Source organism: Pinus tabuliformis, chromosome 9 (assembly GCF_031772625.1).
Source record: "Pinus tabuliformis cultivar Carrire ecotype Pingquan chromosome 9, CPIR1, whole genome shotgun sequence".
In the NCBI taxonomy this organism is placed as follows: domain Eukaryota; kingdom Viridiplantae; phylum Streptophyta; class Pinopsida; order Pinales; family Pinaceae; genus Pinus; species Pinus tabuliformis.
Genome location: NC_142307.1, coordinates 637075189 through 637651904, shown reverse-complemented (window position 1 = coordinate 637651904; position 576716 = coordinate 637075189). Strand labels below are relative to the sequence as shown.

The 576716-nt window shown below is 39.5% G+C and overlaps 2 protein-coding genes across 3 annotated transcripts; one reads left to right on the top strand and one right to left on the bottom strand.

The window, feature by feature from the left end:
* The first annotated feature begins 37404 nt into the window (after positions 1-37404).
* On the top strand, positions 37405-39473 carry LOC149150242 (cytochrome b-c1 complex subunit Rieske, mitochondrial-like). The gene is made up of 2 exons (XM_089442742.1): positions 37405-37414; positions 38822-39473. Exons 1-2 carry the CDS (start codon positions 37405-37407, stop codon positions 39451-39453), a joined length of 642 nt encoding a protein of 213 aa, XP_089298868.1. The 3' UTR covers positions 39454-39473.
* Positions 39474-105830: 66357 nt separating this feature from the next.
* Positions 105831-503471, bottom strand: LOC149150241 (pectin acetylesterase 8-like). 2 transcript variants are annotated; one of them, XM_089437942.1, is made up of 12 exons: positions 503178-503471; positions 502026-502108; positions 501363-501492; positions 420741-420814; positions 370058-370144; positions 325320-325444; positions 325032-325092; positions 237928-237984; positions 237753-237830; positions 237535-237634; positions 208390-208535; positions 105831-106254 (listed from the first exon to the last, which is right to left on the bottom strand). In XM_089437942.1, exons 1-12 carry the CDS (start codon positions 503386-503388, stop codon positions 106147-106149), a joined length of 1260 nt encoding a protein of 419 aa, XP_089294068.1. In that variant the 5' UTR covers positions 503389-503471; the 3' UTR covers positions 105831-106146. The 2 variants fall into 2 exon arrangements, with proteins under 2 accessions (XP_089294068.1, XP_089294069.1); XM_089437943.1 differs by lacking the exon at positions 237535-237634 and having other exon boundaries at positions 106140-106254.
* Between the last annotated feature and the right edge of the window lie 73245 nt (positions 503472-576716).

The window sequence follows — 576716 nt, the reverse complement described above, 5'->3', positions numbered from 1 at the left end:
TCTGTGTGAATGACTAAAAAAAAAAAATAGAAATTTTGAAAAAAAAATCTCATGATTTCGCTTAAGTGGTGATGTAAGCACCACCCATTTCACTAATCAATTGACAGGAACATTTGACGAAGGAGCCTCGAATAAACACATGAAGAACATCTTTTATTATGGTAAGAAATGGCTCACATTTCTACTTTTGAATTTCCTATCAAATATCTAGGAGAAGTGACACAAATGCACATAATTCCCCCATCTTCTCTACCAAATTTTCATGGATGAAGACCTAGATACATTTTTATTTGATTTTGAAATACTTTGTAGAGGATATGATTATTGTACTAATGATCAAAGATTGAAAGTGTTTCCTCTTACTCTAAAAGGAGTAGCTCTTCGATGGTTCATGAGCCTAGGTGGGAACTGCATCCAAACATGGGAGGACATGAAGAACATATTCTTGAAGAAGTACCAGGGCTATTGCAAGGGAAATGAAGATATTTTCACTATGATACAAGGGGAAGATGAAAGCTTGGAGGACTATGTAGATTGATTTCAATATAACCTTCAAAAATCAAAGCATAAGCATTTGGAAAAAGAGATCTTGAAAACACTCATTCTTAAAGGAATCAAAGATGAATTTTTAGAACTCTTAAATATGATAGGAAAAGGTGATGTTTTTCATTTATCATATGATGATGTTTGTGAATTATGCATAAGGTATTCAAGAGGAATCTCCAAGGCTGGTAAGAATTCTAGAGAATTTTCTTTTTTCTTTTCCAAATCTGCTACAAGAACGGAGACATAAGAGCTGAAATCAATGTTTTATTTGAAAATTTGAAAATTGATTTTATTAGCTCTCTAAATTCACAATTGGATGTTTTGCAGGTTCAGAAAAATCAAGAATTTGATGAAGTGTTTTGCCCTCATGACCGAAAGGAGCATCTCATAGATACTCGCTCTTCTTTATCTGGGATGGAAGTATCATATCAAAGAGATGAGGAAGCTGCAACAAGGTCAAAACCATGGAAATCATGGCCTACAAGTATGGTTCAAAACACTTCTTTTCCATTCTCTTGCATAATCCATTATGGAATACTCACATGTTAGAGTAGCCATGCCAATAGCAATATAACCACCACCAATCTTATCTACAAGTTTGGCACGGTTCACCTTATGATTGCATGACTACTCTCCATCATCTTGTAACACAAACACATTCTCCATATTCTTCACCAGTTCTCCCACAACATCTTGCTTGTCCATTAAAATCATTCACTCAACCCAATCAACTACATCATCAAAATGCTCCATTTTGTACACAATTTCTTGCTCAACTCATTCCACACCCTCACCACATTAAACCAGTACAACATGCTTATAGTGTTGAACTGCAAAATTTACCCACCCTTCCCACCCATTCTATCTCACATGCACCATTAGAGAAAACTTACAATGAGATTCAAAATGTTTCAAATTCAAAAATTGTAGAAGCTATGGAAGAAAATGAGGTTTTTTTTAGTTTGCATCAACAACCCATTTTAGAAGCTCAAGAACTTCATGATATGATGGCTATGGAAAATCAAGAAAGTAAAGGATATATTGAAGATTGGTTTCACTCCATCACTTGTTTGCAGTATCACTCTATGCTTCAACAATTTTTGGCACAATCTTTTCAAAGGAAGTTGGCTTCTCATACCCTAATTTTTATCAACATGCATTTTTCAAATTTGGGTATGTACATACTAGAGGCATTATTTCTGAAATGGTTCCACTGGAAATACTCTTATACATAAACATATTTGATTCTCAAAGAAGAGTAGGATAGTGGAGAAAATAAAATAAGAAATAAAACAAACACATTTTTTTTTTTTTTTTTTGTAAAAATAGTTGTTTCTTTGTTGCAACACGCTGTGAAATCAACATTGATGATAAATATTCTAATTTATGTGTATGTAGATGAATTATATTGCAAATAAAAATTCTACAAACACTTATATTCATTTTTATCATCAATATGGAAAAATTGCTTGAATATCATTTTTTTTGGCTTGCGGGCTTGATGGAATTTCTGAAAATGCAGTCGAGACAGTCATGTTTTGAGGGGTCAAAAGGGAATATTTTTAAAACATGTTTCTATCCTAATTATCCCTTGCTGTCTACTTTCCAACCCAATTTGAATCATTCAATTTGGATTTGAAACGAAAAAGTTAGAACCAAAACATTGACAGGGTGTCTAGCGGGCAGCTCAGGAACAGAGTTCGGACAGTCGGTTTTTGAAGACCTAAATGACAATATTTTTAAAACATGTTTCTATCCTAAGTAGCCCTTGATGTCTACTTTCTAAGCCAATTTGAATCACTCAATTTGGATTTGAAACGAAAAAGTTAGAACCGAAACATTGATAGGGTGTCTAGCGGGCAGCTCAGGAATATAGTTGGGACAGTCCGTTTTTAGAGGCCTAAATGACCATATTTTTAAAACCTATTTCTATGGTAGATCCCCTATGAATCTAGTTTACAAAGCAATTGGAATCACTTATTTTTGTTAATGTATGGGGAAGTTATGATAAAAATACTGATTGCCTATCGTAAATCAACACCCTTAAAACTATGTCTTTTCGGTTGTTCCTTACAGTATTTGGCCAATCAATTATTCTTGTCTTCAAAACCTGTTTCTATTGGAGATAAATAAATGAATATAATTTCATTTCCAATTCGAATTATTCGAATCCGACATCAAACGAAAAATTTATGCTTGAAATATCAACCGTTGGTCTAAGCTGGAAAATCGAAAATGACTCTATTATGCAGGTTGTTCTAAGTAAAATTGACATATCATATCATTGAATTTTTAAAACATGTTTCTACTAGAGATAAACCTTTGAATTAGCTCCCATTTGGCTTTGGAATCACTCAAATCGGATGAAAAACAAAAAATTTATGATTGAAACATTGCTGGTTAGCATGATTGGCCACTGCTCTCCCGCAGGTAATAAATTAATTTTACTTTGTCTGTGGATTTGTTCTACAGAGTAACTACTTGTTAGTTTTTTGCATAATTCTTGGATTAGGGGAGCCCGCGCACCTCTCTTTCTCCATGATTTAATGTTTTATTGCAGGTAGATACTCGTTTTTTGCAGGTCTTAGCAGAACAAAGAAGGTCAATTTATCGACGAGCGATTCTTGAGAGAAATTTTAGTGAAACAAGGGCATTTCATCCAGTTCATTACCTAACAGATTCATAACAAGAAGAAATGAAGAATTGATTTCCATTTGAAGATTTATGTCTTGTCACTGCTGCCAAAACATTTTTCAAAGAAATCATTTTTTTTACATAACATCATAGTTGTTGTAACTTAATTTATTTATTTACATACTATTTTTAAATAAAATATTGTTTCTTTTATGATTTCTCTTATATTTTGTGTTTCAGGTGTTGCTTCATTCAAATTATAACCCATCCTCAACATCAATACCCTAAACAGCTAATTCGTTTTTTTGCGTGTTTGCATTTTATGATTCTGCATTCTGCTGCTTTCGCACTTTTGCTGTTCCTTTTCAAAGGAACAACACTTATGCATTCTGCTGTTCCTTTTCAAAAAATGAACAACACTTTCGCACTTTCGCTGTTCATTTTCAAAGGAACAACACTTCTGCATTCTGACAACACTTTCGCACTTTTGCTATTGCTTTTCAAAGGAACAACACTTCTGCATTCTGTTGTTTCTTTTCAGAAAAGGAACAACGCTTTCACATTTTTGCTGTTTCTTTTTAAAGGAACAACACTTCTGCATTCTGTTGTTCCTTTTCAAAAAAGGAACATCACTTTCGCACTTTTGCTGTTCCTTTTCAAAGAACAACACTTTTGCATTCTGTTGTTCCTTTTAAAGAAAAAGAACAACACTTTTACATTTTTGTTGTTCATTTTCAAAGGAACAACAATTCTGCATTTTGCTGTTCCTTTTCAAAAAAGGAACAACACTTTCACGTTTTTTCTGTTCTTTTTTAAAGGAACAGCACTTCTGCATTTTCACATTTTTGCTATTCCTTTTTAAAAGAACAACACTTCTACACTTCCATGTTTTTGTTGTTTCTTTCCGAAAGGAATAACACTTTTTCATTTTCACGTTTTTGTTGTTCCTTTTTAAAGGAACAACACTTCTGCACTTTGACGTTTTGTTGTTCATTTCCGAAATGAACAACACTTCTACATTTTCACGTTTTTGCAGCACTTCTGCACTTTCACGTTTTTGCTGTTCTTTTCCGAAAGGAACAACACTTCTGCACTTTCACATTTTTGTTGTTCCTTTCTAAAGGAACAACACTCTCACATTTTTTCTGTTCATTTTCAAAGGAACATCATTTTCACATTTTTTGTTGTTCCCCTTAGGGAACAACACTTTTTCACATGCATTTTTGTTGTTGTTCCCTATAGGGAACAACACCTTTTCGTGTGTATTTTTTCTTTTTGGCATGCATTTCTTTGATGTTCCTACAAGGAACAACACTTTTTTTTAGTGTTTTTTTTGTTCCTTCAAAATAGCAACACTTTGGGAGTATTTTCGAGAGCAACCCTTCCTTCCTCTTGTGGGATTATTCCTAGTTCATTTCAACCACATTTTACTGATTCCCTTTCTTGGCATGAAGTACACTACTTTTATGAGGACAAGAATTATGGATTCTATTGAAGCGAGTTAATATCATTCATGTTATGATCTTTAACATGACAACTCCTTGATGATAGCTTATTTTCAAAAGGGACACAATTATTTATATACTACTTTACTGCATTGTTTTCTGTTGTACATGATACTGATTGATCATCTTAATACCATTTTGGTTCCACCCTTCCTGGTTATAATCTTCTCTGTATGTAATAAATAAGATTATGAGTATATTTTTTTCTATTGACATCTTCAACTTCTTCGTACTGAGCCTACCTCTTTTTATCATAAAAATGTGTAATAACAACAAAATTTTGTTCGCAGATGGAGGATAGGGGGTCTCATTACGAGCCAGCCTACCATGTTCATAAGGCTGTAACAAAGTGACATTCCCATTATGGCCACCACACCAGGGCTATGATCCATTGGATAGCCAAACTATCCTTGGAACAGGAGGTCTCATCACGAGCCGGCCTGATCACTTTTGCTACATCCCAGTGAATGGCAGTGTGGTTATCTGGTTACCATGCCAACACACTGATCTCTTCTGTAGAACAACATTGGAACTCTCCATTTATAAATTGAAAATCCTGGCTCATATGGGTTAAAAAGCAACCCCGCCGAGGCTATGGACGTCTGCTAGCAGCAGGGGCTCTGCTTATGGTATTGAAGTTATATCTTATCGTCAATTATTACTATAATATAATTTTCTTATTTTTTCTTTTTATCGGAGAAGTTATTTCTTTAATTTTTCCCTATTTTGAACTTTTACGCATGAGAAATTATTTTCTGATCAATCATATCATTTTTTAGCTAAAATACCGTCAGCAAAGCATCTTTTTGGCATATTGCCGTCCTTTTTCTTTTTTCCATAACTTATTATCAATCCAAAGCATCCTATCTCTTATTCATAACTATCTTTACACACTTTGCTCTCATTATAACCATAACTTTCACTGTCCTATCATTTATATGTGTACTCTACTTCATTTACTATTGTATTGTTCATTCCATTGCCTTTCCATCAGCATAACACCTTTCATAGGCTTTATGGTCATGGAATCCCTTTTCCAATTGGAGGGGGGAATGTATGCATTATGGGATTACATGCAATATGATTACTGCACTCTGCCATCACTTGTTGATTTGATAAAATATTAGTATTGCATGTATACCAAAAGCTTTTTTGATTGAAATTTTTGCATGCATCTTAATCTATTGCTATTCAAAACTAACACTATGGATTCAAGAACATTGTATGCAAAATAGTGATTTGTTTACAAGAAAACAACAAGTATGGGCAGAACTCTATTCGCAGCATGACCACACTATTGCAACTAACAAAAGAGGCTCGAGCAACTCGCGAACATGAACAATTGTTCAGACATGATGTGCTTGCCTGGATTCCACCTTTTGCATCACTTTCAACACCAACTCTGCCTACATCAGCTTCAACAAATGCTAGTTCATACATATCATTCTACATTTTTTTTTCGGAGGTAAAACTTGAGGTAAAATAGTATAATTTTCTGATTTATTATGAATTAAGAAGAATTTAATGAAAATCCATTTTGAGCATTATTTATCATCCTTCATTCCACATCTTTACCACTTCCCATTTTTTAGTGGCATATCATCTTTCAGTTTGGGGGAGTGTTGTTTTCATTCATTTCTTTCTTATGACCATGTCATTAATATTCTTTATCATCCATTGCTATTTTTATTCATTCTCAACCCCTCCCTTATTCCATGTTGTTTTACACCAAGCATAGAATTCAATAGGTGGTAGCAACCACCTCAATTTTTTTTCTAGCATCACATGAGGGCATGCTAATTCTTCAAAGAGGGGGAGGAATTGCTACGCATGATGGATGTTTTCTACTTTCTTTCTCATTCAAGGCATACAATTTCAGTGCAGAAATTGATTTCCATAATACTTTTAAAACTATGAACTCAATTTTTGTGATTTTTGGAAAACATAGACGTATCATTAAAATATACAAACCCGGAAAATTTTAAGTTATATTAGTTCGTAATATCTCGGAAATCATGCACTATCACCTATAGCCATTTTGTTTATATCTCATGATCTGTGCATCAAAACGATCTGATTTTTGGATCATAGAAGCATTCATATATTATAAATTTACTTGCAACATTTCAACAAAATCTGGTTTGTAGTTTTTGAGAAAATGGTTAATGAGGTTGTTGTTACTTATATCATATTTTGCTGCAACTTCATATACACATAAGTTGAACGTCAATGTACAAATTGTTACGCCTTCATCAACATTGCTAAAATTGAATATTCATTATTTGAGGAAGAATTCATTTGTTCCATCCATTTCATGAGCTGGGATGAACAATTTTTTTTATTGCTTGGTTAACACATGGGTTTTGTCTTTGGGTTGCATGAAGACATGCAATATATTCAGTTTTTTGTTGCATGAGGACATGCAATATATTCAGTGTGGGGGTATGTTGGGCCGTGAATACGACCACTTTTTAACACTTATTTCATCCATTTTTACTCTTCTTTATCATGTCATTTATTATAATTTATTATATAAATCCATTTTATAATGATTTATGCTCTTATGGATGAATATTATTTCTTCTCCTTTATTTTTAATAAATTGATGATTATGCATGATTTTATCAATGATAGTTTATTAATAAATTGGTTGTAACATTATTCACCATTTTTAACCTCCAATACAATTTCCATATTGAAGATTTGATCATTAAATATTCCAACTTAGAAATTCGCTGGAATAAGAAGTGACAATTTTGCGGTTGAGATTCTGGGCAAATGAAGAAGAATTTGGAAAATCCGAAACATGGGTTTTGTCCTAAACAGACCAAATTAATTTTAGTCAAGACCAGTTTGCCCAAATTTGGCTTGTATTGAGAGAAACATAGGGTTCTTTGAGCATGATTTTCTCAGATTTGCTGTGTGGCCGTTTTCCAAATCTCAGCTGCAAAGCCAAATTCTCCTTGCTCTTGTTGAAAGATGGATGGAAATATATTTTCTTGTTGATCAATTGGTCAGAAACAATCAAATTTTGTGATAATGATCATATTGTAATCATCACAGTTGTAACTGCTCTCTGCTCTCTATGTATTTAAATCAGAATAGAGATCAGAGAAGGGGAATGATGAATTCAAAGGGAAGGATGGCTGAGAGATGGAGAGATTTCTTGTTGTAATTATACAATTCCTCATCAACTCTCATTGATTAAACAGAGATCGACTGTTTGTAAACGTTGTTATGCATGATTAATACAAGAACGTGTTGTCGTTTAACTTCTTAGTTCTGCAGTAGCTCAGTGGCGTTTCACCGGTGGTTGAGGGCCCGGCCCTGGTGGATCGATCCGCTGTTTGTATCTCTACCTTTTCATTATTGTTGTGAGATAGTTCATATTTTCTTTTATTACAGTTTGCAAGTTAATCGGTTTGTTGTTTAATTGCTTTGATATCAGTGTGTTATATTAACGAATCGCGTTGTTGTTCTTTTATTATTTAACAAGAATCTCAACACTGTATAATTTATCTTGTTAATGCCTTAATAGAGCTTCACTGTTCTATTTCAATTATGGTTTCATTCCACTTGCTGTTTCGTTTGATTGATATTCATTACAGGTTGTTGTTAAATAGGATTGGTTATTCGATTCCATTAATTAGAGTTTGCTGTTCAGATTTATTAAATAGGATTCGTTGTTTAATTCCTTTAATTATAGTTTGTTGTCCATTTACTTTGTTATTCATTTCTGTTGATTAATTTTCAAAGAGTTTTCTTTTAAAGAGTTTTCCTAGTTTACTTTCAATAGCAGCCTTAGTTCAATTTCTATTTCCTTTTAATTGCTTTAAAGAAGGACTGTCAACTATAGGGAACATTGGTTATTGCTTCCTCGTTCCCAGATTTATTGTCTTGTTCCAGTTTGATTTCAATTGCATCAATCTCTAGAGGAATGAGTTATTGCTACTGTATCCTTGATTAATTGTTGTTTAAGTGAATGATTTAGTTCAGAACATTTCAGTTTCTTGTTGTTTCAATTAGATTTTGTTTCTAGCATTCATTTACTTTTGCATTTTAAGCACTATACTGCAAAACATTACTCTTGAGTAAATAGCCGCCTCAGACTGATTACACTCTTGAAATAAAAAGTTGTCCCTGGGTTGACAATTAATGTGAAGATAATTAGTAGTTAAAAAGACACCTTTTATCGCTCAACACTTGCACTTTGGAGTTAGGAACTTTCATCGGTATGATCCCAAGAAAGTGCGCAGGGCACATTGTGACAAGATAGGTTATACCTGGGCATATGTACCAATGATTACTTAAGAGGATGAAAAGGTGAAGAATTGTTACAATACAAAATATAAAGAATATACATGAATCGAAGCTGGTCCCTCTCAAGCCCTGCAGACTCAAGATATGCAGATGCAAGAGAAACCAAAAGCAGTAGCAGTTCAAGAAAGCACTCCAGCTCTTAGGAAGAGGAGAAATCATGATCATGCAACAGAAAATAATAGAAATTGAAAGGTTGTGTTATGAAACCAGCTCACAAAAAGATAGAAAATATAGATCAACGCCTTATAATTCAGCCTCTTCGAGGTGGCAATCTCCTTTACATTACACAAATGAACAATTATTGGATAATTCAAATGAAAAAACCTCCTTTCTATATATAGGAGTCTAAGGGGTCACAATATAACCAAGCCGACCTAACAATAATAATATAAAGGCACAATAATAACAATATGGGGACAGTAGGGGCACAACAATATTAATAAGGGATACAACGACAATAGTAATGGGGGAATCACTAGTATTATAGGGACCTAACATGCCCCTCTCCCTCAAAAAAGTGTTGTCCTCAATGCTTGAGTAGTTTTGGATGCTTCTGTATAAAATTCTCATCCTTCCATGTGGAATCTTCAGCAGATAAGTTCTTCCACTTGATGAGATACTCCGAAATTGATCGATTTCGTAGCTATCGAGTTCTTGTTTTTGTGACTGCTTCTGGTTCCCATATAATTTTTCCTTCTTCGTCAAGTTCTGGCAATATTGTTTGAACTGGGAGCTTGTCGCCTATAACCTTCTTTAAACTTGAAACATGGAGAACTGGGTGCACTCCAGAAGCTGCAGGAAGCTCCAATTTTTATGCCATAGTACCAATCTTTTGGAACACCTTGTCTGGACCATAATACTTTGGTGATAATTTATTATCCTTCTTAGCTTGCTTGAGGGGCATTTGTTTATATGGTTGTAACCATAGGAATACCCAGTCACTTACATCAAAACTTATTTCGTTGCGATGTTGATCTGCCTGTTTTTCATTCTATTCTGCGCCAATGTGAGGTTATCCCTTAAGAGTTGGAGAACTTGTTGTTGATTCTCAATGTGATGTTCCACTACTTGAACCTTAGAATTTTCTCTTAAATATGATGTGATGGATGGCGGCTGATCTCCATAAAGTTCCATAAATGGGGTCATTTTTGTTGCAGTATGGAAGGAAGTGTTATACCACCATTCAGCCAAAGGAAACCATTTGACTCATTGTGTCTGTTTATCAGACGCAAAGCAATGAAGATATCCTTCCAAACATTTGTTTACTATCTCAGTTTGCCCATCAAATTGAGGATGATAAGATGAGTTATGAGCTAACTGAGTACCAAGACAAGAAAATAATTTTGTCCAAAAATTTCCAGTGAAAATGGGATCTCTGTCACTTACAATAATCTTTGGGTTTCCATGTAGCTTTTGAATTGTTTCCATAAATGCAGTAGAAACTTTACTGGCTTTAAATGGATGTGATAATGCACAAAAGTGTGCATACTTGGTAACTCTATCAACTACCACCATGATGACACTCTTCCCTTCAGACTTGGGTAAACCTGTGATAAAATCCATTGAAACCTCCTCCCAATGTTGGCTTGGAATGGATAAAGGTTGTAATAGACCTGGGGTCTTAATTGTTTCAACTTTATTTTGTTGGCAAATCAAACATTCTGCCACAAACTTTTGAATATCCGATTTAAGGCCATCCCAAAAAAATTCCTTCTTAACCTTGTGGTAAGTTTTTAAAAATCTTGAGTGTCCTCCTAAGAGAGAAGTGTGCAATTCCATAAGAATCTTTTGTTTGAGTTGGGAATTCTTACATAGGTATAAGCGATCTTTGTACCATAACGAATCATTTTTCCAGCTAAATGTATAAGATGTACTAGAATCTTGTTGTACTGGAATCTTGTTGCAACTTTCGAATAAGTGCCCACACTTCTTCATCATTCTTCCATTCCTCCCTTTCTTTGTTTATCCAATCTGGTTGGATAATAGAAATGGCGCACAATAATGGTTCCACATCCTCATCCTTTTTTGAGAGTGCACTTGCCACAACATTTTGCTTCCTTTTTTTGTAGATGATTTCAAAGTCATAACCCAACATTGTGACCCAATTTTGTTGCTCTTCAGAGGATAATATTTGTTCTAAAAAGTATTTAAGACTACCATGATTTGTTTTTACCTTGAAGTGTCTATCCATTAGGTAGGGTCGCCATTTCTTAAGTGCATGTAGTATTGCCAACATTTCCTTCTCATAAATAGCTTTGTGTAAATACTTTCCCTTGATTGGACGACTTTCGAAAGCAATGGGTCTTTCATCTTGCATTAAAATAGCAACCATTCCATTTCTTGAAGCCTCACATTCCACAATAAAGGTTTTTGTGAAGTCTGGTGTAGCTAAGACCGGTGCTTGGCACATTGCCTCTTTAAGATGTTCGAAGGGATTTGTTGCTTCTGGAGTCCATGGAAATGCATCTTTCTTTAATAATGTTGTTAGAGGTGCTGTTATTCTCCCATAATTCTTAACAAACTTGCAATAATACCTTGTCAACCCGAGAAATCCTCACAGATGCTTTATGGATGTGGGGATTTTCCATTCCTTAATGGCTTTAATTTTGCTAGGGTCTACCTTAACACCTTCATGAGATACAAAATGACCCAGATATTCCACCTCTTGTACTCCAAAGAAACATTTGGAGCTTTTTTCATATAATTGTTTTTCCTTCAATAGTTTGAGCATCCTGTCAACATGTTCAACATGATCCTTCCAAGACTTGATGTAGATTAGTATATCATCAAAAAATACTAACACAATTTTTCTAAGAAAGGGTTTGAAAATAGAATTCATCAAACCTTCAAATGTAGAAGGTGCATTGGTAAGGCAAAAAGGCATGACCAAAAATTCATAATGACCCTCATGAGTTCTAAATGTTGTTTTCGGAATGTCTTCAGTCTTCATTCTGATTTGATGATATCCTGAACGAAGATCCAACTTGGTGAAGTAAATTGATCCATGAAATTCATCCAATAATTCATCAATGACAGGAATGGGAAATTTATCTTTAATAGTGAGCTTGTTGAGCTCCCTATAATATGGACACACGCGCCAAGATCCATCCTTCTTGTACACCAATACTACTGGAGTAGAGAAAGAACTTTGACTAGGTTGAATTATATCAGCCTCTAGCATTTTTGTAAACATACATTCAATTTCACTCTTTTGGGCATAGGGATATCTGTATGTCCCGATGTTTGGAGGAACACTTCCTGGAATCAAATTAATAGCGTGATCATGATCATGAATAGGTGGGAGACCTTTGGGAGTCTCAAATACCATGGAATGATTGTCCAAGACTTTTTGGAGATCTGGAGAAATAGATGATTTCTATGTGGAAACATCTAGTGAACATGATTGTGCAATTACACCTTGTTGTTCCTTCTTTAGAAGCTTTGTCATACTGTTAGAGCTGATTATTTTTCCTGGTTTCCCTGCAATACCCCTTAATTCAACTTCCTTTCCTTCCACAGAAAATTTCATGAAAAGTTCTTGAAAATTAAAAGCTATTGTACTCAAGGATTGTAGCCATTGGACTCTTAATACAACATCAACACCACCTATTGGAATGGAAAGCATTAGGCTATTCAGTACATATTCTCCCATGGATAACTTGATATTATGGAACTTTCTAGAGCAATTCATGGTTCCTCCATTTGCAACCATCACTTGACACTCTGGTGTTGGATATAAGAAGCAATTCAATTCTTTTGCTATCTTACAATGAATAAAATTGTGGGTACTTCTTGAATCAATCAACACTATTACCTTTTTCTTCTTGATATGTCCTTCTATCTTGATAGTTTGAGGAATGGTAATTCTAGCTAATGCATTACAAGATATGGTCGGATTCATTTCTTCTTTATCTAGGGTTTGTTCCTGGAGTATATCCTCTTCTTTTGAAATTTCTTGTTCATTTTCTTCCTCCTCTTCATAATCTATGTAGAATGATTTCTTCATAGCACACTTATGACCTTTAGTGTATTTGCTATCACAACTATAACAAAGCCCTTTTGCTCTTTTTTCTTCCAATTGTTGTGGTGTAAACCTTGTAGGTTGTGGAAGGCTAGGGGCAACAACACTTCCATATTTATAGTTTGGGTGGTAGGCTTCCTGGTTGCCATAATTTTGCTTTCCATTTTTCTTGCTAACCTGAATGCCTTCTCCAATGAATCAGGTTCCCAAAGGTGAACCTCATGTTGGATATTATCTTTTAAAGTCCCTATGAACACATCAATCCTATGCTCCTCTAGAATATCTTTTACCCTTATGTTCAATTTTTGGAAGTCCTCAATGTGCTCCATCATTGAACCCTTTTGTTTGAGATTTATTAATTGGCTAAAAAAAGTGTTGCTTTTGTATCCTCATAATGTGGTGTCATTTCTTCCGTAAAAATTGCCCAAGTGACAATTTGTTTACGAGAGCAAAGCCATCGATACCATATAAACTGATTTGGTTCCAAATATAAAGTTGCAATACATACATTTTGTTTGTTTTGCACATTATGGAGATCAAAAAATTGCTCCATCTGTAGTATCCATGTTTCAGGATCCTTGCCATCAATCTTCCTCATATCGATCTTTGGAACATGGTGGTTCTTCGATCCAACGTTAGAGTCTATGAAATCATGATTAACATTTATTTTGTTTTCATCATGAGTTTCCTTTACTACCCTTTCGTCATTAGTAATCATTTCTTGTAGAAAATTTGTCAAATCCGTCTTCAAATCTTCCATGTATTTCTTTAAATCTGCCTTCAAATCTATCTTCAAATCATCCATCTTAGCTTCCACATCATTCATATTAGCTTCTACGCCTTTATTTAAACCATCCATCTTAGCTTCCACGCTTTTCTGTAAACCATTCATCTTATCTTCCACGCCATACATCTTAGCTTCTACATCTTTCTTTAACCATCCATCTTAGATTTTTTTACTTTTTGCGCGAGTGACATTTGTTGCACTTGGTCTTGTAATTTTGATATATCAGGTTGCATTTCTTCATCTTCTTCATGAGTCATGCTAAAGCTTTCAGGTTACTTACTAGGTGTTTCCATTTTCTTTCTTCGGGGCATCAATTACCGATAATAATGCTTCATTATGCCCTTTGAATTCTTTCAAACTAATTTTTCAAACCAAGCTTATGCAAAAATTTAAAAAATCTACACACCTTTTTTCACTTTGTAGGAGCTCGATATTGCATATGATGTATCTCTGTAATTTTGGATCTTCCAATTCTGAAAGTGACCTGCAGTAGCCCTATGCGTCCTCTTTCCAATGTCACTAGTTTGATCGAATTTAGATTCTCCTAGAAAGAGTTATGCACAATCTCCCAAGATGATCTGATTATATACCTTAGCAGGAGAGAGAACTTGTATGAAGTTCCATGTGTCACTGTTTTGACCTTAGGATCTGAAAAATATACACAAGAAACTAAAATCCGTCATCTTTTTGTAACTTCTTACAAAATTTAAATCTGATGCTCAAAACAAAAGTTATGACTACTTTCCCTAGGTCACCTATTTGGGATGTGATTCGGGAGTCTGCAAAAAGACCAACTTCCTCAGATAATATCTTTGCAAATATAGCACAAAAAGCTCTGAATTTCGGACCCAAGGTTCAAAACGATTTCAACCCAAATGGATTTTTGTTTTAGCATCTGAAACATTGCAGAAAAAAAAAGTTATAGCACAAATGCCACGATGACCTGTTTGGAGCACCGAAACCCTAGAATCCAAAGCTCTGATACCAAATGTTATGAAACCAGGTCACAAAAAGATAGAAAAGATAGATCAAAGCCTAATAATTCAGCCTCTTTGAGGGGGCAACCTCCTTTACATTACACAAATGAACAACTCTTGGATGATTCAAATGACAAAACCTCCTTTCTATATATAGGAGTCTAAAGGGTCACAATATAACCAAGCCAACCTAAAAATAATAATATAAAGGCACAATAATAACAATATGGGGATAATAGGGGCACAACAATATTAATAAGGGATACAACGAAAATAATAATGGGGGAATCACTAGTATTATAGGGACCTAACATGTTGATCCATTGAAAAAAGGAGCCACGAGGGTCGAACAAGAGAAGAGGGAGATGGTGAGAAAGATGTAATAGGAGGAAGAGGAGAAAAGGAAACATGAGGATTTGCTTGGAAATCAAAAAGAAGAAGAAGAGGAAAAAAATAGGTTAAAATAAGAGTGGAAAAGGCAGTTACAGGAGGAGGAAGCAATGCAATGATTGGAGGAAGAATAGATGACCCAAGAAATAGAAGTTAAGTTAGAGGAAGATGATGCCATTGAACCCATTGATGAAGAATCTGGTTCTCCAGAAGAACCTCCCCTTACAGGTGGCCATCTCCCATTCGATGAGATGGGAATCACATCTCCACCTTAAGACATGGTCATGGATGTATATAATGTTACATTCAATCAGTTAAAGAAAAGGATCTTGTAAGAAAAACATAGATTCTTCCCTAATGATCATGAAAATCCAGTCTTAGTATCCACTAAAAATTTCATCATAGCAAATACTAGGAGGAATCAACGAGCAGTCACGGTGGTGAATTTTTCTTTTTCTCAATAGAAAAAGATAATTTGGAGTATCTTCTAAGTGAGGTTGCATGATTGAGGAAATAGTTGGTTGTGACAAAGCGAAAGGTGGAGCACCTTATGGAAAAGAATCAACATTTGTATTTTAGGAGTGGCAACATAAAATAATGGCAAACAACCATACAAGAAGAATTGGTGATGATGGAAGACACCATGGTACAATTGTATGATGAAATGATGCTCCTACATGAGGTAGTGGCACCTTTGGTGGGGATTTAGAAGAAAGAGTAGTAAATATTGAAGCTCCTAAAAGTGGCAAGCAGAGTTGTTGATCAAATACAAGAGTGGCAGCTAAGTATATAAAAGTTCCTTAGAATATGGTCTGAAATGACAGGGTTTCCACTAAGGTGAACAAAGTACAACTAAGGTTTCACAGTCAAAATTATCTTCATCTCAATGAGTATTCAACCCACATTATGTCCACCTGCAACTGAATATATCATGGATTAGAGTCCCTAGTAAAGAAACATGGGATGTCGGCAATGGGACCAATAGGAGAGAAAAGGGACAAGGAATTTTTCATACTGGAAGTGAAGCAGTATGTTGAGAAGATCAAGCAAACAACAAAATGATAGGACTTGGAGATCACTAAAGACACCATTATACAGTATTCCCTTGCACCAACAAAGGTTCATATGAAGATTTCATGGTTGTGGAATAGTGTACAGTCTAACTCCAAATCTATTTTAATTGAAGCATTGGAGGTGAATATGTGATTTATTGCAGAACTACCAGTTCAGATCAGAGTAATTGGTAAAGAATATTGAGCATAGAATTCCCACATCACCAATGAACTTCATGAGGAAGCAACTAGTTTATCCTTCTAAAATCATTTAGTTTTTTCTTATATAGTCTGTAACAGTCCTCGTGAAAATTTCATGTAATAAAAGTTAATAAGGGAAAAATAAGATCATGGTTAAGGGACACTTATTCCAAGCTTAATGTTAGGAAAATATATCCTAGTGGGCATCACTGGATGTGTTTATGGCTAAGGAAATTGGCAAAGGCATTAAAAGGCAAAAGACATTTTTGGCACACTTATTTATGAAAATAAAGGAAATGAGGAGAAAAGTAAGGTGAAAGGTCAGAGGTTGCATGTGAGAAGGAAAATGAAGGAAAATAATGAAAATGAAGAAATGAAGGTCTCGTTAATAAAAAGGCTTCTAAGTATGAATTGGTAACCTTTTGTTAGTTCAGTTTTGGATCTCTCTCAGTATTCTCTCTCTATCACTCTTGGTCACTTAGAGTTTTCTTGGAGGACTCTAGCTTTGGATCAAGGAAGGAAAGAAAGGACCAAGGAAATAAGAGCAGGATCAAGAAACTTCAACAGGAATACTTGTAATTAATGTATTGCATGTGTGATTTCCTAGCTATTTTTGACATGCATGGCTTTGCATGTTGGTGTATGGTTCTCTTGTTGTCAGTGGCATGGTTTTGTCGGGTTATAATAGTGGTTTTCATCCTAGCCTTGCCTTTTTCTAGATGCCATGGTGTGTTGGGATGGTTATCTCGGTTTTTAGATTTGGATTTGCCAGATGGATTTCAGAATATAGGGCAGAGGTGATCTCAAGGTTCATTCCAAAAGGTTTAGGAATCCGTTGACCAATTTTGGCGGGATACACAGTAAAGCCTGAGGGAGGAGTCTCGATTTAGGGCCTAGTGATCTGGGTTTGTATTGTGGTAAAGCCTGAGAGACTGGTCTCAGTTTAGGGCCTAGCGATCTGAGATTAGATTGTGGTAAAGCCTGAGAGGCAAGGAGACAAAAAATTACTCAAGGATAGTGATGGATTCTAGATGGAAGTTCGGTTCAGTTGTGATCGCAGCACTAGTTTTGGTGTGATCATGGTTTGGTGAGAGTGGAGGTGGTTTAACCTTAGGATTCCCTTGGCTATTTTTGGATTGGTTTATCCATGAGATCCCACATTCATTTTTGGAATATGGCACGGGGGTGATTGGATGAAATAAATATTTCGTTCAGCCATGTCTATGGTCGGGGGGTATGTGGAAGTCCCGAATCTAGTCGAATTTTCCTATGATTAATGAAAGATAAGTTCTCTTGCTTTTGTACTTGTGTATATGTGGTTTTAATGGTTTTTATATCTCTATTATTTCCATGGTTTTATGTTGGTTATAAGCATGGTTAATTGGCTGGTTCATGTCATGGTTATTTCATGTATTTACTTGTAATTATTAAAATGATGGATGCAAGACCTAATTGATGTCATAAGAGTTCAAGGAAGAAGGTGGTAATCCTTCTTGTCATGTTTTATAAGAGTTTTCAGTCATTCATGTTCTGTCTTGTATCCTAGACTTGTAGATTACATTGATGCCAAGTATTTGACATAACATCAATCTCGGTTGGGGATGGTTAGGCCTAGTCCTGAGGTTTATTTTTTGTTTATTAGCCTTGTCATCATGTGCTTGATAGATTCTGGAAGTTACAAAAATTTATGGGTAGTGGCCATAATTATGGGCTAGAAAAGTTCATTAAATTTCACGGACAGTGGCACAGGTCTACTAGGAAAAGTCCCTGGACATAGGCATGCAGGCTTGTGAGAGCCTCTAGAGGTCCCTAGATGTTGGCATGCCCATAGAATAAGAACATCCAAAGGTCAAGAGGTTTAGAAAGTCAGTGGGACACAGGGGTAAGATGCCTGAGTGGTTGGGATGCCTCCTAGGAATGTTATTGTTGATGTGGAAGATATGGTTGATGTGTTTCCGTCGATTCCATTTCCTTAAGGTCACTAACGAGGTTGAATCATATCATAGTAGCCTCTCATTGCATTTTTACCCCAGTTGGTCGGTTACTTGGGTAGATGTGGGAGGAGGGTGGTTACAGATTGGTATCAGAGCATGGTTGCACTCTCCTTGGGTGAATTTATTTGTCATGCATTCATGTTGGTTGCATGTGTGTTAGTCATCCTTATGGTCTATGTGCTTGTTGCATATGCATGGTGTCAATCATGGTTGTAGTGATGTCACCATGTGAATGAGGATGTTGTTGTTATGAAGCATGTCGCCATGAGTGTATGATTGGTTACATGCTCTTTATGCTTGCGTATTGTCCGTGTACGTTGGTATGGTTGTGTTGTCATGCACGAGGTCATGGTATGTGTAGCTTATATGGTCATGCATTGATGTCTAGACTCTAGCTAGACTAATGGTTACATGATTATATGTTTATGTATCATATGTCTATATGTTGTTATGATTATGTTATACATGTATCACGTTGATTTGATGATCTTGTAGATGAGATATCCTCCCCAAACTATGCTAATGTACATTGACTTATTGTGATTTGGTTTAGCTGACATTATATGCCTTGCAGGAAAGAGATCAAAATGGATAGCATGATGGTAGACTACAAAGACTCTCCCTATGAATTAGATGAGAAACGTGGGGTTGGGAACTCTTATGATTTGGAAGACACATTGAGAAGCTTGAAGGAAGAAATAAAGAGTTGTAAGGTGGACAATGAAAAAATCATGTAGGCACAAGAGAAACAAGTAGAGTTCAATGCAATAATAATTTAATGTTTGTCAGAATTGCAGCGACATGGACCACTTCAAATCAACCATGAGCAGGAGGAAAAAACTAATGGGGAATATGGAATTAGGTCTTATGGTGGTCAAAGGTCCGGCATAGATGACACGATCAGAGATGGTAGGTTGTTGGACACTCCAGATAGGAGAGGTGATGGACACATGTATTATTCTAGTTTTGGTTCTAATAGGCATCATGATCATCATCGTTATCATCCTTATAGGAGGAGTGATAGGGGATACTTTCTAGATGAGTTTAAGAAAGAAAAGCCACCTACCATTGATGGAGAGATGAAGAAATCACGGGATGCAGAGACATTGTTACTTGGGAAGTTCTTCAGATTGCATGATTATTCAGAAAAGATGAAAGCAAAAATAAACACTTTCAGTCTCAAAGGTCTGGTGAAGAATGTTAAAGGTGTACATAAGTATGATTTGACTTGACATGAGTTTGAGAGGCTCTTCAATAAGAATTATTTTTCGGAGAGATACTTTGATGATAGAGCTAAGGAGTTTTATGAGTTGCGGATGGGTTCCATGACATATGCCGAGTATACTATCAGGTTCTTTGAGTTGTTGAGATATGTGCCTTTCCTCAAGGAGGATAAGGCCAAGGTTCAAAGATTCATCAGTGGACTACCAGTTGCATATAGAGAACAGATTGAGTTCGATGAGCCTAGATTGTTGGAGGAGGCCATCTGAAAGTTGAACCATTGTTATGAGCAGATGAAAAACAAAGTTGAGCTTAAGCGTGACTTGAAATGAAATGAGAAAGCTAAAGGAAAATGGCCACCAAAGAAAGGAATAACTCAAGATGTGCGTGAGAAAGAAAATGTAGTCGCTTACAAGAGGTTCAATACAACTGAGAAGGGACATGGAGAGGAACAAAATAGAGGCGTGGTAGAGAACCATTGCAGTTTTGGATATGTGGCAAGGATCATTGTAAGAGGGATTGTCCACAGTATCAAGGTGGTAGACCCCAGATTCATAGTACTCAAGAGGCGCATAAAATTGGTGATGTTGATCATAGCATTCCTCATATCTATGTAGTTGTGGACCACCGGCAGGAAAATCATTAGGCATTTATCATTGAGATGGACGATAAGCTTTGTGATCAAGTTGTTTCTATTTTGATTGATCCTGGATCTAACTATAGTTATATTAATCCTGACTTGGTGGATAAGTGTGGTTTGAGAAAATAAATCCATGCAAAATCTTGGTTGATACAGTTGGCTATAGGTACAAAGAAAAGAGTTCACCATTGGGTAAGAGCTTGTGCATTTGAGTTAAATGGTATGCCTACAACAACACATTTGAATGTACTACCATTGGGATCATATAGTATGATTTTGGGTATGGATTGACTGTAACTTCATAGGACCAAAGTGGATTGCTTCAACAAGGCCATTGAGTGTGGGGATGATAGTGGGGAAAAGAGAACTTAGCAGGGAAAGAAAAATCCTACATTAGTAAGGATGGTTACCGCTATGCAGGCTAAGCGTAGTTGCAGAAAAAGTTGTGTGATGTTTGTAGTGCATATATCTAGTGATAAGGGAAAATATTTTGAGGATACAACAATATTCAAGAGGTACCATGTATTGCAACAGTATCAGGATGGGTTTCCAGCAGAGATTCCAGAGTTACCTCCTCACAGGGAAGTGGATTTCTCTACTTAATTGGTGGCAGGGGTAGCACCAACATTGAATGCACCTTATAGGATGGGCACTCTGGAGCTAGTAGGGTTGAAATTGCAGTTAAAGGATATGCTTGACTAGGGATACATTAGGCCAAGTGTATCACCTTGGGGTGCACTAGTGTTGTTCTTAAAGAAGAAAGATGGTACTCTCTGATTGTGCATTGATTATAGGCAGCTGAATAAGGTAACGATTAAGAAAAGGTACTCATTGTCGAGGATTGATGATTTCTTTGAATAGTTGAATGGAGCAACAATGTTCTCTAAGATTGACTTGAGATTGGGATACCATCAATTACACATCAAGGAAGAGGATATATTCAAGACTACGTTCAGGACCATGTATGGGCATTATGTGTTTTTTGTAGTTCCATTCGGTTTGACTAATGCTCTAGCTACATTTGTGTGTTTGATGAATAGTGTGTTGTGTCCTTATTTGGACAAGTTTGTTATTGTATTCATTGATGACATATTGGTATATTCTAAAAATGAGGAAGAACATGTCGAAAATTTAGTAGCAGTGTTAAGATTACTAAGACAACATTAGTTGTATGCTAAGTTTAGCAAGTGTAGCTTCTTTCATACAAAGGTACATTACTTGGGACGTTTCATTTCCAAGGAAGGCATAACAGTAGATCTAAAAATATAAGGGACATCATGGAGTGGGCAACTCCTAAGAATGTGGATGTGGTGAGATCATTCATGGAATTGGCAAGATACTACAGGAGGTTCATCAAGAACTTATCACGCATTGCATATCCTATCACATCATTGTAGAGGAAAGGTAATAATTTTGAATGGATAGTGTGCAGCTAGTTTTGAGAAGCTCAATCAGTTGTTGACACATGCACCAGTACTAAAGATTGTAGATCCGGACAAGGAGTTTGTAGTGTGTACAAATGCTTGTAGGAGAGGACTTGGTGGAGCTCTGATGCAAGAAGTATAGGTAGTGTGTTATGAGTCACGAAAACTGAATGAGAATGAGTATAAATATCTGATGCATGACCTTGAGCTAGCAGCAATCATACATGCATTGAAGATGTGGAGGCACCGTTATGCAACCATGTCACAAAATAGAAGAAAAGATAGATCAACGACTTCAAAATCAGCCTCTTCAAGGGGGAATCTCCTTTACATTACACAAATGAATAATTCTTGGATTATACAAATGACAAGGCCTCCTTTCTATATATAGGAGTCTAATGGGTCACAATATAATCAGAGCTGACATAACAATAATATTCTAAGGGCACAACAATAACAATAGTGGGCTTCTATGGGGCACAATAATAACAATATGGGGACTACATGGGCACAAAAATAAAATAAGGGGGTTGCACTAATAACAATAAGGGGCTACACTAGTAGTATAGGGACCTAACATACCCCTCTCCTTCAAAAAAGTATTGTCCTCAATACTTGAGTAGTTTTGGATGCTTCTGTATAAAATTCTCATCCTCCCATGTGGAATCTTCAGCGGGTAAGTTCTTTCACTTGATGAGATACTCTGAAATTGATCGATTTCATAGTTGTCGATTTCTTGTTTCTGTGACTGCTTTAGGTTCCAATATGATTTTTTCTTCCTCGTCAAGTTTTGGCAATATTGTTTGAATTGGGAGATTTTCACCTATAACCTTATTTAAGCAGGACACATGGAAAACTGCGTGCACTCGTGAAGATGCAGGAAGCTCCAATTTATATGCCATAGTATCAATATTTTGTAACACCTTGTACGAACCATAATACTTTGGTGATAATTTATTATCATTGTTATCTTGCTTGAGGGACATTTGTTTGTATAGTTGTAGTCGTAGAAATACCAAGTCACCTACATCAAAACTTCTTTCGCTGCGATGTTGATATGCTTGTTGTTTCATTCTATTCTATGCCAAAGTGAGGTTATCCTTTAAGAGTTGGAGAGATTATTGGTGATCCTCGATGTGATCTTCCACTACTTGAAGCTTAGAATTTTCTCTTAAATATGATGTGACAGACCGTGGATGATATCCATAAAGTTCCATAAATGGGGTCGTTTTTGCTGCAGTATGGAAGGAAGTATTATACCAAAATTCAGCTAAAGGCAACCACTTGACCCATTGTGCTTGTTTATTAGATACAAAGCAATGAAGAAATCCTTCCAAACAATTGTTCACTATCTCAGTTTTCCCATCAGATTGGGGATGATAAGATGAGATATGAGCTAACTCAGTACCCAAACAAGAAAATAATTATGTCCAAAAATTACTAGTGAAAATGGGATCTTTGTCGCTTACAATAATCTTTGGGTTCCATGTACCTTTTGAATTGTTTCCATAAATGTAGTAGCAACTGTACTGGCTTTAAATGGATGAGATAATGCACAAAAGTGTGCATACTTGGTAAGTCTATCAACTACCACCATGATGACACTCTTTCCTTCGGACTTGGGTAAATTTGTGATAAAATCCATTGAAACCTCCTCCCAACATTGACTTGGAATGGATAAAGGTTGTAATAGAATCGTGGTCTTAATTGTCTCAACTATATTTTGTTGGCAAACCAAATAATCCACCACAAAATTTTGAATATCAGATTTAAGGCCATCCCAAAAAAATTTCTTCTTAACCCTGTGGTAAGTTTTTAAAAATACCGAGTGCCCTCCAAAGGGAGAGGTGTGCAATTCCAGAAGAATATTTTGTTTGAGTTGGGAATTCTTACAGAGGTATAAGTGATATTTGTACCATAACGAATCATTTTTCCAGCGAAATGTATCAGGTGTACTGGGATCTTGCTGCAACTTTTGAAGGAGTTCCCACACTTCTTCGTCATTCTTCCATTCATCCATTGCTTCGTTTATTCAATTTGGTTGGATAATAGAAATGGCACCAAACAATGCTTCCACATTCTTATCCTTTCTTGAGAGTGCATTTGCAACAACATTTTGCTTCCCTTTTTTGTAGATGATTTCAAAGTCATAATCCAACATATTTGTGAACCATTTTTTCTACTCTTCTGAAGATAATATTTTCTCTAAAAAGTATTTAATATTATCATGATCCGTTTTTACCTTGAAGTGTCTTCCCATTAGGTAAGGTCTCCATTTCTTAAGTGCATGTAATATTTCCAACATTTCCTTCTCATAAATAGATTTTTGTAAATACTTTCCTTTGATTGGACGACTTTCGAAAGCAATGGGTCTTCCTTCTTGCATTAAAACAGCACCAATTCCATTTCCCGAGGCATCACATTCCACAATAAAGGTTTTTGTGAAATCTGTCGTAGCTAAGACCGGTGCTTGGCACATTGCCTCTTTGAGATGTTCAAAGGCCTTTGTTGCTTCTGGAGTCCAAGAAAATGCATCTTTCTTCAGTAATGTTGTTAGAGGAGCAGTTATTCTCCCATAATTCTTAACAAACTTGGGATAATACCCTGTCAACCCAAGAAATCCTCACAGATGCTTTATGGATGTGGGGATTTTCCATCCCTTAATGGATTTAATTTTGCTAGGGTCTACCTTAACACCTTCATGAGATACAATATGACCCAGATATTCCACCTCTTGTACTCCAAAGAAACATTTGGAGGCTTTTTCATATAATTGTTTCTCCTTCAATAGTTTGAGCACCCTTTCAACATGTTGAACATGATCCTTCGAAGACTTACTGTAGATTAGTATATCATCAAAAAATACTAACACAATTTTTCTAAGAAAGGGTTTGAAAATAGAATTCATCAAACCTTCAAATGTAGAAGGTGCATTGGTAAGGCCAAAAGGCATGACCAAAAATTCATAATGGCCCTCATGAGTTCTAAATGTTGTTTTCGGAATGTCTCCAGTCTTCATTTTGATTTGATGATATACTGAACGAAGATCCAACATGGTGAAGTAAAGTTCTCCATGTAATTCATCCTATAATTCATCAATGATAGGAATAGGAATTTTATCTCTAATAGTGAACTTGTTGAGCTCCTTATAATCCGGACACATGCGCCATGATCCATCCTTCTTATGCACCAAAACTACTGGAGGAGAGAAAGAACTTTGACTAGATTGAATTATACCAGCCTCTAGAATTTCTGCAACCATACATTCAATTTCACTCTTTTGGGCATATGGATATCTATAAGGCCTAATGTTTGGAGGAACACTTCTTGGAATCAACTGAATAGCATAATCATCATCATGAATAGGTGGGAGGCCTTTAGGAGTCTCAAATATATTGGAATGATTGTCTAAAACTTTTCAGAGATATGAAGAAATAGATGATTTCGATGTGGGAACCTCCAGTGACCATAATTGTACAATTACACCCCGTTATTATTTCTTTAGAATCTTTGTCATGCTATTAGAGATTATTATCTTTCCTGGTTTCCCTGTGATACCCCTTAATTCAACTTCTTTTCCTTCCCAAAAAAAATTCAAGAAAAGTTCTTGAAAATTAAAAGCTATCGTACCCAAAGATTGTAGCCATTGGACTCCTAGTACAACATCAACACCACCCATTGGAATGGAAAGCATTGAACTATTCAATACATATTCTCCCATGGATAGCTTTATATTATGGCACTTTCTAGAGAAATTTATGGTTCCTCCATTTGCAACCATCACTTGACACTCAGGTGTTGGATATAGGAAGCAATTCAATTCCTTGGCTATCTTACAATGAATAAAAGTATGGGTACTACTCGAATTAGTCAACACTTTTACCTTTTTCTTCTTGATATGTCCTTCTATCTTGAGGGTTTGAGTGGTAATTCCTGCCAATGCATTACAAGATATGGTCAAATTCATTTCTTCTTTCTCTAGGTTTGGTTCCTGGTGTATATCCTCTTCTTTTGACATTTCTTGTTCCTTTTCTTCATCCTCTTCACAATGTCTGTAGAATAATTTCTTCTCAACACACTTATGACCTTTAGTGTATTTGCTATCACAACTGTAACAAATCCCTTCTGCTCTTTTTTCTTCCAATCGTTTTGGTGTCAATCTTGTAGGTTTTGGAAGGCTAGGGGCAACAACACTTACATCTTTACAGTTTTGAACGATAGGCTTCGTTGTTGCCATAATTTTGCTTTCAATTTTTTTTGCCAACCTAAATGCCTTCTCCAATAAATAAGGTTCTCAAAGGAAAACCTCATGTTGGATGTTATCCTTTAAAGTCCCTATGAACACATAAATCCAATGCTCCACTGGAATATCTTTTACCCTTATATTCATTTTTTGGAATTCCTCAATGTGCTCCACCATTAAACCCTTTTGTTTGAGATTTTTCAATTGGCTAAAGAAGGTGTTTCTTTTTGTATCCCCATAATGTGCTATCATTTCCTTCATAAAAATTGGCCAAGTGACAATTTGTTTACGAGAGAAAAGCCATCGATACCATACAAACTACTTGGATTCCAAATATAAAGTTGCAATACGTACCTTTTGTGTATTTTTCACATTATGGAGATCGAAATATTGCTCCAATTGTAGTATCCATGTTACAGGATCCTTGCCATCAAACTTCCTCATATCAATCTTTGGAACATGGTGAGTCTTCAATCCAACTTTATATTCTATGAAATCATGACTAACATTAATTTCATTCTCATCATGAGTTTCCTCTACTACCTTTTGACCATTAGCAAGCATTTCATGTAGCAACTTTGCCAAACCTCCTTTCAAACCTTCCATGTATTTCTTCAAATCTTCAATGTCTTCTTTTAGTTTTACTTCTAAACCATCCATCTTAGCTTCCATATTAGCTTCCATGCCATCCATATTAGATTCCATGCCTTTCTTTAAACCATCCATCTTAGCTTCTGTTACTTTTTGTGAGAGTGAAATTTGTTGCACTTGGTCTTGTAATTTTGATACATCATGTCGCATTTCTTCCCCTTATTCATGAGTCATGGTAGAGCTTTCAGGTTTCTTACTAGGTGTTTCCATTTTATTTCTTCAGGAATCAATTAATGATAATTATGCTTCAAACTAATTTTTCAAACCAAACTTATGCAAATGTTTAAAAAAAACTACACACCTTTTTTCGCTTTGTAGGAGCTCAATATTGAATTTGTTGTATCTGTGTAATTTTGGATCTCCAAGGTCTAAAATTGTGTCATGTGGTATCTCTTTGAGTTCTCTTTCTAGTCCCACCAGTCTAATAAATATTTTATTCTTCAGGAAAGAGTTATGCCAAATCTCCCATAATGACCTTATTATAGACTGGTTCAGTAGAGCGTACTTGTATGAACTTCCACATGTCACTTTTTCGACCTTCGGACCTGAAAAAGATACAACAAAAACTAAATTCTGTCCTTTTTCTGTAGCTTCTTACGAAATTTCAATCTGATGCTTAGAGATAAATTTATGATGGTTTTCCCAAGGTCACCTGTTTGGGATGTAATTCGGGAGCCTGCAAAAACCCTAACTTCCTTGGATCATATCTTTGAAAATATATCTATACGAGATCGAAATTTCAGACCCTAGGTTCCTCAAGATTTTTTCTCAAATGAATTTTAATTTCAGCTTCTGAAACTTCGTGTAAAAAACATTATAGTGAAAATTCCATGATGACCTATTTAGAGCAGCGAAACCCTAAAATCCAAAGCTCTGATACCAAATGTTATGCAATCAACTCACAAAATAGAAGAAAAGATAGATCAACAACTTCAAAATCAACCTCTTCAAGGGGGAAACCTCCTTTACATTACACAAATGAAAAATTCTTGGATTATACAAATGACAATACCTCCTTTATATATATAGGAGTCTAAGGGGTCACTATATAATCAGAGTCGACATAACAATGATATTCTAAGGGCACAACAATAACAATATGGGGACTACACGGGCACAAAAATACAATAAGGGGGTTTCACTAATAACAATAAGGGGTTACACTAGTAGTATAGGGACCTAACAGGCACTATCTTCTTGGCAGGAAGTTTGTATTAATGAGCAATCACAGTGGGTTGAGATATTTGTTTGACCAACTGAATCTAAATGCCAATCAAGCTAGATGGTTGGCCAACCTTAGTGAGTTAGACTTCAAGATTATATACATCAAAGGAAAGGAGAATCGGGTTGCATATGCTCTTAGCGGGAATGTACAGGTAAATCATATAGCAGCTATAAGCTCTTATGGGACAGAATTACAGGATAGGATCTTGCAGGCAGGACAACGGGATGACAAGTATAAGGATATCATGCACAAGTTACAACAGAATGCAGGTACATATACAAACACATATATAGGTGCATGGACATGTACATGTATAGATATCGGTGCAGGTACAGGTACGGGTATAGGTGATCAGGATGTAGAGTATCATCTCACGGTAGATGGTTTGGTGAGATTCAAAGACAAGATCTATGTGTTGAATTGTAGTGAGCTCAAGAAGATTATCTTGAGGTATTTTCATGAAGCCATTAATCAGGTCACCCAAGATATCAGAAAACATTGACTGAGATGAAGAAGTTATACTCTTGGCCGAATTTGAAGAAGGAAGTGGCAGAGTTCATGGCTAGATGTTTAGATTGTTAGAAAGTAAAGGCAAAATGTAAGCATCTAGGTGGTCTACTACAACCTATTGCGATTCCATAATGGAAATGGGAGGTCATTTCAATGGATTTCATTACAAGTCTTCTGAGGACAATGAGACACCATGATTCTATTATGGTCATGGTAAACAGGTTGAGCAAGATAGCTCACTTCATTGCAGTGAAGACTACATATTCAGCCAGTGAGGTAGCATAGGTTTTCATCATAGAGATAGTGAGATTACATGGTGTTCTGAGGAAGATTGTGTCAGACAGGGATGCAAAGTTCACTTCTAAGTTCTCGAAGGATCTATTTGTAGGTTTGGGTACAGAATTGGCCTTCAATACAACTTATCATCTACAGACATATGGAAAAACAGATAGGATCAACAAGATCTTGGAGGACATGCTGAGGATGTACGCAATGCACTAGCAAAGAAAATGGGAAGAGTATCTTCTATTGGTTGAGTTCGCATACAAAAATGGTTATCACGAGTCATTGAGGATGGACCTTTCGAGGCATTATATGAACGAAGTTGTAATACTCCCATCAACTAGAGTGATCTAGTGAAAATGGTACTTATTGGACTGGATATGTTGGTAGACATGGAACAGGAAATGTAGGTTATAAATAAGAATCTAATGGTAGCACAGGATAGACATAATAGTTATGCGGACCATCACAGGATATTCAAGGTGTTTCAGGTTGGGGAGCATGTGTATTTGTGCATTAAGCCCAAGAAGAGCTCTTTGAGGATTAGATAATGTGCCAAGTTGGCACCACGGTATTGTGGGCCTTTTAAGATCCTTGAGAGGATTGGACCAGTGACCTATCGACTTGCACTACCTCCAATAGTGAAAATCCATGATGTTTTACATATTTCATTTCTTAAGAAGTATATAAAGGATGTTGATCATGTTATTGATTGGTCTGTGTTACAGGTGGAGCAAGAAGGAGAGTTCCAACCATAGCCTCAGTGCATATCGCCGCAGAAGCAACTCATGCTCAGGAATAGAGCCATAGAGAAAGTTAAAGTTCATTGGAAGCACTTTGGGCCTGAAGAAGTTACATGGGAGATGGTGGATCAAATGCAGGCCCTGCATCCTTCATTGTTTTCCGGTTGAGGCAAAGCAGTGTTGGTTGATGTTTGGTATATGTTTGACATACATTTTGTTTATGTTTTGGTATATGTATATATATGGATGTAAATACCACCATGAGATAAGTTATAAAGCTTCAATAAGCAGTATGGACTTTATCTTATCATGTTGTCATGATGTTTTATTTTTGAGCAGGTCATTAATTGAAAATACTACAACGAGCTAAGTTATGAATATCCATGGGCAGTATGCTTGCTTTTTAGCGGTTTTGTTGAGGTCTTGGTGTTGTTTAACACCAAGGATGGTGTTACCCAAGGGGGAGGATTCTGTAACAACCCTGGTGAAAAGTTCATGTAATAAAATTTAATAAAGGAAAAATAAGACCATGGTTAAGGGACACTTATTACAAGTTGAATATTGGGCAAAGATATCCTAGTGGGAATCACTGGATGTGTTTATGGCTAAGGAAATTGGTAAAGGCATTAAAAGGCAAAAAGGCATTTTTGGCACATTTATTTATAAAATAAAGGAAATTAGGAGAATTGTAAGGTGAAAGGTCATAGGTTGTATGTGAGGAGAAAAATGAAGGAAAATTATGGAAAATGAAGAAAATAGAGGCCTCGTTAATAAAAAGGCTTTTGAAGATCAATTAGTAACCTTTTGTCAGTTCAGTTTTGTAGCTCTCTCATTTTTCTCTCTCTCTCTCACTCTTGGTCACTTAGAGTTTTCTTCGAGCACTCTAGCTTTGGATCAAGGAAGGAAAAGAAAGCAAAGGGAAAGGAAGTAAAGTAAAGATCAAGGAAGGAAGAGCAGGATCAAGTAGGTTTAGTAGGAATACTTGCAGGGAACATATTGCAAGTGTGATTTCCTCATTGGTTTTGACATGCATGGATTTTCATGTTGGTATATGGTTCTCTTGTTTTCGTTGGCATGATTTTGCCGTGTTATGACAATGGTTTTGAAATATGGCAATAAGAAATTCCAATTTAATTTGTCCTTGAATTAAATTGTGAATTAAAATCGAATTTAGTCTTAAAAACTACTTGGAAATAATTAATTTATTTATTTTAAATCAATTAGTTGGAGAAATTCAAGTTAGAAGTCTTTCCGAAGTCATGCAAGAGTTATCCCTTAAATTAATGAGATAAGATTGAGTTATATTTGAGTTGTAATTAGTTAACTTAGCTTACTGAGTTAAGTCCAGTTAAATTAATTCCAAACTATTTGAGGAACTAATAGTGAGTTAACAGTCAGTTGATGCATTAATGCACTCAACTAGTGCTACTCCAGTTAACTGAAGATTCCCTCATCAGAAACTCATGCATGTCTATTCTGAGAAAGACCCAATTGAGATAATGTTCAAGGACAGTGTACTATCAGTTGCATGTGTTTTCTCATGGCGAAAACTCATGCATGCAGTCAAGGATTCATCCTTGAGGATTGCATAGTTTTGAAGGCTTGTTTTTCCACTTGGTAATAGGCTAATCATCCACAAGGAACAGCGCAAGGAAATAGGAGCTCGGAGGGCAGAGAGGAAGGCTAAAGAGAAGCCAAGATTTCCTGTGAGCATCTATGAGGATTGTATTGAGAGCTGGCTAGCTGTGAGAGATAAGGCTTTGTATAATTCCTATGTATTTCCACCATGTATGATAATACAATAGTGTGGGGTTTTTATCTGAGACTTTCCCCAAAGTATTTTTATGTGTATTGTGCCATTGATTCTTCTTCTTATGGTTATATTGTTCAGATTGATCTTTAAGCTTCCGCAAATTGATAGAAGAAGTAGGTTATAGTATTCTGCTTTGATTTATATTGTATTATTGGGTTAACCTATCACAGATTTTCTACATGGTATCGGAGCTGTGAACAGTATACTGAGAAGAGAATTCAAAGTTTGAAGTTCGGGGTTGTAGGTGCAAATCGAATTCATATCATAATTCAAGGTTGGCCAATGGCATTCTATGGCTTGAGACTCGAGTATGCCTTGGAAGGTAGCTCGAATTACATAGCATGGAAAGATAGAATGGAGGCTTTATTAGAAGACAATGGCTTGAAGGAATTCATTGATCAAGAAATCCTAAAGCCAGCTTCAACTAATGCACAAGAGTTGGCTGAGTGGAAGAAGTGTGTGGTGAAGGCAAGATGGATCATCCTTGAGGGAATTTGAGACCATATTGTCTCGAGTCTCCACGGGAAGGATACTCCATTTTCAATGTGGAATACATTAAAGGACCTCTACCAGAATAGTAGCGACCAGAGGAAATTTCCACTCAAGGATAAGCTTTGAAGAATCAAGATGGAGAAGGGCAATACTATTTCCACATACCTAAACAAGCTCACCACCTACAGAGATGAGCTTGGCAATGTGGGAATAACTATTGTCGATGATGATATGGTGAGCCTCGCTCTCCTTGGCCTTCCAAAGAGTTGGAATAGCTACCAGGACTCTGTGAATGGAAGGGATAAACTGTCGGATTGGGAACGACTGTGGTGGACCTTTTGTAGGAGGAGGTCAGGAGGAGCACACAAGATGGTTCTTCATCCAAGAATGATGATGAAGAAAATCTGGCCTTAGCAAGTAAGGCAAGGAAAGGGAAGGGGAAGGCTTCCCATTTCAAATCGAATTCTTCTCATGGAGGGAAGAAGGGTGACATGTCTAAAGTAAGATTCTTTAATTCTCACAAGATGGGAAATTATGTGACTAATTTCGCATCGAAGAAGTCCAAGAAGGGATCCTCAGAAGGATTGGAAGGTGAGGCATTAGCCTCTCATTTTGAAATGGACTTTACCCTCATCACATGCATGGTGTCATCGATGATGGGTTGTGTCTGGTATCTTGACAGTGGAGCCTCATTCCACATGACTGGTGATAAAAATTTATTTAGTGCCTTGGAGGAGAAAGACCTCAAGATGCACATAGAGATGGGTGACGATGGAAGGTACAGTGTTTTAGGAGTGGGCATGGTTTCTTTTTAGAGGGAGCATGGAGCTCCTCTCACCTTGACAGATGTGATGTATGTGCATGGAATGAAGAAGAACTTGGTATCGGTCACGATTTTGGAGGAAAAAGGCTACGATGTTGTCTTTAGTAAAGGAAAGGCGTTCCTAAGACACATAGCTATGGGTCAAACCAAGAGAATAGGGATTCGGGTGAAGAATCTCTATAAACTAGAGGTAGATGATTATGCAGCATTGAGTACAAAAGCAGAATTGGTGCAAAGCCAAGACATTGGCGAGTTGTGGCAGAGGCGGTTGGGCCATTTGCATCATGGGGCTTTGAAGATAATGTAGCAGATATCTACAAGACTCCCTGAAGGTAAACTTGAGCAAATTGACAAATGCAAAGGTTGTACTTAGCAAAGTACACCAAGTCTTCCTTTCATGATTAAGACAGTTGAGCAGAGGCTATCTTAGAGTGAGTTCATACTGATTTGTGTGGACCATTCTCAACGGCGTCCACAACGAAGCAAAGGTATTATGTGATTTTCATTGATGACTATTCTTGTAAATGCTAGATTTATTTCATGCAGAACAAGGACCAAACTTTCACAAAGTTTTGTAAGTTCAAAGCTTTGGTCGAGAAAGAGTCAGGAAAGAAGATCAAGGCCTTGAGAAGCAACAACAATGAAGAATATGTCTCTCAAGAATTTAAGGACTTCTCTGCAGCGGAAGGAATTAAACGAGAGTTGATGGAACCTCATAACCCACAGCAGAATGGGGTGGCCAAGAGGAAGAAGAGAACTATTGTAGGTGTAGCACAGGCAATGTTGCATGACCAAGGCCTACCACTTCACTTCTGGGCTGAGGCATGCAACACAGTGGTCTGTTTTCAGAATAGAAGCCTGCATCGCATATTTGGGATGAAGACACCAGAGGAAGCTTTTTCCGGTAAGAGACCAGATGTGGGTCACTTCAGGATCTTTGGCTCATTGGTATATTTCCATGTGACTAAGGATGAACAAAAGAAGCTTGAGCCGACAACAGAGTTGGGGATATTTGTGGGGTACCCTGATACACCTCACAACTATCGAGTGTACCTTCCTACCAGTCGGAGGACAGTGGTTCGCAGAGATCTCAAGTTTGATGAGTAGAAGGCCATGTGAGTTTCCCTTGAGAGGGAGATCCAACTACAGGTTGTGGAGGAAATGTTGGTTCCTAAGGAGGAGGAGCCTCAGACTAATGCGAAGAAACCGCATGCAGAGGTTCTAGGAGTGGATACATCCACTCAAGCAGAGTCTTCTAGAGATGGATGGAAGTGCACAAGAGAAGCTAAGAGATTGTTGGAGGATGTGAGAGACAATGTGGGAGCACCATATTCTCAGCGCAGACAGAAGAGGTCACCTGAGAGGTACATTGGATACATGGCCCTTGTTTGGGAATGTGTTGAGACCGAGCCATCTTCCTTTGAGGAAGCAGCGCAACAACCAATTTGGGTTGATGCTATGGTGGAGAAGTATGACTCCATAGTTTGTAACAGTGTTTGGGACGTGGTTTCGAGATTGAAGAACAAGTTAGTTGTGAGTTCCTTTTGGCTTTAAAAGGTAAAGCAAGCTGCTGATGGTAGTGTGGAGAAGCATAAGGCAAGATTTGTTTCCCGTGGCTTTTCACAGGTCGAGGGGATTGACTATGATGAGAATTTTTCTCCTGTCGCAAGGTACTCATCTATCAGATCTATATTGGCACTATCAGCACAGATGGGTTGGAAGATCCATCAAATGGATGTGAAGACTGCATTCCTCAATGGCCAGATTGTGGAAGAGGTGTACATAGAGCAGCCAGAAGGTTCTAAGACCTTCGATCATGAGTCACATGTGTTCCGACTCAAGAGAGCGTTGTAGAGGCTGAAGCAAACACCTCGTGCTTGGTGTACCAGGATAGACAACTACTTCATTGGGTTAGGCTTCAAAGAGTGAAGCGGATGCGAACCTATACCACATCGTGGTGAAAGGTAAGTTGTTGATCATCGTACTTTATGTTGATGATCTCATATTGACTGGTGATGATAATTTGATGGTGTCTTGCAAGGAGGACCTTGCAAGATAATTCGAGATGAAAGACATGGGTCTCATGCATTAATTCCTTGGCATGGAAGTGTGGAAAAAAGATGGGGAGTTGTTTGTGTCTCAAGGCAAGTATGTCAACAAGATACTTAGGAGATTCCACATGGAGAAGTGCAAGCCCATGCAGACTCCTCTAGCAGGTAACTGGAGGAAGGAGGTTGCTACTTCAAGAGAAGTGGTAGAGGCTACTGTGTACAGGTAGCTTGTGGGTTCACTGATGTACTTAATGAACACACGACCAGATTTGTGCTATGCGGTGAACTAGCTGAGTCAAGCGATGGTTCAGCCTACCAAGATGTTTTGGAAGGTGACAAAGCATGTATTGAGATACCTCAGAGGCACATCTCAGTATGGATTATGGTACAGACAGATAGAGGGAGTGAAGCTATAGGGCTTCACTGATGCAGATTGGGCAGGGATTCCATCAGATCGGAAGAGCACATCAAGAGGGATTTTCAACCTTGGGTCAACGGCAATTTCTTGGTACAACACGAAACAAAGGTTAGTTGCACTCAGCTTGGTAGAGGCAGAATACATGGCTGCAAGTCAGGCAGCGTTTGAGGCCATCTGGATGTAGAAAATCCTAGTTGGTTTGTTTGATTAGAGGATGGATCCAACTGTGATCTATTGTGATAATCAGAGTTGTATCAAACTCTCTGAGAACCCAGTATTTCATGATAGGTCCAAGCACATCGACATCTGGTATCATCATCTCAAAGACTATGTAGCGAGGAGGATCATTTTGTTGCAGTATATTTCAAGAGAGGAGCAAGATGCTGACATTTTGACAAAGGCATTGTCAAAGTGTAAATTCGAGTTCCATAGAGACAGGATCGGGGTGGCAGATAATCCCTTTCTTGTTGAGAGGGAGTGTTGAAATATGGCAACAAGAATATTCCAATTTAATTTGTCCTTGAATTAAATTGTGAATTAAAATAGAATTTAGTCTTAACAGCTACTTGGAAATAATTAATTAATTAATTTTAAATTAATTAGTTGGAGAAATTCAAGTTAGAAGTCTTTCTGAAGTCATGCAAGAGTTATCCCTTAAATTAAGGAGATAAGATTGAGTTATATTTGAGTTGTAATTAGTTAACTCAGTTTACTAAGTTAATTCTAGTTAAATTAGTTCCAAACTGTTTGAGGAACTAATAGTGAGTTAACAGTCAGTTGATGCATTAATGCACTCAACTAGTGCTACTCCAGTTAATTGAAGATTTCCTCATCAGAAACTCATGCATGTCTATTCTGAGAAAGACCCATGTTGGGACTCAAAAATGTCATATTTTCATCCACCTTTTTCCTTACATTTCATCATCCCATTAACATGTTATCATATCACTTTCCTACATACACTTGGGTTTCACCTTCTTATTTTCCATTTTATTCATTTTTGTATTATAAGTGAATTTATGATTAATTATTAGAAAATGTACATATTTTTATATATATATCTCAAGAATATGTGAGTTTTGTGATGTAGGAAATATGTGAAGAATTAATATCTCCTCCACCATATCAAGGAGATAATTATGCAAGCCTTTTTCTACGAAGAAAATCATGGAGGCATATCGAGAAAATCATGGAGCCATATCGAGAAAATCATGGAGACATATCTTACCCAAGATAGTTGAGAGATTTGTGGGATCATGTTTGAGAGATTTGTGCGATGATATCTTGTAATAACAGGAAACTAGTTGAGAGTGCTTGAGAGAATATTTGATATGTAATTATGGAAAGGTTATCTTCTTCATGTATATAAGAGAGTGCTCTCTCTTCATTGGAATGAATAATGAATAATAGAGATGGAGATTAACTTTGATTTCTTCATTTGTAATTTAGTTATTGTAATATAGTTTGACATAGTTTTATTATGAGCTCATATCTGTTGTTTGCCATTCACTTCTTCACATGTTGTATTTATTTTCCTTCATGCAATTTCATGCTTTCCTAGTTAGTGTTCAATGCTTTAATTTGATTTCAGTAATTTAGACTAGATTAGATTAGATTAGTTCCACTTCAGTCCTGCATATATTTTGCATGTGTCTCGTAAGTCTACGGACCTCGGATTGATAAATTAAATAGTTGGGTAAGTACAACAACGTGATTAAACGAACATAGTTTCACCCAACATTTTGGCGCCGTTGCCGGGGAGGCACGATGGATTGAAGTTTAGTTTGATTTTTTTTGCAAGTGTGTTTAGACATGTTCCTAACTCCGAGGTGTTAAATGCGGTAAGACGTGGGGAACAGCCTACGCATCGCATTCGAGATACCGTAATGGGCTCGACCTCTTATGGATCAGGGCATGTAAGGTGTGTTTACATTTATGCAAGTGTGAATTTTGATTTCTGCAGGTGTGTTTGATTTTCGCAACTGTGAAGAATGTGTGATGAATTCATGGCTCATGGTTATAATTGAAGCATTCAATTACTCAATTACTGAGCAGGTCCTTGTAAGAGGGTTTAATTGAGTATTGAATTCAAGATTATTTCTGTGGTCCTTTTGTTTTTAGTGTGCTGATTTTTATTTGTTTTTTTTTTCCTTTCAACATGGTTTTATAATGAGTGTCAGCTTGGAACTACTCACTCAGATCCTTGCAGAAGTTGGAATCTCCTCTTCCCTGGAAAAGGAGATCTGGACAAAAATTGAAAGTTCAACTACTCCCCAAGAAATAAATGAAGAGTCAACATCTGAAGAATCCTGCGTATCTGATGACGAACAACCATTCGAACATGAGATCGAGGAAGAAGAGCAGCAAATCGGAGAAGAAGAACAGGAATTACAGCATAATCTGAGTGAGAGTAACTGTGCTTATCAAAGCTTCATCGAACAATGGTTCCAGGTAAGTACTAGATTAGATTCATCTTTTAATTTTTTAGTTGATTTGCAGTTACAGCAACCAGACTCATTCACTGTCAAATATTTTCATCCATCATTTGACAAATTGCTACTGAATCTATTGTTGTCACTGCTACGCGAATGGCTTCATTGGAAGTTCAACTACACGTAGCTAATTTGTAAATTCTAATTAGTATAGAGTAGGTAGGCTTTTAGATTTAATTTTCAGTTCTGCTTTTGCCTAGAATAAGTATGCTCTCCTCCTGCGTCTTTGTACGATCTCGAGGATCAGAAAATAGGTTTCAGTTTTGCTTAGAATAAGTATGCTCTCCTCCTGCGTCTTTGTACGATCTTGAGGATCAGAAAATAGGGATAATTTCAGGAATAAATAAATGTTTTGCAATATGCTTCATCGAAAATATCTTTCAATATGCAAATTTTTGTGTCCATTTGTTAAAAAGAAAATTTCAAACTAACCATTTTTGTTTTTAAAAGATAGGATTAATTTCATTTTCTAGACTGTTAATAATAACAAAAAAAAATAAAATAAAATAATAAAAAAAAAAAAAAAAAAAATTCTTTGACTTCAGATGCACTGATGCTTGGCTCGCTGGTTGCAGCGCTCTTCATCTTGGTTGTACTATATTTTGTTTTTATTCCCTGCTTTAAGTTTTTGGTTCTTAAATTCAGTTCTCATCCACCAAGTCCAAAGAATACACATCATCCTCACCCAGAACCCAAGCCCAAGATGCCAGGGATCCAATCGATGGGTTTTCCAGTTAAATGCATGAATCTTATGGCAATGAACACCTTCTGATTCTGGTTAGTCAAGCCACAGGCTTGGCAAAGCAAAGTCAATTGAATTTTGTTGGATTTGACAGGCCATCCATACGCAATCCCTGCAAACGTCAGTTTTCAAAAGCGGTTTGTGATCAAACCAGGACAAATTTAGAAAAAAGAAGACATGGGTTTTTTCCCTAATAGAATGAATTATAAAACCCAGAAATTGTTTGCTTAAATTCCTCACGGTCTAAGAGGAAATCGTGGTTCTTCAGAGCCCTATTTTGCTAACTGCGTGAATAAAAACGGTTTTGTACATCTGTGCTTTTCCACATTACATATTTCTGCTATCAGCAAACTTGGATCCTAAAACCAATTCAGGTTTCCACTTCACAGTGATAAAGCCATATTGTCAAAATCTCATCTTCAATCCAAAAATTTGGTGGCACCCAACTTCTGCATGCTCTACCCATATGGCAAGGCACAACCTAATAACTTTCTCGTGTCACGGCCATCCCCTTACTCCGACCTGCAATGACCTGCAAACCATTCAATGGCCTCTGCAACAGCCATTTCCCGAGCGCTGCCCATGGTTGCAGCGTTCTCAGTCTCACAAAGTGATGCCCTCAAGCCCAAACAAGCACATGGCAGCCATTTGAAGGATTCTCGGATATACCTGCCACTATTGCAGCAGTTAAAAACCCAACATCGAAAATAGAGTATGATGAATCTAATCATGAGCGTTTTGCCCCTGGGGATCCCAGTACGAGAGCATTCACCTACTTCGTTTTGACGGGTGGAAGATTTGTATATGCTTCCTTTATCCGGTTGCTGGTTTTGAAATTTATTTTGAGCATGTCTGCAAGTAAGGATGTTCTTGCAATGGCATCTCTTGAAGTGGATTTATCCAGTATTGAGGCTGGCAGTACTGTCACAGTCAAGTGGCGTGGAAAGCCTGTTTTCATTAGGAGACGCACAGAAGATGACATCCAGTTGGCAAACAGTGTGAATGTTAATTCTCTGCGTGATCCTCAGCAAGATTCAGAAAGGGTTCAAAATCCAGAGTGGCTCGTTGTAATTGGTGTTTGTACCCACCTTGGTTGTGTTCCTTTGCCAAATGCTGGGGATTATGGAGGTTGGTTCTGTCCTTGTCACGGATCTCATTATGACATATCTGGCCGAATTAGGAAGGGTCCTGCACCTTATAACCTTGAGGTTCCAACATACAAATTCTTAGAGGATAATAAGATGTTAATTGGTTGATCTGTGCATACGAAGCAAGTTATGTCCGAACACACGGGATTATGCTACCAGATCGTTTTTCTGTTGTGATCTTTGGAAGCTTTTTGCCACTGATTAAATCATACCATGCTGTTATTCTCAATAAATTTTTAGATACATCTTGTTTCTAGAATATCTATTATTTTGGCAAGCTTGGTTTTTTCCATTGCCTATCCATCTCGGATCCTATTGATTTGTTATTTCCTACATAAAGTGAACTGATTATTATAAGTTCTGTAACAAAGAAATAAAAATAAATAAATAAAAAATATATATATTAAAAAAAAAAAAAAAAAAACACAAAAACATAAAATAAAAAGAAAAAATAAATAATCAAATAAAATTTGTCCTCATTCATTTACATCAAATTTCATAACACCAACTACTTCCCCAAAAAGATACAAAATCCTTTTCAAATGTTTTAAATCAATTTTCCTGCAAACTAATAAAAACATTTTGAAAAAATATTGCAAAATCGATGAATACATTGCATGGGGACATGCAATATTTCTAGTTGGGGGGAAATCAAAGTATGTTGGATATTTTTGTGAATTTGTGGGCAAAAGTTAGGATGTATATACTAACAAGTGAAATGAGATTGGTGTTATGTGTAGGACAACGAGAAGCTTATGCAGAAAGCTCAACATTACGATGCGACACCTTTTTCTTCCACAATTAGTGTAACTTCGAAAAATAATTAAAAAAATGGACATTTTGTAAATTCTTGAAAATGCGCTAATTTGTTTTTGAGTCACTTCATACATGTATGATCAATGGAGATGGCACATGAAGATGACAATTTTTATGCAGGAATAGTGCTAAGTTTTTCAGAGTATGCAAAGTGATTTTTCCAAATCACAATGAAACATGCATCATTGGACGCTTGAAGGAACAAATTCTTCACTGCACATATCATGACATTTTCCACTACACACCTTTTGCGTCATGACTACTCACCATCCTTGTGTTGCAGCCCATCTTCCATTTCCTTATCTTTCACGACTTCATGCACGCCTATTTTTCTGAATCGCATACATCCCTTTATCCTCTTCAGTTTAGTTTTTCCTTCTAGTTTGCCTTCTGAATAAAACACATTCCCTTTCCATGATCACATTACCTTGATTTTCTAGCCATGCTGATCCACACTGCTTGTCCGTGAGTTCTTTCCATCTATAGTCCTACCAAATCTTTTTGTACAAACTCGCGTTGACTGATGTGGGATTCCTTAAGGCCCACCTTTCAACAAGTCTTGCCCCATCGACACCAGCACCTTATCTGGGAAATAGACTAGAGTTCATTTTGAGTACCTAGAGGCTTGCATGCCTTAATGGCAAGCTCTCTCGCTGGCGATCATGGGAATACATCAATGTCCCTTGATCATCAGATCTTGCAAGTGGCTCGACCTCGATACATCCATTCGCACTTCGCAAGATGTACTCCGGTACCTTGGCACTCATTGACATCAATGGTGAGTTGCCTCGCATTGGTTAACGGCATACATCAATGGCCGGTAATCCAATGATTTCTATTCATGCTCGACATCGACACATTCATTCGCATGTTTAGAATTGTACCATCGGGTTTGTAGCGGGTGAAGACTATACACTTTTTCATGACTCCCTCAGCAGTCACAGCAGCATGCATTCTGATCTATGAGAGTACCACAGTACCACTCTCAGCATTTATCTTTTCCATGATTCAGCATCAGCAGTTCAGATTCCTTCATTCTCCAGTATCCAGTTACATCAGTCACATTTTCCTGATCCAGCAGCAGCAGCAGCTACATTCCTATTGCATACTTCATCATTCTTGGGTAAGTAGAGGTATGTTGTTTTCTAATCTTTAATCATGCAATTCCTTATATGCTAACTTGAATATTTTGGAAAATTCCCTCACCATGCTACATTTCCTTTCACACGCCATGTTAAGTTGCATGCAGACATGCAACCAATTCAGTTGAGGGGGGGGAGAACTACATTCACTACATATTCACTTCCATGATTCCATTTCTTCACTCCATTTACCATTCACCAACATTTGTTTTCCAATGATACTTTGTTGCACTTTGTTTCATACGCAATATTGGCATGCTTTATTAATATTACAAAAAGGGCTTTCTTATGCACATTATGATTTCCAGTGAATGTTTACATTATTGAAGAAAAGAGAACAGAAAATGAAATGAATGTTGTTAACACAAGAACCAACATTCTTTGTATTCATGGTTGTCACACAAGAACCAACCATATTCATGGTTGTCACACAAGAACCAACCATAAGAAAATGTAAATTGTTACTAAATGTCTCTCACATATCCTGGAAACATTTAAGACATCATCATGTAAAGCCAAAGTTCAATATGCCAAATGTTCTTAAAAGATACCCATGCATGGTTGCATGAGGACATGCAACAAGTTCAGTTGGGGAGGATGTTGGGACTCAAAAATGTCATATTTTCATCCACCTTTTTCCTTACATTTCATCATCCCATTAACATGTTATCATATCACTTTCCTACATACACTTGGGTTTCACCTTCTTATTTTCCATTTTATTCATTTTTGTATTATAAGTGAATTTATGATTAATTATTAGAAAATGTACATATTTTTATATATATATCTCAAGAATATGTGAGTTTTGTGATGTAGGAAATATGTGAAGAATTAATATCTCCTCCACCATATCAAGGAGATAATTATGCAAGCCTTTTTCTACGGAGAAAATCATGGAAGCATATCGAGAAAATCATGGAGGCATATCCTATCCTAAGGAGAAAATCATGGAGACATATCTTACCCAAGATAGTTGAGAGATTTGTGGGATCATGTTTGAGAGATTTGTGCGATGATATCTTGTAATAACAGGAAACTAGTTGAGAGTGCTTGAGAGAATATTTGATATGTAATTATGGAAAGGTTATCTTCTTCATGTATATAAGAGAGTGCTCTCTCTTCATTCAGGGGATGAATAATGAATAATAGAGATGGAGATTAACTTTGATTTCTTCATTTGTAATTTAGTTATTGTAATATAGTTTGACATAGTTTTATTATGAGCTCATATATGTTGTTTGCCATTCACTTCTTCACATGTTGTATTTATTTTCCTTCATGCAATTTCATGCTTTCCTAGTTAGTGTTCAATGCTTTAATTTGATTTCAGTAATTTAGACTAGATTAGATTAGATTAGTTCCACTTCAGTCCTGCATATATTTTGCATGTGTCTCGTAAGTCTACGGACCTCGGATTGATAAATTAAATAGTTGGGTAAGTACTACAACGGGATTAAACGAACATAGTTTCACCCAACAACCCAGTTGAGATTAATGTTCAAGGACAGTGTATTATTAGTTGTATGTGTTTTCTCATGGAGAAAACTCATTCATGCAATCAAGTATTCATCCTTGAGGATTGCGTAGTTTTGAAGGCTTGTTTTTCCACTTGGTAATAGGTTAATCATCCACAAGGAACAACACAAGGAAATAGGAGCTTGGAGGGAAAAGAGGAAGGCTAGAGAGAAGCCAATATTGCCTGTGAGCATCTGTGAGGATTGTACTGAGAGTTGGCTAGCTGTGAGAGCTAAGGCTTTGTATAATTCCTATGTATTTCCACCATGTATGATAATACAATAGTGTGGGGTTTTTATCTGAGACTTTACCCAAAGTATTTTCATGTGTATTTTGCCATTGATTATTTTTCCTCTGGTTATATTGTTCAGCTCGATCTTTAAGCTTCTGCAAATTGATAGTAGAAGTAGGTTATAGTATTATGCTTTGATTTATTTTGCATTATCGGGTTAACCTATCACGGATTTTCTACAAATGGTTTTTAGCCTAGCCTTGCCTTTTTCTAGATGCCATGGTGTGTTGGGATGTTTATCTCATTTTTGAGCTTTGGATTTGTAGGATGGATTTCGGAATCCAGGGCAGAGGTGGTCTCAAGGTTCATTCCCAAAGGTCTAGGAATCCCTTGACCAGTTTTGGCAGTATATACGGTAAAGCTTGAGGGAGGAGTCTCGATTTAGGGCCTAGTGATCCAGGTTTGGATTACGGTAAACCCTGTGAGACTGGTCCCAGTTTAGGGCCTGGTGATCCATGATTGGATTGTGGTAAACCCTGAGATACAAGGAGATGGAAAATTCCTCAAGGATAGTAATGGATTTCAGATGGAATTCCAAGTTCGGTTTAGTTGTGATCGAAGCACCGGTTTTGGTGTGATCATGGTTTGGTAAGGGTGGAGGTGATTTAACTTCTGGATTCCCTTGGTTGTTTTTGGATTGGTTTATCCATGAGATCCCACATTCAAGCTTGGAATATGGCACGAGGGTGACTAGATGAAAGAAAGATTTGGCTTAACCATGTTTATGGTTGGGTGGCACGTGGAAGTCCCGAACCTAGTTAGATTTGCCTATGATTAATGAAAGATAATTTCTCTTGCTTTTGTACTTGTGTATATGTGGATTTAATGGTTGTTATATCTCTATTATTTCCATGGTTTTATGATGGTTATAAACATGGTTAATTGACTGGTTCATGTCATGGTTATTTCATGTATTTACTTGTAATTATTAAAGTGATGGATGAAAGACCTAATTGATGTCATAATAGTTCAAGGGAGAAGGTGGTAATCCTTCTTGTCATGTTTCATAAGAATTTTCAGCCATTCATGTTCTATCTTGTATCCTAGACTTGTAGATTGCAATGATGCCAAGTGTTTGACAGAGTGTCAGTCTCAATTGGGGATGGTCAGGCTTAGTCCTGAGGTTTATTTTTGGTTTATTATCCTTTTCATCATGTGTTTGATGGATTCTGGAAGTTACATCAATTTTTGGGTAGTAGACGGAATTATGGGGTAGAAAAGTGCCTTAAATTTTGGGGAGGCTAGCATAGGTTTGCTGGGAAAAGTCCCTGGACGAAGACATGTAGGCCTATGAGAGCGTCTAGAGGTTCTTGGATGCTGGAATTGTTGTAGCATGAGAGCCTATAGAGGTCAAGAGGTCTAAAAAGTCAGTTGGATCCAGGGGAAAGATGCATGAGTGGTTGGTATGCCTCTTGGGAGTGTTGTTGTTGATGTGGAAGGTATGGTTGATGTGTTTCCGTTGATTCCAATTCCTTAAGGTCACCAAGGAGGTTGAATCATATCATAGCAGTCTCTCACCGCATGTTTACCCCGGTTGGTCGGTTACTTGGGTAGATGTGGGAGGAGGGTGGTTACATCATCCTATATGTATTTTTTATTTTGTAATGAATCAAATGTAATGAAGTCCAAAAGACACATATGGAATATGAAGAGACACGTGTGATTGTAAAGAGTCATATAAAGAAAATGAAAAGTCATACAAAAGCCCAAGAGTCATAAAAGTTGTAAAGTCATGGGAAAACTCAAGAGTCATTACTATGTATCATAAATAAGTCATCATAACTCAAGAAAAGGGCTTGAAAACTTTTAGAGTATAGCCTTAGCTTCTCTATTTGTGCATGGGAGGTAAAAGCATTCTTTGCATAAGCAAGTTGTGGCTTCATGTTCCACTGTTGGATCGAGTGTTTCATTGATGTAATTGTGTACTTGGAATATTTCATTAATAATCAGAAGCTCCTTGAGTCAATATTCCTTCATGCATGTATCATGGATGTAGTAAGACTATTATTTTTATGTTTATAGTATATGTTGGGATAATATATACTAGGATTAATTAACTATTTCATTAATTAGATATGGATGTTGTTAATTGAGTGTTGTTTTGCTTTTATGGTTTTTGTTTATCTTGTGAATTATTTTACATGTTAATAAACAAGTCCTTCTTATGCTCTCGAGTCTCTTTTAGGATAGAACTACTACTTACCTAACTAGAGGCTCGTTTCTCTTTTCCACCATGAAAGCTTCCTCTTACACCTTACATCTAGTGTCATGCAAAACTCACGTACTTGTTTCCCCAAAGAGGTGTTTATAATATTTTGTGCACGTGTTGTAACCAAGGCACATCTCTAATCCCTTGTAATGGTATCTGAACCTTATAATCGGATGGGAATCCTACATCAAACGGTGTGAGGTCTAGTTGGGACCTCATATCGAGGAGATCCCCTGTATGTTGGCAACATCCGACATCATCAACACCTTGATGCTAGAAGGAGGGCCAGATGACAAGTTGAGCCCATAAAGTGTGTTTCAATCTATTACATTAAATGGATTCATCCCAAATCATAATCTTGAGGTGTTTTTCATAATCCTTAGATATTTCAATCCTTGTGGAATTTTTACATAACTTTTCATGCTTAAAATTTGATGGCAAGGGTACAAAAACTATTCTTGATTATGCAATTGAATTTGTCCAAGTTTGATTTTATAATGGTGTTTATTTTGAAGAAATTATTGAAATGTTGTTTACCCTTACATTGGATGGTCATAGGAAGCAGTGGTGTTATTCACTCCTTGTCACTTCTATCTCTTCTTTCAATCAATTGGTTAACAAGCTTCGTCGTGTTTTGAACAGGTGTGAATATCAAGATGTTGTCAATGAAATCGATTAACTTAAAATGGAATCGAAGGAACCCCTTGAACATTTTGCTGACATATTTCTTCATCTTTATTATGAATTTCTAGATGAGGATGTGGATTGAGAATTTTTAGATGAAAATTTCTTATTCTTAGTCAGGATTTCGAGAAAATCTCTTTAATATAGTTCAATTCATGATTTTGTTGAAGAATAATTCCAATATCCTAATGATGAATCTAATATTCCCTTTGTTCCATGTCCCCGTTCTTTTGATAATCCATGTGTTGAACCTTTTTAGATCAGTCAATTGGAAAATCAAATTTGTAATTCTCATCCAGAAATCATCCTTAATATAGGGGAAATTTTGAATGAAGAATTAACCTTCCTTTCATTTGTTTCTCTGGATGATGATTTATCTGATCAATAACATTTTAATCTTGATCTATCTCTTGTCAATCTTGTACTCGTTGATCATATTGAGTCCTTGATCAATCATCATCTTAGCCACTATGTTTCCCATGAAGTATATGATGATAACTGTCAAGGTTCGTGGATGAATATTTGTTCTCACAGGAGGATTTGGATTTGGAAACGTTTCAAAAGGAATCTGATGCGATATTTGATGATTTTATTTCAGATATATATTTTCTAACTCAAGAAAATGACTGGCTCATTATTGAATAATTTTGTTCTAATCTTGAAATTAGGCATCAAATGTTTCATGAATCTTGTGATTCGGATAAATTCAATTCATTTTACAAAGAATGCATTGACAAGTTTGGTTTAGAAAAACAACTAACCATGGTCTCTTAGCCCGAGTTTCTATCTTTCAAGAATTCAGAACCTTGCTTGGAAAGTGGGACACTTTAGCCCACACTGATGGTTATGTCAAGTTTCTACCACCCCAATCCTACTTTTGAATTCGGTTAGTTTGAAATATTTTCACAAAATTCAATCATCAAGGTAATTTCATCGGATGCAGATGCTATCTTGAGGGATTCCCATTTCCTGCATCTTAAATTTATAAACACTCGAGGTAAGAGTTTTTATTTGGTATTAGATTGTAAGTTGTCACATCCCCCACTATGTAAATCTTTAGTCTGTAATGTGAAAATAGAGAATGATTTTAACAATTTTAAAATCTCATCACCTGACATCATTTCTTCATCATCCATTGAAGAGCCTAGCACACATCATTGCATATGATATGGTTAGTTTGCCTGTGTGGATCTTTCTTATGAATTAAACATGACAGTGGTAAGATTATCTTTGCATTAACTTTTTAGTGGTTATTTTCATGACCTTGCTGCAGATTGGCTAGAGGAGTCTTACTTGTCAGGACCCACTACACACAGTCAAATTTTGCACACCCTAAATTGAGTCTTATATGGTTGTGACCCTGAGAAATGCAGTTGTTTTCAAGTCCCTTGTCAAATGGAGTAGCTGAGTGTGTCACATTGTTATCCTTACACTTTATGTGTCCACGTGTCAGTACAAATTTTATGGTTATTTATCTATCACATTACACTACATGTTATCTTTGTTCTTCACGATCACATCTTCCAATTTAGAATTCGGGAGCAACTTATATGGCTACATTGGAAGTTTCATTTAACTTAGCCTAAATTTATGCCTGTTAGTTTACGTTAGGTTAGGTTGCATGTAGTTATATGCATTACATTTCCTTCTTCCCTTTCATTTTTCATGCTTTGTTTCATTGTCATCTTAAAACTTTGGTCTTAATAAACCTTTGCATGAAATTAGTTTGAGCCTCAGGACGATGTGGCTAGTTCTTTGGTAAGGTAAATTTTGGGAACACACAACCCTTGCTTAATATGTTATCCCACTTCCTTGATCTGATGTTATCTTTAGAGTTAGTGATAATGTGACGGAAAACACAATCCTTTTGACTAGGAAAATCAGAAGCGGAACCAAGACACCCACATCTATTTAAGGTCCTCGCTCCTAGATTCGGTTTATTGTTTAATGGTGTTCTTTCCCAATGTCATAATTGATTATTTTCTTTTAGGTATATCTTTTTTAACTCAAGAAAATGACTGGTTCATTATTGATGTTTTTTTCTAATCCTGAAATTAGGCATCAAACGTTTCATGAATCTTGTGATCCAGATAACTCTGATTCATTTTACAAAGAATGCATTCATGATTTTGGTTTAGACACACAATTGACCGTGGTCTCTCAACTTGAGTTTCTATCTTTCAAGAATTCATAACCTTGTTGGGAAAGTGGGACACTTCAGCCCACGCAGATGGTTATGTTAGGTTTCAGCAACAGCAATGCTACTTTTGAATTCGGCCAGTTTGAAATATTTTCACAAAATTCAATCATCAAGGTCATTTCATCAGGTGTAGATGCTATCTTGAGGGATTCCCATTTATTGCATCTTCAATTTCTAAACCCTCAAGGTAAGAGTTTTGATTTGGTATTTGATTTTAAGTTGTCACATTCCCACCATGTAAATATTTAGTCTGTAATGTGAAAACAGAGAATGATTTACGATTGTCAAATCTCATCACCTGACATCATTTCTTCATCATCCATTGAAGAGCCTAGAACACACCACCACATATAATATGGTCAGTCTACCTATGTGGATCTTGATTATGACTTAGACATGACGGTCATAAGGTTACCTTTGTATGACCTTTTTTGTGGTTATTTTCATGACTATTGCATATTGGCTAGAGGAGTCTTACTTGTTAGTACCCACTACACATCGTCAACTCCTACATGCTTTAAATTGAGTCTTATATGGTTGTGACCCTGAGAAATGTGGTTTTTTTCAAGTCTCTTGTCGAATAGAGCATCCGAGTGTGTCACACTGTTATCCTTGCACTTTATGTGTCAATATGTCAGTACAAATTTTATGGTTGTTTATCGGTTACATTTCACTCCATACTATCTTCGTTCTTCTCTTCCAATTCAAAAGTCGGGAGTAGCTTATATGGCCACATTGGAAGTTTTATTTCACTTAGCCCGACTTTCTACCTACTAGTTTAGTTTAGGGAAGGTTAAATATAGTTAGATGCATTGCATTTCCTTATTCCCTCTCATTTGTCATGCTTTGTTTCATTGTCATCTTAGTCTTTAGTTTTAATAAACCTTTGCATGAAATTGGTTTGAGCTTCAGGATTATGTGGCTAATTCTTTCGTAAGGTAAATTGTGGGAATGCACAACCCTTGCTTAATATCTTATCCTACTTCCTTGATATGATGTTATCTTTAAAATCAGTGATATTGTGATGAAAAATATGATCCTTTCAACTGGGAAAATCAAAAGAAAAACCATGACATCCACATCTATTTAAGATCCTCGCTCCTAGATTCATTTTATTGTTTAATGGTGTTCTTTTCCAATGTGATCAAGTAGTGAAAGAAGAGGGGAAAATCAAAGTGAACTAATAGAAGAGAAAGGATTCATGCGCAAAGAGATCAACAAGTAAATTCATTGGGGTATTGTTCAGGTTCATTGGTAGCGAAGTGATTCTTGTGCTCCTATAGTGACTCCACAAGGGTACTATCCAGTCCTGATGACAATAGAGAAACACCATATATGAAAAATAAGACTATAACTATATTTAGTTTCATCGTACTATATTACCCTTTCCTGGATCGAAACAATTGTCATTTGGTCAAATGTTTAACTGTGTTTCATTGAATCATGGAGAAAAGTAAAACTATATCTATAGTGGGGTAGAGTGGGAAAGATAATGACGATCCAACAAATGAATCAATACTTCCTGAAAGATTGAGACTTCCTTCATAAATGAGATCAAATCAGAGAAGCCAGGGCTCTCCCAATGTGTCACCAAGTGTTGTCACTGTGACAACGACCCTCCAATTTTTTTTCCTAATTCAATTTTGGTGCTTACATGTATTGTCATTCCAATTTATTTAGTTTTGACATTTTGTTCCCTTGATCATCCTTGTGTTTTACTAAGTATCATCTCCTCCTTGTCTAAGTGTTCTAAGTGTCGTCATCCTATTCCTAGAAACAATTGTGTTATATTTTCTAGAGATGAGAAACACTTAGCTTTTCTTGATTTAGCAAATAGGATTTACTAGACATGCTTTTCACTCATGAAAGCAGGAAAAATCCAAATCTTTCTAGCAAAAGTGCACTTTAAAGATAACATGTAAGTGTTCCCCTTGAGCACACTCCTTCATGATGAAAAACTACACCCAAGTGGAGCACACTCCTTCATGATGAGAAAGTGCTCCCTCCTTTCAGTGCAATCCTTCGACGTGAAGGAAAGCCCCCTATTCAACCTTCATGTATGCGCTCTCTTGTTGCATGTGGGTGCACTCCTAGAAAATAGGAGCCCCACTTCACTTCAATAACTAACTCATTTACCGAGTGACAAGTGGAGAGAATGCATGGCCTTATTTTGTATGAAATATCTTTATAATCAACTCAACTAATCATTATTTCACGTAATCACTCTCATCCGAGTTGAGTGCACAATTTGGAATCAATCGGATCTTCATCAATCTTCTCTCCAAGTAATTTTTTCATGTCATTTATTTTGCTTGCCTTAGTTGTCTTTGCTGTCAATCTAGCCTTCTTTGTTGGCATTTTATTTTATTCTTGCTTGTACAAGTGTCAATTTGCTATCGCATGTTATGACTCTTCACATTCTACAACTTTTCATATTCTAGTCATGATGGCAACAAACCCTGTAAGTACATGCAAATCCTTCTTAGCATTACATGCATTTCATATTGTTCCTTGAATTGTCTAAGTTTCTATTGAGCCCTTTCATGCAAGAGCACACTTCTAAAAATGAAGGTCTCAGAATCCTGAAATAATGCGCCCAGAAAAGGCTAAGTCTCCTCTTGAGTGCACTCCTTCGATATGAAGGACTACGTCCTCCTTAAGCGCATGAGTGCACTCTAAACCCATGAATTTTCACACATTTGTGCCTTCCCCATGTGCCCTTTGACCCTCCTTGTTCCCGTGAGCACATGAGCTCAGTAAGAAGACCTGAAGTTTCTCCCTTCATCCCTTCAGCATGCACCCTTGCCCCCTCCTCGTCCCCTTGAGTGCACAGGCACATCCAAAAGCCACAAATGATTTCATTTGTGCTTCGACAGTGCACCCTACATCCTTAGTCTTTCTCTATCTCTTGCATGAGCACATTAGCACACCCTGACGCCCTAAATGACCCTTGATCAATGATTGTTGCTCCAATAGTGCGCCCTCTCCTAACCTGATGAGATTTCTATTCCTAAGCACTAATTCTATCTCTTTTTTATAGGCACCTGTTCTTGAGATCTCTTCATTGCTCTTTAAACACATTTTGTTGAGTTATTGCTAGATAAGATATTTTTTTGAAGTTGATCTTTATCACCATGAATGTGATTCCATGTGCAGGAGTTCTAGCTACCAATATTATAAATTTTTTATCATCGGTTGCAACGATGCCTCGTCCTACCTGTCGAGTCACATCAAATGAAGTTTCATAGGCTAGTACTGAAGAAGTGGTCGAGGTTGCAAAGCCTACCATTCCCATACTCACTGATACACACTGTTTCATTGATAAGTCAATAGAGGTCATGTGGAAGGTGATCAAAGACACATTCATGCAACATAGTTACTGATCAAATGGGAAAATTACCTAGTACATGTTTTTTTGAAGTAGCAAAAAATCACCTAATTTTGAAAAGTGGTGACTCAGAATACACCTTTTGTTTTTGGAGCATATTTTTGGCGCTTTAAATTTTCTTATGAACATTTTCTTTTAAATGTTAGTGATTTTCATGTTGATTTTGAAAAGTGTTGATGCAACATCAACCGCTTTTTTCTGGAGCATATTTTCAACACGTTGATTTTTTTATGTATCAAGTAAGAACATTTCTTTTAAAATGTTAGCGATTTTCATACTGATTTTTAAAAGTGTTGATGTAAAATCAATCCATTTTTTTAGAGGGCTTATTTTTGACACTTTAATTTTTCTAATGTATTGAATGTGGATAATTTTTTTTAGATGTTTGTGATTTTCATGCGAATTTTGAGAATCATCCTTTTTTTAAGGCATATTTTTTACACTTTAAATTTTCTAATGTCGTAAGTATGCACAACTTTTTTTTAATGTTGATTATTTAACAATTGTTCAAGTTATAAGCATGTCTTTCGGATTAATTGAATCAATATTATTTGGTGGACGTTTCGAACCAACTAATGTGGTTCATCCTCACGATGAACCACACTAGTTGGTTCGAAACGTCGACCAAATAATATTGATGCGATTAATCTGAAAGACGTGCTTATTACATTATGGATCACAAAAGTCTAAGATATAAAATTGTTTAAGTTATCTTATTCCTCTTCTTGCTTTTCATTTTAAGATATTTGTTTTTTAAGGGAATTTAAAGTATATATTGTTTATTTTTTTGCAATGCTTTTTTATAATGAATTTTTATAATTATTTTTGCAAAATTTAAAAAAAAAATACTGACATTAATATTTGAGATTAATTTTTTTTTATAAATTTATATATAATTAATTAATATTACATTAAAAAAAATGGTTACTAAAATATACTAATTATATATAGAGATATATATAACAAAAAAACTCATAAAAATACAAATTCTAAAAAAAAATAAAAATAATTGGAGGAATTTTTTTTTTAAATTAATTAAAAAAACAAATAAATTAAAGTAAATTAAATAATTACAAAATAAATAATTAATTAAATATAAACTAAAAACTATTTAAAAAATAAATAAAATAATAATAATAATAAATAAAAAAATATATTAAAAAGGCATTTAAAAAATGAAAAAATAAAAACCATTTAAAAAATAAAACTTCCCAAAAAAATAAATAAAACAATTATTAAAAATAAAAACACTGTAAAAAAATATAAAATATAAAACTTATAAAAATCTAAAACAATTAAAAAAATATAAATAAATTAAAGTAAAATAATAATAATGATAATAATTTTTTTTAAAGCGTTTGAATTTTTAAATAAAATAAAATTAAAAATTTCTAAAATGAAATAAATTAAAAAAATGGATAAATAAATTAAAATTTTATTATTAAAAACTATTTTTAAAAAATTTAAATAAAATTAGCTAAAATTAAATTTAAAAAAAAATAAAAAATATATATATATATAATATTGTATTTAAAAATTTATAATTTAAAAACATTATAATTTAAAAGTTTTTATTTTATAATTTATAATTTATAATTATTATTATTTTATTTTTTTTAATTTTAAATTTCCCTAGCCCCAATCCGGTCGAGGGTCAATTTCGAGAACCGCCCCTTGGTCGCGGCCTTGGGAGGCACTCAGGCCCCCCGCCTTACCAAGGGCAGATTCCAAGAAACCGCCCTTAGCCAAGCGAGTACCTGAGGGTGGCTCTAGGGCTAGCCAAGTTATCCTCCTGGTCGCTCGGTCGGCCTTGGGTGGCCCTCAGGTCCCCGCTTGACCAAGGGGCGATTCTTAAAATCGTCGTCCGAGTGGCTTCCAATCCAGCTCGGCCGACTCTAGGGCAGTCCTCAGGCACCCGGCTTGCCGAGGGTTGATTCTGAAAATTGGCCCCCACCTAACCGAGGGTTGATTCCAAGAATCAGCCCTCGACCAGGCAAAGGCCTCAGGGCTGATTCTCGGAATTGGCCCTCGGCTAAGCGGGGGTCAGAGAGATGATTTTTTTTCGAAATTTTAATACAAACAAAATAAAATTTTAAGTTTAAAAAAAACATTAGTTAATTTAAACGAATTTTAAATTCTAAATTCTAAATTCTAGAAATTTTAAAATCTCTATATATATTTAAAATGTAAAATTTTTAAAATTTAAAATTTTCAAAAAATTTCTATAAATTTTTAAAATTTAAAATTTTCAAAAATTTTCTATAAATTTTTAAAATTTAAACATTTCTATAAATTTTTATATATTTTTTTATTTTTATATATTTTTAAATTAAAAAAAAAAATTAAATTTAAAGAATATTTTTAACTGTTTTATCTTTTATCAGGTTTATATTTTATATTTTTTTAATGATGATGATGATGATGGTTAATGTCCACTGAGACCAAAATTTGGTCTATCGGACCTAAAGAAACAAATTATTTAGTTTGATTAAGATTTTATTCCTATGCTCAAAAAGCTTGGAGAGAAGCCTCTCAAGCTCATTGTAATTTTGACAACGTAAAAGGCTAGGAAAGTCAGTATTGCAACAAAGATTTCGAAACAGAGATCTAATGTGGTTGTACACGGGGCACTCAAAGAGGAAGTGATTTTCATCCTCAATGTTCGTATTCTCACAGAGATGGTAGAACCTTTCCATCCATGGTGTTTTAGGAACTTCCCAACGACCCATTTCACTATGGAGCTCATGAGAGTTCGTTCTAATCTTGGCTATATTAATTTTCTTCTTTGAGCTAGTTAAAACAGAGAGATACTTTTGATTTTCTAGGGTGGGGTTGATGACCTCCTTATAATATCTTAATTTTATTTTAGCTGCTAAATCTTTCTCACACCACTTTTTTTCTTTGCACTTAGAAGTAACAATATTTTTAATGTTATTAATGTTTTGCAATGCAACATTCTCGTCGATCTCCCATTGGTTTAACCAGGCCCTGGTGTCTTTATACCAACCTCGTTTGAGCCTTAAGTGGTTTTGGTTGGAATTTAAAGCTAGATTAGGAAGTCTATGGTCTCCTATGTTATTGAGTTTGTGCTTGTACAACAGAAGCCTAGTCATAGCTAGGCTCTTGATAGGGGAAAGACCCACTTCTATAAGGAGAATAGGATAGGGTGTGTTGCTTTTAATTTTGAGGTTATACGTTATAAAATGCCTCTGGGTTTGCTCAATATTTCTCCAGGATTCTTTATAGATGCTACAACCTCAAACCTCACATCCGTATAAGATAACCGGAGTGACTAAAGTTTCAAAAGGAACTTATTTCTATCCCACATTACCAGGTTTTCTGTTTTACAGTTATTTTCAAGACTAAAATAAGCTTTCCATCCCCCATTAATCCTTTTCTCAATGCTATAGTTCCAGTTGAGCTTGTGATGAATATCAATTCCTAGGAACTTGTAGGAAGACACTTCTGCCAAGTTACTATTGTCATACATAAAATTAGCGTAAGTGTCCTTCTTGGATTTGATAATCATAACTTTTGTTTTGTCAGTGTTAACAATCACACCCATGGTAGAGCAGAAATCCTTAAGAAGTATAGGTTGCTTATCAAGATCAGATGGGCACCTTGCAAGAAGAACAATATCTTCAGCGTAGAGAAGAAGGATGATGACTATCCCATCTAAGATCGTGCCAGCACATCCTACTTCCTCTAAACAACCTTCTAGCATGTTGATGTAAATGCCAAATAAGGTAGAGGAGAGGGGGGAAACCTTGTTTAACTCCGATATTATACTTAATATCTTTCGACCACCCCTTATTGCTCTTTAACTTGGCAATTACATTCTCGTATAACCTTATAGCAGCAGCTCTCAACTCAAAAGGAACCTTTAGCACTTCTAATCTGTTCCAAAGGTTGTTTCTAGGAACCGTATCAAAAGTCTTTCTAAAGTCCACAAAGCAACAAAAGAGATTTGAATTATCATTGTGGCATTCCTTCACAATGATCCTAAGTGTAACGAGGTGGTTTGTTGTTGAGTGTTGCTTTCTAAAACCCGCTTGGCCTTTAGCCCGCTTACCTTCACTTTCAAGCCATATGTTCAACTTCCTTTCCCAAATAATACCATATAACTTGGCTAGGAGAGGGCTGATCATAATTTTCCGATAATTAGAGGGTTTAATTGTATCCCCACTTTTAAAAATAGGGATAATGAGGCTTTGAGTCCATGGTTTAGGGAACCCTTCCTTGACCGCTTGATTGAAAAGCTTGTGAATGTGGGGGATGAGGACAGGACCTCCAATTTTTAAGATTTCCACCTGGTAACCTTCAATGTCCTTAGCTTTCCCATTAGCCAAGCAATTAAATCCAAAATTAATGTCTTCTAATGAGAAAACTTCTTTCGTTGTGAGCAGGGTTTCAAAGTTATCCATGACATTTGGAGATTCATAAAGCTTTTTAAGATAGGAATTCCAGTCGTGTAAAGCAATTTTATTATTATCTTTAGTTTTCCTAGTTAGAATCTGCCTCCAAAATTTCTTAGGAGCTACCTTAGAGATATGTAAGAGATTCTCTTGTCTTTTACGAATATACTGACTTTTTTTCCTTTTAGTTAGGGCTTTGTATATTTTTATCTTACCAATTTTAAGAGATTCATCAACAACTTCCTTAATTGCTCTCCCCACTCTTTTACAATCTTTGTCATACCATGGGTTGGTTTTGCTATTTCTTTTATTACTTGAAACTTCAATTGAGAATTTGTTAATATAATATGAGAGGGTTGTATTAAAATTATGATAGAGATCTTCTATGTTGTCTATACTAGATAAGGAAGCAAATTAGTTTTCAATTCATTTAGAAAGATATATTTTTTATTTCTATCAAAGATTAACTTCTTTTGGCTATAAGGATAATCTTCTATGGGATCTCTATGCTTGACAAAATTGAGAGTTATAAGTAAAGGCCTATGATCAGAGTCAAGCTCGTGGTCATTTAAGATGTCAAAATGTGTTATTTCGTTGTAGAGAGGGAGATCGGAGATAACATAGTCTACCACACTACTACCAAGCCCATGGATGTAGGTCATCTGGCTAGAATTGGGCCACTTCTTTAAACCGTTGCAAATTATGAGATCCTGAGCACTACCGAGCTTAACTAGCTTCGACCCAAACAAATTCTCCCCGAGGTCTTCAGAGCTCCTTTTGTATTGGCTAGCCAAAGGAAGGTCTTCGTCTAACCAAAGAGGATTAGGGTTGGAATGATTGCTTAGAAGAATAGCTTGGTTGCTTGAAGTTCGAGCATTAAAGTCACCCATTAAAAGGATATTGCCTTCATTCCTTAGGCTAGAAATATCATTCTCTAAACCATTGTAAGGACTATTTTTATCTAGATTCTTTTTCTTATAGAAGTTAGAATTGATGGGGGGAAATAACAGATTGCTATGTAGGTCTTTTTATCATAAATGTCAGTAATTTCTATCCAACTATATTGGTTGTAAGGGTCGTTTTTATAAATCCTAGCATGGGGAGAGATGTTCTTCTTAATGTAACAAGCTATACCCCCAATGCCTCTATGGGAGGATCACTTATTCTAGGTAGACCATAATGTAAAGCCATCTATGTTAAGGACCTTATATTCTTCGTGCTCCCAAGTTTCAACAAGCAAAATAATATCAACATCATTCGAGATCCAACTTAGCTTGGGGCCTTTGTTCAATGGAAAGGCTTGATAGTTCCAAGAAGGAACCCAGAGCATGTTGAATTTTTATTTATTATTATTTTTTTGGTTTCTATCTCGAATAACAACTTTTCTATTTCTGATTATTGCCCATTTTCCTTCCTTCCTAGCTTCCTTTACCTTTTGATCCTCCTTTCTCAATTCTACTTGATCTTCTGGAATGCGATCTTCATTTATAAATATTCCTGTTCCTTTTAGACTTGAGGTTTTACTAAGTATGTCATACGTATGGTTAGTAGAACTCACCTTTATTCGGATCAACCTTTCTTTATTCTCAGTTAGTTTCCCCAACCTTGTTGCTTCTGTGAGATACGTTGTTTCAATTTGTAATCTGTTATGTAATTTTGTCTGGGCTATGGCTAAAGTATCCTCGTCTGCCTTCTCTTTCAAACCGAAGATTATAAGGTTCAAGACCCTTTTGTTATGCTCATGGTCTAATTCTATAAAAAAATTCATTTCATCTTTAATTGGTTTGATATCTAATTTACCTGTCACACTTTTTAGGGTGAGGCGGCTATTAACTTTTTCTTCTAGCTCTTTAATCATGTCCTTCATTTTAAGACTCTCTAAAGTATCAGCATCTACTTGATGGGATGTTTGGTTCATATCTTGGTTTTGTTTTTCTATAACCTGCAACCTTGTCTCCATTGCCTCCATCTTATTCTCCAATAGTTCAATTTTATTTTCTATTTTTTTTTTGGATCTTGTCTTCAAGAGATGTGAATTTATTTTCTAGCATGGTTGCTAACTCTGTTTGTAGCTTGACTTCTCTTTCTTCTCTACATTTCTCTAAAGACACTATATACTCATAGAGGCTCTGTAGAGTAACTGTGCTAGGTCTACCTTTCGTAATCTTTGGTAATTGTGGTGAATTATTCATACTTGAAAATATATCAGCAAATATCTATTAGAAAAATATAAGGAATGTGTGCACCTGATATCAGCAAACCAGACCGCAAATGCACGTGTCCCAGATTGTTTTTCTATTACCGCAGAGAGATCGTGAATTATTACTACAAAGAGATCGTAAATTATGATTGCAGAGATCGTAAATTATTACCGCAGAGAAATCGTAAATTATTACCGCAGAGAGATTGTAAATACATCACCCTAAATTATTACCGTAGAGAGATGGTAAATACATCACCCTAAATTATTACCGTAGAGAGATCGTAAATACATCACCCTAAATTATTACTGCAGAGAGATCGTAAATACATCACCCTAAATTATTACCGCAGAGAGATCGTAAATACATCACCCTAAATTATTACCGTAGAGAGATGGTAAATACATCACCCTAAATTATTACCGGAGAAAGATCGCAAATACATCATCCTAAATTATTACCGCAGAGAGATCGTAAATTATTACCGAAGAGAGATCGTAAATACATCACCCTAAATTATTACCACAGAAAGATAGTAAATACATCACCCTAAATTATTACCGCAGAGAGATGGTAAATACATCACCCTAAATTTATATATATATATATATATATATATATTAATTTTTTTTCCCTTAACTCATTTTTTTTTTAATTTTTAATTTTTAATGCTTTTTATTTATTTATTTAAATGTTTATTTAATATATTTTTTAATTATATTTATTTATTTAAAAAAATAGTTTTTATTTTTATTTTTATTATTCTCTTTGTTGATGATCTAATTCACTTTTTTTTTTTTTTACTTTACTCATTGTCTATTCATTTTTTATTTTTTAGTGCTTTTTATTTATTTATTTAAATGTTTATTTAATGTATTTTTTATTTTATTTATTTAAAAAAAAATAGTTTTTATTTTTATTTTTATCATTTTCTATTAAATTTTTATTTATTTATTTAAATGTTTATTTAATATATTTTTGAATTTTATTTATTTAAAAAAATAGTTTTTAATTTTATTTTTATTAGTTTCTTTGTTGATAATCTAATTCACATTATTTATTTGTTTTTTTTAATTGGTTTTTTTTAATTTAATTTAATTTAAGTTTTTTTCTTTTTCATGTTTTTTTTATTTCTTTTTTAGAATTTTTATTTTTTTAAATTAATTTTTAATATTTTTTTTAAATAATTTTTAATTTTAAAATTTTAATTAATTTTGTTGAATTGTCTTGTTTTATATGAGTTTAAATTTTATTTTTTTGTAATGTCTATATTTTTTATTTATTTATTGAAACCTCTCTTTTTTTCAATCATTTTTTTAAAGAATAACGTTATTCTTTAAATTTTATTTATTGATTTTTAACTTTATGATTTATTTATTTTTAAATTGTTTTTAGTTTGTTGTTTTTTATTATTATCTAATTCACTTTTATTTATTTGTTTTTTATATTAAATTTATAAATATTTCCTTAATTTTTTAATTTTATTTTTATTCTTATGTTTTAGTTAATTTTTATCTTTTGTTATATATATAAACTACTTTATGATTTCTTTAAAAGATATTTTATATTTTTTTTATGTATGATTCTTTTTGTTATCTTTTATTTTTTCATTTTTGTTTTAATGTTTTAATATAATTTTATTTATTAGTTGTTATTTTTTTTAAATTTTAATTTTTTTCAATCTTTTAATTTTTGTTTTGTTTTTTATTTTTCATTATTTATTTATTTGTCTACGTTTTTTTTAGGGTTCGTGTCTATCATAAATAACAACATGACCTCATTATGTGTTAATTTGGTAGTTGATTTTAAAGTTATTGTTATAATAGACAAGTCTACCCCAAAACGTATCAATTTCATGATTAGTTTTTAATATTTCATTGCAATAGGTCGATTTCGCCTACACCGCATGTCAATTTGATGGTTGATTGCAATGTGTCAAGCTGTCTTAGCCTAATATTTTAAAATAGCTATACTATAAACATTTAAAAAAAGTTACTTTTAGTATAATGACTCTTTTATTCAGGTGTTTATTTTTAAAGATTTTTTTAGTCATATAATTTTTCGATAATGGTATGGTTGAAAACTTAAGGTTTTTTGCAGTTGTGATATTTGGTTTTAATCCTATGGTTTGAAGAATTGATGATGTAGAATCAACACTTTTCGTTTTCAGGGTGTTTTTTCATTTTTTTTGGGGGTTTTTGGGCTAGAGTATGTTATAGACATTTTTGGGCACTGCAACCCCAAGCATAAATGTCCATAAACTAAAGGCTCCTAAGTCCCTAAAAGTGTTGTTCCAACCCCTAAAAGAACAAGGTCAACTGAGTACAGCTTCTCCCAGAAGTTCTCCATGAAAAACTGCTCAGAACTGGTCAAAACTGGACCATTTCACCTGCTCCATAGGCAAAGTGCGTTGCATCTCACCTAAATACACACAGTAGGTGCGTTGCATTTCAAAAAGCCCTTCTATGAGGTGCGATGGGCGAGAAGGGACAAATGGCAGTGTCAATCCGCGAGGTGGAGAAGCATGGAATCTTCCAGAAACTTCTCCTGTGACACTTGCCTCTCTGAATTCGACCAGGGGTGAGTAAGAGATCATCAATCTCCAAGTGGAATCAAGAACTATCAAAGGGAAGACACTAATCAAATCACAAGCTGACTCATCTCCCTTGCAGACATCTATATATGGATCCCTCATCCCAGAGATCTAGAGGCTGGAATTTTGCATCTTGTAAGGAATTGTTGTTGGTTTCTTGAGGTAACATCATAGTGTTGGGTGATCTAAGCTTTTCATGAGGTGAAGAAGGGCTCACTTGCTGAGAGGATGATGCTGGGTCAGAACGATTGGTTGTAACTCTCTTGGCTCTTTCTTGATTATCAATAAAGCTATTCAAGTTTTCCTCCATACTCTTGTGTGATTTATGTTTTATGCATTTGTATGGTCAATTTACATCTGATCCTAGATTGTTTATGATAATAGATCCATGTTCTCGTATAGTGTTATGCTGCTTTGATTCTACAGGTACTCTGTGAAGCTGGGTATACAAGAAAGCAAGTAGCAAAGGACTATCAGAAGAGAGAGGAATTGAGCAAGGAACCAAGCACAAGATAGAGGTTGGTCTCCTTTATTCTTCTCTCATCTATCTTTCATAAAGGAAAACGAAAGTAGTTTTACTTTGTTTGTTTCTAAGGTAGCTACCAGCCTTAGTGGGATTAGCCATTCTGCATAGACACTTTTCCCTGTAATAGAGTACCCGTTTTGAGATAAGATTTCCCTTTTGATCGGTAACTATGTTATGCAAGAGAAGTTCCTTGAATATCTGGATAGCAAGGAATTTTATTTTAACATAAAGTAGTCCAGGATCCACAAGATTGCATACAGGTTCCGAATATTTCCTTATGCAGAGGTAATTGGGTGGATCTTATATCATATGGGTGATTCAGCCTAGTGCTCCATAGTGAAAGCGGTGGTCAGATTTCTACCTATCATGGAGAAGACATGCATACCTATTACAAGATGTTGAAGCCAACAAAATATGTCAACAACAAATTCTACACCATATGGGCCAATCTTGATACAAGTGAAATAATCAAGTCTTGTTGTTGAGATCCTGCCAAATTTTGACACTACCTTAGTGCAGTTTATTCGGTTAGGATCTTGAGATATGCGTATCCGTACTTGATTGCTATGTGTTGTAGATTGCACGAGCAAAAGAATGCAGAAGTGTTTGATGAGAGGTGGATATTCATGCTCAATATGGTTGTCACCCAAGGCAAGATTCTCTATTGGGCAGATATCCTTTCTTTTAAGTTGCAACGACATGTTGATTAGGCCAAAGCAACTCTAAGAGCAAATAAGGCACTGAAGTTTTACATGTCATCATATATTTTGGATTGGATTTGCACCCAATATAAATTTCCACTGATGTATTGGAACTGGACCCCGCAGGATAAGTTTCCAATTTACCATCATTGTAGGGTGTTGTTAGAATCTATTTTTAGAGGGGCATATGATAGATTGGAAGATATTCTCTTTGCGATCATATTTTACATGATCTATGAGACTGACCCTCCTTACATGAATGACTAGGTGAAGGAGGCATTGTGCGATATTGCAAACTAGTTTGCCGCATATTACAACACGTACATTAGATATTTTGGATGCCAAATTTATCCCCATGTCATGCCACGTTACTTGAATGACAAGGTGGTCCTACAAGAAGTTCCCTATCAGTTAAATAACAGATTTTCGAGACAATTGTATAGGAGAAATAAGGATTCCTAGCCCACTTTCCCTTTTAGGATCGGGATGCATGAACTCAAAAGCCTTAAGGCAACTAGTGCTGACATTGAAGAAATCAACCTCTTGCACTTTGGAGTTAGGAGCTTTCATCGATATGATCCCAGGAAAGTGTGCAGGCACATTGTGACAATATAGGCTATACCTGCTCATATGTATCAATGATTACTGAAGAGTATGAAAAGGTGAAGAATTGGTACAATGCAAAACTGAAAGAATACCCAGGAATCGAAGTTGGTCCCTCTCAAGCCACGCAAACTCAAGATGTGCAAATACAGGAGGAACCACAAGTAGTAACAGTTCAGGAAAGCACCCTAGTTCCTAGAAAGAGGATCAAGCATGATCAAGCAACATAAAATAACATAAAGTGGAAGGTTGGTCCATTGATCAAAGGATCCACTAGGGTAAAACAAGAGAAGAGGGAAATGGATTCAAATAAGCAATAGGAGGAAGAGGAGAAAAGACAACATGAGGAGTTGCTTAGAAAGAAATAAGAAGAAGAAGAGGAAAAAAGGAGGCTAGAAGAAGAGAAACAAAGGCAGTTATAGGAGGAAGCAACACAGAGATTGGAGGAAGACCAAATGACCCAAGAAATAGAAGATGAGTTGAAGGAAGATGACGCCATCAAACCCATCGATGAAGAACTTGGTTCTCCATAATAACGTCCCCTTACAAGTGGCCATCTCCCATTCGATGAGATGGGAATCACACCTCCACCCGAAGATAGGGTCATGGATATATATAATATTACATTCGACCAGTAAAGAAAAGGATCGTGCAATAAAGGCAAAGATTCTTCCCTAATGATCCTCAAAATCTAGTCTTAGTATCCACTGAAAAGGTCATAACAACAAATACTAGGAGGTATCCACGGGCAGTCATGATAGCGAATGTTGCTTTTGCCAATAACAACACAGGATAATTTGGATTATCTTCTAAGTGAGTTTGCATTATTGAGGAAAGAGTTGGTTGTGACAACGCGATAGGTGGAGCATATTACGACAAAGAATGAACATTTGTCTTCCAACAGTTGCAACATAGAAGAATGGAAAGCATCCATAAAAGAATAATTGATGTCAATGGAAGACACCATGGTACAATTGTACGACAAATGATGTTCCTACATGAGGTAGTGGTACCTCTGATGGGCATTTAGAAGAAAGCGTTGGAAATATTGAAGCCCCTAAAAGAAACAAGCAGAGTTATTGATTAGATACAAGAGTGAGTAGCTAAGTATCCAGAGGTTCCTCACCATTTGGTCCAAAAGCACAAGGTTTTTGCTGAGGTGGATAGAGTATAGCTAAGGCTTCACAATCAGAATTATCTTCCTCTTAGTGAGCAGTCAACCCACTCTATGGCCACCTACAATCGACTGCATCATGGCTTAGAGCGGTTGGTACATAAACATGGGATGCCATCAATGGGACCAATAGGAGAGAAAAGGGACAGGGAAGTTGTCATGCAGGAAGTGAAGCAGTATGTCGAGTATATCAAGCATACATTAGAACAACAGGACTTGGAGATCACTAAAGACATCATTCTATAGTATGTCATTGCACCAGCAAAGGTTCATATGAAGATGTCATGGATGTGGAATAATGTACATTCTAACTCCAAATCTATTTTAACTAAAGCATTGGAGGTGAAGATGCGATTTATTACAGAACTACGAGTTTAGATCAAAGTTATTGGTACAAAATACAGAGCATGGAATTCCTACATCACTAATGAACTTCATGAGGAAGAAGTTAGTTTATCCTTGTAAAATTATTTATTTTTGTCTTATATAGTCGTCATCCTATATGTATTTTGTCTTTTGTAGATTCCAATGTAATGAAGTCTAAGAGACAAATATGGAATATGAAGAGACACATGTGAATGTAAAGAGTCATATAAAGAAAATGAAAAGTATTATGAAAGCCCAAGAGTCATAGAAGTTGTAAAGTTATGGGAAAACTCAAGATTCATTACTATGTATTATAAAGAAGTCCTCATAACTCAAGCGAAGGGCTTGGAAACTTTTAGAGTCTAGCCTTGGCTTCTCTAGTTGTGCATGGGAGGTAAAATCATTCTTTAGAGAAGCAAGTTGTGGCTTCATGTTCCACTACTGGATCTAGTGTTTCACTGATGTAATTGTGTACTTGGAATCTTTCATTAATAATCAAAGACTATTCTTTTTACAATTACGGTATATGATGGTGTAATATATACTAATATTAATGAGCTATTTCATTACGTAGATATGGACGTTGTTGAATGAGCGTTGCTTTTCTTTTATGGTTGTTGTTTATCTTGTTAACTATTTTGCAGGTTAATCAACAAGTCCTTCTTATGCTCACGGGTATCTCTTAGCATAGTACTACTACTTACCTAAATAGAGGCTCATTTCTCTTTTCCATCGTGGAAGCTTCCTCTTACAAGTTACATATGGTGTCACACAAAGCTCACGTACTTACTACCCCAAAGAGGTGTTTATAATCTTTTGTGCATGCGTTGTAACCAAGGCACATCTCTAACCCTTGCAATGGTAGCCGAACCTTATAACTAGATTGTAATCCTACACCAAATAATGTGAGGTCTAGTTGGGACCTCATATCAGGGAGATCCCCTATATTTTGGAAGAATCCAGCACTGTCAATAGGCTCTGAACCCCTTGATGATTCCACTCTTCCAACTTATATTAATAATGAAACACCCCAAATCTATGAGGAGGAACCTACTATTCCTTTTGTTCCTTGTCCTCCTCCTTTTATAGTACCAATTTGGGTACCTCCTTGTGATGATGTTGAAGTTGGGAAATATGGAAATCAAATTGTTGATCCATCTTCTCCACCTTCATCTACTTCCCATGATCTAGATCTGATGGAGGAAACTTCAGACTGGTTCATGAAGCCTAAGGTGAAGACTAATCCCTTGACTTTTCAAGGTGATATTAACACCCATAACTTTAACCTTGCACCTAATTTGATCAAAAGTATGATTTCCTCAAGGTATACCCTTCAATATCTACCTTTCTTTTTTCTCGATTCCTTATCCCTTAGTCCGTTGGATCAACCTACATCAACTCTTAATGATGTTCAACCTTTTGTTTCAAGTGGTAATCAATAAAAAGGCAACTACATTTTACATGTAGAGGAGAAAAGTGTTGGATATGTAACCTATATTTCTCCCCTCTTCCAAGATGATAATTTTTCATCTTTGGTTGAACATCAATCATGTAGTCTTGATAATTTGTCAAATGATTCTAAGCCCTTCATTCAAGTTGAGACTTTGGAAAACCATCACTTTGACATCCATGTTTCCACTAATACGTATGGTGGTGAGTACCTAAGTAAATCAGATGATATCTTTCCTTATTCATAGGACTTGGATTTTCAAGGTATCAATTCAGAATTTGCTTCTCATATTGTACAAACTCCATTTATGGGTTGGGATACTCTTTCAATTCATAACGATCTTGAAACCTCTCTAGTTGATACATCTTCAAACATCAAGTCTGAATAGGTAAGTTGTCAAGTTTTTGAATCTTTGTTATACTTTGGTAAATCTAAATGTCACATCAGTATGCCTTTCTTTGACCATTATACTGATGACAATGATATGATTTGTTGTTCTTACAAGCTCAATCTGATTTAGTTACAACGATGCTCCTCCTTATGATACTTTTCATGTTTCCTCACCTCTAGAAAACTATTCATTTTACCGAGATATGTTTGATAAATCCGCAATACCAGTAGTTCATCTAAATCTTTTAAATTTTTGTCGGTTGGTCATGGTTGCAATTAGGTACAAGATGGTTTGATCCTACAATTAGGGGATGAAAATATTGAACTTATTATTCATGATTTGTTCAATTGTAAATCTTTCATAACTCGGGAGGAAGATGTTCCAACTCCGTATAATCAAGGGAGTTTTCCGATCAATGCATTTAAATTCTTTATTCATCAAGAGTCTAATATTCCTAATCTTAAATATGATCAAACCAATACCACTAACACCATTTTCATTAATACACATGACAATAGTGGTGCATGTCTTCCTATTGATTTTTCTAAGCCACCCAAATTTCATGATCCATTGACAAAAAGTTTAGAGACCTATTAGGAAGTTGAGACACTTCAACCCCTGTTGATGGTTATGTTAATTTATCGCAATCCTGTTGAGATCTCCAAAATAAGTTGGATCCAGATTTTCACGCATAGTCCTTTCCTTAACATCTATCCACTGGTTGTGAGTTCATTCTTAAAGGAATTTCAATGTTTCCAAGTTAATCTTCTTGATTCTCAAGATATAATTTATGATCAGATAAAGGATTCTTGTTTGGTTAGTCCCTTTTCATGTGATTACCTTGTATTAGATCAGGGATTAGAGAGAACATCTTTCGCAGATCCTTATAGCCTTAAAGCTTGTCATTCTGATTATCAAGATAAATGTCATTTTGGGTTAGAGGATTTCTATATGTCAAACTCTTGCGAGATTGATCACCTTCTTATCCCTTTTGTGTATGTCATGAAATTAATCATATTCTTGGCACAATTTCTCTCATTGAGTGGTCGCAAATGCTTGAATCATTCGGCGAATCAAAACCCTTGTGTTGATATAAATATTAATTTGTTTGACACTTGCTTCCAGTTTTTTGTCAACTCATTATCCTAATTGGTTTCCTGGATTTATGATGTCAAAAATTTCTTTTTCCCTAAGCTTTCATATTGTTGGTTTTGCATGTAATTGGATACAAAGGGAACCAGTAGAGAATTAAGAACCTTATATGTTAATCAACCAATCCGATCATAATACCATAGATTCTCTTTGTGATTTTTCCTTTTGATCTTGTTTTTTGGTTTTCTCGTGTCTTTTCTTTCTTGTTTCATTTAATAAGACCATTGCATGAAAATTTTTCTTGCTTGGCTCGAAAGACAATATGGTGAAACTTGGAAAGGGAAGTTGTAAGGACAAACAATGCTTGGCTAACATGTTATCTTCTTCTTTGTTTTGGTTGATATATCTTTTAAAGTCAATGATATGTGGACAAAAAATATGATTCATTCCAGACAGAAAACCTTTGGTCGAACTACGAAACCCGTATCTATTCAAGATATTCATTCTCGGCTCAGCCTTATTTATAATGGTGTTTTGACCTGTTGACCCAATCAAGTAGAGAGGGAAAGGAGAAAATTTTAAACAAGCATATCAGTTTTAAATATATTTCAAATCCCTTAAACAAGGAACAACCACTCATGTAAATGAATAGGATGGGATCCCTCTTCCACCTTCAAAATAAATAATTTCATTTGCACATTCTATTAGTAACTAAATAAAGGGTGAAGAAGAGAAAGGCTTCTTGCATGGAGAGGTGAAGCAAGCAACTTTTCCAGGATACTAAACAAGCCTGCTCGTAGCAAAGTGATGCTTGTGATCCCTTGAGGTGACTCCACCGGGGTACTAAATAGGCTCTCTGATAGGGGAGAAACACTGGGGAATGCACTTAACTCTGATTATCAAAAGCTCGGTACACTTATTACCCTTTTTCCTTATCGAAACAATTGAGGTATGACTAGTCTTATGTTGATGTGTTTCAAGTTGAGCAAGGAATAGAAGACGATATATCTTCATCTAGGATAAGTAGAAAAACCAGGGTAATCTACATTGCGAATGAATACTTCCTGAAACATTGAGACTTTTCACTTGAGGGTAAAAGCTAAACATGGAAGTTATATTTCTACTAGTGTGTCTCCAAGTGTTGGCTTTGAGTCAAACACCCTCCAAGATTTTTCCAACACTTGAATTTTGGAGCCTACTAGGGATCTTTTGATTTGTCATTCCATGGCCACTTCATGATCGGTTGATGCTTTGTTAAGTTTTTAAGTCTTCTTCTCAGGTTTTAAGTGTCAAAGTCACTTTCTCACACATGCCCAATCCTTGATGAATTCATGAGCACACCTTTTTCTACAAGCTTAGAATTGTATTGGGCAGTCCGTGAGGGTATGTCTTGTGCAACCTCTAGAACTAGAACTTGTGCAATGCTTAGTTATAGTCCTTGCACAACCACTCTTGACAATGACTGCGTAGTTCATAGGGATAGTGCAATGTGCAACCCATGTTGATAGTTAGTGTGCAACATCGTTTGGAAGTATTTCTCTCACTTCGATTGCAATTATATTTCTACTTCAGTGAGTTTTCTCCATTGTTGCTCTGGTGAACCTTTGTTTTCTCAGTTGTCACTTTCGCATTTGGGACTGCTAGTTTTCTTGCTTTCACTTAAAGAAGTGTTGTTTTCTTTTTATCTTCACTCTAGCATGTGTTTCTTTCACTTTATTTAGCTTTTTCATGTGTTGTTTTCACTTTTTCTTATTGGCACAAGTGTCACTCTTAACCATTTCCACTCCTATATGTGATGCACCTTTGCACATCACTAGAGGTACATATAGCACAATTTTATATATTAGATGGTCCTATATGTTATAAGAATATGTGCTATATAAATTCCTACAACTTAGCATACTTTCTGGTTGCAATCAACACTTTTGTTGAAACTTGTATTCTAAGTGTCACAATGTGATGTTTCAACTTTTTCACTTAGAAATAAGTGTCGCTTTGATGTCATTTCAAGATGTGATTGTTGATTATGAGTTTTATATATTCCTCTATCTTGTATTGATGGAATTCATGTGTGTGATCATTATTTAACTCTTGATTGGATTCTTTTCACTCTCCTACTCTATTGGTCTCACACTTAACCATTCTTAAACTCATCTTGGTCCTTCTGCTCAGTGCAAGTTATGAAGGAATTAACCCTCTTTTCAGATGATGAGCATTAAATTTTCATGAGCCTCATTGATGAGATCTTTTGCTCCAAGAATTGTGCACTGAGTCCTCTTCAAGGTCAGCTCCTATCATTGTACATGAGAACCTTCAAAGCATATTCACCTAACTCTTTTTGCTTGTACTGACACATTGCACTGAGCCTTAATTTGTTTTTCCTTACATAGTGCATGAGGCACTTTTAGTTGACAACAAGGACCTCCTCTATCCCCCTGCAAAAGAAAAATGTGTAATGAAAAGGACCTCCTCCCTTCACAATGCAATGAGAATACTCTTGGAAAAGAGACTTGATCTTTTGTTGCTTTCCTTAGTCAACTGCGCAATATCCTCTTCTAGTGATCCTTCCTAAGTGCATATTGCAATTCTATTGCACAGTGAGTCCACCCTTGAGCCATTGTAGCCCTCAACTACACTAGCATAGAAGTCTTCCCTCAAGCACTGAACATTTCACAGTTCTTATGCCTAGTTTTGCCTCCTCCACTTATTGGAACCCCTCACTGTGCCATGCCTTCTTTTGCTTGATTCCCTAGCATATGTAATATTTATAGTGGAAAGTGGACCCTTTCCTAGATCACTGCTGAAGAAAATTGTACTCTTCCTTAAGCTTTCCTTTCTTTCACAACGCATGTCGCAGTTTTAGTCAGCAAGCCATTATCCATTGTCTGCTAGACTTCCTCACTATGTAGTCACTAAGTCATGTATTTCCTCCTTAGCACATTTTGTATTTATTGTGCATGGTGAGGCCTTCCCTTAATCACTATGAAGTTCAACTGCATTATCACTACCTTCCTCTCCCTTGCGCCTTGTGCAGTGTGCAGTTTCAATCAACAAGCTCATCACACTACTTCTTGCACTTTCTCACTGTGTTGGACCCTGAAGAGCCCCTCATCATAGCACATTGCACATTCCTAGTGAGTAGTGGTGTCCTCCCATAGTCACTACTGAGCTCAACTATGCAATGCTAAGTAATCCCTTCCTCCTCAATCCTTACACAGGCCCATCACAAGTAGCTTATTCCATGAGCAAAGTAGGGATATAATAGATGATTTTCAGACTGATCTTGCCTTGTCAAGAGTGAACTTCATTATTAGGTGTACCACCTCAACATTCCAATATGATGGTAAATTAAGATGTCAAGGAGAAGGAACAATGAAGCACTTGCTTAGAAGAAGCAGAAAGAAGAATTATCATGAATACATGAAGAGACCTCGGACCATGACAAAATGAAGACATTTCATGACGACTTAGAAAATCGTGATACTAATCCAAGACCCTTTGGAGGGTAAAGATGAAGTATAGATCATATCTATAATTAATAATGAAATGCATAACAATAAGGAGAGCATCTTGGCATTACCACATCATCATGAAGTTCCATGTCATCATTGCCAAGTCATGACTTGTAGAAGTGTCATCATAATGTCATATGTGTCCATGTGTCTTGCCACATGAGGTGGAATGCAATTATGTATTATCAAAAGAAAAATGACAAAATGTAAAGGTGTGGAAGTCTAAGAGGCACATGTGGAATATGAAAAGGCACATGTTGACCAAAGAGTCAATAGAATTTCAAAGGTCATTTAGGAGTCCAAGAGTCATGAAGGTAACTTAAGAGTCATAAGGGGGGATGAAAGGTCATTCCTATTGTTATAAAAGAAACCTCATAACTCAATCAAAGAACTTTTAGGAGGCTTAGACTTTGGAGATATAGCCTTGAATTCTTTAGCTTGACATAAGAAAAAATAGCATTCCTTAGAGAAGAAAGAAGTGGATTGATGTTCCACTATTGGAGCTAGTGTCTCATCATTGTAATTGTGTACTTGGATCTTTCACTTAATAATTAGAAGCTCATTGAGCTAACACATTTTCATGCATGTATCATGAATATTGTATGAATACTCTTTGGATGTTTGTTGTATATGTTATGTTCATATGTACTAAAGAAATTAAGCTACTTCATTGGCTTTAGTGCTTATCTTGTTAAATATGTGTTTTATTTTATTTAATGATCATTGTGTCTATTTGAACTACTTCTCTAGATAACTAAATAATATTTTCTCACTCTCATGTGCCTCTCTTAGGATAGTAAAATTACTTTCCTTTAGGAGACTCACTTTTGTCTCGTCTCTCGTGAAGGTCTCCTTTTACACATTACAGTTGGTATTTCACAATGTCAACTTACTTGTTGATTTCAAAGGTTATGTGAATGCTCTCTTATGTTATTCATTATAGCCAAGGACAACCTTAGAGTTATGATGGTCGAGTTGATACTCTAGATGGGGATACTACTCCAAGCGATGTGAGGTATAATTGGGACTTCACATCGAAGAGACCCCCTGTTGTTGGTAGAATCTAGCATCGTCAACATGGTCCTATTATGTGCTTCCAACCTCAAGGGGAGGAATAGTTCTTAAGATGACCCATCAATAAACAAGTGCAAGTGAATAGTGTTATGGTCATGGTTTAATTCATGGAGGATGCCACCACTTGTGTGCCAACTATGAAATACCATCATTATTGAGCATTGATACATGAAGAGGGAGCAATCATGGGACCTAAGTCACCTATTTCTTCAACCTATTTTTACCACCCCTCTTGTGTACCTTTTTCTTTAATGATTCCATTTTCTTGGCTAGCTTGGGATACATGATTTATTTATGTATTAATTATCCTTTAAGATGAAGAAACTTATTATTCATCATGGATTGGATATCAAAATTGCTTTAATTTTGACTTTCTAATGCATTTTCCAATAACTGGGTGAGAGCTAATGAGGGGAGTAGAGCTCAGGCTAGGATTTTGTCCATGCACTATCTTTTATCCCAACCAATTCTTTGCATTTTATCTTTATGGATTATTATTTTCCTTTTCTTTCTATTGCATCAACCTCTAAGGGAAAATTTTCCAAGCCCCTACTCAAGAATGAGGAATTCAAGGAACCAATATTGGTGATAGATAACAATCAAACTGAATATTGGGACATGATACCAGGGAAAAATGGAAAGTGATAAGTACGAATTACCTTGGGCATGCAACATCAATAAAAGCCTCATATTTGCTCCCTTGCTAGATAATGGAAGGAAAGGCCCTAAGGAAAATCACATTGGACTAGATGCAAAGGATAACCACAAAGGTGAAGCATGGGCACAAGGGTACAACCAAAAGTGGTCCATCATCCAACTAAATCTATTATTCATAATAATATACTCTTAAACATTAAATGAAAGCACTTGACAACAAACACAAATAATGTGTGACCCACCTCCATCTAATAAGTAGGCTAGATGTCACAAATCATTGACCGGAGCATAGACGAAGGACCTTTGAGGCTAGCTATCTATATATCACATAGGATTGTTGGCCGACAAGTTGAATAGAAGGGGAGATTTTTTTTGTGTCCTAGGGGTCACCCACTTTGGTGGCTAACATGTCCCATTTATGTCTTCCATGTGCATGCTTCGTGAAAATTCTCACCAAGCCACATATGATCTAGGTGGATATTGGTGGCCACCCACCTATTCCACCTAGACCTCCAGTCAGTCTCATGTGTTTCCTTCTTTATTTTAGAATTTACTATTTTTAGGATTTTTTCGGATCCTGAACTTCTGGAGCAGTTTTGACCCCGTAAATGACATTTTCTTGAGGTCCACAGTATGCCCGTGGTTGTAACCAAGAGCGTGCCAAAAATACTGTAGTAATCGGAGATACCTTTCCAACAACGTATCGTACACCCCAAATGGAGATAATATGACAAAGTTACGACCCCGGGAAGTTGGTTGCCCAACTAACCCCAACGGGGCCCACAAACTCTTGGTGTTACATCCCCTGACGTTAGGCTTTTGGTTGTTTAGGGTTTTCTCTTGTTTTTCAATAATAAACATGCCCTTGAGGCTCATTGTAACACAGTTCAGAGGCATGTAGCCGCCACATCTCTTCTTAGAAATAAGCTACCATTGCTTGAGCTAGTTTATTTCCATTCTGTTTGTAAGTATATTTCAGTGTTTTGATATTAATGAAATGAAATGTTATTTCTATTGCATCTTTGTTTTTATGGTTATATCTGTAATTTTTTGTGATCCTCCTTAAGTTTGGATCAGTGGTATCAGAGCGGTTTGCTCTTTCTCTATTTTTCTTTGCATGTCCCAACGAGGTCGAGGTATCAGGAGTTAGGGATTGAACGGGTTGAACCTTTGCAAGACCAGCCTCATGAACCCCGATGAACTCCCATGGTGGAAGAAAAGAAAGACAAGGGGGTAGGAGATCCTTTCAAAATATCACTTGAGGAAGATCTCGAGTGACAAAGGAAGACGATGATGGATAACTTTGCCAGATCCTCTGACTGTTGGATTGTGTTATATTATTTCCACGACTAGCCCCCCTAGTTAATTGGGGGGGGTTCGAAGGGGACGGGTAGCCCCCCTCTATGGGGTCCAGGGCAGTGCCCCAGGGAAATTTTTTTCGACCCTATATTACGTTGGAAGGACCTACCTATGGTTTTGTGCATGGTTTTTGCACATGGTTTTGGGCGCGATGGTTTTCGGTCCATGGTATTGGATGCTTTGGCATGTATATATATGTATTTTAGCATTGAAAGGAACATAATAAAAAAATCACGTTGGTAGTCCCGGTTTTGGGATCCAGGGAAAAATCTTTGTGTATATGTGTTATGCTTTCGCTATTGTTTATTTTATGTGTTTTAGAATTCGTATGCAGGTCATTTATGTATGGGGTTAAAACCTACATTTGGTATCAGCGTTGTTTCGGCTTCAAGGGGACACCTTTGTTGCTGAGGGGTTTCGCTCGGGCCTATGGTAGACCCTATTCAGTGGGAGATCTGCGGGATCGATTCTGGTGGTGAAATAAGATGGCGAGCAATGGAAAAATAGAGATCGAGAAATTTAATGGTCATAGTTTTGATTTATGGAAACTCAAGATGGAGGATTTGTTGGTGGATAAAGATCAGTGGATCACGGTAGATCCGGGTACTAAACCAACGGTTGTGTCCAATGAAGAATGGAAGAAGTTGGATCAGAAGGAAAACAGCACAATATGATTGTGTGTCTCAGATTTAGTATTGCTAAATGTATCAGGGGAAGCTACGACGAAGGCTTTGTGGGACAAGTTAGGGACTTTGTACCAATCTAAGTCTCTGCTGAATAAACTGTTCCTATGGAAAAAGTTGTATAACCTGAGGATGAAAGATGGAGACTTGGTCATAGAGAATCTGAACTCTTTTAATACTATGGTAAGTCATTTATTATCTGTTGATATTAAAATTTAAGATGAAGATAAGTGCACCACTTTGTTGTTTTCTCTACCAGATTCATGGGATAGTCTGGTTATTGCAATAGGTAGCAATGCAACTGCGTTGCAGTTTGATGAGATAGTCTCATCCTTGCTAACGAAGGATATGAGATGGAAAAATATGGAGAGCCCGAATAGTGATGCCTTGTCTGTACGATGGCAATCCCAAAACAGAAACAAAAATAAGTCATCGAGTGGGAGATCTAAATCTCTAAGAAAACCTGTAAAGGAGGTGTGTTGGACATGCGAAAGGAAGGGCACTACAAAAGGGATTGTAAATCTAAAGCTCATGACAAAGGAAAGGGATCCGATGATGCTCCTTTTGCAGAGGCGAAAACCACCTCAGATGAAGGTGGGGATGTATACTTGGCTTCTTCAAGTACACATGTAGATCATGAGGCATGGTTGATTGACTCAGGTGAATCCTTTCACTTCACTCCCCATAGAGAGTGATTCTGTGAGTATGAGAAATATGATGGTGGTGATGTCTTCTTAGGGGATGATAGGAAGGCTAGAATCATTGGACATGGAAAAGTAAAGTTGAAGTTGCAAGGTGGAAGGGTTAGAACACTTCCGGGTGTTATGCATATTCCTGCATTGGCCAGAAATCTGATTTTTGTAAGAAAGTTGGATGATGCAGGTGTAAAAACAGTGTTCGAGAAAGATACATGCAAGATGGTTCGGGGAGCACTGGTATTGATTCAGGGAGTTTGGATTGGAACTCTGTACAAGATGCAAGGTAGCACTCTTATTGATGGGTGCAACAATTCTGTGGTTCCTGAAAGTGGAGTAGAAAATCTAGTGGTCTCTGGAGAAAAGACCATGCTATGGCATCAAAGGCTTGGACATATTGGAGAGAAGGGCCTTTGAATACTTCATAGTAAAGGTATGACTAATATCTCTTTGGATATTGATTTCTGTGAAAATTGTGTATATGGGAAGTAGAATTGGGTGAGTTTACCCTCTAGTGGTAAGAGAGCGAAACAGATATTGGAGCTCGTGCACAGTGATGTGTTGGGACATGTGAAGGTTCCATCACTGGGTAAGTCTCTGTATTATGTATCACTTATAGATGACTTCTCAAGGAATAGATGGATATATTTCCTCAAGAAGAAATCTGAATTTTTTGACAGGTTTAAAGAATTTAAGGCTTTGGTGGAAAACCAAACAGAGAAGAAGATAAATGTGTTGAGGACAGATAACGGTGGAGATTTTTGCAGCAAGGAATTTGAAGAATTCTATAAGAAGTGTGTATAGCACGATAGAAGACTACTCCATACACACCTGAGAAAAATGGAGTTTCAGAAATAATGAACAAGACGTTAATGGAAAGGGCAAGAAGCATGCTCAGTGGTGTCGGGTTAGGACAAGAATTCTGGGCAGAAGCAGTGGAGACAACATGTTACCTGGTCAATAGATCACCTTCATCAACGTTAGAGGATAAGACTCCACAAGAGTATGGACTGGTAAGAAACCCTCTCTTTCACATCTAAGGGTATTTGGATGTGATGCATATGTACCTGTTCCAAAGGAGAAAAGAACAAAGTTGGATAGTAAATTTGAAAAGTGCATCTTTATTGGGTATAAGGATGGTTTAAAGGGTTATAAGCTTTGGAACCCAGTAATAAGGAAGGTTGTGTACAATCGAGATGTGGTGTTCAGAGAGGTGAAAAATAATATTAAACATGAAGTCCCATCAAAGGAACCTGAGAAGATATAGTTTGAGCTAAACGAGAAAGAATCAGACTCTGCAACAGAAGAGGAATTAGAAGATGAAGAACCACAAACTTCGATTGTGAGAATATCAGTTCAAGAAAGAAGACAGCCATAAAGGTATAGTCCATCTGCTTTTTGTTCAAATTTTGCTTTATCTATTACTGATGATGATCCCAGAAATGTGAAGGAAGCAATAGATTCAGAGGATGGAAAACTCTGGAAAGAGGCCATGGTTGATGAAATGGCATCTTTGCACAAAAATGAAGCTTGGAATCTGGTGGAGTTTCCTGCTGGAAGGAAACCCATTGGCGGCAAATGGGTGTTCAAGAAGAAGACAAATGCAAAAGGAAAGGTGGAGAAATACAAAGCTCGGTTGGTAGCAAAAGGTTATTCCCAAGTCTCAGGAATTGATTTTGGTGATATCTTTTCTCCTGTTGCCAAGGTAACTTCTATTAGATTACTTTTATCTATTCATATTGCTTTTGATTTTGAGGTAGAACAGATGGATGTAAAGACAACATTTCTCCATGGGGATCTGGAAGAGGAGATCTACATGAAACAACCTGAAGGATTTGTGGTGAAGGGTAAGAAAGAATTGGTATGCAAGTTAAATAAGTCTCTGTATGGGCTAAAACAGTCACCAAGGATGTGGTATCAGAAATTTGATACATTTATATGGGGAATTGGCTTCACTAGAAGCAAAGCAGATCATTGTGCATTTTAAATTAATTGGTGACCGTGTTATTTATCTGGTCTTGTATGTGGATGACATGTTGTTGGTTGGAAATGACAAAGAAATTATTCAGGATTTGAAGACCCAATTGTCCTCCAAATTCGACATGAAATATCTTGGTGTTGCAAACTATATTTTGGGCATGGAAATTAAAAGAGAATGGGCAAAGAGGAAGCTCTGGTTAAGCCAGAGGAAGTATGTCGAGACAATTTTCCAGAGGTTTAAAATGCAAGATAGTAAACCGGTGAAGGTTCCTATTCCTGTAAGTGTAAATTTATTTGGTGAACAGTGTCCCAAGATACAAGAAGATGAAGGGGACATGTCCCGTGTTCCATATGCAAGTGCAGTTAGTAGCCTGATGTATACGATGGTATGTATTAGACCAGACATTGCACATGCAGTGGGAGTATTGAGCAGGTTTATGTCAAAACCAAGGAAGGAGCATTGGACAACAGTGAAGTGGGTTTTCAGGTATTTGTGTGGCACTAGTGATTATTGTTTGTGCTACCAAGGAAGACCAAGGTTGGACAGGAGTTTTAGATATTCGTGGGTTTGTTGATGCAGACTAGGCTGGAGATCTGGATCAGAGAAAATCTACAAGTGGGTATGTGTTTAACCTATTTGGAGGTGCAGTCAGTTGGATGAGTAAAAAACAAGCTGTAGTGGCACTATCAACTACAGAGGCAGAATACATGGCAACCACTCATGCAAGCAAGGAAGCAGTTTGGTTGCAGAGATTATGTTCAAGTATGGGGTTAGTACAAAGAGCTATAAGGATAAACTGTGACAGCCAAAGTGCAATTTTATTGGCAAAGAACCCTTCTTACCATTCAAAGACAAAGCACATTGATGTTTAGTATCACTTTGTGAGGGATATGATAGAAGACAAAAAGGTGTTTCTGGTAAAGGTGGACACTTTGAAGAATACTGCAAATGCATTGAAAAAATCTGTGAGCTCTAAGAAGTTCTCTTGGTGTAGAGAAACAATGGATGTTGTAGGGCTAGATAAATAACTAAGCTCTCTTGTGGCCCCTTGTGGAAAGAAAACAGCAAGTGGGAGAATGTTGGGTTGTGTTATATTCTTTCCATGACTAGAACCCCTAGTTAATTGGATGGTTAGATGGGGGGCAGAGCCCCCCCTGTCTAGGGGGTTTGAGGGGGGTAGGTAGCCCCCTTCTACGGGGTCCGGGGCATCGCCCTGGGGAAATTTTTTTTAGACGCTATATTAGGTAGAGCGAACCTACCTATGGTTTTGTGCATGGTTTTCGCACATGGTTTTGGGCACGATGGTTTTTGGTCCATGATATTGGATGCTTCGGCATGTATATATATGTATTGTAACATTGAAAGGAACATAATGAAAAATTAAGCTGGTAGTCCCAGTTTTGGGACCCATGGGAAAATCTCTATGTATGTGTTATGCTCTCACTATTGTTTATTTTTTGTGTTTTAGAATTCATATGCAGGTAATTTCTATACGGGTTAAAACCTACATTTGGTATTAGAGTTGTTTTAGCTTAAAGGGGATGCCTTTGTTGCTGGGGGGTTTTGCTCGGGCCTGTGGTAGACCCTGTTCAATGGGAGATCTGTGGGGTCGAATCTGGTGGTGAAAGAAGATGGCGAGCAGTGGAAAGATAGAGATCGAGAAATTTAATGGTCAGAGTTTTGAGTTATGGAAACTCAACATGGAGGATCAATTGGTGACTAAAGTTCAGTGGATCGTGGTAAATCTGGGTACTAAACCAACGAGAGTGTCTGATGAAGAATGGAAGAAGTTGGATCGGAAGGAAAAGAGCACAATACAATTGTGTGTCTCAAATTCAGTATTGCTGAATGTATCAGGGGAAGCTACAATGAAGGCTTTGTGGGACAAGTTAGGGAATTTGTACCAATCTACGTCTATAATTTGTTCCTACAGAAAAAGCCGTATAACCTGAGGATGAAAAATGCAGACTCGGTGACAGAGCATCTGAACGCTTTTAATATTGTGGTAAGTCAATTATTATCTGTTGATATTAAAATTTCAAATGAAGATAAGTGCAATAGTTTGTTGTGTTCTCTACCAGATTTGTGGGATAGTCTGGTTATTGCAATAGGTAGCAATGCAACTACCTTGCAGTTTGATGAGATAGTCTCATCCTTGCTAACGGAGGAGATGAGATGGAAAAATATGGAGAGCCAGAATTGCAATGCCTTGTCTGTATGAGGACGGTCCCAGAACAGAAACAAAAATAAGTCATCGAAAGGGAGATCTAAATCTCCACGAAAACCTGTAAAGGTGGTGTGCTAGAAATGCGTAAAGGAAGGGCACTAGAAAAGGGACTGTAAATCTAAATCTCTTGACAAAGGAAAGGGATCTGATGATGCTCCTTTTGCAGAGGTGAAAACCACCTCAAATGAAGGTGGGGATGTATACTGGGCTTCTTCAAGTACACATGTAGATCATGAGGCATGGTTTATTGACTCAGGTGCATCCTTTCACTTCACTCTCCATAGAGAGTGGTTCTGCGAGTATGAGAAATATGATGGTGGTGATGTCTTCTTAGGGGATGATAGGAAGGCTATAATCATTGGTCACAGAAAAATAAAGTTGAAATTGCAAGGTGGGAGGGTTAGAACACTTCCGGGTGTTCTGCATATTCCTGCATTGGCTAGAAATCTGATTTCTGTAAGCAAGCTATATGATGCAGGTGTAAAAACAGTATTCGATAAAGATACCTACAAGATAGTTCGGGGAGCATTGGTATTGATGCGGGGAGTTTCAATTGGAACTATGTACAAGCTACAATGTAGCACTCTTACTGATGTGTGCAATAGTTCTGTGGTTCCTAAAAGTGGAGCAGAAAATCTAGTGGTCTCTAAAGAAAAGACCATGCTATGGCATCAAAGGCTTGGACATATTGGAGAGAAGGGCCTTTGAATACTTAATGGTAAAGGTATGCTAGAAGGTATGACTAACAGCTCTCTAGATTTTGATTTCTGTGAAAATTGTGTATATGGGAAGCAGAATCGGGTGAGTTTCCCCTCTGGTGGTAAGAGGACGAAACAAATATTAGAGCTCATGCACAGTGATGTGTTTGGACCTGTGAAGGTTCCATCACTGGGTAAGTCTGTGTACTATGTATCATTTATAGATGACTTCTCAAGGAATACATGGATATATTTCCTCAAGAAGGAATCTGAAGACTTTGACAGGTTTAAAGAATTTAAGGCTCTAGTGGAAAACCAAACAGAGAAGAAGATAAAGGTGCCGAGAACAGATAACGGTGGAGAGTTTTGCAGCAAGTAATTTGAAGAATTATTTAAGAAGTGTGGTATAGCACGACAGAAGACTACTCTATACACACCTTAGAAAAATGGAGTTGTAGAAAGAATGAACAAGATGTTGATGGAAAGGGCAAGAAGCATGCCCAGTGGTGTCCGGTTAGGACAAGAATTCTAGGCACAGACAGTGGAGACAACATGTTACCTAGTCAACAGATCACCTTCATCAGCGTTGGAGGATAAGACTCCACAAGAGATATGGACCGGTAATAAACCATCTCTTTCACATCTGCGGGTATTTGGATGTGATGCATATGTACATGTTCCAAAGGAGAAAAGAACAAAGTTGGATAGTAAATTTGAAAAGTGCATCTTTATTGGGTATAAGGATGGTTTAAAGGGTTATAAGCTTTGGAACCCAGTAACAAGGAAGGTTGTGTACAATCGAGATGTGGTGTTTAGAGAGGTGAAAAATACTATTAAACATGAAGTCCCATCAAAGGAACCAGAGAAGATAGAGTTTGAGCTAGAGGAGGAAGAATCAGACTCTACAACAGAAGAGGAATCAGAAGATGAAGAGCCACAAACTCCTGTTGTGAGAAGATCAGTTCGAGAAAGAAGGCAGCCAGAAAGGTATAGTCCATCTACGTTCTATTCAAATTTTGCTTTATCTATTACTGATGACGATCCCAAAACTGTGAAGGAATCAATAGATTCGAAGGATGGAAAACTCTGGAAAGAGGCCATGGTTGATGAAATGGCATCTTTGCACAAAAATGAGGCTTGGGGTCTCATGGAATTGCCGACTGGAAGGAAACCCATTGGTAGAAAATGGGTGTTCAAGAAGAAGACAAATGTAGAAGGAAAGGTGGAGAAATACAAAGCTCGGTTGGTAGAAAATGGTTATTCCCAGGTGTCGAGAATTGATTTTGGTGATATTTTTTCTCCTGTTGCCAAGGTAGCTTCTATTAGATTACTTTTATCTGTTGATGTTGCTTTTGATTTTGAGGTAGAACAGATGGATGTAAAGACAACATTTCTCCACGGGGTTCTGGAATAGAAGATCTACATGAAGCAACCTGAAGGCTTTGCGGTGAAGGGTAAGAAAGAACTGGTATGCAAGTTAAATAAGTCTCTGTATGGGCTAAAACAGTCACCAAGAATGTGGTATCAGAAATTTGATACATTTATATGGGGACTTGGCTTCACGAGAAGCAAAGCAGATCACTATGTTTATTTTAAATTAATTGGTAACCGTATTATTTATCTGGTCTTGTATGTGGATGACATGTTGCTGGTTGGAAATGGCAAAGAAATTATCCAGGATTTGAAGACCCAATTGTCCTCCAAATTCGACATGAAAGATCTTTGTGTTGCAGACTATATTTTGGGCATGGAAATTAAAAGAGATCGGGAAAAGAGGAAGCTCTGGTTAAACTAGAGGAAGTATGTCGAGACAATATTGAGAGGTTTAATATGCAGGATAGTGAATTGGTGAAGGTTCCTATTCCTGTAGGTGTAAAGTTATTTGTTGAACAGTGTCCCAAGACACAACAAGAGGAAGAGGACATGTCCCATGTTCCATATGCAAGTGGAGTCGGTAGCCTGATGTATGCGATGGTCTGTATTAGACTAGACATTGCACGTGCAGTGGGAGTATTGAGCAGGTTTATGTCAAAACTAGGGAAGGAGAATTTGACAGCAGTGAAGCAGGTTTTCTCGTATTTGTGTGGCACTAGTGATTATGGTTTGTGCTACCAAGGAAGACCAGGATTGGATAGAGTTTTGGATATTCGTGTTTTTGTTGATGCAGACTGGGCTGGAGATTTGGATCAGAGAAGATCTACAGGTGGGTATGTGTTTAACCTATTTGGAAGTGCAGTCAGTTGGATGAGTAAGAAGCAATCTATAGTGGCACTATCAACTACAAAGGCAAAATACATGGAAACCACTCATGCAAGCAAGGAAGCAATTTGGTTGTAGAGATTGTGTTCAAGTATGGGGTTAGCACATGGAGCTATAAGGATAGATTGTGATAGCCAAAGTGCAATTTTCTTGGCAAAGAACCCTGCTTACCATTCAAAGACAAAGCACATTGATGTTCAGTACCACTTTGTGAGGGATATGATAGAAGACAAAAAGGTGTTGCTAGTAAAGGTGGACACTTTGAAGAATACTGCAGATGCATTGACAAAATCTGAGCTCTGAGAAGTTCTCTTGGTGTAGAGAAACAATGGGCGTTGCAGGGCTAGATAAATGACTAAGCTCTCCTGTGGAAAGAAAACAACAAGTGGGAGAATGTTGGGTTGTGTTATATTATTTCCACGATTAGCCCACCTAGTTAACTAGGGGGTTGGGGGGGGTGGAGCCCCCCTTCGTTGTGCCAATTACGCAGCGAGGAGGTGATAACCCCTACTGTCCACAGGGTTTAAGGGGGGTGAGTATTCCCCCTCTACGAGGTCGGGGCAATGCCCCAGGGAATTTTTTTTGGACCCTATATTAGGTTGGGCAGAACTACATATGGTTTTGTGCATGGCTTTCGCACATGGTTTTGGGCGCAATGGTTTTGGGTCCATGGTATTGGATGCTTCGGCATGTATCTATGTATTGTAACATTGAAAGGAAGATAATTAAAAATCAAGTTGGTAGTTCCGGTTTTAGGACCTAGGGGAAAATCTCTGTGTATATGTGTTTTATGTGTTATGCTCTCACTATTGTTAATTTTCTATGTTTTAGAATTCGTATGCAGGTAATTTCTGTACGGGGTTAAAACCTACATCGAAGACTACACACAAGCGACACATATTCATCCAGAAGCCACTATGGAGGTGCCACTCCTTTTAAGGTACAAGATAACTTTGATATTCCCATATTTGAGGGCCAGATAGATGCAGATGTTGTAAGTAAATGGTTGAATATGTTGGAAGGATATTTTTCAGTTCATGACTTTTCCAATCGAGAAATGAAAACATTTTCACTTCTCAAATCCACCGCACACATCAAGGACTAATGGGAAACATACTGGGAACAAAAGGACAAGAGGGAATCCTCACTATTTTCAGCCACACCCACTTGAGATTCTTTCTGAGATGCCATTAAGGAACAATATTACCATGTCAGGAGCTATAAAGATAATTACATAAAGTGGACCAGGCTACGACAAGGAAGGGACCAAGATGTGCTAGAGTTCACAATTTATTTCCATACCCTCTTCACGAAGTTGGGTATCAAGGATTTTGAGTAGCATTTGGTACTCAAGTATTGCGATTGTCTACACAAGTACATCCAGGAAGAAATGGAGTTCCTGGACATCTCCTTGCTCAGTACGACATACCAATACACTGTCAATATGGAGTAGAAGTTTAAATAAAAGAAGTGAGACTTTAGATCTGTGAATATGAAGAAAGGGAAAGGCGCCCCCAAACCATAGAGAAAAGGTCAAAGCTAAGACAGGGTGACACAGGACAAACCATCGAAGCTATAAGCAAAGAACAACACCACGAAGATAAAGAAGGACATGGGAAAATGGTGTGAGTTCCATAAGAGCTCCATTCACAACACAAGTGAGTGTCGAGCCAAGCAGTCATTGGTGGTCGAGATAAAGGCCTTTGATTCAGACGCATGTTCTAAATCTGAGTCAAAACCCGACAAGGGGAATGAAAAAGGGAAGGAGATCATTGATGTGGAGCCTAGTGCCATCCATGGCCACCCCTAAGATCCAAAAGAATGAACTTGAATATCTAGAGGAGAGGAAATGCCTCTTCCACTCATAGATGTGGGTGGAGGTTTCTCAGCTACAGTTCATTGTTGACAGCGGTAGCCAAAATAACCTCATTTCAGCAGAGGTCATGAATCAGATGGCCCTACCAAAGAAAACACATCCATAGTTGTACACCATCGGACGACTTCACCAAAGACGAGATCTCCACGTCAGCCAACAGTGTCACCTTCCCTACAACACCAAGCCCTTCACGGATGAGGTATTGTGTAATGTTGATCCTCTTGAATTTTGTGATGTATTATTAGGATAACCATACTTGTGGAAGCTACATTTTGTATATGAGTCTACACCTCGCTCTGTAATTATTGCTTTGGGAAATAAGTTGTACATGATATCGAAGGTAGCCCCGCCTACCGTTATTTATTTGATCACAACAAATTAATGCAGTAAGATCATTTCCTAGACTAGGAATTTTTTTTTCCTTATGATTCACCCTCAGGGCAAGAAGAAGGTTGTGGACGCGGCTTCCAAACAGGGCTCCTCCATACAACAACAATAGGTGGACAAGGTTGTGGCCACGGCTTCCAGAAAAGGCTCCTCCATACAACAACAATAGGTGGAAAAGGTTGTGGAGGTGTACAGGGACATTTTTGCCTCACTTACAGGGGTACGTTTACACTATCAGTTCTAGCACTCCATCGATCTAACTGCGGGCACGCCACTACTCAATGGATCAATCTATCGACGCTCTTTCTTGGAGAAAAATGAGATCAAGAGGCAGATTCAAGAGCTGTTGCAGAAAGGGCACATCAGGCCAAGCTCATCACCCAATGGGAACCCAAATGTATTGGTATAGAAGAAGGATGGGACCTGGAGACTTTGTATTGACTATTGTGTGATGAACAAGATCATTGTCCGGAATAGGTATCCAGTCCCACAGATAGATGACCTTATGTACCAGCTCAAGGGGGGAAAATATTTCAGTGAAATTTACTTGAAGTTCGATTATCACCAAGTGCCTATTGAACCCTCTGATGTGTGGAAGACTGCCTTCAAATCCAAGGAGGGTCTTTTCGAATGGTTGGTCATGCCTTTCGGGTTGATGAATTCCCCTGCAACCTTCATGAGATTGATGAATGACATCTTGAAACCCTTCACCAATGCATTCGTGGTGGTGTATTTAGATTTTATCTTGATCTTCAGCCATAGTTGGGAAGAGCACCTCCACCATATTCAACAGGTCCTTCAAACCCTGCGACAACACAAGATGTGTGCCAATTTGGAGAAATGCACTTTTGGCATGACTCAGGTTCAATATATGGGGTACGTCATTGATGAAAAGGGTGTGCATGTGGACCCATCCAAGATACAATTCATTCAGGATTGGTCATCCCCAACCACTCTAACAGAGCTCTGCATCTTTCTGGGTCTTACCAATTTCTATTGCAGGTTCGTGTTGGGGTTCTCTCATATCACTTGGCCTTTAAGTCAATTCACCAAGGGTGGAGCGAAAGCAAAGTTTTTTTGGTCTAAAACCCAACAAAAGGCTTTTGCCGAGTTGAAGCATCACCTCTGCTTTGCACCAGTGCTCACATTACCATACCTACAATAACCATTTGAGATTGAGACAGACGCCTTTGACTATGTTATTGGTGTAGTTTTTACTCAGCAGGGGCATCCAGTGGCTTACCATAGTGAGACACTTTCAGACACAGTCTAAAAGTATCCCACTTAAAATGTATTCCATTGTGCAGGCCTGTTGTCAATGGAAGCATTACATTCTAGGGAAGGAAACGAGCATCCACACAGACCACCAATCCCTGCAGTTCATACAGACACAAGGGAAGTTGCAGAACGATTGCCATTAGAAATGTTCCACCTATCTACAACAGTTCCATTTGAACATTAAGTACAAGAAGGGAAGCACCAATAATGTTGCAGATTGCCTCAGCAGACCACCAGCCATGACGCTGATCACTGTACTCGACTCCTGTGGGCACGAGATTTTGGGGTGGCCGCATCTTTATGAGAGTGATCCAGAATTTGGAAACACATACCAAATACTCTTGGAAGGGAAGCAAGTTCCAAATTTTCACCTTCAGGATGCACTATTATGCCACCTGGGACACATATGTGTTCCTTCAAGTGAGTGTGCTAAGATGATTTGGGAGGCACACTACATTCGGGTTACTGGAAATTTCGGAGTAGAGAAAACAGTGGCGGTACTACAGAGGTATTTTTATTGGCCGAATTTTTTTTTAGGATGTTGGGAAGTACATTATATCTTGAACCGCCTGCGCCATTGCCAAACCAACCATCAAGAAGCAAGGCCTATAAACTCCTCTACCTACTCCTAGTCAACCTTGGGAATCTATCTCCATGGATTACATTTTGGGCCTTCCTTCTACTAAGCACGAAAATGAATGTGTTTTCGTGGTTGTCAACAGATTCTCTAAGATGGTCATCATGGCGGTCTACAAAAAGAGTATCACATTAGAGGCCACTGCTAAGCTCTTTTTTGAGCGAGTGTGGGTACACTTTGGGATCCCACAATCCATTTTCTCAGATCGGGACAATAGATTCTCAATGCATTTTGGTCAAGTCTCTCATCGATGCTAGATACAAAACTTACTAAGTCCATGACTTTTCATCCCCAAACTGATGGCCAAACAAAGGTTGTCAACAATATGAGCGTACACATTCTGCACACGTATAACTCAAAGCATCAATGCACATGGGATGAAAGCCTCCCCTATGTCTAGCACAACTACAACATAGTCATCCACATCTCAATGGGCCACAACCCCTTTTAGGTAGGGCTGGGATTTCAGCCGTTATGTCCCATTGATGTGGCCATACCATTTGTAGTTACTCACACAGATTCAACTCATGTCCAGTCCGAAGCCAACAGGGCTAAAAACTTCATTGAGCCCAATAAACACATCCACCAGCAGGTCCATGATATATTAGACAGAGCCAATGTTAAGTATAAGCAATGCTATGAATAACAACGAGTGCCACATAAGTTCCAAGTGGGCGACAAAGTTTGGTTACAATTGTAGAAGGAGCACCTTGCTAGACCCCACCGCAAGCTTCGCCTGCTCTGATATGGGCCATACACCATCACCAAGGTCATAGGTGACAATGTTGTCGAGCTTAGCATCCCATTGTTCCTTGGTCTTCACCCAGTGTTCAATGTAGACCACCTTTAGCCATACTTTCCACCATTATTGGACACAACCGACATTGCAAAACAACTCACACCAACAAATTTCAACCCGGACTGCATGGAACATGACACAATTGATCAACTCACGGACACGCAGATCAAAAACACTTGCCAACAAAGGATCCAACTATATCAAGTTGTCAAAGCAGGCCAACTCCTTCACCAGGGCAAGTGGTTCACTAGGGACCAGGTTCAACAGAAATTTCCTCACCTCATGGAGGCTCTACATATAATGGATACCATTGCTTCCTAAGGGGGGAGGACTGATCCAGGTGGATATTGGTGGCCACTCGCCTATTCCACCTAGACCTCCAATCTGTTTCATTTATTTCCTTGTTTATTTCAGCATTGACTATTTTAGCAGTTTTTCGAATCCTGAACTTCTGAAGCAATTTTGACCCCCTAAATGATGTTTTTTAGGTCCGCAAGAGGCCAATAGTCATAGACAGGGGCTTGTTTCAAATCCTGTAGCACTCAAAAAGACATTTCCAACAAGGTATCGTGCACGACAAACAGAGATAATATGACCAAGTTACGACCCTGGGAAGTTGGATGCCCAACTTACCTCTACGGGGCCCACAAACTCTTGGTGTTACATCTCCTGCGGTTAGGGTTTTGGTTGTTTATGGATTTATCTTGTTTTTCAATAATAATAGGCCCTTGTGCCTCATTGTAACACAGTTTAGAGGCATGTAGCCACCACATCTCTTCTCAGAGATAAGCTACCATCACCCGAGCTAGTTTATTTCCATTATGTTTGTAAGCATATTCATTATTTTGATATTAATGAAATGAAGTGTTATTTTTGCGACATCTCTGTATTTATGGTTATATCTATAATTTTTTGTTGATCCAGGTGGCTCCAGACACAAGCAAAAGTCCTAGAGGACTCAGAAAGGGGCAAAAATCAAAGTGGTCAGATTACTCCCAAACCAGTACCAGATCGAAGTGCTCGTTGCCCTGATTCCAATGGTGTGAACGACACTCAAATCCGAGCTCGTATGAGGGAGAAAGAGCCAGTCAAAGTTTTGGTCAAAGTTGGGCTATGGGCCAGGTTTAAGTGTCCTACAATTTGACCGACCCCGGGGCATGAAACCTAGCTCCCGAAAGCGGGCGAATTTGTTGGATCGTTAATTTGTCTAATATCCTCTATATTAGACAAATTCAAAAAAATGTGCTTATTGTTATAAAAATAAAATAAAAAATATTTAATGGGGTGGCAGGCCACCAAGCGCGCCACCCCCCAACGATATATATATATATATATATCCCAACGACCAACATATATATATATATATATATAACCAAAAATTTTATTAAAATAATGTCCGACGGGCCATGACCCCCGTCGGTCCCCAACCAACCTTCAAATATTACATTGTAACCAAACATAACTTTGGGCTATGGGCTGGTCACCTCCGGTGGACCTGGCCCACGCCCCCATCCACTAAATAAATGACTATATATAAACATGGGCCGGCGGGAATCGAACCCGCCCGGCCACGTGGCCGGCCCATTCCAGGGTGGCCCAACCACACATAAATACATTTAATGTGTCCCCGCCAACACCGCATGCCACCATTACCAAACTGCACTCCAAACTTAATGCGCCTTTCCAAATAAAAAAATGTAACAGTTATAACAGCACACCATTTTTAATGAAAATCAAAACAGTTGCAAGTAATTTTGGTGGGAGTTGGGAATTGATCCCCCGACCTACCCTCCTCTAGTGCTCAGCCTAACCAACAAGCCAACTGTGGCTCTTGTAAACTTCGCCCAGCGAAATTATACTTAAGCCTTATGCCCTCATTTGCATGGGGAGGAGAACGGAGGCAGAATGGAGAGCTCTAGCCTTGCAGAACCATGAGCGATGGCACAGCTCTAGGAGGTAGAATGCGGCATGGAAATCGAGACAACATTTTTTAATTAAATTTTGCAGGTGGAACCATGATTGAGCCAAACTCTCAAGATGGCGAAATTTTTCCAGTGTCCAAATTGGACAAATTTTATGTTGATCTTACACTTCTCAGCAACACGAACCTGATGGCGTAGTCAGAATTTTGATCTAAGCAACATATCTTCAGATGACCCAGAGGAGGGAATCTTTGAGGAATCTAAGGGGATCTAAAAGATTCCTTAAGCCCCAGATTTTCACTTTGTCAGAATTCAGAAATTTGATAGTCGATTTTACCCTATTCGACACCACAAATCTAATGGTGCATTTAGATTTCCCATTTGATCATTTCATTGTTCGGCCACTTTTCAAAGTGGAGTGCAGGTGTCAGCATTCAATGTGTGAGCAGTCATTTCCATGAGATCCAACGTCGCGAGATTGATGGTACGGCCAACTTCAGCAGTTTGACATCCTTTTCTTCATATGGCCCCAGGGTGTGAGGTATATGCAGTGTGTTCATCTACTTCTTTTTGCTATGAGATGCATTGTGCTGCATAGATCCCTGTTTGATGTTTGATGTGGGATCTTGTTTTCTTACTTGTTTCATGATTCCTACTTGATGTGACGCGGAACCATCTGTGGGATGTACTTGTTGTCATGATTTATCATGTTTTTATTGAGATCCCTTTCTCGTCATGTTGACGGGATACTCATGTGTCGTCATGTATGTTTGCATTGAGATCCATTTGATGTCATGTTGGTGGGAAGCTCATTATCATCATGCATGAGTTTATGTCATACTAATAGGAGTCTTTTTGTGCGTAAGAGTTCCTGTAATGGAACATCTCATGGAACCACTCCTGCGTGAGGGCATTTTCCTTGTATGATAGCTACATCACCAACTATGTACACCATCACTATTGACAACACTTAATGCATCGGCCTACGCCATCTTGACACCGAGGCCCAGAGACGTAGTCCCTCTTGGACGAACTCCGTTATCAACGTCTTGTGTTTTATGTTGCTGATTTTGGTCATGTTCTTCTTCTTTACAACATGCATTTATGTTCCTTTATGCTATTTTAAATGCAATTCTAATCACATCACGAAAGTAAAAGATCTTGGTTAAATCCAGAAGTTGAGTCAACTCGGATCAAGTTTGGTATCAAAGCGGTCTTTGCGTGGATGTGAATTGCAAGTGTGAACAATGGAACGTGCAGCGACAGAGGATGAAAAAGTGATGTACGAGACCATGCTTAAAATTTCCCAAAGGGTGGAAATAATGTATGAATTTCTACAAAAAGAGACAAAGGAAAAGGAGCGATTGCAGTTTCAGTTGTGAGCCACGGAAAAGGCCCTGGAAGAACTAAAGCACAACAACCAAAATATTCAAACATAGAACACTAAATTGAAGATGCTTCTACATGAAGAGAAAGAGGAGAAATAGAGTTTGCTACAACAACTGCAAGCTAAGGACAAGGCCTTGGAAAATTTGCTGCGTGACCCATGTGAGGTAAAAAGTAATTCTCTAAATTCATGTATGTGTCCTGATGATGATTTTGCTATTTTTGAAAATCATACCACAGGAATTGGCTCCAAACTATTAAAGAAAATGGGTTATGAAGGAAAAGGCATTTATGGCCAAGGCATTGTCAACCCCATCAAAGTCGATGAATTACCCCATCAGGCTGACTTGGGTATGTCAAGAAAGAAGTTGGGGAATCCGCCAAGATAGACAGCGAACCACCAAAAACAAATGATGAGCAGCCCTCATCAATTCTTTCCAACTCGAGAGTGTAGGTAAAAGATGTTGATTTCCTTTCAGTTTCGTCTTCACATAGTATGATTTTTGTTGGATATGTGGAGATACAAATTACAAGTACAAACATGAGGCTCCTTACTAGGATGAGATATAAGGAGGAAAAAGAACTTGGTGTTAATAACCAAGGCATAACTCAACCATTGTAGGTTGTGCAGAGACCTCAATTTGCAGGCTTGGGATACACTGTAGGAGAATGCTCGAAGGTGTCAGATTCTTCTGAGATATCGTCAAAATCGCCGAGGAAAGAGAATGATGGGAACACATCCCCATCATCCCATGGCAGTGCCCATTGCAAGGAAAGAGCTGAGGCAAGCTCTCATCGCCATACTTACATCAGAGACGGAAAGGAGAGGTATAGCCAGTCTCGATATCGAATGTTCATTTCGATTATAATCATGTTGTTAAAGATGAATGTAAATCATGGAATCGAAAAACATGTACCTTTTGTGGATTACATAACCATACATTTTCTAAGTTTTGGAAAAGAATAGAAGCACACAAAAAGAGGAGGCATGAAAGACCCTCTCAACAACAGGTAAAGAAACATGTTAAGCAGATCTAGAGGAAGAATATGTATTGCAGTCATTGCAACAGAGGTGGCCATCAAAGAGCCACTTGTTGGAAGCTCCATCCAGAGCATAACCTTAAAGACAAAGCGTCAGTACATGAACTAGGTGAAACGATTGTTCGACAAGAAAAACCACCACAGGGGGATGACCCATTCACATCAATAAGTGAAAAGTGGTTTTTAGATATGTTAGCTTCTCATGGTTGTGATTTTGTAAATCATTTGTTGCATTTTAATATGTAAAAGTGATGATGTGTTTTCCATCACTTGTTAACCAACCATGATGTTTGGTCTTATTTTGAGTTGCATGATAAACTATGAAAGTGATGTTGTGTTTCCATCACTTGTCAAAACAAAAATAGTGTTTGGCCTTATTTTTGTAAATCATGTGTTCCAGTGATGATGTGTTTTCCATCACTTGTTGGAGCAACAATGATATGTTGGCCTTGTTTTCATCGCTGGGGTATTATTTCCATTTTGATGTAAACATGACCACCGAGTATGTGTTATAAACTCGTGGCAAGTATGGGATGCTTGGGTCAATAGTTGGTCATGTAAGTCAAGCATGTAATTTGTAGAATTGTACTACAGGTCTGCAGAGGTTGTAGGTGTCGGCTCATCGCTTATGGCTCCGAAGGACAAAGGTGAAGGAGAAGGAAGGGTGACATATCAGATACTTGTAAGTGCAGATAGGGTACAAAGAAGTGGCAGATTATTTTCATTCTTTTGGAGGACCAAAATCTCCTTACTGGGGAGGATTGATCGAGGTGGCTCTAGACACCGGCAAAAGTCTCAGAGGACTCAGAAAGGGGCAAAAATCAAAGTGTTCAGATTCGCCCTGATTCCAACGGTGTGAATGACACTCAAATCCAAGCTCGTATGAGGGAGAACGAGCTAATCAAAGTTTTGTTCAAAGTTGAGCTATGGGCCAGGTTTAAGTGTCCTACAATTTGACCGACCCCAGGGCATGAAACGTAGCTCCCTAAAGCGGGCGAACTTTTTGAATTGTTAACTTGTCTAATATCCCCTATATTAGAAAAAATTAAAAAAAATGTGGATATATATATATATATATATATATTATGGGGTGGTGGGCCACTAACCCTGCCATCCCCCAATGACCAACATATATATAACACCAAAAATTTTATTAAAATAATGGCCAACAGGCCATGACCCCTGTAGACCCCCAACCAACCTCCAAATATTACGTTGTAACCAAACATAACTTTGGGCTATGGGTGGGCCACCTCCGGTGGAACCAGCCCATGCCCCACCCACTAAACAAACGACTATATATAAACATGGGCCAATGGGAATCGAACCCGCCTGGCCACGTGGCTGGACCGCTCCATAAGCAGCCCAACCACACATCAATACATTTAATGTGCTCCCACCAACACCGCATGCCACCATTACCAAACTGCGCTCCAAACTTAACGCGCCTTTCCAAATAAAAAAATGTAAAGGTTATAATAGCGCACCATTTTTAAAGAAAATCAAAACGGTTGCAAGTAATTTTGGTGGGAGTCGAGAATTAATCCCCCGACCTACCCTCCTCTAGTGCTCCGCCTAACCAACAAGCCAACTATGGCTCTTGTAAACTTCGCCCAATGAAATTATACTTAAGCCGTATGCCCTCAATTACATGGGGAGGAGAACGGAGGCGGAATGGAAAGCGCTAGCCTTGCAGAACCATGAGCGATGACGCAGTTCCAGGAGGCAGAATGTGGCATAGAAATCAAGACAACATTTTTTAATTAATTTTTGCAGGTGGAACCATGATCTTGAAAAAGAGCAGGGCGAAACCATGATTGAGCCAAATTCTCAGGAGGGCGAAATTTTATCAGTATTTAAATTGGACAAATTTTATGTCGATCTTACACTTCTCAGTGACACGAACCTGATGGCGTAGTTAGAATTTTGATCTGAGTAGCAGATATTCAAATGACCCGGAGGAGGGAATCTTTGAGGAATCTAGGGGGAATCTAAAAGATTCCTTAAGCCCCAGATTTTCACTTTGTCAGAATTCAGAAATTTGACAGTCAATTTTACCCTATTCGACACCACAAATCTGATGGTGCATTCAGATTTTCCATTTGATCATTTCATTGTTCAGCCACTTTTCAAAGTGGAGTGCAGGTGTCAGCATTCAATGTGTGAGTAGGGATTTCCATGAGATCCGACGCCGCGAGATTGATGGTATGGCCAGCTTCAGCAGTTTGACATCCTTTTCTTCAAATGGCCCCAGGGTGTGAGGTATATGCAGTGTGTTCATGTACTTCATTTTGCTATGAGATGCATTGTGCTGCATAGATCCCTGTTTGATGTTTGATGTGGGATCTTGTTTTCTTACTTGTTTCATGATTCCTGCTTGATGTGACACGAAATCATTTGTGGGATGTACTTGTTGTCATGATTTTTCATGTTTTTATTGAGATCCCTTTGTCGTCATTTTGACGTGATACTCATGTGTTGTCATGTATGTTTGCATTGAGATCCCTTTGATGCCATGTTGGCGGGATGCTCATTATCATCATGCATGAGTTTATGTCATACTGATAGGAGTCTTTTGTGCATGAGAGTTCCTGTAGTGGAACATCTCATGGAATCACTCCTGCGTGAGGGCATTTTCCTTGTATGATAGCGACATCACCACCTATGTACACCATCACTATTGAAAACACTTAATGCATTGCCCTACATCATCTTGACACCGAGGCCTAGAGATGTAGTCCCTCCTGGATGAACTCCGTTATCAATGTCTTGTGTTTTATGTTGCTGATTCTTGTCATGTTCTTCTTCTTTACAGCATGCATTTATGTTCCTTTATGCTATTTTAAATGAAATTCTAATCACATCATGAAAGTAAAAGATCTTGGTTAAATCCGGGAGTTGAGTCAACTCGGATCAGTTGTGTTCTTGTTTAATTTCAGATCAACATAGGTCTTGTTGGTGTCAAGAATGTAACACTCATTTACAAAACATGGCCTAAAGGCGCAAGATCCAAATCTCTGGCCCATCACAGGTCAAAAAGGAAGAAGCGCTAGAGATAACCAGGTGGGGTCCGTCGCCGACGAGTATCGATGCTACTCATCCAGACCACTAGCATGTCGACGCAAGTGTTCCATACCACGAGCGCCAGAAGCATGAACATTAGAACTTGCACACTGACTGATCCAATAGTTGGAAGGCCCAATCATTTGAAGGCATATATGTCTTCATGTTGTGAAGTTACACAACCAATAACCCAATGGAAGGTTGCGGAAGTGGTTAGTGCCCTCCACACCACTCCGCAAGTTTCAAATGTTGGCCCTATGACCTTACAAAATACTAACACATGGCCTCCCCACATAGGTCACCTATGTCACCAAACCACTTCTGCTCCACCATGTTGTCCATTCATCTGTCGAGTCACCCCTCACTTGGCCCAATCACCATGCATAATCAACCTACCATGTGGTTGGCCCCACGTCTCGTTGACATTGGCATGGCATCATCTGAACTTTCCTTCCAAATGGATCCTCACACATGTCACACGTTGACTGGTATAAAGGGCATATGGGGGACCCATTTTCGATATATTAATAAATTAATATTATAATTTAAACATTATTGTTCAAATATAGCAGTTACATGAAATTATGTCTCAGCATTTCTCTCTATTTAAGCCTTTTTTATGGTCTACCTCTTCATCTGGTCCTGAAGATGAACCACACTTGTTGGTTCGAAACGCATCGGCCAAAAAATTCTCTCATGTGATTTCTACCGAAAGACTTTGTTTAATTCATTATGGATCATAGAAGCTTGAATACATAAATTTCCATTGTTGTCATCTAGTCCAATCTCTGCACACATGTAGCCTTTAATTTTCCAAATTTGGTAAAATGAAAGTGCAAATCCTACAAATAAAATCTATAAGTTGCTTCTTTTCATAAATTCTCCTTCTTAAGGTTTCTATACTTCATAAGTTATGAAAATTTTGGCTCAAATTTACACCCTAGCCCCACCTTGCAAGAAATACACACTCCTTTTAAATAAAATCCTTTTCCTAGGCAAAAGAACCTTGCAAATTCATGAAACTAGCCTTATAGATGCATTCTTAAACAGGAACAACCTCTTTATTTGGAAAATTCAAGCCTCTTTAACTCATAAACCGTTAGTTTGCATTCAGTATGCACATTGTCATTATCAAGCTTGAAATTTTAAAAGGTTCTCTTGCTAACCTGTCACTCTCATTTTGCGACAAGTGGCATCTTTTTATTTGTTGATTCTGATTCTCAGAATCTCTCTTTTGTCCTTATTCCATTTGTTAATCAATCAACCATCTCCGACACACTACCAGGTCAAAAGGCCTCTTCATCCACAAGTAGCTACGCAGACATAAAAGAAAGAACAAAGAAGTATATTGTCACGATGTAGACATCAACACCCAGGACCCACTCATGGTGACGTTCGAATTGAGAAAATCCATTGTTCTTTTGGCTAGGCGAGTGGATTTCCTAGGAATTTTCCAAGATAAAATTTCTCTAGGAAAGAGAGCATATTAAGAGACTTGAAACTAAGTTAGAGATTTTAAGAAAATAAGACTCCACAAACCTTCTCTCAAAGCAATAAGGAAGATAGTATGGGGGCGAATAATAAAGATGGTGGATAAACACTAAAACCATTTGGAATTTATTCAAGAAATGATAGAGATCATGAGGAGAGCAAAAAGAGAAATAGAAGCCATTGGGAAGACTATTCAAGATACGTAAGACTTTTAGATATTCTCCCTCCAAGGCTGAAGTAATTGTATACTTCCTTAACCAAGTGTCTAAGGAAGAGCCTACAAAGGTGAATCTCAATAGACTTGAATGGGTTACCAAATCCAACCAAATAATAAGGAAAAATGAATTAATGATGATGGTTAGAGAAGAAGCGAAAGCGTTGATGGAATAAATAGAAGGTTTTAAAGGGAAATGTGAGGTGCTCCATAGAAAGAATTTTCCAACCTTCTTTGATGGTGGTGGGAAATTGCTTCCCAAAGAGTCCTTCACGGAAGGCCTGACTATATCTAAAGAAAACCACAAAGGTTTTGGAGAAAGGGACTACGCCCTTCAAGGGAAGGATATTATGAAATTATATAATGATCACCATGATGTTCTATTCTTGCTCAAGAACATTTTCAAAGAGTGAGGCAAAATTGATTATGAAGACATTACCAGCTTGGAGAGGGTTCTCATAGAGGTTTGGTCATGTGATATCCCATACGGTAGTGAGTGGTGGATTGTAATGGACCTATATGAATGGTCTATCCAATAGGGATTCACACTAGTATCTCAAGAAGCCTCAACATAAGCAAGCTCCAGCGCAAGGACTTCATCACATCAAACATGACTTCAACAACTGACACTAGCATCAACACTCACCTCAATACCAGTTTCGGCATCGTTGGTATCTCAACCGAAATAATACCCAACTCAGACAACACCCAACCAAGAGAGAGAATGAATATCTATTATAGCCAAATCTGAAGAGGCCCACTCTACAACTGACAAATCTTTCAAGAAGCTTCTATAAGAAGTTAGTCATATTACAACTGGAAATTTTGTAAAGAATCTTGGTGGTTTTTAAAATATCACTAGTGGTTTAGGGTGAGGTCTTGGTCCTTGAGTGCCTATATATAGGCCTTATTTTGTATTTTGAAAAGGAGGAGAAATTTCTACATTGTAGGGAAACTCTATCAATTTTTTTCAAAAATTGTTGGGAGGTTTTGAAGCTATTCAGAGAAATAATTCCACAATGAGTCTTAGGATGTTTGTCCTTTCATTTCATGTAATTTCATATAACCATCTCATATTTTGAAACTTTGCTACATATTAATACAATTTTATGCAAATTTCATGGCATTTTATGTTGTAAACTTGATTTGTTATGTTAATTGGATGGAATTGTTAAACTAAAGTAGGTTTTGGCATCAGTATGATGGTTTACTTTAGCTTTGAAAATTTTATCAAGGTTGTTTGAAGATTCTCTTAAATTTTTTAATAGGTTTTACAAGGGTTTTACAAGGAATGACAAAATTTCAAAAACTCTAGTGGTTGGATTCTTAATTGCTCAGTTACCCACTATGTTTTGACAGATTTAAAGGAAATGATTAGTGGAAATGTGACCCATCAAAAATTATGTTAATGGTTGATAGTTTTTCCCTTAACCTTGATTCTCTAAAAGAAATTTGAATTTGAAACAACAACAAAGCTTACTTTGAATGAGATCTACTCATTGTTATTTGCACTTCCTTGAAATAAAACCATGTTGAATATGATGATGTATGTAAGATGCTAATTTTCCTGTGCAAATTAATCTTGTTGGTTATGGTAAATTCAAATGTATTTAACACATAAATGAATATATACTTGCACAAATATTTGAATATTAATTCATGGCTATAGTAATTCTTCATGTTTCTCTATTTTCTTGTGACAATTTACAGGAGAGAATAAAGTGCATGACATTTAAACATAACCTAAATCGTGAAAACATTTACTAGATTTGAAACAAATAACTGTATAGTCATTTCATAACAACTCATTCACCGAAATGATATCAATATACGGTCTTATTTTCTACAATTTTGGATCAATTATATTCCTTCATTGGACTTTTAGGCCATGAACAAACGAACTAGAATATTAAGCCTAGAAACCATAGGAGTACATTTAACAATCTAAAGATAATGTTAAATGGATCTATGTGTTGAAATCATTAACAAAATAACGATGTTCCCAAGCTCTGCATGATCCGGATTTAAACAAGAACGCAACAAATTACATATATAACCATACATACATAGATGCAACAGAAATAATACTTCATTTCATTACTGTAAAATATTGAAATATGCTTACAAACAGAAATGGAAATAAACTAGCTAGGGCGATGGTAGCATATCTCTGAGAAGAGATGTGGCAACTACATGCCTTTGAATTGTGTTACAATGAGGCTCAAGGGCCTTTTTATTATTGAACAATAAGAGCAAACCATAAACAACGAAAACCCTAACCCGAGGAGATGTAACACCAAGAGTTTATGGGCCCCATTGGGGTGAGTTGGACAACCAACTTCCCAGGGTCGCGACTTGGTCATATTATCTCCGTTTGACGCGCATGATAACCCGTTGGAAAGATCTCTCCGAGGAATATGACGGAAAAGACGATTTTAAACAAAAACCTACTAGTGGTAGATTTCCAAAAAAATGTCGTTTAGGGCCTCAAAACGGCTCCAAAAGTTTAGGACCCGAAAAACTGCTAAAAATAGTAAACTGTGCTACAATTAAGGAAACTAAAAAACTGAAAGAAAAAATGGTGGGGGTCCAAGTGGAATTGGTGGGTGGCCACCAATATCCACCTGGATCATTCCTCCCCCCTTAGGAAGCAATGGTCCCCATTGCGTTGAGTTCCTCCATGAGATGAGGAAACTTCTGCTGAACTTGGTCCCTGGTGAGCCACTTGCCCTGGTGAAGGGGTTGGCATGCTTTGACAACTCGATACAGTTGGATCTGCTGCTGGCAAGTGTGCTTGATCTTTGTGTCCATGATCCGATCAGTTGCAGCTTGTTCCATGCAATCTGGATTTAACTCTGTTGGTGTGAGTTGTTCTGCAATGTCGAATGTGTCTAGTAATGGCGGAAAGTATGGTCGAAGGCGGTCCACATTGAACACTTGGTGCAGGCCAAGGAATGGGGGAATGCTGAGCTCAAATGCATTGTCTCCAAAAACCTTGGTAATTGTGTAAGGACCATATCAGAGTGGCCTGAGTTTCCCATAGGCTCTGGTAAGGCATTCCTTTTGCAAATGCAACCAAACTTTATCGCCCACCTAAAACTTGTGTGGCACCCGATGTTGATCACGTCGCTGCTTGTACTTAGCATTTGATTTCTCCAGAATTTCGTGGACCTACTGGCAGATATGTTGGATGTGCTCAATGAAGTTGTTTTCCTTATCTGTTTCGGACTGGACATGAGCCGAATCTGCTTGAGTAGCTGCAAATGGCATGGACACATCAATGGGACATAGTGGCTGGAATCCCAAGCCCACTTGAAAAGGGTTGTGGCCAGTCGAGCTGTGGAGAGCCCGGTTATAGCTGTGTTGAACATAAGGGAGGCTCTCATCCCATGTGCGTGGATGCTTTGAGTTGTACATGCGCAGAATGTGTACGATCATCCTATTGACAACCTCTGTCTGGCCATCAGTTTGGGGATGGAAGGTTGTGGACTTAGTGATTTTGGTGTCCAGCATCGACCAGAGACTGGACCAAAATGTACTTAGGAACCTGTTGTCCCGATCTAAGATGATAGACTGTGGGATCCAAAAATGTACCCACACTCGTTCAAAGAATAGTTTAGTAGTGGCTTCTGCTATGATATTCTTCTTACAAGCCGCCATAATGGCCATCTTTGAGAACTCGTCGACGACCATAAAAACACAGTTGTTTCCATGCTTAATAGAAGGAAGGCCCGACATGTAATCCATGGAGATGGATTCCCAAGGTCAACTAGGGGTTGGCAATGGGGTATAGAGGCCTTGCTTCTTGATGGTTGGTTTGGCAATGGCGTAGTCACTGTAGGATCTGATGTACTTCCTGACATCCTGTCGAAGATTCAGCCAATAGAAATACTTCTGTAGTACTGCCACCGTTTTCTCAACCCCAAAATGCCCAGTAGCCCGACTGTAGTGTGCTTCCAAATCATCTTAGCACGCTCGCTTGAAGGAACACAAAGGTGACCTAGGTTGCATAACAGGGCATCCTGGAGGTGAAAATATAGAACATGTTGACCCTCCAAGAGTGTCTGGTATGTGTGGTCGAATTCTGGGTCGCTTTTGTGGAGAAGTGGCCAATCCAAAGTCTCATGCCCACAAGAATTGAGCACAGTGGTTAACGCTATGATCGGTGGTCGACTGAGGCAATATGCAATATTATTGGTGTTTCCCTTCTTATACTTGATATTCAAATGGAACTGTTGCAGGTATGTGGACCACTTCTGATGGCGATCATTCTGCAATTTCCCTTGGGTCTGTATGAACTGCAGGGGCCGGTGGTTTGTGTGGATGATTGTTTCCTTCCCAAAAATGTAAAGCTTCCATTGTCGGCAGGCCTGCACAATGGAATACATCTCTTTGTCATAAGTGGGATACTTCTGAACTGTGTTTGAAAGTGTCTCACTGTGATAAGCCACTGGATGCCCATGTTGAGTAAGGACTGCCCCAATAGCATAGTCAAAGGCATCTGTCTTGATCTCAAATGGTTGTTGCAAGTCTGGTAATGCGAGCACTGGTGTCGATCAGAGGCAATGTTTCAACTCTGTGAATGCCTTCTGTTGAGATTCAGACCAAAAGAATTTTGCTTTTGCTCCTCCCTTGGTGACTTGAATCAAGGGCCAAGTGATATGAGAAAATCCCAACACGAACCTATGGTAGAAGTTGGCAAGACCCAGAAAGCTGTGGAGCTCTGTCAGAGTGGTTGGAGATGGCCAATCCCGAATGACATAGATCTTGGTTGGATCCACATGCACCCCCCGTTCATCAATAATGTATCCCAGATACTGAACCTGGGTCATGCCAAAAGTGCATTTCTCCAAATTGACACATAAATTGTGTTTTTGTAGTGTTTGGAGAACCTTTCGGATGTGGTGGAGGTGCTCTTCCCAACTCTGGCTAAAGATCAGGATGTCATCCAATTATACCACTAAAAATGAGTTCGTGAATGGCCGTAAGATGTCATCCATTAGCTTCATGAAGGTTGCAAGAGCATTCGTCAACCCGAAAGGCATAACCAACCATTCGAAAAGGCCCTCCTTGGCTTTAAAGGCAGTATTCCACGCATCGGAGGGTTCGATTGGTACCTGGTGATATCCTGACTTCAAATCCATCTTGCTGAAATATTTCCCCCCCTTCAATTGGTCCAGGAGGTCATCAATCTGTGGGATTGGTACCTATTCCGAACAGTGATCTTGTTCAGCGCCCAATAGTCAATACAGAGTCTCCAAGTCCCATCCTTCTTCTGTACCAACATTATCGGGCTCCCACAGGGCGATGAACTCGGACGGATGTGACCTTTCTGCAGCAGCTCCTGAATCTGCCTCTTGATTTCATCGTTCTCCAGAACAGAGCGTCAATAGATTAGTCCATTGGGCAGCGACGCACCTGGGGTCAGATCGATGGAGTGCTTGACCTGATAGTGCAAAGGAACCCTTGCGAGGGAGGTGAAGATGTCCTCGTACTCCTCCACGACCTTGTCCATATGTAGTTGTCGTGCGGAGGGGCCCTGTCTGGAGGTCATGGCCACCGTCTTCTTCTTTCCTTGAGGGCGTATCATCAGGAAAACAAATTTCCTGGTTTTGGAAATGAGCTTACTGCATTGTTTTATAGTAACCAAAGAGATGGCAGTAGGCGATGCTACCTCTGGTATCCTGTACAACTTATTTCCCAAAGTAACAATAACAGCACGAGGCCTTGATTCATACACAACATGTCACTTCCACAAGTATGGTTGGCCTAATAATACATCACAAACATCAAGGGGAGCAACGTCACACAATACCTCATCCGTGAAGGGCTTGATGTTGTATGGAAGGCGACATTGCTGGATCACGCGAAGATCCCGTCCTTGGTGAAGCCACCCGATGGTGTACGGTTGTGGATGTGTTGTGGTCAGTAAGCCCATCCGCTTCACAACCTGTGCTGAAATGAGGTTCTTTTGGCTCCCGTTGTCAACAATAAACTGTAGCAGGGAGCCCTTTACCCACATTTGGGAGTGGAAGAGGCGCTCCTCTTTTGGATCTTTGGGTTCCTCCTTCTGGATCTTCGTGGTGGCAATGGTGGCGTTGGGCTCTGCATCGATAATCTGCTTCCCTTTGTCATTCCCCTTGTCAAGTTCTGATTCAGAGTCGGAACATTCATTTGATTCTGAAACCTTTAGCTCGGCCACCAGTCACTGCTTGGCCCGACACTCACTTGTGTTGTAAGTGGGACTCTTATGGAACTCACATCACTTTCGAGTGTCCTTTTTTGGCTTCGCGGCGTTGTTCTTTGCTTGCGGCTTTGGCAGGTTGTCTTGGACCGCCCCGCCTTGGCTTTGTCCTTTGTTCTGCGGTTTGGGGGCACCTTTCCCTTGCTTCGGATTCGCAAATCCAAAGTCTCGCTTGTTCTGTTTAAACTTTTGCTCGATCTTGACGGCATATCGATGTGCCGTGCTGAGCGAGGAGATGTTCAAGAATTCTATTTCGTCCTGGATGTACCTATGCAGGCAGCCACGTATTTGAGTACCAAATGATGCTCTGAATCCTTGATACCCAACTTTGTGCGAAGGGTATGGAAAATATTGATGAACTTCAGCACGTATTGGTCCCTTCCCTGCCGCAGCATGGTCCACTTTATGTATTGATCCTCATAGCTTCCAACAGGGTAGTATTGCTCCTTGATGGCAGCCTGGAATGAATTCCAAGTGGGTGCAGCTGAAAACAGTGAGGTCGTACTTTCATCCTTTTGCTCGTAGTAGGTTTCCCACCAGTCCTTGATGTGGGGGGTGACTTTGAGAAGAGCGAAAGTAATCTTTTCCTGGCCGGAAAAATCATGAATAGAAAATACCCTTCTAGCAGATTTAACCATTTATCTATGGCGTCTGCATCTATCTGACCCTCAAATATGGGAATGTCAAAGTTAACTTGTACCTTAAAGTGTGTGGCGCTTCCAGAGTAGTTGCTAGAAGTAGATGTGTCGCCCCTGGGTAGCCGCTGAAGGATCTGGGCAAAGTTGTCCATCATCGTGTTCCTTTGTCGCTCGAGGGCCTCTTCGAGCAAGATTTTGATAGGATCTCCTGCCCCCTCGTCTTTCTTTTCATCCGCCATGGGAGGTCGTCGGGATTTGCGAGGCTGGTCTTGCAAAGGTTCGACCAGTTCAAACCCTAACTCCTTATATCCCGACCTCATTGGGGACATGAAAATAAAGACAGAAAAAGAGCAGACCACTCTGATACGGATTTAAATAGGAACGCAACAAATTATAGATATAACCATACATAAAAATATGGAGCAGAAATAATACTTCATTTCATTACTGTAAAATACTGAAATATGCTTACAAACAGAAATGGAAATAAACTAGCTAGGGCAATGGTAGCATATCTCTGAGAAGAGATGTGGCGGCTACATGCCTCTGAACTGCGTTACAATGAGGCTCAAGGGCCTTTTTATTATTGAACAATAAGAGCAAACCCTAAACAACCAAAACCCTAACCCGAGGAGATGTAACACCAAGAGTTTATGGACCTCATTGGGGTGAGTTGGACAGCCAACTTCTCAAGGTTGTGACTTGGTCATATTATCTCCATTTGACGTGCATGATAACTCGTTGGAAAGATCTCTCCGAGGACCCTTCTCCTTCTTAAACCCGTCTTCTTTTTAGATTCCAAAAAAACGTTGTTTAGGGACTCAAAACGGCTCCGGAAGTTTAGGACCCGAAAAACTGCTAAAAATAGTAAATTGTGCTACAATTAAGGAAACTGAAAGAAACAATGGTGGGGTCCAAGTGGAATTGGCAGGTGGCCACCAATATCCACCTGGATCACTGCACTACAAAACAACATAGTGTGACTTTGGGGCCCCAACAGGTCTTTAACCTCTAAAGGTACCACATAAACATCAAGCCAAATCATAAAAATATGTAAGTCATCTTCAACGTGAATATCCAACATAATACAACCAAGGGTGGTTAACACACTATACACCCCATATCACATGAAATGCCCTTAAGCATGGTGCAAATATTTTTGAAGTAACTCAAAAAATAATAAGAATATTCAACACATTGTTGATTTGTTTCACAAATTTTAAGTATATATATATATATATATATATATCAATATATCAATTTGATGATGATTTTATATTTATCTTTTCGATAAGATTTTTAATTTTTATTTGGTCACTCATATGAAAGCATAAGAGATTCAATAATGTTTATCATTTATCATTATATCAAAATTGTAGTTGAAACCAAAATTATTATAATTGTCCTAGTCTTATTGAATCTACTTAGAATATTATTTATAATCTTTCAATTCTTATCTATCTTTTGAAATAGTTATAATTGTTGAGTATAGGGAATATAAGTGGAATAAAGAACTATTTTGTCTATTTTTTGTTTGTAACTATATTACCTACTTGACAACAAAATTTTGGACTTTTCATTTCTTTGGAGGTCACATTAAGTTGATTTTATTCCAAGTCGAAAAATTGTGCTCCTAGAACCACCCAATGTTTTTCAAGATTAAATTTAGACCATGTTTAAAATTGCAGCTTTGACAACTAATATCATTACCAACCAAAACCTTAAAATAACCCTCAAATTAGAAAGTGGTACTCCTAACAACACCCTTTTTTTCCAAAATTAAAATTGCAACTTGTTTGAAACCTTAACCTTCATAACCACTACCCATACATAAATGTCTTTATAATGGTGGTAAGAATACAAACTATTCATTGAGATGAGGACTAAACTCCAGAAGTTAAAGAGAGGTGAAGATACCTAAACTTAAGATATAGTGTCCATATTTGATAATAAAAATAAGTAGAGAAACCTATTTTGTGAACTGCAACTATCCAAAATAAAATATATAGATATCTTCGATTGTTCGTACAAGCCCCATAACACCATAAATACATTATACTCCCTAAATAAGATGACCAATTTATAAAGTCGGCACACACATACTTATGTACTGCACTAAACATAAATATGAATCAATGCCAAGTAATTGATGTGAAAGATGGAGCCTCAAACTTTTATATGATGTTTATTTTAAAAATCTTTAATATATACCTATTATAGCATTTTTACATATAGTAGAAATTTATAGCATACTGAAATCTCTATCTATTTATTTATCCCGGCACACATAAAACTTAACATTTAAGATAAATAAACTTAACTGAAGCATTTGACAGCAGCGTTTTTTCTTTCTATAAAGATTATCTAAAAAGAAAAGCAAGAAAAAGAAAAAGATAGAGAATGCAAATATCTAACATATAAAGTTGTCTACGTAATATATTTGCTGAGAAGAAAAGCATGGTGACCGCTGCAGATAATAAGATTTTATGCATATGCTAATTTAAAAACACAATTTGACAATTTGTTTCATTTGAATGCACTTCAAAAAAATTCTGATATTTAATTTTGTATTAAATGTTACATAATCATAGTAACATCTGTGTTTTCCAATTTAAAACACTTTGCAGAAACATTATTAACATGAAATTTATGAAAAGAACACAGATTATTAACATGAAATTTATCAAAAGAATACAGTTTATTGAACTGATAAATTATTGTCAAATTATTGACGATGGAATGTAAATAATAATTTGTCAAATTATTGAAGATGGACTGTAAATAATAATTATTCCAGTAAACCTGCTCAAAGATGTCCACTCATAACTTTTCTTGGGAGCGTCATGTTTTTGCACTGTAATATAGTCATGTATACCCAGGGATAGGGCAAGTTTTGTCACAAGGGTATGGACAATCAAGTCATGTATACCCAGGGATAGGGCAAGTTTTGTCACAAGGGTATGGACAATCAACTTCCTTCACTATACTTCGGTCAAAGTACCAATCTCCCACAGCCTGCGCAATTGTCTTTAGTACAAACAAGAAATGTAATTAGCATAATAAATAGTGCCAAACATTACAAATACACAATGTCACTCTTGTCATGACCCATTTTCACGCATTCAATGTTAATGATTTAGTTAAATATAGTGCAAAATGAAATTGTAAATATGCTATGAGTGGGAAAAACAAAAACAAAAAATCACCATGGCTCATTATCAGCTAGAGAACCTTCTCTATTCCTCTTGAAAGCTGTTATTTTTCCTTTCTAATTGAATATTTCAAAGCCAACAATAAGCTAATCCCATAACAAAGGAAAATTAGCACATCATTTTTTGACCATGCAAACTTGATGTACGTGCGAAATTCTGGACATAAATAGCACACATGGAAACTGCCCGACTCATTAAAACTAATTCATTAACCATGGTAGCTTACTAGTCACGAAAATAAAGAAACACGTTTAACATAGGTGCTGTAATTATTGCTATAATTTTTAGAGGTGGCCATGGCCATTTATATGTATTATTACATACTTGGTAATTCGGCTAAAGATCTTACTTCATTTATGGTATATTAAGCTTACGGTAAATGTAATCAAACTTGATATGTAGATTCTCTATATGTATCATTACATACTTTGTAATTAAAGATCATATTTTATTTCATTTATTGTATATTAAGTTTATTGTAAATGTAATCAAATTTGATAGATAGATTCAATAACTCTATGAGGCTCTGTTTTTGTTTTGTGGAACTATAAAATCTTTTTGAAATGATGATTTATTTAAGTTGTATAAATTTAAAACTCAAATTCTTATTTGTGCCATTTTGGTTCTTGATCTTTTTAATCATAAATATAATGTTATAAACTATGTTATTAGGATACAAAAACAAATCCAGATAAAGATCCGTCAAATTTTTGAAAGTTGAGATTTAGATATGGTGAGGATATGTCAAGTACAAAAATATGTAATAATATTTTTTAAACTTCAAAAAACATATTTGACATTCAAAATCAAAACCATTTATGAATCACAATATCAACACTAAGATCATCAGAAAATTTATAAATCTAAACAATGAAATGATACATCTTGCCTTATACAAAAATAAGTGTCTCAGCAATGACCATTCTACTAATATGATAAAATAGAGGTGGTTTAACCACAAATCCTTAAATGGGTCTAGATCCTCATCATCCACATATTGCAACTCTATATCATAAATAGATGATGGTGGGCCAGAAATGTCAAAATTGTAGCAGAAGTAGGCACTGGTTGTGTAAAACCCTCATGTAGGTTGAGGTGAGTTTTGGCATTCAATGTCATGTTTAAGTCAGATATCTTAGGTTTCACATCCCACATTCTACTTGGACCTTTCTTATCCTCTGGGCTAGAATGATATAGAAGACGAAGGTTGGAATGAATATATACAAGATCCTCGACCTTTGTTGTTCCCAAGGTATCTTGCTTCAATGAATGGATGAAGTCGTATGTACTCCAATTCCTCTCAGTCGATGAAAATTGGCAACTTAAGATAACAACATTATGGATAAAGTTGACAGATGAACATTGTCCTTGCCATGAAATCTGCACCAAGTATAGGATCCATATGCCTTCGATCATCCATGGCTAGTGGACTTGAAAAGCTACCAATTGATTGCACAAATGCTCTAAATTCCTCATGCACTTCCTTTGAAATTCCCACATCCTTATAGATTTTCCTCAAAGTTGTCTTATATTCCTGTACCACTTCAGAATCCTTATTGGGAGTTGTTTTACGAGGTAAAGACAATACTTTGGAATGGTAGTATTTGGGGTGTAGTGCATAGGCCAAAAGGTGTAATGGTGTGGTCATTTCCTTCCACCTTTTGGTGACTATTTCCTTCACTTCATTGTAAAATAGTTCAAATGGGTCACTTTCACTTGTTTTGATAATTTCGCTTATCCCCTTGAGCATACTATTTATGTTTTCATAGATTTCCCCCAAGCAAGGCATATATGTGTCAAATGTCCTGATCATGGTTAGGGTTAGTTGTGTGAACTACAAAAGGAATTAGACCTTGTCCCATCATGAGGCATCCATAATGATAGACTTTATTCTTAGTCCTCTATCATAAGTTAAGTCCTTCGTGATTCCCAAATAGGGTCAATGAACATAGCTTGCAATGGTTGTCTAATCTCCACAAGCCTCTTTATGACTAGAATGTGTGGGTGGTGGGGGGGGGGGGGGGTGCAAAACAATTTTCAGCAACCTACATAAGTTAAATTGAAAAGTCATATCTCAAATCAAAGATCATATACAATTAAAATTAAGAACTCATAATGCAAATAACACCAATTAAAAAGAGAGTACCTTTAGTAGCTCCAACTTTTCCCAATATATGGCTTGAGACATTGAGTGATTGGTGATTAAGATCTGGATTTCCTTTGATCCTACATATATTTCATTGACCCACTCAATCTTGCCAATCTTGGAAGCATGAGGTTTAACGAATGGACTACGCATGTAGTTCTAAAAATGTGATCATATTGACCCTCTACAATCAAGCTCGCGACTCTACAAACATGTGTTGTTTGTGATGACCTAGACAACATTTTGTGGCCCCGTGTTTTATATTTCATCAATAAGAATTGTGGAGATGAATGTTTCATCTTTCTCACCTCCACTACAATTAATAACCTTCAAGAACATTTTCCCTTGGGGGCATATTACAATTATATTAATTAAATAGGAGCCTCTTTGATCACTCCATCCATTAGAAACAATTGACACCCCTATTTTTTCCCATGTATCGCGCATTCATTGCAATTGTCTATCCACAAATTGTCTTTCTGTTGTTTACAAGGTGATGCGACCTTTTCATAACGAGGGCTCTTGTAACCTTCTGGTGCTTCATTAATCGCTTTAATCATTTTTAGCCAATAAGGGGAGCATACCAAACTGAATGCTAGCACATTTACATAAATGCAACAAGTTACATGTTCATCAGTGATTTCTCTATCTTGGTAATTGAATGTTGCTTCAAGAGGTCACAGAGTAGGCCTTTTATTAGTTGTGACAGATGATTTTGATGGCAATGGAGGTTTAGTTGTAAAGCCTTACATTGGGAGTTTTCCCTTAGTGACTCTCCTATCCATGACTTCTTGCAAAGATGCATAGAGTTTAAGTCTTGCAGTACTCAAACATGTTCTCGGTTGACCATTTGAACCATTTGGACTAGTGCATACCAACACCATTGTTTTAGTTTGTCTAGTGAGATGGCCTTTCGACCTAGTGTATGAGACATTTCGAACATTATTGCATTCACTACATCTCCATTTATATGAACCACTGCAAGGTTTTTTGCGAAGAATTTCCACATATTTCCATAAAGGAGATCTTAGGTCTTTATTGACATTTGTCCCCTCATTTTGTTGTTTTGATGCTTCCATATCTATCACACAACATTTATAATCAAGTCAATAGTTAAGAATAGTTTATATTATAACTTACATAAGTTTATAATTTTGAAGATAGATGAAGATTATTGGTTAACTGTGTGATCTCATTGAAGATGTCTGACATTTGGGGTAAACACTTCACCCATCTTCAAAAAAAAAACCTTAATGTGATTATGCCAAGAAAATCATATTTAAAAATAAATTTATTATTTTATTACTTTATTTATGGAATTCATTTTTGGTCCTTAAATTAAATTAATTTTATTTCTTCTATTATATTCCCCAAGATCTTCAACAATAAATTAACTATTATATCATCAACGTTCAAAATCAATTTCGTTATCCCTAACCTTTATCTAATTACACCAAAGGTGTTCTTTTTGGAACACTATACTAGCCGAATATTGTCTACCCTTTTGTCTATTGGGTGACATTTGTCCCAATGTGCACCAATGATAACATTTGTCTGTCTGTGTGGTATGTCGATACTCGTTGGAATCATGTTCCACTGGGGCCTGCATAGCTCCACGAATATCATGGCTCACAGGAAACAAATGTCATTCCTTCTTCTTCTTTTTCGTCGTTGGTTCGAGTTGTGCGTTGTCCATGCTCCGTCATAGTGAATATCAAGGCTCACAGGAAACAAATGTCATTACTTCTTTCCATCGTTGGTTCAAGTTGTGCATTATTTAAAACAAGTTATGCGGGTTTTTAACCTATCTGAGGTTTCCCAGGCTAAGAGAAAGCTTGAGTGTGGTTGAAGAGTCAAGCCAAACTCTGTGTTCGTGAGGTTGATACGAATGTAACACTATCGCTCAAGGCTTATTATAGCATTTATTGCACTTACCATCTTTGTTGTACTGATCAATATGACTTTTACAACCACCCAGGGGATGATATTGAAGATGGAGAATTATCAGTCCTTATAGGCAAAGAATCATTGTATACTCCTCAAACTGACCACTTCAAGAGGCTCGAGGTTAACTATGGCAATGCCATAGCTCGCTAGAAGGTTGTCTCAAGCAACCTCAATTGTGGTGAGCATTGTTAATGGAACACATATAATGAATTCTCTCTATTCCCCTTTTCAATGATCCCAACAAAAGAATTGGAGTTCAGGGAGTAATGGTTAGAGTAAGACTATTATTGTTAACGGTTATGGTGGCGTTTTTGGCAAATTGGTCTTTGCAAGAGGACATGGTTGCAGCGACTGCCAACTTCAGCCATCAGAAAATAATTGGGAGGAATACTGAAACAAAGGTAAAGAGTTTGATATATTCATTGCATTTAGGCAGTTAATGTATAACTTTCAAAGATTTAACCAGTTGGTATTACATATTAGAAAGAAATTTGCATTTTAAACAACAGATTAAAAATTCTCTACTATGTCCAGAGAAGCATTGAGAATATGAGAATCTATTCCATAGTTAATCACTTGGAAGAATCCCCACTCTCTACATGCATATGAGATTTACATCATCGTTTTGTAGCAATGCTCATCGTTCAAGCTAGATACATCAATAACTGGAATCTTTTCATCAAATAAAGTATGCCCAACTTGGGACCTCTAAACTTATGGTTTTATGTAGATGTTGGGTAGAGACTTGATCCCACTTTCAACAATACTTTGAACTCTCTGAATTGGTTCAGGCCAATCTGATTCCTTCTTTATGAATGCAAATGAAAATCGCCTTCCCAACAACTTTGTGGATGGACCGATTTCCAATTCCATAAATGAGACGAGTAAACAAATTGGAAGGATTTTTTTTTTTAGATGGGGAGACATCCTATATCATAATTATAAACAAACACAATATACGTTATTCCACACATTCAACAACACTACACAATTTCTTATTTACTACAAAATTCCTCTTTACTTCGAGAGATCAATTTACTAAACAAACACACATTTTTTTTTTAATTAAGGGATGGGAAGTGGGAAAACATATGAGTTAGTAAAATTAGTAGTGGGACATCCATCTGAATCTGAGAGGGAAATCCAGTTTGACCTGTCATGAAAATTATGCCACTTAGAATAATATCTTTTTAGCTTTTTACTATTCCATTAAAAAATAAAGCTTTTACTCTTGCTAAATTTCAGTTGCCAAATAAAGCTTTTACTCTTGCTAAATTTTAGTAGTCAAATTTCATTTGATTTAAATATTAAAAAAATATAATAATAATTAATTAAAATAATTTTAAACCATATTCTAAATTTAGCTAACAAAGATAAATTTATATAGAGAGGGATAAGTTAAATACAAGGAAATTTGTATAAGAAATTTTAAACAATTTATAATGTTTTTAAAAAATTATTAAATTAAATTGATGTAAGTTATATCTAAACTTAAAGATATTTATATTTTATTTTTATCTTATTTTTTTCCTAAAAATTCTAAAATATATGTATTTTGTATGATAATTCCTAAAAATAAAATATCATATGACAAATTTCATTTCACTATTATTTTCATTATAGTAAATAACCAAATAAAAACTTTATCACTAATGTTAATCCCAAATCTATAAAAGTTAAGAGGGATCCACTATCTCATTATTATTTTTTCTTTATTAAAGAATCAAATAAATTCTTTATCATTTTCATGTTTAGCTTAAGATATGATTATTTTAATATCAATTTGCATTTATGATTATCCCAAATTTATCAAAAGCCAAGAGATATCTAATCTTTTGAGGTGCAAACCTATTTTAGAGTGTGAAACATACATAAAGTTTTGCACTTCTATAAATTTGATGTTGTGCATGGAAGGAATTGTACGTCTCGTTTGCCTAAAACAATACATTAATAAACTATTTTAAACTTAATATTTTTATTTTCATTTTCTTTATAGCATAATAGATCCATTTTAATAACATATTTATCAGGGGCCAATAGGATCAAATATATTGAGATCCAAACCTCTTTTGAAAGTAGTGTTAGTTTTTGTAGCATCGGTTGTGTTCTAGCCTTGAAAATTTGTGGAGATACTAGAATACATGAGATCTCCAAAACCCAAAAATTGTTTATGGAAATTCCGCCTAGAAATGACTTAATTAGATTATTAACCAATTTTTAAATATTTTATAAATCTAAACTTAGGGAATATGGTTAATTAATCTGAATTAATTAGGTCAAGGCGTGAATGATCTAGAAACTCACATGGATCGAATTTAAGTTAATCCTAGCCATCAATTAAGATTTAATCTTGGTCGTTGGAGTCCCAACAAAGGATTGTAAGAAGAAGTCAATGGACGCTTGGAGAGAAAACTTGAGAGGTTCTATTTCATGAGCAGATCAATTTCCAGAGTAGTAGCAGTCAGTTTCCATAGAGAGAGCTAGTGAGATCGAAGCAGTGAGAGAGGGGCAGATACAGTGAAGCCGGAGGAAGATTTTCAGATTTGGTGAGTGCATTTGTAGAGAGGCAAGTAAGCCACAATGAGGCTGACACAGAGCAACGCAGTAGCCTCTAGAGGCAATTTCGTATATGCTGGGGAAAGTCAAGTTTCAGTGCCATAAGTTGGAAATAGGTTCCAAAGGCCAAGAGAGACAATTTTCTAGATAGTAGCATACTAGACAGCTTGAGGAGAAGTTAATTCGAACTGAGTGCAAAAGGGATTGCACTAGGGTGACGCAGTAGTTGTGCAGAGCCAGTTTGGACGACTCAATTTGAGTTGAGATCAGAGCCCGAATTTTCCTGTGGAGTGAGGATATTTCCTCACTAGATTTTTCTTGCCAGTATTTCTCTATAGGATTTCTAGTTTCGGCATCTAGTTGTACTCAGAGTATTTCACTGCTGCTTAATATTAAAACCCTCAGTTGTTGCAGCGGTTTTCCCAAGTTGAGTTTTTCTGAGGACTTTTGTCCAAAAATAACTGTTATTTTATGTGTGTGTGCTAGTGTTTCTTGCAACGTTTATTCTTCTGCATTTTTATTTGTGTAGGTTGCAGTGTGAGTTATTCAGTATTTTTTGTAAGAAATAATAAATAAATTGTTAAATTAAAATAACAATAAGGAGAATAATTTCCAGCTGTTGCAATAGGATTCTGGTTTCGGAATTTTCACGAGTAGTGTTGTCCAAAGAGCAATGAATTTAGTATTAGTATTAGAACGATGCCCAAGGATGTAGCAAACATGAAAGTAACATGTTCAAGCACTTAAAAGTAGCACGATGTTAGAGTGGTGCTACTTTCATTAAACACAATCCCTCCTTGCTTGACATAAATTCCACTGGTATTTTCCCTTTTTTTATCTAAATTCATAGACATATATGGATTGTTTTCCTCTATTTCATTGTTCTTATGGTTTAGCAAGCATTGTGAGCCAACCTAATGAGCATGTATTTAGTAATGGGTTATGTTCTTGGCAAGAGGATTTTCCCAAAATTTTCTATTCCTTCAGCGTATCTTTGCACCTTTAGAGGTAATTGCTAGTGCTATCACCAACAGTCATATTCTATCTCTATTTATTCATGCTCTGACACTTTTGGCATAATCACATTAAGCTTTCTTTCCTTGAAGACAACCCAAAAAATCCTACATCTCAATGAAAACACATAGTTAACCAAAAATCTTCATCATTATCAATTATAAGCTATCAAAATCTACATACTAAAATAGTTTATATTTTAAAACAATTTATATTAATTTATAATATTTGAAATTATATATATATATATATATATATATATATATATATATATAAATTTTAAAACATAAATATATTTACATGTAATTACGAATGATAAATAATTTTAATTACACCTAAGGTGTTCCTTTTTGAAATTGGTAGGCTAGGCATTGTCTACCTTTTTCATTTCCATTTGACATTTTTCAAGTGTTGTTATGACATGGGTCAACTTTAACTTAAAGAAAAAAAGAATTACACATCTTAAAATGGACCATTTTGCTAAATAAAATTTTCTTATATATAAATTAATGTGATAAATAATAATGAGGAACTTATCATGGAGCAGTGCAATATTTATTTATATATATCATAAATAAAAACTAAATATATTCATTTTTATGATGTGGCTATAGAGCTTCATGTTCAAAATCCATGATACCTATGATGTATTGGGGACGAACACCTTAAATTAAATTTAATTTAAACAAGCCATTTTCGGCATGACGATTTACACTATTCTTGATGCTAGCATATTAATAAATATGATAAGATTTACATTAAATTATGTATTTTTAAAGATTTCTTTTAAGTGTTTAAGAGATTTTTTTAGGTAGAATGATATAAAATGTTTAATTGAAAAATTAAATGGGCTTAATTTTGATTTTTTTCAACCAATTTACAACTAGATTATAACCTAACCAATTTTTTTTTTTATATATAGGAAAATATCTAAATTTTTTGGTTAAGTTCGTATAGATATTTTGGCTTTGGGGATTTTTAAGATAACTCCCACACAAAATTGTTTTAACTAATTATGATAAAGTCTCACCTTAAATCGTGTTCAACCTGAGACATTATTGGGTATTTTTTTGTTTAGGAATGACTATCCTTGACATAAAGACTTCTTAACTATGGTTAACTTACATGGTCACTCGTTATTGTGAGGCCTCGTTTGTGCAAAGGAAAAATTTAACGTCCACAAGGCTAAAGATAGCATATGGGACCTCTTTTAGAGTGCAAAACTTGAAAAAAGATATGCACCTCAAGAGATTTAACCCTCTTCAAAATGGATCTATGTTGGGTCTATATATCCATATAGCATGGGTAACTTTTCATTTTTAAAACTATATTTTTGAATGTATAAATGGATACAATGCCTTGAAAGTTTACTTGGAGTTTGGATTGTGTAAACTACACCACATAAATTTGCAATTCCAACAAACTTTGCTAGACAAAATTTAAATTGAAATTTAAAGCCGGAATTAATGGCTCTAGGGAAATGGCTCCAAATTAATTTAATTTTTTAAAAGGAGATAGCTAAAATTCTAAAACAAACCCCCTTATTTATGACTGCAAAATATCCTAGAACCTGAAGGTGAAGGTCACTCAAGTGAAAGATGCTCTTTATTTAATCTCATTATCAACACACATTGAATTTAGTCATTTCTTCTGTGCAAACATTTTTTGTGGGTCATTGCCCACGAAGACTTATGGTAATGTTTCTCCTCGTTACCTTGCATGTTATAATTTGGATATAATATGTATATAAGATTTTGACATAGTGGTATGATTGGAAAAAATGATTTAGCCACATGGTTCGAGCAACATTTGTTAGAAGGCATTAACACAAGTGTAAGACTATTGTAAACCTGAACACATTTCCTCCCCTCCATCCTCCACCCTTTAAGTTGTTATCTTTCATTTGTTGCAACATTTTGCAGTAACATCATAAATATGTTCAATTCCTTCAGTGTATCTTTCCACCTCCAGGACAATTGCTGGTTATGCTGGTTATTAGTATTATATTAAAATTTGAAAGCTTTAAAATTAAATTCACATACCCGTAATCCACGTGTTTCTGGCAATGGTGACTTCCCTTACCTGCGACGACTGAGTTGTTGTTGCACGCTGAAACAGTCAGCGGCTGTGAATCTGAACGCTGACATAGTCGTTCTCCCCTCGCTAGCGGAAACTGTAAATCCTTGCTGCGCACAAATGGTCGTGCTCCCCTTACTTGTGCCCTCGTACACAACATTTCCCTCGCCCTCAGACTTACCCTCATACACAATTCTAAGCTTATCATGGTCTTTGTACACAGTTACTCTATGGTGAGTGTTATAATGGGCGAAGAGGGTTTCATTTCAGAAAATGCCAAAACGCCACTGTAAAATGCGCCAAAACAAATACCAAAATGTAATTTAATCGAACAATGAACTGGCAAGAGTTTGTTGCTAAATCCGCATCCAAAACCAAGGACCCGCGACCGAGATGGATGAAACAGTTCAATGCAAAAGGAATTTCCTTAATTTTCTAAATTTTGTCCCTGGCGGATCTTACATGGATCCAAACAAATCTGGATCCCAATCCGGGCATCCCGTTTCCTAAATCTATCCCCCACGGAACCGGTAAAAATAGGTTATAAGCCTAAGGCCACCTAATTTCGGATTTTCTCTTGAGATTAGCATCTTTCTCTTAGGCAAATTTGTGTATTTTTGTTTTCAGCGCTTGTACCGTTGGCTTTTGCACTTTGTCTCGAGCACTTGTGGGGAATGTTTCATAATTCAGGTGAAATCTGGCTCTATGAATTCTTCTATTGACCCATATAAATCTCAACATAGTTTCATCTCATTGTGAAACTTCCTCTCTCAATCCTTGATTTGAAAACTATTGGCTAGTGACATCTTGTTACAATTAGTAACTAGTATTTTCTTAGATCATCTCTATGAGGTTTCACTAAGGGGTTCTAGAGACATATAACCTAATCCAAGGCTTTACCTTTCTTCTAGGGTGTGTTTTTGGCACTTTTTTGAGGTCAAAACCTTCAATCTTAGGTTATATATGGTTTTTACCATTTGAATCTATAGAGAGGAATTTTTGAATCTATTGTTATTGAGCACAAGGATTCAAAGTGATTGTTTCCCATCTAAATAGAGACAAGACAATTATCATTCTTCGTTGGAATAAATGATTTCCCCACTTGAAAGAAAAGGTCAATGGATACGTGATTGTTTCCCATCTAAATAGAGACAAGACAACTATCATTCTTCATTGAATTAAATGACTTCCCCACTTGAAAGCAAAGGTCAATGGATGTACTCGGCAAGGTTGGTTGCTTCGTGCTTGAGATGATAGCAATTATGACATTGTATGTTTGAATAAAGCTTCAACTCTTGGATTGATCATCCTTTATTTTGATAATAATCGTATTCAACATACTAAGGATAACAAAGGCGTGAAGGAAACTTAAGATGACTTCATCTAGAATGGCGAATACTACTTAGGTCAATTGACTTGAAATTAAACTCTCCAATCTCTATATAGGTGACTTCAATAATAATAGAGTAGGCCATGCATATGCTTGTTTTAATTTCATTCATTATTCCAAGAGAAACTCTCTAATATAATGTCACGTAAATAATTTGACTCGATAAAAATAAAATAATAATTAATAAGTATAATTATCAATAAAACATTTTGACTCGATCAATTACATAAAATTAAAATAAAATAAAATAAAAAACATAAAATCAATAAATATATTTATAATTATAATTAATAATTAACCAGCCTAGTTCCATATTAACTCTAGCTTTACCAACCGTGGAGAGGGATCAAATCTCTTGATATGCAAACCTCTTCTAGAGTAAAAAGATATTTGTTCCCTCTCAATGCTTGGTAGATCCATAGTTAAGATGGATCTAGGTTGGTTAACAACATAGTGAATAATAGACAAACAAAACTCATCCATTAGGAATGTGGAGAGAAATCCTCATGTGCATGAATCAATCTAGAATCAAAGCACATAGTAAACATGTATTTAAACAATCTAATAATGACATAAATGTGCTCTTTCATTCACATTTAGGATATGGTCCATAAACCAACCATATCCAACAATGAATAGATTGTTCCGTAGTAGCACATATTAACCTTGGTTTGATATTGATTTTGTATTCTATCAAGAGTTCATTGCAATTTTCCACCATATAGTTACAGATATTCCAATATATTCTTGCAAGATGTTTAATGTAGCCTTTTTGGATTTTTAGCAAACACAAGCGAAAATCTCATGTTTTTATGAGAGAATGTAGTGGTTGCACTAGCTCTCTTATTTCACTTAGCATTTCAACTTCTTGTTCTACTTTCTTGTGTGTTTTCCATTTGATCATCATTGATGTAGTACTAGTCGTATGATTGAATTTGTATCATCATTAGGTAAATATTTTAGTTTCTAAATTCTTAAAAAAATGATTTTTTTTTTCTATATTTCATTTTTGTATGTGTAACCCACTAATATATATATATATATATATATATATATATATATAGATATATATATACACCTATTCCTCCATGTCATATTTTTGGGGCATTGTCTCATGTCAAAAAATCATATTTTTATGTCCTTTTTGTCCCATGTCATCATGTAAGGTGACTTAGGTTCTTAACTAATCCTGGAATTTGCCTTAAACAATGCATTATGGGATCTTTTCTATAACTTTTTTCGATAAAGTTCCAAATTTTAGACCAAAAAATTAGAATTAGAAGGGCTCAAATTATCGTATTACTATAGGCCAAAATTTTAGACTCGAAAAGGCTAAAATTTAGGAGACATCAGAATAAAGATCAATCATTTAGATAATCTCCAAATAAGTGTTTTAAAGGTATATAACTTATAATTGGCACAACTTTTTATTGGAAGATATGTTTTGGTGATTCAAAATTAGTGTAAAGGGAAAAAAATAGGAGTATTATTATCTTTCCACATGGAAAAATGTATTCAAAAAATTACTCCAACAAATAAACATCTAAAAAAGTTCAACAATGACTCATGAAGAAATTGAAGAGACACAAAACCGAACATCTAAACTATTGAGAACTCAATAGGGGAATGTATATGTTAATTCTCTTAACTTGATGACTGTTTGTGTTACCTTTTTACTTATTAGCTTTGATATTTCTTATTCCAATGTGCAATACATCAAACAACTACCAAAAACAGTACGAACAATGACACAGTATATAGGCTACAAGCGAAGGCTAAAACCCCTCCTCTTCAGGGGAAAACCCGAAAATATCTTCTTATCTTTCAGTTCTTTCAATTGACGAAGGCCGCAACCTAGACTCAGACAAATACCCTCCAAGATCAAGTTTTCCTCGGCCTCCTGCTGCAATATCTTTGACCTCCTAGTAGATCCGAAATTCTGTCACCAACAATTGTTGCAACTGTTGCTGCTTCTCTAGGAGACTTTGATCTCCCTCTAACTTCCTTCCCTTTGACTCCGCTTGCCTTGTCTTAAGTCTTAGGGCTAGTAAGATGCCCTAAGATACCTTTTCTTGCCTTCCTTTTCTCTTGCTTTAAAGTCAAACCTCGGACTAGCTAAGCACAGAAACCCTAACTTCGTACTTTCAGAAGAATGGAGAGAGACCCAAACACTTCGACTTTCTTCATCCTTCTCTTCTTCGCACTTCCTTCTTCGACCTCTTTCTTTTGCCTTCTTCACATAGGAGATGAGTGAATAAATTATCCAAATGGAGGACGAGTTCCTCTTATATATAGGCTCCTTTAAGGGTGGAAGTGTTGAAAATGCAACAAGATGATGGAGCTTAGTGGAAAGGAGTCGCCTTCACTAAGTGGGCCCGCAGGTTATTTTTGGCGCAAAGTCTATTTTTAGACTATGTCTATTTTTAGACATATGGATCATGGTCTATGAGTTGCAGGATGCTATTTGTGGATGATTGGTCATGTTGGTAAAAATAGATGGACTTCTATTTTTAGACATATGGGCGAAGTCTATTTTTAGACTGCCAGGCTAAAAATAGAACAGTCGAATATTATTAGCTCTTAATAATATTTGGACTATAAACATTATCTTATCCTCTTGGAGCACTTCAGTTCAAGCTACGGATGTGGCACATGCAACTGTCAGAAGGAAATATGCTTTTATTATGAGTCAGTTGAGCTATTGCATGATGGACTTCAGTTAGAACTCAAGTGGTTGAGTTTGGTGGAGTTGATTGAGGAGTTGATGGAGTTGTGTTCAGTTTGACTTGGTTGAACTAGTTGTATTTAGTTTAACTGCAAATACACTAGTGATGAGTGATGTGAATTAATTGTTAATTAATTTACTAATTATTAACTCATAAAGCAACTAAAGAATACATCAGTTAACTCAGTGCATGGACAGCTCAGTGGAGACAGGTGTTAGAGGTGGAGATTGCTATCAGTTGTGACTATAGTTGTGCATGAGATTTGCACAATCAATGGATTGAGTAATGCCAATGAGGATTGCGTGGTTCAGCCAAGTGAAATACGAGTTTGGATCAGCCATTCTCATCTATTCTCATGCAGGATTGCGCAGTGGAGGCAGGCAAGCAGTGAAGGAGATTTGAACCTGTGATTGATTCAGATCTGAGCTAGTTTGTGTGTAACAGGTGGAGATAGTACTGAGTACTTCTGAGGAGTATTGTACTATGTATTGTTACATGTTCTCAATCATTATAATATACAGATAATGTGGGGTTTTCAGCTGTATGCTTTCCCCGGATTACATACTGTGTTAATGTGCACATGCGATTGATGTTTATTGTTTTTAATTCCGCAAAATTTATGATCAACGTAGAGGAGGTTATGTATTATGCATGCATTCCTCAATAGTGTATAATCAGGATAATCTCTATGAATAAGTGTTATATTATTCAAAATTTCTACAGGGTATCGGAGCGAAGTTGATCATCAGATCTATTATTCAGAAAGTGATTACATTTTATTTCTTCAGGCAGAGTCTATAATCGGGCCAGGTAGCCTCTGGATTCATCCTTCTTTTGGAAGGTGAGATATTCGGTAAAAGCCCATACAGTCAATCTCTGTACGAGAAATACTTTGTTCTCACGAATTTTAGATCAAAAGCGGTTGAGTTTTGAGCTAGTGGAATTCGAATTTGCAGCAATGTTTTCTTGGTGTCAAAGTTGAAATGTCTTTCAATGAATTGCAATTGGAGTATGCTCTTGAAGGCAGCTCGAATTATATTGCATGGAAAGATAGGATTGAGGCGGTGTTAGATGACAATGGGCTGAAGGAGTTCATAGAGGCTGAGATTCCAAAGCCTACTGATGTTGCTCACGTTGAGGTTTGGCAAAATAAGACAGCAAAGTGTTGAAGGATTCTGTTGGAGGGCATGAAGGATCACATTGTATCCAGCCTGCATGGAAAGGCTTCTCCATACTTGATGTGGAAAGCGTTGACAGATCTATTCCAAAGCAAGAGTGACCAGAGGAAGTTGGCGCTCAAGGATAAACTCAGAAACATTAAGTGTGAGAATGGAGACAATATGCCCAGGTATCTCACAAAGTTCACCCAATGCCGGGATGAGCTGGGAAGTGTGGGGGTGACTGTCGATGATGAGGAGTTGGTGATCTTGGCTCTCCTTGGTCTTCTGAAGAGTTGGCATTCCTATCAGGACTCTGTCAATGGTCGGGAGACATTGCCAGGATGGGAGAGACTTTGGTCGGATCTTGTGCAAGAGGAGTTCAAGCGGAATACCAGGGACGGATCTTCATCAAAGGCATCTGATGAAGAAAATTGCGCTTTGGCTGCCAAAGCAGAGAAGGGGAAGGAGAAGGGTTCTCTTTCCGAATCCAGATCTTCCAATAATGGGAAGAAGGTTGACAAGTCAAAGGTGAGATGCTTTCATTGTCATGAGTTGGGCCATTATGCTACTAATTGCCCAAATAAGAAATCCAAGAAGGGATTCGGGGAAGGATCTGAAGGTGAGGCACTTGCTTCACAGTTTGAGTTGGATTTCACACTCTTCGCATCCATGGTTTCATCCATGGTGGGAAGTGGTTGGTTTCTTGACAGTGGAGCTTCTTTCCATATGACCAGTGGCAAAAGTTTGTTCAGTACTTTGGAGGAGAAAGATCTCCAGATACTCATAGCAATGGGTGATGATGAGAAGTATAGTGTCTCAGGTGTAGGCATGGTTATTTTTCAGAGGGAGCATGGAGCTCGTCGTACCTTGACCGATGTCAAGTATGTACCAGGACTGAAGAGAAACTTGGTGTCGATCGCGATGCTGGAAGACAGAGGCTATGATTTAGTCTTCAGTAAGGGAAAGGTTTTCCTTAGACACATCATCACTAGACAGGTGAAGCAGATTGGTTCACAGGTCAAGAACCTGTATGCTCTTGAGGTTCAAGATTCATGCAAAGCCTTGAGCAGCGAGGCAACTGATGGAGACTTGGTGGTTGAGAGGGAGCGTATATTACCTCTCAACATGCAGAGCCAGAAGAAGTCTCAGACGATTGTGGAGGAGCCACGATTGGTGCAGCAGCTTCAGGGGGTTGTGGAGAAGCCACAACAAGGGAAGCTGAGAGGAGATCGAGTAGAGACATTTACTCATGCAGAGACCTCCAGTAGGGGGAAACTTCGAGCCAGGTGGGCTGGGGGATCACATGTAGCCATACCTCCAGGTAGGAGGTGGGGTGATGTGGATTGATCATCCCAAGGAGGAGGAGCAGGATCCTTGAGGTACCTAACCTCTTGGATGAGACCTTGCTACGAGAGCCCCAATGTGGAGTAGCAGGAACTGACTGATTGGGTAGAGACAGATGCGGATGGAGTGGCTAGGACAGCGCATAGCTAGAAAGCTGCAGCATTGCGAGAGGCACAAGTGTTTTGCACAGTGCTAGGTGGCACAGAGAAGTGTGCAATGGTGCGAGATGCATGGAGATGTTGTAGTAGTGCAGATGTTAGAGAGGGAGCACTTGTCAGCAACAGGTAGAGCTTCAACATCAGAGTATGTTCCTAGCCCAACAGAGTGGTCAGTTGGGAGTGTTTTTGTTCCAAGTGTTGTTGGAGCAAGTGGACCGGGCAAATGTGTTGCATGCAGAACATTCCAGAGTTGCAGGATAAGGGTTGCAGATAATCCATATCTTGTTGAGAGGGAGTTTTGAAAATGCAACAAGATGATGGAGCTTAGTGGAAAGGAGTCGCCTTCACTAAGTGGGCCCACAGACTATTTTTGGCGCAAAGTCTATTTTTAGACTATGTCTATTTTTAGACATATAGATCATGGTCTATGAGTTGCAGGATGCGATTTGTGGATGATTGGTCATGTTGGTAAAAATATATGGACTTATATTTTTAGACATATGGGTGGAGTCTATTTTTAGACTGCCAGTCTAAAAATAGAACAATCGAATATTATTAGCTCTTAATAATATTTGGACTATAAACATTATCTTATCCTCTTGGAGCACTTCAGTTCGAGCTACGGATTTGGCACATGCAACTGCCAGAAGGAAATATGCTTTTCTTATGAGTCAGTTGAGCTATTGCATGATGGAATTCAGTTAGAACTCAAGTGGTTGAGTTTGGTGGAGTTGATTGAGGAGTTGATGGAGTTGTGTTCAGTTTGACTTGGTTGAACTAGTTGTATTTAGTTTAACTGCAAATACACTAGTGATGAGTGATGTAAATTAATTGTTAATTAATTCACTAATTATTAACTCATAAAGCAACTAAAGAATACATCAGTTAACTCAGTACATGGACAGTTCAGTGGAGACAGGTGTTAGAGGTGGAGACTGCTATCAGTTGTGACTATAGTTGTGCATGAGATTTGCACAATCAATGGATTGAGTAATGCCAATGAGGATTGTGTGGTTCAACCAAGTGAAATACGAGTTTGGATCAACCATTCTCATCTATTCGCATGCAGGATTGCGCAGTGGAGGTAGGCAAGCAGCAGAGGAGATTTGAACCTATGATTGTTTCAGATCTGAGCTAGTTTGTGTGTAACAGGTGGAGATAGTACTGAGTACTTGTGAGGAGTATTGTACTATGTATTGTTACATGTTCTCAATCATTATAATATACAGATAGTGTGGGGTTTTCAGCTGTATGCTTTCCCCGGATTACATACTGCGTTAATGTGCGCATGCGATTGATGTTTCATTGTTTTTAATTCCGCAAAATTGATGATCAACATAGAGGAGGTTATGTATTATGCATGCATTCTGCAATAGTGTATAATCGGGATAATCTCTGTGAATAAGTGTTATATTATTCAAAATTTCCACAAGAAGTCGCTCTTCATGTGGTCCACTTGACATCTCATTAGGCCAACTTGATCTTGGAGGTATTTTGACATTTTCAAGGCCAAATAATTTTTCTTTTACAATTTACAATGTGCCCATAAGGTATTCCATATATGACAATGACTTTTATACCTAGGAAAAACCTTAGAAGCACTCAATGGGTGCTTGACCGATAAAATAAAAGAACTTGAGCATGAAACCCATGCTCCAATGATAATAGTGATTTCTTTTTCATTTTATATATACAAGAATACATTTCATACTAATGAAGGTCGAACCTAGTTACATATTTTTCAACACTCCCTCTTAACTAGGGTGGTATTCATATGAGGTACATGGTCATTCTCAATATGAAGAGATATCGTAAGAAGATTCGAATTGGTAACCCATCTATCTAGCATCATAATAGCTAGCATTGTCACATAGCACGACCTTGACTAACAACTCTATCTCTTCATAAGATCAAAGCACAATCCTCGCAAGACCAATGATGTATATACACGGTCATCATTGTCTCTCCAAGGTATATACCCCACCTGGGTGTTCACAGAGTATGACCTCCCATTGGACTATTCTTATCTTGGGCAGCTAATCCTCAAAGAATATCGGCCCACGACTACTCTTATCTTGAATGCCCTACCACATTCTCAAAGAATATCAAATGCGAAATAATTACCCAATCCTCCATTCTTTCTTCCCGAGTGAAGACAAGAATGTTGTGTCTATCTCTCCCTCTCAATTCACGAGGACAAATCCACCAAACCAAGCTTGTCCCTTAAGTATACAAGCTCCTTTTTTGGAAGCGATTTCGTCAATATGTCAGCTACCTTGTCAACAATGGAGATATATTGTAGTTGCACCACACCATTTTGTACTAGCTCTCGTATATAGTGATACTTGTTGCTGATATGCTTTTTCTTCCCATTAAACACTGGGTCCTCAAACAAACAAATACAACTGGTGCTATCACAATGTATCACTGTAGGGTTCATCAGTCCTTCAAATAAGTTAGATAGCAACTTCCTTAACCAAATTTCTTCCCGACTAAATTCGCATGCTGCAACATATTCAGCTTTAGCACTACATAGAGAAACGATGTCTTGCTTTCTGCTCATCCATGAGACCATAGATGATTCCAAACTAAACATCCTCCCATCGTGCTTCTTTCATCCTTTTCACTGCCTCCCCAGTCGGAATATTTATAACCAATCAATTGAATATCATTCCTTCTATAATATTTTAGGCAGTAGTTGATGGTTCTTTGCAGATATCTCAGAATATCTTTTTCTGTTATCCAATGATCATGCTTCGGCTCCACTTGGAATTGATTGAGTACATTTACTGCAAAAAATATGTCAGGTCGAGTATTCACCAAGTACATTAATGAGCCAATCAATTGTCTATATCTGGAGGGATCCAAAGGGCTTGATTCAAAACTCCTTAGTCTTTTCAAGTTTTTGATCATCAGACTGGTCATAGTTTTACAATCCATCATGTCAAACTTCTTAAGTATCTTGATCACATACTTTCCTTGACCTAAATAGACTTCATTAGGTTCCTGTCAGAATTCTAGTCCCAGATAGTAATGCATCAACCTAATATCCTTCATGTCAAACTATGTTTCCAATTACTTCTTACATTCTTCAATTCGACCTTCTACACCTGTCAAGAGAAGATCATCTACATACAGAAAAATAATTATAGGTTCATTGTTACAACCTTAATATAGAGGTTTGAGTCAGCAGAGCTTTTTGTGAAGCCTAATCTATGTAGGTATGCATCCATTCTAGCATACCATTCCCTTGGTGCTTGCTTGAGGCCATATAATGCTTTCTTCAATCTGCAAACATATTCCTTCCTATCTTTTATTTTGAATCCCAAGGGTTGTTCTATGTAGACTTCTTCATCTATAGCGCCATTCAAAAACACAGTCTTGACATCCATTTGGTGGATGTTCCATCCCATCGAAATTGCCAGAGAGACTGATGATCGAATTGTTGTATATCTTGTTGTTGGAGCAAATGTTTCTTCATATTCGATGCCTTCAAGTTGAGAGAAACCTCTTGCCACAAATCTTGCTTTATACTTATCTATACTTCCATCAACTGCATTCTTGATCTTATAGACCCATTTGGAAGTAACTACAGATTTGTCTTCAGGCCTAGTTACGATCTCCCAGACTCCATTCTTCATTATAGATTAATATTCTTCATTCATGGAATCTTTCCATTCTCGATGTTCTACAACCTCTTAAAAGGTGGATGGTTCTGCTTCTTATAATTTTGTGATATATGCAGCATACCCATAATATATTTTGGGTCTTTTACTTTCTCTAAATGATCCTTGAGTTACCCCATGACCTTCTGCATCAAGTAGTGTAGACTTCAACCAGTTAGGTCTTTGACTTGTTTCTTGAATGACCATGAGTTGAACAGGTTTACTAGGTCCTTCTTCCTCATGGTGAGATCCTTCTCCTTCCTTGTCAATTTCTTCCTCAAATATAGGAAGTTCTTTGTCATCAGAATCTATAGAAAGTTCTTTTGATTTCTTGAATGCTATGCTCTCATCAAATATGACATCACGACTAACTTCAATGTGATGTCCATATTTCGTATAGATTCTAAAGGCTTTCGATGAGTTACTATACCCAACAAATATGCCTTTCTCACTGGAAGGATCTAGCTTCTTTCTTTTGTCCTTTAGTATATGAATATACACAAGACATCCAAAGATTCAGAGATGATCGACAAATGGATTTTTCCTAGTGAACACTTCTTACGGAGTCTTGTTGTCTAGAATCTGTGAGGACATCGATTGTTTATGTAGACTGTTGTCTTAGTTTCCTCACCCCACAGAAACTTAGGTAGATCTTGATCGTGTAACATTTCTTTTACACTTTCTTCAATGGATCTGTTCTTTCTTTCTGCAAATCCATTTTTTTCAAGATTGTATCGAACAATCAACTCCCTCTTAATCCTAGATTCCTTACATAATTCTATAATATATTTGGATGTATATTCTCCTCCATTATCAAATCTTAGTATCTTGATTCTTCTTTCTGTAAGGTTTTCCACTTCGGCTTTGAATTCTTGAAATTTAGTAAATACTTCATCCTTGGTTTCCATTAAGTAAACCCAGGTATTTCTTGAGTGATCATTTATGAATGTGACATAATAAATATTTTCTCCAAGTGATTTTGGAGTCATAGGGCCACACACATCAGAGTGAATGAGATCCAAGATTTCTTTTGACCATGAAGCACTGCTTCCAAATGGTCTCTTGGTATTCTTTCCCAATGCACATCCTTTGCAGACACCTTCATGATCCTCCTTCAGATTTGGTATTCCATATACTATGGAATTTAGAGTTGGAAGTATCTTGAAATGTAAATGACAAAACCTTTAGTGCCAACGTTCACATGGACTAATCTCAGTGTGGACTAGGGCATGGTTTACAGGAGATATTAATATGTAGATCCTTCCTTCTCGGATGCCAATAACTTTTGCTTGTTCTATGATTGACCCTTTTGCCCATAAAACTACTTTACCATCAATGAAGGCTACTCTGTCTACTTTATCTTCTAATCTTGAAATAGAAAGTAGATTTTTGTGCAAACCTAGGACAAACAGAATGTTGTTGAGGTGGATGTTGCTTCCATCTTCAAGCCTTATGGATGATGATCCAATGCCTTTCACTGAATAGCTTTTGTTGTCTCCAAGTTCCACAAAGTATATAGATTTTCTTTTTGATAAGGTCTTTAATTGGTGGGAATGACTAGTCATGTGCCTTCATGCACCGCTATCAATCACCCAGATGTCTTCGTCTTGGAATATCCCAAAGAGAGCCAAGAAGAGTCCCTCATCTTTTTCTTTGAGTGATACCTTCTTTGAAGAGAATATGCGACTCCATACTTCTTTGATACCTTTCTTGAAATGGCTTGCAATCCTTTTGATGACCTTCTTCATTGTAGAGGTGATCTTCATAATGCCCTTAGAGAACCAAAGCTCCAATACCATGTTGAGAACTCAATAGGGCGATGTATATGCTAGTGCTCTTAACTTGATAATTGTTTGTGTTACCTTTTTAATTATTAGCTTTTATCTTTCTTATTCCATTGTTCAATACATCAAATAGCTACCAAAAATAGTAAGAACAATGACACAAATAGGCTACAAACCAGGGCCAAAACCCCTCCTCTTGAGGGAAAACCCGAAAATCTCTTCTTATCTTTCATATATTTCAATTGAATAATATTATGACCTAGAATCAGATAAATACCCTCCAAGATCAAGCTTTCCTCGACCTCATGTTGCAATATCTTCAACCTCCCATTAGATCTGAAATTCTACTCTCTAGCACTGCTACAATTGCTTTTGCTTCTCTAAGGGACTTCAATCTCCCTTTGACTGCCTACCCCTTGATCTCACTTGCCTTGTCTTGAGTCCTAAGGCTAGTAAGATGCACTAAGATATCTTCAATTGCCTTCCTTCTCTGTTGCTTCAAAATCGAACCTTAGACTAGCCCAATGCAAAAACCCTAACTTCGCACTTCTAGAAGAATAAAAAGAGACCCAAACACTTTGACTTTCTTCGTCCTTCTCTTCTTCACACTTCCTTCTTCGACCTATTTCTTCTGCCTTCTTTGTATAGGAGATGAGTGAATGAATGATCCAAATGGAGGACGAGTTCCTCTTATAAATAGGCTCCTTTAAGGGTGGGCATGGCTCTTCATGTAGGCTGACTTAACAACTCATTAAGTTGACTTAATATTGGAGGTATTTTAAAATTTTCAAGACAAAATAAATTTTCTTTTACAATTTACAATGTGCCCATAAGGTCTTCCATATATGAAAATGACTCTTATACCAAGGACAAACCCTAAAAAAACTCAATGAGTGCTTGACCTATAAAATAAAAAAACTTGAGCATGAACCCATGCTCCAATAATAATAATAATTTCATTTTCATTTTATATATACAAGAATACATTTCATACTAATGAAGATCGAACCTAGTTACACATTTTTCAACATAAACTAGAGACCCAATTTCAGGAAATAAATGATACTACATTAAAAAAGGTTCAATTGTCACAAATGCAAGAATTAGTTAAAGGGGGTGTGGATCAAAAGATGGTAAAATTGTAAAAACCCACAAAAAATAAGATGGGATGAAAATAATGAACAAACTGAAAAGAATGTAAATCAAAAGTCAAAACAACTAGAACAAAAGAGAGATGAAGATAAGGAACGAATGGAATAATCCCTAAAAATGATCATACAAGCTTTAGATGGGAGGCCCCCTAAAATTGATAATGTGACCAAAGGGACTCATGAAAATAAAGACAATATTTAGGTTGAACAACTTTCAAATAATAAGCATTTGTCAAGTTGATTTAACTCTAATAGTGGAGTTTCTTATGGATGATTTCATAAGGATATGAACCTTCCCAAAGTTGAATTAAAGAAGTTTGATAGAATGGAGGTATTTACATGGGTGAACCAATTAGAGAAACTATTTCAACTCCATAGGGTATATGCATGAAAATGGCTTACAATTTTTTGCAAGAAAACGGATTGAGAGGGGAAAAGGAGCTTGATCAAGCAATATTTAAGCTCTTGATCAATCTATTTGAGGACTTAAAAATAAACCCTTGATCAAGATCCTATGTAACCGGTGGTACACTGGTTACATAGGAGCTCGATCGAGCTATTTTTTTTAAATTCCCACCCAAAACATAACAAAGAATTTATGGTTGGAAGGGCTCGTTCGAGGGTTTTTTGAACTCTCAATCAAATTATTTAAATGTTATATTAAGTGCTCTTTTGAGCCTTTTAAGTGCTTGATCGAGCTTTTTAGGGCCTAAATAATAGAGTTTTAGCTCCCCTTCTGCAAATTTCTCTGCAACACTATTTTGTAGCCTAGAGGACTTAAGGAAGTATTTGTGCTTAAATGGTGGAGTTGATCATGTTGGATTCATGAAGGAATTCTCTATCCAATTGCATATGAGTTGACATTTTCCAATCCATATGCTATTTTTCATCTAATTTCTTTTAAACATTATGCTTTAAATTTTTTTGGATTGTTTTAGAGGGCCGAATGAAAAATCAATAACATAAAATATACAAAACAAAAAAAAAATTCAAAAATTACCATCATCTTCATTTGCAAGTCCTCTTAAAAAGGGTACTCTTGGTTTTTGAATTTATTTAAATAGTAGAAAAAATTCTTACATGAACGCATGTGTCTAGAAAATGCAATTCAAATATTAATTCACAAACTTTGAAAATTCATAAACATATAATTTTGCATAAAAAAATAAAGTTTTAATGTACACAACTTGGTTATGTCTGTGTAGATTCGGGCCCAGAAGCACTTCCACATAACTTATTGAAGTTTAGTTCCATTGGAGTAGTGACCAACTTGCATTCCACCATACCACATATTTCTAACAACTTCACAATGTATTTTCCTTGAGAAAAAAAATCTCACCTGACTTTTGCCAGACCTTCAGGCCTAGGAAGTAATGCATCAGTTATAGGTCCTTCATCTCGAACTTGGAAGTCAACTCCCTCTTGCATTTATAAATGAGAGGGTCTGTGCTTGTTAGAAAGAGATCATCAACATAAAGGAACAAAATAAGAGGCATTTCATTTTCAACCTTGAACTATAGGTTAGGATCAACATAGCTCCTTGAAAATCCCAACTTCACAAGATAATTATCAATCCTTTCATACCAAGGCCTAGGGGCATGCTTCAACCCATAGAGGAATTTCTTTAGCTGACAGACATGTGTCCTTTTATCTTTTATTTTAAACCCCTAGGGTTTTTCCAAGTAGACTTCATCCTTACGTGAGCCATGCAAGAAAGTAGTCTTGATGTCCATTTGATGTAGGATCCACCCTTGATTGGTAGCAAGAGTAATAATTTATGAGATAGTGGTATATCGAGAAATCGATGCAAATATTTTGTCATAGTCCACTCCTTCCTTTTAAGAGAAACCACAGGTTATGAACTGGGCCTTATATTTTTCAAGACTTCCATCAACTCCATGTTTAATTTTGTAAAGCCATTTGGAGGTGACCACAGACTTGTCCTTGGGTCTAGGAACTATGTCCCAAACCTCATTCTTCATGATTTATTCATATTCTTCACTCATTGCATCTTTCTATACTTTGTGCTTTATAGATTCTTCAAATGTGCAAGGTTCAACTTGAATAATGGTACTCATAGCAGTCAAGTACCCTTGATACTTGTTGGGCTTCCTACTTTTGTAAAATGTCCCTCTTGGAGCAACATGTTTTTCAACATCTTCGAGTGTATCTTTGAATCATCGTGGTCTTTTCCTTGAGGAAGAGGGATCACTAGGAGGTGGATTAATAGGATACATCGAGCCATAAACATTGGGCATATGCTCATCCATTAAAGGTTCTTCTTGTGAACTGGTAGCAGCATCATCGTCCTTCCTTGAGATGGGGAGATCTTTGGCTTTCCCAAGGGCGTACTCTTTATCAACGGTAACATCTCGGCTTACTTCTACATCCCTTTGCACATGTACATAGATTCTATATGCCTTTGAATTTTCTTTGTAGTTGTCAAATATACGTTTCTTCTTGGAAGCTTCCAACTTATTCCTTTTCTCTTTAGGTACATGAAAGTATACCAGACAACCAAAGATTTTAAAATAAGAAACATCGGGCTTATTACCAGTGAAGACTTCCTCGAGTGTCTTTAAATCAAATGCTCGATGAGGGATCCTATTTTGAACATATACAACAGTGTTGTTAGCCTCTCCCCTCAAGAATTTCGGTAGACCTTGATCATGGAGCATAGCACGAGTGGCTTCCATGATTGTTCGATTCTTCCTTTCAATAACACAAATTTTCCCAAGAGTGTATGGAACATTTATCTCCCTCTTAATGCCAACCTCGCTGCAAAAGTCATTGAATTCATTTGATTCATATCGGTTCCATTTTCAGTCTACAATATCTTGAACTTCTTCCCTATTTGATTCTCCACTAATGCTTTGAAAGAACGGAACCATTTGAATACTTCATCTTTCCTCTTAAAGAAATAGATCCATGTTTTACGTGAGAAGTCATCTACAAAGATCGCATAATATGTGTATCCTCTCAATGAGGTTATGACAAGGCACAAGATAGATCAGAGTGGACCAATTGAAGAATATCAGTTGTCAGGATTTCACTAGAAGGGAATGGTCCCCTTGTATATTTGCCAGCTGCAGAACCCTGACAAACTCCTTCATGGTTCATATTAAATTCGAGAATCCCTGTCATCATCTTCCTTGCTCCATGTAGGGCTTTGTAATGTAAGTGGGCAAACCTCCAATGCCATAATTCACATTGAAAATAAGTATCACTTGCCAAAGATCCTAAAGGACTTCCACCAACTTGATAGAGAACATCAACCCTAAATCCAAGAGTAAATGAATCTTTAGGGTTTCTATGCCAAATACATACCTTTCTATCAGTGAATGCTACCTTGAAGCCTTTATCTTCCATTGCAGAAATAAACACCAAGTTCTTCTTCAAATCGGGCACATACAACAATTCTTGTAGATGTGTGGTTTGATGTTGATTCAAGTGAAGAGTGACAGTTCCTATCCCTTTCACGGGGTAGGTGGCATTATCTCCAAGTATAATCCGTAGATTAGTCTTCTTCTCTACTAAATTTGAGAGGGCCTCCTTGTATCCAGTGAAGTTCCTTGAGGCTCCACTATCAATCAACCAATCATCCAAAGTATCTAGAGGAGAGGAAATATATAGAGAAGAAATAAGATAAAACTCACCTTGTTTTTCTACAACATTACTTTCATCATACCTGGCATTTCTCGTCCTTTTGGGAGGTCGACCATTTCCATTTCAAGTAGCGGGAGCATTCCTCTTTCCTTTGTTGTTGAACCTATCATTCCTCTGATTGCCACTGCCTTTTAAATTGTTGTTGTTGTTTTTGTTGGTGTCATCACCCCTTGGTGGATTCTTCTTGTGAGGACACTCTCTAGCATAGTGGCTGAACCTGTTGCAATTGTAGCACCTTTTTTTTCTTTATCCTTTGAATCCCTTCTTAGATCCTTGACCTTGTCTCCTTGGACCAACATCATTCTTCCTTTTCGCATGAGCAAAGAAGGCAATAGGTTCATTTCCATTGGAGGACTTATCTCTCTCCATCATCCTTGTATCCTCTTGAGTGCATCTAGCCAATAATTTATTGAAACCAGGTATCCTGACATTGTTGAGAAAAGTGGTGGCAAATACATCCCATGGTCTTGGAAGACCTCCAAGAACAATGAGAGTGAGCTCCCTGCTAGAATAATGCCTTCAATAGATAACAAGTCATTCTTGATTTGAGTTATTCTCATGAAATAGGATTGAATAGACTCCCCTTTATCCATCTTGATATCCTTCAACTTGTTCTTGAGAAAGAGGATTTGATTCACATTGTTCAATTTGAAAATCCCAACCAACTTATCATACATCTCCTTTGAAGTTCCAAAATCATAAATTTAGGCAACCAAATGCTTTTGAATGGAGTCAATGATAATTTTCTTATCTTTGACCTCACATTTTCTATAATTCATCTTAGCAGCAACTGGTGCATTTGAAGGAGGCTCCATCACTTTTACCTACACATAGTCAAATATTCCAAAGCTAGGTCCAAAGTCATCTTCCATGCATGATAGTTAGATTTTTCATTGAGCTTGTCCTTAGACTTGAAGTAAGATGTAGATGCCATGGAAACTTTTCAAATAGTCTTTGTCTAACGGATCTCTTAGTGAATGCTTTTCTCTCTCTTGCTTGGGATTTTCCTCACCTAGGCTTTGATTCCAAGCTAATTTTGGATAACAACGACATGTTATATGCTTGCAACAACTACTTCAATGTATTTTTATTAGTCCAATATCAATTTCCAAATTAGTTTCCAATAGCAATCACATAAACCTTTAATCACATTGACAGTAACTATAGATAAAACATAAACAAAAATACATAAGACAAGCCAAGACAAGAGGACACCAATATTTGGCTAATGATAGGGAAAAACCCCACAAGGGGGAACCCTTTGATCAATTTTTCTTATTATAAATATCAAATCTTCAGAAAAGAGAGAGGGAGAGAGTACAATAGTAAAGTCAAAGTCAAAATTGACCTGCCAAATCACTATCTAAAACAACCTTGTTAAGTCTGAAATTATGTTCCTATTCAACAGTGGTCAAATAAGCCCTAACCAGAAAGTCAACAACAGTCAAAGTCTAGTTAAACTCTTCCACAACAGCTCGGTCAAAGGAGAGATAAACTCAACCTTCTTTTTTGTTTTTGGTTAAAGTCATCCCAAAATAGTCAACAAATCTACAGTCAAATTTGGTCAACTTGAAGTCAACCCCACAGTCAAACAAGCATGTGGTCAATGTAGGTCAAAGTACCCAGATCACGTCAATTTTTGTGCCAATAAATGTAGCTTGATGATATAGAGATTTTCCCAATAAATCGAAGTAAAAAGGTGCCCAAAAAGTCAAAGTCAACGCTGCTCAAATTGCGAGAAAACTTCATATTTTTGGCCTTGTAATTTTCATCATCCTTTCTACCACACGTGTGAGAAAAATCAGTTGCCCAATAGTTGTACGAACCAATCAGATGAAGAGAGAGGCGAATGTGTGAGTTTTTGAGGTTCCAAATGTGGCTTGAGGTCATCCTTATTTATACAAGTCTTTGAGGGTCAAAAGACATGTATGTTGGGCTTCATGAGCCTACATGATGATGTGGTTGACCTTGAAAATTTACACATGTGTGGGATTGACCTCAAAAACATATTTCTCCTTGTCCAAATTTAGTGATCTTTAGGTTGATTGTGGTCCTCTCGAAAAGGGGAATTCCATGCTATAATTATCTCCTTCAAATGAGCTTTCCAAAGTGGAATTTGGCCCTAGTTGCCAATTTTAACATGGAAGATATGCAATTCACTCATCATATTGAAGCCAAGAATAGGGCTACACACAAGTCTACCACTAGAACATATGCAAGAAGCAGAGATCATTTTGGAGTTCATGAGACAACCCTATCTCAACCAACTCGAATATCATAGAAGGAAATGGAGGAAAGAAGAGAAAAAGGACTATGCTTACAACAAATGGTCAAAAGGGAATAAATGTCAAGAAATAAAATTGTTCACCTTGGAAATTAATGATGAAGAGGAAATGGAGGTGTTGCCCCTTGAGGGTAACCACTGTTAATTTTTAAGTGCCAATTGCAGATTTATTGTTTCATGCAATTATTTTACCCTTAGAATTTTTTCTATTCAATAAACTAATTTCTCTTGTAAATTAATTTTTGAAAACTACAAATAGAAAATAATTTGGCATCTTTAACTCGACAATTTGCAACGGTATATAAAATTTAAATTTACTTAGAAAAAATCAGGCAAGACAACAACAAAAATCAACCCACCAATTTCTCATCATTTAATTTCTTAGAGAAATCATGGGATCCCTAACTAGGGAAAATGGACCCTAGAATTTACAAGTAAATTACAACAAAACCTTCGATAAATTCTTCCAACAAATCTAGCAACCCACTCGGCCTCCTGAAGCTCTTGCACATCCACATATGTAGCCTGAAAAAACCTTGTCGTGTCACAACCGCATCTCAACCTATGCAGAAAACCCTCTTGGATCACATGTGTGGCCTCCTTGCTACAGAAAAATCATTGGCCATCTCACACATGTAGGTCCTTGCTAATTTATTTAGCTATTAAAAAATCCCTTCTTGTCTTTTTCCTGATTCTTCATTCCCTATGAATCTCTCATAAAAATATGCAATATTACTCTTGCAAATTATTCAGAAAAATCTCTTTCTCAATTTCTCTTTCATGTGCATTGTGTCTTCATCCACTCTCATACGCTAATTTTAAATTCTCCATAGGTGAAACCCCTAATCTCCAAAGTGATTGAGGCGGGGGATTAAATCTTAGCTTTCTTTTATCAACAATGGAGATTACATATAAGTTACTTAAATAATTAATTATTTATCCTTAGAAAAGCATTAGCACACAGTCTACATTAATCAAATAATTGATCAATGTATTTTTCCTAAGTTAAAACTTAAGAAAACAACCATATTAATTGCTCAATAGAGAAATTTTGAGGCAAAAAATGGGTCTCAAAACAAAAAATTGTGCAACTAAAATCAACTTTATAAGAATGGATAAGATTCAAGATGATGATGTCAACCATGGGGGATGATTCACCATTTTCGGAGTAAAAATGTAAAAAGATTTTAAAAAACTATTTTTTTTCAACTTATCTCCTTACAATTTTACTCAAATTTCGAGTGGGAGCACTCATTAGATGCATAATTTAATGCCTCATCTAATGAGTACCCATGTTGCATACTTTCGATGGACCTTGTTACACGAAACACAAGAAATACATGAAAAAACATGATTGCTGAGCACACGTTGGATGTGGAATTTAATTCCTCATCCAACGAGTACCCATGTTGCATACTTTTGATGGACCCTGCTACACGAAAAAAAGAAATACATGAAAAAAATGAGAAATACAATCAACAACAAAGTGGGGTAGAAAAGCGAAAGAAAATATCTATAGTTGAGGCTGCAAAGGTAATGTCATATGACTAGGATTTCCCAAGTTCTTGTGGGCAGAGGCATGTAACATGACTATGTATATTCAAAACAGGGTTCCTCACAAGCATTGAGGAAGATAACACCAAAAGAAGCTTTATAAGGGAAGAAGCCAAGAGTAAGTCACTTCATAATCTTTAGCAGCATCACTTATTGCCATGTACTAGATGAGAAGTGCACCAAGTTGTATCACACTGCAGAGAGAGAATACTTTGTTGTGTATAATGAAACTTCTAAGGCAGACAAGATCTATGTTCCTTGCAGTAGTAAGATCATTGTGAGACGAGACATGATGTTTATGGAGGATAAAGCCTTTAAAAAGTCTCGCGAATTTCCATTAGGTGATAAAAGTGAGCCAACATAAGCTTCATTGGTCTAGTAGTAGGGGCAGCCATAGGGGTAGCCAGTGGAACTGTTGATAGGACAGTCATAGGGATCTAGTACAATTACCAATACTAGCATATCCTCAGGTGTAGGAGATCTAGTGAGTCCACAACAGACGAAGCAACAAAGGCAGGATGAGGAGTTGGTTGAGCCTCCCACCACTAGTGGCTGAACTAGTAGGGAAGTTCGTCAGATAATGAGAGATGTAGAGGAGTTCATTGGAGCTCCAAGCATGAACAAGAGAGAATGTGGATAGCTAGACGGATACCAAACATTAGTGGCATAGGTTGAAGAACCTTCCAGCTATCAAGAGGTTGCACCAAGGCAGGGGGGGGGGGAACGCAGGGTTGTGGGGGAGCACTCCTCCCCTCTGCTCACCCTCCCACTCCTGAAGCACACTCCCTCTGGGAGCACATTGGGAGCGAACTCGGGAGTGCACTCCCTAACTTTTTTTGCTCCCTAGATTTTTTCGCAATTTTCTTTTTGCAAACATGTTCCAAACATAATTTTTTTTTCCAAAGAAACAAGAATTTGTGAGTGGGGAAACCTAATGATCAAGCCTATGGCCCTAGTATTTATATGCAGTTCATGGTGATGTTAAGTTATTAAAGTAAAAGTGACTCGGTATGAACATCCTAAGTCACTTTTACTTTAAGAATTTAACATTACCATGGATCAGATATCAATACTAGAATGGTTCATCCTTTTACTTAAATTTTTAACATTGCCATGAAATGATTCAGGTTATTTGAGAGTTGTTCCAACCTCTTTGGATTTCATAAGGAGAAAGTAGAATTTTATATCTCACTCAAAATCTAGTAGACTTATTAGTTTTTCAGGATTTCAGGATTGGGGGATTGCAATGTTTCGCTTGGATATTGTCATGTGCTAGGGTATGAAACTCATATTTAATCAAGAGCACCAATCCCTCTATGTGCCTTGATATTAGTGACATTGGTTGTCGAACTCCTCTAACATGACCCTACTAAAAATGTACCCATCACTCAAACAAAATATTGACTTGACGTGCTATATTTTTTCTATCTTATGTTAATGCTTAGAGGGTGATATTAATGACAAAGATCCCAAGATAGGCAATGATTTTGATAATATGTAGTAGGTCTTTGTTGTAGCATGTTTTTTTGGATGCTAGAGGCCACATACAACCTATTTATTGATGTATTTTTGGTTCAGAGATAAATTGCACTCAATGCTATTTTGGTTATGTGCACCCTTACATGCTATATAAATGAAAACTTGTAACTTGTGGACCTGTGGTGGCAAGAGATAGAGGAAACGATAAATAATAGATTTACTTGTCTTTTCTAGTTTGCAGTAGTTTTTATAACTATTAACACTTGCATATTTGTTATGATGTTTTTTGTAAATAATATATGACAATTTAAGTTTGAAGTTGCCAATTATAACTCATTGGTAATGAATTATGAATATGATGTTTCATGAAAGTTGAAAATTGTTAAACAGACATGGACAGCACAAGAATGTGAAAGATAAATCATTCAATTCAATTTTTATTAACAATAGATATACATTTATAGTACACATATGTGACTCTTGGGATTCAGATCCCAAGGTCTCTTGGACTGCTTTGTCCATTCAACTTCCACGCTAACCCTTTAGGATTAGGTGTCCAACATTCCCCCCCTTAATCCGAAGGGTTATGTATGAGTCCAAGAAAAGAGCTGTAATACAACATGTGCAAAAAATGCATGGCAGCACTAGGCTGAATGTGCTCTATGAAATGTTGGTAAAAAAGGGCGGTGGTTTAAGGATGACCACCAACACTGGAACGCTTAGTGCAGTTCCCGGAACTCTTCCAAAACTGGCAAGAAACTGAAGTTTTCTGCTAGAGGAAGTGATCCTATTGTTTTAAAGAGGGAAACCTTCAACCATAAAGGGGAGGCATCACCCCACATAAAAGGTAAAACTTCAACCTGAAAAGGGAAGTCTCAACCTGTGATGGTTTAAGGATAACCAACAACTCTGGAATGCTTAATGCAATTCCTGAACTCTTCCAAATCTGGCAAGAAGCTGGTGTCTTCTGCTAGAGGAAGTGTTCTCAATCTGTTCTTGGAATGCTTCCGAAACTGGCAAGAAGCTGAAGTCTTCTGCTAGAGGAAGTCCCAGATTGCCAACTGAAGGCATGTTCAGGCATCTTGTCTCTGGCTACAACTCTGAAACTGGTGTGGCAGGTTGTGGCTCAGGCTCGCTTGATGTGACTTTGAAGCTTGTAGATGACCATCATTTCCCCCCCTGTCAGGTACAAGGTGAGAAGATGGAGAAAACTCAACTGCAAGACTGTCTAATACTCTGGAACAAGTTCTGACGTGTGTTTGGAATATCTTCTTGGCTGTTGATGCCCATTGCCAAGAAGCGATCCATCCAAGATGAATCTTTGTTCTTGCAGGACGTTTATTTCTGAAGCATCTGTGTGAAGAATGGCTGGTTTTATGACAGTGCTTACATGGATGAAGATCAAAACAGTGATCTTTCAAATGGCCAACTCGGTCACAGTGTTGGCATTTCACGATCTGTTGTTTTTGTTGTTGTTGTTGCTGTGGAAGAGGGGCAGAATCTGGAACAGCTGAAGCTGAACTGTCATGAGGAACAGGTGAACTGTCATGGATGAATCCGGCACTCTGAAACTGAATGGGCTTGGCATAGTCTGGAATATGAAAGGACAAGTCCTTGTCATATCCAAGACCAGTTCTGTGCTTGTTGTGGACAAGCTGTTCCCAAGGTCTGATGATGGGCTTGGGAAGTGCAGACTGAACCTCTGCATCTCCATGTAACTTTGCTGCTTTATCTGAATGAACTGTAACATTATTAACATGCTGTTGATAGGTGGTTGTCTCAATGTTCTGAATAGAAACAGGTTCAGAATGGTGTAGCTCTTCTTGCTGTAGCTGTGATTCAAGCTGCAAAAAGTCGATTTTTTCTTGTGCATCATGCAGGCAGGTCTGAATGTCACAAAGAGTGTCTTTGCTGACATTTACCTTCCCACCAATAGTGGAGTGTATTAGTGTATTCAGCAACTCTAATACATCATGAAATCTAGCCATTGTCTCAACAAAGAAATGAACACTCAGCAAGTCTAGACAAACCCCAGCTATTGAAGATTTCAAAAAATTAAGAATATCAGTTTGAAAAAGGCACTCAACTAATTCCAGCTAAGAATTTAGCCAATCACTAACAGATTTGTGTCCAGCAAGAATGAGAGGCTCAAAGTCCTTCTTTTATAGTATCAGCAACAAGCTTTTGGAGCAAGAAATATGTGTATATCAGAGACCCCGACTTCAGCAAATAACCCATATTTAAGAGGCAGCTCGAATAGGCATTTCATAGGGTAGTTTGACCTCCACTAATCAGCAACAATCCTTCACTAACTTTCTTAAAAATAAGATGTATTTGAATGTCACAGAAAGACTGGTACAAACACCAAATGTAAGAGGGGTGCAATATCCAAATATCAAGAGCAAAAAAAAACACTGCAGCGATGGATGTCTGAAATCGATCTCTTATGATTTTAAAACTTGTTGACTTTCATGTAAGACTTGAGAAATTGAGGATTTCGTCGGTGGCCGGCTTGATCAAATCATTGATGATATCCTGCTGTGTAAAATCAATATTCTTCACATTACCCTGGTTGAGTCTCTTATCCGCATTGCAGAATTTGATGCACCCTTGCAATTCCTTCTTTTTTGTTACCAAGAAAATTGTTGAGCACTTACAGTTAAAACATAGAAAGCCTTTTATCCTTATCGCACTGTCAAATGCACTCATGTAACATATACCTTAATATTGCTATGATAGTTGGTCTTTATCTATGCCACTATCAGATTATTAGTTTTATCTCATTCATGTATTAAACTTCAAACATGTAAAACAAACCCCAATATATATCGGTAAGAGATTCTGACACACTTGGGTCAAGTAAAACCAATGTTTGCTGATTTCTATGAAATAACATCTAATCAATCAGAACACAGATAGTCTTCTGGCAACAAGGCGGATCCCTGCATGTTGATGACAATCATAGATATCAAAGTCATAATCTGCATTAACTAGCGTTCAAACAGTTCATTAATGTGCGCAGTCTTAAAAGCAAGCCTTTGAGTTGTTCCCTTTGAATCTCTAGGATATAATTTCGTTGAATATGTAGATGTCTCTGCAGTTGCAATGTGTATACGAACAGCAGGAATGGCATTTCTGCATTTTAAGTCCAAGTCATGAAGCTTTAGGCGCCGTGACCGCCCAAATGAGGCCGCTTCGGGGTTGGCTTCAATTCTATCTATCACCTAACAGACTTACCGTCATTTGTAAGTGGAAAGTACATAGTTTTCCTTGATCCACAGGGAAAATATCTACCAAATGTCTCTGCGGCAAACCCAGGGAAGCGTATTGAATATGTCAATTATGCAGAAATGAGACTTTGAATGTGTGAACGTGAATGGAGAGAAGCGCCGAATGTGTTGATTTTCAAAAAGGTATCATACACATTCATACAGGCAGCGTCTCTATTTTGCTGGCAAGCGGTTGGAGGACGGACGCACTCTAGCCGACTACATCATCCAAAATGAATCCACTCTCCTCGTCCTCCGTCTCATAGTTGGCATGCAGATCTTCGTCAAAATCGCTGGCAAGACAATCACTCTAGTGGTTAAGAGCTCTGATAGGATTGAGAATGTGAAGTCTAAGATTCTGGACAAGGAAAGAATTCTCCCTGAACATCAGAAGCTGATATTTGAAGGCAAGCAGCTGAAGCCTGAGCGAACCATGACTGATTACAATATTCAGAAGGAATTTTACTCAGAGATTGCGATATTGGGCACAATCCATCACTGGAATTTGGTGCAACTCTTGGGTTTCTGCACGCATGGATCTCACAAGATCCTCATCTACGAACACATGCTCAACAGTTCCTTGGACCGATGGCTTTTCGACGACAGTAAGATAAGCTTCCTGACTACACTCAAGTTTTGAATGAGACAGCTATGAAAGATCTGTTGAAAGAAATGGTTGTAGCTGCGATTCAATGTTCAAAGAAGGCGAAGAAGAGACGAAGTCCGCTACTAAATTCATGCTATTCACAAACAAGGAGAGGAAGCGGCAATTGAAAGCCCAGAAAAAGACTCTGAAATTAGCTGAAAAGCAGAGGTTAAACGTGAGAGGCGGTGGCAGCGCTATGTCAGGCATATGCGCAGAGAGACTAACGTCTATAATATGCGTTGGTGTCTGTCAGAGGCAGTGGCAGCGCTATGTCAGGAACAGCGCAGAGACAGAACGACAGAGCAGCGTAATTATCATGAAACGCTCATGGACAGTGCAGACAGTACGCAGGAAAGGAATATGCACAGCCCAGGGAGTGCAGAGGGCGCAGTCAGAAACGCACATTCAACAGGGCAGAGGGCGCAGTCAAGGTGTAACAGAAACGCACATAACAGGCCACAGAAACACAAGTGGCTCCGATACCATGTTAAACAGACATGGACAGCACAAGAATGTGAAAGATAAATCATTCAATTCAATTTTTATTAACAATAGATATACATTTATAGTACACATATGTGACTCTTGGGATTCAGATCCCAAGGTCTCTTGGACTGCTTTGTCCATTCAACTTCCACGCTAACCCTTTAGGATTAGGTGTCCAACAAAAATTGAAACATTTCATTTCATGTTAGGTATTATTTGTTATCATTTGGTTACTTGGTAATGGTAATGGTTATAAGTACAAGTTACAACTTTAGTGATCAGTGATGATAAATGTTATATATCAAAATTTGAAAGCTTGAAACATTAAGATTGATGAATCATGAAACTCGATATGTTGTATGTTACTAACTTATGGACGTGGTTGATGAAGATTATAACTTCTATATGATTGATGTTATATGGTTCAATCCAGGTATTTATGATTTTTATATCTAATTCATCATTCTACATGCTTTTGTTGACATATATGCATCAAATATATAAAAATATATATTATATAAAAATTCACTCGTGAACTGGGAGGTTCTGAAAATGTCGCTCGCGGCTCCCATTTCTGCTCCCACTCCCTGATTTTGCTCCTCGCTTCAACTTCCGCTCCCAAGAAACCTTGAGCCACACATCATTAGGTGTGGATAGATGTAATGGTAGAGGAATACAGTTCTATCATGACGAACGATGTTTGAGAGGTGGTGTCAAGGCATATGGCAGGTCAGTTGCGGGCTCTCGATGGATCTACAAGATCAAGTATGATGCAAGTGGCAGTGTGGAGAAGTACAAGGCTATTGCCATGTTCCTTCTTCTGGTTTCCCTTACAACATGGTCAGGATGGACTTCCAGGGTTGGAGGCAGCTAGGTCATAAGGGTTAGTTTACTCTATCAATGGACCTAGGGTCTTTTGGATGGGTTTTGAGGAGTTTTTATGAGTCTGATGGCATTTGCTTGGTATGTTCCATCATCCCACAATTTGCCTTTCGTTCTAGTGCATTTCGACAACTTTCCAAAACCAGAGTTATTAATGGGTCTGACTCAATTAATTACACTTAAGATGGAATTTCGAGAGGAATAATTGACATAACTCCTTAGTGTAATAGCTTGTTGGAACCAGAATGAGAAGATATACATGATGAGATGGTTAGAAGTGAGTTTTAGTGGCTTGAAGAGGCATGGTGGCCAATTTACCATTTTCCCACATTAAAAATATATTTTAATTGAGGGAAATGTGCTCAATGATTAAAATAATAATAAAATAGGAGCTTCTAGAGGGGTTTGTCAGATCTATAAAAGAGGAAGAGAAGGCCATTAGAAGACATCTTGTGTTTGATCTTTCTTCTTGTATGAGAGGTTGAGAACCCGGTTCTCTACTTCATTGGTAGCCCCAAGGCGGAAACCCTCGGGTGATTAAGTGAAATTGGGCAAGTACCCATCTCCCCTTCATCCAGAATTCACAGGAGAACTCAATAGTGACATTTAATTCAGTTTTGAAGGGTCAGCACAACATTGTAGCAGATTCTTAAGGCCATTTTTCCATCTCAACTATTTTATTGTATCAACATATAACCTCAGTTTCTATTATAATAAAAGCTGAGATTATTTCTGCTCATCGTATTATTGAATTGCATGTACTCTATTTGTTATATTTTACGTGAAAATCTTTTGTTAATTGAATGATAGTTTCATGAAGAAATTTTGGTTGAGTTAGATTTCTGCAGAATTAACAAAATATCCCATTTGAGATATTACAGTGGTATTAGAAATGGTGTTCTTGCAAGCCTCAGGGTTTCAATTGCATATTGTTCCAAAGTACCAAACTCCAAATTGATGGCAAATTTTGTGCCCCTATAGAAAATGTCCTACAAAATTTCTCACAAATTGTAACTAGCTTAATAAGAACTCAACAATTCGCTCAATATTACAAGTGAGCGGGTGTTTTCAAATTGGGTCAATGTTTTCAAAAGCTACTCAAGATCAATTTTTTTTTAGCAAAGCCAGGCAATTATAAATGGGGTCGATTCATTCTTCGAAATCCGTACAGTTGTGAGGACTTGGAACATTACGAAAAAAAGAGAGGTTCAGCTCTTATTTTGTGAAAGCTGCAGTAAATTATTTAAAAGTGGGCCAAGTCCAAAGTTTAATTTGAAACCAAGTTTCATAAAAAAATTTGAAATCGTCGTCGAAGGTTTTTTTTACAGTGGAGTTGGGCATGCGTATACTGAAGGGACCAGTGTATGAGCCGCCGTGTATTGAAGGACGAATTCAATTTAAACCGAGCATAGTTTCCTCACGTCCGAGCATTTGTCTGTCCTAGAATTTTATTACAGAGATCATGTTATTCTCCCCGGGATAGTGAGAGTTTGTCAGAATACAAATGCCAGAATTTCATCCTCAGGAGGTCGAGAGATAGCTTTAGTGTCTGCAGAATCTTCAACGTGGGATTTCGATATCCTGAGCGTATTCGTTGTTTAACAGAAGTGTGGGCTCGTTGATTGTTGATAGAGTCGTAACCTAACCGAGCCTCCATGCCAATTTGGGTCGAGTTTAACATTTATTTTGAACGAGCCGAATTATGAAGATCGAACCCACTGTTGAAGAGAGTCGCGAACCAAGTTTCCGAGGTTAGCAATCTAATTGGGTGTTGCATTTGATTTATTCTGAGGAGATCGGGAGCCTTCCTTTGTGTCAGTCCATGTACACATTTTGTGGAGTTGCGTTCATTTTCGGTGCAAAGACAATGGGTGATCTAAGAACCGCGCGGAAGTCTTGACGTAGGGCAGAAAGTTGTGATTGAACTGCATGTCTGGTGCGATTGTGTTGGTGGCAAAGCCATCAAACACCGAACGTATTTTCCCTTGCCTGAAGGGGTGACGCAAAGAGTGTAGTTTTTTGCAAATATTTCCCTTAGTCCTGATCTCAGCACTTATGTTGAACCAACAAGCAATCGAACCCAATTTGCAAGTTGGTGGAAATCGAACTATATATTGAGCACCTGATCTACCAAGATAATAATGGTTCTGGAGCGAATTTCTGTTGCATGCAGAGGTTCATGCGACCAGAGGCATTGGCACTGAGCGTTGGTATTTATCCCCTCTTGCTGAACTCGATATCACTCAATGTCGAATTGTGGAAGTCTGGTTGAATGTGTGCTCACGGGGTGACAGAGGATTGTTGAGCGACTATACATAGCAATTGGGAGCTCATTGTCGTCGTAAGTCCCAGGACAGAATAAACTGAGACTGAGTTCGGTTTGAAGACTTGTGGGAGTTTTCTTTGGGGGTTCCTTGTGGAATTCAGGAGCTCGTATTGGCATAAAATTGCAGCAGACCGAGCTTGTAATACTCAGGTGGTTGAAACCACTACTGTACAATGTCAGAGGAAGAGGTTGCTCTTGGGTACAATTTCTGGGTATTGCAAAAGTGGGAAATCTTCATCTTATACAGTTGAAACTTCTACCCAGGTTCTATCTTTCAGTACCGTTTTCTCTTGTGTTTCCAGATATCGCTATTTTTTTAGTTATATCTCCGTGTGAAGCAAATAAATAAGTACTAAACATTATTGTACTCATGCTTATAAGGGTGGACTGATATCTAAAGGAATGTGCATTGTAGGCTAATATTTGTAGGATCATCTTCAGCAGTATGTGTGTGATATGTTTGTTTAAATTACCTCATTAAAACTCAGAAAATTGTAACCCTCTAGGAGATCTCCAATTCTGTCTTTGTCTGCACTTGTAACTCTGAAGAAAATTGTCATTTGTAACAGTTACAACAGCAAGTTGTTTTGCCAAGTCCCTCTCCGTACTTAGCGTTATATTCCTGCTGCCATTGTATTAACCCGATATGGTGTATAACCCTTTTTCTACTGTATGCCTATACACTACTAGGGTATATTGAGTTGTGTCATGCACAGGGTTTTTTTATCTTGAGCTAGGATTTGTCAGTAAATTGTATTGTTGCAGTTTGCATACTGCAAAGGTATGGTCATTTGCTGATGTATGACAGGTCAGAATGCGGGGAGGGGGGATGGTCATAGAGGCTCATGTTTATACTATCTATTGCCTATTCATTGTATTGTCAGTCTAAGGCAATGTTGAATAGGCTGCAAGGGTTTAGCAGAGGTTACAAAAGAATGCTTATGTTGTAAGAGATTTATTGTCATTGTTATCATTAAACTAAAAAATGGATCAAACCTTCATAAACTCTCTTAATAAACTAGCAGCAACCATTAACAAATCATTTTACATGGGGATACTCACTTTGCTACAGCAAGGGCAGCCACAGAAAGAGCATGAGTTGGGACACAAAATCTTTAAACTTGAGACAGATTTGAAACACATGAGGGTCACGGTGAATAGGCTGCAAGGGTTTAACAGAGGTTATAAAGGAATGCTTATGTTGTAATAGATTTATTGTCATTGTCATCATTAAAATGAAACATGGATCAAACCTTCGTAAACTCCCTTAATAAACTAGCAGAAACCATTAACAAATCATTTTCCAAAGGGATACTCACTTTGCTACAGCAAGGGCAGCCACAGAAAGAGCACGAGTTGAGACACAAAATCTTTAAACTTGGGACAGATTTGAAACACATGAGGGTCACGATGAAAGCTCTTTTCAAACTTGAAGAACTGGATGCACTCCTTTCCAAAGTACACCAGTTAGAGGAGAAGAAACTAATTTGGGCCCTAAATCCAGCTATGTTTGCCCTAATACAAAACAAGTTCTTGGAGTATCCTTGCAAAGGGGTCACACTTCCTGTTGCCTCTTGTCTCAACAGTATCATGATGTTGACCACAACTATATCTCCTTACAGTGATGACATAATGCGGAGTCTTCTGATTGATAGTAGAGACCTTTTAGGACTTGGATAATAGTGAGGGTCCTACATTTGGGAAAAAGCTTGAGATTCTAAAAGTCATGGCCTTGGTTAGATCTTATAACATCGTGTTTGGTTTGGAGTGTGATGACTTGATTCTCCAAATGTTCCAATGCTTCTCGAGCATTAGGAAACATCATCCTGACGTGGTCATAACACATATGCAATCCATTTTGTCTTCATGTATGGGAGTCGTGATGCCATTTGCAAGGAGTTGTGGACTAGATTGTTGACCATTTGGAGGAGAGAACAACTGGTCTCACTTGCTACTTATGAACTAGCCGAAAGGTTGATTTAGCATAACATTGGGTTGTTCAGAAGACAATTGACTAGGGAGGAACTACTCAGGTTTGGTGGACCATGAAGCAAGAATGAGTTGAGGAGGAAAGGTCTTTGCTTCATCTGCAAAGAACCTTGGGGACCTAACCCCTCATGCATGGGTGACACTGAGGAGAAAACAGGGGGAGATCAGAAGGAGATTCCTTCTGACTTTCAAGATGAGGATTATTCGTCTATAGTCGAGTCCATGGGCACCTCTGAGGAGCATGAGAAGTCAGGTGGAGTTGTTGACAACAACTTAGATATGCAACCATGTTTGGTAGAGGAGATTGATGAGCAACAACTTGTTTCCATTCAACATGAGCAACACATTGTGGATCACAGTGCGCATGATGGGCCACCTTTGGAGAGTGAGTTGGTGGCTCATGTTGAGCCCATGATAGAGGAGGATGAGTAGACATCCTTGGGGCCAACCATTGACGAGGAGCAGGTAGATGTACAAATGACCACCAGAGAGGTAGTATATGCAGACATGGGTCATCAGGAGGCGTTGGGACTTGACAAGACATTTTTGTAGGTGATGAGTGGATCGGTGGAGCATGGATTTTTCGGTCAGATGAGGGAGGTTCTTTTGAAGACTGTGGTGCATCCATCTTTGGGTCTACCCACTGACAAGGTGCAGGTAGATGCAGTGGCAACTAGCGAAGCTGCAATATTTACAGTCAGCAACCCTCTCTAGGGTACATAGACAGGGCGTGTAGCATGGGTTGCCCACTTATAGGAAGAGAGAGGCAATGATTGCTAGACATATCCGATTGATTGGTTGGGTAGAGCTGCATGAGTTGAGCATGGTGCAACATAGTGGACTTGTACCATATGTGTTGATTTGAGGTAGCATCGGATGTGCTCTAGCCATGAAAATTGGTGGAGAGGCTAAAGCACATGAGATCTCCAAGACCCAGAAATGTTTTGGGCAGATTCTACCTAGTTAAAGAGATATTAAAATAATTAATATTTTTAATGGAGTTCCTAAGTCTAAACTTAGGAAAAATAAAATATTAATGGGTATTAATATAAAATTGGGTTAGAAGGTTCTAAAGGACATGGATCAAGCCAAATCTAATCTTAGCCATTGATTAGAGATGTAATCTCGACCGTTGAAGGATCAATAGGAAAAGTATAAGAGGAGGCCTGAGGGTCAATTAGAGAACACACTAGAATGATTAGTCATTTGATTTTCTAGAGCGGGGTTTGCTAAGAGAAGTCAAATCAGTGATCAATTTGTAGCGAGGGGCAGTGAGTACGAGACAGAGAGGCAGAGATAGTGTCGGAAGACTAGCGCAGAGGCAGAGAGGCAGACATAGAGGCCAGAGGGAGCCACGCAGAGGCTAGCAGAGACAACACAGAGGCCGAGAGGGCCTGCGTCATCCACACAGAGGCTGCTGGAGTGACGCAGAGAGCCAGAGAGGCTATGTAGAGCCTCAAAGAGCTGACACAAGGGGTTTTCAGGCTGACGCAAAGGCCAAGAGTGCTGACAAAGTGCTTCAGTTGTGCTGGAGAGTGTTTCGTGTGGTAGATTTTCTGAATATTTGCTTCCGAATAGAGAGGTATTATTGCCGAATTATTTTCTTTGTCGAGTGAGCCGGTTTGGCACCCAGTTGTACTTAGATTGCATAATAAAATAACCTCAGAATTGCTGCACCGGTTTTCCCAAGTTGGGTTTTTCCAGGGACGAGTTGTCCAAAACTAACGGTGTCACTTGTGTGTTTGCTATTTCTTTCAGCGGTTGATCTGTAGATGGTTGAGACTATATTGTGTTTATTTCAATATTTATATGTTTAAATAACTTGTTCGTAATTAACATGTAGGAGAAATAAACCAGAGAATACGGATAAAATTTCTAACGGGTAATACTTAGAAATTTCAACATGGTATCAGAGCGTTGCAGATCAGAGGAGAGTTGAAGGCACCAGTCGAATTAGAGAATTTGCAGCAGAAACAACTGTCCCGAGTGACAGAAGTTGTTCCTAGCAGAAAGCGGCAAAGAAGGGTTGACGCAAAGGGCCTGCGTCATTAGTTCGAGCCAGAAGGAGGGTCAGCGTAGAGTAGATCAGACCTACGCAGTGCTCGATCATCTTTCTCAGCCAGGAAGGATCGACGCTGTGGCCAGGAGGTGCTGATTTAGCTGTTGCCGGGATTGCGCAGAGCCTAGAGGCTCAGTTCTTCAAACATAGGAAGGTGTGGGCAGATCCAAGACAGTGAAGCTGGTGGGGTGTTGTTGCTACCGAGACAGAACAATACTAACGGGGCAAAACCAAGGTAGAGGGAGTCGCTACCTAGGCGGATTTCTAGCCAAGAAATCCAGATCAGTGTTGCAGGTGCAGAGGAGATTGGAGAGGTGCAACTTGACGGTTGGCAGGCGGGTTTCCAGGAGGGAAATCGAGACTCAGAGGGAGTCTAGCAGAGAACTTCCAGGAGGGAAGTAGCGACTCAGAAGGAGTCGAAGAGAGAACTTCCAGAGGGAAGTAGAGACTTGGAGGAGTCAAAAGGAAGAGCAGAGAGATGGCCATGAATGGACTGATGCATTAGGACAGGTGGACGGGGTGTCCAACTTTGTGGTCTAGAAGGCCAGGATCCTGTCCATTCTGGATAGACATCACATCAAGGCCTTTGCCTTGAGAATAGTGGCTATCCTAGATGACCCAGCTGACAATGAAAATTACGAGGAGGCAATGGCTAAGGCGAAATGCATCACCCTTGATGGGCTCAAGGATCATGTGTTCCAACATATTGCCGAGAAAGAGACGACAAAGGAAATGTGGGACACCTTGAAGACGTTGTACCAGCATACTTCCGTGTAGAGGAAGATGTTACTTGAGAATCAACTATGGTCATACCAGATGCAGAAGGGAGAGCAGATAGATCACTTCCTCGATAGATTGAAGGAGATCCGGGACCAACTGACTTCCATAAGGGCCACGCCTGATCAAGAGTTGATGGTGAGGATCGCTCTAAACGCAGTCTCCGAGGAGTGGGAGACATTCATCTAGAGCATTATGGGCAGGGCGAATCTTTCAGATTGGGAAGAATTGTGGACGGATTCTTCGCCAAGAAGAGATCAGACGATTGTCCAAGATGGGAAGTAGCAACAAAGGAGTCTGGATCAAGAAGGAAGAGGAAGAGGATGCAGCTTTGGCATCTGCGGGGAAGCAGGAGAAGAGGAAGAAAAAGGACCTCTCCAAGGTCAAGTGATTCAACTATGGGGAACTGGGTCATTATGCGAACCAGTGTCCGAGGAAGAAGAATAAGGGAGAGGCGTCTGAATTCAAGGTAGCGCCAACGAAGGTGGAAAAGGAGGTAGAGGAGGATGACAATTGTGCCATGAGTGCTCATGTACCTCTAGAGAAGAGGTGGGGAGACATCAAGCTGTAGTCAGGAGAACTATAGGCGATAAGGGGTAGGATCCTTGAGGTACCCAAGCTCTTGGATCATACCTTGCTACGAGAGTCCCGAAGAGAGAGTAGCAGGATGTCGGTAGAAACAGATGTAGATGAAGTGGTAGAGAGTGCTACAGTGTAGTAGTCCCGAGCAGCGCATAGCTAGCAGGCTGCAGCAATGTGAGAGGCACAGAGGAGGTTGCAACAATGTAGGATGGCACATAGAGGTTTGCAACGGTGTGATAGGCAGGGAGTTGTTGCAGCAACGCAGAGGCAGTAGAGGGAGCACTTGATCGCGGCAGAGAGAGCTTCAACATCGAGAGTGTTTCTAGCCTGACAGGGATGTCAGTGATTGGGTGGATTAGTTACTTACTTCTCAGTAACTGAGTTGCAGTGCAGTAGCAGTTAGCAGTAGCACGATGCAGCATGATGAGAGGGGCTTACAGTGCAGATGCAGTGTTGGGAGAAAGGACCAACAACAACACGGATGCAGAGGGAGTCGTCGTATGGATGCAACAGTGGCAGTGGCAGGCCATGGGCAGCAGTGCAGAGGATGTTGGGTGGGGAGGCCTAGCATCAACACAAGTACCGATGCCGTATAATCAGAGTGATGCTTAGTGTGGAGTATTACTAGAGCATAGTTCTCGCTAAGGGGGAGTGTTGATTTGGGGTAACGTCGGATGTGATCTAGCCATGAAAGTTGGCGGAGAGGCTAAAGCACATGAGATCTCCAAGAACCAGAAATGGTTTGGGCAGATTCTACCCGGTTAAGGAGATATTAAAATAATTAATACTTTTAATGGAGTTCCTAAGTCTAAACATAGGAAAAAGAAAATATTAATGGGTATTAATAAAAAAGTGGGTTAGAAGGTTTTAAAGGACATGGATCAAGCCAAATCTAATCTTAGCCGTTGATTAGAGATGTAATCTTGACCGTTGAAGGACCAACAGGAAAAGTATAAGAGGAGGCTTGAGGGTCAGTTGGAGAACACACCAGAGTGATCAGTGATTCGATTTTCTAGAGCGGGTTTTGCTAAGAGAAGTCGAATCAGTGATCATTTTGCAGCGAGGGGCAGTGAGTACGAGACAAAGAGGCAGAGATAGTGCCAAAAGACTAGTGCAGAGGCAGAGAGGCAGACGCAGAGGCCAGAGAGAGCCACGCAAAGGTTAGCAGAGACAACGCAGAGGCCAGGAGGGCTTGCCTCATCCACGCAGAGGTTGCTAGAGTGACGCAGAGAGCCAGGGAGGCTGCGCAGAGCCTCAAAGAGCTGACGCAAGGGGGTTTTCAGGTTGACGCAGAGGCCAGGAGGGCTGATGCAGTGCTTCGGTTGTGCTAGAGAGGGTTTCGTGGGGCAGATTTTCGGGTGAGTTGGTTTGGCACCCAGTTGTACTCACTGCATAATAAAATAACCCTCAGAATTGCTGCACCGGTTTTCCCAAATTGGGTTTTTCCGGGGACGAGTTGTCCAAAAATAATGGTGTCACTTATGTGTTTGCTATTTTTTTTAGCTGTTGATCTGTAGATGGTTGAGACTGTATTGTGTTTATTTTGATATTTATATGTTTAAATAACTTGTTCGTAATTAACAAGTAGGAGAAATAAACCAGAGAATAGAGATAAAATTCCTAATGGGTAATACTTAGAAATTTCAAAAATATGCAGGTGCACATGTATCTGATCCTTCCCACAGGATGGATTGGAGGGAGATCGCGAGCTGATATCCTATTGATGGAGTATCATTCTTAGTCAGGAGTGTGGTACAATAGGGGCCCTTAGAGATAGAGGACACTGCATGGGCCAGTTGGAAACATAGTGGGGTTGATCTTGGTCTATGCCAGTGGTTGGATTGGAGAGAGGTGATGAGTTGGTACGCGGTTGATGGAGCAACATTCATAGTCGGAGTTATAACATAATAGGAGCCATGGATCATTGATACTTGTTCTTGGTGGCATTGGGATCCAGGAGGATTTGTTGATGACAGGTTCAGTAAGAGATTAGTTTGGGATCCAGGCATTGAGGGGTCCATTCATGGTGGTTTGACATAGAGGCATAGCATTACCCAGTGTTTTGTATGGGATCCAGACATTGGGTCTCAGTTGCATTGGGCCACCAGACTGGCCCACGGGTTCAGATTGCTTGAGGGAAATCAATCTTGGGGCAAGAGGATTTGTCATGTTCCTTTTTCTGGTTTCCTTATGACGTGGTCAAGAAGGACTTCTAGGGTTGGAGATAGCTAGGTCACAGGGGTTGGTTTACTCTATCAGCAAACCCAGGGGCTTTTGGAGGGGTTTTGAGGAGTTTTTATGAGGTTCGATGGCATTCACTTGGTGTATTTCATCATTCGTACAATTTTCCTTTTGTTCTGACGCATTCCGACAACTTTTAAAAAACAATGTTATTAATGAGCCTGACTCAATTAATTACACTTAAGGTGGCATTCTAGGAGGAATACGTGACAAAACACCTTAGTGTAATAGCTCGTTGGAACTAGAACAAGAATATCTACAAGATGGGATGGTTAGAAGTGAGTTTCAGTGGCTTAAGGAGGCATGGTGGCCAATTTACCATTTTCCCACATTAAAAAGATATTTTAATTAAGGGAAATGTGCTCAATGAATAAAATAATAGTAAAATAGGAGCTTCTAGAGGGGTCCATCAAATTTATAAAAGAGGAGGCCATTGTTGATTTCTGGTAGCATCGGAAGTGCTCTAAGCCTCAAATTTTGCAAGGAGGCTTGGACACATGTATTCCACAATACCCAGAAATCGTTTTGGGAATCCCACCTGAAGACAGTTTTATTAAAATAATTAATTATTTTTAATGGGTGCCTAAGTCTAAACTTAGGAAATTAAAATAATTAAATGGTATTAATTAAACTGTGGGTGAAACTTCTAGAAGAAGACAAAGATCGAGTCCAAATGATCTGAGCCATTGATTAGAATCTAATCTGGGCTGTTGGTTCTCAACTGGAGGATTATAAGAAGAAATTCGATGGGCATTTAGAAAAAACATCGAGTGGGACATCAGAGATCGAATTTCTGAAGAGAGCAGTGCAGTAGTTACCAGAGAGAAGTTCGAAGTGATTTCTTGCAGTGAGGGGCAGGGATAGTTCTGGTTGGAGATTTTTCTTAATCCGAGAATACTCAGCAGAGGAGGCAGAGAGAGATCCGGGAGAGGCAGTGCAGAGGATACGCTGGGCAGCATAGGCTGACGTAGTAGCAGCGCAGAGCATACGCTGGGCATCATAGGCTGACGTAGTAGCAGCGCAGAGCCTGAGAGGAGATCTGTATTTTTGCTAGAGAAGTCGAGTTCTAAAGTTAGAAGTCGGGGTGTGAGACCGGGAGGACAGAATTGAAGTCTCAAAGAGGCAAATTGATCAACAGAAGGAGTGACGTTGTCCGTAGATGTTGAGACGCTGGGCCTATGCAGTGACTGCGCAGAGGCAGCAAGGGACTAGCCATTCTGTGGTTGGATCAGTCAGGATCACCAGTGATATTGTGAGGTATATCTCACTCATCTCTCTGTCAGTCATATTCTCTGTATTGGATAACCAATAAGGCATCTAGAGATTGTATTTAGAAAACTATTGCTTAATAATACAAACCCTCAGCTGCTGCATCGATTTTCTTGCATTGGGTTTTTCTAGGGACAATTGTCCAAAAATAATGGTGTAATGTGTTGTGTATTCCTTTCTTGCTTAGTTTCTTGTTTCTGCATATTATTTAAATGGTGAAGACTGAAGTGTATTAGTTTCTGTGTTTGCTATAGGAAACAATAAATAATTTGTTCAGTAATTAACAAATAGAAGGAACTTAATCAGTTGTTGCAGTAGTGATTTGGGATTTCGAATTTTCACAGCTATTAGAGGACATCTTGGATTTGATATTTCTTCTTGTATGAGAGGTTGAGAACTTGGTTCTCTACTTCATTGGTAGCCCCAAGATGGAAACCCTCAAGTGATTTAGTGAGATTGGGCGCATACCCATCTCCCCTTGGTGAATTCATCTAGAATTCACCGGAGAGCTCAACAGTGATATTTCAGTTTAGTTTTGGAGGGCCAACACAACATTGGAGTAGATTCTTGAGGCCATTTTTCCATCTCATCTATATTATTGTATCAACTCGTAACTCCAGTTTCTATTATACTAAAAGTTGAGATTATTTTTTCTCTTCGTACTATTGAATTGCATGCACTCTATTTGTTATATTTTACATGGAAATCTTTTGTTAATTGAATGGTAGTTCTATGGAGAAAGTTTGGTTGAGTTAGAATTCCGCAAAATTAGCCAAATATCCCAGTTGGGATTTACAGCTAGGTTTGTGGCAAAGGGGTATGTGCAGAAAGAAGGGATAGATTATGAGGATGCCTTCGCCCCAGTTGTCAGATATACTTCTATCCGGTCAGTTATATCCCTAGTAGCATAAATGGATGGCAGATTCATCAGATGGACATCAAGACAACATTCTTGAATGGGGTGATAGAGGAGGAAGTGTATATAGAATAGCCAGAGGGCTCCAAGACTCATGAGAGGTGCACACATGTGTGTAGGTTGAAGAAAGCATTATACGGGCTCAAGCAAGCTCCTAGAGCATGGTATGGTCAAATTGGTAGCTACTTGCAGCAGATGGGATTCATCAAGAGTGATGCAGATCCCAACCTTTACTACCTTATGGTAAAGGATAAGCCATTCATTCAAAGGCCCAACAACTCATTATGTTGATCATTATGCCCTCTTGAGAGGCTTAACTTTATGTTATTGAACTATTTGGTGGGCTTGTCACCAAAAGCATTGTTATTATGCACATTATTTTATTTTAGGGGCATCATTAGTTCAAATTAGGCCAGTCGAATTCATTAGAGATTGTATAAATAGATGAGAGGTGATTCACTCTCTCATCATCACTTGGATTTGGGTCTTAGTAGCTTCTTGAGAATTTCACATCCCTTTTGGAGGAGGATTTTAGATGTTATGGACGAATTTTGATGTTTGGATATCTCTCTCATGTCTTGGAGCTTCATTATTGGTATAATTTGGTGTTTGGATATACTCTTTTACACATGTAAGTAATTTGTTCATGTCTATTCTTGTTATTTGCTTTAATACATGAATGTTGCTGGGATTTTCGCTATACTACGTCTGAAATTTACTGTTTTTCTTATGCGAAATTGTGGAAATTTAATAATTTGTAGCGTTGCATCATCTCATATATTATGTGTGAAAGGGTGAATGTTCCTAGATATTGTTTCTATTGAACACATCTTGATAAGTCATCAATTATTGCAAATTTAAGTATAAATTCTTCTAGTAGCTACTCTCATGCCCTAATTGACATGCTAAATTGTCTAGAAGGCTCCTTGGTTTTGAGTAGTTCCTCTAAATAATAAATTTCATCTTGAATCCATCTTCCCCAAAGGATAAGGCATTGATCCTTCCATAGGCGATCATTTTCAAAGAGAATTTCTCCCACCTTTCCCTCGTTTTCTAGGCCTAGCCTCCATAGGCCACCTAGGGGATCACTTTTCTCACGATTTAGCCATCAAAATAATTTGATCTCTTGCCCACAATTGCGCTGGTGTATCCTCTAGGGGCCCTCTAGATTTCACGAAATTCTGATGATGGGATCTTGAGATATTTCAAACCCTAGCACGAAGATCGATCCCTGCCTTTGGTTTCCCATTGGCTAGTGACCTCATTGGGATCATAATATTAAATCATCAAAAGAAGATTCTTTCTTTGATCCTCTTCCCTTACCTAATTAGGTCAAGTACATACTTGGTTGACCAACTCCATACCCTTGACCTAATTTTGGGTCCCCTTGGCCCTTTGTGGTTCCGCAACCTTTTGACTCCAATTCCACAAAGATCCCTTAAAAGCCAACCATTCACAGGGCCTTTTAAGTCTAGGGGCTTCCTTGATAAGATATATTCTCAAACCCTAACCTCAAAGACCCTCGTAGCTCTTCCAAGAGAACCTATCACCTTGCTTCTAAAGCAAACAACCCATCTCACTGAGCCTCTCTTGTGAATAGGCCTAGGAATCACCTCCTTATCTTATCATTGACCATATATTCTCATGATTCCATCATATCGGGTCTCCTCCCATCGATGAAAGTCTGTAAAGAGTAGGGAGCCTTAACTGAGGTGACAGTGGGCTATTGCTTTATTGTTGACCTTGACCTAGTAGTTGCTCTATAAGATCCCCTCCTACACTCCTGCTAGTTTGAGCGGTAACATTTTGGCATTGTTGTCAAGGACACGATATGTGTGTTTTATTCCCCATATGACATATTGACATATCATTATTAGTGACTCTATTGGAAGAACAAAGCCCCAGTTCTTCATTGAACCTCAAAGTAAATGGTTGAAGGGTGAAGCAAGCATCTATCAAGACATTTTAATTCACCCTTGCGACTCCATTTTAATCATAATATGCAAAATCATGAAAAATGGACTATTGTGAAAAAGAGATTAATCTTGGTCCTACATTTGCCAAACTCAATGATCAAGACATTCAAGAACTGCAAAAGAATGTGGACAAATATGCCAAGTTTTATGAAGATTTATTGGAGAGCATGGATAAGGAATTCATGCTCAGGTTTCATGGGTCAACACAACAGAAACTCTGTGTAATGATGTGTGCTTGTGAGAAGGATCCTAGTCGTCTCTTTGACTTGGCTGGCCTAACTTGCGCTCTTAATATTCTGACTAACCTAATGAAAAATATTATAATCAGTCGCAGAGCCCCACAAAAGGTAATCAGTTGGTATCAAGGTGACACTGAAGAAGGTTCAAATGTAAAGGATCATCATGAAAGTGAGGAATACATGGAAGAGTGGAATCAATCTAAGGAAGTTGGAGAGGACCTTAGGAACCTAAATGATGAACAAAAAGATGAGTCCCCCTTGGGTCCACATGATGAAAAGGATGATTTTATGATCACATCCGTTGGGGAAGATGGATCTATGGAAAGTAAAGTGGAGGTTGACCTTACCGTTCCCAAGGATGTTACTCCTGATGACTTTCCTTTGGAAAACCTTGGGGAAGGTGATCCCATTAGCCCCTTGGAAGGTGACATTGGAAATTACTTCCACATTGAAAAGGAGGAATGGGAAATTGTTGGTCCTCAATTTGATTGTGCTCCCATTTATGATACCGACAAGGAAGATGATTTAAGTATTGGGGGTTTTCGCAGTGCATTATATTAGATGTCATTTTTTGGGATTCAACTACGTTAAGTAAGTCATTCATCTATGACCATTTCCATGAGAGGAAGTCGTAACTGACTAATTTCTCATTTTTTTTGAATAGTCCACTTAGCACTCATTGCATCAGGTGATGCTTACAGGGGTGAAGAAGTGGGATTGAAACTAGTGAAATAAATCACATAGCGTCAATCATCACTTCTGGGGCTTGCACCCGGTAACCAGGACTTCCCGGGAGGTCACCCATCCCATTTCTCTTAGGCATTATTTATGATGACATATGCATTGATACCCTTGAGAAAAAGGAAAAGTGATTAAATAACAACAATTAATTGAGAAAGGTGAGAATTCTCTAAAAACTCACACAGATTGAGTTGGAGATGATCTTAGCCATTGATGGGGATCTAATCATGATTGTTGGTTCACCAACGAGAGATTATAAGAGCAACTCGATGGGTATGTGGAGAATACACTATAGGGGTCAAGTTCTTTGATAGATTGAGCTACCCAGTTGTAGAGATCGAGAAAGAGAGAGAAGTTCGAGCCAGAAGGGACGCTGATATAGAGAGGGAGCAGAGAGTGATTTCAAAAGAGTTTCCAGTTCCAGAGAGGCAACAACAAAGAGGCTGAGTTATACCACTAGAGGTTGCGTAGGGATGCATAGGCAGCTTTAGTGAGGCAATTCGATTTAGTTGAGTAGGCGGTCAATTCAGTTGTCGAAGGTTGGGAAAATTTTCTAGAGGGCCAGAGGATCACTTCTAGAGGCAGCAACAGGTAGAACGACTTGATCAGAGGTAGATTTAGGTTATGTGTGTGAGGGTCTGTGCAAGCACTGTGCAGAGGCTTGCACAAGGGTTCTTGAGGGCTAGTTTTTTTAGGAAGGTTTTGTTGAGATTGCTCATGGAGAGAGAAAATTATCTCTAATAATTCTGGATAGATTATTTGTTGAGGATAGCCATTTTGGCATCTAGATTGTACTCAGAAATTTCATTGCTGCATAATAATAAAACCCTCATCTGTCGCACTGGTTTTCCTGGTTTTCCCACATTGGGTTTTTCTGGGGACTTTTGTCCAAAAATAACTATCATTTTTAGTGTGTGTGTGCTAGCATTTTCTCAGTTTCCAGTTTATTTATGCAACATATTTTATTTGTGAAGAATTGCACTCTGATTTATTCGTTGTTTTTCGTAGCAAATAAACTACATAATTAATGAGTTAGAAGAATAAATTTCCACTAGCTGCAATTTAAGGAAATTTCATAGACTACCCTCGTTAGCCTGCATTAGGAGATAGCTTAAATAGAGAGAGTAGGGATCAGATTGATAACACCTACTCTAAGCATTGTTGCATTGGGTGTACAATTTGGAAAACAACAAACATCATCATCATCTAATTACCATAGACTTGATCAACAACTCTGACTCATGGTAAATCATCAACATCAAAAAGTTACCATAATTTTGGTCGGTACCTTTGAACTATGGTGTATCCTCACCATAATCTTGGTCTATACTCCTGACGTATGGTACTTCACCATCAACCTGGTCAATCTCCTTATCTCATTGTGAAACCTTAGGGACATGCTCAATCCATTTGAGTACTCTCATCCCATATCCAAAGGCCTCACTCTGGGCCATGATGCTAAATGGGATCACTCAACCTATCTAGAGAGTATATTGACCTTATGTTGAAGGGAACACTCAACTGAGTGATCATGGGCCTCGAAGACCATGCTTCCTAATTCTGGTCAATATTCTTGACACAAAGAATGATTACCCTTTGTTGGACCATTCTCCCTAATTCCAGTCATACTTGACACAGGGAGAATGTTTGTCCCTGATGCGATTACTCTAGACCATTTTCCCTAATCTTGGTCAATCTGACCCAGGGAGAATGATTTTTTGGATGCTACAATTTCATCACTCCCTCTTGTTATGAGAGGCATGTTCAATCACTCCAAGCTTGTCCTCAAAGTATTCAAACTTCATCCTGGAATAAAGGCTTTGTTAGCAATCTGCTTGACTGAAGAACAATACTAGATCCATGTTGCTTCCTTTTGTACCATGTCTTGGTACTAGATCTCACAGTGCCTCGACTTGTCATCATGGTCGTCACCTGCACCTGATCAAGGCAATCCTGCAAGTAGCTTTTGAAGCCATACTACTTCAGAACTTGCCAATCCAAGCTACAATATACTCGGCTTCTGCAATATTGAGTGCAACAAATGTCTGTTCCTGCTGATCTAAGAAATCATCACAGAGCACAAATTGAAGCAGTATCTTGATGAAATCTTTCTATCTTCTACACTCTCTACCAGATCTGAATCTATGAATCCTTGCAACTATACTTCACTGTTTGAGACATATCTCAAACCATAACTGGCTATGCCATAGCCAACTGTACCATGTCGATACTTCAACACATGTTGAGCTTCATACCTCGGCTCAACCATAAACTAATCGAATTCCTTCACTAGATCCATGATGGCTACTTTCTAGTTACCCTTACTGGGAACTCTTTCTGAAATAGATTTTGCTGTGGCAATTGCGGCTTCTCTCTTAGCCTGACAGTCCATTATTTCGAACTGAGAGGTCAACTCCTGAATCTAAAACAAGCCTTGGTGATTGCTCCCTCTATTACAAAAGCAATTCTCTCTCATAGCTGCTCGCTTTGACACATGAGTCCTTCTGCTTTTGTTAGAGACAAATCATATAGGATCGATCTTGATCCAAAAATACCAAGCCCAATGTGTCTGCTTGTGATCATACAAAGCCTTCTTCAATCATGATACTTCTTTTGATGTACCTGTGGTAGCTCTATGCACACTTGTTCCTCCCTAATTACTCCATTGAGAAAAACGATACCTGATGCAATTTTCAAAGCAATGATAATAGTTCTAAGACAAGTGTACCTCACAACTGGAGAAAACGTCTTGTCATGATCTTTTCCTTCTTTTTGGGAGAACCTTATATTCTCAACTCTTGCTTTGTACTTGTCTATGTTGTCATTTGTTGCATGCTAGATCTTGTAGATCCATTTGGAAATCACCATTGAATTCTCTTAGTCACAATCAAGGTTACTTCAAACTTGTTGATTTGCTTGCTCCCTTTGAAATTGGATCTCATCTACTACAATATATTTTAATACATATCACAGATTCTAGGAAAGTCCTCTTGTCACACGCTTTGCTTCGTTCTTCCACTACCATTTGTTGCCAGAGTCTAGGAAACCTTTACTATATACTTGCAATCCTCACTAGGAGGCCATGGAAGAACAATTACAACCAAGCAAAGGATACAAAGACAATACACTAACTAATAATAAAACAACAATAGTAATAATCAAAGAAGAAATATATAAAATACTTATCTTTTGAGGATTATAGGGAAATGTCAGCTCCCTCTTGATCTTAGCCTTCTTGCATCCAAATCAACCTCGTTCTCATCATCAACATGATGTCGTTCCATCCTTGCCTGAGCTAGGGATTCTTTTTTCAGTGGAAACATTAATCTAGGTCCAGATCTAGGGTTTTACAAACTCTCAGATTTTTGCATCCAAGGCCTTTAGTCTGCTAAGATAAACACTAGTTTCATTTTACACCTCTTGAAACTCCAATAGGCTTTGTAATGTGCCAGTTCTCGCTTCCAAATCTCAGCAAACAATCAAGGATATATTAGACTTAGGCAGATATTAAGGATCTACAATAAATGCGAGATATCTTTCTCAGGAGAGCATACTTGGTCACTGCTTCAACATTACTTGCAATAATACTCTCGCAAATATGCATTCTCAACAAAACATTGTTTTTGACTCTTTCAACCCAAGAGCTTATCCTTCGTCATAGCAATAGAAATAATAAGGGGTACATTAAGTTCTGCAAATGACTCATCTTATTTTTGGTCTTCAGACTTCAAAAGAGGACTTGACCTCTTTGTCATATCCAACGAACTTGCATCATCAAATTGTGCTTTCTTCAAATGTATATTAGTGATAATGATCCTTTTCATTACAAAGAATAGATTCTAGGGGCTAAGCATCCATGTTTTATACTTGCAAAATATGTCTCATCCATTAGTACCCAAACACCCTGGCATAATCAATATTAGTAGCAAATGCAATGCATATTGCAAGGTTCATTAAGTAGTGTTGATATTTCCAGAATTTTCAAAACATCTTGCTTCTGGACACATACAAAGCAATGTATTCAAATAAGGGCATAGGTTCATTATGTTATACTTCAAAATTTCCTTAACTGGCCTTGTCTTGCTTTGAGCCACAATCCAAATTGTGAAATATTAAGATAATTTTCATGCTACAAATTAAGGGTGAATCTAACAATACGATTGAAGATCATTGCGAATCTCATCACCCAACTTGTAGGTAAAAGAATTGCTTTAATTGTCATCGTAAATGTTTTCTTGAAGGATTCTTTGATGTGAGGCAACAGATCAGACTATTATGACTCAATTTAGTAGGGGTCCTAGGAGGGGTTCCCAAGGGACTACTACTAGATCAAGTGGCAACAATGGGACAAAGACCCATTGTCACCTTAGTCAATGTCTGTTGCTCTTTACGGACTTTCACCGGTAGGAGGAGTCCCAGTATAAATGGAATCACTTGAATGATAGGATCAATGGCAAGGTATAACGTGATTTCCAAGGCCCATTCAAAGGAGAGGCTCAATTAATAGTTGAAATGTTTAAAGAAAAGTTGAAAGGCTCCCCGAGAAAGACCTATGAAGGATGACCTCAGGCTTAGGAATATTTAATAATGATGCCTAAGATCAAAACATCCAAAATCCCTCACTTGTGATTGATGTGTCTATACTAGGGTTCAAAGTTAGGCAAGGATGGCTCATTCAACGGAAAGATTCAATTAAAGTGTGAGCTTTGCGAGAAGCTAGGGTGACTTTACATGAAAAAACCCTTGAGGGAAATATTACAAGAGACCAAGGGTTGATAGATATACTGTGGTAAAGGCTCATCCAATGATCACCTATAGTTAAGAGAAAAGGTTTTGAATGATGAACTACAAAGTGCAAACCTTCAAGAAATCCCCAAGTCAGAACAACTTCAAGGGTTCCCACTTGGTGTTATAGCTAGGGCATCAATTTATTTGAAATTCCACCATCGAAATTCGATCAAAACTAGAGGATGCCTAGAGGAGACATAAATGAAGAACTTGTCTGGACGAAATCCTAAAATTCCTCCTCCCTAAAATTTTGCACCAAGCACTAGAAAATATCCTTAATCTTAGAGGGACGAAGAAAAGAGGTGAAAGAATGATATTTTGTTAAGTTAATGTGATCACCAAGGATGTAGGACCAGTGCCTAGCTATTGGGAAGAATGGAGTCAAAACGATCAAGATTTAGGAACTTCGCTCTTAAAGGAGGCCTAAAGAAGCAACTTCGCTATCTATTAATGTAGCTGCACGACAACTTTAGAGTCTAGACTTTTACACTTCGATGGAAATTATTATGGAGTTTCAAGGATGCAAATGCAAATTTCCCCTATGAACATTCATTCATTCTTTGTCCAATGAATAGCCCATGCAAATTTATCCAATAGTTTCAATGAATCCACTAATTCACATTAATTAGGGCACATTATTTCACCATAAGAAAATAATTCCATGCATTAAACATCCATTAAAATAGAAATATAAAATAATATTGCACTTACAAGACAAATAAGAATATATTCATCCACAATCTTGCCAAAGAGAAGCTCCAAGAGAGATAGCGAAAATTTCCACACATCAAAATGCATTTGATCATCCAAAATCATTCCACAATTGCAGGTTCAAATTCTTTAGAGAGAGATATCCCAAATCCAAGTGATGATGAATGAGAGAGAATGCCTCTCTTATATTTATACAATCCTCTAAGGACTCAAATGGCCTAATTTTGCCTAATAATGCCCCTAAAATAAAATAATGTGAAAAATAACAATACTGTGGGGACAAGCCACCAAATAGATACACATTAAGAATAATTAGCCTCTCAAGAGGGCTGAAATGATAGAAAAGTAGCTAGAAGGGTAATTGGAAGGCCAAATGAAGTCCCTCATGTGCCATAATGAATAGGAGGGCTCCAATAACAGTGATGAAGGGGGTAGCCCCTTGATATCCAAGCAAATGACTTGTGGTGCTCCTAAGTGGCTGTGGGGGCACAAAGAACATCCTCATGGGTCTCCAACTAGATCGAACAAATATGTGCTCCATATTTAAGGGTTGGGACAATGACGCTAGCCCTCCCTTGTCTCCCTATGTGAGACAAATGCCCATTTGGATCAACTGCCAAGTTTATGGTGCAAGTATGTAGCCGACTGGGCAATGTGGTCCAGGTGCATCATCATCATCAAATAAATGGGACACGAGAGAGCAATAAATGGTGTTGAAGGATCCAATGGTGTGGCTATCTGTTCTTTGCTATAGTGGAGGCCCATGGCTCTCAATGCTCACCCTACAAGTGCCATTAATACCCTCTGGAGGGCTTGGATCCCGTATAGGGAGACCAAAACCCAAGATGAATACCCACCTACAATCTTGTATAAGATCTAATGCGTCTCCTCACCTTCTAGCACAATAGTTCATTAATGCAATTGAGTAAATGAGCTTACAAATCATGGAATCAAGTGGACACTTCATAGTGCCATGCCCTTCCATAATGGGCTTTAGAATGTACAGTTGTTCTCAGGTATAAGAAAGACGTTAATGAAGGACCCTATTAGGTGGTTTCAGCCTCGAAGGGAGTGACAGGTCAATGGTACTGTTGTCGCCCGTATTGTACAGGCATCGTGACAACGCTCAGGATGGGGGATGTCACTCTGATCCCCGCCCACTCTATTCTAGTTGTCTCCCAACAACAGGCTATGTGGGGTAGTCCCTATGGAATGAAGTGAAGGAAAGCAAGTTGAGAATCAACTTAGTTGGGAGACATGGATGAGTGGCCTAGCCACGTGGTTGAATTAAGCAAGGTTATTGATTAAATTAGATTTTTCTATTATGAGACCAGTGCCTTAATGGAGTCACAAATTCTTGCTTCTTATGAATTGAAACCAAATGACTAGATGGACACCCGCTGCTTGAATGATTGACTAACCTATATGATGTGAAAATCCTAGGACCTATGTGAGATGCAGTGATCTTGGTAAATTTTAGTTAAATGCCTAGTCTAAGTGTAACCTTCCTTTAACTATTTTGAAGCTGGGCTCCAAGGTAGGTTGTGGGAAGGAGGCTAACAGGAAGCAGGCTAGGGCCTTATTAACAATACCTTCTGCTAGGCTTCTATCACTCGATGCCTCTGGCGTGTGAAAATTCGGAAACTCGAATCCTATTGCCACAACTGGAAATTATGCTCCTAATTGTTAACTAAATTTAACAATTTATTTAGTGTTTTCTACAGCAAATACTGAACAACTCACACTGCAACCTAGACAGATAAAACTGTGGAATAATAAACATTGGAAGAAATGCTAGCACACACACATAAATTTACACAGTTATTTTTGGACAAATGTCCTCGGAAAAAACCAACTTGGGAAAACTGTTGCAGCAGTGAGGGTTTTATTTATTATGCAGCAGTGAAATCTGAGTACATCTATGGATGCCCAACTGGCAATCCAAACAACAAGAAAATCTGAGTAAAATACTTAAGGACATTAACCTTCTCCCATAGGCAATCTTCGGCTAGACTTTCCCTATCAAACCTCGGCCTCTTGGAGCACTGCGTCAACCTTTGCACTGCTCTGCGTAGCTGGCGGATGACTTGTTCTGGACTGGGCTTAAATGAAGTCATTCTACCCCTGGAAGCTAAGAAAATCGTCTCTTCGGTCCTCTGGGACTCCTTCCCGACCTCTGGAACTGAGAACGATTTTTTCTCCTCACCAAACCGATTTGCCTGACTAAAGCACTGCGAAATCCCTTAGCGCTGCCTCTTTGGGATAATTCGACTCACTTGCTGCTGCCTCCCCGGATCTGGAAAATCTTTCCTCCGACTCACTATCCCTGGCCCTCAATCACTGCTTCAATCTCACTGGCTCTCTCTTCGACAAATGATTGTTGATACTCTGGAAATTGATTTGCTCATGAAATCGAACTGCTGAAGTGATTTCTCCAAGCCCCATCGACTTCTTCTTATAATTCTCTGTTGAGACTTCAACAACCAATATTAGATCTTAATCGATGGCTAGGATTAACTTGAATTCGATCCGTGTGAGTTTCTAGAACATTCACACCTTGACTTAATTAATTCTGATTAATTAGTCATATTCCCTAAGTTTAGATCTAGGAAATATTTAAAAACTGACTAATGATCTAATTATGTCATTTCTAGGAGGAATTTCCAGAAACGATTTTTGGGTTTTGGATATCTCGTGCATTCTAGCCTTTCCACAAAATTTCAAAGCTAAAACACATCCGATGCTACAAAAACTAACACTCCTTCTTAGCGAGGAATGTGTTCTAGTACTCTACTACACATCCTGTGAAACCACTCTATCTTTGCATCATCTCCTGTTACGCGGTTGATGTCTGGTTGCTGTGGCCCACCAACCACTGCGCAACTCTGATATACGATGCATCTATGCTGATGCTGACCCTGCTGAACTGTTGCCAACACTGCATCTGCACTACAACTCCCTCTCCATTTGTTGCTGATGCAATTGCAACATCTGCATCTGAAAAGCATCCTAAATAGTGAATCAATTGTGATTAGTATAATGCATCTGTCACCAGAGTCTCTGACGACTGCTAGTATCTTCATTATCACTAGAGGAATCTGCACTGCTACCGACTTTGCACTGTGCCAACTTCATTGCTGCCAACTTTGCACTGTGCTCCCCAGCATCCAACTGCAACTAGATTCTGCATCTGTCACTTTGGCATCTAACTGCATCTACTACCACTGATCCATCCTGCTACTGAATAATGTGGGCCCCCGTAGCTAGGTATTGATCCAAGAGGTGGACTCCTCAAGGATCCTACCCATCTGTAGCACTCTGGGGATACAACACCAAGTCTCCCCACCTCATTCTTGGAGGTATGTCAATGATCATAGCGAAGTCTTCCTCCAACCTAGAGGACAACCTATCAATCTCTATTGGTCCCACTTCTCCTCCTTGTCTTTCTTCATGAGAGGACACTAGGTACTGTAGTGACCAAACTCACTACATCTGAAACACTTGACCTTTGACAGGTCCTTCTTCATCTTTCACTGCTCCCCTTATCCCTGACTAGGACACTTCGATGTGAAGGCCACATTCTCCTCCTCTTTCACCTGCTGCTGCTGCCCTGATGGAGATCTTTAGAAGAGCTTGCCTCAATTCCTCCTGCTGCAAGTCAACCCACATCCTATCCCACTGTGGTAGCTTGTCTCTGCCCAATATTCTTTGGACAAAGAATTACCACTCCTTAGAGACATTGTTGAGTGCCTATCTCACAAGCTCTGTGGGTTGAGGCATTGTCCCAACAGCTGACAACTGATCTCAGAACTCCTAAATACTGGTGAGGAAGGGGTCTATGCCTTCCCCCTTCTGCATCTGGATGAGCCTCAACTTCTCCTCTAAGTACATCTTCCGTTGCTTAGAAGTGCCCTGGTATAGCGTGGTGAGAGTCTCCCACATTTCTCTAGCAGTCCCTTTGCCAACTATGTGTGAAACAATGTGATCCCGAACACCATCAAGGATCAACCTCTTCACCCGCTCCATCTCCTTTCTCTACTCTTTCAGCTGATCTGCATCCTGGGGCACAACTACCATTGCATCTATGTATGTTTTCAAGCCAAAATCATCTAGAAGGAAGGACATCCTTGCCTTCTAGATGACTAGTTGGAAGTACCATCCAACTTGTCCTAATCTCGAAGCCCAACAGTGGCCATCTCAACAAATGTCGAAAATTTCCTCTTCCCTTCTGCTCAGTTTTTGCTCAACTTTTCGCACTTCCTTCTGGAGTGAGAAACTTTGCACACAATGACTGTTGATCTGCAAGGGAAATCGAACTTCTTGAGACTAGAAGTTCCCTGAGGAAATTTTTTCCTCAGTGTGTGTTTTTCCTCTTGATGCTAGCTCTGCTCTAACAAACTGTTGCAAAACTACTGCGTCCAGCTAGATATCTTCTCTACGAATATACTGGGTTGCTCCCTCTACCTCTAGAATCCATCGATCTGGAGAGATCAAATTTTTCTGCCTCACACTCAGAAAAATCGAATCTCCTCAAGAAATTCGGCCTCTTGGCCAAGGTGACTGCGCTACCTTTGGGGTTTCGATTTGTTGTTCTCATTGAACAGCGAAACTCCCTCTTCCTTCGCTATTGAGCTCTCCGACTGATCATCTGTGCTCCGATACCATGTGAAAATTCAGAAACCCGAATCCTATTGCAACAATTGGAAATTATGCTCCTAATTGTTAATTAAATTTAACAATTTCTTTACTGTTTTCTACAACAAATACTGAATAACTCACACTGCAACCTACACAAATAAAGCTGTGGAATAATAAATGTTGGAAGAAATGCTAGCACACACACATAAATTTACACAGTTATTTTTGAACCAATGTCCTCGGAAAAACCCAACTGGGAAAATTGGTGCAACAATGAGGGTTTTATTTATTATGCAACAGTGAAATTTGAGTACATCTATGGATGCCCAACTGGAAATCCAAACAACAAGAAAATCTGAGTAAAATATTGAAGGGAATTACCCTTCTCCCATAGGCAATGTTTGGCTGGACTTTCCCTATCAAAATTCGGCCTCTTGGAGCACTGCGTTGTTGGGAATCACTATTGTCGTTAGAACAAAACCCGCAGGTGTTAGTGTTAGTTAACGATTGCATCGCTAGAGATAAGGATCCATGAGAGGCGGTTAGTCCATGTCACGAAAGACACAGAGAGCGTTAGTTTATCCAATGTCCAACAATCCCCCCCCCAACATGAGCTGGGTTGTTATCGAACTCGTGACCTACGCTCTGATACCACTTGTTGGGAATCACGATTGCAGTTAGACCAAAACCCGCAGGTGTTAGTTAACGATCGCATCGCCAGAGATAAGGATCCATGAGAGGCGGTTAGTCCATGTCATGAAACACATAGAGAGCGTTAGTTTATCCAATGTCCAACATGCGTTAGCCTCTGCGCTGCTCTGCATAGCTGGCTGGATGACTTGCTTTGGAATGGGCTCAGATGAAGTCGTTCTGCCTTTGGAAGCTGAGAAAATCGTCTCTTTCGACTCTCTAAGACTCCTTCCCGGCCTTTGGAACTGAGAACGAATTTTTCTCCTCACCAAATCGATCTGCCTGATTGAAGCACTACACAGTCCCTCAGCGTTGCCTCTCTGGGATAATTCGATTCACTTACCATTGCCTCCCCGGATCTGGAAAATTGTTCCTCCGACTCGCTGTCCCTACCCCTCAATCACTGCTTCGATCTCACTGGCTCTCTCTCGGGCAACTGATTGCTGCTAATCTGGAAATAGATCTGCTCATGAAATCGAACTGCTGAAGTGATTTTTCCCAGCCCCATCGACTTCTTATAATCCTCTGTTGAGATTTCAACAACCAAGATTAGATCTTAATCGATGGCTAGGATTAACTTCAAGTCGATCCGTGCTAGTTTCTAGAACATTTACACCTTGACTTAATTAATTATGATTAATTAGTCATATTCCCAAAGTTAGACTTAGGATATATTTAAAAACTAACTAATAACCTAATCAAGTCATTTATAGGCGGAATTTTTGGAAACGATTTATGGGTTTTGGAGATCTCATGTGTTCTAGTCTCTCCACAAAATTTCAAGGCTAGAACACATCCGATGCTACAAAAACTAACATGGTGCTGTAGAGATTGTGGCTTTGATGACTACAAGGTCACTGTGTTAACCACTGAAGAGTTGTCGAGGCTCCTCAAGCTAGATAAGAAAGGTTGACCTATATCTCTATCAACCTAGTTTATGCTAAGAGGTAAATTATTAATGCAAATCTAGATCTAGAATGCTTATGCAAGAGATTATGAGTGATATTTATCTTGAGTTAAGATTTTCTTAAGTTGTTTATGAAACCTTTTAAGAGTACTCATTAGTGGTGAATTCAAATGTTAAACAAGATAAATTGCTTATAGATACAAGTGCACATTTCAACAATATTTCACAAGATACCAAGTAACCTAAGATGCCAAATGCTAACAATAGTCAATCAAGATACTGATCACAACTTTATGACAATTTATATCAGCGATACTACTTTAGAAAATTCAGATTTATAAATGTTGTAGCAGTAGTGCATAAACTACTTCAAATGACAAAACTTGCCTAATAAATTAAACATAAAATTTCCAATTTGACCAACAATGTAAATTAGCTTGTTTAGATCACTTTAAGAGGATGTATTCAGTAAAATTTCAGATCTGATTTTGAAATTACAACGCTAAGTAAAAACAAATAAGCAAGATAAAACTGCCCAAGATAGATGGCCAATAAGCCAAAAAATGGCAAAATGCACCAGGACTTGAAATTTCAATTTTAGGGCTTTTGGTGAGTTTGACTTAACGATTTTTAGATCTGATATGATTATTATAACAGTGAGTTAACCATAGATCAACAAATTAATTCAGCCAAAAATAGATTCCCAATACTTCTAAAAATAGAAAATTTTCACCAAACTTGAAAAGATTATTTTTTTGAGTTTTCTAGAGAATGTGATTCAGAAATTTCAGAACTGATAAACTAATTACAACAGTAAGTTAGTTACAGATCAACAAGCTAAAAGTACTGAATATGCTGCCCCAAGTGTCAAAAAATAGTAAGATTTTATCGGGGAAACAAAAATTCAAAATTTTTAGTCCTTATCAATTATATGCTTCAAAAATATTTCAGACTTGAATTTCACAGTTATTCAGTAAATTTCAGCAAGTTAAAATGCTAGATCTAGGTCTAATTAGAGATGCCCAAGTGGTCAAAACTTGTGAAAACTTAGATTTTGCAATTTTGATCGATTTTGACCAATTATGATATGATTTTAGGGCTTAAAAATTAATGATATAACTGTTGTAATGAAACTGAAGCAAAATAAAGGTTTGGAGGTCAAACCCTAGCCCAAGGCCTTGAAGATCTGTTAAAATTGGCAATTAGGGCCAAACTCCATGTGGATCATCGTATTTATGGCAGCTGATATTTTTCTTGGATCCCTCTCATCGAGAGGTGTAGGATTGATATAAAGATCATCCGATTCCAATAAGTATTCATGGAGATATGAATCTATTGGTGTTATGGGACAATTCGTCAAGGTCGGCCAGCAACCAAATAAACCCCACTTGTGCTCAACGTTTTAGTATAAATAAAGGAGGACTTCGAGTCATTTAACACTCATCTCTTGTGATCTCACTCTCCACTTGTTTTGGGTTTTTGGTGGAAGAGGAGGTCTAGAGGAGATGCCTTCTACGCAACCCAAAGAAGGGTCATCTAGGAGAGCCCTAGCCGCAGACTTGTAGGAGATTTGGCCGCAGATCTAAGAGGCCCTAATCCGCAGCTAGAAGAGCCTTAATCCACAGCTAAAGAGAGCCCTAATCCGCAGCTGGAGGAAGCCTTATGCTGCCCTACCTAAGGGTGGTATGAAGATGCCCTAGCCGCAACAAGAGAGGATCAAGAAGAGGACAATTTGCTGGGTTGATTTGCGGACTGTCCTAGGACTGTTTGAGGGCTATCAAGACAAGTCTGAGTTGCTGTTCAAGGGCCGAGTTGCTGGGTAGTGAAGGCCGAAGAGCTAGAGGGACAAAACGCTGAAGAGGAAAGTGTGTTTGGGCATGCGTAGCGACTGTCTCATGACAGTGCTAGGCCGCAGGCCTTAGCACATAGAAAGAGCTGCGTAGAGGGCTGTTAAGGTGGACTAGCCCCTCAGAAGGCAGCATGGACAAAGAGGAGGCTTCACTAGGAACGCTGCAAATCTTTGAGGGTTGGTTTGTGGACTGTCATAAGGGTTTAGGGTTGCAGCACGTGCCCTAACCAGGGCTGTCACAAACGTAGAAGCAAACATTAGTTCAACAATGTTTTGCAGGGGTGTTGGATCCTAGTTTAGGATCAATACTACAATTGGTTGTTGTTCTGAAAGGTCACCTAGCTGCTGTTTCTGTAGGTGACAGTAGGGCCATTTTGGGTATGATGTGCTGGACATATTATGGGACAGAAGCAGTATGTATAGCAGCATGTATAGGTACAATTGTTGCAGTGGAAGCAGTATGTACAACAACATGTATAGGTACAACTGTTGCAGTGGAAGCAGTATGTACAACAACATGTATAGATACAACTATTGCATAGTGGAGGCAGTATGTACAGTAGCATGTGTAGGTACAACTGTAATGATTGCAGCATAGTGGAGGCAATATGTACAACAACATGTATAGGTACAACTGTAATGATTGCAGCATAGTGGAGGCAGTATGTACAGCAGCATGTATGGGTACAACTGTGAGTGGTGCAACATAGTGCACCGTGATGGGTACAACCATGACTAGTTGCATTTCCGTGACGAGCAGCTTACTAAATGGGTGCAGCATGATGACGAGATGCAGCACGATGGAGAATTAGTTGAAGCAGTTTGTCTTCAACTGATCTCATGTATCATCTTCTAGAAATGATCTATGCTCTTATCTAGATAAGTCAAAGTGTTGACTTCTGTTGTAAATGTACTATCTCTCTCTCTCTCTCTCTGTGCTGAACTATTGAAAAACATATAAGAAGAATTGATCAAGGGTTTTCCCACATTGGGGTTTGTCCTTGGCTAGCGCCACATCTTGTGTCCTCTTGTCTTGGCTTGTCTTCTGTGATTTATGTTTATGTTCTATTTGCAGTTTACTTTAATGCTGATGTGATTGCTAATCTGGAAAAGATATTGAGCTAGCTATGAAAATTGAAATAAATTGCTCTAAGCATAGAACATACCTAAACTTAACAAGATCCCACCATTGAAAATTTTTGAAACTTTGGGATTACCTTGTCACTTGCGAGATATGAATTTTGAGACCTTAATCTTGCAAAACCGCAAAGTATTTAGGCTTAACACTTCAGATTAGGATTTTAGGTCAATTTTGGGGCAAAAAAGGCCGAAAATTGCAGAACAAAGTCAAGGGAAGCGAATTTGTGGGGATAAATGGGCTAGGATGATCGATCGAGGCATAAGGATGGAGAACATGGCCAATAAGGGCCAACACTTTGCCCAGTGAGACTAGTGTTGGGAAATAAGGGTTTGGGGGCTAAGCCCAAGGCCTAAGGCCTAGGGCCTAGGGCCTAAAGGCTCCACAAGGGAGCCGCAAACTCTTAGAGGGTTGCGGCCAAGGAGGAGGAGGAGATGAGGGCTGAGATGAGGAGGGGAGGCCGAGAAGGCTAGGAGAGGAAAACACAAGGGAAGAGGCCGAGAGGAGGAGGGGCTAACGACAAGTCTAGGAGGGCCGAGGAGAAGAGGAGGAGGGAGGTTGAAGCCTCAAAAACCCACGGAAAGGCCTAGAGAGGCCCTAAACCAAGACGCAAAGGGAAGAAGGGGAAACGTTGAGGCTAAGGAGGGCAGAACCAAGCTAGAAGCCCTAAAAAGTTTGAAACCCTTGCTCCAAATTTTTTAATGCTTCAACTCTTTGATTTTCTGAAAATTCTTTCGTGGGAACCCTGCAAAAAATTCCAAGAGATTAGATCATACCCTCAGATCCAAGCTAGAGATCCAAGCAAAGTAACTTTTTCCCACAATCTGTGAACATGGAGACCAAGGATCGAGTACTTGCAAACACTATGTATTATCTCAAAATAGTAATCATAAAGCACCACATACCATAGATCAATGAAACAAGAACATCTCGAGTTGCACCCCAAAGTCTTTTATTATGGTAGAAAAAATAGTCCCAGCGGGACAATAGTTTACACAATGCTTCAGTGGCGATTCTAGCTAGAGATCAAGATAACTAGAGACTCAACTGACTCTCTAATTTATAGATAAATCCTTCAAATGGAAAAATAACGGCTATTTTCTTTGATCCTTGTCAAAATAATCTTGGTCGTTGATAAACACTTCAAGATCTTTTAATCTTGACCCTTGATTTTTTTATTTTTGAGGAATTTTCGAATTTATCATTTGATTCCATTTTAATTAGCTTAATTTTTTTTTTTTTTTTTAATTTCCTCAAAAATTTGACTTTGACTTAACCACCAAGGTCCAAGGGTCCAAATTTTCTTGAAAAATACAATATTCCCTTGGTGGAGGACCTTTAAAAATTGACTCTTTTAAGACCCACGAATTTTTCCATTTGGAGAATTTATTTTCCTAAGACAATTTAACTTGACTCTAATTAATTAATTTTCTGGCTTAAGATTTAATTTTATTTTTTCAGAAAAATTAATTAATTTACACATGAGGGGATTAATTATTTTTCCAACCCTCTAATACATATGATTTTTCATTTACAAGACTCAAAGAGGGAATACACATTCATCTTAGATCCTCAAGGCACATAACCCATCTATGATACAATATGATTTAGTAAACCAAGTGATTTGTAATAAAATAATTTAGTCAATTACCTTAGATTATTCCCAAACCACTTTTACATCAGACTCGACTAAAACACTAGGACTCACCTAATAATTCAACAATAAATTTCACCCTAGCTTTGGGGGTTTAAGCTGGAGGAAAAATCTCTTCTGATTAGCTGTGTCGAAAAACACAGGTAATCAGTGAGGTTAAAAAACCTCCTAGGATGGATTTCGTCATCAAATTATAAGCTTACCTAGGTTTTACATAGACTCATGGTTTTACTAAGATCATTTACAATATATAAATTGCAGAATGGTATGACCATGACACATGGACTGTTGGTATGTGATCTGATCCTTGTTGAAAAAGCTGGTACTTCCGCTTCATCGGAACTTTGACAATTTGAGTGCAACATCTGGCTCTATATGGGGACACGTTGCTTCCATGAAGTAACGTGAGAACCCCAAAATCGTGCATCCAAGGAAACAAAAGTCCATTAAATAGATATCCATTCAACATCGAAATCGTTCAACATCGAAATCATCATGCATATATAGAAAATATCTTTGGAATACAAAATCTATCCTAACAAACATAATATAAATGTGTGAAATAAACTAGCTAGTGACATAAATGAAAGGGAGTAGGGTTAGAGATACAATAAAAATGATGCCATGGCATCATATATCATCTATGTAGTACAACTTTAGCACCTGCTTACTTTTCGGTAAGTCTGCGGGCTGCTTCTCAGATGTGCCATGTTGAATTCTGACAATGATAGGACTCTGTCTTATCCGAATATTGAGTTGCTCCCGAGCATCGGATGCATCAAACTTATTCCTTCTTCTCTTTCGCCTTTTACACTTGCTCTTGGTAGGATGTGATGTGGATGTTGATGCGATCGACATGCAACTTTCTATCTGATTCAGATAATGCTCATCTGGAAAATTTGGAATGCCACTGATTTTTGTGACTTGCTCTTCTTGCTCTGTGAAAACTGTTGGATCGACGTTGCAATCATCGACCTAATTTCCTTCAGTTTGCTTCCTGCCTGGATCATCTTCGTTTAACCATTTCCCAATGGAATCAATGACTTCTTCATAAGATGAAGGTTGCTTAGGTGGGCTGGGAGGTTCTTGTATTGGATCCTTTGGTCTTGGCTAGCGCTGTGACTTTTCCAACATTTGTAGCTTACTTTGAAGAGTGACCTGCTTAGTTCTTATGGCATTCATTTCGTTTGCATGTATCGATTCCATAATTTTCACTTGTATGTGATCAAGCTTCATGTCATTAGTCAAGCTCTGCAGCCTATCCTCAATGGCATTGATTTTCTTGGCATGATTTTCCTCCATGGTGATCAAATGGTCTTGCATGGTGGTCATCGGATTAGAATGATTAGTTTCCATGATTTTCAGCTCCTTAATATGCTTTTCTTCTCTAGCTAATAACCTGTTCTGAAGAGATTTTTGATTAGCTTCCTTGTCCTTTATCATTCTATTTTGATCTTCTTGAATAAAATTCATTTCTTTAAGATTTTCTTTTATGGAACTTAGCTCCTCAACATGTTCCTCTTCTATGGTATCCACCATGCTATGAAAGTTGATACTTTGATTATATTGAGCAACTTCCATTGCGTGTAACGTGTTTCCCATGGAAATCAATTCTGTGGCGTGATCCACAATTACTTTTGCTTGACTAGACTGCATGTCTTTGATCATATGAGTTAATTCCTCAACAAGATGCTTATTATTTTCTTTTCTATCATCAAAATGATTAATTTGGCTACTTGTTCATACCTTTCCACTATCGAGGACTCTTCTTGCTATGGCATAAGTGGATTCACCATGACAATGATTACAATATCTACAATATGGTGCTTCTTGATCACTAACATGGTGTAATTGATTCTCTTGCATCTTCTTTATGAGATTCTGTATATCAACAAATTGATTATCCTCCTTAACTTGTATTCTTTTAACAATCTCTATTAATTCTTTAACCTCATATTCATCTTCTGGAAGATCATGAGGATAACCTTGAGTGTTAGTACAACAAAAAGGGCGGACAAGTCATCCATGATGACCTGCCTAAGGGGAAAGGGAATCTAATGGATGTTAGAAAGAGAGATCCATGTTCAAGAAAATCAAGAGATCCACAAGAAGCGAGCCTCTCACAGAAATTCTTGCAAAAAATGAAAGAAGTGGAGCCGTCACTTGAACATGAATCTGTCTCCAAAATTCAGAAGGCAAAAAACCAAAAAGCTAGTCATGGAAAAGCAGGTGGATATCAAGGAAGACTACCTGTCTGAGAAAAATGAATGCTTACTAGAATGTAATTTGTTTAACTAAGCTCTGAGAGAAGGGTTAAGCAAGCTACCAGGATTCTTTATAGTGTAAGCCTTTGTGAATGGATGAACAATGGAGTTGCCACTCAAATAGGAAACTGACCCAAATGTCGAGGTGCTAAAGTGCAAATAAAGGAGTGAATAAGGTGAAAATGAGATTAGTGAATTCGCTGTCAAGAAGGTGAAAATGGATTATTGGATTACGAAGATTAATGTGAATGTCGTCAACATCAAGATCCAATAAACTAGTCCCCAACAACGTTGCCAAAAATGTTGTGGCATTGGCGGGACAAATGAATGACAAAAGATCACAAGATGATAAAATGTTGTAAACTTCGACAATAGGCAAAATCTTCCTTGACAACGGTGCCAAAAAATGTTGTTGCCCGAATGTTTATTTCGGGTAGCATCGGATGTGCTCTAGCCATGAAAATTGGTGGAGAGGCTAAAGCACATGAGATCTCCAAGGCCCAGAAATGGTTTGGGGAAATTCTACCTGGTGAAGGAGATATTAAAATAATTAATATTTTTAATGGGTTCCTAAGTCTAAACTTAGGAAAATAAAAATATTAATGGGTATTAATATAAAATTGGGTTAGAAGGTTCTAAATGACACGGATCAAGCCAAATCTAATCTTAGCCATTGATTAGAGATGAAATCTTAGCCGTTGAAGACTCAATAGAAAAAGTATAAGAGGAGGCTTGAGGGTCTGTTGGAGAGACACTAGAGTGATCAGTTAGTTCGATTTTCGAGAGCGGGGTTTGCTAAGAGAAATCAAACCAGTGATCAGTTGCAGCGAGGGGCAGTGAGTGCATAGCAGAGAGGCAGAGATAGTGCCGAAAGACTAGTGCAAAGGCAAAGAGGCAGAGATAGTGCTGGAAGATCAGCGTAGAGGCAGACGTAGAGCCAGAGGAAGCCACGCAGAGGCCAACAGTAACTGCGCAGAGGGCATGCATGAGTGATGTAGAGGCTGCAGAAGTGACGCACAGGGTCAGAGAGGTTGCACAGAGCCTCAGAAGGCTGACGCGGAGGGTTTCAGGCTAATGCTGAGGCCAGGAGGGCTGACGTAATGCCTCAGAGAGGCACTGGAGAGGGTTTCATTGAGCAAACTTTTAGAATATCTTCTATCGAAGAGAGGTAGTACTGCCAGATTATTTTCTCTGTAGAGTGAGCCAATTTGGCACCCAGTTGTACTCAGAAAAGCTGCATAATAATAAAACCCTCAGAACTGTTGCACTGGTCTTTGTGGGTTTTTCCGGGGACGATTGTCCAAAAATAACGGTGTCCCTTGTGTGTTTGTCTATTTCTTTCAGCAATTGATCTTTATATGGTTGAGACTGTATTGTGTTTATTTCAGTATTTATATGGGTAAATAACTTGTTAGTAATTAAACAAGTAGGCGAAATAAACTAGAGAATAGAGAATTTTTTTTAACGGGTAATACTTAAAAATTTCAACATCAGATTGTAAAAGCACTGCGACAATGCTCAGGACGAGGGCTATCACTTTGATCCTCACCCACTGCGTTCTAGTTGTCTCCCAACAAGAAGCTATGGGGGGTAGTCCATATGGAATGAAGTGAAGGAAAGCAAGTTGAGAATCAACTTACTTGGGAGACACGGATGAGTGGCCTAGCCACTTGGTTGAATTTAAGCAAGGTTATTGATTAAATTAGATTTTTCTATTATGAGACCAGTGCTTTAATGGAGTTACAAGTTCTTGCTTCTTATGAATTGAAACCAAATGACCAGATGGACACCCACTGTTTGAATGATTGACCAACCTATATGATGTGCAAATCCTAGGACCTGTGTGAGATGCAATGATCTTGGTAAATTTTAACTAAATGCCTAGTCTAAGTGTAACCTTCCTAAACTATTTTGAAGCTGGGCTCCAAGGTAGGTTGTGGGAAGGAGGCTAACAGGAAGCAGACTAGGGCCTGATTAGCGATACCTTATTTTAGGCTTCTATCACCTGATGCCTCCGGCCTTGAAGAGACCGTGGCTATGACGGTTGCAAGCTCATCGTGTTAACCACTGAAGAGTTGTCGAGGCCCTTCAATCTAGATAAGAAAGGTTGACCTATATCTCTATCAACCTAGCTTATGCTAAGAGGTAAATTATTAATGCAAATCTAGATCTAGAGGCTATGGATCAAGCAAAAGAGCAAATAAAGAGGGCATACAAGGATAAAGTGGCTAAGTATGGGCCCATTTGGGCAATCATTGATGAAAGATGGAACAATCAACTCCATCGCCCTATACATGCAGCTGGGTATTTTGTGAACCCACGATATCATTATAAAGCTAAGGAGACAGGAGCTTTTAGGGGGGAGGTTAGAGATGGACTGATTGACTGCATTGATCGCATGATCCCATCGGAGTCTAATCAGTTGGAGATACACCGACAGGTCACGACCTTCACCAATGCCTCGGGTACCTTTGGGAAGAACCTAGCAAAGATTGCAAGAGAAGCAGATGAGCTAGGTAAACAAAAATTTCAATTTTCAAATTCTTAATGGTTTTTTAAAATTTTGTTAAATCTTTTATGATTTGAAGGTTGGATATAATTTGTATTTTTGTTGAGCTAACTCATTACACTCCTATGTTTTTTGCAGCACAATGGTGGGAGGCTTTTGGTAGCCATTGTCCTAAATTGCAGAAGTTTGCAATTCATATTTTGAGTCAAACTTGCAGTGCTACTGGGTGTGAGTGCAATTGGTCTGTCTTTGAGAGGATTCACACAAAGAAGAGAAACCGTTTGGATCAAAAACGGTTAAATGATCTAGTCTATGTCTAATACAACCTCTGGCTCAGACGCAACCAATTGCTAAACAAAAGACCTGATTCAAATCCCATTGTGTTGGAAGACATTGATCCAACATCAGATTGGGTAGTAGAGAGTCATCCAACAGAGTTTTATTTTGATGAGAATCTTGATTTGGATTTACATAGGGAGGCATCACTCGAACATGATGTTCAGTTGAATGCAGATCCTAATCCACTTGTACCAGCCTCAACCTCACAGCTAGCAAGTCTTACAGTTGCAGGCGCTTCCTCTGCTCAGCCACGATAGAAGCGCAACCACATATCTTGTCTATCTTAGCTTGCATCTGCTGCAAAGCCTGCTAGTGCTACCACTTCTACAGTTGCAGTTGGAGATGACGATGAGGAGGAGCCATGGGGCCCCCTGTCTGACTCTGATGATGATCTAGAGATTGATCCACATGATCTTGGCTCCTCTGGCAGTAGCTACTAGCCAGTAGTACTGGTCATAGTTTACTTTTGTTGTAGAGGCCATTTCTAGCCTCCTTGGTTATGTATTTTTGTTTTGATCATGTATGTATTGGACAGTGCACTGGGTGCCATTTTGATATAATGGATATATTCATGAGCCTACTTTGATCATATGTTGTCTTCCATCTATATTCTAATGCTGTGTGTTTGGACAAGCTGAGGTGAAGGACAAGCCCAAAAGAAGACAAGGATTGAAGCCCTCATTTTCAGAAAGCAAATTGCCTAGTCAAGGTCAAGATGTCGTCCTCTACCTTCAAGGAGCATGAAAAGTTGGGTGATGCATCAAACTTTGTTGCATGGAAAGTCAGATTGGAGATCATAGCTGACAACAATGATGTGCTAGAATACATTAAAGGAAGGATGCCCGAGCCTCCAGAAAATGCTTCCACTTCCCTCAAGAATAGGTATAAGAAAGGTGAGTCCAAAGTAATGCAAATTATAGCTAATGGTTTACAAGATCATTTACTTGCATATGTTGGGAATTTAAGAAAGTCTAAATATATGTATGACAAGATAGCCGACATGTATGAAATCAACAACTTGAATGAGATCATCACCTTGAAAGATCAACTCAAGGAAACTAAGATGAACAAAGGAGAAGTTGTCCAATCCTACATTATGAGAATCTCTTGCCTTAGAGATCAATTGCAAAGCGTTGGAGATAACGTGCCTGACAGGGAACTAGTAGTTGTGACTCTTAGAGGTCTCCCTCCTATTTGGGAAACCTTCATTACTACAGTCAGCAACAACAATGTCCTTATGTCATTTGATGAAATCGTTGGGAAGCTCACTCAAGAAGAATCAAGGATGATAGAAAGAGGAAGAATTCAAAAACATGAAAAGGAAGAGCTCGCTGCATATATCACTCATGGCAAAAGGAAGAAGGCAAACAAAGTTTCATCAAGGAAGCCTCCTTCTCAAAATACAAAAGGAAGGAATGACAAATCATTGTCTCATGTTGAATGCTTCAATTGCCACAAGAAGGGTCATTATGTGCGAGACTGTCCCGAGAAAAGAAAGAGGCCACATTACAACACTAGAGGCAACTACGATAACAAAAGAAGAAAAGACAATCAAAGAAATAACCGTGACAGAAGATATGGAAGAAGAAGAAAAGACTCCTCATGTGACCGTGAGGAAGATCCTCCTCCTCAAAAGAAGTCAAGGGCTCCCAGGTATGAAAGTAATGCTGTAAATAAATTTGAATACATTCCTATTTCTACTCTTACTAGTTCTTCTCCACCAGATTTGTGGGATGGTTGGTTGATAGTGGGGCCACTCATCATTTCTCTGGTTACAAGGAAGTCCTCTCTAATTTGGTAGAGAGGGAGACTAAGCTAAAGATCATTCTTGGAGACAAATCCACTCATCCAGTGAAAGGCTCTGGGTCCGTCAAATTTTCAGCTGAATTCTGGGGAATCAATTCTGCTGCATGATGTTATGTATGTACGGGAATTAATGAAGAATTTGGTATCTATATCCGCATTGGAAGATAAAGGGATGAGGGTTATCTTCATCAAAGGAAACGTTTTCACTTGGCCTGCTTATTCACCTATGAGAGATGCATTCACATTAGGATCAAGATTTGAAGGACTCTATAGTCACTGGAAGACCTCTTCTAGCATTGGTTCATAATACCAATCATCTGAGCGAGTTATGGTACCGTAGGCTGGCTCATCTACACTATGATGCACTTCTGAACTTGAAGAAATTAGTCTCAGGTATTCCTGATGTTCAAGCTCATCATGATGGAGTTTGTCCAGGTTGTGCAAATGGAAAGAAAACAAGGGGACCATTTCCCTCTAGTAAGAACAAGACAAATGACATCCTCTATTTCATTCATTCTGATATATGGCATGATGCCTGTACATTATGTTGGTGGTCATCTCTACTACATCACCATTATCGACGACTTCTCAAGAAAGACATGGATATACTACCTTGAGCACAAGGATGAAGCCTTTGAAATATTCGAGGAATTCAAAGCTTTGATCAAAAATCAAGAAAGAGAATCAAAGTCTTTGGGTGTGACAATGGAGGGGAATACATGTCAAAAGAATTCATAGCATTTTGCGAGAAAGATGGGATCACGAAGGAAACGATTGTGCCATATAATCCTGAACATAATGGTCTAGCTGAAAGGAAGAACAGGTCTATATTAGAAGCTTCCCCTGCTATGCTCCATGACCAAAAGGTGCCAAAGTTCCTTTGGGCCGAAGCTACATCTACTGCTATATATGTTCAAAACAGGGTGCCTCATCAAGCGTTGGAAAACAAGACCTCTGAAGAAATATTCACAGGTATCAAGATTCAAGGCTGATATCAACCATCTTCATGTATTTGGATGCCCCATATATTTTCATGTGTCGAAAGACAGAAGGAACAAATTGGAAGCTACAGGAAGAAAAAGGTACGTTTGTGGGTTATTGTGAAAATTCTAAAGCATATATTCTTGGTCAGGGGAAGGTCGAAATTAGTAGGGATGTAACATTTGATGAAGATGCAGCTCTTGGAAAAGCAAGAGATCTTCCTTCGCCTCCTCCCCCCAAGAAAGATTGAGATATTCTAGAAGGCTCTTCAGTACTCAAATCTGATATTGGTGATGATCCCATGGAGCCTATGGATCTGTTAGATTCGCCTCCAAGGCTCCAAGTGATCCTTCTACTAGGAAGAGACCACTTTGGCTTCGCGATACTTTACAGAATGCTGAAAGAAATGCTCCCATTCGTAGATCATTTAGAGAAAGGAAGTAACCATGCAGGAATTAGGGACATGTTGTAGCCACGAGCACTATGATTCAAGCCGAACTGTCCTCATTCAAAGACACTATAAAAGAACAAGTTTGGAAGGATGCTATGGCTGAGGAATATGAATAGATTGTGAAAAATGATGTATGGGATGTTGTACCTAGACCTAATGGGAAGTCTGTTGTGACTTCAAAATGGCTATTCAAGATCAAGCATGGAATGGATGGCAACATTGAGAAATACAAAGCAAGGTTTGTAGCTAGAGGATTCTCTCAGAAAGAGGGAGAAGACTATGATGACATATTTTCTCTTGTGGCTTGATATACAACCATCCGTTCTATAGTCGCCCTTGCTGCAAGTCAGGGATCGACTCTTCATCAGATGGATGTAAAGATTGCATTCCTTCATGGCATGTTATAGGAACAAGTATATGTTGAACAACCACAAGGATTTGAGGTGGAAGATTGAAAAACACATGTTTGCAGGTTGAAGAAGGCAATGTATGGTTTGAAGCAAGCTCCCTGAGCTTGGTATGAACGCATTGACAGTTACAGTGAAGTTGAGATTCATAAGAAGCAATGTTGATCCCAACCTCTACTTCAAGGTCTTCCAAGGTATGCCATTGATTTTGGTTTTATATGTTGACAATCTATTCTTGATAGGTAGTGAGCCTCTGATGATCGAATGTAAGAGGAAGCTAGCCTCTGAATTTGAGATGAAAAACCTTGGTCTCAGGCACTACTTTTTGGGCCTTGAGGTGTGGCAAAAGCCTATTGACAGTTTCCTTTCACAAAGATAATAGGTTGTAAAATTGCTGGAAAGATTTGGAATGACTGAATGCAAATCCATGATTACACCGATGGAAATGAACTTCAAGAAGTTATGTGGATATGTTGCAGGACCAGCCTTGGAAAATCCATCCAAGTATAGACAACTGATTGGAGCTCTGATGTTCCTTGTGAACACCCATCTAGACATATGCTATGCAATAAACACACTGATTCAATTCATGACCGAGCCCCTTCACGCACATTGGATAGCTGCACGACACATTGAGATATCTGCATGGGTTGATCACACTTGGCCTGAGATATTCTGCCGAAAATGTTCAACTTCATGGATACACTGATGTTGATTGGGCCGGAAATGTTATCGAGAGGAAAAGTACATCTGGATGTTGTTTTAGCCTTGGATCTGCTATGATATCTTGGATGAGCAAGAAACAAAAGTTTGTAGCATTGAGCACCGTCGAAGCATAATACATTTCCGATAACATGGCTAGCTGTGAAGTAGGTTGGTTGAGAAATCTCTTTGGAGAGCTATTTGAGCAGGTCCTAGATACTACAGTGATATACTGCGACAACAAAAGTGGAATCTGTTTGGTAGAGAATCCTGTGTTCCATGACAAGTCCAAGCATATTGAAATTCGATATCACTTTATTCGAGACATGGTGCAGAGAGGAGCTGTCAGTCTCCTTCACATATCGACAGACGAACAAATTGCAGATATTCTCACCAAGGAATTACCAAAAAGAAAGTGCTTGGTTTTCAGAGAGCATCTTGGATTGATGGATGTAGCTCCTCTGGATAAGGAGCAATGCTGATTGAGGACACTGAGCCAACTCTTCCTACCCTGTTTGAACTCCCAGGGTGAGGAATTGAGATAGAGGGCTCCTGGGGTTGATGGATCTCTAAACAATAGGGTACTCCCCTATCTGTTACCCTTAGGGTTGAAGAATGCTTCTCTCCTATCCTTATAGGGTCGGAGAATGTTGCTCCCCTGTCTAGTCTTTACAGAGTATACCCCAGTTGGCATCATACCCAGAAGTTGGGCTTGTTGGTGGTACCGCTCCTCATTTGGCCAACGAGTTGAGAGTGTACTTGGGCTGTACAACCCAAGGCGATTATTATGCAGGTGTTCTACCACATGACTATTGAGAGTCATTGTTGGGAAGATTGGTAGGCAATAGGATTGGGTTTACTCCCCTTTTGAGATTCCAGGTTGAGGGTAAGTTCCCCGATGAGATTCCAGGGTTAAGGATGTGCTCCCCTGTATGATGTCTTATCCTATTGCTCGGTATGGGTGGAAGCTATTGATCCCTGATTATTCTTCTTCTAGATCCAAGAAAGTTTCAACAGATAGAGTTGAGTAGAGACAGTCAAAGCATTAAAACATGGTAGAATGATGTGAAGATCAACTGACAAATATCGGCAGGTGGATTTCTTCCTAGTTGAGAGGGAGTGTTAATTTTGCAACTAGGGTCAAATTCCACATTGAACAACTTAGATGATCGAGACGATGCTTGCATTAAATTCCTCTTTTCGACAGGACCAAAATTGACCTAAAGATCACCCAGTTTGGTTAAGCGGAAGTTAAGTTTTGAATTATTTTATACATACATTCATTATGGAATGGGTCGGTCCTAACCACATGGGTAACTACTTGGGTTACCTTAACCCCAAGTAAAACCTCAGAAAAGCCTATAAATAGAAGTGACCTCAAGTTCATTTCATCACATTGATCAAGTCATTTTCTATTCTTTTTTTTTGTCTTGGCTTGGACAAGTTCCATGGAAGGAGTTCTCACAAGCGTTTGAAATCACAGGCGTGAGGTTCGCTCTAAGTTAGGGTTTTTTGGGTTCCGGTTGCTAGCATAGAACAAGGCATTTTAGTCCTTGGATGCTGACATAGAGTGGACAAGACAACTTCTAGAGAGCCCCAGATGCTGGGAGACATGCTTATGAGAACGACCACGGGTTCCAAAGCAGATTTGAACGTATCAGTCCCCGGACGCTCGCATAGAGTGGTCTTGAGAGCGTCCAGGCTATCCCGGACGCCCGCACAACAACTGTAACAGAGCGTCCAAGTGTTTTTGGTGTGTTTTACCCCAGACACATGCACAAAGTCTGCCTGAGAGCGTCCGAGCAGTCACAATTGCCCTCACACAGTATCTGACGCGCACAGACATTTTTGATGAGAGCGTCCAGGGTTCAGATCTAGGTTTTGACATCTTGGCTTTAGTTGACTTCAGTGATCTCGTGGATCTAGGTTTCTCTCTGTTGATATATAGATCTGTAGATTTGATTTGTTAGTATCCGCTGCAAACATATGTATTGGGCTCATTGTACTCTCTGCTAAAATCTTTTTATGACGATCTATTAAAGTATAAGATTTGAAAGGGTTTCCCCCTTGTGGGGTTTTTCCCTGGTCTTGGATCAATCTGCTGTCTCTTATGGTTGTGCTATTGTCTTCTTTGTCACTGCATACATTGTTCTTTCTTTAGTTACATTTATGATTGGTTATACTGCTAATAATTGGATGCATTGTTAATAAAGAAGTAATTTGGGCTAAAGTAACTGATACAACGTAGAACAATTAGAAAATTTAACATAGGATTACCTTTTTGCTTGGGAGATATGAATTTTGAGACTTTAATCTTGCAAAATTGCCAAGTATTTAGCCTTAAAACTTCAGATTAGGGTTTTAGGTCATTTTTGGGGAAAAAAGGCCAAAACTTGGAGAAGAAGGTCAAGGGAAGCGAATTTGTGGGGATAAATGGGGTAGGATGGAGAAAATGGCCAAAGAGGGCCAACGCTTTTCCCAGTGAGGCTAGCGTTTGTGAAATAAGGGTTTGGGGGCTAAGGCCAAGGCCTAAGGCCTAGGGCCTAGGGTCTAAAGGCTCCATAAGGGAGCTGTAAGCCCTTAGAGGGTTGCGGCCAAGGAAGAGGAGGAGTGAGCACCAAGGGAGGAGGGGAGGCTGAGAAGGCTAGGAGAGGAAGACGCAAGGGGAAGAGGCCAAGAGGAGGGAAGCCGAGAGGAGGAGGGGCTAACGACAAGCCTAGGAGGGCTGAGGAGAAGAGGAGGAGGGAGATCGATGCCTCAAAACCCCACGACAAGGCCTAGAGAGGCCCTAAACCAAGACACAAAGGGCAGAAGGGGAGACGTTAAGGCTAAGGAGGGCAGAATCGAGCTAAAACCCTTGAAAAGTTTGAAACCCTTGCTCCAAATTTTTTAATGCTTCAGCTCTTTGATTTTCTGAAAATTCTTTCGTGGGAACCCTGCCAAAAATTCCAAGAGATCAGATCATATCCTCAAAGACCTAGATCTAGCTCTTTTTCCACTTAACTCCTTGATCTAATCTGCAAAAATGAAAATAGAGGCACCCAAACCCCAAATATATACGAAATAAATCTAAAACCCCAACCCAAGTTAGAAAAATAAATTAGAATTAGAATTTACAATTTTATTTACAAAATATACATGCTTTTTCAAATGGATTTCGAGAAAATAATTTTTATAATATTTTTTACCTGAAAGAATGGCTAAAATGCGTCAAAAAAATTAATGATTACTACAGCCCAAACGAAAATTAAATCCACCATATAAAAACTAGAGATCCAAGCAAAGTAACCCTTGCTCACAGTCTGTGAACTTGGAAACCAAGGATTGAGTACCTGCAAACACTATCTATTATCTCAAAATAATAATCATAAAGCACCACATAGGAAGCCCATAGTCAATACATACCACAGATCAACGAAACAAGAACACCTCGAGTTGCACCCCAAAGTCTTTTATTATGGTAGAAAAAATAGTTCCCAGCGGGACAATAGTTTACACAATGCTTCAACAACAATTCTAGCTAGAGATCAAGATGACTAGAGACTCAACTGACTCTCTAATTTATAGATAAATCCTCTAAATGGAAAAATAATAGCTAGTTTCTTTGATCCTTGTCAAAATAATCTTCGAGTTTATCATTTAATTCCATTTTAATTAGCTCAAAAATTAATTATTTTGTTTTAATTTCCTCAAAAAATTGACTTTGACTTAACCACCAAGATCCAAGGGTCCAAATTTTGTTGAAAAATACAATATTCCCTTGGTGGAGGACCTTTAAAAATTGATTCGTTTAAGCCCCACGAATTTTTCCATTTGGATAATTTATTTACCTAAGACAATTTAACTTGACTCTAATTAATTAATTTTTTGGCATAGGATTTAATTTTATTTTGCACGAAAAATTGATTAATTTACACACGAGGGGATTATTTTCCAACCTTCTAATACATATGATTTTTCATTTAGAAGACTCAAAGAGGGAATACACATTCGTCTTAGACCCTCAAGACACATAACCCTCCTGCAACTCAATATGTTCTAGTAAACCAAGTGATTTGTAATAAAATAATTTAGCCAATTAGCTTAAATTATTCCCAAACCACTTTTACATCAGACTCGACTAAAACACTAGGATTCACTTAATAATTTGTCAATATATTTACCCTAGCTTTGGGGGTTTAAGCTGGAGGGGGAAAATTCTTTTGATTAACCGTGTCGAAAAACACCGATAATTAGTGAGGTTAAAAAAACTCCTAGGATGGAATTCGTCATCAAATTATAGGCTTACCTAGGTTGTTACATAGACTCATGGTTTTACTAAGATCATTTACAATATATAACTTGCAGAATGGGATGACCATGACACATGGACTGTTGATATGTGATCTGATCCTTGTTGAAAAAGTTGGTACTTCTGCTTCCCCGAAACGTTGACAATTTGAGTGCAATAGGTACATCCCTCAAATGACATGTGTCATGTGATATAATGATGGAATGGATTGGGGGCATCAGGGGAGGCTCCAAGCCACATGCCATGGTACAAGGGCAACAATAATGAGGGAAGCCCACACATTGATGTGTTAGTTTTTGTAGCATCGGATGTGTTCTAGCCTTGAAATTTTGTGGAGAGGCTAGAATACATCAAATCTCCAAAACCTAGAAATTGTTTCTGGAAATTCCACCTAGAAATGACTTAATTAGATTATTATTCAGTTTTTAAATATTTCCTAAGTCTATACTTAGGGAATATGACTAATAAATCAGAATTAATTAAGTCAAGGTATGAAATTTGAATGTTCAAGAAACTCAAATGAGTCGACTGAAAGTTAATCCTAGCCATCGATTAAGGTCTAATCTTGGTCGTTGAAGTTTCAACAGAGGATTATAACAAGAAGTCAATGGGGCTTGGAGAAATAACTTGTGCAGTTCGATTTCATGAGCAGATCGATTTCCTAAGTAGCAGGATTCAGTTGCTGGAAATAGAGCCAGAGAAATTGAAGCAGTGAGAGAGGGTAGAGACAGTGAGGTTGGAGGAGGCATTCCAGATCAAGCAAGTGCAGTTGCAGAGAAAGGTAGAGATTTCTCCAGGGAGCAGCGCAGAGGCTTCAGTGAGCAAGTTCGATTTTGCTGGGGTGAAGTTGGATTTCAATTCCAGAGGCCACAAAGTATTTCCAAAGTGCTGGAGGACCAGTTTCCCAGTCAATAGAAGGCAGGATGACCTGAACTTCAGTTGTTCAGGGCAGAGTGTGTAGCAGATTGCACTGGAGTGACACAGTAGATGCGCAAAGCTAGGAGAACGACTTGATTTTCAGAGAGCTGTCGAGTGCCGGGATTGCTCGGAGTGAGGGTAATTTCCCTCAAGATATTTTTGCCAGCATTTTCTCTGCACGATTGCTATTATTCGGCATCCAGATTATTGTACTCAGAGTTCACTGTTGCTTAATAATAAAACCCTCAACTGCTGCATTGGTTTTCCCAAGTTGGGGTTTTCGGGGACATTGGTCCTGTTAGTGTCAGTCTTTCCAGCCTTCCTCCAGTGATCAAATATGCTCTTACAAAGTGATTTTGGAGTGTCAAGGTCAAATTTTGTCATTTCAGTGAGTCTTCAAGCAAAATTTGGTCACTAGGCATTAGGTCTAGGGTTTGCCCAAATGTCAGTCCATGTCATCATTCAGCTGAGTCTATCATCATTCATAGGGTTTTCATTGTCATGTCAGTGTCTAATGAGTCATTTTACATCTTGTTCATGCTTCAGTTGTGCCTAGGCAAGGTCATTTCTCTCTCCTAGGGTTTTGAAAGCCAATTTCTCTTAGATGGTCAAATCACCGGCAAAACTTGTTTCCTGATGTTCATACACCTTTCCCTATCCTTAAAGTACCTTATCAAACACTTCCCATCCCTTAGATCCGCCAAATTCCTCATTTTTGCACAAACCCTAGTTTCTAGCTACAACCTGGCAATTTTCTAGGTTTGGCCTGTGTTTTTCCCTTTTCGACCCCTTCCCCTAACTCAATCTCTGAGATTCCACTTTCCCCTGCTTCCTAACATCCCTCCCCACTCCCAAAAATTTCCCCAAGAATTTAGAAGCCCCCTATCCCCTTCATTTCGCTCCATTTCGACAAAATTCCTTGTTTCACACATCGGGACAAGTTTCACTCAAATGATGTTTCAGAGAAATCAAAGATGAATTTTGGAAATCTGAGAGAGGTTTTTGTCCATAACATGCCAAAGAAGAAAAACCTCGTTCACTTTTTGCACAGGTGTCATGGTTTTAGAGAAATGCTAAAATTACAATCGCCGGATCCAAGGAGTTTGGCCAAGGCACAAAAACGAAGGAAAACGCCCAACCCACTCCGTATCTTGGCTGAGGCCTCTCTCGCTCACCATGATACTCAATAGCATCCTCCTAGCAGCAAACCCAAGAAATTTTGAGAGTTTGAAGCATTTTTGGCATTTTTGGGAATTTTACAGGTTTTGGCCATTTGACTGGTCTCACCCCGCACGCGACCATACATGGGGGCAACTCAGAACGGGGAAAACTTTGCATTTTTGGAATTGTCATGCAAAAATACACTTGCCTATGGATGGGTTTCAGATTTTATGGAGATTTGGGCTTCCAAAAGCTCAAAATACATGCAAATTTTGACTTTCTGCCCCTATTTTGAGTTGCAGAAAGCTGTCTTGGGAGAAATGACTTTTGAGGGGTCAAATCAACTCGAAATTCAAAAATTCCAGTTGGGTTGGAAAGTAGACTCACAGACCTTTCCAACAAGCCCACTTTTACTCAATTTGGCCACCTGCAAGTACCCCAAACGGAGCTCCAAAGGGGCGCGACCAGTCAGGCAGGGGGGCGCGACCAGTCAGGCAGTTTTTTGCCAGATTGCACTGTACAGCCCAGAAAACGCAGATTTGACTCAGTTTGACTTTTTGGGGTGGAAGATGATTATCTTTGATGTAATTATTGTAACTCTAAGACACTTTTACTCTTGTTTAACACTTCTAGAAGATTCATTCATGTAAAGGGTAAATATTTAATGAATGGATTGGTTTTCTAGCTTATAGAGGCAAGTTGTTTTGACTGCCTAGATTTTAGTGCTCAGTTTAGAATTGGTTGAAACAGCTCCTAGAAGGATGAGTTCGACCCCTAGAGGCAAGGGAAGAGGTTGGATTGCCTATATTATGTATTTTCTCAATCATTTTCAGAGGTTGGAAGGTTGGACTTTTGAGGGAGAAGCTCCTATTGTATATTTTACTTGTATCTCTGCAATTTGAGGAAAAGGAAGACCAGGGTTTTTGCAGACATCATTGGGATTCTTGTGGACTCTTGTGTTGATGGTGTGTTCTCTTATTGTAATTGTAAGTGTGTTTATGTGTTCCATCTCTTTCTTTACTGCAGCTTATTAAACAAATGAAGTGATAAAGTTTGAATTCATGCTTGCCATGCTCAGCTTTCAAATTTGTTTAATGTTTATGTTTTCCACTGTCTAGAGAGGATTCAAAGTCATTGTTTGCCCTCTTTAGCTTCTCTTTTTTCTTCCTTGATCATCCATCTCAGCTAAAGGCATCAGCACAAACTCCTACCTTGCCCCAAAGACCCACCTGCAAAACCTGAGCTCAATCCCCGCACCCTGAATTGTACTCCCTCCAATTGCCACCAAAAACCCAAAAAGCCCCAAATCAACCTTTTTAATCAGTTTACTAGCGTAATATCAGTGTCACTGTATTGGTCATCTCTGTCCATTGAATATTTTACTGAGATAGACCGGAGAGAGCCTTCTCATACCCCGTAGGGCTAGCTACGAGGTGAAATGGTTTGATGTTGCCTTGAAGGTTTACCTTCCTCAGCCTAGGGTGAAATCTCAAGCGCTAACATAGTGGCGACCATACTGGGGAGAACAAACTTGTTTGTGGGTTGATGTGTTTGTTTCATAAGTCTTAGACGGAGCCTGAAGTTACGCCAGGTAGCCTTCGAAAACGCTCTTGCTTTGCATCAGCGCAAGTAGATAAACGCTGCTTCAGTCAATCTCCGTGAGCTTGTGAATACAACACTTCATTTGTATATTACCCCAGCGCATATATCAAGTTCAGATCTGATTGTTGATGGTGAACAACGATCAGACACTTGCAAGGCTGAAATCATTCACTTGGCGACTCTAAATCATTTTCAAGATCAGATCCAAAGACTCCACTGGAGGATGATCCCGACCAGCAGAAACATGAAAGGACAACATGGACATATCAGGTATTCAAGTTGGAATTTTATCCAAGACATTTTGTTCTTTGTCATAAATTATTTCTTCTCTTTTCCCAAGAATGTCAAGAAGGCTTTGCAAAGTATATTATGCTTGAGAAAAGATCCTCGGCCTGCCGTTGATTCTTTCCCTTTGAAGATTGTGAATACCAAAGATTTGCATGCTTTTGAGCTTGATCAAGATCCTTTTTCCGAATTTTGTGATGAACCTATACCTGCTGTACATACCCCTATACCTTGTAAAATTCCAGATCGGTATAAACCTCTTGTTTTACCTTCTGTTCTTCATGCTTTCCCCACAAACTATGATCTATACTTGCCGATGTTTGATGGTGAATGTAAGAACGTCAACGCTGAGCAACATGTCCAGAATTTTGAGAATTTTCTAGATCTTTTTGAAGTTGATGAAGAAGATGTTAGTATAAGGCTTTTTGCTCTTTCTTTGCAAGCCAAAGTGAAGAGTTGGTTCAAAACCCTGCCTGATGCAAGCATCTCAGATTTCCAGCAGTTCGTCAAAGTTTTTCTCGATAGGTGGATGATCGGACAGAACCTTTTCTTGATTGTAGAAGAGTATAACCAGCTGAAAAGATTGCCAGGGGAGACAGTACAACAATTTTCGGCCAGATTTAATCAAGTTTATTATTCAATGCCAGTTGATATAAGACCTACTCCTAGATCTGCTCTCTTGCACTATCCGGGTGCCTTTGATCCGGAGATGGAGTTTCAGCTGAGAGAAAGGGACATTGCAACACTTCACGAGATGCAAAACAGTGCAGTAAATGTAGAGGCGCATCTGCTGATCCGACGAGCAAGGATGAAAGAAGAAGAGATGAAAAGCATAGATTCGGCCAAATCAACATCTCTAGAGGTGAAGCTTGACATTTTGGTAAGTGCCATGGAAAAGATGATGGACAAGATCAACACAAGAAATGCTTATGATGTTCAAGATCATGGCTCGCTGATTGAAGAAGAACAAGTTGCTGATCCAAAACATTTTGTTTCTTACCCTAGTTGTCATAGATCTGATAATGATTGTTTTGTAGATCACCTTGGAGAAGAGAGATCTATTGATATGACATGCATGCTTGATGATGTGTTTTATAGTGATGATTTGCCTCATTTTGATCAGTATGATGATGATTATGTTCTCCAAACAGAGGCTAATTTTGCAATCAAACAAGCAGCTAGTTTGTGGAAGGAAAAAGTTCATTTTCAGCAGCTTGAATACAATGTTCAGCGATCACATATCAGCTATGACATTGACGAGGAAAGTGCAGCACAGTTTGAAGTAAGTGGCGGATCTTTGCCTTTTTGTTTTGATTCATGTCAGTTCATTAGAGACAACTTCCATGAAATTAGAAATCAGCTGTCAACAAGTCTTGATCTAGACCATCTTGAAGGCAATAAAAACCTTGTTCCAGACTTTACATATTCAGATTTGCAGTCCCCAAATGCCATTGGTTGTCAAGTTGCAGATGAAAGCATGGAAGCTGACATATTTGATCAAATGATACAAGAAGGTTCCCTACCTTTCTGTTTTGAATCATTTCAGTATTTGAAGGGAAATTTGCATAGTCCATCTTCAGTGAAGAATGAGCAGCATGTAGGCAATCATGTAATCACATTGGAACCAATAGAAAATGGGTTGCAACAGTCTTTTCAAGCTTTTCATGATCCAATTGCTGATGTTTTGGATGAGGTTTGCAGTCAAAGTCTTTCTCCATTGACCACATGTGAGCTTGAAACATGTGCTGATATGAATTTGATCCGGCAGTCAGTTTCTTTGTCATTTTCAGCAGAGGTCTCGTCACAAGGCTCAGATCACAATTTGCATTCATATGAGGAAACGAGAAGTAATCCATTGGATGAGCTAAGTTCCAATGTGCTTGAATTTCAAGATCCTTATGCAGTGTTTTTGGAGGTGGATAGAGAATTCATATCATTCCACGGATCTGTTTCTAAGTTGTCATGGGAGTTGCCTTTCAGTAGTTCTCTCTTGTTATTCATAAGTGAGAACTTGTGGAGAATTCGAACAGCAGATCGGATACTTGCTTGGTTACATTGGTTGTTTCATTTCACTTGACCCGGTGATGTATGAAACTGTTAGAGTAGGTTGTGATGAATAAGCTCCCCTTTGAGCATCATTTTCAGTTTGTCGGTTGTGTTTAAGTGTTGAGTCAGTTTTTAGTTGAGTGAGAGTCAATTTGTGTTATCAAGTCATCATTTTTCAGTCATGCAATTCAGCTTGAGTTTTTGACTCCATTGCCCAATGGATGAAGGCACTGGTCTGCTCTCCTAGAGGTCTGAGGTTCTTGGCACCTCCAAGGAGCTACCATCCCCATTGGAGCCAATGTTAGTGTCAGTCTTTCCAGCCTTCCTCCAGTGATCAAATATGCTCTTACAAAGTGATTTTGGAGTGTCAAGGTCAAATTTTGTCATTTCAGTGAGTCTTCAAGCAAAATTTGGTCACTAGGCATTAGGTCTAGGGTTTGCCCAAATGTCAGTCCATGTCATCATTCAGCTGAGTCTATCATCATTCATAGGGTTTTCATTTTCATGTCAGTGTCTAATGAATCATTTTACATCTTGTTCATGCTTCAGTTGTGCCTAGGCAAGGTCATTTCTCTCTCCTAGGGTTTTGAAAGCCAATTTCTCTTAGATGGTCAAATCACCGGCAAAACTTGTTTCCTGATGTTCATACACTTTTCCCTATTCTTAAAGTACCTTATCAAACACTTCCCATCCCTTAGATCCGCCAAATTCCTCATTTTTGCACAAACCCTAGTTTCTAGCTACAACCTGGCAATTTTCTAGGTTTGGCCTGTGTTTTTCCCTTTTCGACCCCTTCCCCTCACTCAATCTCTGAGATTCCACTTTCCCCTGCTTCCTAACATCCCTCCCCACTCCCAAAAATTTCCCCAAGAATTTAGAAGCCCCCTATCCCCTTCATTTCGCTCCATTTCGACAAAATTCCTTGTTTCACACATCGGGACAAGTTTCACTCAAATGATGTTTCAGAGAAATCAAAGATGAATTTTGGAAATCTGAGAGGTTTTTGTCCATAACATGCCAAAGAAGAAAAACCTCCTTCACTTTTTGCACAGGTGTCATGGTTTTAGAGAAATGCTAAAATTACAATCGCCGGATCCAAGGAGTTTGGCCAAGGCACAAAAACGAAGGAAAATGCCCAACCCGCTCCGTATCTTGGCTGAGGCCTCTCTCGCTCACCATGATACTCATTAGCATCCTCCTAGCAGCAAACCCAAGAAATTTTGAGAGTTTTGAAGCATTTTTGGCATTTTTGGGAATTTTACAGGTTTTGGCCATTTGACTGGTCTCACCCCGCGCGCGACCATACATGGGGGCAACTCAGAACGGGGAAAACTTTGCATTTTTGGAATTGTCATGCAAAAATACACTTGCCTATGGATGGGTTTCAGATTTTATGGAGATTTGGGCTTCCAAAAGCTCAAAATACATGCAAATTTTGACTTTCTGCCCCTATTTTGAGTTGCAGAAAGCTGTCTTGGGAGAAATGACTTTTGAGGGGTCAAATCAACTCCAAATTCAAAAATTCCAGTTGGGTTGGAAAGTAGACTCACAGACCTTTCCAACAAGCCCACTTTTACTCAATTTGGCCACCTGCAAGTACCCCAAACAGAGCTCCAAAGGGGCGCGACCAGTCAGGCAGGGGGGCGCGACCAGTCAGGCAGTTTTTTGCCAGATTGCACTGTACAGCCCAGAAAACGCAGATTTGACTCAGTTTGACTTTTTGGGGTGGAAGATGATTATCTTTGATGTAATTATTGTAACTCTAAGACACTTTTACTCTTGTTTAACACTTCTAGAAGATTCATTCATGTAAAGGGTAAATATTTAATGAATGGATTGGTTTCCTAGCTTATAGAGGCAAGTTGTTTTGACTGCCTAGATTTTAGTGCTCAGTTTAGAATTGGTTGAAACAGCTCCTAGAAGGATGAGTTCGACCCCTAGAGGCAAGGGAAGAGGTTGGATTGCCTATATTATGTATTTTCTCAATCATTTTCAGAGGTTGGAAGGTTGGACTTTTGAGGGAGAAGCTCCTATTGTATATTTTACTTGTATCTCTGCAATTTGAGGAAAAGGAAGACCAGGGTTTTTGCAGACATCATTGGGATTCTTGTGGACTCTTGTGTTGATGGTGTGTTCTCTTATTGTAATTGTAAGTGTGTTTATGTGTTCCATCTCTTTCTTTACTGCAGCTTATTAAACAAATGAAGTGATAAAGTTTGAATTCATGCTTGCCATGCTCAGCTTTCAAATTTGTTTAATGTTTATGTTTTCCACTGTCTAGAGAGGATTCAAAGTCATTGTTTGCCCTCTTTAGCTTCTCTTTTTTCTTCCTTGATCATCCATCTCAGCTAAAGGCATCAGCACAAACTCCTACCTTGCCCCAAAGACCCACCTGCAAAACCTGAGCTCAATCCCCGCACCCTGAATTGCACTCCCTCCAATTGCCACCAAAAACCCAAAAAACCCCAAATCAACCTTTTTAATCAGTTTACTAGCCTAATATCAGTGTCATTGTATTGGTCATCTCTGTCCATTGAATATTTTACTGAGATAGACCGGAGAGAGCCTTCTCATACCCCGTAGGGCTAGCTACGAGGTGAAATGGTTTGATGTTGCCTTGAAGGTTTACCTTCCTCAGCCTAGGGTGAAATCTCAAGCGCTAACAGGTTCAAAAATAACTGTTATTTTATGTGTGTGTGCTAGTATTTCTTCCAGCGTTTATTTCTTCCACAGTTTTATTTGTGTAGGTTGCAGTGTGATTGATTCAGTATTTTCTATATCTCACAGTAAATAAATTGTTAAGAATTAATTTAACAATTATGAGAATTATTTCTAGTTGCTGCAATAGGATTCGGGTTTCCGAATTTTCACATGGTATCAGAGCAAGATGATCAGCCGAAGTGCTCAATAGCGAAGAGGGAGTTTCACTATTCAGTGATGTGAAAATTCCTAGATCTAACAATCTCAGGAATCCTACTGCAAGCAACTAAATCTACTTCACCTAGATTGTAAATTACATTACAAGTTTATTTCAAATTTCTTCTTGAAACATTGAAGTAGAATACTGAAGCAACCTGCACCAAATTAAATATGATTCTGAAACATAGAAACTAAGCAAGGAAAATAGAAACACATAGGACACAGTTATTTTTGGACAATAGTCCTTGGAAAAAGCCAATGCGGGAAAACCAGTGCAACAACTTTGAGAGTTTATTATTTTTAAGTAGTACAAAATTCTGAATACATCAATGAATATCTCATAGGGTTATTCAGTTACAGAGAGAAATACTGGCAGAAGCTCTGTGAGTTTACCTCACATAATCATTGAGAAAAAGTCCCGGTTGTTCTGGCTGCTGGATGAGGTGCCCCTGGGCGGCTCTGTGCTATCACTGCGCTGCCTCTATGTTGTCCTAGCATCAGCCCTCTCAGGCACTACATCACCCAACTGGGGAATTGATCAGTAGCCTAGAGGTACTTCTCTTAGCCTCTGGGTCTCACACCTCGACTTCCGACTGTTGAAACTGACCCTTTGCTCTGACTTTCGACTTTCTCTCTCTCCCTCTGCGCTGCTTCTGCGTGGCCCTTTTGGCCCTGCGTCAAGGCTACTAGATCACTCTCTACCTCTCTTTGTTGATGATTCTCCGGCTGAGAATCTCTATCTGTCTGGAAGCTGCTATCCTTGCCCCTCTGCTGCAAGAAATCTCCTCAATCGATTTTCCTCCTGAGAACTTCTCACTTCAGAAAATCGATTTCCTCAATCTCTTTGTGTCTTCCAAAGGACTCTCAAGCCCCTTCTTATATCTTCCTGTTGGACAACCAACGACCTAGATTAAATCATAATCAAAGGCTCAGATCATTTTGGCTTGATCTGTCTTTTTCTAGAAGTTTCACTCCTGATTAGATTAATACCCATTAATATTTTAATTTTCCCAAGTTTAGACATAGGAACCCCATTAAAAATATTAATTAGTTTAATAAAATCACTTCTGGGTGGAATTTCCCATAACGCTTTTTGATTTCTTTGGAATGCATGTGCCCAAGCCTCCTTGCAAAATTTGAGGCTTAAAACACATCCGATGCTACCCCAAATCAACACTCCCTTTAGGCGAAGAATGTGCTCTAGCAATACAATGCTACTGCATACTGCTTTGACTCTGAAGCATCGTCCTCTGTGTTGTTGACGTCTAACATGTTGTTCGCCAACTACTGCGCCGTTGCTGCTACTGTACTACTGCCTTTGACACTGCCACTGCCAATATTACATCTGTACTACAATTCCCTCTCAAATGCTGGATTTTATATGCTGCTAGCACTGCCACTGCTAACATTGCATCCGTACTGCAACTCAGTTGCTGAGAGAAGCAACTAAAAACACCAAAAACTGGACAAGTATCCAGTGGATACACCTCGGTGCTGAAATCCCCACTGTTGCTAGTCCTACACTGGCCTTTGAATCCTCTGCGCTGCTGAAGGTCTGCACTGTGCCTCCACCCACTGTTGCCTCTCTGCTCTGCATTGGTCAAGATCTGGCGCTACTAACTACTGCATCAATCGAATCAACACTCCATGGCACCAACTGAAAACTCCTCCATCCTGCTACTACTGATCATGGGCTCCCGTAGTAAGGTGATGATCTAAGAGGTGGGCTCCTTAAGGATCCTGCCCATCTGTAGCTCTATTGAACTACAGTTCCATATCAGACCACCTACCTCTTGGAGGTATCTTGGTTGTCATGGCGAACTCCTCCTGTTCGGTTTTTGTGGCTGCAACCTTAGGATCATGCTTCTCATCCTTACCCTTTTTCTTCAAAGGACAATGGGATGCATAGTGGCCCATCTCGCCACATCTGAAGCACTTCACCTTGGAGACGTCCTTCTTTCGTATATGTTGCCCCTGCTGTCCCTTCGATGCAAGGGCTGCGTTATCCTCCTCCTCTACTTTGGGCTTCAACCCACTACTGTTGTTGCTCCCGTCAAGTTTGACCTTGAGCAGGTCTCTCCTCAGCTCTTCTTGTTTTAGAGCTGCCCACATCTCGTCCCAATTTGGCAATGTTGCTCTGCCCAGGATACTCTGGACAAAGACTTGCCATTCATTCGAGATGAAATTTAGAGCCAGTCTCACTAACTCCGAATCCTGAGGTGTGTGCCCTGCAGCCGACAACTCATCACGGGTCTCCTTCAGTTTCATGAGGAATGGATCCACACATTCTCCCTTTTGCATCTGTGCAGACCTCAACTTCTGTTCTAAGTACATCTTTCGCTGTTTGAAAGATCCCTGATACAATGTGGGCAAGGCATCCCACATCTCCTTACTAGTCCCTTTGCTAGCAACGTGGCACACCACACGATCCTTGACTCCATCCAGGATCATCTTTTTGGCCTTTGACATCTCAGCCTTGTACTTCTTTAGCAGATCTGCATTCGCAGGTTCAGCTACCACATAATCAACATATGTCTTGAGGGCATGCTCATCTAGAAGGAAAGACATTCTATCCTTCCAGATAGCATAGTTGGAAGCCCCTTCCAACCTATCCTAATCCCCCAAGCCAATGGTTGCCATATTCTCCGGAAAAATGTCGAACAACTCCTAGGTTGCCTTATGCACTCCCTGATGGAGTTGGTAAGTTGATGCTCCTCTACTGCTCAGCAAATGAGAAACACTGATTTCCTCGACAAGAAATCACCGAGGAATTATTCCCTCACTATGCGATCTGCTTCTTCCTTCTGATGGCTTTTCTGCCCAACACTCAGCTTGCAGAAAGCTGCATCCCTCTAGCTCTGTGTAGCTCCTTCATCCTTGGCAAGTTTTCGATTTGGCAGTCTTACCTCTCTGTTGGCTCAATCAGAGAGAGACACCCACGAAAATATAACCCTCCTGGCTAGAACTACATAATCCCTCAGGGGATTCGAACTATTGCTTATTGCAACAAGTTGGCCTTTGCTTTAGTGCTAGATTGCTTTTCCCTGTTTCACATCAACACCTTTGATACCATGTGAAAATTCCTAGTTCTAACAATCTCAGGAATCCTACTGCAACCAACTGAATCTACTTCACCTAGATTGTAAATTACATTACAAGCTTATTTCAGATTTCTTCTTGAAACATTGAAGTAAATTACTGAAGTAGCCTACACCAAATCAAATATGATTTGGAAACATAGAAATTGAGCAAGGAAAATAGAAACACATAGGACACAGTTATTTTTGGACAATAGTCCCTAGAAAAATCCAATGCGGGAAAACCGGTGCAGCAGCTTTGAGGGTTTATTATTATTAAGTAGTAGAAAATTCTGAATACATCACTGAATACCTCACATGGTTATTTAGTTACAAATAGGAATAATGGCAGAAGCTTTGTGAGTTTACCTCACACAATCACTGAGAAAAAGTCCCAGTTGTTCCGGATGCTGGATGAGGTTCCCCTGGGTGGCTCTGCGCTATCACTGTCCCAGCATCAACCCTCTCAGGCACAGTGTTACCCAATTGGGGACTCGATCAGTAGCCTAGAGTCACTACACGCAACCTTTCGGTCTCACACCTCGGCTTCCGGCTGCTGAAATTGACCCTCGGCTCTGACTTTCGACTTTCTCTCTTTCCCTTTGCGTTGCTTTTGCATGGCCCTTCTGGCCCTGCGTCAAGGCTACTGGATCACTCTCTACCTCTCTCTGCTAATGATTTTTCGGTTGAGAATCTCTCTCTACGGAAGCTGCTATCCATGCCCCTATGCTGCAAGAAATCTCTTCAATCGATTTTCTTCCTGAGAACTTCTCACTTTAGAAAATCGATTTCCTCAGTCTCTCTATGTGTCTTCCAAATGGCCCTCAAGCCCCTTCTTATATCCTTCTGTTGGACAACCAATGACTTAGATTAAATCATAATCAAAGGTTCAAATCGTTTTGGCTTGATCCGTGTCTTTTTCTAGAAGTTTGACCCCTGATTACATTAATACCCATTAATATTTTAATTTTCCTACGTTTAGACTTAGGAACCCCATTAAAAATATTAATTATTTTAATAAAATCAATTATGGGTGGAATTTCCCAAAACACTTTCTGGGTTCTTTGGAATGCATGTGCCCAAGCCTCCCTGCAAAAATTGAGGCTTAGATCACATCCGATGCTACCCCAAATCAACAATTGAGGTGCAGTAGTTCGAAACCCCAAAGGAAACACGGTCACCTTGGCCAAGAGGTCGAATTCTTGAGGAGAAATTGATTTTTCTGAGAGGGGGACAAAAAAATTCAATCTCTCCAGATCAAAGGTTTGCAGAGGCAAAGGAAGTAGCCATTATTTTTTGTAGAGCAGATTTCTAGCTGTACACAACAGTTTTGCAGCAGTTTGCTAGAGAAGAACTAGTGTCAAGAGGAAGAAGAGCACACACTACGGGAAATTTTCCTCAGGGAACTTCTAGTCTCAAGAAGTTCAATTTTCCTTGCGGATCAACAGTCGTTGTGAGCAGTTTTTCTCACTCTAGAAGGGAGTGCGAATAGCCTAGCAACAACTGAGCAGAAGGGAAGAGGGGGTTTTTGACATCATCTAAGATGGTCACTGCCGAACTATGAGATCATGACAGGTTGGACAGTGCTTCCAACTATGCCATTTGGAAAGCAAGGATGTCCATACTTCTGGATGAATATGGCCTGAAGCCATATATTGATGCAGTGGTAGCTACCCCCACGAATGCAGATCGACTGAAGGAATATCAAAAGGAGATGCCGAGGGTGAAGAGATTGATCCTAGATGGTGTTCGAGATCATGTTTTATCACACATAGCAACCAAGGGAATGACAAAAGAGATGTGGGATACACTTTCCACGTTGTACCAAGGCGCTTCTGAGTAGCGGAAGATGTACTTGGAGGAGAAGATGAAATGCACCAGGATGGAAAAAGGGGAACGCATAGACCCCTTCCTCACCAGGATTCAGGAGATCTGGGATCAATTCTCAGTTGTTGGGGCGGTGCCTCAACCCACAGAGCTAGTACGATTGGCACTCAACAGTGTATCAAAGGAGTGGCAGGTATTTGTCCAAAGTATCTTGGGTAGAGAAACCTTGCCAAGTTGGGACAGGACGTGGGCCGATTTGTAGCAAGAGGAGTTGAGATGAGCTCTATTGAAGAGCTCCATCAGTGGCAACAATAGGGGATTGAAGCAAGAGGAGGAGGAAAATGTGGCCCTTGCATCGAAGGGTCCCAGTCAGGGACAGGGGGAGCAGCGAAAGAAAAAGAAGGTCAAATGCTTCAGATGTGGTGAGCTTGGTCACTACAACACCCAATGTCCCCTCAGAAAGAAGGACAAGGAGGAGAAGCAGGACTAGCAGGTAGCATCAACAAAGATCAATAGGCTTTCCTCCAGGCTGGAGGAAGACTTCGACATGTTTGCTGACATACCGCCAGGAGTGAAGTGGGGTGACTTGGTGTTGTAGCCCCACATTGCTCGGATGGGAAGGATTCTTGAGGAGTTCCACCTCTTGAATCAATACCTTGCTACGGGGCCCACATTATTTTGTAGCAAGATGGATCAGTGGCAGTAGATGCAGTCAGATGCTAGAGTGACAGATGCAAAGTCTATTTGCATTCAGATGCTGGGGAGTGTAGTGCAGAGTTGACAACAATGCATGTGGCACAATGCAGAGTCAGCAGTAGTGCAGATGCTTCAGTGACAACGCAGATACTAGCAACAATTAGAGACTTGGGTGACAGATGCATCATACCGATCACGATTGATTCAATATTTAGGATGCTTTTCAGTTGCAGATGTTGCAGTTGCAGCAACAACAGATGGAGAGGGAGTTTCAGTGTAGATGAAATGTCAGCAGTAGTTCAACAAGTTCAGCAACAACACATATGCATCACATATCAGAGTTGTGCAGTGGTTGGTGGGAAGTAGTATCCAAACATCAACAACATGACAGGAGATGATGCCGAGACAGGGTGCTGACACAAGATGTGTAGTAGAGCACTAGAACACATTCCTTGCTAAGAGGGAGTGTTATTTTTTATAGCATCAGATGTGTTCTAGCCTTGAAATTTTGTGGAGAGGCTAGAATACATGAGATCTCCAAAAACCAGAAACAGTTTCCGGAAATTCCACCTAGAAATGACTTAATTAGACTATTAGTCTGTTTTTAGATATTTCCTAAGTCTAAACTTAGGGAATATGACTAATTAATCAGAATTAATTAAGTCGAGGTGAGAATGTTCTAGAAACTCACACGGATCGACTTCAAGTTAATCCTAGCCATCGATCAAGATCTAATCTTGGTCGTTGAAGTGTCAACAAAGGATTATAAGAAGTCGATGGGGCTTGGAGAAATAACTTGTGCAGTTCGATTTCATGAGCAAATCGAATTCCTGAGTAGCAACATTTAGTTGCCGGAAAGAGAGCCAGAGAAATCAAAGCAGTGAGAGAGGGGCAAAGACAGTGAGGCTGCAGGAGACATTCTAGATCCAGCGAGTGCAATTGCAGAGAAATGTAGAGATTTCTCCAGGGAGCAATGCAGAGGTAGCGCAGAGGCTTCAGTGAGCAAGTTTGATTTTGCTGGGGTGAAGCTGGATTTTAGTTCCAGAGGTCAGAAAGTATTTCCAGATTGTCGGAGGACAAGTTTCCAAGTTAGCAAAAGGTAGGACAGCTTGATCTTCAGTTGTTCCGGGTAGAGTGTGTAGAACACTGTGTTGGAGTGACACAGTAGCTGCGCAAAGCTAGGAGGACGACTTGATTTTCAGAGAGATGTCGAGTGTCGGGATTGCTTGGAGTGAGGGTAATTTCCCTCAAGATATTTATGCCAGTATTTTCTCTACAGGATTGCTAATATTCGACATCCATATTATTGTACTCAAATTTCACTGTTGCTTAATAATAAAACCCTCAGTTGCTGCACTGGTTTTCCCGAGTTGGGTTTTTAGGGGACATTGGTCCAAAAATAATTGTGTTATTTTATGTGTGTGCTAGTATTTCTTCCGTAGTTTTATTTGTGTAGGTTGCAGTGTGATTGATTTAGTATTTGCTGTAGCTCACAGTAAATAAATTGTTAAGAATTAATTTAACAATTAGGAGAATTATTTCCAATTGCTACAATAGGATTTGGGTTTCTGAATTTTCACAGGGTCTATAGATGGAGGGAGCAATCATGGTACATGAATTACCCCAACCTTTGTTCGTTTCCACCCTTCTTCATATGCCTTTTTCCTTTTATCGATTTTCCTTTTTATAACTGCTCGGGGCTCTAGGGAATGAGAGGATGATGTGTAAGATATAATAGTGATTATCCACTTAGGGTTGGGCATTTCATTTCCCATCAGGGGTTGGGGCAAATATGGGTTCCTTAATGGTACAGGGGCTCATGTAGGGGCCCCAGGAACTAGGGTGATGGCCATAATGATAGGGGGTAGAGCTCATGTTGTGGTTTTTGCCCACGTGCTAAATTTGTATGTCCCGACCATCTTTTGCATTTTGCGGTACAATTCCTATTAAGAGTGGCCAAATTATGCATTTTACTTTCTTTTTAGCTGCATCAACCTTTGGGGCATCGTTCTAGGTTCGACCCCAAGTGTGGACAAGGAGAGGTGGAGGCTAACTCCTTGTGGATCCAAATGGGAAATATGTGGAAAGGGGCTATAATGAGTGAAGGGGAGTGAGGTATGTGGTTTCGGGAAGTGGGACCACGCATCCAAAATTAGGGTTTTCCATGTAGTGCCACTCCTAAAGCTAGTGGCCAATAAAGGAGATCTCACGAGACTAGGATACAAGACTAACCACCAAATTGGACAAGGGGACAAGAGTACAAAACAAGCCCATTCTTTCGTTGAATCCCCCCACTAATTCATGTCCACATGTGTCCATAATAAGTAAGCAAAAATACCCAATTACATAAATGAAAAGCCATACCTTTAGGATTGGAAGACCTACCTTCAAACATACGATCATGACAGAATGGGTGAGGGCACATAATGGCTAGCGCACGTGGCGGAGATGGTCGCACATCGAGCTATCTGGGGCTTCAAGGGGCTATTGACTGCCAAATGAAGACAATCTAGGAGAAAAATTTCTCCTATGGGTGTCACGCACTATTGGTGGATAACACAAACTTTTGACACAGTGCTATGATTTGACTAGGGGGGTAGATCACATTCCTGTTTAATCTCTTATGAAACATCTTTAATACAAGTTAGTCATATTCATTGACAAGGCTGTTTAGTGATCATTTCTTCTAGCTGAAGTCTAAGAACCTTTTATTCCAAATGAAATCTTTGTAAGCAAAGTTAGCGATGATACATACCTTATATTGCAAGCATCAGACTTTAGAGCTTTGGAAGACGTACTTATAGCTTTGCTTGGCCTTTGGTAACCAAAAGCATAAGTTACATGAAACTTGCCATTTATAAAACATCAATCATTCTTTTTAGACAATATGTATTGTATGATGTAGCCATATTAGATCTTCAAGGTGAATTGGGCATGAGGTTCATCAAAAGACATTAATCCTATCAAGGATTGAAAGTAGACCTCATGCACAAAGGATCACTTTGTTGGCTTATCTTTAGACAAAGATATTTTCAAACTCCTTTGGGTAGCTTTTTCCAAAGTGACACTAGCTCAACTTCTCAAGAAAACAAGGGACTCAGCCTCTTCAATTTGACCTCCTACAAACTTATTTAGTGTGTAAGGTATTTCAGATTTCTGAGGCTGTGTCTAAGGATTTTCGTTCTATTGAGGTCATCCTGAGGCACTCTCGGCGCTTTGCAACTAGATGGGGATTCTTTTCGGACTACTAGTAGTAAGGCTGACGCATAGGATTTTGGACTTCTTTATAATCTTGACCAAAAGCACGAACATATCTCTAGTATATACTTTGTTCTTCTTGCAATCTATGCTATTAAAATTAGGACTCCTTTCATCATTGACTTGGTAGAAAAGGGTGAAGATTTTCTTTAGACCAGGAGGTAGATCTTGGCCTTCTTTTGTGATGTGCTTCTTGACTAATAAGTTTAGAATAGAGCAAGCCCTAGAGGATAGCTTAAAGGCTGCTCTTCTTCTTCTTCAAGGATGCTCTTATACCACAGTTGTGATACCATGTTGATTTTGGCATAGGTCTTCTAGTTGGTAGTTACTTCTAATGATATTCATTTTACATTCTTTCATGTTAACATTAACCATTAAGCAATTACGCAAAATATTTCAACAATAGACAGTAGGATCATAATGAGATAGCCAAACAAGAATACAAACATTTACCTTGGGAAAAACCACATGGGGGAAAACGCAACAACCTTTTCCATAGAGAAATTGCTCAATTCAACAAGAGATACACCTAGATATTCTAGTTAATCACAAGGTCAAACTAACAAACAAAGTAGAATTGGTCAAACTTGGTCCAACTCCCTCCTAGTTAAGTCAAACATCTTCCTAAGAGACTCGGTATGGTCTACCTTGCTAGGGCCGAATTTCGGCCTTCTCCTGCACTAAAGAACTCATCTTCGATTTTCCTCAGAGCTCAGCGTCTTTCCTTCCTTAGAGCTCAACCTCCTGCCTCAGAGCTCAACTTCCTTCCTCAGTTCGGTCTACCTTACCTCAGTCTTCCTTAGAGATAGGACTCGGTCTACCTTAGAGAATAAGCTTGCATGAACAAAAGAGTGATATGAAGTTGTGTGTACAAATGATGGAGGAGGAGTGTCTTTATATGGTATTTTGGATGGACAAACGGGTGCCTTTTTGATTGGGGACGACTTGACTAGGAGGAGGGCTAACTTGGTTTGTTAGGAGCAAAAAATTCAATTTCCAAAAATTCAAATTTTTCTCTTTTGAAAAGGACATGAAGAACATGCCTTAAATTTCCTCTTTTGACAATAGCATGAAGAATGTGCTTTGTATTTATAACTACAAATACATCAAGGGCTAAAATATTAATTATGAAGACTGGCCATAGCTACAAAAATTCAACAAGAGACTCAAATTATAGTGCTTAATATGATTTTTTGGCTCTTCTAGCATGGGTTGAAAGAGGTAGCAAATCTCTGGGCATTACCTGGATGCATCTTTTTGTAACTCTAGTTTTTTAAAAAGAAACTTAAATATGGTTATATCATATTGCATTACATCCATTAATTGACAAATTCTCAATTAATGCAATTTCATCCATGTGAGACGACTTAATAAGGTTCTCATGCAAAACTTGCAAGAATAAAAAAATTATGCAGTTGTGGTTGCAGATTATAATGCCTAATCAAAATGAATAGAACCCTTAAAATTTGGAAAAAATAAAGGTCAATTAAATCCTTTACTAAGAAAAAATAAGCTTTGTACTATTGAAGTATGATTACCTTGTTATTCATCATTGGTGAGTTTGATGCAAACCATGTGTTTTGATGCTCTGATTGGCAATGCACGACGCATGAATTAATAAACATGCCCCCTGTTTCAGAGCGCTTAAAGTTTTCCAATGCATTAAGCATCTCCATCCTATAACCTGTCCATAAAATGAAGAAACAAGTTACTTGAGATTGATACATCAATATTTAAGCGGATAGATATCAAACATTATAGTTTTTCATTGCTAGTATTATTCACAGGATTATGGCTACAAAATTGAACAACTATCTTAATAGATTTTAATTTTTGAGAATTATACTTGGAATTGAAGTTTGAAGCCACGATATGAAATCTTTATAAATCAACAAGACATATTTTCCCAAGTGAAACACAACATTTTACATTAGAATGGATTATACAATATATGTCACACTTGCATTTAACGTGCGTTTAGATTGAACAAAACACAAACTCATCCATTAATGTGCATATATTCATAAAAAAGATGACTAGAAACAAGATGTTTATAACAACATTTGACAATTGTCATACAAAATAACGACAACTAAAACAAAACTTTATAATAGTTAAAGAAAGTACAAACCATCTATGAAGATTAATTAAATTATCCATGTTTTCAATGTGGAGTGAAACATCCAATTGAATGGAGTGAATGTAGCAATGAGGGTTTTGTACTATGTAACCCAATACGAAATATGGCTAAATCCAACTACTAACTTCTAAACATTTATGCTAGTAATAAAAGACATAAGCACGCCAAATTATGGTTAATAAAGGAGACCATGAAAGGAAAGGAGATTGATTTACTATTAGATGAAAGCATTAGTTTTAGAAACCTCAACAAGATAAAAGACTGGGGATAATTTATAAGACCAATGCCTAACAAGTGATCTACAAAACCTTAAACTTTGTACTTATAAATGTAAGTTTGTACTTGTTACCCCTCATATTAGTAGGGGTACAAACATTTTTTTACTTTGTAATATCACAATTATAAGCCTAACGTTGCAAGTCAAAAGCCTTGTAAAAACCATGTGAGTCTTTGTATGTACGTGTTTTAGGCCTTGTGATTGTCGGCCATAGTTGGTCCTTTTTAGTTATGTCCCTAGTTGCTTTCGTCCTTGATAGGATTGCATTGGGACTCATGGTCTATAGAAACCTCAGTTATCTAGGGGTGATCGCTAGTGTATGGACTAGTCTAGACTCCAACCACATCAAGGTGCACCTATATCTTACAACATGGTTATGTGAGTCATTTAGTCTGCAGGTGGCACTGGCCTTGATGCGATATTCCTTAGACAATTCCCAACATGGTAGTCTCACAAATTTAGCAGTTCACATTTCCCAATGAATGTGGTTTTGAAATTCAAAACGTTAACTCAAAATGTTCAGCAAAAAATATAGATGACATGCCATGTTGAATTTTTTCCAAAATATGAATGCATCATCAAGAAAATGATAGTAAAAGGTAGCCCAATAGTATGTGAGACTTTCAAGCAACTTAAAAAGGGTAGATTTTGTTGAATTTTTTCCTGCATTACATCAAAATTGGTCAACAAGATGAGAAACAATACCTAGGTGGGAGTTTCTCCAAATTTTCTTGGGCATTGGAGATCCCTCTGTAGTGTTAATTTTCCAGTGTTCTATGCTTAGCACAATCACTTACAACGATTCTTCTTCAATTAGCAATCACTTTATCCAATAAATTCGATCTTCCAATGACAGTAAACAATTATAGATAGAACAATAATCCAAATCCACAATAGAAGACAACCAAGAACAAGAATAAGAAAGACACAAGATTTGGTCAAAGACTAGGGAAAAGCCCCACAATGGGGAAAACCCTTTCCAAATTCTTCTTCTATTAGATTGTCATCCAATGTTCAGTAGAGAGATACAATGTTCAAGTTCATCAAAAAAGATTCAAAGCTCAATAGATTTGACTATCCAAACCAACCAATCAATATCTAGTCGAAGATGAGCCAACAAGTCGAATTTGATGCAAAGTCAAAGTCTGCAAATTTGGTCAAAGTCAACAATAGTAGCAACAACCCTAATCAATCAACGATCAACGGTTAACAATCATCCAAACAATTCAATCAAAGTAGCACCGAATTCAACCTTCCAAGATTGGTAAAACCAAGTCAAACAATCAACAAAACTCCCATAGAAATCGGTCAAAGTCAACTCATTGACCTGGAGAAACCCTAGCCCATAATCTAAATTCAACATTGGTCAAAACGCTTAGAAAATCTTGGTAAAATCAATAGTCAAGTTGACCTGCCAAACAAATCAGAAATTCGGTCAAACAGAGTCAAAATCTACATGGTCAATGCTGGTCAAAACAATCTGAAACAAAAGTCAAACTCAGTCAACATATTCTCCCTCTCTCTCATTTGCACGTGTGGCCTTGGACCTGCAATTTCAAAGATATACAAACCATCCAAGAGACGAATGTGATGTGTGATGATGCTCCAAAGTGATGTGACATGTCGTTTATTTATATGTGGTGGAGGAAGCCCAATTTGTCCTTTAGGCTGGCCGCTGACCTATACTTTTGTGCACATGTGAGTTTCACATCAAAAATAATGTTTTTCCTTAAACAAATTAAATTCTTCCAAGGATTAGTAGGGACTTATCTGGATGAAGAAGGCTTCCTAATGGAGGGAATTTCTCCCTAAGATGTCAAATTTCAATATCTAGGAATGATGATATGGCACATATGGGTCAACCGACCTAGCGTAATAGGGCATGCAATACGTCAAAATTATGTAAAAACTTAGCTGGAAAAAACCCTATGCCAAAATATTCAAAATATCAAGGGCATTGAAGGTCTAGCAAAGGTGGCCAAGTCAACCCTCTCACTAGTCGTTAACATCAATTTGAGAGGAACTCTGGGGAAAAAACTAGTTGTTTCAAAGTCAAATGGATCATTGGACCATTGTGTGGACTTTTGCCTCAAAATATAGCAGGTCTTGTGAGAGGCCTCAAAAGACAAGAGATAGACCAAGGGAAAACACTATGAGGTGGAGGCCCACTGTCACCATTATTAAATATTGTAGCTCAGACAGGTGTTTTAGCCTTCAAAGGTGTCATTAAGGCTAGAAACACAATAATTAATTATCTCCAAACCCATGTAATTTTTCCTCAGTTTCACCCAGGGAAAATATCTCAATTAAGTTAATTAGTGATTTTTAAATATTTCCTAAGTTAAAACTTAGGGAAAGTGGATAATTAGTTTATATTAGTTGGGATAAGATCGATTTGCCTCTGGAAGCTTGTGGAAAATTTCTAAGATGATCTTAGCCATCAATTGGATCAAGTTAATTTCTAATTGTCACCATGCATTTGTGAATGGGATATTATAAAGGGAATAGATGGGTAACATTGGAGACACATTTGATTTGGGTGTGTTTTTAGTGAGACAGGAGGGTTTCAACAGTAGTGATTAAGGAAATATTTTCCAGAGTTATTCTTCATCCTAGAGACTTCCAGCTTCTGAGCTTCAAAGGGAGGTTTTGGTATCAATTATTTTCTGCAAAGAGGGTCGGGTTATTTTTCTAGAGCAAGTGTGATTTTTCCAGAGGATCTGCGAGTTCCGGAAGACAGATCAAGTTTCTAGGAAGGTAGATCGAGCTTCCAGAAGGTCGCATGCGTGAGAAATGCGAGTTGCCAAAAGCTATGCAAGTTTGTTGGAGAGTTAGTGCACGTTGCTAGAGGTAGTGCAGATTGTAGGAAAGGGGCCAAAGGGTTATTTCCCTAGCCAATTTGATCAATGCAGGAGAAGAAAAAAATTGCCAGAGATTTTCCAATGTAAAGTAAGCAGTGGTTGTAATTTCTCAATAGTTTTTTTTGCTAAAGATAATAATAAAACACTAATTTTCTGACATTGGGGTTTTTCTAGGGATGTTTGTCGAAAAATACGTGTGTCAATTATGTGATTGATTTCTCATGTATTTCATTGCAATGTATTTTGTGAATGGCATTGTTCATGTTATTATTCATTACTCTTAGCTAAAAAATTATTTTATTGTGTATAAGTACTAGGAAATATTAACTAGGTTAATAACACCTTTTGCGTAGCCAAAAATTTCACATGCTATCAGAGCAACTACAGTGTCGGGGTTTTATTTGATCTAAGTGCGAGAGTTTTGAAGGAGAAATCAAAGGTTTTCACACTAATCGATTCACTTCAGATCCATTCAGATTTTTTGGGGTTTATTGTTCGATGGTTTCATAAATGGTTTCAGCTGGTTTGAGAGATCAAGACAAACTTGATGGTGCATCGAACATTGGTATCTAGAAATCTAGAATTCTTTTATTACTAGAGGAGCATGGACTAAAGGAATATGCAACATTTGTTGTTTCTATATTGATAGATCTTACGTTATTAGCGACCTACCGCAAGGAGGATGCTAAAGCTAGGTGTATTATCCAAGACGGGGTTAAAGATCACATCCTTCCCCATTTTGCAGAATTGGATACGTGTAAGAAGATGTGGGATGCCATCCTAATTTTTTTCTAGAATTCTACTATAAATAGGAAGTTGATCCTTTGAGAGAAGCTAAGAAAGACCAAATAGAACAAGGGTGAAGGCATAGTTAGTTATCTCACTAGGATCAAACTTGTCAAGGACGAGTTAGCAACTATCAAAGAGAAAATAGGTGATGATGAGCTCGTGAGAACTGCTCTAAACAGGTTTTGAAAGCAGTGGGAGGTTTTTCCCAAGTGATTAATGGACGACAAGACCTGCCTGACTAGGATCATTTCTGGAGCAATTTCACTGAAGAAGAGCTTAGGTTGAGCCTTGTGAGTGGGAGCAATAGTAAAACCTAGAAGCACGAGGATGACAAAAATGTTGCTCTTGCAGGTAGGGGTGAAGCCAAGAAAGGCCCAAGCAAAGTGTCTAACTCCAAGGGAGAGAAGAAAAATAAAGACTTGAGTAGAATCAAGTATTTTGGATGTGGTCAACATGTACACTATGTCAGTCAATGTCCGAACAGGAAGAAGGGCGATAAGAAGAAGAAGAAAAAGACAACATATCTAGCTACACCACCACAAGCATCTAGTATATTGACAGTGGGGCATCATGTTACATGACAGGAGTTAGAGAGTATTTCTTTAGCTACAAAGCAGAGGAGATAGGCTTCCAGATACAAATTGGAAACAAGTCTAAGTGTACTCTAATTGGGAGAAGGATAGTCACATTCAAAGAGAGTCAGGAAAAAATATTCATGTTATAGATGTGTTGCATGTGCTAGGTTTGGGAATGAACTTGATTTTAGTTTCTGCTCTTCAGGATAAGGGGTACAACATATACATTAGAGGACAAAAGGTGTGCATAAAACACCGGGTTTGGAAGTCAACAAATGAGATTGGGGTGAGAAGAAACAAGTTGTACAGGTTGCAGTTGGACACTTCAAAGGCACTAGTTAGCAGCAACAGTAACAAAGATATGGGAGAACTATGGCATAGGAAGATGGGTCATATCCATCATGCAGCACTGAAGTTGCTTAGAGAGACCATGATAGGTGTTCCAGAGTTGAGTATAGAACATGATGACATGCGCAAAGGGTGCGTACTTGGGAAGTTTGCAAAGGCAACATTTCTAAGGAGTGACAGTAGAGCCAAGGGTGTTCTACGCTTGATACATTCTGATATTTGTGGTCCAATGTGCGGAAAGTCTCTCAAGGGTTATGATTATTTTGTGACCCTTATTGATGACTTCTCTAGGAAGACCTGGATTTACTTCTTGAAGACATGGGATGAAGTCTTTAGTCGCTTCCAAGAGTTTAAGGCTTTTGTGGAGAATTTGATAGGAAAAATGATTAAGGTTCTTCATATAGATAATGGGGGCAAATACATTGAGAAACCCTTGAAGGATTTTTGCACAAAGGATGGCTCAAGAGAAGTGGACAACTCCGTGCAACCTACAACATAATGAGGTTGTAGAAAGACAGAATAAAACAATAACTAAAGTAGCAAGGGCCATGCTATATGATTAGGATATGCCTAAGTATCTTTGGAAAGAGGCATGTAGCACATCAAATTACATTCAAAATAGGGTCCTAAACAAGGTGTTGGGGAAGATGACACCGAAGAAGGCATTTATAGGAAAGAAGCTAGAAGTCAAACATTTCAGGATTTTTGGCACTATCGCATATTGTCACGTTCCAGATGAAAAGTGCACTAAGCTAGATGTAATTGTAGAAAAGGGATATTTTGTTGGGTACAACGAAATGTCCAAGGCATACAAGATTTGTATTTCAGGGAGTAGGAAGAGCATCGTGAGATAGGACGTAAAATTCCAGGAGGAGAAAGGCTTCAGGAGATCTCACGGGTTGCTAGTAGTTGATCAGACTCAACAAGCAAAAGCTCGAAGGGTTGAACAATGTTATTTTGTGTAGCTCGGACAAGTGTTCTAGTCTCAGATTGTGTCTATGAGGCTAGGAAACACATTTTCTCCAATAACCATAAAAGGTTTATAAGGAAAGGGCCTTGATTAGAATTAATTATCTAGTTTATTAATTTTCCTAAGTATAACTTAGGGAAATGGCTTAATTAATCAGTATTAATTGGGGTAAATTGATTTTCCTTTGGAGTCTTCTGGAAGTCATTTGAAGGAGTCAAGATGATCTTAGCCATTGATTAAGATTAGATCATGGCCATTGATTCGTCAGCGAAAGATTATAAGAGGAAATCAATGGGCACTTGGAGAGTAGACCAGTGGGAGATCGAGACACAATATTCCAGTGATAGTGAGGGTGCAAAGGCAGCGCAGGGGCATCAACATTGTTGACACCTAATTTTTGGGATTAGGAAATTACTGTAAATATTGTAAATAGACAAATGAGAAGATGAAGAAACATTGGAATACAAATTCCAATAGTCTCCCTCTCCTTGTATATATTCATGATTTCTCTTAATGAAAAATACAATTCGTGGAGTTACTCAAACCTTGCTTGACATGGTATTAGAGCTACAGGTCCCATTTAGCTTTATGCTATGTAACTCTTGCTATTCCCTGTTAAATTTTGCAACTAGGATCAAATTCCACCTTGGGCAGCTCAATATATGGAGATGATGATTGCATTGAACTCCTCTTTTTGAGAGGACCAAAATCGACCTAAAGATCACTCAAATTGGATAAGGGAAAGTGTACTCATATGCATTCATAAAGGTGACATTTTCGTCATACCTTAGGGCTTTAACTTGCCATCCAAAATTGCAACTATAACACTGAAACAATATAGAATACATACCTTGTAATATTCAGATACCTTTGCAACTTTTAGCACTTATTTGTCATTAACAACTGTAGCACTTGAAATTTATGGATTTTATTCTACTTTGTCAACTTTGCAAAAACTTTCATCAAGTACTTCTTTCCTTTTCTAGCACCAACTCTTCTATTCTTGTACTAGCTCTCTTTTCCTGCAACTTAGATGATCCTCAAGAAGGATATTTTAATGAGAGGTGATCAACTCTCTCTTGAACCAACCTTCAAGAGTTATTGTGGTCTATTATCCATGGAACAATGTTACCTTCAAATATTTCCAATCGTCTTCATCAACAGCTAGGTCTAATTTGAGACTAGCCCATCTAGGGTTACACTGAATCTATCACAAGTGCTAGAACAACTTCTCACTAATCATGTTAGGGTTCAAGACTGCATAACTCAAACCTTTTTCATACTCTAGGGTTTCTTCCAAACCCTAACCTCATGTAATCCATCAAACCCTAATATCCAGATTGCCTAGGATTTCCTTCAAACCCTAACATTTTTTTAGGTTTCCTCCATCTTCTCTTGCTTCCATCAATGGTTTCTTTACAGGGGCAATCTTCAATGACTTTTCTTTAGCCCAACTCTGATACCGTATTAAATTTTCTGAGGGCTATATTGTTATTTTCTTTGATAATTGCATTTCATTATTTACATATTGAATTCACTCCACAATATCATAACATCATTAGCAACATATGCAATTAAATAGAAAGAACAATATCATCATCAATGCAGCGGAACATAAAGGAACAATTGAAGAAAAACATTCACACATAGAGTGTTAAGTTATGGTATGTTCTATGCTTATAACATTTTACTTCTTTTTCTTATTATATTCCACCGATTAGCAATCACATGTACATAAAGTAAAGTGCAGATAGAACATTAAACGATCGACAAAAAACAAGCCAAGACAAGAGACACAAGATGTGGCGGCTAGCCAGGGACAAACCCCACAATGTGTGGGGAAACCCTTTGATCAAATCTTCTTTTATCTTCAATAATTCAGCAGAGAGAAATAGTACAATAAATCTGATTCATATCAGCAGTAGCAAACCCTAGATCAGTAGCATCAGCATTAGCTGCTTCATTATCAAACTAGGGCAGACGATATCTTGCAAACCGTTCGTCGGATTGACTTCATTCCACCGCCAAAAGTTGCGGCTTTCAAAGGAGATTCAGATGAACCTACAACGCAGTTCCAAAGAGGAGATCTTCTAGGCCACGCAAGTCAATCTTTACTTCTGCAGTTGCAGCTTCAGTTTCAGCAGTTTTCGGCTTCAAACTAGGGCAGTCGATATCTTGCAAACCGTTCGTCGGATTGACTTCATTCCACCACCAAAAGTTGCGGCTTTCAAAGGAGATTCAGATGAACCTACAGCGCAGTTCCAAAGAGGAGATCTTCTAGGCCACGCAAGTCAATCTTTACTTCTGCAGTTGCAGCTTCAGTTTCAGAAGTTTTCGGCTTCAAACATGTGAGAGAGAGAGACCCATTTCAGCGCAGTAGAGAAGAGACTCATATCTGCGCAGTAGAGAGAGAGATGTGATGAGATGAGTGAGTCCAAATGAGGAAAAGTCCTCTTATATTTATACACAACGTTGGTGGGTGAATAGATGCGACTGTTGGGCTTCTGAGCCTACATGAGTTGTAGGTCGGCTTGATAATAATTCCATAATCAAAATAAATTCATATCTCCATGAATACTTATCGGAATCGGATGATCTTTATATCAATCCTACACCTCTCGACGAGAGGAATCTAATAAAAATATTATCAGCCATGAATAAGATGACCCACCTGAAGTTTTGCCCTGGTTTCCAATTTTAACACTCCCTCTCAACCATGGAGAACTTCATCTGCAATCTGTCTATCGGTCATTACTATTCATCCATCAAATGCACTGCCCTGTACAGCCTGACCCTTGCCCTGCTCTGCTCTATTCTTCCTGTTCTGCTTTGTCTTGTTCTGCCTGCACTGATCTGTACTGTTTTGCTCTGTTCTGCTCTGCTTTTGTCCGAATTATGAAGAAGAAGAAATGATCGAGGATGTATCATACTGACTCAAAGTCAGTCTCAGAGTATGTACCACTGGTCCCAGACCAGTCTCAACCAACCCAAAGTCAGCGTCATAGTGAGTACAACTCCAATGGTCCCAGACCAATATCATCCTCCACTGACTCAAAGTCAGTCTCAGAGTATGTACCACTGATCCCAGACCAGTCTCAACCGACCCGAAGTCAACGTCATAGTATGGTACAACTCCTACCACTGGTCCCAGACCAGTATCATTGATCCCAGATCAATGGAGGTCATCCTAGCGTAGGGAGTACGGTAGTTACAACGATGCGTCCATCGGTACTACTATGGTCCCTAACTTCATTTCCTTGCTCATTGATCAGATGAGAGGTACTTCCCATGAGTCCCAGACTGCATGGGTAGGATGCCTCGACAGGAGAACTAATCAATCTTGTCCTCACAGGAGAACACATCAATCCTGTCCTCACAGGAGAACACATCAATCCTGCTACAATTGCCATGGAGAACACATCAATCCAGGCCTCACAGGAGAACACATCAATCCTACTACAATTGCCATGGAGAACACATCAATCCAGGCCTCACAGGAGAACACATCAATCCAGGCCTCACAGGAGAACACATCAATCCTGCTACAATCGCTGTGGAGAACACATCAATCCAGGTTGCCATGGAGAACACATCAATCTAGGCCTCACAGGAGAACTAATCATCCTGCTACTCAGGAGAGCGAATCATCCTGTTCTACAAGAGAGCGAATCATCTTGTCCCACAAGAGAGCGAATCATCTTGTTCCAGTGTGCACCACCAGGGGAGGGTGAGTCACCCTGTGGTCATATGTTGCTCCAGTAGGAACCGCAAGCCCTTAGAGCTCCCAGAGCTCAATGTATGCAACATGCAGGACCCGTGTACAAAGGTTTCTTGCCGACTCCAAGTCGTTTGGGAAAATCACAGATTAGATCTTTCCTCGGGGCTTTGACAAGGTGTATCAACCTGTACATCATCTTAATGTGATGGAGCTTCCTTGCTCATCGACTTACCATATCCCAGATGATGTCTATCTGCAGGAGCAATTGACGAATACGAGATTCCTCAATAATCGAATCCCACCTCTGGTTGTTACAGAGAATCACAGTGGTATCCAATGTAAATCCAAACAGCTCACTGAAGAGCTTTCGCAACTAGACTGCCTCACACGAGGTTATGCTAGCAACAATATATCCTGCTTCGGTGGTGCTCAAAGCCACCGACTTCTGCTTCCTTCTCATCCAAGATATCGAAGCAGATCCCAAGGTGAAATAGTACCCGGAAGTGCTCTTACGGTCCACCACACTGCCTGCCCAATCAACATCAATATATCCAAGTAGTCTCACATCTTCGGCAGTGTATCTTAATCCATGAGAGATTGTGTCCTGAAGACATCTCAGAAGATTCCTGGCATCAATCCAGTGAGGCTCAACGAAATATGAGCTCACAATGCTAACTGCAAAACATATGTTCGGACAGAGGTTCACCAAGAACATCATTGCGAATGAGTTTTTGAAACTCAGAGGCATTTCCCAAGTCTGGTCCGACATCACTACCATATAACTTCTAAAAGTTAAGATCCTCGAGGTAGTCACAGGCTTGCAGTCCATCATACTGAATCTTTCCAACATATTTACCACATATTTTCCTTGAGATAGGAAAATTTCCCTTGGCTTCTGCCACACTTCAAGTCCTTGGTCCTTCATTTCAAATTCAAAAGCCATCTCCCTCTTACATTTGTGAATGAGAGGGTTTGCACCTGTTAGAAAGAGGTCATCCACATACAACACCAGTATGAGAGGCTTGTCATCTTCAACCTTAAAGTAAAGGTTAGGATCAGCTTCACTCCTAGTGAATCCCAACTTCATCAAGTAGCTATCGATCCTCTCATACCATGCTCGGGGTGCTTGCTTCAGCCCATAGAGAGCCTTCTTCAACCTGCATACATGAGATTTTCAACCATAAATCTCAAATCCTCCAGGTTGCTCCACATAGACCTCTTCTTTGATAGAACCATGCAAGAACGCGGTCTTAACATCCATCTGATGTAGGTTCCATCCTTGTGAAGCCACAAGGGCTATGATTAAGCGGATGGTCGTATATCTGGCAACAGGTACAAATATCATAGTCTATACCTCCCTTCTAGGATAAACCACGAGCAACAAAATGAACCTTATACTTTTCCATACTTCCATTTGCTGCATGCTTTATCTTGTAAAGCCATTTTGAAGTAACAATTGTCTTGTCCAGAGTCTGGGAACTACTTCCCAGACATCATTCTCCATAATAGACTCATATTCTATGGTCATAGCATCCTTCCATAGTTAATGCTTGATGACATCTGAGAATGATGAAGGTTCATTTTGTATGATCGTGCTCATGATGGTCAGGTATCCCTGATACCTGTTAAGTTTCTTACTTTGATGGAAGGTTCCTCAGGGTGCAGCATGTCCTTCAGCATCATTAAGTATCCCCCTAAGCCATGAAGGCCTCTTCCTAGAAGAGGAAGGCTCATGTGAATGAGGATCAATCGGATCCATGGGTTCTTCTACATCAGGCATTGATTCATCATCCTTTTCTTTCGGTTCCCTGGTGTCAGCTTCTTAAGAGCTACTCAAAGTCAGCAGATTGTCCACCTTGCTGAGAGCCATATCTTTGTCAAAGGTGACATCATGACTAATCACGACTTCCCTTTGATCGATGGTGAACATTTATTCAGGAGTTTAGGAACCCAATACTTGATGAGGGCATCGATTTTGTACATATACAACGGTGATTGTAGTTTTAGCCCATAGAAACTTCGGAAGTCTTTGATCATGTAGCATGGCCCGGACAGCTTCCATCATTGTGCGGTTCTTCCTTCCCACCACACCATTTTGCTCAGGAGTATGTGGTGTAGTAGTCTCCCTCTTAATGCCAACCTCAGGTATGCCTGAGTGAACCAACTGTAATATATCGGAGGTCTTGCTTTGGCTTGAGGGGAATGGTCCCCTTTTGAGATTTCCTTTGGCACATCCCGGACATACACCTTCTTTCTCTACTTGGAATTCGGGCATCCCTGTTACCATTTGTCTTACATCGGGTAGAGCTTTGTATTGAAGGTGGGAAAACCTCCGATGCCAAAGTTCGGACTAAATAGTTGTGTCACAAGTGACAAGACATGACACCTAGCGGACTTCCATCGACCTGATATAGTGAATCAACACTAAACCCAAGAGTAAAGGCATCTTTAACATTATTTTTCCATATACATACCTTGACATCGCTGAAAGTTACCTTGTAGCCTTTGTCTTCCATTGCCGAGATGGACACTAGGTTCTTTTTGAGGTCAAGTGCATTTAATACATCCTGGACTTTCTAGCCTTTTTGAATGGTTGTCCTCTTCCTCGATCCCCAACTCTCCTCTTACCTTTGCTGTTGAATTTGTCATTCCTTTGATTTGCCATCAGAGGGATTTTGATCATTGTCCCGGTGTGAGTCCTTTCTATCAGGGCACTCCCTTGCATAGTGACCTGCTTTATCACAGATGTAACATCATCCTTTTCTTCCACCCTTAGGTCCAGCCTTTCCCTTTGATTTAGACCCAGAATTATTTCTTTTCTTAGCATGAGAAGAAAAAGCAGCAGGAGGACCTTTAGGCATGGGCATTTCTTGCACTTCTTCCCTTGTTTCTTCTTGAATGCATCTAGCCATTAATTCCTTGAAACCAGGAATTACATTATAGTTCAAAAGAGTAGTCCTGAACACATACCATTCAAATGGCAATCCTCCAAGAGTTGTGAGTGCCATTTCTCTGTCAGTAATAGTTTCCTTAATAGATAGGAGATCGTTCTTGATCTCGGTGATTCTTAAGAAGTATGCTTGCATACTTTCATCTTTACCCTTCTTGATTTCCCTCAGCTTATTTCTAAGAAACAAAACTTGATTTGCATCATTAACTTTAAATAAATTCATCAGTCTATTGTAGATTTCCTTGGAGGTGTCCAGTTCAGAGATGTAGGCCACCAAGTGCTTGTCGATAGAGTCCCGGATGATCTTCTTTGTTTTGACTTCTCCATTTTTCCATTTGTTCCAGGCAGCAGTAGATGCATTTGATGAAGGCTCAACAATATTGCCTCTTACATGGTCCAGCACTCCTTGATCTTCAAGGATTAGATCGATAGACATCTTCCATCCGTGATAGTCAGCTTTCTCACGGAGCTTGTCTTCGGCGGGAAAGACTGTTGAGGACCCCATATTTCTTTTAGGATATCCTTGCTAATCTTCTCTTCAATGATTGCTCTTGCTCTTGCTCGGGCTTTGTCTTCACCTTAGCTCTGATACCATGTTAAGTTATGGTATGTTCTATGCTTATAACAGTTTACTTCTTTTTCTTATTATATTCCACCGATTAGCAATCACATGTACATAAAGTAAAGTGCAGATAGAACATTAAACGATCGACAGAAAACAAGCCAAGACAAGAGACACAAGATGTGGCGGCTAGCCAGGGACAAACCCCACGATGTGTGGGGAAACCCTTTGATCAAATCTTTTTTTATCTTCAATAATTCAGCAGAGAGAAATAGTACAATAAATCTGATTCATATCAGCAGTAGCAAACCCTAGATCAGTAGCATCAGCATTAGCTGCTTCATTATCAAACTAGGGCAGACGATATCTTGCAAACCGTTCGTCGGATTGACTTCATTCCACCGCCAAAAGTTGCGGCTTTCAAAGGAGATTCAGATGAACCTACAACGCAGTTCCAAAGAGGAGATCTTCTAGGCCACGCAAGTCAATCTTTACTTCTGCAGTTGCAGCTTCAGTTTCAGCAGTTTTCGGCTTCAAACTAGGGCAGTCGATATCTTGCAAACCGTTCGTCGGATTGACTTCATTCCACCACCAAAAGTTGCGGCTTTCAAAGGAGATTCAGATGAACCTACAGCGCAGTTCCAAAGAGGAGATCTTCTAGGCCACGCAAGTCAATCTTTACTTCTGCAGTTGCAGCTTCAGTTTCAGCAGTTTCCGGCTTCAAACGTGTGAGAGAGAGAGACCCATTTCAGCGCAGTAGAGAAGAGACTCATATCTGCGCAGTAGAGAGAGAGAGATGTGATGAGATGAGTGAGTCCAAATGAGGAAAAGTCCTCTTATATTTATACACAACGTTGGTGGGTGAATAGATGCGACTGTTGGGCTTCTGAGCCTACATGAGTTGTAGGTCGGCTTGATAATAATTCCATAATCAAAATAAATTCATATCTCCATGAATACTTATTGGAATCGGATGATCTTTATATCAATCCTACACCTCTCGGCAAGAGGAATCTAATAAAAATATTATCAGCCATGAATAAGATGACTCACATGAAGTTTTGCCCTGGTTGCCAATTTTAACATAGAGACACCAGGATTAGTTAGATACCAGGGCAAAACCCCAAGGATCATTGATGCCCCAAATAGTTGTCGATACTTAGAAGGGTTAGCTAGGTTAGGTCCAACAACATCTTCGCACAACTTTTTGAGATTCATCTCCATTAGGGTGGCCAAGGATTTACATCCTGTCATTCCAAATATCTCTAATAGCTTTACGACATATTTTCCTTAAGAAAGGAAAACCTCTCTAGGTCTTTGCCAAACTTCTAATCCCAAGAAATAATACATCATGCCAAGATCCTTCATCTCAAACCCAGGGGCCAACTCCCTGTTACACTCGAGCATTAGGGGATCACTACCTATCAAGAATAGATCATCAACATATAGAACTAAAATCAAAGGCATTCCTTGCACCACCTTGAAGTAAAGGTTGGGATCAACGCTATTTCTCGTGAATCCAAGCTCCACCAGGTAACTGTCAATATGGGCATACCAGGCTCCGGGGGCTTGCTTCAAGCCATATAATGCCTTCTTCAACCTGCAAACATGTGTCTTTCGGTCCTTCACTTCAAATCCTTGTGGCTGCTCAATGTAAGCTTCTTCTGTAGTATGCCATGTAGAAATGCTATCTTTACATCCATCTAGTGAAGAGTCCATTCTTGACTAGCAGCAAGGGCAATGATCAATCTAATAGTAGTGTAGCGAGCAATGGGAGAAAATATATAACCATAATCTTCTCCCTCTTTCTGGTAGAACCCTTGGGCCACAAACCTTGCCTTATACTTCTTGAAGCTTCCATCAACTCCATGTTTGATTTTGTATAGTCATTTTGAAGTCACCACTGATTTTCCCTTCGGTCTCAGAACAACATTCCATACATCATTCTTCATAATTGATTCATATTCTTCAACCATGGCATCGTTTTAAACTTGTTCTTTCATGGCATCTTCAAAGGTAGGTGGCTCAACTTGAATGCTCATACTCATGGCTACAACGTATACCTGATACCAGCAAGGTTTCTTACTTTCTCTAAAGGTCCCTTTGGCAGAAATGTGTTTGTCAGCATCTTGTAACATATCGCGAAGCCATAATTGTCTCTTCCTGGTAGGAGGATCACTTGGAGGAGGGTCCAAAGGATCCATGGGCTCCATAGGATCATCAATAATATCCTTCTCAGATTCTGGCATGGAAGGATCTTCTAATAGATCCATATCATCATCCTTCTTCTAAGGAGGAGGAGGAGGAGGAAGGTCTTGTTACCACTCAAACTAGCAGGGGTGCTAAAAGGGGATCCTTAGAGGGCTACTAATGGATTAAGGGAAACAATGGAGCAATAGTCCATTGTCACCTCAGTTATGGCTCCCTACTCTTTACGGACTTTCACTGATGGGAGGAGACCAGTTATAATAAGGATCACGAAATTGAATGGATCAATGATAGGATGAGAGGTGATCCTAAAAGCCTATTCACAAGAGAGGTTCAGATATATGGCTTGCTTGCTTTGAAAGCAAGATGAAAGGATCTCTAGGAAGGGCTTAGGGGAATTCTAAGAGATAGGGTTTGAGTATACGACTTGTCAAGAAGATTCTTAGCTCCTAAAATCCTTGTGGAAACTTGGCTTCCAAGTGGTATTTGTGAAAAAGTTGTGGGACCACACAGGACCAAGTGGACCTGGGGTTAGGTCAAGGGAATGGGGTTGAGCAACCAATGATGTGCTTGACTTAATTAGGGAGGAGAAGGGGATCAAGGAAGGAATTTTCAATGAAAGGTAATGCAATGATCCCAGTGAGGTTTCTAGCCAAGTGAAACCTAGGGCAAGGAACGACCCTTGAGAAAGGGCTTGCAATATCTTGACTCTTGAGATCCCACCATCGGTTTTGATTGAAATTTGGAGGGCCTCTAAAGAAAACTCCAATGCAGTTGTGGAATAAAATCAAAGTATTTGGATTGCTAGATTGAGAGATAAGTGATGCCCTAGGCGACCTAATGGGCTAGGCCTAGAAAAAAGAGGCGGGGGAAGAAAATTACATTTAAGGTGATCACCTTATGGTGGACCAGTGCCTAATCCTTTGGGGAGATTGGAGTCAAGAGTAATTATGACTATGGGTATTGGATTTTCTATGTGAAGGAGGTTTCAAAGACAACTTCACATAGCATTAGGGCAGCAACAAAAGCAACTTCAAAGACTTTATACTTCGTTTTGCAAAATAGATGGCTTCTCAATATGAACTTCAACGATGAAGCATCTCTAGAAATATTCATTGATTATACATGGCCCATACATGCAACATCGCTATCTAGAAACAAAATTTCCACAACTTTACATAAATGGATGTAGTAAATTAGCCCCAGTATAGAGAAATCCCAACAACAATGTATGTGACAAACATAGAAAGAAAGAATAACATTAAATTGCACTTAGATGTATAAGAGTATATTCAATCATCAAAATTTTGCCAATAAAGAAGCTCCAACACGAGAAAATGATCCAAACATCAAAATTCATTCCATGCTCCAAAAATTCATCCTCCAAGAAGGATAGCGAAGTTATCTAAAGAGATACAAGTCCAAACCAAGTGATGATGCTAAAATGAAATCACATCACTTGTATTTATACACTTATATTGAGTTTGATCTAGCTAATTAGGCTTAATTAGCCCCTAAAATAAAATAATGTACAAAATAACTAACTTTTGGTGACAAGCCCACCGAACTAGCACATAAACCAAAGAATAAGCCTCTCAAGAGGTCAAATGATCAATAGTACATATCGTTGGGTCTTATAAGAGGCTTGGTGAAGTCCATAGGTGCTATAATGAGAAATAGGACTCCCAAAAGTAGTGGGCAAGGGGTTGGCCCCTTGTTTTCCAAATAACAAACCTGTGGTGCTCCCAATGGGGTGGGGGCACACACGTAACCTCATGGGTCTCCAAATAGATCGAAGATGCAGTAGACCATCTACAAGGGCTCGGATGATGGTTTATGTGATGCCACATCATCATACAGGTCCTGGGTCATCTGCCAAGAGCATGGTATAACTGTTTTTGTGGATATTTAAATTAATATTTAAATATTTAATTTTTATGAATTTTAAATTCACAACACCCACTGTCACCTCAGTTAAGGCTCCTTGCCCTTTACGGACCTTCACGGATCGGAGGAGTCCTGATATGAGAGGAATCACAAGAATGGATGGATCAATGATAAGATATGTGGTGATTCCTAAAGCCTATTCACAAGAGAGGCTGAGATACATAGCTTGCTTGCTTGCAAAGCAAGGTGATAGGTTCTCTAGGAAGGGCTAAGAGGACCTTTGAGCCTAGGTTTGGAGGATATGCCTTGACAAGGGGATTCCTAGACTTAAGGCTCCTTGTGGAGAAATGGATTCTATGTAATCTTTGTGGAATTTGAGTTATAAAGTTGTGCTACCACAAAGAATCCAAGTGGACCCAAACTAGGTCAAGGGTATGGAGTTGATCAATCAAGGAGGGACTTGACCTAATTAGGGGAAAGAATAGGATCAAAGGACAAGTTTTCTTTTGAGATTTGAATGAAATGATCCAATTGAGGACACCAACCCGCATCAACCTAGGGCAAGAATTGGCCTTGTGTCTAACGCTTGCTATATCTCTAGTTTGAACTGTCGGGTTTGCTTGAAACTTGGAGGACCTATAGAGAAAATTCCAGCGTAGTAGTGGACCAAAATTCAAGGGTTTTGGATGGCTATAATAAAATTCGTTAGATGCCCTAGGTGACCCTCTAGGGTTAGGCCTAGAATTTGAAAAAGTGAAGAAAAGAGAGGTAAATTTGACCACCAAAGGGATATTAGGATCAGTGCCTTAGTTTTTGGGCTTAATGGAGTCAAGATACACATAGATCGAGAATTTTCCTGAGCCAAGGAGCCCTAATTGATCATTGCTAGCCTCTCCAAGGGCAATAGATAGGTCAATAGGGATTTATAATTCAAATTTGCGAAGGAGACAAAGTTTCGGGGTCTTCAACCTTAAGAGGTGCCTCTAGGAACATTCATCCAATCCTTCAAAGTTCAACGCATGCATTTGATCATTATTCAAGGTCTTAGAAGAATTTCACATTACATTAACCCGTACAAGAAAAGTGATAACAAGATAGATGCATTTCACAAATAAGATAATAAGAATAGCATCAAAATCTTGACTTACATTAGAGAGAGAGAGAGTATATCCATTCATCAATTTCGCATTAGAAAGAAGCTCCAAAGACAATAACGAAAATCCAAAAATTAGAATGCATTAAGAAATCTCTAGAATGTTATCCCTGCAAAAAGTGCGAAAACTTCTCAAGATATACTAATCCCAATCCAAGTGAGATAATAAGAATAGCATCAAAATTTCGACTTACATTAGAGCGAGAGAGAGAGAGTATATCCATTCGTCAATTTCACGTTAGAAAGAAGCTCCAAAGACAATAACGAAAATCAAAAAATCAGAATGCATCAAGAAATCTCCAGAATGTTATCCCTGCAAAAAGTGCAAAAATTTCTCAAGATATACTAATCCCAATCCAAGTGATGATGAGACAATGAATCACTTCTCATATATTGATACAATCTCTAATGAGTTCGATTTTGCCCAATTTGGCCTAATTGAGCCCCAAATAATAAAATAATCTGCAATAATAACATCCCTTGGTGACAAACCCACCAAGATAGCTCAATAACATAAGAATAAGCCTCTTAATAGGGTAGAATGATCAATAAAATGAGTCATTGGGCCTTTGAGGAGGCCTAATGAAGTCCAAAGTGTGTCATGATGTGAAAATGGACCTCAAACATAGTGGACAAGGGATTGGCCCCTTGTTTTCTGAGCAAATCTTTGTGGTGCTCCAAAGAGAGTGTGGAGGGACAAGGACATCCTCATGGGTCTCCAGGTGGATCGAAAATGCCTGTAAATTATTTGTAAGGGATAGGATGATGACATAATTCCTCCTTTTGTCTATTGCAGTGAGACACACCCTCATCTGGACCCTAGAACATCTGCCAAGTGTATGGTGCAAGTGTGGAGTTGGATGGGCAATATTCAACTAGGTGCATCATCCTCATCCAAAAGGTGGAACCTGAGCAATCAATGAGAGGTGTTGGGGATCCATGAAGTAATCTATGCTATGTTGGAGGCCCATGGCTCTTATTGCTCACCCTACAAGTGCCAATGTGGCCCTTTGGAGGGTCAAGGCCCCGTATAGGCAGACTAACCGCCAAGTGGAGACGCACCTGCAATATTGCATAAGATCCAATGCATCCCCTTGTCCTCCAATACAACAAATCATTAAAATAATCAAGCAAAAGAGTTTACAAGTCATGGAACTAATGGGACACTTCATGGTGGCATGCCCTTCCATAGTGGCCTTTGGCATAGACAAGTGTCTCCATGCTCAATAAGGGGGTTAACCAAGGACCCTATTGGGTGGTTTCAACCTTTAAAAGGAGTGGCAGGGCCATGGTACATCCATCAATTGGTAGGTGGCAAATGATATAGTGATGAAACGGAGTGGGGATCAGGGGAATCATCTAGACAACATGTCATGGTACAAGGGTAGCTATAATAAGGGAAGCCCACACCTGGGTATATGAGTGTAAGAGGGAGCAAATCGTGGTACGAGTTACCCCGACCTTTTCTTTTCCACCCTTCTTCATATGCCTTTTGCTTTTGATAATTTTTTCTTCATAATTGCTCGGGGTTCCAGGGGATGAGAGCATGATGTGTAATATATAGCAGTGGATACGCCCTTAAGGTGGGGCAGTTCATCGCCCACTAGGGGTTGGGACAATCATGGGTTCCTTAATGATGGAGGGGGCTCATTTAGGGCCCATAAGAACCAACGTGATGGCCATGGATAAGGGGTAGAGCTCATGTTTCGCTTTTGCCCATGTGCTAAATTTGTATTAATCGGCCATCTTTTGCATTTTGTGGTGCATTTTCATGTTGAGAGTGGCCAAATTATGTTTTTTCTTTTCCTTTTAGCTGCATTAACCTTTGGGGCATCGTTCCAAGCCTGATCCAAGGTGTGGACAAAGGGAGGGGGAAGCTAACCCTATATGGAGCCAGTGGACACACGTGGACCCAAATGGGAAAAGAGATGAATGGGGTTGGAATGAGAGGAATGGAGTGATGTATATGGTGTCGGAAAGTGGGACTACACAACCAAAATAGGTATTTCCCTTGTAGTGTCAACCCTAAAGCTAATGGCTAGTAAAGGAGATCCCACGGGACTAGGATACAAGGCTAACCACCAAATCGGGCAAAGAGACAAGAGTACAGACCTAGCCCACTCTTTCCGCCGAATCCCTATACCAATCCATGCCCAAAAGTGCCCATGAGAAATAAGGAAGATTACTCATATACTAATGAAAAACCATACATTTTGGGTCATGAGGCCCACCTTGAAACATGCGATCATATGAAGATGGGCCAGGGACCACATGGTTGGCTCATGTGGCAGAGATAAGGGCACATCGAGCTATGTTGTGGCTGCAAGGGGCTGCTGTCTGCTGGCTAAGGACAATCTAGGAGAAAAAAATTCTTCTATGCATACTACCCACAGGTAGTGGGTAACATGCCCCTAAGGCCATTATCTTTACCTCTCACACACCCATCTTGGAGGCCTCCTAGAATCATCATCCGACTTTTGTTCAAGGATCAAGGGACCAATTTAAAGCTCCTATACTCTAAATCCTTTTATCATGTTAATCTGAATACTCTTAGGAGGGAAATCTGTCAAGAATTGTTTCACACAACTATAGTCTAATAATCTGATGTTTTTCGAAGATTTTTTTGAAAATTTGGCATAAGCATAGCTATACTCTTTGTCTACCTTACCTGTTCGATTTACCGCCCTTGCATAGATAGGCTCACTTACCTGATTAGCATTCACGGGCTTGCTTGGGGAGCTTTGCACTTTGAGAATTCATATTCACTTTTAAGCCTACTTTCAGGAATTTGATTTCCGACAGCAGAGCAGCTACCAACTCACCACCTGGCCTCTTCACAACTACCCTCTAGATACCGGGCAACTTACCTCTTTAGCATTGTACGCGCAAACCACCACTTGACTTTACCCAATGCCTTTTTGAGGGGGTAGGCTTTATTTGGCTGCTCGCATTCATTTTAGTGCCACCTACCCACAGTACCTTTTCTATTTATAGAAGACCGGGGCGGGGCTCCATTACCTGTTTGAGATTTGATCGGCCTTCCAAACTACCACTTGACTCTTTACCCAATGCTTCGTGGATACCGCACTTACAACAACCTTGACTATGAACCCTTCCTTTACTATGCTGCCTATTTGCCTTTACCTTTACTGTTACTTCCAACCCACCTGCTTCACCAACCTATAGATACTCACTTACCCAACCAACTTAGTCATGGATGCCCCAATCCTACAGTCTAATTTCAGTCCCTTCCTCCTACAGTCTAATTGTAAGGACCGGCAGGGGCTCGACTGATAAGGAGAGGAATTGATTGCTCGACCAAAAGCCCACCACCCAATAAGCATCAAGGAAAGTGACTCGACTGATAAGGAGAGGTACGTTAGTGACTCGACCAGCGGGAGAGGTACGTTAGTGACTCGACTGATAAGGAGAGGAACCCGGTATAAGTTTCTAAACGGGAGGTTGGGCCTTCCCTTGACCAATCCAACAGTTGCCTCGACCTTGATTCCACTCGCCTCTTGATATCGCTCACTCGTAAGGCTTTCCAGAAACGGCTAGAGCTCCATTTCTTCAATCTCTTTCGTGGAGCCTTCTTCCTTTTGCTGCCTATAAATAGGCGATGGGGCACAACGAGGCTCATCCTTCCTGTGGGGTTTCTACCTAAAACGATGTTGAATCTACTTCCTGCTTGCTTCATGCGAAGCGAGTTCATGATCCTAATCGTACTATAACCCATCTGATCGCACAAGTCTTCTAATCAAACTAGCGCATGGATTATGATAAGAGATAGCCCGACCTTTCGCAACCTGAAAATGCCCCACCCATTTCGGGGCTTTGGCTACTAGGTAATTCATACTGGGATTTGTATGCACCCTACTACCATCCTTACCCTTGCAATGAAGATGACTCATGGATTCACTGAAATGATGATGATAGTGCCACGTGGATTTATTTTTCCATACCCCATTCTTTGTTAAGACGAGATATTCACAAGGATGCGTAAGCAGGCTCGACCAAAGGGAAAGGATGCGCAAGCAGGCTCGACTGATAAGGAGAGGATGCGGAGCACGCTCGACCAACGCCCCCCACCCAATAAGCATCAAGGAAGGCAGGGTGAGGGATTTATCGCTCATCCATCATATGGATGAGGGTGAGCCTGTCGAACTCTCGACCTATGGGAGAGGTACGAACGCTCGACTGTTAAGGACCTTTAGGTGCTCGACTGTTAAGGAGAGGAGAGGGCTCGACCAACGGGAGAGGGAGAGGAGTATTTTCTTTCTTACTATACACTTATGATAAGAATGCAAGCTTACCTCTTCCTGAATGGCTGATGGAGATAGAAGATGGCTATTGAATGGACGCTTAGTTCTTGGTGGGATGGCTCCTCACCCACAGGGTGAAAGGAAGGAGAAAGCCAAATACCCTCCCTCTTATACCAGTTCAGAACAGACCCTTCATCCATCCCTTTCTACCTGTTAAGCAAAGATACTTACCTAGTCCCAAAGGTGAAAGCACAGATAGTCACATTCGTAAGTACAACAATGAAGAAAAAGGACCTTCATGGGCTGATACCACCTCTGTGGGGTTAAAGTGGGGATAAACCGCATTTTCGTGCCAATGATCGATATTCTTATTCGACCGAAGAGAGGAGAGAAGCCAGGTAAGGTCACGTTGCTTAGCTCGGTCTTCCCGTAGTGCCTTAAAGGAGGAAGCCGAACCTAGTCCGTAGGTCATGTTTCGCTATTACCCAATCATACCAGTAAGAAACTACAGATATATCAGGCTGGAGAAGAGCTCCCCGTACGAGTAGGAGGAGGAGGCCAATCCCTGTACGAGTAGTTTGTTGCCGGGCGGGATTACCTCAACCTGTACATTTTCGTGCCGGCTGCATAATAGCTCCCTGTACCAGTATTAGTCCAAACCTTTAGCTCCTAAACACATGCTTGCTTAGATAAATAAGGAAGTAGCCTTACTGACCTATGCTAATACACGGGCTCGTCATACCTCGTACGCTAGTTGTTGGGCTTATAATCTTTTAGTTTCACAGGGGTGCTGCTCCCCTTTTAGTTTCAGGCTCGTAAACCTCCTAAAAGGTGGGCATCCTCCCTACCACGTACGATTACCCTGCCTCACCTACAAGCAAGCAAACCTACCCTACCTCTTGACTGATGAAAATGACTATTACAACTTAAGCCAGCAAGTAAAGTAAGTGGTTCAGGGTGCAGGATGGATGCGAAGCTCTGATGACTAAGGTTCCCTGCCTGCTCCTATTATACTATACTATAGGTATATAATGGAGGGCGACTGTAGGCGGTAAGGAAGCAAGCTATTCCTTCATCTCCCCTCTCCCGCCATTCCAGCCGACATCAGGGAGTTGAGGGAGAGAGCATTCACTCAACAGTAGGACCGGCAGGATGCGTAAGCATGCTCGACTGGCCGCCATCGGCTCGCCCCCCTCTCAAATAAGTAACTAAGGCCGCCATCGATTTCACATCGATACCTAAACTACCACATGCTCATATATAACTACCACCATTTCACCTATCCTCTTTCGTAGCACCTACCCTTCTTCGTAGCACTTATCTTCCTTGCCCTCAGAAGCGCAAGCCCTCCGGACCTTCGAATGAATGACTGGTCTTTCTTCTCTCTCTCTAGCTAGGAAATCAATATCATTATATATGTCATTACGCCATCTCGCCCCAGTTGAATAAGCATCTGATCTATCTCTATTTTATGAAGCCGCAACTACCACATGCTCATATATAACTACCACCATAACAAGGAGCCGTAAGGCCGCTCGACCATAAGGACCTTTAGGTGCTCGACCATAGGACCTTTAGGTACTCGACTGTTAAGGATGCGTAAGCAGGCTCGACTGTTAAGGAGAGGACCTTTAGGTGCTCGACTGATAAGGAGAGGATGCGTAAGCAGACTCGACCAAAAGGGAGAGGACCCTTTAGGGGGCTCGACTGATAAGGAGAGGAGAGGGAGAGGATGCGCAAGCAGGCTCGACCATAATGACGTAATTACGTATATAATGAATGACTGGAATCACTGGTCGAAATGAACCAAGGACCCGACAGGGGGCTCGACTGATAAGGATGCGTAAGCAGGCTCGACTGTTAAGGAGAGGACCCTTTAGGGGGCTCGACCATAGGACCTTTAGGTACTCGACCATAAGGTCCGTCAGGGGCTCGACTGTTAAGGATGCGTAAGCAGGCTCGACCATAAGGGAGAGGACCCTTTAGGGGGCTCGACTGATAAGGAGAGGAGAGGGAGAGGAGAGGAACTTTAGTTGCTCGACCACCGGGAGAGGTCCCGGAGGGGCTTGCGCTTCCTCTCCCTAATGGTCGAGCCCCCTCTCCTCTCCCTTGGGGTCGAGTACCTAAAGGTCCTCTCCTCTCCCTAATGGTCGAGCCCCCTAAAGGGTCCTCTCCCTATGGTCGAGCCTGCTTACGCATCCTTAACAGTCGAGCCTGCTTACGCATCCTTATTAGTCGAGTGTGCTAACGCACCCTAAAGGGTCCTAGTGCAAGGAGACACGAACTAGTCTTTCTTCTCCCCGTACGGATGGTTGAGCCTTAAAGCGTAATGACATATATAATAGCCACAAGGTAGATCGAGCTATCAAAAGACCAGAATGACCATAATGACATATATAATATATGCATTGTCGATCGAGCTATCAAAATACCATGCGGAGAGCCTCTCTTTTGGGGCCCCTCCCCCTTCTTTGGTCGGGAGAGTGGGTCGGTATTTGGTAGAATTTACCAGTTTATGACAGTGAAATGCCTCTCCTCTCGATGGCGGCCCTTAAGGTCGAGCAACTAAAGTTTCAATTTACTTAATCGTCATTCAATCTATCAGGAATGACGATTTCGGGCCTTAGTTACTTATTTGAGAGGGGGGCGAGCCGATGGCGGCCTTGACAGTCGAGTGTGCTTACGCACCCTGTCGGTCCTCACCCTGCCGGGGGCATCCTCTCCTCTCCCTCTCCTCTCCCTATGGTCGAGTACCTCTCCTCTCCCTTGGGGTCGAGTACCTAAAGGTCCTCTCCTCTCCCTAATGGTCGAGCCCCCTAAAGGGTCCTCTCCTCTCCCTTATGGTCGAGCCTGCTTACGCATCCTTAACAGTCGAGCCTGCTTACGCATCCTTATTAGTCGAGTGTGCTACGCACCCTAAAGGTCCTCTCCTTAACAGTCGAGCCTGCTTACGCATCCTCTCCTTATCAGTCGAGCACCTAAAGGTCCTCTCCTTAACAGTCGAGCCTGCTTACGCATCCTTAACAGTCGAGCCCCTGACGGACCTTATGGTCGAGCACCTAAAGGTCCTTAATAGTTTCAATGCCTGCTGTATCGGAAAGAATTTATTGTCTAAAAAAGGTGTAGCGCATCAGCGCATCTGTTTTCGGAAGAGTCAACCGCACTGGCTATGCCCTCTCCTACCCTTTTTTTGTCCTTCCAATCCAAGCTTCCACAATGCGACCAGCAACTCTCCCCAGTCAGAGGACGTGGTGCAAAGTTAGGAGCGGTCAAGTCTGGCATGTCCTGAAGGAATCCGAACTGACGCAGGACCCGGCGAGGGAAGTAAAAGAAAGGACGTGGAAGTCAAGCCCATGATATGCACGCATGAGTGTCCCTCTGTAGTAATGACAGGGCTAAGAAATCCTCACCATTTACACCACCAATGTAGCAAGAATGCAGATTTCTAAATTTCCTAATAAAACGTCTCCTCGTCATCATCATCGTAAGCTCCAGCCCTGAGTCCCACAACTGGCTCCACCCGAAAGGCAGCACCGATCTCTCTAGGAATTACTCTCAGTCTCAAAGGAAGACAAGTCATCTACGGTAAATAGGAGAACGAACTCACTATCTGATCCCTCAGCGCCTGAATCTCCTGCTGCTGACTGACTATCAACGCCTGCATCCGAGACTGCTCTGTCCTGGTGATCAAAACCTGATTGGGGCGTATGTGATGCTGCAAGGTAAAACAAAGGTAGAAAGTCAGCAAAAGTTCAGCAAGATTCTATCAAGTAATATATCAAGGGAAAGAAGATTTACCAGCCAGTGGTCAAGTACCTTGCCCCCGACCATCATACCACCAAGGACAGGGGTGACATCCACAATGAAGCCAATAGAGATGCTCCTGAAAGTAAGGTAATCCATATCCGCTGCCTGAAGTCTCTCCTCAAGAGGTCGATCATCCATAGCAGGAATGGACCTAAAAAGTAAAGTCATATGAGTAGGAGGATCAATCGGCACTCGGACGACTCCATCAATCTGACGAGTGAACCGCTCTCCCAGATAATACTCCCAGCTCTCAGGGCCGAAAAGAATCAGTCTGCGCCTAGAGAGAGCGAAAGCATCTGTCGCCTCAGGAGTATGGAAATACTTACTCCCAACATAAGGAGTCAAAGAGAGCTACACGAGCAGAACTTCTCAAGTCAGCCTCACAACAAAAGGATAGGAATCCGCTTCTAAGGTTGTCTGTCACAAGAGGACTACTCTTTGATCTCTCTCCTACGCTCTTCGATAGCTGCTTGGCTTACAGGAACTACCTTATTCCTAGATCTTCTTTCTTATTAGTTGTTCTATCTTGATCTAAAACTACTAGTAGGAACAAAGCTACCATCAAAGACATTCTTAGCTGGCCTAGCTTGATAGAAACCTAAAGTAGCTACATCCAGCTCTATGAATCAAATCCCTCCTTATATCACTAGAAGAGATACAGGAAGGAATAATAGCCAAGAGGGAATGAATTCATTTCATTTCAAAATCCCAAAGAAGTCAGAAACAGACGCTGAAGGATCAGCTGAAGCAGAAGAATAATAGAAAGCTGAAGCAGCTAAAGCATCCGCAGAAGAGGAAACCATTGTTGATCCTATGGGGTAGGAAGCCCCAAGCCAACCCTTCCCAAGGAGAAGTCAAGATCCGGGAAGAGGGGATCAGGAATAGAACCTGCCTCTCCGCTTGGGATTCTTTCTTCTGGTAGTTTTTCGCGGTCGGGGCAGCGAAGTCATAGCCTTATCACCGGAATACTCCTTCCACCGGAACTAGATAGAAAGGTAGGGCAGTTGAATCCCGGGTCGATCGAACGGGGGCTTGAAATGAAAGTATTTCACTACCACCTGCAGATAGGAAGGAAAGAGTTGTTGCAGATGATCCCGAGTCCAGAAGCAGAGAGTTATATCTCGGGTAAGGAAAGTAAGCTTGTGGGAATATGTCCGGATCAGAGCGGGAATCTCTCTGTCTTGAACCAAGTGGCTCGGGCTGGGAGAAAAGCCCATTCCTACCCGGAGAGTGAGATTCTGACATGATTGGACTTAGCAGCATTAGCAGTGGTGGATCATCAGTCACCCCCTTTCCTCGCTTTCCTTGTAAAGAAAGCTATGTCCGGATGCTCGGTCACCGGCACATGAGCAGAAAAGGGAGGAGGGCTTTCCCTGACCGAGTTGAACCGAGGCGGTTATTGGAATCATCCGCCGATAACCCGATCCCGGAAAGAGGGATCATCATTGTATGAGCGGAGGATTGGGCGCAAGCAGGATCTATTTGTTGTTTTTTTCGAAATAACCAGCGACGAAGGGATTGTTTGCAAGAGAAGGTTGCCAAGTTAAGATACGAGCAGGAGGCATGCCACGCATAGTATAAAAAAGGGCAGAGAAGAGGATTGATGGACAGAGGGAAGATACATATATTATATAGATGCCCCAAAAAGCAGGAGGAATCGGCTGCTGGTGGAAGGTTTTGCAGGAAATGAATCACTAGTATAAGAAGGGGACAAGGAATGCCCTTTGCCACGTGAATCAGACTAGGTTTATCTCAGATGCGGGATTACCAATGTCGCGATTGGAATTAGGAAAGGAAGCTGTGGCACTTCTGAATATGAGGAGGAGGTTGAATCAATAGCAATGAATTTAAAGGGCCCACTATTAATAGTTTTATATCAGTATGCAATATCTCCCCATACTTTAATGAAAAGAACCCTTTTGTTTTCCAAAAAAATTGAACAATAATAAAATTAAGGCTTATTGGAATCTTAGAAACTGTAAATATTAAAGGAATGAGTGTCTACTCTAAGCTTATAATACGAAAATGCATCCCTTTATTCACAACAATAAGTGATTTAAGATGTAAAGTTGTTCTAATCTTGAATATACTACTTAGTAGCAAAGGTTGTGCTACTGTTCCTTTTACCAATGATAAATACAATTAAAAATGACGAGCCAGCAGTAAGAAATAAGACCTTGCAATATCTCTAGTTGACTTGGTGTGCAATTTACTGGATTTTTCTTGCAATAAAACCAATCACCATTCTGATCATCTTGTGTGAAAATATTGTTAATCTGAACAAATAAAAAAAACAATTGATATTTCCTAGCATATAGAGGGAATTAAATTCAAAACAGAAAAGAAGAATAATGAAATTAAATTCAAACTAGAAAAGAAGAATGATGAAATTACCTGCCAAATATCATATGGTGAATTCAAGATGAATATGGGCGTCTGGATATATGGCAATACATACTGTGGAAAGAAGCACTGCCATTCCATTCCAAAATCTGGTCAGGAAAAAAGTGCTTCTTCCTCAATGATGTGGATAATTATGCCAAAAACAAATCATGAATATTTTTCACACCTGTGCTGGATCTGACTGTGAGGATATACAAGCCTTTGGCAAGTTCTTCACTACTCCCTGTTATTTAAGTAACAAGATCAACAATGGCATGAAAAGTAACGAGGAATGATCTATAAAAGGATATGACTAGTATGCAGAAGTGAAAAGTACCTTTAACATTGACTCAAAATGAATGCTAATCTATGTTAACATGACTAGTATGCAGAAGTGAAAAGTACCTTTAAAATTCAAATTTGTCTACTAGCAAATGCTGGGACTCAATTCATGGGTAACAGTCAGTTTTGCAGGCCAACAAAAGTTACACAAACAATAAGAATCAAAACATCTAGTTGAGCAAGGCATCTCTATAAGTTATACATGTGGTCAGTGAGGTACATGGATTTAGCACAAAGAACAAACTTCAAAAGCATGGGGAATTCCTTTCAATAGGGGACTAGAAGACATGCCCAACAAGGAAGAAAACCATTTGCAATGTTTGCCAAAATGTGGGATTTGGTAATGGTAGAATCCTTCTCCATCATCTTGAATAGAATAAAAAATGGAAAAGGTTATAAGTATAGAAAATGATGCAAATTAAAAAATTGGAAATGGGGACGCCCTCCAGGCATTTCAAAGTATGTCATATGTAAGTGATCAAAATAAACATCCTTTAGTCATAACTTTTGGAAATTGGAAAGAACGTTATAACTTTGGCTGGCCAAGTTACTATATGGAAAAGGTTGAAGCACTTGCTCCAATTCCCAGATTTCGAAGTTTCTAGGAAGTTGTACAATCAAGGCCAAAAGACATTGTAATTCCAAATTAGAAAGGAAAGGGAAAACTAGAAGAAGTAATAGGATGTTTGTTTGAGAGGTGAAATTTTGTTATCAAGAGTAAGTAAAGACATTTTTTCATTCATTCAATGTAATATTCCTAAATAGGAAATATCAGTGAATATCAAATGCATGCACTAAGCTACAACAAAATAAAGTTCTGATAACACTACCATAATTAACGAACACAATAAATAGAGCCAAATATCTAAGCCATTGTAATATCCCTAATTTTGTGAGCATGGGAGTCACAAAGTAATTTTGCCCAATTTATTTAATATTAATTAAAAAGGGGCAAATATTATTGGATAAAGGTGGTTAATATTATTTTATTGGAGAATAGTGACAAATTATTATTTTATTAAATGGTGGCAAAAGTAACTTAGTGGAAAATGACCCCCACCAATAAAATAATATTAAAAAAAAGAAGTCTTGAGGCATTTGGAGAAATTATAAAAGGAGGATGGACTCATTTTTTGGATTATCTTTTGATTATTACACTTCACATTACATCTTCTCTTGGAGTTGTTTAGCACAAGAAGAGAAGTGTTGTTTAGCACAAGAGTTCCAAGTGGAATTCCACCCTCATTTCAGAGAACTTCGAGTGTCTCCCTAGTGAGGAAATTTGGGGAGTCCAATTTAGGATTTCCACAGAGCTTTATTGTAGGTGTTCACCCAGTTTTGCACATTTCCTGGGCATAGAGGCAGTTTGTGGGGCTCAAATTTCTTTAGCTATGAATCGAGAGATCTTGTAATTTGCAGAGAGATTTCCTACCTTGAGATCGGAATTTTGGTAGTGTTTTGCAAGGCAAAAGTCTTGGCCATTTGGTGGGCCAAATTTCTCCATTCTGGCAGTGCACAAACCTCAGTAGAGAAAGCTTGCGTAGGGGAAGAGGGAAACTAATTTCTGAAGGAGATTGGCTGGAGGAGAAGGTAGACTCCGAAGCGGATTTGGTGTGGAATTTTAGTGGCATTACAACAGAGAATTTGAGAGTTTCCAGAGCATTATTTCTTGGTGGTGTGTAGCCAGCCAAAGGGCCACTCACACTATTTGGTGGGCTCTCTCGTCACTCGAATTCAACCCAAAATTTATTTGGGTTTTTGTCGATATTTGCAGAGGAGTCTATGGCTGCATTTTTAGTGTGATTCGGACAATATTTAGGCTAGAAATCCACTTTATTTCAGCGGTGCATTTTACTAGTTAGTTGACAATTTGCACCACTTTGTGGGTTTCTTGGAGAGTTGGTTTGGGGCCAAACCCTTTCTAGTTTTTGTTAGCCTTGTTGAGAAAGTGTACTGATTAATTTATCAGAATTTTTTGAGCTCTATTGAGGGCATATTTTCCATTTCCTATCTGGCAGCAGCAACAAAAATTTATTGGGTTAGCACAGAAATTGGGGAGGAGCTTCTACAACACTTGGGCTTCATTATCATCACCTAAGTTTTGCCTTGCTTTCTTGTAGCTAGCCCAGGTTCTACTATTACCATTTATTGTACCCTTTCTTCTCATATTAATAAAATGGGTCAGAGCTTGGTTCATGTTTCTGGAGTTTAATTCATGTGCTTGCATGTTTTTGAGATTGCAATTTGTAGTTAGTTCAAACTTCATAGTCTTTGTTATTTCCTATATTTTTTTATTCGGAATATTACCGTGGTATCAGAGCCTTGGTCTTGGCCCAACCATGGGTAGATAGCAAGATCATGGAAGGTTTGTGTATGTATGCATAGTGATGGGTGAAGCTATAGAAAAACCCATGGCTCAAGGGACATTCAGTATGCACGAAATCCGGGATGGAATTTGTTGGAACGATGAGAGGTTGGCCTAGTTGATGAGGGTGACAGACCTAACCCATCCTCATCCTTACAACAGAGACACTAGAGGTGCACAGGTCGTGGGGGTGTAGCCATCTACACCATGTGGGGAGAGTCGACTGACTTAGGGCATCAAATCTCCTCAAAAGGAGAAGGCATGACAGGGATAGTTAGAGGGTGAGACTAGGAGGTGCTTCTGTTGGTGGAGACTTCACTTTAGATATAAGGAGCTTGAGGAGGACGTTGAGTATGGGGTAGACGACACGTAGGAGGGTGGGGAGCAGATTGATATACCCAGTATAGCACAAGAGTCACCATTGTTGGAGACCTCTTTGATAGCACCGGTTGACACCTTGGCAGAGAGAGTAGAGCATATACCAATAGAGCCATCTATTGATGAGGTGTCGTTCCTAATCGGGGTTCCAGGAGACACAGAGGTACCCGAAACCATGATTGAGTTCCCAGACGACAACCACCTACAACAACATGGAGAACGCAGAGGGGCGTGAGCTAGTCATGGAGGGTCAGCTCGTGATCCATGTTGAGCCCATGGTGGAGGAGGACGAGCGGTCATATTTTGGGCTAGCCACCGATTTAGAGCAGACAGATGCACAAACCATCAACAGAGCTATAATACTTCTAGACATTAGTTCTCTTTGGGCTTATATAGATGGGGCTTGCAACATTGCTAGGCTACCCTTGCACAACGGAGAGAGAGATGCAGAGTCACCTCAACAGATTTTAGGTGTTGACCAGGATGGTGAGATGAGACGACATGAGTTGCGCAGGGTGCAGCACTTGCAGGATGGAGGGCTTGTTCTATGTGCGGGAGTTAGGTGCATTCGATCCCTCTCTTGGGGTTGGATGGCGAGAGATTCTGAGTTGGTACCTGATGGAGTGGGCTAGACTCATGGAGATGGTCGTAGTACGGAGTGAAGCTCTTAAACACTGAGGATACTAGAGGCCTAGGTTGGCATTGGGATCCAGGTGGGGTTTCCTATCCATTATCAGACATCTGGGATGGATATGGCATTGATGAGGTAGTCGAGCTAGTGATTGAGCGCATGCATTCTTTAGGAGATTTCTAGTTGGCCCTAGTGGCTAGGAAGTTTGTGAGAAAACTCCATGGGTTGTTTTGGCATGTTGATTTCGCATGGGGTCGCAAGATGATTAACATTCTCTGGTAGTGGTTGGAAGAGGTGGCATGGGTAGGCCATCAGACCGGGCATTGTATGGAGACGATGTTCTTCCATTGAGGTATAGGGCTCAGGGGTCACTGAGGATCGACATAGCAGAGATATCCCCTCTAATAAGGGTGGATTTAGGCCGCTCATGTCTACCAGGATTGATGAGGAGACATGATGTGTGTCATGGTTGGTTCACTAGCATAGTGGCAGATACTTTGGCACATGCGGGATACCATATGTTACAAGGTGGTACGACAATAGGCAGTGGTACATAGGACTGCACGTGTTATGTCATAGGGTCTAGTGTTATATAGAGGGATGTGGCTTGATGCATATAGACCCAATTTTAGACCATAACATCCAGTGGTGTGCAGGGCTATGCAGCGAGGAGTAGTGGCCTGCAAAGGAGCAAGGAGATGCATGGTGGTGTGCCATAGCATGTCGGTTTACACTATGGAGTAGGAGGAGTGACTCACATCGCATTGAATACCTGTGGGGAATGTCAGGTATAGTGACACAAGGAGGACATGAGACGATACATGATGGTACATCAGTAGCAGGGGGTATCCAATGGTGTACAAGGGTAGGGCGTAATGTACAGTGGCACGCCAAGGAGTACAGGGATGATTGGTGGTATGTAGGGGCATATGGTGCTACACCTCGGGGTCTTGGAATGTTGCCTCCAAGGAGACTTATGGATGAAGACACCAGGCATACCTTTGGGTGTAGTTCACCCAGGATCGACAGGGATGCAAATGAGTAGCACTTGATGGTATCCATGGGGACCCACATGCTTGTCCCTCTTCTACATCACTTACAAGCATAGATGATTTGGTTGTTGTCCTTCAACACTTTGGGCACGAGCAGCAGGGGGCGGGCAGCTCACCCGAGATATTTGGATGTCACTCAACGCACTAGTAGGGGAGAGACTCCTCAGCAGCATCATTGGGTCAGTACACGAGTTGACAACCACAGGTTGCTATATGAGGCGGTCATCCACAGGGGTGGCATATCGTTCATCACTGAGCCTATGCCTAGGGAGTTGGTCACGAGGGAGACGTTTGTCATTCTTTCCATAGGGCATGTTAGGACCATGCATGAGCATAAGCTACCGTGTACGGATAAGGCAATTTTCCAGTATGTGTCCCGACTCTAGACATTGTATTGGCACATTATCAAGAGGGTAGATGGCAAAATTAGTGGTGATGGTTGGCAGGAGTAGAATGGATCCACATATGCTGAGTTGATTGCGAGCATCGGATACCCATCTATTGGTTGCATTCAGGGGGTAGCTATTTGGCACATGTGGTTTCCAGCGGTCATCAGTACTATGCAGTGGCGGGCACAGGGTAGTTTAGCATGAATCAAATTAGTTCATGATATATGGACCCTATATATTGATTGCATGCAGGGACTAGAGATGAGGCATGGATGGATTCCAACAGTTGCCATAACTATGTCACAGCAGGTCTAGCTGTGGGATCCAAGGATTTAGTTGGTTGATAGAATCATAGATGACTCTGTCTCATGATGAGTGGAGTCATGGCAGAGAGTGATCTAGTTCACTCTTAGGTTGACACATGGGGGTTCATGGAGGCCTTCATCGTATGGCAAGGCAGGCTTTCCCTGTTGCTACACAGGTTCGAGGTTAGCTTTGGATGGGTAGGCTTTGGCATTGTTAGCGCTTGAGATTTCACCCTAGGCTGAGGAAGGTAAACCTTCAAGGCAACATCAAACCATTTCACCTCGTAGCTAGCCCTACGGGGTATGAGAAGGCTCTCTCCGGTCAAACTCGGTAGATCTTTCAATAGGATGAGCTGACCCAATTAGGAACACTGATATTAGGCTAGTAAACTGATAAGGAGGGTTGATTTAAAGTTTTTTGGGGTTTTTGGTGGAAATTGGAGGGAGTGCAAGTCAGGGTGCGGGGATTGAGCTCAGGTTTTGCAGGTGGGTCTTTGGGGCAAGGTAGGAGTTTGTGCTGATGCCTTTAGCTGAGATGGATGATCAAGGAGGAAAGAAGAGAAGCTAAAGAGGGCAAACAATGACTTTGAATCCTCTTTAGACAGTGGAAAACATAAACATTAAACAAATTTGAAAGCTGAGCATGACATGCATGAATTCAAACTTTATCACTTCATTTGTTTAATTAGCAGCAGTAAAGAAAGGGATGGAACACATAAACACACTTACAATGACAAGTAGGAAACACACCATCAACACAATAATCCACAAGAATCCACAATGATGTCTGCAAAACCCTAGCCTTCCTTTTCCTCAAATTGCAGAGATACAAGTAAAATATACAATAGAGCTTCTCCCTCAAGAGTCCAACCATGAAAATGAGCAAGAGAAGGCATAATATAGATCATCTAACTCCTTTCCCCACCTCTAGGGGTCGAGCTCAGCTTCCTAGGAGCAGTTTGAACTAATTCTAAACTGAGCACTAGATAATAGGCAGTCAAAACAACTTGCCTCTAAAACTTAGGTAACCCATCCATGCATTTAATATTCACTATTTACATCAAGGAAACTTCTAGAAGTGTTAAAGGAGAGTAAATGTATCCATGTGCCATGAAAATTACCCAACAATCCATCATTTACATACATCAAAAGTCAACCAAAGTAAAAACAGTGTTTTGCAGGCCGAAATAGTCAAAATGGTGAAATTTCCCTGAGTGGTCGCGCCCCTCCCTTGGAGTGGTCGCGCACATTGGCAGCTGTGTTTAAGGGCCTTCCTGGTGTCCAAATCAGGTGCAAGATAGCTTGTTGGAAAGTTCTATGAGTCTACTTTCCAACCCCACTGGAATTTCTGAATTTGGAGTTGATTTGACCCCTCAAAAGTCATTTCTCCCAAGGCAGCTTTCCGCAACTCAAAAAAGGGGCAGAAAGTCAAAATTTGCATGTATTTTGAGCTTTTGGAAGTCCAAATCTCCATAAAATTTGAAGTCCATCCATAGGTAAGTGTATTTTTGCATGACAATTCCAAAAATGTAGAGTTTTCCCCGTTCTGAGCTGTCCCCACGAGTGGTCGCGCGCGGGGTGAGACCACTCCAATGGCCAAAACCTGTAAATTGCACAAAAAATTCACAAATGACAAAATTTTCTCCAAATTTCTTGAAATTTGGGTTGGGAGTCCCCAATCAAGTACCATGCTCAGTCAAAGAGGCTTTGGCCAAAGTTTGGAGTGGATTGGGTGTTTTCCTTCGTTTTTGTGCTTTGGCCAACCGTCCTTGGAGCACCTTCGTTCTCGCCGGTATTTTTGACATTTCTCTCAAACCATGACACCTGTGTAAAAAGTGAAGGAGGTTTTTCTTCTTTGGCATGTTATGGACAAAAACCTCTCTCAGTTTTCCAAAATTCATCTTTTATTGCTTTGAAACATCATTTGAGTGCAACTTGTCCCGATGTGTGAAACAAGGAATTTTGTCGAAATGAAGCGAAATGAAGGGGATAGGGGGCTTCTAAATTCTTGGGGAAATTTTTGGGAGTGGGGAGGGATGTTAGGAAGCAGGGGAAAATGGAATCGCAGAGATTGAGTGAGGGGAAGGGGTCGAAAAGGGAAAAACACAGGCCAAACCTAGAAAATTGCCAGGTTGTAGCTAGAAACTAGGGTTTGTGCAAAAATGAGGATTTTGGGGGATCTGAGTGTTGGGAAGTGTTTGATAGGGTATTTTAAGGATAGGGGAAGGTGTATGAACATCTGGATACAAGTTTTGCCGGTTATTTAGCCGCCCAAGAGAAATTGGCTTCAAAACCCTAGGAGAGGGAAATGACCTTGCCAAAGCACAACTGAAGCATGAACAAGGTGTGAAATGGCTCATTAGACACTGACATGATAATGACAACCCTATGAATGATGATAAACTCAGCTGAATAGTGACATGGACTGACATTTGGGCAAACCCTAGACCTAATGCCTAGTGACCAAATTTTGCTTGAAAACTCTTTGAAATGACAAAATTTGACCTTGAAAACTCTGAGACCACTTTGTAAGAGCATATTTGATCACTGTAGGAAGGCTGTAAAGACTGACACTAACAGGCATCATGGAGATGCCTGGGCAGGATGTATTTGGCGTTTGTCACTATTTCACCATCAAGTTCCAAGAGAGGAGGTTACAATATGCGCACAATGGGCAATCAATTGTAATCAAAGTGGCGCAGCGTCAACATGGTGGCATCTTTTTGAGATTAGCATGGGACCTTGGTATTGAGGGATTCATTTATGAGAGGACGGTGCACAGATTCGGGGTGGCTCAGTGGCACATTTGGGACCCTGGTATTGTTTGCAGTGACAGTTTAGGTCAGCAAAGAGAGGGAGTGCTTGTTCAAGCATTGCTTGAGGACAAACAATTTTTGGCGAGGAGAACTGTAATATCCCCAATTTTTTTAGCATGGGAGTTACCAAGGAATTTTGCCCAATCTTAGTAATATTAATTAAAAAGGGGCAAATATTATTGGATAAAGGTGGTTAATATTATTTTATTGGAGAATAGTGGCAAATTGTTATTTTATTAAATGTTGGAAAAAGTAACTTAGTGGAAAATGGCCTCCACCAATAAAATAATATTAAAAAAAATGAGTCTAGAGGCATGAGGATAAAATAAAAGGAGGATGGACTCATTTTGTGGATTATCTTTTGACTATTACATCTTCTCTTGGAGTTGTTTAGCGTAAGAAGAGAAGTGTTGTTTAGCACAGGAGTTCCAAGTGGAATTCCACACTCATTTCAGAGAGCTTTGAGTGTCTCCCTACTGAGGAAATTTGGGGAGTCTAATTCAGGATTTCCACAGAGTTTTATTGCAGGTGTTCACCTAGTTTTGCGCACTTCCAGGGTGTAGAGGCAGTTTGTGGAGCTCAAATTTATTTAGCTAGAATGAATTAGGAGATTCGGTGATTTGCAAAGAGATTTTTTACCTTGAGACTGAAATTTTGGTAGTGTTTTGCGAGGCAAAAGTCTTGGCCATTTGGTGGGCCGAATTTCTCCATTCTAGTAGTACGTAGAGATCAGTAAAGAAAGTTACGTAAGGGAAGAGGGAAACTAATTTCTGAAGGAGATTGGTTGGAGGAGAAGGTAGATTTTAGAGGGGATTTTGTGTGGAATTTTAGTGGTATTTTTTTCCCTTGGAAAAAGTCATAATTTTATTCATAAGACAAAATTACATTTTGTAGATTCTAAGAAGCATATGCATATGGTCTAAGTCTGTTTTCACAGAAACCAAACAACAACAAATAAAAAATAAAAGATGAAATGGTATTCTTTTCTCCATTTCTTTTTCTCCACCTTTCGCCAACCTCTAATGTTGGGGCTGGCTGTTACAATGGATAGATGATTTTCGTTTGTATTTATGGGAGAGTCTTTGTCAAAATCAGATCCTTCTTACCCATGAGTTTGCTTGTTGCCCGATATATCCATTCTTGTTGGCTGGGATTCTATTTGCTGCAGGGGGTTGCTGGGGTCTTCCTCTTCCTTTAGTGTGCTGTTCTGGACTTTTTGATCATCCATTTCTGCTTTATTCTGTGCTGTGTCTGCTTCTTCATCCAAGGGGGCTGTATATTGCCATCCTTTTGGCTTTCTCTGTTGCTTCTTGTTCCATTTGGGGATTTGTTTTGCTTGTGGACAGGCGTTATGGAGGTGGCCTGTTTGTAGACATCCACGACATCGGAATGCTGTATTTTCGTAATCTAAAGGTTGTGTCCACTGTGTATTATTGAAATTCAGTGTTATACTTCCTGGTAATCCTTGGCTAAGATCTACTTCAACACATATTCTGGCGAAAGTAAATATTCCCCTTGTAAGTCTGTCCCCATCAATCTTTAGGAACTTTCCCAGAGTGTTCCCTATGGCGATTAATACATTATGATGCCAGAAGTGTAGTGGAAGGTTGTGCAGCCTGACCCAAACTGGCATCTTTGATACCACCATTGTGTTAGCATCGAATTCTGGAAACCAAGGGGTCATGAAGAGCCCTGCATTTCCCCAGAACCATGGTCCCTTATTGAGGATGTGTTCCCTTTCCTGTTCTGTTTTGAATCTGACTATGAAAAACCCCTTGGGGCATAAGTATATTTCGTAGTTTGGTGACCATGTATCATATATCCATTGGTGCAAAACATCAGATTTGGGCCAAAATCCATTGAATCTGCATATAACTGATTTGGAGTAGAGATCTGAGTACAAATTATTTACCTCAGGCATTGCGATGGTGAGAGCAGGATTCTCAGTTTTTTGTTCTACAATGTAGGGCCCAGGAAGCTCAGGCATTGTTGCTGGTTTGGTTTGCGCTTTTCCCTTACCTTTGACAGCATCCTTAAAGGAGCCTGTGCTCTTTGCGCTGGTTCCAGAACATCCACCCCGTAGGTGGAGGTTGATTATGATGGTTGAGTCTGTGGCTATGTTATAATCCTGAAGGGTGTAGTTATCCTATAAATTGAGACCCGCGTAGATCAGATTTTGCCCATATGTTGGTATACCAAGGTGGTTCTGTATTTTATACCTTAGATCCTGGATCCTGCTCCCCTTGCAAATCCTCCAGCAAAAATGCCTGCCTTCAAATGTTTTGATGAATATTTGTATAAGATCCGCCTCAGTAGGGTGTAGATCCGTCTGGGAAAGGGCTCGATCTGTTGCCCAGGTGTCCAAATCTGAGCATATCAGAGCTCTGTCAGGTTCTTGTATCGCCAGATCTGGGCTAACTGATGGATCTTCTAGCCTAGCATTGTTCTGTGTTGTGTCATTCTACATTGAAAGGCTGCTATCAGTCAAGTTTGCCCCCATCTTTGCTTTGCCGCGCACCTTTGCTAGTTTCTTCCTGTCTTCGAGCTGTGGGAACCCTCGGATCTAAAAATATTGATTTAGTTTTGGCCATTTCAGGGGGAAATCGGCTACATAGATTCCTGGTTGAGGGGGGTTTGACCATATCGGAGCCCAATCGGTTGCATTGTGCACCAGATCTAGGGTACGGTTACAAAACCGCAAGGAATCAATCAGATCTGGTATCCCTAGGAAATTTGCCTGCCCCGTAAGATAACTTGTAATAATAACCTTGGCCCCGTTGCCCATCAGGTGCTTGATGGTGGGAACGACGACCTTGATACGCATATCATCGGTGATGTTTTGATTTTCATCGAGGGGGACCTTCAAATCGACACAGACATAACCCTTCTTGCCCTTGAGATCGGGGTTCCTTCAGATCCCTGACTCTCTTCTTGGCCATGGAGACAACTCCTCGGCTGCTCCTGCCATTGTTGGCACCTCCAACCTGCGCTGAAACAGCGGAGACAAGATCATTCTCAGAGGCAAACAGGTTAGAAGCGGTGCCCAATCTGAGCCTGGACTTGACCTTCAGTAGGGAGGAAGCAATAGAACGGAGCTGGCGGGGAGTAGAGGCGGACCCCGATTTGGATCCAATGGCGAGGCGGGCCACGGGAGAAGAAGTGGGCAGCGATGTCTTGGCTTGCAGACTTGGTGTTGAGGCAGTTCGGCCGAGCGCTGCCACAACTGCGGTTGTTGAAGCCATTCTTTCCGTCAAGAGTGATTTGTTTAATGGCCAAAGGCTATACCTTTTAGTGGTATTACAATAGAGGATTTGGAATTTTCTACAACATTGTTTCTCAACAATGCGTTTAGCCAACTAGAGGGTACTCACACTATTTGGTGGGATCTCTCGTCATTCAGAATCAACTCAAACCCTAGCTTTGGGCTTTAAGTTGGAGGGAAAAAACTATTCTGATTAGCCATATCTAGAAACACAGGTAATTAGTGAGATTAAAAAACCTCCTAGGATGAAATTCGTCATCAAAACTATAGGCTTACCTAGGTTGTTACATATACGCAAGGTATTACTAGGATCATTTACATTACATAACTTGCAAAATGGGTTTACAATGACATGTAGACTACTGATAGATGTCCCGATCTTGTTGAAAAAATTTGGCACTTCTACTTCCTTGGAACTTTGACAAAATGTGTGCAACATTTCGTTCCATATGGGGACACATTGCTTTTGTGAAGTAACATGAGAATCCTAGAATCGTGCATCCAAGAAAACAAAAGTCCATCAAATAGATATCCATTCAACATCGAAATCATCATGTATACATAATCAATCTTGCTAGAATAGAAAAGTCTACTCTAACAAACTAAAATATGAAAGACATTACATAAATGCATGAAATAAAACTATCTAATGTCATGAAATAAAAATGAGTAGGGTTAGAGATACTATACAAAGATGCCCTATGGCATCATATGTCTTCAACATAGTGCATTTTGAGCATTTGTCGACTCTCTGACAAGTGTGGGTTGCTTCTTGGATCAACATAGTGCATTCTGAGCATTTGTCGACTCTCTGACAAGTGTGTGGGTTGCTTCTCGGATGTGCCATGCTAAATTGTGATAATGCTAGGACTTTGACTCATCCAAATATCGAGTTGCTCTCTGCCAACAGATGCATCGAATCTTTTCTTTCTTCTTTTCTGCTTTTTGCTTTTCTTCCCGGTGCGCTGTGACATCAATAATGAGACCAATGTAGATTTCCTGACTTGATCTCGAAGATGATCGGTTAAAAGATTCGAAGAACTTGAAGTATGCTCAACCTTATTTTGACTATACTCTGTCAAAGGAGAGACATAAGCTTGATCACTTCTAGGTAACTTGTCTTCAATGAGACAAGTGATCTTCTCACAGTGGGATGAGAATCGTTCTAGCAAATTGGGAGGCTTGTGATCTTTCAAAATATCCTTGTTTCTTTCATCCTCTAATTTATGCTAAAATTCTTGTACCTGTATCTTTTCTATTATTTGCAGCTTATTCCGAAGAGTGATGTTTTCAAGTCTCATGACATTCATCTGGTTAGAATGTTCGTCCTTTATAGCATTGATTTCTTTGGCATGGTTCTCTTCCATGGTCAACAACTTATTTTGAAGGCATATATTACCAGCTTCCATATCCTTAATTAATTTATCATGATTTACCTAAATAGAACTTATTTCTTCCTTATGGTTTGCTTTCATGGTGATCAAACAATTTTGTAGGGTGTCCATCTGATTAGAATGATTAATCTCCATGGTTTTTAGTTCCTCAGCATGTTCTTCTTCTATGGCTAATAACATGTTCTGAATAGAGCTTATTTCTTCTTTAAGATTTTCCTTTATGGAGCTTAGCTCTTCAACATGCTTTTCTTCAATAACCATCCACCTAATGTGCATGGATCTCATTTTGCTGGAGTGATCAACTATCAATTTCTCTTTATTAAGTCTCATGGTTTCCATCATTTGAGTTTACTCATTGACAAAAATTCTTATCATTTTCTTTTTCATCATCAATATTAATTTGATCCTTCATCCATGCCTTTCCACTATCAAGGATTCTTCTTGCAACGACACAAGTGGATTCATCATGAGAACGGTCACAAGGTCTGCAATATGTCAAAGATTGACGTAGCACATTCTCTTGACACCTTTCTATGATATTTTGGTCTTTTGCAACTTCACTTTCATCCTTCTTCATAGTATTAGAGGCATAAGGCAAGACCCCTTCATTTTCATATCTATTTTTAAAAGCATTGATGATGGCTTGTAAGGAGTCAAAATAATCATCAGGAAAATCACAAAACCAATTTCAAGCATCACCTTCCAAGGAAAGGACAAAGAGCTGCATTTAGATGTCTTAATGATTGTATGCAGTCGAATGAGCATATCTTTCCAAACAAGATCTGAACCTTTGGATGTGCTTTGTAGCAGTGATTGCAACATTACCCATGAAAGACGACAATTTATTAATAGCCATTTGTGGAATATCATGAGGAATGTTAGTAAAATGCAAAGGGGCAAACAAGTCATCCATGATGACTTTCTTAAGGGGAAAGGAACTAATGGATGCCAGAGAGAGAGAGATCCTTGTTCAAGAAAAACATGAGATCCACAAGAAGCGAGCTTCTAGCAAAAATTCTTGCAAGAAATGAAAAAAGTGGAGTCACCACTTGAACATGAATCTAACTCCAAGATCCAAAAGACAAAAACCGAGAAGTTAGTCAGGGAGAAGTAGATGGATATCAGGGAGAGCTTCTTGTCTGAGAAATAATGGATGAATAAGAGGAGTTGCCACCCAAACAAGAAATCAACCTAAATGTCCAGGTGCTAATGTTGTGAATGAACAAGATGAGAAGATTTATTTCTGCTGGTTTATTTCCATTAGAAAATTAATCTGTATTCTGCTGGTTTATTTCTTCTACTTGTAAATTCTGAATAAGTTATTTAAGACATTTAAATATCGAAATAAACACAATACAGTCACAACATCTACAGATCATCAAATGAAAGAAAACAAGCACACAAGTGACACCGTTATTTTTGGACAAATGGCCCGAAAAAACCCAATGCGGGAAAATTGATGCAGCTATTCAGAGGGTTATATTATTATGTAGTCTTTCTGAGTACAACTAGGCGCCTAATCGGCTCACCTGACAGAGAAAAATACACGATAGCAATACCTCTATATTCAGAAATAGGTATTTAGAAACCCTGTCCCACAAAACCCTCTCTGGCACAACTGAAGCTCAGCGCTGGCCCTTCTGGTCTCTGCATCAACCTCCTGCTGACCTGCGTCAGTCCCAAGACCCTCTGCATTAGCCCTATGAGGCATTGCGCAGCTTCTGGGACCCTCTACATGACTCCAGCAGCCTTTGCATGGATGACGCAATCCCTTTGGCCTCTGCATTGTCTCTGTTGGGCTCTGCGTAGCCTAGACTGGTTGCTACTCTCGCTCTCTCTGCTTCAGCACTGGTCTCTCAATATTGTCTCTACCTCATACTCATTGCCCCTCGCTGTTGATCACTGATTCAAATTTGCTTAGCAACCCCGCTCTAACAAAATGAATGATTGATCACTCTGGTGTATTCTCCAACTGTCCCTCAAGCCTTTTCTTATACTTTTCTTGTTGGTCCTTCAACGGCCGAGATTAAATCTCTAATCAACGGCTAAGATTAGATATGGCTTGATCCATGACTTTTGGAACCTTCTAACCTAATACCCATTAATATTTTATTTCTCCTAAGTTTAGATTTAGGAACTCCATTAAAAATATTAATTATTTTAATATCTCCCAAACCGGGTACAATCTATCCAAACCATTTATAGGTCTTGGAGATCTCATGTGCTTTAGCCTCTCCACCAATTTTCATGGCTAGAGCACATCCGATGCTACCCCAAATCAACACTCCCTCTAAGCAAGGACTGTGCTCTAGTAATACTCCACACTGAGCATCACCTTGATTATCCAACACTGTTACCTGTGTTGATGCTAGGCCTCCCTATCCAACATCCTCTACACTACTGCATCCTGTACTACTGCCCATGGCCCTGCCACTGCCACTATTGCATCCGTACGACAACTCCCTCTACATCTGTGCTACTGCTGGTCCATCCTCCCAACATTGCATATGCACTGCATCCCCCTCTCATCATGTTGCATCGTGCTACTGCCAACTGCTATTGCACTGCAACTCAGTTACTGAGAAGTAAGTAACTAATCCACCCAACTTTTGACATCCTTGTCAGGTTAGAAACACTCCTGATGTTGAAGCTCCCTCTGCTGCTAACAAGTGATCCCTCTACTTACCTTTGCGTTGCTGCAACAACTCCCTGCATCTCGCACCGTTGCACACCTCTCTGTGCCATCCTGCACTGGTGCAACACTCCCGTGCCTCTCGCACTATTGCAGCCTGCTAGCCTCGCGCTGCCCAGGGACTCCTGCACTGTAGCACTCTCTGCCGCTTCATTTGCATCTGTCTCTACCTACATCTGCCAATCCTACTACTCTTCGAGGCTCCCGTAGCAAGGTATAATCTAAGAGGTTGGGTATCTCAAGGCTCCTGCCCCTCATTGCCTGTAGTCCTCCTGACTACAGCTCGATGTCTCCCCACTTCTTCTCAAGTTGCACATGAGCACTCATGGCACAATCATCATCCTCCTCGTTTCTTTCTGCTTCCTTCCTGGTGCTTCCTTCGAGTCAGAAGCCTCTCTCTTACTCTTCTTCCTCAGACACTGGTTCACATAGTGACCCAGTTCCCCACAATGGAAGCACTTGACCTTAAAGAGGTCCTTCTTCTTCCCCTTCTCCTGCTTTCTCGCAGATGCTAGAGCCGCATCCTCTTCCTCTTCCTTCTTGATCTTGACCCCTTTGCTGCTACTTCCCACCTTGGTCAACTGTCTGATCTCTTCTTGACGAAGAGCCACCCACAGTTCTTCCCAATCTAGAAGACTCGTCCTACCCAGTATGCTCTGGACAAATGTCTCCCAATCCTCAGAGATTGCGTTGAGTGCGGTCCTTACCATCAATTCCTGATCCGGTGTGGCCCCTATGGAAGTCAGTTGGTCACGGATCTCCTTCAGTCGACCGAGGAAGACATCTATCTGCTCCCCCTTCCGCATCTGGTATGACCTTAATTGATTCTCCAGGAGCATCTTCCTCTGTACGGAAGTATGTTGGGACAATATCTTCAAATTGTCCCACATCTCCTTTGTCGTTTCCTTCTCGGCAATATGTGGGACCACATGATCCTTACCCCAACAAGGATGATACACTTTGCCTTAGCCATTGCCTCCTCGTACCTTTCATTAGCTACCAGGTCAACTGGGATAGCCATCACTCTTAAGGCGAAGCCGTTGATACGATGTCTATCTAGAATGGACAAGATCCTGGCCTTCCAGACCACAAAGTTGGATGCTCCGTCCAGCTTGTCCTGATCTCTTAGCCCATTCACGACCATCTCGCTGCTCTTCTGTTGACTCCTCCAGAGTCTCTCTACTTCCTGCCTAGAAGTTCTTGGTTCGACTCTTGCTGAGTCTCTCTACTTCCCGCCTGGAAGTTCTCAGTTCGACTCCTGTTGAGTCTCTCTACTTCCTATCTGGAAGTTCTCTTCTGGACTCCCTCTGAGTCTCGATTTCCCTCCTGGAAATCCTTCTGCCAACTGTCAAGTTGCTCCTCTCCGATCGTCTGTGCAACTGCAACACTGATCCGGATTCCTTGGCTAGAAATCCGCCTCGGCAGCAACTCCCTCTACCTTGGTCTTGCCCTGTTAGGTACTGTTCTAACCACAGTACCCCACCAACTTCGCTCTCACAAACTGCCCACAGCTTCCTTTGCCCTAGCAACTGAAGGATTGAGCCTCTTGGCTCTGCGCAATCTCGTCATCGACAAAACCGCTCCTCAGCCAACTGCGTCAGCCTTCCTAGCCTTTGCGTGAGCCTCTATCTTCCCTCCTCAACCTCTGTGTTGGCCTCTCTTTGGCCTGGACTGATGACACAATCCCTCTGCGTCAACCCTTCTTCGGCTGCTTTCTGCAAGGAACAACTTCTGTCACTCAGGACAACTGTCTCTGCTTTAGCTGGTGCCTTCAGCTCTCCTATGATCTGTAACCACCCTCTGATACCATGTTGAATTTTCTAAGTCTATCCGTTAGAAAATTAATCTGTATTCTACTGGTTTGTTTCTTCTACTTGTAAATTCTGAACGAGTTATTTAAAGCATTTAAATGCGGCAATAAACACAATACAGTCACAATATCTACAGATCATCAACTGAAAGAAAACAAACACACAAGTGACACCGTTATTTTTGGACAAATGTCCTCGGAAAAACCCAATGCGGGGAAACCGGTGCAGCTATTTAGAGGGTTATTTTATTATGCAGTCTTTCTGAGTACAACTAGGTGCCTAACCGGCTCACCCGACAGAGAAAAATACACGGCAACAATACCTCTATATTCGGAAACAGGTATTCAGAAAATCTGTCCCACGAAACCCTCTCCGGCAAAACTGAAGCTCAGCGCTGGCCCTCCTGGCGTCTGCATCAGCCTCCTGCTGACCTACATCAGCCCCAGGACCCTCTGCATCAACTTTCTGAGGCGTTGTGCAGCCTCTAGGACCCTCTGTGTCATTCCAGTAGCCTCTGCGCGGATGATGCAATCCCTCTGGCCTCTACGCTGTCTCTGCTGGGCTTTGCGTAGCCCGGATTGGCTGCTGCTCTCACTCTCTTTGCTTCTGCGTTGGTATCTCAGTATTGTCTCTGCCTCTCTGCCTCGTACTCACTGCCCCTCGTTGCTGATCACTGATTCAACTTTTCTTAGCAAAATGAATGACTGATCACTCTAGTGTATTCTCCAATTGACCTTCAATCCTCTTCTTATACTTTTTTCGTTGGTCCTTCAATGGCCGAGATTAAATCTCTAATCAACGGCTAAGATTAGATATGGCTTGATCCATGACTTTTGGAACCTTCTAACCCAGTTTTATATTCATACCCATTAATATTTTTTTTCCTAAGTTTAGACTTAGGAACTCCATTAAAAATATTAATTATTTTAATATCTCCCAAACCGGGTACAATTTGTCCAAACCATTTCTAGGTCTTGGAGATCTCATGTGCTTTAGCCTCTCCACCAATTTTCATGGCTAGAGCACATCCGATGCTACCCCAAATCAATAGAGCCAAATTATTAATTAGATTAGTTTTTCGTGTATGAGACCAGTGCCTTAATGGAGTCACAATATTTGCTTATGGTAAATTGAAACCAAGTCACTGGATGGACACCCGCTGCTTGAATGATTGACTAACCTATATGATGTGCAATTCTTAGGACCTATGTGAGATGCAGTGATTTTGATTAATTTTAATATATGCTTAACCTAAGTAAAACCTTTCCCCTAACTGTTTTGAGAAATAGTCCTCAAAATAAGTTGTGAAATTGAAACCAATGGGAAGCAGACAACGACCTGAGTAACGATACCTACCTATATGTTTCACTCACCCAATGCCTCTGGCGCTGTAGAGATTGTAGGTCTAACAACTGCAAGGTCACTGTGTTAACTTTAGGTATGTTCTATGCTTAGAGCAATTTATTTCAATTTTCACAGTTAGCTCAATATCTTTTCTGGATTAGCAATCACATCAGCATTAAAGTAAACTGCAAATAGAACATAAGCATAAATCGTAGAGGACAAGCGAAAACAAGAGGACACAAGATGTGGCGCTAGCCAGGCACAAACCCCAATGTGGGGAAACCCTTGATCAATTCTTCTTATATGTTCTTCAATAATTCAACAGAGAGAGAGAGAGAGATAGTACATTTACAACAAAAGTCAACACTTCGACTTGACAAGATAGGAACTTAGATATTTTCTAAGAAGATGTCTCATGAGGTAACTAATATGGAATCATGTGATTCCATCACCCTATCATAGTGTTGCACCATGCTGCACCATCATACCATGTTCATCATTACAGAGCTGCGCCATGCTGCATTACTGGTGAGTTGTAACTCATCATGCTGTACCCATCTTGCTGCTCTTCATCATCATGCTGCACACATCATGCTTGTGCACCATATCATCATGCTGCACCTCCTTGTGTTGCATCTTCAAACTGTACCTTACTGTGCCCATCATGCTACATCCCCTTGTGCTGCATCTTGATACACTTATGTTGCATCTTGGTACACTTATGCTGCACCTTGATACACTTGTGTTGCACACCCTGATACACATATGCTGCACCTTGATACACTTATGTTGCACTTTGATACACTTGTGCTGCACACCTTGATACACTGCCCATAACAACTCTTGCTATGGTGCTATGGCCTGAGGCCTAGCACATAGCAACAAACATATCCCAGATAGTGTCCAATCATTATTAACGCAACAACATTTAGTCTATACTATATAGGAATGTCAACTCTTGAACATGTTGTAATGCTGCAATTCAGGGACTGTTTAGGGTACTAACCACAATCCCTAACAACCCATCTAAGCTGGCCTAGAATTGCTCTTAAAGACTACGGTTGTCCTTCAATGAGATGCTGCCCTCCACGCTTCATCATTGCAATTCTCCTTGATATAGTAGACCTCCCAAATAGTCCCACTAATGAACTGCTGTAACCTTTTCTTTTCCTATGGCTAGGGCAATCATGAGACTGCATATAAGGAACCATTCAGATCCCTTTTCACAGTAGTCTAAGGGCACATGAAACCCTCCACAAATGCGGCCTAGAAGAGTGTTAAGGTGACTGCGTTTAGGCCCGCGTTCAACCATGTATAGACTGCGCCTAGGGCATGTTTAACCCTTCCTTAGATATGCAACTAAGGCTCTTTTAGGGCTTCCTCATGTTTGTGGATTAGGGCTGCCTTGCTGCGTGTAGAAGTTCCCCTAAACAGTGGGTAGATCTCCCTTGTTTGCTACGACTAAGAAGCCTCTTTTGATTGCGGTTTAGGGCATCCTTTAGCTGCGGATTAGGGCTCAATTTAGCTGCAGATTATGGCTCTCTTTAGTTGTGGATTAGGGCTCTTCTAGCTGCGGATTAGGGCCTCTTAGATCTGCGGCCAAATATCCTACAAGTCTATAGCTAGGGCTCTCCTAGATGACCCTTCTTTAGGGCTGTGTAGAAAGCATCTCCTCTAGACCTCCTCTTCCACTAAAAACCCAAACAAGTGGAGAGTGAGATCACAAGAGATGATTATCAAATGATTTGAAGTCCTCCTTTATTTATACTAAAACATTGAGTACAAGTGGTGTATATTTGGTTGATGGCCGACCTTGACGAATTGTCCCATAAAACAAATAAATTCATATCTCCATGAATACTTATCGGAATCGAATGATCTTTAGATCAATCCTACACCTCTCGATGAGAGGGATCCAAGAAAAATATCAGCTGCCATAAATAAGATGACCCACATGGAGTTTGGTGCTAGTTGCCAATTTTAACACTCCCTCTCAACTAGGGAGAAGTCCATTTGTTGATCCATATGTCCGACTGTACTATCTCTGCCATCAGTGCCCTGCACTGCTTTGCTTTGCTGAGCTCTGCTAAGTTATGTTCTGCTCTGTTGAACCATGAAGAAGAAGTGATCGAGAATGTCTCATACCATTCTCTATTGACCCGAAGTCAGTTTTATTGATCCCAGATCAATATCACAAGATAGTGTCTGAAACCACTCATACTGATCCCAGATCAGTTTCGTTGATCCCAGATCAATGAAGGTCATCCTAGCATAGGGAGTACGGTAGATACAACGATGCGTCCATCAATAGTACTACTATGGTCCCTATCCCCATTTCTCTGCTCATTGATTAGATGAGAGGTACTTCCCATGAGTCCCAGACTGCATAGGTAGGATGCCTTGATAGGAGAACTAATCATCCTGTCCACAGGAGAACGAATCATCCTGTCCCACAGTCGCCACGGGAGAACTAATCATCCTTGCCCACAGGAGAACTAATCATCCTGTTCCACAGTTGCCACGGGAGAACTAATCATCCTGGCCCACAGGAGAACTAATCATCCTATTACATAGTCGCCATGAGGTATCACAGGGAAAGGTTGAACCTGTCACCCTGTACATAGCGCACCACTAGGGGAGGGTGAGTCGCCTTGTGGTCGTATGTCGCTCCAGTAAGTACCCCAAGCCGCCTAGAGCTCCCAGAGCTCAATGCATGCAACATGCAGGACCCTTATACGAAGGTCTCTCAATGACTCCAAGTCATTCGGGAAAATCACAGATTTGACCTTCCCTGGGGCTTTGACAAAGTGTCTGCGACCTGTACATCAATCTCAATGCGATGGAGCCTCCTCGCTCATCGACTTACCATATCCCAGATAAGGTAGTATTTGATGTCTATCTATTGGAGCAATCATCGAATACGGGCTTCCTCAATAATCGAATCCCCCCTGGTTGTCACAGAGGATCATGGTGGTTTTCATCATGTGTAAAAACAACTCATTGAAGAGCTTCCACAACCAGGCAACTTCATACGAGATCATACTCGTAGCTATGTATTCGATCTTGGTGGTACTTATAACAACCGACTTCTGCTTCCCGCTCATCCATGATATCGAAGCAGAACCTAAAGAGAATCAACACTCAAAAGTGCTCTTGAGATCCTCCACGCTGCCTGACTAGTCAGCATTTGTACAATCATGCAGCTTCATATTTCCGGCAAGTTTATCTCAATCCATGAGAGATTGTGCCTCGAAGACATCTTAGAAGATTCTTGGCTCCAATCCAGTGAGGCTCAATCAAATATGAGCTCACCATGCTAACTGCAAAACATATATCCTGACGGAAGTCTCAAGAACATCAATGCAAATGAGTTTATGAAACTCAAAGGCATTTCCCAAATTTGGTCCGGCATCACTACCATATAACTTCTGAAAGTTAAGATCCACGAGGTAGTCGCGGGCTTGCAATTTTACCTTTCCACATTCAGAATCCAACTCCCTCTTATTTCTGCAAATGAGAGGGTCTACACCTGTTAGAAATAGGTCGTCCTCAGAAGGTGCCGGTATGAGAGGTCTATCATCCACAACCTTCAAACAATGGTTTGGATTGGCTTCACTTTTAGTGAATCTCAACTTCATCAGACAGCTATCAATCCTCTCATATTAGGTCCAGGGTGTTTTACTTCTAGCCATATAGGGCTTTCTTCCACCTGCATACATGAGATTCCCGATCATGAATCTCAAACCCCCCGGGTTGTTCCAAACCTGTGGACCTGCTACATGAGGGGAATGGTCCCCTTTAAGATTTTCCTTTGGTACATCTCAGACATGTACCTTCATGCTCTTCTTGAATTCAGTCATCCCAATCACCATCTGACTCACATCGGGTAGGGCCCCATAATAAGTAGACCTCTGGTGCTACAAATGAGATGGGTCAACTGACATGTTCCCCAATGGGCCATCCTACAACTTGATACAAATTTCCAATCTTGAACCCATGAGTACAAGCATCTTTGAAAATGAAAAGTACAAGCATCTTTGAAAATTTCATTTTCAAAGACGTGCCTTTTCATTGATGAATGCCACCTCGTAACCTTTGACCTCGATTGCTGAAATGGACACTAGGTTCTTCTTGTGATCAGGTACATAAAAGAGATTCTATAAATGAATCGAGTTACCCTCATTCAATTGAGGAGTAACATTCCCTACATCCTTTCCGGGATAGGTGGCATTGGTTCCAAGTATAATCCCACGATTGTTTCCATCTCTACCAAATTAGAGAGAGCACCCTTATATCTGATGAAGTGCCTTGAAGCACTATAATCGATAAGCCAGATTCCCAAAGAATTTGAAAGAGAGGGCCAATACAAGATAGCACTTCTTTATATTATCAGAAACAACATTTGATTCTCCATACTTGCGGTTCCTTGCTTTCTCTGAAGAGTCGGTCGTTTCCTTGATGACCTGCATTACCTGTCATTCCTCTGACCATTGAAGATGTCCCTGGAATGATTGTTATCATCATCAAGTAATGTGTCCCTGCCATTCGGACACTCCTTCGCATAATGGTCGAACTAGTTATCTGCCTTTTCTAACACCCTGAGATTCGGTCTTCCCAATGAAGTGATCTTTAGGTAGGCCAAGTTCCGTTGCGCCATTCTGATAATATTCTCTGCTTTGACTCCACCCTCGGTCAATTTGAAGAGGCATGAGGAATCTGCTGATCCTTTTGTTCTTTCCCAACTGTCTTCAGTGATTACTCTTTCACTCTTGCTTGGGCTTTGTCTTCACCTCAACTCTGATACCATGTTAATTTTAGGTATGTTCTATGCTTAGAGCAATTTATTTCAATTTTCATAGTTAGCTCAATATCTTTTCCAGATTAGCAATCACATCAACATTAAAGTAAACTGCAGATAGAACATGAACATAAATCGCAGAAGACAAGCCAAGACAAGAGGACACAAGATGTGGCGCTAGCCAGGGACAAACCTCATTGTGGGGAAACCCTTGATCAATTCTTCTTATATGTTCTTCAATAGTTCAACAGAGAGAGAGAGAGATAGTACATTTACAACAAAAGTCAACACTTCGACTTGACAAGATAGGAACATAGATCTTCTCTAAGAAGATGTCTCATGAGGTAATTGATATGGATTCATGTGATTCCATCACCCTATCATAGTGTTGCACCATGCTGCACCATCATACCATGTCCATCATCACAGAGCTGCACCATGCTGCATTACTATTGAGTTGTACCTCATCATGTTGTACCCATCTTGCTGCTCTTCATCATCATGCTGCACACATCATGCTGCTGCACCTCCTTGTGCTGCATCTTCAAACTGTACCTTACAATGCCCATCATGCTGCATCCCTTATGCTGCATCTTGATACACTTATGCTGCACCTTGATACACTTGTGTCGCACACCCTGATACACATATGCTGCACCTTGATACACTTATGTTGCATCTTGATACACTTGTGTTGCACACCCTGATACACTGCCCATAACAACTCTTGCTATGGTGCTATGGCCTGCGGCCTAACACATACCAACAAACGTATCCCAGATAGTGTCCAATCATTATTAACGGAACAACATTTATTCTATAGAAATGTCAACTCTTGAACATGTTGTAATGCTGCAATTCAGAGACTGTTTAGGGTATTGACCACAGTCCCTAACAACCCATCTAAACTGGCCCAGAATTGCTCTTAATGACTGCGGTTGTCCTTCGGAGCCATAAGCGATGAGCCGACACCTGCAACCTCTGCAACCTGTAGTACATTGTTTTGCAAATTACATGCTTAATTCATATGACCAACTAATTACCCAAGCATCCAATACTTGCCACGAGTTTATAATACATACTTGGTGGTCAAGTTTACATCAAAATGAAACAATACCCGAGCTACCAAAAACAAGGCCAACATATCATTGTTGCGTCAACAAGTGATGGATAACACATCATCACTGCAACACATGATTTACAAAAATAAGGCCAAACACTATTGTTGCTTTAACAAGTGATGGAAACACAACATCACTTTCAGAGTTTAATATGCAACACAAACTAAGACCAGACATTATTGTTGCTTAAACAGGTGATGGAAAACACATCATCACTTTTACATCTTAAAATGCAACAAATGATTTACAAAAGCAAGACCATGACAAGCTAACATATCTAGAAACAATTTTTCACTTATTCGATGTGAATGGGTCATCCCCCTGTGGTGGTTTTGCTTGTCGAACAACTGTTTCACCTGGTTCATGCACCGACGCTTTGTCTTTAAGGCGCTGCTCTGGATGGAGCCTCCAACAAGTGGCTCTTTGATGGCCACCTCTGTTGCAATGACTGCAATACATCTTCTTCCTCCAGATTTGCTTAACATGTTTCTTTACCTGCTGTTGAGAGGGTCTTTCATGCCTCCTCCTTTTGGGTGCTGTTATTCTTTTCCAACACTTAGAAAATGTATGGTTATGTAATCCACAAAAGGTACATGTTTTTCGATTCCATGATTTACATTCATCTTTAACAACATGATTATAATCGAAATGAACATTCGAATATCGAGACTAGTTATACCTTTCCTTACCGTCTCTGGTGTAAGTATGGTGATGAGAGCTTGCCTCAACTCTTTCCCTGCAATGGGCACTGCCATGGGATGATGGGGATGTGTTCCCATCATTCACTTTCCTCAATGATTTCGACGATGTCTCGGAAGCATCTGACACCTTCGAGTATTCTCCTTCAGTGTATCCCAAGCCTACAAATCGAGGTGTCTGCTCACCCTCCAACAGTTGAGTTATACCTTGGTTTTTAATTACCAAGTCCTTTTTCCTCTTTGTATCTCATCCTGGTAAGGAGTCTCATGTTTGTCCCTATAATTGGGATCTCCAAATCTCCAACATAAATCATACTATGTGAAGACGAAACAGAAAGAAAGTCAACATCTTTTACCTCCACTGTTGAGTTGGAAAGAACTAATGAGGGCTTCTCATCATCTGTTGTTGGTGGTTCGCTGATTGTCTCGGTGCATTCCCCAACTTCCTTTTTGACATACCCAAGTCCTGCCTGACAGGGTAATTCCTCTACTTTGATGGGGTTGATAATGCCTTGGCCATTAATGCCCAAGCCTTTTCCTTCATACCCCATTTTCTTCAACAGTTTGGAGCCAATTCCTGTGGTATGATTTTCAAAAACAGTGAAATCATCATCAGGACACATACATGAATTTAGAGAATTACTTTTTACCTCACATGGGTCATGCTGCAGCTTTTCCAAGGCCTCATCCTTAGCTTGCAGCTGTTGTAGCAAACTATGTTTTTCCTCTTTCTCTTCATGTAGAAGCATCTTCAATTCAACATTCTCTGTTTGAAGATTCTATTTGTTGTGCTTCAATTCTTCCAGGGCCTCTTCCGTGGCTTGCAACTGAAGCTGCAATCGCTCCTTTTCCTTCGTCTCTTTTTGTAGAGCTTCATACATTATTTCCACCCTTTGGGAAATTTTGAGCATGGTCTCGTACATTGCTTTTTCATCCTCTGTCGCTGCACGTTCTATTGTTCACGCTTGCAGTTCACATCCACGCAAAGACTGCTTCGATACTAAAGGAATTACCCTTACCACAGGTAACCTTTGGCTAGACTTTCCCTATCAAAAACTAAGTCTCTTGGAGCACTATGTCAATCTCTTCGTAGCTGGATGGACGACTTGCTCTGGATTGGGCTCAGATGAAGTCATTCTGCCTCTGGAAGCTGAGAAAATCGTTTCTCTGGCCCTCTGGGAGTCCTTCCCAGCCTCTAGAACTGAGAACGGATTTTTCTCCTCACCAAATCGATTTGCCTGACTGAATCACTGTGCTGTCCCTCAACGTTGCCTCTCTAGGATAATTTGACTCACTTGCTGTTGCCTCCCTGGATTTGGAAAATCTTTCCTTCGGCTCACTGTCCCTGCCCCTCAATCACTGCTTTGATCTCACTGACTCTCTCTCCAACAACTGATTGTTGCTACTCTAGAAATCAATTTGCTCATGAAATCGAATTGCTGAAGTGATTTCTCCAAGCCCCATCTATTAACTTCATCGACCAAGATTAGATCTTAATCAATGGCTAGGATTAACTTGAAGTCTATCCATGTGAGTTTCTAGAACATTAACACCTTGACTTAATTAATTCTAATTAATTGGTCATATTCCCTAAGTTTAGACTTAGGAAATATTTAAAAACTGACTAATAATCTAATTAAGTCATTTCTAGGCGGAACTTCCAGAAATGATTTTTGGGTTTTGGAGATATCATGCATTCTAGTGTCTCCGCAAGATTTCAAGGCTAGAACACATATGGTGCTACAAAAACTAACACTTCCTCTTAGCGAGGAATGTGTTCTAGTGCTCTACTAAACATCCTGTGACAACTCTATGCCTCTGCATGATATCCTATCACGTTGTTGATGTCTGACTGATGATAAGCCTTTGTTAAGATTTCAACGACCAAGATTAGATCTTAATCGATGGCTAGGATTAACTTGAAGTCAATCCATGTGAGTTTGTAGAACATTAACACCTTGACTTAATTAATTCTGATTAATTGGTCATATTCCCTAAGTTTAGACTTAGGAAATAGAAGGTTAGTCTCTCTAGCCAGTCTCCCTATAGCCAGTCTCTTTCCAATGAGTACTTCTCTCTGATTCCAATCTCAAAGACTTGCCCCTACAGGAGTTATCCCTAAAACTGACTAATAATCTAATTAAGTGATTTCTAGACGGAACTTCCAGAAATGATTTTTGGGTTTTGAAGATCTCATGCATTCTAGTGTCTCCGCAAGATTTCAAGGCTAGAACACATTTGATGCTACAAAAACTAACACTCACTCTTAGCGAGGAATGTGTTCTAGTGCTCTACTGCATATCCTGTGACAACACCCTGCCTCTGCATGATATCCTATCACTTTGCTGATGTCTGACTGCTGTTGCCCACCAACCACTGCAAAAATTTGATCTATGCTGCATCTGTGTTGTTGCTGACACTTCCATACTGTTGCCAACACTGCATCTGCACTGTAACTCCCTCTCCATCTGTTGCATCTGCAACTGAAATGCATCCTAAGTATTGAATCAACTGTGATTAGTATGATGCATCTGTCTCCCGAGTCCTGACTGTTGCTAGTATCTGCGTTGTCACTGAGGCATCTGCGCTGCTACTGACTCTGCAATGTGCCAACTGCATTGTTGCCAATTCTTCATTGTGCTCCCTAGCATCTGACTCCAACTAGACTCTGCATCTGTGACTCTGACATCTGACTACATCTACTGCCACTGGTCCATCCTGCTATTGAATACTGTGGGCTCCTGTAGCAAGGTACTGATCCAAGAGCTAGACCTCCTCAAGGATCCTATCCATCTGTAGCACTCTGGGTCTATAGCACCAAGTCACCTCACTTCACTCCTAGGGTTATGCTAGCAAACATGGTGAAGTCTTCCTCTAGCCTGGAGGAAAGCCTATCGATCTCTGCTGATGCTGCCTGCTGGTCCTGCATCTATTCCTTGTCCTTCTTCCTTAGAGGACATTGGGTATTGTAGTGACCAAGTTCAGCACATCTGAAGCACTTGACCTTCTGCAGGTCCTTCTTCTTTTTTCGTTGCTGCCCTGTCCTTGACTGGGACCCTTCGATGCGAGGGCCACATTCTCCTCCTCCTTCACTTGCTTCGATCTGCTGCTCCCACTGATGGAGCTCTTTAGAAGAGCTCACCTCAATTCTTCCTGTTGCAAGTCATCTCACACTTTGTCCCACTCTGGTAGCTTGTCTTTGCCCAATATGTTTCGGACAAATACTTGTGACTCCTCAAAGACACTGTTGAGTGCCAATCTCACAAGCTCTGTGGATTGAGGCGCTGCCCCAACAACTAAAAGCTTATTTTGGACCTCCTGAATCTTGGTGAGGAAGGGGTCTATGCCTTCCCCCTTCTGCATTTGGATGAACCTCAACTTATCCTTTAAGTACATTTTCTACTGCTTAGAAGTGCCCTGGTACACTGTGGTGAGAGTCTCCCACATATCTCTGGCAGTCCTTTTGCTAGCTATGTGTGAAACAATGTGATCCCGAACCCTGTCAAGGATCAACCTCTTTGCTCGCACCATTTCCTTTATGCACTCTTTCAGCGGATCTGCATCCTGGGGCATTGCTACTACTGCATCTATGAATGTCTTCAGGCAAACTCGTCCAGAAGGAAGGACATCCTTGCCTTCCAGAAGACATAGTTGGAAGCACCATCCAACCTGTCTTGATCTCGAAGCCCAGTAGTGGCGATCTCAAACAATGTTGAAAACTCCTCTTCCCTTCTGCTCAGCTATTCGTGTTGAAATTTCTAAGTCTTACGCGTAGAAATTCCTACTGCATTATCTGGTTTATTTCACCTACTTGTTTATTCCATTAACAAGTTATTTATACATATAAATACTGAAAATAAACACAAATGCAGTCTCAACTCATATACAGATCAACAACTGAAATACTAGACAAACACACAAGGGACACCGTTATTTTTGGACAATCGTCCCCGGAAAAACCCAATGCGAGAAAACTGTGCAACGGTTCTGAGGGTTTATTATTATGTAAATTTCTTGAGTACAACTAGGGTGCCAAACTGGATCAGCCAACAAATATTTCTACACGGCAGTAATACCTCTTCTCAGAAGCAGATATTCACTGTCTCAGCACTAGTTTGCCCCACGAAAATCCTTCCAACTCTTCTCCAAGGCTTTGCGTTAGCCCTGCTAGCCTCTGCGTAGCTCTAGAACCCCCTGCGTCAACCCTCTGCCTCTCTGCGTCAGCTCTCTGGCCTTCTGTGTCACCCACGTAGACCCTTCCGCCTCTGCGCAGGCTCTCGCTGCCTCTACGTGGCTCTTGCTGCCTCTGCGTAGTTTCCTCAATCACTGCGCTGGCCCTCTGGCACTATGTATGCCTCTCTGCTATGTAACCACTGCCCCTCGCTGCAACTCAGATCACTTGTTCAAATTTTCTCAGCAAACCCTGCTCCAGAAAATCGAACTGACCAATCAATCTTGGTGTGTCTCCAACTGACTCTCAAGCCTCCTCTTATACTTTTCTTGTTGAGTCTTCAACGACCGAGATTAAGTTCCTAATCAACAACTAAGATTAGATTTGCCTTGATCCATGTCATTTAGAACATTTTCATCCAATTTTATATTAATACCCATTAATATTTTAATTTTCCTAAGTTTAGACTTAGGAACTCCATTAAAAATATTAATTATTTTAATATCTCCTCATCTGGGTAGAATTTCTTCATACGATTTCTGGGTTTTGGAGATCTTATGTGCTTTAGCCTTTCCACCAATTTTCATGGCTAGAGCACATCCTATTCTACGACAAATCAACACTCCCTCTTAGCGAGGAATGTGCTCTAGTAATGCTTCACCATGGAAACATCACACTGATCCTCCGCACCGGTACCTGTGCTGATGCCTGGCCTGCTGCCTCACATCATCTGCACTGCTACCCATGACACTACCACTGCCACTACTACATCTGTACTGCAACTCCCTCTTAATATGCTGCCCATGACACTACCACTGCCACTGCTACATCTGTACTGCAACTCCCTCTTAATACGCTGCCCATGCTGCCCCTAGCACTGCCACTGTGTTGAAGCCCCGGAAATCAGGTCTACAACAAGGGGGATACCTACTCGGTCCGGACCTTGGTTGGCAGCTCCTTATCCGTTTGGTATAGCGGGTCCGACTAGGGATATGGGACCCGTTTCCCAATCTATGAGTGTGTGTGTGTGTAGATTTTGATGTTCCTGATCTAACAGTTCCTAATTAAGATATTCTAATTCTAACTTTAATCTAATGCTATGCTATTGTAGTCTAATAAGCAGCGACATCTAAGTCTATACTAACTCGGGATGTAATTCTTCTATTATGCGATCTAGAAAGATTTCAAATAACAACTGGTAATAAAGATCATTTAACTATTATGACAAAAGGAATCAATAAGGATGAACCACTTCGCATAAAAAGTTAAACGAAACAATTGTGAAAAACATATCGCATAATGAGCTATGCATACATTAAGCATAAATAAATAGCTATCACCATACACAAGTGCCAAATGATAACTCAGGTATTCATGCAATAATACATAAACAACTAAAAACTGTATATCACTTTAACACATAAGCAGAAATGGTCAAGAGATAAAAGTACCATTTATGACTAGTCCTACTCATGAGCTTCAAGCGACAATGATTTATCTCTCTTTGCTCTAACATCCACTAAGAGTACAGAAGTGCAACATCAGTAGCAGATATCAAATGCAAACATCAACAAATCCTGTTCCATTCATTCACCAAAACCTCCTCTGAGGGTGCAAAAGTGCATGTTCTGAGGACAAGTTTTTGATAAATTTCTGGACCCTTCTCTAAATGCATGAGAAGGGTTTAAATACTACTAATTAAATAACTTAATTACATAGATTCAGGATACGGTTTAAATGACTGCTCTTTTTCTAAGCAAAAATAAAACAAAACTAATTTTAAAAATTAAATCTAATATCTAACTATTTCTGCATTTGCTCCTTAACGTTGCAAGCATTCAGTATTTGCCTGAGTAGAGTCGGCTGACTGTCTTCCGCTTTTGGTTGAGCTAAGCAAACAGAATTGGTAAGAGCTGGCACCATCTTCTCAGCAAAATCGATGATATACTCGAGAGTCATCCTCTAACTATGTGGCTTTACCGCGTATGCCCAGTAATAATCTCAGTTCAACTTGGTTAACCCTTTGGATTGCTTCTGCCTTTTCTTTAGCTTTCTGTTTCCAGTTTGTTTTTTACCATTGCTTTCTTGCATTTTTCGGGCTTATAGGTGACTGAGCAGTTAGAGGCTTTCCTTCTCGAGCAATTTTCTCAGCGATGCGCGATTAGCGCTAGGCGCTAATCGGAAACTACCTCCGTTCTTTGATCCGGGTTTCTCTGATGCGTTTTTTGCCTTTTGCGCCTCTTCATCTTTATCGGGTATAAAGCTTCAAAATTTGTAAAGATAATGACCTCGTGAGCTCTTGACCCTGAGCATTAAACTGCCTATTGATATCAGCATCGCTTAGTACCCATTTAATCATGGCTGTAAATGAAAGATCTGTAATGGATGGCTCAGCAGAATTTTGTGAATCTGTGGCTTTGTCATATGCGGTATCTGTTTATGAGGGCGTCTTTTCTCTGTCTTTGAACATTGGAGCTCTACCCTTTTTCCTCATAGCTTCCTGCACATTGCTTTGTGTAACTTTTGTTTTTCGTTCCTGCAGTTGACAAGCGAGGAGAGAGTAATGATAATAAATAACAACAGGAAAGCTTTAAATGCCATGGATATGCAAAAACACGCCACCTTACGTGAACTGGCTCTTTGAAAGACACAAAATCATACTTTATTAACAACTGGCGTGTAATTCATTAATTATCATTAAAGCGCGTATCCAGTTCTTGGTTTATGGAAAACTTTTTCTTGAATATTGAGCTAGGAAAATCTGCGATGGAATGTTTCTGCGATTTGCATTGCAGTATCGCATTTTGTTGTATCGCATTACTGCAATTTATTCGTGCTGTGCTATCGCAAGGTTGCTTGATCGCAGTATCGCAAAGATGTTTGATCGCGCTATCGCAAGGATCGCGGATCGCAGTATCGCAAGATCGCGGATCGCAGTATTGCAAGATCACAGATCGCAGTATCGCAAGATCGTTATGTGTCTTCCATGCAATTTTGCGAGATGCGATATGCGGTATCGCATATCGACACTTTTTAAGGTTTTCCAACGTGAGTGTTTATTAATGCATGCGATGCGATGGAGTTCGCGTCACAATCTCGCATTTTATCATTTTGACTCATAAGAAAATGCCCTATCATTCTTTGCGCGATGCGATATTTCTTAAGGAATGACATATATGAGCACTAATTGATTTTTTGAATTTTTTGACTAGGGGTCCCCACTTACATAGTGTTATTGCTAATACTAAATAAGGAGTGGGGTTGTTGGTGGCCACAACAATTGGCTATTCACTTGGAAGAACCAGTTATCTCTGTTTTTTTCTGTTGAATTTTCTAAACTTCCAAAACATAAAATTTTTCAGAAAATTAAACTTTATTATGGAAAGATAAAGTACATTATGCTCTAGCCTGTCCATGATATTTTGTTTTAACTATTTTCAACTTTGATTATTTACTTCCTCAGGCTAGTCCTTGTATTTACATCAGTCATTACTTGGTCTTGTAAAGATAAAACAAAGTCTTCTCTGTAAACCAGTTTTAAATATGTTCATTTGTCGTAGGTAGAGCCTCTGCTGCTAGCAGGCGTTTATAGCCTCTACGGGGTTACCTGTTACCCAGCAATGATCCTGTATCTTACTTAAGGCAGCCTACAACTTTCAAAGAAAAATCCATATCCACACTTATTGCTTTGATTTTCTTTTTTACTCTTAAAGAACAATGTCTTGGTTTGGTAGCCAAATTATGACACAGTCATTCACTTGATTTATAACTTTGTTGAACAAGCTGGCTTGTGATGAGACCCCTTGTCTTTTGATTGCAACAATCTTGAGTCATTTCCCTGTTGTGGTGTACAGTATTGGCAAAGTCAACAAGTTATAATATCTGTGATTATGATAAGCCGGCTCGTGATGAGACCTCTTATTCTTCAAGATAAAGTGTATCCTTGGGTTGTTCCTCTGAAAGTTGTGATTTCCTTAGCAGGGAGGAAGTCATTGTTTCCTTAAGATAGCTCTGGACGACAATAATAGAGTTTTTGGAAACAATTGTTCTACAAAGAATCTTTATTTTGTTATTGATACCTTTCATTGTGCTGAGATAAAACAATTTCTTCACTAAAGGTTGTTTTCATCAAACTTTTTGAAGTTGAAACTAGTATCATATCTAGGCTAGAGCCTTTAACTGTATCTATCAATAATAAAGATCAATTTTCCAAAAGATTTGCTATTTATACAAGCGAAAAGTTCAAAATCTGAAAGAGAATTGGTGTCTTTTTCGTAAATGCCTAACGTAACTACTCACAACTACTTTTATTATGAAAAAGAAAAACCACTACTCTACAAAAATAGAAGAATAATCTTCTACTGAAAATATTTCTTGAGAATTTGTCCATTAACAGGCAAAGGATCTCTCTTACCTGCTAAATCTTGTAACACAAACGTTGATGGACCTACGACTTCTACTATTTGAAAAGGACCAAGCCACATTCTTTGAAATTTTGTATGTTTGCCTTTCTCTCCATGAGCCTTGTCCCATTTTAAAACTAAGTCTCCCATCTGAAAATCTTTTCTGGTCATTATGTTTGAATCAAAAGAGGATTTTACTAGTGCTTGATGATGAGCATGTGTTTTCTTAGCCTGTTCTCGTTGTTTTTCTAATTTGATTATTTCCATTTGTCTTAGCTGTAAGGAGGAAGTGGGTACTTCATCAATGTATTGAACTAGAGACAGAGGGAATTTCCAAATGAGTCGGAAGAACCACTTCTTTTCCATAAACTAAATTAAAGGGAGAAGTGTCGATAGAAGCTTTTTGCGTTATTCGGTCTGCCCATAAAGCATATATCAAAGCCTTATGCCAATTTTTATGATTTTGGTCAACTGTTCTTTTGATAATCCTGATTAGGTTTTTATTTGTGGACTCAGCTAACCCATTGCCTTGTGGGTAATAATTGGCCGAATATTTAAGTTTGAATCCTCTTTTAAGTGCAAATTCAATCATTGCATTTCTAGAAAAGTATGATGCATTATCAAACATTAAAGCGGAAGGCAATCCAAACTTGGTGATTATAAATTGATCTATGAACTCAATGATATTTTCAGCATTAGCCGTCTTGAGTGGAACTGCTTCTACCCACTTAGTAAAATAATCTGTTGCTGTAAGGATATATCTATGCTGCTTAGAAGAGTGAGGAACGATCTCACCTATTATGTCCAATCCCCACTGACTGAAAGGTTGCTCAATGTTAACCGGCTGTAGTGGCAAGGATGGCTTCTTTTGTCTTCCAGCAGTAGTTTGGCAGACTTGACATTTCCTCACGTAATTGTGCGAGTCTTTAAATAACGTGGGCCAGTAATATCCTGCGCGCAAGATTTTATGTGCAGTAGCATCTCCAGCATAGTGTCCGCCTGCTGGCCCATCGTGGAGTTCCTGCAAAACTTTTTCAGCTTCAAATTTCTCAAGACACCTAAGAAGAACATAATCATAATTTATTCTAAAAAGAATATCATTTATGAGCTTATATTGTTTGGCTTTCAACCTTAGAGCTCTTTTCTTAGTATGATCGAGGTGTGAAGGAGCATACCCGTTCTTAAGATAATAAATGATATCAGTGTATAATGACTCTGCATCGTTTAGGCTTACCTCGCACATTTGTACCTCTGCAGATGGAATTTCAGAAATTTGCGATGCTCCAGCCAGCATTTTGCAAAAGCCTTGGCCTCTTACAATGTTTGTTGGTTTAATCTCAATGTCATATTCCTGTAAGGCAGTAACCCAATTGGCCCTTTTCTCACCCACATCCTTCTGTACTAGAAGATTCCTTACCGCTGGAAACGGTACTATAATTTTAGTATGGGTTTTGAGTAAGAAAGGTCTGAAGTATTTGATCGCTTTGAAAATAGCATAAGCATGTTTCTCCAAGTCTTAATAATTTAATTCAGTGCCCTGTAAATTTGAACTGAAAAACACAATTGGGGCTTCCACTTTTTCTTGATTTGCTTGAGTGAGTATCGCAACATATAACCTATCTGAGGCAAATGTATATAAAATAAAAGGCTCTGAAAAATTCAGAGTTGCTAACGATGGAGCATTAATAATAGCTTGTTTGATCAGGTTGAATGCTTCGTGTTCATCTTGGCCCCATTTAAAATTTGAGTTCTTTTTAATCATGGCTTGCAAAGGAGAGACGATTCGTGAAAAATCTGGAACGAATCTCTTTACAAAGTTGATCTGACCAAGAAAAGATTGCATGGCTTTTTTGTTGTGAGGTAAGGATATTTCAAAAATCTCTTTGATTCTGTCGGAATCGATGTGAATACCGGATTTTGACACTATGAATCCTAGAAGTTTCCCTTCACTTAATGCGAAAAAAGATTTCTTTGGGTTAAGTGAAATTCCATACCTTAAACACCGTTGGAAGATTTGTTTCAAGTCTCTAAGATGGTCGCTTCGTTTCTTGGAATACACTGTTATATCATCCAAATAAATTACTACAGATTTATTGACTAAACCTTTGAATGCGATGTCCATGGCTCTCTGAAATGTGGCACCAGCATTAATCAAACCAAATGGCATCTTTCGATATGCGTATGTGCCCCATTTAGTTCTAAATGTGGTTTCTTTAGGATGTACCAACACTTGATTGTATCCTGAAAATCCATCCAAGAAAGACATTAATTCTGAGCCCGCCACTGCCTGCAATATCTGTTCCATAGGTGGTAAAGGAAAATTATCTTTTTGACAGGCCTTGTTAAGGTTTCGAAAGTCAATGCAAATCCTAATATCTCCGTTTTTCTTTCTAACAGGTACCATATTGGAGACCCATTTAGAATGTCTGATGGGAAAGATTATTCTGGCTTTCAATAACTTATTGAGCTCAGTTTTTATCTGATTTTCTAAATTGGGATGGATCTTTCTCAGCTTTTGTTGGACAGGTTTTTCATTATCGATCATGGGAATAGTATGTTGGATGATGGAAGTGTCGTATGTTTTGAGCTCATCATAATTCCAGGCAAAAACATTTTTATATTGTCTCAAAAGACGAATATACGCTAATTTTTCTTTAGGGGCTAGGCCGAGACCTAGATTAATGTTTTGTGGTTTGGCAACAGTTCCTAGGTTTACTAATTCGTAGTTCAAGGTTGAACTTTGGAGTTTTGAATTGGTAGACCTTTTAAACCGATCCTTCAAATCGTACAAGTCTTCTAACTTGACTACCGACTTAGGTATAGCATTGTTAGTGCTATCTTGTTGCAATTGTCGATCATGTTGGTCTTCGTCAATTATTTGATTGGAGTAGGATCCTTCAGATGTGAGGAAATTTACAATATCAGGATCGTCATTGAATACTCTCCAATTTGTGATGTTATCAGGAATGGATGGTCTAAAGATTAATTCTATTGAGAATCTATCTGGACTAAAATCTTCTGAAGGAATAAGCTTAGAAGCTACGTTAGCCAAAAGGTCTGCACTTGCATTCTGGAGTCTGGGAATTGAAGAGATATTAAATGCTATGAAATGCTCAGTCAGATCTTGAACTAAGGATTGATAATGTTTTAAATGACCTGATAAGCAATGTATAGTATTACGTACCTGTCTAACCACAATCTTAGAGTCTCCGAAAACTTGAAGGTACTTGACGTCTAACCCGATTGCTTTGTACAACCCTTGGACCAAAGCCTCATATTCTGCTGTATTGTTGGTGCAATCAAATTCAAGTCTGCATATTAGCATGATTTTATCTCCTTCTGGACTAATTAGAACGCATCCTGCTCCTGCTCCTTCGTTAGATTTAGAACCATCAAAAAATAATTTCCAAAACAAAGATTTATTTACAGGATTATCTAAAAAATTGATACATTTCGAACTATCAGTTCGAGAAAAATTTTCGACTTGGGACAAAACAGAGTGTTCTAAATAAGGTGACGCATGAGCATTGAAATTGCCGAGGAAAGAATCTATCGAGTAATTGCCAATAATGCTACTGTTATATGCTACTGGTTCATTCTCCCCTTCTAGCTCCGTTACTATGTATTTCTGATGTAGTTCTCGTTCAACTTTTATTTGATTTGGTTTACCATTGTAGGGCAGCCACATGTGCGACCAATTAGTTGCGAAGTATCCATGAAGTTTTTCTGACCAATCCTTGCTAAGAATTAAGCCATAAAATTCTGGAATATCAGCAACTAAAATGTCAATAACTTGACATACCTTTGGGTTGGATGATAGCCTTATGGTTACTTGATTTAGTTTGCCAATCACTTCGACTTGAGATCGATCTAGCTGAACTATGCGCACAACGGATTTTTGTGGTTGAACGTTTAACTTGGCACATATGGACTTTGGTAAAATATTAGATGAAGCACCAGAATCTACCAAACAATTGTGCACATTTTTATTGAAAATTTCATAAGTGAGGAGAAACGGGGGAGTATGAGATCTCGATCTTCCTCCAATTAGAGCGATGTCATTTGGATCAATCTTATTGATCGCATTAGTTGGAGGTCTTCCCATGTTATGAGAAGCTTGAGAAAGTACAGCGGCAGGCAAAGGTGCAACTGGCACAGCATGTAATTCTTTCATCATTATCTTTTGTTGATGCTTTAACTTGCTCAGTTCGTAAAGGGTGATGTTGGCCCTAGTCTTTTTCATATCTTCTATAATATTGTACTCCATTTCATCCGACATGATCAGTGTTTTAGATGGAGTTGATTCATCTGTTTGGACTGGGTTGGGCTGGTTTGAGTCGCTTTAGATGTCGCTTTCTTTGTTGCAACTTTGTCCTTTATTAGAGAGCTTGTGCTCTTTGACTTAGGGGTAGTCTGGGGAGGATCAACCTGATTTTTACTTCGTGTGCTAACTGGGAATACTTCTTGATCTTCTTCTTATGGGAGGATGAAATCCCACATTCCTTGTAATTCCACAACTTCTTCTTCATCAGTTTGCCCTTCAGTGGCAATTTCCTCTTCCTCTTCTTCGGATTCAACATTTGAAATAGCATTGGGTGGCTTTGAATCCGTTGAAGGGCCTCTTTTAAAAGCTCTGTAGGGCTTTTTTGAAGAAGTTTCTGCTACTTGCTTTTTGATGTCGACCATTTCATTGGACATGGTCTTTAGAACTTTCTGCAATCCTTCCAAATCGAATGGATCTTTTGCTTGTTTCTTCTTGGAGTCTTCCTTGAAGGTGACTTTCTTGGATTTACGTTCCTCTATCGCGGATTTCTTTTCTAGGGCTATTATACGTTTCTCTACTGCTATTGCTTCTTTCATGTTTTCGGCTAAGGTTGTTTTATTAGCCCTGTCCACGAAGATTGCTATGTTTGATGGTAGAGCAGTGATATACCATTCACTTCGTACTTCTTCGCTGGGTTGGGAAGCAGTAGGAATTTTGTTTAGGATTTTATTGAAACGTAAATTGAAATCTTTGATAGGCTCTCTAGATTCGGCCCTAAGGTTGGATAGGTCGTTGATTAACGTTGCTGTAGACCTGTCATCACCAAACTTGGTCAGGAATTGCTCCTGGAAGATATCCCAACTAGTGATAGATCCAGAGGGTAATGAAAAATACCATGATCCGGCTGTTCCTTGCAGAGTATAAGGAAAGAGTCGAACAATAGCATCTTCATTAGTAACCCCATTGAGATTAATGGATAGCATAAAGTTGTTTATGTGCTCTTCTGCTAGCATGCCTACCTCGGGATTAAATTTAGGCAGCCATTTCTCAGGATGGGCCGATATTTGACTCAAGGGTGTAGGCATTAAGACTGCCCCAGGGTTATTCCATGGAGACTGGGCCATTGCTGTACTACTAACAGAAGAAAGTGCAGAAGATGATCCCTGTGATTGGGAAGATGAGGATACTACAATTGTAGATGATAGAGGAAGAGTTGTGGGGGTTCCAGTGGACGATGATCTGAAGTGGCGGAGTGGATGGTTGACTTTGCGGTGAAGAGGTTGAAATGGATGATGATGATGATGAAAGAGTCTCGCTGTCGGACTCTTTAGGTGATTTCCTTGCTCTTTTCCTGGTGGGAAGAGGTAATTCAGTTGGTTGAACACCAAACTTTTCACTCTTTAATCTGGTCAGGGGATGAGCAGGGTTATATTGCGAAGTCACGTTGCCTTGCGATTTATCAGACCTTTGAGGAGAAATAGAAAATCGCTGAAGTTTGTGAATCAGAGATTCGACTTCAGGAGGTTCAATAGTAGATTGTTCTGAAATGTCAGGGTTTGTAGCAGCGGTTGATACTCGAGCGACTTCTAACTTTGGATTTAAGTGTAATGGAGAAGTTGGGGGAGATGGTGAGGGCGATTTACTCTTAGAATGGTATTCAGATTTAGATTTACTTGCCATTCGGAGGTTCAAGCCCTCCTTCTAGCACCAAATATGTTGAAGCCCCGGAAATCGGGTCTACAACAAGGGGGATACCTACCCGGTCCGGACCTTGGTTAGCAGCTCCTTATCTGTTTGGTATAGCGGGTTCGACTGGGGATATGGGACCAGTTTCCCAATCTATGAGTGTGTGTGTGTAGAATTTGATGTTCCTGATCTAACAGTTCCTAATTAAGATATTCTAATTCTAACTTTAATCTAATGCTATGCTATTGTAGTCTAATAAGCAGCAACATCTAAGTCTATACTAACCTGGGATGTAATTCTTCTATTATGCGATCTAGAAAGATTTCAAATAACAACTGGTAATAAAGATTATTTAGCTATTATGAGAAAAGAAATCAATAAGGATGAACCACTTCGCATAAAAAGTTAGGCGAAACAATTGTGAAAAACATATCGCATAATGAGCTATTCATACATTAAGCATAAATAAATAGCTATCACCATACAAAAGTGCCAAATGATAACTCATGCATTCATGCAATAATACATAAACAACTAAAAACTGTATATCACTTTAACACATAAGCAGAAATGGTCAAGAGATAAAAGTACCATTTATGATTAGTCCTACTCATCAGCTTCAAGCGACAATGATTTATCTCTCTTTGCTCTAACATCCACTAAGAGTACAAAAGTGCAACATCAGTAGCAGATATCAAATGCAAACATCAACAAATCCTGTTCCATTCATTCACCAAAACCTCCTCTGAGGGTGCAAAAGTGCATGTTCTGAGGACAAGTTTTTGATAAATTTCTGGACCCTTCTCTAAATGCATGAGAAGGGTTTAAATACTACTAACTAAATAACTTAATTACACAGATTTAGGATACTGTTTAAATGACCGCCCTTTTTCTAAGCAAAAATAAAACAAAACTATTTCTAAAAATTAAATCTAATATCTAACTATTTCTGCATTTGCTCCTTAACGTTGCAAGCATTCAGTGTTTGCCTGAGTAGAGTCGGCTGACTGTCTTCCGCTTTTGGTTGAGCTAAGCAAACAGAATTGGTAAGAGCTGGCACCATCTTCTCAGCAAAATCGATGATATATTCGAGAGTCATCCTCTGACTATGTGGCTTTACCGCGTATGCCCAATAATAATCTCAGTTCAACTTGGTTAACCGTTTGGATTGCTTTTGCCTTTTCTTTAGCTTTTTGTTTCCAGTTTGTTTTTTACCATTGCTTTCTTGCATTTTTCGGGCTTACAGGTGACTCAACAGTTAGAGGCTTTCCTTCTCGAGCAATTTTCTCAGCTAGGCGCTAATCACGCATCGGAAACTGCCTCCGTTCTTTGATCCGAGTTTCTCTGATGCGTTTTTCGCCTTTTGCGCCTCTTCATCTTTATCGGGTATAAAGCTTCAAAATTTGTAAAAATAATGACCTCGTGAGTTCTTGACCCTGAGCATTAAACTGCCTATTGATATCAGCATCGCTTAGTACACATTTAATCATGGCTGTAAATGAAATATCTGTAATGGATGGCTCAGCAACATTTTGTGAATCTGTGGCTCTGTCACATGTGGTATCTGTTTATGAGGGCGTCTTTTCTCTGTCTTTGAACATTGGAGCTCTACCCTTTTTCCTCATAGCTTCCTGCACATTTCTTTGTGTAACTTTTGTTTTTCGTTCCTGCAGTTCACAAGTGAGGAGAGAGTAATGATAATAAATAACGACAGGAAAGCTTTAAATGCCACGGATATGCAAAAACACGCCACCTTACGTGAACTGGCTCTTTGAAAAACACAAAATCATACTTTATTAACAACTGGCGTGTAATTCATTAATTATCATTAAAGCGCGTATCGAGTTCTTGGTTTATGGAAAACTTTTTCTTGAATATTGAGCCAGGAAAATCTGCGATGGAATGTTCCTACGATTTGCATCGCAGTATCGCATTTCGCTGTATCCATTTACTGCAATTTTTTTCGTGTTGTGCTATCGCAAGGTTGCTTGATCGCAGTATCGCAAGGATGTTTGATCGCGCTATCGCAAGGATCTTTGATCGCGCTATCGCAAGGATCGCAGATCGCAATATCGCAAGATCGCGGATTGCAGTATTGCAAGATCGCGGAGCGCAGTATCGCAAGATCGTTATGTGTCTTCCATGCAATTTTGCGATATGCGATATCGCATATCGGCGCTTTTTAAGGTTTTCCAACGTGAGTGTTTATTAATGCATGCGATGCGATGGAGTTCGCGTCACAATCTCGCATTTTATCATTTTGACTCATAAGAAAATGCCCAATCATTCTTTGCGTGATGCAATATTTCTTAAGGAGTGACATATATGAGCACTAATTGATTTTTTGAATTTTTTGACTAGGGGTCCCCACTTACATAGTGTTATTGCTAATACTAAATAAGGAGGGGGGTTGTTGGTGGCCACAACACACTGCTAACTGCAACACTGCAACTCAGTTATCGAGAAGTAGGTAACTGACCTCCCCCAAATACTGACATCCCAGTCAGACTAGAAGCCTCATGATGCTTAAGCTGCCTCTGGTGCTAACCCGTGCTCCCTCTGCTGCCACTGCGTTGTTGCAAACACCTCTGTGTCTCTTGCACTGCTGCAAGCTCTGCTGCGCTGCTACAGACTTCTGCACTCTAGCCTTGCGTTGCTGCTCCACCACACTTTGCTCCACCCGACATCTATCATCATGCTACTATCGTTAAGGGCTCCCGTAACCTGTGATCTAAGAGTTTGGGCACCTCAAGGATCCTGCCCCTAGTATGTAGTCCTCCTGACTACAAGTCGATATCTCCCCACCTATTCTTTAGAGGTGCATGAGCACTCATGGCATAGTCGTCATCACTCTCGACGTCTTTCTCCGCCTTAATTGGAGCTACCTTAGAATTGGAAGCTTCTCCCTTATTCTTCTTCTTGGGACACTGGGATGCATAATATCCCAGTTCCCCACAATGGAAGCACTTCACCTTGGATATGTCCTTCTTCCTCTTCCCCTACTGTCCCGCAAATGCTAGAGCTGCATCCTCCTCCTCCTCTTTCTTGATTCGACTTTCCTTGCCACTTCTTCCCGCCTTGGTCGACTATCTGATCTCTTCTTAGCGAAGAGCTTCCCACATCTCTTCCCATCCTAGAAGAGTAGCTTTGCCCAAAATGCCTTGGACAAATGTCTTCCACTCCTCAGAAACTGCATTCAGGGCGGTCCTCACCATGAACTTTTGATCCGGCGTAGACCCTATGGAAGTAAGTTGGTCACGAATCTCTTGAAATATGAAACGGAACGGATTTATCTGCTCTCCCTTTTGCATCTGATACATCCGCTGCTGATTCTCCAATAGCATCTTCTACTGCACGGAAGTGCCCTGATACAAGGTCGTCAAAGCATCCCACATCTCCTTTGTTGTGTTCTTTTTAGCAATATGTGGTACGACATGATCTTTGACCCCGTAAAGGATCATGCACTTCACCCTCGCCATTGCATTCTTATACTTCTCATTCTCAGCTGGGTCGACTGGGATAGCCATGGCTCTCAAGGCAAAGTCCTTGATGCGATGTCGATCCAGGACTGCCAGATTTCTGGCCTTCTAGATGACAAAGTTGGAAGCCTTGTCCAACCTGTCCTGATCCCTTAGTCTGTTCACTACCATTTCAACTCGTCTTCTGGACTCCCTCTGAGTTTCGACTTCCCTCTTGGAAATCTCCCTCTAAGTCTTGATTTCCTTGCTGGAAATCCTCTCGCCAAATGTCGAACCACTCCTCCCCAATCCTTCTTGCAATTGCAACTTGGATTTGGATTTCTTGGCTAGAAATCCGTCAAGGTAGCGACTTCCTCTACCTTGGTTCTGTCCCCTTAGGTACTGCTCTACACTGACAGAAACAACAGCCCACCAGCTTCTTAATCACAATCCGCCGACAGCTCCCCAAGCCCCGACAACTGAAGAAACTGAGCCTTTCATGCTTTGCACAATCCCGACAACGGCATAATCTTCTCCTCTTGGCCACAACGTCGATCCTTCCTGGCTGAGAAAGATGACTGGGCATTGTGTAGGTCTGACCTGCCCTTCTCTGCCTTTGCACTAACCCTCCTTCTGGCTTGAAACGATGACGCATGCCCTCTGCATCACTCCTCCTCTGTTGCTTTCTGCTTAGGAGCAGCGTTGTCTCTCAGGACAACTGCTACTGTTGCAAATTTCTGATATTGCTAGTGCCTTCAGTTCACCTGTGATCTGTAATCCTCTGATACCATGTTGAAAATTCGAAGTCTTACCCGTTAGAAATTCCTACTGCATTATTTGGTTTATTTCATCTACTTGTTTATTCCATTAACAAGTTATTTATACATATAAAAACTGAAAATAAGCACAAATGCAACCTAAACTCGTATACAGATCAACAACTGAAATACTAGACAAACACACAAGGAACACCGTTATTTTTGGACAATCGTCCCCAGAAAAACACAATGCGGGAAAATCAGTGCAGCAGTTCTGAGGGTTTTATTATTATGCAGATTTCTTGAGTACAACTAGGGTGCCAAACTGGATCACCCAACAAAGATTTCTACATGGCAGTAACACCTCTTCTCGGAAGCAGATATTCAGCTTCTCAGCAGTAGTCTGCCCCACAAAAATCGTTTTGACGCTTCTCCAAAGCTTTGCGTCAGCCCTGCTAGCCTTTGCGTAGCTTTGGAACCCCTTGCGTCAACCCTCTGCCTCTCTACGTCATCTCTCTGGCCTTCTACGTCACCCACATAGGCCCTTCTGCCTCTGCGTGGCTCCTGGTGCCTCTGCGTGGCTCCTGCTGCCTCTGCGTAGCCTCCTCAGTCACTGCGTTGGCCCTCTGGCACTATCTCTGCTTTTCTACTATGTACTCATTTCCCCTCACTGCAACTCAGATCACTTGTTCGAATTTTCTCCGTAAACCCCACTCCATAAAATCGAACTCACTGATCAATCTTGGTGTGTCTCCAACTGACCCTAAAGCCTACTCTTATACTTTTCCTGTTGAGTCTTCAACGGTAGAGATTAAGTCGCTAATCAATGGCTAAGATTAGATTTGGCTTGATCTATGTCATTTAGAACATTCTCACCCAGTTTTATATTAATACCCATTAATATTTTAATTATCTTAATATCTCTTCATCCAGGTAGAATTTCTCCAAATGATTTATGGGTTTTGGAGATCTTGTGTGCTTTAGCCTCTCCACCAATTTTCATGGCTAAAGCACATCCGTTGTTAGCACAAATCAGCAATTCGCACTCCCTTCTTGAGTGAGAAGATCTTCTCACAACGACCACTGATCTGCAAAGGAAATTGAACTTCTTGAGACTATAAGTTCCCTGAGGAAAATTTTCCCTTAGTGTGTGCCCTTCTTCCACCCGATGCTAGCTCTGCTCTAGCAAACTGTTGCAAAACTACTGCGTTTAGTTAGAGATCTTCTCTGCGAAAATATTGGGGTTGCTCGCTTTGCCTCTGGAATCCCCCGATCTAGAGAGATCAAATTTTTTTGTCCCTCTCTCAGAAAAATCGATTCTCATCAAGAAATTCGGCCTCTAGGCCAAGGTGACTGCGCTGCCTCTAGGGTTTCAATTTTCTACCCACATTGAACATCAGAACTCCTTTCTTCACTACTAATCTCTCTGGTTGATCATTTGTGCTCTGATACCATGTGAAAATTCAGAAGCCCGAATCCTATTGCAGTAACCGGAAATCATTCACTTAATTGTTGTTTTTAATTAACAATTTAATTACTATTTCCTACAACAAATACTGAATAACTCACACTGCAACCTACACAAATAAAATTGTGGAAAAATAAACGCTGGAAGAAATGCTAGCAGACACATAAATTAACACAATTATTTTTTGACCAATGTGCTCAGAAAAACCCAACTTGGGAAAACCGGTGCAGCAGTGAGGGTTTTATTTATTATGCAGTAGTGAAATCTGAGTACATCTATGGATGCCCAATTGGCAATCCAAACAACAAGAAAATATGAGCAAAATACTGAAGGGAATTACCCTTATCCCATAGGCAATCTCGGGTTGGATATTCCCTATCAAAAACTCGACCTCCTGGAGCACTGCATCAGCCTGTGCACTGCTCTGCATAGCGGACTAGACGACTTGCTCTAGACTAGGCTCAGACGAAGTCATTTTGAGTCTGGAAGCTGAGAAAATCATCTCTCCTGCTCTCTGGGTCTCCTTCCTAGCCTCTGGAACTGAGAACGATTTTTTCTCCTCACCAAATCGATCTACCTGACTGAAGCATTGTGCAGTCCCTCAACGTTGCCTCTCTGGGATAATTCGTTTCTCTTGTTGCTGCCTCCTCGGATCTGGAAAATATTTCCACCGGCTCATGGTCGTTGCCCCTCAATCACTGCTTCGATCTCATTGGCTCTCCCTCCGACAACTGATTGCTGCTACTTTGCAAATCGATCTGCTCATGGAATTGAACTGTTGAAGTGATTTCTCTAAGCCCCATCGACTTCTTCTTATAATCCTCTATTGAGACTTCAACGACAAAGATTAGATCTTAATCGATGGCTAGGATTAACTTGAATTCGATCCGTGTGAGTTTCTATAACATTCACATCTTGACCTAAGTAATTTTGATTAATTAGTCATATTTCCTAAGTTTAGACTTAGGAAATATTTAAAAACTGAGTAATAATCTAATTAAGTCATTCCTAGGTGAAACTTCCAGAAACAATTTCTAGGTTTTGGAGATCTCATGCATTCTAGCCTCTCCACAAAATTTCAAGGCTAGAACACATCCGATACTACAAAAACTAAAACAGGGGTCCAATTTTTTCTGAAATATACAATATTCCCTTGATGGAGGACCTTTAAAAATTTATTTCTTTAAGACACATAAATTTTTCCACTTGGAAAATTATTTTCTCAAGACATTCTAATATTGATTCTAATTAATTAATATTTTGGCTTAGGATTTAATTTTATTTTTCCAGAAAAATTAATTAATTTGCACGAGAGGATTTAATAATTTTTCACCGTCTAATACATAAGATTTTTTACATTTACAACCCTCAAGGGGGGAATACACATTTGGCTTAGACCCTCAAGACAACCCATCTGCGACATAATATGATCTAGTAGACCAAGTGATTTGTAATAAAATAACTAATCCAACTAGTTTAAATTATTCTTAAACCACTTTTACATTAGACTCAACTAAAAGCACTAGGACACATTTAAGATCTCGACAGTAAATTTCACCCTAGCTTTGGGGTTTAAGCTGGGGGGAAAAACTCTTATGATTAGCCGTATCTAGAAACATAGGCAATCAGCGAGGTTAAAAATCCTGATATTATGAAATTCGTCATCAAAACTATAGGCTTACCTAGGTTGTTACATATACTCAAGGTCTTACTAGGATCATTTACATTACATAACTTGCATAATGGGTTTACAATGACATGTAGACTGCTAATAGATGACTCGATCTTGTTGAAAAAATTTGGCACTTCCTCTTCCTTAGAACTTTGACAAAATGTGTGCAACAATACCCATTCTGCTCATATTAATAAAATGACTCAAAGCTTGGTTCATATTTCTGGTGTTTAATTCATCATTAGGGGAATTTTGAAGTCTAAAATGGACCTCCTAAGGAAATTATAAAATAGTATTGGAAATAATAAAATAAAATTAGATTACATCATCAAATTTTAGAGGGAAAAATGAAAAAACTATTTTTTCAACTCGTATTTTCAACTTATCTCCCTATGGGTTTACTCTAATTTCAAGCGACAACACTCGTTGGATGCATAATTTGATTCCTTATCCAAGGAGTACCCATGTTGAATACTTTCGATGGACCCTGCTACATGAAAAATGAGAAATACATGAAAAACATGTTTGTAATCACGTTTTTTCATGTATTTTTCATTTTTCGTGTAGCAAGGTCCATCGAAAGTATTCAACATGGGTACTCCTTGGATGATGAATTAAATTTTGCAATCAACAAGCACTCTTGCTTAACACTTGAGTAAAACCTCAGGGAGATAAGTTGAAAATACGAGTTGAAAAAGTAGTTTTATTATTTTTTAATATTTTTACTTTTTTACTCCAAAAATGGTGAATCATCCCCCATGGTTACATCATCATCTTGAATTTTATTGGTTTTTATAAAGTTTATTTTGGTTGTACATTTTTCTTACGAGGCCCATTTTAGACCTCAAAAGTTCTCTAATGGTGCTTGCATGTTTTTGAGATTGCAATTTGTAGTTAGTTCATAGTCTTTGTTATTTCCTGTATTTTCCTATTAAGGATATTAAAGCCATGGTATTAATTTGGAAATATGAGTACAATCAGTGATAGAAATGGTACGTTGGGTTGCTACTTCAAGCTATGGTAAAACCCAAGTGTAAATACAATAGCTCCAAGTGTCGGAAAGGTGCCCAGAAAGTACTACGCATTTTTTGGTAAAAATAGTTGCTGCTGGCTAAAATTGACCTTATGTTTGGGACCTCAAAATGTTAATTTGGCAGCGCAATGACAAATTCCAACCATTGGACGAGATTCCTCTTTTCGAGAGGACCATTTCTATTGTGTTAATTCTTCATAGGGTGACATTGTTCTTTGCTTTGATAATTGCATTTCATCATTAATACATTAAATTCACCCCATATCATCATTACATTATTTAGATCTACACCATTATACATCAGCATATGCAATTCATAGGATAAGAATATCATTGGTTGCTTCATACCTTCCTCATACCCTAGACCGGGTCCACTTGGCCCCATGTGGTCCCGTCCCTTCAAAAGACCATTCTTTAAGAACCATTTGGGATACCAGTGCTAACAAGGATTTTAGGGATTGGGGAACTCCTTTACAAGCCTATTCCCATAAACCTAACCCTCAAAATCCTCTTCCTTTCCCTAGAAATACATAATACCTTGCTTAGAAAGCAAGCAAGCTCCATCATTTCAAACTTTTTTGGGAAAGGGTTTGGTTCACTCATATTCATTGACTTATCATTTCATTAGTGACTCCATATATATCGGGTCTCCTCCCATCGATGAAAGTCCGTAGATAGAAGGTAGCCTTAGCTAAGGTGACAATGGGCTAAGTCTCCATTTGTTGCCCTTGGCCCAGCATTTTCCCTTTAGGGACCCCCCTTAGGTCCCTTGCTAGTATGAGTAGTAACAGAGCCCACATGGAAGAAGGGGAGCAACAATTAAAAAGGGAGAGAAGAACCTCATTTTTGCATCTTTTGGGCATTTCATTTCAGAACTAGAGAGTTTGCTTGAGCTGCTTAGCCAAGACAACCAGTGTTGTTTAGCACAAGGAATTCCAAGTAGGAATTCCATCTCTTCTTCGGTGAATTACGAGTGTCACTCTAGAAGAGGATTTGAGAGTTGAATATGGGCATTTGGAGGGCCAATTCACGGTGATCATTCAGCTGGTGTGGGTTTTAGGAGGATGCAAAAGAGAAATTTGTGGAGCTTAGGAAGGCAAGTAATTGGTGGATTCCGGGTTGGAGAATTTGTGGAAAATTTTCCTAGTGGAGGACAAGCTTTCCCTTGGAGATTTTCTGGGCAGAGAACACTGCTACTTGGAGAACAAAATTTTCATCTATAGGGCCTGCGCAATGGTTTTCTAGGCACCATTCAACACACAGGTTTTGAGTGGAAATTTTGGGCAGGAGTTGGGTTGGAATTTCACACTTATTTTCGGAGGAATTTTGTAGAGGTATTTCTAGCAGCTTGAGGGAGGACATGGGAGCTATTTTGCAGCACAATTTTTTGGTTGAGTGCAAAACCATTAGCTGGGACTTTTGCACTATTTGGGCATTCCGGTTTAGCTGGAATCAACCAAAAAGACTTTTGGGTTTTGTTGGTTGGGGTGTGAGGAGCCTCTCTCAAAATTTTCAAAATTTTTGGAGCCTTTTTTAGGGTTAATATCACAGTTTAACTCTAGTAACAACAACAACAATAGAAATTTCTAGGCAATGTGTTTGGGCAGATTGGGCCATTTTAGTTGGATATTTCACTTAGTTTCTCACTTGGGTATTGCAGCATGCTTGCAGTAACAAGCCTAGGCTCTATCATTTCACTACATCGTACTCATTTCTAGCTTGAAATTCAATAAAATGGATTAGATTTCTAGCAGCTTGAGGGAGGACATGGGAGCTATTTTGCAGCACAACTTTTTGGTTGAGTGCAAAACCATTAGCTTGAAATTCAATAAAATGGATTAGATTTATGGTTTCTATTATAAGGTTCACTGATTTATACTTTCTTGTGTAAATTTGTGCTTGCATGTGTGAATTTACTTCTTGTAGTTGTGCATGTATTTGATATTCCATGTATTTCCTAGTTTGGAACATTACAGTGGTATATTTCACTTAGTTTCTCACATGAGTATTGCATGCTTGTAGTAGCAAGCCCAACTTCTATCATTTCACTCCATTGTTCTCATTTCCAGCTTGAAATTCAATAAAATGGCTCAGATTTATGGTTGTTATTCTATGGTTCACTAATTTATACTTATGTGAATCTGTGCTTGCATGTGTGAATTTCCTTCTTGTATTTTAGTGCATGTATTTGATATTCCCTGTATTTCCCAGTTTGGAACATTACAGTGGTATCAGAGCATGTTCTTAGCCAGTATGGGCTAACACTAATAAATGATGCCACCTAGATACCAACGTGTAGTCTTCCAAAGAGGCAGAGGAAGCAGAAGAGGATGTGGTAGAGGAGAATAACCTAATCATTTCTCTGATACAGAGCTTGACCACACCAAAGTACACATGGAGGGCCAAGAAGGAAAGGAGCAACCAAGGCAAGAATATTAGAACTAGGTTATGGATGGGTTGTTGAGGGTAATCAATAGATGTTGAGGCGGGGCCAGTTGATGATGCATATGGTGCAACAAATGGTGGGCTTGCAAGTGTAGAAATAGCCAAAGCGTGACCAGAATGGAGACGAGAGTTCCAGAGCAGGAGGTGGGAGATGCCACACGAATGAGTGTACATTCCAGCAGTCACATACTCCCATGAATGGCTAGGCTAACCACCCCACTATCCCACAATTTATGGATGAGCTAGGGAGAGAGAGACAACCAAATCCTGTTGTAGATTTGATGCACTCTATGGAGATGGGGATTGATGAGTATGAGGGGATATACCCCATGATTCAACGTGGCATGTCTTTTGGGGAGTTTATACACCTCAAGGAGAGATGCAAGACTGGAGCTGGAGCATCTTATGGAGGAGGATAGTCAAACCAGGAGGTGCAGAAGGTAGCAAGGAAGGTCACACTTCCATACTTTGATGGGTTAGCTAAGAGCTCAACTAGAGCGTGGGTCCAGAAGCTGGATACTTATCTCCATTTGAACCCCATGTGAGACACTGATGTTATTCGATTTGCCATCCTGCATTTGGAGGGAGATGCATAAGAGTGGTAGTACCATGGATTGATCACTCTTGGTCACATACCCATTACTTCCCATACTACGTTCACCAGAAGATTGATTGAGAGATTTGACAGGAAGGAACTAGAGTTGCACTTTAGGGAGTTAGCACATCTGAGACAGACTGGTAGTCCTGAGGCCTACATATGAGAGTTCCAACAATTGGTCCTGATGGCTATAGACATTTTAGAGACTCGACTGATTATGTTGTTCGTTGAGGGGCTAACTAATCCCTTACATGGATGGGTGAGGGCCTATAGGCCCGCAACATTGTTGGATGCCATCTCTAGGGGCAAAGACATGATTGACGCCTTGCCCAAGATCAAGGCCCCTATACCCACTAGACACACTGCACCCGAAGGGGGTAGAGATACTAGACAGATACATAGGGAGGTTGGGCATGGACATCTTGATGATGAGACTAGGAGGGAACTCCGGAGGAGGAGGTTGTGTTTCACCTGCTAGGAGCCATGGGCATCAGGGCACAAGTGCACCAAGGGCAAGGCCCATTACATCAAGGTGTATTCAGATAACGAGTCCGATGATGAGATTAAGCAGGAGGTTGCCTCAGGAGATGGAGGACCCTAGTCCATGCGAGGTGGACCACCACCACCACCATCAGTGTGGGAAGGAGGACCGCTTTTTCCTACTCGAGGGGTTATTGCTTCACTTTGGGGAGTTTCGAAGTATTTAACACTACGGATTAAGGGCGCAGTGTCGGGACAACGTGTTTTGGTGCTAGTGGATAGTGGGCCTACACAAAATTTTATTGATGCTCAGAAGGTGAAGTGGAGAGCCATACACACAAAGACATTTGAGTGGTTTTTAGTGCTTGTACTAGGGGATCGAACCATGCAATGCATAAGATATGTTCCCATCTTGACCCTGACCGTGGGCAATTATTCTGTGACATATCATTTCTTTATGGTTGATGTGCCAGACACCAATGTGGTGATGGTTGTCTAGTGGCTATATTCTTTGGGGTGTTTCACTATTGATTGGAAGAAGTTAGAAATGGAGTTCATGGGGCTAGATTGGAAGCTAGTAGTATTGAGGGGCATGCATTCGTACTCGTCACACACTGTGTCAGCCCACAGGATGGAGGTTGATTTCAGACATTAGGACATAGCGTGGGCAGTAGATTTGTGTATTTTAGAGGCAGCGAAGCAACAACATCCACAGCTAGATATCTTGGCACTACTAGAGAAGCATCAAGCAGTGTTCGAGGACATTCATCTAGTCGTCCACCAAATAGAGGGTTTGAGCATACTATAAAGTTGGAGGGTGTGCATGTAGTCATCACTACTCCCTACAAACATCCTAAGGCATATCAGGATGAGATTGAGAGGGCCATACAGGAGTTGTTGACCTTGGGACACAATAGACCCAATTCCAGGACCTTTGCTTCTTTAGTTGTGTTGGTGAAGAAGATGGGACACTTGGCATGTGCATTGATTATAGGGCCTTGAACAAGAAGGCACAGAATAACATGTACCTGATCCCATACATCGATGAGTTGATGGACGAGCTTAGAGGAACTAAATACTTCTCTAAGATAGACTTGCATTCAAGATACCAACAGATTCAGGTGAGAGCAGGATATCCCAAACACTACATTCCGATGCCACTATGGGAATTTTGAGTTCGTGGTTATGCCCTTCGGGATAACCAACGCACCAACTACTTTTCAGTCTTGCATGAACCATGTGTTCCGCAAGCAGTTACACAAGTTTGTGTTGGTATTCCTCGATGATATTTTGATATACAACAAGACGTGGGAGGAACATTTTCAACACTTGGAGAAGGTCCTTGCGCATCTACGAGGAGAAACAATTCTATGCCAAAATGTCTAAATGCGAATTTGGATTGATAGAGATGTTATATCTGGGACATGTGATTGGGGAGGATGGAATCAGGGTCCATCATGAGAAGATTATGGCCATTTTGGATTGACCTACACCCAGGAATGTGATAGAATTGTGAGGTTTCCTAGGTATATGTACTTACTACAGGTGCATTGTGAAGGGATTCTCTCAATTGGCAATACCCCTCACAGACCTGATGCAGAAGGGAGCATTTGAGTGGATAGATGTGGCACAAGAGGCTTTTGAGCACCTCAAGAGGGTGATGAGAAGTTGTCTAGTCTTAGCTGTTGTGGGGAAAAATGCCTATGCAGGACGATCCTATCCACCTAAGGTGTGACAGTGCCTTAGCAACAAACAGAGACAACTATTCTAGTATTCTTCCTTTATGAATTAAGAATGAAGAGAGATGGATGGACTAACCGGTGTCTTCCGTTTGTCCCTCGATCCGGTTTCTCTTCTCTTGGAGAGTTCCCAGCTACTTGCCTTCTCGCTCGCCCAACTTCAAGAGGTTTCTGCAAGATCACAAGAAGAGAACACTACACAAGACATGGATTCATATTCATAACTAGTTCAGGATTAGAAATAAACTAAACATACTAATGCAATCATACATCAAAGATACATCAGTATATAGGAGAAACCAAGATAGCTTTATTGATGAATAACAAGGTTCAGGAAGAGATACAACCCAGAGGGCTCCAATCCAGCATCTCCTTCCCAGCAAATGGAATTCCTATCTTCACCCCCTTCAAAGCATTAAGCACCCAATGATTCAAATCTCAAACCAACATCAATTCTTTGCAATAACCAAATTCCAGCCCCCCAGATCTCATGGAGGAGAGATCCATATATAGATGTTTGGAGAGAGGATGAGTCAGCTTGAGATCTGACTAGTGTCCTCTCCCTCTGTCAGTTCTTGAGTCCACTTGGAGGTTCTTGCTTCCACTTGGAGATTTGGAACCTCTTACTCATCACCAGTCGAATTCCCTGAGGCAAGTGTCATTTTGGAAGCTTCCTGGGTTTTGACACCTTGAGAAATGAGCCTGCCACATGTCCACTCTCGTTCAGCGCAGGTAGCCAGTGTTCCAGTTGAAATTCAACGCAGGTAGCCAGCGTTGGCTTTGACATTCAGCGCAAACAGCTAGTGTAGCCACTGAAATGATCCTGAATTGACTTGTTTTTGAGCAGCTTCTGGTGGAGAACTTCTGTGAATTGCTGTGGTTTGTTAGCCTTGTTTCTCTAGGGGTAGGAACAACATGTTTAGGGACTTTGGATCCCTTAGATTATGGACATTTCATGCTCAATGCTGTAAGGCACAAAAATGTCTATAACATTAGCTTTATTGGATTTTTCACAGCCCTTTGTGTTGGAGTGTGATGCATTTGGAGAGGGCATCGGGGCAGTTCTAATGCAGGGAGGGCACCGGATTGCATTTGAGATCCAGAAGCTACAACCTCATGAGAGATTGTATTCCATCTATGACAAGGATATGTTGGCCATAATGCATGCGCTGGCCAAATTCTGGCAATACTTGGTGGATAATATGAAAATTTCAAGTCTGAAATTCTATTGCAGCAACTGGAATTAATTCTTCTAACTGTTAATTAATTTAGCAGTTTATTACTACGTAAACAATGAATTAATCACATTGCAATCTTCATAAATATTACTGCGGAAAATAAAAGCGTTGGAAACTGAGAAACGCTAGCACACACTCAAAAATGACACCGTTATTTTTGGAGAAAAGTCCCCAGAAAACCCAATGTTGGGAAAACTTGTGCAACAGTTAGGTTTTTATTATTAAGCAACAGTGAAATTATCGTAGTACAATCTGGATGCCGAAAACTAACAATCCTGTAGAGAAAATAGTGGCAAAAATTATCTGAGGGAAAGTACCCTCACTCCAAGCAATCCCGACACTTGACATCCCTCGAAAAGCTAGTCGTCCAACTGGGCTTATGCAGGCTCTGCATCACTCTGATGCTTCCTATGACACGTGTTGCTTGAATCGACTGCCAATCTAGATATCTTGTCTACTGCTGACTGGAGAAACGCTTCTTTGGCCCTCTAGAAACTCTTCCTAGCTTCTGGAATTGAAGACGTCTTCTCCTCCAGCAAAATCAAACTGCCCTTTAGAGGCTTCTGCGCAGCCTCCTCGAGAAAATTTCGGCCTTTCTGCAAAGTACTCATCGGATCAGGAAAATATTCCTACGGCTTCACTATCCTTACCCCTCTGTCTCTGCTTCCTTCTTTGGCTCAAACTTCTCTGGCAACTCCTACTGCTCTCTAGAAAATCGAACTACCCAAGGAAATCGATCTCAAGAGTGTGTTCTGCATCTACCCATCGACTTCTTATAATCTTTTGTTGGACCTTCAATGACCAAGATTAAAACTTAATCAAGGGCTAAGATTATTTCTCACTCGATCGGTGTGAGTTTCTAGAGAATTTTCACCTTTCTTAGTTGATACTGATTAATTAACCACTTTCCCTAAGTTTAGAGTTAGGAAATATTTAAAAAATAGGATAATTATCTAGTTGAGACACTTCTATGTGGAATTACCATAAACGATTTCTGGGCTATGGAGAAATCCTGTGTTTTAACCTCTTCGCAAAGTTTCGAGACTAGAACACCTCTGATGCTACAAAAACTAACTCTCTCTTAGCGAGGAAGGTGTTGTAGTGCTGCACCACTGCTACAACACCCTGTCTCTGTATCACCCTTTCTCACGTAGCTGATGTCTGGCCACTGTGACTACCTGTCACTACCCACCAACCACTGTGCACTCTGGGTTAGTTTTTATAGCATCAGTTGTGGTCTAGCCATGAAATTTGGTGGAAAGTCTAGAATACATGTATTCTCCAAAACCCAGAAATCGTTTTTGGAAATTCCACCTAGAGACGACTTAATTAAAATAATTAATCAGTGTTTAATATTTCCTATGCCTAAACTTAGGAAATATGATTAAATAAAGGGTATTAATTAAGTCATGGTGAGAATCTTCTAGAAAAAGCCATGGATCGAGTTCTAGTTACTCTTATCCATCGATTAAGTTTTAATCATGGCCGTTGATGTCTCAACAAGAGATTATAAGAAGAAACTCGATGGGGCTTGGAGAAGATACACCATCAGTTTTATTTCAGTGGCAGATTGATTTTCAGAGTAGCAGCATTGAGTTACCGGAAAGAGAGCTAGCGAGTTCGAAGCAGTGAGAGAGGGGAAGGGATAATAAGGCTTGAGGAATTTTTTCCAGTTCTGGTGAGTGCACTGTAGAGAGGCAATAAGTGCCACAGAGAGGCAACACAGAGGCAGCGCAATGCTTCAAAGGGGATTCCATATTTTGTTGGGGAGAAGCAGTGATTCAGTGCCATAAGCCGGAGAGAGAGTTCGCAGGCCAGGAGTATCCATTTTCCGGACAACAGTTGATCAGATAGTAAGAGGGAAAGCAGTTATAAGTTATGAGAATGCAGCGCTGTGTAGGCTGATGCAATGATTGCGCAGAGGTAGCAAAGAACAACTCAACTTGAGCCAAGGTCGGTGTCGGATCGCCTGTGGGAGTGAGATTTTTCTCACTAGATTTATTGTAAGTCATTTCTCTGTACGGATTGCTAGATTTGAGCATCCATAGTCTTGTACTCAGATTTATTACTACATAATATTAAAACCTTTAATTGTTGCACCGATTTTCCCAAGTTGGGGTTTTTCAGGGACTTAGTCCAAGAATAACTGTGTATTTGTGTGTGTGTGCATCTATTCTTCCATCATTTTTATTTTTTCTACAACATTTATTTTTTGAAGGTTGCAGTGTATTTGTTTCGATATTTGCCGTAGCACACAAAAAATAATTTGTTTAATTAAATTAACAAATGAAAGAAATAACATCAGATGCTGCAATAGGATTTCGGGTTTCAGAATTTTCACATGGTATCAGAGCACAAATTGAAGTCGGAGAGCTCAGTTGCAAGCTGGAAGGACCTTTGAAGCACCGCGTAAGTCGTTGTTCGAAACCCTAGGGGATGCACAGTCCCTTTGGCCAGGAGGGGCAATTTTTTGAGGAAAAGTTTATTTCTATGAGACTTTATGGACTTTCACCGATGGGAGGAGTCTCGGTAGTGTAGGGATCACTATGTAAAGTAGATGTCAATGGACAGGTAAGGAGTGACCCTGAAAACCCTTTCCCAAGGATGGAGTGAAAGACGGAAATTGCTTGCTCTTTAAGCAAGGGACTTGGTCCACCAAGGATAAGGGGTGAGGATTGGAGGGTTGAGGGAGAAAGGATAGGCTTATATATGAGTTTCTCAGCCCCTATAATTCTAGGAAACTTGGATTCCCTAATAGTCCTTGACAAATAGTCTTTATTGAGAAGTGGCACCACACGGGGCCAAGTGGACCTAGCCCAGGTTCGAGTATTGAATGGAGCAACCAATGATGTTTCTATCCTGAACAAGGTGAGGGGAAAGGACCAAACAAGAATATTTACCAGTGTTCCACAGAGGCGCGTCTAAGGGTCGGGTGAGCGCACCCCACGCACTCGGGATGGGGAGACTCTTAGGGGTGCGTTTCCCCATGCACCCCTTTTGGGGAGACTCGAGGAGATGTGAGGGGGTTCGTTTCCCCAGTGTGGGAGACTCGACTCCCCGAAAGGGGTACTTCTGGGCATCCCCCTTTGTGGGTCCCCTTCAATTTCGTCTAATGACCCTTTATATAAAAAAAATTGAAAATTAATTTATTAAAAAAACTATACTAACAAATAAAAAAAACCATGAAAAGTTAGGTTTACTTTCGTTTTTCATTTACAACCAAATTTCACTGTTTCGGCGCATTCTTTTGCCGTCATTTCACTCTGCTCCCACTTCAAGCTCTGTTGCCACAACTGAGCTCATTCTTTCTTCCGCTATTTCACTCTGCTCCCACTATGCCCATGCTCTCCATAGGTAACCGAGAGCTCACGCCTGCGCCCACCCTCTGCTGCTCGACCTGTCCACGCAGTTGCTCCACGAGTCGTCCACGCAACGTTGCTCGACTTGTCCACATAGTTGCTCAACGAGCTGTCCACGACATGTCCACGCAGCACTGCTCGAGTCATCCACAACCCGTCCACGCAGTTGCTCCACGTCCATGCAGATGTTGGTGTCCACACAGCTGCTCAACCCGCTGCAGCGGTCGACCTTTGCCACCACTGCCGCCATCTAAGTTTGCCACAACGTTTGCCGTCGACCTTGGCCACACAGTCACCGTTGACCCCGCTGTCTACACTGTATAGTAAGTTGCTAACTTGCTGTAATTTAATTTTAATTTTTTCATGTTTTAAACTTTCATGTGGCATTAAAAATTAAGAATTTTAATTTCTGTAAACCTAGAACTATAGAATTTGGAAACCAATTGGCACTGGGCAGTAACCACTTAGAGTTAGAATAGTTTCTGTTTTATAAATTTAAAATTATAATGTATTAAATTATCAGTTTTATAAATTAGTTACTTAGTTTTACAAATTATCAGTTTTATAAATTATTAGTTTTTTTAAATTTTAGATTTTGAAACCCTTCTTGCAGGGCATTAAATAATAAAAAATCTGCAAAATAAACAAATTGTAAAATGAGTGACAACAACCATAGTGGTAGTGACAGTGAAACTAAAAGTGAATATGATCCTCAAACTGAAACAAGAAGTTCTCTTCAAACTGAAACTCCATCAACAATGAATGAACCCATGGCAGTAGTGAAACTAGTGCTAATCTCATTCCAACGACTCCAACCCCATCAAAGTCATTGGCAGAATATGCAAAGGGGACATTTAATCCAAGCAAACCTCTTTTGCTATATGCTACCAAAATGTCTGGCTCTTCAACCCAACCAAAATCGGGAAGCAAAAGAGGTGGGACACGCCATTGGAAATGCAATGTTTGTGGCCATTCTTGGGCTGGGAGTTATAGTCGTCTCAGGATGCATATTTTGGGTGTAGGTGGCAAAGGGGTTAGTATATGTACAAATTTAACCATGCTGCAAAAATCAGAGCTCTTGAGAATGCAAATGGCAGCAGATGCAAAGGGCATGTTCTCAAGCAAAAATGTCATGGCCCAAGCTCCACAAAATTTTGATGAAGCCACAAGCTCAAAAAGAAAATTAAAACTAAAAGAGATGAAAGATATGCCTCCACCATCTCCTATTGGGACTAAGGGTTCCCGCTCTTGTGTAGGGGGACCAACTCTTGTAGGGATGTATAGTAAGCTGAACTGTGATGATACAGATGATGCCATTGGCAGATTTCTTTTTTCCAATGGAATTCCTTTCCATGTTAGTGGTTCTCCTTACTACAAGGAGATGGTCAAGGCAATTGCAGTAGCAGGACCCTCATATGTGCCCCCAGGTGAACATAAGTTGAGGACAGTGATATTAGAAAGGGAAGTGGCCAATATTAATGTGCAAAAGGAAACTTTGAGGTAGACATCGGTGAGAGAAGGTTGTTCTATTGTTATGGATGGGTGGACACATTAAATGTCCACTTATCAACATCATAGTTACTTGCCGAGAGGGGCCTTTCTTTCTTAGAGCTATTGATTATTCTGGAAAGTGCAAAGATGCAACTTTCCAATTTGAGCTTCTTCATGATGCTATAGAGGAGGTTGGCTGTACAAATGTTGTACATGTTGTGACAGATGCAACAACAGTGTGTAGATCAGCAGGATTAATGTTCAGAGTAAATACAAATATTTTCTGGACCCCTTGTTGTGTGCATGCACTCAATAATGCATTGAAAGGCATTGGAAAAATTGAGTGGGTATCTAACTTGGTGATAGTTGCAAGAAATGTGCAAATGTTTATTTACAATCATCACCCCTCCTTAGCCATGTACAGGTCTCATGCGAGGAAGGAATTCCTCAAGCCTACTGATACTAGATATGCTAGTTATTTTCTTTTATTAGAGAGGATGTTGGAGGTGCAGTCAGCATTGCAGGCCATGGTTGTGACTCCAGATCGGAACAGATGGGCAAAATCCAATACAGAGGAAGGGAAGAAAATCAGGTTTCAGATATTGGATAATGATTGGTGGACATATTGTGGTTATTTGGTGTCACTCTTACGTCTTGTAGTTGAGGTCATTTGCTACATTGACACTGATTCTCCTACTCTTGGAGAAATCTATGAGACTTTTGGTAGTATGTTGGATCAAGTAAGGGTGGCCATTCGTGAGAAAGATCTTTCCTTAGAGTTTTATATGACTCAGATTCGACCCATTATTCAGCGTAGGTGGGATCGAATGAATACACCTTTGCACATGGCGGCATATGCACTCAACCCAAAATGGTATGTGGCAAGAACTAGTAGAATTCTTCCCATTGAAGATCTAGAGGTCAAAAAGGGATTTCGAGTAGCCATTGCAAAGATGTATAGTTTAGAAGAAGGGAGAACCATTAGGAGACAGTGGATGCAATTTGAATGTCTCAATGGTCCCTTCAACAAGACTGATGCAAGGGAAGATCACAATGATTTAAGCCACACTGACCCCATTGGTTGGTGGACCATGCATGGGGATGAGGCTCTAGAGATCCAACAACTTGCTATTTGCTTATTGTCTCAGATTGCTAGTTCCTCTACAGCAGAGAGGAATTGGTCCACATATAGCTTCATCCTCTCTATCAAGAGGAATAGACTTTCCTTTAGGAGAGCAGAGAAGCTAGTTGCAGTGCACAATTCTCTACGTCCTGCACATAGGAAGACACCAGAGTATCGGAGGAGACCAACAACATGATGGGATGTAGATCTAGAAGATAGTGCACAGATAGATGATGAGGATGGATTAGATGAGTTGCAACATGGTTTGCTTGGAGTTCCATTTGTTACTCAAGAGAGTGACTCTGACTCAGATAACGACATTCCCATTGATGGTCCTGATGAATTCATACAGCAGATGGATGTAGAGGACCAATCATTGAGATTGAGTCCTTGATGTTGATTTTATTTTCAGTGTTCATTTTCCATTTTTAGTTTTCAGTTTTACTTTTAACATTTGAGTTGTGACACTAGATTTTGATGACCGACTCTTCACTCTTAACTATTTTTGAGTTTGAAACTTTGAGTTATATAAATTTAGTGTTCAAACTTCAGTGTCTAGTATATTAATATAGTATATAGTAATATACTAATATGTTTTGCTTTCAATTTATATTAGAGAATGATGAATGATGAATTCAGAATTTTCAATTTAATTTTTAAATCAATGATTCAATGTAGATTATAGAATGATGAATGATATGGATCAATGTAAATTGTATTTGAATATTTCATTATTGAATTTTATTACTGAATCTTATGGTATTGATGAATTAGAATTTAGAACATTATAATGAGTATGTCATATGAATGATGTATGTATCAAAATGAATGATGAGGACAGATCAAGATTCAATTACAATATATGTCATTATTTGATTCAATTATGAATTTAAATTTTATGTATGGATCAACTTTGAAATTTCAATGTATTGGTATTACTATTACTAATTAGTCTATTTAATATGCTTTCATTATTGAACAATGAATATGAACATGAAAATTATATATATATATATAAAATTAAAAATTATATACCCTGACGCCCCTCCATCCCCTCTAAATTTCCCTAAAATTTGAGGGTACTCCCACACGTTCCCTATAAGGACTCACCTTAAATTAATGGGGGCATAGAAATATTAGCATGCACGCGAGACATTCATATGATAGCTACATATGCATGCACTGCCTGCACTACGCTAGTATATATATTAGTTAATATTAAAAAACGTCCGTATTTAGGTAACGAATTAACTATTGAAATGAATACCCAACTTACAAGAATATAGTAGGGTATATGATATATGTACCACCATTATAAAACACATATATAATTCTACTATATGAAATTAAAGATAAATGCAGTATAGTGAACTCACAACAAAGGAAGTATGTACCCTACTACATACGAAGGAACTATACCCAAAAGTATTATGTACAAAAGTGTTATGATATACATATTATTCTACAAAAGAAACAACATATTCTATAAAGTCAAAGGAAAGTATCTATCTATATATATATACATATATTAAATAATGAATATAATAAAGAAAAGAATATACAAAACCATAATACTATGAAAATAACTCGATTTAAACAAAAGTGAAACATAACATTATGATAAATGAGATATTGTATAAATAAGAGTGCATGGTCAGCAAATTGGAAAGGGAGAAGGCGGTGACCGACTCTACAACTTATGAACTTATCAAATTAAAACAATAAAGAAAGAGGAAGCGGTGGAGGAGTTTCTGAGGGCATAAAAGGAGGAAGGGTATTGTAGAAAAGGGGACATTCTTGGACACAGAGGGAGGCAGAGGAGGAACTAACAAGAGGAAGACACAGAGAATAATGGAGCTTGAGCAGTTGTTCTTGAGACTTTTGGGCACAGGGGCCAAAATACTTTGAATTTGAAGTATTTTGGGGCTGGGTACTGAGACTGTACCTAGCTTGGCTGGGAGGTTTTTGGTCTTTTGGTAACGAGAGCGGAACTGGAGCAAATCAGAAGCATCTTCAGCCAGGTAGGTACTCAACATCAGGTAGGTACTCAACAACAAATTGATAAATTCTTATATTTGGAATAGTTATATCTTGTTAAAAAAATTTCAGGGCTTTACATCCCCTTTGTGCGTCTCCCTGCACCCACGTCTTCCCATCCCGGAGACTTGGTGGAACATTGATCTTTACTTCAAAAGGTTGAATTGATCCTATTGAGGTCTAGCGTTGGGATGCCTAGGGAAAATTTGATCCCAGAGCTAGGGCTTGGGACTTCCAAAGATTCCACTGTTAGAATTGCCTCAAATTTGGAGGAGAGGGAGGGGATCCACCAACACAGTAGCTTGTAGGAGATTAAAGTTTTTCTTTTGGTCAATTCCCCGAAAATTGATGCCCAAGGTGACCTAATGGGGCTAGACTTGGGGAAAAAGGAGAAAATAGTAAAAGGAAGGTTAAAATGATCACCCCTTTAAGGGACCAATTCCTAATTCACTTGGGGATATGGAGTCAAGGATGGTGATGAGTAAGAACTTGGTTTCTTGATCAAGGAGACCCAGAAAGTCAACTTCATCCAATGTTGAGAGATAGAAAAGAAAAGTGACCTTCAAGCATTTATACTTCAAATAAAATGATGCACGCTTATCGAGACAAATAATATCTAGGACATTTCGTTCATATAACATTGGCCCATACATTAAATTAGCTAAAACATGCTCAATTCCACATTTCAATTATGCAACAACTAGCCCTAATTTTAGCAGTGTGCAACAATAAGAATAATAACATCAAAATTCACTTCCAACATTATAGAATATATCCAGCCAACATTTCATTCACAAGACAAATCTCCAAAACAAGATAAATAGCCCAAATCCATCCGTCAAAATTCATCCATCTCCAAAAAAAAATCCTCCAAGGGAAAAATGTGAAGTTCTCTATGATTAGAGAGATCCCAAGTCCAGTGATGATACAAATGAGTGTATATAACATCAATATAGAGCCTCCTAAAGAATTTGAATTAGCATATGGGCTCCGAAAGATAAATTAATGTGCAAATAATAACCCCTATTGGTGACAAGTCCACCAAACTAGCTCATAAATGTAAAAATAATCCTCACAAGGGGCCAAATAATGATGTATGCATGTCGTAGGGCCCTCCTAAGGCTCAATCACATCCTGAAGTGCCATATTTAAGAATAAATGCCTCAAAACATGATGGACAAGGGGGTGGCCCCTTGTTCTCCATGTAGAAGACTTGTGGTGCTTTCAGTGGGTCTGAGGACACATCAATGACCCCATGGTTCTCCATATGAATCGTAGATGTCTGTATATCCTCTGCAATGGTCCGAGTGGTGAAGTGAATGTTGCCATGACACTGTACAAATGTTGGGATACCTGCAAAGAGTGTGGGCTCCTATGGAGGCCTGCTGGGCATAATGTACCAAGCATATCACCATCATCCCAAAAGTGGATCGCTCGTAGTCTTTGAACATCCATGAAGATCTGTGGAGTGTTGTCTACGGCCGTGGAGGCCCATGGCTATCTATGCACACCCTACATGTGCTAATGTGGGTCTCTGGGGGTTAGGATCCCATATAGGGAAGCGAAACCCAAATGGAAACCACCTGAAATCTTGCATAAGATCTAATGCATCCCCTAGGCTTCCAATACAATCAATCATTAAAATAATCGGGTAAAAGAGCTTACGAACCATGGATAGCAAAGTGGGAACTTCATAATGGCATGCCCTTCCGCAGTGGGATTTGGCATGTGCTAGTGTCTCCAGGCTCCAAAGGGGTTAGCCAAGTATCTTATTAGGTGGTTTCAACCCTTAAAGGGGATAGTATGTCCAAGGCACATCCTTTTGATGGGGTTGGCAAGTGACAAATAGGTGAGGGAATGAGAGGGCTAGCCTTGGGCCACATAATGGGGCATAAGGGTAGCTAGATAAGGGAAGCCCACACCTGGGTATATAATATATAGGAGGGAGCAATCGTGGTACATGAGGTGCCCCGACCTTGATTTTTCCACCCTTTTTTATTTGTCTTTTTCCTTTTATGAATTTTCTTTAATTAACTGCTCGGAACTCAAAGGACAAGATCATGGTGTGTATAATATAACAGTGATTACCCCTTTTGAGGTAAGGCAGTTCATTTCCTTCTAGGGGTTGGGACAATTATGGGTTCTTGAATGATAGAGGAGGCTCATCTAGGGCCTATGGAACTAAGGTGATGGCCATGGATGGGGTAGAGCTCATGTGTTGGCTTTTGCCTACATGATAATTATTTTGTCCCGACCATATTTTGCATTTTTTGGTACAATTTCCTATTAAATGTGGTGAATTATGTTTTTTTTTTCTTTTTCTTTTAATTGCTTTTACCTCTGGGGCATCATTCTAGGCTTGACTTAAGGTGGGGGCAAGGGGATATGGAGGCTAGTCCTATATGGACCCAGGTGGGAGAAATGATGAATGGTGGTATAGTGAGTGGAAAGGGAGTAATATGTGTGGGTAAAGGAACGGGACCACACACCCAAAATCGGGGTTTCCCAAGTAGTACCACCCTAGAACTAAATGGTCAATAAAGGAGATTTCATGGGACTAAGATCCAAGGGTAACAAGTACAACCAAAAGAGATCAGGGGACAGGAGCACAAAACTAAGCCCACCCTTTCTGCCAAATCGCCCTTCAATCCATACCCAAAAGTATCCATGATAAGTAAACCCAATACTCAATTACCAAATGACAAGGCATACCTTTAGATTCAGGAGGCCCACCTTCAAACATACGAACAATAAAGGTGGGTGAGTGACCACATGGTTGGCTCAGGTGGCAGAGAAATGTCACAACGAGCTAGTAGGAGACATCAAGGGGTTGTCGGCTGAGGCTTATCATGGAGAAAAATTCTCCTGGGGATATCACCCATAAGGTGGTGGGTAACAGTCCTCTCTGGAAGAAGACAAGGAGGAGAAACAGGACCAGGCGACAACTCATGCAGAGATCGATAGGCTGTCCTCCAGATTGGATGAAGAGTTTGCCATGATCACTGATAAACCTCCAGGAGTGAGGTGGGGTGATTTGATTTTGTAGCCCCAAAGAGCTATAGGATGGGCAAGATTCTTGAGGAGGTCCACCTCTTGAATCAGAACCTTGCTATGGGAGCCCATAGTATTTTAGTAGCAAGATGGATCAGTGGCAGATGGTGCAGTCAAATGCCAGAGTGATAGATGCAGTGGTTAGTAGTGGTCAGATACTGGGTAGCGCAGTGTAGTTGGTACAGAGTAGAGTTAACAACGACGCAGAGGTTTCAGTGACAGCGCAGAGACTAGCAGCAGTTAGAGACTCGGGAGACAAATGCATCATACTGATCACAGTTGATTCCGTATTTTGGATGCTTTTTAGTTGCAGTTGTTGCAGTTGCAACAACAACAGATGGAGAGGGAGTTGCAGTGCAGATGCAGTGTTGGCAACAGTTCAACAAGGCCAGTAACAACACAAATGCAACGTATATAAGAGTTGCACAATAGCGGTGGGCAACAACAGCAGACATCAACAACGTGACAAGAGGTGGTGCAGAGACAGGGAGTTGCTTCAATGGGTTGCAGCGCTAGAACACATTCCTCACTAAGAAGGAGTGTTAGGTTTTGTAGCAATGGATGTGTTCTAGACACGAAATTTGGTGGAGAGGTTAGAATACATGTATTCTCCAAAAACCAGAAATCGTTTATGCAAATTCCACCTAGAGATGACTTAATTACAACAATTAATTAGTTCTTAATATATCGTAAGTCTAAACTTAGGAAATATCATTAATTAAAAGGTATTAATTAAGTCATGGTGAGAATCTTCTAGCAAAAGACTTGGATCGAATTCTAGTTAATCTTAGCCATTGATTAAGCTTTAATCATGGCCGTTGATATTTGTTAAAATTGGCAACTAGGGCCAAACTCCATGTGGGTCATCCTATTCACGGTTGATAATATTTTTATTAGATTCCTCTTGTCGAGAGGTGTAGGATTGATCTAAAGATCATCCGATTCCGATAAGTATTTATGGAGATATGAATTTATTTTGATTATGGAATAATTATCAAGCCGACCAGCAACTCATGTAGGCTCAGAAGCCCAATAGTCGCATCTATTCAATCATCAACATTTGTATATAAATACAGGAGGTCTTTTCCTCATTTCGACACACTCTCTCATCACATCTCTCTCTCTCTCTCTTCTGCGCAGAAAAGAGGCTCATCTCCTACTGCGCAGAAAGGGACTCTTCTCTCACATGTGTGGAAGGAAGGACGCAGATTTAGGGCTGCAACTGCAGAACAAAAGTTTGACTAGCGTTGACCATCTTTCTCTCTCTTAGAACTGCACTGTAGGTGGAACTAACTCTCCTCAGAAGGCCGCATTTTGTGGTGAAGGAATCAAGTCGATCCGACAGTTGGTTTGTAAGATATTGTCTGCCCTAGTTGAGGGCTGATCTAGGGTTTGATGCTGCTGATGTAAATCAGATTTATGTACTATTTCTCTCTGCTGAATTATTGAAGATAAAAGAAGATTTGATCAAAGGGTTTCCCCATATTGGGGTTTGTCCCTGGCTAGCCGCCACATCTTGTATCTCTTGTCTTGGCTTGTTTTCTGTCGATCGTTTAATGTTCTATCTGCACTTTACTTAATGTACATGTGATTACTAATCTGTGGATAATAATAAGAAAAGAAGTAAACTTCTCTAAGCATAGAAAATACCATAACTTAACATGGTATCAAAGTTGAGGTGAAGACAAAACCCGAGCAAGAGCAAGAGCAATCACTGAAGAGAAGATTGGCAAGGCTATCCTAAAAGAACTATGGGGTCCTCAACACTCTTCCCTGCTGAAGACAAGCTCCGTGAGAAGTCTGACTATCATGGATGGAAGATGTCTCTCGATCTAACTTTAGAAGATCAAGGATTGTTGGACCATGTGAGAGGCAATATTGTCGAGCCTCCATCAAATGCACCCACTGCTGCTAGGAACAAATGGAAAACCGGTGAAGTCAAAACAAAGAAGATCATCCGAGACTCCATCGACAAGCGTTTGGTGGCCTATGTTTCTGAGCTGAACACCTCCAAGGAAATCTACGATATACTGGTGAGTTTATTTAAAGTTAATGATGCAAATCAAGTTTTGTTTCTTGGAAATAAGCTGAAGGAAATTAAGAAGAGCAAAGATGAGAGTATGTAAGCATACTTCTTAAGAATCATCGAGATCAAGAACGATCTCCTATCTATTGGGGAGATTATCACTGATAGGGAAATGACACTCACGACTCTTGGAGGATTACCATCCGAATGGTACGTGTTCAGGACTACTCTTCTCAACAATAACACAATTCTTGGATTTGAGGAATTAATGGCAAGATGCATTCAAGAAGAAACAAGGATAGAAGAGCAAGAAATGCCCATGCCTAAAAGTCCTCCTGCTGCCTTTTCTTCTCATGCTAAGAAAAGAAATAATTCCAGGGCTAAATCAAAAAGTAAGGCTGGACCTAAGGGTGGAAGAAAGGACGATGTTAGATTTGCGATAAAGCAGGTCACTATGCAAGGGAATGCCCCGATAGAAGGAACTCTCACCAGGACGATGATCAAAATCCCTCTCATGGCAATCAAAGGAATGGCAAATCTAATAGCAAAGGTAAAAGGAGTGCTGGAAATCAAGGAAGAGGACAACCATTCAAGAAGGCTAGAAATTCCAAGTATGAATCTAACATTGTTGACAATAAGCAAGATGAATATTATCTACCAGCTGCTCTATCTACCTCTGCTCCTTCGGACTTGCTGGGAATTTGGCTTATTGAGAGTGGTGCCTTTTGTCGCATAGATTGTCACGACAATGCTCAGACCGGGGGCTGTCACCCTGATCCCCGATCTCTCCGTTTAAGCCGTCTCTCGCGGCTAAGGGGGGTAGACCCTATGGGATGAATGAAGACCAACTGTGGAGCAGTTGGGTTGGGAGCATTATTTTAAGAAACGGTCGTTTCGATACCGAAACGGCTGGGTTGATCCAAGCCATTACCCTCTGCTGTGACCTGGCCCTTGGAACGGTTCGACTGGCCGAGTCAGCCATGACTCGGCCAACTCGGCCGTTTCCGTTATGACTCGGCCGAGTCACAAAAAAACGCCCAGGCACACGTCAAACTGCGATTTAATAAAATTTTAATGGATTTTTAAAGTGTTTTTTGGTTGGTTTGGACTCCAAGCAGTTATATGAATTTGCTAAATGACTTTTGGGGTCCATTTCCCCCTCCCAAACCCTATTTAACACACCCAAGTGCTCTCATTCACTCACAACAATCTTATGCATTTGAGTGAGAGTCTTCTTTGAGAGTTAGTGAGCAGTTTTGGAGCAGCAGTGAGGAGTCTTGGAGGAGCATTGTAGCTGGAGTGAGGAGCTTCTTGGGCAGCCATTTGGAGCAGCATTGAGGAGCTGATTCTTGGAGCAAGCTTGAGGAGGCAGTTTGTGCCTGGAGGTATTTTTTTTCACCTCTATAAATATGTTTTTGCTTAGTAAATTTTAGGTGCATATCTAGAAAGCTTAGAGAGTGTTTTTTGTCAAATAAATGAACATTGAATCAAGGTTTTTTTTTTTTTTTTTTCATTTTCAGATTGTTTGCTTTCATTTCCTAGTCAAAAGATGGCACCTAGAGCAAGAGATCCTGCTTGGGCATATGTTGAAATGGTTGATAGTCAAATGCAATGCAAATTTTGCCATAGGAAAATTAAGGAAGGTCCTGGGGGCATTAATAGGCAGAAACAACACTTGGCAGGGATTAGAGGCCAAATTACCCCATGTACCTCACCAGAAATTGGGGAGATTAGGAAGAATTTGTTGGCCAGCTTTGAGAAATTTAAAGAAGATAAGGCTAGGCAAAGAGACATACAGGCTGAAATTGGGAGGAAGAGGGAGATACAAAAAATGATGGTTGCCAACCCCCATTATGATTTTGAGGGTTCTTCCTCTATCCCTCAAACTGATACATCCAACCCTTTCCGATATGTTCCTCCCTCTTTTGGTTTTGTTCAAGATAAGGGAAAGGGTAGAATGAAAAAGGGTGATGTGACTATCAAAAGTTATTTCACTCCCTCCTCTCCATCAGATGCACATGGTCCCGAAGTTAGTAAAACTCAAATGCAGCCCACTTTAGATGACCATTGGAAGAAAGAATTGAGGGAGACTGCTTGTGAGTACATAGCTAGATGGTGGTATGATGCTGATATCCCCTTTAATGCTGCTCGTTCACCATATTATGAGCCTATGTTTGATGCCATACATGCTGCTGGAAAAGGCTTCAAAGGCCCTACTATGCATGAGCTAAGGGGGTTTCGTTTGCAGAAAGAAATTCAATCCATTAATGAGTATTTGCAAGAGTTCAAGGACTCATGGGCAAGAACAAGGTGTACCATCATGTCAGATGGATGGACTGATCAAAGAAACCGTACCATCATAAACTTTCTTGTCTTCTGCCCACAGGGAACCATGTTTTTAAAATCAGTTGATGCATTTAATAAGGTAAAAGATGGCCACTTGTTGTTTCAGCTATTGGATCAGGTTGTTGAGGAGGTAGGGGTGGCCAATGTTGTTCAAATCATCACAGATAATGCCTCTAACTATGTTCTTGCTGGTAAACTGTTAGAGGAAAAACACAAGACCATCTTTTGGACCCCATGCGCTGCACATTGCATAGACCTCATGCTTGAGGATATTGGAAAATTAGATTGGGTCAAAAACACTATAGATCATGCCAAAAGCATAACAAAATTTATCTACAATCGTACATTGGTTTTGAGCCTCATGAGGAAACACACTGGGGGCAAGGATATTATTAGGCCTGCCATCACTAGATTTGCTACATTTTTTGACATTGCAATCTATGCTTTCCCAACATAGAAACTTGCAAAAGATGTTTTTCAGTGATGAATGGAATCAAAGCAATTGGTCTAACAAACCGAAAGGCAAAGAATTGAAAAGGAAAGTCCATGAAGAAACTTTTTGGAGAAAGGCAGCAGAGATTGTGAAGCTTGCTGAGCCACTAGTTAAGGTGTTGCGGTTGGTGGATGGGGAAAGGTTGGCTATGGGCTTCATTTATGAGGCTATGGATCAAGCAAAGGAGCAAATAAAGACGGTATACAAGGATAGAGTGGCAAAGTATGGTCCCATTTGGGCAAACATTGGTGAAAGATGGAACAATCAACTCCATCGCCCTATACATGCAGCTGGGTATTTTTTGAACCCACGGTATCATTATAAAGCTAAGGAGTCAGGAGCTTTGAGGGGGGAGGTCAGAGATGGACTGATTGATTGCATTGATCGCATGATCCCATTGGAGTCTGATCAGCTGGAGATACACCGACAGGCCAATATCTTCAGCAATACATCAGGTACCTTTGGGAAGAACCTAGCAAAGATTGCAAGAGAAGCAGATGAGCCAGGTAAACAAAAATTTCAATTTTCAAATTCTTAATAGTTTTACTTTTTTTTAAAAGTTTGTTAAATCGTTTATAATTTGAAAGTTAGATATAATTTGTGATTTTTTTGAGCTAACTCATTACACTCCTATGTTTTTTGCAGCACAATGGTGGGAGGCCTTTGGTGGCCATTGTCCTGAATTGCAAAGGTTTGCAATTCGTATTTTGAGTCAAACTTGCAGTGCATCTGGGTGTGAGCGCAATTGGTCTGTCTTTGAGAGGATTCACACAAAGAAGAGAAACTGTTTGGATAAAAAACGGTTAAATGATCTAGTTTATGTCCAATACAACCTTCGGCTCAGACGAAACCATTTGCTGAACAAAAGACCTGATTCAGATCCCATTGTGTTGGAAGACATTGATCCAACATCAAATTGGGTAGTGGAGAGTCGTCCAGCAGAGTTTGATCCTGATGAGGATCTTGATTTAGATTTAGATATGGAGACATCAGTTGAACTTGAACATGTTGTTCAACTTCAGCCTGTTCAGTTGAATGCAGATCCCAATCCACCAGCCTTAGTTTCATAGCCAGCAAGGACTCCAGTTGTAGGTGCTTCCTTTGCTCAGCCACGACAGAAGCGCAGCCGCATATCTACTCTATCTCAACTTGCATCTGCTGTAGTTGCACAACCAGCTAGTGGTACCACTTCTACAGTTGCAGTTGGAGATGATGATGATGAGGAGGAGCCATGGGGCCCCCTGTCTGACTCTGATGATGATGATCCAGAGATTGATCGACATGATCTTGGCTCCTCTGGCAGTAGCTACTAGCCAGTAGTACTAGTACTGGAGTCTGGTCACTGTCACAGTTTACTTTTGTTGTAGAGGCCATTTCTAGCCTCCTTGGTTATTTGTTTTTTGTTTTGAGTCTTTGATCATGTATGACAGTTGACTATGTATTGCCATTGGGTACCATTTTGATATAATGGATTGGTTCATGAGCCTACTTTGATCATATGTTGTCTTCCATCTATATTATAATGTTGTGTGTTTGGAAACATGAATGAAAATCTTTAAAATTATGTTTTTTTATAAAAAAATAAATATTTAATGTATTTTTTACAACGACCGAGTCATTGAAATCGAGCCGGCCGAGTCATTACCGTTTCGGAGTCGGAGTCAGAGTCGATCCTCAGCCGAGTCGGAGTTTTAAAACTATGGTTGGGAGACAGAACAAGGCGATTTAGCACTTGATTGATTTAGAAATTAATGTACCAGTGCCTTATGGAGTTAATGATGATTATTTATTAAATGCTGCAGAAAGTATAAACCATGTAAAACAATCATTTATCATCAAATAACCCAAACGATGTAAGATATTCAACAAATGCACAACGCCTTAACAATGATCCAGCAATTAAACTTAAAAAAAAATTAAATGCTTTAAATGATCATAAAATTTAAATGTTGATCAGTGACCACTTTCATATAGCCAACTTTTAAATAAACATATAAGTGCATTTAGCTTCATCACAATAGAGAAAAGACTTTAAAAAGAATTTCCAAATTTTTAATTAGCCTTTTTCAAAAAAAAAAAAAAATTTTTAATTTTTTTATATTTTTAAATAAAACAAAACTAAAGTCTAAATAAAACAAGACTAACAAAAAAAAACCTAAGAATTAAACATTTTATGCTTTTGGTAATTTTTATTTTTATTTTATGATTTATTTTAAAATCAAAATCAAAACAAAACTAAACTTAAAAATACCCATTTCTAAGACTAGAACCTAAACTAAATAAAAGTAAATAAAAAAGAATCTAATTAAAAAGAACTAACACCTAATAGCATAAAATATAAACAAAACCATTTTTTTTAAATTAATTAATTAATTAATTTTTATTTATTTTTTATTTTATTTATTTATTTTTTTCTGTAAAATTATAAATTTAAAATCAAAATTGAATAAAACTAAAATCTAATCTAAACTTAAATCTAGATTAAAAAATAATCCTAAAAACTAACCCTTTTTAACCTTTTTATTTATTTATTTATTTATTTTTAAATTTAAACTAAGATCCAAAAAAATGAAAAGGAAACTTTCTTTTTATATATATATATATATATTTAAACAAAACAAAACTAAAATTAAAATCTAAACTGAAGCCTCATTGTACAAAATCCAAACTAAAATGTATCTAAAATCTAAAAAAAGAACTTTTAGATGCTTTTTATTTTTATTTATCTATTTATTTTTTTCACAAAATAAAATATAAAACAAAACTATTCTAAGCAGAAACTAAATTAGACTAAATCTTAAAAGAACTTTTTTATTTTTTTTTATGATTAAAGAAAAAAAAACCAAAAACCAGATTTATTTTTTTTTGTTAAAAAAGAAAAAAACCAAACTAAGAGGACATAGAATCGACTTTTGTTATTGATTTAAAAGAAATGCTATATACAAAACTAAGCTAAACTAAAATGAAACATAAATTTAAACATGAACAAAATGAAATCGAATAGATAAAAGAACTAACCCAAACACTTAAAAGGAAATATAAACCAAAAAAAATACAGAAGCGTATTGCCTTGCAGCGGCAAGCTACAGCGTACGATGGCAGAAAGAGGAGGCTGCTAAAATGGACAATGATTTGCAGGTTGAAGGCTAGGCCAGCAAACAACGAGGATAGGCAGTGCGGCTTTCACTTGAGTGTGGAGGGAAATGAGGTTTCGTTGGCGAGGAAGAAAGGCAGGCAGGGAGGAATAGAGCTGCGTGAGAGGTGAATGGGACAGCAAACTGCGGGTTCCTTCGTTTTATTTTGCAAGCATTGAGAGCAACGTGAGGAGTTTAAGCAGCGATGAGGGACTGAAACGAAAATGGATGAGCAATACGCAGGTGGGCAGTGGAGCAGCGATGAAGGGAAGGGAGCTGCGGGCTTGATTGTGTGAAAAGGGACGGATTTGCAGCGTTTGAGCAGAGATGATATGGCTGTTGCGCGGAGGGGATTCGACAAAATGGTGTGGGATGGCAACTTAGAGCTGCAATGAAGCCACAACAACGTGGGGATGGCAATGTGATGCACCGTGGAGAGAGAAGCTGAGGTAGCAATGGACTGCGACGAAGAGCAGATGGGCAGCACGCTACATGAGTTCTTTTTGCAGGCTTTGCAGCTAGCGTTGAAGGCTATGGGAAATGCAGAAAGATTTTGAAAGCACCAGCAGCAATGAGAGAGGCCTGAGGGTCTTGAATTTTTTTTGAAATTTTGATGCAGCATGAAACCCTACCAGTCAGCCAATCGATCCAAACAAATTTCACCAGAAAAATATTTTCCAGAAATCTTAAAAAATTTAAACTGATCTGCTTCAGATTTCTCAACAAAAACCTTCGAATAACAGTTCCCAGATCCAAAAAAAAAACTTGGATTGCAGGAGTAATGCCTCTGCAAGAAATGGTTCTGAGGCCAGATCTTACCCTCTAGGGCCTAGATCTGGCTTTCAGAATCAGATTTCGACTTCAGATCTGCAACCTGCAACCTGTAAACAGACAGCCAGAACCTGAAAATGCCAAAAAAAAATATGAAACCCTAAAAACCCTAAGAACAACTAAATAATTACAGTATTTACAAATTAATGACTCTAAGCAGCCAGATTTGTCAATAATCCATAGTAATATTTTCAGAATCTAAATTTAATGTGAGATACTTCAGAAAACCCTGCATGCATTCATTAAAAAAAAAAAAATTCAGATGATAAGCCCGGGATTAAGAACTGGCTGGGCTCTTTCAGAAAATGCAATCCGGTAGTTGGCTGGTTCAGCCGAGAACTTCCCCTAACGCCTGGTAAACTCAAAACTAAGATTTCCTGCACAGCTTAAAATCAACCATTAACATAGAAGGAGAAAACAATAGTGAAATCCAGATCAAATGGGGATACCTGCCATTATATTTCAGAATTTAAACTATCATTCAAACCCCAGAGATCAGACAAGATACCTGTGCCTAAATCAATCTTCATCAAGCTATAATCAATGGCTGAAAATAAAATTATGCAAAAAAATAAATCATCTTACAGTACTTCCAGAAGAGTAATACTAGCAAGATTTTAACCCCAGAGTTTTTCTTTATTGCACAAAAAATAACTACAAGAGAGCTTTCTTGAGCACCAGACTCTTAGATCCAATCTCATCTCAAGTGACTCCTAACACCCTATTTAAAGGAAAAAATTCCAACGGCTAGTTCGAGTGATCCATGTCAAACTAATCTTGACTGTTGATGAAGATCAAGATTTCTTTTAATCTCATCCGTCGAATTTTTAGATGCATTTTAATATATTAAAAAATTAAAATTCTGCATTTATTTACTCAAAAATTTGACCTTTTATTATTTTATTATTTTTATTTATTTATTTATTTATTAATATTATTATTATTATTATTTATTTATTTATTTTTTAATTATTTTTTAAATATTATTATTATTTTTATTTTTTTATTATTATTTTTTAATTTTTTAATTTTCATTTTTGGATCCTCGAATTTAGCCTTTTGAAGAATCACCTAAGACCTAAGACTTATGAGGGGATTAAAATATTTTCTAACCCTCAAGACACTTTACATCATGACTTTTACAATTTTACATCTCAAGGGGAAAAACCCATTTGACATAGACCCTCATAGACCACCCAGTTTTGCGACACAACTATAATCTAGCAGATCAACACACTAGGATTCCCCTAAGATTCTAATGACAAAATTCATTCCGGCTTTGGGGTTAGGCTGAAGGAAAACTCTGCCCATCATGGATTGGTGAGACAAAAAACCTTCCGGAATGTAGATTATCACTAGAAAATTAGGTCCACCTAGGCAATTTACATACATGACCCAAATCTGCTAAGATTATTTACAATTTACACATGCAAACTGGATTTACAAAACAATATGATTGGGCTGATGATGACAGGCACGGACACGTCAATTAAGCGCTATCCCTTTTGCGAAAAAAGGGGGTGTACTGCTATGGGAAGTTGACACGTAGTGGTCAACAGTGCCTCAAGGCACTTCACTGGTTACAAAGAAGTTCTCCATAATCTGATAGAGAAAGAAACTAACCTGGAAATTGTCCTTGGAGATAATATGAAACATCCTGTGAAAGGTGTAGGCAATGTCTCTCTTAAATTGAATCAGGGTAATACGATCCACTTACAGGATGCATTATATGTACCTGACCTCAAAAAGAACCTAGTGTCCATTTCGGCAATGGAAGACAAAGGCTACAAGGTGGCTTCCATCAATGGCAAGGTACGTGCATGGAAAAACAATATTAAAGATGCCTTCACTCTTGGGTTTCGAGTTGATTCATTATATCAGGTCGGAGGAAGTCCGCTAGGTGTCATGTCTTGTGACATATCTCAAGCCTTGATCGAGAATCAAACCGAAAAGAATATCAAGATCTTAAGGACTGATAATGGGACTGAATATGAATCTAACGAGTTTCATGACTTTTGTAAAGAGGCTGGCATTAAGAGGGAGACTACTACACCATATACTCCTAAACAGAATGGTGTGGCGAAAAGGAAGAATTGTACGATTGTGGAAGCTGTCCATGCCATGCTCCATGATCAAAGACTTCCGAAGTTTCTATGGGCCGAAGCTGCAAACACCGCCATATATGTACAAAACCGATGCCCTCATCAAGCATTGGGTTCCAAGACTCCTGAAGAAATGTTCACCGATAAGAAACCTGACGTATCTCATTTTAGAATTTTTGGAAGCCCTGTATATTTTCATGTGCCGAAAGAGAAAAGGAATAAATTGGGTGCATCTGGAAAGAAAGGAATCTTCGTGGGCTATGGTGAAAATACTAAGGGCTATAGAATCTATGTAGCTGGTCAAAGGGAAGTCGTGATTAGTCATGATGTCACCTTTGACGAAGATATGGCTCTCAACAAGGTGGACAATCTTCCGACTTTGAGGAGCTCTCAAGAAGCCGACACCAGGGAACCAAAAGAAAAGGATGATGAAACAATGTCTGATGTGGAAGAACCCATGGATCCTATTGATCCACCTGAGCCTTCCTCTTCTAGGAAGAGGCCCTCTTGGCTTAGGGGGCTGCTCGATGATGCTGAAAGACACACTACACCCCGAGGAACCTTCCGTGAAAGTAAGAAACCTAACAGGTATTAGGGATACCTAACCATCATGAGCACGATCATACAAAATGAGCCTTCATCATTCTCAGATTTCGTCAAGCATCAAGTATGGAAGGATGCTATGACCGAAGAATATGAGTCTATCATGAAGAATGATGTTTGGGAAGTAGTTCCCAGACCCCAGGACAAGACAATTGTCACTTCTAAATGGCTTTACAAGATAAAGCATGCAACAGATGGAAGTATGGAAAAGTATAAGGCTTGTTTTGTCGCTTGTGGCTTCTCCCAGAAGGAAGGTATAGACCAGTGTGGAAAAGTCTGCAAAAAATCGCGATTTAATCCTAAAAACGTGATTAAACACAATTTTTTGAACTAAATGATTTAATCCCCCGACTTTTTGGCGACTTTTTCACAAAGGAAAAAATCGCGATTTTTTCGTTATACTCCCGATTTAATCAGGAGTTGACCCAAAAAGTCGGCCCCTTCCCAGGCCGCGGATAAAGAGGTCGCAAAGGTGAAAAAACTGTAAATTGAAGCTTCCATCCATGCATTTTCAAGTTATTGCATTATATTGTTTGTCATACTTCTTGCGAGCATAGCAGTCTCATTTGTAATCTGTTAGTTTTGAGATTAAGATATATTTTTGCTTTCCAAGGAAAAAAAATATTTATACTTCATATTTCTAGTTAGAAAGCAAAGTATACATTGGCTAAACCTTCAGGCTTTCAATGATCCAAACTCTAACAGCGACTGCCCCTTCAAAAGATTACAAAAGTACCAAAAGGATAGGCATACAACAGTGTTCCGTAGAAAGAACCCCACACCATCAAAAACATTGTTACAATTGTTGAATGCTTCCAGAAGAAACAACAAAGAGGAGGTCATGAAGATTAAACAACAACAACCTGTCCAAAAAAACAAAAACCCATTTTTCAGACAGGAACAAAGTACCTATGGAATCTTGTGACAGTAAAGATCCTTCCTGCAATGAGAGCATGTTTTGAAAGGGAATCTTCTTTAGTGGTGAACTCCCTGTAAGTGTGGGGAAAGGTTATGTATCAGAAGTGGATTTTACCTCCAAGAGTTTTTGAGTAATAGATGCCAAGGCTAGGTTAGTAATCTGACATCTACTGTTTTCTAATAAAATAAGCAGTTTGGAGTCACCAAGCATTAATTTTCACATTTACTGTGATACTCACCGTTAATTTTCATTGGACCTACCACCTGACACCTTATTACCCAAGCAGATTACAATCTATTGAATAAATGCATGACTTATTTCTTAATACAATTAGCGGAAACAAAAATATAAAGTGGAAGAGGATCTCAGTGATTGATTACTTGATGACTTTTAGATGACTCATGATATACATTTATTATATTTTTTGTTGATATTTTGACTCTTGAGAGTTGAGACTCAGATAGGACTCAAAATTCAGGATTTGATTCACTATTTTGATATGTGATGTAGCACTAGACTTCATATACATATTATATATTAGCTTTCTTTACATGTTTATGTGGAAATGCATATATTTGATGTTGTGGATACTTTAGATGTTAAAAAAAAATAAAAAAAAATGAATAATTTTGTGTATTTTAATTTTGCCGACTTTTCGCTGACTTTTTCAAAAAACTCTCGACTTTGATGAGTTTTTCAACTTTTGGACTCTTGCCGAATTAATCCCGACTTCGACTTTTTCCACATTGGTATAGACTATGACGAGATATTTGCACCTGTTGCCAGATATACCACCATCCGCTCGATCATAGCCCTTGCGGCTTCACAAGGATGGAACCTCCATCAGATGGATGTCAAGACCGCGCTCTTGCATGGTTCGATCAAAGAAGAGGTCTACGTGGACCAACCTGAAGGATTTGAGATGTATGATCGAAAATCTCATGTATGCATGTTGAAGAAGGCCCTCTATGGGCTGAAGCAAGCACCCCAAGCATGGTATGAGGGGATCGATAGCTACTTGATGAAGCTGGGATTCACTAGGAGTGAAGCCGATCCTAACCTTTACTTTAAGGTTGAAGATGACAAACCTCTCATACTGGTCTTGTATGTGGATGACCTCTTTCTAATAGGTGCAGACCCTCTCATTCACAAATGTAAGAGGGAGTTGGCTTCTGAATTTGAAATGAAGGACCTAGGACTAATGCACTATTTCCTAAGACTTGAAGTCTGACAGAAGCCAAGGGAAATCTTCCTTTCTCAAAGAAAATATGTGGTGAAGATATTAGAAAGATTCGGTATGGTAGATTGTAAGCCTGTAACGACCCCAATGAAGCTTGACTTCAAGAAGTTAAGCGGTAGTGCTGCTGGACCTATTTTACGAAATGCTACCGAGTATCGGCAATTCGTAGGAACATTAATGTTCTTAGTGAACTCCCATCCAGATATATGCTTTGTAGTCAACACATTAAGTCAACATATGGTTGAACCTCACCACATACATTGGATTGGTGCCAAGAATCTGTTAAGATATCTTCGTGGCACAATTACATATGGGTTAAGATACACTGCCAGAGATGTGAGACTACTTGGATACACTGATGTTGATTGGGCAGGCAGTGTGGTGGATCGTAAGAGCACTTCTGGGTGCTATTTCTCCTTGGGATCTGCTTCAATATCCTGGATGAGCAGGAAGTAGAGGTCGGTGGCTTTAAGCACCGTCGAGGCAATGTATATTGTTGCTAGCATGGCCTCCTCTGAGGCAGTCTGGTTGCGAAAGCTCTTCAGTGAGCTGTTTGGATTTACATTGGATACCACTGTGATCCTATGTGACAACTAGAGTGGGATTCGCTTGTCAGAAAATCCTGTATTTCATGATTGCTCCAAGCATATCAATATCAGGTACCACTATATTCGAGATATGGTGCAGCGAGGAGAAATAAGGCTCCAACATATCGGTACAGATGAATAGGTCGCCAACATCCTGACAAAGCCCCTAGGGAAGGTCAAATTCCTGATTTTCCGAGAACAACTTGGTGTCGTTCAAAGACCCTCTGATGAGGGTGCTATATGATGTATTGAGCTCTGGGAGCTTTGAGGGGGGTGTGGGGTACTTCTTGGAGCGACATATGACCACAAGGTGACTCACCATCCCCTAGTGGTGTACGTGTACAGGGTAAAAGAATCAAGACTTTCCCTGTGACACCCCGTGGCGACTATGTAGCAGGATGATTAGTTCTCCTGTGAGGTTTGGATGATGTGTTATCCATGATGATTGTGTAGCAGGATGATTAGTTCTCTTGTGAGGCCTGGATAATGTGTTCTCCATGGCGATTGTGGAAAAGATGATTCGCTCTCCTGTGGACAGGATGATTCGATCTCCTGTGGACAAGATGATTCTCTCTCTTGTGAGACAGGATGATTCGCTCTCCTGTGGACAGGATTGATTAGTTCTCTTGTCAAGGCATCCTACCCATGCAGTCTGGGACTCATGGGAATTACCTATCATTTGATCAATGAGAAGGGAAAAGAGGATAGGGACCATGGTAGTACCAATGGACGCATCGCTATATCTACCGTACTCCCTATGCTAGGATGACCTTCATTGATCTGGGATCAATGATACTGGTTTGGGACCAATGGTAGCAGTGGTACTCACTACGACACTGACTACGGGTCGGTTGAAGACTGGTCTGGGACTAGTGGTACACACTCTGAGACTGAATTTGAGTCAGTGGAGGATGACACTGGTTTGGGACCAGTGGTAGGAGTTGTACACACTATGACACTGACTTCAGGTCGGTTGAGGACTGGTCTGGGACTAATGGTACACACTCTGAGACTGACTTTGAGTCAGTATGATACATGCTCGATCATTTCTTCTTCTTCATAATTCGGATAAAGCAAAGCAGAGCAGATCAAAACTCGATAGAACAGAACAGAGCAGAGCAGGCATAATAGAGCAGAGCAGAGCAGGGGTCAAGCTGTACAGGGCAGTGCATTTGATGGATGAATAGTAGCAACCAACAGACTAGTGTTACTTGGGAGCGGGAACGAAAATGGAAGTGGGAGCTACATTTTTAGAAGCTCTCGGTTTGGGAGCGAATCCCGGAGCGTTTTTTATATAATATATTTTTTTTTTATATTTTGATACATATATGTCAACAAAAATATGTAGAATAATGAATAAGATATAAAAAACATAAAAAAACATAGATTGAATCATATGACAACAATCATCTAGAAGTTATAATCTTCATCAACCACGTCCACAAGTTAGTAACATAGTAACATACAACCTATTGAGTCTCATGATTCATCAATATTAAAGTTTCAAGCTTTCAAAATTCAATATATAACATTTATCATCATTGATCACCAAAGTTGTACTTGTAAGCTAAGTGTAACCATTACAACAAATAATATCTAACATGAAATGAAATGTTATAAAATGAAATGAAATGAAACAACTTTCAACTTTCATGAAGCATCATATTCATAATTCATTACTAATGAGTTATAATTGCCGACTTCAAACTTAAATTGTCATATATTGTTTAAAAAAATATCATAATAAATATGAAAGAGTCAATAGTTATAAAAGCTACTAGAAACTAGAAAAGAGAAGTAAATCTATTATCTATTTCTTATGCTTGGGCCTCTTTCCACCACGAGAAATGTCTAATTTTTTAGTCTTGTAGGAAAATCAAGATCTTTGTCATTAATATCACCCTCTAAGCATTAATATCCAGAGGTATCTTTGTCATTACCTCTGTATCTATATAGGGATCTTTGTCATTAATATCACCCTCTAAGCATTAACATAAGATAGAAAAAGCATAGCATGTCAAGTCAAGATTTTGTTTGAGTGATGCATTCGTTTTTAGGGGGGTCATGATACAGGAGTTCGAAAACCAATGTCACTAACATCAAGGTACAGAGAGGGATTGGTGCTCTTGATTAAATACGAGTTCCATACCCTTATACATGACAAAATTCAATGGAAACATTGCAATCCCCCATCCTGAAACCCTGAAAAATTGATAAGTCTGTTGGATTCTGAATGAAATCTAAATTCTACTTTCTCCATATGAAATCCAATGAGGCCGGAACCACTCTCAAACATCCTGAGTCATTTCATGGTAATGTTAAAAATTTAAGTAAAAGGATGAAAATGAAGATTAAGGAGAATGTCACTTTTGCTTTAAGAATTTAACATTACCATGAATTGCATATCAATACTAGGGCCTAGACTTGATCATTAAGCTGCCCCACTCAAAAATTATTTGTTTCCTTCAAAACAAATTGGATTTCGAACATTACTACAAAACAAAAATTGCAAAAAAGGAAAAACGCTCCTGAAAATGCAGGGAGCGATTTTTTTTTTTAGGGAACGCGCTCCTGGCCCGCTCTCGAGTCGCTCCCACCCGGAGCGCGGATTGGGAGCAGGATCGAGGGGGGGTGCTCCCCCGCAACACTGTGACAGACGAATTGCAGATGGAGTTATCCCTAGTTGAGAGGGAGTGTTAAAATTGGCAACTAGGGCCAAACTCCATGTGGGTCATCTTATTCATGGCTAATAATATTTTTATTAGATTCCTCTTGTCGAGAGGTGTAGGATTGATCTAAAGATCATCCGATTCCAAAAGTATTTATGGAGATATGAATTTATATTGATTATGGAATAATTATCAAGCCAACCAGCAACTCATGTAGGCTGAGAAGCCCAATAGTCGCATCTATTCAATCATCAACATTTGTATATAAATACTTGAGGTCTTTTCCTCATTTGGACACACTCTCTCATCACATCTCTCTCTCTCTCCTGCGCAGAAAAGAGGCTCATCTCCTATTGCGCAGAAAGGGACTCTTCTCTCACGCGTGTGAAGGAAGGACGCAGATTTAGGGCTGCAACTGCAGAACAGAAGTTTGACCAGTGTTGACCATCTTTCTCTCTCTTAGAACTGCGCTGTAGGTGGAACTGACTCTCCTCAGAAGGTCGCATTTTTTGGTGAAGGAATCAAGCCAATTCGATGGTCGTTTTGCAAGATATTGTCTGTCCTAGTCGAGCGCTGATCTAGGGTTCACTGCTGCTGATGTAAATCAGAGTTATGTACTATTTCTCTTTGCTGAATTATTGAAGATAAAAGAAGATTTGATCAAAGGGTTTCCCCATATTGGGGTTTGTCCCTGGCTAGCCGCCACATCTTGTGTCTCTTGCCTTGGCTTGTTTTCTGTCGATTGTTTAATGTTCTATCTGCACTTTACTTAATGTACATGTGATTACTAATCTGTGGATAATAATAAGAAAAGAAGTAAATTTCTCTAAGCGTATAACGTACCATAACTTAACAATATCTCAATAAGAAATTATAAGAAGAAACTATATGGGTCTTGGAGAAGATACACTAGCAGTTTGATTTCACTAGCAGATTGATTTGTAGAGTAGCAACACTGAGTTGCGGATAGTAAGGTCGGAGGAAGTTTTTCCAGTTCCGGTGAGTTCACTGCAGAGAGGCAATAATTGCCACAGAGAGGTAGCACAGAGCCACGTAGAGGCAACACAACGCTTCAAGAGGGATTACGTATATTTCTTGGGAGAAGCAATGATTCAGTGGCAGAAGCCGGAGAGAGAGTTCGGAGGCCAGGAGGATCCATCTTCAAGACAACAACTATTGAGATAATGAGAGTGAAAGCAATTCTGAGTTGTGAGGATGCAGTACTGCGTAGGATGATGTAGTGATTGCGCAGAGGCAACAAAGAGCAACTTAAAGTGAGCCAAGGTCAGTGTTGGATCGCCTGTGGGAGTGAGATTTTTCTCACTAGATTTTTGTCAGTCATTTCTCTGTATGGATTGCTAGATTTGATCATCCATAGTCTTGTACTCAGATTTACTACTACATTATATTAAAACCCTCAGCTGCTGCACTGGTTTTCCGGAGTTGTGTTTTTCCGGGGACTTAGTCCAAAAATAACTGTGTATTTGTGTGTGTGTGTGTGCATCTATTCTTCCAACATTTCTATTTCTTCCGCGTTATTTATTTTGTGAAGGCTGTAGTGTATTTGTTTCAATATTTGTCGTAGCACACAACAAATAATTTGTTTAATTAAATTAACAAATAGAAGAAATAACATCAGTTGCTGCAATAGGATTCTGGGTTTCGGAATTTTCACACTCTGATGTTGCATTTATGCTACTGCTGACACTATTATACTGCTGCCAACTTTGCATATGCACTGCAACTCCGCCTCATCTGTTGCTACTGCAACTGCAACTAAGAAGCATCTTAAATACTGAATCAACTCTGTGTGCTGCATCTGTCTCCTAATTTCTAATTGCTACTAGCTACTGCACTATCTACATAAGAATCTGCATTGCTGCTGACTTTGCACTATGCCACTTTGCACCGCTGCCAACACTACACTGCGCTCCTCGACACCTAATTTCTACTAGTCTACAACTGTCACTCTGGAATCTGACTGCAACACTGACACTAATCCATCCTGCTACTAAATACGGTGGGCCCTCGTACCTGGGTAATGATCCATGAGGAGGATATCTCAATGAACATTGCCGAAACTCTATAAATCTGGGACTACAGCTCCATATCCCCCCACCTCTCTCCTGGAGATATAGCTGCAAACATGGAAAAATCTTCTTCCAACCTAGAGGGCAACTTATCTATCTCTGCAGACATTGCTGCTTGGTCCTACTTCTCCTTCTTGTCCTTCTTTCTGAGAGGACACTACGTACTGTAGTGGCCAAGCTCGTCATACCTGAAGCATTTGACCTTAGATAGGTCCTTCTTCTTTTTCTTCTCCCCTTGTCCGTAGTTGGGACCCTTTGATGCTAGGGCCACATTCTCCTCTTCATCCTTCACGCCCTTGCTGTTGCTTCCGATGATGGTACTCTTCAATAGAACATACCTCAACTCCTCCTGTTGTAGATTGGACCACATCCTATCCCATCTAGGCATTGTGTCTCTGCCCAAGATACTTTGGATTAGCACCTGTCACTCCTCTAAGACAATGTTTAGTGTCAACAGTACAAGCTATGTTGGTTGAGGTACCTCCCAAACGGCTGCAAGTTGATCTTGGACCTCCTGAATCCTGGTGAGGAAGGAGTCTATGCCTTCACCCTTAATCATCCTGATGCTCTTTAGCTTCTCCTGCAGGAACATCTTTCGCTACTTAGAGCATCCCACATTTCCTTGGTCGTTTATTTTTTTGCCACAAGTGAGACTACATGGTCTCAGACTCCATCTAGGATCAATCTCTTTGCCTTCGCCATCTCCTTCCTATACTCCTTGAGCTGATCAACATCCTGGGGTACTGCTATCACATTGTCCACGTAGGCTTTTAGGCCATGTTCATCCAACAGGAAGGTCATCCTTGCCTTCCAGATGACAAAGTTGGAGGCTCCCTCCAACCTATCCTGATCTCTAAGCCCAACAGTGGCCATCTCTAAATCTTGTCGAAAATCTCCCTCTTTCCCTATGCTTGGCTACTGGATCTGCTATTCGCACTCCCTTCTGGAGTGAGGAAATCTACTCACAGCTACTTCCAATCTGCAACTGGAAAATCAGATTTGTAGAACTGAAAACCCCCTGAGAGAACTTTCCCTTTGTGTGTGCCTTTCTCTTCCACCTGATGTTGATTTTGCTGCTGCAAAACCCTTTTGCGCTCAGGTAAGGAATCTACTCAATGAAAATCTGATCTTCTTCACTGGAACTGCTTTCTGGTTTCGCTACTCCCTACTGGAACTACTACTAGGCCCTGCAAAGTTTTCCTACCACTGGTGCTGGTAAAATCAAACCCTCTGGAAATAATAACTTGGACTCCTCTAGAAATGTAGCAATTCAACCCCCTGGAATTGATAATTCAGCTACACCTGAAGATATCAGTTCGACCTCCTCTCGCATGTGAAATTTGGCCTCCCTGATTTAGCAATTCGACCTTCTTCTAAAGATGATAATTTGGTCTCCTTGAATAAGCAATCTGGCTTTCTTTTGAAGATGAGAATTTCCTAGACTAGCTAGGGTGGATTTTCCACCATTGAAGCTAATTGCCACCAGCTAGAGTGCACAGTTTCAACACCCAAGCCAGGGATGCACAAGGGTTTGCCCTCGCTCAATAAGCTGCTTGAGCTCCAAGTAAATGCACAAATCAAATCTCACACCTTTTCCTCAAGCCTTCTCTTTCTTTTATAACATTTTTCCTCATCCAAATACCATTGTTGGCTATCAATACCATGGGTCACTTTATTTTCTAAAGCAGCTTACCACCTTTTATATAAATATTAAATTAATATCTAATAATTAGCTAGTTGAGCTCCGTTTTACTCGACTATAACCTACAGTGATCATGATAGGTTAGTAAGTCAAACTCTCCGCTGCTATGGATTGGAAAGGGACATCATGGTCTTGCAGTCCCATTGATCATTATTTTGTCTGTTTGAGGACTTTTGTATAGATTTTCAATTTTCAGCCAGTTCATCTTTCATGTGCTGACTATTTGAGGTTTTTAATATTTTGCCTGTCAATTATTAATGCAAGTTGCCTCTTAAGGGAAAGGCGAGAATCTTCTAGAAAATGTTTGAAATATGAACATAAAGGCAGAAACGATTAAATTTGATTCTGAATTGAATGAAGCTACTTTGGGCACATTCATCAAGGTGATTAATCTGAATCTAATATACTCCTAGAAAGCAGTCTGCTGTGAGCCAGGAAAAAGGATCTAGTCCACCCACAATGCTGTATACAACCACTACTGTACTAGAGATGTCACTAAATTAATTGCAGTTATACCTAATCCTACAGACAAAACAAAGACAGCAGGTTTTTAGAAGTTGAAGATAATCTCTAGAACCTCAAATTAAAGCCAATCACAATAATATGTTACATCAAATTTTGTTGCAAAAACCTCTGTGAAATGGAAATTTAAACATCAAGATAACAGTTATAAATACCTGCAAATTGACAGTGCTTTTATAGACGGATCTTATATAATGTATCCCAGCTATATCTTTCCTGTTCATTGTGCAGATTACAGAATTTAAAATTATATATGAAAATATTGAATAAATAAAGGCTACTTCCATATTTAAACTGTAAGAAGAAACAATATAATGGATAAATCAAGATGTTTGAACTTTGAATCACAGGAAAGTGTAATATTTTTTAACACAGAAGTGGATTTTAAATAGTTGAGAATTGAAGGATTCTTTCTGTTGTGCAAAAAAGGGTTGAGAATTTACGCATCAAGAAAAAATCCAGCATCGGCATGACATTTCACTGTGGCTGTGCTTGGTAGAAGCTCACGGAAATTGTCACAATGCAAATATGTTGCTAAACCACCAGCTGAGCAACCAGAGAGAAGAGCCTTCATACGAGAGAGAAAAGCTTTCATTAGTGCAACGTTTCAAATACTCACACAAGAAAACCACAAAAGAAAATTGAAAAGTTATGAATACCTTATGATATAGTCTAGGTATTTGTCTGCAGAAAACCAACTAGTAATTCGCTAGTAAACTCTGTAATTTTTACCTTGATTAAAGATGGCTAAGATGCTAACACAATGGAATGAATAAGTCCCATAAAGGGTAATATGTTCCAATAAATAAAGAAATATATAATCCACTTCAAGAGGTTGTCATTCTCCTTGCTCCTTAAAGAGTTGGTGGGGCTCTTGATGGGTTGGCACATGAGTTCATGGAATATTTTGACTTACTCTTACTTGGATCCACTACTAATGTTTTATTGGTCCACACATGCCATTTCAATGATTATTGCGCACACATGTTGATGCATATCATCGGATTAAAGACCTTCATCCCTTCTTGTTCCTTCTTGTCATGTAAACGGTTGACTGTTATTCACATTCTGTATGTTGAGGCCTTGTATCATGGATCCACTCACTTGATTTGAGGATGACATCTACTTAGGGATTACTTTGCACATTTTGGCATGCTCTTTGATGAGACATCTCACCTTGGGAGATTCTAGAAGTCTTGAGAAGTTTCTTCTTGGTTTCGTGCCATATTTTCAGAAGACATCCATCTTGAAAAAGGTTGCTTGAATTCATAATTGAAGATGTTCAACATTGGAGAAGATCTAAGATGTTACAAAACCTAGATCTTGCGTTCATTATAAAGTTTTTGGGTGGCCTAGCTTCAAGATTTCTCTTTTGACAGAATATGCAGATTTCTGCCATATAAACACCATTAGATGTACAATGGGTACAAGATTTTCCAAAATGTAGTGATAACAGAAATTCCAGCAACAATTGACATAGTTACAGTCTAAGTCACCTGACACGGGGATTCGGGATTCATAGGATTCGGGATTCGTGGTGTCGGATTCGGACATGTTGACCCCCCAGAACAGGACACGTAGGATTCGTTATATATTATTTTATTAATATATATATATATATATTAAAAATTAGATATTTCTTACACAAATTTTAATTAATGATACAAATTTATTGATTTCAAACATAGATCTTCATCTATAGCTATTAGCATGCATAGTACATACAAAATTCAAATACATGTCAATCTATTATCTATTTCTTATGCTTGGCCCTCTTGCCACCACGAGAAATGTCTAATTTTTTAGTCTTGTTGGAAAATCAGGATCTTTGTCATTAATATCACCCTCTGAGCATTAATATCCATAGGTATCTTTGTCATTACCTCTGTATCTGTATAGGGATGTTTGTCATTAATATCACCATTTAAGCATTAACATAAGATAGAACAAGCATAACATGTCAAGTCAAGATTTTGTTTGAGTGATGCGTACATTTTTAGAAGGGTCATGATACAGGAGTTTGACAACCAATGTCACTAACATCAAGGTACATAGAGGGATTGGTGCTCTTGATTAAATATGAGTTCCATACCCTAATACATGACAAAATTCAATGGGAACATTGCAATCCCCCAATCCTAAAATCCTGAAAAACTAATAAGTCTACTGGATTTTGAATGAAATCTAAAATTCTACTTTCTCCATATGAAATCCAATGAGGCCAGAACCACTCTCAAACATCCTGAGTCATTTCATGGTAATGTTAAAAATTTAAGTAAAAGGAGTCCTTTTACTTTAAGAATTTAACATTACCATGAATAGCATATCAATATTAGGGCCTAGACTTGATCATTAGGCTGCCAAAACGCTTGCCAAATGAAAATATGCGTGGCTGTAATGAGCAAACATGCCCTTTTCATACCCGCACAAGTCACTTTTTGAGCCTAGCGAGTCCTGGAAAACAGGACACGATTCCCAAAATCGTGGTACGCTGCCAAAATCGTGACACACAATCAGATTCGACGTGTCAAAAAAGGACACGACGTGTCATGGTTTTAGGACACGAATCTCGAGAGAATCGTGTTGGAGACGATGGATTCGGGATTAGTGGGGCCTATAGGACGAATCCGGTTTCATAGGTTACAGTGCTTTTAAAATCTATTGTGGGAGAATTTTCTCCATGATTTTGACCATTCATTTGAGGAATGCACATGAATATGGGTTAATTGAGGAGATCATTGTTGATATATGCCCATGGTGAAGAGCACCCTAGTTCTTGAGGCCACATGGTCCATGTTTTATGCATCTATTGGAGGTCATCCACTCTTGGGAACTTCTATTCATTGATTGTTGGGACATTTCGCCTTGGTAAGCTACAAATCCACCTTAGAGGAGATCTAGGAGATTTTCATTGCATATTTTGGGGAGTTGGTTGTGGATCCATGTGAAAATTTAGTAAACCCCGAATCCTACTGCAGCAACTCATTAAGTTTCTTCTATTTGTTAAATAAACTGAACAAATTATTCACTGTGTTCTACGGTAAATATCGAAACTAATACACTAAAGCCTTCACAAATAAATTGTTGTGGAAGAAAAGTAATGCTGGAAGAATAGATGCACACAAACAAATACATAATTTTTTTTGGACTAAGTCCTCGAAAAAACCCAACTCGGGAAAACTAGTGCATTAGCTGAGGGTTTTAATTATTATGCAGTAGTAAATCTGAGTACAAATCTATGGATGCTCAAATCTAGCAATCCATACAGAGAAATGACTGAAAACAAGTCTAGTGAGAAAAATATCACTCCCACAGGCGATCTGACATTGACCTTGGCTCAAGATGAGTTGTTCTTTGCTCCCTCTGTGCAGTCCCTGTGTCACCCTACCCAGTACTACGTCCCACAGCTTGGAACTGCTTCCCTCTCGCTATCTGATCAACTATTGTTAGGAAGATGTACCCTCTTGGCCTTCGAATTCTCACTCCGGATTCTGGCACTGAATCACTGCTTCAACCCAGCAAAATACGAAATCCCCTCTAAAGCTTCGTGTTGCCTCTGCGTGGCTCTGCGCTGCCTCTTTGTTGCACTCACTGCCTCTCTATTGTGCACTCACTGTATCCGGAAAATCTTCCCCCGACCTTACTATCCCTGCCCCTCTCTCACTGCTTCGAGCTCACTAGCTCTCCCTCCGGCGACTGGGTGCTGCTACTCTAGAGTTCGATTTGCCAGTGAATTCAAACTATTGGTGTCAAGTGTGTTCTCCAACCTCCATCCAATTTCTTCTTATAATCTCTCATTGAGGCATCAACCACCGAGATTAAAACATAATCGATGGTTAAGATTAACTAGAACTCGATCCATGTCTTCTTCTAGAAGATTCTCACCATGACTTAATTAATATCCTATAATTAATCAGATTTCCTACGTTTAGTCTTAGGAAACATTAAAAAACGATTAATTATTTTAATTAAGTTATCTCTAAGTGGACTTTCCAAAAACAATATCTGGGTTTTGGAAAATACATGTATTCTAGCCTCTCCATCAAATTTCATGGCTAGAACACATTCGATGCTACAAAAACTAACACTCCCTCTTATCGAGGAATGTGTTCTAGTGTTGCGAACCACTGAAGCAACACCCTGTCTTTGCACCACCTCTTATCACGCTACTGATGTCTGGCTGTTGCTGTCCACCAACTACTGCACAACTCTGATATGTGTTGCATCTATGTTGTTGTTGACCCTGCTGTACTGCTACTGGCTACTACATATGCACTGTAACTCTCTCTCATTTGTTGTTGCTGCAACTGTAACATTTGCTGCTGAGAAATATCCAACAAATAGAACGAATTGTGGTCAGTGTGATGCATATGTCACCCAAGTCCTGATTGTTGCTAGACTCTACGCTGTTATTGAAGCATCTGCACTATTGTTGACTCTGCAATGTGCCAACTACACTGTTGCCAACTCTGCGCTGCGCTGCTCAATCTCAGACCGCTACTAGCTACTGCATTTGTCACTCTGGCACCTGACTGCACCAACTGCCACTGGTAGATCCTGCTACTGCGTGCTATGAGCTCCCGTAGCAAGGTATTGATTTATGAGGTGGACCTCCTCAAGAATCCCGCCCATCCTCTAGCTCTCTAGGGCTACATATCCAAATCACCCCACCTCACTCATGGAGGTATATTGGTGATCATGGCGAACTATTCCTCCAATCTGGAGGACGACTTGTCAATCTCCGCGGATGCAGCCTATTGATCCTGCTTCTCCTCACTATCCTTCTTTTTGAGAGGACATTGACTGTTGTAGTGGCCAAGCTCACCACATCTGAAGCATTTGACCTTGGAAAGGTCCTTCTTCCTCCTGTGTTTCTCATGTTGCCCCTTTGATGCGATGGCCACATTCTCCTCTTGCTTCACTTGCTTCATCCCACTACTGTTGCTGTTGCCACTGATGGTGGTCTTCACCAAATGTCGCCTCATCTCCTGCTGCTGCAGATCAGCCCACATTCGATCCCAATCAGGCAACTTGTCTCTGCCCAGAATACTCTGGACGAAGACCTGCCATTCTTCGGAAACACTATTGAGAGCTAACCACACCAATTCTGTAGGTTGGGGCACTGACCCTACTGCAGACAGCTGGTCTCAGACATCCTGAGTCCTAGTGAGGAAGGGTTCTATGTGCTCCCCTTTCTACATGGTTGTGCATCTTAGCGTCTCCTCAAGATACATCTTCCCCTGCTCGGAAGATCCCTCGTATACCGTAGCAAGAGCTTCCCACATCTGTCGAGTAGTATCTTTCGCAACTATGTGAGACAATACGTGATCTCGAACCCCATCAAGAATCAACCTCTTTGCTTTCGCCATCTCCTTCATGTAGGCCTTTAGCGAATCTGCATCTGTGGGTACAACTACCACGCTATTGATGTAGGCTTTGAGATCGTATTCATCTAGAAGATAGGAAACTCTTGCCTTCCAGATCACATACTTGGAGGCTCCTTCCAATTGATCCTGATCTCTTAGTCCTGCTGATGCCATCTTTGCAAAAAGTCGAATTCATCCTCTTCTCCTCTGCGCAGCGGCTGACTGGCTCTAGGCACTCCCTACTGGAGTGGGAAAATCTACTCACAGCTACTGCTGCTCTGCTAGAAAAGATCAAACTTTTGGACTAGAAGTTCCATGAGGAAAGAATTCCCTCAGTGTGTGCTCTTTCTTCCTCCTGACACTATTTTGCACTAGTAAACTGCTGCAAAATAACTGCGTCCCAGCTGAAGATTTGCTCTGCAAGAATAATACTGCTGCTCTCTGTGCCTCCAGTAACCTTTGATTTGGAAAATTTCATTCTTTGTCGACTCTCTCAGAGAAATAAAATTTTCCTCAAAAATTGACCCTCCTAGCCAAGGAACTACATTGTCTCTGAGGGTTTTGAACTGCTACCTACGCAAAGCTTCAAAATTCCTCTACCCTTGTGCAAATGAGCTCTCCGACTTCTATCCGCGCTCTGATACCATGTGAAAATTTGGTAAACCCCGAATCCTACTGCAACAACTGATTAAGTTTCTTCTATTTGTTAAATAAAATGAACAAATTATTTACTGTGTTCTACGGTAAATATTGAAACTAAGACACTACAACCATCACAAATAAAATCACGTGGAAGAAAAATAACGCTGGAAGAATAGATGCACACACACACAAATACACAATTATTTTTGGACTAAGTCCCCGGAAAAACCCAACCCGGGAAAACCGGTGCAACAACTGAGGGTTTTAATTATTATGCAGTAGTCAATCTTAGTACAAATCTATGGATGCTCAAATCTATCAATCCATAAATAGAAATCACTGACAATAAGTCCAGTGAGAAAAATCTCACTCCCACTGGTGATCCGACACTAGCCTTGGTTCAAGATGAGATGCTCTCTGCTACCTCTGTGCAGTCCCTGCGTCAACCTACGCAGCACTGCGTCCCACAGCTTGGAACTGCTTCCCTCTCGCTATCTGATCAACTGTTGTCTAGAATATGGACCGTCTTGGCCTTTGGACTCTCACTCCAGCTTCTGGCACTGAATCACTGCTTCTCCCTAGCAAAATACGGAATGCCTTCTGAAGCTCTTCGTGCCTCTACATGGCACTCGCTACCTCTCTGCTGTGCACTCACTGGATTTGGAAAATATTTCTCTGGCCTTTCTATCCCTGCCCCTCTCTCATTGCTTTGAGCTCACTAGCTCTCTCTTCGGCAATTGGGCACTACTACTCTGTAGTTCAATCTGCCAGTGAATTCCAATTGCTGGTGTCAAGTGTCTTCTCCAACCCTGATCAAATTTCTTCTTATAATCTCTCGTTGAGGCATCAACGACCAAGACTAAAACATAATCGATGGCTAAGATTAACTAGAACTCAATCCATGTCTTCTAGATTCTTACCATGACTTAATTAATACCCTTTAATTAATCAAATTTTCTAAGTTTAGACTTAGGAAACATTAAAAAACGACTAATTATTTTAATTAAGTTGTCTCTAGGTGAAATTTCCAGAAATTATTTCTCGGTTTTGGAGAATACGTGTATTCTAGTCTCTCCACCAAATTTCGTGGCTAGAACACATCCGATGCTACAAAAACTAACAATCTATCTGCTTGGGAGCATTTGGAGGCCAGATATTGCACCTTTGACTCATCTTCATCCTTCTTTGATAGAGATGTCCCACTCTCTTAGGCCTATTTTTGTTAGAGACTTGTACATGAGGCCTTGGCCACTTCATTACTTTATGTTATTTTTGAATAATTACTTGGAGGAAATAATTCTTTACTCTTTTGTAGGCTAGATCTATGCTTTGCACATGAGAAATTATTTTATTGTAAAGGAAGATGAGCTAAACTCTATATAAGTGAGCTAATCATTCCTCATCTATACTCATGGTTGGATTTTTTGAGCTTTCCCTCCTTGGAGCTTGCTTGACATATCTTTCTCAAAGCATATGTGATATATAGGGGCTCTTTCTTTGTTGGATGCATAACTATTTGGTGTCAATTCTTGAAACTATTCTTTCTTAGTTGCTATTACCCCTCAAAGAGCAACTACCTTAGAGGCACCCTCACAAGAGTGTGATGTTGTTGATTCCACGAGCTATCTTCCTCAGACTCTCCAGACTAAGATAGTTCTCTCATCTTCTCCTTCAAATATGGCAAAGTGCTAGCTCAACAATGGTATATCAAATGCTTCACCCTCACCTCTCACACTTGTGGATGATATATTTTGGTTACATCATGTTCTATTTTGATATTCCATGTATTGGTGTTCTTAGATATGGTTCTATAACTCCTTGGTCTTTTTATGAAAGTGGTTAACTCTAATGAAATCTAATAACATGTCATAATATTATAGTTTTATTCTTTGCCTCATCATACTATGAGGGACATAGTTTTCCTTCAAAAGTGTTGTCATTTCTCGAGTCAAATTGCACTACTAAGAAATTGGTAAGGTAGCATCTTTCACATATCAACCATACTTAACACTTTTCATTGTACCCTTTAGCCCGTCTCATCCATAAAAAATACTATCCCCTTTCGTGTTTGACTTATTAAAGATCACAAAAAAGGTCTAAATGGAGAAAAGCCTAAGTCATTATAGGCTAAGAGGTAGAGAGAAAATGAATTTAAAATCCAATAAATATGAAGCTTTGGTGAATGCTACCTCATTATGAAGCCATTGCCCCTAGTCCCATGGTTGTCTATGAATATCTAAAGAAAAAGGGATTTGTTCAATGAAATGAATATCTAAAGGAAAAGGAGACAGGGGTAATAAGAAACAGTGCCGAGAAAAGCAAGCTCAATGCTAAGATCCATCTTTAAAGGCTTATGTAAATAAAATGACTAGATCTTGAAAGCTAGATGATCAGATAGAAGATGTCTACATCATCACTTGGCTTTGAGGATCATTACATGAAGTTTTACCCTTTCAATTTCATGATTTTCCATCACCTCACCTATCTTTAACTTGGGAACTTGGAAAATACACTTTGTGCTAGGACTTGACACATGTATAAGGGTTCATTGTTGCTTCCCTATTACTCCAAAATCTAGCACCATAGTGCGAAGCCTCACTAAACAATCTAGATTGAGAGAAACAATGGGGGAGTTATTGTTGTCACCTCAACACCTATTCCCCTCATTTTTTGTGGTTGGATAACATTCCCTGCAAGGGAGACTTCCCTAGTAGATATTAGGGATCAAGTAACCCAAACAGAGTTAGGCTATATGCCCCCCTCATGGTCCGACAACAAGGCTCACACAAGGTCAAGTATGAAATGACTAGGGCTTTGGGTGAGGTAAGGTATAATTTCAAGAGAGCGAGTTCAAAGGTCCCTATCACTAAATCTAGAGGGCTTACTTTGACAAACAGAGGCATAACTAGGTTCTCAAACACATGCAATAAAGAAATTACACTTTGTTGTTATAAACTAGGGTCAATCAACAATTTACAGAATGCAAATATTTCTTAATAGCAATAAGAAAACAACCCCAAAATCTATGATAAACAAGTGTAAAATTGGGGTTGATTAATTGGTAAACAAGAGAACAACTTACAACAATTTTCACTAGATGAAAGCACATATGAGAGCAAAATAAACCCTAAATGTCAACTCTAATCTATGGCTGAAAAATGCATGTAAAATGATATTCTCGCTTTTCTAAATAAGTGCATACAAGTCCTAACCCTAGGACAATAAGGTCAAAGGTAAATAGTGCTGAAAAATGATGATTTTGCCATAATCTAACCCTATTTTACCTAATAAAACATAAAATATAAAAAATAGAATTTTATTTATTTATTTATATATCGGAATGACACAAAAGATAAGACTAAGGTCTTTCTCACTCAAGGGCATATGTAGTCTAAGAGTGAAAATCTATGGAAGAGTAAAGATGGAAGCGATTTCAAGGAGAATGGGGAAGAAAAACTTGTTTTCCTGACACCCTTAAACCTAACATCCTTCTAATTCTTAGGGATTCAAACAGAGGAAGGTAAAGCTAGTTTCCCCAAGAGAAACTTGATGAAAATCTTGTGTAAGGAGATTTTAGAGCAATAAAACATCAACAAAACTTTGGAGAAAATTTCATTAAACCCTAATTCATCAAAAAGTACAAGATGAAAGAAGATAACTTACAATAAATTAGCACATATAATCAAAGAATAACCAATAATCATCCAAGAGAGAAAACCATCCAACAATCATCCTCCATAAGAGGTTTGCTCAACTAATGCTCCATAGGGCATGTTACCACTCAAACTAGCAGGGGGTCCTAGAGGGGTACTTGTTAGGTCAAGAGCACTAATGAAGATAAAACCCATTGTCACTACAACTAAAGCTTCCTACTCTTTACGAACTTTCACCGATGGGAGGAGACCCGATATATAGAGAGTCAATTATGAAGGATAGATCAACTAAGATGGGTGTGAAGTGATCTATGGGATCCTTTCCTAGGGGAGGCTCAAGAATGGGACTTGCTTGATTCTTAAGCAATTTACAAGGCTCTCTAGGAGAAGGGGACGAGGATTGGAGGGCTAGGTTTAAGGAGTGTGAATTATAAAGTTTCTTCTTAAACCCTAAAATACTTGTCAAACTTGGTTTCCCAAGTGGTTCTTGAAGAGTTGACTTTGATAAGATATGGGACCACATGGGACCAAGTGGACCCAGGTTAGGTCAAGAGGAGGGAGTTTAGCAACCAATGATATGCTTGAACTAATTAGGGAGGGGAAAGGTATCAAGGAATGAATTATCAATGAAAGGCAATGCAAGGATCCCAGTGAGGTTTCTAGCCTAAGGGATACCAAGGGTAGGAATTGGTCTTTGATCCAGGGCTTGCAATATCTCAAGATCCCATTGTCGGACTCTCATGAAATTCGGAGGGATTCTTGAGTACACACCAATAAAATTGTGTACAAAAAATCGAAGTATTTGGATGGCTAGATCATGAGATAATCAATGCCATAGGTGACCTATAGGACTAGACCCAGAGAAGAGGAAAGGGTAGAAGGAAAATAGGTTTAAGGTGATCACCTTTGGGTGGACTAGTGCCTAATCCTTTGGGGATATTGGAGTAAGGTAGAATTATGACTATGGACCTTTGAATTTTCTAGGTCAAGGAGGCCTCAAAGACAACTTCGCTTGGCACTAGGGCAGCAACAAAAGTAGCTTCAAAGACTTTATACTTTGCTATGCAAAATAAATGGCTTATCAAGATGAATTTTAGTAATGAAACATCCCTAGGCACATTCATTCATTATACATGGCCCATGCATGAAGCATTCACTATCCAAAAAACAAAATTTCCATAACTTTGCATAAGAGATGCAACAAATAAACCCCACTGTATCGAAATCCCAACAACAATGTATGTGACAAAATTAGATAGAAAGATTAGCATTAAAATGTACTTACATGTATAAGAATATATCCAACCATCCAAAAACTTGCCATCAATAAGCTCCAAGACATGAAAATTATCCAAAACATCAAAATTCATTCCATGCTCCAAAACTGTCCACCAAGAAGGAATAGCGAAAATATCTAGAGAGATATAAGTCCAAACCAAGTGATGATGAGAAATGAACTCTCATCATTTGTATTTATACACTCCTAATGTGTTTGATTTAGCTATTTGAGCCTACATTAGCCCCTAAAATAAAAATAATGCACAAATAGCTAACTTGGTGACAAGCCCAACAAACTAGCTCATAAACAAAATAACAAGCATCTCAAGGGGTCGAATGATCAATAATACATATTGTTAGGCTCTTTAAGAAGGCTAATGAAATCCATAAGTGCCATAATGATGAATAGGACTTCCAAAAGTGATGGACAAGGGGGTGGCCCCTTGTTCTCCACATAATAAACCTGTGGTGCTCCCTGTGAAAATTTATGAATTTAACACATTAGAAATCCCTACTGCTATTTTGGTTTATTATCTCCTACGTGTTCTTTACATTAACAAGTTTTTTAATCATATAAACATCGAAATAAACACAATAGCAGCTTTCACAAATATACGGATCAACAACTGAAACAAACCGAGATAACACAAGGGACACTGTTATTCTTGGACAATCGTCCTTGGAAAAACCCAATGCTTGAAAGCCGATGCAACAGATATGAGGGTTTTATTATTATGCAGATTTCTAAATACAACTAGGGTGATAGAAATGGCTCACCCTTCAGAGATTATCCTTGGCAGAAGTACCTTGCTCCGGAGACAGGTATTTTGGCTGATCAGCAACTGGATGATGATTCCCACAGTGACTTCGACTGTTCCTCAGGTGGACAGCAAAAGTTGCTCCGAGCATCCTTTCGGAACTGCGTCACCCTCCAGGGATTGCGTCACCCTCTACGGCTTTGCATCTGCCTCTCAGCTCTTAGTGTGCCCCACAAAAACACCACAGCGCAACTCTTTCTGCCCAACGCCAGCTGTGCTAGCCTCTGCGTCTACCCGCGTCAGCTTCTCGACCTCCTGCATCCTCAACGCTGGACCTCCAAGCCTTTGCATTAGCCCAGGCTGCCTCTGTGCTCTCTCTGGCGCTCTCTCTGACTCTCTGCTATGTATTCTCTGCCTTCTGCCAAACTGCTCCTCGCTACAGCAGATCACTAACTCGATTTCTCAGCAAACCCTGCCCCAGAAAATTGTGTTGACTGATCAACTCGGTGTGTCTCCAACTAACCCTCAAGCCTCCTCTTATACTTTTCTTGTTGATGATTCAACTGTCGAGATTAAGTCCTTAATCAACGACTAAGATTATACCTGGCTTGATCCTCGTTATTTAGAACTTTCTCACCCATATTATATTAACACATTAATATTTTAATTTTCTTAAGTTTAGACTTAGGAACCCCATTAAAAATATTAATTATTTTAATATCTCTCCATCCGGGTGGAATTTCCCCAAACGATTTATGGGTCTTGGAGATCTTATGTGCCTTAGCCTCTCAACCAATTTTCATGGCTAGAGCACATATGATGCTACCAAAAATCAACACTCCCTCTTAGCGAGGAATGTGCTCTAGTAATGCTTCAACATTGAAACATCACACTGATCCTCCGCATTGGTACCTGTGCTGATGCTAGGCTTGTTGCCCTACATCCACTGCATTGCTGCATCCTGTACTGCTGCCCATGACACTTCCACTGCCACTGCTACATCTGTACTGCAGCTTTCTCTCAACATGTTGCCCATGCTGCCCCTAGCATTGCCACTGCTAACTGCTGCACTGCAACTCAAGTACCGAGAAGTAAGTAACTGAATTCTCCCAAATACTAACATCCTGGTCAGTCTGGAAGCCTCGTGATTTTGAAGCTGCCTCTAATGCTACCCTATGCTCCCTCTGCTGCCACTGCATTGTTGCATACACATCTGTGCCTCTCACATTGTTGCAACCTCCACTGTGCTGCCTCAGATTTCTGCACTCAAGCACTGCCTTGCTGCTCCACTACACTTTGCTCCACCTGACACCTGTTATCATGCTACTGTCGTTAAGGGCTCGTGTAGCCGGATGTGATCCAAGAGTTTGGGCACCTCAAGGATGCTACCCCTAGCATGTAGTCCTCCTAACTACAACTCGATATCTCCCCACCTCTTCTCTAGAGGTGCATGAGCACTCATGGCACAATCATCATCAGTCTCGACCTATTTCTCCATCTTAACTGGAGCTTCCTTTGAATCGGAAGCCTCTCCCTTGTTTTTCTTCTCTGGACATTGGGATGCATAATGTCCCAACTCCCCACAATGGAAGCACTTAACCTTGGAGATGACCTTCTTCCTCCTCTTCCCTTGCTGTCTCTTAGATGCTAGAGCCACATCTGCCACATCCTCCTCCTCTTTCTTGACTCGAACTCCCTTACCACTACTCCCCGCGTTGGTCATCGTCCTGATCTCTTCCTATCGAAGAGCTGCCCATTGTTGATTTGGGGTAGCATTAGATGTGCTCTAGCCATGAAAATTGGTGGAGAGGCTAAAACACATGAGATCTCCAACACCTAGAAATGGTTTGGGCAGTTTCTAACCGGTTTTAGAGATATTAAAATAATTAATATTTTTAATGGAGTTCCTAAGTCTAAACTTAGGAAAAATAAAATATTAATGGGTATTAATATAAAATTGGGTTAGAAGGTTCCAAAAGACATGGATCAAGCCAAATTTAATCTTCGTCGTTGATTAAAGAAGTAATCTCGATTGTTGAAGGACCAACAGGAAAAGTATAAGAGGAGGATTGAGGATCAGTTGGAGAATACAATAGAGTAATCAGTCTTTCGATTTACTAGAGCGAGGTTGCTAAGTAAAGTCGAATTAGTGATCAGCAGCAAGGGGCAGTGAATACTAGAGAGAGAGGCAGAGATAGTGCCGAGAGACCAGAGCAGAGGCAGGGTGGCAGACGCAGAAGCTAGAGCAGGCCACGTAGAGCCCAATAGAGATAGCGCAGAGGCCAGAGGGCTTGTGGCATCCATGCAGAAGGCAGCAGGAGTGACACAGAGGGTCCCAAGGGCTGTGCAGTGCCTCAAAGGGCTGACACAGAGGTTCTAAGGCTGACGCAGAGGCCAGGAGGGATGATGTAGTGCTTCAGTGTTGCTGGAGAGGGTTTCGTGGGGTTGGTTTTCTGAATACCTGCTTCCGAATAGAGAGGTATTACTGCCAATTATTTGTTCTCTGTCAGGTGAGCCAGTTTAGCACTCTGTTGTACTCAAGGATATACTGCATAATAATATAACCCTCAGAATTGCTGCACCAATTTTCCTGCATTGGGATTTTCCAGGGATGAGTTGTCCAAAAATAACGGTGTCACTTGTGTGTTTGCTATTTCTTTGAGCTGTTGATCTGTACATGGTTGAGACTGTATTGTGTTTATTTCAATGTTTATATGTTTAAATAACTTGTTCGTAATTAACAAGTAGGAGAAATAAACCAGAAGAATATAGATAAAATTTCTAATGGTTAGACTTAGAAATTTAAACATGGTATCAGAGCATGGTTGCAGATCACAGGGGAGCTGAAGGCATCAACTAAAGCAGAGCATTTGCAGTAGAAAACAACTGTCTCGAGTGACAAAAGTTGTTCCTTGTAGAAAGCGACAGAAGAAGGGTTGAAGCAGAGGGACTGCATCATCAGTCTGGGCCAGAGAGAGGCCAGCGTAGAGGTTGAGGGCAGAAGGCTCACGCAAAGCCATGGAGAGACCATGAGGGTTGACGCAGTTGGCTGAGGGAGCATTTTTGCCAGTGTCGGGATTGTGTAGAGCCTAGAGGCTCAGTCCTTCAGGTGCTGGGGCATAGGAAGTTGTGGGAAGTTTGCGGGAGTGAAGCTGGTGGGGTACTATGGGCAGAACAGTACCTAACAAGGAAAAACCAAGGTAGAGGGACTCGCTACCGAGGTGGATTTCTAGCCAAGGAATTCGGATCAGTGTTGCAGGTGCACAAAAGATTGGAGAGGTGTGACTTGATGATTGGCATGAGGATTTCCAGAAGGGAAATCGTGACTCAAAGAGAGTATAGCAGGGAACTTCCAGGCGGGAAGTAGAGAGTCTTAGCAGGAGTTGAAGAGAGAACTTTTGGAGGGAAGTAGAGAGACTCGAAGGAGTCGACAAGAAGAGCAGAGAGATGGCCATGAATGGGCTGAGGGATCACGACAGCCTGGACGGGGAATCCAACTTTGTGGTCTGGAAGGTCAGGATCTTGTCCATTCTAGATAGACATCGCATCAAGGCCTTCGCTTTGAGAACAGTGGCTATCCCAGTTGACCTGACGGATAATGAGAAGTACGAGGAAATAATGGCCAAGGCAAAATGCATCATCCTTGATAGGGTCAAGGATCATGTGGTCCAACATATTGCCGAGAAGGAGACGACAAAGGAAATGTGGGACACCTTGAAAACATTGTACCATCATACTTCTGTGCAGAGGAATATGTTACTTGAGAATCAACTGCGGTCATACCAGATGCAAAAAGGGGGAGCAGATAGATCACTTCCTTGGTTGGTTGGAGATCCGGGACCAACTGACTTCGATAGGGGCCACACTGGATCAGGAGTTGATGGCGAGGACCGCACTAAATGCAGTCTCTGAGGAGTGGGAGACATTTGTCTAGAGCATACTGGGCAGGGCGAATCTTCCAGATTGGTAAGAATTGTGGGCGACTCTTCGCCAAGAAGAGATCAGACGGCTGAGCAAGATGGGAAGTAGCAGCAGAGGAGTCCGGATCAAGAAGGAAGAGGATGCAGCTCTGGAAGCTGCGAGGAAGCAAGAAAAGAGGAAGAAAAAGGACCTCTCCAAGGTTAAGTGCTTCAACTGTGGGGAACTGGGTCATTATGCGAACCAATGTCCGAGGAAGAAGAATAAGGGGGAGACGTCTGACTCCAAGGAAACGCCAACGAAGGCAGAAAAGGAGGTAGAGGAGGATGACGATTATGCCATGAGTGCTCATGGACCTCTAGAGAAGAGGTGGGGAGACATCGAGCTATAGTCAGGAGGACTACATGCGATGAGGGGCAGGATGCTTGAGATACCCAACTTCTTGGATTATACCTTGCTACGGGAGCCTCGAAGAGAGAGTAGCAGGACTGGCGGATGTCGGTAGAGACGGATGCGGATGAAGCAACAAAGAGTGTTACTGTGCAGGAATCCCCGGGCAGCGCGAGGCTAGTGGGCTACAGCAGTGCGAGAGGGACGAAGAGTGTTGCAACAGTGCAAGATGGCAAAGAGAGGTTTGCAGCAGTGCGAGATGTAGGGAGTAGTTGTAGCAGCACAGAGGCAGTAGAAGCAACACTTGATAGGGATAGATAGAGCTTCAACATCGGGAGTGTTTTTAGCTTGATAGGGATGTGAGTAGTTAGGTGGATTAGTTACTTACTTGTCAGTAACTGAGTTGCGGTGCAGTCGCAGTTGGCAATAGCATGATGCAGCATGATGAGAGGGGGTTGTAGTGCAGATGCAGTGTTGGGAGAAAGGACCAGCGGCAACATGGATGCAGAGATAGCTGCTGTACGGATGTAGCAGTATAGGATGCAGCAGTGCAGAGGATGTTGGGTGGAGAGGCCTAGCATCAGCACAAGTACCAGTGTCGTATAATCAGAGTGATGCTCAGTGAGGAGTATTACTAAAGGACATTCCTCGCTAAGAGGGAGTGTTGATTTGGGGTAGCATCGGATCTGCTCTAGCCATGAAAATTGGTGGAGATGCTAAACGACATGAGATCTCCAAGACCCAGAAATGGTTTGGGCAGATTCTTACCGGTTTGGGAGATATTAAATAATTAATATTTTTAATGGAGTTCCTAAGTCTAAACTTAAGAAAAATAAAATATTAATGGGTATTAATATAAAATTTGGTTAGCAGGTCCCAAAATACATGGATCGAGCCAAATCTAATCTTAGTCATCGATTAGAAATGTAATCTCGGCTGTTGAAGGACCAACAAGAAAAGTATAAGAGGAGGCTTGAGGGTGAGTTGGAAAATACACGAGAGTGACCAATCATTCAATTTACTAAAGCGGGGTTGCTAAGTAAAGTCGAATCAGTGATCAACAGCGAGGGGCAGTGTGTACTAGATAGAGAGGCAGAGATAATGCTGAGAGACTAGTGCAGAGGCAAAGAGGCAGACGCAGAAGCCAGAGCAGGCCACACAGAGCCCAACAGAGGCCAGAGGGCCTGCGTCATCCACGAAGAAGGCAGCAGGAGTGACGCAGAGGGTCCCAGAGGCTGTGTAGTGCCTTAGAGGGTTGACGCAGAGGGTTCTGAGGCTGACGCAGAGGCTAGGAGGGCTGACACAGTGCTTTTGTGTTGCTGGAGAGGGTTTCGTGGAGCAGGTTTTCTAAATACCTACTTTCGAATAGAGAGGTATTACTGCCAGTTATTTTTTCTTTGTCGAGTGAGCTAGTTTGGCACCCAGTTGTACTTAAGGATATATTGCATAATAATATAACCCTTAGAATTGTTGCACCGATTTCCCACATTGGGTTTTTCCGAGGACGAGTTGTCCAAAAATAATGTTGTTAGTTGTGTGTTTACTATTTCTTTCAGTTGTTGATCTGTAGATGGTTGAGACTGTATTGTGTTTATTTTGATGTTTATATGTTTAAATAACTTGTTCGTAATTAATAAGTAGGAGAAATAAACCAGAAGAATACAAATAAAATTTCTAACGGTTAGACTTAGAAATTTCAACACTCAAGCACTGCCTTGCTGCACCACTACACTTTGCTCCACTTGACACCTTTCATCATGCTACTGTCTTTAAGGGCTCCCGTAGCTGGGTGTGATCCAAGAGTTTGGGCACCTCAAGGATCATGCCCCTAGCATGTAGTCCTCCTGATTACAACTTGATGTCTCCCCACCTCTTCTCTAGAGTTGCATGAGCACTCATGGCACAATTGTCATCAGTCTTGACCTATTTCTTTGCCTTAGCTGGAGCTTCCTTTGAATTAGAAGCCTATCCCTTGCTTTTCTTCCTGGGACATTGGGATGCATAATGTCCCAACTCCCCACAATGGAAGCGCTTAACCTTGGAGATGTCATTCTTCTTCCTCTTCCCTCGCTGTCTCACAGACGCTAGAGCCACGCCCCCCTCCTCCTCTTTCTTGAATCTAACTCCCTTACCTCTACTCCTCGCCTTGATCATCCTCTTGATCTCTTCCTGGCGAATAGCTGCCCACATCTCTTCCCAACTAGGGAGAGTCGCTCTGCCCAAGATGCTTTGGACAAATGTCTCCCAATCCTCGGAGACTGCATTCAAAGTAGTCTTGACCATAAACTCTGGATCCAGTGTAGACCCCAGAAAAACCCAATTCGGGAAAACTGGTGCAACATATAGAGGCTTTGTATTATTAAGCAGATTTTTAGATACAACTTGGGTGCCAAATCCGGCTCACCCAACAGAGAATAAACCTAGCAGAAGTACCTCTATCCAGAGACAGATATTTTGACAATTCCAACAACTAGATGATCAAACCCCACAGATGACAATTGTTGTTCCCAGTGCTGGGCAACGATGGCTGCTCCAAGCTCTGTGCTAGAACTGTGTCACCTCCTCTAGGAGCTGCGTCACCCTCCTAGTGAGCCTCCCTTGCTCAGAAGTCGATATGTTGAACTGTTGCTCTCTTTGCCCCACAAAAAACACCAGCGCCGCCTCTAAGGGATTGCGTCAACCCCTTTAGCTTCTGCGTCACCCTCTCTGGAGCTGCGATGTCTCTCTTGTTGTTGCTCTGCATCTCTGCTATATATTCTTGGCCTTGGACTGAAGTTCCTTTGCCAAACCGCCCCTCTCTCTCTGCAACTCAGATCACTTAGCTCGACTTTCTCAGCAATCCATGCCCCAGGAAAATCGAACTTTTTGATCTCTTGGTGTATCTCCGACTGACCCTCAAGCCTCCTCTTATACTTTTCCTGTTGATGAATCAACGGCCGTGATCTAATATCTAATCAATGGCTAAGATTGAAACAGGCTTGATCCTTGTCACTTAGAACCTTCTCACCCATATTTTTATTAATACACATTAATATTTTTATTTTCATAAGTTTAGAGTTAGGAACTCATTCAAAAATATTAATTATTTTAATGACTCCTCATTCGGGTGGAATTTATCCAAACGATTTCTGGGTTCTGAAGATCTCATGTGTTCTAGCACCTCCACAAAATTCTAGAGCTAGAGCACATCCTATGCTACCCAAAATCAACAGCTTGGACTGCACAATCCCTCTGGGGATTTGATTTGCTGCTTATGCAGTACTTCGACTTCCCTCCTGTTCAGCGTTGGGCTCTTCTGGCTTTGTTGTCTTGTTTCGCTTGCAGCTCCAAGACCATGTGAAAAATTGGATGCCCAAATTTCTTCTGCAGCAACTAATTATGTTTCTCCTATTTGTTAATTACTAAACAAATTATTTATTGTTTCCTACAGTAAGCTTCCGAACTAATACATCACAGTCTTCACCATTTAAATAAAATGCAGAAATAAGAAACCGAACAAGAAAGAAATAAACACATCTACACAGCTAATTCTGGACAAATGTTCCTGGAAAAACCCAGTGTGGGAAAATCGATGCAGCAGTTGGGGGTTTTATTATTAAGCTATACTAATTCTGAGTACAATTCGTTAGATGCACAACTAGCTATTCAATACAGAGAGAAATTGGACAAAACAAGTAGTGAGATGATCTCACTCTGTCACTGGGAGAACTAACATTGATCTTGCTGGAAATAAGCCTCTACGTCCCTTCTGCATCAGCCTCTGCACAGAACTGCGTCAAACCCACGCAATCTCTACGTCGCCTCTGCTGGGACTGCATTCCTCCTCTTTCTGATCCACTGTTGGATTGAAAACTTTGGCTCTCAAACTCCCGGTCTCACACCCTGACTTCTGGCTCTCTGGAACCTGACTTCCCAAGCAGAAATTCAATCTCCTTTTCAGGCTCTGCATTGCCCATAGCGTTGCTCTACGTGGCCTAGTGTCAGCTTCTCTAGACGTCGTTCTGGCTTCTCTGCCTTGTACTCTCCGACCCAGGAACACTTCCTTCTCAATACTATCCTTGCCCCTCACTGCAAGAGATCACTTCGAATTCCTCTCTTTGACAACTGCCGTGTTTCAGAAATTTGATCTTCTAATCTTCACTCAATGTGTTCTCCAAGTGCCCATCAATATCCTTCTTATAATCCTCTAGTTAAGAACCAACAGGCCAGATTAGAGTCTAATCCATGGCTTAGATCATTTGGACTCGATCTCCATCTTCTTCCAGAAGTTTCACCCATATTTACATTAATACTGACTAAGTATTTTAATTTCTTAAGTTTAGACTTATGACCCATTAAAAATAATTAATTATTTTAATAAAACATTCTTCGTGTGGAATTTGCGAAAACGATTGCTGGGTATTGGAGAATGCATGTGTCATAGCCTCCCTACAAATCTTGAAGCTAAGAGCACATTCGATGCTACCAGAAATCAGTAGTATGCAAAGGGCTTCTAGTACTTATACCGGGCAGGATAGTTACCAGAGCAAGGGGAGCTTCATGTTGGATAGGGTTGCTTGGGATCTTGGTATTTAGGGATTCCTTCATGTGAGGACAGTGCAGAGGTCTGGGACGATCCAGTGGCGCATATGTGACCCTGGCACATTTTGCAGGGATAGTGGGGATCAATAGCTAGAGAGGATGCTTGTTCAGGCATTGCTTGAGGACAATCAATTTTTGGTGGGGAGGACTATAATATCCCAAATTTTGATTTTTCATTTAGTAGGATTAATGGAGTTTATTGGGGAAGTGCTAAGCTTAGCACAATTTTGTAATCTGGGTATTGGAGACATTTTGGGTACATGGGACTTAGGAGAAATCGAAAATTCAAACCTTAGTGGAATGTGGGGGCCACTCCTCATGGAATATGCACCCCTTGGAGGAAAAGTCAATTGCTTTGGAAGGGGGTTGAAATAGTTGGCTAAGGGACCCACAAGGAAAAGGAGGTAACAATTATAAATAGGGGGTTGAAGGCAACATAGAGCATTTTTTATAATTTGTCATTTTACACATTGTTGCTCAAGTTGTTCAACTGAATAACAAATGTTGTTTGGCACCAGAGGTTTCCAAGGGAAAATCTCACCCTCTTCTTCGGTGGACCACGATTGCCACCCTAAGGAGGAAAATTCTACTCATCCTTGGTAGCTGGGAGGATACCACGCTGTAGCACGAGTTTTTGACAACAATGGGACACAGAAAAGGGAGCTACGCAGGGCTTGGAGAGGTATTGTGCCGGAGGGAAGAGCTTTGTCGTTGTTGCGCTATTTCCTCACACAAATACTTGCCGGAAAGAGGAAATTTCCAGGAGAAGCGGTGCCTTGCTCAACAAAACTAATTGGTGTGGCTAGTCCTGTGTCATTTTTACCCAGGACTGCAAAGGGAGTTGTGGAGCTATTTGTGGGGAGGCCTGATGAGAGGGATTGAGAAGCTAGGATTGTTTGGGATTTGATTGGAGGGGATTGGAGGAGATTTCCTAGCCTTTGAGAAGCAGAAAACGCCCCAACTATCACAGATGACATTTTCCAGTAGTAGAGGAGAGCCAAGCATTTTGGGGTCAATTTTGGAGGGTCAAAACTAGGAAAAACATTTTATGGGTTTATTGAGGGGAGGCCCAAATTAATTTGGTAGAATTTTCTGAGCAATCTAGAGGGTTCAAACAAAGTTCTCTTTCCATCCATCAGTGTAGATTTCAAAGGCAACACAGAGCATAGAGAAGTCACTTCCCATCATCTGGGCACCTTGTTCTCTCACTTGGGATTTGTCTAGCTTGCCTTTGGCAAGCCCAGGTGCACTTGTTCTTACCTATTGCACTCCTACCATGATATATAATAAAATGGCTTAGCTTCTTTAGGATAAATTGTTAATGTGATGATATTTCGCAGTGTTTTCTATTTTTGGTTGCATGTAAGAAATTTATGGTTGTTATTAATTAATATTTCCATTAGGAATATTACATCCTCCCCATCTTGCTTCTCCTGTTCCATTTTCTAAGAACTCCCCAGATATTTTGCACCTGAAGAAATACTGGTACTGGTCACATTACTTGATCCTTGTAACTATCCTCCTATTTGTCCCACTGGTTGACCGCATGGCTACCCCTCCTGCTGGACCAAAGGAGCTTTTGCTGACTGATTTTGATCACCTACAGGCATCTCATAGGATCTCCTGAAAGCTCGGTCCTCCATTTTTAAAATTCACAACTAGGGCCAAACTCCATGTGGTTCATATTATTTATGGCAACTAATATTTTTCTTGGATTCCTCTCATTGAGAGGTGTATGATTGATCTAAAGATCATCCGATTCTGATAAGTATTCATGGATATATGAATTTATTTGTGTTATGAGACAATTCTTCAAGGTTGGCCAGCAACCAAATAACCCCCACTTGTGCTCAATGTTTTAGTATAAAAGAAGGTGGCTTGATAGTCATTTAGACACACACTTCACTCTTGATTTCTCTCCACTTGTTTAGGATTTTAGTGGCAAGAGAAATCTAAGAGGATGAAGCCCTACACGCAGGAGGAAAAGAGATGTTTTGGCCGCAGTTAAGAAGGGGTATATACACTGTCCTAAATAGAGGTATGATGCCCTAACCGCAGTTCAGACTAGGAGTTGAAGTCGTTGTCTAAGTTGTGCACTAATCTGCAATCAAGGAAGGGCTAACGCTGCCCTAAACGCAGTGTTATGGGAAGTTTTATAACCGCAGCTTTGGAGGATCCATTGCTGATGTAAAGTGTGCCGTAGCCACAGGTATTATCACAACAAAAGAGACTCTTCCTCTGTCCCAAAAGAAGGCTCTTCAATGCAGCAAGGAGACTTCCACTCGTTGTCAAAGGAAGCCTCAAAAGAGCCCTAGCCACCATCTTCTATACATAGCTAAACGGAGACCTAAAAGCAGTGACCTTAGCTAGCTGTTCGACTGAGTTCTTGAGGGCTAAACGCTAATGCTTTGGATATGTTTTAGGACCAAATGTTGTTGTGATAGGCCACAGGCCATACCACCACAGCTGGGCTTGCGTAAGACAGTAAATGGTTGTCATATGCCTTAAGGAAACAACATAGCAAAGGGAGAGCTCACCTAAAGCACGCCGCAGTCTTTCAAGGGCTGTTTGGGGTCTGTTGGAGAAGTCTAAGGCTACAACTATATACCCTAACCAGATAGTCACAAACAGTCAACAACAAACAAGGTTGGAGCAAAAAGGATCAGTTTGATGTTGTTGCCTATGTATGAGGGTTGGTAGGACTGTCTTGATGGCCTAAATAGTCCATGATGGAGGCTGTCCCATCTACCATCCAATGCAACAAATAGAGACCCTAAATAGTGAACTTATGCAGTCCATGATAAGATGTGACAGCAAGGTGCAACATGATGTTGAATGCTGCTACATAATGATGGACATCATGATGAAGTGTAGTGTAGCATGTCGTGTGCAACACTTGGTAACAAAGTGCAGCACTGTGATAATAAATGCTACAATGAGATGCAGCATGATGGGCATAGTAAGGTACTATATGAGGCAGCACTGGTGGGTGCATCATGATGATAAGGTAGAACTTAATGATGCAACACAAGGAGGTGCAACATGATGATAAGGTGCAGCGGTATGATGTGTGTAGCATGGTAATGAGGTCCAACATGATGGTTGAGTGCAGCACAGTGAGGAGCAGCATGGTGATGGAGTCACCTTGGATCAGTGGAAGCAATATGCCTTCTACTCAGTTCAGATCAGCTACCTCATACGCTATCTTCTTAGAGAAGAACTCTGCTCTTATTTAGATAAGTCAAAAGGTTGACTTCTGATGTATATGTACTATCTCTCTCTCTGCTGAACTATTGAAGAACATATAAGAAGAATTGATCAAGGGTTTCCCCACATTGGGGTTTGTCCCTGGCTAGCACCACATCTTGTGTCCTCTTGTCTTGGCTTGTCTTCTACGATTTATGTTTATGTTCTATCTGCATTTTACTATCATGCTAAATGTGATTGCTAATCTGGAATTGATATTGAGCTAATATGGAAAATTGAAGTAAATTTGCTATCAGCATAGAACATACCTAACATGGTATCAAAGCTGAGGTGAAGACAAAGCCCAAGCAAGAGTGAAAGAGCAATCACCGAAGACAGTTGGGAAAGGACAAAGGCTCAATGGGTTCCTCATCCCTCTTCAAATTCACTAAGGATGAAGTCGAAGCAGAGAATGTTATCAGAGTGATGCAACAGAAGCTTCTGATGGCCTATCTAAAATGGGAAGTCCGGATCTAAGGGTGGAAGGAAAGGTAGATGCCTTACTTGCAATAAGTTTGGCCATTATGTGAAGGAGTGTCCGAATGGTAAGGACACATCACTTGATGTTGATAACAATCATTCCAGGGACATCTTCAATGATCAGAGGAATAACAGGTAAAGTAGGTCATCAAGGAAATGGCCGACTCTTCAAAGGAAGCAAGGAACTCCAGGTATGAAGAACCAAATGATGTTTCTAATAAAGGAATATTATCTTATATTGGCCCTCTCCACTACTTCTCCTCCAGACTCTTTGGGAATTTGGCTTATTGATTGTAGTGCTCCAAGGCACTTCATCGGATAGAAGGAAGCTCTCTAAATTTGGTAGAGATGGAAACAATCACAAAGATTATACTAGGAGTCATTGCCACCTATCTCGGAAAGGGTGTAGGGAATGCTACCGCTCAATTGAATGAGGGTAACACAATGCATTTGCAAGGAGTTCTTTGTGTACTTGATCTCAAGAAGAACCTGGTGTCCATTTTGGCAATGGAAGTCAAAGGTTTTAAGGTGGCATTCATCGATGGAAAGGTATGTGTTTGAAAAAGGAATTTTCAAAGATGCTTTTATTCTTGAGTTTAGGGTTGGCAATTTGTATCAAGTTGCAAGAAGTCCATTGGGGACCATGTCAGTTGACACGTCTCTTCTATTGCACCGAAGGTTTGCTTATTATGGGACCCTACCTGATGTAAGTCAAATGGTGACAGGGATGCCTGAATTCAAGAAGAGCATGAAAGTACATGTCCGAGATGTATCGAAAGAAAATCTTACAAGGGGACCATTCCCCTCATGTAGCAAGTACATAGATTTGGAACAACCCGAGGGGTTTGAGATTCATGATCAGGAATCTCATGTATTTAGGTGGAAGAAACCCCTCTATGGCTTGAAGCAAAACACCCCGAGCTTGATATGAGAGGATTGATAACTATAAGATAAAGCTGAGATTCACTAAGAGTGAAGCCGATCCAAACCATTGCTTGAAGGTTGTGGATGATAGACCTCTCATATTGGCACCTTATGAGGACGACCTCTTCCTGACAGGTGCAGACCCTCTCATTTGCAAAAGTAAGAGGGAGTTGGATTCCAGATTTGGAATGGTAAACTTCAAGCCCATGACTACCTCGATGGAGCTTAACTTTCAGAAGTTATGTGGTAGTGATGTCAGAACTAATTTGGGAAATGCCTCCGAGTTTCCTAAACTCATTCTAGCATTGATGTTGTTGGTGAACTCCCATTCAAATATATGTTTTGCAGTTAGCATGTTGAGCTCATATATGGTTGAGCCTCACTAGATTGGTGCCAAGAATCTTCTGAGATATCTTTGAGGCACAATCTCTCATGGATTGAGATACACTGCCGGAAATGTAAAGCTGCATGATTATTCGAATGCTGACTGGGCAGGCAGTGTGGAGGATCAGAAGAGCACTTCTGGGTGCTGGTTCTCTTTGGGTTCTGCTACGATATCCTGGATGAGCAGGAAGCAGAAGTTGGTTGCTTTGAACACTGCTGAGACTGAATACATAGCTACGAGTATGACCTTGTGTGAAGTTGCCTGGTTGAGGAAGCTCTTCAGTGAGTTGTTTGGACACATGTTGGATACCACCGTGATCTTTTGTGACAACCAGAGCGGGATTTGATTGTTGAGGAATCCCGTATTCTATGATCACTCCAAGCATATAGACATCAAGCACCACTTTATTATGGTACATATATGAGCAAGAAGGCTCCATCGCATTAGCACTGATGTGTAGGTCGCCGACATTCTGTCGAAGCCCCTGGGAAAGGTCAAATTTGTGACTTTTCGAGAATGGCTAGGAGTCGTGGAGAGGCTCTCTCCTAAGGGTCCTATATGATATGGACATTGAGCTCTAGGAGCTCTGGGGGGCTTGGGGGTACATCGTGGAGCGATGAGCAACCATAGTGTGAGTGGTTTAGCCTTCCCCTAATGGTTTGCTATGTAGGCAGGATGAGTGGTTCATCCTTCTCCTGCCGAGACACAATCATAGGGTGAGTGGTTCAACCTTCCGCTAGTGATTTGTTGTGTACAGGGTGAGTGGTTCAACCTTCCCTTGGGATACTCCTTGCGACATGTAGGCAGGATGAGTGGTTCATCCTTCTCCTGCTGAGACATCCTACCCATGCAGTCTGGGACTCATGGGAAGTACCTCTCATCTGGCCAATGAGTAGGGAAATGAGGATAGGGACCATAGTAGTACCAATGGACGCATTGTGTATCTACCGTACTCCCTATGCTAGGATGATATTGATCTAGGATCAATGAAACTGACTTCGGTTCAGTATGAGTGGTTTGAGACACTCTTTTGGAACTGACTTCGGGTCAGTAAGAGTGATATAACTCACTCTCTTTTGGAACTGATTTCGGATCAGTAAGAGTGGTATGATACACTGTTTTTGGAACTAATTTTGGATCAGTAACAGTGGTATAAGACACTCTCTTCATATGGGACTGACTTCAGATCAGTAGAGAATAGTATGAGACATTCTCGATCAATTCTTCTTCTTCATGGTTTAGCAGAGCAGAGCAGGGCACTGATGGCAGAGATAGTACAATTTGGCAGATGGAGTTCTCCCTTGTTGAGAGGGAGTGTTAAAATTGGCAACTAGGGCCAAACTCCATGTGGGTCATCTTATTTATGGCAGCTGATAGTTTTCTTGGATTCCTCTCATCGAGAGGTGTAGGATTGATCTAAATATCATCCAATTCCGATAAGTATTCATGGAGATATATTTGTGTTATGGGACAATTCGTCAAGGTCTGCTAGCAACCAAATAACCCCCACTTGTGCTCAATGTTTTAGTATAAAAGGAGGTGGCTTGACAGTCATTTAGACACACACTTCACTCTTGATTTCTCTCCACTTGTTTTGGGTTTTAGTGGCAAGAGAAATCTAAGAGGATGAAGCCCTATCAAGAAAGGGTATATACACTGTCCTAAATAGAGGTATGATGCCCTAACCACAGTCTAGACTAGGAGTTGAAGCCGGTGTCTAAGTTGTGCACTAATCCACAATCAAGGAAGGGCTAACGTTGCCCTAAACGCAATCTTAAGGGAGGGTTATAGCCGTAGCTTTGGAGGAGCCATTGCTGATGTAAAGTGTGCCCTAGCCGCAGGTATTATCACAACAAAAGAGACTCTTCCTCTGTTCCAAAAGAAGGCTCTTCAACGCAGCAAGGAGACTTCCACTCGCTGTCAAAGGAAGCCTCAAAAGAGCCCTAGCCACCATCTTCTATACATAGCTAAACGCAGACCTAAAAGCAGTCACCTTAGCTAGCTGTTAGGCCGAGTTCTTGAGGGCTAAACGCTGATGCTTTGGATATGTTTTAGGGACCAAATGTTGTTGTGCTAGGTTGCAGGCCATAACACCATAGCTGGGCTTGTGTAAGATAGTAAAAGATGTCATATGCCTTAAGGCAACAACGTAGCAAAGGAAGAGTTCACCTAAAGCATGCCACAATCTTTCAAGGGTTGTTTGGGGTTTGTTGGAGAAGTCTAAGGCTACAACTATATGCCCTAAACAAACAATCACAAACAATCAACAACAAACAAGGTTGGAGCAGCAAGGATAAGTTTGATGTTGTTGCCTATGTATGAGGGTTGGTAGGACTATCTTGATGGCCTAAACAGTCCATGATGAATCTAGCATCCAATGCAACAAATAGAGACCCTAAACAGTGAACTTATGTAGTCCATGATAAGATGTGATAACAAGGTGCAACATGATGTTGAATGCTGCTACATAATGATGGGCATCGTGATGAAGTGTAGTGTAGCATGTTGTGTGCAACATAGTGATAATAAATGCTACAATGAGATGCAACATGATGGGCACAGTGAGGTACAGTATGAGGTAGCACTAGTGGGTGCAACATGATGATAAGGTACAACTTGATGATGCAGCACAGGGAGGTGCAACATGATGATAAGGTGCAGTAGTATGATGTGTGCAGCATGGTAATGAGGTCCAACATGATGATTGAGTGCAACACAGTGAGGAGCAGCATGGTGATGGAGTCACCATGGATCAGTGGAAGCAGTATGCCTTCTACTCGGCTCAGATTAGCTACCTCATATGCTATCTTCTTATAGAAGAACTCTGCTCTTATTTAGATAAGTCAAAAGGTTGACTTCAGATGTATATGTACTATCTCTATCTCTGTTGAACTATTGAAGAACATATAAGAAGAATTGATCAAGGATTTCCCCACATTGGGGTTTGTCCTTGGCTAGCGCCACATTTTGTCTCCTCTTGTCTTGGCTTGTCTTCTGCGATTTATGTTTATGTTCTATCTACATTTAACTATCATGCTAAATGTGATTGCTAATCTGGAATTGATATTGAGCTAATATGGAAAATTGAAGTAAATTTGCTATCAGCATAGAACCTACCTAAAATTAATATCCATGAACTTCATGTCTCGTCTCACTATAATATTCCTATTGCTAGGAATGTAGATCATGTATGCCTTGGAGGTTTTGCTATACCCATCAAAGAACCCCTTCTCTGTAGTCTGATCTAGTTTCGTATGTTTCTCATCTGGCACATGGCAATAAGGAACACTACCAACAATTATGAAGTGACTAACTTCTGGCTTCTTCCCTGTGAAGTCTCCTTCTAGCGTTTTCTTCCCCAATGCTCTATGAGGAGTCTTGTTTTGGATATATAATGTTGTGTTACATGCCTCTGCCCATAGAAATATGGTTAAATCCTGGTCATATAACATAGCCTTTGCAGCTCCAACAATGGTTATGTTTTTTCGCTCCACTACACCATTCTGTTATGGATTATATGGAGTTGTCCATTCTCTCTTGATGCCTTCCTTCACACAGAAAACTGTGAAGTATTTATCAATATATTATCCACCATTATCTGAGCGAAGCACCTTGATCTTCTTCCCGTCGCATTCTTCACGAGAGCTTTAAACTCTCTAAAACAATCGAAGACCTCATGTTTGGTATTCAAGAAGTAGATCCAGGTTTTCCTTGAATGGTCGTCAATGAAGGTGACAATATTTGGCACTGCTGAGAGCTCTAGTGGACATCGGGCTGCAAATATCTGAATGTATGAGTCCTAACACACCATCAACTCTTCTGTCACTTCTTGTAAATGTTACCTTAGCATACTTCCCAAGTACGCATCCTCTACACACATCATCGTGTTCCATGCCAAGTTCTAGAACCCTTGTTACTATTTCTTTGAGCATCCTGAGTGCTCCATGGTGTAGATGTCCCATTCTTCTATGCCATAACTCATTAAGCTCCTTTCCACCGCTACTATCACTGTCTATTAGTGCAATTGGAGAGTCAATTTGTAACTGGTACAACCTGTTACTTCGAACACCAGTCTATCTTACCTTTTTCCAGCTTGGGTGTTTGACATACATTTGATTCCCTATGAAGTGAATATCATACCACTTATCCTATAACTGAGATACTGAAATCAGCTTCATACCCAATCCTGGCACATGTAATACATCTGTAGCGCTAGTGCTTGCTCCTGACTACCTATAAAAATCTATGGTACCTCTCTCCATTGGAGTACATTTCGTCCTGTTTCCCATAGTAATTTGGAAGTTCATCTGCTCCTCCTTGTAGCTAGAGAAATATTCTCTAACCCCTGTCATGTGAGTTGATGCTCCACTGTATATATCCTAGACAACCTGTGAAGTTGATCCTAATAAGCAAGCAAATTTGTCCTCCAACTTGTAAGACAAATCTGAAGTCTCCTTAATGTCACTTTTGTCCATAGTTATGCTGGAGAATTTATAGTGAGTTATTACTCTATCACCCGACATTGGTTCTATGCTAGCAAACTGCTGCAAAACCTTCTACGTCTAGCTAGAGATCTGCCCAACGAAATAACTAACCTGCCCCCTCTACCTTTGGAATCACTCGAACTTGAGGAATCGAATTTTTCTGCCCCTTTCTCAGAAAAATCGAACTTCCTCAAGCAACTCGGCCTCCTAGCAAAAAGACTGCACTGCCCTTGGGAATTTCGGCCTGTTGCCCTTGATGAGCAACGAAATTCCTTTCCTTCGTTTCTGAGCTCTCCAACTGATCAATTGTGCTCTGATACCATGTGAAATTTTCATCTATTGCAGTAACTGGAAATTATTCTTCTAATTGTAAATTTAATTATGCAGTTTATTTGCTACGAAAAACAACGAATAAAATCACAACTGCAATTTTCACCATAAAAATACTACAAAAAATAAAATACGGAAAATTGAGAAATTCTACCAAACACACAAGAATTTTGACAGTTATTTTTGGACAATTGTGCCCAAAAAAACCCAATGCGGGAACACCAGTGCATCAGATGAGTGTTTTATTATTATTCTTTAGCAACAATTCTGAGTACAATAATTTAGATGCTCAACTGATAATCTAATCCGAGGAAAATATTGGCAAAATTATTGTGAGTATTTTCTCTCACCACACAACTAATTTTAACCTCTGAAATTACCTCCCTAGCCTCTGCGTTGAGCCTCCTGCGTCACCCTCTGCGCAGTGCTTATGCAGACCCTATGGAGATTTCGACCTTCCTTCCTTTGCCTCTTCCCAGAACTGGAAAATTTCCTCCCGAAATGTTGCTACCCTCCTCTTCCACCTGCTACTCATCCTCTGGCTCTATCTTCTTTGCTGAATCACTGCCACTATTTAAATCGAACTGCTTGGGCAACTGAGTATCTACATTGATGTATTCTCCATTACCACATCAATCTCCTCTTATAATCCACTTGGAGCACCAACGACCAAAGTTAAAATTTAATCAATGGCTAGGATCATCTATGGATCGATCTGTGTGAGTTTCTAGATAATTCTCACCTTATCTCAATTAATACTGATTAATTAACCATATTCCCTAAATTTAGACTTAGGAAATATTTAAAAAACGATTAATAATCTAATTGCGACACTTCTAGATGGAATTTCCATAAACGATTTCTAGGTTTTGGAGATCTCATGTATTCTAGCGGCTAGCCTCTCCACCAAATTTCATGGCTAGAACACATCCGATGCTACAAAAACTAACATTCAATAACACAATAACTCCAAGTTTAATGACTGATCCTGAGCTTTTTCTTTCAAGACAAGGGAACAATATAACCTAGGCATATCTCAACAAGCAATCTCCCAGCTGATAGTGTCTCCTTTAACAATGGTGACAACCTCAATAACCTTTAGAATAACAAGGTAAACTCGGCCCTCTAACAGTCAATGAACTCAACCTTTTTCCTTCAAGATTTTGTGATGGGTATATGGCAGTGAGAGACCCACGAGAAATGACCTCGGATTTGTCTTGGATATCCACGTACTCCACAAAAAATTAGCACTTTTCCCTCTATGATAAATTTCAGGCTCCTCTTGAAATAATATAATCCACGCTTCCCCACAATAAACACAAGTGGGAGATGAAGTGATCTTCCCTAGAGAGCTAACTAGGGTGGCGCTCAGAGCCCACTAAAGATAGCTTTGAGTTTTGCTTGAAAATCTTTGAAACTTGCTTGAGCTTCTTCTCAAATGTCAAGTAGAAATGGTAAGATAGAATGATTTGCAATTGAGTCCATCCTCCTTTTATAATTCTCCATTGAGCCTTTCTCTAGCTTCTAGACTCTCCTTTTTAATCAGTGTTGCGAACATCTCGATAACATCCCGATTTTATCTCGAAATCACAATTTTTTGGCGTAGCCGATGTTTGCCGATTTTTACCGATATTTTACTGATTTTTACGATTTTTTGGTTTTTCGGACCCTTATCGATTTTATCTTGATACCGATGTTCGCAACATTTCTTTTTACATAATATTTTATTGGTGTGACCCATTTTCCACTAGGAGACTTTTTCCCGCAATTTTGAATAAAAATAATAATCCGTCTCCTTTTTCAATAAGATATTGTTTTACCGCTATTCTCCAGTAAAATAATTATTTTCCTCCATTTTCCATTAAAATATTATATAGCCGCCATTCTCCATAAAATAATATTTTTCTGTTTTTCTCCACAAAATAATATTTTCTCTTTTTTATTTAATATCGCCAAAAATTGTCAAAACTCAGTGATTTTTGCATGCACAAAAATTGGGAATATTACAGTCCTCCCCACCAAAAATTGTTTGTCCTCAAGCAATAACATCATATGCTATTGCTCCAAGGTCCCAAATGCGACACTGAACCACTCCTCGATGCGACACCACCATCACATGAATAAATCCCATGACACTAGGGTCCCAAACCATCCTGACCCCTATAGCAAGGTCCATCAAAAGTATGCAACACGGATACTCCTTGGATGACGAATTAAATTTTGCATCCAACGAGTGCTCCCGCTCAAAATTTGAGTAAAACCGCAAGGTGATAAGTTGAAAATACAAATTGAAAAAGTAGTTTTTCTTTTTTCCCTCTAAAATTTGATGATGCAATCTAATCTTATATTATTATTTTCACTATCATTTTATAATATTCCTTAGGAGGCCCACTTTATACTTCAAAATCTGTTTGATGTATAGGACCATATTTTGGACCCCATGTGCTGCACATTGTCTATACGTTGAGGACATAGGAAAAGTGGATTGGATAAAGAACATCATAGAGCATGCCAAGTGTATCAAAAAATACATCTACAATCACTCATGGGTATTGAGCTTAATGAGGAAAAACATTAAGGAAAAGGAGCTTGTTAGTCCTATCATCATGACATTTGTAACTCACTTCTTCACATTGCATTCTCTCCTCTCCCAAGCACAAAAATTTAAGAAAATGTTTTCCAATGATGAATGGTACATATCTAAGTGGACTCGCAAACAAGATGGAAAAGGCACCCAAAAGAAAAATTGAATTTTTTCTTAGAAAATTACAAAAAAAACTTTGAAAATTGGTGAACACCTTGTTAAAATGTTGCAGTTAGTTGATGGCAAAAAATTGGCCATGGGTTACATATATGAGGCTACGGATCAAGAAAAGGGTCAAATAGGGGCAACCTACAAGGGTAGAGTAGGTAAGTGTGGACCTATTTGGGAGAGCATTGATAACAAATGGAACAATATGCATGCAGTTAGGTATTTCTTGAATTCAAGGCATCATTACAAAGCTCATTTATGACAAGATCAAACTAGGGAGGACAAATATGGGTTGCAAGAGTGCTTGGAGCACATGGTCGTTGATGACTCCAAGCAGCTAGATATACATTGACAAATCAATGCTTTCACCAAGGTGATAGGTACCTTTCGCAAAAACCTTAGCAAAGATTGCAGTGGATGTGGATTGAGAGATTCAATTTTTGAGTAGATCGATTTCCAGAGTAGCAGCAGTCAGTTGCCAAAGAGAGCCACAGATCGAATCAGTGATTGAGGGGCAAGGGTAGTGGGTACAGAAAAAATATTTTCAGATCCGGAGAGGCAGTAGCAAGAGGGCTGAGTTACCCCAGAGAGGTAGCACAGAGGCTCTGCACAATAGCTTCAACAAGCAAATCGATTTGCTGGTGATAAAAATCGTTCTCAGTTCCAGAGGCTGGGTAGAGGTTCTAGAAGGTCGGAGAGACAATTTCCTCAGCAGCTGAAGGAAAAATGACTTCATCAGAGATTGGTTGGAGGCTTGACATCCAACAGTCGACACAGTACAATGCAAAGGGTCAGAGGGATGAGTTTCTGAAAGCAATTTGTGCTGAGAGTTTGCCTATGGGGTGAGGAAAATTCCTCACTATATTTCTTCCAACATTTTTCTCTATAATATTGCTAGATTTTGGCATCTAATTGTGCTCAAAATTTCTCACTGCTACTTAATAATAAAACCCTCATCTGCTGCATCTGTTTTGCCGCATTGGGCTTTTCCAGGGACATTTGTCCAAAAATAATTGTCTCATATTTTTGTGTGTGCTAGCATTTCTCAGTTTCCAGTGCATTATTTTTCCACAATATTTTATTTTTGAAGATTGTAATGTGTTTATTGTGATATTTTCCGTAGCAGATAAATTGTTAAATTAATTAACAATTAGGAGAAATAATACGAGTTGATGCAATAGGATTCCGGTTTACGGAATTTTCACATTGTATCAGAGCACAATTGATCAGTGGGAGAGCTTAGAGGCGAAAAGAGAAGGAATTTTGCTACTCATTGTGGGAAACAGGTCGAAATTATCAAGGGCAGCCCAATCATTTTGCCAGGAGGCTGATTTACTTGTGGAGGTTTTTTTTTTTTTTTTAGTGGGGCAGAAAAAATTCGATCCTACCAGATCGAGTGATTCCAGAGGCAAAGGGAGCAATTCATATTCTTCGTTGAACACATCTCTAGTTGGACACAGAGGTTTTGCAGCAGTACACTAGAGTAGAGCCAATATCGGGTGGAAGAGAGGAGCAAACACAGAGGGAAAATTTTCCTCAAGGAGCTTCTGGTCTCAAGAAGTTTGATTTTTCTTTGCAGATCAGCAGTTGTTGTGAGCAAATCTTCTCACTCTAGAAGGGAGTGTGAATAGCAGAGCAGCAATTGAGTAGAAAGAAAGAGGAAGTTTTCGACAGTTCTTTGGGATGGCCCCTGTTGGGCTTCGTGATCGGGACAAGTTGGATGGAGCTTCCAACTATGTCATTGGGAAGGCAAGGATGTACTTCCTTCTAGATGAATATGGCCTGAAAGCCTATATTGATGCAGTGGTAGAAATTCCCACAGATGCAGATCAACTAAAAGAGTACAGAAAGGAGATGGCACAGGTGAAGCAATTGATCCTAGATGGAGTCTGGGATCATGTTATTTCACACATAGCTGGCAAAGATATTGCGAAGTAGATGTGGAGTGCTCTTGCCACGTTGTATTAGGGTACTTTCAAGCAGCGGAAGATGTACCTCGAGGAGAAGCCGAGTTTCATCCAAATGCAGAAGGGGTAAGGCATAGACCCCTTCCTCACCAGGATTCAAGAGGTCTGGGACCAGTTGTCAGCTGTTTGGGTAGCGCCTCAACCCACAGAGCTAGTGAGATTGGCACTCAACAGTGTCTTCGAGGACTAGCAGGTCTTTGTCCAAAGCATATTGGGCAGAGACAAGTTACCAAATTGGGACAGGATGTGGGCTGACTTGTAGCATGAGGAATTGAGGTGAGCTCTTCTAAAGAGTTCCATCAGTGGCAACAACATTGGATAGAAGCAGGTGAAGGAGGAGGAGAATGTGGCCCTCGCATCAAAGGGTCCTAGTCAGGGACAAGGGGAGCAGAGGAAAAAGAAAGACCTGTCAAAGGTCAAGTGCTTCAGATGTGGTGAGCTTGGTCACTACAGTACCCAGTGTCCTCTCAGGAAGAAGGACAAGGAGGAGAAACATGACCAACAGGCAACTTCAGGTGAGATTGATAGGCTTTCTTCTAGGCTAGAGGAAGACTGTGGAGGTTTGCCGTTACACCAAACCCGCAGGTGTGGTAAACATTACAAGCCAGTAACTAGGATCCCCAGGGTGGAAATTACGGATTCTATAGAGGTGCGGTGATTCTTCCAACACCAAACGCAACTTGAGGAATCGAACCTGGGTCCAAGCTCTGATACCATGTGGAGGTTTGCCGTTACACCAAAACCCGCAGGTGTTGGTAAACATTACAAGCCAGTAACTAGGATCCCCAGGGTGGAAATTACGGATTCTATAGAGGTGCGGTGATTCTTCCAACAAAGACTTCGCTATGTTTGCTGATATACCTCCAGCAGTGAGGTGGGATGACCTGGTGTTGCAGCCCCAGAGAGCTATAGTTGGGCAGGATATCTGAGGAATCCACCTCTTGGATCAGTACCTGGTTATGGGGGCTCACAGTATTCAGTTGCAGGATGGATCAGTGGCAGTTGATGCAGTCAGAGACCAAGTGACAGTTGCAAAGTCTAGTAGCAGTCAAATGTTGGGGACCGCATTGCAGAGTTGGCAGCAGTGCAGTTGGCACAGTGCAGAGTCAGTAGCAGCGCTGAGTCTTCAGTGGACAGTGCGGAGGCTAGTAGCAGTCGAAGACTCAGGTGACAGATGCATTATACTTATCACAGTTGATTCAGTATTTTGGATGTTTTTCAGTTGCAGATGTTACAATTGCGGCAACAACATATGAGAGGGAGTTGCAGTGCAGCTGCAGTGTTGGAAGCAGCTTAGCAGGGTCAGCAACAACACAGATGTAGCATATATTAGAGTTGCATAGTGGTTGGTGGGCAATATGGTCAGACATCACCAACGTGACAGGAGATGATACGAAGACAGGGTGTTGCTACAGGGTGTGTAGTAGCATTAGAACACATTCCTCCCTAAGAGAGAGTGCTAGTTTTAGTAGCATCGAATGTGTTCTAGCCTTGAAATTTTGTGGAGAGACTAGAATACATGCGATCTCCAAAACCCAGAAATTGTTTCTGGAACTTCCGCCTAGAAATGACTTAATTAGATTATTAAACAATTTTTAAATATTTGTTAATTCTAAACTTAGGGAATATAGTTAATTAATCAGTTTTAATTAAGTCAAGACGAGAATCATCTTGAAACTCACACGGATCGATCTAGGGATGATCTGATTAAGTTTTAATCTTGGCCGGTGGTGCTCCAACAGAGGATTATAAGAGGAGGTCAATGTGGTGATGGAGAAGACACTTAAGAGATTCAATTTTTGAGTAGATCGATTTCCAATGTAGCAGCAGTCAGTTGCCAAAGATCAAAGCAATGATTGAGGGGTAGGGACAGTGAGTCTGGAGGAAAGATTTCCAGATCCAGAGACGCAACAACATGAGGGTCAAGTTATCCCAAAGAGGTAGCATAGAGGCTTTGTACAGTAGCTTCAGCAAGGCAAAAAAGCGTTCTCAATTCTAGGGGCCGGGCAGAGGTTCCAAAAGCCAGAGAGATGCTTTCCTCAGCAGTTGGAGGCAGAACGACTTCATCAGAGGCTGGTTGGAGGCTTGACGTCCAGCAGCCTACGCAGTACAATGCAGAGGCTGATGTAGAGGGTCAGAGGGCCAAGTTTCTGAAGGCAAGTTGTTCCGAGAGATGGCCTGTGGGGTGAGGAAAATTCCTTACTAGATTTCTGCTAGTATATTTCTTTGTAGGATTGCCAAAAATCGGCATCTAGTTGTACTAAAAATTTCTCATTGCTACTTAATAATAAAACCCTCATCTGCTGCACCGATTTTCTAGCATTGGGTTTTTCTAGGGACAATTGTTCAAAAGTAATTGTCTCATATTTTATGTGTGTGTGCTGGCATTTCTCAGTTTCCAACAAATTATTTTTCCGTAGTATTTTATTTGTGAAGGTTGTAGTGTGTTTATTTCAATATTGTTAATTTATGGTATGTTCTATGCTTAGAGTAGTTTACTTATCTTTCTTATCATTATCCATAGATTAGCAATCACATGTACATAAAGTAAAGTGCAGATAGAACATTAAACGATCGACAAAAAAAAAGCGAAGACAAGAGACACAAGATGTGGCGGCTAGCCAGGGATAGACCCCAATATGGGAAAACCCTTTGATCAAATCTTCCTTTATCTTCAATAATTCAGCAGAGAGAAATGGTACATAAATCTGATTTACATCAGTAGCAGCAAACCCTAGATCAGCCCTAAACTAGGGCAGACAATATCTTGCAAACCGATCATCAGATCGGCTTGATTCCTTCACCAAAAAATGCGGCCTTCAGAGGAGATCCAGATTCACCTACAACGCAGTTCTTAGAGATCTGATGGTCAACGCTAGTGAAACTTCGGATCTGCAGTTGCAGCCCTAAATTCTGCGTCTTCCTTCCACACGTGTGAGAGAAGAGTCTCTTTTTGCGCAGTAGGAGAAGAGCCTCTTTTTTGCGCAGGAGAGAGAGAGAGATGTGATGAGATGAGTGAGTCCAAATGAGGAAAAGGCCTCCTGTATTTATACACAAATGTTGATGATTGAATACATGCGACTGTTGGGCTTCTGAGCCTACATGAGTTGGTGGTCGGCTTGATAATTATTCCATAATCAAAATAAATTCATATCTCCATAAATACTTATCGGAATTGGATGATCTTTAGATCAATCCTACACCTCTCGACGAGAGGAATCTAATAAAAATATTATTAGCCATGAATAAGATGACCCACATGGAGTTTGGCCCTAGTTGCCAATTTTAACACTCCCTCTCAACTAGGGAGAACTCCATCTGCAATTCGTCTGTCGGTCGCTACTATTCATCCATCAAATGCACTGCCCTATATAGCTTGACCCCTGCTCTGCTCTGCTCTATTCTGCCTGCTCTGCTCTGTTTTGTTCTGCCCTGTTTTGATCTGCTCTGCTCTGCTCTATTTTGCTCTGCTCTGCTCTATTTTTCTCTGCTCTGCTTTGTCCGAATTATGAAGAGGAAGAAATGTTCGAGGATGTATCATACCATCTTCCACTGACTTAAAGTGAGTTTCAGAGTGTGTACCATTGGTCCTAGACCTGTCCTCAACCGACTTGAAGTCAGTGTCATAGTGGGTACAACTCCTACCATTGGTCCCAGACCAGTATCATTGATCCCAGATCAATGAAGGTCATCCTAGCATAGGGAGTACGGTAGATACAACAATGCATCCATCGGTACTACTATGGTCCCTATCCTCATTTCCTTGCTCATTGATCAGATGAGAGGTACTTCCCATGAGTCCCACACTGCATGGGTAGGATGCCTCGACAGGAGAACTAATCAATCCTGTCCACAGGAGAGCGAATCATCTTGTCCCACAAGAGAGCGAATCATCTTGTCCACAATTGCCATGGAGAACACATCATCCAGGCCTCACAGGAGAACTAATCATCCTGCTACACAATCGTCATGGAGAACACATCATCCAGACCTCACAGGAGAACTAATCATCCTGCTACACAATCGTCATGGAGAACACATCATCCAGACCTCACAGGAGAACTAATCATCCTGCTACATAGTCGTCATGGAGAACACATCATCCAGACCTCACAGGAGAACTAATCATCCTGCTACATAGTCGCCACGGGGTGTCACAGGGAAAGTTTTGATTCTTTTACCCTGTTTGTCATATGTCACTCCAAGAAGTACCCCGCACCCCCCTGGAGCTCCCAAAGATCAACACATCATACAAGACCCTCATCAGAGGGTCTTTGAACAACACCAAGTCATTCTCGGAAAATAAAAAATTTGACCTTTCTTAAGGGCTTTGTCAAAATGTCGGCGACCTATTCATCTGTACCGATATGTTGGAGCCTTATAGCTCCCCGCTGCACCATATCTCGAATATAGTGGTACCTAATATCGATATGCTTGGAGCGATCATGAAATACGGGATTCTCTAATAAACGAATCCCACTCTGGTTATCACACAAGATCACGGTGGTATCCAATGTAAATCCAAACAGCTTATTGAAGAGCTTTCGTAACTAGACTGCCTCACAAGAGGCCATGCTAGCAGCAATATACTGTACTTCGGCAGTGCTCAAAGCCACTGACTTCTGCTTCCTGCTCATCCAGGATATTGAAGCAGATCCCAAGGAGAAACAACTCTTGAAAGTGCTCTTACGGTCCTCCACATTGCTTGTCCAATCAGCATTAGTGTATCCAAGTAGTCTCACATCTCCGACAGTGTATCTTAACCCATAAGTAATTGTGCCACGCAGATATCTTAACAGATTCTTGGCACCAATCCAATGTATGTGGTGAGGTTCAACCATATGTTGACTCAACGTGTTGACTGCGAAGCATATATTTGGATGGGAGTTCACTAAGAACATTAATGCTCCGACGAGTTGCCTATACTCGGTGGCATTTCGTAAAACAGGTCCAGTAGCATTACCGCTTAACTTCTTGAAGTCAAGCTCCATCGGGGTAGTTACAGGTTTGCAGTCCACCATACCGAATCTTTCCAATATCTTCACCACATATTTTCCTTGAGATAGGAGAATTTCCCCTGGATTTTGCTACACTTCAAGTCCTAAGAAATAGTGCATCATTCCTAGGTCCTTCATTTCAAATTCAGAAGCCAACTCCCTCTTACATTTGTGAATGAGAGGGTCTGCACCTGTTAGAAAGAGGTCGTCCACATACAACACCAATATGAGAGGTTTGTCATCTTCAACCTTAAAGTAAAGGTTAGGATTGGCTTCACTCCTAGTGAATCCCAGCTTCATCAAGTAGCTATCGATCCTCTCATACCAAGCTCGGCGTGCTTGCTTCAACCCATAGAGAGCCTTCTTCAACCTGCATACATGAGATTTTCGATCATACATTTCAAATCCTTCGGGTTGGTCCACGTAGACCTCTTCTTTGATCGAACCATGCAAGAACACGGTCTTGACATCCATCTGATGTAGGTTCCATCCTTGTGAAGTCGCAAGGGCTATGATCGAGCGGATGGTGGTATATCTAGCAACAAGTGCAAATATTTCGTCATAGTCTATACCTTCCTTCTGGGAGAAGCCACAACAACAAAACAAGCCTTATACTTTTCCATACTTCCTTCTGCTGCATGCTTTATCTTGTAAAGCCATTTAGAAGTGACAACTATCTTGTCGTAGGGCCTAGGAACTATTTCCCAGGCATCATTCTTCATAATAGACTCATATTCTTCGGTCATAGCATCCTTCCATACTTGATGCTTGACGACATCTGAGAATGATGAAGGCTCATTTTGTATGATCGTGCTCATGATGGTCAAGTATCCCTGATACCTATTAGGTTTCTTACTTTCACGGAAGGTTCCTCGGGGTGTAGTGTGTCCTTCAACATCATTAAGCAGCCCCCTAAGCCAAGAGGGCCTCTTCTTAGAAGAGGAAGGCTCAGGTGGATCAATAGGATCCATGGGTTTTTCCACATCAAGCATTGTTTCATCATATTTTTCTTTCAGTTCCCTGGTGTCGGCTTCTTGAGAGCTCCTCAAAGTCGGAAGATTGTCCACCTTGCTGAGAGCCATATGTTCGTCAATGGTGACATCATGACTAATCACGAATTCCCTTTGACTGGCTACATAGATTCTATAGCCCTTAGTATTTTCACCATAGCCCACAAAGATTCCTTTCTTTCCAGATGCACCCAATTTATTCCTTTTCTCTTTCGGCACATGAAAATATATAGGGCTTCCAAAAATTCTAAAATGAGATACGTTAGGTTTCTTACCGGTGAACATTTCTTCAGAAGTCTTGGTACCCAATGCTTGATGAGGGCATTGGTTTTGTACATATACGACAGTGTTTGCAGCTTCGGCCCATAGAAACTTCGGAAGTCTTTGATCATGGAGCATGGCACAGTCAAATTCCACAATCATACGGTTCTTCCTTTTTGCCACACCATTCTGTTCAGGAGTATATGGTGTAGTAGTCTCCCTCTTAATGCCAACCTCTTTACAAAAGTCATGAAACTCGTTAGATTCATATTCAGTCCCATTGTCAGTCCTTAAGATCTTGATCTTATTTTCGGTTTGATTCTCGATCAAGGCTTTGAAGTGTCAAAACCAAGAGAACACTTCATCCTTCTTTTTCAAGAAGTATATCCAAGTCTTTTGAGAATAGTCATCTGTAAAAGTAAGATAATATGAATAACCTCCCAAGGAGTTCACAGGAATCATACTAGATATGTCTGAGTGAACCAACTGTAATATATTGGAGGTCTTGCTTTGGCTTGAGGAGAATGGTCCCCTTTTGAGCTTCCCTTCGGCACATCCCGAACATACACCTTCTTTCTCTACTCGGAATTCGGGCATCCCTGTCACCATTTGTCGTACATTGGGTAGAGCTTTATAATGAAGGTGGGCAAACCTCTGATGCCAAAGTTCAGACTGAAGAGATGTGTCACAAGACATGACACCTAGCAGACTTCCACCGACCTGATATAATGAATCAACTTGAAACCCAAGAGTGAAGGCATTTTTAACATTGTTTTTCCATACACGTACCTTGCCATCGCTGAAGGTCACCTTGTAGCCTTTGTCTTCCATTACCGAGATGGACACCATGTTCTTTTTGAGGTCAGGTACGTATAATACATCCTGTAAGTGGATCATATTACCTTGATTCAATTTAAGAGAGACATTGCCTACACCTTTCATGGGATATTTCATATTATCTCCAAGGACAATTTCCAGGTTAGTTTCTTTCTCTATTAGATTATGGAGAACTTCTTTGTAACCAGTGAAGTGCCTTGAGGCACCACTATCAATAAGCCAAATTCCCAGCGAGTTCGAAGGAGCAGAGCTAGATAGAGTAGCTGGTAGATAATATTCATCTTGCTTATTGTCAACAATGTTAGATTCATACTTGGAATTTCTAGCCTTCTTGAATGGTTGTCCTCTTCCTTGATTTCCAACACTCCTTTTACCTTTGCTATTAGATTTGCCATTCCTTTGATTGCCATGAGAGGGATTTTGATCATCGTCCCGGTTTGAGTCCCTTCTATCAGGGCACTCCCTTGCATAGTGACATGCTTTATCGCAAATGTAACATCGTCCTTTTCTTCCACCCTTAGGTCCAACCTTTCTTTTTGATTTAGTCTCGGAATTATTTCTTTTCTTAGCATGATAAGGAAAGGCAGCAGGAGGACCTTTAGGCATGGGAATTTCTTACTCTTCTATCCTTGTTTCTTCTTGAATGCATCTTGCCATTAATTCCTCGAAACCAGGAATTACATTATTGTTGAGAAGAGTAGTCCTGAACATATACCATTCGGATGGTAAGCATCCAAGAGTTGTGAGTGCCATTCCCTATCAGTAATAGTCTCCCCAATAGGTAGGAGATCGTTCTTGATCTCGGTGATTCTTAAGAAGTATGCTTGCATACTCTCATCTTTGCCCTTCTTAATTTCCTTCAGCTTATTTCTAAGAAACAAGACTTGATTTGCATCATTAACTTTAAATAAACTCACCAGTCTATTGTAGATTTCCTTGGAGGTGTTCAGGTCAGAGATGTAGGCCACCAAGCGCTTGTTGATAGAGTCCCGGATGATCTTCTTTGTTTTGACTCTGCTGGTTTTCCATTTGTTCCTGGCAGCAACAGGTGCATTTGATGGAGGCTCAACAATATTGCCTCTCACGTGGTCCAACACTCCTTGATCTTTTAAGGTTAGATCGAGAGACATCTTCCATCTGTGATAGTCAGCTTTCTCACGGAGCTTGTCTTCGGCAGGGAAGAGTGTTGAGGACCCCATAGTTATTTTAGGATAGCCTTGCCAATCTCCTCTTCGATGATTGCTCTTGCTCTTGCTCGGGCTTTGCCTTCACCTCAGCTTTGATACCATGTTAATTTATGGTATGTTCTATGCTTAGAGTAGTTTACTTATCTTTCTTATCATTATCCATAGATTAGCAATCACATGTACATAAAGTGTAGATAGAACATTAAACAATCGACAAAAAACAAGCCAGGACAAGAGACACAGATGTGGCGGCTAGCCAGGGACAAACCCCAATATGAGGAAACCCTTTGATCAAATCTTCCTTTATCTTCAATAATTCAGCAGAGAGAAATAGTACATAAATCTGATTTACATCATTAGCAGCAAACCCTAGATCAGCCCTAAACTAGGGTAGACAATATCTTGCAAACCGACCGTCAGATCGGCTTGATTCATTCACCAAAAAATGTGGCCTTCAGAGGAGATCCAGATTCACCTACAACATAGTTCTGAGAGAGAGTTTGATGGTCAACGCTGGTCAAACTTCTGATCTGCAATTGCAGCCTTAAATTCTGCGTCTTGCTTCCACACGTGTGAGAGAAGAGTCTCTTTCTGTGTAGTAGGAGAAGAGCCTCTTTTCTGTCCAAGAGAGAGAGAGAGAGATGTGATGAGATGAGTGAGTCCAAATGAGGAAAAGACCTCCTGTATTTATACACTGTTGATGATTGAATAGATGCGACTGTTGGGCTTCTGAGCCTACATGAGTTGCTGGTTGGCTTGATAATTATTCCATAATCAAAATTAATTCATATCTCCATAAATACTTATCGGAATCGGATGATCTTTAGATCAATCCTACACCTCTCGATGAGAGGAATCTAATAAAAATATTATCAGCCATGAATAAGATGACCCACATGGAGTTTGGCCCTAGTTGCCAATTTTAACAAATATTGGTTGTAGTAGAAAAATTGTTAAGTTAATTAACAATTAGGAGAAATAATACCAATTGCTGCAATAGGATTCTCGTTTACAAAATTTTCACATAGGAATGAGGAAAGCTGAAGGAAACAATGTAGTTAAAAAGGTTTACAATTTGCACTGCCAAAAGAGTTGGGTTATGCTTGAGGAACTCAGCTTTCGGGTTCTATTTCTCTTATGCTTTGTTGGAATGGAGTGTGAATATGGCTCAAGTGATCATGTGATATGTGAAATGGGACATGCAACACTTTGCATAACTTGCAATTAATTAGAATAAAATTTTTAACATGGAAACTTGTTATAAGCCAATGCACAGAAGTTAGATTAGATTCATAATATTAAACAAAATTAAATTATTAGATCATAAAAAAATTTTCTATTACATATATATATGTGTGTGTGAGTGAGTGAGATTTGTAAAGGAATGAACACAATCATCCCTGCAAACCTTCGTATGTTTGGTTTTTCTTTCATCCATTGTTGCTTTGAGGTTTAATAGTATTATGCCACACTATATGATAAATATTGGAATAAAACAGAAATGAAACCCTTGTTAATGTTCTCTAGATTGATGTTCGGTTTGGGAAATTAATGTTCAAGAAGCAAATTCTTAAAAATCAGTTCTAAAGAGAGGAAAATATACTTTTTGAACATATGTAATAGATTTCCTATATGTGTGTTTACATTTCTGCAATGATGCATATGCTTCTGTTTGTGTATATATGCATGTTTGTTTGTCTTTGAGAAAGAGAAGCTGTGAAGAGAGAGAAAGAACCTTCTCTGCTTTGTCCATTCCCTTTGCCAAAAGATCATCAATCATAGCACGCCAAATTCTTCCCCCTCTAAAATAAAGATCTGATACCTAATACAATAAGTTGAAAATTAAGTATCACGAACACATGAAATTGTTCTACCTTGAACATATCAAATATTTGGAAATAAAATGGTATTAAATTTAAATAAAGAGAAAGCATTAATAAATATTGTAAAAGAATTTACATTTTTTTTGGGTCATTTTTTAAAGATTTCACAGTTCTATAACTCCTAGCACACACAATGAATATAGAATGACAATCAACATTATAAAGTGTTTAACCGCATATAACATCTTCATAAATATATTTTATTTATGATAGAATCCAAGGCCTTGCATATGTTAATGCAATTGTTGAAGGAGATGGATAGTTAACATTTTTTCCATGTTCACCCTCTTAAATATCATTATTTTCCCTCTTCATGATGCAAATTATTTTAATTGCACTAAGAGTAGAAAGGTGCTCTACAACCCAGTATGACATAGATGTTGTCACATATGTGCATGACAATACTAAAAACAAAAATTAAACCAGCACAAATCCATCTTAAACCTAGGTTTATCAAACATCAAAAGGGATTATATTCAATGAGATGTAGATTTTTTATCATCTAATATGAAGGAATTAATGCATAAATGGAATTAAATGATTAAAAATTTACTCCTCGACAGATTTGATACCTCAAGAAATTTGAACCCTCTCAATGTTTAATAGATACAGGTTTAAAATGAATCTATGTGTGTTTATTTTTTTTAGATGACTTATGTGCTTCACAACATCTATGTCATACTAGGTTGTAGAGCACCTTAGTACTCTTGATGCAACCATAGTGTAATGTTCTTAATTAGGAATTAACAGTAAATATCAAATGCATACATTAGCTATAGTGAAATAAAAATTTTCAACACAACCACAAATCAGTGCACACATAAAATGGAGCCAAAAGTCTAAGTCATTGTATCAAATCTGAAAATATGAGTACATCAGTGGAAGAAAACTGGAACTTGGGCTTGCCACTGCAAGCATGCAACACCCCAGTGAAATAATGTGCAATCCACAACTGAAATAGCTCAATCTGGCAATCCGCTCTACCCAAAAAAAATTGCTGCTTTTGTTGGAAGTATTCTGGGATTTTGGCCCTCAAATCTGCTCCAAAAATTCTGAAAAATTAATAGTAGGCTTCTCTCACACCCAATCCAACAAAACCCAAGAATATTTTGGGCTAATTACAGCTGACCCGGAATGCTCTAAAAAGTGTGAAATTCCTAGTCAACCAGTTATGCGCCCAACAAGAGAGAAATTGCTAAGAAATGGTGAAAATCCTCTTGCAAATAGTTGAGAGAAAGCACTCAAAGGGGGATCGATTTGGTGGGCACCGCATGGGGAAGGGGAGACCAACCAAAAAAAGCAAAGGCAAACTCAATTTTGGGGTTCCTTGTTCATTCATCTAACTAATATTTTGCTTGTGTTGATAGCCAAGTAAATTGGTGCTTTGAGCACAAGAATTTCCAAGGAGAAATTCCAGCCTCTCTTTCAGTGGACTTCAAGTGCCACCTTAAGGAGGATTTTTAGAATTCAGTGGTAGGAGAATTTGCTGGAGTTCATGATAACTTTCAGCCCATTTCCCAAACAGTTTGAACTTCCGGAGGACGCAAGAGTCAAAGTCGTACCACTAAGTTGGGCAGGAGAAAAGGGATATTTTGGCCAAAGAATTTAGTGTGAAAATCGGTGACCCAATTCCCTACTTCAGCGGCTGATCAAATTTATCCTACTTGTTAATTTCTGAATCAAGTTATTTACAGTGTTACACAGTAAACATCGAAATAAAATCTACTGCAGCGTTCACAACATAAAATATTGTGGAAACAAAATACTGCACAAGAAAAAAATAAACACACCCACAAGTACACTGTTATTTTTGGACAAACGTCCTCGAAAAAACCCAATGTGGGAAAACCGGTGCAACAGCTGAGGCTTTGATTATTATGCAGTAGTAATATGAGTACAAATCATTGGATACTCAAACTAGCTATCTGTTACAAAGAATAATATGGCAAAGAGGTAGTGAGAAAATATCTCACACCGTCACTGGAGATCCGACATTGATCCGGGCTCTGGATGAGTTGCCCTACGCTATCTCTGCACAGTCTCTGTGTGGGCTCTGTTAATCTAGGTTGTCATTGATGTCAATTGTTGATATGGTAGTGACCAGGATGGCAAATATTCTTGAAGATGCAAGAGGATGACTACAAGTCTTGTTTAAGTTGTCAAGACACAAATGAAGTGTCAATCATGTATCTTGATCATGATGAAAGACTACCATATCACTGTACTTGATGAAGGCCTAGAAGAAATACACATGATGACATGTCCTACCTCCAATGATGTGAAGCTTGATGTCCTTACCTCCGGTGATCCTAATAATGAAGACTACATAATGATGGTGACCATATGTTGAAGAAGACAAGGTGATGAAGAAGGAAATCAAGAACATGATGATGGTGACTCTATGAAGAAGAAAGCAAGTACATGATTATGAAGACAATCAATGAAGAAGTCAAACCATGAAGAAGCCCAACACTCAAAGGCATTCTGCCTTACCTCCATTTCTGCACTAAATAATGACCAGCCACATTAAAAATTATTTTTCACCTCCTTAGAGGCAGAATCTCACCATGAAACCTACACCATCTTGAAGAGCATAATTTTCTCTTTCCAACAAGCTATTACTCAGCCCGAAACTCCAAGCGGTTTAAAAGTTATTGATTTTTTAAGTTAAGAATGTAATTATGGTCACTGACCCGACTTGAACATGCCAACACATGTCGGCTTGCGTTTTAGACGTGGCTGTTCGTTTAAGGATGGAAAAAGCATATTAATAAAAGGTTAGACCTCTGTTTTTTGCATAAGAATTTCGGTGAAGATCACAAAGGAGCTCAGATCACAGAGAGAAGGAGGCAGAACTTAAGGGAAGCCACATGTATTGCGGATTGATGACAGAGATGTTTATTCCTTACTGCGTTAGGGTGTCTAGGGGCTCACTGAAGTGCGGGCTTTACCATAGAGACCTATTCTAATGTGCAACAGTGTGAAGGCTCAAACCTTGGGTAGATACACCTGTGGCATCTCCGACCAAGTCAATAATTGAACTAAAGAACTCAGACCTGTAGTTGAAGAAGCTCAGAGGCACAATTAAGGTTCAGAGAACTGCCTGTGGTAAACAAGACGCAATCCTGTGGCTCGGACCTGTAACAGTCTACCTTGCAAGGTCAGATTTGGGACAGAGAACAATCCAATTTGTAAGGCTCGGTTTAATCATTGTTGGATAGGGCTCGGTCATATGATTAGTCCCCTTGGAGAAGGCCTAGTTTGGATTACTTAGAACCTGTAATAACCTACAGGAGCTCGGATTTGTGACAGTTGTTGTGGAAATGTTGTTGGCCCGGACTTAGCTCAAATAACAGAGATTTGTAGCTTGGATATATTTGTGGAGGAGCCAAGACAATCTCCTATATATATACTTCAAATCTGTGTTCAGTAACCATTGGAGCACTGTGATCAGTAGCCTACAAGAGCTCAGACAGTCTTAAGCTCAAATTGCAGACCTTGTTGGAAACTTGGAGTTCAGATTTATTGGAAAGGTCAGATTAGGAAGAACAACCACCTGTGGGCAATGAACCAGACCTTGGATTAGTAGCATAGTCACCTTTCAAGAGGGGAGTCACATATTGTGGAAAGTGTGGAAAGATAAAAGGACTCTGCCTCTAGTGACCTTGGTTTACAAGACCTTGTCTTGGAAACATCTCTTGACAGTCTTTTGTGGATTGGGAGCTTCCTTGGGGATACTCTTGAAGACAACATTGAAAACTTGTTTTTGAAGCATATTGAAGACTTGTTCAAACATAATACTTTTTATGAAGACTTGAAGACTGGTAGACTTGTGAAGACTTGTTGACCATTTTTGGAGCAGCCTTTGAGAATAATTATTGAACACTGTTGGAGCACACTTGGAGCAATTTTAGACAGACCCCTGTAGACTTGAAGACATCTTATTGGGAAGCAGTGTAGAAGCTCATCTTTGAGACACCCTTCGAGACCATGATACATTGTTGAAGTCATCATGAGGTGACTTGAAGAATTTGCTTGGGTACGATGAAGTGCAGTGGCGATATCTTCTAATTGACAAGGTTTTCATTAATGATATGATGTGATGATTAAGTGAGGGGATAGCTGAAGATTGATAGGGCTCGGTGAATAAGACTTTGGGAGACGTGAAGTACAACCAAACATATCTTGACAAAGCAAAGCTAGAGGATTGGTGTCCTTGGAGTTGGTGCTCCTAAACTAAAGGTTGGTGCCTTGGATAAGATAGGGTCGAAGCCCTAGAGGTCAGAGCCTCACTAAAGTCCAAGTTAGTGCTTGGCAACAAGTTGGAGCTTGGGAGATTGAAGATTCGTGTCTTCATCTAGGGTTGGAACCCTACACAAATATTGTACTTGATTCATTGTAAAGATTATATTAATAAAAGCATTTATTCCTATTGTTCATTTTGTGTTCTAAATATAAGTGATCTAACTGGTAAAAGTAACGATTGAAAAGAAATATTGATTCACCCCCCTCTCAGTATTTCCAACAATTGGTAGTACCTTCACTCAAAGCCTGATAGCTTGAAGGTTGACCATTAGAACACAAATGGCGAAGCCAAGGAAGAAAGTCTCCAATCCTCCTAAAGATGTGTCTCCCTCAACCATCGGAATTGAAGTCAATCAATTTGTGAAGGCTCCATTGTTCAATGGAATCTTTGATATATGGGAAGCAAGAATGAGGAATTCTTAAAAACTCAAAACATTAAAGTCTGGAAATCAGTGATTGCTGATAGCATGATGGATGGAGAATCCAAGGAACATAATACAAGAGCAATGAAAGCAATCTTGAATGGGCTATCTGATTCTATGAAGGCCAATTTTGAAAAAATTTTGTCAGCAAAAGGCATATGGGATAAAATTCATGATCTTCACTCAAAAGGAGCGTTGACAATGATCTCTAGTCAAGAAAATGATGGAAAACAAGAAGGAAATCTAGAGCCCATCAAGGAAGTTGAAGATAAGAGTGATAACATCAAGGCTAAAGAAGATGTAGAAGATGAAGAGAATGAAGAAGATTTTGAAGAAAATCTCCTCACTAAACTTATGGCTACCATAGAAGAGATTAACAATTTGAAAAACGAAAATGAGGAACGTAAGAAGAAAGCGCAAGTTGGTGACAAGGACAAGACAAGGAAGGAAGTTGACCTTGTCAAGCTTCAAGTACAAGAAAGAGATGAGGAGCTCGCCAAGATTAAGGAAGAATTTCATCAAAATAAGAGAAAGCATCATGAAGAAGTCATATCCACGGCAAATCAATTGGATAAGGCAAAGAAACGGGAAGATACCTTGTCAAGCCACCTTGAACAAAGGCACAAGAGCTTGAACAAACTTGAAGCAGAGATTGGTCAATACAAGGAAGAGGTCTCCTCCCTTAGATCTCAACTAAAAGAAGCAAGGAAACAAGCACAAGGAGTTGAGAAGGTGATGGAAATTGACATTCATAGAAGGACAAGTTGATGAAGCAGAAAAGGAGAGAAACACCATGATATGCCAACTAGAAGAAAAGGATGATGACATCACCAAGTTAAAATCAGAAATCACTTCTCTGAAGGCCCAATTGTGTGAAGCAACCAAGATGAAGGAAGAAATGGAGATCATTATATCAAAGAAGGATGAAGAATGCAAGAAAATGAAGGAGGAAATTGTCTTTCTTAAAAAGGAAGTTGGCTTCCTGAATAAGAACTTGAAAATTTCTCGAACCCTAGATGACATCCTACGTCATCAAAGGTCTCCCCTTGATAAATCAGGTCTTGGCTATGTAGGTGAATCCTCAAGCAAGAATGATGCAAACCCTAATGCTTCAAACAAAAAGGATGTGAGGAAGCCTGGAGTTGATGCTCCCATTTCCAACACAGGCAAGGAGAAGAGTCAAGACAACTATGGAAGAAACCCTCCTCCAAGAAGAAATGCAGATGGTGTCAAGGATGCAAGAAGAAATGGTTATCACCAAAGGATCCCAAGGCAAAAAGACTTCAAAAGTACATCAAGGAAACCTTCTTCTCCCAGGTACCAAAGTATATTTCTTGGTTATTGTTATTCTTGTACAAACTTTGGGCACATGGCAAAAGATTGTAGGGCATATCACAAAGATAAATATAATGGTCCCCGTCAATCTCCGAGAAGCAATTTTGCAAGAAGAAGTCATGAATTCTTATTCATGAACAACATAGAGTGCTTCAAGTGTCATAACATTGGACATATGTCACGTGATTGTAACTTGACTTGGGCACCTACACAAGCTAGAACCATACCAAAGAAAAAGGTTACACAAGTATGGAGAAGGAAGCAAATACAATCCGGAAGTCTTTTGAACTCACAAGCCAACAACAGATGTTGTTGACTTGATGATGTCATCCTCGATATTCCAAGTATTTGGTGGGGAGACTCTGCCAAAAAGACGACCATGCATATAGTTAGGGGGAGTTTATGGTGATTAAGCACTCTTGCAGAAGCTATCCGTGAATGGGCCCTATGAAATCCTTGATGAGGCACTTGGAAATTCATTCTTTAATAGATAATCTCTCAGGAACACTCCATTGAAGAACATACACCTTATTCATCCGATGGACATTTAGCAGGTAATCTTTCCTGAGCTAGAAGAGGTTGTGTAGACAAGGGGAGTTTGTTCATCGCATAAAGGAATGTAAGCACATCTTTCATGGACCACATTGCCAGAAAGAAAGAGCACCATGACAGGGGGAGTACTTGGGCACCCCGTTTGCCATTGATGTCAACGGGGGAGAGAATGTTGAAAGGGCAAGAATATTTCCATCAATGACAAAGGGGGAGATTGTTAATCTAGTTTGTCATTGATGTCAATAGTTGATGTCAATCGTTGATATGGCAGTGACCGGGATGGAAAATATTCTTGAAGATGCAAGAGGATGACTACAACTCTTGTTTAAGTTGTCAAGACACAAATGAAGTGTCAATCATGTATCTTGATCATAATGAAAGTCTACCATATCATTGTACTTGATGAAGGCCTAGAAGAAATACACATGATGACATACCGTTGCCAACCACTGCATCTGCACTACGACTCCCTCTCATTTGTTGTTGTTGCAACTGAGAAACCATTTGTTTCTGCCATTGAAATGAGTACTCTACCATACCCATTTGCTCCTTGAACTGGATGAACTTAGCTCTTCCTAGAGCCTTTGTGAGTACGTCTGCTATCTAATCTCCTGTGGGGACATACTACAATTGTACTGCCCCACATTGAACACAGTCTTTGATGAAGTGACATTTGATATCAATATGTTTTGACCGATCATGAAATACTGGATTCTCAGAAGGTGTGATACAACTTTGATTATCGCAGTAAATGTTGGTCACTTCCATCATCTTCCTGAACAAACTCACAAGCAATTTTCTAAGCCATATAGCTTCGCAACTAGCTGTGCTGGCCACCATATATTCTGCTTCTGCTAAGCTTAGAGCTACCGTCTTCTGCTTCCTACTGCACCAAGAGATCATTCCTGATCCAACGCTCAAGCAATACCTGGAGGTACTTTTCTAGTCTACTAAACTACTTGCTTAATCTGCATCTGTGAATTAGTTGAATCTGACATCATCTCCTCTAGTGTATTTCAACCCATATCCAACTGTTCCATGCACATATCTAAGAATGTGCCTAGCTACTGCCCAATTTACCCTTCTCAGTTCCACCATGAATTGAATAAGGGTGTTGACAGTGAAACAAATGTCTGGCCTAGTGTTGACCAGATACATGAGCAAACCAATGCGATGTCTGTACAAGGTAGGGTCCACTTCCTTGTCTCCTGATGCATCTATTTTCTTCTAGTTGGTGATCACAGGCATAGCCATGGGACGACAATCTTACATTCTGAATCTCTTCAGAATCTATGTAGCATATCTTCCTTGCCCAAGGAAGATCTCCCTATTCTTTTTCCAAACTTCCAACCCTAGAAAATAATGCATCAACCCCATATCCTTCATGTCAAATTATGATTCAAGATTCTTCTTGCAATCCTTTATGAGCCTAGATGACCCTGTTAGAAATAAGTCATCTACATATAATACCAGAATAAGTGGCTCATTCTCCACCATTAGATAGTAGAGATTGGGATCAACATCACTCTTGATGAATCCAACTGCTGCAAGTAGCTATCAATCCGACCATACCATGCTCTGGGTGCCTGCTTGAGCCCATACAGGGCTTTCTTTAACATGCATACATGAATTCTCTTTTCATGAGTCTTGAAGCCTTCGGCCTGTTCTAGATACACCTCTTCTTCTATCACCCCGTTCAAGAATGTTGTCTTGACATCCATCTGGTGAATCTCCCATCCCATTTGAGTTGCTAGGGATATAACGGATCTGATAGAGGTATATCTAGCTATTGGGGTGAAGGTCTCCTCATATTCTATTCCTTCCTTTTGTGCATACCCTTTTTCCACAAACCTAACTTTATACTTCTCTATACTGCCATCTGCAGCGTACTTGATCTTGTAGATCCACCTTGTTCCTACAACTGATCTATCCTCTGGTCTAGGTACCACTTCCCAGACATCATTCGTCATGATAGGACTATACTCTTCTACCATGGAATTCACCCAAACTTGGTGTTGTACAACTTCCTGAAAACTGGAGGGTTCTTCAACTTGTGCTAACAAGGCTTGGTACCTATCAAGCTGTCTACGTTGCCTCTTGTCGGTTCTAGGAGCTTCAACAAACTCCTCTGCGTCCCTCAGTGTCTGTTGTACTTCCCTGCTGGTTCTACCACTAGTGGTGGGAGGCTCAATCAAATCCTCCTCCTGTTCCTATTGTTCCATCTACTGAGAACTACTTGGATCTCCTACTCCTGAGGAAATACTGGTGCTGGTTACGGTACTCGATACTGATATCTATCGTCCTGCTTGTCCTTCTTGCTTCCCCTACTGCTGTTGGACTAATGGAACATCTGCTAACTGATCTTCTGCTGGCATCTCCCGATATTTCCTGAAAGCTCTATCTTCCATGAACTTTGCATCTCGTCTTACTACAATTTTCATGCTGCTTGGAATGTAGATTTTGTATGCTTTTGAGGTCTCTCTATACCCTACGAGGTACCCCATTTTTGTAGTCTGATCCTGCTTACTACGCTTCTCGATTGGAATGTGACAATATGCCACACTTCTGAATACCTTGAGATGACTCACCTTCGGATTTTTCCCTGTGAAGACTCCTTCAGGCGTTTTCTTCCCCAATGCTCTGTGAGTTCTATTTTGGATATACACCTTTGTGTTGCATGCTTCTGCCCATAAGAATCTAAGAAAGTCTTGGTCATATAACATAGCCTTTGTTGCCCCGACGATTGTTCTATTCTTCTACTCTGCTACTCCATTCTGCTTTGGATTGTATGGAGTTGTCCACTCTCTTTTGATGCCCTCCTTTGCGCAGAAATCTGTGAAGTTTTTATCCATATATTCTCCACCATTATCTGAACGCAATACCTTTATCTTTTAACCTGTCATGTTTTCTACGAGAGCCTTAAACTCTCTAAACCAATCAAAGACCTCATCCTTGGTCTTTAAGAAATAGATACAACTTTTTCTAGAGTGATCATCAATAAAGGTGACAAAGTACTCCTCACCACTAAGAGATTTCATGGACATCGGGCCACAAATATCTGAGTGTATCAATCCCAACACGCCTCTTTCTCTATTGTCACTTATGGGAAAAGTTGCCTTAGCGTATTTCCTTATTATGCATCCTCTGCATACATCATCATGTTCAGTATTGAGGATTGGAACTCCTGTAACAATCTCTCTGAGAATCCTCAGTCCTCCATGGTGTAAGTGTCCCATTCGCATGTGTAATAGCTCATTCAGTTCCATTTCACCATTATGATTACTGCATATCAGTGCCATTGGAGATTTGAGATGCAATCTATACAATCTGTTTCTTCGAGATCCAATTTGTCTCATCTTCTTCTAGCCGAGATGTTTGACATACACCTTCCTTCCAATGAAGTATTGTTAAAATTGGCAACTAGGACCAAACTCCATGTGGGTCAGCTCATTTATGGCAGCTGATATTTTTCTTGGATTCCTCTCATTGAGAGGTGTAGGATTTATCTAACGATCATCCTATTCTGACATGTATTCATGGAGATATGAATTTATTTGTATTTCTTGACAATTTGTCAAGGTCGGCCAGCAAGTAAAACAGTGTTTTGCACCCCAGTTTATCCTCAACTTGGCATATAAAAGGGGGAGACTTTGAGGCATTATGACACTCATCTCACCATCTCATTCCTCTCTCTCCTAGTCTATTTGGGTATGCATAGGAGTAAGACACTCACACATGGGAGGAGGGGCGCAGGTCTGTTTTTAGGGCAGCGTTGACCTAGTGTTGACTGTGGAGAAGCAAGGCTACATTTGACTATGTTGACCAGCGAAGAGGAGGTTTGACTGTGGTTTTGGGTTGGGCAACCTCTCCTAGGCTAGCCGCATTGCTGGGTAGCCAAGCGTTGACCTGTTTGACCACAGATTTGACGAGGGTTGACTGGTTAGGGTTGATTGCAGAGTTGCAGATCCATTCACTATTGTTTGACCACCTTTCGTTGACTGCTTTGGGTTGCATATTATTGTTGTTGGAGGCCGAGTTCTCTAGGTTGACTTGAGGTCATTTGGGAGCTATTTGACCAGTGTTGACTTTTATGGTTAGGGTTTTATTGCTGTTGTTGTAAAATTACAGATTTGTGATATTGTACTCTCTCTCTCTGCTGAATTATTGAAGAATATAGAAGAATTGATCAAAGGATTTCCCCACATTGGGGTTTGTCCCTGGCTGGTGCCACATCTTGTGTCTCTTGTTTTGGCTTGTCTTTTGTTGTTTACATTTATGTTGTATCTGCATTTTACTATCATGTTGATGTGATTGCAATACTAGAAATTGATATTGGTCTAATAAGAAGATTTGAATTAAATTGCTCTTAAGCATAGAACATACCATAATTTAACATGGTATCAGAGCTTAGGTGAAGACAAAGCCCAAACAAGAGCAAGTAGTTGGAAAATCAAAAAGGCTTCATCAGTTTCTCATCACACTTCTCGGCCGAAGACAAGCTCCGTGAGAAGTCTGACTATCACGGCTGGAAGATGTTTCTTGATCTGACATTGGAAGAGCAAGAAGTGTTGGACTATGTGAGGGGTAAAATTTCGAAGCCTCCATCAAATGGATTAGCTGCTACAAAGAATAAGTACACTAAGGGTGAAGTCAAAGTGAAGAAGATCATCCGAGACTCAGTTGACAAGCGTTTGGTGGCCTACATTTCCGAGTTGAACACCTCCAAGGAGATCTACGATAGACTGGTAAGCTTGTTTAAAGTTAGTGATGCAAACCAAGTTTTGTTCCTCAAAAATAAGTTGCAGGATATTAAGAAGGGCAAGACGAAGATATTCAATCCTACTTCTTAAGGATCGCTGAGATCAAGAATGATCTCCTATCAATTGGAGAAGTCATTCCTGACAGGGAACTAACTATCACTACCCTTGGAGGGCTCCCATTCGAATGGTATATATTTAGAACCACTCTTCTCAATAATGATCGAATTCTGGGATTTGAAGAATTGATGGTGAGATGCATTCAAGAAGAGACAAGGATGGTGGAGCAAGAAATGCCTTCAAGCAAAGGCAACCCCACTGCTTTGTCCTCTCATGCCAAAAGGAGAAATAATTCTGGGTCTAAAGGTCATTTCAAAGGAAAACCCGGATCAAAGGGTGGAAGGAAGGAAAGATGCTTCGCTTGCAATAAATTTGACCACTATGCGAGGGAGTGTCCAAATAGAAAGGACACATCACATGATGATGATCAAAATCACTCCTTGGGCAACTCCAACCACAATCAAAGGAATGGCAGGTTCAATGGAAAAGGAAAAAGGAATGCGGGAAATCAAGAAGTGGTCAACCCTCCAAGAAAGCAAGGCACTCCAGGTATGAATCAAATGTTGTTAACAATAAGCAAGATGAATATTATCTGATATCGGCCCTCTCCACTACCTCTCCTCCAGACTTGTTGGGCAATTGGCTTATTGATAGTGGTCCTCAAGGCACTTCACTGGCTACAAGGAGACAAACTCGGAGATTATTCTTGGAGACAATTCCACCTATCCTGTAAAGGGTGTAGGGAATGTTATTCTTCAATTAAATCTGGGTAACACAAAATTCATTTGCAAGAAGTCTTATATGTACCTGATCTCAAGAAGAACCTGGTGTCCATTTCGGTAATGGAAGACAAAGGCTACAAGGTGGCCTTCATCGATGGCAAGTATGTGTATGGAAAAAGAATTTTAAAGATGCTTTTACTCTTGGGTTTCAGGTTGACTCTTTATATCAAGTTGGAGGAAGTCTGTTGAGAGTCATGTCTTGCAACACATCTCTACAGTCTGAACTATGGCCCCGGAGGTTTGCCCACCTTCATTATAAGGCTTTACCCAATGTGAGACAGATGGTGACAGGGATGCCCAAGTTCAAAATAGAGCATGAAGGTGTATGTCCGGGCTGTGCTGAAGGAAAGCTCAAAAGGGGACCATTCCCCTCAAGCCATAGCAAGACCTCCGACATTTTGTAGTTGGTTCACTCCAACATATCTGGTATTATGCCCGTGAACTCTTTGGGAGGATATTTGTATTATCTCACTTTTACAGATGATTATTCTCACAAGACTTGGATATACTTCTTGAAAAAGAAGGATGAAGTGTTCTCCTGGTTCCGTCACTTCAAAGCCTTGATCGAGAATCAAACCGAGAAGAGGATCAAGACTTTAAGGATTGATAATGGGACCAAGATGAATCCAATGAGTTCCATGGCTTTTGCAAAGAAGCTGGCATTAAGAGGGAGACCACAACACCATACACTCCTAAGAAGAATGGTATGGCTTTCGAAGTTTCTATGGGCCGAAGTTGCGCATACTGCCATATATGTTCAAAACCGATGCCCTCATCAAGCATTGGATTCCAAGACTCCCGAAGAAATGTTCATTGATAAGAAACCTGATTTTTCTCAGTTTAGAATTTTTGGAAGTTCTGTATATTTTCATGTGCCGAAAGAGAAAAGAAGCAAATTGGTTGCATCTGGTAAGAAGAGAATCTTTGTGGCTATAGTGAAACTTCTAATGGATATAGAATCTATGTGGCTGGTCAAAGGGAAGTCGAAATAAGTCATGATGTCACCTTTGACAAAGATATGGCTCTTAGCAAGGTTGACAATCTTCCTATTCTTAGGAAAGATAAAGAAGCTGACACCAGGAAGCCGGATGAGAAGGAAGATGAGACGATGCCCGATATGGAAGAACCTATGGATCCTATTGATCCCTCTCCGCAAGAGCCTTCCTCTTTTAGGAAGAGGCCCTCATGGCTTAGGGGGACTCTTGAAGATGCCGAGAGACATATTTCACCCAAAGGGACTTTCCGTGAAAGTAAGAAGCCGAGACTTGACCATTATGAGAACCATCATTCAAAATGAGCCTTCATTGTTCGAAGAAGCCGTGAAGCATCAAGTATGGAAGGATGCTATGAATGAAGAATATGAGTCCATCATGAAGAATGATGTCTGGGATGTGGTATCCAGACCCCAGGACAAAGCAGTGGTCACCTCGAAGTGGCATTACAAAATCAAACATGGAACTGATGGGGGTGTTGAAAAGTATAAGGCTTGCTTTGTTGCTCGAGGCTTCTCTCAAAAGGAAGGTGTAGATTATGATGAGATATTTGCACTTGTTTCTCGATACACCACCATTCGCTCGATCATAGCCCTTGCTGCTTTGCAAGGATGGAACATGCATCAGATGGATGTCAAGACCGTGTTCTTGCATTGTTCGATTAAAGAGGAAGTCTATGTGGAACAACCCGAAGGGTTTGAGATTCATAATCAGGAATCTCACGTATGCAGGTTGAAGAAAGCTCTCTATGGGCTGAAGCAAACACCCCGAGCTTGGTATGAGAGGATCGATAGCTATTTGATGAAGTTGGGATTCAGGAGTGAAGCCGATCCAAACCATTACTTTAAGGTTGAAGATGATAAGCCTCTCATACTGGTGTTGTATGTTAACAACCTCTTTCTGGCAGGTGCAAACCCTCTCATTCACAAATGTAAGAGGGAGTTGGCTTCTAAATTTGAGATGAAGGACCTAGGACGGATGCACTATTTCCTACGGCTGGAGGTCTGGCAAAAGGGAGGAGAAATTTTCTTGTCTCAGGGATGTTGATTTGGGGTAGCATCAATTGTTCTCTAGCCACGAAAATTGGTGGAGAGGCTAAGGCACATGAGAATTCCAATACCTAGAAAGGGTTTGGACAGATTCTAAACAGTTTGGGAGATATCAAAATAATTAATATTTTTAATGGAGTCCCTAAGTCTAAACTTAGGGAAAATAAAATATTAATGTGAATTAACATAAAACTGAGTTAGAATGGTTCAAAAGTCATGGATCAAGCCAGATCTAATCTTAGCCGTTGATTAGGGACTTAATCTCGGCCGTTGATTTGTCAACGAGAAAAGTATAAGAGGAGGCTTGAGGGTCACTTGGTGAACGTACCAAGAGATCAAGATTTCGACTTTCTGGGGTTGGGTTTGCTGAGACAGTTGAGAGAGTGATAAGAGTTGCAGCTGAGGGGCAGTGAGTACAGAATGAGAGAGGCAGAGAGAGCACCGCGAGGACCAGCGCAGTAACTAGAGAGAGGGACGCAGAAATAGCTGGGGTTAGCCAGTCTTGTGCCGGAACAACCGGGAAAGTTGATGCAAAGGGCAAAAGCCGAAACTGCCGGGAATAACTGTAACAGCTGGAACTGCTAGAGCAACCGGGAAAGCTGATGCAAAGGGCAAAATATGGAACTGTTGGGAACAACCGAAATTGCCGGAACAGCTGGGAAAGCTGACACAGAGGGCAGAAGCCACAACTGCCGGGAACAACCGAAACTGCTGGGAAAGCTGACGCAGAGGCCAGAAGCCAGAACTGCTGAGAACAGCCGGAACTGCCAAGAACCACCAGAACAGCCGGGAACTACTGGAATAGCCGGGAAAGTTGACGCAGAGGGTCGAAGTCGGAACTGCCGAGAGACGCTGACGCAATCCCTAGAGGTTGACGCTGGGGTTCCATGGGGTAGATTGGAGTTGTGGAGCTGCCGGAGTGTTTATTTTGGGTTTCAGCCGGAATATCTGCTTCCAAGTAGAGAGGTGCTACTGCCGAAATTTTTCTCTGTTGGGTAAGCCGGATTTGGCACCCAAATTGTATTCTGAAACTGCTTAATAAATCAAACCCTCAGATAGCTGCACTAGTTTTCCCGCATAGGGTTTTTCCGGGGACATTAGTCCAAAAACAATGGTGTCACTTGTGTGCTTGTTTCTATCAGTTGATGATCTGTAATGTGTTGAGCATGTACTTGTATTTATTTCCAGTATTTACATGGTAAATAACTTGTTAATTAACAGAACAAGTAGGTAGGAATAAATCAGTAAAGTGCATGAAGGGTTTCTAACGTGTCAAACTTAGAAATTCCAACATGGTGTCAGAGCGTGGTTGTAGATCACAGGAGAACTGATGACATCAGCCGAGAAAGAGCAGCAACAACAGAAAACAGCTGTCCCGAGTGACAAAAGTTGTTCCTAGCAGATTAGCAACAAGGAAGGGGTGACGCAGTGCCTGCCTCATCAAGATTGAGCCAAGAAGAGGCTGCGCAGAGGCTGAGGGAGGCACAGACAGGCTCACGCAGAGCCACGAAGAGGCCAGGAGGGTTGGCGCAGTTGGCTGAGGAAGCTGATTTGCTGGTGCCTGGATTGCGTAGAGCCTAGGAGCTCTAAGTTTTAGTTTGCTGGGGTTTAGGAGGATGTGGGTAAGTTGCAAAGTGGAGTTGCTGGGGTACTGTAGTCAAAACAGTACCTAACAGGGCATGACCAAGGTAGAGGGAGTTACTGTTGAGGCGGATTTCTAGCCAAGGAATTCGGATCAGTGTTGCAGTTGCATAGATGATCAGAGGGGGCAACTTGACGGTTGGTAGAAGGATTTCCAGGAGGGAAATCAGGACTTAGAGGAAGTCCAGAAGAGAACTTCCAAACGAGAAGTAGAGAGACTCGAAGGAGTCGAGCCGAGAACTTCCAGAGGGGAAGTAGAGGGACTCAGCAAGAGTCAAATCGAGAACTTCTAGGCGGAAAGTAGAGAGACTTAGCAGGAGTCGAACAGAGAACTTCCACGCAAGAAGTAGACTCAGTAGGAGTCGAACAGAGAACTTCCAGACGGAAAGTAGACTCAGCAGGAGTCGAACAAAGATCTTCTAGATGGGAAGTAGACTTAGCAAGAGTCGAACAAAGAACTTCCAGAAGGGAAGTAGACTCAACAAGAGTCGAACCGAGAACTTCTAGGCGGGAAGTAGAGAGACTCGGAGGAGTCGACAGAGAAGAGCAGAGAGATGACCATGAATGGGTTGAGGGATCAGGATAGGCTGGACGGGTTATCCAACTTTGTCATCTGGAAGGCTAGGATCATGTCTGTTCTGTGTGCCATGAGTGCTCATGTGCCACTTCAGAAGAAGTGGGGAGACAGCGGGCTGCAGTCAGGCGGACTACAGGTGATGAGGGGCAGGATCGTCGAGGTATCTAGCCTCTTGGATTAGACCTTGCTACGGGAGCCCAGAAGAGGAGTAGCAGTACTGGTGTTGTCAGCAAAGACAGATGCAGATGGAGCAACAGAGGGAGCTACAGTGCAGGATTCCCAAGACAGCGCGAGGCTAGCAGGCTGCAACAATGGGAGAGGCATGGGAGTGTTGCACCAATGCAGGATGACACATAGAGGTGTGCAACGGTGTGAGATGCATGGAGTTGTTGTAGCAACGCAGAGGTCAGAGAGGGAGCACTTATCAGTGACAGAGGGAGCTTCAGCATCAAGAGTGTTTCTAGCCTGACGGATATGTCAGAGTTGGGAGATCAGTTACTTACTTAAGTAACTGGGTTGCAGTGCAACAATTAGCAGTGGTAGTGCTATAGGCAACACGATGCAACATGATGAGAGGGGTTGCAATGCAGATCCAGTGTGGCAGTGGCAGGGCAATGGGCAGCAGCACGGATGCAGAGGGAGTTGCAGTACGAATGCAACAGTGGCAGTAGTAGGGTCATGGGTAGCAGTACAGGATGCAACAGTGCAGAGGATGTTGGGTAGCAGGCCTAGCATCAGCATAGGGACCGATACCAGATGATCAGAGTGATGCTGAGTGAGGAGTATTACTAGAGCACAGTCCTCGCTAAGAGGGAGTGTTGATTTGGGGTAGCATCGGATGTGCTTTAGCCACGAAAATTGGTGGAGAGGCTAAGGCATATGAGATCTCCAATACCCAGAAAGGGTTTGGGCATATTCTAAACAATTTGGGAGATATTAAAATAATTAATATTTTTAATGGAGTCCCTAAGTCTAAACTTAGGGAAAATAAAATATTAATGTGAATTAATATAAAATTGTGTTAGAATGGTCCAAAATTCATGGATCAATCCAGATCTAATATTAGTAGTTGATTAGGGACTTAATCTCGACCGTTGATTTGTCAATGAGAAAAGTATAAGAGGAGGCTTGAAGGTCACTTGGAGAACACACCAAGAGATCAAGATTTTGACTTTCTGGGGCTAGGTTTGCTGAGACAATTGGGAGAGTGATAAGAGTTGCAACTGAGGGGCAGTGAATACAGAAGCAGAGAGGCACAGATAGCACCGGGAGGATCAATGCAATAGCTGGAAAGAGAGATGCAAAAATAGATGGGGTTAGCCAGTCTTGTGCCAGAACAACTGGAATTGTCGGAACAGCCGGGAAAGCTGACGCATAAGGCAGAAGCTAGAACTGCTAGGAACAACCGGAACTGTAGGGAACTACCAGAACAGTCGGGAAAGCTGACACAGAGGGTAGAAGCCGGAACTATTGGGAACAGCTGGAACTGCCGGAAAAGCCGGTAAAGCTAACGCAGAGGGTAGAAGCTGGAACTATCAGGAACAGCTGGAACTACCGAGAGAGGCTAACACAGTCCCTAGAGGCTGACGCTGGGGTTTCATGGGGCAGATTGGAGCTGCTGGAGTGTTTATCCATGGTTTCAGCTAGAATATTTGCTTCCAAGTAGAGAGGTGATACTGCCGAGATTTTTCTCTGTTGGGTAAGCCAGATTTGGCACCCATATTGTATTCTGAAACTGCTTAATAAATCAAACCCTCAGATAGCTGCACCGGTTTTCCCGCATTGGGTTTTTCCGGGGACATTAGTCCAAAAACAATGGTGTCACTTGTGTGTTTGTTTCTATCAGTTGATGATCTGTAATGTGTTGAGCATGTACTTGTATTTATTTCCAGTATTTACATGGTAAATAACTTGTTAATTAACAGAACAAGTAGGTAGGAATAAATCAATAAAGTGCATGAAGGGTTTCTAACGTGTTAGACTTAGAAATTCCAACAAAGGAAAATACATGATAAAAATATTGGAGAGATTTGGTATGGTAGACTGCAAGCCCGTGACTACCCCGATGAAGCGTAACTTCAAGAAGTTATGTGGTAGTGCTGCCGAACCTGTTTTGGGAAATGCTTCTGAGTATCATCAACTCATAGGAGCATTGATGTTCTTGGTGAACTCCCATCCGGATATATGTTTTGTAGTCAACACATTGAGCCAATATATGGTTGAGGCTCATCAATCACATTGGATTGGTGCCAAGAATGCACTGAGATGTCTTCGGGGCACAATCACTCTTGCACCAAGATACACTGCAGAAGATGTGAGGCTGCATGGTTATTTCGATGTTGATTGGGCAGGCAGTGTGATGGACCGAAGAGCACTTCTGGGTGTTGTTTCTCTTTGGGTTTTGCTTCAATTTCCTGGATGAGCAGGAAGTAGAATTCAGTGACTTTGAGCACCGTTGAGGCTAAATATATTGCTGCGAGTATGGCCTCCTGTGAAGCTATTTGGTTGCAGAAGCTCCTTAGTGAGTTGTTTGGTCATACGTTGGATACTACCGTGATCCTCTGCAACAACCAGAGTGGATTCGTTTATCAGAGAATCTCGTATTTCATGATTGCTCCAAGCACATCGATATCAGGTACCACTTTATTCGGGATATGGTACAGTGAGGAGCAATAAGGCTCCATCATATTGGGACTGATTAGCAGGTTGCCGACATTCTGACGAAGCCCTTGGGAAAGGTCAAATTCCTGACTTTCTGAGAATGACTAGGAGTCGTTGAAAGACCCTCTTATGAGGGTCTTGAATGATGCATACATTGAGCTTTGGGAGCTCCGGGGGGCTTGGGTACTTCTTGGAGCGACGAGTGACCATAGGGAGACTCACCCTCCCCTAGTGGTGCGCTATGTACAGGGTGAATGGTTTAGCCTTCCCTTGTGATACTCCCTGGCGACATGTAGGCAGGATGAGTGGTTCATCCTTCTCCTGTCGAGACATCCTACCCATGCAGTCTGGGACTCATGGGAAGTACCTCTCATCTAGCCAATGAGTAGGGAAATGAGGATAGGGACCATAGTAGTATCAATGGACTTATCGTGTATCTACCGTACTCCCTATGCTAGGATGACATTGATCTGGGATCATTTGGAACTAACTTCAAGTCAGTAAGAGTGATATAACTTACTCTCTTTTGGAACTGACTTTGGCTCAGTAAGAGTGGTATGAGACACTCTTTATTTGGAACTGATTTCGGATCAGTAAGAGTGACATGATACACTATCTTTGGAACTAATTTTGGATCAGTAAGAGTGCTATTAGACACTATCGTTTATCTGGAACTGACTACGGGCCAGTAGAGGATGGTATGATACATTCTCGATCATTTATTCTTCTTCATAGTTCAGCAGAACAGTGCAGGGTAGTGCATTTGATGGCAGAGATAGTACCAACAGATAGATGGATTAGCAGATGGAGTTCTCCCTAGTTGAGAGGGAGTGTTAAAATTGGCAACTAGGGCCAAACTTCATGTGGGTCACCTCATTTATCGCAGTTGATATTTTTCTTGGATTCCTCTCATCGAGAGGTGTAGGATTGATCTAACAATCATTCGATTCCGACATGTATTCATGGAGATATGAATTTATTTGAATTTCTTGACAATTTGTCAAGGTCGGCCAGCAAGTAAAACAATGTTTCTCACCCCCAGTTTATCCTCAACGTGGCATATAAAATGAGGAGACCTTCAGGCATTATGACACTCCTCTCTCTATTTGGGTATGCATAGGAGGAGGAAGACACTCACACGTGGGAGAAGGAAGGACGCAGGTCTGTTTTTAGGGTAGCGTTGACCTAGGGTTTACCATGGAGAAACAGGGCTACATTTGACTGCGTTGACCAATGAAGAGGAGGTTTGACTATGGTTTTGGGTTGGGAAACCTCTCCTAGGCTAGCTGCATTGCTAGGCAGCCAAGCATTGACCTGTTTGACCACAGATTTGACTAGCGTTGACTGGTTAGGGCTGACCGCAGAGTTGCAGATCTGTTCACTGTTGTTTGACCACCTTTTGTTGACTGTTTTGGGCTGCTTACTATTGTTGTTGGAGGCTAAGTTCTCCAAGGTTGACTTGAGGTTATTTGGGAGTTGTTTGACCAACTATGACTTTGTTGGTTAGGGTTTTATTATTGCTATTGTAAAATCATAGATTTATGATATTGTACTATCTCTCTCTCTCTCTCTCTCTCTCTCTGTTGAATTATTAAAGAATATAGAAGAATTGATCAAAAGGTTTCCCCACATTGGGGTTTGTCCTTGGTTGGTGCCACATCTTGTCTCTTGTCTTGGCTTGTCTTCTGTTGTTTACATTTATGTTCTATCTGCATTTTACTATCATGTTGATGTGATTGCAATATTGGAAATTGATATTGGGCTAATAAGAAGATTTGAAGTAAATTGCTCTTAAGCATAGAACATACCATAATTTAACAAGTATACATCATACCCCTTGTCCTGTAATTGGGACACTGAAATCAGATTCATTCCTAACCCCGACACATGCAGCACATTAGTGGCTCTTATACTAGTTCTTGCTTTCTTCTGAGACGTTATGGTGTCTCTCCCTACTGGAGTGCACTTAGTTTTGTTTCCCATAGTGATCTGGAAGTCCATCTGCTCTTCTTGATAGCTAGAGAAGTACTCTTGTACTCCAGCCATGTGAGCTGAAGCCCGCTATCAATATACCACACACCTGCTGATGCTAAACTTGACAAGCATGTGAATTCTTCTTCAATTTGGAAGATAATACATCTGACTATCCATGTTGTTCCGTGCTATTCTCCTTCTCAACATTGTTCGTACTACTGCAAAACACTGCGTTTTCGCTGGAGATCTGCTCTGCAAAAGAACCACAGTTTCTCCCTCTGTCTCTGACAACCCTTCGATCTTGAGATTGATTCTCAGATGACTCACTCAGAGAATTAACTCTCCCTCGAAATCTTACCTGCCTGGCCCAAGGACAACACAACCTTGTGGGGACTTCGAGAACCTGCTTACGCAATGCTGCGCTGCTCCCTTTTCTTCCGCACTAGATCTCTCCTACCTCCTCTCTATGATTCGATACCATGTGAAAATCTGGAAATTTCAAATCCTATTGCAACAACTGATAATATTTCTTTTATTTGTTAATTTACTGAAACAAATTATTTGCAGTTGTCTACGGCAAAAATCGAAATACATACACTATATTCTTCACAAATTGATTACTGCAGAAAATGAATGTAAGGAAAATAGTAGCACAACAATAACACATTAACACAGTTATTTTTGGACAACTGCCCCCAAAAAAACCCAATGTGGGAAAATCGGTGTAGAGATGAGGGTTTCTTTTATCATTCTTTAGCAAAATCTCATGTACAATCTACGGATAGAAGAATAGAATAAGAATCACTAAGAGAAATTTTACAAACAAATTTCTCCACCCCACCGTGAATTTCTGACACTTGAGAGAACTTGCTGCCCTCATGCTAGCCACACTGCATCACCCTCTGCGTAGTGATTGCGTTGTCCCTGAGTCACTGTCTCTGCGCTTGTGATCTGCGTCCCTCTTCTATGCTGCCTCTTCGTACACTCTTGACTATTGTTGATACCCTCTCTCTCTCTCATCTGCAACTCAACTTTAGATTCGATTTCCTCTTGCCGAACTTCAACTAGTGAGAAAATTGATCTACTTGGGCAATTGAGTATCTACCTGGTGTATTTTCCAAATGCCCATCGAAGTCCTTATAATCTTCTCGTTGAATAATCAATGACCCAGATCAAAATCTAACCAATGGCTCAGATCATATTGACTCCATCTCCATCTTTTTCTAGAAGATTCACACCCAGTTCTATTAATACCCTTTAATTGTTTTAATTTCCTAAGTTTACACTTAGGCATCTGTTGTTGCCCAAAGTGTACACCTAAGGCACAACGTTCAGATCGGGGCTGTCACCTTGATCCCCAATCTCTCCATTTAAGTTGTCTCCCTACAACAGGCTAAGGGGAGTAGACTCTATGGAAAAATGGAATGAAGAAGAACTAGTTGGGAACCAACCAGTTCGGGGAGACATAGTGACGCGACCAAGTACTTGATTAAGATTTAGCAAGATTTATAGGATTTGATTAGATTTTAAACGATTGATAACAGTGCCTTATGGAGTCAACAATCTTGCTAGGGAAATTAATACCAAGTAATCGATTAGCAACTGTTGCTTTGATGAATGACTATCTTATATGAAATGCAGATCCTAAAGCTACTATGAGATGCAAGAATCTTGGTTAATTTTAGCTAAAACTTAAATGTGAATCCTTCAATCCTTTCTGTGTTGAGCTTGATTTCATAGTAATTGGCAGAGAGAAAATAAGGCGAAGGACACTAAGGTGTGATTAACGATACCTCTCCTAAAAATCTAACATACCCAGTGCCTCCAGCGCTGCTAAGAGCTGTGGCTCTGACGACTGCAAGGTCACCGTTTTAAGTACTATTAAAAACAGGCTTCTCAAGTAAATATGGATGGATACCTATGTCTCTATCGACCAAGCTTATGCATGAAAGTAAATTTTATTATGCAAAGTTACTTTACATGCAAATGCACCAGAAGATGAGATGAAGTTAGACTCGAGGATTAGAAAACACTTGTGTCGCATAAGCCCTTAATCACGAAAATTAAATGTTCGCTTTATGGATGAAGACTTAAAATATACCCCTGAAAATATTACAATTAAAACACAAGATTATTTCAGATCTTTTTGATACAATTATAGCTCAAAGAGAACAAAAACTTCTTTGCAATTTAATATCAATGTCAACAGATGTTTACAAATACTCAACTTGGGAAATAATGATGTGCGATCTATTGTAATTCCACGACATAGCACTTTAACAATTACTTGAAAATATTCGCAATATATCTAACATGTAACACACATCAAATAATTCAAGTAATGACAATCAATTTCAATAGGTGCAATATATTCTAGCAGTGAAATTTCTAGAGATCCAAATACTTTAAACAACCATGAAATTTAAATGTTGATCAATTCCAATCTTAGAATTAAAATGATTTATGCTTAGTGACCCAAATCTAGGAAAATTTACAACTTTCCTATAGTTAATCTTTGGATAAAAAATTTCAAGCTTGTTTAACTATAAAGAAATGAAAAATACTTAATAACACAAAAGTTCTCTTTTAGATTTTACCCTTAACACACAGAAAGAACACCAAGAAGGAACTAAAGGTTGACAAATTTAATTAGTCCTTAGGAAAACGTTTTCAATGTGCTAAGTTTTATGAAAGAAGACTTAATGTGGTAAATGACTAATCATGATCTTTCTTTTAAATGCAACCAAAACAAATCAAACTAATTTAGTAATGTTTTTTAAATTTTTTAATGGGCCAGAGGCCACATAAAAAATTTAGAATCTTTAAATGTGAAAATTAATTTCGATTTATTTTCTAGTCACACAAAATAAACTTCTTAGGTTTTTTTTATGTTTAGAACCTTTTAAAAATTTTAGACTTTAATTTTTTTTTTTTTTTCACATTTTTTTAGTTTTTTAGATTTTTTGAATTTTAATAAAAAAAATCAAAGTCAAAATGAAATGATGTAAAATAAAATAAAATTAAAAATTAAAAAAGGAAGAACCAAAATCGAACTTCTATATTTTTTTTTAGATTAATAAACAAAATCAAAATGAATCACGAAAAAACAAAAATCATAAATCTAAAAAAAAATATCAAACCTAACCCAACATCGAATATAAAAAGTTCGATTAAAAAAAACAAAAAAAAAATGATGCTTTGAATTGGTTTCATAATTATCCTGAAGATTCTTTCGCTTCTTTACAAGACATCATCAATGCTTTTGAAGATAGATATGGAGATCAAGGTGGTTCGCCTTGTGCCTCTAATACTATGCAGCAGGATGAAAGTGATCTTGTAAAGGATCCAACTGTCAATGAAATACTTCAAGACAATTCTCCATATCAAAATGCATCATATTGCAGGCATTGTGAATGTCGTCGTGATGAATCCACTTGTACCATTGCAAGACGAATCCATGATCGTGGAAAAGCAAGAACAAGTTGTCAAATCAGTGTGGACAATGAAAGGGAAAATGATAAGCATCTTATAGAAGAACTAAAGCAGTTGGTTAAAGACATGCATTTCAATCAAATGCAGCTGGTAAAAAATATGGAGCTTAATCAAGAAAAAATGATAGTTGATTACGACAACGATATGAGAACTTTGTATGCCCAACTGGAAAAACGTGATAAGGAGATGGAAATCATGAAAATTAAACACTCCAATCACGTAGCCACTGTAGTAGTAAAGTGTGCTCAGAATATGGAGGCTCATCATGAGAAAAAAAGGACTTCCATGAAAAACTATTTACTTGTCATGAAAGAAAAACATGCTAAGGAAATGGAAACCATGAAAGCTAACATGACAGAGAAATGAGATCTATGCAAAATTGCTTGATGACCATAAAAGTAGATAATGACAAAGTAATAAAAGACATGGAAGCTGGTCAGATATGTCTTCAGAATAGGTTATTGACCATGGAGGGAAACCATGCCAAGGAAATCAGTGCTTTGAAGGTTGAACACTCTAACCAGATTGATGCCATAACGATACACGTAAATAAATTTTAGCATCGGTCAGAGGATGAAAGAAACAAGGAAACGTCAACAGATCATAAGCCTCCTTGTCTGCTGCAACAAACTCTATCTTATTATGAGGAGGTCATTTGTTCCATTGAAAAGTGGCTAATTGAAGGTGACCCAGATAAAATGGAGATTAATAAGAATCGGGTTAATGCTCACATGGTTAATCCTCTAGTCATAAAAGATCAAGTTATAACTCATGACACTTGAGAGACTAATCCATGATTCTTGACATAGTAGATGCAGATTGAAGAGAGACATGTCATGCATATCTTACATACTTCATTTGAGAGTTTTGAAGCAGAATGTTCCACATCATTAGTGATACAACCTACCACAAAGAAAAAAACGTAAGTGAAAGAGAATGAGGAAGCAATTTGATGCATTTGATGGTTGCGAGAAGCTTGATTTTTGGATAGGAAAAAGTCCTACTGTATGCAGGATTGGACATGGCACATTTGAGAAACAACCAACAGATTTAATTGAAAGCAGACAAATGCTCAGTGTGCACTATATTGAACACATCTGATGCCATGGGGCATCTTCGTATTGTATTTCTAACCTTATACCTTGTTATTTCAGTATTTCATTTTGTAGTTAGATTTGTGTTTTTCATGTTGTTAGGATAGTTAATAAATGAAGAGCTTATATCTTTCCCGTGCTTAATGTTATATGATGGTTTTTGGATGGATGCTACTTATGTTATATTGTGTGTTGCGTGAATGCCGATTCTGGATTCTCACATTTCTTCATTGCAACAACATGTCTTCAAGTAGAGCCAGATGTTGACCACTACATGTCAATGACCCATAGCAGTGCACCCCCTTTTTCCACAAAAGGGATAGCGCCTAAATGATGTGTTCGTGCCGTCCAGCAACTATTATCAGCTTCACTTCTAAGATGTTATGTAAACCCTTTCTGCATATGTATAATGCAAATAATCTCAACAAATCTGTGTCGTGTATGTAATTGCCTAGGTAAACCTACTTTTCTGGTGATGATCTACATCCCGGGAGGTTTTTTGTCTCGTCGATCCATTCTCGAATGGTTGGCAGAGTTTTCCTTCAGTCTTACCTCAAAGTCGGAATGGATTTTGTCACTGGGATCTTAGGCGAGTCCTAGTGTTCTAGATCGAGTCTATGTAAAAGTAATTTATGAATAATTTTAACTATTTGGTTAGGTTATTTTATTACAAATTACTTGATCTGCTGGATTATATTTGTGTCGCAGAAATGGGTAGTCTGTGAGGGTCTATTTTAAATGGGTTTTCCCCTTGTGATATAAAAGATTATAAAAATCATGATGCAAAGTGTCTTGAGGGTTGGAAAAATAATTTATCTCTTCATAGGTTAATTAATTGAAATTTCTGGCAAAAAATTAATTAAAATCCTAAGCCAGAAATTTAACTAATTAAGGTCCTAGATAAATTTAAATTTTCCAAAGGCAAAATTTATTGGTCCTTAAAAATCAAAATTCGAAAGGTCCCGGGACTAAGGTAAATTGATTATTTTACTAAATTTTAAGCCTTTGGTCCCTTGGGTTAAGTCAAAGTCAAAATTTTGAGGAAATTAATTCAAAAATTTATTTTTTAAATTAATTAAAATGCATTTAATTGAAAATTTTGAGTTTCTTCAAGAATTTAAAATTTCGACAGATGAGATTAAAAGAAATTTTGATCCTCATCAATGGTCGAGATTGCTTTGACAAGGATCACTCGAATTTCTTTAAATAGAAAGTCATTTGTCAATCAATGCATCCGACTTTTGATTCATGTGCTAAGCAAAAAGCTCATGTAAATTTTATTCGGATAATAAAGAAAGAGTTTGGGGTTAATTTTCGCTAGTGTTACTCTTCATGGAAGTACTATAAGATGTATCGTTTTTCATGTGTAAATTTTTTTTAGCCATTGATAATAGCTTTTGAAGAGTGATTTGAGTACAGGTATCTTGTTCAGTCACTAAGGTTTAAGTGATAATTTAAATTTGAATGTAATAACAGGTAACTCTATTTATCTTAATTTTATTATCATTTTCTCGCTCTATTTTGATGGTTGGATTGTGTTTTGCTAGAAAATCTTGATTTTTAGATCATCGAGCATTCGAGGAAGTTTTCAGTTGGACCAACCAACTCCCTATTCGTGTTTTATGAAGAGCCTAGCTTAATTTGATCCCGGGCTTACGATACGATTTTTGGTGCTGATGCATGAAGGGTTTCGAGCTAAGCACCTCTTTTAAAATTCAAAAAATTAATTTTTTTACATGCGAAATTGATGAATCTGGCTTTTGAGAGCCTTAGATTATCAGATTTGGAAGTGGAGTTGGACTCACACTCCCCAGATCTGATCGATCTGTTATTCCTATGTATAGATCTGTAAATTATTTTTGGTTTTCTGACTTGGGTTTGTCTGGGTTTTAGGTTTTATCATTGTATATATCATTTGGGTGTTTCTTGTTGTCTTGCAGCAACAAACCTTAACAAAAAAAATTGTGTAGAGTCTAGATCTAGGCCCTGGAGGGTAAGATCTGGATCTCCGGGGTTCATCAACATCATATTGCAGGAATATCATTCAGCCTTTTCTAGTCCAGGGGTTTAATTTTTTATTTTTTTTAATCTTGAAAATTTTTCAGGGGTTTCTCTGATAAATCTAAACCATAAAAATATATTGATGTAAAGTTCAATTTTTTCTGGGTTTGCTTTGGGTTTCTTGAGGTTGTTGTTGACTGCCTGGCATCGCTGTCTGCGCTTTTTCTTTATTGCTGAAAATTTAAATTTTTTTAAAGAAGACCCCATAGCCCTTGTTGCTCTCAAACCTGCGTGCTGTCATCGTGCTACCCTTCTCCTGCAAATCTGTTGCAAATCCGCGGATTCCTCTCCACGTGATCTCCATCTCCATTCTCCCCTTCAATCTACTACTACTCCCTGCATTTTTCCTTTCTCCTAGTCCGCAGCTACAGCTCCCCTCATTCCTCACTGCCATCGTTCCCCTTCGTAGTCCTCTAACTTTCTCATTAAGCCTCGCTGCCTACTCTGAACCCTTCATCCCTCTAGAAATCTGTCCTCACCTGCACAGTGCCTCTAGCAAAGCCCGCAGCGCTTCGTCCACGCTGCCTCTCCACGCAAACCCGCAAATGTTGCACGTTCTCATCATCATCACAGTCTTCTCTGTCCGCAGCTTAGCTCATCCCTCATCCACCGTCCAAGTCATCTATCTGCCTAATTCTACCTCTCCTCATCGTTGTTAACCCTTCTCCCGTCGACCAGTTTGCATACCATCAGCTTTCCCACGTCTCCCTCCATCGTTTATTTTCCATCCTCCTTGCCCACGCTCTACAGACCTACAAGTTACAACCACATCCATCTCCTGCAGTTGCTCCCTCGCTACTCCATCCATCTCTACCCAACTCTCTTCCAAGCTCAAGCTGTCTGCTGCTGTCTCACCTGCATAACAACAACAACAAATCGCGATTTCATTTTTTTATTATTATTCTTTAACTCTGTATATTCAAGATTGGGTTAGGTTTGATATTTTTTTAGGTTTATGATTTTTGTTTTGTCGTGATTCATTTTGATTTTGTTTATTAATCTTAAAAAAAAAACAAAATTTCGATTTTGGTTCTTCCTTTTTGTTTTATTTGATTTTATTTTACATCGTTTCATTTTGACTTGATTTTTTTATTAAAATTCAAAAAATCTAAAAAACTAAAAAAATCTAAAAATAAATAAATTAAAGTCTTCAAATTTTAAAAGGTTCTAAACATAAAAAAAAACCTAAAAAGTTTATTTTGTGTGACTAGAAAATAAATCGAAATTAATTTTCACATTTAAAGATTTTAAATTTTTTATGTGGCCTCTGGCCCATTAAAAAATTTAAAAAACATTATTAAATTAGTTTGATTTGTTTTGGTCACATTTAAAAGAAAGATCTTGATTAGTCATTTACCACATTAAGTCTTGTTTCATAAAACTTAGCACATTGAAAAAGTTTTCTTAAGGACTAATTAAATTTGTCGATCTTTAGTTCCTTCTTGGTGTTCTTTTTGTGTGTTAAGAGTAAAATCTAAAAGAGAACTTTTGTGGTATTAAGCAATTTTCATTTTTTTATAGTTAAACTAGCTTGAAATTTTTTATCCAAAGATTAACTATAGGAAAGTGGTAAATTTTTCTAGATTTGGGTCACTAAGCATAAATCATTTTAATTCTAGGATTGGAATTGATCAACATTTAAATTTCATGGTTGTTTAAAGTATTTGGATCTCTAGAAATTTAACTGCTAGAATATCTTGCATCTATTGAAATTGATCGTCATTGCTTGAATTATTTGATGTGTGTTACGTGTTAGATATATTGCAAATATTTTCAAGTAATTGATAAAGTGCTCTATCATGGAATTATAATAGATCACATATCTTTATTTCCTAAGCTGAGTATTTGTGAACATCTGTTGACATTGATATTAAATTGCAAAGAAGTTTTTGTTCTCTTTGAGCTATAACTGTATCAGAAAGATCTGAAATAAGCTTGTGGTTTAATTGTAATATTTTTAGGGGTATATTTTAAGTCTTCATCCATAAAGCGAACATTTAATTTTCGTGATTAAGGGCTTATGCGACACAAGTGTTTTCTAATCCTCGAGTCTAACTTCATCTCATCTTCTGGTGCATTTGCATGTAAATTAACTTTGCATAATAAAATTTACTTCCAAGCATAAGCTTGGTCAATAGAGACATAGGTATCCAACCATCTTTTCTTGAGAAGCCTGTTTTTAATAGTACTTAAAATGGTGACCTTGTAGTCATCAAAGCCACAACTCTCTGCAGCGCCAGAGGCACTGGATATGTTAGATTTTCAGGAGAGGTATCGTTAAACACACCTTAGTGTGCTTCTCTTTATTTTCTCTCTGCCAATTACTATGAAATTAGGCTCAACACAGAAAGGATTGAAGGATTCACATTTAAGTAGGCATTTAACTAAAATTAACCAAGATTCTTGCATCTCACAGTAGCTTTAGGATTTGCATTTCATATAAGATAGTCATTCATATAAGCAGCAGTTGCTAATCGATTGCTTGTCTTAATTTCCCTAGCAAGATTGTTGACTCCATAAGGCACTGCTATCAATCATTTAAATTTTAAAATCTAATTAAATCCTATAAATCTTGCTAAATCGTAATCAAGTACTTGGTCGCTTCACTCTGTCTCCCCGAACTGGTTGGTTCCCAACTAGTTCTTCATTTGATTTTTCCCTAGGGTCTACCCCCTTACCCTGCTGTAGGGAGACAACTTAAACGGAGAGATTGGGGATCAGGGTGACAACCCCCGATCTAAACGTTGCACCTTAGGCATGCACTTTGGGCGACAACATTTTTTGGCATCGTTGTCGGGGAGCTACCTTGATCACCATCAAATCGCTTCCTCGAAAAAGGGGGTGTATAGCTATGGGTCATTGACACGTACTAGTCAACATCTGGCTCTACTCGGGGACATGTGCTGCAATAGAGGAATGTGAGAATCCAGAATCCACATCCACGCAACACACAATATAACATAAGTAGCGTCCATCCAAAAATCACCATATAACGTTAAGCACATGAAAGATATAAGCTCTTCATTTTTTAACTATCCTAATAACATGAAAAACACAAATCTAACTAGAAAATGAAATACTGAAATAACAGGGTATAAGGTTAGAAATACAATACAAAGGTGCCCATGGCATCAGATGTGTTCAATATAGTGCATACTGATCGTTTGCCTGCTTTCAGGCAAACGATCAGTATGCACTATATTGAACACATCTGATGCCATGGGCACCTTTGTATTGTATTTCTAACCTTATACCCTGTTATTTCAGTATTTCATTTTCTAGTTAGATTTGTGTTTTTCATGTTATTAGGATAGTTAAAAAATGAAGAGCTTATATTCACGCAAACGATCAGTATGCACTATATTGAACACATCTGATGCCATGGGGCACCTTTGTATTGTATTTCTAACCTTATACCCTGTTATTTCAATATTTCATTTTGTAGTTAGATTTGTGTTTTTCATGTTATTAGGATAGTTAAAAAATGAAGAGCTTATATCTTTCCTGTGCTTAACGTTATATGGTGATTTTTGGATGGACGCTAGTTATGTTATATTGTGTGTTGCGTGGATGTAGATTTTGGATTCTCACATTCCTCCATTGTAGCAACATGTCCCCAAGTAGAGCTAGATGTTGACCACTACGTGTCAACCACCCATAGCAGTACACCCCTTTTTTTCACAAAAGGGATAGCGTTTGATCGATGTGTTCATGTCGTTCAACTATCATCATCAACTTTACTTCTAAGATGTTATGTAAACCCTTTCTGCATACGTATAATGTAAATAATCTCAGTAGATCCGTGTCGTGTGTGTAATTGCCTAGGTAAACTTACTTTTCTAGTGACGATCTACATTCCGGGAGGTTTTTTCTCACCAATCCATTCTTAGATGGTTGACAGAGTTTTCCTTCAGTCTTACACCAAAGCCGGAATGGATTTTGTCACTGGGATCTTAGGCGAATCCTAGTGTTCTAGATCGAGTCTATGTAAAAGTGATTTGGGAATAATTCTAACTATTTGGTTAGGTTATTTTATTACAAATTACTTAGTCTGCTGGATTATATTTGTGTCGCAGAAATGGGTAGTTTGTGAGGGTCTATTTCAAATGGGTTTTTCCCCTTGTGATGTAAGAGATTATAAAAATCATGATGTAAAGTGTCTTGAGGGTTGGAAAAATAATTTATCCCCTCATAGGTTAATTAATTAAATTTTCTGGTCAAAAATTGATTAAAATCCTAAGCCATAAATTTAATTAATTATAGGCCCTAGGTAAATTTAAATTCTCCGTAGACAAAATTCGTTGGTCCTTAAAAATCAAAATTTGAAAGGTCCCAAGACTAAGGTAAATTGATTATTTTGCTAAATTTTAGGCCTTTGGTCCCTGGGGTGAAGTCAAAGTCAAAATCTTGAGGAAATTAATTCAAAAATTTACTTTTTGAATTAATTAAAATGCATTTAATTGAAAAATTCGAATTTCCTCAAAAATTTAAAATTTCGATGGATGAGATTAAAAGAAATTTTGATCCTCATCAACGCTCGAGATTGCTTTGACGAGGATCACTCAAACTAGCCATTGGAGGATTTATCTTTAAATAGGAAGTCATTTGTTAGTCAATGCATCTGACCTTTGAGTCGTGTGCTAAGCGAAAAGCTCTTGTGTAAATTTTTATTTAGATAATAAAGAAAAACTTTGGGGTTAATTTTCGCTGGTGTTACTTTTCTTGGAGGTATTGTAAGATGTATCATTTTTCATGTGTAAATTTGTTTTAGCCATTAATAATAGCTTCTGAAGAGTGATTTGATTATAGGTATCTTGCTCAGTCGCTGGGGTTTAAGTGATTCTTTAAATTTGAATGTAATAGAAGGTATCTTTATTTATTTGAATTTTATTATCATTTTATCGCTCTATTTTGATGGCTGGATTGAGTTTTGTAGGAAAATCTTAATTTTTAGATCTTCGGGCGTTCGGGAAAGTTTTCAGTTGGACCAACCAACTCCCGATTCATGTTTTCTGAAGAACGCAACTTAATTTGATCCCGGACTTATCATAATATTTTTGGTGGTGATGCATGAAGGGTTTCGAGCTAAGCACATCCTTTAAAATTCAAAAAAATAAATCTTTTACATGCGAAATTGATGAATCTGGCTTTAGGGAGCCTTAGATTATCAGATCTGGGAGCGGAATTAGAATTGCACTCCCTAGATCTGATCGACCTATCATTCCTGTGCATGGATCTGTAAATTATTTTTGGTTTTCTGACTTGGGTTTTTCTGGGTTTTAGGTTTTATCATTGTATATATTGTTTGGGTGTTTCTTGTTGTCTTGCAGCAATAGACTTTAACAAAAAAAAATGTGTAGAGTCCAGATCTAGGCCTTGGAGGGTAAGATCTTGATCTCTGGGGTTCATCAGCATCATATTGCAGGAATATCATTCAACATTTTCTAGTCCAGGGGTTTAATCTTTTTTTTTAATCTCAAATTTTTTTTAGGGGTTTCACTGATAAATCTGAACCATAAAAATATATTGATGTAAAGTTCGATTTTTTTTCTAAGTTTGCTTTGGGTTTCTTGAGGTTGTTGTTGGCTGCCTGGCATCGTTGTTTGCGTTTTTTCTTTATTGCTGAAAATTTAATTTTTTTTTTTTAAAGAATACCCCACAGCCCTTGTTGCTCTCAAATTTGTGTATTGTCATCGTGTTACCCTTCTCCTCCAAATCTGTTGCAAATTTGCGGATTCCTCTCCACGTGAGCTCCATATCCATTCTCCCCTTCGATCTACCGCTGCTCCCTGCATTTTTCCTTTCTCCTAGCCCATAGCTACAGCTCCCCTCATTCCTCACTGCCATCGTTCCCCTTCGCAGTCCTCTAACCTACTCATCGAGCCTCGTTGCCTGCTCTGAACCCTCCATCCCTCTCGAAATCTGTCCTCACCTACACAATGCCTCTAGCAAAGCCCGCAACCCTTCGTCCGCACTGCCTCTCCATGCAAACCCGCGAACGTTGCACGTTCTCATCATCATCGCAGTCTTCTCTATTTGCAGCCTAGCTCATCCCTCATCCACCGTCCAAGTCATCCGTCTGCCTGCTTCTACCTTTCCTCATCGCTATTAACCCTTCTCCCATCTTCTCCCGTCGACCAGTGCGCATACCCTCACCTTTCCCGCATCTCCCTCCATCGTTTCTTTGCCATTCTCCTTGCCCACGCTCTGCAGACTTGCAAGCTACAACCGCATCCATCACCCTTAGCTCCTCCCTCGATGCTCCATCCATATTTGCCCAACTCTCTTCCAAGCTCAAGCTGTCTGCCACCGTCTCACCCGCATAATAGCAAACAACAACAAATCATGATTTCATTTATTATTATTATTCTTTAACTTTGTATATTCGGGGTTGGGTTAGGTTTGATATTTTTTTTAGGTTTATGTTTTGATATCAATGGCTCAGATCATATTGACTCCATCTCTGTCTTTTTCTAGAAGATTCACACCTAGTTCTATTAATACCCTTTAATTGTTTTAATTTCCTAAGTTTACACTTAGGCATCCATTAAAAATAATTAATTATTTTAATAAAACTATCTCCGATTTGAATTTCCCAAAACGATTTCTAGGTATTCTGGAATACATGTATCCGAGTCTCTTTGCAAATTTTGAGGCTTAGAGCACATTTGATGCTAACATAAATCAACATGCTCATCCCCTTGCATTATGAGCTCAACATGAGCCACTAGCTAGCTCTCTAGAAATGGCCAATCATGCACAATATGCATATCATCCTCCTGATTTGACCCACTTTCCACCATATGTGGCTCATGTGAATCATCATTGATGACTCATATCCCTGAATGTCTCCTTGTACTTCTTCACTCATGGGAACTGTTACCCACCACCAGAGGGTGACCCCTCCAGGAGAATTTTTCTCTTGGATTTGTCTTCAGCAGATAGGCAACAACCCCTTGCAGCCACTAGATAGTTCGATGTGCCACCATTCTATGCCACGTAAGCTAGCCATTATGTGCCCTCACTCATCTGTTATGATTGTATGTTTAAAGGTGGGCCTTCCAACCCTGAAGGTATGGATTTCCATTATATAATTGGGTGTTTAGGCTTTTTTTTCTTGGACACATTTGGACATGGATTAGTGGAGGGATTCAACGGAAATAATGGGTTTGGTTTATACTCTTGTTCCCATGTCCCAACTTGGTGGTTAATCTTGTATCCTAGTCTTGTGGAATCTCCTCTATTGGCTACTAGCTTTAGGAGTGACACTACATGGGAAACCCTTATTTTAGTTGTGTGATCTCACTTCCCGACATCATATATCTTACTCCCCTCCACTCAATTATTACCCCTTTTCATACTTTTCCCATTTGGGTCCACATTTGTCCATTGCATCCACAAGGAGTTAGCCTCCCCCTCCCCTTATCCACACGTTCGGTTGAGCCTAGAATGATACCCCAAAGGTTATGCAGCTAAAAAGAAGATTAAAAGTGTAAATTTGGCCACTTACAATAGCAAGTGTACCACAAAATGCAAAAGATGGTCAAAACATAAAAATATAGCGCGTGGGCAAAAGCCAGACATGAGCTCTACCCCTATCTCTATGGCCATCACCCTGGTTCCTAGGTCCCTATGAGTGCCCCCAACATCATTTAGGAACTCATGATTGTCCCAAGCCCTGGTGGGAAATGAGTTGCCCGACCTCAAGGGGGTAATCACTTCTTTCTCATACACATCATGCTCCTATCCCTTGGAGCCCCGAATAGTTAAAATAAAGAAAAATCAATAAAAGGAAAAAGGCAAATGAAGAAGGGTGGAAAAAAAATGTTCGAGGTAACACATGTACCACTATTTCTCCCTCCTACATCTATACACACACGTGTGGACTTTCCTCATTATAGTTACTCTTGTCACATTGCATGTGGTTTGGTGCCTTCCTCATTGCGCCACTCCTTTCCACCATCTTTTCACATGACACTTGCCATTTGACAGATGTGCGATGGACCTGCTTCTCCCTTAGATGTTGAAACTACCTAATAGGGTCCTTTATTAACCTCTCTTGTTGAGCTTGGTTACACTTGTACACTCTAAAGCCCATTTGGAAGGGCATGTCGATATGAAGTGTCCACTTTTTCCCATGGCTTGCAAGCTTATTTACTCAATTGCACTAACAGATTGTTGTACTAGAAGGTGACGAGACACATTGGATCTTATACAGGATTACAGGGGGTTTCCATTTGGACTTGGTCTCCCTATACGAGGTCTAAGCCCTGTAGAGGGTCATAATGGCACTTGTAGGGTAAACATTGAGATCCATGGGCCTCCACCACAATGTAGCAAATTTCCACACCATGGGCTTCTTCAACACGGCACATTACTTGTTTGTGTCCCAGCCATATAGAGATGTTGCTACACTTGGACCATGGAAAAGCAATGGTCGAGGTAACACATGTACCATGATTGCTCCCTCCTTCATCTATACAACAATGTGTGGGCTTCCTTCATTATAGCTACCCTTGTACCATGGCATGTGGTTTGGTGCCTTTCTCGTTGCCCACTCCATTCCACCATCATTTCACATGACATTTTCCATTTGAAAGATGTGCCATGGACCTTTTTCTCCCTTAGATATTGAAACTACCTAATAGGGTCCTTTATTAACCTCTTTTGTTGCGCTTGGTTACACTTGTACACTCTAAAGCCCATTTGGAAGAGCATGCCGCTATGAAGTGTCCACCTTTTCCCCTGGATTGCAAGCTTAGTTACTCAATTGCATTAACGAATTGTTGTACTAGAAAGTGACAAGACACATTGGATCTTATACAGGATTGTAGGTGTGTCTCCATTTGGACTTGGTCTCCCTATACGGGGTCTAAGCCCTGTAGAGGGTCATAATGACACTTGTAGGGTAAACGTTGAGAGCCATGGACCTCCACCACAACATAGCAGTGATTTCCACACCATGGGCTTCTTCAACACGACACATTACTTGTTTGTGTCCCAACCATATAGAGATGATGCTACACTTGGACCATGTTGCCCAACTGGCCACACATTTGCGCGACACTTGGCAGTTGATCCAAGGCTTGGATAGGGTTTTGTCTCATCCAGAGAAACATGGGAGGGCATGTGTCATCATTCTAGCCCTCTCGATGGTGCATTGACATGTTTGATCCAATTGGAGAATGAGACCATTGATTATGCCCCATGGCCAATTGGGAGCACCATAAATATTTTTGCTTAGAAACCAAGGGGCCACCCCCTTGGTCATCATTTTGGGAGCCCTCCTCTTCATCATGGCACATGGAGGACTTATCTTGGCCTCCCATAGCCCTTTGCATCATGATTACATCATTTTGGCCTCATTAGGAAGGCTTATTTCACACTTATTGAGCTAATTGGTGGGCTTGTCACCAATAGGGTTGTTATTTTGCACATTAAAACATTTCTAGGGGCTTCATTAGGCTAATTAGACCAAATTGAATCAGGGGTAAAATAGTTGCTACTCATTGGGTGGGACACAGAACCAGTGATGGAGGAATTCACACCAATTTTGGGTAATTCTGGGAGGTCGGAATTAGCCCAAAACATTTATGGGTTTTGTTGGTCTGGTGTCAAGGAGCTTATCTCTAATTTTACAGAATTTTTGGAGGAGTTTTGAGGCCCCAAACCACAGGTTGCCTCCAGCAGTAATTGCATAAATTTTTGGGTAGAACACACATCCAAAGTTAGCCACTTTCGAGAGGAGAAATTCACTTACTTCCACTTGGGTATTGCTTGCTTGTTGTAGCAAGCCCAAGTGCACACATTCCATCTCATTTGTACCTAGATTTTCAATGGAAATTTAATAAAATGGCTCAGCTCCCTTTTTTCTGCTCAATGGAGTTTTGATTTTTAATTGCATGTGTGTATTTCATATTGTGCATGCCATACTTTTGTTGTAGCTAGTTCATGTTTTGACATTTCACTGTAAATTTTCTAGGTAGAACATTACACATAAATTGAGGGAGTCTTTAGATATGGAGTTTCTGCCTCTTCTTCCTCTTCTCTTCTTCATCTTCATGTTGCTCTTCTAGTTCACCCTCTTGTGGTTCATAGATGATTGGATCATTTGATATATCATGTTGTTGTTGTCTACCTATTTGAAGAGATGTCTCAGGTACATGAAGATACTCTCTGTATTCTCCAAGTTTCGTGGTTTGAAACATCCCAAAGCAAAAGCTATAGCGAAAATGCCTAGCTAACCTATTTGAAGAAGATTTCAGGAGCATTCACAAAGCCTATCTTTCTTCATCCATATCTCCGAAACTATAGCAAATCAAGGTCTGAATCCAAGGTAGTTGTTGATCTTTTATAAGTTGTCTCATCATTTGTGTGTGCATGTGAGTAGAGGTCGCCATGAAGAGCAACAATGTATGCACAAATACCACATCAAGGCCTCCCTTGTTCACTAATTTGACAAACAACAACAATGGAAAGAATCATTATGCTAGTCCTATCGATCCGTGGATCAAAGAAGCTTGCAGTAGCACAAAAAAACCTGTGAACGTCTTCGATTTTCTTATACATGATGATCATACCACTACAGAAGTTATTCGAGCCACACATGAAGTTTCAACATATTTCTTCTATAGTTTTAATGTTTCATTATTTTTCTTAGCAACCAAACCCAAAGGTAAAACCCAAGATAATGATAAATTCATTTGTTGGTTGCATTGGTTGGACGATTTTACCAAACATATTTCATTTCTCTTCGATTAGATTATTGTAGAATTGATTAAGCTCTCTATTATGAGCATTAGATTAGTCATTTGCATGTTTTATTTCAATTATTTCAATTTCATTCCTTTCTATTTCCTTTCTATTTCCTTTCATTTCCTAGTTTAGTTGTGTTATTTCATTTTGAATTTTTTCCATCTTAGGAAGCAATAGGACTTCGGTCCAATTCACTCCCTATATTTGATGTCTATTTTGTGAGCATGTCTCAAGTGATGGGTGGAAGATTTTTGGGTTCTCAAATCCTCCCACTTGGAGCATGTGTCCTATAATTTGAGCCAGTTGTTTTCCCTTATACTAGATTTATTATTTTTCTTAACAGCTATTTTCTCTGACCTTTGACATAATCTTTTGGTTCTTATGAATTCCTCATCTTTTGGTGCTTATGAACTCCTCCTCTTTTTATACCCTTGTTGGATCATATTTTTTCCATCTGTTCGTCCTGATGATGAACCACATTGGCTGGTTCGAAATGCGTCGGAAATTAACATTTATGTGATGGATCCAGAAGAAAAATCTCTTAATAATAAAAGTTAGTTTTAATATTTGCCTAATTATTACCATGTGGTAACAACATTAACCTTTATATATGCATCAAGTCCTAGGACAAATTGTATTTCCCAAGTCCCTAAGTATAAGATAGTTGATGTGATGAAAATTATGAAAAAAGAAAGAAGAAAACTTCATGTGATGACCCTTAAAGTCATATGAAATGATATATAAGTCCTAGAACATTGACCAAGTAGCTTTAGCTAGAAAATCCCGTAGATAAGCCTTTAAGGAGGAGCTTAGCATTGAGTTGTCTCTCCTCGACATTGTTTCTTACTGTCTCTTTTGTCCTTTTCTTAAGTGTTCATTTCATTGAACAAGTCTCTTTTTGTAATGACTCTCCTAAGTTAAAGAAGTTCTTACCGAAACTGTAAAGATTACTGAACTGTGAAACTGTATGAATTGGTGAAATGGAGTACTTACCTGATCTGCTACGACTGTTGCGGTGATCTGCTGCAGAACTTCTCCCGTTACCGAATGACCAAACCACCCAGCCGAACCGAGTATACCTGGATACTCAATCCAGTATGCCTCTCAACCGAAGCATACCGTTCCCCCGTGCCCAGAGACTTCAAAACAAGTAAGGCTCATAGTTCCGAATTATAAGCAATATGGATAAATTTCCTCTCCTTCTTCCTTCAACAGCACTCTCCTTCGTCCTTCAACAGCCCCCGGTTCAGTTTTTCCACTCACAGTCAATCCAACCTTCCTCCCCCTTGAGACATAGAACACCCCCCCTTTTATAGCAGAGGTTCCTCCCCCTCTACGCATCAGTTAACCGCCTCTATGAAAGGATCGGATTTTCTTTAGGCGGTGACTTCTTTGTCATGATATCTGCCTTTAATAGAATCAGATCTTCATATATCTAATGGTGTCACAACACTTTAATTATGACAGATGGTACTTTAATTTAAATAATATAAAACCGTGATGATTTTAAATATTACATATTACTTTATGTCTAATAAAATATCAAGTTTAAACATAAGGTTTATGGGTTTAGTTTTATTAGTACACAATTTGGGTTATACATGTAGATATATGAATAAACTCAACTATATTTCTTACTGAGTGTATTTTTCTTCTATTTACGAGAATTAGGTGTTTAATTTACCCCTTCATAATTAATTCATTTATGTTATATTTAGACATTCTCCATGAATAGTCGATATATAGTCGATGTATATATATATATACATATACTAGTGCAATGTATATGATGCATGCATATGTAGCTATCATATGCATGCCTCACATGCATGCTAATATTGCTATGCTGTTCGTGATTTGAGATGGGTTGTTACATACACCCCTCCTTCAAAAGAACTTCGTCCCGAAGTTAAGGGTTTATAAGGTATATTGATAATTCCTTTAAGGTATGTAAGGATTGTATTATGTGATTGAATTTTCATTTATGATTGTGAGGACACTTTAAACTTTGTGATTTTGAACGCTGATAGATTTCCAATTTTAATAGTCATGCCTTGCCCAAACCAGGTTCCCAAGCTATTCTAAAATCATCCTATCCTTCCTAATCTCTTCCGCTCCCATCCTATCCGTCCTCTACTGGAGTATGCCATGGCGTCAGCTATACTGACCTAACCATGCATAAACTCTAAGGATGGCAGCGTCGACTATATCGACCTGATTTCCCAGTAGGCATCTGACAATCATCATCACACGTCTAGGGGAGCGTGACTCGCACAATCCTCCCATGATCCCAGGTTTTCAGAGGATAAACGGTGGGCAACACCTCCACCCCTCCCAGTAGAATCAGGGTTAATACCCTATCATGGAATCTCTTTGAGCCTTAATTGTTCTGAAGTTTCTGTCATCACGTGGTCATTTGGTAACGGATTTTATCTGCAATCATAAACACTTGTCCATGCATTTATAACATGTGCATTAAAAAAACACATAGCTTATGTATATTTCATACATGTCATCTAAAGTATAACATACCTTGCCATAATCTATTCATGTCATTAGCTTTCATATTTACAATATAATCATTCTTTTGTGTATTGCTTGTGCATAAAACTCATGACTTTAAATTGCTAACTGACCCTTGATATTGATCTTATGAGCACAAATCGTTATGTTCCAAACTTTCATTGATCTGCATGTGTTTGCTCAGTAACAACTAACTGGGTTATTGTCTTACTTGGTAACGAAATGCATCATATGGACAGTCATTAGCAAGGACAATTCTCTATTCCTTCTTTTTAACAATACTGTTAATTGTTGGGTTCTTCTATATATAAATTGATTGAAATACCTAGCTCAAAAGTATGGTATGCAACATATTTGGGGAACATATTTTGAACTCAACATTTCCTTTAACAATAATACACCGAACATTGCTCTATGTTTAAATGGTAGAACTCTTTCAATACCCTGGCCCTATGGTTGAATTTATGCTCATGGAACCTTTGCTCAGGTTGTATTCATCACTTATCTTATCGCTAAGTTAGGTCTGAATGTTGCGTAGTATCCGATCCTATTGACTGTTCCACTACCAAGGACTTGATATTCATGCCAAGTGAACTACTGTTCCCAGATCTTTTGCCAGTGCACATTCCAGGGTCCGAACTTAAGTTCTATGCATTATACCAGTTATTTTTATGCCTCTATATAAATGAGTTAATGACTGTTGCAATTCTTAGTTAGTTCCTCATCACACGGCGTTTAATAGCAGTGTATTCCTTGTGAGGCATGCATGTAACAACAGAACTAGCCTTCAAACAATTGTTAAAAATGATCCTAAATTGCATCAATCCAACAGTGAAGAATATATCATTACAGAGCACCATTGATTATAAAGGCGAGAGCAGATTCTAACCATTCAACAACTTGTGGTTTTTATGTAAGATAGAAGAAGACAGTTTGAGGAGTGGGTCCCCTAGTAATTATAAAGGAGGATGACTAAACAAAATGAGTATCTAGAAGTTTGTAAGAATTTAAACATCATTTACCACTTGTGTGTTACTGGAGCATAAATAGTAATAAAACGAACTCATCCAAGCAAAATTTACAATTTACAAGAGACTAATATAATTAAAAGCATAATATCAAAATATTTAAGAAAGTACTTATCTCTAGAGAATACGTCAACTCCTTTTCGTTCAACTCTTCAAGGAGTTAATCTCGTGCATACTATCCTCATCAGGAAGTCCATATCATCATCGGCAGGAAAGGCCAGTTTGTATCATCAGGTGGAATATCCTTCAACCACTCTAGGTCAATGCTGCCAATGTCTGTGTGAAGCATCTCAAGAAACCGTTTTATTCTCCCTGCAAGACATTGTTCATCCCTCGGTCCTTGATGGCATCTGCAGTATCTTCAAGATCAGCATATCTGACTGCATCCCAATTCACAGCATCCTCGGTATTTGAGTCCCTTTCTCTTTTAATCTACAATCTTCTACATTTGTATTCTTCGTTATAGTTTCCTAATCAAATTTGTTCTTTCTACAGTTCCCGCCAATGTGATAATGGTTAATGTGATTGCTATTGCAAAATGAAATGGAACTGTTAATTGGGATAATATGGAACATCGAAATAATTGTCCTAACAAAGAACATAACTAAAATTAACAGAATGCCTATCATAGAGATATGTTATAACTTGGATCATCACTAATATAGTTGAAATTGAGGTATATAAGAAGGAAAGGTCGAACTCGTCATATAAACTTCAGAATGATAGAAGTTTCATGGTAGCATGATCTTGATTGCAAACCTACAGAGATGCCCTTGCCAACCAATAGATCTTTCTAGAAAAATACCTCAAATTTTAAAATGCCCCAAAGATTATAACTTGGCTACAGAGGCAGATACGAGCTCATCAGAGAGACTTTGCTTATTGGGTCCAGGGACTTGATTTTGATTGCAGAGATTCAAGAGAACCAATACCACGACTTCTTGATATCGATTCTTCTTACTCATATATATTTGGACCATACCCTCGAGAGGTTAAATCACCGAAATAAAAACCAATTCGGATTCCCATAAGATGCCAAGAAGTACAATAACAAGGATGATATATGACGTTAATACTTTGCTCAATTTGATCTCTGGCTTTTTAAAGGATCAATAATATCAGTACAATTTCAGGAGCCATAGATACATTACTTAGAGATCACTGAGTATTAGAAAGGTTAGAATCAGATAGGTGATCATACCTTTAACCATTCTTTCACTGGTACCTTCCAAGATTGAAACTTCTGAGAAATACCGCTGATGATTCCAAGTGCAAGGATTGATACTCCAACTGCCACTTCAGGAACCAAGTAATCTTCGACTTTATTCCTTAACCTAGCTCGGGTTCCTTGTTAGAAACCAAATATAGTGTAGTACAAGCAATATTTTCTAAACTTCAGATATTATTTGTGAGGTTAACAATACTTCTTTTAGATTTATTCTTCTATCAACAAATAATTGTACCTCAGAAATTAACCACAGTAGTAAGGAGAAAGCAGAGATCACAATACACAATAAGAGATACCAGAAATTAGGTCCAAGACCAGGGCAAAACCCAACCAAATCCTTCTTAGAGAGATCCTTCAAAATATGTAAAGACAAGGACTATACTGACCCAAGAAGACTTCCACAAGTGCAAGGTTTCCACAATTGAATGTCCTATAAAGATCACAAAGGAAAGGTTGATTCTCTCACAAGACTGGAATGTACCCTTCCTATACAACATTAGATCCAGATCTTCAGGTTCTAAAGCTCGAAGAAACTGGTGGAGTGTTGAATTCCCCAGCAAATCAGAAACCCCTGGGTAAAGCATTTAATTTGCTCTGCAACAGGTGTCACAAAATGACATTGAACCAGCAGTTTAACATATCGATGTCGATTCTTACTGTTTACAACCAAGTCCCTGACTTATGAAGTCATTATAAAATGAGAATAGAAACATCAAATACGGAAGAAACATTGATAACTTGGTGAGCATTGAGATGAAAGACAAGAAAAGTTCTGTTCTGTAGAATGTAAATTTTTTTTTTTTTTTTTTTTTGTACCACAGGAGATTTATACAAGTTGTTGTAGAGCTTGTTCTTTACCAACAGATGAATCTTATAGGAAAACGAGTAGCTAGTTTTATAAAAAAAACACGTCAGTGAGATGCCACATTGACAATGAACTATACTGACACGAGGAGGAACATATTTTTATTTATCATAGATATAAGTTTGCAATCACCTGAATCTTGAGAACCCCTTTGAATCTATTGTATACCTGCAATATATGCATTGAAATTCCTTTTGAAAACCATACACTATAACTTCACTTCATAAATATTAAACATGAATGATATAAATTCTCCTAGGAATGAATAATGTCAATTCAGAGAAATACTGAGTTACTTGATAGTTCATTCCTCGGGGATGTGAAAGAAGTGAAATTGGAATAATCAGGTATCTCCTACAATAATAATATAGTTTGAAAATTTCTGGTCTTCTTGTTATTGTAGAAACATCAGACTCGGTGAGAATACAAACAAGAACAGTTGTGTAATAATAATTGTGCAAAGTGTGAATTTTTGTGATACGAGTCATTGCATTAGACTAACAATATACCAATAGTTATGCACTTGGAACTTGTCAAGGCCAGCTTCAAGTTAAAAGGTCCACAACTACTAATTCTGATTGTGAATGCAAGTGCATGCTTGTGATATGACCCAACGCTTATACGCAGCTACTGTGTTTATTGTTAATCATTTGCATGCACGCAATATAATTCTCAAGCCCCAATAGCAGAATACATTAATTATGTGATAATGTGCATTGAACACAATCAATGAGTCTCTGGTACCAACAACTAAAATTGTTTGTTTAGACTCAACAATAATAGCAGTCTAGATCAGAAATCACTCGAACAATAGTAAATACATATATTTATGTTTTTCTATAGTACCTCTTCTTAGAATCAAAACCGAAACTGAATAGTTAATTAAGAAGAAGTTCTAAGGCCAACACTTTGACAGAATGCTTATGTGCATCCAGAAATCCTAACTATAAACACAAATTAACGGTGACATACCCACCAACAATAGCAGTCTGTTGAGAAACCATAACAATCATTCATATCATATAATTGAAAATTCTAATGAACACTTTGACAAACTGATTATGCTCATACAGAGCCCCTAAGTCCTAATTATAACAACATACATGAGCCAGTAACTTGGCTCAGATTCAAGCCACAGGTTTTTTTTGGTTTTTTTTTTTTTTTTTTTTTACTGATCCTCAATTATTGTTGGGTCTGAAATCAATGCAGGCATGTTAAGATATAGTCTTTAATGATCAGGCATCATGTTGATGCTTGGGTCAACTATTACTTTCAAATGTCATTTTTTTTTGTAATTCATGTTACTTACCTCCCTAGAGTTTGTCCTTTGCCCAGATGAATCATACTTTCGTGGAGGTGAGGGTGATCTTGTAGCTTCATCATCGTCAATCTCCAGATTACCCGACTCCAGCAATACAGCAATTTGCTCCACACGAGTCTGCTCAAAATTTGTACCACCACACAGGCAGTAATATCACTTAATGCCACCTGGAATCGGAAGGCTTCCATGTGAGAAATTCACAGGGAAATACTACAGTTTCATGGCCCACTAGCGAACATAAGTTCGGTGTATCCTGGGGAGAGTTCTTTTTATTTTATTGATCAGAGAAATGGGTAAAAAGTCATGGGAAGAAGGGTTCTTCAAGATTAACAAACTAAAACTAGATATTGTAAAATACAAAAGAAAGATAAGAATACGAACAAAACCAAGATCACGCATGTCGAATTGTAAACTAGAGCATCAGAAATTAAAATAAGCACTGCCGTCTCTGTTTAATCAATTCATCACAAGCTGTACCAATCACTTTGAAATATTTAAAGAAAGTTATTAATCAGCAATAAAATGTCAAGGATTGACCAAACAATTTGATAGATTGAATCGCCACAGGTTTTTTTTTTTTAAATAAAGCGTTGACTGTAATTATAAGCAGTAACTCCGTAACGTACATGCTCATTTTTCCGGGCTCTCTGGGCTTAAATAACCCTTTCATCTTACTCATAGTATTGAATATATAAAAACCCGTTTCCGCGATTTTCTTATGGTTTTCTCCAGAAACCCTGCTGCGGACCGCTCGATTTTGTGTTTAACACAACAACACGCTAAGCTGTTGTCACTGGACGGACGGCTCGAGCTTCGATTTTGTGGTTGACACAACAACACGCTCAAAGCAGCGTGAGCATAAACCTACTTTGCTATTGATTCCGTTGCCGGGATTTGAAGACTCTCACCTTGAATCCACCCAAAATCCTCTGTTTTTTTTCATGTCTGCGAGTGATTCGATCCCGAGGAAACTATGCGTCCTAAGCCGGCCATCGGACTTGTGGCAATTCATATAAATACCATTGAGGATGTCGCGAGTTCGACCAGCCGCAGGCTGAAGCTAAAAATAAGCTAAGGCGGTGCTCTACAGCACTCCAAAGTTACTTTTGAAATATCGGCGCCTAATGACTCATAAGAGCCCACGGGGCACGTAATTCTTTACGCGTCCATTAACTACCAAACTCACGCTTTATTTTAACACGCAATCGATTAGCTGGCATCAAATTTATGTAATCTGGCGTGTTAATACACCAGTGGTTGAGATACAATGGATTTCGATTTTTTTTTAAATCTAACCGAACGTAGGGCCAGTGCCAATGTTAATTCTTTCCAGAATTTATCCCCATGTGAAAGCTTTGTGTGCTCTGCCACACTACATTAATCTCTTTCATTAACAGTCCTATTTTTTTTTTTTTTTTATCCAGCGACTCTGTTAAATGACTGAAGTGCTCTTTTCATTGATGCAAATTTCTCTCAAATTCTTTACCGTCGATGATTTCTTGATATAATATGCTTTTTTTTTTTGATCTCAGATGCTGAAGCATCAACGCTCACTCCTAGAACTTCGTAATACTCTGCGTCCTTGGCCATTCTTTAACTAACGAAAGAACGAGATATCACAGCAGAGTATTGTTGAATTATCATTGTATGCTTGCCCAACTATGAGATTTCTTTACTAGCATTGATGCCTATCATCATGTGCTACTGTTAAAGGTTTTCACGGGCTGAATTGTGCAGGAGGAGCTTAGTAAGATTTGTCTGGCATAAAACCAGCATGTAACATCTCCTGGACTACTTGCATTGCTGCCTGTATATTTCTTCCTTTCTTTACTAGTGCTACAGCAGCAGCTTTTTCCTTTTAAAGTGACCTCAAGTGCTGGACATCTCTTTCAAGACATCAACCTCATCGTAAGTCAAGCATGAGAGCAATCCATATACTTTGATATCTCATTGAGAAACCATTTCTGAACAATTTGGTACTTTGTCCATTGATCATACTAGCACACAGGCATTCCATTTGACACTGCACATGCTTAAAAATTTCTTCATGCGGGCTTCCTTATTAGGCACACAGTGCTGAAACACACTCACCCTAATAGTTCTGATGTCCTCTTTCAATGGTGAGGAATTTCCTAAGCCAAAGTGCTTCTCAAATTAGGCTATATCTCTACACTTGAAATCAGCCTCTTAGCATCATGTGTTACTGCTTAGATTCAATAAATGATTGCCAGAAATATGGGACATAATGCCCTCCTTTAGATAGATTTATTGTTGTGCCTCAATTTCTGTGATAATTTTTCCAATCTGCTGTATGCTGAAGGGACAAACACTGGTTATAGCAATGGTTTGTTTGCTGCCTGGTCACCACATATTTATATGTACTTGCATTAGGCTTGCAGTTATCATCCTTCATCTCTTTGAATTTCAGCAAAGCAGCATTTGTCAGGCCTGCTCTACCATACTGAGTTATAATGATAGTCCATGTATTAGCTGTAATAGGGCAACTTTCGCTCCTCATATATGCTAACAGGCCTCTCATATACCTGAAATCTTTTGCACTGCCTGTGATTTTGATGGCCATGTTGTATGTGTCAGTAGTATGGCAGTAGCCAGACTGCTGCCCGACCCAGGAGAAAAATCTTAGCGCAATATATCCATGTTTCTGGCAGCTGTGCAAAACAGCAATCACAAGAGATGGGGTGAAGGTCACCTCGCTTTCTTGTAGAGCTTCTTCTATTTAACTCCTTCCAATACCAGAACTGTCATAAAAAAATTCCAGAATTCTGAAAACTTCAATTGCATAAGCAGTCAGTGCCTTATTTTAGGAGATATAAGCTTTGGGACTGTCCTGGCACTAATTTGCATCATATTAAATTGTCTGAAACATAACTACTGCAGCATTGTCAAGGAGATGAATTTTGCACCACCTTATTTTGGTAAATTTAAATCTTTTAACAAACTTAACAGGTCCGAAAGTTGAACCAGCTCTGATACCATATGTAATGACTCTCCTAAGTTAAAGAAGTTCTTACCGAAACTGTAAAGATTACTGAACTGTGAAACTGTATGAATTGGTGAAATGGAGTACTTACCTGATCTGCTACGGCTGTTGCGGTGATCTGCTGCAGAACTTCTCCCGTTACCGAATGACCAAACCACCCAGCCGAACCGAGTATACCTGGATACTCAATCCAGTATGCCTCTCAACCGAAGCATACCGTTCCCCCGTGCCCAGAGACTTCAAAACAAGTAAGGCTCATAGTTCCGAATTATAAGCAGTATGGATAAATTTCCTCTCCTTCCTTCAACAGCACTCTCCTTCGTCCTTCAACAGCCCCCGGTTCAGTTTTTCCACTCACAGTGAATCCAACCTTCCTCCCCCTTGAGACATAGAACACCCCCCCTTTTATAGCAGAGGTTCCTCCCCCTCTACGCATCAGTTAACCGCCTCTATGAAAGGATCAGATTTTCTTTAGGCGGTGACTGCTTTGTCATGATATCTGCCTTTAATAGAATCAGATCTTCATATATCTAATGGTGTCACAACACTTTAATTATGACAGATGGTACTTTAATTTAAATAATATAAAACCGTGATGATTTTAAATATTACATATTACTTTATGTCTAATAAAATATCAAGTTTAAACATAAGGTTTATGGGTTTAGTTTTATTAGTACACAATTTGGGTTATACATGTAGATATATGAATAAACTCAACTATATTTCTTACTGAGTGTATTTTTCTTCTATTTACGAGAATTAGGTGTTTAATTTACCCCTTCATAATTAATTCATTTATGTTATATTTAGACATTCTCCATGAATAGTCGATATATAGTCGATGTATATATATATATACATATACTAGTGCAATGTATATGATGCATGCATATGTAGCTATCATATGCATGCCTCACATGCATGCTAATATTGCTATGCTGTTCGTGATTTGAGATGGGTTGTTACACTTTTTCTTTAGATATTCAGAGACAAGCATGAGACTAGGAGCATCGACCATGTAGTGAGGTGGCATTGCTAGGGCTTTGCATTTTTGGCTTTTAGCTTTATTGGCTTTCCACCTCTAGCCTTTTTTGCTTAAATGACATGTTTTCTACATTTAGACCTTTCTTGGTGACCTCTGACAAGTTAAACATGAATGGGAATGCCATTTTTATGGATGGCATGAAGTGATTAGGGGAAAGTGGAAAGTGTTAAGTATGGTTAGGATGTGGAAGATGCTAGTTTCCTGGTAGTACAAGTTGACACAAGAGACGACAAAATTTCTAAAGGAAAATTATGTGCCCCATGGTACGATAAGGCAAATAATAGAACTTATAATGTTATGAAGTGCTATCGGAACTCATTTAGTGTTTACCATGTTCATTGCATGGCCTAAAAGTTATAGTACCACATCCAAGTAAGAAACCAATGCATAGAAGATCAAATAGAGCATGATAAAATCAAAATGTATGATCAATAAGTGCCTTTGCGAGTATGATAGGTGAGGGTGGAGCATCTCATATACCACAACTTAGCTAACACAGTCATATGTTTGAAGGGGAAACTAAGAGAACTGTCCATGCCTAGAGAGTTTAAGCAAGAAAACTCATGAACTCAACAACATAACACCATTGTGAGGGTGCCTCTAAGGTAGTTACTCCTTGGAGAATAACAAGCCTTATTTATGAAAAAAATGTTCTATTGTAATAGAATAAATATGACAGATTGACATATCATTTGAGGAATTCAAGAATCTGTTTTTGTTCATTTTAGGCTTTTATCCATTATTATTTTTTTTGTTTTACATCCTTCCAGGGGATGATCTTGAAATGCAGAAAGCTTATACAATATCTGTCTCTCTTTCTTATTGAAATGAAATTTAAAATTTTTTTCTCCAAGGAAAAAAGATGATTAGCAAACCCAAAACTGTAAATATATGCAAGGCATAATAAGGATTTTATTAAGGACTTTAAATTTCAAACATTATACAATAGATGCATTGGCAGAGGCCAATAATGTAGCTAATATAACTAGGTTTGAATGGATTCGTCACTCACCTTTTCTTCCACATCTCCAGCAAAAGAAGCTCCATCACAATACAAAAGATTCACCCTATTCCAATTATAAAAGTCTGTAACATCCATTGATATGAAAAGGTATTAGTTTTTAGAAGATAAAATGGCTTGTACCTCAGGTGGGATTTTGTTCAACATTTATAATTACTCTACTCAATTATACTCTTATATACATATATTGAATCTGTTTTATGCTATAATAACCTTGGAGGATTTAACTAGTCTCAAGCAATATCAATATTATGAGTCGAAATAAAATATGTTGCTCAATTATAGTGGCTATATTAAGAAAATGTCATCACTCAATGCATCGAAAGTCTCTTCATTAACATTAGGAGACAAAATTTCATTGTGCTTCTTATCTTTCAAATTGAAATAGATGATTTTGCATTATTTCAATCATTTTATATTGTCCTTTGAATTTGTTCGAAAGTAAGCTTGAAGCTAAGATACTTTTTAATATTCTATGTATCTCTCATGACTATCTAGTATCATATACAAAAATCAGAATGCAACAAAAACAGAGGCCAAAGTTATAAACATTAAAATTTCATACAGAAGCAGTTTCCTAGACATAACAACATAGTCATGCATATCACACCACAACATAGATACATAGTAATTAAGGAATGACTTGGAAATGATTCCTAAGTCACAATACAACCAAACATATCGAACTTTTCATAATATCCCTTTCTGAATAATTACTTCTAGAGAACAACTCATTAGTCTATTTAGTTCCTGTTATCACTCAAACTAGTAGGGGTCCTAGGACGAGGGTCTTATAGAGCAACTACTAGGTCAAGTGACAACAATGGATCAATGATAGGATGAAGAGTGATACCTAAAGCCTATGCACAAGATAGGCTTAGATAATAGGCTTACTTGCTTTGGATGTGTTGTCTCCTGGATTGTATAGGCACCGCGACAACACTCAGGGTGGGGGTTGTCACTCTGATCCCTACCCACTCTGTTCTTGTTGTCTCCCAATAGCAAGTTAGGGGGGGTAGTCCCTATGAAATGAGGCGAAGGAAGACAAGTTGGGAACCAACTTATTTGGGAGACACGGATGAGTGGCCTAGCCACTTGGTTGAAATTGAGCAAGATTATTGATTAGATTAGATTTTCAAGTATGATACCAGTGCCTTAATGGAGTCACAGATCCTTGCTTATAGTAAATTGGACCCAAATGACTGGATATACACTCGTTGCTTAAGATGAATGACTAACCTAAATGATATGCAAACCTATGACCTATGTGTGATGTAGAGATTTTGGTTATTTCAGTTAAATACCTAATCTAGATGTAACTTTCCCTTGACTCTTTTGCAGCTGGGATCTAAGGTAGGTTGTGGGAAGGAGGCCAATAGGAAGCAGGCTAGGGTTTGATTAACGATACCTTTTGTGTTAGTTTTTGTAGCATCAGATGTGTTCTAGCCATGAAACTTTGTGGACAAGCTAGAATACATATATTCTCCAAAACCCAGAAATCGTCTCTGGAAATTCCACCTAGAGATGACTTAATTAAAATAATTAATCTTTTTTTAATGGTACCTAAGTCTAAACTTAGGAAAAATGATTAATTAAAGGGTATTAATTAAGTCATTATGAGAATCTTCTAGAAGAAGACTTGGATCGATTTCTAGTTAATCTTAGCCATCGATTATGTTTTAATCTTGGTCGTTGAAGCCTCAATGAGAGATTATAAGAAGAAATTCAATGGGAGTTGGAGAATAAACTTGTGAGACAAGGAATTCGATATTGCTGGGAAATCGAACTCCAGAGTAGCAACTGTGTGTTGCTAGAGTTGATTCAGTAGTTTCGAAGCAGTGAGAGAGGGGCAGGGATAGTGAGGCTGGAAGAAAGTTTTTCCAGTGCGGTGAGTGCATAGCAGATGGATAATGTACTCCACAGAGAGGCTGACGTAGCACAGAGCTTCAGTGGGAGATCCATATTTTGCTGAGGAGAAGTCGAGATTTAGTGGTAGGAGCCAGAGTGGGAGCCCGGAGGGCAGGAAGAATAAGTTTCCAGAGTAGCAATTGATCAAAGGACTGAGAGAGCATTGGTCTGAGTTGGGTGACGCAGATCTGTGTAGGGTGACACAGAGATAGCAAGGAGCAGCTCATCTTGAGCTAAGGTCAATATCGGATCACTAGTGGAAGTGAGATTTTTCTCGCTAGACTTCTGTCAATAATTTTCTCTTTATGGAAAGCAAGATTTGAGCTTTCATAGATTTGTACTCAAATTTATTACTGCATAATAATAAAACCTCAATTGTTGCACTGGTTTTCCCAAGTTGGGTTTTTCTTGGGACATTGGTCCAAAAGTAATGATGTTTTATTGTGTGTGCATCTATTCTTCCAGTGTTTTTATTTCTTCCTCAATATTTATTTTGTGAAGGTTGCAGTGTATATGTTTCAATATTTTCAATAGGAAACTGCAAATAATTTGGTTGATTAATTTAACAAATAGAAGAAACATTATCAGTTGTTGTAGTAGGATTTGTGGTCTTCGAATTCTCACATGGTATCAGAGCACAAACCGTAAGCTAGAGAGCTTAGCACAGAAGGAAGGAGGTAGTTGGAATCTCTGCAGAGACAACAGTTTGAAACCCTCTTAAGGCATCGCAGTGCCTTGGGCCACGAGGGTCAGTTTTTGAGGAAATTTCTTTCCCCGAAGTGCTCGCATCACAGGGGCAACAGGAGCATCGCAGGAGGAAGAAGGACATTTCCAAGGTGAAATGCTTCAATTGTGGTGAGCTTGGCCACTACAACACTCAGTGTCCTCCCAGAAAGAAGGACAAAGAGGGGAAGCAAGATTAGCAGGCTGCATCCGCAGAAATCGACATGTTGTCCTCTAGATTGGAGGAAGAGTTTGCCATGATCACTGAGTTAGCTCCAGAAGTGAGGTGGGGTGATTTGGTTTTGTAGCCCCAGAGAGCTACAAGATGGACAGGATTCTTGAGGAGGTCCACCTCATGAATCAATACCTTGCTACGGGAGCCCATAGTATGCAGTAGAGGATGGATCAGTGATAGTTGGTGCAGTCGGGTGCTAAAGTGACAGATGCAGTAGCTAGTAGCAATCAGATACTAGGCAGCGCAATGCAGAGTTGGCAACAATGTAGTTGCCACAGAGAAAAGTTTGCAGCAACGCAAAGGCTTCAGTGATAGCACAGAGTCTAGCAACAAGTCAGGACTCAGGTGACAGATGCATCATACTGACCATAGTTGGTTCAGTATTTTAGATGCTTTTTCGTTGTAGTTGTTGCAATTGCAGCAACAGTTGGAGAGGGTTGCAGTGCAGATGCAGTGTTGGCAACAGTTCAGCAAGGCTAGCAGCAGCACAGATCCAACAATCAGAGTTGCGCATTAGATGGTGGGCAGTAGAGCCAGACATCAACAGCGTAATAGGAGGTGTTACAGAGACAAAGTGTTTCTTCAGTGGGTTGCAGTGCTAGAACACATTCCTCGCTAAGAGGAAGTGTTGATTTTTGTAGCATCGGATGTGTTCTAGCCACAAAACTTTGTGGAGAGGCTAGAACACATCCGATGCTACAGAAATCAACACTTCCTCTTAGCGAGGAATGTGTTCTAGCGCTGCAACCCACTGAAGAACACTTTGTCTCTGTAACACCTCCTATTACGCTGTTGATGTCTAGCTCTATTGCCCACCATCTAATGCACAACTCTGATTGTTCTCCAAAACCCATAAATCGTTTTTGGAAATTCCACCTAGAGACGACTTAATTAAAATAATTAACTTTTTTAAATGATTCCTAAGTCTAAACTTAGGAAATCTGGTTAATTAAAGGGTATTAATTAGGTCGTGGTATGAATCTTCTAGAAGAAGATGTGGATCAATTTATAGCTAATTTTAGCCATCGATTATGTTTTAATCTTGGCCATTGAAGCCTCAACGAAAGATTATAAGAAGAAATTCGATGGGGGTTGGAGAACACACTTGAGGAGCAAGGAATTTGATATTGTTGGGAAATCAAACTCCAGGGTAGTAGATGTGTGTTGTCGGGTGTGATTCAGTAGTTTCGAAGCAGTGAGAGAGGGGCAGTGATAGTAAAAGGCCGAAAGGAATTTTTTCCAGTCCGTTGAGTGCATAGCAGAGAGACATCATACTTCATAGAGAGGCTGACCCAGTGCAAAGAGGCAACGTAGAGCTACAGAGGGAGATCCATATTTGCTGAGGAGAAGTTGAGATTCAGAGGCAGGAGTCAGAGTGAGAGCCTGAAGGCCAGAAGATTGAGTTTCCAGAGCAACAGCTGATCAGCAGAGTGAGAGAGATACTGGTTCGATCTGGGTGATGCAGATCTGCGTAGGGTGATGCAGAGGCAACAAAGAGCAGCTCATCTCGAGCTAAGGTCAGTGTCGGATCATTGGTGGAAGTGAGATTTTTCTCACTAGACTTTTCTCAGTCATTTTCTCTGCATGGAAAGGTAGATTTGAGCTTCCATAGATTTGTACTCAGATTTACTACTGCATAATAATCAAATCCTCAGCTACTGCACTGGTTTTCCCAAGTTGGGTTTTTCTAGGGACTCTAGTCCAAAAATAATTGTGATCGGTCAAATCAGACAAAAACCCAGTTTATGGGCTTATTTCACCAAAAAACCACAAAAATTGGTCCAAACCGGCCAATTTATGAAGGAATCAACTAGTTTTCCCATAAATCGGTCGATTCCTTCATAAACCGTCTGGTTTATTACTAGGCCAGCTACAAACCCCACAGAATGCAATTTTCTGAGTTTTGACGTTGTTTTGAGGGAAATTTGGAGTTGTTTCCCTCCAAAAACAACCCGTTTAAGAAAAGCATCACTTTTACTTAAATTTTTAACATTACCATGAAATGACTTAGGATGTTTGAGAGTGGTTTCGACCTCATTGGATTTCATACGGAGAAACTAGAATTTTAGAGTTCACTCAAAATTCAACAGACTTAAGGGTTTTCAGGATTTCATGGTTTGGGGGTTTGCAATGTTTCCATTTGATTCTATCATGCATGAGGGTATGCGATTGGCATTTGATCAAGAGCAATGTTGCAGGAAATGTCCCCCCCCCCCCGGGATCGAACCCCTGAAACGCGGTTCGTACGGATGCGTGGGGGAAGTGCCTCCTGAAACGCATTTCAGACTGATAATGTCGCTTCCTGGAAATTCCGGAAGTGTCCTTCCAAAGCGCATTTCGGTTTTTCCGAAGTGCGTTTTGTACGACACTTCGGTTGTATGAAGTGCGGCGCTTCGGAGGCCGAATCGTACGGATCCTGTACGATTTCGTACGCCTTCCAAAAAGTGCGCCACGCGGCCTAAAAAAATCAGTTTTTTTTTAATTATTTTTTTGTGAGTTTGCTTGTTGGGGGTGGGTCCACCTTGGGTTAGGGTGAGGAATGAAAGGAATAAGGCCCCCATTCATCCTTCATTTACTCACTTTGAGTTTATGAGAGTTGGAGAAGAGAAGAGAGGAGAGCTTGGAGGAGTGAAGGAGGAGGATTTTGGAGCAAGAGCTTGGAGGACCTCATCTACAAGAGCTAAAGAGGTAAGTGCAAACCCCAAACTCCCTTATTTTTTGACATTTTTTTGTATTTTTCTCCTCCCTCTCCTACTCTTCCCCATTGTTTCTACTTGCTCCTTTACTTGTAGGTTGTCCACCACCTATATCCATATTCCAAGATGATGTTCTTTTGGCTTCTATGTATCATATTCATTCCACTTTTGGTTTTAATGATGGCAAGGGGGAGTAGGAATAGAAGGGAAGAAGCACAAGAGGATAGTGGTCCCAATATGAGTGACCCAATGTATGATGAGGAGGAAGGGTTTGAAGAGAAAGGGGATGAAGTTGAACCTGAAGGGGAAACTGAAACACTAGAGGGGAAAGTTGCATTAACACCCTTGTGGAACTATGTGACCAAACTTGAAGGGGGAAAGGGTGGTGGAAGCTACAAATTTTTGTGCCCTCATGGTTGTCATCGAGGAAAATCATTTAGTGGTTCATATACCTATGTGAGGAGGCATCTTTGTGGGGTGCTGGACAGTGATGATAAAAGGGTCCTGTGGGGATACAAATTTACCCAAACATTTCATTTGAACAAAGAAGAAAATACATCCAAATAGAGGAGGCTGCACAACAAAAAAACAAGAAACAAAAAACTCATTCTGAATCAAGTGCAACCTCTAGATTTGGTAGCTCATCTCCTCATGGTACTTCTGGAAGCTCTGAAGGTAAAAGAACAATAGGGGATTTCCTTAATGTTGCTGGGAGGGATGATGTGGATGGAAAGATAGTCCAATTTCTTTGTGCTTGCGGTGTACCATTCAATGTGCTTCTCTCTCCCTATTGGCATGAAATGGTAAAGGCCATCAATGAAGCCCCGAAAGGATACAAGGCCCCCAACTATGAGAAAGCTAGAATAGTGTTAGTAGAAAGAGTAAAGGCTAAGGTTCAAAGAGCTTTGACATGTTTTACAATTGAGTGGGTAGATTCTGGGGTATCCATTGTATCAAATGGGTGGACAAATATTAGAAGCCAACATTTGATAAATGTTCTTGGTGTTTTTGCTAGTGGCGCAGTATTTATTACATGTCATGACTCGTCCTCCATAAGTGCATCTGCACAAAACATTGCAGATCTCCTATTGCAATCAATCAAAGATGTTGGTCCGAAAATGTGGCTTAAGTGATCACAAATAATGCAACAAATTGTAAGGCAATAGGAAAAGTTATTGAGCGTACTCATCCACACATCTTTTGGTCTGGGTGCCTAGTTCACACATTGAACCTTTTGATGCATGATATTGTGAAGAATAAAGAATGTGGGTGGATTACTGAGCTTTACAGGAGAGAAGCAACTCATTAAATTCATCACAGGGCATACAAGGGTAAACTACTTCTATGGCACTTACTCCAAGTTGCAGTTGCTTAAACTTGCAAGACAAGATTTGCCAGTTATTACCTCACCTTTAAGCGGCTAGTGAAGGTGAGACAAGCTTTAACTAATTTGGTGTGAGCTGAAACATGGGATGAAATTAACACAGATAGAGATGGTGCTAATGCAGCCAAGGACACTATTCTTGACATGTAGTTTTGGTCACAGGTTAAATATGTTTTGCAATTCACCAAACCAATTTATTACATGATCTAGTTTAGAGATTCAGATCGACCAATAATTGGGGAGGTGTATGAGCAAATGGATAGCATGTTGGGGCATATTAAAGACATTGTTGAGCCTAGAGATATCAACTTGTACATTATATTCTTGTAGAGGTGGAAAACCGATGGGAAATGCTAAATGTTCCATTGCATGCATTAGCATATGTTTTGACACCTAAATACTATCATCCATCATGGCTTTCAACACTAGCACCTAGAAAACCACACCAAGATCAAGAGGTTCACAAAAAATATATGATTGCATTGAGTAAATTAATCCCTGATGAGGAGGAGGCTGCCATGGTACGGAGACAGTTGAGCAACTATACGCTTAACAATGGTCCATTTGGGAGCATGCATGCAATTAGAGATTGAGAGACATTTTATTCTCTTGAGTTGTGGAACATGCATGGAGGGGCTAATCCACTTCTATAGAATTTGGCATTGCAGGTGCTATCATAGGTGGTAAACACTTCTTCTGCAGAGAGGTGTTGGATCTCTTATTCTTTCATCCACAGTGTTAAAAGGAATAGGTTTAGTTTAGATCGGGTAGAGAGCTTGGTTTATGTTCATTACAACTTGCGATTGTTGTCCCATTACTGTGATGATGCAAAGACTAATAAAGACCTATTGATTTGAGACAAGAATCCAGAGGAACCCAATTTGGAGGATGGAGTGTTGCGATTAGAGCAATTAGAGGATGCTATTATCCAGGTATGTCCATTATGGTATGAATTTTCCTCATAAAGCATTTCTCTAATTCATGTTTTTAATTTTTTTGTTAACTAGTGTTTTTTTTGCATGGATTTTTTGAGCGATTCCAGGATGATGATGATTGTGTTGAGATGCCACCCTCATCTGGTCCCTTGGTTCCTAGGTTCCATGGTTCAACACCAACAGCAGGGGGTTCGTCTTCATCAGTTTCAGTGCCACTGCCACAACTTCCACACGCAACATCTTCTTCATTGCCACCACGTAGAGGCCCACCGCCACGTTCTCTTCGTGGTGGAAGGAGGAGAGATTAGTAGATATATTCACAATTTGACTACTTTTGTCATAGATTAATCATTAGACTTGTAGGCTTGTGAATTTGAACCTTTTTTGTCTTAGCGGTGACCAAGTGACATATTTTGTAAACATTATTATTTGAATTTTGGACATGACAAATGTTGACAGTTGCTCACTTGCTAGATAAATCATAATATGCTCTATGTTTTATGTTTTATAATATGCTTAAATGTTTTATGTTTTATAATATGCTTAAAAATTTGATGTATGTTTGTAATTGCTAGAATATAGATGGTTGATGTGCATACTAGTAACTACAATGGAATCATGGATGCCATATCTATCTTGATTTATGCAAAATTATGCATGTTTTCATGTCTTCTACAACTAATTTGGTATTTGGGATGTTTGTTTTCATTATAAATGCAAAAAAATATAAAAACATATATATATATATATATAGCAGACGCTTCGCTTCCTAGATTTTTGGAAAATGATGCTTCCGCATCCCCGCTTCCAAAAAACATCCTCGTTTTTCCCCCGCTTCGTGCAACATTGATCAAGAGCATGATGTGAAAATTCTATCGCTACAACATCTGATTTACTTTGCCTACTTATTTTCAATAAGTTATTTATGAAATTCCTTCAATAAACATCAAAATAAATTCTGCTACAGATTTCACACCATAATACAGGAACAAACATATGCACAAGAATCAATATATCGACAGAGATATTTTGGACAACAGTCCTCAGAAAAACCCAATGTGGGAAAACCGGTGCAATGAGGGAGGATTTTATTATTTAGCAATTCTTCAGTACAACCAGGTGCCAAACTGGCTTACCCAACAGAGAGAAAAATTCTCCAGCACTTCTCCTTGTCCCAACATCAGCATAGCTGACCTTTGTGTAGCTCCCAGACACTCTGCATCACCCCCTTCTTGTCTGTTTCAACCCTGGGCCTCTTTGCATCACCCACGCAGGTCCTCTAGTGACTGCATAGTCCCCTGTTGCCTCAGCGTTTGCTTGAAAGGCCCTACGTCTACCTCTCCTGCCTCTACGCTGGTCTTCTGTGGCTGATCCTGACTCTCTGCTCCGTACTTGCTGCCTCCTACTTCTCTCCATACCACTAGTTCAAATTTCTCAGCTAAGCCCACTCCAGAAATCGAACTGACTAGTCTCCCTCAGTGTGTTCTCCAACTGACCCTAAAGTCTCTTCTTATACTTTTCTCGTTGATACATCAACGGCCGAGATTAAGTCCCTAATCAACGGCTAAGATTAGATCTGGCTTGATCCATGACTTTTGGACCATTCTAACTCAGTTTAATATTAATTCACATTAATATTTTATTTTCCCTAAGTTTAGACTTAGGGACTCCATTAAAAATATTAATTATTTTAATATCTTCCAAACTGGTTAGATTTTGCCCAAACCATTTATGGGACTTGTAGATCTCATGTGATTTAGCCTTGCCACCATTTTCATGGCTAGAGCTCATTCGATGCTCCCCCAAATCAACACTCCCTCTTAGCGAGGACTGTGCTCTAGTAATACTCCTCACTGAGTATCACCCTGATCATCCGACATCGATCCCTGTGCTGATGCTAAGCCTCCCTGCCCAACATCTTTTGTATTGCTGCACCCTATACTGCTGCCCATGGCTCTGCTACTGCCACTGCTACATTTGTACGGCAACTCCCTCTGCATCCATGCTGTTGCTGGTCCTTTTCTCCCAACACTGCATCCACACTACAACTCCCTCTGCATCCGTGCTGCTATGACCCCCATTTCTGCTACTGAAACGGGTTCTTTATCATCCCCATCTTTTCCCTGAAGTAATCAAACTTTGTCCTTCCAAGGGCCTTGGTGAGGATGTCTGCCACCTGTTCTCCTGTAGGAGTGTAGCTCAACTGTACAGCTCCTCGTTGGACACAGTCTCTGAGAAAGTGACACCGGATATCAATATGCTTTGGCCGATCATGAAACACTGGATTCTCAAAGAGCTTGATGCAACTCTGATTATTGCACATGATCCTAGTTGCCTCCATTTTCCTTCTGAATAGGTTCACAAGCAGTTTCCTAAGGCATATGGCCTCACATGGAGTTGTGCTCGCCACCATATATTCTGCATCAGATGAGCTAAGAGCCACGGATTTTTGTTTCCTACTGCACCAAGAAGTCATTCCTGATACAATGTTGAAACAGTACCCAGAGGTACTTTTTCGATCCACTGAACTTCTTGCCCAATCTACATCAATTTATCCACTCAATTTGATATCCTTACCCCTGGTATACAAGAGTCCATAATCGACTGTTCCCTGTAAATACCTAAGAACGTATTTGGCTGTTGCCCAGTGCGCCCTCTTCGGTTCCGCCATGAACTGACTAAGGGTGTTGACAGTGTAGCAAAAGTCTAGCCTAGTATTGACCAGATACATCAGGGACCCTATGAGCTGCCTGTATAGGATGGGATCAACATTCTTGTCTTTTGATGCATCAATCTTCTTCCAGTTGGTGATCATTGGAGTAGCCATGGGTCTATAGTCCTCCATCCTGAATCTTTTCAGAATTTCTATAGCATACCTCCCTTTCCCAAAGAAGATCTCTCCCTTCTGCTGCCAAACTTCTAACCCTAGGAAGTAATGCATTAGTCCCAAATCCTTCATATCGAATTTTGTGGCTAGATTCTTCTTGCAGTCCCTAATGAGCCTGGATGATCCTGTCAGAAAGAGATCATCCATATACAATACTAAGATTAGCGGCTCATTCTCTATAACTAGATAGTAGAGATTCGGATCCGTGTCACTCTTGACAAATCCCATCTTCTGCAAGTAGCCATCAATTCGACCATACCATGCTCTAGGTGCCTGTTTCAGCCCATACAAGGCTTTCTTCAAATTGCATACATGAGACTTCTTCTCATGTGTCTCAAAGACCTCTGGTTGTTCAAAGTATACCTCTTCTTCTATTACCCCGTTCAGAAAATCCGTTTTGACGTCCATCTGATGAATCACCCACCCCATCTGAGCTGCAAGAGATATCACGGTCCTAATAGATGTATACTTGGATACCGGGGCGAAGGTCTCCTCGTAGTCAATTCCCTCCTTTTGAGCATACCCCTTAGCCACAAACCCAGCCTTGTATTTCTCAACACTGCCATCTGCAGTGTATTTGATCTTGTAGATACATCTCGAACCTACTACTGATTTGTCTTGAGGCCTTGGCACTACCTCGCAGACATCGTTCACCATTATGGAGTTGTACTCCTCTACCATCGCATCTAGCCAAACCTAATGTTGAGCTGCCTCCTGGAAACTGGAAGGCTCCCCAACCTGAGCTACTAATGCCTGACATCTATCTGGCTGTTTTCGCTCCCTCTTATTGTTTCTTGGCGCACCAATGAAGTCCTCTATGTCTCGCAGAATCTGACGAAATTCCCTGCTAGTTCTTCCTCTTCCAGCATGTGCCTCTGTTAGCTTCGCCTCATCCTGTGAATCTTCCTGATCCGAGGAAGAATTCTTTACTTTGTTGGTTGAAGAGGTTTAACCAACGACTCTTCTTTTGAATGCTCCTTGGAAGGCATCTCACGAGATTTTCTGAAAGCTCTGTCCTCCATGAACTTTACATATCGTCGAACCACTACCTTCCTGCTCCCTGGAAGATAGATTCTGTATGCCTTAGCGTTCTCGCTATACCCCACTAGATATCCCTTTTCTGCAGTTTGATCCAGCGTTTTCCTCTTTTTCTCGGGTATGCAACAATATGCTAAACTCCCAAATATCCTGAAATGACTGACTCAGGCGTCTTCCCTGTGAAAACTTTCTCTGGAGTAATCTTGCCCAACGCTTGATGAGGAGTTCCGTTCTGAACATAGACTGTTGTGTTGCATGCTTCTGCCCACAGGAATTTTTCCATATCCAGATCATACATCATGGACCTAGTTGCTTCTACAATAGTCCTGTTCTTCCTTTCTACTACTCCATTCTGCTCCGGATTGTACGAAGTTGTCCACTCTCTTCTGATGCCCTCCTTAGCACAAAAATCAATGAAGTCCTTATCGATATACTATCCATTATCTGAGCACAAAACTTTTATTTTCTTCCCAATCAGATTCTCCACTAGAGCCTTGAACTCTTTGAATCAACATAAAACCTCGTCCTTGGTTTTCAAAAAATAAATCCAAGTTTTCCTTGAGAGGTCATCAATGAAGGTAAGGAAATACTCGGCACCACTAAGAGATTTGGTGGACATAGGTTTGCAGATATCTGAGTGTATCAATCCTAGTACAATCTTGGCCCTGTGTTTACTCCTAGGAAATGTTGCCTTGGCATACTTTTCTAGAGCACATCCTCTGCATACATTATCTCGTTCCGTACTAAGATTTGGAACTCCTGTTACAGTGCTCCTGAGAATTCTTAGAGCCCCATGGTGCAAATGTCCCATTCTTCTGTGCCATGTTCGTTCAAGTCCTTGTCTCCATCATTGCCTATTAGTGCCATTGGTGATTCTAGTTGTAATCTGTACAATCTGTTACTTTTGATCCCGATCTGCACTTTCTTTTTCCAACTCGGGTGTTTGACATATACCTTCTCCTTGATGAAGTAGACGTCATAGCCCTTGCCTTGAAGTTGCGACACGGAAAGTAAGTTCGTCCCCAATCTTGGTACATGCAACACATTTGTAGCATGGAACCGTTCTCCCGATTCTATTTGAAAAGCTACAGTACCCTTCCCTACTGGAGTACACTTTGCCTTGTTCCTCATGGTGATATGAAAGTTCATCTTCTCTTCTCGATACTTTGAGAAACATTTCCTGATTCCCGTTATATGCCAAGAGGCTCCACTGTCTATATACCATACTTCTGATGATGCAAAACTAGTCATACAAGCCACTTCTTCTTCCATCTTGGAAGCCAACATGGAGAAATCAAAATCTCTTGTGCAATTTTTTGAAAATCTGTGCGAGCCCCTGACGTGGATGCCTCTGCATCATGGTCTCGACCCATAACTGATTTTCCCTTCCTGTCTCTGATTACTCGCTCTGATACCATGTGAAAATTCTAAACACTGCAACATTTGATTTACTTTACCTACTTATTTTCAATAAGTTATTTATGAAATTTCTTCAATAAACATTAAAATAAATTTTGTTGCAGATATCACACTATAATACAGAAACAAACATATTCACATGAATCAACACATCGACACAGATATTTTAGACAACAGTCCCCGGAAAAACCTAATGTGGGAAAACTAGTGCAGCAAGGGAGGATTTTATTATTCAACAATTATTCAGTACAACCGAGTGCGAAACTGGCTTACCCAACAGAGAGAAAAATTCTCCAGCACTTCTCCCAATCCCAGCATCAGCCTGGTTGACCTCTGTGTAGCTCCCAGACACTCTACATCAACCCCTTCTTGTCTGCGTCAGCCCTGGGCCTCTCCACGTCACCCATGCAGGTCCTCTAGTGACTGCGCAATCTCCTGCTGCCTCGGCGTCTGCCTCTCCTACCTCTATGCTAGTCCTTTGTGGCTGAACCTGACTCTGCTCCGTACTTGCTACCTCTTGCTGTCCTCCAGACCACTAGTTCGAATTTCTCAGCTAACCCCGCTCTAGAAATTGAACTGACTGGTCTCCCTCAGTGTGTTCTCCAACTAACCCTCAAGCCTCTTCTTATACTTTTCTCGTTGGTCCATCAACGACCCAGATTAAGTCCCTAATCAACGACTAAGATTAGTTCTGGCTTGATCCATGACTTTTGGACCATTCTAACTTAGTTTTATATTAATTCACAGTAATATTTTATTTTCCCTAAGTTTAGACTTAGGGACTCCATTAAAAATATTAATTATTTTAATATCTTCCAAACTGATTAGATTCTGCCCAAACCATTTTTGGGTCTTGGAGATCTCATGTGCTTTAGCCTCTCCACCAATTGTCGTGGCTAGAGCACATCCAATGCTACTCGAAATCAACACATGAATCCCTTTAAGGACCTTGATGTTGGTGGCATTGATTTTTGAACTTTGTTGATGTTGGTGGTATTGATTGTTGAACTCCTCTACCATAGCCTTAACAATAATGTACCCTTCACTTAAAGGAAAATAATTGGTTAGGGATGCTAAGCTTTCTCTACCACATTATAAGGTTGAGGACATGAACCCTTCACTCGAACTAAAATCACTAGTTAGGCCTGTTAAACTTCAATTTCTATCATTTTATAAGGTTGAGCAATCTAAGTCGGAAGACTTTGAGCGAGATGATGTTTATGGATCTCTTGCTGATGATCCCATTTTTAGTAGCATTGAATAAATGATGAGTTTCATGAGTGATCATGTTGATCCGTGATTTGTAGTTTTGATGTATATTTTTGTTGCTACTACTAGCAATGATGTTAAGGTTGCATAGGAGTTTTAGGAGTCCTCAAACACTCAACCAGATTATTTATGTAGCTCGTGTTGATGATCCCTTGTCTAGTAGTGGTGATGAGTTTGATCATGATGAGGAGTGATCATGTTGATCACTGATATGTAGACTTGTAGTAGGCCAGTGACCCCATAACTTATAACATTGTTTTTGGCCTTTAGAGTCTAGAGGCCATTTAGAGCCTCATTGATTATGTATTATATTGCTGATATGTATTGCACTTGATGCAAATTTGATATATTCACCTTTACCTGGCATATAGATGATCAAACTTCGCATATTTGATCTCTACTAGTTTTAAATCATGGTTTTAAATCTTAAAAATAGTTTTTTCATTAAAAACTAAGTATTTCATGTATTTTTTTAAGATTGTTTCATTGAGATCTGACTAGTCCCGGTCACCAGTTCTGGTTTTTAAAACTATGGGCATGATAAGGTGGTCAAATTAAGCTCAAAACAGTCCTGAAAACTGCAGTCAAAGTTGCTCAACGTTGCGGTCAAAGTGCCCAAAAATTCTTGGTTCCTGTGCCAAGCTGTACGGCCTACCAAAAATGAAAATTTCCCACAAAATCCGCAGTCAAAGGATGAGTCAAAGTGCTCGGTCAACTCTAGTCAAACTCCTGCAACAGTCTTGAAATTTGGCCCTACAATTTGCCTAGAAAATTCAACCTCCTTGTGCCACATGTGAGAGAGAGAGAATGCCCAATAGTTGTACGAACCAATGAGAGAAGGAGAGAGAAGAAATGTCTGTGATGATGATGCCAAATGAGGTGAGAGGGCATTTGTATTTATACAAGTCGTTGAGGGTGAATAGTCACGTCCATTGGGCTTCATGAGCCTTCATGATAATGTGGCCGACTTGAACAATTTGCACATGTGTGGGCATAAATTCAAAAACACACTTGTGCTTTGTCAAATTGGATGATCTTTATATCAACTTTGGTCCTCTCGAAAAGAGGAATTTAATGCAATCATCATATCCATCGAATGAGTTGTCCCAAGTTGGAATTTGGACCTAGTTGCCAATTTTAACACTCCCTCTCAATTAGGGAGAAATCCACCTGCCAATCTATCCATCATCATCAATCATCATGCCATCTTGTCATCATGAACCATATTTGTATCTCATCTCATCTCTGCTCTATTAAACACTGATATGAATAATGCAGAAGAAACAATCGAGAGTGAGTCACAAGACCTTACCAGTCTCCATTGACAAAAGTCAGTCCAGAGGTAGAACCTCAATCAGACTTGATCCTAGATCAGGTTGTTGTTGAACACCATGCATCCTGGACATAGGGAGTATGGCAGTACACGGTGCGTCCATCGGTAGTGTTATGTTCCCTATCCACTTTTCCTAACTCATTGGCCAGATAAGAGGTACTTCCCATGAGTCACGAACTACATGGGTAGGATGTATGTTAGGGCATCAGCAGGAGAAGGTGAACCACTCATCTTGCTCATATGCCATAGGAGAAGGTGAACCACTCATCATATGCATATGTCAACTGTAGGGGAAGGTGAAACACTCACCGTACACACATGTATTGTAGGGGAAGGTGAACCACACATGCTACACACATGTCAATCATCATTGGGTATCATAGGGGAAGGTGAACCACTCACCCTATGGTTGCTCATAGCTCCAAGAAGTACCCCAATCCCCCAAGAGCTCCCGGAGCTCAATGTCCAACTCAAGCGGGACCCTCATAAGAGGGTCTTTCCACGACTCCAAATCTCTCTCGGAAGGCTAAGAATTTGAACTTCCCTAAGGGCTTCGTGAGGATGTCTGCGACCTGCTCATCAGTCCTGATGCATTGGAGCCTTATTGCTCCCCGTTGTACCATATCCAGGATAAAGTGGTACCTAATATCAATGTGCTTGGAACGGTCGTGGAAGACAGGATTCTCTGAAAGGCGAATCCCACTCCGGTTGTCATAATAGATCATGGTGGTATCCAACACATGCTCAAATAGCTCACTAAAGAGTTTCCTCTACCAAACAACTTCACAACAGGCCATACTAGCAACAATGTATTCGGCCTTAGCGGTGCTTAAAGAAATCGATTTCTACTTCCTACTCATCCATGAAATCGAAGAAGACCCTAACAAGAGGCAACATCCTGATGTGCTCTTTTGATCCACCACACTGCCAGCCCAATCGGCATCAGAATATCCATGTAGCCTCAAATTCCCGACAATGTATCTCAGTCCATAGTTGATTGTGCCACGAAGATATCTCAAGAGATTCTTAGCAGCAATCCAATGTACGTGATAAGGCTCAACCATAAATTGACTCAATGTATTCATAGCAAAGCATATATCTAGTCGGGATTTTACCAAGAAAATTAGGGCCCCCACAAGTTGTCAATACTTGAAAGGGGTTTCCAATTCGGGTCCAACAACACTTCCACATAGTTTCTTGAAGTTGAGTTCCGTCAGAGTAGACACAAACTTGCAATCCACCATCCCACATCTCTTGAGCAACTTCACAATGTATTTTCCTTGAGAAAGGAAAATCTCACCTAGCTTTTGCTATACCTCTAGGCCTAAGATGTAATCCATCAGACATAGGTCTTTCATTTTGAATTCGGAAGCCAAATCTCTCTTGCATTGATAAATGAGAGGGTGTGCACATGTCAAAAAGAGATCATCTACATAAAGGGCCAAGATGAGAGGCAGGTCCTTTTGAACCTTGAAGTATAAGTTAGGATCAATATCGCTCCTCGTAAATCCCAACTTCATGAGATAGTTATCAATCCTCTCATACCAAGCCCCAGGGGCTTGCTTCAACCCATAGAGGGCTTTCTTCAACCTGCATAAGTGTGTCCTTTGATCTTGTACTTCGAACTCATGAGGTTGTTCTAAGTAGACTTCCCCTTAACCGAGCCATGCAAGAAAGCAATCTGAACGTCCATTTGATGTAGGCTCCATCCTTGAGAGGCAGTGAGAGCAATAATCGATTTGATAGTGGTATATCGGGAAACCAATGCAAATATCTCATCATAGTCCACTCCTTTTTGAGACAAGCCTCGAGCAACGAACCTAGACTTGTGTTTCTTAGCACTCCCATCTACTCCATGTTTGATTTTGTATAGCCATTTTGAGGTGACTATGGACTTGTCCTTTGGTCTAGGCACCACATCATAGACATCATTTTTCATGATAGATTCATACTCTTCATTCATCGCATCCTTCTAAAATTGGTGCTTTACAATTTCTTCGAATGTACATGGCTCAGTTTGAATAATTGTACTCATAGCAGCTAAGTACCCTTGATACTTGTTCGGCTTCTTACTTTCACGGAATGCCCCTCTTGGAGCAATATGTATTTCAACATCTTGGAGAGTATCTTTGAGCCACATAGGTATTTTTCTTGAGGTAAAGGGATCACCATGAGTTGGATCAATGGGATCCGTCAAGCCTTCAACATCGGGCATAAGCTCATATGTCGGAGGTTCATCCTGCTTTTCTATAGCATCATCATTATCCTTACTTGGAATGGGGAGATCTTTGGCTTTCCTAAGGGCAGTGTCTTCATCGAAGGTGACATCATGGCTTACTTCCACATCTCTTTGACCAGGCACATAAATTCTATATGCCTTTGAATTTTCACTATAGCCCACAAATATACCTTTCTTCCCACATGTTTCCAACTTGCTTCTTTTCTTTTTAGGCACATGAAAATACACAGGACAACCAAAAATTCTAAAATGAGAAACATCAGGTTTCTTATCAGTGAAAAATTATTCACGTGCCTTGAAATCCAGTGCTTCATGTAGGCTCCTATTTTGAACATGCACGGCAGTGTTGGAAGCTTCTCACAATAAGAACTCTGGTAGACCTTGATCATGGAGCATGGTATGGGGGGCTTCCATAATTGTTCGATTCTTCCTTTCAGTAACTCCATTTTGCTCAGGAATGTATGGAATGGTTGTCTCCCTCTTAATGCTCGCCTCTCTGCAAAATTCATTGAATTCATTTGATTCATATTCGGTTCCATTGTCGGTCCTTGATATTTTGATCTTCTTCCCTATTTGATTCTCCACCAATGCTTTGAAAGAACAGAGGCATTTGAACAATTCATCCTTCTTCTTCAAGAAATAGATCCATGTTTTGCGAGAGAGGACATCCACAAAAATTGCATAGTATAAGTACCCTCCCAATGATGTTATGAGCAACATTCTAGATAGGTCAGAATGGACCATTTGAAGAATACTAGTAGTTTGGTTTTCACCGCCTCCAAAGAAGAATGAAAAATCTTCTAGGTATGTTCGTTTATTTAATGGTTATTGTTTTTCATGTGCCAACTAGGGACATATGGCCAGGGATTGTAAAGTTGTTGATAGGTACAACTATCAAGGACCATCGCATCTAAATGAATCATTCAGGTACGCACATTTATTTAATGGTTATTGCTTTTTATGTGCTAATTATGGACATATGACTAGGGAATGTGGAGTTTTTTATAGGTACAATAATTATCCGCAAAACCCTAGAGGCAAGTTTGCAAGATCACGAGATAGATACCAAATAGAATCTTCTATGGATGACATTGAATGTTACAAATGTCATAACTATGGACACATATCTCGTTACTACAAGTACAAGATGAAATCAACAATGAATGAAAAGCTTGATGACGAGAAAAAGAAGGTTTGGAAAAGAAAACAGATACAAGATGAACAGATACAGGATGAGCAAGAAAAGCAAGAAGGAAAGAAAGTTTCAGCAGTTATGCTTTCAGGGTTCATAATAGGTCATAAGGAATCAGTATTTGCTTCGATTAATGACTCAAGTCGAAATTGTTCATTAGATGATACACTATTTTGAACAATTTGGCTTGTCGACTCCTTAAAATTTGAACAAGGGGAGTAATACAGCAGTATGTGGCATAGGTCTACCATTGACAAATAGCTTGAACAAGATGGCAACTTCGTAACAAGTTGAGGGGGGTCACAACAATTGAAGAATTACAAGTTCACAAAGGAAGGTTTCTCTTCAAGGGAAGTACATATAGGACATAGGTCCATAGGGATCAACATTGATATACTATTACAAGAAGACTTCTCGTCAAGGGGGAGCACAGGCAGATAACAGGTCCACATGAAGCAAGCAAAGTCTCAAGGGGAGTAACTATTTGCCATTGATGTCAAAGGGGGGGAGGAAACCTGAGAAGGAGATTGAAATCTCGAGAAGGAGGTGAAGCATGAAGGTAGGGGGAGTTGTACTCGTAGGAGGAGTACATGTGTTGCCATCAATGACAAAGGGGGAGATTGTTGGATGGTTTTGTCATTGATGTCAACCCATGGAATTGACTCGGTTTGACTTTGACCAAAAACACCAGTGATTGATGTCAAATGGTTAACGAATGCTTCTTAGTAATTGTCAGATTAGATCAAGATGGCAGCTATATTGTTGGGTGGTTAAAAACCCAAGTCCTAGGGATTGGAATCCCTGGAGTGAGAATGTACCCCAACTTTGTCGAGCGTTTTTGAAGGGTCAAACCATTGAGTTTGTGTTGAAGATCTAGGTCATTAGATTCTCCTCGAAGAGATGTTTCTGTTGATATGTGGTACGCCTCGTAGTTCCTTATGGTTTGAGAGAAAATTGAGTTTAAAGTTGAAGACCCAATTTTGTGGGCTAAAACCTCAGGGGGTAGAGACATGACACCTTATTCACCAACAGTTGTCAATATATGACAGGGATTCTCACCGTAATCTCACTATGTATAAGTTGAATAACTTCAATATCCAAAGGTAGTAAACCAATCATTGACTTCAAATTTTAGTACAACTTAAGGCAAAGCATGTTATAAATAATAATAATAAAGGTAATTAAATAAATTAATCTTATTAATAAGATTTAGTCTCCTCCACCATTAGGAAGCTCTTAGTAATTTATAATTTTACAAGCCTATTCTATACATCATAAAAGGATGCATCATAAAAGGTAGCACACATTTTCCTTAGGGCACAAGAAAACTTGTTCATAACACTTGTTAAATAAATTAACAATGATTCCTTATGCGTCTCTTTGAAATTTTCGGCCTAGTGAAGGATCTTCCAAGGCAGTTTGAAGGTTCTGTCCTCCTGAAGAAGCTAGGGCAGCGAAGCCTCTGTTGACTGGATGAAAAAGATTTTCTTCCTCTCGGCTTCCAAGGTAAGTTATATTAGTAAGCGGCCTATGTTTAGATTATGCTTGTTGGGCATTTTTTTTAGACCCTCGGCCCTCCCAATAAAACTTTGTTGCAGATCTGGAAAGAAGACTATTAGGCCTTTAACTTGGAGAGGTTCAAGCCTAACATTAATGCCTCACCATGACATTTTAAGTTTCTTGTCTTGATTTGACTCTTTTAATCAACAATGACAGTAAACATAGGGCACTGCGAGAAAATTCACCTTGACTTGTTTGAAACAACTACATAACCATTGGACTGTTAACATGTAAGAGCATGCAGTAGTCTTGAATTTGACCCAACACAATACCTATGAAACAGTGAAATATTAATGAAAAATGACCTTGTACAGTGATATATGAGACCACTGTTAGAGAGGTTTAAGATAAGGGTATTGACTTGTAACCTTCCACAGTACCTTGACCTAAACAATGATACTTTGATCATGACTTCGTGTGACAGTCTTATTGATCCTTATATTGGAACCATGACTTTACACTTAGAAGATAAGTATCTTAACCTTGACTAACTTTGACTATGACTATTGACTTGACAAGTTGTAAACTGTTTGAGCTATGACATGTTAGCATTTGACAAGTAACGTGATGGGTTAGCAAGTGACATAGACCTTGGCTTGACTTGCCATAACTAGGCAGTGAGACATGGACAGCAAGGTAGATGTGACTGTGATTTCTTATTCAGAGAGGAGATAAGCTACAGTAAGACCTTGACAACAGTTTCTTGCTTTGACTGTGACTTTAACCTATAATGGACAGGAAGTGATGTTAACTGTGACCTCAATTAAACTTGACTTTGACTTACATGACAGTTGCTTGATGTCTCAACATTACAATACTTTGATTATGAAATAAAAACGATGAAAAGGCGACCTACAGCGGCCTGAGATATTTCACTATCATCACAAGTAGTTTGTCTTTAAATTGTTAGCCCGTAGTCAAGAAAATTGCCATATAATTTACTGGTCTGTTAGGTAAAGTACATTGACTACAACATTTTTTGACAAAGTAGTTTGTGACAACATTTGGTAAATGATACAACTGTGACTTGACTGGATTTGTCCTTATGATAAGCTAATAACACTTGATGACAGCAGTTCTATTGTTTAGGTGACTTAACAGTGACACCTACAGCATTCACCTATGGTTTATTTTGAACTGTGCAAAAGTGACTACATAGACAGTAACTGTGGAGGCTTGACTTATTGACCTCACTTACACAGTATGTAATGATTTGACAGCATTCTTAACACATAGCAGTGACATGACATCTAGAAATAGTAACATTGACATGACCTGTAGACAATGATAATATGACAATGAACTGTGAACAGTGACATGGCATCTTGACCTTGATAGGAATAAAAATTAGGAGTGCATTTGTGATGACCATGATTCTTGACTTATTGAGAATATTGTAGCATACTATCACAATTAGAAACCTTATGTCAGTAAGCATTGACTATCTATTAATGTGACAACAACGCAAGTTGATGTGATGTATTGACATGACAACAGTTATGTAACCTTATTACAATGGGTTAATTGCAGCAGTGATCTTACATGACAGCAGTTGATGATGGCTCTAGAGCATCGACTATCTGAGCAGCAGTTTTTACACGTATGCCGGTAGCTCTGCAAGGGAAAAGCTTGAGAGCACTGATTGCAGGTCATTGGGATGACCTGAGGCACCTTGGATTGTGCCATTATTTGATAGCAATGCCAGATGGTTGCAGCATCGTGTGCAACTTGATATAGTGTGGCAACATGATATATTGAGTTTTGATGTGATTTCATTCGTGAGCAGCCTAGTGCAGTGACGTGCACTAGCAGCCAGCAGATGTGCAGTGATCTATATATGCAATAGCAGTGGTTGTGCATTGATGACTATTCATTCATTAGCAATGACATGCAGCGATAGACAGCAGTTGTGCAGTGATTTGTAGTGACATTGATATGTAGTGTGCATTGACAGTGACGTGCAGTTGAATGGTGACGACTTAACGTGTAGCGTTGTGCAATGATCAGTTTGTAGGGACAGTGATTAGACAACAGTTTTGCAGTGATTTGTAGTGACATTGATATGCAATGTGTAGTGACAGTGATGTGCAGTTGAATAGTGACAGCTTAATGTGTAGCTTTGTGCAATGATCAGTTTGTAGGGACTGTGATCAGTTGCTACCAGGATTCGACATTTATTCTACATCTTTCTTACAACTATTCTATATTGATTGAGAGTACAAGGGATCCAGTGTGAAAATTGTGAAACATGATCTACCAACTCTTTTGGGTGAATGGAGTCACCTTCAAGTTGTGGCTTGAGAACACTTCAGGGTTGTAGGGTGGTGCTAGGGCAAGTTGTGGCTTCCACAGGACGTTGTGGTGTCCATTCATGTAACAATACACCTACAGTTATAAACAGAATGTGAATATTAGCATGTATTGTTAGCTTTTGGTAGCATTGGAAGTGATCTAGCCTTGAAAATTGGTGGAGAGGCTAAGGCATATGAGTTCTAAAGAACTCAGAAACTGTTTGGTGAACTTTCACCCAGATTGTATTTTATTAAAATAATTAATATTTTTAATGGGGTTCCTAAGTCTAAACTTAGGAAATTAAAATATTAATGCGTATTAATCAAAATATGGGTGAGAATGATCTAGAAGGCAGATCAAGCCATGTTTTAATCTTAGCCGTTGATTAGAGACTTAATCTCAACCATTGAAGACTCAACAGGAAAAGTATAAAATGGAGGCTTGGGATTCATTTGGAAACAGGCACAAAGAGAATAAGGAAAATGATTTTCTAAGGTGAGAAGTTCTCTAGAGAAAAATTGATTGGAGAGATCTTGCAGCTGAGGGGCAGAGAGAATCCGAGAGGACTTTCTGGAAAATACAGAATAGAGAGGCGGAGAGAGCTTGCAGAAAGGCAACGCAGTAGCCGAGAGAGCTGACGCAGAAAAGTTGCCAATCACGCAAAATCCAGAACTGCCGGAACAGTCGAGAGAACTGATGCAGAGGTAGCGCAGTCTCTGGGAGAGCTGACGCAGAAAAGTTGTTTGTCGGGCAGAATCCAGAACTGCCAGAACAGTTGGAACTGCCAGAACTATCGGAACAGCCAGGAGAGCTGACGCAAAGGGCAGATAAGGTGACGTAGGGCTAATGCAGAAATAGTCAGGGTTAGCCAGTCTTGTGCCGTATCAGCCGGAATTTTGCCGAGTGAAGTGAGGCAAAACTCACTCAAATTTTCCGCCAGTATTTTCTCTATAAAGGATTGCAAGATGAGCATCCTAGATTTGTATTCAGATATTTCTGCTACATAATAATAAACCCTCAGAACGTCTGCATCGGTTTCCCCACATTGGGTTTTCGAGGACTATTGTGTCCAAAAATAAGTGTGTCCTATGTATCTTGTTCTTTGCTCTGTTTTCTGTTTCATGAAATCAAATATTTAATTAGTGTAGGCTGCAGAAGTAATTTGGTTCAATATTCAGAAGAATAACTTGATGAATGTAATTTAAAAAATCAAGTAGGTGAAGTAGATTCAAATTTGCTGCTGTAGGAGTTCTTTCAGTGTAGGAATTTGCACATGGTATCAGAGCATCGATTTTGAAACAGGGAGAGCAGATCCGGTGTTGAGCAATGAGGCAGAAAGCTGCACTTGGCAGCAAATCGAATCTCCTTGAAGGGATTGTGCAGTCCTTGCTGGGAAGCAGATCCGAGGAAATCTCTCTCTAAGTGAGACGACAGAGAGGTACCATTTCCAGTTCGTGAGTTTGCAGAGGCAGAGGGAGTGATGTAGAGCCTCAGTGCAGTGCTTGAAGGGCGCAGTTTCTGCCGAGGTAGAAATCCGCTGGAAAAGAACGAAGACACATAGAAGGGGAATTTTCTCCTCAGAGAACTTTCCACCAGAAAGTTCGAATTTCTCACTTTCTGAGCAACTGAGCAGTGCTAAGCAATGACTATAGGAGTCAGTTTGACAGTTGGGTGAGATGGCATCGAGTCGGCTCAGAGATCAAGACAAGTTGTAAGGTGCTTCCAACTATGTCATATGGAAGACCATAATCTTAATTGTTCTGGAGGAATATGATCTTGAGGCCTACATCAATAGTGTTGTAGTTATTCCTACTGGCAACGATCAAAAGAAGAAGTACAAGGCCGAGCAGGGGAAGGCAAAGAGGCTCATTCTCGATGGCAAGGATACCGCCCGAGAGATGTGGGAAGCCTTGTCTTCTCTGTATGAAGGCTCTTCCGAACAACGAAAGATGTATTTGGAACAGAAGCTGCAGCGGACTTTGATGCAGAAAAGAGAAGGGGTGAACCTCTATCTTTAGTGTCTTCAGGACACTAGATACCAGCTTGCTGCAGTGGGGTCCACTCTGGAGCCAATCGTGATGGTGAGGATAGCCTTGAATGGAGTTTCAGATGAATGGAAAGTTTTCGTCCATAGCATATTGGGCAGAGAAAAACTACCTTCATGGGAGGAGATGTGGGCGGCTCTTCAATGGGGGGACTTAAGGAGGGACATAGTGAAGGTCAAATTCAGTGGCAACAGTGGGAGTGGGTCAAAGACGAAGGAGGAGGAGGAAAACACAGCTCTAGCATCGAAGGGATAACATAAGCCGAAGTGAAAGAAAGACATTTCGAAGGTGAAATGTTTCAGTTGTGGCGAGATGGGTCACTATGCATCCCAGTGTCCTTTGAAGAAAAAGGATAAGGATTAGAAACATGATCCTAAGGCTGTTTCAACAAAGATTGACGAGGATGAGCTTTCCATGAGTGCTCACGCATCTCCAGGAGGGAGATGGGGCGATATTGTGCTATAGTCAGGAGGACTACATGTGGGCAGGATCCTTGAGGAGTCCACCCTTGGATCAATTCCTTGCTACGAGAACCCAAGATTCAGCAATAGTGAGATGGACTTAGTGTTAGATGATGCAGTGGATTGTTTGGAGGACAGATGCAGTAGCTTGGGACCAGAGACTGATCAACGCAGAGTAAGGTTGGCAACAATGCAGGAGTCAGCAGTAGCACAAAAGATTAAGAGAACCAGCAGTAGTCAGATTCCAACATTCATTGTATTATGTTGAACACAGTTAAGTTCAACTAATTTTGGATGTTTTTCAGTTGCTTCTCTCAGCAATTGAGTTGTAGTGCAGATGCAGTGTTAGCAGTGGCAGTGCTAGCAGCATAGCAGATGCAACATTTGAGAGGGATTTGTAGTACATATGCAGCAGTGGCAGTGGCAGTGTCATGGGAAGCAGTACAATAGCAGCAACAACACATTGTTGGTGGCAGTAGCAGTGCAGAAAGGAGGTGCTTCAGAAACAGAGCAGCATGGAGGTGGACATTATTGCTAGAGCACTTTCCTCGCTAAGAGGGTGTTAGTTTTTGGTAGCATTAGAAGTGCTCTAGCCTTGAAAATTGGTGGAGAGGCTAAGGCACATGAGTTCTAAAGAACCCATAAACCGTTTGCTAAAATTCCACCCGAATTGTATTTATTAAAATAATTAATATTTTTAATGGGATTCCTAAGTCTAAACTTATGGAAATTAAAATATTAATGGGTATTAATCAAAATATGGTTGAGAATGGTCTAGAAGGCGGATCAAGTCATGTTTTAATCTTAGTCGTTGATTAGAGACTTAATCTCAGCTGTTGAAGACTCAACAGGAAAAATATAAAATGGAGGCTTGTGGTTCATTTGGAAACACACACACACAGATTGGGGAAATCGATTTTCTAAGGTGAGAAGTTCTCAGGAGGAAAGCAATTGAGGAGACGTTGCAGCGAAGGGGCAGAGAGAATCTGGGAGAAGGAATTTCCGGAAAATACAGAACAAAGGGGTTGAGAGAGCTTGCAAAGAGGCAGCGTAGTCGCCGGGAGAGCTGACGCAGAAAAGATGTCTATCACGCAGAATCAAAAACTGTCGAAACTGCCGAGAACTGCCAGAACTGTTGGGAACTGCCAGTACAGCCAGGAGAACTGACGCAGAGGCAGCACAATTGTGGGAGAGCTAATGCAGAAACGTTGCCTGTCACGTAGAATCCAGAATTGTCAGAACAACTGAAAATGTCGTGAACTGCTAGAACTACAGGGAATTGTCAGAACAACTGGGAGAGCTGACGCAGAGCCAACACAGAAATAGCCAGGGTTAGCCAATCTTGTGCCAGATCAGCCAGAATTCTGCTGGGTGAAGTGAGGCAAAATTGACTCAGATTTTCTGCCAGTATTTTCTCTGTAAAGGATTGCTAGATGAGCATCCTAGATTTGTATTTAGATATTTCTCCTGCATAATAATAAACCCTCAGAACTGCTGCACTAATTTTCCCGCATTGGGTTTTTCCGAGGACTATTGTGTCCAAAAATAAGTGTGTCCTATGTATCTTGTTCTTTGCTCTGTTTTCTGTTTCATGAGATCAAATATTTAATTAGTGTAGGCTGCAAAAGTAATTTGCTTCAGTATTCAGAAGAATAACTTGATGAATGTAATTTAAAAGATCAAGTAAGTGAAGTAGATTCAAATTAGATGCAGTAGGGGTTCCTTCAGTGTAGGAATTTGCACATGCATACGAGGCATCCATATGATAGCTACATATGCATGACCCACGTGTATTGCAATAGTATACATATCGGCTAATATTGGAAAATATCTAAGCTTAAGTTAATCAATCGATTATCGAAGTAAATTTCTAACTCACCATGATATAATATAATATATCGAATCAAGCCTTTGATATATACCACTCGTAATTAGATATTAAAATAAAATGATTTATTAAATCTATAAAAAAAAAAATTAAATTAATTAAAAATTAACATAGTTATAATAATGTTTTAAAAGTAAATAAGGTACGAAAGTGAATTGTATAAATTTTATTATATAAAATATAATCAACAACATATAAAGTCGCAAGGCGGACAGATAGACAGAAAAATAAAATAGATACTGTAGGTGGCAAGTAATGAGAAGGGTCGAGAAGACTATATGTATAGGCAGTGGAGGGATAGAGACAACAAAATTGAGTATATAAGGGAGTCGAGGAAACCATAACAAGAGAGGATTTTCGAGAGTTGTTTTCGACGGATTGAGAAGGAACAAAGAGCCACAGACAGAGTGAGGATCACTAAGCCTTGATTGTTCGTGATGCTTTTGGGCACGGGGGCCAGAGTGCTACAATTCTGAAGCATATTGGACCTAGGTACCAAGGTTGTGCCCAGTTTGGCAATGAGGTTTTGGTCTTTTGGTAACAGGAATGAATTTGGATCAACAGTAGACCATGATCGATCTCAAAAGCAGAAGCCAGTTATGTACTATCAATTAAATTTGACAAATTCTACTTTAAAGCATCAATCTCTAAATTTTGGGATTCGATATTGTCAAATTTTGTCAATTTCTGAATTTAGTGTTCATAAATGGGTATCAGAGGATTAATATTATTAAAATTTTCCAATTTTTGAATTTGGGGTTCTAAAATTCAGTTGTGGCTGAAAAACTAACAGGGCAATGAAGCATTCTTTTCAACAACAACTAGTAAATAGTGTTGGGGCACTCATCAGGTTGTGCCCTGATCTACAGGGTGTTTGGGTGTCCTTCTAGTTGCAGCAGGATATTAGTGTTTAGTAGCGTCCTACAAGTTGTGGCCAGTGAATTAGGGTTGACGCCTCCCTCAATCGTAGCTGAAATCTTGATGTAATCAATTTTCTTTTAACAGGGAGAAGACAATTACTAAAAAAGCGTTTGGTGGTTTTTGACCTAGAGGGGGTTTTCCACCTAAAAATCTTTGTATCCTCTGTTTTATCTTTATGTATTGTTGTATGGTGTTGTCTACTATTGACTATTGTTTATGATCATCTAAAGAAGAACAATAATAATAATTGACAATTAACTAATGCTCTAAAACAAGATTAAAAAATGATAATTGCGAAGAAATACTGATTCACCCCCTTCTTAGTATTTCCAACAGAAGGATGCTCATAGAACCTGTAGGAACCAGGGTGATGGCCATGATGATGGGGTAGAGATCATGTGTTGGATTTTTACCACGTGTTAAATGTGTTTGTCCCGGCCATTTTTTTTGCATTTTGTGGTACATTTTCTTGTTGAATGTGGCCAAATATGCTTTTATCTTTCTTTTTAGCCGCATCAACCTCTGGGGCATCATTCTAGGCCTAACCCATGGTGTGGGCGAGGGGAAGGGGTGAGCTAACCCTATGTGGACCCAGGTTGGAGCAATGATGAATGGGGTAATAATGAGTGGAAAAAGGGTAATATAAGCAGATAAGGGAGTGGGACCACACAACCAAAATTGGGGTTTCCTATGAAATACCATCCCTAAAACTAAATGGCCAGTAAAAGAGATCCCACAGGACTAGAATGCAAGGGTAATCTCCAGAAAGGGATCTAGGAGACAAGGGCACAGACCTAACCCATTCTTTCGACCGAACCCCATTAATTCATGCCCAGAAGTGTCCATGATAAGCAAACTACAATACTCAATTATCAAATGACAAGGCATACCTTTAGGTTCAAGAGGTTCACCTTCAAACATCTGATCATGGCAGACGGGCAAGAGACCACATGGGTAGCTCAGGTAGCCGAAAAATGGCACAATGAGCTAGCTGGTAGCTGCAAGGGGTTGCTGGCTGCCGACTAAGTACCATCTTGGAGAAAAAAATCTCTTAGGGATATCACCCACAAAATGGTGGGTAACATCTGGCTACACAGGGATGTGATCTCTCAAAAAAGTGGGCGAAGCTACTCGAATGGATGGTCACGAGAACTCCAACGATCTCTTGGTTACTGTTACACAGTAATTTGTCACCATTGGTCACCGTCCCTGTTACCCCTTTCCCGTACTTTGGAGGACTCATTCCGGGACCTGTGAGCAGTGACATAACTTGAAAACACTTGCATTATGTTCCCCTAAGTATGGACTTCATGTGCCCTGAAGACACCTCTTGCAAAATATCCCTGAAAAGTGCCCTTTTTCCGTTAGCGCGGGTCCACAATGTACTACTCGCGCCAATGAATGAGATCCTCAAAAGAAGGTGCGACCATTGGCGCTCTGTCTTAGAGTAACACCCGCGCCAACCAAGTTTGGAAAAGATTTTTAACAAACGCGCGCCCAGATGTTTTTTCCCTTCAAGTCATGAAGTCTTTTGAGGATAAAGCTCATCTTCTAGATGTCGAGAGTCATCATCTATCCCTTACATCTATCCACATCGGCTTTTTGGAGATAATGCCAATCCATAATGGGTGTCTTGATTCATTGTATTTTCTTCCCCTTCTCCATCTATAAAAGTCTGTCCTCATGCATTTGACAAGCTAGTTTTTTTAGTAGTAGTGATAATGCTTGTCGTGAGTGATAGTAAGAGTCTTGAAGCATAGGGAGGTTATGCTACCAGAAGTCTGAGAGAGAAAGGTCTATTGCAAGACATATATAGTTGCTCGCCCAGCCAGAGGAGAGATTCAACGTCAAAACTTTGGTTGTATCTTTCTCTGTTGATTATTCATTAATGAACGACTATCATTATGGTTTCGATCTTATTGTTCGCTATGATAATGTTTGATCTATATCCTTTCTGACTAATATATAGTTGTATTTAGTGGATTTTATGCTTGTATTCGCTTCGTTCTTTGCATGTGCGGGTATCCATTCGCGGAGATCGTGAGGATTGTGACCTGCCGGAGCAAGGGAACGGGAGTATCAACTCTTCTACGACACTGGCGTTGGACTCCAGGTTGGTTCTCATAATCCACTTTCAGTTTACAACTAGGAACTTGCATGGTAGCGTTAATTGATTGTTGCTAGACCCATTTTGGGCTAGTGGGATCGCCTCTGTCCGCAGGGGGGATTTACCTCTCCAACAATTTGGCGACTCCACTGGGGAGAAGCTATTTGTTGTTTGATTCATAAACCTTGGACGGAGCCTGAAGAACGGCTAGGCAGCCTTCGAAACGCTATTGCTTTGCATTAGCGAAGTAGATCAACGCCACTTCAGTCAATCTCCGGTTTGGTTTATGAACCGAACAACTTGGAGTTTGTCTTGTATTTTGGTTTTCTCTTGCTTGCTTGCGTAAATAAGCTTTCTGGGTTGGTTTTCAAGTTGTTTCTTCCTGTTTGATCTGTCTGAATACTGTCGACCAGACCTTGGACTGCTTGTTTTATTTTTTAGGCCAGCAAACTTTATTAGCGCGTTTTTCTGCCTGACAGTCGCGCCAGTTGGCGCATGTTGCACAAAAGCAACTCGCGCTAATTCCTTAATAGCACTAGTTACAGGCTGACAGTCGCGCCAGTCCTGTGAACTTTGCCAGTTTGTTTGTTGGAAGCTTTTTAAACTCAGATTTCTGTCTTTTTACATCCTTTTCAGTTACTGGAGTGTGTCAGAACTCTGTTTGACTGGTTTTTTACCTTTATCCTTTGAGTGTTTGCCTCTTTCCATCGATCTTATATCCCAGCCCTAGAGCATCTAGTGGCTTTGTATATCGAGCCTTCCGAGGGAGTTTTGGTTCTTTGATTGTCCAGTCAACTTTTTGGTTGTTTTCCGCACTTGTCTAGTGGTTGTTAAAACTTATTATTCTGTGCTTTGAGCAATTCACCTCGACCTCGTTTGCATTTTGCTTGACTTCGTTTGAGCTTAGATCACATGGTTCATTGAGGTCTTTGTGATTCTTCTTGTTTTGACAGTTTGTCTTGGTGTTTCAGACTTGGTTCTATTTGCCTTGAGTGAAATTTGCTTGTTTATGCTTGTTAATATTTCTCGAGATTTGTTTAAGTGCATTATGCCATTTTAAAAGAAAAAAAACAAATGATCTTTTTGCATTATATTAGTTAAAATTTATTGTCATTGGCAATTAGTCACTTTTAAAAGAGAAAAAAAAAAGTTTCATTTATTGCTATTAGCTGCATTAGGATCTTTGTTGATTGTTTGGTGATCATTTTGTTTGTTTGAAAAATCTCAACTCTTCTGTAGTTAGCATTCATTGAACGGAATGATATATTTTGGCATATAGTTTGCATTTAGGAAATTCTGAGAGATCACATACGGTAGGACCTAAAAACTGAAACCTAATTGAAGATCAACTGTAAAATAAACCGAATGAATCTAACAACGGATTGGAACCTAGCGCATACATTCTAGAGGTCTAGGCTAGAGACGTGTTCCGGCGTCGTTAAACCTAGTCACTGTTGTTTCACATTACGGTTGGGCGATTCCTCCTTTTGTGACTCAATAGTGGTCTAGCACGGACTTGAGCTCCCACGTACCGTCGCGTATATAGGGGAGACCCCACTAGGTTATCATCCTTTATCCACAGGAAGACGTGTCTGCCGCCTTACAAGCCGTAATGCACTGAACACAACATTCGGGAAGATTGACTGCCGTACGGGAAGTCCTTGGTTTTCATCTGATTGCCAAGGTGTATAAGCCGTTTTATGGATTGTTTGGTAAACCCTTTGCCTAGAGTCTCCAGAGTAGTCACTTTTGATCCTTTTCAGACTCCTTAAAAGAAAAGGTGCCAGTGAGCGTCTTGTCACTTCGTGCTCATTAAACATTCGAAGGAGACTAGAGTCACCTTTTTGTCCTTTCCTCGACTCTTAAAACATGAAAAGGTCAAGTTGTGTCTTTGCGTCTTAAAATTTATTCGGCTACGATACACATTTACCTGGTTAGATTTTGTTTGCGCTAGTTTGAGTAGGGTTTAGTCTCGTTAGATTCCCTAGGATTTTGTGAAGTTTTATCCTGGCGAAATTACCAATTTTGTCTTCCGAGATACCAGTTGTGAGTGCAACTCTTTCTGTTGTTCTGAGTATACAACCAATTGGTTCTCGTGCTCCAGGCGACAAGACTTACGAGTTCCATTGGAACCCTGTTTGGGAACCTTCTGAGGACGGTATCCCTTTTTGGGAATACACTTCTCCTCGTTATCCCTTACTCAAGCGCGATGTCCCTTTTCATTGGGATACCATTGCTCAGGAGTCTTTTGAGCGTCTCAAGGGTCTCCTTGTTTCTGCTCCATTGCTCCGTCCTCCGAACTATCATCGTGACTACACTCTGTATTTGGCCGCCGTCGACACCACTATCGGCATGGTTCTCGTTCAAGCTGACGATGATGGCACTGAACATGTTATATATTATCTCAGCCGCAATCTTTTAGATACGGAAACTCGATATGCTTATGTTGAGAAGTTGGCTTTGGCCGTCGTTTGTGTTGTCCAACGTTTTCGTCATTATATTCTGCTGCGCACTACTACCGTGATTTCTGATTGCAACCCCATGATGTATATTTTGTCACGCCAGTTGCTGGGGGGCAAGTACTCAAAGTGGATTGTCATCCTCCAAGAGTTCGACTTGGAATTTACCACTGCCAAGTCCAAGAAATCCCTTGTCTTTGCTGAGTTACTTTGCTCTTTGCCATCTTCTTCCCCGCCCTCTCACACAGAGGATCAAATTCCGGATGAGACTTTGTTTCTCATTAGCACCCTCGACCCCTGGTACGGGGATATCATTATATATCTGCAAACGTCCTCCTTTCGCCCTGGCGTGTCCAAAGACGCTCGGCGAAGGATTCATCATCAGTCTCAACCATACCGTATCATTGGTGACACACTCTATCGCCTCGGCGCCGACTCTGTTCTCCGCCGATGTTTAACTCTCGAGGAAGCTGAGCGTGTCTTGAATGACTGCCACTCTGGTGCCTGTGGTGGTCACATGTCCGGATATGCCACTGCCCAAAAAATCCTCCATGCTGGCTACTTTTGGCCCTCTATCTTTAAGGATTGCATTCTTGCCGTCCGCTCTTGTCATGAGTGCCAGATATACCAGCGGAAGATGCGAGCGCCTCCTGCTCCATTGCACCCTGTTGTCACCATCGGCCCTTTTGTGAAATGGGGCATTGACTATATGACCTGTAACCCTCGCTCGACCGGGGGGCATGGGTTTATTATCGTTGCCGTCGATTATTTTACTAAATGGGCCGAGGCGATGCCTACATTAATTGAAGACGGTCGCACAGCGGCGCAATTTTTATTCAACCATGTTATCTCGCGATTCGGCGTCCCTCAAGCCATCGTCACTAATCACGGGAAGCATTTTCGTAATCATATGATGTCGGAATTAACAACCCAGCTAGGCTTGCAGCACGATAGTTCAACTTCATACTACCCTCAGTCCAATGGCCAAGTTGAAGTTGTCAATAAGATTTTGGTTACAATGCTTCAGCGTACCATTGGCATGCATAAGTCTAACTGGCATTTGATGTTTTTCCCTGCCTTGTGGGCCTACCGAACCTCCGTGAAGGACGCCACTGGTTTCACTCCATTTCAACTAGTTTATGGACTAGAGGCTACCCTTCCAATCGAATGTGAAATCCCTTCGTTAAAATTGGCTGTTGAGCTACTTCCCAACACTACTCCATTAGAAGAACGTCTTCTTTACCTGGAACGGCTAGATGAGACCCGTCGCCTGGCCTCTTTGGCCATCGAAACACAAAAGAAGCGAGTCAAGACTCACTTCCATCAAACTGTACATCCACGTTCTTTTGTTGAGGGAGATTTAGTCCTGTTGTACGATCAGGCAAAGGATAAGTTAGGAGCAGGAAAGCTCGAGTCTATGTGGCTAGGCCCTTACATTGTCAAGAAAGTTTTGCAAAAAGGGGCCTACGAGCTAATTGATTATGAAGGGAACCCTCTTGGGAAGCCCCGAAACGGGCTGTATTTGAAAAAGTACTATGCATGATGCTTGTACATTTTATTGTGTACATACATGTACTCTAGCAAGTGTGTCGTGTGTATGTGTGTCAGTTTTAAAGGCGTAACTGCCACTTATTGTGTCTTTCGCTTCTTGTGCAGATGTCTGATGCACCTTATGTTGGTTTCGCTGATGGTGCCTGCCGCAGTACTCGCAACTTGTCCTCTGCGGCGTGGGTGATCTATGATCCTCATGGCGAGCTGATAGATTTTCAAGGTGTGTGTTTGGGTCGTACCACTAACAATGTCGCCGAATATTGTGTTGTAATCAAGCTACTTGCTAAAGCAATTAATCTCGGCATTCGTGCATTGGTAGTGAACCTGGACTCTCAACTTGTCGCCCACCAGCTCAACGGGCAATATTCCGTCAGAGACCGTCGCATTCTAAGGTTGTATTTACGTGTGAGATTGTTAGAAAGGAACTTTGATTTTATCACATATCAACATATTCCACGACAATTAAACACATTATCTGATGCATTGGCTAATCATGTATTAGATAGACATTTGCGTAATTTGTAATCAAAACATTATACAAGCAAGCACATGAAAACACAATAATAAACCATAGGCATATGTATATATATACGTGTGTGTCATAATGTTTGCGCCGCGCGCATTACATAGTCCAAAAAATTAATACATGTCCGAATCTCATATGGCCGAAGACAACATGTCTCTCAAAAATATGCAAAAATGAAACCTAGGCGTCTAATCACGGTGATGCTCATGATAGCATGTCACCGCTCGCACCAAACGTCTCAGCAGACGGTGGACGCGAGTTGGTACTCCCACTGTGTGCCTCTGGTACGCGAAGGGCACATCCGCCAATCTGGCATAGTCTGGAATCCCTCGAGTGAGTCCCTCAAGGTTCTGTACTAGCTCTTCACCCACACCACCCTCTACCTAAGGGTCTGCTGCGGGTTGTACCCTCCGTGCTATGTGAGACAGATCAGCTGGTCGCTCTGCACCAACATCTGCATACATATATATAGCTGTTGTCAGAGACATGCATGTATTACAAAAAAATTAAATACATAAAAAACATCAAAAACACAAAGAGTTCTTACCAAGCTCCTCATCCCAGTCTTCTCTCGCAGGCAATGGGAGATCGGGGTCTCCAGTAAAATCGGTGCCTGCATCGGGCCAGTCCTCTATAACGATCATCTGGTGACGAAGCCATATGAAGAACTCGGGCCTCCAGGCCATCTGCTGGCCCCCTCCTCCTCTGGGCATGAGTGCTGCCCATCGAGTCAACCTCAGTTCCCGATGCACTGGATCTGCCACTATACCTCCCTGAATCCGAAAAATCGGCAGTCGCTCCAAGAAGAAGGATACTACAATGGATCCATACCCGAACTGTTTGTTGCCTCCACGCTTACACTTCGTAAGCTGTCTCTTGATGTTAAGGGTCACAGCTGTGGCCCAGTCAAACAGAGTAGGATGGAGACACTCGGTTGCCAGCAGTAAATGATTCTTGCTGGCTTCGTGGGGCGCATGTACCCCAGCCGTCCGTGTGATAGTGAATAGTATCACTCGTAGCACTAGGTCTGGAACTGTGACAATATCTACTTTGGCACTGTTTGATCCAAACTGTGCCCCAGGACAAACCTGTTCCATCACCTCCCCCATCTTTTCCCCGGAAGGCCTACTTCCGGTCAAGATGGGTCGTGCACCTCTCCGCGATAATCCAGTGATAAAATAGACATCGGAAACATCCAGCTCCAATGTCTGATCTTTCAAGCAGAATACCTGATCCTCTATGTCCCAAGCATCCACGATGAATCGTAGTAGCTCCGGTTGTGCACGCAAATAGGAGGTAAGGAAAAACTTCTTTAAGCCGCAGTCCCTCAAAGCATCCATGCAGGCTTCATCCTCTAGTGCCATAGCATCTATAGCATCATGCTCTCTTTCTCTCCATTCTACAACCATTTTGACGAATCCCTGCAACCATAAAGTCAAAAATACCATCATTAGATCACTGGTGAAACCATAATTAAAGGAAAATTGCAAAGTTAACAGTTAAATCCACGGGAAAATTAGGTCGCACGGTTGGCGCGACTGTTTTCAAAACAATCGCGCCCCCTTTTGGAAAATAATCCCATTGGCGCGATCCCGAGTGGGAAACCCGCGCCAATGGCACAACCCTAAATTTTGCAAATCCCCTTGCAGGGGATTCGTCTGTGGATGAAAAGCTTAAAAAATGGAATGAAAATGAAGCTAAGGACGAGACCTCTTACCTGCTCTAGACGGCGGCTCGAATGCTTTCCTGGATTGATCACGATTGACGGTTGAAGTTTGCACCCAAAACCCTCCAATGGTAAACTCACAAGGTGAAAAGTAAAAAGTGAATTTGTTTTTTACCATTTCACTATTTTATAGCATTTTTTGACCTAAATTGCATTAAAAATATTATTTTAATGTCTTTTAAGTGTATTTTTGAATACATTTATATCAAAATGGGTTTTACGCCGTTCTTGGTATGATGACAAGGGTTGCTGCAACTCAAGCAACGAAACGAGCTCCTTTTTTCTACTTTTTCAAGCTCGGTAAAACATGTGAAAAGGTTACTTTGAGGTCCGCTTTCAGCTCTTTTCTAACCGTTTAAAGACGAAAAGATTGCCGAGTTACTCCTCTTAACTCGTTAAACGTTAATAAGGGGCGGTCGTTTTAAGCTCTTTTTGTCGACCGTTAAAACATAAAAAGATTACCGGGTTTTTGTCGTTTCAGACTCGTTAATGGTTACGAAACAAGGTTTTGATCGCTTTTTTACTTTTTCAGGTCGAAATCACTATCTATGAAAAGTACTCCTCGATCGTAATGGTCGGGCGGTTCTTTCGAGCATTGTTTTATACTTTTTCGGGCTCGAGAGACACAACTTTACGAAAAAGGACACCCCTGGAGTTTCCTTTTCTGTTGTCTTTTCAAACTCTCTAAACATGAAAAGACGCCGAGTTCTTCCTTTATCAGACTCGTTAAAACCTGATGACATCGGATTCCGTCAAAATGACGTCTCACAAGCATATGCTATCCCCATCAAGCTTGTTAAAAATAACTGGGGTACTCGCAAGAAATGGCGGGGAAAAATGGAACCATAATTATTGTCGTGTCGACAGTATGTCGCTCTTGAACATGGCACTTGTCTGCTTTCGTGTCTGGGTGGGGATATCTCATCTCATTTTTCACTTACCTCCGTGGATTTGGGTAATCTTGTTTGACCTCTCATCTGCTCATTGCCTCGTCACCATGACCTATGATCCATTGATGTCAAATACTGCCAATTCCACTATCGTGCCGCCGATATGTTCGAGAGAAGTTGACCTCTGCAGAAAAACAACCTCCCCCTGATAGCTCACGTAATCCTGATTCACAACATTATCTCTCTGTCTCGTGTCGATGATGTGGTAAACATTATGGCCCACTTCTGATCAAGGTCACTTCCTGTCGACTTCAGCTCATTATCCAGGAAGTTGATCTAGAGACTCCCTTCCGGTGCCTTGGAGCCTGCATGCCTCAATGGCAGGTTCTTCGCGTTCGACGTGAGGTTTTCGTCATTGGCCTCCGATCGAATGATTCTACGGGTGTTCGACGCCAGATCACTAATTCGCACGCCGTAGGTTGTACCTATAGTACCTTGAGGGCCATTGTCATTATTGGTGGTACCTCTCGCGTCTGTTAACAGTTTTCAATATTGACTGGTAATCAGACGATGTTCATGCATATTCGACTTCAGCTCATATATTCGCATGCTTGAACTTTTACTGTTGTTCGCGTCGAGATGGAGCGCAAGACCCTGGATTTTGTCTGTTGTAATCCAGGCGTGTTTCTTGTTACATGACTCATTCACTGGATGGCTGCGACCATACCTGAGTCGATTCATTGATCCTAACCAGATGGCTGCGCCCATACTATGGATCTAGATTATTATGTACTCTCTTATGGATGACTGCGACCATACCACATATATCATGTACTTGAGCTATCAGTTGTATCTCTCGATGCAGAATCTCGGCGGCAGCTACATGTGTTCTTGTAAAGCATTTCACCGCTCTCTCTCTCTCGGGCCTCATGCTTTAGGGGGCATCTGTTACACAGTAATTTGTCACCATTGGTCACCGTCCCTGTTACCCCTTTCCCATACTTTGGAGGACTCATTCCGGGACCTGTGAGCAGTGAAATAACTTGAAAACACTTGCATTATGTTCCCCTAAGTATGGACTTCATGTGCCCTGAAGACACCTCTTGCAAAATATCCCTGAAAAGTGCCCTTTTTCCATTAGCGCGGGTCCATAATGTACTACCCGCACCAATGAATGAGATCCTCAAAAGAAGGTGCGACCATTGGCGCTCTGTCTTAGAGTAACACCCGCGCCAACCAAGTTTGGAAAAGATTTTTAACAAACGCGCGCCTAGATGTTTTTTCCCTTCAAGTCATGAAGTCTTTTGAGGATAAAGCTCATCTTCTAGATGTCGAGAGTCATCATCTATCCCTTACATCTATCCACAACGGCTTTTTGGAGATAATGCCAATCCATAATGGGTGTCTTGATTCATTGTATTTTCTTCCCCTTCTCCATCTATAAAAGTCTGTCCTCATGCATTTGACAAGCTAGTTTTTTGAGTAGTAGTGATAATGCTTGTCGTGAGTGATAGTAAGAGTCTTGAAGCATAGGGAGGTTATGCTGCCAGAAGTCTGAGAGAGAAAGGTCTATTGCAAGACATATATAGCTGCTCGCCTAGCCAGAGGAGAGATTCAACGTCAGAACTTTGGTTGTATCTTTCTCTGTTGATTATTCATTAATGAACGACTATCATTATGGTTCCGATCTTATTGTTCGCTATGATAATGTTTGATCTATATCCTTTCTGACTGATATATAGTTGTATTTAGTGGATTTTATGCTTGTATTCGCTTCGTTCTTTGCATGTGCAGGTATCCATTCGCAGAGATCGTGAGGATCGTGACCTGCCGGAGCAAGGGAACGGGAGTATCAACTCTTCTACGACACTGGCGTTGGACTCTAGGTTGGTTCTCATAATCCACTTTCAGTTTGCAACTAGGAACTTGCATGGTAGCGTTAATTGGTTGTTGCTAGACCCATTTTGGGCTAGTGGGATCGCCTTTGTTCGCAGAGGGGAGGACGTATATTTTGTCACGCCAGTTGCTGGGTGGCAAGTACTCAAAGTGGATTGTCATCCTCCAAGAGTTCGACTTGGAATTTACCACTGCCAAGTCCAAGAAATCCCTTGTCTTTGCTGAGTTACTTTGCTCTTTGTCATCTTCTTCCCCGCCCTCTCACACAAAGGATCAAATTCCGGAAGAGACTTTGTTTCTCATTAGCACCCTCGACCCCTGGTACGGGGATATCATTATATATCTGCAAACGTCCTCCTTTCGCCCTGGCGTGTCCAAAGACGCTCGGCGAAGGATTCGTCATCAGTCTCAACCATACCGTATCATTGGTGACACACTCTATCGCCTCGGCGCCGACTCTGTTCTCCGCCGATGTTTAACTCTCGAGGAAGCTGAGCGTGTCTTGAATGACTGCCACTCTGGTGCCTGTGGTGGTCACATGTCCGGATATGCCACTGCCCAAAAAATCCTCTGTGCTGGCTACTTTTGGCCCTCTATCTTTAAGGATTGCATTCTTGTCGTCCGCTCTTGTCATGAGTGCCAGATATACCAGCGGAAGATGCGAGCGCCTCCTGCTCCATTGCACCCTGTTGTCACCGTCGGCCCTTTTGCCAAATGGGGCATTGACTATATGACCTGTAACCCTCGCTCGGCCGGGGGGCATGGGTTTATTATTGTTGCCGTCGATTATTTTACTAAATGGGCCGAGGCGATGCCTACATTAACTGAAGACGGTCACACAGCGGCGCAATTTTTATTCAACCATGTTATCTCGTGATTCGGCGTCCCTCAAGCCATCGTCACTGATCACGGGAAGCATTTCCGTAATCATATGATGTCGGAATTAACAACCCAGCTAGGCTTGCAGCACGATAGTTCAACTCCATACTACCTTCAGTCCAATGGCCAAGTTGTAGCTGTCAATAAGATTTTGGTTACAATGCTTCAGCGTACCGTTGGCATGCATAAGTCTAACTGGCATTTGATGTTGTTCCCTACCTTGTGGGCCTACCGAACCTCCGTGAAGGACGCCACTGGTTTCACTCCATTTCAACTAATTTATGGACTAGAGGCTACCCTTCTAATCGAATGTGAGATCCCTTCGTTAAAATTGGCTGTTGAGCTACTTCCCAACACTACTCCGTTAGAAGAACGTCTTCTTTACCTGGAACGGCTAGATGAGACCCGTCGCCTGGCCTCTTTGGCCATCGAAACACAAAAGAAGCGAGTCAAGACTCACTTCGATCAGACTGTACATCCACGTTCTTTTGTTGAGGGAGATTTAGTCCTGTTGTACGATCAGGGAAAGGATAAATTAGGAGCAGGAAAGCTCGAGTCTATGCAAAAAGGGGCCTACGAGCTAATTGATTATGAAGGGAACCCTCTAGGGAAGCCCCGAAACGAGCTGTATTTGAAAAAGTATATGCATGATGCTTGTACATTTTATTGTGTACATACATGTACTCTAGCAAGTGTGTTGTGTGTATGTGTGTCAGTTTTAAAGGCGTAACTGCCACTTATTGTGTCTTTCGCTTCTTGTGCAGATGTCTGATGCACCTTATGTTGGTTTCGCTGATGGTGCCTGCCGCAGTACTCGCAACTTGTCCTCTGCGGCGTGGGTGATCTATGATCCTCATGGTGAGCTGATAGATTTTCAAAGTGTGTGTTTGGGTCGTACCACTAACAATGTCGCCGAATATTGTGCTGTAATCGAGCTACTTGCTGAAGCAATTAATCTCGGCATTCGTGCATTGGTAGTGAACCTGGACTCTCAACTTGTCGTCCACCAGCTCAACGGGCAATATTCCGTCAGAGACCGTCGCATTCTAAGGTTGTATTTACGTGTGAGATTGTTAGAAAGGATCTTTGATTTTATCACATATCAACATATTCCACGACAATTAAACACATTATCTGATGCATTGGCTAATCATGTATTAGATAGACATTTGCATAATTTGTAATCAAAACATTATACAAGCAAGCACATGAAAACACAATAATAAACCATAGGTATATGTATATATATACGTGTGTGTCATAATGTTTGCGCCGCGCGCATTACATAGTCCAAAAAATTAATACATGTCCGAATCTCATATGGCCGAAGACAACATGTCTCTCAAAAATATGCAAAAATGAAACCTATGCGTCTAATCACGGTGATGCTCATGATAGCATGTCACCGCTCGCACCAAACGTCTCAGCAGACGGTGAACGCGAGTTGGTACTCCCACTGTGTGCCTCTGGTACGCGAAGGGCACATCTGCCAATTTGGCATAGTCTGGAATCCCTCGAGTGAGTCCCTCAAGGTTCTGTACTAGCTCTTCACCCACACCACCCTCTACCTGAGGGTCGGCTGCGGGTTGTACCCTCCATGCTATGTGAGACAGATCAGCTGGTCGCTCTGCACCAACATCTGCATACATATATATAGCTGTTGTCAGAGACATGCATGTATTACAAAAAAATTAAATACATAAAAAACATCAAAAACACAAAGAGTTCTTACCAAGCTCCTCATCCCAGTCTTTTCCCGCAGGCAATGGGAGATCGGGGTCTCCAGTAAAATCGGTGCCCGCATAGGGCCAATCCTCTATAACGAACATCTGGTGACGAAGCCATATGAAGAACTCGGGCCTCCAGGCCATCTGCTGGCCCCCTCCTCCTCTGGGCATGAGTGCTACCCATCGAGTCAACCTCGGTTCCCGTGGCACTGGATCTGCCACTATACCTCCCTGAATCCGGAAAATCGGCAGTCGCTCCAAGAAGAAGGATACTACAATGGATCCATACCCGAACTGTTTGTTGCCTCCACGCTTACACTTCGTAAGCTGTCTCTTGATGTTAAGGGTCACAGCTATGGCCCAGTCAAACAGAGTAGGATGGAGACACTCGGTTGCCAGCAGTAAATGATTCTTGCTGGCCTCGTGGGGCGCCTGTACCCCAGCCGTCCGTGTGATAGTGAATAGTATCACTCGTAGCACTAGGTCTGGAACTGTGACAATATCTACTTTGGCACTGTTTGATCCAAACTGTGCCCCAGGACAAACCCGTTCCATCACCTCCCCCATCTTTTCCCCGGAAGGCCTACTTCCGGTCAAGATGGGTCGTGCACCTCTCCGCGATAATCCAGTGATAAAATAGACATCGGAAACATCCAGCTCCAATGTCTGATCTTTCAAGCGGAATACCTGATCCTCTATGTCCCAAGCATCCACGATGAATCGTAGTAGCTCCGGTTGTGCACGCAAATAGGAGGTAAGGAAAAACTTCTTTAAGCCGCAGTCCCTCAAAGCATCCATGCAGGCTTCATCCTCTAGTGCCATAGCATCTATAGCATCATGCTCTCTTTCTCTCCATTCTACAACCATTTTGACGAATCCCTACAACCATAAAGTCAAAAATACCATCATTAGATCACTGGTGAAACCATAATTAAAGGAAAATTGCAATGTTAACGGTTAAATCCACAGGAAAATTAGGTCGCGCGGTTGGCGCGACTGTTTTCAAAACAGTCGCGCCAATGTCGCGCCCCCTTTTGGAAAATAATCCCATTGGCGCGATCCCGAGTGGGAAACCCGCGCCAATGGCACAACCCTAAATTTTGCAAATCCCCTTGCAGGGGATTCGTTTGTGGATGAAAAGCTTAAAAAATGGAATGAAAATGAAGCTAAGGACGAGACCTCTTACCTGCTCTAGACGGCGGCTCGAATGCTTTCCTGGATTGATCACGATCGACGGTTGAAGTTTGCACCCAAAACCCTCCAATGGTAAACTCACAAGGTGAAAAGTAAAAAGTGAATTTGTTTTTTACCATTTCACTATTTTATAGCATTTTTTGACCTAAATTGCATTAAAAATATTATTTTAATGTCTTTTAAGTGTAGTTTTGAATACATTTATATCAAAATGGGTTTTACGCCGTTCTTGGTATGATGACGGGGGTTGGTGCAACTCAAGCGACAAAACGAGCTCCTTTTTTCTACTTTTTCAAGCTCGGTAAAACATGTGAAAAGGTTACTTTGAGGTCCGCTTTCAGCTCTTTTCTGACTGTTTAAAGACGAAAAGATTTCCGAGTTACTCGTCTTGACTCGTTAAACGTTAATAAGGGGCAGTCGTTTTAAGTTCTTTTTGTCGACTGTTAAAACATAAAAAGATTACCGGGTTTTTGTCGTTTCAGACTCGTTAATGGTTACGAAATGACGTGGTTTTGATCGCTTTTTTACTTTTTCAGGTCGAAATCACTTTCTATGAAAAGTACTCCTCGATCGTAATGGTCGGGCGGTTCTTTCGAGCATTGTTTTATACTTTTTCGGGCTCGAGAGACACAACTTTACGAAAAAGGACACCCCTGGAGTTTCCTTTTCTGCTGTCTTTTCAAACTCTCTAAACATGAAAAGACGCTGAGTTCTTCCTTTGTCAGACTCGTTAAAACCTGATGACATCGGATTCCGTCAAAATGACGCCTCACAAGCATATGCTATCCCCATCAAGCTTGTTAAAAATAACTGGGGTACTCGCCAGAAATGGCGGGGAAAAATGGAACCATAATTATTGTCGTGTCGGCAGTATGTCGCTCTTGAACATGGCACTTGTCTGCTTTCATGTCTGGGTGGGGATATCTCATCTCATTTTTCACTTGCCTCCGTGGATTTGGGTAATCCTGTTTGACCTCTCATCTGCTCATTGCCTTGTCACCATGACCTATGATCCATTGATGTCAAATACTGCCAATTCCACTATCGTGCCGTCGATATGTTCGAGAGAAGTTGACCTCTGCAGAAAAACAACCTCCCCTTGATAGCTCACATAATCCTGATTCACAACATTATCTCTCTGTTTCGTGTCGATGATGTGGGAAACATTATGGGCCAACTCCGATCAAGGTCACTTCCTGTCGACTTCAGCTCATTATCCAGGAAGCTGATCTAGAGACTCCCTTCCGGTGCCTTGGAGCCTGCATGCCTCAATGGCAGGTTCTTCGCGTTCGACGTGAGGTTTTCATCATTGGCCTCCGATCGAATGATTCTACGGGTGTTCGACGCCAGATCACTAATTCGCACGCCATAGGTTGTACGTATAGTACCTTGAGGGCCATTGTCATTATTGGTGGTACCTCTCGCGTCTGTTAACAGTTTTCAATATTGACTGGTAATCAGACGATGTTCATGCATGTTCGACTTCAGCTCATATATTCGCATGCTTGAACTTGTACTGTTGTTCGGGTCGAGATGGAGCGCAAGACCCTGGATTTTGTCTGTTGTAATCCAGGCGTGTTTCTTGTTACATGACTCATTCACTGGATGGCTGCGACCATACCTCAGTCGATTCATTGATCCTAACCAGATGGTTGCGCCCATACTATGGATCTAGATTATTATGTACTCTCTTATGGATGGCTGCGACCATACCACATATATCATGTACTTGAGCTATCAGTTGTATCTCTCGATGCAGAATCTCGGCGGCAGCTACATGTGTTCTTGTAAAGCATTTCACCCCTCTCTCTCTCTCGGGCCTCATGCTTTAGGGGGCATCTGTTACACAGTAATTTGTCACCATTGGTCACCGTCCCTGTTACCCCTTTCCCGTACTTTGGAGGACTCATTCCGGGACCTGTGAGCAGTGACATAACTTGAAAACACTTGCATTATGTTCCCCTAAGTATGGACTTCATGTGCCTTGAAGACACCTCTTGCAAAATATCCCTGAAAAACGCCCTTTTTCCATTAGCGCAGGTCCAAAATGTACTACCCGCGCCAATGAATGAGATCCTCAAAAGAAGGTGCGACCATTGGCGCTCTGTCTTAGATTAACACCCGCGCCAACCAAGTTTGGAAAAGATTTTTAACAAACGCGTGCCCAGATGTTTTTTCCCTTCAAGTCATCAAGTCTTTTGAGGATAAAGCTCATCTTCTAGATGTCGAGAGTCATCATCTATCCCTTACATCTATCCACAGCGGATTTTTGGAGATAATGCCAATCCATAATGGGTGTCTTGATTCATTGTATTTTCTTCCCCTTCTCCATCTATAAAAGTCTGTCCTCATGCATTTGACAAGCTAGTTTTTTGAGTAGTAGTGATAATGCTTGTCGTGAGTGATAGTAAGAGTCTTGAAGCATAGGGAGGTTATGCTGCCGGAAGTCTGAGAGAGAAAGGTCTATTGCAAGACATATATAGCTGCTCGCCCAGCCAGAGGAGAGATTCAACGTCAGAACTTTGGTTGTATCTTTCTCTGTTGATTATTCATTAATGAACGACTATCATTATGGTTCCGATCTTATTGTTCGCTATGATAATGTTTGATCTATATCCTTTCTGACTGATATATAGTTGTATTTAGTGGATTTTATGCTTGTATTCGCTTCGTTCTTTGCATGTGCAGGTATCCATTCGCGGAGATCGTGAGGATCGTGACCTGCCGGAGCAAGGGAACGGGAGTATCAACTCTTCTACGACACTGGCGTTGGACTCCAGCTTGGTTCTCATAATCCACTTTCAGTTTGCAACTAGGAACTTGCATGGTAGCGTTAATTGATTGTTGCTAGACAAATTTTGGGCTAGTGGGATCGCCTCTGTCCGCAGAGGGGATTTACCTCTCCAACAGTTACCGTAGACCTATCACCTACACATATAATAGATGGAAAAACAAGGGGAAATATGCTTTCGTGACATCTCATGATCGCACATGTTATATGTTAGGCCATAAAATCAACATAAAATAAAATATGCAAAGATGCATCTATCTACCATGAGAAATATCATATGATAGTAGCTCTAATGTAAAAATGGGCATGCAATGCATCCTACCCTAACATGCATATGATAAATCTATTATTAAGTGTAATCATAAAGCCAATGCAATCAACATATCATCAAGTCAATATAAATATGCCTACCCATATGATTACTCATGCAACAAACCCCAAAGCGAATGCAAACCCAAACACATGGAGGATGTTGTGGACGGGAAGTGGGAAAATATGATGCCCTCACATGGATGAGTATGTGAGAAGAGGTAAGAAAAGGATGTAATCTAGTCCATGAGATTTTCTGTTGCAACCAAAATATAGATATGTCAACAACCAAACTCATAAACTGTTGATGGATGGCAACCTCCAGCATATCACTTCCACCATTGTCCTTATTATTTGTGTCATGGCTTATGGCCTTCATTGGGTTATGATTAGTAGGAAAGGGAGCTCGACGAGATGGAGAAACACAACTAGGTTGCACATGATGATTACACTAGAGAGGGGAGACTATGAGTGATCAAAACCCTGAGGGTGCGTCCAAGGAGGAAAAGTATAATCATTGAAGGGCTTCTCCTTGACACTATACTCGGGAGGGGGGAAGGGCTCACAGTTACTCGAGATCATATGACCAAGGGTGAGGGAATCACTTGATGAAGACTCAAGATGATGACCAATAGGTAAAAGGGAGAAAGAAGTATTACATTCAATGGGTTATGCTTTCCCAAAATTATAATCCAAAGGTTCAAGTGATTTGAACAGAGAATCATACTCTGGAGAAGTGGGAGCCTCATCAATTTCCTTAGTATCAAAGATGGGGTCTATCCTAAAGGAAAATTGATCACTTCTAACTGCCCCTCTTTATGCAAAGGAAAATGAAGATTCTCCTTCCCAAGGGTATCAATTGGTATGTCATCATAAATAGTGTCTAAGGGGAAGGGAAGACCAATCTCATCTTCATCCTCCTTGTCAGTGTCATAAATGGGATCACAATCAAATTCAGGACTAACAATTTCCCATTTCTCCTTTTCAATGTGGAAATAATCTTCAATGTCATCTTCCAAGGGGCTAACGGGATCATCTTTCTCAAGGTTTTCAAAAGAGGATTCATCGGGATTCGGGAGTAATATCCTTCAGAAAGGTAAGGTTGGTATCAATTTCAGTTTCCATAAATTCATCCTTCCCAGCACATGTGTCCTCAAAATCATCATTTTCATCATGTGGACCCAAGGAGGACTCGTGTTCTTGCTCATTACCTAGATTATTAATGTCTTGATGATGATCGATGAAGGCTTCCTCTTGGATGCTTAATGCAAGGTGTACTTGAAAATGTCTAAGGAAGTCATCAATAAACTCTTCAATAGATGAGACGCTCCTAGGCTCATGATCATGCAAGTATGACTTATGACCACCGAGAGATCCCATGAACAATAACATAAGGACATCTTGGTGGACAATCTTCTCTCTTGAAGCATGTGCACTAAATCTTTCTACATGGTCAATTGCAGAGAGTGGATCACCATCAAACATAGGCACCCCATGTACCATCCTTCCTGCGACATGATTAGAATGCACATGGATGCTAACAATGTCCAAAGCAGGAAATTTATCAAAGAAAGACAACCTATTTGAGGTATGTATGAAAAATATGTAGGAGTTGCCAGGGTGAAATTAAAGATGCCTAGAAAAAATGCTTGCTTCACACTACAAACATCGACCTTAAAGTTCAATGAAGGACTAGGGCTTCGCCCTTCCAATGTAGTTGCCAATAATAATGTCAATATGTTGTATAGGGAACAAAACACATGTTTCGTGTCCCAGGCAACGACGACAAAATGTTACCGCTCAAACTAGCAGGGGACATAAAGGGGATCTGTAAAGGGAAAATGTTAGACCAAGAGAAACAAATGGAGACTTAGCCCACTGTCACCTTAGTTGAGGCTCCCTTCCATTTATGGACGTTCACCTATGGGAGGAGACCCGGTATGTTATGGAGTCACTGATGAGGGATAAATCAATGAATGGATGTGAAGTGACCCAAATGATCCTTCTCTAGAAGAGGTTAAGGATAGAGCTTTCTTGCTTTCTAAGCAAGGTACAATGTCTTCTAGGAAAAGGAAGGGAGGATTTGAGGGTTAGGTTTATAGGATAGGACTTGTGAAGGATTTTCCCAATCCCTAAAATCCTTATTGAAATTGGTATCCTGAATGGTTCTTGAAGAATTGCTCTTTCAAAGTAACGGAACCACACAGGACCAAGTGGACCCAGCCTAGGATATTAGGAAAGAGTATGGAAACCAATGATGTTCTTGCCCTTGACAAGGTGGGGGAAAGGATCAGAGAAAGAATTTTCACTTGAAGGTGTTGAATGTGAAATTTCAGTTACTTGATTCCTACTACAACAAACTGATGATATTTCTCCTATTTGTTAAATTACATAAATAAATTACTTGCATCTTTCTATGACAAATATCGAAATACACACATTGCAACCTACACAAAATAAATACTACGAAACTAAATACTGCACTAGAGAGAAATAAATACACACATTTACATAGTTTTTTTTGGACAATGTCCTCGGAAAAACCCAATGTGCGAAAATCGGTGCAACAGCTGAGGGTTTTATTATTATGCAGTAGTAATATGAGTACAAATCGTTGGATGCCCAAACTAGCTATCCGATACAGAGAAATACTGGCAAGGAGTTAGTGAGAGAAATCTCACACTATTTATGGAGATCCGACACTGATTAGGGACTGGCTAACTGGCCCCACGCTATCTCTGCGTAGCCTCTGCGTCAATCATATGCAATATTGTGTCACAATCACTGGGCTCTGTGTCACCTCCTCCTCTGATCTCCTACTGTCTGAAAATTTGACCCTCTGGCCCCTTGGTCTCAAACCCTGGCTTCTTGCACTAGATCTTAGCTCTCCTAGCTGAATTTCGAACTCCCTTTGAAGCTTTGTGTTGCCTTTGCGTGGCACTGCACTGCCTCATTGAGCTGCTCTATGCCTTCTCTACCTTGCACTCAATGGATCTAGAAAACTCTCCTCCGGACTACTATCCTTGCACCTCACTGCAAGAAGATCACTTGATCTCACTCTGACAATTCAATGTTGCTACTCTTGAGAAATTTGACCTTTGATCTCTCCCATTTGATGTGTTCTCCAAGTGCCCATCGAACTCCTTATATTCTCTCGTTGGAGCTCCAACAACCAAGGTTAAAACATAATCAAGGGCTAAGATTAATTGGGATTTGATCTTCGCCTTTTTCTAGAAGAGTCACACCTGATTTAATGAATACCCTTTAATTAACCAAATTTCCTAAGTTTAGACTTAGCGAACCATTTAAAAAAGTTTAATTATTTTAATTAAATCATCTTTAGGTGGAAGTTTCCCAAACGATTTCTAGGTATTGAAGAATGCATGTCTTAGCCTCTCTGCAAAATCTTGAGGCAAGAGCACATCTGATGCTACAAAAGTCAACACTCCCTCTTAGCGAGGAACGTGCTCTAGTGTTGCAACCCAATGGAGCATCATTCTATCTCTGCACCATCCCTTGTTGCGTTGTTGATGTCTGGCTCTACTACCCACCAACTATAGTGCAACTTTGATATGAGATGCATCTATGTTGTTGCCGGCCCTACTGAACTACTGCCAACATTGCATCTGCATTGCAACTCCCTCTCCATTTGTTGTTGTTGCAACTGCAACATCCGCAACAAAAAAACATCCAAAATACTAAACCAACTGTGTTCATCATGATGCATCCGTCTTCCAAGTTCTAACTTTTACTAGCCTCTGCACTGCTGCTAACTCGACTTTGTGCCAAATGCACTGTTTCCAACTTTGCTCTATACTGCTCAAAATTCGACTGCTACTAACAACTGCATTTGTCACTATGGCACCTGACTGCACCAACTGACACTGGTCCATCGTACTACTGCTCACTATGGGCTCCCGTAGCAAGGTCTTGATCCAAGAGGTGGACTCCTCAAGGATCCTGCCCATCCCATAGCACTCTGGGGCTGCAACTCTAGATCACCCCACCTCACCGCTGGAGGCATCTTTGCAATGATGGAAAACTCTTCCTCTAGTCTGGAGGACATCTTGTCGATCTCAATGGATGCAACTTGTTGATCTTACTTCTCCTTCTTGTCCTTCTTTCTGAGAGGACACTGAGTGTTGTAGTGGCCCAACTCACCACACCTAAAGCACTTGATCTTCGAAATATACTTCTTTCTTTTGCGCTGCAAGGGCCACGTCCTCCTCTTCCTTCACCTGCTTCGCCCCACTACTACTGCTACCACTGGTGGTGGCCTTCACTAGATCATGCCTCATTTCCTCCTGCTGCACATCAACCCACACACGTTCCCAATCTAACAATTTTTCTCTGCCCAGGATACTCTGGACGAAAACGTGCCAATCTTCAGAAATGCTATTTAGCACCAATTGTACAAACTCTGAGGGCTAGGGTGCTAACCCTACTGAAGCCAGTTGGTCCCAAACATCCTGAAGCCCTGTAAGGAAGGGGTCTACTCCTTTAAGTACATCTTCCGTTGTTCGGAAGATCCTTTGTACACCATAGCTAATGCTTCCCACATCTGTCAGGAAGTATCCTTGCCGACTATATGGGATACCACACGATCTCGAACCCTGTCGAGAATGATCCTCTTAGCTCTCGCCATCTCAGCCTTGTACTTCTTGAGTGGATCTGCATCTGCGGGTACAACTACCACAATATCGACATAACTTTTGAGATCATTCCCATCTAGAAGGCAAGAGATCCTAGCCTTCTAGATTACATAGTTGGAGGCTCCATCCAACCGATCTTGATCTCTCAACCCAACTAATTCCATCTCCTGAAAAATTTGAACTCCTCCCTTCTCCTCTGCGCAGTTGTTGCCCTGCTATTTGCACTCCCTTCTAGAGTGAGAAATCCTGCACACAACTATTGTTGCTTTGCTTGGAAAATTCAAACTTCTTGGCTAGAAGTCCCCTGAGGAAGGAATTCCCTCAATGTGTGCTCTTCTCTCCTTCTAACGCTATTCTACCAACAACTGCTGCAAAATAAATGCGTCCTAGATGAAGATCTGCTTTGCAAGGAAACTGCTACAAAATAAATGCGTCCCAGATGAAGATATGTTCTGCAAGGAAACTACTGCTACTCCCTCTGCCTCTGGTACTTCTTCGATTTGGGAAATTTTATTCTCTGTCGATTCACTTAGAAAAAAATTCCCACAAAAAATTGACCCTTCTGGCCAAGGAAATACATTACCCCCGAGGGTTTCGATTTGCTGCCTATGCAAAAATTCGAACTGCTTTCTTCCTTCTGCGGTGAGCTCTTTGACTTACGGTATGTGCTTTGATACCATGTAAAAAATTGGTTACTCGATTCCTACTGCAACAAACTAGTGATATTTCTCCTATTTGTTAAATTATATGAAAAAATTACTTTTAGTTTTCTATAGAAAATATCGAAATACATACACTGCAGCCTACACAAAATAAATACTACGGAAACTAAATACTGCACTGGGGTGAAATAATCACACACATTTACACAGTTTTTTTGGACAATGTCCCCGGAAAAACCCAATGTGGGAAAATCGGTGCAGCAACCAAGGGTTTTATTATTATGCAGTAGTAATCTGAGTACAAATCGTTGGATGCCCAAACTAGCTATCTGATACAGAGAAACACTGGCAAGGAATTAGTGAGAGAAATCTCACACTATTTCTGGAGATTTGACACTGATCGAGGATTGGCTGGTTGGCTCCACGCTGTCTCTGCACAGCCTCTACGATAATCTTACGTAGAGCTGTGTCACAATACTGGGCTCTGTGTCACCTCCTCCTCTGATCTCTTGTTGTCTGGAAATTCGACACTTTGGCCCTCTGGTCTCACACCTCAGCTTCTGGAACTAGATGTCGACTCTCACAACTGAATTTCGAACTCCCTCTAAAGCTCTGCGTTGCCTCTTCCTGGCACTACACTGCCTCATTGAACTGCTCTATGCCTTCTTTGCCTTGCACTCCCCGGATCTAGAAAACTCTCCTCCAAACTACTATCCCTGCCCCTCACTGCAAGAAGATCACTTTATCTCACTCCAGAAACTCAACGCTGCTACTCTTGAGAAATTTGATCCCTAATCTCTCTCATTCGATGTGTTCTCCAATTGCCCATTAAACTCCTTATAATCTATCTTTGGATCTCCAATGACCAAGATTAAAACATAATCAAGGGCCAAGATTAACTGGGAGTTGATATTCGTCTTCTTGTAGAAGATTCACACCTTATTTAATCAATACCCTTTAATTAACAAGATTTCCTAAGTTTAGACTTAGGGAACCATTTTAAAAAGTTTAATTATTTTAATTAAATCATCTCTAGGTGGAATTTTCCCAAACGATTTTTGGGTATTGGAGAATGCATGTGTCTTAGCCTCTGTGCAAAATCTTGAGGCAAGAGCACATCAGATGCTACAGAAATCAACATTGAATTGATCCTATGAGGTACTAGCCTTGGGGATGCTAGGGCTCAGTTTGATCTTGAAGCTAGGGCTCAAATTTTCTCCCAACTCCACCATCATAATGGCTTAGAAATTGGAGGAGGCCTTGAGGAGACACCAATGCAGGAGACCCTAGAGGATCAAACTTTTTTTAAGGATAGTTTGTCAGGAAAATGATGCCCCAGTTGACTCAACTTGGCTAGACCTGGGAAAAAGTGAAAAATATGTGATTTTAGGTGACCACCTCTTGGTAGATAAGTGTCTTAGTCTTGGGAGAATGGAGTCTATGATGAATATGAGTGAAGACCTTTGGTTCTTGGTCAAGGAGGCCTCAAGACTATTTTTCTAGCCTTCTAGGTCAAAGAGAAGCAATCTTGCAGCTTTTATACTTCGATACACAAAGTAGATGGCTTATCAAGGTCAATTCATTGTTAGAATTACCCCTAGAATATTTCGTTCACATTACATGGCCCATACATTGAGAGATGCTATAATAGAGACAAAATTCCACAATTTAAGGCAGTAAATGCATGCAACAATTAGCCTTAAAATAGCAAAAATCCTAGTCCAATGTACATGAAAAAGTAAAACAAGAATAACATTAAAAGCATGTACTTACTGTAACAGAATATATCCTACCATCCACAATTGACAAGAGAGAAGCTCCAAGATAAGATAGACCAATATCCACACATCAAAATTCATCCATAAAGCTCCAGTTCATCCTCTAGAAAAAGTGCAAAATTCTCGAGAGAGAAAAGATCTAATCTAAAGTGATGATGAGCAAATGAAATTATCTCACTTGTCTTTATACACTAAAGAGGAGTTCAAATTAGCCTCCTTGGCCTACATAGGCCCCAAAAATAAAATAATGTTCTAATAATTTAACTTTTGGAGACAAGCCCACCAAAGTAGCTTACAAATGAAAGAATAAGCCTCTCAAGAGGTCAAATAATAATCTATGCATGGAATAGGGCCCTCTAAGAGGCCTAATGAGGTCCATGAGTGCCATAGTGAAGAGTAGGACGCTCAAAAGTGATGGACAAGGGGTTGGCCCCTTGTTCTCCAAACAATAAATCCGTGGTGCTCCCAATGAGTGTGGGGGCACAACAATAACCTCATGGGTCTCCAAATGAGTGGAAGATGTATGTAGATTGTCTGCAAGGGCTCTGATGATGGTGTGGAGGATGCCAAATTGTCTTACAAGTCTTGGGTCACTACCAAGTGCATGGTACATTTGTGGTGCTGACTAGGCAAAGATGAACCATGTGCATCTTCCTCGTCCAATGGGAGTATCTTGAGCATCTCTGACCATTCTCGGGGATCCATGGAGTGTTGTCTACTGTTGTGGTAGCCCATGGCTCTCAACACACACCCTATATGTGCCAATGTAGCCCTCTGGAGGATTAGGACCCGGTATAGGGAGACCAAACCCAAGATGGAGACCATCTACAATCCTGCATAAGATCTAATGCATCCCCTAGCCTCCCAGTACAACAAGTCATTAGAGAAATCGAGTAAATGAACTTACCAACCATGGATCATAGGTGGGGACTTCATAATGGCCTGTCTTTCCATAATGGGCTTTGGGATGTGCCAATGTGTGCTAAACTCCAAATGGGGTTAACCAAGTATCCTATTAGGTGGTTTCTAATTCTAAAGGGGATAATATGTTCAATGTACATCCTTCAAAAGGTGGCGGCATGTGACAGATAGGTGAATGAAGTAAGGGATGAGTGGGGGCAGCTCTAGGCCACATGCTGGGGTATAGGGATAATTAATAAAAGGGAAGCCCACACTTGGGTTTATAATGTATAGGAAGGAGAAATCGTGGTACATTAGGTGGCTCAGCCTTAAATTTTCCACCCTTCTTTATATGTTTTTTGCCTTTTAATGATTTTCTTTGTTTAACTGCTCAGGGCTCAAGGGGTAAGAGATTAATGCATAAGATGTAGCAGTGAATAACCCCTTTTAACGTAAGGTAGTTTATTGCCCAACCGGGGTTGGGACAATCATGGGTTCCTATATGATGAAGGAGGTTCATAGAACTTGTAGGAACCAGGGTGATGGCCATGATGATGGGGTAGAGCTCATGTGTTGGCTTTTGTCCAAGTGCTAAATGTGTTTGTCTTGGCCCTTTTTTTTGCACTTTGTGGTACATTTTCCTATTGAATGTGGCCAAATATTCTTTTGTCTTTCTTTTTAGTTGCATCAACCTCTGGGGCATCATGTCAAGCCTGACCCAAGGTGTGGGTGAGGGGAAGGGGCGAGCTAACCCTATGTCGACCTAGTGGAGGAATGTGGATCCAGTTGGGAGCAATGATGAATGGGGTAATAATGAGTGGAAAAAGGGTAATATAAGTGGATAAGGGAGCGGGACCATGCAACCAAAATCGGGGTTTCCCTTGAAATGTCATTCCTAAAACCATATGGTCAGTAAAAGAGACTCCACGGGACTAGAATGCAAGGTTAATATCCAAAAAGGGGTCTAAGGGACAAGGGTAGAAACCTAACCCATTCTTTCCACCGAATCCCCCCATCAATCCATGCCCAGAAATGTCCATGATAAGCAGACTACAATACTCACTTATCAAATGACAAGGCATACCTTTATGTTTGGGAGGATGATGCCTAGGCTTCCGGTAGTACTCGAGCACATCATGAGGAGTTGGAATAGCAGATCTTGTTGTGCGATTTGGCAGGCGCAAAGCAGTTGGTTTTTTGCGACACGGATTCTTGATGCTTGATCTCTACCTATTAGATACCTACATGAGACAGAGGCGAGGCACAAAGGGTTCCCAACAGCTAGAAGCATATCACAACAACAGACAGAGGATTGGGGGTTGTGGACCTCCAGTATGGTTATGGGATCCAGGGATCCTACCTATTGGATACCGACAGGAGATAGAGATAGGGCACTGAGGGGTCCCAACAACTAGCAACATATCACGGCAGCAGGCAGAGAGGATTGGAGGTTGTGGACCTCCAATATGGTTATGTGATCTAGGGATCCAGTGGATTGGTGGGATACTCCACTCCTCAGTGATCATGGTCAAGATAACAGGTGAACTGATTCATTCACAAGCAACTACATGGGGTATCACCCAAGCCCTCACCACAGGGTGAGGCAAATTGTTGCTCGGGATTAAGGCCTGCCGTGGAGTGGTAGGCGTTGGCACTGTTGAGTTGTTTTGGAAAGTTAGGCCTAGCCTAGATCATCGCATAGGGTATGGTTTAGAGCTATGGGAGAGAAGGCTCTAGTATGGGCATGCTAGGCAATCAGTGATGACCAAGGTGTTACAGGGTGAACAAGACAGTTTCTTATTGCAATGGACATGGGACCCTAGCGTCATAGTACTTCACAGTTCAGCTACCCGTAGGGTGAGCTCGTTTCTACAAGGGAGGGTCATACAGATCTTCCATCAGGTTTCAGTGATGCGCTGATTACATGGGGGGCTTCATCAGCATGGCAGGTTGGCCAACCGGAGGATTTTAGGAGGAGCTCAATGTAATGTTCCTAAACAGGAATGTAGGTGATATACAAGGCATGCAAACAATCCAGCAATCAAAAAACCGAAATATACATTAAGCACCCATGGAAACACCGGGAATAGAGAAATGCTGAGCCATTTTATTACCTCTTCGGGAGCAAATACAATAGTAAAATAGAATGGTGCACCTAGGCTTGTCTCAATGGACAAGCATGACAAAACCCAAGTGAGAAAATGTTGAACTGAAGGCTGATACAATTGTTGCACCAAACTGAACTGCACTGCCAAGAAAACTGTTGCCTTGCTAAAGTTCGAATGGATGGAATGGGTACTAAAATGGCCCAAAAAATTATATCCTTTAACCCCAAACTCCTTGGCCAAAACCCAGAAAAACCTAGAAGGGATTTTAGTTGGTTTTGACTTTGGTTTTTTGACCCCCTTGGAGCCTCACCCCAGCTATGGCTACCAAATTCGACCTGCTGGAAACTGGCTGCAAATCCACCTGCCAACTCCTCCAAAATGATGGGTTTACCCTTGCTATCCAACTCCTAACTCCCCGAATGAATTCTTGGCCTGACCTAGTTGTTCTCCAAGCACCACGAAATTCTGTTTTGTAGCCTCTCCGCTGTCTCTCAGCCCAAAAATGCGAATCGCTGGAATGTTGGCTCAGATGGCTAAAAGCTCTAGCAAAAATGCATGTCCAACGCTACTACCTGAGCTCCCTCACCTCTCGTCACGCTGTGTGATCCCTATTGGTCTCAAACTCCCTCTATGTGATTCTTGACTGCCTAGAAATACACACTCCCTTCCTCTGCATTGTTGCTTAAGTGTGTCACTACCCCAGAACTCTTGAAAACTCCTATAGAACAGCCTCCCTAGGGCGAGCACGGATGGTCCCTCGAAGTAGAGGTTGAATATCTCGCGTGAGAGACTCGTGGCTAAACAGTTGGTAGACTCGCTAAACAACAGAGTGAACAAATGTGTGTTTGTTTGCAAATGTCAAAAATGCTGAAAAATGAGAGGTCCTTCTCCTTTTATCACTTTGGGCCCTCTTAGCCTCACGTGGGCCCCTCCTTCCACTAATTCAATTCCCTCCAAGCTCATGCAATGGCCAAGTTCGAATTACTCCTGTGGGTGGCCCCCACATTCCACTAGCTGCAAAAATAAAGTCAAATTCCTCTATAGTTCCTAAATCTGCATGTGGGGTTCTCCTCCTAAGCCAAAAATGTGTCGCTGCACCTGGTGACTAATACGTTTCAAAAGGTACATGGCAGTCCTCCCCTCCCAAATGATGCTTGCACTCAAGCAACCTCAAAGCTAGGTGCTCTAGTTTGTGCTCACTTTCTCAGGTGGCATCCTCATCTGGCAAGTTCTTCCAACATACCAAGAACTCCCTGATGGTCCTGCTCCTATGTCTCCTCTCCATGCTCTCCAAAATGGCCTCTGGTTCCAACACCAAATGGCCCTCATCATCCAACGAGGGTAGATCAGTTGTTGCCATCACCTGTTGTCTCAGCACCTTCTTCAGGCATGAAACATGAAACACATTATGGATTCTACTCCCCGAAGGCAACTGCAGCTCATACGTCACCTCCCCAACCCACCTAGTCACCTGGTAGCGCCCATAGAAGCATTGTTGTAGCTTCTCAGCCCCCTTCTGCTTTAGCGTAGGCTGTCTATAAGGCTGCAATCGACGGTATACTAAGTCCCCCTCCTCAAAATGCCTCTCTATCCTGTGCTGGTATGCATACAGTTTTTGCCGATTTTGGGCTATCGCTAAATTATCCTTGAGAGCCTTGAGGATATCTTGGCTCTCTTGGACCTAGTATTTGTCCTTTGGGGCCCGACTGTCTCCAAAAACAATATCAACAAAAGTCAGTGCATCATATCCATAGAGGGCACGGAAAGGAGTCATACCGATAGAGATGTGGTGCGTGATGTTGTAGCAGTACTCGCCCAAGTGCAACCATCGAATCCACGTCCTCTGTTGACCCATCACATAGTTCCTCAAGTACCTCTCCAACCACTGGTTGACCCTCTCCGTCTGGCTATCCGTCCAAGGGTGGTAACTGGTGCTAGGAGTGAGCTCTGTCCCAACTAACCCGAAGAGCTCCTGCCAAAAGCCGCCCTTGAATTTGCTGTCTCTGTCGCTCACAATGTTCTTGGGGAGCCCATGTAGCCTGAAAATCTCCCGGAAGAACAACTCGGCAACCTGTGCAGTCGTGTACCTACTAACCTAGTGGGGATGGTGAAGAAATGGGCAAATTTAGTCAACCTGTCAACCACTACATATATGCAATCCTTCCCCTGTACCACGGGGAGCCCAGTGATGAAATCCATCGAAATACTTTCCCATTTCCCCTCCGGAATGGAAAGTGACTCTAGTAGGCCATACGTGCTGCAGCACGTCCTCCTTAAGGCCCTTCCACGTGAACCTCTCTCGAACAACCATGTAAGTCTTCTGGAACCCCTGGTGTCCGGATAGTGGTGAATCGTGAGCTGCCTAGAGTATCCTCTCCCTCAACTGCGAGTTGGGCACCAAGTAAATACACCCCTTGTAATAGATGACCTCATCCATCACACGGTAACATTCATTTGCATGTGTCCCTTCCAGTACCTCGCATGCCATCATGTCCTTGGAGTACTCCACCAATAGCTGAGCCTTCTAATCCTGGTAGATGCTCATGAGAGATAACCTTGCGGGTCTCCTGGATAGAGCATCGGCCACCACATTGTGCTTCCCTCGCACATACTCAATGTCAAAATCATAGGCCTGCACCTTGCTGACCATCTTTTTTACCTGTCAATGAGGCCCTGCTGCCCCATGAAATGTTGAAGACTGTTGTGATCAGTCTTCACTCAGAACCAGTTGCCCACCAAGCACTGGCGGAACTTGGCCAATGCATGCATAATGGCCAACATCTCTTTGTCATAGATGGAATATGACAACTCATGCGGTTGGAGCTTCCGACTCTCAAAAGCTATGAGATGCCCCTCGTGTGACAACACGGCTCCAACTCCTACCCCCGATGCATCACACTCCACTGTGAATCGCTGGGAAAAGTCTGGGAGTGCCAAACCAGGGCAACTGCTCATCACCTCCTTGAGGCAACAAAGGTGGCCTGTGCTCCATCAATCCATGTCAAGTCGGTCAAGGGTGCTGCCAGCTGTGAGAACCCTTGGGCAAACTTCCTGTAGTAAGTGCAAATACCCAAGAAGCCTCTCAGCATAGTCATATCTTGGGATATTGGGCAATCCCGAATGGCCCCAATCTTCTCCTCGTGCACTTTCACCCCATTTGCTCCAATTATATGCCCGAAATAAAGCATCTCTGTCAATCCAAACTCGCATTTGGAGAGCTTGGCATAGAACTGTTGGTCCTCTAAAATGCGCAATACCTCCTCTAAATGTTGGAGGTGCTCCTCCCACGTCCGGTGATAGATCAGGATGTCATCGGAGAACACCAACACGAACTCCTCAGTTGTCTCTGAAAGATATGGTTCATACAAGACTGGAATGTGGCTGGAGCGTTGGTCAGCCGAAATGGCATGACTAGAAACTCAAAGTGCCTGTAGTGGCACCAGAAAGATGTCTTCGGGATGTCCTACTCCCGTACTCTGATCTGGTGGTAACCTGAACGCAGATCAATCTTAGAAAACTACTTGGATCCTCTAAGATCATCCATCAACTCATCAATGCGGGGAATGGGGTACCAGTTCTTAAGAGTCTTTTGGTTAAGGGCTCGATAGTCAATACACATCTGAAGGGTTCCATCCTTCTTCTTCACCAGCACTACTGAAGAAGCGAAAGGACTGGAACTTGGCCTGATATGGCCCAACAATAACAACTCTTGGATGGCCTTCTTGATCTCGTCCTTATAGGCTTTGGGGTGCCTGTAAGGAGTAGTGATAACTGGCTGTATACCTGGCTCCAGCTCAATGGTGTGCTCAAATCCTCTATCTGATGGCTGCCCTGGTGAAATGTCCCTGAACACTACCGCATACCTGTCCAATAGAGCTTGTATGTCTACTGGTGGTGGTTGCGCCTATCCCTCGACCTCTGAGATCCTCAACTCGACTGCCCATGCAATGTCCCCATGCTGGAGATCTACCTCCATCCTGTGGGCCGAAACTGTCTGAGGCAGATAAGACTGCATACCTCTGAAGACCACTAGTTTGCCATTTGGCCCAATGAACTCCATCTCAGGTTTCCTCCAGTCTATCATAACTCACGCAAGGGAATACAGTCACTGAACACCCATCACCACGTTGGTGTCTGGCACATCGACCACAAAGAAGTGGTTTGTCATCGAGTAGTTCCCCATAACTACTGTCAATTAAGGCACGTATCTGGTACACTGGATGGTATGTCACCTGGCACTAGGACTGAGAACCCCTCAAACTCTGTTGTGGTTAGGCCCCTCCTTTGGACCAGCTATGCATCTATGAAATTGTGGGTAGCCCCACTATCCACTAGCACCGACACCCTTTGTCCCTATACAGTGCCTCTGATCCTGAGTGTCAAAAACTTAGGAATCCCGCATAAAGAAGCAAGGACTCCTCTTAATGGGGCAAGAGATGCCCCTCCCTGTGGAGGTGGTAGTGGTGGTCCTCTGTCTGTCAGACTCTCTCCATCTGTCCCGCCACAATCCTGCGCCAACTCGTCCTCCTGGTCACTATCAGAAAAGACCTCAATATAATGTGCTCTACTTGCAGTCTAAGTTACCAGAAAATGGATACGGGAATGGATACGGGTACGGGGTTTGAAACGGATACGGCAAATTTTCAAAAAATCTGGATACGATACGGCAGGAAATGGCACATAATAAATATAAAATATATATATATATATATATATATATATATATATATATATTAAAAATAAATAATTCATATTACCATTCATATTTCAGAATCTAAATTATCATCTATGATCTATCATGATTCATGATTCATCATCATCAATTCAAGTTTCAACTTTCAACATATGCCATATGGCATAAACATTCAACATTGTCATCATCATTAACGATTATTATAACATTCATGATTCAAGTTTCAAGTTTCAACTTTCAAGTTTCAACATATCATCAAGTTTTTGTTTCAAATTGCAAACATCAAGTTATCAACATGACAAGTTACACAAACACCATCATTACCAAAATTAATAATGCATACTAGTTACTACATACTATGAAAGTACAAAATGAACTATGACTGGCAGTCTACTATCATTACTCATAATTCATATGGTTGTTCAAAAGTTTAAAAGTTAAAAGTTAAAACACCATCATAAATTACATTTACATATCATCAAATATGTCCTCATTCATGCCACTATAATGTTCCACTTCCACATCCTCTCTAGAAGTGGCACTGGGAACATTGCTTCCATGTCCACTTGAAGATGCACCTATTCCCAGTGATGGCTCCGAATCAAACAAACTCATGTGAGACATGGCATTCAATGTCATATCCAAGTCAGGCAACTCTGGTTCCATGTCCCATAATTTGGTGGGCCCAAATTTGTATTCATATCTCTTGTGTGACAGAAGGCGAAGGTTTGAATGAATATACACTAGTTCCTTAGCCTTCTTAGAGCCCAATCTGTTTCGCTTCACTGAATGGATGAAGCTGTATGTACTCCAGTTCCTTTCTGCTGAAGAAGAACTATCAACCTGTGACAAGACCTTGATGGCCAATTTTTGGATATGTGGAAGTGCCCCACCATAGAAGTTCCACCACTCAATTGGACTTAATCTGCTCTTGTCCCGCATACACTCAATATCACAACCCCAACCCTCCGATCCCACAAAATGAGAAAATTGTGCACGAATCCGAAGCCCAATTTCAGGATCTACAAAAAGCTTTCTAAAAGCATTTTTAAATCCTTCTGCGACTTCTGGGTCTTTGTTTGGTGCGCTTCTTTCTGGATCACGTAGCAACTCTGCAACATAATATTTTGGATTTAGTGCATAGGCTAAAAGGTGCAATGGGGTGGTCATCTTGTTCCACCTTTTGGTCAATATATCTTTTACTTCTCTGTAAAAGATTTCATCTGGGTCATTCTCCTTGGCATTTATAACCAACCTTATCTTCTCTATCATGGAATCAATGCCCTCATACACCTCTCCCAGATTAGGCATATCTGTGTCAAACATATGGAGCAAATCCACAATTGGCTTAGTAAATGCCAAGAGGTACTCCACCTTATCCCACCATTCATCATCAACGACCAACCGTTTCATTGCTTGTGCTCTATCAGATTGGGATTGCCTCCATTGATTCCAAAGAGAACTGCATACCATTGATTGTAATGCATCTTTCACCTGCATGAGCCTTGTTAAGACTATGATGTGAGAAGAAAATCGAGTCTCAACAACCTGCAGGTGTCAAATTGCCAATGTTTCAAATTTCAATCAATTTGAAAATCAAAAATCATAATTTGATTGAATAACCTATTATGATTCACGAATCATGACATTTGAGAATCCAATTTAGATATTTGAATTTAGAGTCAAATATTTAATAAACTTTAAACTTTAAAGTTTAAGTATATGTACCTTAAGGAGCTCCAACTTAGCAAATTCCCTGTAGATGCCTTGGGACATGTGGTGGTTTGTGATAAAGGCTTGAATTTCTTTTGCCTCTTCAAATATTTTTCGAATCCACTCAATTTGCTTCCCCAACTTGCTCAGCATTAGGTTCAATGAATGCACTCCACGCAATGAAAATGACAGAAAGGCAATGTTCACTCAGCAACTTTCCAGGGCAGCAATCACGCTTTCAGTCCAGGAATATTCCAATGAGCAGTTCCAGAATCCAAACTTCCAAAGTTCAGTGATGGAGCGAAACTCTCAGCGGCGGCACTGGGCAGTGAACTCAACGGCGACAGTCAGCGCTCTTCAGACTTGTCGTTTAGGGATTAGGTAAGGGTAGATAGTGATACTAGTAACTAGAATGAACATTGAATAATAAAACCGTGCTGTAATTTGTAAAGTGAAGTTCAAACTTCAAAACCTAAAATGCCAGATTTTGAAAATCTGTTCCCGGCGGCAAGTGATAGCGACAAAGTCAGGAAACGTATTGAAATTTTTTAAATACGAATCACGATTTTGCAGATACGTTTTGAAAATTTCGAAATACGTTTTAGGTTTTTCTGAAACGTATCAATTTTTTTTAAACAGGAGGTTTTTTCCTTGAAAACGCCTGAAAAACGGCAAAAAAAAATTCGATACGTATCCAAATCACCAAAAACGTTTTTTAGCCGTTTTTTTTGCCGTTTCTGGGGTGAATACGTATCTGATACGTAAAACGGCGTTTTGGCCTGCCAAGGGAGCCGTTTCCGGTATCTTAGCTTGCAGTGCACCTATGGCCAGGTGCCTAGGGCTCTCTGCATGTGAAGCACAGTTTCCTCCTCCAGAGGTCCTTCTATGTTTCCTCATCTAATTGCCCCCTCCCCTTTGTGGTCCTTGGTGGTAGGGGTCTAGTCTCATGCCCCTTCTGTGGGAAAGGGGTCCATGCAGTGAATGATGCGCTGGTCTTAGGGATGGCCCCCTGTAAATCTCTGGTACACACAATTGCTTCCTACATCATGGAGGTTTTGTGTGACTTCACTAGTCAACGCAGGGGCTCAAGCAGGCCCTCAATGAAGGTGTATACCCTCCTTGCCTCGGACGGATCCGAGACCATCACTAACACACGCAGAAAATCTGAGCAGTACTACTCTGGGTTGCTTGTGTAGCGCAGTTGTGTCAGCTCCTTGAAAGATGCCTCCGGATCCCTCTGATCAAATCGCTCCACCACCCTCCAGTTGAAGTCCTCGTAAGAAACTATCTGGGCATGCCCCAAAGTGGTCAAACCGTGAAACCACCAGTTCATGGGCTTCCCCCTCCAAGTGCAGCGCTGCCATCTTAATGGCTTCCTGCTCCGTCATCCGGTTGAGTTGAAAGTATGTGTCCATCTTTTCAATCGAAGCCCTGGTTGTGCACTTGGTAGTGCCATCAAATGTAGGGAAATACATCCTCCCTATATTTCTCGGCAGCTCATAGTTTTGGGTCCCTTGTCCTCCGTAGCCTTGTTCCTGTCACCCTGCTTGAGCTTGCAGTAATCTTTGAAGGAGAGGGCTTCTTTGAAGTCTCCGTCCATTGCCTACCACTCTCTAAAGTAATCCCCCATCTGAGGGGTGTCTTCCTCCCTTGCTGGTTCGATTTGTGCCACTAGCACGAAAGAAGGAAGTGTAGCCCGAGTCGGCACACTAATGGAAGGGCGCTGTGCTGCTGGTGAGAGGTGATCGAAAGGCTAAGAGTCCCATGAGGTTTCTCCACATAGAAACCCTCTAGGCGTGGCCCTGTCCCTGTTCTTTGACTTGATCTCGTCCAACATGTCTTTTTTCCCCTTGGTCATATCATTCAAGGCCCTCAAGAGGCTATTGAAAGCCATCTCCTCCTTGCTCTTGGGCTTTGTCATTTCCTCCTCTCCGACCACTGTTTTCCCTCTTTCCTCCGTATTTGGCGTAATTTCTAACTCCCTTTATTTGCTTTTGTACTTCTGCCTACGGTAGGTGATGTTTCGTTGGTCCTCTTCTCTCATAGGAAACCAACCCCACATCTAAGCCAAGAACTAGGCTCTAATACCACTGTAATGTTCCTAAACAAGAATGTAGGTGATATACAAAGCATGCAAACAATCCAACAATTAGAAAAACGAAATATACATTAAGCACCCATGGAAACACTGGAGATAGAGAACTGTTGAGCCATTTTATTACTTCTTCAGGAGCAAATACAATAGTAAAATAGAATGGTGCACCTGGGTTTGTCTCAATGGAAAAGCATGACAAAACCCAAGTGAGAAAATGTTGAACTAAAGGCTGCTACAACTGCTACACCAAACTGAACTGTGCTGCCAAGAAAACTGCTGCTGTGCTAAAGTTCAAATGGCTAGAATAGGTACTAAAATAAATGGCTAGAATAAAATTCTCAAACAAGCAAAAGGTTTTCCCAGTTGGTTTCCCTAGAAAAAAAATTGTGTTTTGAATTGTGTGATTGTATTTATTTATGTTCCAATTTCGCTGCAAATTAAGAAGAGAAAATCTCTATCCTAATGAAAAGAAACTAGCTTTTATATTGTTCATTAGAGCAGTTGCAGATTTTTGTGGATTTTCAACATTCTTTGGGATTGAGATGTTGATACCCACTTGCTTGCTGGATTTGTACCAACAGGTTCGTTTCATTGTCAAAAGTTGGATCTTCCTAGTCTGATCTCTCTTAGAATCCTAACATATGGTAGATACAAATCTGGGAGCTCAAAGGAAATTGGGGTCAAATTTACTCCAAGGTGCACATAAAGAACACTTACTGAAGCAATCATGGTGCCATTTGCAACTAGTATAGATGATTCATTTTGTGGTTCCAAGATATCTGAAATTGAAAGTGTTCCCCAGATATTGTCAAAGTAGTTTGACATCACCAAAAAATTTCTCTACAGACTTTGTGCCTATAATTTTAGGCCATTGTGCAAGTGTCTTTTCCTTTCCTATACATTCTAATAGTATCTCTGGTTTTGAATCCATTCATAATCCTACTTTATGTAAAATTCAAAGCCATCCATCCCATGCACACCTCGTTGACAAACTTGGTGCCCTTCAAAGCAACAACTATTGTGTTTTCAAACTATAAGTTTTTCCCAGTTAAGATATATATATATATATATATATATATTCTTGATCATGTTCATTATTTTGTTCAAACCACACTTAAATTGGTAACTCTACCTTCTGCAGCCCTGGTACACCAATTTTATAACCATAATGAATACCTTCCTACAGGGTTTTCTTATTACCCCAATTTTATCTAAGACAAAACTGTGGGTAACAAGACAATGCCACAAGTTGCTTTGACAATAACAGTTGAAAGCTCTCTTAGAATCTAGTGTTTCATTATTGGTCCAAACATATTGAGATCAACTACCATTGCATCAGTGACATAGTTCAAAAGGAGGCAGTGGTGTATCAACAAGTTGCCAACATTTTGACTAATACCTTAGCAAGGGGAAAGTTTGAAATGAAAGAGAAGCTTGATGTAGGGGAGAACGCTTTTCTTGCTAAGAGGGAGTGTTAGTTTACCTGTGTAGCTCAAATAGTGCTCCAGCAAATGTGCTCATTCCCTTAGTAGACTAGTCCATACAACAATCCATATAGTAAAACTTCTGTAGCAACAATGCACCTCTCCTGAGCAATTTGTACAATAAAAAGAGTACACACTAATACTTATGGAAGAGCCAAAGAGATACGAGAATCACCTTAAATCTATTTTAGTCTTAATTGTTTTTCTAAAGTAGTAGTGAATCCTATTATGTTTTTTCTTTATGCAGTTTGGCATGCACTAAGATACAGGATACAGTTCCCTAGGTAGGCAAGGGGCACTCTTGCATGAGGATATTCTGTTAATTTTTGCAACTCTGATCAAATTCCACCTTGGACAGCTCAAATGACCAAGATAATTATTGCATTAGATTCCTCTTTTCGAGAGGACCAAAATCGACCTAAAGATCACCCAATTTGGTCAAGCGGAAGTTAAGTTATGAATTATTTTATTCATGCATGTATTACGGAATGGGCCGGCCCTAACAACATGGGTAACTGCTTAATCCCAAGTGGACCCTCATGAAAGCCTATAAATTCAAGAGACTTCAAGCTCATTTGGACACATTCGATCAAGTTATCTTCTCTTCTATTATTGTATTGATTCACACAGGTTCGATGAAAGGAATTCGCTCAAGGGTCCAAAATCACAGGCGTAAGGTTCACTCTGACTTAGGGTTTTCTAATCCCTGGGCGCTGGCACAGAACTGGACATTTTAGTCCCTGGATGCTGGCACAGTGTGTTATGGGAGCATCCAAGGAACCTGCGACACTGGCACAGTGAGTTATGGGAGCATTCAGGGCTTCAGAGATAGATCGGGTTGTATTAGTCCCCAGACACTCACACAGAATGATCTTGAGAGCGTCCGAGCTGCCATTGATGCTCGCTTAGAGGCTTATGAGAGCGTTCAGGGCTTGAAGTAGGTCTGGGTATTTTTTATCCTAGACGCCCTCATCCAATTCACTTGAGAGCATCCAGATTTGTTCCGAACGTTGTCATCTAGTTATGCAGAGAGCGTCCAGATCTGCTATAGACGCTCGCACAACTCCTCTTTGCGTCCTAGACTCATGGATGAGATTTATGTATTCTGAAGTTTCTGCTCAATGTTCAGCAGTGTTCGGCACAAAGACAACAATATCTAGTAGGTGTCTAGAGTCAGTGACAACATATTACAGTCATCAAAAGCATGGTTTTGTTTTCAAGCATGATTAGATCTGTTTCATGGATATCATAGTTTTTTTGTTGCATATATAAAGTTATGGATCATTGTACTCTCTTTTTTCTAAATCATTTGATGACGATCTAAGAAGAAGAAGATTTGCAAGGGTTTTCCCCATAGTGGGTTTTGCCCTGGTCGCGGACCAATCCTGGTGTCTCTATGTGTGTGCATGTTTTTCTTCTCTTGTTACTTTATGTTCTGCTGCATTGATGATGATGATGATATTCTTTATATATAATTGCATACGCTAATGAATAATGGTGTAGATCTGAATAATGTAATGATGTGGGGTGAATTTATTGTATTAATGAATAAATGCAATTATCAAAGCAAAGAACAATGGAGCCCTATGCAAAATTAACATGGTTTCAAAGCTGGGATGAAGAAAAGCCATGGAGATCACCCCGATGATGACACCATTGATGAAAGAAAGAAGAGGATGGTGGAGACCTAAAATAATTCCAGGGCTTGAAGAAAACCCCATGCAACTTGATTATTAAGGTTTGATGGATTCTATGAGGTTAGGGTTGGAGAGAAACCCTGGTTTATGGAAACAATATGAGATATGAGATCTAGTATGGTCAATGTGAAGATACTCAAGAACTTGTGGGAGATTTGATGAAGCCCGAGATGGGATAATCCCTAGCAGACTTGGTTCGATACTTGAAGGCAACATTGGCATATGGACCATGGACATTGATGACTCTTGAAGATTGGTTCAAGAGGAAGAGGATCACCTCTCATTGAAGATAATTATTTCTTGACTTATGATGCTTCTTACTTGTTAGACTTATAGATCTGATGATTATGTTTATTGCTTGTACTTCCTGCATATGTATTTGAGTATATGGATGTTTCTAACCTCCTTGATGAGATGTGATGAGTAGATCCTTCTTGAGGATCATTTTGAGATGCAGATATGGAAAGAGATAAAGAGGTACTTGATGAAAAGATGACAAAGTGCTTCAAGTGGCCTATGTCTAATGAGAAGGTGCACAGGTATTTGAATACCACAAGGTATGCATGGTATGTTGTGTTTCAGCTATTGGCTCGGTAAGCCCTAAGGTATGATGAGAATGTCTCTTTCTTTAATGGCTCATACATGCATATGAAAGTGACTTGGATATATGTTTCCTATGATGAAATGATGCACTTGGTGTTGAACATTTTGATCTTCTTGAATTCTATGAGGCTATCTAATGTTGATACATTGATACACTTGATGTTTGACTAACATCTATGATCTATTTGTTAGATATCTTGATCCTATAAAGAAGGCTAGCACCTTGACTCTAGTAAATGATACTCTTGATACTTGTCATAATATAGAAGGATAACTCATTGACTCCTATACATGAGTCTGTTGGTAATGCTTGTGATAAGCATGATGAAAGCATATGGAAAGAGAGATTGACACACTTGTTTTTTTGATAAAGCTTTATTGGATGACCTTACTTGATCTTATTGATCATGATAGGCATGGTAACTTTGATGGTAGAGGTATAACTATGAGATTGATATTGTAGATCTCTTACTACCTGTGGTCTTGTCTTGATGGCATATGGTTAAACTAGATATTGTAACTTGATGAAGTGATTTGATAGAAAGTGCTATTGTGTTCATAATATTTGAGATATGATGTTGTATCTATTTGTTGCTTTGAGTCTAACCTTTGATGAAAGATTGATGTTATGATGCTGATAGCCATGATAGATATATGTTTATGATCTAACAGATCTGCTATTGTTTGACTCTAGTAGAGACATGTTGATGACATGAATAAAGATGAATGAAGTAGATCCCCAATCAGAGGAAGAATCTCTTCTTAAGACTGCCAGGATCCTAGCCTTCCAAATGACAAAGTTGGAAGCCCCGTCCAACCTGTCTTGATCCCTTAGTCTATCACTACCATTTCATCTCCTCTTCTGGACTCCCTCTGAGTCTCAAATCCCCTCCTAGAAATCCCCGTCTAAGTCCTGATTTCCCTCCTGGAAATCCTCTGTCCAGCTGTCGAACCGCTCCTCTCTAATCCTCCTTGCAACTGCAACTCGGATTTGGATCTCTTGGCTAGAAATTTGTCGAGGTAGTGATTCCCTCTACCGTGGTTCAGTCTCCTTAGACAATGTTATGCACAGAGAAAAACAGCGTCCCACCAGCTCCTCAAATCACAATCTGCATAGCTCCCTTAGCCCCAGCAACTGAAGAAACTGAGCCTTTCAAGCTCTGCATAATCTCGGCAAAGGCTGAATCTGCTCCTCCGGCCAACTGTGTCAGTCCTACCTGGCTGAGCAAAGGATGACGTGGCTCTTTGTGAACCTATTTTGCCTTTCTCTGCCTCTGCGCTGACCCTTTCGTTGGCTTGAAATGATGACGCAAGATCTGCGTCACTTCTTCTCTTGTTGCTTATTCTTGGGAGCAACGCTATCTCTTAGGACAACTACTACTACTACAAATTTCAGATTTTTGTTGGTGTCTTCAGTCCTCCTGTGATCTGCAACCTTGCTCTGATCCCATGTGGAAATTTCTAAGTCTAACACGTCAGAAATCCCTACTGCATTATCTGGTTTATTATCTCCTACTTGTTCTTTCCATTAACAAGTTATTTATTAATATAAATACCGAAATAAACACAAATGCAACCTTCACACATATACATTTCAGCAACTAAAATAAACTGAGACAACACAAGGGACACCGTTATTTTTGGATAATCGTCCACGGAAAAACCAAATGCGGGAAAACCGATGCAGCAGATATGAGGGTTTTATTATTATGCAGTTTTTTGAATACAACTAGGGTGCCAGAAATGGCTCACCCTTCAGAGAATTTCCTTGGCAGAAGTACCTCTCTTCGGAGATAGATATTATGGCTAATTAACAGCCAAATGAACAGCCCCACAATGACTTCGACTGCTCCCTTAGCTGGACAACAAAAGCTGCTCCAAGCTACCCTCAAGAACTGCGTCACCCTTTAGAGACTGCATCACCCTCTACGACTCTGCGTCAAATAACCAGCTCTCAGTCTGCCCCACGAAAATTCCTTAGCGCTGCCTCTTCTGCCCAGCGTCAACTCTGCAGGCCTCTGCACTTCCTGCGTCAGCCTCTTAGCCCTCTGCGTCCTCTGCACTGGCCTCCTTAGCCTCTGCGTCAGCCCTGGCTACCTCTGCGTCAGCCTTCCTAGGCTCTGTGCTGTCTCTCCGACACTCTCTCTGCCTCTCTGCTATGTATTCTCAGCCTTCTGCCGAACTGCCCCTCGCTGCAACAGATCACTAACTCAATTTCTCAGCAAACCCTGCCCCAGAAAATCGAATTGACTGATCAACTTGGTGTGTCTCCAACTAACCCTCAAGCCTCCTCTTATACTTTTCTTGTTGACGATTCAATGACCATGATTAAGTCTCTAATCAACGACTAAGATTAGATCTGGCTTGATCCTCGTTATTTAGAACTTTCTCACACATATTATATTAATACACATTAATATTTTAATTTTTCTAAGTTTATACTTAGGAACCCCATTAAAAATATTAATTATTTTAATATCTCTCCATAGGGGTGGAATTTTCCTGAACATTTCTAGGTCTTGGAGATCTCATGTGCCTTAGCCTCTCCACCAATTTTCATGGCTAGATCACATCTGATGCTACAAAAAATCAACACCTTCTAGTCGCATGAACAACTCTCCATCCATGCAATTGGGAGTTAGGGTTTCTGTATTCCAAATTTGATCCCAGTCACTCGCGTGTCGGGCTTAAGGGATCGACTAGGCAGTTATAGTGTTGATTTGGGGTAGCATCGAATGTGCTCCAGCCACAAAATTTGGTGGAGAGGTTCGAGCACATGAGATCTCCAATACCCAGAAATGGTTTGGGCAGATTCTAAACAAGTCAGGAGATATTAAAATAATTAATATTTTTAATGGAGTCCCTAAGTCTAAACTTAGAGAAAATAAAATATTAATGTGTATTAATATGAATTTGTGTTAGAGTGGTCCAAAAGACATGGATCAAGCTAGATCTAATCTTAGTTGTTGATTAGGGACTTAATCTTGGCCGTTGAGATGTGAACAGGAAAAATATAAGAGGAGGCTTGAGGGTCGCTTGGAGAACACACCAGAGTGATCAGTCATTCTATTCTCTAGAGCGGGGTTTTCTAAGAGAGATAGAATCAGTGATTGGAAGAGCAGTTGAGGGGCATTGAGTACAGATAAACAGAGAAGGCAAAGATTGTGCCGGGAGAGCAGCGCAGAAGCCAAGGGGACTGACGCAAAGCTAGCAAGGGCTCACGCAGGGCCACACAGAGGCAGCCAAGTGCTGCGCAGAGCACCAGAGGGGCCAGAGTAGCTGATGCAGAGGCTCCCAGAGCTGACGCAGGGCCTCCTAGGGCTAACGCAGGGTCAGCGTGAGACAGAGAGGGGCTGACGCAGTCCAGATTGGGCAGACGCTGGGGTTGCAAAGCAGTTTGTGCTGAGGAACTGCCGGAAGGGTTTTCTGGGGTTTCAGCCAGGAGATTACTCTCAAACTGTGAGGTATAGCTGCTATGGAAATTCTCTGTTGGGTAGGCCAGTTTCGGCACCCACATTATACTTTGATATTTCTTAATAAGAAAACCCTCAGATAGCTGCACCAGTTTTCCCACATTGGGTTTTCTTGGGGACATTGGTCCAAAAATAATGGTGTCATGTGGTGTGTTTGTTATTGTTTCTTTTAGTTGATCTGTAATATGTTGAGCATGCACTGGTGTTTATTTTTAGTATTTACTTTGTAAATAACTTGTTAAAGAAAAAATAACTAGGTAGGAATAAATCAGAAAAAGTGCATGAAGGGTTTTTAAACTAAGTAAACTTAGAAACTTCAACATGGTATCAAAGGGTGACTGCAGATCACAGGAGGACTAAAAGACATTAGCCGAGCGGAGCAATAGCAACAGAAAATAGTTGTCCCGAGGCGACAGAAGCTGTTTCTAGCAGAGCAGAAGCCAAGGAACTGTGACGCAGAGCCACCCAGAGCCACGCAAAGGAAGCCAGGTTCTGCACAGAGCCTCAAAGAGGCCAGCATTGCTGACGCAGAGGGCCAAAGGGCTGACGCAGGGCATCCCAGTGCTAACGCAAGGCATCCCAGGGCTGACGCAGACCCATCTGGGGTGATGCAGAGCCAGCGTGAGGCAAAGAGGGGCTGACGCAGTTCACAAAGAGGCAGTTCCTGGGGTCTAGAAGGCTGCAGGAATATGCAGAGTGGAGCTAGTGAGGTACTGTAGTCAAAACAGTACCTGACAGAGCAGGGCCAGAGGAGTTGTTACCGAGGGTTTCTAGCCGAGGAACCCGGATCAGTGGTGCAGTTGCACAAGACGATCAGAGTAGGGGGCATCTCCACAAGCGACAAAAGGATTTCCAGGAGGGAAATCAGGACTCAGAGGGAGTCCAGAAGAGAACTTCCAAACGGGAAGTAGAGACTCAGAGGAGTCAAACAAAAAACTTCCAGGAGGGAAGTAGAGGAGCGTCATGGCACTACACGGGGTAAGAGACCAAGATAGACTGAACAGAGCATCGAACTTCACAGTCTGGAAGGTCAAAATCTTATAAGTGCTTGACAAGAATTGTGTCAAGAACTTCGCCTTAAAGGTAATAGCTGTCCCAGTTGACCCCAATGATAATGACAGGTACGAAGAAGCGATGGCGAGGGCCGAGTGCATTATCCTTGACGGAGTCAAGGATCATGCGATACCACATATAGCCGAGAAGGAAACTGCAGTTGAGATGTGGGAGGCTCTCAAGCTATGTTGCAGGAAACGTGGTACAAAGGTCCATTTCCGTACGGAAACTGGTACGAAACGCGGAAACACGTTTGGTACGGTTGTGAAACGCGTTTCCAGCTGTACTGCCACGTTTCCCGAAACAGAAACGTGTCCAGTATGGCCGGAAACGCGTTTCACGACCATACAACCCATGTTTCCTCATTAACTTGTGTTTTTTTTAATTTGTTTTTTAATTTATTTTTAGGGTATGTTAGTAACTTCTAGTTGCTTCTAGATGCGTGTCTAAAGTTATAAAAGTGAATTTTTGCCCTAGTGTTGATATGCAGTTCATGGTAATGTTAAATTCTTAAAGTAAAAGTGATATTTTCCTTTATTTTTCATTTTCATCCTTTTACTTAAATTTTTAACATTACCATGAAATGACTCAGGATGTTTGAGAGTGGTTTCGCTCTCATTGGATTTCATATGAAGTAGAATTTTAGATCTCACTCAAAATCCAGCAGACTTATCTATTTTTCAGGATTTCAGGATTGGGGGGATTGCAATGTTTCCATTGGATTTTATCATGTACTAGGGTATGGAACTTGTATTTAATCAAGAGAACCAAGCCCTCTATGCAGGGGAAACTCCCAATAATCAAGATCATGTAGGGTACTAGGGTATGAAACTTGTATTTAATCAAGAGCACTAAGGTCATTCGACTATGTAGGAAGAGACTCCCAATACAACAGTGGTCCTTCTAAAGAATGGGATGTGGATGCAGAAAATACTGATTTGGATCTCTCTCTTGCAGCCTTATAGTCTTTATTGTACTTGCAGCCTCATATATTAATATAAATAAAGGCTGATTTTGAGATTTGGATATATAATAGAGGTTGCTTTTGGATATTCAGATATTTTTATTTTCATTATGTGATCATTCATGAGTAAATGTGATGTAAATTAAATCTTAATGTTTAAATGTAATAAATTATAATGTATCATTTATGCTTTCTGATTGCACATATATATATATATATATATATTCGCGTTTCCCTGTTTCCAAAATTTGGGGAGATCACGTTTCGTATCGCTTCCCGTTTCGGAAACTCATACCCGTTTCATCGTTTCGTGCAACTTAGCTCTCAAGAACCAATACCAGCATACTTCTGTACAGAGAAGAATGCTGTTCGAGAACCAAATGAGGTCGTATTAGATGAAGAAGGGTCAATCAATTGACACTTTCCTCGGAGGACTGAATGAGATCCGAGACCAATTGACTGTTATAGGAGCGACACCGGATCAGGAGCTTATGGTGAGGAAAGCCCTGAATGTTGTCTCAGAATATTGGGAAGTGTTTGTCCAGAGTATCCTGGGCAGAGGGACTCTCCCACCTTGGGACGAGATGTGGGTAGCTCTTCACGAGGAAGAGATTAGACGGCAGTTGAAGATAGGTAGTAGCAACAAAGGGATCAAGGTCAAGCAGGAGGAGGAGGATGTGGCCCTAACATCTAAGGCAAAGCAGGAAAAGTGGAAGAAGAAGGATCTCTCCAAGATCAAGTTCTTCCACTGTGGGGAGCTGGGTCATTATGCGACCCATTGTCCAAGGAAGAAGAGTAAGGGAGAGTCTTCTGAGACTAAGGCAGCGCCAGCACGGGCAGAGAAGGAAGTTTTGACAGATGATGACTGTTCCATGACTGCACACGCACCACTTCAGCAAAAGTGGGGAGACATCAAGCTGTAGTCAGGCGAACTACAGGCGATGAGGGGCAGGATCCTTGAGGTACCCAGCCTCTTGGATTAGACCTTTCTACGAGAGCCCTGACGAGGAGTAGCAGGACTGGCTAATGTGGGTAGAGATAGATGCGGATGGAGTGGCAGAGAGAGCTACAGTGCAGGAGTCCCGAGACAGCGCAGAGCTAGCAGGCTGCAGCAGTGCGAGAGGCACAGGAGTGTTGCACCAGTGCAGGAAGGCACAAAGAGGTGTGCAATAGTGTGAGATGCAGGGAGTTGTTGCAACAGTGCAAAGGTCAGAGAGAGGGAACACTTGTCAGCGACAGAGGGAGCTTCAGCATCAGTGGGTGTCTCTAGCCCAACAGGGAGGTCAGATTGGGAGATCAGTTACTTACTTCTCAGTAACTGAGTTGCAGTGCAGCAGTGGGCGGCACAATGCAACTTGATGAGAAGAGGTGTAGCGCGGATGTAGTGTGGAGAAAGGGCCAGCAACAGCACGGATGCAGAGGGAGTTGTCGTATAGATGCAGCAGTGGCAGTGGCAGAACCATGGGCAGCAGTACAGGAGGCAGCAGTGCAAAGGATGTTGGGCAAGAAGGCCTAGCATCAGCACAGGTACTGATGTCGGATGATCAGAGTAGTACTCAGTGAGGAGTATTGCTAGAGCACAGTCCTCGCTAAGAGGGAGTGTTGATTTGGGGTAGCATCGGATGTGCTCCAGCCACGAAATTTGGTGGAGAGATTGAGGCACATGAGATCTCCATTACTCAAAAAGGGTTTGGGCAGATTCTAAACAGATCAGGAGATATTTAAATAATTAATATTTTTAATGGAGTCCCTAAGTCTAAACTTAGGCAAAATAAAATATTAATGTGTATTAATATGAATTTGTGTTAGAGTGGTCCAAAAGACATGGATCAAGCCAGATCTAATCTTAGTCGTTGATTAGGGACTTAATCTCGGCCATTGAGGTGTCAACAGGAAAAGTGTAAGAAGAGGCTTGAGGGTCACTTGGAGAACACACCAGAGTGATCAGTCATTATATTCTCTAGAGCGGGGTTTGCTAAGAGAGATAGAATCAGTGATCAGGAAAGCAGCTGAGGAGCATTGAGTGCAGAGAAATAGAGAAGGCAGAGATTGTGCCGGGAGAGCAGCGCAACAGCCAAGTAGAGTGATGCAGAGCCAGCAAGGGCTCACGCAGGGCCAAGCAGAGGCAGCCAAGTGCTGCTCAGAGCACCATAGGGGCCAAAGTAGCTGACACAGAGGTTCCCAGAGCTGACACAGCGCCAACGTGAGATAGAGAGGGGCTAACGCAGTTTACATTGGGCAGATGTTGGGGTTGCAGAGCAGTTTGTGCTGAGGAACTGCCGGAAAGGTTTTCTGGGGTTTCAGCCTGGAGATTTCTCTCAAACTGTGAGGTATAGCTGCTAAGGAAATTCTCTATTAGGTAGGCCAGTTTCGACACCCAGATTGTACTCTGATATTGCTTAATAAGAAAACCCTCAGATAGCTGCATCGGTTTTCCCACATTGGGTTTTTCCGGGGACATTGGTCCAAAAATAATGGTGTCATGTGGTGTGTTTGTTCTTGTTTCTTTTAGTTGCTGCTCTGTAATATGTTGAGCATGCACTGGTGTTTATTTTCAGTATTTACTTTGTAAATAACTTGTTAAAGAAAAAATAACAAGTAGGTAGGAATAAATCAGAAAAAGTGCATGAAGGGTTTTTAAACTAAGTAAACTTAGAAACTTCAACATATAGTCGCTCACATAACTCCTCCATGCGATCGAGACCTAAAAGATGAAATCTCAGTCTTTTGAAGTTTTCACTCATTGACCGCAGTGTTCGGTAGTTGACCGTAAATAGTGACAATTCATTATAGACTTCAGAATCAGGGTTTTGAGTATATACATTGTTGGGTTCATTTCATGGATGTTGTAATTGTTTTGTTGGTTAGTTGCATAGATGAAGATATAGATTATTGTACTCTCTTTTGCCGAATCATTTGATGACAATCTAGTAAGAAGAAGAATTTGAAAGGGTTTTCCCCATAGTGGGTTTTGGCCTAGTCTCTGACAAATCCTGGTGTCTCTATGTGTGAATGTTTTTCTTCTAGTGTTCCTTTATGTTTCGCTGCATTGATATTGATGATATTTGTTGATTTGGGGTAGCATCGGATGTCCTCTAGCCATGAAATTGGTGGAGAGGCTAAAGCACATGAGATCTCCAAGGCACAGAAATCGTTTTGGAAAATTCCATCCGGATGAAGAGTTATTAAAATAATTAATATTTTTAATGAGTTCCTAATTCTAAACTTAGGAAGATAAAAATATTAATGGGTATTAATAAAGATAAGGATGAGAAGCTTCTAAGAGACAAAGATCAAGTCTATTTTAATCTTAGCCGTTGATTAGGGACTTAATCTCGGTCGTTGATTCATCAACAGGAAAAGTATAAAGAAGGCTTGAGGTTCAGCTGGAGATATACTGAGGGAGATCAGTCAGTTCGATTTCTGGAGCGGGGCTTGCTGAGAAATTCGAACTAGAAGACTGGATTACAACAAGAGGTAGCGAGTACGTAACAGAGAGGCAGGGATAGTGCCAGAGGACCAGTGCAGAGCTCAGAGAAGCAGACGTAGAGCCACTCAGGAAGACGTAGAGGCAACATGATTGCGCCGTCACTGGAGGGCCTGCATGGGTGACGCAAAGAGGCCAAGTGCTGACGCGGTGAGGTAGAGTGCTGACGCAGAGGGTTTGGGAGTTGCGCAGAGGCTAGCTGGATTGACGCTGAGCCTAGGGGAGGCGTCGGAGAATTTATCTCTGTTGGGTGAGCCAGTTTGGCACCCTAGTTGTACTCAAGAAAAGATGATTAATAAAATCCTCCTCTGCTGCACCGGTTTTCCTACATTGGGTTTTTCTGGGGACAATTGTCCAAAATATCTGTGTTGATGTGTTTGATTCTTGTGCATGTATTTGTTTCTGTATAATGGTGTGATATCTGCAGTAGAATTTATTTTAATATTTACTGTCAAAGGGATTTTGTAAATAACTTATTGAAGAATAAGTAGGTAAAATAAATCAGTTACTGCAGTAATAGAATTTTCACAATATTATTCTTTCTACATAGTTGCATATGCCGCTGAATAATGATGTAAATCTGAATAATGTTATGATGTTATGGGGTGAACTTAATGTGTTAATGAAGAAATGCAATTATCAAAGCTAAGAACAATATAGCCTAATAAAAATTAACACTTGCTATTTGTGGGACAAACATTGAGGTAAATATTCCATTTTTGCATCCATTGGTTGTTTTGTCTCATCCACGATTTCTTTCTTTCACTCGTGCCTTCATTGAAGATAACTTTAGGCCATCTATCTACTCCCATTTGCTCAATTATTTTTAGGTACCTTATGAGATGCACCATAGCAATAACTTCGATGGCAGCTGCTCCTGTTTCACTCAACATTATCTCATAAGGAACTGAACTTCTTATTCTGAAGTTGCTCATGATCAAGCGTTTTTGGATTTTCTCAATTTGCTTCCATTTTGAGACAGGGATGCTGCTAGCCCACAGTTCACACCCATATAATATCACTCGACAAACTAGGAGCCCAAAAACCACTTTAATCGTTTTCCAATTCCATAAATTTGCCTCTCTACATTTGTTTTGAAGAGCATATAAGGCTTTCCACCCTCCTAAAATTCTCTTCTTTCTGCAGTCCTCCCAATTAAGCTTTGTTGTTGAAATCAATCCCTAGGTACTTGTATTCATTTACTTCTTCAAGAATGTTGCCTTCAAAGAAGAACGTATGCTGGATCTGCTTCCTTTTATTTGAGAAAATCATTATTTTGGTTTTGTTGGTATTGACGTGCATCCCCACTGCTTTACAAAAATGCTGAAAGGCATATAGGTGCATCTGCAATCCCTGGGCCAATTTAACAATCAATACAAGGTCATCTGTATATAAAAGAAGCTTTATCACAAACTCCCCCAACCGAACACCATCCCCACCTTTAGAGAACAAAATATGCTCACCATGTTCTAATTCTTGACAACCTCTTGTTCACCCTTGTCAATTCAGGAAACACTAAGAAGTGATGCATCTATCCCAAGCTTTTGATCAGGGAATATTAAGCCTGGGCACTTCCAAAGGTAGTTTTTCCACTCAAAACTCATAATGTTTAGGATGAAATTGTTCTTCATCTGCCCATTGGCCAGGTCATGTATTTTTATCCGCAATGCATACTCTGGTTTGAAATTACTGGCATCCTGTGGAAACCTGAATGAAACTCAAAGCCCTAAATAATCCTTCCAAACATATCCTAGTTATTTCAGTTTTACTTGAGAAAAAACAGTATTTTATTTACTTCTGAGGACTGGGTTTACAACCTAGGCAGTACAGAGCCTGATCTCCCAGAATAGAATGAAGTTATGAATGGCATGTGTGGGATCCTTGACCCATGACAACAGAACAGGGAAACCCGTTAAGCTTATCCTCGATCTTTTTCACTAAATATACTTAAAAGCTAGGAAGGTACAGGTCGTCCGATATAATACATTTCTGCTACCCCTGTATTGCAGATTCTTGCATAAGCAAAAGCATCGTTCAGCAGTGATATACACACTCTACAGATCAGAATCCCTCGAAAATCTAGGAGATGATATATCCCTTAGATGTTAAAAGATTGTAAATCCATATATCTGGTACAAGCAAGCAATTTCTAGAATTGGGCACCATAGGAAAGTATATTAAAAAGGTTAGCTCGTTCTTTCCCAAGATCCATAAATAGCGATTTGGGCACTCGTTCTGACAACATCCAAAGCATTTGGTAGGCTATACAGATGCGTCTAAGCAATCCCTGTATTACTTGTGGGTTCGGATGCATTGTGGGCAATGGCTGCCAGACTTAATAACATCTTCATGTCAACTTTTATTGGGACTTGTCTATAATGTGATTTTTTGGAGTGGTGCCAGAATCCGTGAAAAAATTTGAGGTGAAGTCTTGATTTGTATTATTTAAAATAATTTTTTGAGTGTATATATGGATTCAGCAACATTAAAAACCCCTAGGGCACTTCTATTGTGCAGGATTTACCCATCAATCTTGTGATTTAAGTGAATTCTGCCGAATTTTAGAAAAATTAAACCAGAAAAATACACTGGAAATCCACGGAAAAAACTTCCAAAAAGTCACACTAAAAACAACTCCCTTTTATTGCATAGCATTATTTCATATGGGATTTACTTCAGCATTCACCGAATATTGTTCTCACAGTCACAGAAGACAGAAAAGAATATGGCTTTCATTGGAAAAGGGAAAACATGAGATTTGTCACTGTTACCTGGATTTTCCGAATGCTTATCGCTCAAAATGCCATAAAATATAGCCGTTTTATTCATGTAGACAGATGACCCCAAGAATGTTGACTTTCGGTCAGTGCAGGATTTTATGTCATTGCACCATCCTCCAGACTGGTATTAAACATGGTGGCTTTTATTAGGCAGATCAAGGCACCATTAAAAGCTGAATACGATTCTCGAATTAAGTTACAAAAAATCTTTATGGGCGAACGACATATCCAGTAGGTCTGAGAATCTGTTAGAGAGAATCATAACAAAAAGAACAATAATAACTTAACGGAAGCTATGGCAATAAATGCTTACAAATAAAAAAAATGAAATTAGATGTGAAGCATTTAGATAATGAAAATATAGGTGAAGTTACTTCAAAATTTGTGCCAGGGAATGATTTGCTAATATTGATTCTCTCTGGTTATATTACAGATATGACGATTTTTAACTCAAGAAGATATTTTGAAGCAGTGGTAGGGAATATATTGTTGGTTGCGCTGCAGTCTAGGCGAGATTGGTCACAATTAGTTCAAGCTTATTTTCAGCGCATTCATGTATGGGCTCAACTCGAAAATCCCCTCACGAGTGTGGATCCTGCTTCAGCCAAAAATTGGATAGTTTCTGTTAAAAAAAATTAAGGAAAAGATCATGACCTGAATATGAAGAAGCCAGTTGTTTGCCCCTGACCCGGATCCTCTATCGAAACGGTAGGCTGGCAAAGATCCATCTAGGCAAACTGCATTGCATCAATTCTTATGTAGTTCAGAAAATTATATAGATAGAATACAATCAATCATATGAGAAAAACATTCCATCAGCCCTGATTTGCGTGATTGCCTCTGGATGAAACTAGAGAACAAATCTTCTATTCACACTGACAGCAAGAGGACACATAAATTTACTATGACCACAGTGCTTCAGATTTAAAGAAAGATTTTGCTTGCATGAAAATTTCCCAAGGAAGGAGGAACAGATTCTTAAAAGAATTTACAATTGTGCCAAAAGAAGCAAGTGCTCTACACTGCTCGTATATAGATCTTCTGAGGAGATTCACATTTTTTTATTGCTTTTCACATAATGATTGATTGGTTGAAGGGTGATTCTGCTTGTTTTCTTGGGCTTCTCCTCTTTCCTCTATATAGCTTAGCTGTGAATGATATTAACAGTGAAATACTGCATTTCTATAATTATCTCTTTCCCTTCCTCCAATATATACAAAATAAGCATGCATACAGTAACCGTTTGGGTAGAAATTTTATGCAGCTCATTTACAAGCTTCACAATTCAGGGCTCTCCTGACCTTTGCAGGAGTATACAATGCGACCCTCTTATCCAAAATTTGCATAGATATTAACAGAACATGTAGAGAATTGCATATATGAGCTATAAAATCAGATTTAATATTGTAAAGCATGCATTTGCAGAGTTTCGCTGAGCTATTCAGTATCGGTATTGAATGACAATTACTTTGTCCATTTTGAACTGAGTACATAGATTAATTTACATGCAATCACATATTCATCTAACCCAAAGCCTAGTATTTTTGAGAGTATGTTTTGATCTCTATCATAGTGTAAACATGTGAAGAATATTGTATTTTCATATTTCACAAACACATCACATGCAACTTTAGACAGGTTTGTTTTTGTGTACATTTTCAAAGCACCCATTCAATATGTTGCTCCAAATAAAATGCAGCTGACTTTTCTTCATATTTATAAATTTCATATTAAAGCTTAATTAAAATCTATATGATTGATCAATTGCATGTGAATATGCAAACTGCATCAGGATTCGATACTTGCCAGCTCCTGTGCTTGCTGCTCTCTCCACAAGCGTCAGAGACACTTCCGTAATATTATCACTAGTTTGAGAATCCTTAGACACCTTGGGTATCTTAGTCATTCCAACATGAGCTGCATCCAGCACTGTTGTATATAAACAGAAAATATTGATTACAGTTAATGCAAAACCATACAATAATCCTACGCCATGAGATCTCCTCATCGAAGCCATCCTGATTGAAAACTATTGCAGATGGCTACAACGAAAAATTTAGCTAAGAATCCCAGTAACTTCAGAGATATACAATTATGCGTGTGTGTTTCTTTTCCCCACGTCCCGTGGAAAACTCCAAAGGCGTGTGTTTTTTGTCCCACCCTTCGCGTGGAAAACTCCAAAGGCGTCTCTTGGGAACCCTGCCGTGTCTATTTGTCGTTTACCAAAATACCGCTCTGGTTGCTCTGGTTTATGGAGTAACGTTAGTTAGCGGTGCAGGAAGATATAAATAATATGAAAATAAATTTTATTATTAATTTTAATTTTTAAAATTTTAGTGTTTAGAACTGATTTGCAATAATCTCACTAGTATTCTAGACTAAAAACAGATAAAAATCCAAATTCCCTTTCCTGAACAAAATAAATAATCAGTCATTCAAGAATAATCCAAAAGGCTATGTCTGTGGATTAATAGAAATGAAAAATCTCGTCTCCATCCCATCAAAATCAAGAATCTGTTGCATTTTTTGCCTCTTAAGTTGAAGGTAAGCTATTCTAATATGCCAGCCAATTTGAATTGATGTAAAGCTTGGACCGCCACGAACGATTCCGATCGGAGGGAAGAACCTATATGGTTGAAAATGGTTGCAGCAAACAGACAATCTCTGCGTGACACATTTTTGGTTTTTCATGGAAAATAAGTGAAAAAAATGCAGCGTCGAAGTTCAGTAGGAAAACCAAATGTTTTATTTATTTTTTTGTGTATTTTTTTTCAATCTCTGCGCGACACATTTTTGGTTTTTTATGGAAAATAAGTGAAACAAATGCAGCGTCCAAGTTCAATAGGAAAACCAGATGTTTTATTTATTTTTTTGGTTTGTAAATTGAGTGGTTTGTGTGAAGTTTAGCTTTAGATTTCTTAACTAGCTTTAGATTTCTTATGTTTAGATTTCTTATGTGTGGATGTTAAAAAAAAATTCATTTCATCAGTCACTTTTGATAGCAAAAATCTGGTTTACGACAAAGTAGTCACTCTCAGCAGTTTTATCATCATTTTGTAGTTTTGCACGATGGATTTTCGTGGCACAGAAATGTTGAATGTGGGAGTTGTTATGCAGGGGTTGCTCACTGTGCCAATGTCAAGGACAAGAAATTTCAGGACAAGACAACGGGACAAGAAATTTCAGAACCTGTGGAAACCACTGATCTAGGACAAGTGAAAATTGCCTCATCTGCCAACGCTGAGAAGTGGGTTTGGGCCAATGCCAAACAATATCAAAGCATTTTAAAACAAAGACTAGCCCGTCTAAAATGGGAGAAGACAAGAAAAAACGATCTCAAAGGGAAAGTACTTGGGCCGTTTGCAATAAGAACTCAAACAAGTCCCCTTTGCAAGCATGTGGCAACAAGCAGTCTAGAGGAAAAGTCATTGATGCTTCTGCCTTCTATGGTGCCACATCCACACCTCTCACCTGGTCATCTAATCTTTAAGTGAAATAATTGTTAAATGAAAAAAATAGGTTGGAGGTTTTAGAGGCTAAAGAGCAGGAAATATATCATAAAATTCATATAATAACAACTGAGAACAAAGCTTTAGCAGAAAATGATAAATTTTTGAAAGAACAAGTGGCATTGCTATAGGAAGCTCTCTTGATAGGGAAGACAAAATGGCAACGCATGAAGGCGGATGTGAAAAACATAAAGAAATTTGTAGTGGAAAGTACAAAGGTGGTGAATGTGAAACCATCCCAAGATAAAGGGAAAGCGGTTGCCCAAATAGACAACCATGAAGATAAAGCAGGAGAAGTAAGGAAAGAAGATTCCACAAAAGTTTCCAAAACTTGGGCTCAATTTATTAACAATTTTGCTAATAATTAAGGAGAAACAAACATTCGGGTTGACAACATGCAAGATAGAGAAAGCAAGGAAAGACAAAATAGAGCAGCAAACATAATCAATAAAGGGGTGAAAGACTATGGGAAAAATGAATGTACTCTTGACCTTGCAAGGGATTTCTTGAAAGACAAGTTGCTATGGCAAGGACAAATATGCCAAGCATGGAGGGTGGGTAAGTTTAAAGGTGAGAGAGTCAGGCCCATAAAAGTCATCATGCCTAGCTTGCGGGATACATATATCATTCTAAGCAAGAAGCATCTCTTGAAGGGTTCTCTTTTTTTCTAGAAGAAGATTTAACTGTAAGACAACAGGAGGAAAGGAGGGAGGAAATGTTAAAGGTTAGGGCAGCAAGAGATGAAGGCAAGAGAGCATGGATTTATAAAGGTAAAGCTGTGATAGTGCGACTTGGACCTCCTTCCAAAATAGAGCATCAATATGGTAATAAAGAAGAGGCAACAAACTCTTCAATGGGAAATAAGAAAGCAAGGTCATTATGGGAAAGTAGGGACAAAGACTCAAATGTGAGTCTTGCATGTCAAAATAAATAGCAATCAAGTCATACCCAAGTTTCCTTAAGATTATTTTGTTGGAACTGCAGAGGTTACCCATGGAGACGAGGACCTAGGTTAGGGCCTATTGTGAAAAATATAGACATTGCCTCATGAAAACGCATGAGAATGAAGCGTGCAAGACGCCTTTGTTTGAAGGATACTGGAAGATGGCAGTGTGGAACAAGGCAACAAGGAATGGCAAAAGACATGGAGGTATCATGGTGTTAGTGAGGGAAAAAGAGGGTAGTCTCATTCAGTTAGAAAAAGAAGACTCAAATAAACAATTCATTTGGTTTAAAATATTAGAAAATGGAAATCAAATCAAAATTGTAGCATGCTATTTTGTCCCGCAAGTTTCAAAAATCTACAGAAGTAGAGGACTTGACCACAAAGGTCCCTTTGCAGCCTTAAAAGAAGATATTGCAACATATTTTCAGATAGGTGAAGTCCTTATAGTGGGTGATTTCAATGCTAGGATTGCAAGTGAGCAAGCTAGCATTATTTGTTGTAAATTAGATGCAACCATATTTGGCTTACAAAAGAGAGTAATCATCAACAGGAAGGAATTTCAGAGGATAAGGGTTGCAATCTCTTTGGTGAACAATTTCTTACTTTATGTGGGGCCTTTGATTTAGTCATTTTTAATGGCTTGAATAGATGGGCAAAGTCTGGTAACTTCACTTGCAATACTTACAATGGAGCAAGTGTAGTAGATTATGTAATTTGCTCAGATGGTTTGTGTGAGAAAATGGAGGAAGTGTTGATTGAAGATCAGCTTTGGGAGTTAAAATCAGATCACAAGCCAATTTATTTAAGTTTCTCTTGGACTGGAAAGAAGAAATTAGAGTCAATAACTCAGTGTGTTCAACAAAATCTCCCAAAGGGCGAAATTCTTTTGTCTCCAGAAAATAATACATTCAAAATGATGCTAGAGAGGCTCTTTGAGATGGAAAAAATCCCAATTCACGACCTTCATAGTCATGAATTAACACATTTAATTCAATGTGCATTTGCAGAGTGCAAAAGGGTAAAAATTAAGAAGTTTGAAACAAATTGCTTTCTGGTAAATGCCTGGTTTGACGAGAAATGCAAAAAAGCAAGGAGAATATAGAAAGAGTAAAACAAGGATAACATAAAGCTCAAAGCTTACAAGCAGATATTAAGAAAGGAAAAGGTTGATTTCATGGCTTCAAGGAGGGAAGAACTAATCTTCCTTGGGAAAAATAATCCCAAATTATTTCAAAAGGAGCTCCAACAGAGAAAGATGCACAATGAAAATAGTTTGTTATAAGGCTTCTTTTGTATGTAGATGACCTTATTTTGATTGCTAAATTTGCTCTTGGTTTGCAAGAGCACTTACAGTCCCTTGAGAATTTTTGTAGAAGGGCGTGGATGCAAGTTAATATTAGCAAAATGAAAGTAGTGGTTTTCTCTTAAAAAAAAAAACATAACCAACATAATTTCTAATTTGAAGACAACATTATGGAATAAATTGCAGATTACAAATACCTCGCAATTGACTTCAACAAAAATCTAAGTTGGAATGGTTGTAGAAAGAAAAAAACTTTGGAGGGTGAAAGTATTTTATTCTTTTCAAAATAGGTGTAGAGAGACAGAGTTATGGGTCTTGAAAACCACTCGAACCTTTTTTGGGATTCTAGTGATTGCGGTGGTTCTATATGGTTATGAATTATGGGCCAGCAATACATCTAACATGTAGTGGAAACAAATTGAGAAAATTCAGAAGCGTTTGATTACAAACAAATTTAAAATTAAAAGTGTAGTTCCTTATGCTATTTTGTTAAGTGAAATAGGGGCTGCTCTTATTGAAGCAATTTATATGGTGCAAGCCATAAGGTATTTAAAAAAATTGAACAAATGGAAGATGGAAAATGGCCTAAGGTTGTTTTTAATGACATATTGTGCAAAAGAAAAAAGTAGTGGATGCAGCAAAATAACAAATGGTTTAATAAATGGAGTATTTGCTTGAACACATGTCCCATAAACAGTAAAGAGATAAAAGCTTGTGTTATGGATAAGTTCCTCAAGCGTACTTGGGATAAGGATCTGGGAAGAAAAAGAAAAAAAAAGTACTATATTGAAGTGTTTAATCCCACTCAGAGTCTTCAACAAAAATCATACATAGAGGCCAATATTTCTTGGAGAGCTAAGATTCTTATTGTTCAGTTAAGGACTAATTCTCATCAACTTTGTTGTGAAACAGGGCGCTGGAAAAAGTCAAAAGAAGTGTGAGAGGAAAGAGTATGTATTTTTTGTTCTTCCGAAAAAGTGGAAATAGAAAAGCATTTCATTTTAGAATGTGAGGCCTTCAAAGACAACAGGGAAGTTTATGCACATATTTGGGGAGCTAGCTCTTGAGATAATCTATTTAACGAGAGGTTTGTTGAAAAATTGGGATCGTTTATTGTGAGGCTTCACAGGAAAATGGCTAAATACATCAACCAGATGAAGAAGCAATTTGTCCCATGGGCTATTTTTAGCCTCGTGAACGTTAAAATAATTTTCTTTCTTTTTTTCTTTATAAATAATCTAACAACTTTTTTATCCACGTTCATATTAATATTATTGTTTTGATTCTTATTTTATATACATCTAACTTGTAAGAAGTTTAAAAATTATATATATAAGTTAGATAAAACTTTATGGTTTTGATTTTTTTATTATTATTTTAATTTTATAAATTAAATAATTTATTTTAATTTTAATGTTATTTTTATATTTGTCTTTGGGTTTATAGTCCAAATGATTTTACTTTCAATTAGTTCTGAATTTTTTTAAAAGAATTTATAAAGTTTATTAAAGTTTCGAAAAAAATAACTATTAAATTGAATATTTAGAAAATTAAAAAAAAAAAAATGAAATTTTTGAAATTTGAATTTATATTTTCTTATTGGCTCATATTTTATTTAAAAAATAAATAAAATTATATGCCACCAAGTACATATTACATATATCAAATCTCAATATTTATGAAAAACAATACACATATGAAATCTCAAGATGTATGAAATTTTGATTTCTAAGTAAATGTGAGTTTGAATTTTAATTAATGTATAATTTTTTAAAATAATTTACAAAATTAATCAAGTTTTAACAATCACATTTTTATTTTATGATTTTTTTTGTGGTTATATATATATATATAGATGGTATTTTAAATGTGAAATCGTTTTATATATAGATTCACTTTTATATATAATATTAACATATTTAATATACTTAATATAAGAAAAACATCTAAAATTATTATGTCACTACTTAAAAAAAATATTCCTAAATTGTAATAGGAAATCTTTAACAAAATCTTTTTAAAGCCTTACTACTAGGACTCTAATACTATTGCAACAACTACAAAAGAATTCAACAAATACATTTATGATATTCTATCACTTCCTATATCAATATAGAGATATTTTTGAAAATGCAATATAAGTTCTTCTTCTAAACTCTTATTGCATTTGAGTCCCTTCCTACATTAATACAACCTTCATAAATTGATTTCTAATTTGAACAATATATTTCTATTTTTTTTCATAAAAATATAAAATGCTTAAAACTTGACTATTTCTTTACTAACAACATATTTCAAAATAATATAATGTATTGATAAAAAAAAAAACAATGTCGCCTCCATTATAAATCTTTATGGTTCTTGACATTTTTTTTCATAATTAATTATGTGTTCACTTAATAATATAAAATGTTTTTCTTTCAAACATTTTTACCTACCTTTAATAAATAGCTTGATTTTATGATATTACATGTTTTTCTTTTAAACATTGTTACTTACCTTTAATAGCTTGTTTGATTTTATAGGCAACTTGTGTAGGAGTCATATAAGGCCTTGAAATATCAAGTTGTCAAATAATGCAAGATAAATACTTATAAGCATTTGTAAATGCATTAGTTATTTACAAATATAGAGAGCAAACAAAAGTCAATTGATGCCATTTGTTGTGAAATTTTTTGTTATAAATGATTTTAATGCAAAATAGAAATTTCATTGTTATAATTAAATAATTTTGAATCTTAACTTTGTGAATTCAACTATAAAAATATTTCTACTTAAAAACCTCAATAGTTCTTTTTGTTTTAATATTTTGAAAAAATGTTTTAATACTTTGAAGTAGAAATAGAAATTCAAAAGTTGAAAAAGATCTAAATTATTGTAATGTAGCCTACAAAATAAAACTTGCAAATCACAAGTTTTAATAGTTAAAAAAATTTATGATCTTTATTCATGGGCATGAGGGGGTTTCTTTTCTTAGATACAATAACTTATGCTATCAATTACTTTTTGCATAAAAGGCATGTACTAAGCATCAAGGTTGCATATTACACTTTATCATTGTATATTTTTGTATGATGATTATTTAATTTCTCACAATATTGATTTTTATAACTATTTATTTTTTAGTTAAAATTAGATGATAAGATTTTTCTTGATATTATGAATCTATGTTTTTAAATGCATAAATAAAACATCATGAAAAACTCCTAAACACTTAAATTATGTAAATTACAAAACTTAAATTTGCCATTCCAAAAATATTTACTAAATTTTAACTAAAAATATTAAAAACATATTAATTAAATTACACTTTTATCTATTAAACTAAGAAACTTCACCAAATTATAAATAATCAGCCTTAATTTCTATGCATAATTTGATTCATTTTTTAAAGTGAAAACCCAATTAAGATAATTATTTCTTTTGCCACTTTATGCTTAAAACAAATTACTTTTATAATTCAAAATATAACAAACCATAAAGTGATAAAAATATTATTAAAAAAAATATGTAAGGTCATTTATTAAGAAAATATAAATATTACGAAAATATGAAAGAATTATTATACAATATCATTAATGCAAAAATATTTTTAAATATAATTTTATTTATAATAGTTAAGAGCATGTGTTTCTTCCTAAAAAGTCACAGGTTCAAAACCAAGGATAAAGTATGTATGCTTTTGTAGACTTAGCAGTCAAATCACTACAGGGAAGTGGGTCCCTTGTCCCACAAACAAAAAATCTCATACACCAATTTAATGTTTAACTTAATCTGTGTAACTTGATCTAACCTTAAAATTAAATCTCTAACTTCATTAATATTCTTTAAAATCCGAGCCTCTCACACATACATATGATTTCGACCCGCATTATATGCAAAGTCCTTTCCTACAGTTGGTAGTGAGCGACCCTCACCGGCTGACTTATTATACTGAACTGATCCATGGCTATGAGTTGGTGTTGAGAATTTTTATGAGATTTAAATAATGACAACTTTAAATAAATTATTGTAGGATTAAAAACAATTACGATCCGAATTAATTAATTTTTATAAAGTAAGTGGCCAATATTAGACGCACAAAAGACCTTGACTCGAGGAAGGTATTGAGAATTTTTATGAGATTTAAATAATGACAACTTTAAATAAATTATTAAATTTATACCAACCATAGAATCATAAACAATTACGATCCGAATTAATTCACTTTTAAAAAGTCCACCTTCCTATCACATTTATGTGGTAAGTGGCCAATATTAAACGCACAAAATACCTCGACTCGAGGAAGATCACGTGGTCTTTTATTCTAATTACATCCCAAATTAACTCCTGAAAAATCTACGTTCTAGTTGCATTTTATGCGACAAGTCCTCAATATTAAACCCACATGTTTCTATTCTAATTACATCCCAAATTAACTCCTGAAAAATCTACGTTCCTGTTGCATTTTATGCGACAAGTCGTCAATATTAAACCCACATATTTCTTCAAGACAGACTCTGACTCGAGGAAAATGACGTGGCCTTATTTTCTAATCGCATTTCCAATATTAAACGCACAAAAGACCTTGACTCAAGGAAGTTGACGTGGTTTTTTATTCTAACTATATCCCAAATTAACTTTTGAAAAATCTACCTTCTAGATGCATTTGACTCAAGGAAGTTGACGTGGTTTTTTATTCTAATTACATCCCAAATTAACTTTGCAAAAATCTACCTTCTGGATGCAGGAAATATTAAATCTACAGAAAAAACAAAAAAAAAATAAAATTATTTTAACATTTATGAGGTTAAAGATAATTTATGGGACAAATTGCTTTTTCATTTGGTTTTTGTATTCGGACTTTTTCTTGTGAAGCTTTACAATAAATGTTCCTAGTTTCTTGGCAAACCTCTCGCTGAATAGATTATCCCAAGAGCTAGTTGCCAGAATATATGCATAACTTACCATGTTGTCTTTGAAAGCCTCACAATCTAAAATGAAATGTTTTTTGTTTCCACTTTTTCGGAAGAGCAAAAAATACATACTCTTTCCTCCCACACTTTTTTTGGCATTTTCCAGTGCCCTGTTTCACAATGGAGTTTATGAGAATTAGTCTTTAACTAAGCAATAAGAATTTTTGCTCTCCAAGAAATATTGGCCCCTATGTACGATTTGTGTTGATGATTATGAGTGGGATTAAACTCTTCAATATTGTATTTTTTCTTTCTCCCTGGCTCTTTATCCCAAGTACACTTATGGAATTTATCCATAACAAAAGTTTTTATCTCTTTACTGTTTATGGGACACATGTTCAAGCAAATACCCCATTTACTAAACCATTTATTATTTTTCCACATCCAAGTCTTCTTTCTTTTGCACAATATGTCATTAACGACAACCTTAGGCCATCTGCCCTTTTCCATTTGCTCAATTTTTTTAAAATACCTTATGACTCACACCATAGCAATTGCTTCAACAGGTGCAACCCTTGTTTCACTTAACAAGATAGCATAAGGAACTACACTTTTAATTTTGAATTTGTTTGTAATTAAATGCTTCTGAATTTTTTCAATTTGTTTCCACTGCATGTCAGATGTATTGCTGGCCCACAGTTCACAACCGTAAAGAATCACCGGAATCACTAAAAGCCCAAAAGGAGTTAGATTGGTTTTCCAATCCCATAACTCTGTCTCTCTATACCTATTTTGAAAAGCATAAAATGATTTCCAAACCACCAAAGTTCTTTTCTTTCTACAACCATCCCAGCTTAGATTTTGGTTGAAGTCAATTCCAAAGTACTTGTAATTCGTAACTTCTTCCATAATGTTGCCTTCAAAGTAGAACTTATGTTGGTTATGTTTTCTTTTGTTAGAAAAAAACCACTACTTTTGTTTTGCTAATATTGACTTGCATCCCCACCCTTCTACGAAAATGCTCAAGGGAAAGTAAGTACTCTTGCAAACCAATGGCAGATTTATGTAGACAAATCTTGACTGAGGAAAATGACGTGGCCTTATTTGGTAATTGCATTTCCAATATTAAACGCACAAAAGACCTTGACTTGAGGAAGTTGACGTGGTCTTTTATTCTAATTACATCCCAAATTAACTTTTGAAAAATCTACCTTCTAGTTGCATTTTATGTGATAAGTGGTCAATATTAAACCCACATATTGATGCAAAACAAACCTTGACTTGAAGAAAATGACGTGGCTTTATTTTTTAATCACATTTTATGTGATAAGGTAGCCACTAGTAAATGAACATATTTGTGCGAGAGACTTGAGGAAGATGATGTGACCTTATCTCACTTTCAAACATAAACATTTCACCTTTGCATTGAGGAGAAGATGACGTGGCCATAGAAAGAAAGAAAGAAATTATTTTAACGTCCGCGAGGCTAAAGATAGCCTTTGGGACAAATTGCTTCTTCATTTGGTTGTTGTATTCGACCCTTTTCCTATGAAGCCTCACAATAAATGCTCCCAGCTTCTCTACAAACCCCTCGCTGAATAGATTATCCCAAGAGCTAGCTGCCAAAATATCTGCATAATTTTCCCTATTGTCTTTGAAGGCCTGACATTCTAAAATGAAATGCTTTTCTATTTCTACTTTTCTGGAAGAACAAAAAATACATACTCTTTCCTTCCACGCTTCTTTTGCCCTTTTCTAGTGCCATGTTTCACAATGGAGATGATGAGAATTAGTCTTTAACTGAGAAATACAAATTTTAGCTCTCTAAAATATATTAGCCTCTATGTACGATTTTTGTTTATGATTATGAATGGGATTAAACACTTCAATATAGTACCTTTTCTTTCTCCCTAGCTCCTTATCCCAAGTACGCTTGTGGAACTTATCCATAAGAAAAAAAATTATCTCTTTACGGTTTATGGAATACATGTTCAAGCAAATACCCCATTTACTAAACCATTTGTTATTTTGTTGCATCCAAGTCTTTTATCTTTTGCACAATATGTCATTAAAGACAACCTTAGGCCATCTTCCCTCTTCCATTTGTTCAATTTTTTTAAATACCTTATGACTCGCACCATACAATTGCGTCAATAGGAGCAACCCCTATTTCACTTAACAAGATAGCATAAGGAACGACGCTTTTAATTTTGAATTTGTTTGTAATCAAATGCTTATGATTTTTTCTCAATTTGTTTCCACTACATGTCAGATGTACTATTTCCAGACCCATAAATATGCCTCTCTACACCTATTTTGAAAAGCATAAATTTTTTTCCAACCCCCCAAATTTCTTTTCTTTCTACAACCATCCTAGCTTAGATTTTTGTTGAAGTCAATTATGAGGTACTTGTAATCCGCAACTTCTTCTAGAATGTTGCCTTCAAAGTAGAACTTATGTTGGTTATGTTTTCCTTTTGCTAATATTGACTTGCATCCCCACCCTTCTACAAAAATTCTCAAGGGATAGTAAGTTCTCTTGCAAACCAAGAGCAGATTTATCAATCAAAATAAGGTCATCTGCATATAAAAGAATCCTTATAACAAACTCGCCCAAATGAATACCATCACCCCCTTGTGAATTGAGCCACTCGTCAAGCTTGTCGATATATAAACCAAAAAGGGTATGAGACAATGGACAACCTTGCTGGACCCTGATATCACTTCTAAAACTTTCAGAAATGTCTGATGAAGTTCTAATTTTGACTTTCACCTCTTCATACAACCTATGCACAGCTTCCCTCAAATGTCTAGGAACCCCAAGTTCCTTCATTCTGTGCCAAAGCTTATCCCTAGGAATCATGTCAAACACTTTTTCTGAAATCAAAAAAGCAACAAAAGACTTCTTCCTTTTTCTCCCAAACTTTTTCAATGATGTGTGTTAAATTTATACAATGATCAACTGTGGAATGTTTAGATCTAAAACCTGCTTACTCTTTAGCACACTTATCTCTTTCTTCTGCCCACTTGCTGATTTTATTTTATAGCATGCTTCCAAATAACTTTGCAAACAAGGGGTTTATCATTATGGTCCTATAATTGGATGGATTATTGACGTCACCACTCTTGAAAAGAGGTATTTCCAGATTAGTTGTCCAATCTGTGGGGAACCCATGTTGTATGATGTTGTTGAAAATTTTTGCAACATGAGGTGCAAGAATCTTTAAGCCCCACTTTAAATACTTTGCTTGGAGTTAAGCTAAGTCTTTTTCTTTTCCAACACCCAACTTTTTGATACCCATCTCTACCTCTTACACCACGAAGAGTTCAGTATCAGTGTTGATCAAGGGAGGAGGGTCAACCTTGGAGTCTTGCTCATAGAGTTGTCTTGCATAGTTAAACCATTTAGAAGTTGTAATACTATTTTTAGTTTGCATTTTTCTCGGTTGGAGCACCTTCCAAAATAATTTGGGGTTATTTTTTCCAAAGAAGATTAGTTCTTCCCTCCTTGAAACCATGAAATCAACCTTTTTATTTCTTAATATCTGATTGTAAGCTTTGAGCTTTATGTTATCCTTGTTTGACTCTTTCCACATTCTCCTTGCCTTTTTGCATTCCTCACTAAACCAAGCATTAACCAGAAAGAAATTTGTTTCATACTTCTTAATTTTTTCTCTTTTGCACTCCGCAGGTGCGCTTTGAATTAAATGTGTTAATTCCTGACTATGAAGGTCGTGAATCGGGATTTTCTCCTTCTCGAAGAGCCTCTCTAACGTCATTTTGAAGGTATTACAATTTTATGGAGTCAAAAGAATTCTGCCCTTTGGGAGATTTTGTTAAACACGTTGAGTTTTGACTCTAATTGTTTCTTTCCAGTCCAAGAGAAACTTAAATAAATTGGCTTGTGATCTGATTTTAACTCCCAAAGTTGATCTCTAATCAAAACTTCCTCCATTTTCTCACACAAACCATGTGATAAAATTACATGATCTACTACACTTGCTCTATTGTAAGTATTGCAAGTGAAATTACCGAACTTTGTCCATGTATTCAAACCATTACAAATGACTAATTCAAAATCCCCACATAGAATAAGCAAATTTTCACCAAAGAGATTGCAACCCTTGTCCTCTAAAATTCTTTCCCACTAATGATTTCTCTCTTTTGTAATCCAAATAGGGTCATAGTCTTCTTTACAACAAAGAATACTAGCTTGCTCACTTGCAGTCCTAGCATTGAAATCACCCACTATAAGGACTTACCTAGCTAAGAATATGTTGCAATATCTACTTTAAAGGCTCCAAAGGGATCTTTGTGGTCAAGCCCTCTACTTTTGTAGATTTTTTAAACTTGTAGCACAAAATAGCATGTTGCAATTTTGATGTGATTTCCATTTTCTAATATTTTAAACCAAAAGAATTGTTTATTTGAGTCTTCTTTTTCTAACTAAATGAAACAACCTTCCTTTCCCCTCACTGATACCATGATACCCCGATGTCCTTTTCCATTCCCTGCTACCTTGTTTTTCACTATGATCTTCCAGAATCCTTCAAACAAAGGTGTCTTGCACCCTTCATGCTCATGTGTTTCTATGAGGCAAATTATGTCTCTATCTTCTGCAATAGGCCCTAACCCAAGTCCTCGTCTCCATGGGTAACTTCTACAGTTCCAACAAACTAATCTTAAGGAAACTTGGGTATGACTTGATTGCACAAATCTCTTCAAGCACAAATACAAGCAGATTTATTTTCTAATCGAGATATGCAATTACAAAGAGCATGCGAAACTGAACAATCAATACTTCATGAAATTCATTAAAAATTTCGGGTAAAAGTTAAATTGTGCCAAGTTGTAAATTTTCCTATTACAAACCCCGAGAGAAAACATGCCAACATTTTTTTCAACACATTACATGTTTTCTCTATACAGCCACATTTAGAATTCATGTCTATAAGGGCACTCTGCACAAAGGCACATGAGTATCAAATCAAGTTTCACATATTTTATCATGGATTTCCAAACTTTGTTTTACTTGTCACTTCTAATATGCCACGAGAAAGTTGGAAATTTGAAGGAAATTTTGCACCTCCATAAAATTAATCCATTAAAATGGATTCAGGTTGATTTTATTTCCAAGATTGATAAATAAAGTTATGCATTGGCCTTTTTGAGATTTCATTAATTAAAAAAATGTGTCATGCACCTTTTAAAAATTATAGAACACTTGGAAGCAAATTAGGAGGATTCATTTATCGAACATTTGGAGAATTATGCTTAGAGTTGGCATTAAAATCTATGCTTTCATTCTTGTTGTATGCTTTTATGTGACATACTAATCTGCAGGACACAACAAATCTATAATGCCAAGCTCTTTGTTATGCACATTCCATAAGACATTTGACACAAACAGGGAATGATTTATTTTTAATGGTTATTTCTTAAAAATCGATTGTTATCAATATTATGAATTGGAATGAACATTATGCTTTTGATTCTCCTTAATTTGTTTCATTTGGCATTAATTTTTGCGTAAGAAACATCAAGGAATTGGCCATTTGTTTTTTAACACACTTCTGTTCTTTATGCCAAGTTTTTTTTTTGCAGATTTCAGATGATCAACTGATCATTAAGGAAACTAGTTGTGCGCACAATTGGTCTTCAAAATACTAATTTCATGAGAAATTCTAAAGAACAAGTCCATGATCATAAATGAAATTTCCAGAAAATTACAAGTTCTTGCAACTTCCTGTAATAGCTTAATGGTTTGACATGTAGCATGACAGATTAGCAAATTCGAAGATCTAGGGTTTGTTCCTAAATGTCCAAGGATGATAAAATACATATCCACTCATGAATTAGAAGTCTACAGGTGGCTGGTCAACGCTGGTCAAACTCAGCTATTTTAGTAGAAATTCCAAATTAATGAGCAGATTTTCTATTTTTGAGATTTTGCATGCCATAATTCACTTTTTCCCAGCAAGAGTCATTATCCTTTTCTCATTATCCACATACACTTCATTACATTTTCATCAATCCTAACCACCAACAAATGCAATGAAGCTCAATTACAAGCTTTTTGTTCCACTTTACATATTCATTGTTAGTTTCCTTTTTCCTACCCTTGCAAATAAAACCTTGCTTCCATACATCATTTAGTCCATAGTCCTTGAGTCTAAATATTTTTCTAAAAACACCATGAAGCTTGCATGCCTTAAGGGCAAACTATCATGCCGATAAACAAAGGGAATACATCAATGTCCCTTGTTCATTGGATCTTCTAAGTATTCTACAACAACAAATTCATTCATACTTAGAAAGATGTGTTCGGGGCATCATGACTCTCATCCACATCAAAGACGGGAGCTCTCGTGTTGACTAGTGGCATCCATCAATGGCCACTAAGTTAACAATTTCTTGTTATGTTCGGCACCGAGACATTTATTCACATGACAAGAATTGTGCCAATGAGGGTTGAAGACTTGAAGACCAATCATTTTGTAGCAGAGGAAGCAAATTTACTTTCATTACTTTTTAGTTATTGATGTAAAAGACTTGAGGGCAAGTCAATACATAAGGCTAGGGGGGGAGTGTAAATTCTAAATTTTGTATACCTTCCAAGCCTTATACATTTTCAGCCGCATTCAGCAGCAGATTCCGAACATTCAACAAAAGATCCAGCAGCAGATGCAGCAACAATAAAAGATTCACTTTTTCGACTTCATTCACCATTTTCACAGCCAAGTAAAGAAGACTATGATCAAAATTTTGCAGCCACACATGCACAACTCTCATCCATTTTTGAAAGGGTAAGTTGAGGTATGATATTTTCTAACTTTTAACCATTTAATTCCTTGAAAGCTAGAATGATAATTTTTGGGAAAAACTTCCTTTCCTCATTTGATAAAATTTCCAAAACCATCAGTTTGGCCAGGGGGCGGATACATTTACATTCATACTTTGTCACATTCATATTTTTCCATATTCATATATCACATTCTAAAACCCACATACCTTCAAAATATATTCACTATTACATGAGCATATAAATGGCTTTGTAAAAAGTACTTAAAAGATAATTGGATGCAACACAATCATGGTTGTTACACAAGAACCAACCATGATACATTCCAACAAAATACTTTGCAATAAAAATCAAATTATCATTATGCAAAGTTCATACATTAAAATTGAATGCAACAAACAAAATATGGTTGAAACACAAGAACCAACCAAATTGCAATTCATCAAAAACACTTTGCCAAAAGTTAAGTAAATGATATCATGCAAAGTTTAAGCCAAGGCTCAAGTATCAAAAAGTAATGTAATAGATTGCATGAGAACATGCAATACCTTCAGTTTGGGGGTATGTTTGGCCTAAGAATTATCCTTAAAATACATCCACTTTCACTCTATTCACACATTTTCTCACCTCTATTCCACCACCATGTCACCACATCAGCTTCACTTTCATCATTAAATGGGTTACAATTGTGTTTTCCAAAATTTTTAAGTGAATTTGTGGTTAAACTTTAGAAAATAATATCCATATACTTATACCTAACAATTAGAATGAGTTTGTTGACATGCGTAGGTACAAAGGAAGCTTCTAAGACACCCTTATGTGGCACTCTATGTTCAAATTCGAATTTGAGGAGATCATGGACCTCATGGATAAGATCATGGACCTCATGGAGAAGATCATGGAGGATAGGGTTATGTGTCACCATTGGTTGAAAGATATGTGGATCTGAAGAGGGAATAGTGGATCCACATTTGTGAGTTTGTTATCATAACTTTTTTATAAATAGGAGTGTTATCTCCTTCGTTTGTAATTTTTGGAGTTTAGAATTTAGAATTGAGAAGTTAGAATTTAGAACTTTGGGATCTTATAAGTTTGTAATGAGAAGTTAGACTTTGGAATCATTGTAATGGAGATTTAGAACCTCTTGGAATGTAGAACTTGTAATTGAAATTTGCAATCGAAGATAAATAAAATGGAGCTTCTTTGATCTTATACATTTGACTTCTCTTTTGATGTGCTTGTGAATCCTTGGAAGGGACCCCATTGTCTAGCAAGTACACTTTTGTTTTGGTAAGCTTTCATTTTATGTTTGTTTGTAAATTTCATTAAGTTCATATGTTTGAAATATTAACGAATGACTTTTCGTAAGAAAGTATTAATGTTTCTTTCAATGAATCTGATTTGTTATTTCATGTTTAATTTCATTAGTTTAAGTTTTTGATTTATATGCTTGAGATATTAATGAACGGTCTCCTGTAAGGGAGCTTTAATATTTATTACACTTGTCACAGTGTCTTTAGATTTCATTTTGTTAAATGACTAAATAGGTGTTGGAGATCCCAACAAAAGACCTCCTGTAAGGGAGCTTTGGCATTTCGTCACCTAACTTAGTTTAGTTTGTCTCTAAATCTATATATATATTGGATGATCCTCGAAGTTTATTTACCCGGATCGATAGTAAATGAAACTCTAATTTGCCTCCACATTTTAGACCCAACAGTAAGCAAGATGTTTGGCTACTTTTATTAAGTTGATTTTGAAATGAAATACATTAAAATAAAAGAGAGCAGGGTTGCAAATGCTCTAAGTAGGAGAGTGCAGGTGAATCATATTTCAGTTGTGAGTTCTTATGGGACATACTTGTAGGAGCAGGGCTTACATGTTGGGCAGAATAATGAGAAATACCAGCAGCTGAAGCAAAAATTGTAGTAGCAGAGTGAAGGTGATAGAGATGAGGAGTATCACCTCACAGCATATGGCTTGGTCAAATTCAAGAATAAGATTTATGTGTCTGATAGTAGTGATTTGAAGAAGCTTATCTTGAGGGAGTTTCATGTCAAACCGTATTCAAGACACCCAGGATACTAGAAGACTTTGATAGTTGTTAATAAGTTATACTATTGGTTGAATTTGAAGAAAGAGGTGGATGAGTTTGTTGCCAAGTGTGTGGACTGTCAATAGGTGAATGTTGAATTTAAGCATCTTGCTGGTCTATTGGATACTATTTCGATTCCATAATGGAAATGGAAGGTAATTTCCATGGATTTCATTACAGGATTACCTAGGACATCAAGGAAACATAACTCCATCATGGTTGTGATTGATATGTTGAGCAAGGTAGCTCACTTCGTTATAATGAAGTATACTAATTCAGCTAGCGAAGTGCCTCAGATATTCATCATGGAGATAGTGAGGTTTCATGGAGTGCCAAAGAAGATTATATAAGATAGAGTTTCCAAGTTCACTTCCATGTTTTGGAAGGAATTATTTGCAGGCTTGGGGACATAGCTAGATTTCAATACAACTTACCATTCATGGACAAATTGGGAGACATAAAGGGTTAACAAGATTCTTGAGGATATGTTGAGGATGTATGTCATGCATCAACTGAGGAAGTGGGAGGAGCATCTTCCATTGGTGGAGTTTTCTTATAATAATGGGTATCAGGAATCCTTGAAGATGAGTCCATTTGAGGTTCTCTACGAGTGGAGTTGTAATACTCCTATCAGCTAGAGTGATCGAGTGAGTAAGGTGTTGACTGGATTGGATATGTTGGCAGAGATGGAGTAGGAGATGCAAGTCATTAAAAGGAATTTAAAGGCATCACGGGATAGGAAAAAAAGTTATGTGAATCAACATAGAGAATTCAAGGAGTTTCAGGTTGGAGAGCATGTATACTTGCACATCAAGACCAAGAAGAGCTCCTTGAGGATTAGATCATGTGCCAAGTTGGCACCTCGGTATTGTGGGCTTTTAGAGATCTTGAAGAGGATTGGACCAGTGGCATACATACTTGCACTGCTACGATCAGTGAAATTCCATGATGTTTACCATGTTTGATTGCTTAAAATATACGTAAAGGATGTTAATCATGTGATTGATTGGCCTGTAATGCAGGTGGAACCAAAGGGAGAGTTCCAACCATAACCAGAATGCATCCTACAACGGAAATAACTCATGCTATGAAACCAAGCAATAGAGCAAGTTAAAGTGTAGTGGAATCACTTTGGGCCCGATGAAGCTACATGGGAGATGGTTGATCAGATGCAAGCATTGTATCATTCCTTATTTGTTGGTTGAACAAATGTTCTTGGTATATTTTTATATATGCATATGTGTATTGTAAATATTTCAATGGGTTGTGTTATAAATATCCAATAGGCAGTATGATGGTTATGGTTTTCAATAGGTCGTTATTGTAAATACTGCAACGAGTTGTATTATAAAGGTCCATAGGCAGTATGTTTGTTGGTCATAGAACATAGAGGATGGTGTTACCCCAATGGGGAGGCGTTTGTAATAGCCTTGGGTTGATTTCCATGTAAATAAATTAGACCAAGGTCAATGGACACATATTCCAAGTTGAATAGAGGGGAAATAATTATAGCAGGCATCACTTATGGTTCATTAATGGCTATGGAAATTTGCATTGGAATTGGCAAAGGCAAGAGGATATAAATGGAAATTGAATAAAATAAAATAGGAGAAAAGGAAGATGAAGAGACAAGAATATGCATGCAAGGGAAACTAAGGAAAAATGAAGGAAATTGAAGGAAAAGAAGAGGAAAAGAAAATAAAATGAGAGGAGAACACTCATAGCCTCTCTTATTCGGTTTTACACTCAGAGCTACACTTAGCACTCTTACACTCTCACACGCTTAGACAATTCTTAGAGCATTGAGGCATTCTTGCTTGGACTTGGAGATAAAGAACACTTGGGCAGAAGAAAAGAATGGAATTCATGGGCAATGAAAGAAATGGTTGGAATAACATCCATAGTAGGAGAACATTGTAGGTAACAGGTTGCATGTGTGATTTCCTTGCTGAGATTTGAATGCATGGTACATACATTTGGTTATTTGGTTATGTTGGTGTAATTTGCATGGGATTTTCGTAGATTGACAATGGTTTCAACATTTCCAAGCCATTTCATAGATAGCCATGATGTATTGGGTCTTGTATTTTGGTTAAGCTTTGGATAGCTGGTAGACTTGGATCCTGGTTGAGGTGGTATCGGAAAAATTCCCAAGGTTTGAGGGTGGAGATGGTGTTTCTTTTGGAACTCTTGACGAATGGGTGGAGACAGGAAAATTCCTTTGGAGCTGGTGAAGGAATTCGAAGGCATCCAAGCTTGTTTTGGAGTTAGTGATATTTGGACCGGTTGATGTGAAATCACTGTGGTTGGGAATGAGGTGGTTTTGCCTCTTGATTCCCTGGTTGATTTTTTTTTGGTTTATCTTAAGTGTTCCCACATTCATGCTTGGAATATGGCACAAGGGTGATTGGATGAAAGAAATATTTGGTTCAGCCTAATCTATGGTTGGGTGGTATGTGGAAGTCCCTAACTTGGTTGGCTTTATGAATATGTTGTTATGTCATTATTTCTTGTTGAGATCAATGAGCGCGTGTATTGGTTATTGTGTTGATTTTATGACTGGTTATCTCTGGTTAAATGTTAATTATAAGTATGGCATATTCTTGTTGTATAATGTGCTCTTGTTATGGATTGATAAGTTATTGAATGGTTATTTGAAGCATGAGCTAATATGTGTTTGTTGCAGCTAGTAAGAGAGGGAATTGAGCCTTCTTGATGATTCTCTGATGAACTATTAAAACAATGAACATATATGCATTCATGACATATAGGTACCACTCACAAAGTGTTTGTATAAATGAATAAATTGGACTGCCAATTTCCCATGGTGGTAAATTTGGCATACAATCTCTGTTTGACTATCATAATACCTCATTCCAAATATCTCCATGAGAAGGCCGAAAATCGAACATGAGCAATAAGATTTGGAACATTTTCAGTCTCTCAATTTTCAATGAAAATGTTGTTTATGCCCTCAAAATAACATTAAAAGTTTAGGACCCAAAAAATTGCAAAAATTAGAAAGTTGTGTTAAATTTAAGGAAATGAAACTAAAAGGAAATAGTGTTGGGTCAAATTAGGTTGATAACAGTGTGATCATGTGTCACTAGGTATTTGCAGTTAGATCAAGGATGTGGACCCCATTTTTCAAAAGTGCATATAGGAAATCGGGTCATGCATAGTAACTCTCATCTCATGTTTACCTTGGTGAGCAGGTTAAAGTGGGTAAATGTGGGGTGGGGTGTTACAAAGTGGTATCAAAGCGAGGTTGCAACATTAGAACTCGAGGTTAATTCAAATTGTTATGCATGCATGTTAGTTATCTATGTGTTTATTATTCATGCATGTTAGTTGATTATCACTATGGCTATAATATCCATGTATGAGCTAGTATGCTTGTGATGATCTATCGTGCTAACCTGAATTGGCTTGGACTGACAGTAGTTTCAACCTTTCCATGCCATTTCCTAGATAGTCATGATGTGCATGAAGTCAGATCATTTATGGGACTAATAAGTTGTTACAGGTGGTTCATGAGGAACTTCTCCAAGATTGGTATCCTATCACATCTTTGCAGAGGAAAGGAAAGAAGTTTGAATGGACTGAGGAGTGTGTGTTAGGCCCCTATACTACTAGTGTAAACCCTTATTGTTATTAGTAAAAGCCACTTACTATATTGATGTACCCATTTAGTGCCCATATTGTTACTAATGTACCCCATAGAAGCCCACTATTGTTATTATTGTGCTCTTACATTATTATTGTTATGTCGGCTCTGATTATGTTATAACCCCTTAGACTCCTATATATAGAAAGGAGGTCTTTTCATTTGTATCATCAAAGAATTGTTCATTTATGTAATGTAAAGGAGGTTTCTCCCTCGAAGAGGCTAAATTCTAAGGCGTTGATCTATCTTTTCTATCTTTTCTTGAGCTGGTTTCATAACATTTGGTATCAGAGCTTTGGATCCTAGGGTTTCGTTGCTCCAAACAGGTCATCGTGGAATTTTCGCTATAACTTTTTTTTGTGACGTTTCAGAAGTCGCAAAAAAAACCCATTTGAGACGAAATCGCGTTGAACCTTGGGTCCAAATTTCAGAGCTTTTCGTGCGATATTTTCGGAGATATGATCTGAGGAAGTTGGTCTTTTTGCAGACTCCTGAATTACACTCAAAACAGGTGACCTGGGACAATCGTCATAACTTTATTTCTGAGCATCGGATTGAAATTTCGTAAGAAGGTACAAAAAGAGGACGGACTGTAGTTTTCTTTTATATATTTTTCACAGTCAAAAGTTGAAACAGTGACACGTGACACTTCATACAAGTTCGCTCTACTGAACTAGTCTATAATCAGGTCACTGCGGGAGATTGTGGATAACTCTTTCTTGGAGAATCCAATTTGGATAAGAATAGTGGCATTGGAAAGAGGACACAGAGGGCTACTACAGGTAGCAATTTTAGAACTTAAATATCCACAAGTACAAAGTTACAGTCGTTTCAAGATCAAGGTCCTAAAATCAAGAAAAAGCAAGATGAGGAAGTTTGATGGAAAGGATCCGGTAAATTGGATACTTCAGATGGAGCAATATTTTGATCTACATGGTGTACCATAGTTACAAAAGGTATGTATTGCATCTTCATATTTAGAACCGGGTCAATTTTTATGGTATAAAGGGCTTTGTTCTCGTAAAAAACTTGTTACATGGTCAATTCTCACGGAGGAAATGATAGCACATTATGAGGATACAAAGAGCAACACCTTCTTTAGAGCAACACCACAACAATTGGAAAGAGTAAAAGGGCTTTGTGACATATTTGAAAGTAAAATTATGGCAACAAGGAAGTCTACCCCTCACAACTTTAAAGATAGACATGTTGCTTCTCCTAGCCTTCCACAACCTACAAGGGTTACACCACAACAATTGGAAGAAAAAAGAGAAAAAGGGATTTGTTACAATTGTGACAGCAAATATACTAAAGGTCATAAGTGTGCTGAGAATAAATTATTTTACATAGAGTATGAAGAGGAGGAAGAAAAGGATCAAGAAACATCAAAAGAAGAGGATATATGCCAGGACCTGACCCCAGAGAAAAAAGAAATGAATCAGAACATATCTTGTAAACTATTGGCAAGAATGACCACTCCTCAAACTCTCAAGATAGAAGGACATATCAAGAAGAAAAAGGTGCAAGAAGTGAAAGATCAAATCAAGAAAGAAGAAATGAATCCAGCCATATCTTGTAATTCACTAGTTGGAATTACCACTCTTCAAACTATCAAGATAGAAGGACATATCAAGAAGAAAAATGTTCAAGAAGTGAAAGATCACATCAAGCGTCAAGAAATGAAACCGACCATATCTTGTAAAGGATTGGAAGAAATAACCACTCCTCAAACTCTAAAGATAGAAGGACATATCAAGAAGGAAAAGGTTCAAGCAGTGAAAGATCACATCGAGCATCAACAACAAGTTCTCCAACTTTTAAAGGATAATGCCACTTCGGTGCAAAATCAAATGAACAACAGGTAGATCAACATCATAGTGAAAATTGTTTTGATGTAGGCAACCGGGTATTTTTACTGCTACATCTAAAGCAAGCTATTTATGAGAAGGAAATGTTGGCAATATTACATGCACTTAAAAAATGGCGACCTTACCGAATGGGAAGACTCTTCAAGGATGAGGATGTGGAAGCATTGTTTTGTGCTATTTCTATTAGCCAACCAGATTGGATAAACAAAGCAAGGGATCAATGGAAGAAGGACAAAGAAGTATGGCCACTTATTCAAAAGTTGCAAAAGATCCCAATTCAAACAACATTTTCAGATATTGAAAAGGAAGGAAAAATCATATTGGAACCTGGAGCAGTCACAGAAACAAGAACCCGACAGCTACGAAATCGATCAATTTCAGAGAATCTCATCAAGTGGAAGAACTTACCCGCTAAATATTCCACATGGGAGGACCATAATTTTATACAAAAGCATCAAGAACTACTCAAGTGTTGAGGACAACGCTTTTTGAAGGAGAGGGGCATGTTAGGCCCCTATACTACTAGTGTAAACCCTTATTGTTATTAGTAAAAGCCACTTACTATATTGATGTACCCATGTAGTGCCCATATTGTTACTAATGTACCCCATAGAAGCCCACTATTGTTATTATTGTGCCCTTACATTATTATTGTTATGTCGGCTCTGATTATGTTTTTGGATTTAAGAGATCTGTGGTTTGTGTCTTTTGAATTAGTGATCGGAGAATCCACAGTTTGAACATCTTTATACCAACGTTTCAAATCCCAAGGATCCATCATCAGGGTTGAAGAATGAGGTTATAACCCCTTAGACTCCTATTTATAGAAAGGAGGTCTTTTCATTTGTATCATCAAAGAATTGTTCATTTATGTAATGTAAAGGAGGTTGCCCCCTCGAAGAGGCTAAATTCTAAGGCGTTGATCTATCTTTTCTATCTTTTCTTGAGCTGGTTTCATAACAGTGTGAAACTAGTTTTGATCACTTGAAGCATTTGGTTACAAATGCTCCAATTTCGAACATTGCATATCCTAAGAAGGAGTTTGTGGTTTTCATAGATGCTTGCAAAGAGGGACTTGGTTGAGTCCTGTTGGGTTGTGTTATATTCTTTCCACGACTAGCTCCCCTAGTTAAATAGGGGGGTTAGAGGGGGGACAGAGCCCCCCTTTATTGCGCCGACTACGTAGTGGAGGCATGTTGTGGTAAAACACAACCCCCCCCCCATTTTATTTATTTATGTACTTCAATAATGGGGACCCTTTCTATTAAAATTTGGCTAAACACCTTCTATGATTTTTATTAAGTTAATTATCCTACAATTTTGTTATTTTTCATTTTTGTCAGATTTCTATTTTGATTGTTTCATTGAATCTGACTTTTGACAAGCTTTCCATCGATACTTGTTTCGACTCATTTGGTCAACCGGTTTGTAAGTGGCACCCCTTTGAAGTTTGATCGTTTTCTCGTCTGGACTAAAAATGTAAATAGCTGTAAAATATTTCAATTTTTGTAACTAATTAAGTTCAATAGTCATTCATTGTAAATATTGACTTTTAGTTAAATTTTATTAATTTTTCATTTTTCACTAACAGTCCTACAAAATGACCCAACTAAATCATACAACGGATGAAATCATGTTTTAGAATCTTGGTAATTTACTCCATTTTATTATTTTAAAACAAATTGCCAAGGCCGGATTCTCAAAATTGCAAAATGGCTATAGTTCAATTTGTAGGATTAATAATTCACGCGAGCCCCACTCATCTTCATTAATTTAATAGCCTCCGAGACCCAGATCACAAAAAAACTTATAAAAAAAATCATATTGCAAAAAAATTCCCACAAAATACTTCTCGCATTAATTTCAAAAGCCTTAACATTTCAAAACACAGAAGTGTGATAAGCTGATGCAATAATTACGAAGTCTTTCGTTCTGTTTGGAATTTGTTTTAAAATGATCAAAAAATTTCATGCGATGCGATATTGTGATATCGCAATTTTGTTAAGTTCCTTAATTTAAAACATCAATTGGCGAAAATACAATGGATACAAAAAATTTTAATATAAAATTTTTAGTTTACTCCTTATTCCTCCAATACCTCCACCTCACTCACCTCACCCTCATACTCACCTCCACTCCTTATCACTCCAAATTCTCCCTTATTACTCCATTACCCAAACTAATATATGTTCTTCACTCTCCACCCTCACATCACTTATAAAATTTGTTTTAATGTAATATTATATTATTATTATAATATATATATATATTAATTATAATTTTTATATAATATAATTATAATATTAATATAATACTATTTTAATAAATCATTAAAATATATGTTTTATATCAATCAATTTCTGTAAATAATCAATAATTAATTTAGTTTAATTTTTATTTTATTTTTTAAATGACTGGGGTAATACCCTCAGAAGAAGCATTATATTAACCCCGGTATATACAATATTCACAATATTTACATTGACCAAATGATTACAATAGTTGTGTCATATTGACAGCAGCGCAGCATGTTCGGTGGGTCAATCCCCGGTGGGGAGGCTATCAGCGCACTGTCCCAGCGACGCGGGATATCGCCCATGGACAATCAATTAACAGTTAAATTAGAATTAGATTTTAATTCTATTTTTAATTAAATATGTAAAATAATTTAGATTATCATTATTAAAATTAATTAGCATTAATTAGATAAATAACTATAATTTAATTCACGATTAGAATTTACTTTAAAAAACACTGATTTTTAGAATTCTGCCACATTTGACTCATTAACTTTGGAGGCTCATAGATTGAGTTTTACTAAGCCAAATGAGGCCCAGGATGTCTCATTGGAAAGATAAAATCATGGATAACATTTATGAGGAGGTTTCATTAACAAATTTGATCATTTATTTGGTATAAAATCCAGCAGAAGATAAAGCTTCAAAATTTTAACAAAACTAATTTTTCTGAGTTTTATTTTCTTCATTTTTCATTTGCCCAAGCCTCTTCTGAATGCAAATCCATTCATAAATGATATCCTTGGCCAATTAAATCATCACAGGCATCAATAGAAAGCTCAGATTTCCTTTTTCAATTATTTATTTAATTAAATTTGTTTTAATTCCATATTTAGCATTTTGATTTTATTTTTGCATATTAATTTTGTTTTGATTTTATTTTGCAGGAGAACAGTTGAAGAGATGAAGAAAAAAGAATCTCAATCAATGAGAAGGCTCCAACAATACAAGAATGAAATTTTGAGCCAATAAAAATTGATTAAACAGATTTCTTCTTCAACAAACTTTCCTATTTTGAATTCCTTTGTAAAAATTATAAATAACAGATTGTAGAATGTAATAAGGGCTTCTCTCCTTTGCAATTCTGGAATTCTAAAAGAACTTATGTAATAAAGATTTAGAGTTGTAGGTGGGAGGAGAGGAATATCAGATTTGGAGATTATTGAAGTTTTTCTTTTACATTCTGAGTTATGTATAATGAACAGAGTTTGCACTATTGTAGCTATGCTTTTGAAAGCAGAAGCTCAGGCACTGTAAAACAATGTTGGAGATCGGAGCTAGAGAATGGATTCAATAAAATTGGTATTTCGAATACTATTATTTTAAATACTTGCTTCCTTTTATGATGATAGGAATGTGTCAATTTATTTCCATATTTGTGCACTTTTGCCGATATGGGTAATTTGTCTCAATTTTATGTTATTATGTATCTCCACTCTTATGGATTAAATTCTGATTTCTGAGTAACTATTTACTCATGAAATTTGTCTTATAAAACTGATTTATTGAATAGTGATATGTTGTGAACTTCTTCCACATATTATTATTTAATTATGCAAGTTATTGATTAAATGACCAATATCATTTTGCGAGCTTCTTCCTAAGTGTTGTTGATTGATTATCTCAATTAAGAGGTCTCAATATGATGTGTTTCGGTATTCATAATGTCAGTTAATTGAACTACTTCGTTAGCTTGATATTCATTATAAGCCAGACATATTTAAATCCCAATACTTTAAATATCTTGCTCTTGTTTGGGTTAGATCTATATCTGCGTAATTGAGATAGGATTAGGATTTAGTTCCTTTTGATTGAATTATAGAATAAGTTTGCATTTAGATTAATTTCTACATTCTTATAAGTCCTCTTCTCAAAGAGGAAAACTTTAGTTGTGGCTTGGTTGAGCCCCAAATCAACTTAAGGATCACTTTCAGCAAGAGGGTTGATCTGATGTCTCTTCTCCATTGGTGAATGAAAGTCATATTTAAAGCCATTAGAGATTGAGAGAAGGTAACTTGACCTAGTTGAACCAGTCGGAACCACCATTCCAAACGGAAAATGAGTTGCTTTAAGGTCCGGACTAGGTGGTCTGTTACCGGGAAAACTAGTGTCTATTCAGAACTGCTAGTCCCACTAAGATGGGTAACTATCTTAGAAACAAACAAACTAAAGTTGCTTGTATTTTCCTTTACGAGAGATAGATGAGAAAGAAGCAGAGAGTACCAACCTCAGTCTTTCGCTTGGCTCCTTGCTTGTTTCCTTTCCCCTTTGATAGAATCTCGCCACTGCTTCCTTACTTGTCTCGCTTCAAAGAGCACCTGTAGAATCACAGCAACATAATACCATCAAAGCATAGAGATCTATCACTGTAAACAATATAGGATCAGATATATATTGACCATACAAATGCATATATCAACACAATATTCAGAGATACACAAGAATATGGAGGAAAACCCAAATAGCTTTATTGATAAAAGTAGTAGAAGAGAGGATTACAACCACTTGGTCTGACCCAACACCATCCTCCCAGCTTGAAAGCCCTCTTCACCTCATACAAAGCAAAATCACCCAACAATGTCTTCAAAGAGAAACCAACAACACTTCTTTGAAAATTACTAAATTCCAACCTCTGAATCTCTGGGATGAGGGATCCATATATAGATATTTGCAGGGGGGTGAGTCAGCTTCTGGGATTTTGATTAGTGTCATCTCTCTGATAGTTCTTGGTTCCACTTGGAGATTTCATGATCTCTTACTCATCCTTGGGTGAATTCAGGGAGGAAAGTGTCAAATGAGCAGCTTCTAGAAGATTCTCAGGGTTTCCACCTAGCAAACTGCTTGTGCCATTTGTCTGCTCTCGCTCATTGCACCCTACAGAAGGGATTTCCAGTATGCATCACACTTTTTGCATGTGGCAGGTGAGATGCATCGCACCCTTAGCACTGGGAAGTCTGTATGGTCCTACTTTGACCAGTTCTTAGTGGTTTTTCATGGAGAACTTCTGGGAGATGATGTAATCAGCTGACCTTGCTCCTTTAGGGTATGAAACAACACTTTTAGGGACTTAGAAGCCCTTGGTTTATGGACATATGTGATTGGGGTTGCAATGCCCAAATATGTCTATAACATGGTCATCCCCATGTTGTTGCAACAAATTTTGAGGCTTCAACAAGGGGTAACCCCTCTTGTATGGCAGGTTTGAGCGGGGTGGTTAGCCCCCCTCTACGGGGTCTGGGGCAGTGCCCCGAGGAATTTTTTTTTTTGGACCCATGGTTTTGTGCATGGTTTTGGGTGCGATGGTTTTCGGTCCATGGTATTGGATGCTTTGACATGTATATATATGTATTGTGACATTGAAAGGAACATAATGAAAAATCAATTTGGTAGTCCCAGTTTTGGGATCCAAGGGAAAATCTCTGTGTATATTTTTTTTATGTGTTATGCTCTTTCTATTGTTTATTTTCTGTTTTTAGAATTCGTATGCAGGTAATTTTTGTACGGGGTTAAAACCTACATTTGGTATCAGAGTTGTTTTGGCTTCAAGGGGACACCTTTGTTGTGAGGGGTTTCGCTCAGGCCTGTGGTAAACCCTGTTCAATGGGAGATCTGCGGGATCGATTTTGGTGGTGAAAGAAGATGGCGAGCAATGGAAATACAAAGATCGAGAAATTTAATGGTGAGAGTTTTGAGTTATGGAAACTCAAGATGGAGGATCTATTGGTGGATAAAGATTAGTGGATCACGGTAGATCCGGGTACTAAACCAATGGGAGTATCCGATGAAGAATGGAAGAAGTTGGATCGGAAGGCAAAGAGCACAGTACGATTGTGTGTCTCAGATTCAGTATTGTTGAATGTATTAGGGGAAGCTACGGTGAAGGCTTTGTGGGAAAAGTTAGGGACTTTGTACCAATCTAAGTCTTTGGTGAATAAACTATTCATATGGAAAACGTTGTATAACCTGAGGATGAAAGATGGAGACTCGGTGACAGAGCATCTGAACACATTTAATACTGTGGTAAGTCAGTTATTATTTGTTGATATTAAAATTTCAGATGAAGATAAGTGCATCGGTTTGTTGTGTTCTTTGCTAGATTCGTGGGATAGTCTGGTTATTGCAATAGGTAGCAATGCAATTGCCTTGCAGTTTGATGAAATAGTCTCATCCTTACTGACAGAGGAGATGAGACGGAAAAATATGGAGAGCCAGAATGGTGATGCCTTGTCTGTACGAGGACGGTCCCAAAACATAAACAAAATTAAGTCATCGAGTGGGAGATCTAAATCTAGAGGGAGATCTAAATCTCCAGGAAAACCTATAAAGGTGTGTTCGAAATGCAGAAAGGAAGGGCACTACAAAAGGGACTGTAAATCTAAAGCTCCTGACAAAGGAAACGGATCTAATGATGCTCCTTCTACAGAAGTGAAAACCACCTCAGATGAAGGTGGGGATGTGTACTTGGCTTCTTCTTCAAGTACACATGTAGATCATGAGGCATGGTTGATTGACTCAGGTGCATCCTTTCACTTCACTCCCCATAGAGAGTGGTTCTGCGAGTATAAGAAATATGATGGTGGTAATGTCTTCTTAGGGAATGATAGGAAGGCTAGAATTGTTTTTCGAAGAAAAGTAAAGCTGAAGTTTCAAGGTGGAAGGATTAGAACACTTCCGGGAGTTTTGGATATTCTTTCATTGGCCAAAAATCTAATTTCTGTAAGCAAGTTGGATGATGCAGGTGTAAAAACAGTGTTCGAAAAAGAGACCTGCAACATGGTTCAGGGAGCACTGGTATTAATGCGGGGAGTTCAGATTGGAACTTTGTACAAGCTGCAAGGTAGCACTCTTATTGATGGGTGCAACAATTCTATGTTTCTTGAAAGTGGAGTAGAAAATCTAGTGGTCTCTGGAGAAAAGACCATGCTATGGCATCAAAGGTTTGGACATATTGGAGAGAAGGGCCTTTGAATGCTTCATGGTAAAGGTATGATATAAGGTATGACTAATAGCTCTTTGAATTTTGATTTCTGTGAAAATTGTATATATGGGAAGCAGAATCGAGTGAGTTTCCCCTCTGGTGGTATGAGGGTGAAACAGATACTAGAGCTTGTGCACAGTGATGTGTTTGGACCTGTGAAGGTTCCATCACTGGGTAAGTCTATGTACTATGTATCATTTATAGATGACTTCTCAAGGAATACATGGATATATTTCCTCAAGAAGAAATCTGAAGTCTTTGGTAGTTTTAAAGAGTTTAAGGCTCTAGTGGAAAACCAGATAGAGAAGAAGATAAAGGCACTAAGGACAGATAATGGTGGAGAATTTTGCAAGAAGGAATTTGAAGAGTTCTGTAAGAAGTGTTGTATAGCATGGCAGAAGACTATTACATACACACCTCAACAAAATGGAGTTGCAAAAAGAATGAACAAGATGTTGATGGAAAGGGAAAGAAGTATACTTAGTGGTGTCAGATTAGGACAAGAATTCTAGGCAGAGGCGGTGGAGACTGCATGTTACCTGGTCAACAGATCACCTTCATCAGCATTGAAGGATAAGACTCCACAAGAGGTATGGACTGGTAAGAAACCTCTCTTTCACATTTGAGGGTATTTGGATGTGATGCATATGTACATGTTCCAAAGGAGAAAAGAACAAAGTTGGATAGTAAATGTGAAAAGTGAATCTTTATTGGGTATAAGGATGGTTTAAAAGGCTATAAGCTTTGGAACCCAATAACAAAGAAGCTTGTGTACAACCGAGATGTGAAGTTTAGAGAGGTGAAAGATGTTATTAAACATGAAGTCCCATCAAAGGAACCTGAGAAGATAGAGTTTGAGCTAAAGGAGGAAGAATCAGACTCTACAGCAGAAGAGGAATCAGAAGATGAAGAGCCACAAAATTCAATTGTGAGAAGATCAGTTCGAGAAAGAAGGCAACCAAAAAGGTATAGTCCATCTGCTTTCTGTTCAAATTTTGCTTTATTTGTTATTGATGATGATCCCTGAACTATGAAGGAAGCAGTAGATTCAAAGGATGGAAAACTCTAGAAAGAGGCCATGGTTGATGAAATGGCATCTTTGCACAAAAATGAGGCTTGGGATCTGGTGGAGTTTCCGGCTGGAAGGAAACCCATTGGCAGCAAATGGGTGTTCAAGAAGAATACAAATGTGGAAGGAAAGGTTGAGAAATACAAAGATTAGTTGGTAGCAAAAGGTTATTCCCAGGTGTCAGGAACTGATTTTGGTGATATTTTTTCTCTTGTTACCAAGGTAGCTTCTATTAGATTACTTTTATCTGTTGTTGTTGCTTTTGATTTTGAGGTAGAACAGATGGATGTGAAGACAACATTTCTTCACGAGGATCTGAAAGAAGAGATCTACATGAAGCAACCTAAAGTCTTTGCGGTGAAGGGTAAGAAATAACTGGTATGCAAGTTAAAAAAGTCTTTGTATGGGTTAAAACAGTCACCAAGGATGTGGTATCATAAATTTGATACATTTATACGAGGACTTAGCTTCACCAGAAGTAAAGCAGATCACTGTATGTATTTTAAATTAAGTGGTGACCGTGTTTTTTATCTGGTCTTATATGTGGATGATATGTTGCTTGTTGGAAATGACAAAGAAATTATCTAGGATTTGAAGACCCAATTGTCCTCCAAATTCGACATGAAAGATCTTGGTGCTGCAAACTGTATTTTGGGCATGGAAATTAAAAGAGATCGGGCAAAGAGGAAGCTCTAGCTAAAGCAGAGGAAGTATTTTGAGACAATACTTCAGAGTTTTAATATGCAGGATAGCAAACCGATGAAGGTTCCTATTCCTTTAGGTGTAAAGTTATCTGCTAAATAGTGTCCCAAGACACAAGAAGAGGAAGAGGACATGTCCCGTGTTCCATATGCAAGTGCAGTCAGTAGCTTGATGTATGCAATGGTCTGTACTAGACCATACATTGCACATGCAATGGGAGTATTGAGCAGGTTTATGTCAAAACCAAGGAAGGAGCATTGGACAACAGTGAAGCGGGTTTTCAGGTATTTGCATGGCACTAGTGATTATGGTTTGTGCTACCAAGGAAGACGAGGATTAGATAGAGTTTTGGATATTCGTGGCTTTGTTGATGCAGACTGGGCTAGATATCTGGATCAGAGAAGATCTACAAGTGAGTGTGTGTTTAACATATTTGGAGGTGAAGTCAGTTGGATGAGTAAGAAACAATCTGTAGTGGCAATATCAACTAGAGAGGCAGAGTACATGGTAGCCACTCATGCAAGCAAGGAAGCAGTTTGGTTGCATAGATTGTGTTCAAGTATGGGGTTAGTACAAGGAGCTATAAGGATAGACTGTGATAGCCAAAGTGAAATTTTCTTGGCAAAGAACTCTGCTTACCATTCAAAGACAAAGCACATTGATGTTCAGTATCACTTTGTGAGGGATATGATAGAAGACAAAAAGGTGTTGCTGGTAAAGGTGGACACTTTGAAGAATACCACAGATGCATTGACAAAATCTGTGAGCTCTAATAAGTTCTCTTGGTGTAGAGAAACAATGGGCGTTGCAATGTTGGATCAATGAATAAGCTCATTTTTGGTCCCTTGTGGAAAGAAAACAACAAGTGGGATAATGTTGGGTTGTGTTATATTCTTTCCAGGACTAGCTCCCCTAGTTAAACAGGGGAGTTAGAGGGGGGAGGGGGTGTGGGAAGGAGGTGGAGCAGCAGAGCCTCCCATTCGTTGCACCGACTGCATAGCGGGGGGGGTCGTGTGGGGGTGACAGTGCCTCGGGGAATTTTTTTTTTGGACCCATGGTTTTGTCCATGGTTTTGTGCATGGTTTTCGCACATGGTTTTGTGTGTGATGGTTTTCGGTCCATGGTATTGAATGCTTCGGCATGTATATATATGTATTGTAACATTGAAAGGAACATAATGAAAAATCAATCTGGTAGTCTCGGTTTTTGGATCCAGGGGAAAATCCCTGTGTATATTGGTTTTATGTGTTATGCTCTCGCTATTGTTCATTTTCTGTTTTTAGAATTTGTATGCAGGTAATTTCTGTACGGGGTTAAAACCTACAAGTCCTTATGAAGGAAGGGCAGGTGGTTTGCTATGAATCAAGGAAATTGAATGACAATGAATAACACTATGTGACTCATGATCTTCATTTGGTAGATATCATTCATGCTTTGAAGTTGTGGAGGCATTATCTCCCTGATAGAAGTTTCATCTTGATGAGTGATCATAGTGGAATAAGGTACTTGTTTGACCAGCCAAATTTGAATGCAAGGTTAGCAAGATGTTTGGATACTCTAACTGAGTTTGTTTTTTAGATCAGATACATTAAAGGAAAAGAGAATAGGGTCACAGATGCTCTCAGTAGGAGAGTACAGGTGAATCATATTTCAACTATGAGCTCTTATGGGACAAACTTGTAGGAGAAAATCTTACATGTAGGGAAACATGATGAGAAATAGCAGTAGTTGAAGTAGAAATTGTAGTAGCAGAGTGAAGGTGATAAAGATGAGGAGTACCACCTCACAACATATGGCTTAGTCAGATTCAAGAATAATATTTGTATGCCAGATAATAGTGAGTTGAAGAAGCTTATCTTGAGGGAGTTTCATGTCAAACCATATTCAGCCAAGATATCATAAGACTTTTATTGTTGTTAAGAAGTTCTACTATTGGCTAAATGTGAATAAAGAGGTGTTTGAGTTTGTTTCCAAGTGTTTGGACTGTCAATAGGTGAAATATGAATGTAAGCATCTAACTAGTCTATTGCAACCTATTCTGAATCCAAAATGGAAATTAGAGGTCATTTCCATGGATTTCATTACAGGATTTCCTAGGACATCGAGGAAGCATGACTCCATCATGGTTGTGGTTAATAGGTTAAGGTAGCTCACTTCATTGCAGTGAAGTCTACTAATTCAACTAGCGAAGTGGATCATATCTTCATCAAGGAGATAGTAAGGTTTCATGGAGTTCCTAAGAATATTATATTAGATAGAGATGCCACGTTCACTTCAAATTTTTGGAAGGAGCTATATGCAGGCCTGGGGTAGAGATAGCTTTTAGTACAACTTATCATCTGTAGACATAAAGGGTTAACATGATTCTTGAGGATATGTTGACAATGTATGTCATGCATCAGTAGACGAAGTGGGAGGAGTATCTTCCATTGGTGGAGTTTTCTTATAATAATGGGTATTAGGAATCCTTGAAGATAATTCCATTTGAGGCTCTCCATGGGAAAGTTGTAATACTCCTATTAATTGGAGTGATCCTGTGAGCAGGGAGATGATTGGATCATATATGTTGGCAGAGATGGAGTAGGAGATGCAGGTCATTAAAAGGAATTTAAAGGAAACACAAGACATATAGAAGAGTTATGTGGATCAACATAGAGCATTCAAGAAGTTTCAGGCTATAGAGCATGTATACTTGCACATCAAGCCCAAGAAAATCACCTTAAGGATTGGAGCATGTGCCAAGTTGGCACCTTCGTATTGTGGGCCTTTTTAGATCCTTGAGAGGATTGGACCAATGGCATACAAACTTTCACTGCCACCATCAGTGAAAGTCCATGATGTTTTCCATGTTTCATTGGTTAAAATATATGTAAAGGATGTTGATCATCTGATTGATTGGTCTATATTGTAGGTGGAACCAAAGGGAGAGTTCCAGCCAAACCACAATGCATCCTACTGCAAAAACAACTCATGCTCCGGAAGCGAGCAATAGAGAAAGTTAAAGTGCAGTGGAAGCACATTGGACCCGATGAAGCTACATGGGAGATGGCTGATAAGATGTGGGTGTTGTATCCTTCCTTATTTTTTGTTTGAGAAATTTTTTTTAGTATATATTTATATATGCATATGTGTATTGTAAATATTGCAATGAGTTGTGTTATAAAACTCCAATAAGTAGTATGATGGTCATGGTTTTCAACAAGTTTTTAATTTAACTACTACAATGAGTTGTATTATAAAGCTCCATAGGTAGTATGTTTGTTGGTCATAAGCATCATAAAACATCAAGGATGGTGTTCCCCCAAGGGGGAGGGGTTTGTAACAACCCCAAGTTGATTTCGATGTAAATAAATTAAACCAAGGTCATGGGACACATATTCCAAGATGAATGGGGGAGAATCATTATAGCAGACATTGCTTATGGTTTATTAATGGCTATTGAAATTGGCATTGGAATCAACAAAGGTAACATGCAATAAATGACAATTGAATAAAAGAAATAAAGAAAATAATGAGAAAAGGAAGTTGAAGAGACAAGAATATGCATGCAAGGGAAAATGAAGGAAATTGAAGGAAAATAAGAAGAAAAGAAAATAAAAGGAGAGGAGAACACTCTTAACCTCTTTTAGTTAGTCTTACATATAGAGCTACTCTTAGCACTCTTACACACTTAGAGAATTGTTGGAGCATTGAGGCATTCTCACTTGGACTTGGAGACAAAGATCACTTAGACAGAAGCAAGCAAGCAAATTCGTGGGCAACAAAAGAGAAGGTTGGAATAAAATCTACAATAGGAAAACATTGTAGGTAACAGGTTTCATATGTGATTTCCTTGCTGAGTTTTGAATGCATGGTACATGCATTTGGTTATTTGGTTATGTTGTTGTCATTGGCATGGGATTTTCCTAGATTGACACTAGTTTCAACATTGCCATGTCATTTTTTGGATAGCCATAATGTAGTGAGTTCTCTATTTTGGTTAAGTTTTGGATGGATGGTAGACTTGGATCCAGGTTGAGGTGGCCTCAGAAAAATTCCCAAGGGTTGAGGGTGGAGTTGGTGTTTCTCCTAAAACTCTTGACAGATGGTTGGAGACAAGAAAATTCCTCTAGAGTTGGTGAAGGAAGTCGAAGGAATCCAAAATTGTTTTGCTTTGTCCCATGTGATCCCACATTAATGCTTGGAATATGGCACATGGTTGACTAGCTGAAAGAAAGATTTGGTTCAACCCATTTTATGGTCAGGTGGTACGTGGAAGTCCCCGACTTCGTTGGCTTTATGCAAATGTTATTATGTGATTATTTATTTTTGAAATCAATGAGCACATGTATTGGTTATTGTGTTGATTTTAAGACTGGTTATTTTAGGTTAAATGTTGATTATAAGTTTGGCATATTCTTGTTGTATAATGTGTTCTTGTTATGGATCTTGCTTATGGCTTGATAAGTTATTGAATGGTTATTTGCATGCATGAGATAATATGTGTTTGTTGCAACTAGTAAGAGAGGTAAATGAGCCTATCTTGGTGATTATCTGATGAACTAATAAAACAATGAACATATATGCATTCACAACCTATTGGAACCATAGTCACAAAGTGTTTGTATAGATGAATAAATTAGACCACCAACTTCCTGAGGTCGTAACTTTGGCATACAATCTCTGTTTGACTATCATAATACCTTGTTTTGAAGATCTCCACGAGAAGAATGAAATGAGAACATGTGATTTCGATGTAAATAAATTAAACCAAGGTCATGGGACACATATTCCAAGATGAATGGGGGGAATCATTATAGCAGACATTGCTTATGGTTTATTAATGGCTATTGAAATTGGCATTGGAATCAACAAAGGAAACATGTAATAATGACAATTGAATAAAAGAAATAAAGAAAATAATGAGAAAAGGAAGTTGAAGAGACATGAATATGCATGCAAGGGAAAATGAAGGAAATTGAAGGAAAATAAGAAGAAAAGAAAATAAAAGGAGAGGAGAACACTCTTAACCTCTTTTAGTCAGTCTTACATATAGAGCTACTCTTAGCACTCTTACACACTTAGAGAATTGTTGGAGCATTGAGGCATTCTCACTTGGACTTGGAGACAAAGATCACTTAGATAGAAGCAAGAAAGCAAGCAAAAAAATTCGTGGGCAACAAAAGAGAAGGTTGGAATAAAATCTACAATAGGAAAACATTGTAGGTAACAGGTTGCATATGTGATTTCCTTGCTGAGTTTTGAATGCATGGTACATGCATTTGGTTATTTGGTTATGTTTTTGTCATTGGCATGGGATTTTCCTAGATTGACACTAGTTTCATCATTGTCATGCCATTTTTTGGATAGCCATAATGTAGTGAGTTCTCTATTTTGGTTAAGTTTTGGATGGATGGTAGACTTGGATCCAGGTTGAGGTGGCCTCAGAAAAATTCCCAAGGGTCGAGGGTGGAGTTGGTGTTTCTCCTAAAACTCTTAACAGATGGTTGGAGACAAGAAAATTCCTCTAGAGTTGGTGAAGGAAGTCGAAGGCATCCAAACTTGTTTTGGTTTGTCCCATGTGATCCCACATTAATGCTTGGAATATGGCACATGGTTGACTAGCTGAAAGAAAGATTTGGTTCAACCCATTTTATGGTCAAGTGGTACGTGGAAGTCCCAGACTTCGTTGGCTTTATGCAAATGTTATTATGTGATTATTTATTTTTGAGATCAATGAGCACACGTATTGGTTATTGTGTTGATTTTAAGACTGGTTATTTTAGGTTGAATGTTGATTATAAGTTTGGCATATTCTTGTTGTATAATGTGTTCTTGTTATGGATCTTGCTTATGGATTGATAAGTTATTGAATGGTTATTTGCATGCATGAGCTAATATGTGTTTGTTGCAACTAGTAAGATAGGTAAATGAGCTTGTCTTGGTGATTATCTAATGAACTAATAAAACAATGAACATATATGCATTCATGACCTATTGGAACCATAGTCACAAAGTGTTTGTATAGATGAATAAATTAGACCACCAACTTCCCGAGGTCGTAACTTTGGCATACAATCTCTGTTTTACTATCATAATACCTTGTTTCGAAGATCTCCACGAGAAGAATGAAATGAGAACATGTGAAATAAATATAGGCACTTTTATGGTCTCTCTATTTTCCTTGAAAATGTTGTTTAGGCCCTCTAAATGGTGTCGTAAGCTTAAGACCCAAAAAACTACCAAAAATATAAAGTTGTGTTAAATTTAAGGACATGAAACTGAAAGGAAATAATGTTGGGTTAAGTTAGATTGATAACCATGTGATGATGTGTCACCGGGTATTTGTAGTTATATCTGGGCATGTGGACCCCATTTTCCATAAGTGCATCTTGGAAATTAGGTCATGCATAGTAACTCTCATCTCATGTTTACATTGGTGAGTAGGTTAAAGTGCGTAAATGTGGGGTGGAGTGTTACCGAGTGGTATCAAAGCGAGGTTACATCGCTGCACCTCAGGGTGAATGAAAATTGATGTGCATGCATGTTAGTTGTCTATGTGTTTATTATGCATGCATGTTAGATTATTATTGTTATGGTTATAATATCCATGCATGAGCTGGTATGCTTGCGATGTTTTACGTGCTAACCGGGATTGGCCTGTGTAGATGCAATAGCCTCCCCTGAGATAAATTGAGGTATGATTTTGATTACATTTCTCTCTAGCTAATAATGGCATATTGTAGGAAATAGAAGGCTAAGAGATGAAGAGATGAATAGTTCATTACAATTCATATGACTCCACATAGTCCAGAAGAGACATTGGTAGGATGGGAGAGATCAATTGAGCAGCAGTGAGAGGGGTATTCTTCTAGTTTGGCAGATACATTGAGAATTTTGAAGGAATTTTTTTTGAGTTTCAAGGCAAAAAATGAACGATTGATTGAGGCATAGGAAAGGATTGTTAGAGCTCAAGAAAATAAAGTCAAGGTTAATGTAGTCATCCTCCAGAGCCTTCTAGATTTGCAGAAACTGGGACAAATGGGGATTATTCATGGGAAGAGACAGGAAGAAGAGACTAACAGTGTAGATGGAAGCAGGCCTTGAAAAGGGTACAAGATGGAAAAATATGATACAGTAAAAGGTGGGAGATCCTTGGATACACTTGATGGGAGGGCTAGCACTCATGGATTTCATGTTGGCTTCGGTTCTAAGAGATATCATCGCCATCATCCTTATAGGAGAAATGAGAGGGGATACAAGCTAGAGGAGTTCAAGAAAGCCAAGCCTCTTTCCTTTGATGGGGAAACAAAAAAGTCAAAATATGTAGAAGCATGGATGCTTGGGACGAATAAATTCTTCATATTGCATGATTATTCAGATAACGTGAAAGATAAGATAGCTACATTCAATCTTAAGGGAAAAGAATATATTTGGTGGGAATATGTTAAACATGTCAGAAGCATCAAAGAAGAGGAATTGATTTGGCATGAGTTTGAAAGACTCTTCAGGAAGAAGTACCCATTTGAGAGGTATTATGACAGAAAAGCCAAAGAATTATGCCAGATCAAGATGGATTCCATGACAGATGAAGAGTACACCACCAAATTTATCGAGTTGTTGAGAGATGTTCCCTGTCTCAAGGATGAGAAAGCAAAGATTCAAAGGTTCATCCGTGGATTTCCAGTAACATTTAAATATTAGATTGAGTTTGATGAGCCTCGATCATTAGAGGAAGCCATCAAAAAGTTGAAGCATTTTTATGAGAAATCAAAGCGCAATACTGAGTTCAAGCATGACAAAAAAGGTAATGAGAAGACTAAGGAAAATTACCTAATAAGAGAGGAATATCTCAAGATGTGGATGACAAGGAAAATGTGGCACCTCATAATAAGTTCAATGTAGTTGAGAGAGGACACGGGTCTCAACCTGAGGAGCAATAGAGTACAAGTGATGGAAGGAAACCTTTGAGGTGTAGGACTTGTGGTAGAGAGCATCGTGGGAGGGATTGTCTGTCACACTAGGGTGACATGCCTCATATCTAAAATTCTAAGGAGCCGTAGAAAATTGGGGATGTAGGCCATAGCATTCCCTAGATATATGTAGCAGTTGATAATAGGAAGGCGTATCATCAAGCATCCATTATCGAGATGGAAGGTAAGCTTTGTGATCAAGTTGTCTCTATTTCGATTGATCCTGGATCAAATTATAGATATGTTAGTCCTGACTTGGTGGATCAACGTTGGTTGAATAAAGAAGATCACATAGAATCTTGGTTGGTGCATTTGAGCTTAATGGTATTGATGGGTCCCATAAATAAGTATATTTTGAGGCAACCCTCATAAATCTCCTTTTCTCACTTTAATTTTCATTTTTAACCATAATATGCTTAGTCAAAAGACTAAAGGGTGCTTGTCGTATTTCATGGTCTAATGTGATTAATATGCAGGCAAAAGAAGCATTTTTGGTGATATTTACTATGCAGGGGTTGGTTGGGGACATTTAGAGAGAATATAGGGGGATTATCTACTACATTAACTCTCCAACTCATCTTGAGATCAAATATTCCTCACCAACAACTCGAATTCACTAGTAGTTGAGGAACTAAAGTGCATGTGAATGCAGGATTGCAGGTGGTCTCCATCTTGGGTTTGGTCTCCCTATACGGGGCCCTAACCCTCCAGAAGGCTACATTGGCACATGTAGGGTGTGCGTTGAGAGCCATGGGCCTACACAACAGTAAACACTCCATGTATCACCAAAGATGTTCAAATATTGTTCGAGATTCACCTATTGGATGAGGAAGATGCACCTGGTTCACCTTTGCACAACGAACCCCACAATTGTGACATGCACTTGGCAGATGACCTAGGACTTGTATGTTGTTGTGGCATCACTTACACCATCATCATAGCCCTTACATATGGTCTACATAAATCTTTGACTTACTTGGAGACCCATGAGGTCACTTGTGTGCCCTCACAGCCATTGGGAGCACCACAAGTTTATTATGTGGAGAACTAGGGGCCAACCCCTTGTACACTACTTTTGGAAGTCCAATTCATCATTTTGAAACTTATGGACTTCATCGGGCCTCTTAGAGAGCCCAACGACATGCATTATTGATTATTCGACCTCTTAAGAGGCTTGTTATTTTGTTTATGAGCTAGTTTGGTGGGCTTGTCACCAAAAGTTAGTTATTTGCACATTATTTTTATTTTATGGGCTAATGTTGGCTTAAATATGTAAATCGAACTCATTAGGAGAGTATAAATACAAATTATGAGAGTTCATTTCTCATCATCACTTGGATTGGATCATTCTCTCTCTTGAGAATTTCCCATTTCCTTCTTGGTGGACAAAATTGGAGCATGGATGAATTTTGATGTTTGGATTGCATTTTCTTATCTTGGAACTTCTTAATTGGCAAATGTATTGATGGTTGGATATATTCTCTTACATGTAAGTACAATTTTGATGTTATTTTCTTTTACTTTTTCACATACATTGATCATGGGAATTTCGTTATTTTAGGCTAATTGATGCATGCATTTACTGCTTCATTATGGAATTATGTTTCTATATAGCATATCTTTATGTATGGGCCATTCTTGTTGAACGAATTTTCCTAGAGATCGAAGTTATCTTGATAATCCATATTGATTTGCAAACTAAGTATAAACACTTAAGGTCACCCTCTTTTTTCCTTAAAGCTAAACGAAGTTGACCATAAAGCCTCCTTGAGCTAGAAACAAGATCCATTCTCATAATTCTTCTTGAATCCATATCCCCAAAGGAATTAAGCACTGATCCACCATAAGGTGAACACCTTAAAACCTATTTTGCTTCACATTTTCCCCCTCTTTGCTAGGTCTAGCCATGCTAGGCCACCTAGGGTATCATTTTCATGATAAAGTAACCATAGAAAAAGTTTGATCATTTGGCATTTATTGCATTGGTGTGTCCTCAAGGTCTCCTCCAAATTTTAAGAAATTACAACGGTCGGATTGAGAGATATCCCAATCCCCAGCCCTGAGACCAAACTTTTCCCTAGTGTTCACTAGGCTAGTACCTCACATGATCAATTTGGCACCTCTAAGTGGAAACTCTTGTTTTGATCCTTTACCCTTCCTTGTTTAGGTTAATATCATCATTGGTTGCTAAATTCCCTCCCCTTAACCTAGGTTGGGTCCACTTGGCCCTGTGTGGTCCCATTTCTCATCAAAGATAATTCTTCCAAGACAACTCGACAATCCAAGTTTTGCAAGGATTTTAGGGATTGGGAAACTCCTTTACAAGTGATATTCCCTTAACTTAACCCTTAAATCCTCACCTCCTTCTCCAATAAAGTTGTGTACCTTGCTTGAAGAGCAAGCATGCTCCATTCTTAACCTCCTTCTAGGGAAAGGATCATTATGGTCAATTCACATTCATTTGTTGATTCATCGTTCACAAGTGACTTTCTATATACCAGGTCTCATCCCATCGGTGAAATTCCGTAAAGAGTAGGGAGTCTTAGCTGAGGTGACAATGGGCTAAGTCTCCACTGTTTCCCTTGATCTAGCAATTGTCCCTTTAGGAGTCCCTTTTAGGTCCCCTGCCAGTTTAAGAAGTAACATAACCCACATGATGTTTATTAGATATGGTTCATATTTTTTAAAATCATTATAGATGGATGGAGAAGATAATCAAAATCCATAAGAAAAATTTCCTGGAGGTCACCAATCTCGATAGAATATGACATCAATACTTTGATTAATATTAATAAGAAATACAAATATAGATGGCATTATAACACAAGCAAGGACCCAAATTCACCCCATATTTCCCAAAATATTTCTTTGATATCCTATAGTAAGGTTTACAAAAGTACGAGGGAACACAGAAAATATACTACTAGAAGTCTAGACAATGAAGGAGATAAGGATCCTCTAAACAAAAATGTTTGGAAATCACATATAATTTCTGAAAGTTCAAAAAGAAAGAGGGATATCGCTGAAAACAAAAGTCAAGAAATTCATGAATGTGAAATTAGTTTTAAAAAATGGATATTGATATTGATTTTGGAATGCTTAATTGGGTAGAGAAATAATTGGTTAAGACCTAGACAATAGCTGAAATTTTGTTTATATTGAGCCAATAGTTTTTGAAAAGGAAAATTGTTACACTACATTGTGTTGGAGATTCTCTTAAATAAATTATACATGAACACGAAAATGAAAATATTGTTCTGAATAAGAGAGTGAAAGAATTAGAAGAAGCATTATTTCCTAAGCCATTGTTTGGAAATCCCATATCAGTTGTTAAACCAACTGAAGTTTCTAAAGGCACACCTAAATCAGTTTCAACATTAAAAGGAGATTGAAGTTTATTGACAACTATCAGATTGGAGACATAATTAATAGAGAATTTTTTTAATCCTTGAAGGCTAGGAATTGGCTACTAGTTACAATATTATTTCTGCAGGAATTCTATCTCTTAAGGATTATCTTTAACAAGGTTTAGAAAATGATGAATACTTCTTCAAATAAGCTATCAATATTTCTACTGGAAGAGTTACAAGCATGAATGATGCCTTTATAAGGGAACACAATTTTCCATCAAAATCTCAAATAAAATAAATAGATGCTTGTTGGTCAATAATAATCAAATGTTTAAGAGAAATGAATGAAGAATGTGACACCATTAAATCCAAAAGAAGTGATTCAATTTTTAAGCTTTTTGATATATCTAAAGAATTGGAGGGACTCCATTTAGTAATGGATAATACACTTCTCACTAAATACTAAATTCAAGAGAAATCAAATGCTCTCAATATCTCAAGGGATAATAAGGTCAAGGACCTAATTTATTTCTCTCAAGAAGAAGTTGACAAGTGGTTAATCCAATTTTTCAACAAAAATGAAGATCAAGCATATACAATCCATCAATTAGGTTTTGAATTGAAGGATGTTGAAGATAGGTTTTTTTAACTCGAGATCAAGAAAAAATTAACAATTGCACGACTGAGAGATTACATTAAAAAATGGTTAAAGAATTATTTGGTCAAAGTATCCAAACCCAAGTCCCAAAAAGTAGTTACAACAATTGAGCCACCTCCAACTTAGCATAATATAAAAGAAAACTTTAACAAACAAATTAAAAAGAGATAGTTCTAGCATAGTAAGTAGAGTAATTATTTCAATAAGCCTTAATATTTTCCATTTCTTCTTAGTTAGCAATCATCCAACATTTCCTTTTCAAAGTCCTAAACATAAAAGGTTGATTCCTAATTGATTTCCTCTTTCTTCTTCTTCTTTTTTCTTTGGGTTTATATATGGTCCATGGATGTCCCATCCAAATTCATAAGGATGAACACATTTCTTATTTTCTAGATATTATAGAACTTTATTTAAAACCTTTGTATTTTAACAAAAAAATCTTCCAAAGAACTATTTGGGGCATATAGTTAGTGTCTATATCTAGTGTTACCTTAAGACTATGAGTTTAAATCATGAAATTGCAAGTGTGTCTCTTCAATTCCTTTATGATTTAGATGAAATATCATGTGAAGTTCTCTACATATGTGGTCCTTTTAATTTAAGTATTACCCAATGATATATTTTATTTTACTTCATGCTATGTTGGAAATGTTGTGTTGTGAGATTCCTTATTTTATTCTTTTGAGTCTTTTATAATAGTAATCTCTATGAATGTTATTGTGAATATTTATTTTGAGCGCCCTTGGTCCTATATCGGGCATGTATTTATCTTTGTATTTATTGTGTCATATTAAAAAAGGTACCTCTCTAAAAACACAAAACCAATATCCCTTACAATGTTATCTCGAAGGCTTTGAACAATCCTAGAGACAAACAAAGAGCAAAGTCCAATGGTAGCCAACGAGAATTTCTCCTAAGTATTAAGTTTTCACTTCTCTCAAGCCCATAAGAATTTTTTCTAAGTTCTAAGCATGCATTCTCTTTAATCTCGGTGGACATTTTCTTAAAGAATGGGCATGCATTTTGTGCCTTGGATGTGAAGTTTTGTGCCTTGATCTTGCAATTTTTTTCCTATGAACCTACATTGGTATAAGCCCACTGACATACATTTAGTATGCTATGAGTGCATATTCTAGGCATGGTAATCCTAGTGGTTATTTTATTAAGGGTTGGGCATGCGTTTCCACCATGCCTTTGGCATGATTTTTTGTGCCTAGGGGAACGCAATGGTGGAATCCTTGTGGCATGCATTTAGTATTTTAGGCATGCATATTGCAAGAATGGCCATAATATCCTAAATTATGTTTTCAAGCAATTCCATTTCAAATCTTTCATAAGCTAAACATACTAGGTCAACCACATAGGGTTTTGTAGGTAACTACACACACTAACAAATTAACAAATGGAATTGAATTCCGACTAGTGTAAACATGCATGAATGTGTATTGTATTGTAATTATTTTATACCTTCCTTTTTAAATAATTTTCTATAATTTTTTTATTTTATTTTTTGTATTTCAACATTTTTGAGGCTACATCATGGTCATGTCCAAGAATAACACTCGAAGAGGGTGGGGAATTGAATCGGTAACTTAACATCTAAGAGTGCCTTAACAATGCACCTGATCATTGTTTATCTAAAATGTCATGGACTCTCTAAAAGAATTATTATAAATGAGGATAATTATAAAATAGGAATTTGTCACTTGCCAAACCCTTGGATATCGGGTTTTCCTTTATGTCATCCCCTTTTTGCAATTACCCTTACCATGGGGATGTTTCCAAAAGGTGCTTCCCCCACTTATACCTAGATCACACATTACCTTCACATAAATTCATTCCATTACATGGATTAAAAAAATTTAATTGATAAAATTTTGATGATACAACCCTTCAATTATTAACAAGACAAAGTGGGCATCCAACCAAAATGTGCCACCTAACCTTGCACAGATTTAAGTGAGTCACCTCACTAGCAATTTAGAATGTGGTGCATCTCTCTTCATGTGTGCAAATAAGCATATTCGCGAGCCCATATGTTTTCATGACTCTACCTACACACTTCAATACTTAGTGATTTTTTCAAATGTGGAGGTACTCTAGTGTGGAGTTAAGTCATATTGAAAATTTCTCCACATTTTCACATTTTTATTATTAGCTAAAATGCACCTCACACTTATGCAACATGCAAAATGAACTTATAGTTCACTTTCATCTTTCCCAATGATATGTTTCACTTTAATTCATGCTATTATAGAAATGTTGTGCTATGATATTCCTTATTGTATTCTCTTGAGTCTTCTATGAAAAGTAATCTCTATGAATGTTATTATGAATATTTATTTTGAGCAACCCTGGTCCCACCCGTCCTATCTTAGGCATTTAGTATACTAAGCATGCATGGTAATTACATTGGGAATTTTCTTAAGGGATGGGCATGCATTTGGTGTGCATTTTGTGCCTTAGGCATGCATTGGTGGAAGCCTCGTGGTGTGCATATCTTGTGCATTCTTATAAGAGGTTGAGAGAGTTTTATAAGGGCACAATTTTGTGCATAGAAATCATAAGTGAAAAAATTTATGGTTGGAAATACCTTGAAGAGATAAGTCCAATGGTGTGCCTAGTTTTGGGTCTTGAAATGAAGTGTGAAATTGAAAAAAAAATTGACCCTTTTCATTTTCCTTAAGTGCACCTAGGTAACTAGGGTGGATTTGTTATATTATTTCCAGAGCATCGTAACCATGGATTTTATTGTACAACATTTTTGATAATTAACATCTACTTTTTGGAATTTTGATGGATAGGTCTATGTAAAAAATGTCCTCAATGCATCACCACTTTGATACCCACCTCCAACATACCTTTCCCACACACAATCACCATTTTGATAGATAATATATAATAGTGCATCATAAAATGGGCTTTGGCCATTTTTTTACATCAAAATTTTGCCACCATATGCTTTGAACTTGTGATGAATTCTTAGTAGATTGAACCTCTATATAAATTCCACAGGGAGGTCAAAAACATCATTTTTTTAATCATCCATCACAATTGGGACAATTTTTTTTGAAATCGTTTTAGGGGATTAAGTCTCCCCCAGTTACAATGTGGTATTGTTTGCTTGTATAACATACAACACATTGTCACAACTACGATGAGTTATTGTGATGAATATTTAGCAGAATAAGTTTCTTGCACCTAGCACATGGCAATATTTGTTCATCGAACTTACAACTTGATGTCATAATGAAGACAAACTATTGTGAAAAAAGTTTAGCAGAGTAAACCCACCTACATCTTCCACGTGACAATATTTTACATTAGACACATGATGATTGAATTTGTGCATCTTAGGTTTGATGAAATTATATCGACAAATTGAGCTAATTCACTTCATCAAAATGTCGTTGCACAAATGTTGAACCAATATCTATAAAATGTCAAAAATTATGCCAAATGTTCTAGTGTATTATTTAGGCCACCCACACACACACACAAAGGATCCCATCATATATATATAATTGCGTGGATATAATTTATTGTTCTATAAACAATAATATTTCATATATTAATTTAATGTTTAATTCAATCATAATGTTATATATTTTTATTTTTAAAAACCCTTTCACTAAAAGTAATACTAATAATTTAATGTAAAAAATACCAAATATTACAAAAACATGTTTAAATATCACATTTTAAAACATGTGTTGTCGCAAGAAAACCTCATTTTTTGGAAAATTTCACAAACACAATCTTCACCCACTGATCTGATAGTCACCCTATGAGTGACCTCAGTGAAGATTTATTAAACAAAAAGGTATTACAGACCCATGTGCTGGTGGGTGTTCTGTGTTATTGAAACAACGGATTGATCAGATTGCCAATACACAAAAAATAAATGGAAAGACAACAGAGAAACATAGTAAGCAACACAAAGACATAAACAATTTTTAATAAGGAGTTCACCCTATCCTCCAGGGCTACGTCTCCGGTCCAGCTTCAGTGGTGGCCTTGTTTTATTATGTCTTTGAGCAGAGAAATTACAATACAGGGACTCAATATGAGTTCTCCTGAAGCAGATTTTGCTTGGCAGGGTGGTTCTTGGATTCCCCAAGCCACTTGGAGTACACAGACTCTTGTTCTTCCTACCAGCTCTGTGACCCTTGGTCTACAGTGGAAAGAGCCAACTGTGATGCTCAATCCGGACAGATTCCTCTATGGGAAGGCTTGATTCTTCAAGCTCTTTGGTGCTCGGTGCTACCTATGGTCAGCTCGGCCCTCTGTCTCCTCTGCTTGGCTTTACTGCTCTCTGTGCTTAGTCCTCCTCTCAGGGTTCACTGTTCACTGTCTCTCTTGGTCGCTTGGACTCTTCAATCTGAATCTCTCTTCTGATCTTCGTTCACTGTCTCTGTTCATGGCTTTAGCCATTCGACCTCCATGCCTGTTCATTTCCTCTCCCGCCTGCGTCAATTCGCCTGTCACCTGCGTGCTTGGAATTCCATGTTCGGCGTCAGCATGAACGCTTGAGAAGTAGCCATGTGTCCTCATCAGAACTGCGCCAGCCTACTCGTCGATTCGTTGCTTTCTCCACTATGGCGGTCAACGGATTCCAAATCCTCTTAAATCGCGGCTTAATCCCTTGTCAATTCCGCTTTGTCTATCGGGCGTAATCTCAGCCGTCCGATCTGGGCTCCTCTAGATCCAACGTCATTCGCACATCGAGCGTGGTTGACTTGCTCGACTGATAACGCGCGATCATGGCGGTTTTTCTCTCACCTCCGCTGCCACGCGTCGATCGCTGAGTGTGATCGCTTCGCTTTCTCCAAAACCGCTTACCGTTCAAGGGCACCCCGATCAAACCGTCGGTTTCCAGGTTGTGGGTCCCACCTTCGTACGATGGCGCTTTACGTTTCTCCGCCCACGGTCCTCTGGCTCCCAACGTGACTGAGTGCTTAAGCTCTACCATTTATCAACTCCTTTTCATGATCCGGGGCTCCCAGGGGCTGTTTTGACCTCCTGCGCAGTCTCCATGGGCCTCGGTCAGCGCGCTTTGACCGAGGTCCTTGTCGTTCCGCGCCGGCTGCCATGGCCACTGGTTCAGGGTATTTTTTATTGCTGTTTTGGATTCTTCAAGGATTTGTTCGACTTGATTTAGTCACGGTTATATGACAGTCGTTTATGGATCCGATTCGTATCACAACCTCCCAACTGAAAAGCTTTTGGACCACCAAATTAGTTTTCTTCAAGCATCGACTAAGTGAGGAAACTGTTGTCTCACTTGTCCAATCTCAATCCACTTCGCACTACTCGGCTTCGAACCTTTAAGCCCAATTCTGAGGTATTCCATCTGTCCACTGCGCTTCGTCCTTACCTTCCTGTCCAGCACTGTATCTTCCTGCAACTCATTAATATATTCAGGTAGCAAGTCATCAACAGAAGGCAATTGACTTTGCTCTTCAGGGTCCTCAATCATTGAAGGTTCAAACAACCTCAAGCAATCTGCGTTCATGAATGAGTAGATGTGCATGTAACCTGGCAGATCAAGGCGAAAAGCATTCTCACCAATCTTCTCAAGTATCCTGAAGGGTCCATACCTGATAGGTTTTAGCTTCTTACCTTCACCTTGCATCCTGTCCTTGCTGATATACAGCCAGACTTGGTCTCCAACTTGAAAACTATGCTCCATCCGATGCTTATCATGCCTAGCCTTGTACTTGGCCTGGCTCTTTTCCAACTATTCTTGTACTGCCTGGTGGATCTCCTAGATCTGTTCAATGAACCTAGTTGCTTTGTCCACATCACTGTGTCCATCAACCATGGTATCTTTACCAAAGACAAAATCCAAGGGAGACCTTGGTATGTAACCAAAGCAGGTCTCAAAAGGAGATCTTTGGGTAGAAGAGTTTTTGGCTCTATTGTAAGCATGTTGCACATAGCACAAGTGCTCATCCCAAAGCTTAGGATGTTTGCTGCAATATCCTCTCAGTAACTGGATCACTGTCCTGTTAACTACTTCTGTCTAGCCATCTGTTTGTGGATGAAAAGCTATGCTTTTCTTTAATTTGGTGTCCATTAGTTCCCACAGACTGGACCAAAACTTTCCCACAAATCAGGTGTCTCGATCAGATATAATAGAAGTGGGTAATCCAAAATGAACCCATACATGTTCAAAGAATAATTTTGCAGTTTGTTCAGTTGTAATATGTTTACTACAGGGTATCAAAATACACATTTTTCTGAACCTATCCACAACAACATATAGATAATCATGACCTTTCCTAGATTTAGGCAGTCCTCCAAAAAAATCCATGGAAATGCTCTCCCAAGGGTGAGAAGGAACTAGCAATGGAGTGTACAAGCCTAGTTTTCTGTTGTTGGCCTTGCTTTGAGCACACATAGCACACCCCTTTACATATCTAGAAATTGTCTCACTCATTTTTGGCCAATAACAGAATCTTTTCAGCTGTGCAACTGTTTTACTTACCCCAAAGTGACCTGATATCAGAGAAGTGTGTGCTTCCCTAATTATCTTTGCTCTCTCAGTTTGTGGAATGCAGAGTTTCCCACAATGATATAAGAGTCGGTCCTTCACATGATAGTCCAATTCTTCTACTCTTTTGCCTTGATTCAAAGTTGCATATACATCTTTAAAGTCCATATCTTGAGCATACTGTTCTATGTAGCTTTCATGTAGCACATAATTATGCTTAAGTATGGTAGATGCATTTATAATGTGTCTAGATAACATGTCTGCAACCTTGTTATGTATGCCCTTTTTATATCGATGACTAAATGAAATTGTTGTAGAAAACCCATCCATCTGTAATGTCTTGATTGTTGCAACTTAGTTTGGGAGTGTAGATATTGAAGTGGCTAATGATCAGTATGTATTACTGTTTCTTTGCCCATTAAATAATGTTTCCACTTTTTCACACTCTGAACTAATGCATACAATTCTTTATCATAGCTAGGATAGTTAACTACTGCAGGATTAAAAGTCTCAGAATGATAACATATGGGTTTACCGTGTTGTGTCAACACTGCTCCCATAGCATAGTCACTGGCATCAGTTTGGATCTCAAATGGTCTTTGTAGATCTGGCAGTGCTAGTACAGGTGTTGTACTAATTTTTTATTTCAAGGTGTCGAAGGCTTTTTGCTGTTTGCCTCCCCACTGAAACACCTTGTTCAATCCTGTCAAAGCATGTAAGGGAGCTGCAATTGAGGAGAAATTTGAAATGAACTTCCTCCAATACTGTGCTGCTCCTAAGAAGCTTCTCACTTCTGTAGCAAACTTGGGTTTAGGCCAGTTTACAATGACTGCCACTTTAGAGGGATCTATTTTCAATTCACCTCCCCCTACTATGTGACCCAAATAATTTAGAGAGATTTTGCCAAATTCACATTTGGAGAGTTTAACATAAATTTTTTCTCTTTTCAAAACATCTAATGTCTGCTTAACATGATTTAAATGTTCTTCCCACGTTTTACTAAAAATCAGAATGTCATCCAAATACATAATAACAAAATCATCAAGAAAAATTCTGAGTACATCATTCATTAATCTCATGAAAGTAGCAGGGGCATTGGTCAAGCCAAAAGGCATAACCAGCCATTCATACAATCCCTGCTTTGTTTTGAAAGTAGTCTTCCATGCATCTTGCTCTGCAACTCTGACCTGATGGTATCCACCGTGCAAATCTAGCTTGGTGAAATAAACAGCTTCCTTCAGTTGATATAAAAGATCATCTATGCAAGGAAGGGGATAACGATTTTTTATCGTTATTTTATTCAGTGCTCGATAGTCAATGCACATTCTCCACGAGCCATCTTTCTTTCTCACCAAAACGATTGGTGACCCACATGGTGATGTGCTAGGCCTGATGAACCCTTTCTCGAGCAACTCCTGCACCTGCTTCTTGATTTCAACATTCTCTAAAGTAGATAACCTGTACATCCCAATGTTAGGCAAAGGAACATCTTGCTGCAAAATAATATCATGTTCTATTCCCTTTTTGGGTGGCAAACCTTGAGGTTCTTGAAACAAGACATCATACTCTGAAACAATCTTTTCTATATCAGCTTGCTGATCAAAATTACAGCCCTCAAATACATTGGTTTTATCAGTTTTCTTTTCCTTTACAACCATTAGTAAGAACTGTTTGCATGAATTTATCATTCTTTTCATCTGTCCTGAGTTTATGAGAGTATAATTATTCTTGAGCTTATGAGCTCTTACAAAGTATTCGATTCCATCTTTAACAAGTAGATACTTATTCTTGGCTCTATAGAAAATAGCCTTTCTATCATACAAGTAAGGACTTCCTAAAACAATTCCACATATATCCAAAGGAATTACATCTAACTCAACCTCATCTACAAATGTTGACCCAAAAGAAAACTTGAGTTTGCACTGTCTAGTCACTTTTAGTTGTGCTTTATCATTCAACCATCCTAATGGGTATGGCTTCTGATGAGGTGTAGTTGCTAATCCCAATTTCTCTATAATTTCTTCAGAAATCAAATTTACTTGTGAGTCACTATCAAACAAAGTATCAATCTTTTGATATTTGGAAATAACTCGAATATGGAAAAGCTCACGCCTTTTTCTCTCATGTTCTTCATCAATAACAGATTGAGTAGAATTACTAGTAGATGCTTCAAAATTCTTACCTTTTATACCTGTGGCTGCTATGATTGTTTCATCTCCTGAGTCTGACCCCAAATCCTTCTGAATAGCTGCAGCAGTCGTCTTCTTCTTGCCCTCGGACTTCTTAGGTCTTAGCTTTGGATGCAGAATCCAACAGTGCTCATCATCATGCCCCTCCTTTTTACAATGGGTGCATGAAGCTTTGCCTTTCTGTGCAGTGTTAACCTTCCTTGCTTTCCACTTCTGCTTTCTTTTCTCCTTTCTTTTTCTTACAGTGGGTTGGGATGGTCCCCCAACTTCTGGATTTCCATTCTTTCCTCTAGCTTCTAGATGAGTAGCTTGTACAGATACCTCATCTATACTAGTGGGATTAAACATGAGGATAGTGTGCCTCATGTAGCTGTGTAGACCACCATTTTACTTCAAAAGAGTTTCTGGTGAGTCTAATGAAATACCCAACATCAATTCTCTCTTTCGGAACTCTTGAGTATACCCTTGTACACTTTGCCCTTTCAACTGCCGAAGAGTTTGCCAACTCATCATGGCTTGTTGCATGTAGGCCAATGGATAGAACTGTTTTTTGATGGCAGAAACAAAGTCACTCCAGACAGATATGGTCTTACCATGCTTCCTCATATCAGCTTGGGTTCTGCTTTCCCACCATACCAAGGCAGTGCCCCCTAGGCGAAGGCTTGCCAGCTGAATCTTGCTCTTGTCTGAGTCTATATTTTGTACTCTGCAATACACATCAATTTGTCTTATCCAGTTGTCCAACTTTTTAGCATTTAATTCTCCATCATATATAGGCAAATCAAATTTAACATCTAACTTAATCAAAGATGCTTTCTTATTATGCACAGGGCTACTAGGAGGTGTAGGGAAGCTTTCTTCTTTTCCCTTTCCTTTGGAATGGTCATGAGAATGAGATTCATATTCTTCTTTATCTTGCTTAGAGCCTGATGAATCTTCACCCTTATGCTTTCTAAAGTCCCTATACATTTCTTCTACCATGGACTTTATAGCTAGGAAACTTTCTAGGAATTCAGAGTCTAGCCCTACAGAACCTTCTTCGGACATTGTCTTTCGAGAATAGACTCTCCCAATTTTAGGATTAGTTTCCACAAATTCTCCTTCTCCTAATTTGAGCTTTGATCTAGTGATCATTCACAGCTAAACCAACACAAGCTTGTCTAACCTTACAACCTAGAGCTCTGATACCACTTGATCTGATAATCACCCTATGAGTGACCTCAGTGAAGATTTATTAAACAAAAAGGTATTACAGACCCATGTGCTGGTGGGTGTTCTGTGTTATTGAAACAACAGATCGATCAGATTGCCAATACACAGAAAATAAATGGAAAGACAGTAGAGAAACACAGTAAGCAACACAAAGACACAAACAAATTTTAATAAGGAGTTCACCCTATCCTCCAGGGCTACGTCTCCGGTCCAGCTTCAGTGGTGGCCTTGTTTTATTATGTCTTTGAGCAGAGAAATTACAATACAGGGACTCAATATGAGTTCTCCTGAAGCAGATTTTTGCTTGGCAGGGTGGTTCTTGGATTCCCCAAGCCACTTGGAGTACACAGACTCTTGTTCTTCCTACCAGCTCTGTGACCCTCAATCTACAGTGGAAAGAGCCAACTGTGATGCTCAATCTAGACATATTCCTCTATGGGAAGGCTTGATTCTTCAAGCTCTTTGGTGCTTGGTCCTGCCTATGGTCAGCTCGGCCCTCTGTCTCCTCTGCTTGGCTTTATTGCTCTTTGTGCTTAGTCCTCCTCTCAGGGTTCACTGTCTCTCTTGGTCTCTTGGACTCTTCGATCTGAATCTCTCTTCTGATCTTCGTTCACTGTCTATGTTCATGGCTTTAGCCATTCGACTTCCATGCCTGTTGATTTCCTCTCTCGCCTGTGTCGATTCGCCTGTCGCCTGCGTGCTTGGAATTCCCTGTTCAGCATCAGCATGAACGCTCGAGAAGTAGCCACGTGTCCTTATCGGAACTGCGCCAGCCCACTCGTCGATTCATTGCTTTCTCCATCGTGGCGGTCAATGGATTCCAAATCCTCTTAAATCACGGCTTAATCCCCTGTCAATTCCGCTCTGTCTATCGGGCGCAATCTCAGCCGTCTGATCTAGGCTCCTCCAAGTCCAACATCATTCGCACATCGAGCACGGTTGACTTGCTCGACCGATAACGCGCGATCACGACGGTTTTTCTCTCACCTCCGCTGCCACGCGTCAATCGTTGAGTGTGATCGCTCCGCTTTCTCCAAAACCACTTACCATTCAAGGGCGCCCCGATCAAACCGCCAGTTTCCAGGTTGTGGGTCCCACCTTCGTATGATGGTGCTTTATGTTTCTCCGCCCACGGTCCTCTGGCTCCCATCATGACCGAGTGCTTAAGCTCTACCATTTCAGCCTTGTTTGCCCAGCGATGTGCATTAGCACTAATGCGCATCGAAAATCAGCTCCTTTTCCCGATCCGGGGCTCCCGAGGGCTATTTTGACCTCCTGCGCAGTCTCCATGGGCCTCGGTCAGCGCGCTTTGACCGAGGTCCTCGTCGTTCCGCACTGGCTGCCATGGCCACTGGTTCAGGGTGCTTTCGATTGTTGTTTTGGATTCTTCAAGGATTTGTTCGACTTGATTTAGTCACGGTTCTATGACAGTCGTTTATGGATCCGATTCGGATCACCCACACCATATATATTCTCTAAAAATTACAAGTTATACCATATACACCCAAAAACTAAAAATCATATAACAAAGTTACCAACTTAACGAGAACTGTGACCTCAAAACAAAAATTGTAACTCAAAAAAACCCATATTTGTTCGTAAGAAATGTGAAAAACACTTCCAATTTGAAAAGTAGTAATGCTACATCATATAATTTTTTAAGGGTTAAAAGTTCAACATTTTTCGACTATGACATTAGAAACCAAATATCTTGACTATGAAAACCTCAAAATTCTAAAATTTTCAATCATGGAATCAAAGACCAACGTCATGACTACACAAATATTTTAAAATCCAACATGTTTTAGCCATAGCATTAAAACCAAATATCATTAGTACATAAAACCTTAAAATTCCAATATTTTCAACCATGGAATTAATAAAAAAAAAATGTCACTACAAAAAAGCCTTCAAAATTAGCACCTAAACGAAAGAATCATTCTACCAATAGATTTTTTGTTCTCCTTTAATGTTGAAATTATAGCTCATATAAAATCTTATCCCTAGAGAATTTGACTTATGACAACTAAAAATTAAAAATCAACCATCAAATTCAAACACTCTTTTTTCAATTTGGGCATTGGAATTGCAATATTTTTTAACTATGGTCTAGAAAATCATAATAATGGATAATTGCATAACAATATTGTCATATAGTTTAATAATTCAACATCAGTTCCATTTTTTTTCTAACTTTTGATCAAATCTCAATACTAATTGCATTTATTGAAACACAAATTATTTCTCAAATTATTTTTGCATTGTCGATATTCAAAATAAATGATCTCTCATAATTAAAGCATATAGTCCAACGAAAATATAACCAACTCATAACTACATGTAAGGTCATGTGCAAGTTAAAAAAATTCTTTTAAATTACCATGCAAACATTATATTAATCAATATTACATCAAACATTTATAAAATTATTCATATTTTGACACACAATCAAAATCCACACCATATTCATATGAATGACTAGATGAACATGTAGATGACCCATATTCTTCTATATCGTCTACTAGTGGCCCATTCGAGTCTACATATATGCCCAACATTGCACATGTAAAGCCTTCTACATCTATGACATGGTTTAATAGACTCCCATCTTGCCACTATTTCTTGTGGTAGTAACATCTTGATAAGGTTTGTGGTCTTGGAGCAAAGAGTTCCTTTCTTTGTCAAATTGATGACATAATCATGTATGTTAGCATCCTCTATTTTTAAGAAGTTATTGTAGCCCAATCTGACCCTCCTTAAATTAGGCTATCTCTGCAAATTATTTTTGACTCGGACCCTCATTCTATAATTTTTATCGTTATTTTGTCTCTTAAAACCCATCTTTGCCATGCTAATTTACCCCTTACAATTAATCTCTTCCTAAATATTTTAAAGTCTTTCATCATAATCACACTCCCTCAAATCGATACTTTAGTCTTTTATTATATCAATGTTACAAAGTGGGTCTTCATTTATATATGGATTTGATTATTCTAAGGTTCTAACACTTAGCCCCATTAACTTCATTCTTAAAATATTCTATAATGCTCTATTTTTACCATGGCCCCCTTCAAATTTATGGAAAACATCAAATTCTATAGTGTTATTATTATTTTATTCGTGATATATACATACGCTAACATTTGATGAATCCATGAAATCATTCAACAAAATGGCAATGGAGATGACCTTAATTTTTACGTTGAGTAAAACTACATGATCATAAAATGGGAGTCAATGTAAAACGGAGATATAAGTTGGATTAATAACTTCATTAAAATTTAAACACCAACATATTTAAAAGGTTGGTTATGTAATGAGAAAGTTATATTTCTGAAGTGGATAAAAGAAAGTTATTAACTATTTTGAATGGGAGCTTTGAGGCAGGTGGTTGGCATTGTTATTCTGAAGGATGATGTTTTAATTTGATGTAGAATCATACAATGATCCTAGCTTTCTCATCTTAATGGTGTGAGAATTATTGTGTTTGTTTGCTCTTGTGATGAGTTTTTATTTTTTATTTCATTTATTTATTTATATGAAATTTGATATCAATGAAATCTTTGTGACATTGAGAAATTTAACCACTTTGAGTTTCATTGTTTTAACATCTACTTAGATGTATTCTTTAATACACACTATTTGGAAGAAAATATTGGATACTCATTCATTTACTTTGTTTATATTGAATCATATTTGCATACACATTATCATATGATTCATTGAATGCATTAAATCAATGTATTAAATATCAAACTAACTTTTTCATTTCTTGTATTGTATTTTCTTTATTTTTGTTTTATTTTTCATTGTGTTAATATCCAATTAGAATTATTCTTGAATACATGTATTTGGAAGAAAATATTGGATACATATTCATTTAATATGTTTATATTGGATCATATTTCTGTTGAAAATGGCAACAAGAAATGCTAAAAATAGAAGTGCTAAAAATAGCAATGCTATAAATAGCAGTTCGGGTACTAGTGCTGGATTGAGAAACAGGGAATGAAAAATGGAAGTGCTAAAAATAGAATGATAGCAATGCTATAAATAACAGTTCGGGTACCAGTGCTGGATTGAGCAACAGGGAATGAGAAATGGAAGTGCTAAAAATAGCATTCTATTTTTAGCAGTTCGGGATGGATTCCTATTTTTAGTCAGTCCCTGGACTAAAATTGAGAAGTAAAATTCGAATTTGAACTTAACAGCTGTTTGAAAATAAATTAATTAATTCACCATGAGTTAATTAATTGTGAAAAATCAAACATGAAGTCTATGTGAGGACATGCAACAGTTTCTCCATTAATTGAGGAATTTATCCATCAGTTAAAGAGATAAGGATGAGTTGTAATTATGAGTTGTAATTAGTTGGCTTAGTTAACTGAGTCAAGTCCAGTTAGATTAATTCAACTAGTTTGTTGAATTAATTGTGAGTTCAGTTAGTTAATGCTTGCATGCATGTAATCACTGCTCTCCAAATAACTGAATATTCTCTCATAAATAACTCATACATGTCAGTTCAGTCAGAGACCCAGTTGAGATAAGATGAAGGGACAATGTACTATCAGTTGGAGGATTTTTCCTATATAGGAAACTCATCCATGCAGAAGGAATTATCTCCTTTAGGATTGCACAGTTAGATCAGAGGTTAGTGAGTGTGTGAAGAGGACAATTCACACATGTGGCTTCACTGGACCCCAAGAAAAAATGCGCAAAGAAATAGGAGGCTTGGAGGGCAGAGGAGAAGGTTTGAGAGAGGCCTTTGACTATCTATGAGCAGCAGAGGGATTGCAGATAGAGCAAGATAGCTTGTGAGCTGATTCTTTTTTTAATCCGGACTATATTTCCACTTGTATGATAATACAGAGTTGGGGTTTTAGGTTGAGGCTTTCCTTGGGTTATTTCTTATGTGTTACGTGTGATTGATTTCTCATTCTTAGTTATATGTGTTCTCTTGATCTTGATCAATTCGATTAAGCTTCCGCAAAGTTTATGGTGTGTGTTTTCTCATTACAAGGGTTTCAAATATAAGATAGTTCAAAATCACATATTGTTATTGATGAGTTTGAATTCAAATAGTCTTCTTATTATATATGCCTCACCATGTTCTCTCTCTTTTACAAATTCAAGAACTAACCTAGCTTTTCATTAATTAAAGGCTATTATTATTGTAAAAAAAATTATTCCTTCATAAATAATATCAAATACAGGGAATACCCTCTGTCGATTGGAGAAGGCCAATCTTCAACCTAAAACGAGAGTATCATTTAATCCTTATTGGATGCCTTTAGGACTGAGATCCGACTGAGATATGTTCCCATTATCTCACTTACCCCTGTGAGATTCAAAATTTGTGCAAGAAACATTGGAACTACACCTCAACATGCACTCCTCCAAAAGAGTCTAATGCTCCAACTCCAAAATGCCTCCAATGCTCAATGGTATCTCTTAACCCATTCGTGTCTTTGGGTCCATCACACTTACAAGAATTAATGCTCAACCTAAGTGTTCTCAAGTCAAACAAAAGACTTTATGGAAGTAACCAAGTGTCTAGACATTGCCTAACGCTTAACACCCTCCTAGATGCCCAACACTCCTCCTCCAAGTGGTTCATCCTCACAAGAACATAACCAAGTCCTCCATGTGAGTGTGGGATAAGGGTAATTTAAACCTCCCCATTTTTTGGGTCAAAATTGGCTCTAAATTTTGTAGGAACTACATTAGAAGTTAGAATTCCACCTCTATGTTGGAAAATTTTCACTTGGGGGTTTTGGTCAATTTTAAGATGACCTAACTTTTTGGTATTTCAAAAAAAGGATTAGAATGAATGGAAATTTGACTTGTTGAAAAACAAGGCTCACAAAAAATGGGGCAATTTAAGTGTCCTGCTCATGCAAAATCTAACATCCTAGCACAAAGCCTCACTCGACATTTTAGGTCAAGGGAAACAATGATACCAACCACCATTGTCACCTTAATGGTTGTTCCCCTACTCTTCTGTAGATGGGTATTATCTCCACAAGGGAGACCTCTGAAACATGTCTCAAAGATTAAGTAACCTAAGGATTACCAAGATAAATGCCCTCTAGGGAACCTGTTAATTAAACACCCCGGGAATATATTCAATAAGGTAGGGCTCTCGGTGAAAATAAAGTAGCGAGTTCAAAGAACCTATGGCTAGGTATAAAGGGCTAAGATAAGTCTTGGAGATTCTAAAATAGATTCCAAACACATGAGACCTTAATTAAATAATTGTTGCTATAAATTAGGGTTTGAAATAAAGACAATTTACAAAATGCAAAATTTATGACAACAATAATAAAAATATCCAACAAGTGATGATATAGAATAAAATATCAAAGGATATTAAACAGGTAAAAAAGGAAAAGGCTGAGGAAACTTTTAAAAAGATGAAAATGCATAAACAATTATTAAAACCTAGACATCATCCCTATAATTATGGTTGAAAATGCATAAAAATAATGTTTTTCCTTTTTCAATTTAATAGATGTAAACCCTAAACCTAGGAATATGTCATTTAAGGTAATTTATGTTATTTACTGCAAATTTTTCCATAATTTAACCTGAGTTTACCATGAAAAAGAACAAAAGATAAAAAATTTAAACAATTGATACACAACGACTAGCACCTTTTATCAATTGGGCATATGGAGTCAAAAATCGAGGTAAAAATTGGAAGACCTTGATTGGAGCAAGGAAGAGAGAGAAATACCTATCAATCTAACCCTAGAAACTTCCACAAAATAGAAGATTTAAGGTCAAGGAATGTTATTCTAAGTTTCCTTTATGGATACTTGGTGACAAATCTTGCAAAGGATGATTTTAGAGTCATAAAATATTCAACATATCATGGAGACTTTATAAAACCCTAATTTTAGATCATTTGAAAAATTAAAGAAAACAAGGAAAATTTTAGGGGCTAATATTTGCAAGTGGGCTAATTTTCCATGATGTTCCAAAAATAAAATTTTCCAATTTCTATTTTTTCTAAAAATGATTTGCCCAAATTTTATAGTGTAAAATTATTTTCCCTTAAATATCGCCCAAATTTTATAGAGACTATATAAAAAATCATTAGTAATTTGAATATTTTTACAGATATATCACCAAATATTTTACATTTTGTAGATTAGGGACTCGTAATATTTTCCAGGGTTTCTAAACTTTGAGACAAATTTCCATTCTTTAAATTTTTCTTTGGAACAAAAAAATCAAATAAGATAACACCATTCACCATAGAATCACTTCATTAATCCAAAAGAAATAACATCCATTCAATTGTATCTTCCCCTAGACAATTTTTTAGCCTAGTTATCCATTACATCAAAGAGAAAAAGAGGAGCTAGTGCACACTCTCACACAAGAGAAATAATGAGTGCATGTGCCAATGATCCTCCTAAGTCAACTTCCCTATACCTATATTAGGAAAACCAAGTATATTTAAGGCAAAAAATAGATTAAAATCCCTAAAAATCATATTTTAAGTTTCTACAAGTTAATTGGGTCACAAGCTTGCCTAAAAGATAGCTCTCTCAATGATAAAACATAACAATTACCTTATTTTTAACCCACATATGTGTGTAAAAAGGCCTCCAAAGGTGACTTCATCCTCCAAGAGTGAAAATCTCCATCAAAATGGTGGAAAAGATGAGTCACATGATTGCTTCTCACTCAAATCCATCTCATCAAGCAAAACCCTCCTCATAAATATATCTCCATCAACCAACCCCATGTCATCACTTGAGGGATCATGATGGTGATGTTAGAAGGCTAGGGCATGACATCACTATTAAGGAAGGCGTCTCATCCCTTCAAAAGTGATATCGAAACATCATCATCCTCAAATTGGTTTAGGAACAAGGAAACATTCATCAAGAAGGTGGAATTCCATCCTATGGGTGTCGTATGGTATCTTTGGTACATCATCATTCCTAGAAATGTCCTAGCTTCATTGGGAAATGCTTTAGGCTCTGGAGGGAAAGGAGAGGCTCATCATCAATACCATATCCATCCCAAGGTCAATTATCTTCTCAAAGATGTCAACATCCTAGCTATGGGGCCTAGAAGGGTCATCACACAAGGTTCAATGTCATCTCTCATAGGCTAGATAACTATAAATCAATCCCTCAATGGAAAATCGTTGTACCTAGGATAAGAAATATAAAACATACCCTCAAAATCAAGTGATATCATCATCATAGGTAAAAAATCCATAAAATTATCATAGTGGGACTATATTTAGTGCAAAAGGCACAAGAGTACTTAACACAAGAATCATCTGCAAATACCTTTCTAGCTTAGGATTTGTAAACAAGCTACCATGCTCAAATATGGGAGGGTTATTTAGAGGATTGTTGATGCTGCATCAAACACCCTCTATAATTTTTCCTACACTTGAATTTTGTAACCTACTGAGGATCTTGTGATATGTCGTTCCATGGTCACTTCATGTTCGATTGATGATTTGTTAAGAATTTAAGACTTATTCTCACGTTTAAGTGTCAAAGTCACTTGCTCACACATGCTTAGTCCTTAACGAATTCATGAGTGCACCTTTTTCTGCAATCTTAGACCTGTATTACGCAGCCCTTGAGAGTAAGGCTTGCACAGTCTCTAGATTCAAGATTTTGAAATGCTTAGTTACAATGCTTGTGCAGTCACTATACATAGTGATTTCATAGTCTAGAGGGATAGTGTACTACGTAGCCTATGTTGACATTTAGTGCACAAGATTGTTTGACAATCTTTCTCTCACTTCAGTTACAATTGTATTTCCATTTCAATGAGTTTTCTCCACTATTGCTCTAGCACACCTTTGTTTTCTCAAGTGTCAGTTTCACTTTTGAAATTGTCATTTTTTCTTGATTTCACTTTAACAAGTATATTTTTCATGTTATATTCACTCTAGCATGTGTCACTTTCACTTTCTTTAGCTTTTGCAAGTATTGTTTTCACTTTTTCTAACTAGCACAAGTGTCACTCTTAACCATTTCCACTCTTGTATGTGTCACACCTTGCACCTCACTAGAGGCAACTCTAGCACATTCTTCTACGTTAGATGGTCCTATATCTTATAACAATATGTGCTAGACACATTCCTATAGCTTAGCGTACTTTCTGGTTATAGTCCACATTTTTGTCACAACCTGTATTCTAGGTGTCACAATGTGACGATTCAACTGCCACACATAGAAATAAGTGTCACTTTGTTGTTGTTTCAAGGTGTGCTTTCTGATTACGAGTCTTGTGCATTCCTATGGCTTGTATGATGGAATTCATATGTGTGATCTGTGTTCGAGTCTTGTCAGATGCTTTTCACTCCCTTACTCTATTGGTCTCACATTTGGCCATTCTAGAGTTCATTTTTGTCCTTCTGCCCAGTGAAATTTATGGAGGCATTAACCCTCTTGTTAGGTGATGAGAAGTGCCTCTTCATGAGCCTCATTGAAGAGATATTTCCCTCCAATACTTTTGCATTGAGTCCTCTTCAAGGTAAGCTCCTACCACTGCACATTGAGAACCTTCAAAGTGATCTGAAATTAAACAGGAACACAAAAAATTACAGATATAACCATAAATACAAAGATGCAGAAGAAATAACACTTCATTTCATTAATACCAAAATATGTAAATATGTTTACAAAAATAATGGAAATAAACTAGCTCGGGCGATGGTAGCTTATCTATGAGAAGATATGTGGTGGCTACATGCCTCTAAACTGTGTTACAGTTAGGCTCAAGGGCCTATTTATTATTGATCAATAAAAGAAAACCCTAAACAGCCAAAACCCTAACCCCAGGAGATGTAACACCAAGAGTTTGTGGGCCCCATTGGGGTTAGTTGGGCAACCAACTTCTCGGGGTTGTAACTTGGTCATATTATCTCTATTTGGTGTGTATGATACCTTGTTGGAAAGGTATCTCCAAGTACTACAGGATTTGTGGTAGGCCCTTTCCTATGGGTATGGGCCTACAACAGACCTCAAAAAATGTCATTTTGGGGGTTAAAATTGCTTTGGAATTTCAGGGCCCAAAAAACTGCTAAAAATAATAAATGCTGAAATAAACAAGGAAACAAATGAAACCGACTGGAGGTCTAGGTGGAATAGGCGAGTGGCCACCAATATCCACCTGGATCATTCCTCCCCCCTTAGGAAGAAATGGTCCCCATTGTGTGCATAGCCTCCATGAGGTGAGGAAATTTCTGTTGAACCTCGTCCCTGGTGAACCACTTTCCCTAGTGAAGGAGTTGGTCTGCTTTGACAACTCGATATAGCTAGATCCTCTATTAGCAAGTGTTCTTTATCTGTGTGTCCATGATATGATCATTTTTGGCCTATTCCATGCAGTCCAGGTTGAGCTCTATTAGTGTGAGTTTTTCTGCAATGTGATATGTGTCCAACAATGGTGGAAAGTATGGTCGAAGGTGGTCTACATTGAACACTGGGTGCAGACCAAGGAACGGTGGGATGCTGATCTCGAAGGAATTGTTACCGACAACCTTGGTGATGGTGTATTGCCCATATAGGAGCGGGAAAGCTTGTGGTGGGGTCTAGCGAGGCGCCCCTTCTGCAAATGTAGCCAAACTTTGTCACCCACCTGGAACTTGTGTGGCACTTGATGTTGATCATGGTGCTACTTGTACTTAGCATTGCCTCTTTCCAATTTATCATGGAACTACTAGCGGATGTGTTGAATGCACTCAATGAAGTTGTTAGCCCTATCGGCTTTGGACTGGACGTGAGTTGAATATGCCTGAGTGGCTGCAAATGGTATGACCATGTCAATGGGACATAATGGCTGAAATTACAGCCCTACCCAAAAGGGGTTGAGGCCTGTTGAGCTGTGGAGAGCTTTGTTGTAGTTGTGCTAGATAGAGGGGAGAATTTCATCCCATTGGCAACCTCTATTTGGCCATCAGTTTGGGGATGGAAATTCATGGACTTAGTAAGTTTCGTATCCAACATAGACCAGAGACCTGACGAAAATGAACTCAGGAATCTGTTGTCCTGATCTGAGACAATGGACTGTGGGATTCCAAAGTGTAACCACACTCGCTCAAAGAAGAGCTTAGCAGTGGCCTCTGTTGTGATACTCTTCTTGCAGGCTACCATGTTGGCCATCTTAGAGAATATGTCGACGACCATGAAAACGTAGGTGTTGTTGTGCTTAGTAGAAGGAAGGCGCGACATGTAATCCATGGAGATAGATTCCCAAGGTCGACTAGGTGTAGGTAGAGGAGTATATAGGCCTTGCTTCTTGATGTTTGGTTTGGAAATGACGTAGGCAGTGCAGGATCTAATGTACTTCCCAACATCCTAAAGAAGTTTTGGCAAATAAAAATACTTTTGCAATACCTCCACTATTTTCTCTACTCCGAAATGTCCAGCGACCCGACTATAGTGCACCTCCAAAATAATCTTGGCACACTCGCTTGAAGGAACTCGGATGTGTCCCAGATGGCATAACAGTGCATCTTGAAGGTGAAAATTTGGAACTTGCTTCACTTCCAGGAGTGTCTGGTATGTGTTGCCAAATTCTAGATCCCTCTGGTAAAGATGAGGCCACCCCGAATTCTCGTGCCCACAGGAGTCGAGCACAATGATCACTGCCATGACTAGTGGTTGGCTGAGGCAATATGCAACATTATTGGTGTTTCCCTTCTTGTACTTAATGTTCAAATGGAATTTTTGTAGGTAGGTGGACCATTTTTTATGGTGATCATTCTACAACTTCCCTTATGTATGTATGAACTACAGGGGTTGGTGGTATGTGTGGATGATCGTTTCCTTCCCCAGAATGTAATGCTTCCATTGACAGCAGGCCTAGAGAATGGAATACATTTATTTGTCGTAAGTGGGATACTTCTGGATTGTGTCTGAAAGTGTATCACTGTGGTAAGCCACTGGATATCCTTGCTGAGTAAGAACTGTACCAATAGCATAATCAGAGGCATCTGTCTCAATCTCAAATGGTTGTTGCAGGTCTGGTAATGTGAGGTGATGCTTCAACTCGGAAAATTCCTTATGTTGGGTTTCAGACCAAAAAAACTTTTCTTCCGCTTCTCCCTTGGTGACTTGAATTAATGGCCAAGTGATATGAGAGAACCCCAACACAAACATGCAATAAAAATTGGAAAGACCCAGAAAGCTGTGGAGCTCTATTAGAGTGGTTGGAGCTAGCCAATCCTGAATGACTTGTATCTTAGCTGGGTCCACATGCACACCCTTTTCATCAATGATGCACCCTAGATATTGAACCTAGGTCATGCCAAAAGTGCATTTCTCTAAATTGACACACAACTTGTGTTGTCACGGGGTTTGATGGACCTGTCGAATATGGTGGAGGTGCTCTTCCCAACTCTGGTTGAAGATCAAGATTTCATCTAAATAAACCACCACGAATGCATTGGTGAAGGGTCGTAAGATTTTGTCCATCAATTTCATGAAGGTTGCAGGGGAATTCGTCAACCCGAAAGGCATGACCAACCATTCAAAAAGGCCCTCCTTGGATTTGAAGGCAGTCTTCCACACATCAGAGGGTTCGATAGGCACCTGGCGATAACCAGACTTCAAGTCAATCTTGCTGAAATATTTGGCCCCCTTGAGTTGGTCTAGAAGGTCATCAATCCATGGGATTGGGTACCTATTGAGGACAATGATCTTGTTCAACGCCTGATAGTCAATACAAAGCCTCCAAGTCCCAAACTTCTTCTGTACCAATACAATCAGGCTCCCATAGGATGATGAGCTTGGCTTGATGTGCCCTTTGTGCAATAACTCATGAATCTTCCTCTTGATCTCATCATTCTCCAGAAGAGAGCATCGATAGAGTGGTCCATTGAGCAGTGGTGCACCCGGGGTCAGATCAATGGAGTTCTTGATCTGACAGTGTAGAAGTACCCTCGTAGGTGAGGCGAAAATGTCCCTATAATCCTCCATGACCTTGTCCATCTGTTGTTTTTGTGCAGAGGAGCCATGTCTAGAAGTTGTGGCCACAACCTTCTTCTTTCCCTAAGGGCAAATCATAAGGAAAACAAATTTCCTAGTCTATGAAATGATCTTATTGCATTGTTTTGTAGTGATTAAAGAGATGGCAGTAGGCAGGGCTACCTCTGATATCCTATACAACTTATTTCCCAAAGTAATAATCACAGAGCGAGGTCTAGACTCGTATATAGCATGTCACTTCCACAAGTATGGTTGTCCTAATAACACACCACAAACTTCAAGAGGAGAAACATCACACAATACCTCATCCGTGAAGGGCTTGATGCTGTAGGGAAGGCAACACTGCTAGCTGATGCAAAGATCTCGTCCTTGATGAAACCATCCAATGGTGTATGGCTATAGATGTGTTATCGTTGGTAGGCCTAGCTGCTTCACAACCTATGCTGAAATGAGTTTCTTTTGGCTCCCATTGTCAACAATGAACTGCAGCGAAAACCCTTCACCCACATGTGTGAGTGGAATAGGCATTCCCTCTCCTCTAGATATTCAGGATCATTCTTCTTGATCTTGGTGGTGGCCACGATGACATTGGGCTCCACATCAGTGATATGATTTCCTTTGTCATTCCCCTTATCGGGTTCTAACTCAGAGTCGGATCATGCGTCTCAATTGGAAGCCTTCAACTTAGCCATCAGTGACTTCTTGGCTGGACACTCACTTGTGTTATGAGTGGAGCTCTTATGGAACTCATACCATTTTCATGTGTCCTTCTTTGTCTTCATGGTGTTGTTCTTTGCTTGTGGCTTAGGAAGGTTGTCCTGGGTCACCCCGCCTTAGCTTTGGCCTTTACTCTATGGTCTGGGGGCGCCTTTTCCTTACTTTGGATTCACAGATCCAAAGTCTTGATTCTTTTATTTAAACTTCTGCTCAATCTTGACAGTGTATCGGTATGCTATGCCGAGAAATGAGATGTCTAGGAACTCCATCTTGTCTTGGATGTACTAATGTAGACAATTGTGGTACTTAAGTACCAAATGCAGCTCATAATCCTTGATACCCAACTTTGTGCGGAGGGTATAAAAAACATTTGTGAAATCTGGCACATCTTGGTCCCTTCCCTGTTGTAGCGTGTTCCATTTTATGTATTTATCTTTATAGCTCCTAATAGGGTAATATTGTTCCTTGATGGCATCTTAGAAAAAATCCCAAGTGAGTGTGGCTAAAAACAATGAGGACTCCATCTTGTCCTTTTGTTAATAGTAGGTTTCCCACCAATCCTTAATGTGTGGGGCGGCTTTGAGAAATGAAAAAGTAATATTTTCCTAATTGAAAAATTCATGAACTGAAAAATACCCTTCCAATAGATTTAACCATTTATCTATGACATCTACATCTATCTGGCCCTCAGACATGGGAATATCAAAGTTAACTTGTACCTTAAAAGGAGTGGCACCTCCAGAGTGGTTGTTGGATGAAGATGTGTCACCTATGGGTAACCGTTGGAGGATCTGGGGAAAGTTATCCATCATCGCATTCCTCTGTCGCTCGACAGATTCCTCAAGTAATATTTTTAAAGCATCTCCTACCAGTTCATATTTCTTTTCTCCTACCATGGGAGGACGTCGGGGTTTGTGAGGCTGGTGTTACAAAGGTTCAACCAGTTCGAGCCCTAACTTTTTATATCCTGACCTTGTTAGGTACATGCAAAGAAAAACAGAGAAAGAGTAGACCGCTCTAATACCACTGATCTGAAATTAAAAATGAATGCAACAAATTACAGATATAACCATAAATATACAGATGCAGCAGAAATAACACTTCATGTCATTAATATCAAAATATTGAAATATGCTTACAAACTTAATGGAAATAAACTAGCTCGGGCGATGGTAGCTTATCTCTAAGAAGAGATGTGGCAGCTGCATGCCTCTGACCTATTTTACAATGAGACTCAAGGGCCTATTTATTATTGAAAAAAAAGAGAAAACCCTAAACAACCAAAACCCTAGCCCCAGGAGATGTAACGCCAAGAGTTTTTGGGCCCCGTTGGGATTAGTTGGGCATCCAACTTCCTGGGGTCGTAACTTGGTCATATTATCTTTGTTTGGTGCATACGATACCTTTTTGGAAAGTTCTCTCTAAGTACTACAGGATTTGCAGCAAGCTCGTGGCTGCGGACCTCAAAAAAATGCTATTTATGGGGTCAAAACTGCTGCGGAAGTTGAGGACCCGAAAAACTACTAAACATAGTAAATGTTGAAATAAACAAGGAAATAGATGAAACTGACTGGAGGTCTAGGTGGAATAGGCATGTGGCCACCAATATCCACCTGGATCATTCCCCACCCCTTAGGAATCAATGGTCCCAATTGTGTGCAGAGCCTCCATAAGGTGAGGAAAGTTTTTTTGAACCTAGTGTACCACTTTCCCTGGTGAAGGAGTTGGCCTACTTTGACAACTTGATATAGATGGATACTTTGTTGGTGAGTGTTCTTAATTTTTGTTCCCATGATCTGATCATTTGTGGCCTGTTCCATGCAGTCCGGCTTGAGCTCTGTTGGTGTGAGTTGTTCTGCAATGTAAGATGTGTCCAACAATGGTGGAAAGTATGGCGAAGGGTCTACATTGAACATTGGGTGTAGACCAAGGAACGACAGGATGCTAAGCTTGAAGGAATTGTCACCGACAGCCTTGGTGATGGTGTATGGCCCATATCGGAGCGGGCAAAGCTTGCGGTGGGGTCTAGCGAGGTGCTTCTTCTACAAATGTAGCCAAAATTTGTCGCCCACCTAGAACTTTTGTGACACTCGATGTTGATCATGGCGCTGCTTGTACTTAGCATTGGATTTGTCCAATATATCATGGACCTATTGGTGGATGTGTTAGATGTGCTCAATGAAGTTGTTAGCCTTGTAGGCTTCGAAATGGACGTGAGCTGAATCTGCCTGAGTGGCTACAAATGGTATGGCCACATCAATGGGACATAATCACTTAAAACCTAGCCCTACCTGAAAGGGGATTTGGCCTGTTGAGCTGTGGAGATCTCTGTTGTAGCTATGTTGGACATAGGGGAGAATTTCATCCCATGTGTGTGGATGCTTCGAGTTGTACATGCACAGAATGTATATGATCATCATATTGAAAACCTTTGTTTGGCCATTAGTTTGGGGATGGAAAGACACGAAATTAGTAAGTTTTGTATCTAACATCGACCAGAGGCTTGACCAAAATTCACTCAGGAATCTGTTGTCTCGATCTGAGACAATGGACTAGGGGATCCCAAACACTCCCTCAAAGAATATCTTAGCAATGGCCTCTACTGTGATACCCTTATTGTAGGCCGCCATGATAGCCATCTTAGAGAATTTGTCGATGACCATGAAAATGCAGTCGTATCCATGCTTAGTAGAAGGAAGGGCCAACATGTAATCCATGGAGATAGATTCCCAAGGTCGACTAGGAGTAGGCAGAGGAGTATATAGGTCTTTCTTCATGATGGTTGGTTTGGAAGTGGCATAGACGGTGCTGGATCTAGTGTGCTTCCCAACATCCCGACAAAGTTTCGGCCAATAAAAACACTTCTGCAATACCTCCACTATCTCAACACCGAAATGTCCAGCTACCCGACTTTAGTGTCCCAAGTGGCATAAAAGTGTGTCCTAAAGGTGAAAATTTGGAAATGTGTTCCCTTCCAAGAGTGTCTAGTATGTGTTGTCAAATTCTGGATGACTCTAGTAAATATGCGGCCACCCCGAAGTCTTGTGCCCACAAGAGTTGAGCACAATGATCAGCGCCATGAATGGTGGTTGGTTGAGGCAATCTGCAACATTATTAATGCTACCCTTCTTGTACTTAATTTTCAAATGGAACTATTGCAGGTAGATGGACCATCTCTGATGGTGATCGTTCTGCAAGTTCCCTTGTGTCTGTATGAACTGCAAGGGTTGGTGGTCTGTGTGGATGATTGTTTCCTTCCCTATAATGTAATGCTTCCATTGACGACAGATCTACATAATGGAATACATTTCTTTGTCGTAAGTCCGATGCTTTCAGATTGTGTCTGAAAGTGTATCATTGTGGTAAGCCACTGGATGTCCCGGTTGAGTAAGAACTGCACCAATAGCATATTCAGAGGTGTCTGTCTCAATCTCAAATGATTGTTGCAAGTCTGGTAATGTGAACACTGGTGCAGAGTAGAGGTGATGCTTCAACTCGAAAAATGCCTTATTTTGAGTTTCAGACCAAAAATACTTTGCTTTCACTCTGCCCTTGGTGACTTGACTTAAAGGCCAAGTGATATGAGAGAACCCCAACACGAACCTGCGGTAGAAATTGGCAAGACCTAGAAATTTGCGGAGCTCTGTTAGAGTGGTTGGGGCTGGTCAATCCCGAATGACTTGTTCAATCCCAGATGACTTGTATCTTGGATGGGTCCACATGTACACCCTACTCATCAATGATGTACCCTAGATATTGAACCTGTGTCATGAAAAAAGTACATTTCTCCAAATCGGCACACAACTTGTGTTGTCGCAAGGTTTGAAGGACCTGTCGAATACGGTGGAGGTGCTCTTCCCAACTTTGTCTGAAGATCAATATGTCATCTAAATACACCACCATGAACGCATTGGTGAAGGGTTCCAAGATGTCATCCATCAATCTCATGAAGGTTGCGGGGGCATTCGTCAACCTGAAAGGCATGAGCAACCATTCAAAAAGGCCCTCCTTGGATTTGAATTCAACCTTCCACACATTAGAGGGTTCAATAGGCACCTGGTGAAAACCAAACTTTAAGTCAATCTTGCTGAAATATTTTCCCCCCTTGAGATGGTCCAAAAGGTCATCAATCCATGGGATTGGGTACCTATTCCGGACAGTGATCTTGTTCAGTGCCCAATAGTCAATACAGAGTCTCCAGGTCTTGTCATTCTTCTGTACCAATATAATCGAGTTCCTACAGGGTGATGAGATTGGCTTGATGTGCCCTTTCTGCAACAACTCCTAAATTTGCCTCTTGATATCATCGTTCTCCATAACAGAGTGTCAATAGATCGACCCATTGGGTAGTGACGTGCCTGGGGTTAGAAAAATGGAGTGCTTGAACTGACAGTGTAGAGGTACCCCTATAGGTGAAGCAAAAATGTCCCTATACTCCTCCATGATTTTGTCCATTTGTTGCTGCTATGCAAAAGAGCATTATCTAGAAGTTGTGGCCACAACGTTCTTCTTGCCCTGAGGGTGACTCATAAAGAAAACAAATTTCCTAGTTTTGGAAATGATCTTACTGCATTGCTTTGTAGTGATTAAAGAGTTGGCGGTAGGCAAGGCTACCTCTGGTATCCTACACAAATTATTTCCCAAAGTAATAATCACAGAGCGAGGTCTAGAATCATATACAACATGTCACTTCCATAACTATGGTTTTCTTAATAATACATCACAAAATTCAAGAGGAGAAACATCACACAGTACCTCATCTGTGAAGGGCTTGATGTTGCAGGGAAGGCAACACTCCTTGCTGACTCGAATATCTCGTCCTTAGTGAAGCCACCGGATGGTGTATGACTACGGATGTGTTTTCGTCAGTAGGCCTAACCGCTTCATGACCTCTACTAAAATGAGGTTCTTTTGGCTCCTGTTGTCTACAATGAACTGCAACAGATAACCCTTCACCCACATCTATGAGTGGAAGAGGCATTCCCCCTCCTCTAGATCTTCTAGCTCATTCTTCTGGATCTTGGTGGTGCCCATGGTGACACTCGACTCCACGTCAATGATCTGCTTCCCATTTTTATTCCCCTTGTTAGGTTCTGACTCAGATTCAGAACATGCATCTAAATTGGAAGCCTTCAACTCGGCCACCATTGACTACTTGGCTTGACACTTACTTGTGTTGTGAGTGGAGCTCTTATGGAACTCACAACATTTTCCCGTGTCCTTCTTTGTCTTCATGGTGTTGTTCTTTTCTTGCGGCTTCGACGAGTTTGTAGAGCCTCTAACTTACACCTAATCATCCATTATTACCTACAGTTTTCCCTCACTCATCTCTCTCTTTTGCCTTATTTTCCTTGTAAACCTACCCAGATCATTACATTTGATGTCTTTAAGCATGATTAAGTGAACTTTGCTAATGTGTGACTGTTTTGTTTAGATTTTGACATATTTACAGAGATTCCGCAGCTGTCTGGCAATTCCGCAGCCATTCAGCGATTCCGCAGCCATCTGGTGATTCCGCAGCCTTTTTATTAATCTCAAGGTTCCACGTGTCATTTTGCAAAACGAGCCACATGGGCACGTGGGAATAAAGGTGCTCAAGGTTCCTGTGCTATTGGTTCGGTCAGCCACATCATCTACACCTTCGGTCAACGAGGGTCAAGCCACGG

Bases quoted from the DNA above. Each gene is read 5' to 3' on its own strand.
- LOC149150241 (XM_089437942.1), bottom strand. From the start codon at position 503,388: ATGGCTTCGATGAGGAGATCTCATGGCGTAGGATTATTGTATGGTTTT. The intron at 420,815-501,362 runs GTAACAGTGACA...TGGATGTTACAG, and splicing joins TAAGCATTCGGAAAATCCAG to ACTTTTATAATTGGAATAGG. The intron at 325,445-370,057 runs GTTCTTTCTCTC...TCTCGTATGAAG, and splicing joins GAATGGACAAAGCAGAGAAG to GCTCTTCTCTCTGGTTGCTC.